A 572,550-nucleotide genomic window follows, 5' to 3' on the forward strand; every position below is an offset into this window, starting at 1 on the left:
TGCTTTCTCCTCCTAAAGTAACTGAAATCAGAGAATGGATTCCTATCGAAGATCCCCTCCCCCCCATTTAGTAGCCCTCAAAAGACTATATAGGGGAAACCTACAAAAAAGGAAGAGAGGTATGGGCTCATGCCAGTTTTGAGTTATTTTGTAGAAATATAAGATTGATGACTGTACTGACTCCTGCCCAATTTTGTGAAATATTTAAAATCTAATAGAGTGAATACTAACATCATTACTGTGGAATATGAAAGTGTTAAAGTATCGGAGCCCTGACGCTACACAGGCCTAATATTAATCATTAGGAAGCTTAATATTTGAACAGAATTGGAATGAACTGGGCTGCTTTAAAAGCCTTCCTTTGTGTTCAAAGGGGACATTATCTTCTGAGGGAATGGAATGGCCTCCATTTGCATAATGTCTTTCCTTTTGTTCCTTCTGTTGTCCCAACTAATTGCTTTAGGATATCCCCCCTCTGCTATTTCCCCTATCTTTCTTTCTTACCAATAATGATTTCCTCTTCCCTCTTTTTTTTTTTTTTTTTTTTTTTTTTTTTTTTTTGCGGTACGCGGTCCTCTCCCTGTTGTGGCCTCTCCCGTTGCGGAGTACAAGCTCCGGACGCGCAGGCTCAGTGGCCATGGCTCACGGGCGCAGCCGCTCCGCGGCACGTGGGATCTTCCCGGACCAGGGCACGAACCCGTGTCCCCTGCATCAGCAGGCAGACTCTCAACCACTGCGCCACCAGGGAAGCCCTCCTCTTCCCTCTTGATATGTAAAATGTAGGTAAGCTGGGACACTTCAAAGCACAAGACTTCTTGTGAATCTCCTACAGCTGGGATGGCAATATGGACACATTGACCACGGGGTGCCCGAGGGTGGCTCAGACTTGGGAAATAGAAGCCAGGTCCCTGGGGCTCCCTGCTAAAAGGAAGTGTCTTGGGAATTCCCTGGTGGTCCAGCGGTTAAGACTCAGGCTTTCACTGCCGTAGACCCGAGTTCACTCCCTGGTTGCGGAACAAGATCCCACAAGCCGCGCGGTGTGGCCGAAAAATAAAAAAAACTAAAAATAAAAAAAAAATAAAAGGAAGTGTCTCGTTACGTGATGGGAGAGGGTAGGTTTGAAGAAAAGATGATCAGATTTAGGTTGTAGAAGTTCCCCTTCTTGAGAGGTATTTGGAGTGGAGATTGCCAGTGTGAAATAAAATTCATATTTTATGGCAAGACAAGAAAAATTTAAACATGAGAAGTTTTCTCTGCCCTTTGGCCTCCTCTCGCCCCCTACTGTGTGTTGTGTACATACGTTATGCACTGAGCAAACCTCCCCCATCGGCAGAAACACCTGCTCAACCCTAAGGAGCCACATTCTCATAGCACCAACAAGACAAGTCTTAAAAGATAACAGTCCTTGTGGATTTTATAAGGAGCCGTAATGATGCTTACATCTGGATTGTGTAAACTGTCAATAATATGTCATTTAATGTACAGCATTTTGTCTCAAAAAACTTACATAACTGTGCCTTGACTTTCAATGGGCAGAACAGTTCTTGGAGATTTCTAAGATGCTCTTCCCAGGTTATAATCCTCAATTTGGCGTGAATAAAATTTTCCATTTCTTTCTTAGATCCACTGATTAATCTTTTGTCGATACCAGCTTCCTCGTGGTTAATAAAATTGGTTAAGTTTCTGTGACCCGGCTGTTTTCCCTTCTCAAAATTGTCCTGGGACCTTAAGAGGCAGAGATACCAGGGCTGGGGATGGAGGTGCGGAGGGCTGATGATGAAATAAAATTCATGTTTTATGGCAAGGTGAGAAAAATTTAAACATAAAATGTTTCTTTGCCCATTTGGGCTTCCTCCCTCCTGTTTGGTGTGTATTGTGCATCTGCATTAACCAGACCTCCTAAGGAGATCACATTCCTTCTTAATTTCATCAAGGGTCACAACTCCTTAGGAGATAACCTTTCTTGACCTTGTAAGGGGCCATGATGACCCAAGACCCACTACTTGCTTTGTATTATACGTGTAGATCTAGATTGCGTAAACCGTCAATGATACATCATTTAATGTACAGCAATCCCTTTGTCCAAAAAGTTACATGACTGAGCTTGGATCCTCAGTTTGGCCGGAATACAATGTTCTATTTCTTTCTAGATTGACTGATTGATTTTTCATCAACAGTAGTATTGGTAATTATTTAACAAGTTCTCACTTATTAAGCACTGACTACGAGCTGGTCATGTGTTAAGTGCTACACAAGCATTTGCCTCGTTTAGTCCTTACTGTACCCAGTAAGGTGGATTCTATTGTGATTAGCATTTTGTAGTATAGGGGAGGAAAAAACTTTTCCTCTACCCTATTCGATTGAGTGGATGGGGCTATGCAAATTAAGCCAACAAAATACAGGTAACAGAAGAAGAGGCTGTCAAGGAGGAATACATTTTTCTCTCCCCTTCTAGGTTCTTCTGGCTGGTCTAAGAATTAAACTGACATGAGACAGATTAATAGGAGAAAACCAAACAAAGGGAGAGACCCAGGAAAACTGAGTAATTTACTAAAATGACTGAAACCCTCACCTTAAATACAATCTTCAGTTTAAGACAGAAGAGGATGTTAGGGGTAGGGATCTGGGCCTTCAAAGGTAAGGAAGGCAATTCACATGGAGATGGAGAAGCAAAAGTTTGGTAAATAAATGTTTGCTGGTCCAGACAGAGGCAGTGGGACACAGATGAATTTTATCAGATGCTGTTATGTTCCTCCCTGTCTACACACCTAAGGTCTTACTATACTTATCTATGGTGATAGCTCCCTTCCTAGAACAGGTCCTCTATCTACATTCTTTAGGCAGCTAAGGGGGAGGTCAAAGTTTCTTCCTGAGTCTTCTGTTTCTTACAAATAATCAACCTAGGGAATTCCTCTGCAATCCAGTGGTTAGGACTCCGAGCTTTCACTGTTGAGGGCCTTAGCTCAATCCCTGGTTGGGGAACTAAGATCCCACAAGCTGCGTGGTGCAGCAAAAAACCCAAAAAACTAACAATCAATCATTAATCCTCATGCTGAAGAGACACATTTTGGGGTGGCAAATTTGGCTCCCCTACAAGACATACAAATTTTATCTGATGTTCATATTTTATTTTTTTTACGTGTACAAGGGAATCTCGCAGAAAGGAAGTAAAAACTCAAAGAGGTGGGTCGGTCTTATATACCATTTTAACAAAGTGCAATACATTTGTAGAGAGGCGACAAGACAAAGGAAAAAGGTTTGGGCTTCTAGGGGCAGTAGATCGTGGGAAGGTAAATGTATGGGGGGGAGCAATGAAAGATAAGGGTTATTTCAGTTCAGTTTCTTTATGCAAATTCAAGTTGGTGCCATCACCAGTGACAAGAGTTGGTTCCTCTTCCTGGTACAGGATGGAGGAGGGGGAAGGGAATTTCCCTTTCCTCCCCCTTACCTTCAAAGGGAAATTTATGCCTTGCCTTTAGGCGGGAAGGGGGAGGATAAAGAGCTTTCCCTGCATCTGCGGTTTCTTGATTGCCTTCAGCTCAAAATAATCCTTATGCCAAAGTGGCATATTTCGAGATGGTATATCCTGATCCCCTTCAGCAGCTGAGTAAACTGAAGCATAGAAAGCAACTTGCCTAAAGTCACAGAGCCTGAACTTGAACTGGGTCTGCTTTAAAGATAGGGAAGGCGGGGCCAGGGCAGCAGACAGAACCCCACCTGGCAAGGCGGTCATGGTCATTGTAGGGGGGGTGGGGGGGGTGTGGAATTTATCCCTCTCCCCTTCTTGAGTTCTTGTGGCTGGACTAATAAAATGGACACAAAGATGAACAGGAGAAAAAGAAACAAGTTTTAATTTATGTGCACAAATTAAAGAGGCCTGGTAGAAATGGGACCTAAGAAGTGGCCAAAGCAAGTAGCTTTTATACTTTGTAGACAAAGAAATGATAAATGTATGAGGAATTGACAGGACAAAGAAAATTAGGCTTTGGGTTCTTAATTAGTGAAGAGTCAAAACAGAGTTTGAGCTTGGGGTAGCAAATTAAAGAGGTAACAATGTTTGTTTAGACAGTTTTCTCGCCCCAATTCCCTTTCTCTGACGATAAGGGTGTCCTTTTATCTCCAGATGCAGGGAGTGAATTTTCACTTGGGAAATTTAATGACTGATTGCTTTGCTTTGACTTGGGGATTCTCTGCTCTCTTCTTTCTTTTTTTAAAAAAGCTTTTCTTTCTTTATTTTTATTGAAGTATAGTTGATTTGCAATGTTGTGTTAGTTTCAGATGTACAGCAAAGTGATTCAGCTATACATACATATATATCCATTTTTTTTTCAGATTCTTTTCCCTTTTAGGTTATTACAAAATATTGAGTATAGTTCCCTGAGCTATACAGTAGGTCCTTGTTGGTTATCTGTTTTATATATAGTAGTGTGTATCACATGGGAAATTTATTTTCTGCTTCCAGAGAGACACAGAGGAGGGTCAAACTGTCCTTCTTACATCAGCTGTTTCTTAACTTTAATTCAAAAATAATCAATATACGATTGAGGCCTCTTTGCGGGGACAGCCTGCCCTGGGCCCCAACATCATGTGGTTCAAAATTTGTGCTCTTTAGCCTTCAAGACACCCAACACAGGGGAAGAAGCTGCTAGACCTCTAAGGAGGTAAGTGGTAGCAGGAGACAGAAAGAACCAGGGCGATGAGGACAAACCCGGAAACTTCCACCAGGGAGGCTGGGGAGTCAGGACAAAGGGGTCAGAGACCAGAAATGAGTCATCACAGAAGTGGGGAATAAAACCTAACACTAATGTCTTTTAACAAGGTGGTAGAAGAGGAGGAGAGGCGGGAGTGGGAAGATATTGAGGGGAAGGCTGTAAAGAGATGGCAAGGAATTGGTTTATGTGATTGTGGGGCAGGCTGGGCAAATCTAAGCTCTGTAGCACACGCTGTTAGGAAGGGCAGCTTCGAAACTCTTGGGCAGGAAGTGGTGCTACTGCCCACAGGCAGAATTTCTTCTTCTTCTTTTTTTTTTGGCCACGCCATGTGGCTTGTGGGATCTTAGTTCCCCAATCAGGGACTGAACTCCGTGAACCTGGGCCCCGGCAGTGAAAGCGCTGAGTCCTAACCACTGGACCGCCAGGGAATTCCCCAGAATTTCTTCTTCTTTAGGGAAGCAGAACCATTCTACTCTTAAGGCCCTTCAACCGATTGCATCAGGTCACCCGGATTGTTGAGAACAATTCCTTTTATTTAACATCTACTATAGATGTTAATCACATCTGCAAAATTCCTTCACAGCAATACCTAGATGAGTGTTTGATGGGACTACTAGGATATTGTTACTGAAACTCAGATCTCTGTGCAACAGTGCTGAATCGAATCTCGGAGACAGAGTTTTGGGTGAAGTAGAAAAGGATAGTTTTATTACGTTGCCAGGCAAAGGGGACCACAGCAGCCTCCTGCCTTGAAAAACTGTGTGTCCCAACCCCAGAGGCTTTGATGAAGGGTTTTATAACAGTGGTTCAAGGGTGGGTTTGCTGACAAGATTAGGGTGTGTGCAGGGTCTCAGGTGGTTGTCTCCTAATTATGGTGGGCTTCTCTGGTCCCTTTAATCTTGCCTCAGGTGGTTTCTTGGCCGCTTCTCCCTTGATTAGCAACTGTTGGAATCGCCCTTTGGAACTCAGGGAAGGTCATGGAGGCTGGAATCTTGCCTACAAGAAAGGGAAGACGAAAAAGGCCTTCTATGCCCGGGAGCCCCACAGGGGCTCGGTTTCAATATTCACATAAAACTGACCATCACCGTGCTCAATAAACACTGGCTGAATTAATCAGTAATAATAAGCCAATATTTATTGAGTAGTTAATAGATGCCAGACACTGTTCTGAGAACTTTGTATGTATTAATTTGTTTACTCTTCCCAATAAATTTACAAGGTCAGTGTCCAGCATTAGTGCTGTTTATCAATGTTTCCTCTTCTCCTTTCTCTGGGCACGTGACAGGTTTTCACTTTGCCATCCCCTTTAAATTCAGTATAGCCACGTGACTTGTTTTGATCAATGAATTATGAGCAGGAATGATTTCTATCATTTCCAGGTAGAAATGTTTACGAGCCAGTTTATTGCCTCTTTCTTTTCTCCTTGTCATGTTGACCAGCAATGTCCAGATGGGGGGCCCTCTACCAGGTTGGGTCCCCAAAAGTGGGCAACATGAGTGAAATCCTAGCTGACCACATTGGACACAGAGCGTGTATTTTAAGCCACTGATATTTGGGAGTTATTTGTTTCCACCTTATAACCCAATTTATCCTGATTATCTCCCTTTACAGATGAGGAAACTGAGGCATGGAGAGATTAAGTAACTTGTCCAAAGTCACACAAATAAAAGTGGTGGAGCCAGGATTCAAACTCAGCCATCTATTAGTCCTTGCTGTCTAGAACCTTACAACGTCTCAGACTAATGCCAAAAACTCAGCCTCTGTGCACTGGTGCTGAATCGAATCTTAGAGACAGAGCTTTGGGTGAAGTAGAAAAGAATAGCTTTATTTCTTTGCCAGGCAAAGGGGAACACAGCAGGCTTGTGCCCTGAAAAACTGTGTGTCCCAACCCAGGAGGATCTGGTGAGGAGTTTTATAGCAATGGTTCAAGGGAGGGGTTGCTGATAAGGATTAGGGTGTGGGGGGGGCCTGCACTCCTTTAATCTGGCCTCAGGTGGTCTTGTCTGGAATGAAGAATGCTAACATCTTCCATTTGTTGGGGGCTTTAGTTCTGTAAAGACCTCAAAGATATTGTTATGTGTATCCCTTGAGGTGGAACCAGGACCTGCCCCAAGGCTGCACTATTGTTTCTTGACTGTTCCTCCCTTGTCTCCGCATCCCCTCCCTTCCCTGATTAGCAGCGATTCGAATCTGCCCTTTGGAACTCGGTGAAGGTCTTGGAGACTGGAGTCTGTTCCCTGCAAACAAGGAACGGGGGACACAGAAAGGCTTGGTCATGCTAGGTTTCAAGATTGCCATCTTTTCTAAGGCTTAGTTCTTCAGCTTTCCATTGAGAGTGGCTTTTAATCCCTCCTTCCCCCACTCCAAACCTCTGGCAATGTCTGGAGACATTTTTGGTTGTCACAACGTGGGGGGGCAGGGCAGTTGTGCTACTGGCATCTGGTGGGTAGAAGCCAGGGCTGCTGCTAAACATCCTACCACGCACAGGACAGCTCCACAGCAAAGAGTTATCCAACCCCCAATGTCAATCGCACCGCTGTTGAGAAGCTCTGACTTACACGAAATTCCTCTGGTAACCAAAGTTAGCTTCTTTTGCTTGCCACTGGAGACTTGGTTGGGTTGTTATGAGTTAGTTAATTAATTAATTGAAAGCAGCAGGGTGTCAGTGCCGGGCCTGGTCTTCGTTGACATTTGCCTGACTGATCTGGAGGAGTAACTGGTGAGAGCGCTGCATGTGCCCATGACACTTAGCTATGCCAGGGAGTGAAATGCCAAGCCGCTGGCGATACATCGCAGGAAGAGCTCACCAGGCTGCGTGAGTGGGCAGCGCAGTTGCCAAGGACGAACTTCAGTGTGGGCAACTGCAAGGTGCTGTGTTTGGCAAAAAATAATCCAGGCTATACTTAGAGGTTGGAAGAGGATGGAACAGGATAGAAGAAGATGAATAGAAATGGAAAGAATTCCAGAGAGCGATTCCCAAGCCTGATTTTAAGACTCACCTGAGCTCCAGCTAACGACACTGGTGCCGAGGCCCTTGCCCTGGATGTACTTGTCGAGAGGTCTGGGCGCTACTATCGGATCAACTTTTTATCTTCTGCAGGAATATAGACCCTGTTTCCCCAGATTTTCTGATTTTCAAGAGAAGCCCCAGATCCTGGCTTTTATATGTAAGTTCCCATCCTGTCCCCCCCTTTCTGGTAACTTTTTTGATATAACGTCAAGCCTATAGAAAAAATGTCAAGAATGAAGAAAGAGCTCCTTCCCGTACCCTTTATCCAGATTCCCCAGTTGCTATCTCTTTGTCCCATTTGCTTTATCACTCGAAGTTCCCGATTTTTATCAACAACCTATGGATCGAGCTAAACAATAATGTGAATGGACTTTGTTCCTTAAACTGTCATTGGTGACTTGTGAAGCTCAGACTCCCTTCTGACGAATTAAGTAAGAATCTCTGCTGGGGCACCTGGACATTGATATTTTAAAAAACCTCCTCCAGATGGTGCCAATGTGCATCCAGGGCTGAGAACCACTGGTCTGGGTCCCTCATGGTAATTTTATTCCCCTTATTGGTGACTGGCTTAGTGGTAGACATGGAGCCTAATTCTGGCTAAAGAGAATAAGCGGAAAAATCTAATGGAGTAACTTCTAAGAGAGGTTTCTTCCCTCTTAAATACACTCAAGAGGGACTTCCTCGGTGGTCCAGGGGTAAAGAATCCGCCTTCCAATGCAGGGGATGCGGGTTTGATCCCTGGTCGGGGAACTAAGATCCCACGTGCCACGGGGCAACTAAGCCCACGTGCGCCACAACTACTGAGCTTGCGTGGCTCAATGAGAGAGCCCGCGTGCTGCAAACTACAGAGCCCACGTGCTCTGGAGCCTACGAACCACAACTACAGAGCCCATGTGCCCTGGAGCCGGGCGCCACAACTAGAGAGAGAAAATCCACACACCACAACTAGAGAGAAGCCTGAGCACCACAATGAAGAGCCCCCACACCACAACAAAAAAGATCCTGCACGCCTCAACGAAGATCCTGCGTGCCGCAACTAAGACCCAACGCAGGCAAGAAAATAAATTAAAAAAAAAAAAAGACACACAGGAAAGAGGCAGCTTTTGTGCTGGATGTTGCGTCTGGACATGATGGGATGTTTTATCTTGGTATGATGGATACTGGCCCGAGGATGGAAGCGTGGAAGGATGGAAAGGCTTTGGGTCCTTGGATTTATCTTTGAGCTGCTGAATTAACTAACCTGTGAGCCCCTTTATCTTGAGATTTCTTTTTACAGAGGAAACATTTTTTCATGCTTAAAGTGAATGGCAGAGATGACTAGTCACTTGCCAAATATCAATGAATATCTTATATTATGTAGAGATATTACTAGGAAACAACTCTTCAGCCATGGATGATGTTTTCAGCGTCACCTCCCCTGGAATCTAGATGGAACCACGTGACTGCTCTGACTAATGGAATGAATGGGTTACTTCTGGGTCAAGGTAATTAAGTTTAGGTGCGTGATCCTTCACTTCCTCATCACCACCCCTCACCTGTCCTCCTCCCCCCATCTACCAAGGTGGGTGATATCAGGACCGCCCTGAAGCCACAAGATGGCAGAACTACAAGATAGAAGCAGCTTGGTTCCCTGAGTTACAGCTTGGAGCAGAGCCATCCAGGAGTGTTACTCAGCCAGAAACACCTACACTGGGCTCTGTGTGAGCAAGAAATAAAGGTTTATTTGGTTAAGCCCCAGAAATTTGGGGGTTTGTTATGATAGCTTAATTGACCTGATAAATACAATCTAGTTAAGTTAGAATTGGGTGTTACTTTCAGACAAAAGGTTCTTACTTAAAGCGGGAAAGAAGGACCCATGAAGTCCAGACCACCATCTTAAAACTGTTTTTTGTTTCTTTGGGTTTTTTTTATATTTACAAAGAGGGAATCAGCGTTCCACAAATGTAATCTAAACTCCAGGAGTTGCTTGCCTTCAGCCTAGTGACTTGGCCTTGCCGTCGCCTTTATGGTAGCTTTCATTTTAGGCTGATGACTTACTAGCCCTCAGGCACTGCCACCTGGTTTCTGGTGCCTGATTCTTTCCCAGTCTTGATTCTTTCTGAACTGAACTGGCTTTGAGGTTCTGATCTCCCTTCTATAAACATCCTGACTAAATACCATTCTGGTCCAGCTGTCCTGCTGTCCCTAAGAGGGACTCTCAGCTGCTCCCATATGGCTGGGTGTTCCCCAGTTCTGGAAGCTTCAGAGGTTCTAGTCAATGTTCATTTGGTAACTAGGAACAGAGACTCACTCAGGCTTGCTCAAGGCAAGGGGAGATTGTTGAAGGAATTCGGAAAAAGTCTCCCAGAGATCTGAGGACTGCACCTGCAGTACAGCTGGGCCTGGAGGAAATGGGATAGGGAAGCTATTAGAACCCAAGGAAGCCACTCTCTTCCTCTCTTTGTGATATTTGTTTTCCCCTAAATAGTACTTAATGCATTCTCCTTCTCTCTTTCCTTCCTTTGGATAGCTGAGCACTTACCAGATAAGTAGCTAGAACGAGACAGTCAAGTACACCGCTCTCACAGAACTTATCTCCTAGTAAGTAAACAAGCAAAAGATAAAATATTACACCCTTCCAAGCTATCAAGAGAATAAGTACGGACTATACTAAAGAATAACAGGGGATTTGCTTTTGAGAGTTGGTAAATGAAGAGGTGACTTGTCAGCTCAGACCTGAAGAATGAGAAGGGGACAGCCACATAAAGAGAAGAGAATTCAGGCAGTGGGAACAGCAGGTGTAAAGGCCCTGAGGCAGAAATATGTTTGGCTGGATCAAGGAACTGAAAAGGGAGGACATGTGACTGAAGTGTAGGCCACGAGATAAAGGTGGCATGGAATAAAGATGGATAGGTTAGTATGATTTTTATTTTTAATTTAATTTTTTGGCCTAGCCACATGGCATACGGGATCTCAGTTCCCTGATCAGGGATTGAACCCACGCCCTCGGCAGTGAAAGCGCAGAGTCCTAACCACCGGACTGCCAGGGAATTCCCGTTAGTATAATCTTTATAATGCAAGACCTTGGAGACCAGGGCAAAAATTTGGATTTTATTTAAGTATAATGGGAGGGCTTTGCAGGGTTGTCTTCTCATGACCAAACAGTTTTGTTTTTTTTTTTAATAACTTCAACTTGCATTTGGCCTATTGTTGCTGCCCTAGTCCCAAGGCTTCCTTATATCTTTTCTGTTTTGCTCCCCCTAGCCAACTAGCAACCGATTTCTGTGTCTCTTAGTTAAAGTTCCCAGCAGAGATCATCTGATTGTCTCAGTTTACCTTTTTCTTTTCTCAGTTTACCCCTTTAAGTCAAGTCGCAAGTCCCAGGCCACTGGCCACGCTATGAATGGGTTGGCTAGCCTTAGATGAGGTGCAACCTATGATCTAATCAGCTGTGCCTGGGGGCAAGGTCATGTCCAATTCATGATCATGTCCACCTACCAGAGACTGGATAAAGCAGGCAATGTACAAGCTCTTAAAGAAGTACTTCTAAAGATAATATTTATGAAACTAGTATTTCACTGGGTACCTATCATATAAAATTTCTGTATCCCTCATTAAAACTCTTAAATGGCTTCTGAATGTACTTAGGATCAAAATTCAAGACCTTTAACATGCCTGTAATTTGACATCCTCTGGATCCAGCTTTTCTTTTAGTCTCATCTGATGCTACTCTTCCTGTATGTGCTCCAGCTTTACTGACTTTTTTGGAGGAGGGGTCTTTCCAGTCTCAGGGCCTTTGCACACGCTTGGGTTTTTTCTCCCTCCATGTGTCCCTCTTGTATTTGGATAATGTTAGCTCTACCTTTAGGTATAACTGTAAATGCCAACTCCTGTTCCTTGACTCTCCATCAAAATTAGAGCCCTCTGTTTACATGCCTGTGTACTTTTTACTCTCTACCTTCCCTTTATGACACAGATCGCAGTTGTAAATGATGTTGATGTGTGTGTTTACTTGTTTAGGACTTTAGTACTTGTTTAGTACTGGACTGGGAGTTCCGTGAGGGCAGTGGTCATATCTGTGGGGATTATGGTTGTTTCTGACACATAGTAGGTACTCAGTAATAAGTGCTAGATGAATGAATGAATGAGTGAGTGAGTGAATGAATGAATGCCACGAAGTGAGAGATTATGTGGCCCGAGAAATCACTGCAGACTTCGTGGAAGGGATGAGGCTTAATCTTGGCCTTGAAGAATGGACAAGAATTTGGAGAGGACAAGGGAAAACATTGCAGGCAGGGATAATACTCATTGACAAAGTTAGAGAATTGGGAATAAGTATGTGGACACTGGCTTGATTAGAGCAGAAGAGTGTCAACACAATCTGGAAAACAAGAGGGAAAGGGCCCAGGAGGAAAAACATAAATCTGTGAACAGTATTAAATAATAATAGCTAACATTTATATGGTGATTATAGTGTTTCAAGTACAGTTCCAAATGCTTTATGAAAATAAGCTCATTGAATCCTCACCACAAACCTATGGAGTGAGGACTATTTTTGTGTCCATTTTACAGCTGGGGAAGTTGAGGCACAGGGAGATTATCTTGTGAAAGTTCTCATGGCTGATAAATGCAAAGTTGGGATTCAAATCTGGGCAGTGCAGCTGCAGAGTTTGCTTGCTTGAATGTTATGCCCTCTTGAAAGGTAGAGAAGAACTTGGCTAAAGATCAGCTCTCGGGGCCGCAGAATAGAGAAGTATAAAAGAGAAACCCCAAGGTTCTGGTCTTGAGATTGGCCGTAGGATGCTGCTGATCCAGAAATGAGTGGGCTGGGAAAGGGAGCTGCATTGTGGGGAGAAGGAGGTTGGGAACTCAGCGAGGGAGCAAGAGATTTGAGAAGTGTGACCAGAGATGATTAGTGAGTGGCTATTGCGTAGGCTTTGGAATTAGGTTGGAGGACCTGCTTTGCTTTCTCTTTGCAAGTTTCAACATCTATCCAATGGGTTAACAATAGTACCTACCTCGAATTTTAGGATTAATGAGACAAAATAAGAGAAGTTCCTGGCACATTGCTTGGCACACACAGGGGGAGCCTAGTGAATGTGGATACTCTTCACAGGGGTTTGGATGACCAGGACTGCCCGGGGTCCTGGCTGTGAACCAGGAGTGTTGATAGGAATATTTATTTGATGTCAGCTAGCTGGGTCCAGCTGATCAGTCTTCAAGCAAAGGCACTCTGACGGCCCATGCACCAAAACCTTGCAGGGAGCAGACCTAGAGGTGTGGGGGTCCTTCCAGGTGTCAGGTGCCTGCTTTCCTCCTCCTGCTCTCTGGCCTTTGCAGAAGGCTTCGTACTGGGTCTCCAGAGCAGACACCCAGCTAGTTAAGCCCCTGGGACCTTTCTCCCCATCCCCGATCAACTCCCCAGATGCCTTGTTTTTGACAAACTCGTAGTTCCCAGGGCTGCAGGTTACTCCTTCTTCCCCTTCAGAGTATTCATCACCTATTTACTCCATCTCCCAGATCCTTCCCTCTCCAAGGGTGCCTGGAGCCACTTTTCCCAAAGTGTGGGGTGAGATAACTTGATGTGACACACAGATGCAATATTAGAGAGAAGTATTAGTGCGAAGGTTTTCCCCTTTCTGGTTCTCCTGATTAAGCCAAAGCAAGCATCTTTGGTGCCAGCGTATCTTAACTAATCTTTCTAACGTTTTGGTTATATCCTTTTTACAAAGAGCAGGCAGCTGGCCTTCGGCTCAGAACAGGCAGCAGCTAGAGTAGGGTGTGATTGTGTTGTTTTTACTGTATTTATTTTCCCAGTTACCATTTGCTTACGGCAAGCAGTTCCAGTTTTCTTTTTTACAGTAGTGATATAAAGTTCACTTTCGAGATGTATTTATTGAAGTAAAAAATGAGTCAATTTAAAGAGAAACATCAAATAAATAATGGTTAATGTGGTATGTGGATGTGAAACACTTCGCAACGGTTGAACTCAGATGACTGAGATTTGGGAAATGCTGGCAGAGGGAGGAAATCAGTCAAATTAGGAAGCAGAGGCTTGCCTCTAAACGCTGGCTCTGTTCACCAGCCCCTAAGATACTCTTCTTGAGCCTCTATTTCCTCACCTGCCAAAATACGGATAATAATTTCTACTACATGTGGGGTTGTCTTAAGGATTCAATGAGGTAATTTGATGTATGGGTGTAATTTGCATACAATGACTCTCAAGTGTCAAACAAAACAAATTGTTACTAGTCTGCGGCTTTACAATAAAATTCACCCGAGGATGTGAGTGCAGGCATCTGACTGGCTTCCCAGGACTTCAAGGTTGTAGCAGGGATGAAGTGTGGGCAATCACATACCCTCTCTGGCCTCAGTTTCCTCCTTGGTAAAATGGGGATATTTCTAGAGGATTAAATGGTACAATATGTGTAAGGTTGTAGAACACAACCAGGTACCAACAGTGTCAGGTAAGCATGAGCTCCTATGACCATAACTCTGCCCCCTTGAATGACTGAACCCCAGAAGTGGGAAGCTCCTTGGAGGTGTGACGAGCTGGCGTGCACCACAAGCACCCCAGGAGTCACTGTGGGCAGAGGTGACATCCATTTCTCATGCTTTTATTTATTTATTTATTTATTCATTCATTCATTCATTTTTGGCTGTGTTGGGTCTTCGTTGCTCTGCACGGGCTTTCCCTAGTTGCAACGAGCAGGGGCTACTCTTTGTTGCGGTGCGTGGGCTTCTCATTGTCATGGCTTCTCTTGTTGCGGAGCACGGGCTCTAGGCACACGGGCTTCAGTAGTTGTGACACGTGGGCTCAGTAGTTGTGGCTTGTGGGCTCTAGAACTCAGGCTCAGTAGTTGTGGTACATGGGCTTAGTTGCTCTGCAGAATGTGGGATCTTCCCAGGCCAGGGCACGAACCCGTGTCCCTTGCATTGGCAGGCAGATTCTTAACACTGTGCCACCAGGGAAGCCCTTCTCATGCTTTCTGATATCAATTTTTCAAACTATTCAAATGTCCTTCCACTTTCTACCCCCCTGCCCCTGTGCCTCTCAGAGCCTGTGCAAAGTACACCCTTCCCCCCAAAAAAGAATAGCTCCCATTTGGCTTCTATCTTCCTGCAGTCATGCTTGCTGTGGACTGAATGGGGTCCCTCCCCACCATCCAAATTCACTTATCGAAGCCCTAACCCTTGATGTGGTGATATTTGGAGATGGGGCCTTTGGGAGGTAATTAGGTTAGATGAGGTCATGAGGGTGGGGCCCTCGTGATGGAGTTAGTGGCTCTGCCAAGTGAGGACACAGTGAGAAGGCAGCTGTCTGCAAGCCAGGAAGAGAGCCCTCACCGAGAACCAAATCTGCTGGCACCCTGATCTTAAACTTCCCAGCCTCCAGAACTGTGAGAAATAAATATCTATTGTTTAAGCCACCCTGATCTATAGTATTTGTTATGGCAGCCCAAACTCAGATAATGCTCACTCTACCCAGAATTCATCCAAAAATTAAAAAATATACATATTGATTATTTGCAATGTGCTAATCATTTTACACATGAAGTTTTATTTAAGTCTCACAACTCTGTGGAGGAGAATACTGTACCGTGCTCCATTTTACAGACGAGGAGACTGAGGTTTGAAGGTCGGGTGGGTTTTCCCAAGGTCCTAGAGCTACTGGGTGCCAGAGCCAGATTTTTGAACACATGCTTGCCCCCAGTAGCTTCCCGGGATTTAGGTGAGAGACACACAGACTCTGACATTGGTAGGAGCACCCTGCTGGCCTCCAGAGGTAAAGGAGGATCCTTCCTAGTGGCTAGAATGTGGATGAGCAAAGCTCAGCTTCCAACACATACATGAGGCAGTTTGAGGGCAGGGCAAATGAATTTGTAAATTTGTGCAGGAATTACCCAGAAGAAACAAAGCACCCCAGCTCTGTGGGTTACGACAAGGCAAAACCTTTAATACGTGAGTGCTTATTACAGTAGCTGCTTCAGGGCTCTGACATCTTTGATTTCTGGGCATGTTTTTCTAACACAGAAAGGTGAATGCCTCCCTCAGGGCCACCTGGGCCGTTGGTGTCCTGAGGATTTGGAGTGGACAATGGGGACAACTATGCACAAGTCTGGGGATTCGGAGATCCCCCCCGCCCCCCCCCACCAGCCACCACCCGTGACTTTGAGTAAAGTCCTCTTCCAAGGAGGGAAGAATGTGGAGGTCCTTCCAGTAAAGAAGGAAGAAAGGAAAACATCTGGCACAGATACACAGAGAGAGACGTCATGGGATTGGCTTGAAAAGTCGGGGAGGGACAGAGGGGTTAGGACCTGGAGGGAGAGGGGCAAACTGTGGGAGAGGGCTGAGTCCATTTGGTTTCAGTCTTTGTAAAAAGTAATACCATCACGAGGACCATGCCATGCAACCTCAGAAACACCTCTGTCCGCTTCCCACCGGGCTGTGCTGGGGTGGAGGGCAGAGGGCAGAAGTCAGTTCAGACGGGCGTGGTGCGCCTGTTGGCCGGATTATTATGCAACGACTCTTTGAACTCTTTGGGCGTGGAATTGTGGAACTGTAGAAAAGCATGGTCCCGGTCGGAGTTGAGGAGGGTCCCCATGGTGATCTTTGAGGGGTCCCGGGAAAGGGTGAACATTGAGATGTCAGTGGAGGGGATGGTGTGGAAGCCTTTGCTGATGGGGGACAGGTCTCGGGATCTGGGCTCTGTGGAGCGGGAACTTGACCGCCTCCGGAATCTATACCTGTAGGGTGGAAGGCGAGCAAAGGTAGATTTCTTCAGGAGCTCCGAGTGGGATTTGGCACGTAACTGCTGATGTTTTTCTATATAGATGTGCACAGCGACTACTCCTACAATTTCTGCGATGATGAAAGAGAAGGCTCCGAAATAAAAGGACCAGCCATAGGAGTAGCTCTTTTTGGAGTCACGCTGCCCGGGGTCTCCAGCATTGGCTGATATATAAACTATGATGCCGATGATGTTGCTTAACCCTAAGAGAAGGGGAAAGAAAAATACATCCTTTATAAACCTCAGAGGTAACTGTCACTTTTAGGCTGGAAATATCTATTTTTAAAAAAATGTGGAGTCAACAGGGAGAGAGGAGAATGGATTTATGGCCAGGAAATCCAGCTGCTGAGCTCTTCTTGCAGGGTCTGTCTCTCGGGAAATGAAGAATTCTGCCGCTCCATTCTGGGTGGGAAGCGTTCAGCTAAAGAATTCACCTTACTCTTTCAGCAAGTGCAGTAGAATTCAGAATGTATGTACTTTCCCTTGGAAGCAATTCATTCCCTTAGAGCTTAATCTTCAGCAATAAGTCATGATGATGGTAAAATGAACGAGATGCAGATCCCTGCCCTTGAGTTCCTCACCATTAGCAGAAGAAACTGACATGTAAATGCAATTATAGCAAAATATAGTAAGGGTTCTTCCAGAGACACATATGAAATGGTTCAGGAGCGAAGAGAGAAAGAGAGAATGATTAAACCTCCTTGTTCTGAAGACAAGGTGACATTTAAGCTGGGTCCTGAACAACAGGAGATGAAAGGTGATTGACAGAGGAGTTGGGTAGGGTTCTAGCTTGGATGAAGGCGAGGTTGATGGTATCTTGAGCTAAAATAAGAGGCAGCAGAGAGAATAGGCTTAGAGAAGAGGAGGTGGGCTGGAAGTGCTTATTGGGAGTCGGAATGTGGTTGCTGAGTGGACATATATGGGTCTGGAGCTGCAGTTTGGGGAACGAATGGGTAAGGTGCAGTAGCTAAGTCTTTTTATCTGCACGGGATACGATAATGCTTTAGATTATCTGTTGTTCGAGCATCAAGAATTGGGGAACATGAAGCTGTCATCCCCAGTAGACAAGGTCTGCCAACTTAGAGTCCCCTTGTGCCAACGGAATAGCCCTGGAAAGAGCTGCCTAGTCGCTTGGAGAGAAATTGATTCTCTAGGGAGTAGTAAGAAGAAACAGTAGAAACTGAGGGCCTGGGGGTTGCCCTCATCTGTGACTACTTCTCTCACATTATTGCTCCAAAGGTAGAATGTCTCTTTGTGTCCTTTGCTTTGAGGGTCTCATCCGGGCCTTGATACCAATAATGACTCAGGGAGGTTGGTACATCACCTGGTGTCTCCTTGCCTCCAAATCCGGGCCACCTGTAGGGTGGTTCTAAATGGACGCTGTTCCTCATTACAGTTCCCAGTACCAGTTGGTAAATAACCATTTCCAATGGCCTCCTGAGTATCCTCTCCATTCCTTGAAGACCCCATACTCTTTCTGGGGGTCCCCAAGATCTCCCTGGAGTCCAGCAACCAAAGGGTTAAAGCTTGGCATAGCAAGGGCCACCCCCACCCTGCTCCAGTGCTATCGTTCTGATTGGCTGGTGCTCATGCATTAAGGGGAATTCATATTTTGAATACATTCTCTGGCCATATTCCATCTAGGACGTACCCCTTAGAGGGCAGGGCCAAGGTCTGTTTCTTCCCTGTCTCCTCTTGGCCTTCCCCAGCGCAGGCCCTCAGCAGGTAGGCAGCGAGTTCTAATCACTGAGCTATTTCTTAATATGGGGGTTGATGCAGCCAGCCCTGTGTCAGGCTGCAGGAAGCCACAGATTGAAAAATGGCTCCTCTTTCTGGAGTGTCAATTTGGCTTGAAGATGAGTAGGGAAGACACATTCTTTTATATTAAAATGAACATGAATATAATGAGGAGAGAGCAGAATTCACATGAATTTTTAAGTATAAATGGGAGACAGTCTTCAGAGACATTTCAGCTCACGGAAGGTGGCTTCTGGAGATGCCCCCTGACTTCCCAGGGCCCCGTTTTCGCTCTCCTCTGCCCACAGGTAAATTTTGGTGGCAGAGTTTGAGAAGCCCTGAAAGGAAGTCTTGCTGGGAAAAAAACAAAAGAAGCTCAAGGAGAGGCTCGGATGTCAGCCCAGGTTAAAGCAAGCGGCCACGCCAGGTGAGTTGCCACTTATTTCTAGGCACTGATGATGTGCCAGGCACTGTGCAAAGTCTTTATGTGCACGATCTCAATTAATCATTGCAACAGGCCTGCTTAAAAAAAAAACACCCCTCTTTTACAGATGAGGGAACTGGGACACAGAGAAGATAAATAACTTTCCAAGTCAACACAGCTGGGAGATGGCAGAGGTGGGATTTGAACCCAGGACTGTCTCTTGGCCATGGGTGGATTTAGATTTCAGTAAAAAAGCTTAGGAAGAACTAGATGTTAAGTGGGTAATCACTTTCTCCCAACCATTAGACCGTAAGCTCCCTAAGGGTAGACCTAGGCTAGGTTTGTTCACTACTGTGGCCTCCTCTCCTTGCCCAGAGCCTGACCCAAACAAGAGCACTGTGCATACTTGTTGAATTGCATCAGCATGAGAATTAAATTGTACAATGTATATAGTAGCAGTTATTATGCATCCAGCAGTTACTGCAGGCTAGATGCAGTTCTAGGCTCTTTCCATATACCAACTATTTAATTCTCTGAACAGCCTTAAATGGTAGAGCCATTATTATCCCCATTTTTCAGATGAGGAAACTGGGGCACAGAGTGGTTAAGAGACTTGCCCGAGGTTACCCAGCTGGGAAGTGGTAGAGCCATGATTTGCACCAGGCAGCCTGGCTTCAGACCCCATGATCTTGAGCATAATGCCTAGTGCCTGGCACATAATAGGTACTCAATAAAGGTTTGTTGGCTGCTTGCCTGAAACCACAGAACCTTAGAATAACTGAGCATAAAAGAGCCTTAGGGAGTGCTGAATCCTCCCAAATTTTCACTTTGTAGGTGGAGAAACTGAGGCTCTTCAGGGTCCTCAGGAAGACCAGTGGTGGGGGGATAGCTAGGATGAGACCCCCAGCTTCTGGCTTCCCCTCAGGGCTTTGCTGCTGCCCCTCATGTTCCCCGGTTCCCATGTGTCTAATCTACCTGCCATCTCTCACAACACCCCTTGTGAGAAGAAGGTTGCTGGTGACACACTCTCCCTCAACAATCCCCTTGGGGGACAAAATAATGATCTTCTCCTGTTTGGGAAACCCTCATGTCAGCACAACACAGCATCCTCTGGGTCAGTCAGAGCTGGAGGTCTGGAGGGGGCCACCAGCAGCTAGAATGTGCCTCAAAGCAACACAGGTCCCTGGGTTTACCAGCTGTTACCATCTGTCCACACAGAGCATCGCCTTTGGGAGAATCTTATTCTCCTGACAAGATGGCGGCTTTCCCCCGGTCTGTTGCTTGAGTTGGTTCCCAGAGACTCAGAGCTGGATGCCATCCACTTTTCCCATTCCAAAGAAGGGAAAACAGTAGGGAAGAAACTTGAGCAATATCTTGGAGGAGGCCGGGATGCTGGGCTTCCAACTTTGGAACTATATTGTGTTGCTTTTCCAATGCTAGAAAATAATATTGTGATTTTTATGTTCAACCTCCTTCCAACAACCCTATAAAATAGGTACTATTATTATTTCCCATTTTACAGTCAAGGAAACCAAGTTATGGGGATTTGGTAACATTCCCAAGGCTCCACAGGTAGAACCAGAATTCAAATCCAGGAGGATAAGCCCTTCTCACCCACCATTTTATACTCTTCCCCACTGTTTCTACCCCAGTAAATATTCTGCCATTATGGGTCAAAGTTTGGAGGTCATCACCAAAGAGTCAAGCTCCCCTTCCTCCCACCCCCACCTTGTTCTTTGCATCTCTAAAGCATTTCATCCAGATGGCATTGATTGGGGGTTGGGGTGGGAAGAGATTGTAAAGCGATGGTGGAGTGGAAACCCAGAGGGAAGAGAGGACGATGAGGAGGGTGGAGGAGGGATGGAGATGAAGGGAGGAGAGAGGGTGCAGAAATAGGACCTCTTCCTGGGGACTGCCTCCTCCTCCTTGCCACCCTGTGCCACCTTCCGGTCAAGGCTACTATTGATGATAAGGTCTTCCCCGAGAGCATCTGGGGCTGCTGACTTTTACCTTGTTCCCAGAGATGCTTTGAGCAGTCTGAGGATTTGTGCGCTTGAAGAGCTGTGAACAGCATTTAAACCAGCAAACACAGGTCTCAAAGGGCCAGGGATAGTGTATGACGATGTCCAAGCGAACAGAAAGATGGACCCCTTTAAAACACACTGAAGCCATCTCTCAGGTCACACATTACACACACCATACTGCCCCCTGCCCACTATGTGCAGACATATACATGCACGCTCTCATTAGTCATTCTCCGCCTCTCCAAGCTGACCTTCTCCTCATCTCCCCTCCGTGCATTCTCAGCTAGAATGTCAGCATCTTTGGTTCTAATTAAAGTCTTTGGTTCTCATTCTTAACACACAAGTTGAACGTTTTCTTGTTCCTTCCCTGGAGGGAACCCTGAATAGCATTGCTTTGTCCTGGTGGCCCTGCCTTGGGTCTGGTGTCTGTGATGCCCTCAGGGCTGAGACCAGATGCTCACCTGCAGAGACAAAAAAGATGCCCGCACTGAGGATGACATTGTGTCTGCTGCGGTGGAACTCGCTGGCTGCCACACAGAGCCCGCCGAAGAACAGCAGCGTGACACTGAGGATGGGGAAGACGCTGGAGGCCCTCACAGCCCCTGCGGAGAGAAAGAGAGAGGGTTCCCCCTGCACCCGGTCAGCCCCGGGATCCCCCCCTTCACGGGCATGGGGGTGCCTGGTTGGAGGACAGCCCGTGAGCAGAAGGACAGAGCCTGCATCTAACGTGGGTGCGAGACCAGTTCGGTCGCTCAGGGCCCTGTGCTTGAGGTTAATGCTCTTTAGTCACCATCCTGAAATTCTTAACAGCTTTACCTTGAATGTGTGTTTTATAAGTAACTCTGATGGGTCGATGGAGCATGTGCCCTGGGCTTGGAGTCTCTACTCACGTGGCATCCCACCCCCCATCACCTCCCCACCTCCCGTTCTCCTTGGGATGGGTCCTCAGCTGCTCACTCCCCCACCCCAGCCAGAGACCACTGCCACCCTTGGCTTGTGGTGGGGGCCTGGGCCTGGACGCTGGGAGAACCAGTGTTGGCTGAAAGCCCTGGGCACCTGCGAGGGTATGCACTCACCCCTTGAGTGTGCCCGTGCCGGAGGGAGTGTGACATTTCATAGCAAATAAAAGACACCATGACAGATGGAGAGAGAGATGGCAGAAGAAAGGAGATAGCTTTTTTTGCCTGCGTTTTGAACCAGGAGCCTGGGATTTTCATTTTGCACTGGCCCCTGCAAATCATATAGCCGACAGGGCATCCTGGGACTCCCATTAGATCACAAGCTGTTCACCGAAACGCAGAGTCTGTCCCAGCACACGCCTACATTTGCATGGTACTGAGTCTGGCAATGCCCATTTGATACCCATTTAGTCACTGAATAAACAAATGAATTTAGTTATTCATCCAACAATATTTTTGGGCACCTACCAAATGCCAGGTGCTGTGCTGTGTCCTGGGGTCCTGGTGGAAATGTTTAACCACCCCAAGCGTGCAGAGGCTGCCCTTCTAAGGGGAGGAAGGGGACGCTGGCTGAGGGCTGGAGCAGCAGTGTCCTAGAGACCCATGTGTTAACTCTTCAGCTGCTGGATCACAGAGAGGCCCTAAGGTTCTGGGGCAGAGGGACCTTCAGGTGGGGATCCCAGTATTTACCCAGCCAGCATAAGAGTATTTCCTGGAACACCTGGGCCGGAATATCAGTTGGATAAATTCTGCGTCCATTGAGGTACAAAAGAGCTAAAGTCCTGCCCTTATGGAGCTTACATTCTAATAGAGATGACGGGCAGGACCCACTACCTAATTTGCAGGGCCCTGTGCAGAATGAAAATGCAAGGCCTCTTGTTCCAAAAGTATTAAGAATTTCAAGATGGCATGGTAACTAGACTTATCCTGGTGATCATTTTGAAATGTAGAGAGGTACCAAATCACTATGTTGTGTAATGGAAACCAACGTAGTAGTGTTGTACATCAGATATACATCAAAAACAAACAAACAGACTCATAGAAAAAGAGATCAGATTTGCGGTTACCAGAGGTGGGGCTGTGGGGAGGGGGAATTAGAGGAAGGTGGTCAAAAGGCACAAACTTCCAGTTATAAGATGAATAAGTACTAGGGATATAATGTACAACATGATAACTATAATTAACACAGCTGGATGTTATATATGAAAATTAAGAGAGTAAATCCTGGGTCCTCATCACAAGGAAAAAACATTTTTTTCTATATCTTTAATGTTGTATCTGTACGAGGTGATGGATGTTCACTAAACTTACTGTGGTAATCATTTCATGATGTATGGACGTCAAACCATTATGCTGTACACCTTAAACTTATACAGTGCTGTATGTCACTTATATATCAATAAAACTGGAAGAAAAAATAAAATAAAGGGTGACCGTCAAAAGCAAATTAAAAAAAGAAGAAGAATTTTAAGCTAGTGAGAGCAGAGCATGGAGCCAGGTGTGGGGCTCTTGAAGGATGGTAAGAACCCAGGCCTGAGCTGACTGTGCCTTGGACTGGGGTGGCAGACAGGTGGGGAGAGGTGTCGGACTCAGGATAGATCTTGAAGGTAAAGCCAACAGAATTGGGGGTGGGATGTGAGAGAAAGCGTTGTTGAGCGCCATGCCTGGTCTTAGCCAGTGAGCCAGCAGTGGCGTCTTTATAATCCCGGCACGCCTGCAGGGTGAGCAGTGGGGCCGCAGGAAGGTGGTTGGTTCATCGTTGGTGTGGAAGTTCAAAGCTCAGTGTTCAGAGCTTTATGTCCCTGCATTTAGTGTGTGTTTTCCTGTGGGTTCAGCTGCAGCCCTTCCTATTGCTACTGCGTGGCGGTGCTCACGCTCTGAATGCAGAGGACTGGTTTCCACAACACCAGGACTGTTTTTGTCTGTTTGTTTGTTTTTCATTTTTATTTATTTATTTATATATATATTTTTGGCTGCGTTGGGTCTTCGTTGCTGTGCGTGGGCTTTCTCTGGTTGTGGTGAGCGGGGACTACTCTTCCTCGCGGTGCGTGGGCTTCTTATTGCAGTGGCTTCTCTTGTTGTGGAGCACGGGCTCTAGGCACGCGGGCCCTGTAGTTGTGGCACGTGGGCTCAGTAGTTGTGGCGCACGGGCTTAGTTGCTCCGAGGCGTGCGGGATCTTCCCAGACCAGGGCTCAAACCCGTGTCTTCTGCATTGGCAGGTGGATTCTTAACCACTGCACCACCAGGGAAGTCCTGTTTGTTTGTTTTTATGGGAAAAGTTTTCTGCAATTTTGGTAGCTGACTTAGCCTACTGGGATTGCCTGGGAGGGCCGATGGAGAACGGGGGTGAGGGGTCGACGAAAGCAGACAGGGGTGAGGTTCTCTTCATGAGGAGAAGAAAATGAAAGAGTTCTAGCTTTTGCTTAAGGATGGCCACCCCAAGTCCCCCACCATTGGGGCTGGGCAGACCAGGGTCCCAGTAACTGTCCCTGCTGCAATGGGGAAGTTTTGGAAGGGGCTTCAAACTGCCTAGAAACCTTGATGGGAGAAGTGAGGTGTAGGGGGAGGGATCCTGGCTGCCCTGACCCCTGGGAGCGTGATCAAATCAGTCCCCATCCTAGCTTCAGGCCAGTCAGTCACAGTCCTGGCCCAGGCCCGGCTTGCTCTGTGCTTCCCTGCTCCCACACAGGCTTGCAGGAGGGAGGGCTGGCCCCCTGGTTCATTTAGCTCCCAGGTCAAGGGGGTGATCCCTGGGAAGTAGGCGCTGGGATCTTGGGTGGCCATAGCTTATTTATAACTTCTAAATATTTACACATATGACCTACAGGTTTCCATGTGAACCTTGGCCCTAGGACCCACAAATATTAGGGATGGGTCTGTCCCCAGTGATTTCAAGCATGTACAAATCTTTAAAGCGATCATTTGCATTGTGTACTTGTTGGGAATTGCTCAAATATTCAATGTGATGAGTTAAATTGATTAAGTTTTTCACCTTTAAAAAATTTTTTTTAGTTTCAAAGTACGATTAAATTATGATTATGCCCGAAGGAGATGATCTGAACATTGGAAGCTACTGAATTGTGTTGGTTGTGTATATTTGAAATGTGTGGCTATGAGATATGGGAATGTGATTGTTTCCCATGTGGTGGAGGAACCACTTGGCAACCAATTGGTGGCCAGATCCCACCTCTACCCCACAAGTGAGATAAGAGCAGGTTCTATAAACCGAGGCTACGGGTGTCGGTCTCACACAGGACATGCTCTGCTGCCATTTTCTCCTAACTCAGTTTACCCTGGATTTTTTTTTTTTTTTTTCCCGGCTGTGCCACGGGGTTTGTGGGATCTTAGTTCCCCGACCAGGGATCGAACCCGGGCCCCCTGCAGTGGGACAACCAGGGAAGTCCCTGATTAAATCTTCTGCTATAGGTTTAAGCTTCAGCCTCCCTAACCACACATGAGAAAGAGGAAATAGCAGAATAATCAATGTGCAGAACCCCACCCGACCAGGGTGTGGTCGCAACAGGAACTGGCAGCACGTGTGCTGGATGGGCCCGGAGAGCCCTGCAGGAACGTGACCCTGGTGCCACGTGACTGGCTCGGGGATTCCAAAGTTCCCTGCAGGAAATTCGTGTGCTCAGGAAGGTCCCTCCTTAACTTGGTTCTGTGGCTGATGGTCAGGACCTCCACCTTCCCAGAGGGGAGAAATATATTTTGTCGGAAAAGCGATGGATCTCTTGGAAGAAATTAAAATCAGTTTTGCAAGTTGTGAAATAGAGGTCACAGTTCTGTTTAGTCCCCAACAGGGCAAACATCAAAATAGGAAAGAAAAACAAAAACTACAGTCATTCTGGTAAAACCCCACTGGAGATGACTTTAAAATCATCCTCAAAAGGAGGTTCAAGTAATCTACCCCAAACTTTGGTCAAGCTACCTCTCTAAACGTGGCCTCTATTCCCACATCAGATCCTTTTAAGCTGCTCATGTAAGTTCTAGTTGGCATTTGGGTAAATCCTAGTAGATGGATAAGGACTGAAAAAAGAGAAATAATATGTTTTAAAAATTAGCTTAGGGCTTCCCTGGTGGCGCAGTGGTTGGGAGTCCGCCTGCCGATGCAGGGGACACGGGTTCGTGCCCCGGTCCTGGGGAGATCCCACATGCCGCGGAGCGGCTGGGCCCGTGCGTCCGGAGCCTGTGCTCCGCAGTGGGAGAGGCCACAACAGTGAGAGGCCCGCGTACCGCAAAAAAAAAAAAAATTAGCTTAGAAATGACTTTCTTTCGTATTGACCCCTCGCACCACTTACATTGTTATGCGATTAAAGGCTCATGTTTAGACCCACCGCCCATCTGTAGACTAGCAAGCGTGAGTAGCGCTAACAATGATTTTAGTTGTAACAGCACTCTTCCTGAGCTACGAGTTACAAGCATGACCAGAATAGCACAATTACTTGAAGTTCTTATGTATAACAGCAGTTTAAAAAAATGTTACATCGAACACTCTCTAATAGTAAATTAGTCAACGCCTTAGAACTTTTCTTTTGAGTGAACTTGACACACCTCCCTGTTGAAGAAATTCTATCTGAAGTACATTAAATCCCGACCCTCTGTGCCTGGGTTGTGTCAGGCCTGTGGCTGCCACTGGGCTTTGACCATTGTTCATCCCATGCCCCAGAAGAGAGCCAACACGCATGGCTTCGTGAGCACAGGTGGGCCCCGGGCGGAGCGCAATGTGCACCAGCTTATTTAATTTTCATGACCCTGTCAGATGGATGACGTTGTCATCTTTATTGCTGACTATGAAGAAAGGTGAGAGATGAGAGGTAAAGCAGCCTGGCCCAGGTCCAGCCCAGCTAGTAGGGCGTCACCGGAGTAAAAGCCCGAGTCACCCAGGATCCAGAGCCCTTGCTCTAAGCCAGCACACTGTTGCCTCCTACGTGCTGCGTTCGTGACAGTTCCATGTCATATCCGGGTTACTGACCTTGGGACAATCTAGGGGGAGACACTGGTCCTGCCCCAATGAGACTGAAACTGAAGAGGGGTGAACCTTGGTTTGCTTTTATTCTCCCAGGCCTTGCCTCTTAGGACCTCGCCCATTAGCACCTCACCCATTAGCACTTAGCCCATTAGCACCTCAAATCAGCCCTCTGGGGAAGGTGAAAACTTGTATTCAGGTTGAAGAAAATCCTTAGATTTCCTCCTAAGCAGACTAAAAAGAACTTTTCAGTTTTGACACAGCTCCCTTTTTTTTTTTTTTTACTATTTCTATTTCATTGAAATGAAAGAGATTCAGATGTCAGAACCACCTGAATGTCTCTGTCTAGTAGCAAAGATTTTCCTGAAGCTTCTTTGCACGTATCCATTTCTGGGGCTGGGTACTGGGGAGCCTCAAACTCAGAGGCAGCTGGACAACCTCAGGGCAGCCCTCCTCGCCCACCCCTCCCCGGGAGGACCCGCGAAGGGGGAACTTACGCAGGAGATACTCAGCCGTGTCCTGTTCGTAGTCAGCATCTTCGGGGAAGTGATCGATTTTCTTGCACACGCCTCGGAAAGCCCCTGTGGAAACAAACGTGGCCCTGAGCTGGCGGGGGAGGGGTGGAAAGAGCCCCTGGGGCCCAGCCTGCATCCTCACCCCCCCAGTGAAGATGCCTGATGGTTGTTGCAGGCTCTGCCTCGGTTGGCCCATCAGCATCTTTCTTAGGGCACGAAAAGGAGATGGGTAGAGGAAAAAGATAAAAATAAAGCCGAAGATGGAAACTTTCTGCTTCCTAGATTTCGCATAGATGTTGGGATCTATTTAGAAGGGCAAAGAGCTATGAAGCATAAGGATTCATCATGAGAACTGTCTCATCTTATCTTTTTCTTTTTTTCCCAATTAGTGAGGGGAAAGGGGAAAAGGAAGCAGAATATATATATATACACACATATATTCATATATACTTATGTATATAATATTATATATATAATATATATATATATTATATATATATATATATTTATCTTCCCATTTTACAGATGAGGCAGCTTGAGGCAGCTGGCCGTAAGAATTTTGCTTGAAGTCATACGGGTAACTAGTAGAGCCAAAATTCCAGTCAAGGTCTGCTGACTCCTTGGTGTGGATGCCAGGCATGGATTCTGGAGTAACGCACTCTCCCTGATTGGATAATGCTCATATCTGACACAGGACCGCCCCCTTCCCCGCTCCCCTCGCCCAGGACCACAGCTTGCTGTGCTCTGCGGTGTGGCTCACTCCTTCAGGGGGCACAGAATTGCGCAGGTGCACCCCGGGGAAACTGTCAGCATTTTCTTTCCTTTTCTTTCTTTGACATCAGCCTGACTTAACTTGTTGTGGGTGTTTGTTAACTAGCCAATTAACCAATCTCTGGGGCAGCTAATGGCTCTGCCAGTTCTCATAAATGACAAACTATTTCAGAACCTCTCACCACAACACAGCATGAAATTATGCCTTATTGTTCTTATCGCTGCCGGCAGAGACGGCCTGGAGGTGAGGGGCAAGGTGGTGTCGTGGACAGTGGACAAGGTTTATGTTCACACGTAGCTGGGCTTATATTTTAGAGCAGTTACTATAAGAATTAAATAAGGCCATATATGAAGATGAGATAATTTTCGCAAAGCTCTAGGGACTTCATGATAATGGCCAGCACTTTTTAAGTGCTTCTAGCGGGCTAGGCACAGAGCTGAAACCTACATTCTTCTCTCATTTACTCTCATCCACTGCCTTAGGAGATAGGGACTATTCACACTGATATTTGATGATAAGACAACGCAGGATCACAGAGGAAAGAGAGTTGTCACAGCTGGTGAAGGGAAGAATCAATATTTGAATGGGCTTTACCATTACAATATGAAGGTAGCCATTATTATTATGCCTATTATTAACTCATAATAATGAGTGCCATGTAGTTTTTAAAATTTATTTTATTGAAGCATAGTTGATTTACAATGTTGTGTTAGTTTCTACTGTACAGCAACATGATTCAGTTATACATATATATACATAATTTTTCATATTCTTTTCTATTATGGTTTATTACAGGATATTGAATATAGTTCCCTGTGCTATACACTAGGACCTTGTTGTTTATTCATTCTGTATATAATAGTTTGCATCTGCTAATCCCAAACTCCCACTCCATCCCTCCCATACTGCCCCCCCCCACCACCCTTGGCAACCACAAGTCTGTTCTGTGAGTCTGTTTCTGTTTTGTGGAAGTTCACTTATGTCATATCTTAGATTCCACATATAAGTGATATTATATGGTATTTTTCTTTCTCTTTCTGACTTACTTCACTTAGTATGATAATCTCTAGGTTCATCCATGTTGCTGCAAATGGCATTATTTCATTCTTTTTTATGGCTGAGTAATATTCCATTGTGTGTGTAAGTGTGTGTGTGTGTGTGTGTGTGTGTGTGTGTGTGTGTATCTCGCATCCTCTTCATCCATTCATCTGTCAATGGACATTTAGGTTTCTTCCATGTCTTAAAGAGTGCCGTGTATTTAACACATCCTATAAACAGGCTCCAAACCAGAGGCATTTCACAATAAATGATATGCTATGAGCCCATCCTCTTGGTTCTGATTCTCTGCTTACCAGGCAAAGAATGGACTCAGAACCAAGAGGGCGGGGTCTTGGAGAGAAGGCTTGAAGACTCAAGGAAATTCTTGGAAGAAAAACAAACTCAGAACTCCTTCCCTAATATTGAAAGAAGGCCTTCATTTTTCTTGTTTGGATTTTAGAGTTTCATTCACAGATTCCTGTTTGCTTTTAAGCCCCATCGCCTTCCAGCTGGCTGGGTAACAAATCAGAATAAGTCACATACATGAAGCACTTACCATCTACCACGTGCCATTCTAAACACTTTACATGTTTTATCCTCTCTAGCTCTCAAGACAGCCTGGGGAGGTACCTGGTATGATGAGCCCTATTTTACAGATGAGGAAATCTGAAGTAAGTGATTTCTGCAAGGACACAGCTATAAGTGGCACACTCAAGGGTAAGTCTTCCAGACTCCAAAGCCAAGTTCATAGCCACTACTGTGAATTGCACTCTCTTCAACACATTTTAGAGTTGTAAGCAAAATCCTTTGCCAGATGGCTTTATGATAATTTCACGGTCCATCCACTGCTATGAACGGGACCAGTTGGTTTTTCCATCCACCGTGCTTTTTCCATAAGGTGCATCAGGGACCACAGAGCAGGACAAGGATGGTGGTTGTGGGACCACCTATCATTAGCTGTTTTACATTCTCCACGAAAGATTTCATAGGAAGGAAATGTTCAGCTGAAGATTAAATGTGAAAGCTACTGAAACAGACCAGTCAGAACCACGTGGGGATAAGGAACTACACACGTGCTCGCATCTGCTTGTGAAATGGGCCTTACCTAAGGTGGCTTAAGGCAGCCTGAAACTAGGATGTGGAGCCAGCAGACACCAGTAGCTCCTGGAGAAACAGTCACGAATTTTAAATGGTCTAAAGTGTCCCACCACCTGTTTTATATAGCCCACAAGCTAAGGTTGGGTTTTGCCTATGTAGATGATTAGAAAAAAATCAAAAGAAGAATACTGTTTCATGACAAGTAAAAAAATACATGAAATTCAACTTTCAGTGTCTATAAATAAAATTGTATTGAAACACAACCATGCCCATTTGTTTATGGTTTTCGTGCCAAATGGCAGAGCTGAGTAGTTGTGGCAGAGACGGCAAAGCCAAAAACATTGACCCTCTGGCTAAGGAAAATTCTGCTGCTCACGGTCCTGGAGATTTCAGTCCTGGGAGGTAGCACAAACTCCGGGAGGGCAAAAGCGGAAAGCAAACAGGAACTTGGGCCTTCTTGGGACTGGAGGACGTACTCCAGGCTGGTGATTCTAGAGCAGATTATGCTCATCTATGGCAAATCTGGGCTGCAGAATGGTTTGTTTAGTGTATTTGTTTTGTTCTGTTTTTTACTTGTAGTATTTTATTGTATTTTTTAAAAATTAAATATGCTGCTGCAATTTAAAATTCAGGGTATGTCACATGAATGCTGACTTGCAGCTTCTCTTGAAAAATGGGGCTCTCTGTCCCACATTTCCATGGGAAAACAGTCCCTAGCAGCCGGGCCTCAGCAACCCCCCTCTTTGGACTGGGTGCCAGCTCTCTAGCTGGCCACAGTTGCCCCCACCTCCCCAGGCCCTATGTCACTTGAGGAACCTATGGAAAATGACCTCTCCAAACCTCAGTTTCTTCTTCTTCTCCAGGATAAAGATAATAACAATAATAACTTCATGCGGTTGTCATGAGAATTAATTGAAGCTGTAATAGTAGTTACAGCACCTGGTGCTGTACTCAGCAGTTTCCACAGAACTCTGTTAAAATCAGGTAATGACGTAAGGCACTTAGTACAGTTCCTGGCACGTGGTAAGAACTCAATAAATTATAGCTATTCCTACCATTGGTGTTGGTAGGTATTTTAGGACCAGAAGAGACACATTGGTGCCATGGTGAGATTTTAAAAAGCAATATAAATGGAAAGGGAGGGCTTCGCTGGTGGTGCAGTGGTTGAGAGTCCGCCTGCCGATGCAGGGGACGCGGGTTCGTGCCCCGGTCCGGGAAGATCCCACATGCCACGGAGTGGCTGGGCCTGTGAGCCATGGCTGCTGGGCCTGCGCGTCCGGAGCCTGTGCTCTGCAACGGGAGAGGCCACAACAGTGAGAGGCCCGCGTACCGCAAAAAAAAAAAGGAAAGGGAATGAAGACTTTCCCTGAGGAAGACTCCACACTGAAAATGAAGCTGCTGGCACAAGTCATACACTCATCAAACAGTGAACTTGGCCATTCATATAAGTAGCATATTGCCAGCTCCCAGAAATAACCACTATTTAGCATTTCTGTATGTTTCCTTCCAGGCTCCCCTCACATCCCCCACTGCTCCCCCTACCCCCAGGCTTCCACACACACATTGTTTTATAAAATCAGGATCTTGCTGGTCTTCTTTTCACTTACATTTTCTCATCAGTACTTCCCCACATCAGTAAATCTAAGAAAAAAAGGATGGGATTGGACTTGCCCATGAACTGCAGAGGCTGGAGCCAAAAGAGATGCTGAAAACAGGTACCCTGCAAGGATGAAGTTAGGATACAGAGATAAGCACCGTCCTAGCAGAGTTGAGGCTAAGGCACTGGGGCAGAGAGGAGCAGAAACCAGGAACGTGGTAAACCAGGAGAAGGATCAGTGGAGGTTGGTCTGGGGGACAGATCCAGTGGTGACTGGTGAGAGGTGATGGGAACCCACAGTAGAGCACATAGAAGAGCTAGGCTGTGAGAATCCACAGACTCCAGGACCCCAGGAAGAGGTTTGGAACGGCAGGTAGAGCCAGGAGAAATTTCCCAAAGTGTTGAGGTGTAATTACAGAGACTGGCTATGGGGTGACAACACACTTCATCCTGGGCAGAGAAGATTGTGCTGACGGTTCTTCTCTGGCTCAGACAATGGAAGGATACTTCCTTCCTAGGAGGAAGGCACCTCCTTTAAACCAACAATCCTTCTCAAAGGTCAAACCCTAGAAATAGTCCCATTACAATCAAGAATGAGATATGAATACCCACTGTTGCCTCTATGATGTACCATGATTCTACAAGCTCCAGTGCAAGAAGAAATAAAACAGAATTAAGAGTTATACGCAATAGAAAAAAAATAGAGTAAAATTATCATTTTTCCAGGTGATAGAATAGTCTATTTGGGAAGCTGGAGGCATTGCTAGGGAAAAAATAGTAGAATGAATGAAAGAACTCAAGAAGTTGGCTTCTTCTAAGACATTAAACCATACAATAAGGCTGTAATAATTAAGTCATTGTGGCACTGACATTTAAAAGGAACATTTATTAGGATATTTTTTCAAAGAAGAGAAATATTACAAGGAAAATAAGAAACAGTCCATTATCCCATATTCAGATAATCCCTGTTAAATTAAAAGAATATATGTATGTAGTTAGAAAATTCAAACAGTATATACAGAATGGCATAAGATTAAATAAAAGCACTTCCCTCATCACCAAAAATTCTCTCACTTGATAACTTCGTAGAGTGATTTTTGTTAACTGAATGTTGAATAAAATCATGTCTAAGCTGAGATCTGAAGGTTAATTAAAAGTTAATCAGAGTAAAGGAGGTGTGTGCCTTCAGGCAGAGTGGAATAGTGTGTGAGGTGATGAGAGGGAGTGAGTGAGGTGATGGGAGTGAGTGAGTCCCCATCTGGAGGGGGGGGGGTAGTTCGGGGCTTTCAGAGGATCAGTGGTGGTTGGTCTGGGGGACAGATCCAGTGGTCACTGGTGACAGGTGATGGGTACCTGGGGTAGGGCAGATATGAGAACTGGGCTGTGAAGACTGATTGATTCAAACTTTTTCTCCTCCTTCCTTCCTTCCTTCCACGCTTCTCCCAAATTTATCAGACACCCACAGTGTACCAGAGTTGTTTTAAGTGCCAGGAATTGACTAGTGGCCAAGACAGAGAAGATTCTGGTCCTCAGAATTTACATTCTCACTGGAAAAGAGAGTCTATATAGTCAATAAAAGAACAAGATAACTGTGCTCTGAAGGAAGCCCACAAGATGATGTGATGGTGACTGTGCACTGGGTGGGGGAGATGGTGGGCAATTTGGGGCAAGGTGGTTCAGGGGGACAGGTGAGCTCAGACATGATAAAAAGAAACAGTCGGTTGTGTGAAGAGCCAGGGAAAGAGCTTTCTAGGCCAAGGGCACTGCAAGCACACAGGCTCTGGAGTTGGGAATGAGCTTGGTTAGTTTGGGGGACAGAAGGGAGGCCAGTGGGTGGAAGAGGGCCTATTGTGGTGGCGTTACCGGGTCCCTCAGCTGCCCTTCTAGCTGTCCCTTCAGCACTGAGGTCTCTGGAATGTCTAGGAGGTTGGGTTGCACAAGGACCAAAGTCAACTCCATCTCTTCCTTAGGATCAGGGTAACCTAAAGGACCTATATGGTCCTGAGTGGCTTCCAGACATGCAAGGGAGGAAGCCAGGGTGGGGAGGGAGCCCCTAAAATAGGACATTTTTGTTTCTAACTGTTAAAGCCCTTGTCCCGTGTCTCCAGGGAAGGTGGTGCTTCCACATTCCGTGGCTCAGTCTCCATCCTGAGTATTTCCTTTCAGATCCGAGTACTGCGGGCACCCAGCCCGATCCTGGGAAATGGCCATCAACAGTCACGAAGTGGGGATTAGGCTGTTTTGCTGTGAATTTTTACAAACAAGTCAGATTCTTGCAATCTGGAAAGACAGAGCCTGCCCCCTCTTCAGCGTGTACATATTTGACCTGGAGAGAGGTCGTGTGGTGCAGTGGTAGGAGCAAAGCCTGGAGCCCTCAGGCCTGAGTTCGAATCTCTATTCCACCACTTACTAACTCACTAGTTGGGCGACCTTGGGTGAGTTATTCATTCGCTTGAGCCTTTGTCTCTTCATCTGTTAAAATATCAATAATCTGCAGACGTTAGGATTTCTCCAAGAAGTAGGTACATTATCTGCTGTTTGTTTAGATGTACTCTGGGCCAGGCATTGGGTTAAGGGATCTCTGGGTACTGCTTACCACCCCGTGGAGCAGGCACTCCTACTGGTCGTAGGCTGGGGTGAGGAGTAAGGATTCTGGAGCCAGACTGCCTGCATGTGAGTGCCAGCTGTGCCGCGTATTAGCTACAAATTACTTAACTTATGTGTGTCTCAGTTTCCTCATCTGTAAACGGAGAATACTAACGATATGTAGCTCGTGGACTTTTTTTTTTTTTTTTTGCGGTACGTGGGCCTCTCACTGTTGCGGCCTCTCCCGTTGCGGAGCACAGGCTCCGGATGCGCAGGCTCAGCGGCCATGGCCCACGGGCCCAGCCGCTCCGCGGCATGTGGGATCTTCCCGGACCGGGGCACGAACCCGTGTCCCCTGCATCGGCAGGCGGACTCTCAACCACTGCGCCACCTGGGAAACCCTGTGGGGTTTAATGAGGATTAGAAGAGTTAATATTTGTCAAGTGCTTTAGAGCGATGGTAAGTATTGTGTGTGTGTGTTAATTCAGTCAATCCATTTCTAGATGGGGAAACTGAGGCCTAAAACTAAGGTCTGTCTAACTAACCTCAGAGCCTGAGATCTTAGCAAAATCCCCTAAGTGGCACTAACACAGCGCTGGGCACCAAGAAGAGGGTTAACAGGGACAGCTCTTAATGTTATTTGTGAACTCTGTTTCGGGCATGGGGGGAGAGGAAGCCAGGGGGAAGCTGGAGATCGTGTCTCCTCCCTGCCACCCTCACATGGACATATCTACACATGGTAGACGTGTGTGTGTGTGCATGTGCGTGTGCGTGCGTGCGCGTGTGCACGTGCGCGCGCGCGCGCGCGTGTGTGTGTGTGCATGTGCGTGTGCACCCATACAGGGCTGGGCCAGGCAGGCAGCCTGAGGAGCTGGCGCACCCCAGCAGGAATAGGCCTAGAACACCTGCTGTACCAAGTTTGGGCGAGGGCCAGACAGAGCTTTTCTGGGTCAGCTAAAGACAGCTCTGCCTTTACGGGTTTGGGCCTCAAGTCAGGAAATACTAGACCCAGAGCAGAAAGACCTGGGGAAATGAGAGAGCCATCCAAGGCCCAAGCTTTTCAAGTTTGCGGTCCTGAAGGGAGACCCTGAATGGGGAGCAGGTGTCCCCAGGATGTCCCTCCTCTGATGGGAGGAGATCCCATTGGCAGAGCCTCTCAGTGGTCTTCAGGCGGAGCCCCATCCACCTCCCATGGGCGGTGAGTGGCCCACATTGACCATCCTGGGCACAACTGGGTGGCTGTGGCACCACCCAACCTGACAAAGGATTACTTCTGAGCAGTTCTGGACCATTACCATGTGCTCAGAGTGAGGGTGGATCCTCCTAACCAGCCCACCGAGCCCAGCATCTGTGCCCAGAACCTGGTCCAGCCCAGAAACACAGCCAAACCAGTGCCCAGAGCTTGGCCTCATCTCAGCCACGAGTCCAGCTGAAATGCCAGGCCCCTGAAATCCAGCTCAGAATCAAAACCAAGGCTCACTGGAGACCAGGGCTCTGGGTCCAGCGATACAGGTCTTTTAAGTCCCCATTGTGGTGAATCCGCCTTGAGAAATCAGGAAAGAAGAACAAACATCAAGTTTGTTTGTGCCCCGGACGTACTTGTGTTAAGAAAGCAAAAGTCACCACCTGACTGTAAGAATGTTTGGTTTCCTGGTGTTAAATATCCTCTTTAAAACAGAGCATAAGTTACCTTAAAATGGTGGTTCTCAACATGGGCTGCAAATGGGAATTACGGGGGCTGGGGACACAGTAGGAAAATACCGATGCTCTGTTCTATTCCTGGAGATTCTTACTAATTAGTCAGGGCATCTGGAGTTTGCAGAGCTCCCCAGATGAGTCTAACTGTTCAGCTAAGGTTGAGACCCACAGCCTTTAGGGGAGTTCCCTCAAAAATAGGGACCATTACAAAAACAAAAACAAACAAACAAACAAAAAAAAAATAGGGACCATTATTTCACAGCAAATAATAAAGTTCAAAGATGTACTTCCAGCTTTATCTTGAAAACGAAAAGATCATTTATGAGAATATGTTTATTTTGTCTTATCTTTTCTTACTATGCACTAGGGTGAACCAAAAAGTAAGTTGTGTGGATTTTTGGTGGGAGGGGGCATCCTTTGTCTGATAAAATCACATGATGGTCCAATATGAAATCTTTCACTTTCCCAGCTGGATTATAAAGTCTGACTTTCAGAGCAGGATCATAAAGTGGGTCATTTCTGCAAAAAATATTTGAGCATGTCATCATTTTCTCAAGGGCTTCTCTTAATCCTTTAACATTCAAATCACTGGATGCGCCTATCACATCATCACTCTTGTCGGTTTGCTCTTCTCGCATTGTTAACCAGTGTCCCTCTGCCAAGCTCTCGGCCGCCCATGGCTGGCATGTCACACCACACCAGCAGATCTTCTGAGCCCCTCACATCCATCTCATGAAGTCCTGTGCATTTTGCGAGATACGCAATCTCACTTTGCAATCATTTCTGCCTCCTATTTGCATTGTATGGTCACATGCTGACAAGAGCTGGCAATCAGAGAGAGGCTCCCTGGCAAAGACCGTGAATTGTAGGGTATTAAACGGGGGTGGGGTGGGGTTGGAGGTGTGTTTGAGTAGAGACTGGCCTTATAAATGGTCAGGTGATGAATCACATATTCACATTAAGATGGAGTTTGCTGGCTTGTCTGTGCAACCGCACGTGTGCAGGGATTTGGATAATGAATTCACGGATAATGAGGACCCTGAACTAAACTTGGTCTCTCTGAGCAAGACGAAGCACTTGGGGTTTCAGCAATTACGGCCCACGGCTCCTAATAAGAGCACCACTGGAATGAGTGAGGTAAGGAGAAATAAACATCCTCTTCTGAGGTTCCTGAACTGCTGTCAGTGCACATCCTGAATTCAGTCTTGTTCACTGGGGTGCCTGCTTTGCATTAAGCAGTGTCCTGGGCACGTCGGATTCATCAGTGAATGAAACAGTGTAGGTTCCGGATCTCAAGGCTGTTACATGCTAGTGGGGGAAAGACCGAGAGTGAACAAATAAATGAACAAAACAAAGGTTTCTGTAAAAAGGAAGAGGTAATTTCAAATAGTGATAAATGCCATGAAAATAATAAACCCCAGAGAGAGAGAGAGTGACCTGGGGGCAGTGGGGGGAAATTGTGAGATTGGGTGGACAGGGAAGGCCTCTCTGAGAAGGTGACCCGAGTGACAAGATGAAGCCACTCAAGGGAAGATTTGAGGGAAGAACTTTCTAGGAAGAGGGCGCCACAAGTGCAAAGGCCCCAGGGAAAGATAATACTTAGTGTGTTTCTGGAACCAAGGGGAGTGCAGGGAGCAGAGTGGGTGAGGGGGAGGCAGGATAAGACCAGTTCCACGAAGGAGCCAGACGATGGAGCCCCTTCCAGGCCAGGGCTGGAAGCTGGAAAGGCGTGTGGTCCATGCTTTTGGAGGGCTTTACACATGTGAGAAACACAATCTGATTTATAGTTTTAGAAGATCTCTTCGAAGATGACAGGGGCTTGCAGAGGAGCAGGAAGGGAAGAGCATCTTCAGAGGAATCACTGAAAGCCATCCTGAACCTTCTGAAGAAGTAACTGCCGATGGTGGAGGAACGGCGGTCCAGCCAGGGTCCAGCCAGAATCCAGCCACATCCACCCAGAGAGAGATGCTCCATCGCGAGAGCGTCCTGCCTTAGAACCAAGTGCAGGAAGTGGAGCTCAGAGCAGGGCACGGTGGGTGCTACCTGTCCTCTGCACCCAGTTCTAGGCCTGATTTATTTTGAAGAGCCTGGTGTTGGGCATTTTGCTTCATCAGCCCCTCTGCTCGGTTTGGGGTAAAATCTTTCCCTGGTCCTTAATTATTTGGTTGATTGCAGGCCCAACTGGAACACCAGCCTAGCCCAAAGCCCAGGTCCTAGCCGGTCCTGGATCACAGAGCCGAGAGCCCGGCCCACCCTAGCCAAGACGGCAGTTCTATCCAGTTCTGTGTTCTAGATCCCTTTTGCAGCCTGGCACCCAGCCTGGCACCTGGAACTTCACAGGCGCTGGTGTAGGATTAACCAACTATGCAGAATAAGCCACGTGTTTGGGGTACCAGGAAAGCAGGGGTACAGAGAGAGAGAAAAAAAATGAGAATTGGAAATTAATTGATATTTGACTTTTACAAAAGATCATTAAAATAGCACAGAAAAAACTCCAGAAGTGCGTTGATCTTTCTTATGTAATAGTTTAGTATTATTATTTTAGTATCGGATTATCTGTGAGGGTGGGGTGGCCACCATAATCATTTTAGTGCTTCTAAAAATCATCTTAATCCTGCCTCGGCAAGCATTGGCAGGAATCGAGAGCCCATCCATTTCCAGACCACACAGGTAGCCGTGGCCATGGCAGGGGCTCTGGGGAGAAGGCTGCGGCCCCCTCATCTCTGCTGCTTGTAAGTGGTGACATTTTTCCTCCAGAGGCGCCTGGAAACGTTGGACCCACCCGCATAAGAATCACCTGGGCTCTTAGGAAAAAAAGCACATTTATCGGCCCCCCACACGACTTAGTGATTTAGGGAGAGTCTGAGAAACTTCTTTTTAGCAAGCTCCTCCAGGATTCTGATGAGCATCGGAGTCTGAGAGCCACATTCTGCAGCCAGATGGACGCATGGTCACTGTCACACACACAGACGACTCGGCCTCTGTGGGTATGTGAGACCCTGGCTGGGGAACAGGTCCAGACAGCGTTTTGGAGGGTTTGTGGAGAGCGATTCCCTCTTAGAAGATTGAGGTTGAGGCCATACAAGACTTTTCCTCAGCTAGTGAGCATCACACAGTCCTGAGTCCCTGCCCCCGGCTGTGAGCTCAGAGCAGCCCATTCTTTGGACTTGGCCTTCACATTCCCGGGCGCTAGCAGTTCCCAAAGGCAGCGCCACACGTGGTCACAGAGACACACTGACAGACCTGAGGGACATTCATTGTGTGACTTGGAATCTACTCCTCGTCACTGGACCCCTTCATTTGTTCTTTAGCTGCTGTAAGCAGCGTGTAAATGGCACACTTACAGTGTAACAGGTGGAGGTGTGGGGTTCAAAAGGTTATTGTTATTTTTTAATAGACTTTACTTTTAAGAGCAGTTTTAGGTTCACAGCAAAATTGAGGGGCTGGTCCAGAGATTTCCCATATCCTCCTCCCCCGACACATGCGTAGCGTCCCCGTTATCTGCCTCCCCACAAGAGTGGTACCTTTGTTATAACTGATGAACTTACATTGATACATGGTTATCACTCAAATCCATAGTTTACATTATGGTTCATTCTTGGTGTTGTATATTCCATGGGTTTGGACAAACATGTAACAATATGTATCCATCATGATAGTATCACACAGAGTAGTTTCACTGCCTTAAAAATATCCTCTGTGCTTCACCTATTCATCCATCCCTCCACGGAACCCCTGGCAATCACTGTTCCTTTTACTGTCTCCGTAGTTTTGCCTTTCCCAGAATGTCATATAGTTGGAACCACACAGTATGTGGCCTTTTGAGATTAGCTTCTTTCACTTAGTAAAATGCATTTAAGATTCCTCCATGTCTTTTCATGGCTTCATAGCTCATTTTTTTTAGCACTGAATAATATTCCATTGGATTTGCTACAGTTTATTTATCCACTCACCTACTGAAGGACATCTTGGCTGCTTCCAGATCTTGGCAATTGTGAATATAGTTGCCATAAATATCCATGTGTAGGCTGTTGTGTAGATATAAATACCAAGGAGTATTTGGGTAAATACCGAGGTGTGTGATCCAGAGTACAGTGAGAGGGAGGGGTGTGAGTAGGACAAGGTGGGACGGGAGAGATGAGAGGAGGTCAGATGGGCTTTACTCTGAGGGCCTGGTTTTACTCCAAGTGCAGCACAGGTACACATATACCAAAGCATCCTCCAAAGTGGCTGTTCCATTTTGCATTCCCACCAGAAATGCATGAGAGTTCCTGCTGCTTCACATCCTCGCCAGCATTTGGTGTTGTCAGCGTTCTGGATTTTGGCCGTTCTAATAGGTACTTGTAGTATCTCATTGTTTTAATTTGAATTTGCCTGAAGACACGTGATGTGGAGCATATTTTCATATGCTTATTTGCCATCCGTATATCTTCTTTGATGACATGTCTGTTTTGGTCTTTGGCCCATTTTAAAACCAGGTTCTTTGTTTTCTTATTGTTGGTTTTTAAGAGTTCTTTATATATTTTGGGTAACAGCCCTTTATCACATGTATCTTTGGCAGATATTTTCTCCCAGCCTGTGGCTTATCTTCTCATTTTCTTGACATCGTCTTTACAAAAGGTTGTTTTTTCAACCCTAATTTGGCACTTTCTTCATTAAAAAAATAATCCAGAAAAGTTTTGTTTTTCGTAAAGTGACATCTTTTAAATCGTGAGGGACCTGGGCTCAGTTTCTGCCCCACTGCAATCTCTGTGAACATGTTGCAGGATCAAACCCACAAACCTGGAGTCTATGTTGAAACTGTCCATAAAGAAAGCCACACTTTCGAAATTTTGTGCCATTCTGACTCCACTAACCTGAGAAGGGGGAGAGAGAGTCTCCTGTATCTGTTTCCAGCTACCTTGGACTGCTCATTTCAACCTTCACTGGGCAGCTCTGCCCACACAAACAGATTTGCTCCCAAGCAAATCCATCCTGGGCCCTGACATTTATCAAGCATCTTTAACTCTTTTCTATTCATTAAGCATGGGTGGTGGCCATGGCAACCATTAACTGCACCTGACATCCAGGAATAGTTCTGGCGTTTCGAGCAAACACCATCCTGGGATTTAGTTCTGCAAGATACAGAGCCTGGCTGCCTCCCTGTAACCTGTGCGGACGTCATCGTTTCTCCCCTGAATCTGAGGTGCCCTCCAGGCCTCTTGCCTGTCTGGCAGGAGAAAGAATGTGGGGCCTCTTCCTCCAAATCCCCCATTCTCACTGCCCACTCACCCACCAGAGTCCTTCTGAGTTGCAGTATGATGGGGGTGAGGCAGGGGGCATCTCTAGGTGGGATGAGTCTAAGGGCATGTGTGTGTGTGTGTGTGTGTGTGTGTGTGTGAGAGAGAGAGAGAGAGAGAGAGAGAGAGAGAGAGAAATGGGGTAGGGATGCCCCCACCTACCCCCAGGGGAGCATCTGGAGTTATCAGAGGTGGATACAAATATATTTTAGAAAAGCAGAGAAGGTAAACGGGCCTGGTGCCCAGTGTGGATATGTCTGTTTGCCTGTGTGTGTGTTTTGGGGTGTGGTATATGTGTACCTGTGCCGTACTTGGAATAAAACCAGGCCCTTAGAGTAAAACCCATCTGACCTCCTCTCATCTCTCCCATCCCACCTTGTCCTACTCACACCCCTCCCTCTCACTATACTCTGGATCAGCTATTCTCAAACTTTAATATGGGCACCTTGTAAAAATGCAGATTTGAAACCCGCAGGTCTGGGAAAGGGGCTGAGATTCTGCCTCTTCTGGGATTTCCAGCCAGCTCCTAGGTGGTGCGGATACTGCTGGTCTGTGGACCACACTTTGAGTAGCCAGGTCTGGCCCAGGGGCTCTCATTCCTGACTGACCCCAGATCACCCAGAAGCTCCTAAATAGTACTGGTGCCTACGTCGACAGACGAATGGATGCAGAAGATGAGGCACATATATACAATGGAATATTACTCAGCCATAAAAAGAAATGAAATTGAGTTATTTGCAGTGAGGTGAATGAACCTAGAGTCTGTCATACAGAGTGAAGTAAGTCAGAAAGAGAAAACCAAATACTGTATGCTAATGCACATACATGGAATCTAAAAAAACGGTACTGATGAACCTAGTGGCAGGGCAGGAATAAAGACGCAGATGTAGAGAACGGACTTGAGGACACGGTGGGGGCGGACGGGGGGAAGGGGAAGCTGGGATGAAGTGAGAGAGTAGCATCGACATATATACACTACCAAATGTAAAATAGATAGCTAGTGGGAAGCAGCCGCATAGCACAGGGAGATCAGCTCGGTGCTTTGTGACCACCTAGAGGTGTGGGATAGGGAGGGTGGGAGAGAAATGCAAGAGGGAGGGGATATGGCGATATATGTATACTAATAGCTGATTCACTTTGTTATACAGCAGAAACTAACATAACATTGTAAAGCAATTATACTCCAATAAAGATATTAAAAAAAATAGTACTGGTGCCTAGACCCCAATGCAGACCAGTGGAATCAGAATTTCTGGATGTGAGGCTCAGTCTTTGTAGCTCCCCCAGGTGATTCTACTGTGCAGGAGATTGAGGAACACAGCTTGTTGCCTGGACCACTCTCTCCCGGCCCTTCACGGAGCTGTCTTGTTCTTAGCGTTTAGATCTCCACCTGCCTCGATCACTTTCAGTCACTTCCTTCACAGAGCTTATGATTATATGTGAGTGTGCTTATTATCTTTTTATATTTATGGCCTTGTTTAATTTCTGACTTCTTCACTAGAATATAAGCACCACTGTGTCTCAAACATCTTCTACAAGGCCTGCTACATAGTAGGTTATTCATAAGTATTTATCGAATGTCTGTTTGTTGTGTGTTGTATCTGAGGGAATTTTAGACAAGGTGGCTTTCTGTTGGATAAGGACAAAAGTGCTATGCAGTCCTCTGTGATCTGGACCTTGCCCATCTCCAGATTCTTCTCCCCACACTCCTCTTGCACTGGCTTTGCTTTTCTCACCTGCCTCAGGACCTTTGAATCTATACTCTCTCTGCCTCATACATGCTTCTCTATCCATTCCCCATTTGATTAATTCCTACTTTTCCTTAAGATCTTACCATCCACGCATCCTCAGGCTGATGCCATCTAATTATTTGCTCTCACAGCACCCCATGCTTTTCTTTTGGGGGACATATTATAAATAATTAATTATGGGTTTAATTATATGTCTGTTTATTCTATGCTACTATAAATTCCAAGAATGCATCTCCTTCTTTTTATTTATTTATTTATTTGTTTGTTTGTTTGTTTATTACTTTTGGCTGCGTTGGGTCTTTGTTGCTGCACATGGGCTTTCTCTAGCTGCGGCGAGCCGGGACTGCTCTTCATTGTGGTGTGTGAGCTTCTCATTGCAGTGGCTTCTCTTGTTGTGGAACATGGGCTCTAGGCGCACGGGCTTAAGTAGTTGTGGTGCACGGGCTCAGTAGTTGTGGCTCACGGGCTCTAGAGCGCAAGCTTAGTAGTTGTGGCGCATGGGCTTAGCTGCTCCGCGGCATGTGGGATCTTCCCAAACCAGGGTTTGAACCCGTGTCCCCTGCATTGGCAGGCAGATTCTTAATCACTGCGCAACCGGGGAAACGCCATCCATCTCCTTGTTTACTGCTGTCTTCCCAGTGCCTGGCGCACAGTAGGTCATTAAATAAACAAATAAGTAAATGAAGGGATGAGTATGAAGTATCTCCTCCAAGTCTGAAGTCTTCTCTAAGCTTCTTGTGTCAGCATCTCTTCACTGCCTGAGACCCTCTTATCCCAGAGCCTTTCGAAACCTGAGCCTTTGAATTGCCCACTTTACTTTTCCCTCTTCCTAAGTCTGTGGCTTTTTCTCTTTGGGTCCTCAAGCCAAGCCCACTCCGTAAATACATCCGTCTCTCTCCAAGGGGGTTGCTGAAGCTCACAACACATTCACTGTGCCCCCTTCAGCTGGCAGTGCTGTCCCCTGTTTGTGGCCAGCCAGCCTCAGGCCTGCAGCCTACAGTCAGTTGTCACTAGCTAGGCTGGTTCAGGATCCAGGGGCAGCGGGGGAGGGATCCTGGTGTGTCTCTCTGGTGATCAGGGAGGCTGAGGTCACTGATCTGTACCAGGACTCTGGAGGGGACATCTGTCCTACCTCTCTGAGGATTGTCCATTTTCCTGTCTTCTGGTATCAGCATCCTGATTCCGTTGTAGGAGATCATTTCTCCCTCACTTCAGTCCATGTATCGGGGTTGCGGGGGGAGAAGGGTGACGCCATTATTAGCTTAGAGGCGGACATGTGATGACCAATCAAAATTCTAAATTGGCCTGGCTGTTGTGGTTGGCTAAAGGGGGAGCCCATGACCTAGATGTGACCAGTCAACACATTCCACCTCCCTAATCAGAGGGACTGGCTCAGGGAAGGGCAAGTGGCCACGCTGGTCTATTGAGGATAGTCCTGGAGCCTTGGCTAAAACTGTTAAGGAAGGAAAATGTTCTTTCTCACGGTGTTGCTAAGGTAGTAAGCTGGAGCTGGAGCTCGGCAAGGACCCCTCCTGGAGAGGGCAAGCCTGAGGGTGAAACTGAGATGAAGACGTATTGCTGACAGGGGTTGAAGGTCTGAATCTTGATGACATCATTTGAACCCCTGGATGCAGCCATGCCTGAATTAGGCAAACCCTTGGGTGTTTCAGTTACATAAGCCAGTAGCTCCTCAGGCTGCTCATGATTATTGGAGATGGGTTTCTGTCATTTGCAATCAAAAGTGTTCACAAATATAAGATCACCTTCTTGGAAGAGTAGTCTCTACTATACATTAATATATTAAAAATCCTGTTATTTGTCAATCCCAGTTCTAAGCACTTTTGATCTAACCCTATGTGATAGGTACTCATCTTATTTTTTTATTTTATTTTATTTTTTTGCGGTACGTGGGCCTCTCACTGCTGTGGCCTCTCCCATTGCGGAGCACAGGCTCTGGACGCGCAGGCTCAGCGGCCATGGCTCACGGGCCCAGCCGCTCCGCGGCATGTGGGATCTTCCCGGACTGGGGCACGAACCCGTGTCCCCTGCATCGGCAGGCAGACTCTCAACCACTGTGCCACCAGGGAAGCCCGGTACTCATTTTATTGATGAGGAAACTGAGTCATAGAGAAATATGTAACCTGCCCAAGATGACGCATCCAATCTGTGGCAGACTCAGGATTCAAACCCAGAGTCCGGTTCCAGAGTCCATGCACGTACCCCTCTCCTGCCCTGCCTCTCTTTTCAAAACTGACTGTACTCAGTGTTTGCCACACATAATTTCACCCTCACACCACACCACTCTTGTTATCACCCTATTACAATGTGTAAATTGAAGCTCAGAGAGGGTATCTTACCCAATTAACACAGCCCATGAGGGGCAGATTCAGAACTTAAATTCAGGTTCTTCTGACTCCAAAAATCTCAGTGTGCTCCCTCATGACTAACCAGAAAAGGATTCAGGAGCCAGCCTTTTTCTAGGCTCTCACAGACCCTAATTCCTCCACAGAGCTTCCTCTGGGTGTGAGAGTTCTCAGTCATTTCACAGCCTCAGCCTGTGCCCCATTTGGACCCTTTTCTTTCACCAAGTATGAGTCTCACCCTTAGGAATCCAGATTCTGTTTCTTTCACTCAGTAAATATTTCTTGCATAAATGAATGAGTGTGCCTCCTGCTGAGAGGACTGGATTGACAATCAGCAGTGACTGACTTTCAGCGGTTCCTGATACATCCAGGAGGTAAAGCTGATTCAGGCATGGCGGAATCCAGGGTCTCAGATGAGGTCATCAGGATTTGAACACTCATCACCCCTCTGTGGTTTCAACTTCCAGCAACTGTCTAAAAAGCTACCCACTGAAGAGAATGGGTGACCCCAGAGCAAAACACATCTGTCTCCCAGCTGCTCCAAGCCCGCGTTGCAGACCTGGGCAACTCACGTAACCATTTCCGGTCTCGGTATCCACGTTTGTGAAATGAGGATCACCAGCCCTACCTTTCTTGCTTCTCAGGCTTGCTGTGAGAATCAGTGAGGTCACGGGCACAGGAAGAGTACTGAGCATCATTCCCCAAGGGCAGAGCTCGCTGGCGTGGACGAGGCTTGTGTGTCTCTGGGGTCCGGCAGCTGGGACTCAGGACAGGGAGAGCCCGGACTACTGAGTGTGCTGGATCTCCAGTGTGTGAAGGGGTGAAGTGGGACAAAGCTGTGTGGTCGCCGACTCTTCTGGTATATTAACTGATCTCCGCCCTCCGCCCCGCCGCCATCCCTTTTCCCCATCATACTTTCTTCTGCCCCAGGGAAAGAGAAAACCTCAGCAGACGCCAGTATGCACGTAAGCTGACCCAGACCAGACGTCCCCACTCCTTCTGCCCCTCTGAGCTTAGATGCCCTTCAAGGAAAGGGATTGGCTGAGATTGAACTCCTCCCCCAATGGAGCAGGGCTCATAACAAAACTTCATTCATGTTACTCAAGAAATAGCAATTAGCCACCTGCTAGGTTCCAGGCACCAGCCTAGGCACTGGGACTACTGTTGCATGACATAGCAAACACCCTGGGACCCTTCTGGGGGGAAAGGAGGACAATTGAACAGTTGATTTCAGACAGTGATCAGAGCTCTGAAGAATTTCAAGCAGGATGAGGGGCTCGGGAGTCACCGAGGGTGACGATCAATCAAGGGTGTCTCTGAGGGGCATGTGTGGCCTGAGGACTGAATGCGGGAGGAACCAGGCCCACCTTAGTCAGCGGGAAGAGGAAGCGCTGAGGTGGGAGTGAGCTGGGCTGTCGAGGGACGGGGAGGACCCCGTAGGGAACAAGAGAGTGTGGAGGGAGAAGGAGATGGAGGCTGCGGCCACGGGGCCGGCAGGAGCTGTGGGCCACAGAACAGCACTGGGGCCTTCTTGCAAGTATGGTGGGGCCTTGGGGACGGAGGGTGAGCGGGAGAGTGATATGACCCAATGGACATTTAAAAAATGACCCCTCAGGCTGCTGAGTGGAGAATGGTCTTGACAGGGAGAAGCTCGAAAGCTGGGACCCTGCAGTCCTGGGATGAGAGCGATGGATGATGGGGGCTTTAGTGAAGCAGGCAGGTCGGGAGGTGGGAGAAGCTTATGGCTGACTCTTTTTGAAGGCAGAGCTGACAAGATTTGGATGTTGGATGTCGGGGGAGAAAAGAGGCATCAAGGTTGTCTAAGTTTTGGGCCTGTCCGAACAGAGTAAGTAGTGGTATCAGGAAACGAGATGGGAAAACTGGACAAGAAGCAGGTTTCAGAAGGAAGTTAAGAAACTAAGTTCACTCTCAGAAAAACACAGCTGTATTCATGCAGACTTGGGTTTGTGGGCTGAGATCTGTACTCATTAGAAATACAAGCAGAGAAGTTGGAAGAAGTTGCGTTGGAATCGAGCTCCCCCACTTCCTGTGTGACCTTGGGCCTGAACTTCATTTTTCTATAAGTGAGGACACTAGTATGTTTCTAAAAGGCTTTACTGTTGTTGTTTGTCTTTGGGGGAATTCAATAAAATAATGTATATGAAGCATCCAGCAGGGTGCCGGACACACGCTGGGTGCTAAATCAAAGTTAGTTTTAGCTTTCTTCCCTTTGCCTTTCTAGGTAGAGGTCAGGTCTCCGTTTGTGGATTGATCTTTATCAATAACAACCTTGTGGAGGTGATGACCTTGACCCATGCTCAGTATCAACTGCTCTACATAAACATGGAGTCAGAGTGACCTGGGATGGCATCCTGACTCTGCCACTAACTAGCTGTTCATCCTTGGACAAGTTATTCCACCTCTCTGAGCTTTAGTTTCCATAGTTTAAAATGGGTATAATGATGCCCTCCTCAGAGGGCTGCTATGAATATTAAAGGGACTATGTAAGAGCCAAAACGTTTGGAAATATCTTAGATGACTCTTAAGATGGGAAGGGTTGGATTCATTGAGGTGTAACCATACTATGGACTACCAGGCAGCCTTTACTCTATGACTATATGGGTTGATCAGGAAAGATGTCCATAACGGATGCATTTTTTTAAAGTAGCAGTTTAATATGGAAGGTGTCATCTCATTTTTGTAAGGCAAAAAATAAGTGTAAGTGGATTATAAGGCAGTTTATCTGAATAGTGGCTCTAGGAGTTGAGCAGTGCACCACCTGAGCAACTGTATATAGGTTATTTTGTGGATTGATAGCTAAATATGTACCTACTGATTTAGACATAGAATAGTCATGGATATAGGTCGGGACATAGATATGTCTCAATAAGGATAGTAAAAGATTGAGATGGAAAAAAAAAAAAAAGATTGAGATGGTTACTTTCAACAGCGGTTACGTCTGTGGGGTAGGGAGGGACAGAATTTGTGTGGCAGAATGGGGGGACAACTTCTGCCTCTTACTCTATTTCTTAAAGTGGATTATGAATGAGTTTTACATTTTTGGTTCCATTTCCCTATATTTTTCAGATTAAAAACGCTCCAAAAAACAGAGGTAGTATGTAAGAAAGTGTTTAGCTGATCATTGTCCGGGGCTTGTGTGTTCAATAAAAATGGCAACCAAAGGGGGAAAAGAGGCGATCGAGAGTGTGTTTGATGAGGAGAGGCAGGTCTGAAGGCTAAAAGGAACTGTGGCCATGAAGCTCACAGCTTGTCTTGGCGGCTGGTACCCAAGAGTGACCAGGGTTCCTTCGAGGTGCTAATGAGGTCATAGAGCTGTTCCCAGGAGCTGGCTGGGCTTGCTTCTCCGGGGATGTGGAGACAGTGGCTCCTTTTTCTCACCGAGCTAAGGAGTGATGCTGATGTGAGAGCTTCAGTCCTAGTAGGAGAGTGGGAGCCATCAGCAGGGCATGGGGTGACCGTGGGGGTGGATACATCTGAGTTCCAGGCCATTCTGCCCTCCTCCTCCAGCCAGTCTGGCTTCCAGTTCAGGTCCCACCATCACACTAGCTGTGTAACTTTGGCAAGTGAATTAACCACTCGAGGCCTCAGTTTCCTCATCTGGAAAATGGATATAATCATAGTCCTTAACTCTGAGGGTTGTCATGAGGATTAAATGAGATCACATAGGGGGAAGTATGTCACATGGTGAAATACTCATGAACCCCCAGCTAGAATTCGCATGAGTATTATTTCCAAGGTTTGCAATCCGTTTTCCAAAATTCTGAAATCCAAAAAAAAAAAAGAAAAGTTCCTTGTTATTTATTTGGGAACAAAGCTGTGAGGTCATGACATGGACTCAGCTGATGGCAAAACCTGACCTGAGCTGACTTGAGAAAGTATCCGTGGTCTTTATGGATCTCGCCTGTTGGAACTATTTTGAAGTTTTGCTGCAGAGTGATGAATGCATCTGATAGCAGGGTGCTGCCCAGAGGCGTTAAGCCATCTACGGTAAATGTACCCTAGTCCCTTTCTAAAATCCTAAACATTCTGATTCCTAAAATGCATCTGAGTACAGGTCTGTGGGTACAGCTACCGCAAAACACGTGTTCCCCAGCCTTCATGCCTTTCTCTGTATATTTATACCAGCTTTTAGTATTTGTCTGATAGGTCTCTTTAAATCAACTCGCTTTTTAAAAACCCAAATTTATTTAAAAGGAGACTTTATAACTTGACTGTAAACGGAAAGCTAGTATCACTGGCCATAAATAGAAGGCCACTTAGAAAATAAACACAATAAAAACAAAGTGATGTTATTAAATTCCAGCTAGACACTGTGAATTGAAAAGTAAATAGCTTTCTCCGCATGTGGTGAGATGTTATTTAATAGCATGTCGGGATTCCAGGCATTAGCTATGGTAGGTGCCCCCTGAGGCATGGGGGTGTGGGAGCCTCTGCTGGTGTGCTGTAATGTAGCCTCCAGGTAGAAGGAAGGGGCTAGGTAACCCCCTTCCATCTGGGTTGGGTGGCACTGATTGTTTTTTTTTTTTTTTTTTTTTTTTTTGCGGTACATGGGCCTCTCACTGTTGTGGCCTCTCCCGTTGCGGGGCACAGGCTCCGGACGTGCAGGCTCAGCGGCCATGGCTCATGGGCCCAGCCGCTCTGCGGCATATGGGATCTTCCTGGACCAGGGCACGAACCCGTGTCCCCTGCATTGGCAGGCAAACTCTCAACCACTGCACCACCAGGGAAGCCCCAGGCAGAACATTTTGATGGCTAATAAATCCTCAGAAAAGAACTGGGCTTTGGCTAACACCAAGGAAGAGTCTGTTCTCTAGATTCATCCATGAGGGCAGGGCTTCCTACCTTTTCCACATCATGGTGCCCTGGGGCAAAAGGTCAAGGCCACTCACAGCCCTGAGGCATCAAGTTTCAGCCAGGGCCACTGGGCTGCCCTGAGGGCCGAGGGGATCCAGGCCAGGGCCAGCTTCAGGAGTGGAGGAATGGAACGGTATCACAGTGTCCCATGCTCAGAAGAGTCCTATGCTTGGTTGAATGCTCTGCTCTTACTGTCTTGAAATTCTTAACATTTTTGGAAAAATGAAAAAATTTTTCATTTTGCACTGGTTCCGTTAAATTAAGGATCTACTCCTGTTCTACACACCGGTAACCCAAGGCACGTCTGGAGAGGAGCTCTGTTTTAGGGCATTGAGACATGCTAGATATACCTTTTTGGCCAGTTTCATCTTTTTTTAACTAATCCTGAAAGGTGTAGAAAAATGAAAGTTTTAAAAAAATAGATGTGCTAAAGAACAAAAGGAAACAAAAAACCCTCTTAGTGTGGTGTTCTGAGCTTTGACTCTGGAGCCAGAGTGCCTGGGTTCAAATCCTGATCCTGACATTTCAAGCTGTGTAACCTTGGGCAAAGTTGCTTAACTTCTCTGAGTCTCATTTTTCTCATCTGTAAATCAGAGATAATAACAGAATTTATCTCAAAAGGGAACCCTCCTACATTGTTGGTGGGAATGTAAGTTGGTACAGCCACTATGGAAAACAGTATGGAGGTTCCTCAGAAAACTAAACATAGAACTACCATATGATCCAGCAATCCCACTACTGGGCATATATCCAGACAAAAGTCAAATTCAAAAAGATACATGTACCCCTATGTCCATAGCAGCGCTATTCACAATAGCCAAGACATGGAAGCAACCTAAATGTCCATCAGCAGATGCATGGAGAAAGAAGATGTGGATATACAATGGAATACCACTCAGCCATAAGAAGAACGAAATAATGCCATTTGCAGCAACATGGAAGCAACCAGAGATTATCATACTAAGTGAAGTAAGTCAGAAAGAGAAAGACAAATACCATATGATATCACTTATATGTGGAATCTAAAATATGACACAACTTAACTTATCTACAAAACAGAGACAGAATCATAGACATAGAGAACAGACTTGTGGTTGCCAAGGGGGAGGGGGTGTGGGGGAGGGATAGAGTGGGAGGTTGGGATTTGCAGATGTAAGCTATTATATACAGAATGGATAAACAACAAGGTCCTGCTGTATATCACAGATAACTATATTCAATATCCAATGATAGGGACTTCCCTGGTGGTCCAGTGGTTAAGAATCTGCCTTCCAATCCAAGGGACACAGGTTCGATCCCTGGTCGGGGAATTAAGATCCCACATGCTGCAGTACAACTAAGCCCGCACGCTGCAACTACTGAGCCCGCACGCTCTGGAGCCTGCATGCCACAACTAGAGAGAAGCCCGTGTGCCACAATGAAGAGCCCATGCACCGCAATGAAAGATCCCTTATGCCGCAATTAAGACCCGATGCAGCCAAATAAATAAATAAATATTATTTTAAAAATCCAATGATAAACCGTAACAGAAAAGAATATTAAAAAAGAATGGATGAATATGTATAACTGAATCACTTTGCTGTACCTCAGAAATTAACACAACACTGTAAATCAACTATATTTCAATTAAAAAAATAGGATTTATCTCAGAGGGTTATGATGAGAAATGAGTTCATATAAAGTTCTTAGAATAGCGAATGTTTTAGCTACTGTTATTTTTAAAAAGACAAAACGTTATACACGCTGTGATTGCTATTTATTCAGGGCTTACTGGGTGCTAGAAGCATCCTTTCATTCAATCCTCACTACAACACTGTAAGATACATATTATTATTATCACCCAAGTTTTTACAGATGAGAAAACTGAGGCACAGAGAAGGTAAGTGACTTGTGCAAGGAAACATTGCTAACAAGTGGCAGGGCTGGGCTTTGAACCAGTCTAGCTCTGGACTTGTACACTGTACTCCTCTTCGTTACACAACTCACCTAAGCTGGGGCGGGACATAGGTTGTTTTGATGGGAGGGAAGAGACACTGAGCTGGGTTCACACTCCGATCCGTTTTAGACCTGCAGCCTCCCGGCCAGGGGGTTGTGTTTCATCGTGTAAACCATATTTTCCTACTGCCTAATACAGTCCAGCCCAGCCATCAATGTTTAGCTCCCTATTCCTTCTTGCTGACTTTGATTTCATATTTAGAGCAGATTGGTTGAAGGCTGACTTTAACATTTTTCCAAATCAACCCCCAAATATGTCAGTCCAGGGACAGACATGACGAGTGATCATCTAGGTCTGTGGACGATGGTCTTGGCTTAGAGAAGCATCACTTCTCCCCAGTGTGCCCTCGCCCACTACCATTTTACTTCTTTAGCACACACTTAAAAAGCTCTTAAAATGTGCCAAGCACCTTTTAATAGAAATTTATATATATTAACTCATTATAACTTCATGGGATACTAACGTTGTCCCCATTTTACAGATGGGAAAATTGAGACACAGAGAAGTCAACTGATGTGCCTTGAGTCTCTGTGTAGTTTTTGCTCTTAACTTTTGCCCCATATTGTGGCTAAAGGAGACAACCCAAGAGTCCTGTGGCTGGCTTCCTGCTTCCCAGCATAGAAAAGGGAAACAGCCTGACAATGCCCTAAGGACTGGGTCCTTTGTGTTTATGCTGGAGAGCTGGCCGGGAAGCAGAACCTGTGGAGTCTCTGGTTTTGTGCCTTGCCAGGACATCACCTGGAGTATATCTGGGAGGAGTGTCTGCTTCCATTTGAACTCTAACAGCCCTAGAAGAATAGCTATTCATCTGTACGTACTGACAGCTCACAGCAGGACGTAGGGAGTTCAGAAAGTTCCCTGCTTTGTGAACATTCTTCTTTGAGGAGAATACATGGTGAAATGTCAGTGCATGGATTCTGGAGCCAGACAGCCCAGGTTCAAATCCCAGCACTCCCATCTACTAGCTGTGTGACCTTAGCAAATCGCTTAAACTCTCTGTACCTCAGTTTTCCCCATCTGTAAATGGGGATAACATTACCTACCTCCTAGGGTTGTTGTGAAGCTGAAATGAGGTATTACTATATGGTAAGAGATTAGAACAGCACATAGTAAACACTGTCTAAGTGATAGCTATTTTCATTGTTGGGTCTTCCCTATCTCAGAATAGTTGACTTCTCGGTATCTTGCCCTCACTCTCAAATGTCCAATTTGTTAACGTCTGTCAACTCAATGTCCAAAGCATGTTACTGTTCGGAGCGCTTCTTCCTCACACTGGTCCAAGCCACCATCTGCTGTCACCTGGATGTCTCCTCCTAATGGTCTCCCTGCTTCCAGTCTCATTTATTTCTTTCCCACAGTGATATTTGACAAAGAAAACCACTTCACGTGACCCCTCTGCTTTAAAGCCCTCCAGTAGTTTCGCACCACATTTAGAACTACATCTGAAGTCCCCACCACTTATGCCCTCCGTGATCTTGTCTCTGTCTACCTCCCAGCCCTCATTTCCTACCATGCTACTCCACTGGTCACTGTGCTCCGGTCACACCAGCTACAAACACACTTAGCTCTTTGCTGCCCCAGGGCCTTAACACACCATTAGCATGCCATTCCCTTTGCCTGGAATACATCTCCCCTGTATTTTACTTTTTAATATTTCTTTTCTTTCTTTTCTATTTTTTTAAGTTTATTTTTGGCTGCATTGGGTCTTCGTTGCTGCACGTGGGCTTTCTCTAGTTGTGGCGAGCGGGGGCTACTCTTTGTTGCGGTGTGTGGGCTTCTCATTGTTGCGGAGCACGGGCTCTAGGTACGCGGGCTTCAGTAGTTGTGGCTTGCGGGCTCTAGAGCACAGGCTCAGTAGCTGTGGCGCACGGGCTTTGTTGCTCTGCGGCATGTGGGATCTTCCTGGACCAGGGTTCGAACCCGTGTCCCCTAGCATTGGCAGGTGGATTCTTAACCACTGCGCCACCAGGGAAGCCCTCCCCTGTATTCTTACATGGCTGAGATTCAGGTCTCAGCTCAAATGTCACCTCCTCAGAGAGGCTCTCTCTGCCATCCTGTGGTGGGAATGATCTGATTTACTCTTTAAGAAGATCATTCTCGCTGCTTTGTGGAGAAATCATTACTTATGCAGCATGTCCTTCCACTGTTTCTACCAAGCCCCATCAGGCACCAGGCACCCCTGTATGAAAGTACGTGAACTGTAATTCATCTGCTCATTCAACAGGCATTTTGCTAGGAAGTGTGTACAAAACCAAGACAAATGAGTAATATTCGTGCCCACCAGGAGGTCACAGCCCGAGCTAGAAGCTCATCTGCTGGTTTTTGCATGCTGAAAACATTTCGTTTCTATAGAGTGAAGTTGCTCTAACAGGTGTCAGGAGGCCTGGGTTTGAACGCAGACTGACGCTTGCTGGGATGACCTTGGGCAAGTTACTTAAACTTTCTGAGCCTCTCCTAGCTCACTGTGCTGCAGTTTGGAGAAAAAGACAAAGTATGAGAAAATACCTAGCACTAAATAGCATTTGTTTGCTGACTTTTTTTTTTTTTTTACCCTACCTATCATTAGTCCTTTTTTCTTTGTCCAAATGCCCTAACTTTGTACGCATTGGAGAGATATAAAGTGGTACTTAAGCGCTTGCACTCAGAGCCTGACTCCACTGCTTGATTAGCTGTGTGGCCTCAGGCAGGTTGCTTGACATCTCTGTGCCTTAGCTTCTGCATCTGCAACATGAGAACAACTCATAGAGCTGTTGTGAAGGTTAAACGGGCTCATTCAGGAAAGGTAGTTAGGCCAGTGGCACCTAGTAAATGCTTCAAAACTGTTGGCTTTTTACTACAGATAATATTAATCGATTAAGTGCTTACAATGAGTTCAGGCCTGGACAAGAAGATGCGGGAATCTAGACGGAGGTAAAACACAGGCCAGCTGCAAGGACAGCTGGTAGAGATGATGGATGGAGTGGAAGATACAAGGGCCCAGCCAGCGAAGTCGTACAGACCGTGCAGATTCTCAAGTGCAAAGGAAGGAAGTGGGCGTACCGCCTCTGCCCTGGCCGCTGCAGACACTGGCAGAGCAGATGGCTTCAGGAACAGCCACACCCAGGCACGAAGCAATGAGGCGAGGATCTGCGCCTGCTCCCGAGGGGCGGGGACTGTGATAACCGATGGTACGAGGACTGCATTGGGGCGATCCACCATCTACCCCCCAGCCTGTGAGGTCATTCCACGTTTATCGACCTTCCTCCTGGGTCCCTGGCTCATCTGTTCATTCAGGCAGAGTTTTCTGAGTGTCCACAAAGTCAAAGGCCCTGTCCGATACCCAGGAGTTTCAGATGCAAATAAGGCCAACTGGAGAGTTCAGCATGCAGCGGGGGAGGCAGATGCAGCAGCAAGATGCAGGTCAGAGAAGACAGGTCTCACACCCCTGGACCAACAAAAGGAGATCCTTCTATTGCAGGCCCGGGGCTGCTGGAGGGATCATGACCTCTCCACCCAACCCCCTATTTAGGGAGATGCCACCAACTGCCAGAAGCAGAGCCATGAGTCAGAAAGGCAGACAATGCAGTGAGTCCTCAGGGGTTGAGAGTCCCTTCCCATCACACACCAGACAGGATTTCTTCCCTGCTCACACGGCTCCCTACAACCATTTTGTTGAATGGGGGACCTCCAGTTCTTCTAAGAGGTGCATGGAGAAGAGGCAGGCTTGGGTGGTCTTCCTGTCTCTGTCTGCTGGGTACTGGGCTGGGGAGACTGACGGTACAGTTTACAGAAGAGATCGGAGTTTAGTGTGTGACCTGAAGTTGTCTTAGCTTGTATTCCTAGGACACAGATCCTAGAGGTTTGCACGCCAGAGGTTTATTGGGATGGGCTCTTGGAAACAGTCCTCCGCGTGGTAGGGGAATGAGGGAAGCAGGACCGGCCAGAGGGCGAATGGAACTCTGTCACGGTTGTTATGTGGCCTCAGCTCGCGGGGACTCTGGAGCTGAGATGGCATTTAGAGATGTCCTGAATGACAGCAAGGGGGTGGGGCCTATGTACCTCTGCCTTGAGCAGCCAGTGGATGTGGGATGCCCCTTGGGAAGGAAGTGAGCGCAGCTGAGGCAGCTCCTTATGCTGAGGGGAATTTCCAGGGGGCGCTCAGCTCTGAACCGGCTGTGTCAGAAGGTGTAATCCAGCAGCTGGGAGACGAGGGGACCCCAGCATCTGTCAGTCAGGTCAAACAGACTGAGGTGACAGTCTTGGCTTTGCCACTTGCTAGCTGAGACACCTTGGGTAAGTCAACCTCCAGGAGCCTCATTTTTCCCGTTTGTAAAATGGGGATGAAGCCAGGAGGGGCTTCACAGAGCTGGGGTGAGGGTGAAGTTCTAGCGCGGGACTTAGCAGTGTTATGAGAGGTGTTGTTATGCCTGAGATAGTGCAGGATATCACATCTAATGCAAATTGTGGAATTTGTGTGCGTGGGTTTTTTTTGGGGGGGAGGGGCAGGAGTTGGGAGTGGGGAAGACTGTGTCCAGGAAAGCCTCTCACAGTTGGGGACAATTGAATTTTTTCTTTTTTTTTTTGCGGTATGCCGGCCTCTCACTGTTGTGGCCTCTCCCATTGCGGAGCACAGGCTCCAGACGCGCAGGCTCAGCGGCCATGGCTCACAGGCCCAGCCGCTCCGCGGCATGTGGGATCTTCCCGGACCGGGGCACGAACCCGTGTCCCCTTCATCGGCAGGTGGACTCTCAACCACTGCGCCACCAGGGAAGCCCAGGGACAATTGAATTTTGAAGGCACTGTGGTACCTGGCCATATAGGCAAAGGTGTGGCATGGAGGAGGGGGGCAGCAAATGGCTAGAAGGAATAGTTACTGGGCGCAGTGGTGAGAAAGAGGCCACGGACTGCCGGTGGTTCCCGTCTTTTGGGGTCAGTGCCAGCGCCCTCCTCTCTTTGTCCCACATGCCTGCTGCCCAGGAGACCGTGGCTTAGTACGTCTCTGCTTCTGAAACGGCCATTCAACCTTTTTACCTTGCTCAGCATGGCTGCTTCACCAGCCAGAGGGAAAAAACAAAAAGCCCACAAGCAAGAAGAGGAGCCCCGAGCTTCCATGGGGCGAAATATAAGCCCTAGTCAAACGCAAAGAAACCCAAAGGGCAGTGACCACAGTGACTCCAAGAAAAGCCCGCCGGTGTGATAATTCCCACTCCTGCTGAGGGGAAGTGGTGCAGGCACCACCGGGAGGGAGGTACCAGAGCAAACCCGCCTCGCTGATTCCATCGAAAGACTCACACCAACCAGACCTGGGAAATGTGCCATCGATTGCCTGGTGTCCAAAAGGTGACTGAGGTCAGAGCTGAGCCTATCGCATTTTTTTTCGTTGTTCAAATTAGACGGTTCACCCTCTGAGAGCCACCCTCTCTGGCTTCCCCAGCAAGGGTGTGCATGGAGATGATAGGAGGAAGTAATTAATCAATGAACCGATTCGTTTATTCAGCGAACACTGATTGATCGTCCAGTATTTTTGCCAGGCACTGCTCTAGTCGCGGGGCCACAGAGAGGACGATGTTGGATTACAACTTTCCAAAAACTCAGTCTATGCTGTTAGGAGTCAGGGCTGGCCGTGACCAGAAGGAGTATGAGAGAAGCTTCCAGAAGCAGATCAGGTGATGGTTACACAGGAGTGTTCAGTTTAAGAGATTTCATTGAGTTTAGGATGCATTTCTCTGTGTGCATGTTACACTTTAATTTTTCTAAGTTTAAAAATTTAAAAGCTCTAAGTACTAAAAGGATGATTGGTACCTTTTCCCACATGCAAATTTTTTAAAACTACCTTAAAATATGCATAAGGAAGTATAGCAGATTCTAATTTTATTTCCATGATGACTAACTTTGGTCAGTTTTTGAAATATCAAATCTCATTTAAAAAAAGCTTTTCTGGGCTTCCCTGGTGGCACAGTGGTTGAGAGTCCGCCTGCCGATGCAGGGGACACGGGCTCGTGCCCCGGTCTGGGAAGATTCCACATGCCGCGGAGCAGCTGGGCCCGTGAGCCATGGCCGCTGAGCCTGCGCGTCTGGAGCCTGTGCTCCGCAACGGGAGAGGCCACAGCAGTGAGAGGCCCGTGTACCGCAAAAAAAAAAAAAAAAGCTTTTCTCTCTCTCACATCCCCCCATCCAACATGTTCTTGCCCAAAGCACATGCTTAGTTTACCATGAATCCAGCCCTGATGGTAAATAAAACCTGCAAGGTCTCGGTCTTCCTGAAACTGAAATTCTAATGAACAAAAGCAGCCATTTCACAGGCAAATAAATATAGAAGCACAGTAACTGCAGATGGCGATAAATGCTATGAAGGCAATCAAACAGGACAGTGGGGTACGGATCCGGTGGGTGGTGGGACTAGCCAGGGAAGGGGACCTGAGACGTTGATGTTTAAGTAGAGGCTTAAACGGTAAGAAGAAGATGACCACGAGAAGAGCTTTCTAGGCAGCAGAAACATGAGGGCTAGGGACTGGGGCATTTGTTAGAGAATGAAAAAAAAAAAGATGGATGTGGCTGGGGGGTGTTGCAGGGATGAAGCTGGAGAGGCAAGGAAGGGTCGGAAGAGGCAAAGCAGTTTTTTTTTACCTCCAGTTGTACCTTCTAACCACCTGGGGAGCTTTTTAAAAATACCAGAGCCTGGAACCCACCACACTGAGGTAGGACCCAGGCAGGGGTGTGTTTAAAAGCTCCCCAGGTGACTCAATATGCAGCCAGGGTTGAGAACCACTAGTGTGGCACCTGGAAGCCCAGAGCCTCTTCAGCTTTGATGTGCAGCCCAATCATCAGAGGATCTTGTGAAAATGCAGACTCTGGTTCAGTAGATTGGGTTCAGCACCTGCATTTCTCACAAATTCCCGGATGACGCTGATGCTCTTGGTCCAAGGACCACACTTTGAGTGGCAAGGTTTGGGGCTGTGATTAGGAGGCTTCCTTTTAAAGAATCATAGAAGTTAGTGATGAATATTAAGCAGAAGGAGAGCTCGACCTTATGGGTGTTTTCAAAAGATTACTCAGGTGACAATGAAGAAAATAGATTGCAGGGAGAAAAGAGTGGAAGCCGGAAGATAAGAGATGAGGGAAAAACGGGGAAAGCTGGGTGCCTTCTCTTGCTTTCCGTGTTGCTTGAAGTCCTAGGGATTCTGGGCATCAGGAGAGCAGGAAAGAGATTCAAAATTTACAGTGTCCCATGCTTTAATCTAGAATCGCTCTCTATGTCATCTCGTTAAACACTCAGAACTATTCCATGAGGAATAACTCGCCCAAGTAATGACTTTCAGATCTATGTCCCAAACAGGGATCTCGGAGAATAGAAAGGAGGTGCAGATTTAGGGAAGTACAGAGGACCAGAAGAACATGCAGTTGTTTGAAAATTTAAGAAAATGATCATGAGCATCTTCACTCTTTTGTTGCTAACTAAACGGGTCCTCTTGGGTGAAAGAACATAGTCTGCCTGCCAAGATGAACAAAAGATGTACAGTTTTCATTTGGAGGCTTAATCTTGCTGGATAGGTAATAATTCCCCCAGCCCCATTCCCTGCCGTGCGGGATGCTTTCAAACCAATCCCCATAGCCCTGAAAGAGTCATCAGTCAGAAAAGCAAAAGAAGCAATGAGGACCCCAGGGGACAGGGCATATACCTTTGCAGGGCGGGCAGATGTCCCTCCCAGCCCACACACTTGTTGTGACCGTGGTGGGCAGTGGGGTGCCACACTTCCTGCAACACTGCACGGACAAGTTGACTTGGCTTGTCCTACCGCTGATGGTTTGCTACCTTCCAGTCTTAATCCCTCACCCTCCAGAGAATCTGGATTCTAACTTGTCTGGAAACTCATTGACCCAGGAAAGAAAGAAAAGTGAACGTTTTTTCAAGACACAGTAACCCAGTGTAATTCAAACTTTGTAGTAGGCGGGACCCCTTTATAATATGAAAAGAGCGTCATGGATTCCCATATAATTGAGTTGTTATGGTTTTCCTATGAACAGGAGAGTCCAATACCAAAGTCCCAAACGGGGATCCTGAAGGTCGTGTTATGCCAGAGGACATATTTTGGTTGGCTCTGACAGCGTTTTGGAAAGATCGCCGATCATAGCCAATATTTTAAAACTGCAGGGGTTCGCACAAAAATCTAGATTTCTGGCTTCTTCAGAAAAATCAGAGGACCTGACGACCAGGGGCCCACATTTCTGCAACAGGCCATGAGTTTTCCAGTTTGCCAGTGCCCCTTCCCTCATGTGTAACCCACCTGGCTCTGTAGGCACCTGAGTTATTGTGACCCTTTATGCAGATTCCATAGTCCATTGTTTGCCCCATGAGGTCTCAGGTCCACAAGTTAGGAATAAAAGACTAACTCTTTATCTGGACTTAAAAGCAGTTTGGAAGCCACTCAGATCAAAAGATCTTGGTCATGGCTCAAAAAAAGCACTCTACAAAGCGAGAAATAAGCGTAGAAATAACCACAGCTTTCCACCTGGAGTGCTTCTCCGATGTTAGTGATCACTGGTTCTCAAAGTGGGTGAGTTGTGCACACAGGTACTTTCAGATTTTGATCTCTTCAAGCAAAAAGGACTGCCAGTCCTTCACATAGCACAAGAAATGTCATCTTAGCATGCGTCATTCTATACTGTGTGTGTGTGCAATCAACTTTATTAAAACCTGATTGGCAGCAAAGAGGTTCAGGGCATACTTCTCTAACTCCTGTCCTCTCCCCCAGCCCTCGAAAAAGAAGTTCATGGAAGGCAGTATGGCAATATATATCAAAAGCCTTTAAAATATAGCTATCTTCAAAGGAAAAACACTAATTCCAAAGGATACATGCAGACCAATGTTCATTGCAACATTTTTTAAACTAGCCCAGATATGGAAGCAGCCTAACTGTGCATCTACAGATGAATGGATAAAGAAGATGTGGCACATATATACAATGGAATATTACTCAGGCATAAAAAGAAATGAAATTGAGTTACCCGTAGTGAGGTGGATGGACCTAGAGTCTGTCATACAGAGTGAATTAAGTCAGAAAGAGAAAAACAAATACTGTATGCTAACGCATATATATGGAATCTAAAAAAAAAAAAAATGGTCATGAAGAACCTAGGGGCAAGACGGGAATAAAGACGCAGACCTACTAGAGAATGGACTTGACGATACGGGGAGGGGGAGAGGTAAGCTGGGACAAAGTGAGAGAGTGGCATGGACATATATACACTACCAAATGTAAAACAGATAGCTAGTGGGAAGCAGCCGCATAGCACAGGGAGATCAGCTCGGTGCTTTGTGACCACCTAGAGGGGTGGGATAGGGAGGGTGGGAGGGAGGGAAACACAAGAGGGAGGAGATATGGGAACATATGTATATGTATAACTGATTCACTTTGTTATAAAGCAGAAACTAACACACCATTGTAAAGCATTTATACTCCAATAAAGATGTTAAAAATATTAATAATAAAATAAATTTTAAAAAAGATGTGGTACTACTCAGACATAAAAAAGTGAAATCTTGCTATTTGTACAACATGGGTGGAATGGGTGGATCTAGAGGGTATTATGCTAAGTGAAATGGGCCAGATAGAGAAAGAAATACTATGATCTCACTTATATGTGGTATCTTAAAAACAAACAAACAAACAAATAAATAGAACAAAACAAGAAACATTACAAATGAAATAAACAAGAAACAGACTCATAGATACAGATGACAAATGGGTATTTTCCAGAGGAGAGGGGGTGTGGGTGTGGGCAAAATAGGTGAAGGGGATACAAACCTCCAGTTATAAAATAAGCCACAGGGATGTAATATACAGCATAAAGGGTATGATGAATAATATTGTACTAACTTTGTATGGGGACAGATGTACTGGACTGTGATTATTTCACAATGTATGCAAATGTCAAATCACTATGTAGTACACCTGAAATCAACATAATATTGTATGTCAACTATATTTCAATTAAAAAATATACATAGCTAATTTCAAAAAGGCAGAAGGCTAGAGCAAACCATGTCATACTGGATTAGAATTGGAGACATGATTATGAACTCATGTTTAGCTTAATATAGATACAGATAGATAAATACAGAAATAATTACAGATATGTCCATACACATGGCTTAATATGTACACATACATTTCTAAGCTCTGTTTGCCAAGAGGGCCTAGAATAAACGGCAATGAGCGTAACCAACACCCAGTCTTGGTTTCTAATCCCATTCTCTGGTAAAAGGAATCAGCAATCCTTGGAAAAATGACTGCTTCTAGGTCAGGGAATATACAAGATGAGCCCGGAGGATCCTGTATGCCAGAAAATGAGGAAGTTCTCAGATACAAACGATGGGGGAACGTCAAAAGGACACAGGAGCCAAGTGAAAGAGCTCCCAATGGCCAAAGCTGGGACAATTGGAGGAACAAAATAAATAATGGCATAATGGATTATAATCCAAAGTATAAAATGTCTATGAGTCCATATGGATATAAATGAATGAATGAATGGGGGAGAAAGGACAGTTCTCTTATACAGAAGAAGTCCAAATAATTAATGTAGATACTGTCCCCTCAAGGAAGGGCAGCATAACCCCTCACTCATTAAGTATGGGGTGTGCAGAGTAACTTCCTTCCAAACAGCACAGTACAGAAGGTGGGGGAACAACTCTACAGTGGAGGAACCTGATAAACACAACCTCAGCCTGGTGATCAAGGTCAACATCCAGTGATGTCATGTGGACAACATGTACCCTTGATGTGATGTGACGAGAATGGCACTTTTTGTGGTTTTCCTCTCAAAACTCTGTAATCCCTGATGTGATCATGAGAAAAACATCAGACAAAGCCAATTTGAGGGACATGCTACAGAATTAGTGCGTCACAAAACTATCAAGATATCGAAAACAAGGAAAAACTGTCACAGCCTAGAGGAGCCTAAAGAGATGTGATGACTAAACATAATATGACATCCTGGATGGGATCCAGGAACAGAAAAGGGACACTAGGTAAAAACTAAGGAAATCAGAATAAAGTATGGGATTTAGTTAATAATGTATCAATATTGGTTCATTAGTTGGAACAAATATAGTAATGTGAGATCTTAACCACAGAGGAAACTGAATGTGGGGTATACAGGAAATCTCGGTCCTGTCTTTGCAGCTTTTCTCTAAATCTAAAACAATTCTAAGTAAAAAGTGTATTTAAAAATATGCTCGTCTCTTGACCCAGTAATTTCCATTTTAGAAACTCTATCATAAGGAAATTATGATGAATGTGTGCAAGAAGTTATTCATCACAATGTGTGTGTGTGTCTATTGCTTTTAATTGGAAGCAAACTAAATACCCAATAATAGGAGATTAACTAAATAAGTTATGGTACATCATACAATGAAATGCTATCCAGTCATTAGATGATACAGGAAAACATTTGTTGATATAGAAAAGGTGATCATGATGTTTTAATGAATGAATAGTACATTACAAAAAATGTACAGTATAATCCCATTTGGGTTAAAAATAAGGGATAACTACATAGAGTAGAAAATGTAAATATATATTCAATGGGGGTTATATCTGGTATGAGAATATGGGGATAATTATTGTGACTTTCAAACTAAATTTTATTTTCTAAGTTTTCTATAGTAAAAAAGAAAAGCCGTTATATATATAATACAATTATATATATTATATATATATATATAATATGTATAATTATATATGTAAAAAACTACAGGCTTCCAGGCCCAGGCTGTGGACTCCCATTCAGCCCATGGTGTCAGGCGGCTATGGGGTCAGATCCAGTCTTTCGCTTTCTCAACGCCACTAGAAAAACACAAGATCTTTTCAGTGCAAGAGTTTTGTGGTTGAATATGTCTGGGAAACAGGGCAAAATGGCCCAGGCAGGGTAGAGAGGCTCTAGAACCTTCCAAAGACCTTCCAACAGTCACTCCCTGTCCATCACTCTGGGCTCCTTTCTTGGGCGACTCTCAAGAGCCCTTAGCCTCAGAGAGGTCTGCTCAGGCAGCCGAGTGCAGGGGACTCAGCAACCTGCCCCGTGCATAGTGGGTTCTCAATATACACTTGTTGAGTAAACGGAAGACGTGTGCCTTCTCCCTCGATTACGGCTCGAATTGAGAGGATTGTCCTTTTGGCTTTTGGAGGACTTAGCTCCCCTAGCACAGCAGTCCTCATCCCAGCTGCCCACTTCCATCCCCAGAGCAGCTTCCAAACAAGCAGGTGCTTAGGATTCTGGCTTAATCAGGTCTGGAGGAGCAGGCAGGCGTCAGTACTCTCAAGCACTTCCCAGGTAACTGCCCATGCATCCAGGACTGAGGATGCCACTGCTGGCTGTGCTCTCAGCTCCTGTCCCTGTCTGAAGTCCAAAGCCCATTTGCAGACCCCAAACGACGGGCAGCCTCTGGATGAAGGACACGAAGCCCTTTCTGGCCCAGGCATCACCTCCTCGGGACTTTTGTGACTCACATAGGCACAAAGCAGCCTCTCTCTCCTCCCCTAATGGTATTCACAGAATTCTGGTTTTATAGCACAGTAGTAGTTGTCATATACATCAAGGAATGAGGAGGGTTAATGCGTTAATACCTTCACTTAAGCGGGTTGGGGGGGGGAGAGAGAGAGAGAGAGAGAGACGTTATGGGGGAAACTGTAGATCTCGAAACATTCACCAGGATGAGCACACATCCCCAGCAAACCCAGCCTCCATTTCCAGAGAATCGTCGAGGAGTGTCTTCAGAGATAACAGCAGTATCATCACAGTCCCCTGAGCTTCTCCTTTGCAGCTCTTATCTCAAAAGTAATTGATTAATATTTTGTGCACAGCTGGGTGTCTGGTGAGGAAGAGGTTTAATTTTGTTTTCTGCAAGAGAAACAGTTGATCTGTAGTTCTGGAAGAGCTGCACGTTCAGAGGACAAATTCACAGAAGGAGACCAAGACGTGAAGTTGTGGAACCCTGTTCAGTGCAAACTGGCCCAGCTGATGGTGCAGGAGGGCAAGAGGAACCCTAGATGGAAGTGACCCCAGAGCAGGGTGGGGGCAGGGCAGGGGTGGTGGGAAGGAGACAGGACCAGGACTGAGGTCATCAAGCGGAAAAGAGTCAGGAATTGGTGGACATGGGGAGCACTCCTGACCTTGCCATCCTGAGGGCAGACTTGAACTTGAAACTAAGATCTGTATGTTTTATTTTGGTGTGATGCAAAATTCTCCTCCTTAGCTCCTCCAGTAGAGCTTGGTAGTTAGAGGTGATGGCTCTGGTTCAAATCCTGGCTCTGTCACTTAGAGCTGTGGCCTAGGAGGGTTACTTAGCCACTCCAAGCCTCAATTTCCTCCCCTGTAAAATGGGGTAATCCTTATTTCTCTCTTAGAGTTGTTTTAAGGATTCAAAGTGTTATTGTATGAAATATGCTCAGAATAATACCTAGTTCATAAACTGCTAAATCACTCAATAAAAGTCAGTTTTTTTTATTATTCACACCTTAAAGGATCACAGCAGCCTGGGTAGAAATTGCACCATCTCTGGAGACTCTGATCTAGCTGCTGTCAGTGCCAGGAGTAGCAAGTTGAGACTCTATAGGGGATTTCCCCCTCCCAGCAGCAGGCTGGGTGGCTTGGCGGCGAGGAGGTCCCTTTTGAAGCTGGCGTCTTGGGTGGCAGCTGTGAAACACCGTAGCCTCCAGGGAGCATATCTGGGCTCCAGTTCAGGCTGCAAGTCTGGAGAAAGCTGAGTGAACATTTGGAGCCCAGGAAGCAACCTGGAGACTTAGGAAGAGACCCAAGGAAAGAAACTGGGCTTCCAGCTAACCTGGCAGGTGGAAGGCTAGGATTGGGCCTCTGGAGGGCGTTCCGGAGAAACCATTCCTCAGCTCAGACTGCAGTGTGGCACACCCGCCTTCCTCCACCTGCATGTGAGAGCAGGTACCACCTAGCGCCGCCCTATCCCCAGCTCCTGACGTCTAGTGAACATTCAGCATCCATCATTTGAATGAATGAAGACGTGCAATATATTTCCCCAAGTCCTTTAATACTTACTATCTCATTTAATTCTCATAACAGCCCTAGGAAATATGCAAGGCAAGAATCATTTATTTAATTTTGCCAGATAAACCTGCATAGGACTCATAACAGGCAAGATCCCAGGTCTCAGACCCCGCATTGTTCTCTCTACTAGAGCATGCTGCTTCTGAAATATCTTTCACTTGTTTGTTTTGCCAGGAGTTAAGGACAATATGGTTTCATCACCATCATCCACCTAGACTTTGGGGGAGTGTATAAAGTCACTTGACCTCCTTGCCAAGCATCCCCTGGCTATAAAGACAATTATCTCCTCCAGTGCCCTGGAACCTGGACCTCCTGCCCGTCAGGGCAGACGGACTTGTCCTGCAGCCTGTGGGCAGCATTAATGAACAGCGGCTGGGAACCGCTTTGGCACAGGTGGCTCTGCTGCCAGCAGGGATGGTGTTACGTCCCTTCACACTGACTAATTCAGGGGATTGCTCGCTCCCAAGCCAAGTGGATGCTGACCCAGCTGCTTGGAGGGGAGATGTTCTGGTGTCTTCCTCCGATGTCCTTCCTCTCTGTTAAGAGTTTACAGGTAAGCCGAAGGAAGCAATTTTACTACTAGATTCGCCTTCTTGCTCCCGCATCTACGATCAGGTGCACAACACTAAGCTTGTGGGAAGAATACATCTTTTCAGAGGGAGCAAATTTTCTCGGAAGAGAGATAAGGCAAGCGTAGTTTTCTATGAGAACACATTCCTGCAGCGGAAGACGAGGCTGTAGATCAGACGGATGGGAATAAGAAGCAGGAGGATTGGAAAGCTCTTGATTCAAGGGGTTTTGTTTTGTTTTGTTTTTTGTTTTTTTGCCCCCTACCCATAATATTTCCAGTACACACCCCAGAACCAGATGCAGGGTTTAGGAGCGAGAGAGGACTTCCCCTTTCTAGACCTCCCTCGGCACTTCGAGCAGGCACACAAAAACATCTGTTGGCTGACGCTGGGCAGATAGCTGTGCCTCTCTGGTCCTCAGCTTTCTCAAGCAGAAACTGAAATGGAACCAGATCAGAGAATCCACCAGATCTCGGCTGCAGAATATTTCCCTGTCAACTGTAGAGGGTATCACAAGAATCTTATTACCGATAACAGTGTAAGTTCTGAAATGTGCAAGTGATGTACTTTTTACTTTTATAAATCAGAGCAGGTTCTGTTCTCACTCAGTTGCTTTCTGATATGCTCTGTTGAGTGGAGTCGGGAAAAAAAGTGGAGTGAACAACCCTATTGTTATCCATTTTACAGATGAGGAAACTGAGGACTCAGAGTTCAAAGTAACTTGTACAGATTCACAGCTGTTAGGGATAAAGGCAAGATTCAAATGATGGCAATGTGGTTCCAAAGACCACACTCTTCACTGGCTGTCAAGTGGAGTGACAAGGTCAAAGAGAACCAAAGACTGAAGGTCACAGTTGGAGTACCCTTGAGGTCATCTAGTCTAATCCTATCTTGTAAAGAAGGAAATAGGCCCCCAAAGGGCATAGTTTATTCCATAGCACAGAGCTGGGGGACAGAGCTGAGACTAGAGCTAAGATTCTGACTTTTCCAACAGAGAAGACTTCAATATTTTCTTGACAGCTCCAGAATCTCTAAATCCAGTGGACAGGGACTTCTGGACATGGATGGGGTCCCACATCCAGAGCGGCCAAGATCTAAAAGTCAGGTCTACACAAGCAATCATCCAAACGTTTCCAAGAGCCGGATGTTTGACACAGGATGGACTTGACATCCAAATGACTGAATAGATGTTTTACTCTCTCCCTGCTGACTTTCAGGTCTTCTGGTCAAGCACCTTGGTTTGGTTGTCTCCAGCACACCAGGGTGCCATCCTCTCTGCCCTTCCCCATTCCCCATCCTGTCTGGGGAGTTTAGGCTCTTTTCCCTAATCCATTTCATTTTTCAGGATTATTGTTTGGTTCATCCTGGCTTAGCTTGTACCCAAATTTCTTAGGACTGACTCAAAGGAAAAACCATTTTGTTAAAATAGATGCGTTGCTTTTAAACAATTTGTCCTCCTACTCACTTTTTCTTTTTGGAAGACAGAAACTGAATATAGATTTGTGGGAGAGAGATAAAGAGGGAACTGGAGAAGAGGGGTAGAAAGGAAGAAGGGGAGAGGAGAGCGGCGGGGGAGGGGATGGGATGGAGGAGGGGCGGGAAGGACTGGGGGGTGAGCTCCAGGGATGATGCCAGGAAGTGAGCCAGGACCCTTCCCCATTTCTGGTTGTGTACAAGCTTCGACCCAAGACCAGGCCTCGTCTATGTCAAAAAGGAATCCATGCCCAGCTCCCTGCTGATCCACTGTCCCTAAACGCCTAGTTTCCTTGGACAAGGGGAAAGAAGGTCCCTCTCTGGTCTCCTAAAGGGGGCGGGAAGCCAGTGGCCTGAACCCAGGAGAAACCGGCACAGAAAGCCCTCCACACGGAGGTTCCTGCTGACTCTCTTTCCCCATTCATGACTCCGCAAGAAGGCTGATTGAAAAACCCAGCCGAAGGGCACCGCGGGAGGACAGTTCATGCATATTCAAATCCCTCCCTTCCAGCGCTAAACTTAGCAACCACCTTGCTCATTCTGAATGCCTTCCACCTCCGCGCACCCGATTATCCGCTCCACCTGTGCCCAGGAGCCCCGTCTGGTCTGTCGCCCCCATGTCCTTACCTCATCAATAGCCAACCCTCGTTTACCCGAGTCTCTCTGGCTGTCGGCTCACCCTGAAAGTCCACTCTGCCTCTCTTCAGAAATACAACCTCCTTAACCCTTTCCTCCACTCCCATACCGTCTTCAGGTTCTCACCTTCCGCTCACTCCGTGATAAGAACAGAGAACACTTAGGCTGGTTTTACTGCGTGCCCCTGTTCAACACATCTTCTGGGTACCAATTCGCTTAATCCTATCACAATCATGTGGGGCTGGTGCTCTTATTGTCTCTCCCCTTTTGTTTAACAGCTGAGGAAACTGAGGCACAGAGGGGTTAAGTAACTTGTTCCAGGTCACACAGCCAATAAGTGATAGAAGCAGATCTTGAACCCAGAACAGTCTGACCCCCAAAGCCATGCTCCTAACCATGAAGCCATAATAACTCAACCCTGCGCAGCCGGCTTTCACCAACACGACTGGTCTAGGGAGGATACTGAAATGGCCTCTTATCCAGGCCCAGGACCTTAGAGGGCACCTTGTCTTCTCCTAAAGGATCCTTCTACCCCTCACTTGATTATTTAAGCCTGTGTGGTTTGTCCTCAGTTGACAAGATAAAAGAGCTGAACGTTTGCCTGAAAAATGCAGTCTTTAAGTGCGTCATCACACAGAGGAGACTACCCAGCAAGGGCAGCAGGGTATGCAGACCACCACCCACCTCCCGGGTATTCCGAGTGTCCATCTGGATGAAGCCAGACCAGCAGAGATGAATCACAGTGCTGTCAACATCAGCAACAAACAACACGGCCACAGAATGCTACCTACATGTCCAAACTATTCCAGATACCTTATCAATTATCATCTCATTTAATTTCCATAACAACCCTATATAAGGGAGGTACTAGTGTTCTGCCCATTTACAGACGTAGAACCCGACTCCCAGGAAAGTGAAGTGATGGGCCCAAGGTCCCACCACCAATAGTGGCAGAGGTAGAACTTGAATTTGTCCTTCCGTCGTGTTCCTCAGTGCCGTGCACTGTGGCTTTGGGGACTTTGCCATCTGCCCACATTGAAGATACCATGTTAGGAACGGAGATAGTCCTTTCTGGTCTTGGTACCAAAGAGAGTGGTATGTATCTATATATTCTGAAATTTATTTATTTTGAAGAGTTACTAAGTGGCTGGCACTGTGATAAACGCTTTAGGTCTAGTATTTCATTTTACCCTCAAAATAACCCCATGACTACAATTAGTATCCCATGACAGGTGAAGGAGCTCCAGCTCAGAGAGGTTAAATAATTTGCTCAGAGACAAGCCTTGGAGCCTGTCCCGGAGCCCAGGGAGACCTGACCAGAGGTCTGCCTAGGGTTTGCCTGCATCCTGAGTGCTGCAGCCGCACACTTGACCAAGCTTCCCCTAGTCCGGGGGCTTCAAGGAAGCCTGCTTTACAGGCAGCCTATGAACCTCCTCGGCAAGAACGTCTTTCGTCATGAGATGCATTTTACTCTCATTCTTGGCTCGGTCCTGTCCCCATGTTTTCTTTCTTAGTCCAGTTAAAAAATTGGACCTATCTTTTCTTATTTTGTGTACCTAGAAACTGCCTTAAATTCTTTCTGGAAGACCATGAGTATAAATCGACAAATATGTTGAACATTAATTTTGAATCCCCATAGAGCATCTGACACACAGTAGGTCTCGATTATATCTATGATGATGTTTGTCATAATCTCACTCCTGACTGTCTAGATTCTAAACTTCTCTAATCCCCCAGCATCAGGCTTCCCACTGTTCTTGCCCCGATCCCAGATTTTTCTTTGTGGTTGAGTTTTCTCTGCTACATAATAGCCAGGATGATTTAATGTTTCCCACGTACTTGGTACTGTTCTAAGGCATTTTCAAGACATACTTCAGCCCCCACAGCAATCCCATGCGATAGATATTGTCCCCATTTTACAGATGAGGAAACTGAGGCACAGAGGAATCAAGTAACTTGAATAAGGTCCCACAGTTTATAGGTCATGGGATCAGTACTGCACACCCAGGTGGTCTGGCTTCACAGCCTGAATCCTTAACCACTGTGTTGTGCTCCCAGTTGCTCCAAGGGCAGCGGGGCAGCCTTGGTGGACTGAGCTGAGAGAGCCCCTGAGAATGAGTTCTGCAGGAAGCTGGAAGGGAGGCAAGGACCCAGGCACAAAGGGCTCCCTGCGAGTGGGTGGCCACCCATTGTGTTGATGGCTCAGGCCCACAGGCTTCATCAAATCCCTCTGAAATGCAAGGCTCCCACTCTTGTCAAATTGAACGGGCTTTGCAGATTTCAGTTTCAATCCTGCCAACTTGAAAGTTTTAGCATTTCAGCTGTTTCAGAATTATAAAAGCCTACAAATGCTAAGGCGCTTTTTTTAGAGTTTAAAAAAAAATGTGTCTTTTCCCCACCATCACATAACAATCTGAAGGGATTTTTTTCAGATTCTTGCCAAATGTGTATTTTTAAAGATTGCATTTGGCCAGTGACCAGAAGTGGAGACTCTGGGAGGAATGTTGAGGAAGTTCTGAGATGTGTTCAGAGGGGAGGCTCTTTCCTCTCTGCAGAGCCCCGGTTCTGCTGGGGTGGATGCTGTTGGTTTCAGCTTTCTCACTCCCTTTGGTGACAGAGTGTTTCCCTAGGACACTGACACTTCAGCTAGTTGGGTGGCCCAGAGGACATTTGGACTGCAGCCCTGGCCAGGGAAGACCACCATTGCTGCATGAAAATCTTCCAGCTCAGCAACTGTCACCAGGAGCCAGATGGCCCTCAGTGGACAAAGTTACTGCACCAGGTACCACCAGCTCAATCCCCACTAATTAAGTGTCTCATGCCTGTGTGTGTATGTGTGTGTGTGTTTGTGTGTCACAGACTCTCCCCTGGTGTGAATCAGCTCAATCATCATTTTGCAGTGTTTCAGCTTCAGATTGCAAACATCCAACAACAAGTAGGAGCCTTGCTGTCTAACGAGCTGGAGATGTGTGGAAAATAGAATCACTCACAGTAGTAGGGAGCCACAGATGTTCCAGGGAGGCAGCAGGCCGAGCCAAGCACAGATGGTACGTGTGGCCATGAGACAGGATGCAGAATCTTGTGATGAAAGTGATGCCCACACAACCCAGAAGATGAAGGGATGAAGACGGGTGGGATGGATTCTGGTTCCTTCTTCCAAAGGCCTGGCCTTCTGTACAGCAGCATGACACTACATTTGGAAATGGTCCAAGAAGCTGAATGTTTCAATTTGAATAACTTCACTACCAAAGGAAGGGCTTCTAAGGAATCTGAAAGACCTGGGCTCAAATCCCAGCACCCACACTTACTAGTTGGGCACCCTTTAAAAGTCACTTAACCTTTTGGGGCCTCAGTTTTCTCATCTGTAGAAGGGGATAATCAAAGGATCTACCTGCCGGGTTGTTGTTAGGATTAAATGAGAGTACAAACCAAGCTCTTGACATAGGACCTACTCATAGCCGATGTTCAACAAACAGTAGCTGTCATCACCACCACCGCCACCACCATTTCTAGCTCTGCAATCCTAGCAAGATGATCCTGACTCTGCCAAGTTTCATTTTTCTCCTTTATACAATGGGAATAATGATGCCTATTTCACAGAGTTGAGTTAGTGTTTATCAAGTTCCAAGACAGTGCTCAACACACAGGTCCTCAAAGTTGGATTCATTTTCCTTCTCCCCTTATTAGCCTTCAGCCTTACTATAAAACATCATTGTATTTAATTATCGAGAATCAATATCTGCCCAGCATAATGCAGGTTCCCTCAGGACCTGTAAACCAAGAGGCATGGGCATTGACCGGTCCCCAGTGAGATGATGCTCTAACAGGTAAGACAAGATGCTGAGTGGGGGCTTCCCTGGTGACGCAGTGGTTAAGATTCCGCCTGCCAATGCAGGGGACACGGGTTAAAGCCCTGATCCGGGAAGATCCCACATGCCGTGGAGCAACTAAGCCCGTGCGCCACAACTACTGAGCCTGTGCTCGACAGCCCGCGTGCCACAACTACTGAGTCCGCGTGCCACAACTACCAAAGCCCACGTGCCCAGAGCCTGAGCTCCTCAACAAGAGAAGCCATTGCAATGAGAAGTTCACGCACCACAATGAAGAGTGGCCCCTGCTTGCCGCAACTAGAGAAAGCTGCACGCAGCAACGAAGACCCAACGCAGCCAAAAATAAATAAATAAATTTATATATATAAAAATAGTGCTGAGTGGGATGGTTCTGCTGCCCGGGAGACCAGGAGACTTCGAGAGTCTCATAAAATTTGCTCAAGGGTAGATAGCAGGTTGGTTTCCAAACCAGGTCATTCTGACTCCAGAGCCTATACTTTTAACCATGACTATCTGTTGGCTATCGTGAGAGAATGGAGAGAGGTCAAAGTTTCCCAGTTTCTCTTAGTTGCTTCAGTTTTCTGTTTTGAGAAAGGAAAAGAAAGAGAGTGGGGATGGGAGGGTAGAAGAGAGAAGAGAGAGAGGAGGAACAGAAAGCTGGCTTTGGAGTTGTGTGCAGGGCAAACAAACGTGTCCACCTAGTATTCTGGGAGCCCACTTGCTCACTCAGCTCCCTCTGAATAGGAAGCCCTACCTGGATGTCGGGCTCACTGCTGTGTACCTCATCCCCATCAGGAGGCAGGGCATGGCCTGTTCAAGGTGAACGTCAAAGCTCACTTTGTTTAACGTTTGCTCACAAACGTCATTTTGGGGCTCTGATGAAACAGTCTCAGCAATGGCTTGAAAGAAATCCCACAGGGTTGAGAGCACAGATCTTGGAGCCATGCAGAACTAGAGTCAGATCCCAGCTACACCACCTACTAGATGTGTGACCTTGAGTCAGTGACTTCAACTTCCTAGGCCTCAGATTCCATTTCTGGAAATTGGGGATGGTAATGAACAGTATCTCTCTCTTCCATGGCAGCGAGAGTGAAATGAAAGATGTCCACTTAAGGCACTGGCTGATTACATGGAAAATGCTCAGTAAACGGCATTGTTGTTGTTTTGACTGGTCTCAGAGCAGTGTCCCCTGAAGGCCGGCATGGAGATGGCAACAGCCAGTGCTACAGACAACTCAGGGCTATTTGTGTATCCAACCCAATCTAGAGAGTCTCCTTTCAAAGCAAAAGTCTTTGAATTTGTGTGTGTGGGTGGGCGGTCTTTTATTTTTAATAATTACCTGATAACCAATCCCCCCTTGCTAAAATCTATCAAGATAATAATCTGTCAATATCTATTAAGATTATAAGGCCCTATCTCTATGGATCCCAGCAATCTCACTTTTGGGTAATCTAAAGTAGAAATAAAAACACCAGTACATAAGGACATATGCATAAGAATGACCAAAACCAAAACCAAACAAAACTGGAAACAAGGTGAATGCCCATCAATGCGGAACTGGTTGAATACACTGAAGTGACTCCTTTCTGTGGAATATTGTTTAGCTATTGAAAAGATTGGGTTAGATCCGTGTCTATCGACCTGGAATGATATCCATAATATATTGAGGGAGAAAAGCAAGTGACAGCTAATATCTCCAGTGTGATTCAGTTTTTAAAATCAAACAATGTCCCCTCCCTTGTGTATGTATGTGTGTGTTTTGAGGGTGAGGAAGATGTGGAGAAAACACAGCTAGCTGTTAACATTGGCTACTTTGGAGTGGGGCGGCGTGGGGACAGGGTGGGAACTGAGCAGGGTATATTACTTCTTTTTCTGTTTTTGGATAGTTTCACTGGTTACAGTAAACACGTTACTCCTGTAATTTTTGAAGAGGGAACTTCGTGTTTGCAGATGTAAGAAAAAAAATAATGGTGTGAGGTAACCCTGTGAGATCACATAACTAAGAAAGTATTTTCTTCACAGCCTAAGTGCCTGAGGAAAGGGGCCACATCTTTTCAGCTTTGTACGTCTAAGACCAGCAAGGTGCCCTCCTTACCCAGAGAAAATACTCAGTGAGTGTGAAATATATGAGTGAATAACATTTACTCAGCCAGCCTTAGGGGCTCTAGCTTTTCAGTGAGCTCACTGAACTTGAAGTGAGTTTATACTCAGATGAATCTTCTGATGATGACTTTGCTTAGCTATTCTTCACCACAGAGCTACGTTCTTGAACTTTTCCTTTACAAAGGTTTTATCCGTGACTCTGTGAGAATTGCAGTGGCAAGCTAGTCAATCACATTGGCAGGAACTTAGCTGGGAACTCTAGTGCCTTTGCTGGTTGAGAGTTGGGTTCCCCAAAAGGACTTCTTCGCATTAAAACCTGCCAACCTGAACAAGAGGAAACTTTAAATCTGGGTTAAAAAGTCCCAAGAGCAAAAACATGTTGCTTGAAATGCATTTGGCTAGCTGCCCTCAAATAGCTTTTCCCAGCTTCTTAAAAAATACATAAAAAACCAGAAAGAGAGAAAACTCAAAGCTTAAAAATTAAAGACTGAAAGACAACTCAATGGCACAGTCTTGGTAGAAACAACACCAACTATAAATGCAGTTGGAGACAAAATGATAAAATAGAGAAGAAAAACGATAGACTTGGAAGAACATAATCGTTAAGCAATCACACCGTTCAACTCTATACCAAAACATTTATACGTTCCTATGCAGTGAATGATTTTCGAGGAAACAAAAATGACTCCAGAAAAAGGCCTGTGATAGACAAATAATACATGAAAGAAGTTGTCAAATAACTATTTTCAAAAGGCCCCAGGCCCAGAGGGTTTTACATGAAAATTTCCATGTTGTTGAATCTATTTCAGAGCAGAGAAAATCATTTTTTCAAGCTACTCCAGCCCTGATATCAAAACAACACAAATAGCATATCGAAGGCAGACTACAGGTAAATTTTATTGACAAAATATAGAGAAAAGTCCTAAATTACATAGTAGCAGACCTATATCAGCATTATATTATCAAAAATAAAATATAGCCCAAAAGGATTTATTACAAAAATGAAAGATACTTTGTACTATGAAAGGTATTAACACATCTTATCCTATTAACAAACCAAAGAAGAAAAAGCGTGAAATCTCGGTAGATATCCAAAAATGTAAACCTCCATACCCACTTAAGATTCTTAGTTAGCTAGACATTGATAGAAACCTTCCTAGCATGATAAAGAAAACCCTTCTAAACCAATAGCAAACACCATGCTTCTTGGTGAAATCCTGAAGAGGAGGATTAGGGGAGCAGGAATCACCCTAGGAGTTTGCTAAAATGCGCATTACTGGGACTTCCCTGGTGGTCCAGTGGCTAAGACTCTCAATGCAGGGGGTCTGGGTTTGATCCCTGGTCAGGGAACTAGATCCCACATGCCGCAACGAAGATCCCACATGCCACAACGAAGATCCCACGTGCCACAACTAAGACCCGGCGCAGCCAAATAAATAAATATATTTTCTTAAATGCAGAGTACTGGGTTCGCATAAGTTCTGGGATTTATTCCTAGGTCTGTAACCACACTTTGAGAAACACTGTCCATAGGCATCACAATTATAGTGAGGAACAAGGCAAAGGTGGTCTTTAAGCACCACCACTGTTGACCACCATTCTCTAAGGCTCAGTCAAAGAAAAGAGAGTAGGAAGAAAATAAGTTCTATCTATTATTTGCAGGTGATATGATTGTTTACCTGGAAAACCAAATGAAATTAATTACCATGCAACTGGCACCAATAAGAAAGTTCAAGCAGCTTATAAATAGATAATTACAGATCGATAGCTTCCTCACACACCAGTAATATGAAATATATAGAAAATATCCTAGAAAACATACCCATTAACATTAGCAACCAGGAATATAACAGCTACCTAAAAATAATACACCCAATCAATGCACAGGCTCGAATGAGGAAAATGGCCAAACTTTTCCAAAAGACATAAAAGGAAACATTAATACACGGGAGATTTATTATATATTTAAATGAGGAAGATTCAATATTCTGAAGATGTCTATTGTGCCCAAATAACTCTATTAATTAAACTTTTATTAATATTCCGTTTCTCTGGCAAGTTGGCAGAATGGTCAGAAAAGTCACTAGGAAAATCAAAAGAACTAAGAACATGTTGGTCAAGAAGCATATTAAGGAAGCACTTCCAGTATTAAGAATCTTAAAACCTATGGTATTAATTCAAACAAGTATGACAGAACCTCAGAAGTAGAGGTATAGATTAAAGAATAGAAAGTCAGATACAGATCTATTATGTGTGTATGTGAATTTAATCAAAGAAAAAGGTCATAATTCAATCCAATGTGGATGAACTATTTCATAAATAGCTTAATTTGTGGTTTAAATATTGACGGCAACTTTGTGTCCAAGTTCTTGAGATTCTCATATCTGCCAACAATGAAAGACAGAAGGAAATTAACATGGTGGTAGCTGAGGGGTAAAGTGCACAGGACTAGCCTGCTTTGGGCTCCATACGAGTCTCCAGGCCCATGTGGCTTCTTAAACATTTAATAAACTCATAGGCTACATTATTACAGGGTCAGCTAGGGTCAGGATGGAGGTAGGATTTTCGTCCCCATTCCATTATTTACTTGATGTTTGACCTACAGCAAATCACTCAATTAACCTGACCCTCAATTTTCTCATCAGAAAATGGGGATAATGCACACAGGTCCTGACTCATTCATAAAGCTGTGAGGGAAAATGAAATCATATACGAAAGCCCTCTGTAACTGTGAGATGTTGAGCAACAGTGGACATCTGGTAACCCTATTCTAATTTAGGCTGGTGTCGCAGCACAGGGGTTAGGAGCCCAGGCTGTGGTGAGAAGCTGCCTGGGTTTGCTGCATTGTGGCTTCGTCATCTACCATCTGTGGGATTTGGAGAAGGTTCCTTCACCTTCCTGTACCTTGGTTTTGTCATTTACCAGCTGTGGATCCTTGGGCAGTTTACTTAACCTCACTGTATTTTGGCTTTCCTCATCATTAAAAGGGTAATAACAATAGTACCTACCCCAAAGTTTGTTCCAGGTAGCAAATGAAAAAGCATGCATACTGCTTAGACCAGTGCCTGACATGTAGTAACGGATGCTTGTTTATCATCATAATTATCTCTGGGGATCTATGCCTCTCCTACTCCAAGGTTGGAGCACATAGGCCAGTCTGCCCTTTGGGACCCCTCATCTACAGTGATTGGTTCGGTAATAGACATAGACCTAATCAGAGCCAGTGAAATACTATGAGACTTATACTTGCTGGGAAAGAAACTTATATTCTTCTGTTGAATTCAAGCAGAGAAGCACATAGCCCTGAGAGCTGCTGTTATGTATCTGTATCTCCGAGTCTCTCATCCATTACTCTGAAATGGAGTCAACAAGAGAGGAAGCAGGGGAAAGAATGGTGAGAGAAATAGTGTATTTGTGAATTTGACACATCAAGTCATACCTTTACTGTCCAGGTTTGTGAGCCAATAGACTCAGTCTCTCTCTCTCTCGCTCATCTATCTCTATCTCTCTATCTCTTTTTCTCTCTTATTCTTTAAGTCAGTTAGAATTGGGTTTTCTGTCACTTGCAGTTGAATGAATTTTAGGTGATACAACAGTATTATTGTACTATTATGACATCAAACAAAATGTTCCCCAATTCTCCAGAACAGAACAGATTGGGTCTTGTTAACATAAACTCTGCACTTCATACATTTTTCATCCTCAGTGTGTGGTCACACAATTATGAATGACAGTCCTTTATCCACATGATGGGCCTTTAAAAGATAATAACCACACTGCCTTTTTCCAATTCTGGTTGAGGGCACAGTGCTAGAGACAAGTCAAGAGCTTCAAGCTCATGACCTTCAAGCAGCAGCCCCAGGGCTGGAATGGAAATTAACCAGAAACCAGCATTTCAAATTTCAAAAGGTCACCATTTATGAAAATATTCTTTAATGTTCACCCCAAACCAGATGATAAGTCAGAAATGGAAGGAGGGGGGCTGAAACAATGGTTACGCACAACTTGCTTTCCACGACCCAGTAAACTCTATTTGTGCCCAGTTAGACTGGCAGTGACCTCCTGAAGTTGCGTTCAGACTTTTAACGTCAGTTAATCTGTCACACCAAACCTCATCTAATGACCTGTCACTAGGTGTCCCTATTAGAATTAACCGAGTTTGGAATGTACATGTTTGTTTTCTGACCAAAAAGCATAGCTACATATATGGGGAAGCAATTAGACAAGACATCTCTTACGAGTTCTGGATCAGTGTATCCAGTGGCCCTCTTGACACCTGCACTTGAATATTAGATGAGAAGCTAGAAATTCAACATGTTCAAAACCAAACTCCCCAACTCCCCCTACAAACTTTCCATCAGTAAGAGGCATCACTGCCCATCCAAAGGTGAAGCCAGGAACACAAGAGTCCCCTGACTTTATTTTTCTTGACCCTTGACAAACAACAAACAGGAACTTCTCTGGATTCCAGCTTTTACACACCTCCCAAAGTGATGGCCAGTGTCTCCATCAGCACGGCCATCTCCCTAACAAGGGAATCCATCATTGCTCCTGGATTATTGCATTAAAGCCTCTCAACTGGTCTTCAAATATTCCTCTTCTCTTCCCCCATCCACAGTCCACACTCCATCTGCAATGAGCCTCAAACATGAAAACTTTATCATGTCAGATTTTTTAACTACCATTTTAAACTTTCTAAAGGATTCCTGTTGCCCCCCAGGATAAAGTCTGACCTAACACACTTTCCACGGATCTGCATGACTTGGCCCCTGCCATTCTCAGCGCTCACCCCACCTATGAATGTATACTTTTCTACAGCCATTACTGAGTGTTTTAGTTCCCCTATTACGCCATGCTCACTTCAGCCTCCAGACATCCATATGTGCTGTTCTCTCTTCCTGGAACACTCCCTCATCGCTTCATTTCTCTAACTCACATTCATCCTTCAGTTCTTGTGAGAGTTGTAGTTTTTATTTTGGAAAATTCTTAGTCCAGGGATGCAGCATGGTGGTTAAGGGGAAAGGCTATGTAGTCATATCATTTGAGTTCAAATTCTGTCTCTGCACATTAGCTAGCTGTGTGACTTTGGGCCAGTTACTTAACCCCTCTGTGCCTAAGTTTTCTTATCTGTAAAATGGTGAAGATAAGCATTGTTAAATGGGTTAAATGTGATCATGTAAATGACTTAGCATAGTGGCTGGTACATAAGCTGTCAGACAATGTTAGGTATTTTCATTATTTTACATGCCACACAAGGATGCTTCCAAAGGCTCTGTCTTTGGTTCCATTCTCTTCTTTTTCACAGCCTTATTGGAGGCTCTTGTTCTCATTCTCTTATCCTCTACCCTTTGCCACTGATGATTTGCAAATGTGTATTTCCAAATCAAACTTCTTTCCAAACTTCTAGAGTCTCTCACTGAGATCATTGCAGTAGCACTCACCACCCTCCTCCTGTGGCTTATCTCCCTGTTCCACTCTTACATCTCTCAAATCTGTTTCCACATGGCACCTGACTATAATTTTAAAAACGTCAGTTCAGATCACATCACTCCTCTGCTTAAAACCCTTCAATGGCTTCCCATTATCTTTCGACCAGGGCTATCAACCCCGGCTCTGTTGACATGTGGGACTAGAAAATTCCATTGCGGTGGCTTTCCTGTGCATTGCAGAATGTTTAGCAACATCCCTGATGCCCCTAGATGCCAGGGGTACTCCCCAATGCCCCTACCAAGTTGTGACCACCAAAAATGTTGCCAGACGTTGCCAAATGTCCCATGGGGGGCAAAATTATCCCATACTGAGAACCACCGTTTAGCCTAAATTCTTGATATCTTATGATAATTGTCCAGGTCATTCCTGCTCATCCTGAGGACCAGACTGGAGTCAGTTCCACTCAAACCACATGGACAGAGGATCGAGTGATAGGGTGACATAGTAACCCAAAAAGAAAATCAGAGTGCTGTTACCAGAAGAAGGGGGATAGATGTGGGGCTGACACAACAACACACAAACAGGAGCAGACATTCCTGGCAGCATCCCCAAGCCTCCCTTCTATTTCCCATTTCTCTCTGTTTCCCAGTGCCTAGCACTGGGACTGGGCATGAGAAATGTTTGTTCAGTGGCTGCCCCAATAGTCCCTTCCATTCCCTAAACTTTTCATCTTCACACTCAGTCTCTCTAACTGATCATTTGAGGTAGAAGGTAGACAATTTGTAAATTTAAACCCCTATCCACCAAAAACTTGAGGACTCACAGCTCAGTTTCCCTACCCTCTGCTTTGTCTCACATGTAAGGAATCTCACCACAAATCCAGAGCTTTGACCTTTTTGTAGGGACATAGCTAAGCTTTGTCGGTGTTTGTGAACAAAGACACAGGGCACGGTGAATCCTTCAGGCCCTGTCAAATTTGATACCAGCAGGGCTGCATTTTAATCCAAGACACCTCTTTCAGCACCTGCCGAAATCTCACGTTGCCTCTTACATTCCAGTGATGGGGGAACAATGGCTGAGCTTAGCTGCAACTAAAGAAAACTCAAGAACAGAGAGATGGGAACCCACCAAAGGACTGTGTTTCAGCTCCCAGTGGAGAAGAAAAGACAGAACTAGAAGGAAATCTTCTGATAGAAGTATGAAAATGACTTCTTTAGTTTCTCTCCTCAACCTCTTGAAGTTTGTCAACAGAGTGAAAATTCAGCTGTAGAGAGATTCTCCAGTTTTGGGGTCTCAGGACTCCTTTACACTTGTGCAAATTATTGAGATGTTTCTATGGGTTAAATCTAACAATACTTACTGTGTTGGAAAACAAAACTCAAAAAATTTAAAAATATTTATTTTTAAATCATTTGAAAATAATGATAGACCCGATAGCATGTTAACATATGTAACATATTTATGCGAAAAATAGCTATATTCTCTAAAAAAAAAAAAAGCGAGAAGAGTGGCATTTGGCTTTACATTTTTGCAAAACTCTTTAGCGTCTGGCTTAATAAGAAGCCAGATAAATTCTCATATGTGCTTCTGCATTTGACCTGCTGCCACATGTTTTGTTGAGGTATGTGAAGAAAACCTAGCCTCATACAAATATGTGGTTGACAAAGATAGATGAATCTGAATAGCCTTTGAAGATAATTGTGGATAGTCTCCTTTGATATTACACCAAAACTCGACAAGCGGTAGTTTCTTAACAGCCAGTTGCAATGTGGAGTTTGAAACCATATTCATTAACTTTTTATGCTCTAGTACATTAAAATCCCTTGCTCTTTCTAATTCTGCATCTTGAATGAATCTTTTACCCAGGGATTATTTTTAACGTCATGCATCGGTCATTTGGAAAATATCAACTGAGTCATACAGATCTTCCAAACCTGGCACATTACACAGTAGAAAAAAAAAATTACATTCACTCATGGGGGCAGATAGGAGCCAAATTGTAATTTTTACTTGAAACCTTGAATTTTCCCCTTGGCAATAAATACTGTCAGTTGTTCCGTTGAAATGACAGGCTCGCTTAGCTCATTTTCGAGAAAGTGTCTGCCAAATACCCAAGCCTGAATAACCATAATTTGCCTGTCAGTTGTCCTTTCAAGTAAATATGGTGTTTCATGGGAAAAAAGCAGCTAGTTCAGCTCGCAACTCGGTTGCACGAGTGCCTTTGCTGGAGACCCACGGTGGCCTTTGGTTTACGACGGAAGTGTTTTACGTGTCTTTCCCATTTTGTTACATACAAGGTTCAGGATTTCATAAAATTAATACCTTTTTGCGGCTTCACCAGGGATGTTTCAAAGTGAAACTAGCGCTTTCTTTCACTGTGAGTGAGTGGTGGTGGTGATGAATACGACGAGAGCTGGAACCATTTGGTTCCATTGCTGTTATTCATGCTCAGGCTCCAGGAGTGTGACCCACCATTGTTTTTGCATCATCTGTGCAAGTGTCAACATAGTGAAAAAGGCAAATCACATCTTCTTATTAACACTATGCAATAGTTTTGACTTTGCAGACCCCCATGAAATGGTGTTGGGAGGCTTTCCTTACTCCTGGGCTTAACAGAACACATTTTGAGAACACTGGGCTATGACATCAGCATTAAGGACATCAGTTTTCAGATTTAAAAGACCTGGGGTTGAATCTTCCCTCTACCACCACTCACTAGTTATGAGAATTTGGACAACTGGAACTTCTCTGAGTTCCATCTGCTCATCGGTAAAATGGGTATAATGCCCCACAGGGCTCTTGAGAGGACCAAGTGAGATAACGCATACAAGCACTCAGTACGCTCTTGCTACAGTTATTTACTGGGTGCTAATCGTTCCCCAGTGTGGCTCACCTGGGGAATATTCTAGAACACATATTCCCTAAGGTTTTGAGCACCTTCATCAACGAGTATGAAAGGAATCGGGCCGAAGATGTATCACCAAAGATCGTGAATCTTGTTTCCCGGTAAGGTCTCTATCAGCTACGTCACTGGCTTTGCCTCAGGGAAGCAAAGACTTGTGAAGCTTCTCGGGGACTCACAGAACAGTGGTATCCATGGCTGGGATGAATCCTTGCTGTTGGCAGATTCTGTCTGATCTGTTTATCACAGGAAGATGGTAAAAACCAACACCAAATTAGTACTTACGCGCGCCAGGCACCGCTCTAAGTGCTGTGCAAAGAATAACTCATTAAATCCCTATAACAACCTTATGCGTAATAATCCCCTTTTTATAGATGAGGAAATTGAGACACAGAGAGATTAGGTAATGCATCCAAAATCACACAACTGTATGTGGTTGACCTGGGATTTGAGGTCAAGCAATCTGACTGTATAGGCTGAGTTCTTAACTACTACACTGCACTGAGGAAGCAGGACAAAAAGGGAGGGAGGAGTGATTTTTCCAAAAGGTTCCTTTCCCCACCACAGGGTTTATGTTTAAAAAGCCTAATTTTGCTCTAAATGACCTGTTAAAAAAACCCTTTGAATCAATCAGAAACACGAGGAAAAATGAAAACTGTACAAAGCAAATACATGGCATGATTTTGAACAACTAGTTAAGTGTTAGAAAGGAGACTCCATCTTTGAATGACTCAGAGATTTCAATGACGTTGAAACCAGAAAGGAAAACATGTAATCCTAGAAAACAACTTAGCTTTGCATCACACATCGTCTACATAATCATAATAATGTTCAGTGGTTTTCAAACTCCAGAATCAATCTATAGCTCCAGCATGGAAGACATTAGCATATTTATAGAATAGAATGCAAAAGGAGTGAATCTTGACCATGAAGAAGTAAAAATATAACCAATAGACATGGGTAGGTGTGTGTGGTGGGGGAAGGTATGTGGACGTCCTCATTCTACAAAGTGGGAAGCTAAGACATTCTACCCAAGGTGGTTCGAAAAAGAAATGAAGATTAATGTTATTTTTAGAAATTGGAAAGGTAATCAATACAGAGGGTGGAGTGAGTTAGCTAAATCCTCACCTATTATGGCAGGAAGTCAATAGATTATAAATCAAGAAATAGAAGATAAACATATTATTTAGAGATGTGGATGTAACCACCAGAGGAAATGAATCAGAAATGGTTCTAAAAAAAAAAAAAGCTTGCTCTGAGGAGTAGGATTTGGAGCAGGGAAGGGTGAACCCCCTTGAGGTAGATGCTTGTCATTAAAAGCCCTTCCATATGATTTGGTTTTTAAAAATAGTGTGCATGATTAAATGTCTTAATAAATTGTAAGATACTTTTTTAAAGCTTTTGAGTAAATTATGAGTAATTTGACCTGGAAGAGAAAAATATACCCTTCCTAATCTCCTTGACAGAGTAGAGCAGAAAAACAGGGAAATGATATATATTAGAGATTCACCAAACTGGGAGTAGCAGTGGTTCTGGGGGTTAGGGGATGAAACCTTGCCTTGTCTATTTTACTTTAAAAGTTGGTATTAAGAATATGTTTTTGTATTACTTTTATGTTAAAAGTGTTTTAATTACGAAAATACAGTAGGAAAATCATGCCGCTCAAAAACATGACAAAAATCAAATATCCAGGATTGTCTGTAAAACAAAACAAAACAAAAGAACAGTTCAAAAACTTAAAAAAGAGAGAGAAATGTGTCCTCACTCAGTTTGTCTCCATGAATCTCTAGAGGTAGGCTGTTTTCCTGTTCTCTTTCCCTTCTGCTTAAGGATGAGAAGCCAGGGGCTCTGAATTCATGTCCACTCCAGCCCCCAACACATGGGAGAGGTCAGTTCTCCTCTGTGTGCCCTACACAAGCCCTCCTCGTGCATTCGGCAAATGTGTTCTGAGCACCTATTGTAGGCCAGGCACCCTGGGGACACACAAGCCCTAAGAGAACATTTCTGTGATGATGAGTCCCCCTGACTAATCCAGGACCCCCTGCCTTATGCACCAGGAGCATTCTGCACTGTTCACCTGGGTGCACTCAGCTTCTTCCCTACATAATTGTGAACTTACCAAAGATGGGACCGTGTCTACTTCATTCTCTGCTGAATCCTTGGCACCTAGCACAGTGTCTGGCACACAGTAGGTGCGAAATAAGCCCTCATAGAGCAGGAGGACCAGGTTGGAGCACCCCTCAAGTGCAAACCACTTACTTCACAGCTCCTACTGCCTCTCCAGACTGAGAAGAGGGACCAGCATGGGAGAAGATGCCAGCTTGAGAGGGAGAAGGGCGTGAATCTGTGAGTCAGGAAGAGGTTGCCCTACAGGAATGATGACTCCAAGAGCTTTGTAAGATCTGGTAAGCATTAGAAACTTCCACGTCATTGTCCTTTCATTTAAACCCCATTTCCCCATAATGAGAAATACAATACTGAAGACAGTAAGGGACCATGGCTTGTTTTCAGGGGAATAAGGAAGGCAATGCTGAAGAGATGCTATTCCACTGTGCCCAGTCTTAGAGAAGCATGAGGGCGAGGTGAGGCAAAATCTTTATCGACTAGGGCTGAAGTTCTTGCCCGGGGGAAGCAAGGAAGGTCACAGGACAAACTGCTCTTTCTATCAAGCAGCAAATAATGCAGGTGAGGAGAAGACTCAGACGTGGCAAATTCAAGAACACGTCATTCCTGGGATCAAACTCTTCCAAAGGCTTCCAGTTCACTCTAAGTCCAAGTTCTTACAGCTTCCTTTTGGCCTCAACACCCTCACCTATTCTCTTTTCCTCCTCACTCATCCTGTTCAACCTCACTGGCTTCCTTGCTCCTTAAACACCCCAGGCACCTCCCCACCTCAGGGCCTTTGTACTTGCTGTTCCTTCTGCCTGGAAGGAATGCTCTTCCCACCTGGCTTGGTTCTTTACCTCTTTCAGATTTGGGGTTAAATGTCACCTTCTCAGGGAAGCCAAACTTGACCACACTGTTTAAAATTTCATCCTCCTTCCCCTCCCCAGTACTTCTGCCTACTCTAAGAGAGTTTGGAGAAAGTCCATGGTCTTGGGCTAGAACTCTCCATTTCCTATGCTCAGCCCCAGGGACTCCAACTGGAAAATCATCGCCGGGGGTGGCCCAGATTGAATTTTCCTTGGTTCAGACCTTATTATCTCTTAGAATCCAACCCCTGCCATTTTCCCACTGCTCAGAGCTAAGCCATCACTCACCACAGAGTAAAACAGCAGAAAAGAGCAATTATTATGCTGTGCAGCAGACCTTTGACTCAGATTAACATCATTGCCTCTTGATTTGATCTTTTTATTTTTCTCTAAACACTTAGGGCATTTTGATTGCAAGCCAGATTCATCTTTGGTGAAGAGTAATATTTTGAAAAACCAGGACTTACTTGATAGTACATGTTTTAAGACATTTTAAGCTGATAAACAGATAATTGGTTCTGCTGTCCTGTGATTTGCAAAGGGTCAAAATGATTTGTTGTAAATATGCATCTGTATTAACTGCTCAATGCCAAAATCAATTTCCACAGGTGACAGTAGAATTCTGTAATAGATGAGGTGATGGAAGGCACCTCAACAGTTACCCGTGAGCTTCTGAATCACTTTAATTTAGCAGGTAGGTGTTATTGTATTCCAAGGCAGCCATGCCTGATGCTGAATACCATATGCTGTGGAATACAGAGTGGTGGAAATTCCATTTCCTAAACATGCAGGTATCCAAATATACGCAGAATCCAAAGCACAAAGAATAGAAACAGTGCCTGCCAGATCTGTGCACAATATATCCCACACAACATGTATTTTCTTTTTTCCTTCCCCAAGTTTGCACCCAGGGTATTGAGGGAATTTTTAACTGAGACTGTTAAGCTACCCTGGATCATTTCTGAGGGGGAAAAAATGGAAAAAAAAGTGATGGACAAACAATGTTGAGATCTTCAAGTCATACTTGCTCAAAATACAGGCTGCTGAATTACCATCCATCGTGGCAGGGATTATAGGATAAATTATTTTAAAAGTAGTTTGTAAGCACATAATGGCAGAACAATGATGGTTAGGGATTAGCATGGATTCACTAAGAGAAACTCAAGGTAATTAAATTACCTACTCACAAGCAATAAATTCAACGTATATTTATTAAGAATCGACTATGTGCCAGGCTCTTGTTCTAGATTAGTGGTTCAGGGAAATGTGGTGGATAAAGAGTATTTGGATGGCAAAACATATGTGATAATAGTTCTTACAACACGCAGGTTAAAATGTGGATAGATGGCGTTAAGTCATGCTGCCCCAAGCTCATCTCAGCTGCCCATTTCTAGCCTACTCAGGCCCAAGGTCACTAAGAACCAGACGTGGTGGTACACTCGTCTAGTCCATGTCTCGTGTGGGTTGGGTGCTCCTCCAGGATGTTTATGGCCTTGGCTGCTGCATGAGAATCAGGCTGCAGAACCCTAAGTATGAGAATTATCCAACCCAGAAAACTTGACTCCTGCCCGACACAGAGTATAAAGCTCAAAGAAGTCAAATGAAGGATGTGCCCAAGTCTAGTCCTCAGGAAGTGGGACAGCCACGAACATAATGGCACCCTCAAGTTTGCAAACACCCCAAGTCCAATGTAGAAGATGCAAGAATCTCCAATAGTCTGCTCACCTGCGTCTAGTTAGACTCTGGAAAAGAAACACTGTTCTTCCAAATGATTGGTGTTGCCTTTTATTTTTTATTTACATTTGATCCAGAGGTGGTGTTTCTTCACAACCTACTGCTATAACGTCTAAATCTTGCTAGCTTTACCATATCTTTTCCTTGATCTTGCTTTCTGGATGTGGAATAAAAATTGACAAAGGCTGGGTTCATTATTTTTCACAATAGTTCCAGTCGTTGAATGGTTCAGAGCCAGTGACTGACATCAAACTCTCCTGGATATAGGAGTGGGCAGGTTGGAAAAACCCAGCCCACCAGCCCTGGGCAGTGCAGTGTGTGGTGATTAAGGTGAAGCTTCTGGTTCAAGTCCAGCCCTGCCACCACCTAGAGGTGATCTTTAATTCTCTAAGCCTCAGTCTCCTTATTGGTGGAAGAGCCCTGCTAGTTGTACACTGGGCTATTATGAGAATCAGTTGCATCTGTTTATACTAGTGTTTATCCAAGCAAGTAGAGTACGGTAATGAAAGGTGGCATAAGGTAGGGTTGGAAACCCAGCTCTGCCTTTTACTAACCCCATGCCCTCTGGGTCCCCATTCCTTCATCTGTAAAATGGGGATAATAATAATGTCTACCTTATGAATAAGGCACAAGGATTAAATGACGTTTGTCAAGTGCTCACGTAGAACAGTGCTTGGCATAGAGTATGTGTCTGTTAAATAAATAAATAAATGCTCAGGAGTTAGCCCAGAAATGAACGTGCAATCTGCCCCAGTAATTGTAGCATGGCACACAGAAGGTGTTCACTGTCAGCTAGTTATTATTTTACCATTTCCTCGGCACCTCTTCCTAGGGTTCTCATGACCCATTCTCTCTTTCTGCAGCTTCCTTAGATGCAACCCCCAGGATCCATATTATCATCTCACCTGCTTACCGATCCCAGGAGGAGGGGCAGATCTACCCTGGAAGCAGGCCCTCTTGTGCAAACCCAGGAAGTAGCCCACAGATGATGTAAGGAACTGACTTGTAAGGAACTGTCTTAAGCCAGAGAGCTTCTAGTGCCAGACATTTCTGTTCATCTGCATTATTTTAGAGCAAGCCTCAGTAGACCATCAAAATGGTATTTAAATCCTGAATTCTTTCTCCTCCTTCATCTCTGTTTTTGTTTCTAGTTTTCTTTTTTTTTTTCTGTTCAGTTTCTACAGGTTCCTCTGTTCCTTGCCCCATAATGTTAATGTTACTTAGGGTTCTGTCAGTTTCCCCCTTTGTGGTCATTGGGGTTTCTGTGGCACTTCTTGTGTACTTCCATGTCTTCAATTACCATCTATGCTTGGATCATCCTAAGTGTCAACCCAGGTTTCATCTCTGTCCTAAACTCTGTATTAGTGATTCTTAACACTTACGGAGGATAAGACTCTATAAAAGTGTCCATTCACATCATATTTTTCATGAAGTTTCATAATCATATGAACCTCATCTGTGGAACTATATGGATGAGTACCTCTGAGTAGACTCCCAATACCAGCCGCCTGTTGTGGACCTCAATTTCTTCACCCTCACCCACCCCGTAACCATGTCTGATAGAGTTTACCTTCAATCTGTCTCTAGCGTCTTTTTTTTTCATTGTCATCAGAACACAGGTTACCAAAGCTTTCTTCTTTTGCCTGCCCCAGCAGATATTGTTCCCTGTGTACCTGGCCAGGGGCTTCCTTCCCTAGAGACCATCAGAGGGGAAGACCTCATTGACTTTCTTTCAACCTCTCCATGGCTCAGAAAGAGGACAAGGACTGTCTGGGCAAAGAACTAAGTGAGAGTTCTTCGGGAAAGAAAAGAGAACCCAACAGAATACCTGATCTGAAGAGTCTATGATAAAGGCAAAAGGTATAAGAAAAAAAGAAAGCCATTCAACATTCTTGGGAAAACCAAGGGTACTTCTAGAAATAAAATGTTATTATCGATTCCTGCTATGAGATATAGCAGGGATTGGCTAACCTTACTTTTTCTGTAAAGGGCCAGACAGTAAATATTTTAGGCTTTGTAGATCAAGTAGCAAAATCAAGGATGCTATGTAGATATTAATACAACAGTAGAGAAAACAAATTTCCATAATTTTTAAATTGACAACATTCAGAATTATAGATGCTGAAATTTGAATTTCGTATCATTTTTATGTGTCATGAAATATTTTGAGATGTTATTTAATTTTTTCTACCATTTGAAAACGTACAATATATTCTCAGCTTGTGGGTTGCACAAAAACAGGCAATGGGCCAAATCTGGCCAATGGACTGTAGTTTGCCAACCCCTGAGAGGTAATTACATATCACAGTGCACATACATCATTAAATTTTCAACTTTTAGAATTTTAGAGACAAAGCATGATGACATATATCCGTTTATTGGTAAGTCTCAACTAAGTGGTGTATAAACAGGCACTTGTTTTATTTTGGCCTTCAACTGTGTTATGTCCAATCCCTCATTTTCTTAATGATATCTTGGGCCGATTTCATAACTTTACAGTCACTTTTGGTTGTTACAACTTCCAATTGCATATCTGATTGCAAAGCTGTATCCCTACTCCTCCCTCTTTTATTTTTCTCACTGTATTTATTTATTTATTACTCCTCCCTCTTTTAGATGGGAATACCTTTAATGTGTTGTGGCAGAGAACAAGAAGGAAAAAAAAGGCCAAAAGTGCCACTTCACTTAGCTGGGTGAGGTTGCAAACCATTACTGTTCATTGCTACTGTTCCTCCAGCTGACACTAATGGTCAGGTTCTCTGCACACAGGAGTCTATATGTTGACTTTCCACCGGAGGCACATGCGTTTGTTATTGGAGGGCCCTGTGGGGTCTTCCCACTGCAACTGCCTTCCTGATGTGAGGTGCCTGAGTCTGGTCAGTCTTTTCCATCCCACCTTGGCTCCCATCACTGGCAACCCACAGCCCCATGCTGCTGGGTCTGCAGTTGGCCCTGTGAACATTTTTACAGGCTCTCCTCCCTTTGGGTGGACTCAGTTCTGGACCAACATGCATGGTTTGGGAAGCGGAGCATGAGCTGATTCTCAGCCCCTGCTTGACCCCTAGGCCAGGTAGCTCTGTGCAAGACAACACCTTCATGGGCTTCCCTGGTGGCGCTGTGGTTGGGAGTCCACCTGCCGATGCAGGGGACACGGGTTCGTGCCCCGGTCCGGGAAGATCCCACATGCTGCGGAGCGGCTGGGCCCGTGAACCATGGCCGCTGAGCCTGCGCGTCCGGAGCCTGTGCTCCGCAATGGGAGAGGCCAGAACAGTGAGAGGCCCGCGTACCGCAAAAAAAAAAAAAAAAAAAAAAAGACAACACCTTCATGAACATCATGTAGCCCTGTCCAGGGTCTTCTTGCCTAACAGGCTGCTCTCTTGGGTGGGATACTGACAAAATGGCTCAAGCTCTCAAGTATCCACCATAGATCCACTCAACTCAGAGATCTCTCCATTCTAAACAGGCAGACCTGCTGCCATTCCCTCTCTCAGCCCTGGTCTTGCCTCCCAGCTTCCCTGCTAAAATATGCACATGAGCAGATGAGCAGTTGTGCTGCCTAAGCTAATATCCAATCCAGGAATGAGATGCCAGTCTCTCTTTTTTCCAGCCACCCTCAGTCTTTATGAATGATTCTTCTTGGAGCCACAGGTAAACTCACTGAGGAACTAAAAGTAGTGGAAGAAAGGGTAGTGGTATAAGAAAGTGGACTTATCATTTGTCTTAGCAAATGAATCTTGTCTAAAATGCATGAATCCAGGACTACTGGTCAACATATTATTTAGAGGTATGAAGGAACCACAAGACACAACTAAGAACTAAGGCAGAAACAGATGAAAGTGCTTGCTACTTTTGCTTCCTCGTTGTATAGGTAAGGAAACTCATGCTCAGAGGTTTAGCAATTTCCAAAGTCTTGTAGATGGTAAATGGCAGATTCAGGTAAGAACCCAGTTCCACCTGACCTCAAAGCCCGTCCTACTATCTGATATTCTTTGTGGCCACACATAAATTGTTAAAGGCCCATTTGCTCCTACACTGAAAAAGTAGACTCTGGCAGGGTCATGGGATGAAGGAAAAGGAAAACAACCTTGGAGTTTTGCAGGCTTTTTTTAACCTTAGAAACATTGGTTTTCATTGCAGATACTTCCCCATGTCGAAGTATAATGTTCAAATCGTTAGAAACATAATTCTCATAAAATACACAGTGAGCTTATGTCGAGTTTTATTCATCAGTGAGGGAACCAGCAGAATGACAAAGCTGGCTCAAAGGAAGATGTTATGTACTTTTTTTTCAAAGGAAAAAATCTAAGGGTCTTCCCTGGTGAGTCAGTGGTTAAGAATCCGTCTGCCAATGCAGGGGACATGGGTTCGAGCCCTGGTCCGGAAAGATCCTACATGCCGCGGAGCAACTAAGCCCATGTGCCACGACTAATGAGCCTGCGCTCTAGAGCCTGCAAGCCACAACTGCTGAGCCCGCGTGCCACAACTACTGAAGCCCACGCTCCTAGAGCCCGTGCTCCGCAACAAGAGAAGCCTGAGAAGCCTGCGCACCGCAACGAAGAGTAGCCCCCACTCGCCACAGCTAGAGAAAGCCCACGCAACAAAGGCCTAACGTAGCCAAAGATAAATAAAATTAAATCTTAAAAAAAACTGAAATAATATCGTTACGTTATATATAAAACTGATTAATGTACTAGAGGGTGAGCAATAGTCCACAACATTTGAGGTTATCTCCTCTAATGAACAGAAATCATTTGTACCTCTACTGAACTAAAAGATATATGTGCATCTTCCCAAGTTTTCGACAAGTAAACATCTAACTATACAACTGGGCCTGAATCTATAATAAAAGCTAAGTCAAACAAAGGTACATTCCCCCGGAGAATTAGATGACCACTTAAGTAAGCTTGTTAGATACTGCTCTATGACATTAAACATTAAAAGGACACACTCATCTTTTTGCCTGATTCTTGTTTTATTTTTTTCTTGATGTGTGCTGGTTACCCACACCATGCTAATAGCTTACATTAGTCACCCAACCTTGGATTGCCCGTCATTTGCCTTTATTCCAATCCAGAAATAACATCTCAAATAATTAAGCAAAAAAAAAAAGTATTTCCAAGCTACCTACTTTCTAAGATGGGTAGAATCCTAGGGTCAGAAGGCTGGGTTTGAGGTAGAAAAAAGAGGAGTGCTTTCCATCAAGGATGACGCAACTAAGAGTAAGATTCAAAACTATTTAACCACAAGTAGGACACAGACGAGCCAATTAGAATGGGTGCTTCCATAGGGCTGGAACATGATCGTGATGGCCCTGCTGGGCCAGGTTTTAACCTCTTACTTGGTGGGTCTAGTGGATGTTTGAGAGGTTCCATTAAGGGCTTAGGGCTAGTGGTGGGGGTTTGGTGAAGGACCTGGACCAGTTGTTGTTTATCAACAGGGAGGGAAGTATTTCAACATTTTAACAAACTGTATGGCTATACAAACATGTTCTGGCTGAATATTAGTCATGCTCACACCTCAACCTCTGCCACCTTCCCCATCCTGACTTGCCCCCAAACACAGTCATGGTCAGTCTCCCCCATCCTGTCTTAAGACTTCAGCCCATTTCTCTCTTCTATCTGCCTCATGGGCTTTAGGGTCAATGTAGAAGAGTGGAGAGAAAGGAATAAGGAGTAAGGTCAGGAGTAGGGAAGAGAGTAAGAGTGTTCTAATGCATTCTGCACCCACGCCCAAGGGAAGGTGCAGCATTAAATCTAGGACAGGGGGAGCAGAAGTGACTACTTGGTACTGTTTCTAAGCTCTAGGGATATAGTAGTGCCCCAAACAGACAAGGATCCCTGTACTTATGGAGTTTATATTCTGCTGGGGGCAGATAGGAGATGTGAAAAGTATGAGTTAATGTATGTGAAAGCACCTAGCATGGGCTTGGCACATAGAAAATACTTATGTCCTTCTCCCAGCCTTGTCCTCAACTGTGCCTCTGAAGCTTCCCTGAAGGCTTCTGAACACATAAATAAAGCTGGAACCCCATCTGGCTGAAAAAGTCAACCATCTGGAGATTTGGAAATATGGGGGAATTTCTAATGACTGGCTAATTTATTTTTCAGTTTTTCAGCCAGATGTTTGATGTCATCCAGGCCCATCTGTAGCAGAAATAGCAGTTTATTGAACCTCTTTTTCATCATTTTAAGTTCCCTGTCCTAAAATCCTAAGTGGGCTTTCTTTTCTTAGTAGGCAATTTTTAAATGAATTGAATAAGTGATTATTGACTAATAAAGAGCAATTCAGGAATCAAAAATGAAAATATCAGAAATTTGGATTTAAGGGGGCTTTGAGATAATTTTCAGGGCTCAAAAGGCAGCCCATGGGTCAAATTCAGCCGTAAAGTGAGTATGGCTTGGCTGGCACTGCATGTTTAAAAAGGTAAACTAGTTGCCCACATTTTAAAGATCAGGAGATTTAACATCCAGCTTTTTAAAATTTGGAATATTGGGCCAAGTTTGGTATACATTTCCCCAGAGTAAAGATCGACTCAAGCCACACAGTAATTGTTTCCAATGTGCCACAGTCTGCACCACTCTCTGTTGCCCACACACTGAGACCAAGTTTCAGTTACCTTATATCTTCTCAAACACACTCTTACTCCTTCCCCCACCCCAATATAACTGAGGTAAGAGGACTGTGAAATGTTTGTTTCACACTTTACATTACCTGCCAAGTCCACAGGGACCTTTGGATTTGTTACTTCCTAATCTTATCTGAAGCTCTCATTTTAGAACTGGGTAAACTGAGGTCCAAAGGAGGAAATAACGTACACAGTTCACATAGCTATCAGTGACAGAAATGTGATTAGCACCCAGGGCTCCTTGCTACTAGGGCAGTGGTCTTTCCGTGATCTAAACACATCACTTTGATTGTAACTAGGACTTCAAGAGGTTTCTTAATGAGAGAATCACATATTGAACATGTTCTCATTCAAATTCACACACCACCATTGAAAGCACGCAGCAGGTAGGGGCACTGCTTTGTGAATGCCTTGCGTGCTTTCCAGCTAACAAGTCAGGCATTCATTCTGGCTTCCAATTGTGGGTGTCTCTACATAGGTCGATTGTTTTTTCATTCAAAGAGTGTCCTTTGCTGCCTCTGAGTTTTTGCCTGTCTGGTGGCTCCTGCCCCCCTGCAGAGGCTGCACAGGCATGCTGAGTGTTCTGGGATCTGGGGCTTCTGAATGGAAAAACCCATGTGTCAGGGCATTCTCACAAGCTAATATTTGTACCAGTAGCAACCTATCCACTAGTGCATGAATTAATGCTCCCTAGCAAGTGTTCAGTGAAGCAACATGGCTTAGGTGAAGTAGTGTCTGCTGAGTTTAGGTATGTGACCTTGGGCAAGTTATATAACTTCTCCTGGCCTCAGTTTTCTCATCTGTAAAATGAGGCTAATACTTTTACCTGCATCATGGAACGCCTTTGAAGATGAAAGTCATTTTTTCAAAATTCTTAGCACAATCCTAGCACATAATAAGTGCTAAATATAAATGACTTTCTGGTGAGTTATAGAAATGAAAACTGGAAATATCTCTTCTCTCACTTGAGAGGCGTGATCCTTCCTAACACACAGGGTCATTCCCAGACCCATTGTAAATGCTCAGCATGTGTTGGCTTTAATATGGTAATTGCTTGGAGGAATTTTAGAAAATTAAGATTCCAAGTGATCCACCACAGACCCATGGAGGCAAAGAACCTAGCTGTGGGGGCCTGATAATCTATTTTTTAAATCTCCCCATATGATTCTGTTGACTAGTTAAGACTGGAAACAACTGATGTAGTTTTCTTACACTTGAATATCTTTGGTGGTAGACCACTCATAACTTCTGAAAGCTCCCCGTGCCATAATAGATAGTTACTTATATTGAGGTAAACACTGTTTTCTTCTGGCTCCTACTTCTAACCCCTTGAGGCCACATAGAACATTTTGAATCTTTTTTCCGTATGACAGCCCTTCAGATATTTGCAGACAGCTGTCATGTCCCTTTGGGGCATTCTATTCTTTTGTATGAAATAGCCACATTTTCTCATGACTCTTAAAAAAGTATGGTTGCCCGCCCCCACCGCCCCAGTTATCCTTTAACACTTAAAGGACCAGAAGAATGAGGATGCTGAGGCTTTGGGAGACAGGACATACTGAGCAGGAGATGGCTGTACACCTTCATTCCAGCAGAGGATGGGTGCTGCTGACTGCATGTGTCTTCCCATGCAGAAAGCAGAGGTCCCTGCAAATTCCTTGAACACTTGATATGTTCATTACATGAAGGAAGATCTTGGCTTCAGATTTCAGCCAGGCCTATCTAGGTGTTGAGTATATGGGTGTACACATAGCTAAAATTTTATTGTGATTCATTAAAGTTTATGCATCTTACTGTATTAATACTTCGAAATGTAAAAAAAAAAAAAAAATAGCTGGGCCAAATTGCATGGAGACTGCAGGAAATTTTCTCAGAAGAATTCACCTGACCAAGAACATATCTTAGATTAATCTAATTTCTTCTTGATTCAAATTCTCACTTCTCCCACTAAGCCCACAGAATACCTGGGTGGGGTTCCAATTCCTTGTACAAACTGTGGGTGTAGGAGATGATGTTGGAGAAAAGAGAAACCATCAGTTGAGAAATTCTGAGCAAGGATTCAGGAATTTCAGGCCCTAAGAGGGGAGGTCAAAATTGGTGATTAGTTTTGAATTCCCAGGTTTAGGTCAAGGGGGCAGAAGAATTGGGAATAACTGACACTTGGTCTACGTATGTGCCATTTCTGGATTGGGAGGCACCTCAGATTTTTTATGCCAACCCTGGAACCATGTAAGCATCAAAACATCCACCAAATCTCAACTTTATAAAAGATGACTCAATTCTTTATTGCTAACATAGGAAAGGGAATTATGATATTTCCTTAAGGTAAATGACTTCACCATATCTGAGCACAAATAATCACAGATATTAGATTTTTGTCAATGTTTAGGAAAGAATTTCCATCAGTACCTTGGATACAATAAGAGCTTTGCTTAGTGCTAATTCATGACCACCTATTCCAAATTAATTATTTACCAGACTAATATACTGAGGGTTGGATGGGTAAATGTCTTAGCCAAGGTCACACAGATAGTTTGCAGCATTACCCACGTCTTCAGACATCAAATACAGTAATCCTTGTTGCATTTAAAGTAGTCCTTTCCTACCTGGGCTTCCCACCAGTTGCAAATTTGCAATGGAAAGAGAATCAACTCTAGTAGTGCTACAGTCAGGAGAGCAGTTTTTCAGAGTGTCAGAACATGGGAGGAAGGCCAGGCAATGATGCAACATTACACTAGCAAGTGATGTAATAGCATGATTTCCTAAGCAATTTACATAAATGCAACTTCTCAAGAAGCCCTGACGAATGCCAGCCAGTAGGAATGCAGGCATGGAGAACCAATGGCAGGCAGGGGAGGAGAGCACATAGGAAACACAGATTTCCTTGCTCATCACTATGACAAGATTCACAGATTCCTCAGAAGCCTGAGAAAACTCCCTTCTGCCCCTCTAATCCAGTGCCTTCCCTCAGGCACATAGGCTCTAAAGAGATTTGGTTTCCTTCTCTATTTTTCTGTTTACTCCTACTGACATGCAGGCATTGCCCAATGAGGCTGAGAGTGACTCCTGGTGTACTGAAAGCAAGTTTAGTAGTGAGACAGGCTACCTAAGAGCTTGACATTCTAAAATTGGTCTGTCCTCTTCATTATAATTTAGAATGAATCCTCAATTTTTTGAATTAGAAGTGGTATGCTATGATTCTCAGAGAATCAATCTTATGCAAATGTCATAGAAATATATTTGTTGGGTTTGCAGATGCTTTAGGAAAGAAGACAGGTGGACACCAAATACCAAGACTTCAGTTTTGTTTTTTGATCCCAAATGGAGAAGTATTAATAAGTGTGTGTGTGTGTGTGTGTGTGTGTGTGTGTTTAGAGGTTCATATATGTTAGTCTGGAACTTGTTGGCAATGGAAGTTCATGAAAATATCTAGTTAGACCAAACTCAGAAGAAACTGATAAGACTATGTTGAGAAATAAGGAAATAGCGCAGAGTGTGCCAGGCTAGGTCAGAATCTCTCTCTCCCCCTCTCTCTCTCTCTCTCTCTCTCTCCCCCTTCCCCCTTCCCTCCTTTTCTCTTCCTTCACCTCTCCCCCACTGAAATGCAACTTAAGCAGAGCCAAAGACCCCATCTCAAGCCAGAGATCAAAGCAAAGCAGTTCACAATATACCTAGAGATTTTAGATTTGAAGACATTTTCTCAACTGCAGAAGCTGCCTAGAGTGCCACAAAATCTCATCTCATGAAGCTTATACCAAAAACAATCAACAGGACCCAACCGTTTTATCCCACACAGGATTAGTCTTGCTTGGAACAATCTGGACGTCTGCACATTCTCGGCAATAATTTGAACTATCTCTCTTTCCCCATCACTGCCTCCATCTCCCCAACGACACATTGGAATAGCAGAATATCAGAAACTGGATTATTTAGGGCCATTGAGAGGAATTTGTAAATACCTTCTAGGCAGCAGGTCCTCCACAGCCCTGAATGGGTCATTACTTCTTCATTCTTCCTGCTGGTTTCATTATCACTTGTAGATTTAGTCCTGCACACACCTCTGGAATATAACCAGTAGTCCGTGCCCACTGCAATGGTCATTAAACTAAAAGCTGCGAAGGCTCCCACAGTAGTGATCAACATCTGGATTCCTCTGTCACACATCCTCATACTTCTTCATGGTACTCTAGATGGCTGGGGGTTGGAGAGGGAGGTTCAATGCCAGAGGGGAAAATCACTCTGCAGCTGGGTAACCTAGGACAGGCCCTTCCAAAAATTCTGGTCTCCTTGTGTCAGCATCCACAGGGACTTTGGGAAAGCTGGGATTTCCTGTCTGGAGCTCTCTCCAGTTCCCTGGGTCGCCTATGGCCCTCGGAAGGGTGCAGGCTCCAGGAGGTTGGTCCACATCACTGCTGCCTTCTGAGGGTCCCTGGGTTCCTTTCATTCCTCAGGAGCTTGGTGAGCATGAGGGTCCGTGCAGGGCATGGCTCTGGAGCCTGGAGCTGCCAGCTCGGTTTGAGATGCGCCTGGTTCCTCACAGCCCCGGGAGACTCAAGGCAAAGAAATCCAGAGAGGTCTGTGTGTGTGTGTGTGTGTGTGCGTGCGTGCGTGTGTGTGCGAGCGCGTGTGCTGGGGGTGAGGGCGGATGGCAAAAAATAGCGCTGCTGGGAGGCGAGTCTCTGAGAAGAGTGTTCATTGCTTCCCCAGCCTCCCAGGAAAGCTCTCCGCCAGCTCCCGACACCCCCGCTCAAACTGGAGAAAAGACAGTCCCTGGGCGGGGGCCGAGAGGTTGCATTGGAGGGCAAAGGTCTGCGGTGCTGAAGGGACAGCTCCCCGCCTGTTGCCCCGCCTCCGCCTTTTTAACGCCCAGTTTTAAGCCCGTGGTGCTGAAGGGACAGCTCCTCCGCTGCGGCTGCACCCTCCGCCTTTCCAGCGCCCGGGCTAGAGACCTGGGGTACTGAAGGGTCTGTCTTCTCCCCTCCCTTCCCAGGCCAGCCAGCCTGCTCGGCTCTGCCTAGTCAACCCACGCTCCGCGCAAAGTTTCGGGAGACCAGGGCAGTCAGCGCCCCGGCTCCGTAGCGCTGCAGCACGACCCTGATCCTCCTCTCCCGCTCCCGGAAGGGTTAAGGAAAGGGGAAAGGGAAAGGAGCCCGCAGCGCACTCTGGCGCTCTCGCCGCTCCCACCCGACGCGGCATTCCCCCCCACCCACCCCCACCCCCAAGGAGCCAGGCAAGTTTGCCTTTTGCTGCGGGCGCCGCTGGAGCCCATCGGGGAAGACCGAGTCTTCTTAAAGGGGCCGGCGATTCCGGGCGACGGTTCTATGGCTCACTTGGGCGGGCAAAGAGTGTTGTCATTGGCACATCTGTGAATAGTCTGTCTCAATTTGGTTCCCCAGAAAACAAACCAATATGTCTACCCTCCTTTCTCTGGAGCTCTGGTTTACACTGGAGACAACGTGCTCAGACCAGACCCGGAACTGTTCATATACATATGATCATGTATTACTAAAAGACAGAAGGAGCTAGAAGTATGTAGACTCTCTTATATACATATTAGGGATTTGGGCCGAGGGGGTGTGAGAGTGTGGTCTCTGAAAACACATATATTTTAACAACCCTACATTTTGGGATTGGCAGTGGTGATGGATTCAAGGAGGGAGAGTCGCTGAAAATGTCAGATTCTCTTCAAAGGTCCCTGGGATGTTCATTTGTTAACACCCTTGTCTAAGTTAGACCAGGAGGCAGGTGAAGTTGGGTTTGCTTTCCTTGTTAGTCCAAAGTGCAAATGTCAGTTCATACCTGAAAGCTAGTGAGATGCTTCCTTAGAAATAGCCAATGTTGCAATGTTGCAAAGGATCAGCATTTAATTTAACTAGCTTTTTGTTACTATGTATTCTGAGCACACCGAATACACTAAGGACAGTCCACAGAATGCCCTCATTATTTTCTTTCCTTTGGCATGATGGTACAGATACCCAGAGGTCAGGTGTTTGGAATTGAGGCTGCTTGGGTTGTTTCTGCCGTCCCCGAGATGTGTTCATAACCAACTGTCATATTTGAATGTTATTTAACTGGACAAAAAAGATAATGGTGCCATCTCTGGCTCTCCATCTGAGAGCTTCTATCTGGGTGAATGCGTTAACAGCAATGCATGGAAGAGTTCTCAAATGCAGCTCACAACTGCTTGGTGACTCTGCTACTTTTTACTTTTTTTTTTTTTTGGTTTGTTTTTGGTCTCAAGTTCACTTAAAGGCTTGGTTCTTGGTGTTAGATATACCTGCGCAGGCATGTGTATGTTTGAATATATAGTCATCATATGACTGTGTTTGAATGTTTACCTGTGCCATGTTCAATTTAGTTATGAGTTCTGAATGACTGGGAATTTGTTGTAGAAGTAAAGCAGGTATGTAAAGATATGTCTGTACCTGCTTGCAGTTTGCTGCAAGCAAACTGCAGTAAGCCTGTTTGCTGCAAATGCATAGCTGTGTGCATTTGTGGGTGTACATGCTTAAGTATAGGTATAGTGTAGGTTTATGCACCTACATGCACTTAATTGCATATGCATGTGTCGTGGATCACAAACACTGATTTGTGGGCAGGAAATAGAAATACTGAAATTTTGCCACATAACCAAAATAGAGCAGATAAACTTGGGGCCAAGACCACAGCTAGTCATATCCCAGAAGAATGATAGGAGGTAATGGGGGAAGATGTACAAGGCCTTCTATAAGTTACTTATTGTTTTTTCTTTCCTGAAAAGAAAAATTGCTTCTCAGTAAATGTCCTTTTTTTTTTTTTTAAAAAAAAGGAAAAAGCCATATGTAACATGGAGGTGAAGTTGGTCTTTCCTGAGAAGGGTTACTAAATTAGTGAAATTTTCTTTCCCCATCTCTGAAACATAAATAATATGAAGTAATTAATAATGACCAAAGCAGCTGTTCCAGGATCTGTTTGTTTCTTCTCTTCTTCTGATAAGAGTGAGAAAGGTCTTTTCCCAAAACAGGATCATGTGATTGGAAAGTCAATGGGCTTTGGGCTTTGGAAGAGTGCTCCAATCACTCCATTCACCAGACGCACAGTAAAACAAAAGTAGCCCCCGCTCTATCTCCTTGGTCTGTAATATAAGCCCAGGTAGACAAGGTATGGTTCCCAGAAGGTCCAGAAGAAAGGAATCAGGCATCCAGGTAGACAGTGTGGGGTTGGGGAGAAGGGTCAGGAACTCAGGCAGATGAAGGCGACAATCATGGGTCAGGATGTGGACAATTTTTCTGAAGGAGAGAAAGGGATCAACATAACAAGAATGAAACTTTATACTGAGCCTCTGGTTTGGTTTGGCAGGATTATCCTTTACAACCCCTGCCCGGGGCCAAAGCTGATCACAGAGAATGGGAAGACCTGAACCTGCATCTGGAGAGAGTCAGAACACCTGACTGGAGTGGGAGTGCAGAGACAGGGAAGCCGTCAGTTAGTTCCTGATGATGCCTCCCCACTTACTAGGGGGTGACCTCATCCTTTCATTCAATTGAATGTGTGGGTGTGTGTACATGTGTGCGTAGAATAGGCGTCTAAGCCTAGATGTAATTGCTCATTTTCACCACTAGAGGGCTCTTTCACCAGATCCATAAGGGACCCAAGAGATTGAAAGCACATCTTTCCTTATAATGATGGAGCCAGGCTCTTTCTCTGTGTTTGCAGATGACCTTCTTTGATCCTACTAAAGTGGCAGGAGACTGGGAGTCACTTAAGCAGTTTGAAACTGATGTTTGATTCTCTTATTAAGGCAACTTTCCACCCCTCCTCCATTGGATTCTTAGGTAGTAGAGTAGCTGGCAAGGTGGATTTGTGCTTTTTTCTGTTCATCCTCTCATAGGTCGGAACTACCCTCATGTCAGAAGGAGTCAGTGCCCCCGAAAGTGGCTGTGTCATTTAGGAAGGAGTACCAGCAGCTGATTCAATTCAATAAATGCTCTGTGTGAGTGCCTACTATGTACAAAGCATTCTGCTTAGCAGTTTGGATAATACACAGATATAGTTCCTACCCCCCAAGGAGCCCATTGCATAGTAGGGGTTATTTTGTTAGTACATTTTGGCTGTAAATAGCGGAAACTCACTGGAGCTAGTTTAAGAAATTGGGGTTTTGGTATAAGGATGTGGTGCTGTTTCAAGAAACCTTCAAGCAAAGTCCTCAGCAAGGAGCTGAAACAAGGGGAAAAAAGCCATCAGCAGTCTTGACAGTCACTCTATTTTTCATCTCTGCCTTTTCCCGTATTTTTAGTTGAAAAAGATTGTTTCGCCTTCTCTACTCGTTGATCTTCAAGATGGAAGCTAGATTTTGAGGTTTTATGTCTCCTCTATCCAAGAGATCCACCCAGACTCAACTGGGCAGTTTTAGCCTCAATTTAAAATTTCCAGGGGAGACAAACTGTGTCATGTGCCACTTCCTGGCCCATACTGCTGTGGTCATAGAGATAGGGTCGTGTAGTATAGACATGGCTATTGGGACCAGCCTCTGTGAGTTGAGGGAGGGAGAACAGTTCTCAAAGTAGGAGGAATTTTCGAGACATCTCAGAAGACTGCTATGAAAAGTCCATGTGATTCACTTTTGGAGCCACTCTGATGATGCCCAGAGACTCAGCAGTAAAACATGATCATGAATGAGAAACCACATGGGAGGGCTCTGAAGATACTGGAGTCTCTGCTAGAGGTAGAACTGGGCTGGGAACCAGCTTCACCTTTGTCTATGCTCTTCTTCCAAGGAACATAAGTTGAAACAGAAAAACTCTTCTGCTGTAAAGTCACCCACATGAGTGTAAGTTAAGGAGATGGTGAAGACCAAGCAGACACAGACAGAGGGTGAACTGTTTGCCATCCCGTAAGTCCCCCTTGACTGTGTTCTCACACAGTCTAGTTATTAGTTTTCTACTTTTAGACTCAACCTATAGAAAAAGCATTGAAAATGAAATATGGTTATAAAACATATCCTCATTTTATTACTTAAAATTTAGCCGTACTGAATTTCTTTCAGTAACCGATATCCCCTATTCTCCCTGTCACACCCAAATACTTGAAAGTTAGGTCCCTACTGTCTACAACAGTGATAGGAGTTGGATGGTTGAAGGAGGGGAGGAATGGTAGGAATGCAACATCCCAATATTACAAAGACAACAGCCAAGAGATACTGTCTATAGTTGATGGAAGCACTAGAGGCTTGTTATTGAAAGTTACAAAGATAACCAGTAGAGGAACCATAAATATTCAACAACTGTATTTGGAGTGAAATAAGTTAAACTAAGACAGAAATGGTTAACTGTGGTAACTTTTGGGGAGAGGAGCTGGAGTGGGACGAGGAACTGCTTTTCATGACAGCCCCTTTGATCCTATTTGATTTTTTTAAAATCTTGTGCATATATATTTTGATAAATGTTTAAAGTCAATTAAAAAATAAATGAAAACAGTAAGCAACATGCCACCTGTCCATCTTTCCAGCCACCTCCCGCCTTATCAGTATAGAAATGCCAGGTGTTTCCTGTGATTCATCCATCCATTCCCTGTGCCTGGAATGCTCTCCCCTGAGATATCCTTCTCATAAGAAAACATTTATTTTGAAATAATTTTGAATTTACCCAGATGTTCTTTCTCATGATTCAATCCCTCGCTTCATTCATATCTCGGCTCAAATGTCGCCTTCTCAGAGAATCCTTCTTTAACTGCTCTAAAATAACACCTCGTACTTCCCTCTGTCCTCTCCCTCTTCTTTGCTTTTCTCCATAGCATTTATCAATATCTGACATCATCCTATGTACATATATACATATGTACATATGTATGTATATGTGCCTGTGTGTTTATTGCCACCTCCCCAACTAGAGCAAGAGAATTCACGTCTAAATTACAAGACATTGTTCTTGATCACTTGGAACTCTCAGTCTGATGGAGAGAACAGAGATAATTGAACAAATAAGAAAAATTGCAGTAGATGCTGCTAGTATCCCATAGATGCCTGGATCCCCTTTGCTAGGTTGGTGTATTTGCAGCACCAACCTTCCCACCCCCTCTGCCAGCCCTTGGTTGCCCCTTCTTGGGAGAACTGCTCTCAGCTGATAGGAGCTGCCTCACCCAAGGGATCCCTCCCCCAAGGGACAGCCTACCGTCAATGAGTGCTGATACAGAGATGCAAAATCTTCCCTCTTGCCAGAGGCAGGGACAATTCTGTGGTGCAATTTGTGCTCCAGAGTCCTCCATGGATCAGGCCCAGGCTAGATTTTACCTGGGATCACATCCTTATTGGACTTTGGCCCCTTCCCCTGTGGTTCTCAAACTTAAGTGTGCAGCACCATCACTTAAAGGGCTGGTTAAACAACAGCTTACTGGTTCCATTCCCAGAGTTTCTAGGCTGGTTCTGGGAGTTTCTCACTTCTAGCAAGGTCCCTGGCAAAGCTAATGCTGCTTGATCCTCTGGGAGGTCACAGGTGGAGACGCACTGCCCTTCGTTATGCTTGTTCCCATACTCCCTCACAGGTTTTTCCTAAAGATCACTCCTTCTAGAAGTTACATGTACCTGACTCCCTGCCTCAGGCTCTGCTTCTAGGGAACGCTACCTAAAATATCATGGAGGTCTGGTAAGTACTCTGTTAGGGAGGTGCAAGTGAGGGACAATTCATATCCGTGGGGGTCATCAAGAAAGGCTTCACAGAAGAAGTTCCATTTTAACTGAACCCTTAAGGACGAGTAGCCAAGTAAGGATGGGGGAAAACTGTGTTGCAGGCAGTTGGACCAGTACATGCAAAGCCCTGGTACGTGATGAGCTTGAGGGAATGACGGTAGCTTAGTATGACTGGAGTGTGTTGTGGGGTTAGTGTCGCAGATTTTCGTGCTTGCATATTATGTATAGATGAGATGCTTGTCCACGAATACTCTTCCAGAAAATATTCAAAGCTTATTAGATTTTGGAGGAACTATTTTGCCAAATATGACCCAAACTTGGGTAGCAACCTGTGACTATGACACCTCTAAACAAGTAAACCCCTGGAAGATTCTTGAGCCCAAGAGGAAGGCTGTTCTCCCCCAGTTCCACCTCAGATGGATCCAGGGAGAGAGATGGGCAAAGAAGAATCTTCCAGAGGGCAGAGAGAAGATGATGGAAAATAATAGATAAGGGAGTTCCTCCTTGCTAGCCAGGAAACTTCTTCCACTCCCAGGAAATGAGAAATTTTGTTATTCCTGCTCAGTTGGGTTGGATAATTTCTATGAACCTGTGGGTGCTCTGTGTAGCCCAGTCTCTGCATTCAAAAGAAGCTCTTAATGGTTATCTGGTTCCATCTGCCCAGTTGAATAATGGGTGTGCTGGTAGCAAGTATGTTATCTTTTAGTTTAGACCAAAAGAAGACACACCCAGACCTGATGAAGAGGACTACACATTGTTCAGAAAGCTTACCCTCTCAGGGGATGTCTTGGGATTGTTTCCTTTGGGAAAAGGTGAGCGTGTTCTACATATGGAAAGACTTTTGCTGGCAAAGGGGTGGACTGTTGCAGAGGCTGCTAATTGCTTCCCTAATGACCTTTCTTCATTTCTTTTTAACTAATAAAACTCCATTTGTAGTTGGGGATGCTCTTTGTCTACTTGAAAGAAAATTACATCTTTCAGTTTTCCGTGAAGAGAATGGTGGCCCTGTCACAAAATTCTGACCAATAAAATGTAATTAAAAGTTGTTTTGTGGACAATAGCCAGAAGGTGCAAACAACCCAAGTGTCCGTCAACCGATGAACGGATAAACTTATGTGTTCTATACATACAATGGAATATTTTTCCATCAGAAAAAGAAATGAGGTTTGGATACATGCGACAACATGATTGAACCTTGAAGATATTTTGCTTAGCGAAATCAGCCAGACACAAAAGGACAAATATCATATCATTCCACTTATAAGAAGGCTCTAGAATAGGCAGATTCATAGAGACAGAAAGTAGATTAGAGGTTATCAGGGGCCAAGAGGAGAGGGGGATGGAGACTTACTGCTTAATGGTCAAGGAACTGTTTTGTGTGATGAGAAGTTTTAGAAATAGAGAGTGGTGATGGTTACCTAACATTGTGGATGAAATTAAATTGTACCCTGAAAATGGCAAATTTTATGTTACATAAATTTTACCACAGTTTTTAAAGTGGGGAAAAGAAGAGTTGTCTGTGGCGTGTAAAATCTCCTTCAATGGGGCTGGTGGTCAGACTTTGACAGCCCACAGTGTGTTGCCCTTACCTTCTCTTTCTTCCTGCTAGGAACTGGAACTCTGCGCCAGAGGTCAACCGGCTGACTTGTTACCGTAACGGGACAAGCACATTTTTCAGACAGCTGAAAATAAAATAAAATTGGATAAGCCTGGGCCCCTACTAGCATTATGGAACCCCCATCCAAGGCCAGGATTGGTTATCTCCAAAATCATTATTACATGACAAAAATAGATTCCTTAATTTAGTTCACCCCTTTTCAATTTTAGCAGATGAAAGCGCACTTGACTCTCGACCAATGGAGGGGCTAGGGGCGCCACCACTCCGCTCAGTCAAAAATCCACGATTAACTTATAGTCTGCCCTCCTACACATAGATGCAGTTCCTCTGTATCCGGCGTTCTGGTTCTGCATCCGCAGATTCCACCAACTGCAGGTCGTATAGTACTGTAGCCTTTACTATTGAAAAACATCCCCACATAAGTGGAACAGTGCAGTTCAAACCCTGTTGCTCAAGAATCAATGGTAATTCCTAATTTGTACAGATGAAGAGAAGTGGAATTAGGTAGTCTATTGGTCATGAAGCTTCTTTTTAAAAAATATTTTATTGAAGTATAGTTGATTTACAATGTTATGTTAATTTCTGCTGTATAACAAAGTGATGCAGTTATATATATATATATATGTATATATATTCTTTTTCATATTCCTTTCCATTATGGTTTATCACAGGATATTGAATAGAGGTCCCTGTGCTTTACAGCAGGACCTTGTTGTTTATCCATCCTGTATATAATAGTTTGCATCTGCTAATCCCAAACTCCCAGTCCTTCCCTCTCCCTCCCACCGGCCATGAAGCTTCTAGTCAGAGCTGACAGAAACCCAACTCAAAGGGTATACAACAAGCAAAAGCAATCAATCAGTGCCTGTGATTTAAAAGTACAAAAGTAGACAAGCTCATGAGCAACTGCATCCAGGGCTTCCGACAATGGCATCCAGGATCTGCCTCTGCATCTCAGCCCTGACTCCGTCTCCACCAGCTCCATCTTCAGCCTGGCTCTCTTCTCAAGTACCAAGAACTCCTGTTCTGCATTCTACCAGTTGAGCCACCTTAGAAGAAAGAGGATATGTCTCCATCAAGAGTTACGACAAATGTCTTGGGGATGGTTTCTCATTGACCCATTTGGTTCAGACCTACCTGAGTCAATCGTGGTGGCCAGGAAATGGCATTCATTGACTTTCAGGTCTGTGCTATCATTCTGTCTCCAGACACAGAGGGAGGAAGATCAGCCTTACCTTAATCCATGTGAACTGAGAGTGGGTAAAGGGCTGATTCTTTGAGGAATTTGAGGGTGATGTTACCAGAGGAAGGAAAAAGAAAATGAGATGTTCACTGTGCACTGCAGATAGGTCAATGCCATATGCCACAGGACCTTTTCGCCATGCTAGATCATTCAACAAATATCTATCAAGACCCACTTGTTTACCAGGCCCTGCTGTAGGCACTGAGGATGCAGTAGGGAGCAACACAGATTCCCTGCACCTAAGGAACTTGGTGAGGGAGTTACCAAACAAACAAAAAAATGCAAGTAATGATGAATGCTGTGAAGAAAAGAAAATGAAATCAAGTAATTCGATAGGATAAGAGCAGTGTTGGCAATGGAAGAAGGACTGCTTTAGGGAGCACAGTCAAGGAGGGCATTCTGAGGAGGTGATTCTGAGCTGAAAAAAGTCAAAGGTGGAGGAGGAGTTAGCCCGAAGAAGATCTAGGGAAAGTATTCCCAGCGGAAGGATCGTCAAGTGCAGAAGCCCTGAAATGAGAATGAATGTGTCCTTGTTGAAGGACAGAATGGATACTGTGGCAGGAGTCTCGTGAACAAGAGGAAAAATGACAGCCAAGGAGGTCAGGGCGACAGGCTGGGGCTAGATTACACAGAGCAAGTGTGCCAGGGTAAACAGTTTGGGTATTCTTTAACAACGTAAAGCCATTGCACAAGTTAAGCAGCAGAGTAACATGACCTGACCTATACTTTGGAAATTTCACTCTAGAAATAGACTCCACCAGGACAAGAGCAAACAACCAGGAGATGAATCAGGAGGCTATTGCATTTGCTTGGGCTAGAGATATGGCCGTCCTAGACTAGGGTTGTTAGGGAATATGACTGTTTTCCTGAGGGTGGTGGGGAAGAGTGAGAGGTTTTAGCAGGAAGTGAAGTGATCAGATTTGTATTTTTTTAGTGGTACATCAGAGCCTTGGTTCTGCTCCTCTAATTCTGAACAGATTTGTGGGACAGAAGCTTAAATCTACGGAAACGCCAAAAACTGTGCTTGGGGCATGGCCGAAAGTATGGGGTTTGGAGTCAGTGAAACCTGGATTCAAGTCCTAATTGCACCACTTGCTGTGTGACCTTGAGAAAATTACCTAATCCTTCTTTGCCTCTCTTTCTTCATAAACAAAATAATAGGACCTATTTCTAAGGTCGATAGGACCTCCTTATCGTATAATGAGGATTACATATGATAATTCACACAAGTGCTTTACGTAGTGCCTGACACATATGAAGTCCTCCATAAGTGTCAGCTGCAGCTATAAATAAAATGATGCCAAAGCAGCCAGCTCTCTTAATGAGATTTGTTTTAATCTGCCACCTTCAGAATAACAAACAGCTGACGATTACGTAGTCCATCACTTTCCGTAGGACTTGTGCACCAGGAAATCAAAATGACCCAAGAGGCAGTTAGAGATTCAAAAGGTGTCTTTATTGAGAGATGAGATAAACACCTCAAGAGTCAACTAAGAGGCTTAAAACCACTTTGGAAACCTTCCTAAATTCAGTAGGACAGGATGTGGTTTAAGGCTTTACCTGTTGGCTTGGAATGTTGGCCAAAGCCCCAAAGCTGAAAATAATAAACATGAAATATTCCCACATGCAGAGCCAAAGAACTGCCAGATGAGTCCCCAGGGCTCCCCAGGGTTCCTGCAGTCCTCCCTCGGATAACTTCTGTCCAGATTATATGGACTGAGGATTGGAGTTCAATGAGGTGGGGAAACAACGAGCCATGAGCCTGGGGGAGGGAGGTGCTTTGGCTCTGGGTGGCTCCTCCCCATCACGTCAAGTGAGAAGAGGTATCCATGTGGATACTGAGGAAATTAGCTCAAACTCTCTCCATGGGACCATACTCACAAGAGAACAACATTTGAACGCCAGCAATACAGAAGGCATCGGCAGCCGAAAGAGAACCACTGATGGCATCATCTAAGAGAAGTTTGACCTCTTACCCCTCTATCCACCCCACTTCCCCCTCCTCAACCCCAGAGGAGCCAGCAACAGGAGAGGAGGGGAAGCAGAGAAGGATATCCCAGCCACCTCCCCCTCCTACACGGAGCCCCTCCACTCATGATTAGGCCGGGGCTGGAGAGAAGGAAAGACTTTGAATGCAAGGTTCAAATTTTGATTTCAACTGAAATGGACTTTAAAAACCTTTTCATTATGAAAATTTTTCAAACATGTATAAAAGTGGGGAGGAAAGTGTAATGAAAGAATGAATGCCCTTGTACCCATCACCAACTGCAAGAGTCATTGACCCATGGCCAATCCTGTTTTATCTCTATGTCCTATTAACTGCCCCTCCCCACTGATTTATTTTGAAGCAAGTCCCAGATCTGATATTATTCCTAGACTGGGCTTTTTTTTTTTTTTTTTTTTTTTGCGTTACGCGGGCCTCTCACTGTTGTGGCCTCTCTCGTTGCGGGGCACAGGCTCAGGACGCGCAGACTCAGCGGCCATGGCTCACGGGCCCAGCCGCTCCGCGGCATGCGGGATCTTCCCGGACCAGAGCACGAACCCGTGTCCCCTGCATCGGCAGGCAGACTCTCAACCACTGCACCACCAGGGAAGCCCCCTGAAAAAGAGTTTTCAGAATGATTCCAGACAATGGTATAGAGGTCATCTCTTCCTAAATCCTATGTATTTGTACATTTCCGGGAGAAACTTGCAAACTGGTATGCCTCACCACCTGATTTTACAATTTGCATTGCACTGGATTAAATTGTGGGCCCACATTTCAGCCAGCCATTGGTTGGAGGAGAGTAGCATCTGCCCCCTTCAATGAGGCGAGCCTGCTTCATTTTACCGCAGTCTCCAGTCCTCCCTATGATCCTCCACCTGCGTCACTCCTAAGTCACCTGCCTGGCTCCAGTCGGACCTCTGGTTTAAAACAAAACAGAGACATGGAAGTATAGATTCTGCCGACTCCCTTCAGCTTTTTTAAACGTATGATCTCATCCATGAAACCAGCTGGGCCCACTGTCATTCTTTGACTAAGTTTTCAATTTTTCCCATGGTTTTGTATCTTATTCAGATCTTTTAATTCTCCTTTCCAAATCAATTTTTTGGCCATATATGTTTTTCTATAATATAATCTATTTCATCCAAAATTTCTAATTTATCAGTATGAGGTTATGCATAATATCTTCTGCATTTTAAATTTATTTTCCTTAACTGTAATTCTGATTTCTCTTACTCCTAATGACACCTGTCTTTCTTCCTCTCCTTGATTAGATTAACTAAAAAAGTATTTCTTTTGTATTGATTCCCAACATCACCAAAGAGCCACTTTTAAATTTTGTCTCATCCATATCATATTGAGTATAAATATTTTAAAGTTTCAAATATATGGATGGCAGCCCTCCATAATTGTCAGCACAGATAAGGCTTTACCCCTCATCTTTAAAAACTAAAAAATACGACACAAGTGAATTTATCTATGAAACAGAAACAGACTCATAGACATAGAGAACAGACTTGTGGCTGTCAAGACTTGGGGCAGGGGGTTGGGGGACAGATGGATTGGGAGTTTAGGACTAGCAGATGAAAACTATTATACATAGAATAGATAAACAACAAGGCCCTATTGTATAGCACAGGAAACTATGTTCAATATCCTGTGATAAACCATAATGGAAAAGAATATGAAAAAGAATGTATATATATAACTGCATCACTTTGCTGTACAGCAGAAATTAACACAACTTTGTAAATCAACTATACTTCAATAAAATAAATTTTTGAAATACATAACTATATATAGCATATGTATGTATATACATATATATGTTTAAATATATATATATTTAAATATACATATAGGAGAAAGGAGGAGCAGATAAACATTAGATGCCTGTGACCAAGTGACCAAGTTGCCTTCTTAATCAGAACTTTGTCTAGATTTTTTATTAGTTTTAATTAACTTTTAAATTACTTTATACTCTTTAATCAATCTGGAATTTACATTGATGTATAGTGAGATGAAGATTTAGTTTTGCTTTATTTACCTCCCAGTACTAATCAATTGTCCCAGTGTCACTATTGAATATTTCTTCTTTCTCCATAATCTTGGATGGCCACTTTTATTATCTAATAAAGTCAGGTACATGAAAGATTGCCTCAGAGCTATCTGCGCTATTCCATTGATCTATGTTTCAATATTTATGTACTATGCTATTTTAATCTTTGAAAATTTCTCGTCCATTTTAATATCTGTAGTCAGCACGTTCCCTAATTATTCTTCACTTTCAAGTTGTTCTGGGCTATTTTGCCCATGCATTCTTCAGGTTGAACTTTAGAGTCACTTCATCAAATTCTCCCCCTTCCCATCAAAGGAACACAAATATAACAAATATAAAAGTAATTGATTGGGGATGTTTATTAGAATTATATCAAACCATATGTTTATTTAAGAAGACCTGACATTATTAAGTAACAATACTTTGATTCCATTCATCTGATCTTGTTTTAAATTCCCTTGATGAACTTTTATTATTTCTTCACATACATTCTGCACACCCCTAGTTATATTTATTTCTAGGCAGGGACTGTTTTTATCCCCATTTTAGAAGTGAAGAACTCAGCCATAAAAAGAATGAAATAATGCCATTTGCAGCAACACGGATGGACCTAGAGATTATCATACTAAGTGAAGTAAGTCAGAAAGAGACAAATATCATATGATATCACTTATATATGAAATCTAAAAAACATGATACAAATGAACTTATTTACAAAATTGAAATAGATTCACAGACATAGAAAACAAACACGGTTACTAAGGGGGAATGGAAGGGAGGGAAAAATTGGGAATTTAAGATTAACAGATACACACTACTATATATAAAACAGATAAACAACAAGGACCTACTGTATAGCATAGGGAACTATATTCAATATCTTGTAATAACCTATAATGGAAAAGAATCTGAAAAAGAATAGATAGATGATAGATGATAGATACATATATAGATACATAGATAGATGATAGATAGATAGATAGATGTCTAACTGATATATACCTGCTGTACACCTGAAACACTGTAAATCAACTATAGTTCAATTAAGAAAATAAGAAGTAAAAAAAAAAGAGGGGAAAATAACAAGTGAAGAAACTGAGTGTTGCCTAAGGTCACACAGCTAGTAAACGGTGGAGACTGGATTTGAATCGAGATTGGTCTGAAAGCAGAGCCTCCACCCTAAATCACTGTGCTACTTTATTTAAGATGATAAGATTTTAAGTATATTATAAAGATTATATTATACTTAAAATATATTATAATATTCTGTTATATGAAGAGTTTTAGTAATTATTTTCCAGAAAAGCATCATCTTCATCAAGATTTTCCAGTTTGCTAACAAAGAATTGTACATTGTACTTTCGCTTTTTTTTCTAATTTCTTGAGTTGGATGCTTACTTCATTTAAATTCCTTTTTCTTTTTTTTAATGACTAGAAATCATTATGGCGACCCTCTCCTTTCCACGCCCCCTCCCCACTCTCTCTTCCTGAATTCAGAACTTCGTTCTTTGGGTTCCTCTGCATACTGTCTTATCCTCCAGTTGCTGGAGTGGAGAGATGGCCGCTCTGGATGGATAAGGCTCTGGTCAGGCCAAGCAGGTCAAATCTTTGATCCCAGGGGTTGGGTGTTCAGTTTAGTTTCGGGTCGTATGGCTCAGCTCTGACTGAGTAGCCTCTCCCAGTCCACCCAGCTCCTCCTTGGCTTAGCCCATGGAGCAGAAAGGACACTTTTCTTGTGTGTGTGCGGTACGCGGGCCTCTCACTGTTGCGGCCCCACCCGTTGCAGAGCACAGGCTCCGGACGCGCAGGCTCAGCGGCCATGGCTCACGGGTCCAGCCGCTCCGCGGCATATGGGACCCTCCCGGACCGGGGCTCGAACCCGTGTCCCCTGCATCGGCAGGCGGACCCTCAGCCACAGCACCACCAGGAAGCCCCAGAAATGACACTTTTAAAAAGTTAACCAGATCATGTCACTATACTGTTTTTTTTAAACTTCCAAATTTCTCATTTTTCTTAGAATAGGCCCACATTCTTTACCTTGGCCAACAAGGCCATGTGTGGTCTGGCTTCCTTCCGTCTTTGCCCTCATCTCTTATTTTTTCTTGTTGACTTCAATGCTGGCCCTTTTTTGTGTTTGTTTTTTGACTGTGCCAATCCCTTCCCCTAACCCTGGCTTTCCTCTCAGTGTTTCTGCCACCCAGGTTGCACCTCCTCCAGAATCACATGGCCTAGATCTCACGTCTTGTCCCTCAAAGGCCGCTTCCTCAGAGGCGACTGAGGGCAGTGCCTTAACTACTACCAGTCTCATCACTATTTTCCTTACAGCGTTGGTCACCATCGGCAATGCTGTTCTTCTTGCGACGTCTCCGGGGGCCCGGCACAGTGTGTGGCACATAGTGGGAGCTCAATCAATACGGTACGAGTCAACTCAGTGAATCAACGAAAACCCAGCCTTGCTGCATCCTAGCTGGGCGACTTTGTACAATTCCACTCTTTGAGCTCCGTTCCAAACCTGAAAAAAAAGGCAATACCATGGGGGTGTTTTGAGCAAAAAAAATGAAATCATGTAGGTAAAGCCCTTTGCTCTCTGTGTGGCATATACAAAGCTCTCAAGGAGTAGCACAAATCATCATCACCGTCATCATCATCATCGTCCCGATTGTTTAAATTTAAGAGCGCTGTCAGAAAGGTCGGTGGAGAGTTGCCCAGACATGATTTTGTGGGATTGGAGTCTATTCACTTTGGAATCAAATCATACAAGTCAAGAAGCTCATTTTTTATTTTATTTTATTTTATTTTATTTGTTTGCCAAAGTCCAAGAATTGATCATTTTTTTTTACAGGAACTAATTCACACTAACTGTACCTAATGACAATCATTTATTATTATCTCTCACTGTTCTGGGAATTGACTGAATCAGCTATGTGGTTCTTGTTCAGGGTTCTTCTCTGGTTGCAGTTAGATGGTGGCTGGAGTTGGAATCATCTCAAAGTCTTCCCCACCTGCACATCTGGTGGTTGATGCTGGCTGTGGCCTTGGACCTCAGAAGGAACTTTCACAGGGAGCACCTCCATGTGGCCTCTGAGTGGCCTAGGCTTCCACACAGCATGGCAGCTGGGTCCCAAGAGTGAGCATCTCAGGACACGGAGCCCGGCAGAAGCTCTATAGCTCTTTCTAAGCAAGCCTTGGAAACCACAAGGCATTAATTCCATCACATTATATTCGTTAGGAGCCAGCCCAGATTCAAGAGGAAGGGAATTAGTTCCATCTCTTGATGGGAGGGATGTCAAAGAATCTGTGGACATGTTTAAGACCATCAAACTAGTCATATTGAGAGGAAATTGATGTATGGATCAGATGATCCTTTAATAATTAGCAAAAATAAATGCAGTTGTCAAAGGGCTCAGAACATTCATGTCAGCTCATCAATGCATTTTATCTCCTGGTTGGCATTTCAGTATGGTGATTAAGTTAAAGTGCTAGATTTATAGCCACTGAAGTTCAAATTCTGGCTCTGTCGCCTATTAGCCTTGTGACTCTGGGCAAGTTTGTTAACCTCTCTGGGCTTCCTTCTCTGTAAAGCAAATGTGATAAAAGTATAACATACGACAAATGCTGGTTCATGGGGAGCATTCACTGTATGGCGATGACAACCCTACGCCCCACCTCCTCCTCCAAGTCCTTTACTGTTACAGACGTTCCAACCAGACGCGAGGCATGCGCCTTTCAAAAGAGTGAGCCAGCGGAGGGCACCTTGCCCACACCCGGGTCACTTCTGGCACTTGAGTTCCGCTCTCCTCACGGTTCATGCAGCTCTCAAGGGAGCCCCCCTAAAGGCTGGCTTCCCGGCTGCTAGGGTGGGTGGGCATGGCAACAGCCCCATCGCAGCCGGCGCGTGGCCAGGGACTCAGATCTGCCAGTGTGGGCGCAAACACTCCCTCCCCAGAAAAGCTGCTTGAAGGCATAGACGAGGGGAAGGGAAGGTTAAAAATAAAGAGTGGTCATGTTCGGTTTTGAAATTAAGGAGAGCCTGGACTCAAAGAGCCCTTCGACTCTCTTGCTTAGGGAGAGGCAGAGCATTGAGGTGGGGGGCGTCATGGTGCTGAGACCCCGAATTCATAGGAACACCTTAGAATCGGTCAACCACCCCTCCTGGCTCACAGCCACGGTCTTGTCTGGAACATTCATGTTTCAACTGTTTTCCGGGGCCTGGGGAAATAGTAGCACTTGTCCTTATTTTGCTTGTCCCTTACAGAGATTTTAAAATTTGAAGTTTGAATGTGTTGGAATCAGGCTTTCGCCCTCCCGGTGTCCCCCAGCACCCCCTATTATCTGTGTCCAGCAAGCTCAGCTACATCAAATACTTCCCTGGCTCTGACAGACACTCAATTTTAGTTTCCATCCCACTCATTTTGGCTTTTCCTGCTCTCCCAACAACAATAAAACTTCCATGTGTGATGCACACATGGTGTCCCCAGAACTGTGCTCAGTATTAATCAGTTATAACCTCAATTACTATCCTGGAAACCCTGCAAGAAAGACATTTGCCCTCCATGGAAGGGGCAACTAAGGATCAGAGGGGTTAAGCGATTTACACCAAGTGACATGGTTTGTAAAAATGGCAGGGCTGGTATTTGAAGCCAGGTAGTAGCAATTAGTTAGGCACTTTTTAGTTGCCAGTGACAGAAAATCCACTTCAAATTGGTTTAATTCAAGAAAAAAAATGATGGTGATCGATTGACTCAAATAGAGTATGGCTGGGTCCTGGGGCTCAAATTCCATCTCTCAGCTCTGGTTTCTTCTATCATTTTTGGGCCAGCAATATCCTTGCAGTGGCAAGATGGCTTCTAGCTTCCCCCAACCAACAACCTACCCTCTCACCAACCCCAGTCGAAAAGAAAGAGCTTTTCTTCCCCAGTAGTCCTTTTTTTTTTTTTTTTTTTTTTAACGCCCAGGATATGATGACTCTGGTAAGAATCAAATTACACAGTCATCTCAGAACCAGTCATATGGCCAAAGGTATACGATGGGTTTAGGTTACAGCTTTATGCTTGAAGACCTGGGTGGGTGAGCCCCATTCTGAACCATAGTGACTGAGAATGAGGGCTGGATAGAACCACAAGGAATATTGGCATGCTCTTTCCAGAAGGGGAAATGTCCACTACATATGCTAGCAAAGAAGTTTATTGCCTTTCTTACAGGCTTCAGAGACACTGAGAATCTCCCATTAAGAGTGATAGGTAACACACATCTAGGGACTAGAGGGATCTATGCCTATAATCTTAGCATCCGAAAGTAGGTGACCCTATAGTCTGAGCTTTTAGGAGACACCTGTTATTATCTCCCAGACTCCCATTCCCCTTTCTTTTTAAAATTATATTACCATTTTCTTTTGGGAAACCATCCATCCCCATGTGATTCAAGAGGACTCTCTTACCTCCACCCTACTCCAGGGGCGAGCATGTGACCCAGCCTTGGCAAATCTATCCCTCTAGCTAAGATAATCAAGTTATAGATGGATATTCAAGCCAAGCCAGTAGAACTCAGTCTCATTTTTATTGGGACTATTAGAAAAATTAAATTCTCCTCCCACTAGTATTGCTAAGCTCTGGGGCTAGTGACTGGAGCTTCTGTGGGCCACCAAGAAAATGAAGCCATGGAGAACATTAGATGAAGTCAGAGAAGGACAGCTTTTGATATTGTATGAGTCCCTGGACACATCTGTACCTGAAGCCAGACAGCCCAAGGCTCTTTTAAAATTTTTTTTTTTTTTTTTTTTTTTTTTGCGGTACGCGGGCCTCTCACTCTTGTGGCCTCTCCCGTTGCGGAGTACAGCTTTCGGAGGCGCAGGCTCAGCGGCCATGGCTCACGGGCCCAGCCGCTCCGCGGCATGTGGGATCTTCCCGGACCGGGGCACGAACCCACGTCCCCTGCATCAGCAGGCGGACTCTCAACCACTGCGCCACCAGGGAAGCTCCCAAGGCTCTTTTAATTATCTAAACAAAAAAAATGATTCTTATTCTTTTAATTACTCCAGTTTGAGGTGGGTTTTGCCCCATGTAAACCTAAGAGGGTCCAACATGCAAGTTCAATGCGCAGCCAGGTTTTGGGTTCCAAGAGGTAACAAGGCAGAAGGATGCTCTTCATATTTAGCCAGAGGGAAGGGAAGGGTCTGTGGTCCTCTGGTTTCAGGGAGCTGGGGCCTGTGGGGTGTCAGAGACACTCCTAGTGAGGCTCTATCCCAAACCTTGCCCCCTCAGGCACCGCCCGGTCATGTGGACTTTTTCTTTGGAAACTCCCTGGAAGTTACTCCCTGGCTGATTAGCAATTAGTCTTTATCCTAGTTTTTTCCACCTCCCTTAGCAGAAGCCATTCTGGGAGAAACAAGTGTCTGAACATTTTAATGTGAGGCTTAAACACACAGGCTGTAGGGTCTGACAGACCTGTGTTCATGCCTTCATTTGACCACTTAGCAGCTATGTGACCTTATTCAAACCATCTCTGAGTCTCAGCTTTCTCATCTGTAAAATGGGTAGAATAATAACATCCAGCTCCTACAGCTTCTATGAGGCTAACGTGAACTTAACACTGGTGGAACCTAGGAATAATTTCCTCCCAGAGCTAGCTATTGTCATCATTATAAAGCAAACTATATCCCCCCAAACCCCCATCAATGTTCAGTTTTGTCTGCAACTTCATTTGAAATCTCTCTCTTTGCCATGTTCTTTCTTGCTCGTGGGCATTTCTGCAGTGGAACTCACCACAGGTAACTGACATTGTCAATTGATTTATGAACAAAATGTAGTAGCCAAGAGCATAAACTCGGGAACTGAACTGCCTGGATTCAAACTCTGCCCCAGTTCGTGGCTGTGTGGACTTGGACAAATGACTCCATCTCTCTGTGACTCAGCTTCCACATAAAATGGGGGTGATAGGAATAGTATCTGTCTCAATGAGATTAGGTAAATTAATATTTGTAGGGTGTTTAGAATAGGGACTAGCACATGGTAAGGGCTCTATAAAGGTTTGCCATCATCTATATGATTAATTTAGTGCCACGTCAACTACAAATATGGTTCAGTGGTCACGTACTGACTTGCAGTGGGCACAAGCAACTCTGCGTACGTGGCACGGCTCTGCTGAGCTCTGTTTGCTTGGGTTCTCTCGTGGTCCTGCTAATCCCAACATCACTCAGTGATACACACCTTTATAAATACACACTTTGGTGACAGCTCTGGCCGTGCCAACATTCTGTGTGGGTTTTAAAATTTTTTATGTGATCCATAACGTTTTTTTTTTTTTCGGTACGCGGGCCTCTCACTGTTGTGGCCCCTCCGTTGTGGAGCTCAGGCTCCGGACACGCAGGCTCAGCGGCCATGGCTCGCGGGCCCAACCACTCCGCGGCATGTGGGATCTTCCCGGACCGGGGCACGAACCCGTGTCCCCTGTATCGGCAGGCGGACCCTCAACCACTGCGCCACCAGGGAAGCCCCCATAACAAATTTTTAAAAGTCAGCTTGCATTAAAATCTGGCTCTACCACCTGCTCTTTTGTCTTGAGCAAGTTACTTACCCTCTGAGCTTCAGTTTCTTCCACTGTAAAATGACAAAAGTAAGAGTACCTACCTTATAGGGTTGTTGTGAGGATTGAATTATTATTATAAAGCCCTAGGATAGGGCTTGGCACATTATAAGTGCTAAATTATTATAAATAATAATGTCCAGTTAATAAGTTCTGCAGATGAAATGCTTTCTCCCCCAGATATCCTTAGAAGACTCTTAAAAGAGCTGAAAATATGTACCTGCTTATCTTGAAGCCTGCCTGACAAATGTATTAAATGGACATATTTTATTTGCACAGCCCAGAGTTTCAAAAGATTAGAATTAGTGGTCCATATTTTAAAAACAAGCCATTTTATATGAAAATCTAGATTTCTAGCTTCTTTTGAGGAATGGAAAATACAGCACTGTTGGGCTGCATCCTTGCAGGTTGTCTCTTGGAGAGGATGCCACAGTGGCCGCTGACGTCAGACAGGAGGAGGCACTCTCCAGGTCAAAAACTCTTAGCTCACAACCCTCTTATTTTTCTACTCTTAGAATGCTTCATGCATTTGCCTTATCTGCCCAGCTCCTGTAATAAAATAATAGCTGGCACATAAACGAAACAAACTATATTCCAGGCACTGTCTCATTCAATCTCCACAACAATTCTAAGGAAGAGTATTATTGTCCCCTCCCATCTTAAGGATGGGAAGACGTGGCTAAGTAACTTGCCAAGGTTATGCAGCTGGTACGTAGCAGAGCTGGGAGTTGAATGCTCTGAATGCAGAGTCTGGGTTTTCGCCACCCCACTATACTCTAGAGTAACCCCTTTATTCTAACCTAGGCAAAGTTTTCTGCAGTTGTATCAATGAAATGGGAATGTGTTCCAGGGGGTCGATATTCAGTTCTCATGGTCATGTTGGCCAAGAGGGCTTAGTAATGGGTGCCTAGGGTCATGATTTGGGAATTAGCTGCCTAATTTCCATGATACCCAAGGACTTATTCTAAGTCCTTGATACTCAAGCTTCTACTGAGAAGCTCCTGCTGGAAGGTGTTGAAGTTGGAGGGAGAGTCTCTTCCAACCTGAGTACCTCCCAACTCAGCCCCTGAACTGTAGGGCATGGAGGACAAAACTCATGCCCAGAAGTTGGTACATTCTGCTTATCCTTTACAACCGCTGATGCACCCCTTCCTAGATGGCTGTACTCACTTTCCAAACATTCTGAGAATCAAGTCAAGGTGACATAGCCTTCTACTGAAGGGGCTACATAGCATTTTTTTAAAAATGTGTCCCTGGGGCTTCCCTGGCGACTCAGTGGTTGGGAGTCCGCCTGCCGATGCGGGGGACGCGGGTTCGTGCCCTGGTCCGGGAAGATCCCACGTGCCGCGGAGCGGCTGGGCCCGCGAGCCATGGCCGCTGAGCCTGCGCGTCCGGAGCCTGTGCTCCGCAACGGGAGAGGCTACAACAGTGAGAGGCCCGCGTACCGCTAAAGAAAAACAACAACAACAAAAACATGTGTCCCTTTTTGATAAACATAAAAATCTCACCATGGCCAGGAAATTCCAATAAACCCTCATCCCAGAGCCTGTGATTCTTGATTGAGAAATTCCTCCATTTTCTACACAGCTTTTCTAGCAAAATTTGGTCAAGCTTTCTTTCCTGAAGTCTGTATTATAGAAACAAGACATTTTCCCCTTTTCTGGTAATAAAGTTATATGATAATATTTGAAGTTGTTTCAAAATACAACTCATCCCTTATTCCAAATCCTGATCTATGACTGATTCTCCTGGATTTTTAAAACAATGTCTTTACCCAAGTGGTATCTTTTAAGATAATGCCTGACAACTGCTATCAAATGCTTAACTTTGAAAATAAATTCGCAAAACACAGAAGATGAACAGATGGTGAGTTTTGTCCATTCTCTGTAGCTTTCCACCACTCTCTGCAGCGTCAGACATAGAGGCATTTGAGCCAACCCCAAGTGGGTGTATTGTGAGGGGGAGGCAAGTTGTCCACAGACCTGAACCATACAAAGCAATGGCTGGCTGTCTTCAGGGGTCCCGCAGAAGGGCTGCACCACAGGCTGAGTTCTTGCTCCCGGTTTCAGCTGGTGAGGGCAGCACCAATGGGGAAGGGGATTAAAGTCATCAGGGTGCCCTGGCTGTCAGAGTGACATTAGTTTCTTCTCATCTTGTTTCCTGGGATGATTGGGACTGAGATTCCATCTCCAACTTCACTTGCCTGGTGGCACGCCCACATTGGAAGGGTTTGTTTCAGAATTCCAGTTTGGCCCATTTGTCAGTAGTTGAGTCAAACTCTACACTATGATCTTGTCCACACCAGGTGTATTAGCTTCTTCGAGATGCTGTAACAAATGACCAAAACTGGATGGGTTAAAACAACAGAAGTTGATACTTTCATGGTTCTGGAGGCCAAAATCAAGGTGCTGGCACGGTCTCACTCTCTTTGGAGGCTCCGGGGGAGAACCCATTCCTCACCTCTTCCAGCTTCCAGCATCTATCGACATTCCTTGGCTTGTGGTCACATCCTTCTCTGTTCCTTCTTCATGCCGCCTTCTCTGTGTGTATGTGTTACTGCGCTTTGTGTCTCTTTTGTAAAGATACTTGTGATGGCATTTAGGGCCCACCCTGGTAATGCAGGGTAATCTCTTCATCTCAGGATCCTCAGTGTAATTACATATGCAAAGACTCTTTTCCCAAAGAAGGCGAATTTTACAAATTTTAGGGTTAAGACTCAATACTTGGTGTGTGTGTGTGTGTCGGGGGGCAGTCCTCAACTTACTACCCCAGGTTTTCCCCACCACTGCTGAAGCCCTTCCCCCACTCATCCCGTCTGGTTCTTTATTCCCCCCTAGTCCTTTAGCCCAAGCATCACCCTCCCACCCCAGACTGGGGACTAGCCCCACCCTGCTTATGTCACTGGAAGGGATGTTTCACTCCTTTCCAGTCCAGGCCTCTTCCCTTCCGAAAAGCCACACAGACCCAAGAGTTCTCTAAAGAGACTGATGCTGGGCTAGTTGAGCTTATTCAGCTGGGAGTCAGCACACCTGTTTGGCTAGATAGTCCTTCTCTGTGTTTTTCTCTTTCATCTCTATGAGGACCACAGCGGTCCGGCACCTCTGCTTCCCCCTGCACTACCGCAATTGTCTCCGTTGAGCTTCCTTTCTCCCTCTCACCCTTACAAAACCATGTTCTCTGAGGTAAATCAGATCATGTCAGCCCGTTGCTTCATGTCTCTGCGGAAGACGGAATAAAGGCCCTCTAAAGGTGTCCCCTCCTAAACCCTGAAACCTATAAATATATTACCTGACGTGGCAAAAGAGATTTGCAAATGTGTTAAAGATCATGAGATGGGGCGATTATCCTGAATTATCTGGATGGGCCCAATGTAATCACAAGGAAGGCAGGAGAGTCACAGGTAAAAAAGATATGACGACAGAAGCAGAGGAGGTAGTGATGTGCTTTGAAGATGACAGAGATCCACGAGCCAAGGAACCCAGGAGGACTCCAGAAGGTGGAAAAGACAAGGAAATCGATTCTCCCCTAGAGCCTCCAGGAGGAACCAGCTCTGTGGACAACTTGACTTTAGACCAGGGACACTGATTTTTGGCTTCTGGCATCCAGAACGACAGGAGAATACATCTGCGTTGTGTTAAGCCACACGGCTTGTGACAATTAGTTACAGCAGCAACAGGAAAGTAATACAGTGTCCAGAGGATTCTCCCTGAACTTAGACTAAAGTCAAACTTCCCATCAAGGTCTGCGAATGCTTACAAGATCTGGCCCCTGCTTTGCTCTCTGGCTTCACCTCCCCCACTTTGCCGAGTCTTGCCTTTCTCCAGTGACATGGGCTCCTTTCTGGTCTCTGGGAGGCCAGGTCTCACGCTCTGGAACTTGCTGTCCCTCCTGTCTGGAATGCTTTGCTCTGGCTCCTTATCACTGACCTCGAACTATCACCTTCTCAAGGAGGTCTTCCTTGAGCGTTTGGGTTAAGTGGCTGATGACCCAGCCATCCCCATCCCTGCCAGTATCTACCCACCACTCTGTTTTGTTTTCTTCTTAGCAGGTATTGCTATCTGTAATGTTATTCACTGTATTTCATATGTATCCCTCTCAGCACATCAGCTGCATGAGAAGAGGGCCCATGTTTTGTTCCCCATCTGGAATAGACATTAGTCCTAAAGAGAGATTTAATGAATGAATGAATGAAATATATTCAATCATGTTCAGGTCTAATGATTTCTCTTTGCAGTGCAGTCATGGGCTGCCTGACACAGTTTCAGTCTCTGTAGCATAATAATGTGGAAGATGGGATCTGGAGGCTTTTTCTGCTTGCTTCTCTCTTCAATCAGAGTTTCCTCCCCCTTTACATCATTTTAAAATATTTTCACCTTCTTTCCCTGTAAGTCCGCCCCTGGGCTCTGTTCACTTACAACTAGTAGAATTTCCTGACAATGATCTTGGGGTCATTGGAGCCCCCGCCTTGGGGGCTCCTCAACTAAAGTTCCATGGTTCCTTTCAGCTTTCTGTTGCTTAACTAGGGCAGAGATATGAATCTAATGCTGCTTGTGTTTAGGGGGGCGGTTCAAGGAAACTCCTCTGTTTTGAGACCAAGGGCCCTTCAATCTTGTGGGATTAAATAAATGCTGATTAATGTTCTATTTAGGAGAGGCTCAAATCTTTTGATGCAAGAAAAAAGTAATTTCCATTCAGATAAATGGTGTCAGTCTGGCCACCCACACCAGCTCGGAAACTCCCAGTCAGAAAAGGGATGATCACAGTGCCTCCTCCGCACCTTCACTTCGCCTCCGAGGAAGGGGTTGTTCTGGTTGATCAAGATTGAGCACATTCATTGAACACAGTGTTGAGACCCCCCTCGGTCTCCCATACCCCATCCCATATTATATCTCTTAGAGATATAATCTCCCATCTCATATAATCTCCCAGATATATATATATATATATATATATAATATATATATATCCCAGATATATATATATATATCTCCCAATATATATATATCCCAGATATAATATATATATTATATATATATATATATATATCCCAGATTATATATATATAATCTCCCATCTCATATAATCTCCCAGATGTATCTCCCATCCCTTTACACCTATGTGGCAGGCAGCTTCTGATATGACTCCCCGTGGTCTCTGCCTCACTTATTTATGCCCTTGTATAATCCCTTCTCCTTAAGTGTGGGCTGGACCTAGTGACAATTCATTTACAAAAGAACGGCACTTCCCACTTACTGGTATTCTCACTATATTGCCTTCTTAGCTTGTACACTTTGATGAAGCAAGCCGACATTTTGGAAAGACCCAAATGGCAAGCAACGGAGGGCAACCTCCAGCCAAGAGCCAGCGAGGAAAGGAGGTTCTCAGTCCAATAGCTCACAAGGAACTGAATCCTGCCAACCCCAATGTAAGCAAGCTTAGAAGCGGATGCTTCCCTAGTTGAACCTTCAGATAAGACCACGGCCCCTGTCAATACCTCGATTGAAGCTTATAAGGCACTGTGAAGCAGAAGACCCAGCTAAACTGTACCTGGACTCCCAACCCACAGAAATTGTGAGCTAATATGTCTTGTCTTAAGCTGCTAAATTTTGGGGTAACTTGTTAACAGCGATAGATAAGTAATATAACTCACACGATATCTAGGAATTCTCCATGTAGTCTAACCCACCTTGGGGTTAGGATCCCACACTGGGATATAAAGTCGAATCTTCAAATACTGATCAGCTTTTCATTTACTAGGCACTGTCCTCTATGCATTTATTTCCTTCTTGCACCTCATGAGGAAGAGTGACTGGTTGAAAACAGAACTGAATGTCCTTGCATCTTTTGTTTAAACACCACTGTAATCTCAACCCTGACATCTGGCCTGATATCAGCAGTCCCTATGCCAGGGAAACTAGCATTCTATGGGACAAAATCCATAGTGGAGGGAGTGTGGTTCAGTCGTTTGGGCAAGAAGTCTAAAGTGCAAACCTTTATTGTTTTGGGAAATCAGGATTCACTTTTGGAGCCACCATTGCTTGTCTAGGAAGTGATGAGCAGCAGAATTCCATGTAGGTCAAAGCAGCTCCACATCAAAATCAGGAAAGATATAGGAGCTCAGCGATTTGGCTTTCGGGCTTTTAGAACCAGATATTGATAGGTGGTACTGGATTGGGTGTCCCAGATTTGGTTATTATTTATCTTGCTTTTCATTCCTCCCTGGCATCTCAGCTTGTATGTGCGGTGAGAAAAAGAACCATGGCAGGAGTAGCAGGTGAGGATTTCAGAACTTTGTCTCCATTGGTTTGAAGAACCTATAGCACCAGCTCTCAAGCTGACTCTTGTTATCCCACTGGCAAGCCTGAACTTTAGCACCATATCTTTGTATGTTGAGATTGAAGAGACAAGTAGGGTGACTGACTTCTGGTGATCTATGAGGCCTGACCACGGGGCAGCCCAGGATGTTCCTGGAAGTTTCTTTCCCGTCTGTCTTATTTCTTTGATGTCCCCTAAGTTCACGAATGGTGCCCTTGTTGGACTCCATGGTAGATATAAAGTTGGTCACACATTTTTCCGTCCCTCTGTCCATTTGCCTTTGCAACGTGTTTTTACAGTGCCTCCCATCCAAAAGTAGAGTCCATTTCTCCACCCCTTGAATTTCTCTTATGGGAATGCAGCAACTATGACATAAGCTGAGGTTTGAAAAGCACTCGTGCACTGGGGTTTGCTTCCCATTGCTGCTTTTTGTAGTCCTCAAAACCACCACACGAGGAAGCCTGCGTTCTAGCCTGCTGGAATGCAATAGAGCACATGGAGTAAAACCACACCATCCCAGCTGAGCCTTCCCTAGACCAGTCAGTCCTGCAAACTCTGTACATGGAATGAGGCCAGCCTAGACCATCCAGTCACCAGCTGCCCTTCCAGGTGACTGAAAGTACACAGCAAGTCCATCAGAGAAGCTGGGATGGCCAAAGCAGAAAAACCATTGTGAGTTAAATAAATGGTTGTTTTTAAAAGATGCTAAGTTTTGAAGTGTCTTGTTACTCAGTATTAAATAATTGACGTAGACTTATGCGTATGTTTCTACCAACACATCTCCTTGGTGGATTTTGAGTCCCTGAAGGCAAAGGACTATAATTCCTCTGAACGTCAAATTCAGGCTCTTGCTTTTGGTGGTGAACTTGGCAATGAAACGATGGGGACTCTGTGGATCAAATGCAATGACAAGTGAGTCATTCCTTTAATTGCTTCTCAGTATTGACCTGTCTCTCAGCCTTAAGGAATCCTTGGGGTAACCCCAAATTCCCATCTTCAGAGAACCCACCATTGTGGTTTGCTTCCTCAACATACGTTCCCCTTGTTCCGAGAACAGCTTCCGATTTTTATTCAGAGCGTGGTCCCTCACCCAGTCTCAGTTAATGTAGTTTGGGTGGCACTCTACCCCTAGCTCCAGAGGTGCAGCTCCTGATGTGTGTAGTAAGCAGTCTCCAAGATGACACCTAGAGGCCCCCACTTCCTGGAACTCTCACCTTGTATAATTCCCTCCCTTTGAGTATGGGCTGGATTTACTGACTTGCTTCTAAAGAACAGAAAACAGTAATATGATGGGATGTCACTTCTGAGACTGGGTTACTACTGAGATTATATGGCTTCCAGAGTAGACACTCTCACTTGATTCATCTTCCCCCAGGGAAGCCGTGTCCAAAGACAGTTCTATGGAGATACCTATCTTGCTGGGAACTGAGGCTGCCAACACCATGTGATTAAACTTGAAGTGAATCCCATCTCCCCCAGTCGAGCCTTCATGTGTGACCTCAACCCTGGCCAACAGCCTGATTGCAGTCTTATGAGAGGCATTAAACCAATGAAGCCACACCACCCAGATTCCTGCCCACAGACACTGAGAGGTAATAAATATTTGCTGTTTCAAAGTTTTAGAATAATTTGTTACGCAGCAGTAGATAACTAATACAACTTAGGTCTGGCCAATCAAAGTGCCTCACCCACCATTCCTCTCCACCCCAGATACAGTGCTTGGTTCAGGGATGTACATGGGACCAGGCTGAGCCAGTCAGAGGAAACTACAGGGCTCTTACAGGAGCTCCCACTCTGTCTCACTGGACATGATCCCAGGAAGATAAGTGTCTGGGACTTCTGCAGTCTTCTTGTGCCTATGAGTAGAAAGTCCTGGATTGCCTTGTTGGTCTCTATATGCCCAGCACCCAGAACTATGCCTGGCTCAGAGCTGGTGCTCAATATTTACGAAATGAAACTGGTTTATATCCAGCAGAGGGAGAAAATATGTGGAGTTGGCATGAAAAAGGGAGGAATCAGAAGTAACAATAGCAACCTCTTTTCTAATATCATCTTAAATGGAACATGCCGTCACACATCTAAAGAAATCCACATATTTTTGTTTTCTAAATGTGATGCATTGAATACACAGTCTTCTTTTAAGTTGGCTTTACCCAATTTTAACTGGCAGAGTTTCTAAAATTCTGCAGAGTACTCTAAGACCAGTGGCTTCACTGTATCTGCCCAATGCCCATTTCCTGGGGGTCTTCCAAGGAGGGAGGAGATGAATAAATTCTGTGGAGTCATGATGTACTTGGTGTGACAGAATTGCTCTTTTCTGCTACCCTATGGCATGAGCAGCTACAAAGCCATGTGTTACCGATTGGACTACTACATCTTTCAGAAAGAAAAGAGAAGCATAATTTCATTCAGAGAAGGTGTCAGGCTCACACCCAGTGATTCAGTAACATGACACTCTGATCTCAGAGAGAATGGGGCTCCTTATCATGCCAACAGCTTTTAGCAGTGATCTCCCTTATTTTCCCTTCCTCTTCTGACCTCCTTGGACAAGCATGGCTGTTGAGAAAAGGGCAAACCCCTGTTTGGTTTGTTTTGTCTGTTGCAGATACTAAGTTAGGAGAAAATAGTAAAAGGTAAGTAGTTTTACAAATATGAGTGATATCCTCACGGAAGGGTTCTTTCTGTCCTGACTCCAGCCTCCTTGCTGACTTTTGCCATGGCAGCAATGAAATTATGTCCTGTACTTTGTGCTTGAAGATTTAATACACACAAACCACTCAAATGGATGACTGAGCACATACCCTGATTACGGGCACAGGAAAATATGAAGGTCATTAAGCCTGTGACTGGCAAATGGCAGAGGTCTCAATCTCAAATGGCTAGAGAATCCAGAGAAGTGGATGAGGGCATAGTATAATAGGGGGTGGTGGAGACTGTGGTATAATAAGAGGATGCACTGCTTTTAAAGGAGATAGCCATTTTTCAGTTCTGTTGAATTATTTCCACATGGAAATGTAGGCCCAATGCTACCAGTCTTCTGATTTTTTTAAAAGTGAATCTGAAAGTCTAGAAATTTACATAAAACTTCCATTTTTTAATGTTGACAATGATTTCAATTAAATGAAATTCTGTGCAAGTGAAACGAAATTCATCTACGCATCAGTCTATGGCTCTCCAGTTTGTAACCTCTGCGCCAGACTCTATTTGAAAGCAGACATGTAGGGCTTCCCTGGTGGCGCAGTGGTTGAGAGTCCACCTGCCGATGCAGGGGACATGGGTTCGTGCCCCGGTCCGGGAGGATCCCACATGCCGCGGAGCGGCTGGGCCCGTGAGCCGTGGCCGCTGAGCCTGCGCGTCCGGAGCCTGTGCTCCGCAGCGGAAGAGGCCTCAACGGTGAGAGGCCCGCGTACCGGAAAAAAAAAAAAAAAGCAGACATGTAAACAAGAGTTTGCATATATTAACTCAGTTTAATCATATCAATTCTTAAACAAAAAATTTCCTCCAAGAGACAATAGTTCACAGTAACTGCAAAGCTTACTCACAATTTAAAAATACCAGTCATGCTTAGCATTCAAGGGGGATATCATAGAATAACTGTAAAAACTTTTACCATGAACATTAGCTTCTGACTTTAAAAATTACAAATGCTGAAGCATTTTGGTATCAGACATAGTAGTTCTGATATCGTCTGTTCATTTGATGAGTTTCTGGCAGTTTGGAAAATTGTACCTCTACAACTGGATAAAGCGCTTACTCTAAACTAAACATTTTCAGATGTAGAAAACAAACTAGCAAGCTACACATACAAAGAAAAGCCCTCTAGGACAAGCTCTCCGCATGTGGAATGCCAGCATATGCACCATGAATCCTGGAAGACTAGAATAGATACATACACTTGCCCTGAAGTCTTATACTCCAGGCTTACAATGGAGTTTGCATTCACCTACACATTAATGACAAACTCTGGGTTAGTATAGGAGAAGCCAGCAAATTCATTTTGGTCCAAGTTCATGATGAAGAGTTTATCAGTAGGCGTGAGTTCCACAGGCTGTCTGGTGAACTCTTTGTCGAAATTGGAGGCGTCTCGCTTGTCTCTCTGCCAAATGGAAAGCAAACACATTAACACAGCATAAGAAGAAGGAAACGTGACCAAGACGTGCCAGTTATTGGGAAGCTGATGACGTCTCATGGGCAGAGTCAGGAGGAGCCCTGTGCTGACAGGGTTTAGCAGTGGCATTGCAATACTATCCCCTAGCTTTCACATTGTATGTTGGCTTCAGGAGAGAAAACTTGGTGGAAATTTTCTAAGAAAGGAAATGAGACCTTGACTTTCTTTAAGGATTGCCAGAAAGTGAGGGGTGTGTGTGTGTGTGTGTGTGTGTGTGTGTGTGTGTGTGTGTGTGTGTGTGTTGTTTTCCTTGGCTTTGAGATGAATTGAGTTGGAAACTTCCTCTGACCAGGTATGATGTCATAGAATTAGTCATGCAGTAGAGAGTCCAGGAGGACATGATCCAAGAGCGCTCCCTGTGGCTAGGAGGCTTCTTTCTTTAAAGAGGAGCAGAGCCACATGACCACTCAGCTCCCCAGAAGGCAGAGTGGCAAAATGGGGACATCAGATCACTGCTCAATGAAAGGAACAGATCACTATCCACCCCACATTCCCTGGTGCGATCTAGGCTTTGAAGGGATGCTCTGAAATCCACCCACACACTAGAATTTGGGTCTTCAACAGCCAGAGTTTCTTCCAAGGATGTTTACAGCAATGTTTCTAGTCAACAAACTCCTAGTCTGGAAGGGCAGCTTTAAAACATTCTATTCTCCTAGTCTGGCATTTTCTTTTTTTTTGGGGGGGGGGGTGGGCATCAATCCCAGTTTACTAACTGCAGTTTGGGGCAAGTTTCACCAGGGAGTGTCAGAGCGTGGGTTCATAACAAGATCTCACGTCTGGGTGATGCTCTCACCTCTTCAGGGTCCCTATCAGCCTATGATCTTCCCATCCTTACCACCCATCTAGGGGCAGGTAGAGGTCCTCGCCCCTGGTGCTTTGACATATGAGAAAACTGAGGCACAGGAAAGTAAAGTGACTTGCCCAAGATTGCACAGTGGGGTAGTGATTTTTACCCAACCACATTGCACCTAATTCTGCTTCATCTCAGCCTCTCTGACTGGGGGGAAAGCTTGATGGCTGGTTTATTGCAGGACAACCAAGGATAACGTATGGGTTTCACAGGTACCGGGCAGGTTACCTGGCTGAAGCCAGAGTGGTGTCAGACTGTAAAGAGGGAAGGGTCGGTGAGGATTGACTGATTTGCTAGAATTTGGTCAATGGCCATCCATGCTTTAGGTTTAACCCCTAAAGGGTACTGACTGACAAGGATTTCTCATTACTGGATTCATTTCCCTTTGCAAAATACTTCTCGCAAGAATGCCTTCTTTTTGGTTGCTCCCCTGAGACAGGTAAAATGTCCCTAAGAAGTGCCCCAATTACTCTTCTGGTGTATATGTAGGGGTGAGGGGTGAGCGGGACATGAAGAATGCACTTCAGTAAGTGTGGCCAGAGGGGAGTGGGCTGAAGATGCCGCTGGAGCTGTTTTCTGGACAGTGGACCGTCTCTTACCATGCCCCACCTATTCTGCTTTGTCTGGTCCTGCCTGCTGTCAGCCTGTCTTGTGTTGTCCCAGGCACTGAATGTGTTATTTGCTGTGTTCAGAGAAAAGCTTGAATTCCACGCCATCTTTTCCTTTAATATTGCCTGTGCATCCCTCTCTGGACCCCACAAGTCATACTTTAGCATCTTTTTAATTGTCTTCGTTGCACTTGCTGCTGTCAGGAACTGTCGTTATTATTTATTGCCTCTTTCCAGGAGGGCAAGGTCCTTGTCTGTATATTTCCAGTGCCAAGACTTGGCACATGGCAGGCCTTCCACAATTATTTGTTGAATGAATGAGTCAATGAATGAAGCCTTTATGAAAGATGAGCCTCTTTGCTTTCTCCAACTTACAGTTGCCCCCGGGGCTAGAGATCATACTCTATAGCAAAACAATGGAATTTGTTCCCATTGATCCTACGGGTCTCTCACATGGGCCCCTGTCCATTGTGAGCCCCAATATGGACAGAACTGTGTTAAGTTCCTTCGAGATCTGAGAGCTCCAGGGCTGGCTGTGGGCCCTGGGTATATCTGGGGCTAGAAGCAGGCAGCTGTCTTCTTTCAGGTCCCCCCGCCGTGGCCTTCCCTGCCTGTGGGCATCCAGAAGAGGTTCCCTTCCCACCAGCCCCGATATTGAAGGCCCTTCCCCATGTGTTGTTCTGGTGATGACTCATGCTTCCATCGTTCACATGGTGTAAACAGGACTGGCCATTATGGGCAGATCCTCGTAGAAAATAGCCCTGAATTCTACCCTAGCAATTGGGAAAGAATGGGCCTCTCTGTTGGGACAATTCCTTTCTGGGTTGATAGTATCTGAAGCCACATGAGAACAGTTTCACTCCTTCAAGGAGGGTTACTGATTCCACTGGCTTCCTATTGATTCCCCAAGAAGGTCACTGTGACCATGGCCCTGTGCTTTCTTAGAAGAGAAGCAGGTTAGTGAGAAGTCCAAGAAATGAAAAGAGGGATTCTAAGATCCTGGTAGGCAACTAGCATGGCTGACCTGGACTGTGTTTTGGTTCCTTTGGATTATCTTTTTAGTCTCTTTTTAAAAACTTCTCCTCTGATTTAAGTTCTTTTGGAAAATATCAGCCTGTCTCATCTAGAAGAACCAGGTGGTGTTAAGCCAGGGGCGGTGTCTCCCTGAGGGCCAGAAAAGGTAATGCCTGCAGGAATCTGAGTGATGAACCCCAAGGGTGAGATTCAGGACTCGGAATCGAGCTCTGAAACCAGTTCCCTCTCTCCATACAGGCGTCTCTGCTCCAATCTTGGTGATTCTGTGAGCTGTTCAAGGATGGAGACTGTGCCTTTGGTCTTCTGGAGGGAAACTCACCCCAGTTACCCTCCTGCCTCTCTTTCCCCACCACTGCACTATATGATTGTCCCACAAATCTGGGTCAAGAGAGCACTGCTGCATCTCCTCCTGTAGCCTCAAATGTGATCCCCAGAGAGAAAGCAGAGCCCCACAGACTTTTGATGACTTCTTCTTTCTTAAAAGAAGCCTTCCCTGATCAACCCGGAGACTAGTTATCTCTAGATTACATCATGCTTTTAATTACTTGTTTAATGACTGCCTTCTTGGACTGCATCTTCATGGTTCCCCACCACGCTCCTGGCACCCACAATAGAGCCTGGCACAGAGCCGGTGCTCAATAAATGCTGGTTGGGTGAATGAATGGAGGGTGGAATACATGGACGGTCGCAAAAATAAATTCAAAATCTTCCTTCTTGGATACCTTTGCAAAGTATTCCCTTGGGATTACACATGTCGAAAGCTCTGTTTCTCAGTCTCCTCTGCAATTGAAATGTTGATAGAAAAGGCAACTGCAGGAATTCTGACTAATGATCCCTCTCTTTCACAGAAGGCTTCCCTGACCAACCCTCAGCTCGGTGTGTTAGGGGAACAGAGACTTTGGCTCGAGTACCTATTTCTGCAAACTATTAAACTTTTGTAAAATAATGGCAGCAATTTGGAAAATGTAGAGTGCAGTGTGTGTGTGTGTGTGTGTGTGTGTATACACACACACACACACAGAATATATTCTATTTATCTCTATCTATCTATCTAGTTCTATCGATCCATCCATCCATCCTACATTGTTCTCTAAAGTTGTCTGTAATCTTTTATTGATGGGCCAATGTTTCTCCATCATTTTTAGTCTTCCTGAGAGCATATCCAAGGAAAGGACTGGTGACCCAACAGCCAGGTGAAGGACCTCAAATAACTTGTCTGTTGGTGGGCACAGCTCAGAGATGGTAGTCACAGAGCAGAAAGAGGCCCGCACCGAGAATCAGGAATCTGGGTTTGCATCCCAGCTGGCTGACATTGGGCAAGTCACTTCCTCCCTCCAGATGCTGGTTTCCCAACAATAAAATGAGGTTGTGCCCCGATTTCCCTCCTTCTCTGGCCACCTGAGCTTGGCAGCCAGGACTTCATGTATGCTTCCCCTGACGTCCAGATTGCTACCACCACGGCTGCAGCAGGGCTGGTCCCAAAGCCCACAGCAGGGAGATGAGAGCGGGCAGAAAGCAGTGAACCGCAGGGGGCTTTGCTGAAGTGGAGATCAAATCATGGTTTTTTTAAAGATGAGAAGTCTCACTTCAAGGACATTTGTCAAGTTTTTCAAGTTCCCTTGATGGTCTCTTAGAAGCCCTGGCACTTCCAGAAATCACTGGACTTGTGACAAGAGTTGTCTTTGGGGCTGCCTGAGGACAGCAGGGGACAGGAGGCAGGGATGGGGGACCACCTGCTGTCCTCATCTGCTCAGATGGAAATGGGATTTCTTCCACCCAAGGGGTTTCCTTGGGCTTCTGGGGGCTCATAAACCTACCTGCTAGAAAGGCTGAGTGTGAGCTGGGAGGAGTAGCAATTTTGAAAAGAAAATCAAGAGTCCCAGCCCGGCTCCTAGCTGGACCCTAAACTTGCCTCTGGTGGGAATGTGGGCCTTGAGCTCCGATATTGCTGGAGGCCCCCCTCGCCAGCTCACCTCACCCCATCACAGGCCCTCAGGAGTCCCTGAATGGTCCACAGTCCCAGCCTCCCTGACCGGCTAAACACTGGGGCCAAGGTTAAGTTCTGGGTTTAGTTTTTTTCTGTCGTGAAGCCTCAGGAGGCCCCATTTTGTAGTTTGGGTCCATGTTTTTCAAAGAGAACCATTTTCCTTGAAATAGTATTTCTTCTTTCTTGCTTTTTTTTTTTTTTATTGTATCTCGATGCTAGAAGAAAAATGGCACATAACAGACATCCAGGTACGAACATTTCCACAAACATCTTGCAAAACAACATCAAAGTGAGGAATACAACTGTCTATGCTTTCACGAAATGGTCTTTCTCAGAGCACTTAATTAGCTTTCCGAAGCCAGCAACAAACCTAGACAAACCCCATCCACGCAGGCACGGGTCTGCCAGGCTCCAGAGCCGTCTTCTTGGTGAATCAAAGCAGGTCATTGTGGTTAATAACATTTGGACACGTATTTCAAAGCATGTGTAACAAGAGTAATTTTTTTTTTTTTTTTTTTTGCATTTGGACAACAACGGAAATAAAACCCCAAAGCAAATAAACTTTGAAATGTAATGTAAAACCATGGCCCTTCAGGACCTTGCTAAAGTGACCATGTCTTTTCAGGGAGTGGGTCCAAATGTCCTTTTCAAGTAGTTTGGGGATGAAGGTGATTGGGGACACAGGGAATCAGAGCTTACAGCGTTGAGGTAGCACCCAAGTTGGTTGCCTTATGACTCCTTGAGGTGCCCTTAGATTGAAACTGTTTCAAGGCACACTCTTAGAATTTTAAAAGGGCTTAGATAATCTTCTGAACTTTGCATTTTAAAAAATAACAAATAAAATTTTATTTTTAGCATGTTCTTTTCAAAGCTCCCAGTGCCTCCAAACCAGGCAGAATGGAGGAAACTCCCTCTAAGTCAAAGCAACCACCTACATGGATACAAGCCAAGCTCCAAGTCCAGAAGTGGAAGAATACTGCTAGCATCCGATTATCCACTCGTTTGGCAAGAAAAATCTAGATTGGATGGTTGGGATTGGAAAATGTGTGAAAATGGCAGCGCAGGAAAAAAGGAAAGAAAGCAGGCAGGCATGTTCTGTCCCCACTGGATCTACTTCGCTGACGTGCTGGGGAAAATAAGTGCTAAAAGAACTTTGATAATGTGCTAATTATGCAGCCACATTTTCAACATGCCATCTGCATAATCCCATCTCACAGAGATGCTCCAAACTACCTGAGGACATTTGGGTCCTGAAACATGGTCACTCTAGTTTCATCAGCAAATAAAACATGGATGCAACTTTGCAATTAAAAAAAAAAAAATGTCACCACAATAGCCGTTGAGCTTGAATGAAATGAAGGACGGAAATCTACACATCTACTTAGCTCTTGACTTCTGGTTTTAAAAATTCAGAGTTAACAAAGGAAAATCCTTCGAATTCTGATTGGTCAATATTCCTGATGACTTCCTGGTCAGGAGGTGTTAGGACTGGTGGATGGCGGGTGAAAAATCGGTCGAAGTTTTCAGCATTTCGCCCACACTATGAGAGGGGAAGAGAAGAATTTGTGGTGGGTGGAAAAAAAAAAAAACCAACCAAAACAAAACAGAACGAAATAAAACTGGGTGAGGTTTTCTCCAAACCCTTCCCTTTCACTACCTCAGAGAGGTTGTTTTGATGATCAGAAATGAGAGCAACATAAAATGCAAAATTTTCACAACCGCTGATTGGCACATGGCGCTGGGCCCCCAACCTTCAGTTCCTGTAGCTCGCGAGCTGCCTCTGGTATCCTTCTGGGCAGTCAGGAGCTGGATGGCAAAGGCATGGGATGGTGGGGCTGGTGGCATATGGCATGTTCTCCCAACCCCACCCCAAGGAGTCAGCCGAGCTCATTTTTTTTTTTTTTTTTTCCGAAAGAATATTATTTATTGTGTCCAAATTTCGAGCTCATTTTGAAGGAGATGTGATTAAGGTGACTGAAATATTTCTTGGGCACAAGATGCAAAGTAATGACACATTTATACATCACCTTGGAGATCCCAATACTAAGCAGCAGGTCCCTCAAAGCACTGTCCTCTGGCTCTCAGTCATCTCTGGAGACGTTTTCTAGCTCCACAGATGCAGGAGTTTGTTACAAACTCCAGTCAATGGAGAAAGAGATCAAGACCTGGATTTGGTGCCTGCAATGGCTGGGCAACCACCAGGCGTGATAAGTCACCGACCCTTAATTACAAGGTGCCAGGAGGTAAACTCAGCCATTCTCCCTCCAGGTGGGAACAAAGGGTGTGGGATGAAACCCAACCCAGTGCTTTGGTGAGGCAATCCGGCTCTAGAGGGAAAACCACCGTCATTTCTCACTCATCCTGCGGTCCTTCTCTGTGAAAGGTCCTGGTCTGAGGCAGAGTGATAACATATGTGTGTGTATGTACATGTGTACACTCATGCGTGAGTGCACACACGTGCACACGCCAGTTCTCATCTAACGAGAAGCGATGAGTCAGTAAATCTGGCCTTCTTTGTTCTTCACCAGCAAACCCGTTTACATGAAATCTCTAAGTGTTTCAGCAACCACAGGAGGCAACCACAGCCCAATAGCATAGTAGCAGCAGTAGTAATAATAATAATTATGACAATTAATATTTATTATGCATTTGCTATGTCCCGGGCACCCTGGAATGCTCTTTCCTTGTAGTATCTTATTTCATCCTCCCAGTGATCCTATGAAGTGGGTATTACTGTCATCCCTATTGTACAGATAAGGAGACTGAGGCCAAGGAGGTGATGTAATTTGTTCAGGGTCCCGCTGCTAATGAACAGGAGAGCTGCCACGTGAGCCACTTCTGTCTGATGTCAGAGCCAATCTCCCGGCGCCATGTTGCAAGAATGGTCGTTAGCTAGTGACTGACCGCATGGAGTGGAGTAGGGGTGGGGGGCAGTGGGGAGAAGCCAAGGATGGGGATCATGAGGTCTCTGGTTTGAATGACAGAGAATATGCTTATATCGATCACCAAGACAAAGAATGCGGGAGAGTTCAGAAAGATGACTATTTCCGTTTTGGACATGATGACTTTGAGGGGCCACTGAGATTCTCGGAGATGATCTGGGAGAGTCAGAAGTATGGGTTCTGGAGCTCAGGAGAGAGGTCTTGAAAAAGTTTTTTTAAAGGACAGACTATGGAGGGTAGAAAAAAAGATAATAACAATAGTAATTAAAACCACTGAGCACTTTCTAGACAACTGACATTTGCTAAGTGTGTGGCATACATTAGCTTTTTAATTCACATAACCACCCTGTGAGGTAGGTATCTGACTGTCATTTGCCAAAGGGAATATTGCCCCTAACACTTAAAGCGGTAAGAAGAGAATCAGGAGAGAGCTGCAGCAGACAAGCTGAGGATGGAGAGGAATCCAAGGAGAGGGCACTGTTACAGCTGAAATATCTCCAAGAGGTCAAGCAGGAAAGTTACTGAAAATGGGCCATGGCATTTGGTAATTGGGAGGAGACTGATGAGAAAATGCAGGGCTGCCGCCGAACTTCAGTCCTTGGAAGAGGGAAGATAAGCTGCAAAGCCAAGCAGTACAAGCTCCTCTTTCAAGCTTACGATCAAGGGAAGCAGAGGTATTGGATATGTGTGCAGGAGACCGAGTTCTCAGAGAGCCTCAGCTCCTGCCCCCTTCCTATTGGGAGAGAAGGAAGCCCACGCACCTGCAGACATGGGTTCGAATCTTGCCATCACTGACCGCTAGTTGTGCAACTCCGGCCAAGTCCCTTCAAGTCTCAGTTTCCTCTTTTGTGCCCTGGGGACAATTCTGACTTATATTTAAGCAGCATCACTGGGGCTGTGTCCAAAATAGACCGATGGGTGGACAAGGGGAAAAGGTGGAAAAAGTGAGAGCAGTCAGGAGGCTGTCGCACAATCCAGGCAAGAGATGATGGTGGCCTGGAGGGAGATGACAGTGGGGGGGATGGGAAGATGCATTTGTTTGTGGGGGGTCTACTTTGAATTTAGAGTTGACATGATTTGCTGATGGATCGGACATGGGGTATGAGAGGACTTGTGGTCTGAGTTACTTGGTGAGTGGGGGACACCAGGGGTAAAGCATGTTTGTTGGAAGACATGGAGCACTTGGTTTCATTCATGATAAATTGGAGAGTCCAGTGGAGGAGTCAAGGGTCAAGGAGGGAGTCCCCTTGCTGCGGTGTGGGGACTGAAAAGGAAGCAGCGCTAGACTGATGGCAGAGGCGGCGGGGAGGGTAGAAGATGGTTGCGATCATCCAGAGGAGAGAGATGGTGGATGGGGCTGTGGAAAAGAGGGTGGAGCAGAAGGGATGGAGCTGGAAAAAACAAAGAGGTATTTGTGGCAGGGATGGAGGAGTGGGAAGGCGTGTTACGAGGCAGCCCGGCGGGTGTTTCTGGGTGTTGGGACCTCAGCCAGCCAGTGCAGGAAGCCTGTTAGCTGAGACACAGAGAGTCTTCAGGGGCCATTTTTCTTTAAAAACCATCCATTTCCTATCCACAACAGAAGGCTGTTGCTCTGCCGGGGCCTCCCCAGAGGCTGTGATGGGAGACAGAGAAACAGCTTCTGGAAGCTCCGCAGCCTCCTCTCCCATCACTCCCCCCACTGCCTGGAGAACAATGAAATCTTTAAGTGAGATAGCAGAGAGGAGATGCAGGAACAGGGGTTAACCAAGGGGGCACAATACAGCGGGAGCGTGATTTCCTTGCTAATAAGCAGCTTACGAGGCTGGCAGATCACAGCCTCCCTAAGTGTTTCCGTGTTTTTCAAATGGAGCTGTCACTGCCCATTAGCTTCAGGAGCGCTCCCTAAATGGAGACGTCAGCCCTTGGGAGGCACGGCCCTGATCAGCTCTGCGCCCGCTGTGTCCTTGGAGAACGGGCAGCTCAGCGGCTGGGATCTAATTGCAAACGCAGCGTGGACCACACCTGCTTCTCTGGCTGTCTTGGGTGGATGCTTCACCCTCACTCAGTGGCGAGAAGAAAATCCAACCCCCTTGTCATCACTGGGGCTCCTGGAACAGGAATGGGGGCCAAAGCCAACTAGGTTATTTAAAATCACAGGGAACCTCTTCCCGGGCTGGAGAGGGGAGTGAGGATTGTGACTTGTCTCCTTGTGCCCCCAAATTTAAGAGACAAGACCGTTTGAAAAGCTTATCTGTGAGCCGTTACATGTGAGCTCTTCTTTTCCTTTTCTTCTCTTCTTTCTAATTTCTGTTTCATTGTGCTAATAACACCTCCAAGTCTAGCTGTCTAATGTGGAGTTGGCTCGGTCACAGCAACCACAGGGAGCTTTCAGAGACGCCAACCTGGATATGTCACTTCCCTGCTCTAGTCTGCGATGGCGTCCCACTGCCCGAAGCCACACTCCTCAGCACGGCTTACAGGCTGTTTAGGACTCGGCCCTGGTCACCTGGTCAACAGCCTCTTCGCTGCCCACGGTCCCGCAGCCCAGCTCCTCCCACCACAACACACCCACCAGCTGTCCTGACATCCTCCCAGCCCCTAGAACCCTCATGCACTCTCACCTCCGAGGCTTAGCACAGGCTGTCTCTTCTGCCGGGAACACTTGCCTCCCACCCTGTTCCCCATCATTGTCTACGCGTCCTTCTCTGTCTCCAGACACTTCCTCCAGGAGCTTTTCCTGGACTCCTGCTCTATCTATACCCCTGGGTTTATCCCATCAAGATATAGGATGTTCATCAAAGAATCGTTAGAGGGAAAAAAAAATTTTTAAATCAACTCTCGGCCAACAGGGAAAAGAGTTAAATAAATAATGATCCATCTATTTTATGTATTGCCAGCAAAATGCTTTTAAAAATTAAAATAAGATGTAGAAGAATATTAAATAACAGTTATATATAATTAATGACAGTGTGTACGATATGTTCCCATTCTATAAATTACAGACATAAATGTGTACGTACCACCTGCAGGCATATTATACATGTGCTTCTAGAGATTGGGAGAGTTACAGATTGTTTGATTTTTCTATCTGTTATGCTTATTGTGTTTTTGAAAATTTAAATAATGGTCAAGTAGTATTATTTTTGTGTATAATAAGAACAAAAACTACAAAAGCTATTTTAAATGAGGGAGCTATTACAGTGGAGGAAAGGGGGAAAATAGAAATAAAGGGAATGGGAAGATTTAGCCAAATTGCCGAAATCTGCCTGGCGCTGTTTAATGTACTTCATCTTAGTTAAAAACTCTAAGATCTCCCAAATGGCTGCCCTAGTGTGGATTTGGGGATGATGACAAAGGCTAATATTTAGGTTATCTAAATGGGCATTTTCTGTCCATTGGTGTGCTGGGCACCAAAAATATGATGACACATGAGACAGACCCTGTCCTTGCCATCATTGAGCTTATAGTCTAGCAGAGGAGACAGGTGCACACACAGGCCATGGCATGGTGCCACGTGACAAGTGCTGCCATTGAGTGCAGAGGTGAGGAACGCGAGAAGGGCCAGGGAGACTTTCCGAGGAGATGACATCTAAGTTGAGTGGGACCGGAAAGAAAGACACTGCTTCTTTGGAGGAGGGAAAGGAAGAGCCCAGGGAAGAAATGGAGGTGAAAAGAGGTCAGGGACGGAGTAAGATGCTGGAGAAGAGGTAAAGGTCCACCCCATACTTCTCACTGCTTAAGCAAGTTTGATAACATGAGGCCAATGGCACAGGGGAGATTCCTGCCCAGCCTCCATCAAGACACCAGAGACTAGGTCACAACGAACCGAGGCTAGGTCACAATGAAAAGATACCCAAGCGATATGGTCTGACTAAAAGACAAGGGAGTCTCTCTCTCTCTCTCTCTCTCTCTGTTTTTAATGTGCAAATTCAGTGAAATTCGGGATCCTTTTTATGCCTATGGTTCTATGCAGCAGGAGAACACAGGAGGGACCCACCCAGGCAGAAGCAGCCAGCCATGTCAGGCACACGCATTTGATCATTTTTAAAAGTTGTCTGTGGACCAAGGTGTTTTTCTGGAGCAGAGTCAGACAATATTCTGCATGGTCTGGGCTTTGGCAAAGAAGGAAAGATTAAAGCCTCCTTTCCTAATAATGAAGGTCCCTTACAATCAGGAATATTTGATCTCTGTGTCTATTAAGGAGGAAGCTGGCAAGAGAGGGGGTCTTTTGCGCTTGATAGCAAGTTTCATTTTTAAAAAGGTCTTCATTTAAAAACAACACGCAATGTTTTCTTTTCTTCCAGATCTCAGGTTAAATGCTACCTCCTCAGAGAAGGTGAGGTGACCCTCTGGATCACCTCCAAGTAAAGCAGATTCACCCTTTCTCCTCCTGTTACTCTCTCAGAGCAATCTGTTCATTTCTTCCACAGGAAATAAAATACGTGAATATCCCAATCTACAATTACATGTTTATTTCTTTGCGTATCTGTATTGTCTATATTCCCATCTAGACTGTAAGCTCTATGAGAGCTGAAGCCACATCTGATTTGCCCACCCCTGAATTTCCAGGTCCCAGTACAGAGTAGGCACTCAGTGTTGTCAAAGGGATGAATAGTAGCATATATTAAGTGCTTATTATTAGCCAAATACTGTATAAGTGCTTTACAAGCATGATCTCATTTAATCCAACAGTTCTATGAAGTCTGCTCTACAATGAGGAATAGATTTAGAGCTTAAGTAACTGACTAGGATTTGATCCAAGATCTGACAACTGATCCGTTTAGGCAGAAACAAATAACTTGTTCCCAAGCACCAAGAAAAAGAAACAACAAAACCCTTTGTAATTCCCCCACCCCAGTACCTTTATCACGTTAACATTTTGGTCTGTGTCCTGGATGGCTGGAAGAATTGACGGAGGGATGCTTTCTACTCTAAAACCTGTAGACTCATCACTTTATTCTTTAGCCTGCTTTTTAAAAAACGACATGAAATATACTCTAAACTTTTCCCCATGTCAACAAAGTATCATATGGTTCGTATCTGTTCTTCACCTTCATCCTAAACCATGTTGCTGGCTTCGAATAAGCTGCCCTCAAATAGTAATGAACGCTTTTACTTGCTTGTGTTTTTATAGCTTTGATTCTCACAAGTTGGGAAGATAGGCAGGAAAAGGATTATCTCCACTTAGCAGAAAATGTGAAAAGTTAACAATTTGGTCAGGATCATACAAGGTAAAGGAGGAGAACCACGATTCAGAGCCCGCTTTGCTTGATTCCAAAGACCACGGGGCAACAGCGACATCTCACTGCCTTACAAACTGTATCCAATCATGTGGTATGGACTTGAAAGCTGACTTGGGCGGCTTCCCTGGTGGCGCAGTGGTTGAGAGTCCGCCTGCCGATGCAGGGGACATGGGTTCGTGCCCCGGTCCGGGAGGATCCCACATGCCGCGGAGCGGCTGGGCCCGTGAGCCGTGGCCGCTGAGCCTGTGCGTGCCAACCGGAGAGGCCACAGTAGTGAGAGGCCCGCGTACCACAAAAAAAAAAAAAAAAAAAAGCATACCTGGTACCAATCTCAGCACCATCCCCAGCCAGATAAATGGTAAGCAGGTTAGCTAAATTCCCTAAGCCAGGTTTTCTGTTATGTCAAATGGATCTGTCTTGCAGGATGCGGTGAGGTTGATTTGACAAAATGCACATAAAATCTCTGACACAGTAGCTGGTAGCCGCTGTTGAGTGCTGACTTACCCAGTCCTGTCCAATGAGCCAATCTGATGGGCGTGGCTGTACCCTGGCAACTGAGGGATCCTACAGGCCCTGCCACACCCCAACCTATCCTAGCGAGGTAGAAGGTAGATGGGCCCCTGGGCTGGACAGCCAGAGTTTGTCCAGCAGAGTAAACCAGAGCTTTGTTTTCCCATGACATTCCAAGGACAAAGCTGGTGGCAGGGGCTGAGCTCTGCCAGAGTAAGGAGATAAGACAACCACATGTATCACCTCCCCAGCTGCCCAACTGCACATACACAGGAAGGCTTCTCGGGGGTCAATAAGGAGAGGACGCCACCCCGTAATAGGTGCTGTCAAACCTCCCACAGGCCTCTGCGCTGGAACCCATCTTGGCAAAAAACATGTGCACACATGTTGGGGAGGGCCCTAGGACAGGTCAGGTGTGGAAAACAAGTGAGATAATTGGCCAAAGGTAAGCAAAGACCCGGAAGAACTGCCCTATATAAATGATTTAACCACCTTTTCACTGCACTTCTCCTCATTAGGGAGGACACCCACGCCCTTTCTCTCAGGGTGCGTATCTCTGCCTTGCTTCTGTCTTAAATAAACAAGCTGTTTTTTGTGTGCTCTCCCACATGTTATGCTGTGTCTCTGATAATAAACTTTGTACCTGTTCTTACAGTGTTTGCCTCTTTGAGAAATTCATTTTCCAAACAGGGCAAGAGCCAGGGCAACTTTTCTAGCCTCTAGCCCCTGGAGGACCAGCAGCTAGGATTCCCGGTTTTCATCCACGCTACCCAGGTCTGATTCCTGGGCAGGGAGCTAAGATTTCTCTTCAGGACCGCTCACTGCTGTCTCTCTGAGATCACGAGGATATTATCATTAACAAGTTACAGACACTTAAAACACGAAATCTTTCCCACCAAGGCTGGCAAGATATGTGGGAAGCCACAAGGTGAAGCCAGGCCCTGGGGCTCCTGGTTAGAGAAAGTGAGGAAAACGTGGGCCCAGGCACAAAAGGGACACCTCCTCTCTCCCATCCAAGCCTCACTTCCTCGGAAAGACATTTCGAGCAGTTTCACACACCACTTCTGAGCTGCTGTTTTTCATACCCTAATTGGAGGGCACTTTGTGATTGCTTTTAAGAACTGCACTTGTAAATAAACAAAAAATACACTTTTGTTCTTTCCCTCTCTGGGTCATGGGCATGTCTTGATCCTCCAAGTTCAACTGTCATCAGAAGTCTTCATGCAGTATTTCTGCCGGGAGTGGTTATGGAGACAGGAGGAAAATCAGTCAGCTCAGTGCCCTAAGAACAAGGGAGAAAAGGGGCCTGAAAAGGAGGGAGAGACTCTGAGCTTATCCTACAGATAAACTCGCACATATAGGAAACTAGGAAGCTACTGAAAGAATGAAGTAGATTTAGACGTGCTGATAAAACCCTGAGAAAACCATAATTCAAGAAGAGTCATGTACCTAACTGTTCATTGCAGCTCTATGTACAAGAGCCAGGACATGGAAGCAACCTAAGTGTCCATCATCGGATGAATGGATAAAGAAGATGTGGCACATATATACGATGGAATATTACTCAGCCATAAAAAGAAACGAAATTGAGATATTTGTAGTGAGGTGGATGGAACTAGAGTCTGTCATACAGAGTGAAGTAAGTCAGAAAGAGAAAAACAAATACCGTATGCTAACACATATATATGGAATCTAAGAAAAAAAAAAAAGGTCATGAAGAACCTAGGGGTAAGACAGGAATAAAGACACAGACCTACTGGAGAATGGACTTGAGGATATGGGGAGGGGGAAGGGTAAGCTGTGACAAAGTGAGAGAGTGGCATGGACATATATATATACTACCAAACATGAAATAGATAGCTAGTGGGAAGCAGCCTCATAGCACAGGGAGATCAGCTCGGTGCTTTGTGACCACCTAGAGGGGTAGGATAGGGAGGGTGGGAGGGAGGGAGACGCAAGAGGGAAGAGATATGGGAACATATGTATACGAATAGCTGATTCACTTTGTTATAAAGCAGAAACCAACACACCATTGTAAAGCAATTATACTCCAATAAAGATGTTAAAAAAAAAACAATCATATCACTTACACGGAATCTAAAAACAATGATACAAATGAGCTTATTTACAAAACAGAAACAGACTCACAGACTTAGAGAAGGAACTTATGGTTACCAGCGGGGCGGGGGCGGGGGGTGGGGCGCAGGGAGGGATAGTCAGGGAGTTTGGGATAGACATGTACGCACTGCTATATTTAAAATGGATAACCAATGAGGACCTACTGTAGAGCACAGGGAACTCTGCTCAATGTTATGTAACAACCTAAGTGGGAGAAGAATTTGAAAAAGAATAGATACGTGTATATGTATAAATGAATCACTTGGCTGTACACCTGAAACTAACACAGCATTGTTAATCAACTATGCTCCAATCTAAAAGTTAAAAAAAAAATAAAAAACAATCTCCAAGATGGAAGGCAGGAGTAGAGCCAGGCATGGGAATTGAACACGAGCACTAACATCCCTGTGTGTGATGTGGAGGACTTCTGTGCTGCACACAGAGTCTCCAGAAGGTCACCCAAGGAAGCCGGTCGCAGTGAGTGGCTCTGGGAAGGAGAGCCACGGAGCCTAGTTAGGGGTCTCTGGGGAGGTACTTAATTTCACTGCATAGCTTTTGATGCTGCTGGAAGTTTTTACTTTTTCAGATTTTTTCTTAAGGAAGGAAGATCAAAGTGCCCAATTTGATGAGGTCAAGAAAGGTAAGTCCACGAGAGGAGACAATCTGGGGTCATTGCTGACTCAAGGAGAGAAATTTCAATAGAATGGTGGTGGCAGAAGCCAGATTGCACTGAACTGTAGAAAGAATGGAAGGAATGAAGTGGAGACAGCAAGAACTCCTTCCAAAGTTTGTTTGTATGAGAAGATAGGGCAGGAGCCCTAGCGGTAGGATGGAGGGATCCAGGTTTGAGGCAAGGGATTTTTAAGATGAGAGACTTAGCATGTTTCTGTGTGAGGAGAATGAATCAGAATGGAGTCAGAGTGGATATCTGCTGGGCTTGCAGGCACAGTGGCTTTCTTTTTCTTGGAGGACCCACTCCTCCCCCTCTGCAAGATGTCCACTTTAGACAGGGGCAGACCCAGTCACTTGGCAGGTGACCCAGGCCTGGCCGATCAGAACATTCCATCCCCCCAACCCCCAGGCCCAGTGATTGCTTTAGAGATGACCATATGACCCAATACCTTCCGACAAGATTGAGTTCCAGGCTGCTGGGAAGTTTAGGAAAAGGAAGCTCTTTTTTTCGGCAGAAATTGCGAAAATAATGGGACGTAGTAAGTCTGGAGTAGCTATGTGCCCAAGAAAGCCTTCAGGGAATGAAGAATGAAATCAACAGGCAGGAAAGCCATCCCAGGGAGACAGAGAAGTGGATGGCTTTTGATACTGTTGAGACCCTGGATCCAGCCACAGCTAAATACTTGAAAAAAATTTAGTCATTACGTCAGTTTGAATTGGGTTCCTATTTGTAACCATAGGAGCTTTGATTAATATATAGAGAAGCTGTAGGCACAGACTGGCCAGAGCAGATGCGCAAAGGACATGGGAGAACAGGGGTTCAGAGCGGAAAGGGAAAGTCTTCACGGGGGGCGGGGGGAGGCACCTGTTTGCTGACACACAGAGGGAAAGAGGTCATGATGACTATACAGGAGCAGGAAAGCCACCCACCCATGGGCCTCAATTTCCCCCCGACTTAGGAGATGGGGCTATCCGTTGAGACCAAGGGGACTGGAACTTTAGTAGGGGGACCTTCAGAAAACAGAAGGTTTGGGGACTTGCCCGGGCAGGCTTAAGAGCCCGACTGAGATTGGAGAGCCTGCGATCGTGGAGGCTCGTCTTTCCTCAGCTGCTGAAGAGCAAGTCTGGTGGTTTTTGGGGGTTTTCTGTTTTGTTTTGTGTTTTGGCCGTGCCACATGGTTTGCGGGATCTTAGTTCCCTGACCAGGGATTAAACTCGAGCCACAGCACTGAAAGCGCCGAGTCCTAACCACTGGACCGCCAGGGAAGTCCCAAGGCTGGTGTTTGAATCCTGGCTCTGTTGACTCTCTGTCCACATTCCTTCTGCTTGACCCAGTCTCCCTGGATCCACGTGTTCATCTCCTGAAGTTCTCCCAACCTTTGGCCAACAGCTTTCTGGGGCACGTGATAAGAATTACAACCTGGGAAGGGTTGACGGCAGAATCTAAGGAACTAAACTTCATGGACATTCATTCAGCGGAGTCCATCCCCCAGGAAAGTATTTAAACGCGGGACTGGACCAAGAGCAGTTCAAATCCCACATCTGTGCAGCTGAGTTTGGGAGATGAGAGAAGAAACATCATGGAGGCAAGAGTATGGGCTTCGGAGGTAAAGAAATAGGACTTCAGATTAAATTGGCTGTGTGACCACGGGCAAGTTACTTAACCTCTCTGAGCCTGTTTCCTCACCTGTATGGGGGAGGTAATAATACCATCTATTTCCTGGGGTTGTTGTGCAGATCACATGAGATCAATAAATTAGATAGAGTGCTCTGCTTTCTAGTAAAATTGAATAATTTCATAGAACATGCCTGACCCATTTTATTGTTACTGTTGTAAATAGTGTTATTAATAAAGTCCTTCATGCATTAAATGGAGGGCGAGTTTTCTTGTCCTGGTTCTGTCATATTCCCTGTGTAAGTCACTTGGGGAAATCTCTGGGCCTCTGCTTCCTCATCTATAGAATGGACGGGTTGAATTCCACTTCTAAGGTATCTTTCAATTCTTGACCTCTGTCACATTTCAGTGGTTATGGCCAGACATATCCTAACAGATTCATGCTCTCTCTCAGCATGTGACCTTCCCGCCGACCATTTCAATCAAACCATTGGCCCCTCTGCCAAGGGACAGCTCAAAGTCACGCACCTGGCAAATGATTTAGGAAACTCACTTGGCCCAGGAACCTGTCAATTTGAACCATCTTTCGAAGGGAGCCTGGCTGAATCCACAGTTTCAGTAGGCTCTCCGTGGATGGATGGAAAGGGAGATAAACAGACACACAAACTCCAGGTTCCATGTCCTAAACCACCCCTGGCTATGTGTTAGTCAGTGTACGCATGTAGTCTAATATCTTGATTATGATCTCTGCAAACTCCACACTCTCTGGATAACCACGAGAACAAACAGAACCGGGTGGGAAAACGTCTACTTCTTGACGAGCCTGCCTTGAGTGCCTCATTTCAGATGCTGCCATGCCCTGCTTCCAGGGGTTAGTCAGTGTCTGCTGTCTTTGCCAGCCTCGAAATCAAAGCCTTAAGGAACAAGTGAGATTTGCATCTTTTAAAAATCCTGCCAGTGAATTGTAAAAGGTGTGAATACGCTACATGTTTGTTGCAATATTTTAAAATAAATTTTAATTCATTTGAACTGTAAGAATACTTAGTCTTTTTCTATTATGTAACACACACCATTAGATGGTGTTATCACGGTCCGCTCCCATCGGTGCTATCACAGACCTTATTAAAAGGGGCTCCAGGTGCTTCTAAACATCTTTCCAAGATACTGAGCAGATAAAATCCATGGTTCAAGTCCTGGCTTGGCCACCTCCAAGCTGCTGGACCTTGAGCAAATGTCCTAACCTTTCCAAGTTTCATGCCCTCATCTGCAACACAGTGACAACGGCGCTTACCTCATAGGGTTGTGAGAATTAAATGAGGTAATGCCTGGAAGGCACTTAAAACAGTGCCTGGCACAGACAAGAGCTCAATATTTTTTCCAATGTATTTGAACAGTACAGGTTTTATGAGAATTATTTTAAATCCCAGTATTCAAAAAAATATTATCCTCTTGAGCATTTGGTACTTTGGAGGAGCTAGATTCTATTCTTAAATAAATCATATTAAGTAAAAGTTAGCTCCCTTTCTTAAGCCTTGAATTTTGAGTTTTAATAGCAAACATACAAAGGTTATGCTTTGTGGCTTCAATTCAGAAATGTCAGCACATCAAACACACGTTCAGACACACACACAGAGACACTTACTCATACAGTGTAAAGGGCAATTGGGTTTGGAGGAGAATGTCACATGAACAGAATTGCAGCTCATTAAAGCAGTACTTGAAGCTTTTGACCTCAGCTACATAAACAATGTTTTCAGATGACAGAGTTACCAAGAAACCAAGTCCTGTGAGCAGTTCGGCATTTAGACTCCCAGAGGATGCGAGTAATGGTATGGGATCAGTACCCTATGCAGTATTTTGGAAAGGATATTAAATGAGAGACTGAATAAAGTAGAATGGGGAGAAGGGGCTCCGTTTTTTTAGTTTGCAAGATTCCAAGACTTTCCAGATGTGCAGATGCCTCAAAATTCTACGGGACTTTATGTAAAGTGATGAGAACAGAGAATAGGTAACCAGAGCAGAAATGACTGGCATCAGCCTATCATATGGGTGGGGCTGGAGTCTGTGAGCCTGACCCCAAGGCTGGAAGGGAAGGAAGGAGGGGTGAGCACGCTGATCATGTCTAGACAGTGTCAGATGGCCGCCCTCGATGAAAGGATGTAGGGAAAGAGATGTTTCTTCATGACGATGTCCCGTCCAACTGCACTCAACCCCTGCCCAGAGTGAAATGACAATCAGATGATCACGTCTTAGGACAAGGATAGAGCCACGCTTACTAGTGGGCAGGTCTCTGTACACACACCCTAGTACTGCAGGCTCCGTAGACTGTAATGAAACAGGGCATCCCTGTCGCCTTGTTACTTTTCTCTCACTCTTCAATTTGCTGCATCTATGCTGCCCGTTGGGTGAGTTGATCCAAGGGCTGCCTCCATGGGGCAACTGGAGCCTTGAGCCCAGGGTCTGTGTCCCTACCTCATTTTCAGGGCGAGCCCTGCGTCAGGTGTCATGGACACCACTGGACTTCACCAAGGCAGTTCATAATGATATACGAATGCCACTGAAACCTCAATCAGGCGTTTTCATTTAAACACCTTATGCTAGCCTACCGTGCACTGCGACATTATAGCACCACATACCACAAATTCTCCTGTAAGACATGCTCACCCGTGGTGTGGCCTCAACACACCCTCCACGACAGCACAGCCACATTCCAAGCTGATCACCAGACAGCACCTCCCACCTGGATTAGCGCAAGAGTCTCATAACCCATCTCCTGATTTCACCCCTCCCCCCACAACAGTCAGCTCAAGATACTTCTCTGCCCACCTTAGCTGGAGTGAAAGCCGCAGATCCTCAATGGCCTGTACCATCTGCCCCTCCCATGGCCTCTCTGATCTCATCTCCTTTTCCTCTCTCCCTTGCCGGCTCAGCTCAGCCACCTGGACCCTCTGCTCTTCCCTGAACGTGCCAGACCAGCTCCTGCCCCAGGGCCTTTGCACCTATTACTACCACCCAAACCACTCTCTCCCCCAGATATACACATGGCTCCCTCCTTCCCTCACCTTCTTCCCATCTTTGCTGAAATGTCACTTTCTCAGTGAGGCTTTCCAACGACCCTATTTAAAACTGACGTCTCTGTGACCCTGCTCTCCCAATCCCCAACCTTCCATAATGCTTATCAACTTCTGACATAGTCACGGATTTCTATGTTCATTATTTGCCCACTCCCTCTAGAATATACAGAGATTTTTATTTTTATTGCTGTGTCTCCAGGGCCTAGAACAGCACCTAACATCAATAAACACCTGCTGAATGGATGACCCATAACGCCCCCACTAGAGGACGGAACCAGAACGCGCTGCTTCTCAACCCACCACTCCACCACATGCCCAGCCACATACTCCGCCCTTCAGCCACAAACCAGCACCTCCCATCCGCCGCACACTGACCTACAGCACCCTGCCACGCGTCCGAAGCCACATTCCAAGCACATTCTGTACTAAAACATATACACCCCTTCAGCATAGCCCTCACCATGCCACACTGCACACTGACTACAACAGGATCCACCAGTCAACTCACTGGCTGGTGGGACCCCACAGAACCATGCTACACCGTGGTCCAGCAGCATCCTCTCACCTGGGATCATGTTAGAAATGCAGCATCTCAGGCCCTACCCCAGACTGGCTGAATCAGAATCCACAGTTTAATCAGATGCCCAAGAGACTCCGTATGCACATTAAAGTTTAAGAAGCTCTGCTAGGCTGCATCACGGCACCTGTAGCATTGGCTGGGCAATGACAGACTGCGGAAGTCACAGCCCCCTCCATCCAAAGTCCAACGTTCATGCATTGCATCATCAGATCCTTCATCACACAACCAAACGATGCCATGACAGATACAACTCAGCGTCCAAATTATAGCCCTTTTTAAATAGGGTAGCTTACACAACAACCAATTTATTTGAGACACACTGCTGTACATAAGAAAAACACCCTGTGCTCTAATATATATCCCTAAAGAATCCAGTATGTTCCTCAGCACAGTGCATTGCAGCATCCTATTTGACAGCCTTTCATTTAATCACTCATTTATTCAGTAAAAATGATTAAGCACATGTCATGTGCTCAACCTTATGCTAAGCACTGGGATCCAACCCTGAAAAAGACAGTCGTGATCTTTTAGGCTCGCCAAAAAGACAGACCTTACACTGAACAAGTAATTACGACAAAGTGTGATGAGTTTGTTGATGGGACACTAGCAGATGATCCCTACTCAGGAATCGACAAGAGCCTCCCTGCGTGGGTGATGGTCTACCGATTTGATGAGGAGGAAGGAGGGAGGCACCAGGAGGATGGGGGGTGCAGGGAGCACGGGAAGGCTTTGGGGTTTCCAGGTAGCTGGCTCCACGTGGGGAAAGCCAGGAAGGGAAGGGAAGGCACTGCATGTTTGAGGAACTGAACGACACTCAGAAATGCCAGTTCTTGAAGTAAGGAGTCTGGGGAGGCAGCAGAGACTGGACCTGGGGAGACTCTAAAAGCCATATGTGCTAAGGAACAATAGACATTATCCCGGGGCTGGCAGAGAGCCATCGGGGGTCTTTAAGCAAGAGAGTGACACGATCAGATGCACGTTAAAAAAATTACTCTTGTACCCGAAACAATACATGAGGCTAATGTGTTTCAGTAGTTTCCAATGCTACTCTGCGAAGAGCTCTTGCCACAATAAAAGAGAACGACTTTAAAAATCCATTTAAAATTATTTTAATGAACCTCCAATAATAGCACCCTTCACTGATGTTTGAATATAATCCTCTGTTATTGCCCCATGTTTTTTCTTTCTCTTGCTGCACTCTAATAGCATGCATGAATCAGGAACACTGACAGATACATGCATGCCTTTTAATATCCCACGAGGCATATGGAACTCTGCACACACTCACCGCGGGCCTTTCAGAAGGTGTGGGGAAGGAGAAATGTGAAATCCCTGGGGGGGGGGGGCGGGGGGAGGGGCTGTAAGGCTGGCACCTGCTGTGTGAAAGGCGTGTGCCCAGATTGAATCAGATGAGTGGGTGGTGTATTCATTATTATGTTTATTTCTAATTCACCCTAAGAAAATCAAGGGCAGTGCCTCTTCCCCTTAGAGCTGGTTGTAGAACATCTTGAAGTCTATAGCCCAGTTCAGTCACTGTACTTTGAAAGTCATTGTTAAACCCACATGAGGCATTTCAAGACATTGGCTGGCTGGAAACCATATCCAATATAGAACAGTTGAAGTGTCCTGTAGATCATCACTAACTATTGTAATCTTTTTGTATTATCAATGATAAGAACAGCTAATTTTTCCTGAGCACCTCCTTTGAGCCAGGTTAAATATTTCTAAGTATTTAACCAGTCAAAATGGGCTCTGGTTGTCAGTAACCAGTACTAACCGGCTACACTTCAACCTGACTTTGAGTGATCACTATTCTAGAGGTTATAAACTGACAGCCACATACGGTTCATGGGTGTGTTTTATTTGACCTGATTTGTATTTAATTTTTAAAACTTGTTGCTGACATATTTATAAAAATAGTGAGATTTCATATGAGAATCCCAATGAGGATGGAGCAATGCAGAGCCTGCATCCCCACAGGACCAGTCTGGCTAGCCCGGTGCCCAGCTCGTAGAAGGTTCTCGGGAGAAGGTAGCTGTTATTATCATGGATAATATAAAAAGAATACAATAATTAGTAATGAGTCACAGGATCCTCCAACTGGTCCGCTGGAGATGAACACCCACCGAGCCCTTGAGAGCCACCAGCTCCCCTGTCTGCCCCTTTCCCCACTACTCCCACCTCCCTCACTGACATTACCTGCCTGGCCTCTGTAGCTACCTGTTCCTGGAAGGTACCACCCCTCACTCAGACTGTGTGAGAACCAGTGTCTTCCTCTTAAAGAGATTTCTCTCCTTGCCACATTCCTTTGGCCTCTGTCTAGCTTCCCTGCCTGAGCTTTTTTTTTTTTTTTTTTTTTTTTTTTGCCGTGTGCGGGCCTCTCACTGTTGTGGCCTCTCCCGTTGCAGAGCACAGGCTCCGGACGCGCAGGCTCAGTGGCCATGGCTCACGGGCCTAGCCGCTCCGCGGCATGTGGGATCTTCCCAGACCGGGGCACGAACCCGTGTCCCCTGCATCGGCAGGCGGACTCTCAACCACTGCGCCACCAGGGAAGCCCCTGCCTGAGCTTTTGACCATGAACTCCACAGCAGTGATTCCCAGCCTGGAGTGTTTATCAGATTCACCTAGAGAGCCCCACCCCACAGGGTTTCTGATTCAGGAGGTCTGGGGCAGGGCCTGAGAATTTCACTCCTAAAGTTCCTAGGTGATACTGCTGGTCTGGGGACCACACTTTGAAAAACCACTGCTCTACACGTAAAGAATGAACCTCAAATGTCAGTGGCTCAATGCCGGTGGGGATGGGGGCATTTGCATCTTTCCTCTGGCGAAGTGAAGAGAGATTGGTCCACATTTTGAGACCTCATGAAGAGCCCCACAAAACCCCAGTGGTCTGTGTGTGCCACCTTCAGGTTCCCAGTTTCCTGAATGGAGAATCCATTCTTCTCTTCCAGATTGCTTTTTTTTTTTTTTTTTGCGGTACACGGGCCTCTCACTGCTGTGGCCTCTCCCGTTGCGGAGCACAGGCTCTGGACACGCAGGCTCAGCGGCCATGGCTCACGGGCCCAGCCGCTCCGCGGCATGTGGGATCTTCCCGGACTGGGGCACGAACCCGTGTCCCCTGCATCGGCAGGCGGACTCTCAACCACCGCGCCACCAGGGAAGCCCCCAGATTGCTTTTTGATCGTTTTTTGTATAACAAAAGTGATGATACTGCCTATGACATGCAGGTGTACACATGAACCCCAAGTGTACACATGGACATTATCTTAGGGACTAGCAGCAGGACTCAATACTGTTCTGTCCCTCAAAGACTCTGCACCCAACACAATGACCAACGTGTGACACGCCGCTAACAAAAATTGTCAACTATCCCAGAGGGCCTCCTGCGTACCGGGCACGTGCTGAGTGCTCTATGCATTATGAGTCTCCCCTGATGGAGAAACTGTTATCATCGCTGTACTACAGACGATGCAGCAGAAGAGCAGAGAGGGGAAACGACTCGTCCAAGTTGTCCAGATGCAGAAAAATCAAGAGATGGTTCGTCGGACCCACTGCATTCACCGAGGGTCAGACACTATTAGGAATATTGTGCTCAATCCTGTGTCTGTATTTTAAGATGGATGTTGATTACCTGGAGGACATCAGGCACCCGGAGGTGATGTCACACGGGACATGCTTGCAAGTGGAGGAGGGGCGTGTTTAGCCTGAAAATCGCAGGATTCAGGAGTATAAGGATGTGCTACAGAGAAAGAGGCTCTGGTTGATAGAACAGGACCCAGTGATGGCAATTCTGGGGAGGCTGATTTGATATCAGTATACATGTTGGCAACAATTAGAAGGACCACAGTGTGGAACTGGCTGCCTCTAAAAGGACCCTGTATCTGAACACCAGGAAGTGTCCAGAGAGAAACAGAATTCATCAGGGACGCTGTGATCCTAAGCATTTGGGATGTGCAGGACTGGCGAGATGACAGAAGCAGAACTACATGTCCTTTGCCCCGGGCATCCTGGTACGCCTCTAACGGAGTCAGACTCTGAATCCTCGCTTCCTCACACACTGGCTGAGTGACCTTGGACAGAGCGCTTAACCCCTCTGTGCTTCCATTTCCTCTTCCATTACATGGAAGCCCTTGCTTAATAGGTTGTTGTGAGGATTTAATCAGATGCTATGTGTGAAGTGTTTAATATGGCCAGATAAGTGGCCAAGAAATTCATAATAATGATATCAAAACAAGCACCGTTATCACTGTCATTTTCTTCATCTTAACATCTGAGACCCTCACAATTTCAGGTTTCGATGACGATGTTTATGCTCCCTTTTCAGCCTCAGTCGGTAGTTTTACAACCCATAATAAAGTCACCAGGTCTCCGCTGTACTTAATCTAACAAAGAAATATCCTCCTAGTAGAACCACGGTTCCGATTAATTCAGGGGCAAACTCCTCCTCCCTGTTGAGTCTTTGGGGATGGAAGCACTACCGTGGGCACACAACTGCAGGAAATGTGAGACCTTTACTATTCTAGTAACGGTTCTCTGAGAGCTATATCTACGCCCAGAGCCTCCAGGAGGGCTACCAGCACGTCACTCATTCTGGTTCGCCTTGGGTGGGAGCTGGCTGGTGGTTCTGTCTTCTTTACTGACTCAGATGGAGTGTATATTTCAGAATTAAACTTAAATACTGTTGAGATAAACAGCATGACCTTTTCAACGTCAGTATGAAGAGAAAATGACACAGTCGAACCAAGGAAAGAACGAGGGCAAAATTAGATTCTTTATCACTGTCCAAGAATGGATCTGAACTCTGCTCACCCAAGAACCATTCCCCAGCTCAGACGGTTACAATAATTGAATCGATAAAACAAAAACTCGATGTCCATGGTCTTTCCCACATTCATAGAGGCCGTGTGGATGGAAAACTCCATTTTGTATCCACTGCCTTTGAGTATAAATGTGAGTACTCCTAGATCGAGGTCCACCCCTCGGAGGACACCAAGGGCACACGCATTGGAGAGAGAAAGAGAGTGTTATGATGCGGACCCAACAACCAGAGAGAACGGTTTACTTACGGCTTTCGGCTTATACGGGGGTTGAATCTCTTTGCGTTCAAGTTTCTCCCAGTCAATATACCGGAAAAATGCATGCTCTTTAATGTCACGTTCACCTTCAGGTCCACAACCCAGACGTTTGCCCGGGTGTTTGGTCATCAGCTTCAAGAGAAAGAGAAACGTGGAATTTAATGAATTTCAGGACAGGAAACGTGGGACTCTCAGAAATGATCACTCCTACGAATTAGGGAAGACAGCTTGAGGAAGAGTCCCAACTAATCTTTATTTTTTGCTTTTCATCCCGGCAGTAATTTCCTAGCCAGGTCTTTCTAATAGGAGGGCCCGACAGTAGTGCCTGCTGCCCCCCCGTCCCAGAACAAGATCCCTTATAGTTAATCAAACCTCAGCCTGAATGTGGCCCTGAACTTCAAGTTAGAAATGTCACATGATTCATTTTGATTTATGAATGAGGTTTACGCAGTTACTGATGCATATAATGAGAACAGTTTCAATATCTTCAAATTCCCCTCCTGCCACCACTAGGAAACTGGAGTTTGACCAAAGCAAAGGGCACGTTCATTCAGATAATATTTGCATTTCTCAGTAAAGCACTTGTGAAAATGACAAGTCAGAAGAAAAAATATTAGTCAAATGGACTCAAGTTTCAAGTAATTACTTTCCAAAAGCTCATTAAATAGTCAAAACCTAGCCCAGCTCATTTCTCTTGTATCACACATTACAGTAAACTCCGCTGAGGTTTCTTTGGTGTCCCATTTAAATTACTTAATTATCAAAACCTTCCATCTTTGGGTCTCTGAGCCAGGGCTAAATAACAAGATGAATAGCTGCTCCAAGATGAAACCAGACAGGCTTCCTCTTGTAAATGAACCCAAAGCAGCATGAAAATATCTCTGATCTCAAGTCTTCAGCAAATGCACGGAGAGTAAAGACGGAGGAGTTGATGATTAATTAAAAAAAAAAAAAAAAGATCGGCAAGAGGCCATCAAAAGAAGAAACAAAACAATTGGAACATACAAGACCAGGAAGCTTCCCGGAGCTGACCTGACCCCAAGTAGCCCAAGACGGTAGATTCCTTAGATTTTTGCCCAGGGCTTCAGGATTATGGGGGAAGGGATGAATCCAGCAATTCACACCTACTCTGTTGGGCATTTAGCTCAGCCTGATTCTTGCTACAGATAATTTGTCATCAGAAGCTACCCTCCTACACACACACACACACACACAAGCACATACTTTCCCTATATGCTTTACCTTCCAGGGGAAAAATAACTGGGCACTTATGTTCTAAGCTACTTCTTTATTTATATATTATATCCTGGTCTTACCTGATTCTCACAATAACCCAATGAGTTGGGTGTATTACTTTTTACCATTTGAGTGACAAGGCAACTGACACAGAGATAGTAGATGGCAGAGCTGGGACTGGATCTCACCTCTGCTGACCTCTAAACCTTGAGTTTTTAGAGAAATAGATTACATGTGGTTCCCCAGGGATATCTGTGGCCTGGCTTGGTCAGGAAAAGTTTATGTAGGGCAAGGGAATTGGGCCAAACCTTGACCTTTGTATAGGATTAGGATGGCAGGAAAGAAAGGGTTACGAGGTCTTGGTTAGCACAAACAGTAACCCTATCGATAATGGCTTCCGTGTCCTGAGCACTCCCCGTGTGCCCAGGCTCTGTGCCAAAGGCTTCTCAGCTGTAACATATTACTCTTTCATCTCCACAACAACATTTTCAGGCCTCAGAAACTATTATCCTCATTTTCCACATAAAAAAACCAGGTCCTGAAAAGTAGTCACCTACTCAAGATTACACAGCTAACGAGCAGAACTATGCTTTGAACAGATCAGCCTGACCCAGAGTCCTGAAGCTCCATCTTACAGTTTCTTCTTGTTTTCACCCTAACGTGTGGCCAGTTGGGGCATCTGTCTGCTTTAAGTTTGTACAAAGTGGGAATGGTGATCTGAGCAAACGTATGCTATTTTTTTTTTTTATGGTAGAAAATAGGGTCTTTAATGGGATGGAAAATAGGACATTTTCAATTGGAATGGCACTGTTTTCAAAAACCTAGCTCACTTTCCATGTAGGCAGGAGAATGCCAGGCGGAGCAAAACCACTGCAGAAAACACCCAGCACTAATGCCCAGCTCTGCTCAGCTCCTGCACGCTGAACCCCTGTGCCCAAAGCCAGCCACGCAGACAGCTGGACTTAATCACTCTTCCGATCTCTGATCACCTCCCAGACAGACCCCCTGGGGCCCGCGGTTCAGGAGGAAGCATTTGGCTGTTCACTTGAGCATCACCCCTTCTCTGGAGCATCAACCTTGAAGAAAAAGCCTACCCAGGCCTCAGCCGACACAACTCAGAAAGGTCCCCAAACACAATAGCAAGAAAGTCACCCTCGTTAATCCTGAAGGTTATGGGTCTGAAATTAATAGAAATCTGCTCTACCAGGGAAACTGCTAATTGGAGCTGAAGCTGAATGCAGCTGACCTGGAAAACCCTCTCCTCCATGACCCACTTAGAACCCCAGCTGTCTAAGCAGGCAGAGCTGTGAAGGGGAAGGTCTTGAACATGTATCGAGCACCTACTACTGTGCCAACACCATGCAAAACGCTTAGCTCTTCTGTTACCTCATTTAACACTCTCCCAAACTCTGTTTAATTAAGGATTAATATTCCATTTTTGGAGATAAACAGAAGCCCACAGATGCAAAGTAACGTGCTCAAGACCACGCACCTAGGAAGTCACAGGGTTGAAATTTGCAAATGGTCTTGAGCTCCAAAATCTGCCACTTAAAAAATCCCCGTCTCGGGAGATGCAAGCTCAAAACACAAGAGGAGGCTAGCATGTAACATAGCAGTGCCAGCATTAGTAATAGTAGGAGTAATAACCCAAGGGTTTCAGAGCAGAGTGCCAGGCTCTCTTCTACGTGATTTCCTTGTATTAACCCATCTAGTCATCAGAGAACCCTATGTGCAGTCCCATAGGTGTGTCCTCAATCTGCAGATGGAGTTGAACAACTTCCCGGTTGTCACAGGGCTAATAATGCTGGGATTTGTGCTCACATGGCGATTTTTGCCCAGAAAAATCAGGATAGGAGAGGGCACATTCTACCTCAAGAGACAGTGGCTTCCAATTCAGCTGACTGATGCCTTACAGGAATGACAGACCAGCATGGAGAGATCAGATTTTTCAAGAGAAACTGGACAGCTGAATGTTTATGGGAAATCCCCTGATCTTTAAATGCTGGCAATTTTTTTCGGTACGCGGGCCTCTCACTGTCGTGGCCTCTCCCGTTGCGGAGCGCAGGCTCCGGATGCGCAGGCTCACCGGCCATGGCTCACGGGCCCAGCCGCTCCGCGGCATGTGGGATCTTCCCGGACCGGGGCACAAACCTGCGTCCCCTGCATTGGCAGGCGGACTCTCAACCACTGCGCCACCAGGTTAGCCCAAATGTTGGTAATTATTAAACAAACTGAGAGCTCAGGTATGACCTCCTCCCTCTCCCCAACCCCATATAATGTCTACAGGGGTTTGCCCTGGCCTTGTTCCATGCTCTCTCTTGGTGCCACGGGGCCTCGCTTAAGCTCCTAATGAACCTCTCCATGCTCTGTTCCTCGTCTTCCCTCTCCCTGCCTCATAGCCTCAAAAACTATTTTCAACCTATAAATTTTTTTTTTTTAAAGAAGATGTTGGGGGTAGGAGTTTATTAATTAATTAATTAACTTTTGCTGTGTTGGGTCTTCGTTTCTGTGTGCGGGCTTTCTCTAGTTGCGGCGAGCGGGGGCCACTCTTCATCACGGTGCGCGGGGCCTCTCACTATCGCGGCCTCTCTTGTTGCGGAGCACGGGCTCCAGACGCGCAGGCTCAGTAGTTGTGGCTCACGGGCCTACTTGCTCCGCGGCATGTGGGATCTTCCCAGACCAGGGCTCGAACCCGTGTCCCCTGCATTGGCAGGCAGATCCTCAACCACTGTGCCACCAGGGAAGCCCCAACCTATAAATTTTAAGATGTTAGGGACTGAGACGAATTCACATATGTTTTCCCCAGGGATATTTGCATCCTAACCTATGCAGCTGACACACAAATCTTAGGTGACTCACTGAGAGTGGGAATTTAGGCAGCATGGCAAGGTGCTTCTAGATGGAGGGGCTGTCCCTGCTGTTATAAACCACCTGAGTCTTCAGCTTTCCTTCACCCAAGCCAGCTCACATGGTGTCTGATGGGTGAGGAAGCGCAGGGCTGGGTTGGGCAATGGGAAATCTGCAAACACTCCAAGAATCTAGGCCTGGCGGCCCTGGTTTATCCAGACACACAGGTGGGCATGCTCTAACGCTGAGAATGCCCTGGTACTGCTGACTGGTGGGAGGGAAAACTTTATAAAGGCAGCATCCCTGGGCCCTGTTCTCTGGGGGTCTCTCAGTGTTGCTTTCGTACTTTCATCAGTTGAAAAGTTACCACATTTGGTTAAGATACTTAAAGGCAGTGGTTTTCAAGCGACCTTTTTTTTACACTACAGATGCCCAGACTTACTCTCTGGGGTGAGGCTGAGGTCTGCGCTTTCTGAAAAAGCACTTCAGGTCATCCTGATGGTACCAACGGGGAGGACCACTGGTCTCCAGGGACTCACCCAGGTCACTGTGAGCACATCCTGGCCGCACGCAAGATGCATAACAAGCAATCCTTACCCCAAAACATGTGTCCCGCTTTGTTCACAGGTGCAATCTGCATACATCACAATGTATAAATGTGCGAATTTTTCAGCCATCTGTGGGTTGGCGAGGGAGTACGGGTTTGGGGACACTCAGTTTGGGTCAACTTATCTAGAGAATTCCTTAAACTCAATACTGGTTGATATTTTCTTAGGACAAAAGTCACACGCTCCTAGTATTAACTAACCACGTAGGCCCCAGCGCAGAGTGAAGCTGACGGATTCGTGCCACAGAGCTCTTGTGTACCTTCCCCTGGGTTCTAGCTCTTTGGCAAAGTCTCTGTGCTTCCTACCTCATTCACTCCATTAGCATTCCCCTGTGCTGGCTTAGAGCCTGGAGCCCAGCCAGCAGCAAGATGCTATTGCAGGCAGTCCTCCACGGTGCTTCTGTGCAAATTAGAAAAAAGCTCCCTTTCCTCTGGGCGGTAGCAGCTCTGTACCAGGCTCACAGGCTGGCAAGTGGGTGAGGGGTGGAGTTCAGCCTCCACTGCCCCTCCCCCACCCTGGGCAAAGCATCCTTGTGCAGGGCACAACCAGCACCCCTGTAGGTGGTGGTACCGGCCGCAAGCTCTAAGGGGCTCACTCACCCCTTTGCAGATGGCCACAGCTTCCTTGGACATGGACTTTGGATAAGCCACGTTGTGTTCCATGATAGACTGGAAGAGTTCATCTTCATCCTCCCCTTCAAAGGGTGCCTGTGGGACAGAGGATAGGGTGGGAGAAGGAGTCCTGCCTGAACCTCCCCCAACTGCCCCAAAACAACAAGCGCTGCTCCCTGGGGTCCACAGCGAGGCCACACTTCCAGGGAGAAGATAAGGAAAACTGGTGAACAGACTAGGGTAATAACCCCAAGGTCATGGAAGTCATAGAGGTTCAGATCTGTGAGCTGGTATCAAGCTGACACTTTCTCCTAAAGAAACCATGATGGTGGGGATGGGGGAGGACTTTCCTTACAAATCACTTAAAATTCAATTACCTGCCCAGCCAACATCTCATACAGCAGGACTCCGAATGCCCACCAATCCACGGACTTCCCATAGGGCTGATAAGCAATTATCTGGAAAACAGAAGGCATCTGTCAGGGAGACGGCAGGTTCTTGCAGCGGCTGAGACTGACTGAATAGGCAGTTCTTTTACAATAAGACTGGAGCATCCCTGGGGGCAGGGTGGTGGGGGGAGAGTTCTTCCTTTGCCTGTCACCTGCCTATTGTGAAAGATTAAATTGGCTGACACAGTCCCAGATGTGGGTCTCTGTCTAAAAGAGTCAACAGGGAGCCCAGTGTCCACCCAAGCTATTTCTTTACCTTAGGAAGATGGACATCCTTTTGCAGAGATACCCGCAGGTGGGGAAAACATCTGTGGATGTCACATTGCCTTTTTAAAGCACCTAGTGTGGTTGTGTTATTTTCAATTTTAATACAGTGAGCGTGGCATTTTAAAGAAGAAAACCCACCTTCCCTTCTCATTCCTAAAGTAATAACATTTACACAACAATGTGAATATATTTAAGGCTACTGAACTGTATGCTTAGAACTGGTTAAGATGGTAATGTGCTTTTTTGCCAAAATTAAAAAGGCTTTTAAGTTAAAAAATGTCATAGCATTTATTCCTATTTTACTATTTATTTAAAGATATAGATAAGCTAAGAGAATGCAATTAAAATCACCCATAATCCTCTATCAAGAGAGAAATCATGATTAACATTTGGCCTATTTCCTTCTAGGTTTTTTCTATTAATATATATTAAGCTCCGCGTGTAGATATGTGCTTTACATGAATACTTTAACGTGGAATTTTAGTAAAGGATTTTATTCATTTAGAATTTCCATGCTAATATCTGTACATCAACATAACCAGCTTTTACCTCTGCACAGTGTTCCATTGGATGGATATACCAAAATCTATTTCATCAATACCCAACTGACTGGGTTCCTTCCACGTAATTAGATATCTGGACATTTGTTCAATTTGTTTTTCCTTAAGATAAATTCCTAGGAGTAGAACGGGTGGATCAAATGGTACACATAGTTTTCAAGGTTTTGCTGTTTATTACCAAATTCCCAGAGCATGGCAAAGTCTCGAACAGCTGTGTGACCATCCATCAGGATGTAGGGGTGTAAAACTCACTGTATCAGAGGGATTAGAAGTTGATACAGCAGAGGTTAAGGGCTGAGGATTGAGGGCCAGACAGTCCAGACTTGGAATCCTGACTGCCGTTTCCCAGCGTGTGACCCTGGGGGAAGTTACTTAACTTCTCTAAGTCTCAGTTTCCTCATCTACAAAATGAAGTTTATAATAATGTCTCTGTCATAGGGTTTTCTGAGGATCAAAGAGAAATATGTGCCTCTCACTTACTATGCCCTCGAAATGTCAGCTATGACTCAAAAGTTCTCTAATGCGGCCATGGTTTGTTTTACTCAACACGTGTGTCTGAGCAACCTTGGCTATAAAGTAACTGTCCGTTTATCCAATTCCATCTCCCACCTCGGCTTCTGCCCTGAAATCAGAAGTGTCCTCTGAGGAGAACTGACCTCAAGGGATGAAGAGAAAGCTTTCTGGGAGAATACCTATTGCAAGTGTTTTCACACTTTTTTTTTTATTAAAATCAATTTAATAAATCAATTTCATAAGTATATGCAGCACACATTTAACTGTTAGGCATCCTATTTTGTCCATTATTAGGAATAATGCAATACATACTCTTGTATGTCTTTTACTACACGCAGGCACTATCTGATTAAATACAAATTGAATAGAGAGGTGATCAGGTCATTAAAAACATGAATCTTAAATTTAAGAAGAGTTGTCAAATTAAACTCCCAAGTGGCTGTGCTAATTTATACTCTCAGCGCTTGTGTGTTAGAGGATCTGTTTCCCCCCACACACCCTCACCACTTTTAAAGTACTTCATGTCTCCTTCGATCCTCATGACAACCTAACAAGTTAATCCTTTTACAAAGGGAAATAGAGCCTGCGCGAGATGAAAGAAGTAGCCGGAGGCGATGGGGTTATTTAATGGCAAAGCAGGGGGACACCCGACCTGAGTTTATTCCCCTCCCCAGAGGGCTGCGGGCTGTGAGCTGGAGGAGGATGCAGCTTCCCCAGGAACACAAGTCGGGGCTCCTGCTTGCCGGCATCACGAGCACCCAGGAACTTTTGAAAACCACAGATGTGGAGGCCCACCCTGCAGGGATTCTGATTCCATACACCTAGGGTGACGCCTGGACATCCCCATTTTAAAAGCTCCCCAGGTGACTGTTAAGGGCAGCAGGACTTGTGAACCAGAGATCACTGAACTCATGGCAGATCAAGGAATTGTGTCTGATGTCCTAATCAGCAAAATGATAATAAAGCAATGTATGTCACGTGGGGATAACTCCATTGGGTCCTAATAAAGGATTAAGTGCTTAAAGGATTACTTTCCAATTCCTCAAGTAATACACAAATACATTTACCTTGTGAAAAATTTAAACAGTACACAGATTAAGCTAAATTCCCCTCTACTACGGCCTTATCCTCAGAGGTAACCAATGTTGTAAAATCAGTCTGTAATCTTCCAGATTTTCTACACTTTTGCATGCATATCTACATACTCATAAGAAACATATAGCAGTGTTCTGTGTATTAGTGTTATTTTCCAGAAATGGTATCATATTGTATTTATCATTCTGTAACTTGCTTTTTTTCTCTCAATGGTATTTCCACATCTGCATATACAGATGCCTAATAGTATTCCATACTATAAATCATTCAGTCTATTGCCCATCCCTTAATCAACAAACATTGTTCAAGGTAGTGCAGACAGGTGTGCTCTGATCTTTGTAAGGGCTGAACAAGATTTCTTAATATGCAATGTAGCACTGTTCCTTTATTGATCGTCTTTGAGGTTGCCTTCCGTTTTTCATTATTTCTTTGTTAAGATTTTTTTTGATGTGGACCACTTTTAAAGTCTTTACTGAATTTGTTACAATATTGCTTCTGTTTTATGTTTCAGTTTTTTTTTTTTTTTTTTGGCAGCCAGGTGTGTGGGATCTTAGCTCCCCGACCAGGGATCGACCCCTGCACCCCCTGCGTTGGAAGACAAAGTCTTAACCACTGGACCGCCAAGGAAGTCCCTATTTTTCATTATTAAAAATAGTGCTGCAATGAAGAAAGGACTTCGAACACATATCCTTCCACGTATGGAGTGTGTGAGTGTGTGTGTGTGTGTGTGTGTGTGTGTGTGTGTGTGTGTGTGTGTGTGTTTTGCAAACTAGATTCCTAGAAGAGGAACAGCTCTGGTAACAGAGTATGCAGGTTTTAAATTTAGTGCCGAGCTACTTAGTGACATGGGGCCTCCCGTCACCATTGTTACATATGAAGCCTTAACAGTCAGGAAAAGAGGAATTCTAGAATGTCCATTTCCCAGACTCTCTGCCAAGCTCTCAGTTCCTTTCCATAAAAATCCAGTAACAGATTGCAGAATGCCACCTTTCTGAGCACCAATTCAGAGAAAAAGGAAGGCTATCATCTGGCACAAATTTTTGTACCATGACATGTTGGGGAAATCCATTCTGCAACTGACCGTTTCCTTTGGGAAGGAACGGGGAGGCACTAAAATAAATCTTCACACTTTCATTTATATCATAATCATAGGAAGAAAAATTCTGAGTCTTTTAGGATTTAGCACAACTACTGCATACTTATTAGTACACAGACCCTGTGTCATAAGTCAGTCCAGAGAATCGATCTATCCCTTTCCCCTCCCCCTCCCTCCCTCCCTCCCCTGACCAAATGTTTCAGTGTCAAAATTAGGAGGTGTCCTATGGCCATGAGCCATAGCAGCTTGATGAAGAATTTTACTGATGTGTGGTGGATGGTTCTTTTGAGTTTTATTTAAATTTTCTCCCAAACCTTGATGTATTTTGGGCCTGAGCTTCTGGATGTGTGCTAAGCTAATTTTCATGTGTGATCGCAAAGGAATAATTTAGAGGACAGGAGAAGGATCAGCCTGAGGTTTGCTTGTCAGGTACCCCCTGAACCTTTCCCAGCTCCTATGTGGCCACCTAGGGCCCCGGGGAGACATCAGTACATCAGCACAACACAGACACGCCTTAGGGGTTGGCATCAGCTCACCTCAGGGGCGATGTAGTCTGGAGTGCCACAGAAGGTCTTGGTTGTCACTCCGTCCCAGATGTTTTCCTTACACATGCCGAAATCAGCGATCTTGATGTGACCCTCGGAATCCAGCATCACATTGTCAAGTTTCAGGTCTCTGTGCAGACAGAAGATTTAGAGATTTAATTAAATGCTATTTATTTCAAGTCAACCAACAGCCACTCATTATGCGCCAGACACTACAGCAGGGGTGTCGGGGGCACAGCCATGGGTACAACGCAGCCCTTGCCCTCCAACAGCTTATAATCTGGCAGGGAGATACAAGGGTGCACAAACCCCTGTGCTTTGCTTTTCCTACAGAGCCAACTGTGCCAAGCGTCTCAGAAGGACACAGTGAGACAGCAGCTCTGAGAAGAGTGATCCACAGACAGCTATATAAAGGACAGAGCATCCACAGAAGCTTCCTGTATCCAGGAGCATCTCCAGAGTTGACCTCTGCACCTTCAGGACCGCCTACATTTCGTAGGAAGATATGTTTTACACACATTGTTATTTTTTAAAAATCTCTGAAAATCATGGAGAAAAAAATGGATTGAGAGCATCTTATTTAACACCAAGTGCCCCAAGCTCTCCTAAGCCAGTTCCTAGGCCATGAACCCAGGAGTTTCTACTGATTCTTTCAACCAAAAAATATGTGTTGCACACCTACTATGTGACAGGCACTATGCTTTGAGTGAGGTATATACTATGAACAAGATAAACAAGCATCCTGTTCTTGTTAGGATTAAATTCTAGTAGAGGGGAAAAGACAATTACCAAGTATTCAAATCTATAAGCATGCTTATTATAGCTTCTGATGGATGGTACAAAGGAAATAAGAAGAATGATGAGATGGACAGGAACTGAAGGAGGGAGGTTACTATAACAGAGTGTCAGGAAGGTGTCACCTCCATGGAGCGATGTCCTAAATGACACGGGCTACACTCCCATTCTTTTATTTCATCCATGTTGATGAGGAGAGTTTGATGTTTGGGGACCCTTGCACACTCCCAGTGTATCTGAAGACTCCAATATCATCACACTTTCCTCCTCCCTAAACATTGACTCCAATGTCATCACTTGGTGTTTCAGCATCAGTGAGTAGGGACGATCTATGGGCCAGACTTCCTCAATCCCATGAGAAATCCAACTTCCTCAGAGGTAAAGGGATCTACTGTTCACAGATCTCTCCTTTAAATCATCTTCACTGGGTGGTGGACATCTGTGGCTTCTGCCTATTCTAGCATCCTGGGGTGAGAGCAATCTATTATTCCTTTGAAGAACCACCTTCCATGATTCTCAAGCCATTCTCAAGCATCCTAATATTCCTCTGAAGAACCATCTTGCCTGATTCTCAAGAACCACCTTCCCTGATTCTCATGGTTGGTGATGCAGCTCTTAACTTCTGGTTCCGGGAGTGGTCATGTGGTCCTGTCCTGGCCAGTGGAAATCCTGCTGGTCACAGTGACTGGTTCAGGAATGGCCATGTGACCCACTATGAGCTACTCAAAGCCTCTGAACATCAACATCAGCCCTGGCATTTTCACGGATACCATCAGGAAAGAGATGAGCTCTTTTTACATTGGGATGGCTCAGGTGGTAGAAAGTAAGTCTAGAAGTGCGAGGGGTCACAGATGGAGAGAAGAAAGCTAGTATAGATAACGCAGAACCTAGAGAAAGAGAATAAATGCTCATAACGTCATTTGAGCCACTGGATCCATCCAGGCCTGAAGTGAGATCTGCCTCCTGGACTTTTCAGTTGTGTCAGCCAGAAAATGCCTCCTTTAATGTAAGTTAGTTTGAATGTAGTTGCTGTCATCATCTTCAACTAAACAAATACAACCTGAAAATATATCCTGGCATCTACTATCTATGTCTGTGAGGTCTCTTCATCCAAGGGGAAGCTCACTTGCACCCCAGTGTTTACCAACAGCAACATTCCACGATCTCTGGTGCTGTCCATGGTGCTACCCATATCCAGCCTTCATGTTCCTCTACAAGCCACAGAGGTCTCTGAAGGCCAGCTCGGAACTTAGAAAAGCTGACTTTGCAGACACTTGTTTCACCTGAACATACCAGGTCTGCATGTGATTTGATTGACGGAGATCCACGACATTCCCCTCAGCTTGACCACATGCCCCCAAAGAGGCAGCTGGGGCAACTCTGGAAGTGAGGACATCTTCATCTATTATAGAAAAGGAGCTTGAGGTGCTAAGAGCCAGCAGGTCATGGGGCTGGCGCACGCCCTGGTCATATTCACTGTCACATAATAGTGTTTTGATAGCCCACTCCATTCTTTTGCTTAATGTAATAAATCTTCATTCCTGCTTTCTAAAGGGGGCTGGTCAGATGTTTCATGTTCACAAATCCATCAAGGGCAAAATCAACACACATTCCAGAGACGGTAATCTACAAATCAGACACTAAGTTTGGAAGGGTCGTTTGTCCTCCCCGCAACCAACATCTCCAGCCATGGTCCTCAGAGAGCACAAGTCTAGCATGATTCCTCATCCTCTTTACTTAAGAACTGTCCAAATAACTAGAGATCCAAATGAAGAAGAGGGGCATTCATAACATTTAAAGACTTTACCAACATGAAACCAATCTCTATGAAGTTAGAAAACCATACATCTTCTGTCATGTAAATTTTTTTTAGTTTTCACTTGATTATCCATTGCAAATACTGTCTCCACTGAAGTTCCTGATTGTGAGCAACAAAAACCAACTCTGACTATTTCAGCCAAAAAAGGAATTTTTTAAAAGGGAATTGGAGAGCTCAGAGAATCTCCAAAAAGGCGGAAGAATCAGATTTGCAGGCTACACAGCCAGGAACAATGCCTAACTGCAGCACAGAGATGCCCCAGCGAAGATGCCACTGATGTCACCACTGGGCACAGACATCATCCCTTGTTCCATGAAGCCCTAGCACTGGGCTCTGGATGCTGTTGCTAAGAACCGCTTCCCCTCATGCCTCTGGAAACCAGACACAGCTGATGGACTATGGCCCCTCTCGATTCTAAAGCCTGTTTTCTTGGTCACTAACTTCTGATTCAAGGTCTTCAGTGAGCGTGATGGGCATCAGAGCCTGAGTTGTGCGTCTGCTCTTCCTACAGGGAGGCTGTGAAAGTATCTGGCACATTAAATCTTTAGAGGAGGATATGGACTCCATTCCTACTCACAAATGAAAGGGGTTCAGATGTTGAGTGGCTTAAAAAAGTGATCAATATGCCCTAAATGTATAAATAATGGAGGAAGAAAGAGAGAATGTGTCGTGAGCAGAAACAGCTTTGCATTTAGGCACGGTCTAGCACCTAGAATGCTAATCTTTGCATTTTATGACTTGGACCAAATGGACCCCAGCTCCCAATCCAGCTCCCTGCTAGACTGGAAACCTTGCCTTCAATCCCAACCCTGTTGGCAAGGACTCTAATCCTTTCATCTCCTGTTTGCTCCACTGGGACTGGATTTTCTTCCAATAAACTTACAGTCCTCTGTTTAATCTTCTCAGCAACGCTTGAGTGCCTTGATTCTATTCTGGTGGAGGTCCATCTCGTATAGGAGTTAGGTTCAAATGTCAGCATGTAAGGTGAAAGCCATGTAGAGTGAACAATTACCCATGATCCCCGGTTTTTTGGGTAAGCACCAGCGGAAGTCACGGGCTTGAATTTAGGGGTCATGTCGTATGGAAGATAATGTGTACCTTTCAACACCAGAATTACATTCAGCACAAGATGCTCCCGCCATGACAGTCAAAGGAGAAACGGGGAATTAGAGCCTTCACAGGTCCCGTCTCATGCACACGTGGTGACACATATTCACTGAGGACAAGCGTGGGCTGAATGACCACACAATTTACAGTTTAAATCATTATGGTTACTCTCTCTGTTTCTATTTCTTCACTGAGATCACACTGTGCCACGTAAAGCCACTTGGCTTCCTGGCCTTCATTCCTCCATTCAGGAGCACACAGGCAGAGGGGGGACTCTATGCATTCCGGATGTGCTACTTCATGGAGTGAAAAAAAGCCCCAGGACTCTGCAGGCTTCTGGCAAGGCCCTCGCCTTCCATCCCTCCATCCCACCAGGGCCCATAGCCTCACTTCCAGTTTCTGCCTTGAGATCACCAAGGCTGATCTCTTTATGCCTCTTAGTCCCATATCCTTCAATTGCTTTAGGAAGACCAGGCCTCCGAGGGTCTTCCCTAACTCTTCAGACCCTAATCTCATGCTCTGTACAGAATGACAGGCAACCCACCACCACCCAGCCCACACCAGACCCCTCCCCTGCTTGACTTTCCTCCATAGTACTTCTCACTACTCGACAGACTGTATTTGTATGATTTACGTATCTGTCTTCCACCACTGGAATATGAGTTCTACAAAGGTGGGGCTTTGTCTGTTTTCTTCACGCTGTATCCCCACCATCTAGACTAGAGGCCAGCACATGGTAGGCTTTCAATAAATGTTTGTCGAATGAATGAATGAACGAAACGGACTCTGATGACTCTTCAGGATCTTTTAAATAGACCCTCGCCCATGCCAAGTGCTCTCTGGAAGCCCCGTGCCACGCGCCAGCCTCCCTTGCATAACAAACCAACGCAAGCCTGCACTGTAATGCCATTTGCATCCGTGTAGTGTAAGGAGAACTGTACACCCTGGACTCACTGACAGCCCCAGGCTCCATAGTTTGCTTGCATGAGATACAAAATGGGCTGACTCATCCGGCTCTGATCATACACTTACTCCTGCAAAAACGGGCAAATGCCAAGTCCTGAGCTTAATCCTGTCTTTCAGGGCAAGCTACTCAGAGATCCATTTCCAAATTGTAGTTACATAGCAAAAAAAAAAAGAAGAAAAAAGGAAAGAAAGAAATTTGTTTCCTAATAATACGATCCAGCACATTCTGCCAGCCACGATCCTTTGCTTGCTCCCCAATGTGGGATTCACGGGCGAGAGAAAGAACGGCTGGGTCCCCAGGGGTGAGCCCCCTCCTCTGAGCAAATGGTCTCACATTCGAGGCTCTGAACCATCACCGGAGGAAGATCTGTCATCGTATAGAGCTGCCCAAACTTTGCCAGGGCAGTGGGCAATGCTGCCTGGCAGAGCACATGCCCAAGTTAGCACTGGAGGATTCCTCCCCCACCGTGGATTCTAATTTTAAAAGCAGTTGAAGAAAGAGGCAGGGGAGGGAGGAGCTTAGGAACCAAGGAGACGGGAAGTATAGCAGGGTTCACTTACCGGTAAATGATGCCCTTGCTCTGTAAGAAGAACAGACCAATGGCAATTTCCGCAGCATAAAATCTGAAATTAAAAAAAAGAAAAAAGCAATGGAGAAATTCAAGGACACCATAGGCTTGGCAACTCTCAGAACTCAATACAACATTGAACTGGGCATAGGGCATTAATGTTCCACCATGGATGGCCAACCATACAGCTCATAAAACGAAGTACGAGAGTCTGGACGGATCAACAGGGTTTACAGAGCTATGAGGCTAAGGACAAAATGCGGTGGGCAGAGGTTCAGCACCTGCTTGGTGGGGAGGAGGCCACGGGATGTGATGACCTGGCTGGAGAATGATCATTTCAGACTCCAGCATGATAACGGCTAACATCTGCTGAAGGCTTACCATCAACCTTGCATCATTTCAGGTTATCATCTGATTAAATCTAAATAACAATCCTATAAGGTAGGTGACACTACTACTTCCCTGTTCCTCAAATGAGGAAACTGAGGCTTAGTGACATGAAATAACTTGACCAGGTTATACAGCTGATGAATGGCTCAGCCAGTATTGGAAACAGCACCTGGCTAGAGCGTAAGCTCTTCATGAAGGCCCGGAAGGAAACAGATTTTTGAGAGAACCAGAAAGCCCCGTTACAAAGGTTAGGCAGGCCTTTGGGGAGCTCTGTAAAATGTCCTGACAATGTGTCTTGTGTGATAATGGAGCGAAGGTCAGTGGTCAATTAGATGTCAGAACTACAAGAAGAGCCAACCCATTAGGACTGTGCCAAGATACACAAATGGCACGACCTGGAAGCACGAGAATGCAAACGCTATCAGAATTAGTGCTCATGACCTGGGCAGGTGGGAGGAGGGGGGCAAGGCTGAGCTGAACAGGAGTCAGCAGGCCTCTGCGATGATGGGATGGCGCCCTAGATGAGCCTCCAGAGCTTTCTAGTGGGACGGTAAGAGCCCGGCAAACTCCCTAGGAGAGGTTAGCTCTGCTGATCCTATGACTTGCCGTGCTCCTGTTCTCCAACAGCCGGGAGAAACAGGATGACATTTGTGTTCTAAAGAGAAGAGACCAGCTGCCTTGTGGACTGAAGGGGACAGCATGAGCTCAGCAGGGGAAACAGATTTCCAAAGACACAGAGTCAGTCTCTCCACCCCAAGAGCCACAGAGCGTAGTCTCTACGCAGCTTGCGCCTTCACCTCCCTGGAACGAGGGCATCTCAGAGGGAGAGTGGTGTCGGACAGAGAACGTGGGCAAAGAAAATCTGGGTCAGAATTCTGGATCTGCCTCACACTAGCTCTGTGACCTTGATCAAGTCTCTAAAAACTCTCTGGGCCTGGCACATAGTAAGCTCTCAATAAACATCAGCAAAGGAATACACAAAACCTACAATGACATTCCCCAAGGAAGCTATAGGGCTTTCTTCATGAGCCAGGGGCAAAACTTAGAGATAGGGACTTCCCTGGAAGTCCAGTGGTTAAGACTCCGCGCTTCCAATTCAAGGGGCATGAGTTCGATCCCTCGTCAGGGAACTAAGATCCCACATGCCACGCAGCGCGGCCCCAAGAAACTTAGAGATAAAGGAATAGCTGTGGCTTTCAAGCTTCATGTTCTTAGCTGGTGTCAAGAAAGAAAGAAGTATCCCATCTCAGCAGAACACCCTTTGCCCCGGCCATGTGTTTCTCAGAAGCCCAAGATGTTTAAAGAAAAAGCTCAAGATGTTTAAAATCCCTATTCGACTAAGAACCCAAAAGAACTAACAACCCACCCATTTATCCCAAGGGAAAAGCACAGCACCAGTTCTCACTTACACAGCGTGAGGTTCCTTGAACCGGCCCACTTGTTGGATGTGGTACATGAGGTCGCCACCATTCACATACTCCATCACAAAGTACAGGCGGTCCTGGGAGAAGACAGCAAAGAGCAAAGTCAGCCTCTTACAGTTTCTTGGGGTCCAAATGGAGAGCAGGTAATAGCTGGGATTTATGAGCAAAACCACCAGGACTCTATGACAGGTTGGGTGCACTGTTTCCCCAAGCGGAGTATTTGTGCCACTGGAAGTACGCAAGTGACCACAGGCAGTATATGAATTGTTTTTTTAAATTAATAATGCTAACTTTATACTTGTCGGTACTGGAAGATATAATTAGCACATTAATCTTGTGACTTAGTGGCTATCATTGTTTAGTAAATCTTATTTTAATAAACAGTGGAGACTATTAAGTGAATCACATACAGGTAACAGGTAAGCTGTGGGAGCCAGCCTCCACCATGTCCCCTGCGATTTCCACTGCCCGGTGTTCACATCCTGGTGTAGTCCCTTCCCTCTGAGAATTGGACTGACTTGTGTAACCAATAGGATATTGTAAAAATGACAGTGTGTGGCTTCCGGGACTGGTCGCATTGTGAAATATGTGTTTCTGTTTTACTTATATATTAAGGTGGCTGGGTCACTGTGTAAAAGGGGGTTTGCTGTCAAAAGTCACCAAGCTATTGTACGGGGCTGTAAGACCAGGAGGAGGGTAGCAGAGAAGTGATGTGTAGGGCAAAGGGTCCCTATGAAATCAATATAGGATTTGAAGTCTCTTTCCACTACTTACTAGCTGTGCAACAGCTGTTACTTAACCTCTCAAATCTCCAGCTTTCTCTCCACCTGTAAAGTGGACACGACCCACCTGCCCATAGAGTAAGTACAAAGATGACGTATGTAAAGTGTTCTAACAATGATGGTGGCCATACAACAAAGGTTTAGTCCACCACTAAAAAAAGTCCTCCTTACAGTGCACAGAACTTTATCTTACATATAACAGTCATGTGTGCATTTATCAAATGTGTATTGGGTGTATAATAATTAGAATAAAAACAACTAAACGAAGCTACCACCTTGCCAGCACGATGTGACTAAGCTGAGCGCTTTACATATTGTGTCTCATTTATCTCTGAACAACCCAACATGACAAACATTACCTTTTCCCCATGGCAGGATTTGAACCCCGGGCAGGTTGGTTTCAGAGTCTACACTTGTAACCTCGTATTATGCAGCATCCCGTGTAAGGTTCTGACCCAGACACTGTATGGATGTGTGGGTGTGTCCTCCCTTCTGGGAGCTTCCAGGCCAGGGGAGAAGAGAAGGGACGTCAGAAAAAGCTGGCAGACCACAAGGGACGGGTACAGGTTAATCAATTATTTTTGAAATGTCGAAGGACTTTCTCAGCCCGACTCTACTTCACCCTCTCAACATCTCTAATGAGAGGCAGAACCCTCCACTCCAAGGCATATGAGGTTTGCAAAAAAGGTCACTTACAAGTTAGTGGCAGAGTGGAGACAGTCAGCCAGAACTGCCCACACCCTGCCCCTGGTTCTTTGGGGGTTTTCTGATAGAAAACAAGCCTAAAAATAGCATCTGTCTTTGCTGCACATTGAAGAGAACCAAAACACTTGCTTTTAAAAATTATTTTTAAAACTAGCAGATGGCATCGGCCACAGAGAGAGAAGAAAGTGAGGGAGAGATTTCAGTTGCTTGCTTTCTGCTTGGAAGAACTCAACTTGCCCCCCCAGACTCATTAGTCAGAAGCCCCACATCAGGGAGAGAGCTCCACGGTGGGTAATGCCACGTTCTGTGGTCTGTTTCTACCACTCACTGTATTCGGGGCAACCCTGAGATCTGTCATCTTCGAACTGTACTAAGTGTGGCGTTGGCGCACCAGTTCTTCAGCTATTAAACATTATGGTTGGCATCTTGCTGTCCTTTCATTTTCCGAGCAAACACTTAATGATGCCCACTCTTCGCCAGGCTCTTCTACTGCCAGAGATGCTACTGTGAACGATTCGTGGTGCCCAATGTTAAGGATTCCCCCAGGCAAGTGGGGAGACCAGATAAACTTCCAAATGGCAATGTCTCCCAAAATGGGGTGCGAGATCATTTTAGGTGGGCTATGTTTTTACCTTTCGAGTTTTGTGTTTATCTTAATGCATATTATTAAAAATATAACTAGCACTGAAGCCCCTGCTTTGACGGCTATTATTCCTGTAGAGGGAGAGTAGAATGCCTGGAGTTACAAAAGAGGAGATGGGATCAAGACATGGGATCAGATTATGATGAACTGCATAAGGTCATCCACCCGAACGTCAGTCATCTCACTTACGTTAAGACCTTTACCACGTTGTTCTAAATCATCTGCTAAAATGTACTTATTTTATAATGTTTTTTATTAACTTACCTTATTTTTTTTTTACTTAAACACAGTTATTTAAAAATTTTAAAACTTCATACCAAAGTCATAAATGGAGATTCATTGTCTCTGTAAAAAAATAAATGCCTCTCTGGAGTCTATTGACTCCATGCTATCACCAGTCTGGCTTTGGTACATCAATCCCTTAAATGACTTATTTTTAAAATAAATGTAATTTGCCCATGTACTTCATCTCCCACTCCAACGCAAGGAACATCAAAATTTGGAAGACACTGCCAATGGCAATCTAGAGCCCATCTTGAGCAGAGAAGTGAATTTTAGAACTTTTATTGAGCACTGATGTTTGCAATTCATGGTATTAGGTGTTAAAAGGGCAAAAATGATAAGGTACAGGTCTTGCCGTCAGAAAATTCAGAATCTTGGTTAATTCCATAGGAATTCAGAATCATGGTTAATATACAACTAACTAAAGCCATCATCTAAAGTAGGATGTGTTCAGAGAAATTTCAGGAGAGGGACTTCAGCTCACCCACTACCTCCAATTCTGACATAATTATTCCCCCCATAGTGCCCTGAAATCCGACTTTGTTCCCCACGCTCCCTATAAAATTATTCCAAGGCGTCACAGATCTTTCTCATAGTCACATGCAGTGGGTTTGGATCAGGACCTACTTGCTGGCCTCTCCTACATGGACATCGGAAAGTATGCATTGAACATGGACTCCAAGTCCAGCTTGGTTCCTGCTACTTGCTCTGTTTTCCAAAGAGGACGTGTCACAGCTCAAAACATCAACTCTCATCGCTCTAGGCTGATGAATCTCGACTTCAATTTCTACCCTCTCCCTTCCTCCTGAGCTCCAGTCAGCTCCAGCTGGCTACAGGACGTTTCTACGTGGGTGTTCCACTGTCAACTCCAATTAAAAGCTCCGAAAGGCGAGCTCACCATCTTTCTCTTCAAACTAGCCAGTCTGCTCAACTTTCAAAGTGTTTCTTCCAAATTATCATCATTATTGCAGTTACTCTTCATTTACACACTTGCCCTTGTCTCTGAAGCGTGAAACGACTTCAGTTAATTTTAAATTTCCTTTCTCCGTGACCGCTCATATTCAATCAGTAAATAAATAAAATTAAATATCTGTCTGTCACCGTAGCGTGCAAAATGGTGGGAGAGAATTTTTCAAATTTGGAGTGTGAATATGAGGGTAGTCTGATTTAAAACGATGGCTGGATTGCATGTGCAGAATTCACCAGGGGAGGCCTTGGACAGGGCAGGGCATTTAAAGAGATAATCACTGTTCCTCCAAGACAGCTGAAAGTGGGATGTGACACAATGCCCATGTGACTGTCAGGAGGACACTTGCCACTTTTAATAAGATACCATGGACAGAGAAAATCAACAATGTGGGCAACTCTAAGCGCGTACCCTGCTCTAAGGTGAGTTGCATAAGCGTCAATCTATTTAATGATCTTTAGTGATTTTCCAAGCTGGTCAGTGAATCAATCCTGTCTGTAAACTGTTCCTCTTACTGCAAAGATCCATCTGTTTCTATCAAGAAGCTGTGCAGTTAAGAGCCTTAGCTGTGGCACGAGCTAGTACTGGGTTCAAGTGCCGGTTATCCTGCTTACTTACTCTGAGACCTTGCATCAGTTACTTAAACTTCCCCTGCCTTCCTAAAGGGGCACGAATAGCTTCTCTTCCATATGGGTTTGCAAAGATGTAACAGATAATGCATGGGGTCCATGCAAACTCACAGAGGCTCACTCAAGTGAGTGTGTGGACACCTTCTTTCCTCTGTATTCTATAGCCTAAGAATCTCTATCAGAATCAAGCAACTTGATGCTCCTCTAACTGTATTTTCTGCTTTCTAAGCTTTGCCCTTCCACATAGAGAGCAAAGTTCTCAAGGGCTAGGGCCATCTCTCTTCTTCCTTGGAATTCTATGGACCTCTGATTATTGAATGAATATGCAAAAGCTACCATCAGAGGGCAGAGAGAACCAGGCTGTGTCTATTCCTCCCCACCCCGGCTCTATATGCCTGGGTTGCATTCCTGGGTCCTTTCCTGCACTCAAGATTCTTGGATGGCTTTAGTTGCCTGAGGCCCAGACACCTATCAAGCTCTCTCCACCTTCCTCTCCTTGGATGCATTGAATACCATGTTTGCACTGCTAGCAGCAGGCTATGTCCTGCTCCAACCCAGTTAGTCTCCTTGGATTCAAGGTGGCGTCTCCCACCTGACAAGAGCGCCAATTATTCCTTCCCTGTAGATACACCCCCTTCTTAAAGGTTCCTGCTGAATTAGTAGCCAATGACTAGGTGATTGGGCTAGGAATAAAACAACTGACCTATGCTGAATCAATCAGATTCTCTTTCCTGTGTATGAATTGGAATTCGGGGAATTTGGTGGATAGGCAAACTGCGAGGGACTAGGGAAGCCATGTTACCATGAGCGGGGGTGGGGGGTGTGTGTGTGGGGGGGAAAACAAAGAAAGCAAGGAAAAAGAAACAGAGATCCAGTCTAGAAAGCTTTGAAGTTACAGTTTCTAGATCTTCATGACGCTCAGGTACATCTTTGCCTTTGGGTTGTTTTTCTTCCAATAATTCTTTTTTTTTTTTTTTTTTTTTTTAACATCAGCTAGTTTGGAAGAGGTATTCTGTTTCCTGCAACTCAACCATGGCCAACTGAGACTACGGCCAAGAGTTTCCTACAGCAACGCCCTTACATTAAACTATATCCTTGGATACTGCTGCCAACCCAGAGTTGACCCCGAGTTACCAGGACCACTTGGACACTCGGTGCTCAATGGACATGTCGTCAGGGGCCAACTCTACAAGTGGAATCATCCTCATCCCCCTCCCTGTCCCTTTTTGCATTCTGGGTTGACGCCCCTCCCGGCATGCCTTGCAACTGAGTTCTTGCTGGGCTACAACAGCAAATTTGGGGAGGAAGTAATTCCTGTCCTTCAATGACTCATAAAATCTAATTCTATTTTTAAAAAAAAGAAAAAAGAAGTGCATATGTTCAATTGAAAAGAAAACATTTAAAATAGATGTTTTGCTTAGGAGACTTAACTGCCTGTGCCCACTGGCGGTTGGGAAACTGCATGAATGTGCTGGGCTGACAATTGTACCCGGGAAAAACTGCAAAAGGGCTGGAGGAAACATAATCCTTTTGTGCCCCTCCAGCCAGGTGCCCCTCCAGCCCAGCTCAAATAATGCGGGTAGCCTCCCTTTTTGTTTGTTCTGCACTTTGTACAACACCTCTTTTATTTATTATTATTATTATTATTATTATTTTGCGGTACGCGGGCCTCTCACTGTTGCAGCCTCTCCCGTTGCAGAGCACAGGCTCCGGACACGCAGGCTCAGCAGCCATGGTTCACGGGCCCAGCCGCTCCACGGCATGTGGGATCTTCCCGGACAGGGGCACGAACCCGTGCCCCCTGCATCGGCAGGCGGACTCTCAACCACTGCGCCACCAGGGAAGCCCACACCACCTCTTTTAATCCTCACTTCTTAAAGATGATGAAACGAATATGCAGATCTGTTAAGTGACTTCCTGGAGGTCACACAGCCAGTAATCACAGACCCAGATTTATCTGACTGAGAAGCTCGTGCTTATCCCTTTGTGCTTCTAGAATAATTGGCCTAAACCCCATTCTCCGAAGATCAGTTCCTCTAATGAGCAATTCTCTAAAACTTCAACCCCCTTCTGATGGCTTTTGTATCTGTGTATTTGAGTATTAACTTTTGCCATCTTGTGGCACATTCAACACTTTTAACTTGTTTTATTATCGACTCTCCTGAAATAATATAAATTCAAAATGAAGACAATTATCCACTGGCCCCTCCCTAAATCAAATCAAAGTTTCGATTTATCTTATCTGTGTCTCTGATTCTTTTCCGTGTGCAGATTCAATTTTAAAACATTTAGAATAATCTCTTAAATAGAATGTAATATCTTACATTTTCTGTTAACATTGTGCCATGCATGCTTTTCAAGGGTCTTTAAAATCCAGTTGTCTAAGAATACTTCTGATGTAACTTTGCTTTTCTAAACAAGTTTTTAGAAATTAAATGTGTATCATTTTAAGAATGACAAAAATTGTTTTGTATATTGGTAGGGTGTCTTTTTCCTTTTTATCTATTCTGACCACCTTCAAGATTTTTCTGTTTTATCAAGGATCTTTTATCTTCCAAATTCTAAGTCTCTAGCAAAAAAAACATATCAAATTTGCAGCATGTTATAATAAATTTGTCATTTTTTAAAGGTAGATGATTCATAAAAGAATTCTGGGTCACAAAATACAAAATGACGCTCCACTCAGGCTACACTGGCCTCCTTGCTGCTCCTCATATATGCCGAGCATGTCACTGCCTCAGGCGTTTACACTCACTCTCCCTGCTGTCTAGAACACTTTGCCCCTAGACATCCACGTGCCTCGCTCCCTCATTTGCTCTGGTCTCTGCTCAAATGTCATCCTTAACAGAAAGACCTTCCTTGATCATCCAATCAAAAATAGCATCTCTGTCTTCATCCATCCATCTCTCCCCCCTTTATTTTTTGTTATTATTGTTTATTATGTCTCCTCCATTCGAATGTAAATTCCAAAGGAACAGGGGACTTTATCTCTTTTGTTCACTGATGTACCCTCACAGGGATGCAGCTGGGTCCTGACATATTTATGTCAACAAATAAATATTTGTTGACAGAATCAATAAGCCTTAGTACCCCCTGTAGACTGGCAGTAATGATCTGACTTTCAGGGATGCTGGCTTTAGGGATACTGCCTATTCCAGCCAGGACGCCTCCACCTCTGGAGCACCAGTCTGGGGGTCAGAGGATATGCAACTCCAGAAGGTGAGCGTGAGACAATGACCACCTTCATGGGCCTTCCTGCTCACTTGAGCCAGGTTAACAATGGTTTGTTTCACCTACAGGCAGGGCTCCCTAAATTTGAAAATCACTCCCACCACGAAATCTTTCCAATCATCGCAACATCCTTGTGGAGTAAGTAGGTGGCTCTTTCATAGTGAAAAGAACACCTGAAGGGGCATGAGGACACCTGCCACTTACCAACAGTGTAACCTGAGGCATTTCAAATTTCTGAGGGTTGGTTTCCTTTGCAGAAGTGGGGACAGTAATACGTGCTTGTGGTGTTCTTGTTAAAATTAAATGTGATCATGACAATGAAGATAATTCCTAAACTAGAAAAAGGAATCTGGAAGTAAGGCAGAGGCAGGATAGCAAGGCTTCGGGGTTTGGGGTTCTAGAGTCTTAGAGAACAAATGCCAGTGCCACCCCCCTCACTGTGTGTGGCATTGCTCAAGTTACTGAACTTCTCTGAATATCAGTGCCCTTATCTATACATTGGGGGTAGTCACAGGGCCCACCCAGTCGAAGTGTCAGCAGGATAAAATGAGAGGTTACCTGTAGAGCACTGAGCACAGTGCCTGACACAGGCTGACACACTAAGGCTTCTGCTTTTTGTGGTTTTGATCATCCCTGTTGAGGCCACTTTGGTAGCCACTCAACATAATTTGCTAGCAAAAGCTTGGTCTCTGGGTTCAGTGGGCCTCTGACCCTGTGCTGTGTCCAGGGAAAGCTACCCTACATCCCAGTTCCTCAATCCATTCACCTGCCAAGTCGGGTGTCAGATAATCCCTTCCACCCAAGATGTTTTGTGAGGGTGGAACGAAACAGAGTTTTCAAAGGCCCACAGGATGGCAGATGCACAGACAGAAAGTCAGATCCACTCCAGGGATGGGAAAGCTGAAGGAGGAAGCACCAGGTGAAGGATGTGGCCGGGCCCCTGCTGGAGCCTGGAGACAGGTTGGCTGCTGGTGGTTCTGCCCCAACGCGTGTCAGGTAGAGTGGAAATCGGGTAACGTACACTCAAAAGACCTCATAGTGCAGTGATTAAGTGTAAAGCCGCTCGGAGCCAGGTTGCCTGGGTTCAAGTCCTGGCCCTGAAACGTACTAGCTGTATGGCCTCAGCGCCCGTCTGTGACATTGGGACGATGTCGGGACCCATGCAAGGGCTGCCACGGATGTGGCTTATGCCTCACGTATAGTAGGCATTATTAGGTCTTTGAAATAAATTTATGTAAAATTAAAATATATGTGCTTAGCCAAAAGAAAAAGTAAATGAAAAACATTTTCAGTGGGGGCCTTTTACTCAATGAGCATCTGCTGCTGAGTGGACGTGAGATGGGAGGGTCTCTGCTCTCCCCTCAGCCAGCCCCGCTCAGCCCCGCAAGGGCCTCGAGTTCAGCTGGCAGGGAGTGTATCTCCCCAAGCCAAGCGTAACTCTGCTATTTAAAGTTACATTTCCCCCCCCCTCAACATGACTTAACGATTTCATCTGATCCTCACCAACAAGAAAGCAACCTGTTCCGTCCCTGGCCTTGCTGGAGTGGGAGACCGTGGGTCGGTCTTCAGTAGGAGGCCTCCATCCCCATACAAGACTCAAATCCACTCAATTCTCGTGTTTTACGTTCTCTCGGTTCTTAATCTCTATTTCCTGGCAGATGACAACTCCTGGAGGGGACCCAGGGTGCTGCACAATTTCCATGCACACCCAGACCCTACTCTCCAATTCCAGAAAGCATAATGAAATCCAAGGCTCAATGTTAAAAGAAGAGCCTCAAATCCACTCTACTCTATCGTGTTTAAAACAGTAAATTACAAATTAAGATATTGTACTTAATGAATATTAGTCACAAATGACCAAGTTCCCCCAATCGCAACACATCGAACTAAAATTGAAAACTGCTGCTCCAAGTTAGCCCGGCCTTGAGAACAAGATCTCCTTCTTTTTACCACTCAGTCTGTTTACCACTGAGACTGTCCTTTATGTGGTGATGTCCACGAGTCAGTTTGGGAACCACCAATGGAAAAAAAGAAAAGATGTGAGAATGAGAGAGTCTAGAGGTCTAACAGTCTAGTCTAATCCCATTTCTGTCACTATTTGAATACCTTTAGGCCTTAACTCCCCAAGGTAACACCAGGGATTTGGACTTGTAAGATGTATGCCCTTCCTGATCTTTGCCAAGTCCCATGTAATGTGAATTATTGCTCACTGAATATTTTTCTTTACAAGGACTCTATTCTCTCCCTTTTTTTTTTTTTTTGCAGTACGCGGGCCTCTCACTGTTGTGGCCTCTCCCGTTGCGGAGCACAGGCTCCGGATGCGCAGGCTCACCGGCCATGGCCCACAGGCCCAGCCGCTCCGTGGCACGTGGGATCTTCCTGGACCGGGGCACGAACTCGCGTCCCCTGCATCGGCAGGTGGACTCTCAACCACTGCGCCACCAGGGAAGCCCAAGGACTCTATTCTTTTACTCAAAAATTTTATTTTAAAAGCAAACTTTTGTCACCTTTGGGGAGTAACAGTGAGCCAGTTCATGAAAACTGTCAAATAACAAAAAAAAGTGTCACGCATCTATCCTGCCTTTCCTATATGAACTGTATCACCAGGGGACCAAGCAACAGATGAGGGAAGTCTCTCTTTATAAAAGGATTCCAACTAATAAAGAAAAAGGAATGACAGAATTAGGATATCACCATCTCACAATCCTTAATGAATTCATGGACCTAGGCACAGAGCATCATTGGTTGCCAACACTTTACAAAAACAGAGACAACCGGACATTATGTGACTTTGGATGAAAAAACACACAGCCATCTATGGTCTTGCCAAAGGGGTCAAACCTGGGTCTGACCGAACCTCTAGGTCCAGCTACCAATTTGCAGAAAACACAGAGGACAGAGGAAACATGTGGAGGGGCCCCATGACTATGCACTCAGCAAAATCCAGACTGTGAAAACGCTGTGGCTCAAACAGCCCAGGATCTTTAGCAGATAAAAGAAAGGGATGGAAGGAATGGAGAGGGAAATCACCCTATTAAAAGACAAATCAAATTTCTACAAATGGGAAAGAGTAAACTATCTTATCAAGGGATGCTAAAACTTAAGTGATAAAACTATAGAGACAGGCAAGGAAGTCAAGCTACCATTTGTGGGGAGATTGAGATTGGGACGTAGAGAGGCTTCTAGAGTGGCTGCTAAAGTTCTTTCTCAACCTGGATGGTGGTAGGAGGAACTTAACCTTGTAATAACTCATTATTGTAATAACTTGTAATAACTCATTATTAAAACATCAATTGTGTGTGGTTTCTCTATATTTGTCTTATAATATCTCAAAATTTAAAAATGACAAGACTTTATATTGTCATAAATGAAAGAAATCTGTAAAAATATATAGAAAATAAAAGCAAAACAGCGACTTAGAAACTGCTCTTTGCCAAAGCTCAGAACCTGAAGCTTGGCCCTCTCTCTTCGTTATTAAGTCAAGTGTTTGGGCTTCCCTGGTGGCGCAGTGGTTGAGAGTCCGCCTGCCGATGCAGGGGACGCAGGTTCGTGCCCCGGTCCGGGAAGATCCCACATGTTGCGGAGCGGCTGGGTCCGTGAGCCACGGCCGCTGAGCCTGTGCGTCCGGAGCCTGTGCTCCGCAACGGGAGAGGCCACAACAGTGAGAGGCCCCCGTACCGCAAAAAAAAAAAAAAAGTCAAGTGTTAAAAAGATGTTAATGGCCATGCTAGCACCAAACAGAAACATTCTCTTTGAGGTACTCAGAAGAACATAAAGTGAACTGAAAAGAATGTAATTTAAAATCCGTGCACCACCCAAAATCCCCCTCTGAGCTACCCAGGACCATTCTGCATGGCAGTGCCCGCTCTATACTTTCGCAAACACGATTTCAGCGCTTAGTCCTGCCTGCAGTGGAGTGAACAATGTTCTTGTAGCCCCTCGTCACCAGCAGACCCCAACAAGAGGCTGGTGGGCCAAAGCCACACAGGGGAATACTGTACACATTTGCCTAGAATGCTCCTTCCCTTGATGACCTGTGGTAGGGAGGTTGTCTGGGATTCAGGGAATGGGCCCCAGCAGAAAATCATCCCTGCACCCAAAACATAGATGCCCCTGTGGCGATCAGGCAACAACCTCTCCAACTTCTGCTATCACAGCCCCCCATTGCATTGTTTTGTAACTATCCCCACGTCTGTTTACTTTGCTTTAAGAGCATGACCTTCTCAGAAACAGGACCCAGCTTACCCAGCACTATACCTCAGTACTTGGTCCAGGCCAAGGCCAATGCTAAATGCTTGTGAAGTGAATAACCAGCATCTATGAGCGTTTACCAGGTACCAAGCACTGTGTCAAGTGTTTCTCATGTATAATCTCATTTCCTCCTCATAGCAACCTTGGACGTAGCTCATTCACAAATGAGGAGACTGATACCAAGAGGTTTTCTAATTTTCCCAAGGCCACTCAGCCAGAAAGTGACAAAGCTGGGCTCTTGACCCCAAATGTGTCAAGAGACTACTTAGAACAGGGAAGGGGCTGGGTTCTGGCTCTACCCCTTTCACAACAGGTAGTTCTATGCCTGGCGTATGGTCTGCACTGAGAAAACCCACCCCAAACCCAGTTCTGCGTCTTCCTAGGCTGGAGGGACTCAGTCTAACTTAGCAGAGCACAGGACTTGGTGATGCTGGAGAAGAGAGCAAGCCCTAAGCTTTGAGGTACACGCAACTTGCAACAGTGTCCCATCTTGCACAGGGGTTGGGCTCTACAATCAGGATGTAGGGTGAGAACTGGAGAGAGCCAAAATAATCTTGAAAACTCCCTTAAAGCATCTTCAAGGCACTAGGCCTTTGGCCCTTAGGAGCTCCCAAAGCAAGAATTAACTTTGTATCTCTTTGCATTTACGCTCTGCCTCATCTCTCCCCTGCCCCCTGCCCCGCCCCGCCACAGTGCCTGGTACCTGGGAAAGGCTCACAGATGAGGTATAGAGCTGAGTCAGCTGGGTCCCGTTTCTGAGAAGGTCATACTCTTAAAGCAGAGGAGACAAGACATGTGGATACAAGGCAATGGGGTCTGTCATAGCAGAACCTGGAGAGGTGAATGGGTCCCCAAATTGTTGCCTGATCGCCACAAGTACCCCCCTAGGTATGGAGACCAAGGTTTCGTCTGAACAGGGGAAAGGTAAGGAGTTGCTTGAAGGGACATCTCTTATTCTCACAGATAGAGGTAGAACCACAGTCAATAGCAGACAGTGCACAGATGCCCCCTTCTTCTTAGGAGCCTGGTTCTGACCTCACTAGTCCCTGCCCAGGCTGTGTCCCCTGCCCCGGGAGTCCTCCGAGGGCTGTGTTCTCAGGCAACCCCTCCTCCAAGAAGGTCCATGCAACCTGCAAAGTGAACCCGTGCATTTATCTGAAGAGTCCACAGGGCCGACTGTGACCCTCTAGGGGCACATAGGAGGACCTTATCCCTCATCCCCATCCGTAAGTTCTGCTAGTACATCTCAGATTGTGAGTTCTGAGTTCCTGTCCGCAAGTCACCTCTTGCTGCCAGAGGAAGGCCCTGCTCCCTTGGTTATAAAACCAATTGCCTGAGTTCTTTATCTTTGTTGAAACAGCATCTGCCTCAGGGGAGAGTGCTTCTCAGCCGCAACCTCAGAAATTCTCCGCGGCCCGCTGTCCCTGGGCCCTGACAGCTTCCTGTCTCTAGGAGGGGAAGGGTCCGGGTGTCTGTTTGGGGTGGCCGCTGCCGGGACAGCTCTGGCCAAAGCCTGAAGGCTGGAGAGGGAGTGGCCCAGGCCCCCAGGCGGTTACCATGGTCTGGAAGCAGGAATGCAGCTGGGTCAGGAAGGGCGGCTTCCCGGGCAGGGCCAGCACCCGCTTCTCTACCATCGTGCATTCCACGTCATCGTCTTGAATCACCACGTCCTTCTTCAGGATCTTCACGGCGTACAGCTCATCTGTGCCCTTCCGCTCTGAGAGCATGACCTGCGAGAGAGCGGGCACGTCAGTGTAGTAGCGGAAGGGGCCCCGGGGAAGCCACAGGCGGCTGACGGTCACTCAGATCTGCTCCAAGCTTAGTCCACGTGCCCTCGGTGGATGCTGGTACGACATGTGAAGTTTCCCACAGACCTCGCACCTTGAATGGCTGAACCCAATCAACAGAGGATGGTTCCAAAACAGAGACAGACTCACAGACGTAGAAAACAAACTGATGGTGACTAAAGGGAAAAGTGGTGGGGGCAAGGAGGGATAAATTAGGAGTTTGGGGTTAACAGGTACACGCTACTATAAATAAAATAGATCAACAAGGACCTGCTGTGTAGCACAGGGAATTCAGTATCTTGTAATAACATATAATGGAAAAGAATCTGAAAAAGAATAAAGGTATATAAACTGAATCACTTTGCTGTACACCTGAAACGAACACAACATTGTACATCAATTAAACTTCAAAGTTTTAAAAAGCGTATCACTAAAAATTTTTTTTTTAATTTTTTAAAAATAGAGGAAGGTTCCAAGAGTGACGAGCAAGTATTCGGATATCCCTTTGGGATACGTGTCAATGCCAGCCAAACATGACTAGAATACAAACCCCATGAGGGCAAGTATCTTTGCCTGTTTTGTTCACTGGTATAACCCAAGAGTCTGGAACGGTGCCTGGCACACAGTAGGTGCTCAAGAAGTATTTGTTGAAGGAGGGAATGAGTGAATTCCTGAAAGAACTGAATTTGGGGCAATTGTTTCCGTATTCTTTCAGTTGTTTAATATTCATTAAGAGCCTTTGAAGCACCGGGGAAGCAGCATTAGATGAGCAGGCACGTTCCCTGACCCTGCATTCTAGGGAGGAAGGCAGACTTTGGACATTAATTACAGGGATGATTAATGTAATATTTTAACATCCTCTCCTGTTGTCCTGGGGCTTCCTTTCATGCAGCTGTGGTCACAATCTGAGCATGTTAATCAGTGTGGCTTGTGACACATCATTATTTGCACTGGCTGTGACTAGGCCAGAGAGAACAGTGACCAGCAGGTACCATTCTCAAGAAGCCTCTTAGGGAGCATGGGGCGGGACCACACTGTACAAGACCTAACCTGGTCTGGGGGCTTCTGAGATGGCTTCCTGGAGGAAGAAGCAATCAGACTGAAGTAACTATATACTGTGTGTACGGTGTCAGACATTTTGCAGGCAATAATATCAATCACCACAATATTCTGAGTGCTTACCAGGGTGCCAGACAATGGTTTTCATTTATTATGTCTCATTCACTTTGCCTAAGACCCTAGGAAGTCGGTACCATTAAGAACCCTATTTCAAGGGGGGAGGAGCAGCGGGGTGGGGGGTTAAGAGGTACAAACTATTAGGTATAAAATAAGCTCCAAGGGCATATTGTACAACACAGGGAATATGGCCAATATTTTATAAGAACTATAAATGGAGTATAACCTTTAAAAACTGTGAATCACTATACTGTACACCGGTAACATATAATATTGTACACCGGTAACATATAATATTGTACATCAACTACACTTCAATAAGAAATAAATAAATAAGTTTAAAAATTAATTAATTAAAAAGAAAAGAGCCCTATTTCATAGGAGCCCGGGGCTCAGGGAAGCTAAGTGACCTGTCACACCACAAATTCAGTTAGGGACAGAGCCAGGATTTGAACTCCGGTTTACCTGATCCCAAGGTCTCTGCCTTTATACACTCCACTTGTGAGAGTTCCAGAAGAATCCTCAAGGAGTTTAGGTGGCTGGGGAAATGAAATGCTCGTCCCTGACTCAGCTGGAGGATCAGGGAGAGCAACAGAGGCCTGGGACCAGAGGGAGTGACGCACAGAGGGAGCCCCGAGGCAGGAGGGCAGCTTGCACAGTCCGCTCAGCTCCTGCCCTGATGGTAAGAGGCCTGACTGGACTCCGGCACGGCAGCTCGGGCTGCGCTCGCCGCCCCTCACAGAGGCCCGTCTCCTGCCCGCACCACCTTCTCTCTCATCACAGCCAGGGGTGGCCATGGGCGATTCAGGCCTAGGAATTTAGAGCACTTAGGGAGAAAGTCCCTGACGCACACCTCCGCATCAAGAGGACTTTTCCGACTGCTTTTTCCCCCAGCCTCACCACAGAAATACGAGCTGCCAGCTGGGCAGGTCCTCCCTGCCGGGCATCTACTCAGCCCTCACAGCAGACCCACTCGCCCCCATGGCAGAGGAGGGCTCAAAGTGCTGGAGTGCGTGTCTTCAGCTCATTTCCCATCTCCCTCTGCTCCCTCACGGGTACCCAGAGCCGTTTTTCCTTCCCTAGTCCTCAACCAAGGCAGAACCAATGACTCCACTAAGATGTTAAGAGTAGGCTGGAGATAGGGGTTTTCTGCTCCCAGATTCCTGAGAAGGCAGGGCTGGGGCAAGGGCGGAGAGGTGACTTAGCCAGAGGCGAAAGGGTAGAGAGACTGAAGGAGGATGGAAGCAGAGTCATCAGCTGAGAGGACCCCCAAGTACACAGGAGGGGCTCAGCGCTGAGCTGCCTGTGAGTGTGGCAACCCCACTGCCCCGTCACCACTGGTCGACGTACCATCTAACAACCCAGAGTACTCGTAGACAACGCACCCCACCCCACCACCACCCAGGAACACAGGGGAGGGGCCCTGGACACCTTGAATGTCAATGCAGTCCCCTGTCTGGAGGAGTAGCGGGACAGATGGCTGGGAATTTCCCCAGGCACCAGAGGCAGGGGTGAACACCCTACGTCTGTTTCAATTACTCCCCTTCTACAGATGAACAAACTGAGGCTCAGAGAGATTAACCTGCTGGAGCTGATGATTGTTCTAAAAGTGCAGATCTGACCAGGCTACTCAAATGTTTCCAGTCCCTCAGTGACTCCCGCAAGTCAAACAATTTCTTGACCACATCCTGTTCTTTCTTCTCCTCTGGCTCTTCTATTGCCAGTGCCTGTAGTGTCCTTCCACACGCTTTCACTGCTCAGAAAATCTGAGATTCAGCTCAGATGTTCCCTTCCTCTCTATCCCTCAATGATCCACGTAGACCAAACAGGTCACTCCCTCCTCTGGACACTGGGACTGCTTTGTATCTACGGCAGGTACTTTAGGGCGAGTGTTTCCAAACTTCAATCAATCATTCACGTGCCTTTTTCACATTTTTTCCCTACCACCTAAACTGGTATTTACTTAGTATTTTTTAAATCTAGTCACATCTTTACTTAACTACATTTATCTGAAAAGGAAATTTTATATCACCACCATTAATGGCAAGCCAGTATCACCAGCCATAAATGGAAGATGAGCATAAAAGTAAATAAAAGTGGGGGCTTCCCTGGTGGCGCAATGGTTAAGAATCCGCCTGCCAATGAAGGGGACACGGGTTCGAGCCCTGGTCCCGGAAGATCCCACATGCCACAAAGCAACTAAGCCCGTACGTCACAGCTACTGAGGCCCACACGCCTAGAGCCCGTGCTCCGCAACAAGAGAAGCCACTGCAAAGAGAGGCCCGTGCACTGCAACGAAGAGTAGCCCCCACTCGCCGCAACTAGAGAAAAGCCCGCGCGCAGCAACAAAGACCCAACACAGCCAAAAAATAAATAATAAACTTATTTTTTAAAAAAAGTAAATAAAAGCAAAGCAGTGCTAGGAAATTCTAGCTGGATACTGCTGGCTGCGGAAGGTTCCAAGCCAGGCCTGTGTTTTCCTCTTGTTTAAGGAAAAAAGTGATATTAGCAAATGTTAGCTATTAATGGCACATTGTCATCAAATGAGACTTTCTGATTCAAGTAATTAGAAAGACTAAGAGAAAACGTAAAAAGAGAAAAACCTTATCATTCATATGGCACCTATGTACCACCTTAAAAAACTCAATTACTCAACTAAAATCATCTTGCAAATCATCAATACTATGTGCTTCACACCTTAGAAAATACTGTTGCATTTGTAGAGATATTTATCTTTCAGTCAATCAACAGGGATGTGTGAAGATTCTCAGTGCCTCGCCCTGCCCTAAGCCACCGGGGTAGAGGGGAGAATAGCCAGTACCAGAGGACCCCCCCTCACATCCTGCAAGTGCTACACAAAGGGGCAAACTCTGGAAAATTCTCCTATAGCATCTGGAGGAAAACAGAGCTGACACAAACAAAGCATTAATAACAATTTAGAGATAGAACTGAATCAAGTTCTAGAGCAGGGGCCAGCAAACTTTTTCTGTAAAAGGACAAAGAGTAAATATCATAGGCTTCAGGGGACAGTCTCTGTATCCACTACTCAACTTGCCACTGTAGTGGGAAAGCAGCTGTAGACCACACACAAGTGAATGGGTGAGACTGTGTCCCAATAAAACTTTATTTATAAAAATAGCTGGTGGGCCCAGCACCAGTAGTTTGCTGACCCCTGTTCTAGAACAGGTATTTCAAAAAAGATCGGGAAAAAATAAGAGTGACTACATTATCAAAAGTGGCCACAGTTTAAAAAAATAGAACTACCAGAAGACCCAGCAATCCCTCTACTGGGTATATACCCTGAGAAAACCATAATTCAAAAAGAGTCATGTACCACAATGTGCACTGCAGCTCCATTTACAGTAACCAGGACATGGAAGCAACCTAAATGTCCATGGACAGATGAATGGATAAAGAAGATGTGGCACATATATACAATGGAATATTAGCCATAAAAAGAAACGAAATTGAGTTATTTGTAGTGAGGTGGATGGACCTAGAGACTGTCATACAGAGTGAAGTAAGTCAGAAAGGGAAAAACAAATATCGTATCCTAACGCATATATATGGAATCTAAAAAAAAAGGTCTGAAGGACCTAGGGGCAGGACAGGAATAAAGACACAGACGTAGAGAATGGGCTTGAGGACACGGGGAGGGGGAAGGGTAAACTGGGACGAAGTGAGAGAGTAAAATAGATAGCTAGTGGGAAGCAGCCGCATAGCACAGGGAGATCAGCTCGGTGCTTTGTGACCACCCAGAGGGGTGGGATAGGGAGGGAGGGAGGGCGACGCAAGAGGGAGGGGATATGATATATGTATACGTATAGCCGATTCACTTTGTTATACAGCAGCAACTAACACAACAATATAAAGCAATTATACTCCAATAAAGATGTTAAAAATAAAAAAAAAAAGTGGTCACAGTTTAACTTGGATATGGACCCTAGCATGCTTTTCATTTCTTCCAACTCCTTCTTAGAGCCTTCTGATTGGGCAGGGGACTTATCTGGCCACAGCTGATTGGATTAGAGGTGGAGAACTGATCTACGTTGAACCAATCAGATTCTCTCATTGAAAGATGTGGAATTAGGATGCTCCATGTAGGCAGTCTAGGATCCTGAAAAGAAAAACACACAGATCTGCCTAGAGTGGTCCTTTCCTACCACATGCAGGCAAAGAAAAGTGACCCGGATGTGTGGGGGGAACAAGAAGGTCAGGGAGGGCTTCCCTGGTGGTGCAGTGGTTGGGAGTCCACCTGCCGATGCAGGGGACAAGGGTTCATGCCCCAGTCCGGGGGGATCCCACATGCTGTGGAGCAGCTGGGCCCGTGAGCCATGGCTGCTGAGCCTGCGCCTCCAGAGCCTCAGCTCCGCGGCGGGAGAGGCCGCGGCGGTGAGAGGCCCGCGTACCGCAAAAAAAAAAAAAAAAAAAAATGAAGGTCAGGGAATGAGCAAAGGCCTTGCTTTCCAGCTCTTGGTTCCAGTCTCTCAGGAGGCTTGGCTGTTTCCATAGAAACCTCCATATCTCCCCAATAAAGTTATTATTTTATTTGTACTAGCTTGAGTGGATGTCTACCTTTTAAAGATCTATAAGACAAAATTATAGCTTGAGGAGTACAAATTCTTAATAAAAATAAAAATTTCAGTAAGTCAAATAGCATCGGGTTAGTACATGACCTAAAACAAGACAAATTCCATCATTCATAAATTCCATTCTTCAGGTGCCTCTTGCCTAGATCAGAACCACGTGGGGTACTTGTTTACAAGGAGATTCCAAGCGCCACCTCTCATCCAGAAGCTCTGACTGTGGCCTGGGAGGACGCATTTTAACAAGCGCCTCCCTTCCCCTTGATTCTAATCACTAAATTTGTTGCTCTGAGGAACTCTGAGGTAATATCAGAATTGATTCATTTAATATGAGGGATAGGAGGTGTCTAGAAGTAAAACAGATAGAATCCTTTTATTTTGAGTGCCCCAACGCTCTCTCCGCAGTCATTACCAGGGGTGAAAAGGGAACTTTGCTCCTTAATATTCGAATCAAGCTTTCCTTTCCATAGGAATCTCTCTGCCCTTGGAGAGCTTTTTGAGAGCTTCCTGAGAGCTTTCCCGGTATCATGAAAGAAGTGATATTCTGTGGTGGTTTCAAAACATGTCTGTAAATATTTGGCACTCCTCAGTCAAGGGGCAGAGTCCGTGGCCTCTGTTCTGGAACCCGGGCAGCCTATGTGACTGCTTCAATGAATGGAATACCGTGGAAGGGATCCTGTGTGACTTGGGAGATAGCAGCTTCTCTCAGTTTCTCTTGGGACACCTGCCTTTGGAGCCCTAGGCCACCGTGCTAGTGAGGCCACAGCATGAGACCACGTGGAGAGGCCTGGAGACCACACAAAGAGCTTGCTGCCTAGACAGCACTGGGTGCTCCAGCCTCAGCTGTTCCAGCTCCAGCCACTGCAGGACAGAGCCCAAGCCACAAGCAAGCCGTGAGACTTCCCCATCTCCTGACCCACATACACCATGGGAGATAATAATATACAAGTGTTGTAGTTTTTAAACCTCTGAGTTTGAGGATGATTTGTGATGCAGCAACAGGCAACTAGAACAGATTCATCTGAGTTCATATGTGCCCTAATGCAACCCAGCCTTGTCAGGTGTGGCCCCTGTTACCTTGCTTTATTTATTTCTTGTGTTTGGTTATGAACGCTCTTTTTAATCGAAAAACTTTTAAGGCTTCAATTGAGATGGGCAACAGAGATGGAATTCAGTCTGCCTTCCAAATGTATCACCTTTCCTAGTCTCACCCAGGACTTGGGAGGCTGGCCAATTCATTTATTCGTTCAGTAAACATGAATTAAGTGTCTGGGATGTGCCAGGCACTGGTGATGCAGAATGACAATCCCTTCAGGAGGCTTACACACCGGCGCAAATGAGTCCAATTCAATTATGATTAAACTCCTGAAAGAGAAATTCATGGTGCCCTGAGAGTATTCACATGGAGGACTTAACCTGGTTTGGTGGGCTGGCAAAAGATGCCCTGGGGAAGTGATGGTTAAGCTGAGACCTGAAGAATGACCAGGACTAGCACAGTGGACATGGGGGAGGCATATTCCAGCCAAAGGGAAGCCAATTGTGTTCCCTTAGGATTAAACTACCTGGATCCACAAATCTTGGTCTAGAATTACTGTAAGAAGTGAGCTCTTAAGCTCTAGAACTCAAAGTCCAGATGCCAACTCCCAGCCCTCTGAGATGTCTCCAGCAGAGAGAGCAGCAGTAGCACCAAGTCGGGTGGCTGGACAAAGAACAGGTGACATTCAAAGGGAATGGGCCAATGTGTGTGCCAGGGAGAAAGACAATGCTGGGATGACCAGCATGTGAGAGAAGGTGGCCAGTTTGGGGCTGATATGATAACCACCCCCATTTCTTACCTACTCTGTGCATTATTTCATTTAATTCCACACAGATGGGTAGTATAGGTACTGCTACCATCCCCATTTCACAGGAGAGGAAGCCAGGGCTTAGAGAAGTTAGGTGAGTGGTCCAAAGTCACTCTTACTAGGAAGTGACCCTTCTAGGTCACCTATCTCCAAAGTCCATGCTCTTAACCATCTGATTCTCTGAGCCCTGAGCACCAAGTGTTGGGTCATGAGGCTGTACTGTCTGCAAATTATTGCTGAAGTGTTTCAAATTCGACTCCAGATCCTGGCCCTGTTCTCCTTTTCCTACCCATCCTACCTGTTGAGACTTCAGCCCTTGTGGCCTAATTCATGGTCAAGAACAGAACACTTACGTCCTTTCTCCATTTCTTATACAACCACTAACAAACCACTCATCTATTTGTCAAGATGAGCTTGGTCTGAGTCAGTTCATCCATCTAGTCCAAGAGCTCTATTGGGAATTGTGTGCCAGGCATGATGCTAGGCACTGGTGATGCGTCCACGAACAGGACAGACGTGGCCCTGCTTCCAAGCAGTAAGTGGCTGGAGAAGATCTTACTCCCTCCATCTGTGCCCTGAAGTGTTGGTACGAGAGAGAAAAATGACAGAAAAGCAGCCACAGCACCAGCAATGGCGATGGCCACGATCTAAAATGCTCCTTTACGTAGACATGATTTTTAATTAATTGTCTCTCGCAGTTTCTGGAGCTTCCACTTCAGTTAATACCAACATCGAGGGCATGGGCTGTTTGTTCAGCTGTCCCTCCATCTCTAGGGTGAGGATTCCAAACAGATTGAAAGGCTGTCTTGAAGTGACGTTCTTATCAAATTCCAAGCCACATCTGTTCCCCAAGAATCTTCTGGGAGAGATGTGATCAGCAGCAGCAGCTCTGGTGACAGCAGATAAAATGCAAAGTAGCCCAGGGACTCCTAGCCAGAAAGTTGATGGAGATGAACTTAACTGGCAAATCCAAACGGCCAAATGTGCCTGGAACCTTGGTCCTTGACCATGGGACAAGATGGCATCATGGTTAGGGCAGGGACTTTAGCATTAGGAGACCTGGTAAATATCCAAGTTCCACCCACATACTAGCTGCGTGACCTTGGGAAAGTCACTTAACTTTTCTGAACCTTAATTTCCTCGTCTATAAAACAGATACACTAGCAATGTTCAGCTTTGGGTGGTGCTAAGGGAACTTTGGGGGATAAAGTATGCAAACTGTACACCTTAATTCAGCTCCGTGCTGGGCAAATGAAGAGTACTTAGGGACTTGTACTAGTTATAATAACAAAGAACCAGAAACTGTGTGGCGTAAAACAACAGCAATCTATTCTCTCACGGTTAAGGAGACCAGAAGTCTGAAATCAAGGTCTTGGCGGGGTTGGTTCCTTCTAGAGGCTCTGAGAAAGAATCTATTCCATGCCTCTCTCCCAGCTTATGTGGTTGCCAGCAATCGTTGGTTTATGGACACATCATTCCAATCTCTGCCTCTGTCTTCACACGGCGCTCCTCCCTGTGTCTCTGCCCCAATTTCCTCTTCTTATAAGGAGACCAGTCATTGGATCGGGGCCCACGCTAATCCCGTCTGAACTCTGAACTTGATGACATCTGCAAAGACCCTATCTCCAAATACGGTCAAATTCACAGTATCAGTAGTCAGAACTTGAAAATATATATTGAGGGGAGACAATTCTATCCACTACAGTGGTTATCATCAACTTCATCTTTTCAGAGAAGGACCAAGGGGACCACTTGTGATCCCTATACACAGCATCAATTTCCAGCTCTCAACTGGCTAAGGAGATTTGCCCCGAGGGACTTGCGTGTCCATGTGCTTACTAAGGGGAGAGGGCAGAATTAGTTAGGGACCAAGGCCCCGCTCCCCACTCCTCCAACTTCAACAGACACCCGCCGCAAGTCCAAAGCCAAACTGAGCCTCCCTTAATTCGTCTCTCTTACATCTCTCATCCAGGGCATCAACAAGTTTTGTTAGCTCTGCATTCAAAGTACATGCCATACCCAACCTCCTTCCTGATCTAAGCCACCACGATCCCCACCCTGGTCTCCTGCAATTGCCTCCTAGATAATTGTTTCCACTCTACCTGCTCCCAACCTCCACGTACACTCTGTCCTGCCTGCAGGATCCTTCCCCCAGATACACCCAAGAGTTTGCTCCCTCACCTCGTTCAGTGTGACTTCCTTGCAGAGATCCTCCCTGACCACCTTCTCTAAAGTTGCAGCCCCTTTGTCACTCCCCATCCCCTTCCACTACTTTGTCTTTCTTCCCACACCTGGCATTCTATTAATCGCCATTTGTTTCTTTTCCTCCCTCCCTAGTACAGGAGAACAGCTGTTTTGTTTGACTGGTTTGCTGTCACATCCCCAACATCTAGACACTCAATAAATATTTCTTGAATAAATGAATGAAAATATCTGAGTGAGGGTGAAGTAGTTTCAAAAAAAAATCCCTAGATCTAGGTCACTAAAGATCTTTCGTTACTTGGTTCTCAGCATTGTTTAATTTATCTATGGCTACATCCAACCTATAATTCACAATGAATTTGAGGTAGCATTCAACATTATATAATATTAAACAAGTAGATTTTATGATATGTAAATTATACCTTGATAAATCTGGTTAAAAATGAGTATATAGCACATAGCGTGTATGTGTGTGCCTATATTATAAATATAGTGTGTGTGTTTGTGTATGTTGTACTATCAGCTTCCTAGAGGCCAAAGCAACCAGAGGTACATGAAATGATAACAGAAGTTCCTATTTTCTACAGGGAAAATCATTTTTTGAGGAGAAAAATAAGCTTTCCCTAGAACTTAGGCCTAAAGGAAATGTCTCACATGGATCCTGAACATGCGTTGCCGCCGTGGACAATGTTCTTAATAACATCCCTATGACAGGGTCAGAAGAGGAGAGACCATACCATCTAGCACTGTCGGAGCCTGCAAGCTTGACTAACACACGGGTGTCTGGAAAAGATGCTAACTTGATGAACTCAGATGGTGCATCTAAAATAGAGACAGAGAGAGACACATTTGGGGCTCACAGTGTCCCCGAACACTAATTTGAGAAGAGAGGATCGGTAAGGTGCAGGGAGCTGAGGGTGCACGGGAGAGGGATGGAGGAGCAAGTTAAGCCGGGTGTGTACAGTGCAGGCCTCCAGGGGGACCACGAGCCCCTCTCCCGGCCTCTCCCACACCCGCCACACTGGCTTGTGGACAAGGTGGGGTGCGGGTCTGATCTGGTGCAAGGTGTGTACCCTCCTCTATTTTAGGGTTCTGTCTCTTTGAGGGTCCCCCGCCCTCTGGTCCCCCACCCTCTGGGACTGTCTCCTGCTTGGGCTCCACCCAGTCCCTCCGAAGACCTGCAGAGCAGAGAGTACTTTAGATCAGCTCAGTTCTAAGTCTGAAGGCAGATCCGGTCTCCTCCCCTCCCCACCCTTTCCTTGGGTTTGCCTCGCCTGCTGGTACTGAGCTCCTCTTTCTCCAGGCTGCACATGAGAATTCCCTGAGGAGCCTTTACCGGCTGATGCTTGGGCCCCACTCCAGACCAATTAAACTGGAACCTTCTAAATATCTGGGACCTTCCTGTGTGGCCTGCCCTGGGAGAGGACGAGGTGATGAGCTGGCCAGAGGCCATCAGGGTGGTATTGTAATCAGGGGCTGGAGCGCTGGGCAGACACTGGCCACTGTTCTTCCAAGGGCGTCTGCTCACTCGGGAGTAGGATTTTGAGAGAGACTTGGGTGCAGCCAGGTTACTAAATGAAGGTGAGCGTCCACACATCCTCATCTCTTTACAGCATGGCAGGTATCCTGACAAGCTGTTTAATGTAAGAATGTGATTTTGGCCTTGACAGAATCTGATAAGCTGGAAGTTCATATCTAATTAGAACTGTAAAATCACAGTAGGTACAAGTTCATCTCTGGAATCATGAGTTCAAAGTTTAACTCTATCGTGTGCTTGCTGTGTGATCTTGGGCAAGTTACTCAGCCTCTCTGAGTCTCAGTTCCCTCATATGTAAAAGGGGCATAATGATAGTTCCTCCCTCAGCAGGCTGTTGTCAGAGTGACATAACGCAGGTAAAACTCAGAGCCTGCACACAGAAAGCCATATGGTTAAAGTGAAAGAATAAATACAGAGAATAAGAGGAATGGTGGGTACAGTGGCTCTTTCCCACAGTCTCCAGGTGGCAGAAAGTGAATTAGAGCAATAGACCAAAATTTCTGCAAAATCTATTTCCCAGGAGATCCTTATGCAAAGCCCAGAATGAAGGGCAAGGTCTTACTGTCTGTGTTTAGAGGTGGGGCTGGCACCAGCCCTCCGGGAGAGGTTAAGGGGACTCTCCTGCAGGGAGCTACATGCTCAGTCCAGACGGGACTTCCCTGAGGAATCAGCAGACCATCTGTCATCTTCTGAAATTCTGAATGGGGAAGCGACGATATACCCTGGATTCCAGGCCGTCACAGACTCATCTTCTCCAGCAGAGCCCTCCTTCAGACTGAGCTGGGGCTGAAGAGACGGCTTAAGCCACCCAAGCCCTGATAACCAGAGGCCTGGAATGAGGGGCAGAGCCATTCCTACCAGGAGACCTCGTAAGTAGATGTGGGGATAAATCTAGACAAGTAGTCCACCCCCATGATGATGCTTCAATGATACGTGTCGTAAGAGCTTAACATATAGACAGAACTCAATACACTACGTTCATCAGAGTTGATGAATTCTTTACCTTTTGAGGTTCTCCTAACTTTCAACTTTCACCAGACATGAAGATGTCCTAACATGTTCTAGGTTATCTTAAGGCCCTAATTTTAATCCCCCAAAGTGTATTGTTACTGTTCAAACTTTGGGTCCGATTTTCTAAGCGTATGTATCCACACATATGTGTGTTTAAATTTTATATTTGATGGTGGACACACTAATCGAATATGAAATCATGCAGTTTGGGGGAATCAAATGCATTCGCCTCTAGCAGCAAACTGGAAGTCAGCAGTCTAGAAATGGTTCCCGGCTTCTAATAGCTTGCTCTGGGGGAGCAACTGGGTGGACTTGCAAATTGATGAAGTACTTCAGGAAAAACTGAAAAGTGGTATAGTGGGGAAAAGGTGCTAATTGGGAGTTAATAGTGTGGATCTGGGTAGGACTGAAGCACTTTTTGGATACCATCTTCAAGTTGGTAAGACAAAAATAAGAGCAGTGATAGTGTGCAGATCAACTGGGTTATTTCATGATTTATTATGTAAGGTTTTCCATATTTAAAATAAAACCTCTTTATATGGTTACGTACTGTATGATTCCAACTATATGACATTCTGGAAAAGGCAAAACCATGGAGACAGTAAAAAGATCAGTGGTTGCTAGGGGGTAGGGGGTGGGAGGGATGAATAGGCAGAGTGCAGAGGATTTTTAGGGCAGTGAAACTACTCTGTATGATACTATAATGGTTGATGCATGTCATTATACATCTGTCCAAACCCGCAGAACGTACACCACCAAGAATGAACCCTAATGTGAATTGCAGACTTTGGGTGATCATGATGTGTCGGTGTAGGCTTATTGACTGTAATGAATGTACCACTCTAGTGGGGATGTTGATAATGGGGGAGGCATGGAACTGGCTGGTAGATAAACTGAGTTTTCAGATCAGAGGTCAGGGTGACACGTGTCATTAAGATGTAAGCCTCTTAAAGTGATGTCATGTCACACATTAGATTTAATCAAGTTGAATTTTTGCCCACTAGCAGAGAAAGCCAGTGGAAGTGTGAAACGGAGTTTAGAATGGAGGTACTTTCCGCCGAGTCATCTCTGGCTCCTGTGGACTTGCTATTGTTAAGCAAATGTCACTACACCCATGGAAGGAATGACTCATAGTCATTGCTGGAAAGAGGGAGGAGAGGGAATAAGAAGGTTTAAACTTGAAACGCCGAGCCCTGAGTTTTAAATGAAGAGGCTTAGTTGGATTTAATAAGAAGTGTTTGATTGAGTTGTAATAAGAAATGCAAAAGAACTATTATTTCAAAACTCTGGGTTGTATCGCTTCTAATTATTGATATCATAGAATTGATATGGTGGAATCGGTAGGTATCCATTCGAGTTATTGAAGTGTTCTCTTGAGCTCACATCAATGCTGGTGTCCTGTAGGTTTGCTTAGTCAATTTTCTTTGAATCACATGTTATATCTGACAGAACTAGATGGTTAAAATAAAAGCAGATTTGACTCTTTTTTAAACAGTTCCTGGGAAAACAAACCAATAACTGATGCCTTTTACCAAAAGAAAACGCAATGAAACCCTTAAGGGTCTGTCATTCATTTCAACTATTAGGCGCACAAAGGAAGCCTGTTGCCCTATAATCTGATCTGCTCTGTGCACACAGGCCTCCCTTTATGATTGGTGTCACAGACTAATGGAGAATGGGTTTTCTCCAAGGCAGGAGTGGAGCATGTTGAGGCTGGGTGGCACAGTGGTCATGTGTTTGGGAGCCAGACTCTCTGGGTTTGGACCTGAATCCACCACTGCATGAATCTGGAAGTCTCTCAACTCTCTGAGCCTCCATTCCCTCATGTAAAATGGGGATAATGACAGCACCCACCCCATAAGATCGTTGTGAAGATGAAACAAGCAATGCATATAAAGCACTTAGACGGGTTCTCAGCACTCAAAATACAATCTCTGCAGTGATTTTCAATGAGATCAATACATAATAACAAACAGAGCTGAGGGGCGGGGAAGGATTGAAACAAACTATGGCATGTTTAATTATATTAACCATCTGTAGGTGTACATTCCAAATATTTACTATGGGTGTTGGATGATTAAAATCTATAGGTCTCTGCTATCATGTTTTTTGTAGAAAAGATTATGGGTAGTGTTGTTAGTAAACAGGGATTCAATATCTTAACAGGTCTAGAATTTCTGAAATAGCACATAAAGATGCAGTTGAGATGGATGTGTGGAGGGTGAACTATGACAGCACAATAATTGGACCGGAGGCTGTGAATTATTGCCCGAGACAGAGCTTCCCTGTTAATAGGCTCTATCTGGCCCTTCAGTACGAGGACTAGATTTAACTTTGTATTATTTTTCCCAAAGAGCCAGACAACATTTTGAAGAATATACAGACTTAAAGGAAACACTGGCCTGTGTGCCAGACGGACAATATTTTCTTCCTTCTCTTCGAGGAACTGCCCACATCACATTTGCTTTTCAGAGAGTCTGTTCCTGTTGTCCTTCCTGACAGATGGCTGGAAAAGTGACCTGTCCCTTTGGCCACAGCTAACTGGATCACATGATCACTGAGCCATACTGGTCCATCAGTCTCTTTTCCTGGGGTTTTAAATTCTAGACTACTCTAGATTTGGGGATTAGACATTGAGAATCGAGAAGTGACATAAGGCTGAAGGAGGTAACACGATGCACGTCCACAGTGAGAGACGTCAGCAAGAAGCCAAGGTGACAGATTGGGGTCCCCAGGATGGAGACAATGAATGCTGGGTTCCTGGAACTTTCTGGTCCCAGCTGCACTTCCTGCCTTTGGATGTTGGGAGATACACAGGAACATGCCATGTCTGTCCAATAAATCCCCCTTTACTCCCTGTGGCTTGACAAGGAAACTTGAATTCCAGATGTTTCCCTTTCCTTGATATAATTCATTTTATTGGGAAAACAGACCCTTACGCTTTTTTGTTCTGTAATTTACTATCCTCTGAGGGGTGAATGTAGGAGCTACAGAGAAGCAGTAAGTCACTTCATTGATGAGAGACCTGGATGAATTCAGAGAGTGGAAGGGCCTCACCGTGACTGGGGGAAATGAGTTGGCAAAAAAACCCCACAGCAGTCAGAATTGCATACGAAAGACTAGGGGCCGGGACGAAGGTGCCGTAATTAGGACAGAACCAAAGAGAAGGCAGGAGTCCAAGATCAGACAGCAAGTGTCAACAGGTTCTCTGGAAGAGGATTAAGGGAACAGGTAGCGAAGCCTTTGAGCTCTCTGTGAACCACATGATACAGGACTCACCATATGGTGCAGGAAGATAGCAAAGCAGGTTGAAGTAAAGGGAAGAGCTTTTGTCTGTAGGATTATATAACCACCTCTAATGTATGGACGTATATGTGCGCAAGTGAAGCCACACTACTAATGAGATTAAAATTAGGAATAGACTCCCACAACGGGAGTGCTGGGACTTCAGAAAAGGCCTTTGTTACTGGTAGAAACGAAACTGCCTTTTCATCTCCTCAGGCACTTTCTTCCTGCGGTTAATTCAGTGCTGCACTTGGATGCAGCAGAAGACACTGGAGTCCGGGGCTTGGAGCTCTGTCTGGGTTGTCCTCTTGTGCCCAAACTCAAAGCACACACTAATTAAGGACCCCAGTGGCTTTTGGGGAGACAGCTTGGAGGTTGTGTGCTGTTGGGGAGCTAGTGTTAGCCACCAGGGCCAACCTCAAGCACACTGGGGACCACGATCTCTGTAGGGGCTCATGAAAGTGTTTTACTTTTAGAATCACAAGGGAAAAAAAATGAACTTTTAGGCTGAAGAAACTGCTTTAACATGCAATATTAATACATTTGTCCTGATGCCAAAGCAGTCGTAAGATACAGGTTTTAACTTTTTTTCATGGTGTAAGGAAGAACCCGCAAAAGTCTCCGTAGCAGTTTTGAAACTGTTTCAAAAACGAAAAGACTAGCAGCTTGGTGGAGATGAGTGGACCCAAAAGTAGAGAAGAGTGCTGTTAGGGATGGAAAGAGGCAACTGGAATCACAACACCTGATTTCAAGTCCTGGTCCTGCCTATTCCCAGCTGTGTACTCTCGGGGAGGTCACTCAATCTCTCTGACTTCCAATTTCCAAATAGGTGTAATAGGGTTAACATCAGTAACTACCTTGCATGACTGTGGTGAGAAATAATAGGATGTGTGATGCATATAAATCCATAGCATGATCCCTGGCATTTAGTAGGAGCTCAAAAGTTGGAGGCAATGGAGATGGGCAAGTGGAATTGCAGAGGGTGGGGATGGGAGGTAGAGCTGGTGAGGGTTACAAGAAATGGATGGTGATGGTGGAAAGGGAACCAGCTGAGGAACCACACACACTAGAGGTGCCTCCAAGACTTGGAGGACCCCACGAGCTGAAGCCTGTAGAGGAGGTGAGAAGGGCAGGCTCTAGAAGAGAGTAGCCTATTCTCAGAAGCCCTCCCAGGAATCCCTGTTGATGGCTCACAGTTCCAACGGGTGTTTGCACATGCACAGGTAATTGACAAACACAGAGTGAGGAGGGAGAACAGAAAATCTGGAGGCTTCCATCACCATGCACGTGGCATTTGTCTAATGGCAAAGACTCAGGATGAAAACAAGGCAGCAAACTCTGCTTACACTTAGAGGCAAAGAGCAGAGAGGGGGAAATGAGAAAATAAGAGGGGAAAACGGTTAACCTTCTAGAATATGTTTGTGACATGGCAAGGCGACCCCTGTTGAGACTAGAAATGCAAGTTTTAAGTATCAAGGCAATCAGGAGCCCAAGATCACACGCATCTAAACCAAACCTGGTCCGTTAAACGTCCCTGACGAGCTCTGTGACTTTACCAACTTATTTCAACTTCCCGCATCTCCTTTCCTCATCTGTAAAACGGGGATATAAGTAGCTACATCACAGCATAAACACGAGCCGAAACATACAAAGCACTTACAACAAAGCCTGGCCTATAGTAAGGACTCAAAATGTTAGGTGACATCATCATCTTCATCACTACTGCCACCACAAGAATATATGTTCCATGAGGGCAGGTATTTTTGTCTGTTTTGTTCACAGCCATTTCCTCTGCACCTAGAACAGTGCCTGGCACATAGTAAATGCTCAATACATATCTGTTGAATGAATAAATCCTTAATCATGCTGTCAGTGGGCAGTTATTAGAAAAGTGATACTCCTCCCCGGTACGGGTTCCAATCTTAGTCTCAGTTCCTCTCCCTCATGTCTGCCCTCTGCTGTCATAAGCAGCCACCATGCCTTGTGCTCAGATCTGAAGAGTCAGGAGCTACGAGATCACTGATAACCTGGGAGACGGGCGATTCAGAAGTAGCTGAGAGTAGAAGTCACAAGGCAAAAGGATAAGGCACAGGGGAGTGGGGAGGAAGTGTAGGCAGCAAATCTCAGAAGAGCAGTTTGGTTCTCTGGATATAGTCAGTGAGTACAGGACAGAGAAGGGAGAGTCAAGGTCACAGAAAACATCTTTAGGGAGACAGGAAAGGCTGAGCTTGCTTCTCATCTAAAGGAAAGGATATAGGGGAGAGGGAAGATCAGAGACGTTCTGTAGCTTCCAGATATACACAAAAAATGTAGCAAAAGACTTCATGTTCTTAGGAATACAGTGGTAATTGAAGCACCAGATTGTCATGTGAGTGTAAGATCTTGAACGCGGTTTTTCAAAAAATGTGGTACTTCTACCATCGGCAATACAAGGACAAAATTATTTTTCTTTTAATAAACTCTCCTAAGAATATATTAAAATAAATATATGACTGCTAGATCAAGCCTGTGATTTCGAATACATTATCACTTAGGGCAATGCTAAGAAGAAGAAAAGGCAGTCAATTAAATCAATTTAAAATATATATTTAAGGGGAATTCCCTGGCAGTCCAGAGTTCAGGACTGCGCTCTCACTGCCGAGGGCCTGGGGTTCAATCCCTGGTCAGGGAACTAAGATCCCACAGGCCACGCAACGCGGCCAAAAAAAAGAGAGAGAGAAAATATTTAAGATAGTATAAAGGAGGTAGGTACGTGCTTAAAAAAATAAACAGAAAATATAAAAACAAGTGCATAAATAGGTAATAGTTGGGAAACTTGGCCAAGGCTATACTCAACCCTTTTGTACGGTCTGACTCTGGAGCCAAGAGAGTTGGTGTCAGCACCTTGGAGAGTGGCACACAAATGCCGAGTCTCTGGGGTGCTATAAGAAAGGGGCCACTGGCTAACACTAAATGGCCTCCTTAGTGACACTCAGACACTTAATATCATCAGCCTCTTGGGCATTATTCTAGGAAAGTCAAACACCAGAAGGGAGGCTTAATGGTTTTGTCTCTCACCTCTCAGCTTTTTATTTCTGATCATCTTCGATGCACACAGAGCAGCAGACCTGAATGGGACTTTTTGAAGAGATAAATGTGATACCGGGGCACTCCGTTTCTAAAGACTTGCCACTTTTCCTTTTAATTTTATAAGCTGCTGACTTCTTCCTACTTGATTTATTCCTGGCTTATGCTATGCTTCAGGAAAAGCAGCACTAACACCTGGCACGTTCCATGATTTGAACACAAGGAAATGTCATCGAGAAGAGAAGCTTAAAGTTTTTTGTTTGTGGGGCATGAAAATTGGGAGTTCTAAAGGTTAAAGTCAGAAGATCTTTCATGTCACCAAGAATTCCAACCAGAGCTGAAAAGTAGGGCGTATGGCTGAGACCACTATCTTTCCATCAAAATTGTTCTCCCAGCGTCCCTTGCACTGAGTCATGTGACTAAATTCTCTGTAATAGCGTGTAGGCAGAAGTGATGGGTGCCACTTCCAAACCAAGGCTTTTATGAAGCAGCTTGTGCCTCCTCTGTACTCTTTCCCCCGCCCCCGCACTCTGAGTATAGACAAAAACAAGGCTGTAGGGATTGATGGGGCTGTGTAAGATGGAAGGAACCTGGGTCACTTAATCACCATATGGAGAGCGTGGGCGAGGCCAGGAACACCCATCTTGGACTGTTACATGAATGAACATTAAACTTCTATTGCTTCGGTGCCAGTATAGATGTAGGGGTCTTTTTGTTATGGCAGTTGGATCCACCCTAACTAATAAAGGAGGTTAGGTGTGTGGGGTCTGGAAGAAGAGATGTTCTTCTTCTTTTTTTTTTTTTTTTTTTTGCCACGCTGCACGTGGGATCTTAGTTCCCCAACCAGGCATCAAAACCATGGCCCCTGCATTAGAAGCACAGAATCTTAACCACTGGACCGTCAGGGAAGTCCCAGAAGAGACATTCTGAGATTTCCACTTACTCCCTCCCCTCTTTGCACAGTTAACTTAGCTCATCCTTTAGATAAAGCTCAAGAGCCTCTTCCTTCCAGAAGCCTTCCCTGACTTTGGCCAGGGCCGATCCCACTCCCGCAGGCTCTCCCAGCACACGGCAAACATCACGGCTGTACTTTATATCTGTTAGTGTGATTTTTTTTTTGATTAACGTTTATACTCCCACTGGGTTTTTAAGTATGCATTTTTCAAAATGCATAGAATGATACACTTCCTTGTGCATTTTGTTGTATGTAAATTTTATTACCTTAAAATGATCAAAAACAAATATTGAATTCTCGTTAAATGATATGCATGCTGAAGAGCTCAGGGGAGAAGTGTACCGATATCTGCATCTTGGTTTGAAACGCATTAAAAAATGGGTTGACAAAGAGATGGAGAGACATGTGATCACGCATATACAGTCAAATGCTGGCTGCAGAACCTAGGTATTGGGTATTATGGGTGTTCATTGTATAATTCTTTTAACTTTTCTGTATTTTTAAAGTTTTTCCTAATAAAATGTTGGGGGGAAGTTCAAAGAGAGTAGGAGCTATGAGTACGTTCCATAAATAGAATTATTCTGTGTACAGTGTATTTTAGATTACTAATCATAATGTTCTGTGATTTGCTTCTATTTTTACTTGATACTGTGTCATGGACATCTGTCCATGATGACAGATAGACAGACAGACAGAGATATGAGAGACACAAAGACCTCATCCTTTTGAAGGTATCATGGAGACACCATTATATGTTTAACTTTCACCCTACTGATAAACATTTGGGCTATTTTCATTTTTTTCTATTACTGACCTTTTCCTATGATAGCTCTTCTGTGCTGCTGGATTTGAGCTTCTTTATGTGAGCTCTAGGTCCACCACGACATGTTCCTGCCCTCCCCACACCACCAACCCCCCCCCCCCCAGCAGGCCAGTATCCTCCACAGGCAGGAGTCCACGAGTATAAGAAAATAATAAGAAAGCCCTCATTCAAACTTCCCGGCATGGTTTTCTAAAAACATCTGGATCATACAAATCAGTACCACAAGCACATCTGAAGTCTCAGAAAGCAAGTGATACTAGCATTAATTAAATATCCAACGGATATTTACTATGGTACTTTAGAATTAGGGGAATCAAGTCTGTAAGGTACAGAGCTGTACTTGTGCTGTGCATACACCTTATCAGAGACTTGCTGTGTTTACTTTATAAGTCCCACTTGTATAGTTAGTCTGAACAGGGCACATCTGCCCAATTTATATATCCGGAGCACAATTTTAACTGCAGAAATCACTCGACAACCACAGAGGTAAAATTCTTGAAAAGTGTAAAGGTTGGCAAAGCAGAAGTCAAAGGTTCAAGAAATCAGAAAAAATAGAGAGAATAAAGCTATAAAAATAAACATTAAATAACAAATGAATAATACGTGCAAACGCTCTGCAACAAAAGTTCTAGAGGGCGTCTATCTCCAAGTAAGCCGGACACGCCAAGAGGCCCTGCCCTGGTGCAGTAACGCTCCCAGGGAAACACTTTCACGTGGTCAGGAAAGCAAACTCTCCAAATTTTTCTTCTTTTTAAAGTTTTTGAAACAGGGTTTACTCGTGTGGAACTCAATGGCCTTCACACTTGCTTTGCCCCTTGTTTCATTTTCATAGGTCTTAGCAAAATGCTTGTGTCTCTCCCTAGTCGCTCCACAAATTATTACTGTCTCTAACAGCATGTTTTTCTGGGCCAGATCTGATACAGTGGGCCTGCGGGAGGGGAGGTGTGAACAGATTACCCAACGGTCCCTGTCTTTCATCTTTGGCGGGGGAGCAGTTACTGCTGCTGTGTTCTTCCATTTAAGGGGGTTGATGTATATATCCCACAAGACTGAAAAATGGTAAAAGTAGGCATTCAAATATAAAACCACATTAATTTAAAACCGCGACTGGCAAAACAAGAGTTGCAAAGGATTACTCTATGTTTTAAAGGATGGTAGAGGTTTTTGTTATTCTAGCTTGCTTTCATGACATACTGTTGTCTTCCTCTGTGATTTGATACCACATCCCCAGTCTGGAACAGAACTCTCAATTAGTATAACAGTTTCCATGGAAACATATGATCTATTCTCTCTCATTCCCTCACTGTTCCCCAAGACCCACTCTCCCACTTCTCTACCCACCCCCCCACCCCCAATCCTTTCTGTAAGACCCTCCAGAACTTCCATTCCTCAATCAAAAACTCTCCAATCTGTACTGCTGAGTGATCAAGAAGGTGAAGAAATATGTGTGTGGTCTGCTAACTTTTGAGGCAACAAGGACAAGAATAAATATGCATATTTCTGTTCGTTAAATTAGCAGAGAGAAACTGGAAAGATGCAAATTAACAAAACAGCTTGTATACGGAGGGCAGTAGCAGCGAGGGGGCACAGAAGGATGTGAACCTGAGTGGGAGCAAAAGACTTCTCAGTGTTTATCCTTTTAATATAATGTTAATTATGAACCACGTGAAAACACTGCTTATTAAAAATATAATTTAATTTTTTTAAAACTCCCCGACAGCCTCAGCTTATTAGAACCTCCTCTTCATTTAGGCTTCATTCTTCCTTGTCATCAGGGAAACCCCCCCATCTTTGAAATCTAAATGCCTTTAGTCTTCCTAGCATTTTAAATCTCTTGGCCTCACCCACTTGTTTCTCATCCCTAGGCCTCTAGACTCCTTCTTCCTCCCCAAGGTTATAACCCTCTTTCTGCTTTGACTTCCTTCCAGTCTGGATGTCCTTTTTATTCATTTATTCAGGACACTTTTGCTGAGTACCTGCTAGAACAGGCTCTGTTGGATCTGCCGTGGGCATCCCTCTTCCCAGAAGCCTTGACTGCCTTATCACTGGGATCTTCTAGGGCACCGATCCTGCTAATCACCATCCTTAGCTCAAATCCACCATCTACTTCTCCATCTCCACCCCCAGGCTGCTCAGAGCTGCTGGCAAAAAGGACACAGCGGCATGGACCTCCACCATCACTACTGCTTGTTCTCTAGCCTTTTGGACCTCCAGGCTGCTCAGCAATCTTATTCCGTGTTCCTACTCTCTATTCTCACTCCCTGCCGAGGCTCTTCAAACTTTGGGCCACCACCTCAGATTCCTTAGTCCATCACAGCAGACGGATGGACCTTGTGGCCCATAGAGGAAATTCACGCACTCAGTCTAGACCCTGAATGAATCCAATCCACAGGCACTGGAAGTACAGTGGTGAACATGACAGAGCTCCTGGCTCTGGTGCAGCTCAGATCTTAGAACAAGGAGACAAACCAAAAAACAAGCAAGAGAAGTATCATCTGGTGATGGGTGCTAGGAGAGAGTTCAATATAATGGAGAATGAATGAGTGGCTCTTTCAGTGGTAGTCAGGGAAGACTTCTCAGAAGAGGTGATATCTTAGTAGAGATGGGAATTACAAGAGAGAGCCAGCTCTGCCAAGAATAAAGCGAACAGCATCACAAAAGCTCGAAGAGAGGAGGGAGCTCTGTATGTCTCAAAGAACCTCATGCGGCCCAAGCACAATGGGTGATGGGGAGAAGGAAAGGAGAAGAGGGTATCAAACAGAGAACAATTTACACTGATCAGAATTTAAAGGGTCATGTAAGCCAAGGACACAGTATAGAATTTATTCTCCTTGTGAAGTCATTGGAGGGTTTTAAGCATGGGAGTGATTTGACCTAATGTAAGTTTTTAAAAATAACTATGGCTGCTGCATAGAAGTGTATTAATTATAGGTCACAAGAGTGGAAGCAGGGAAACCAGGTAGGAATGTCTGCAGTGGTCCAGACCGTATTGTATGGCATAGATTAGGGCTGCATCAGTGAAGATGGAGAGAACTCGGTAAATTCATGATATGCTTTGGAGGAGGACCTATCCAGACTAACGAATGGATTATGCACGGCTGGGGTAAGGGGAGGACAAAGAGGAGGCAAGGATAACTCCCAGATTTTCGACTTAAGCTACAGAGATGGGGAAGAAATTTGATATTTTCGCACACCTGAGTTCACGGTCTGAGATTGATATGAGACATACTGGTGGCACACACAGGGGTTAAAAGACTCACAACACTACACAAGCCAGGAATACTTATAACACAATCTCAACTTCAGTAAAACTGCATCTCCTAGTACCTTAATAGCATCCAGAATCACTCTACGAGTCCCAGGTCATCCTTCAACTGTGTTGCTGTTCGAAAAGAACCATCTCCATTCTCAGCTGCAAGAGTAATCTTTTCCCAAACCAAATCTGATCATGTCACTTCTCTGCTTAAGACTTTCAGTGGCTCCCCCCTGCGCTGTGAATAAAATCCAAACTTCTCATCACAGCTTCTAAGGCTTGGCATGATCAGGCCCCTCCCACCTCTGCAACCTCACATCCTGCAACCTCCCCCTGCTGATGACATTTTGGCCCCAGCACCTTCTGACGGTGCCTAGAATGTGCCCAGCCCTTGCCTACCTCAGGGCCTTTGCACTTGCCGTTCTCGCCGCTGCGAACATTCCTTCCTAGCTCTTTGAATGTATGGCTGGTCCATTCTCATCCTTCAGGTCTCAGTTTCTACGTCACTTCCTCAATCTGAGTGGGGTCCCTTCTTGATCTGTCTGTGACACAGCACTCCATTCATTTCCTTCACAGTATTCGTTACCAACTGTAGTGTAGCTCTATTTACTTTTCACTCTCTCCCTCACTGGAATGTAAGCCCCATATGAACAGCAAATGTGCCTGCCTTGTTAGCTGTTCCTCCTGGAGCAGGTGCTACCACCCAGCCGTACTGTACCTTGCCAAAGCTGCCTTTTCCAAGCACCATCAGGAAGTTAAAATCGGTCAGTTTCATCCGGTCCCTGTTCCCGTTGTTGTCAAATTTGGATATGGTGTTAGTCGTCTTTTCTTCAGGAGCCTTGGTCCCCTGATTGATCTTGGCCCTCTGGAGGGAGAAGCACACAGAAAACATCATCAGAGTTTGAGGATGCCCTTGTACGTGCTCAAACTCACGTAAAGGCCGCAAGCCGTGGGCCCTGCAGCTCATGCCCCCAGCTTGGTGAAAAGCATGGCCCAGCTTCCACAGTGCAGACCCAAAATGTGGAGGCCAGCCTTGGCACCTCATTCCTCTTTCATACCTCGTGTCTCATCCTCCACCAGGAACAGGCACTGCTTCCTCCCAGCTGTCTCTAGAATGCCTTCTTCTTTCCATCTCCACCAATACCACCTGTCATCATCTCTCACCTGGACAACCCACCTTGGTTCCCTCCACACTGGGCTTTACATGTAGTCACAGTGATCTTCCACTTCTTCATCCTCAACCAAGTCACCACCTGCTTAAAATGCTTTGGTAGTGACCCATGATTTTTAGGATAAAGACTTCGGTGCTTTCACTAGCCCAGATGGCCCAGTACAATTAGGCTCTACCTGCTTCTCCAACCTCTTCATTTTCTCGGCTCCTTCTTCCCTGAAACACAGCTTCATCCTCCTTTCACATCTTTGAGTCCCAGTTCCCTCCCACTTCAGGGCCTTTGCACCTACTGTTGCTCCTGTGTGGATGACTCTTCTCTCCCTTTCGCCAACCTAGTTACCTCCCGCTCCACGTTTTCACTTCCTCGGGGAAGCCTTCCTTGATTCTCTCTGTCTGGATGGGCTGTGCCTATGTGCTCCCTTCATCCACCTCACTTCCTATTTACACCGCATGATAACTGTCTGTTCACTTGTTTTCCCCAACAGACTGGAAACCTGCCAGGGCAGGGAATATGTCTCATTCTCCGCAATTGCTCTGACAACTAGCACACTTTCTAGTTAAATATTTTGTTGGATAAATGGATGGATGAGGCCCATGTTTGTCCTCAGTGCAACGGGGTAGGGGCCTGCTGCTGTGAGCAGCAGAATGATGACTCAGAATGGCAGCAAACGCTGTGAAAGCAGGGGAGAATAGGAGGCCAGAATATTTGCGATTGGAGTCTGAAGTGGGGGATGTCTTGTAGGACTGAGCCCTTAACCTATGGGGTCTGCACTAACTCCAGGTAACTAGCGCCGAAACTGAATTAAATTGTAGAACACCTAGTTGGTGCCCACAGAGAACTGGAGAACTTCTTGGTGTGGAAAACCCACACACTTGGTATCGGAAGTATTGTGAGAGTGTCAAGTTTTCCTCTATAGGGTATGTAGTTTTTAGCATCCAGCTTCTTTCACTCATCCTAATGGCCTTGAAATTCACTCATGCTGTTGCTTGAATCAGTGATTTGTTCTTTGTACTGCTGAGTAGCGTTCACTGTTTACATTTATTCATTCTTCTGTTACGGGCATTTGTGTTGTCTCCACTTTTTGGCTGCTAACAAGGCTGCTGTGAGCATTCTTGGTCCAGTTATCTTGTAGTAAAGATATGTTAAGATTTAAGTGTCTCGGGGACGATCAAGTGTAAATAAATACCCAGTAAACAGTTGTATTATGTGGTTTTCGGGTTAAGAAATGACATAAGAACTGGAGACAGGGACTTCCCTAGTGGCACAGTGGTTAAGAATCCGCCTGCCAATGCAGGAGACACGGGTTTGAGCCCTGGTCCGGGAAGATCCCACATGCCGCGGAGCACCTAAGCCCGTGCACCACAACTACTGAGCCTGCGCTCTAGAGCCTGCAAGCCAAACTACTGAAGTCTGCACACCCTAGAGCCCGTGCACCGCAACTACTGAACCCGCGTGCTGCAACTACTGAAGCCCGCACACCTAGAGACTATGCTCTGCAAGAAGAGAAGCAACCACAATGAGAAGTCCGCACACCGCAACAAAGAGTAGCCCCCGCTCGCCGCAACTAGAGAAAGCCTGCACGCAACAACAAAGACCCGATGCAGCCCCCAAAAAAATCATTAAAAAAACCCACCAAAAACTGGAGACAGATTTGGGGGTTAAAGCCTAGAGGGGGTAGTTAAAACCAGATCATTAGGGAAATTGCAAACAAGAAAAGAACCTCAAAGAGAAGTTGCATTGCTTTTTCAGGGCCATGTCCTCCCATAATCCCAAATTCTCACCCTCCAGCCCCCAGAGATTTTCCCAGGCTATCCCAATCTAAACATATCGCTCCCTCCCTCCCACCATCCCTGCTTTATTATGATGTCTCCCATCTTCTCTGAGTCCCAACTCAGGACCCACCCACTTCACACACTCCAATCTCCAGCCTGTGAAGATCCACATCCTGACTGTCCCTGGTCCCCAGGCTCCGTTCCAGCCCTGAGGTTTGCTTCCATCCACCTGCAGGTCCCAGCACCCCCTGCCAGTGGAGCATGAGTGAGGTGCACACACTTCCCCATTTCTCCATCTGAATGCTTAGAGGAAAATTTTTCCCAGTTCTTCAAGGAGCAGCAAGTGTCCATCAGCTTGATTCCTCAGTCCTTCAAGCAACCTTCTCTCCTCTGAATTCCACGCTCCATCTCAATTTGCTTGTTTGACTCTTCTCACAGTTACATGCTATAGACCGAGAATGTTTGTGTCTCCTGAAAGTTCATATGTTGACATCCTAACCCTCAAACGTGATGGTATTAGGAGGTGGGGCCTGTGGAAGAGATTAGATCACGAGGGTGGAGTCCTCATGGGTGGGATTAGTGCCCTTATAGAAGAGGCCCCAGAAGAGTCCCCTTGCCCCTTCTGCCACATGAGGACATAGTAAGAAGAGGGCCATGGGGACTTCCCTGGCGGTCCAGTGGTTAGGACTCCGAGCTTCCACTGCAGGGGGCGTCTATCCCTGGTCAGGGAACTAAGATCCCACATGCTCTGGGCATGGCCAAAACAAAACAAAACAAAAAGAGGGCCATGAAGCAGGAAGCAGCCCCTCACCAGACAACGATTCTGCCGGCACCTTGATCCTAGACTTTCCAGCCTCCAGAACTGTGAGAAATAAATGTTGTTTAAGCCACCCAGTCTATGGTATTTTTGTTATAAGAGTCTGAACTAAGACAGAATGTTATCTCCGCCTCTAGATGCTAGATCAGAAGTCTAATAGCCTTATCCGTCTGGTCTGCACTAATATTTAAATTAGTTGAGATCTGTTCAAAATCAGGAGATGTCCTACAAAAACCCAAATCCCGGCTTCTTCTAAAGAAGCAGATCTGGCAAAACTGGGCCCCATCCATAAGGATGGGGCGTTTCGACGGGACACGGGGTCTCCAGTTGACCGTCATCACCACCACACCCTGCTGTCTCACGCTAAGCTTTTCCCCCTTCTTGTTACCTTCTCAGTTCTAAAAACATTTGGGACAAGAACCCTGTCCTGTGTTCCTCCGAACGTCCCATGTCTCCCAGCGGCCTCGTGCCTAGCAGGTCCTCCATCAAAGAACAAACATTTTTAAATTGAGGCCCAAATTTAAATGATGCTCTATCTTGCTGCGTTGGATACGGCTTCAGAAACAGGAATACACTAATGGCTACCTTTTCATGTCTGTAATTTAGAGCCCTAGGACTTGGTGCTCAAAGATAAAGCAAAGAGACACGCTTCTGAGCAAAGAGCCCTGCCTGTTCCCAGACTGCGCTACGGGAGAGCGAAGGCGTCCCGGCTGCCTGGCTCCAGGGCCCCATCTCAGATGAGGAATGCTTTTCTTGGCTTAAACTAACCTCCACCCCTACAAGGAGCTCCAACGGCACTCCCACACCCAGCAGTGGCGGGAGACACCTCTGTAGGCTAGCGGTCCACGTAGAGGCTCCCCAGCCCCCAAGCAACCCTTCCAAAGACCGAAGGAGCAGGTCCTGAGCTTTATTTATTCCGGGGGTGGTGAGGCAGGGAGAGGGCTGCTAAGGATAATAACCATCTGACATCTGAATGATATGACATGCCGGACACTGGTTTAAATGCCATCTCACTCACTCTTCACATAACCATGGGAGGCCAGAAGTGCCACGATACATACAGGTGGGGAATCAAAAGCTCAGAGAAATAAAGTCACCTGCCTTCAGCACCCAGCAAGGAAGGGACAGAGCTGGGATTCCAATCCAGGCAGGCTGGCTCTCGAACCACCTGAACAGAATAGGCTACGCGGCACGCATGTGGCTCCAGGTATCCAGTCAAGACCCCTGGGCCCTCTCCTCTCTATACCTGGGGCTGCTTGCCGCTTCCACCTGTGACTCTGCCTGCAGGCTCCTTTCCTGGTTGCAGGAGCAAGCACAAACCACAGGCAGGCCAAGTCGCAAGTGCTGGCAGGTTAATACCCCTGGAAGCAGCCTTCAGCCAGTGATGGGAGGGGAGCTCGTGGATAATACTTCAGCTGCCCGCCCCTTGACTGCAAACGCTGCGCCCGGTTAATCCCCAGCAGGATTAAACCCCAGCTGCCCACAGTGGTAACGTGCTGGTCAGACATACTTTTCCAGCTCCCTTCCTTTCCCTGCCTCACTTTCCCACCGCTCCCGATGCTTCCTGGGCTCGCCTCCCGAAGAAACCACCTGCACTTGAATCCTTATAGTCTGTTTCTGGGGAAACTCAAAGTTAGACAATGACCAGCTGAGGGATATTAGAAAGTTGCTTAACCTCTCTGGGCCTCAGTTTCCTCATCTGTAAAAGATAAAGGGGTATGATAAAGGTACTGACCAGTCATGGTGGTTGTAAGGACTGAATTAAATGACTTAAAATTTCTAAAGCACTTAAAACAATAAATGGCACACAGTAAGCACTTTATTACATTAAAAATTCTAAGCTTGTCAGAAGACCCATTCTGAACCATGCAAAATGGAGTCTTCCCTTCCCTGGCCCATCGGCAAGGCCACAGCCAGACAAAAGTCCCCAGACAGAGCCTGCTCCAATGTTCTGAAGCATACCATGTGTGGTAACTTCACCAAGCTCACCCTACCGTGAAATTCTATTACCCCAATTTCTGCAGCTCGATTTTACTGTCACTCAGAATTTCTCCAGATAAGAGGCTTCAAAGTAATTTCTGAGTCATTCTGGGGGCTAATTGGTTATTGCACAGGGATTACATTTCTCACGTCCAAGGTCAACTGAAATTCCTCTATGTGTCTGTGAACAATTTTCGGTCTCTTGGAAGCATTTTTTTAATCAACAAACTATGGTGTGGAGCAATTACCACTCAGGCATAAGCAAGCATTTGCAGGCTCTTGCGGGAAATACAGGACACATTTTGTTGCACGCAGATAAAACAGTCCTTTCCTTCAAGCCAGTAACTGGCCCAGACAAATGCTCCGTTCATGTAGGAAATGTTTTCCTGGGTGTTCTGAAATGTCACCCTGGCTGCCCTAAGACAGAAGAAATCACTTTGCAAAACTGAGACTTCATTTTATACAAGAAAACACTGGTCTCGTTTTTTTCACCCACAAGAGGACATTTTTAACTCGGCAGCAAACGGACACCACTCCATCAGAAAGTTGAGGGAAGGAGAAGAAAAGGGTTCTCTGGAAGGCCTGCCCTCCTGTCCTAAAACGTTATCACTGTCCAGGTCTCGACTCTCCTGGGAGGGAAAGTCCTTTCATCAACTCATTGGGGCTTGAGCGAGCTGCTCTATAAGGATGAACCTCAGTGATCAAGTACACTGGAGGATGACTGTTAAGTCCAAGGCTAACATGTTTATTCCACTTGTTTCCATGAAGGTAAGTCCCACTGGGTCAGAACCGTCACCAGGTTTTACGGAGGGCACAGGCTCAAGACAAGGGTCAGTACACAAGTATGAGTCCTATCAAGTTGAGGGGACACTAAGATGGTTCTTGGAATAAATGCCAAAACCCTTGCCAGAGTCAGCAGTCCTTCTACTCTGACCCCTCCCACCTCCCAGCCACACCGTGAACTCACCCTTTGCTCTCTCTTCTCTACCCACGCTGGCCTTCTTTCAGTGTCACAGAGTTGCTATATAACTCCCCACCACAGGGCCTTTGCACCTGTTCGCCTTTCTGAATGGAATGCTCTTTTCCCCTCTCTACTTGGTTAACTTCCCTATTGTTTCCTCAATGACTCCTTCCCTGTCCTCTCAGACAAGGTTACATTTCCCTCTTATATCTTCTCAAAGCACCATGGGCCTCTCTTTCACAGAACCTCACCTCGTCATATTTTGCTTCTATTTGCTTGTGTGATTACTTGATGAATAACAATGACAGTAACCTACTTCATTTTAGCTATTTTATACATTTTTCAGAGTTAGTACGCCATCATTGCTTATCTAGAATTGATGATTTCCCATCAGACTCAGTATAGTAAGTTTCTGTGAACAAAATAACATGTTTTCCCTTATGAAACTACTTTAAAATCACTCAATACACATATAATGAAGGGACTCAAACCCATTTTCCCCAAAACGTTTTCTTTGTAAAACTGGGATGTGTCCTACATACCTGCTAGTCTCATATATGGAGTCTATTTGGCTCCACAGAAGGGAAGGGGCTTATCTGGGGTAGAAGCAGACCAGCGCTATGGCCCAAGGTCAGAGCCAAGGGCTCTTAATCTTCGAAAAATGCATCCGTGGGTATTTCACGGAGTCACCAGCACTATCAATTCCATTTGTTAATACAGCACCATCCTGCCGACAGATCCAAATCCAGATTCTATCCCTCAGCAAGCCTACTTGACTGAGCTTCCAAGATATCTCTACCCTGTCCACTGCTTTCATTCACCATTACTAACATCCCTGTCCAAGCCACCATCAAAATGACCTGGGTAGTGAATGAACACTCTCAAGGAAAAGTCTAAATCTGAATGAGGACAGGCAGGCAGAATGACTTTACAAGGCAGGGGACATTTAACTGGGGTCTTGAAGGATAAATAGGAGTTTTCTAGAAAGCAGAACAACATCGCAAAGGCACAGGGTCAGGAAAGGCCTTGGTAGAAACCACACCATAAACAAGAAAAACAGTACAGAGGCAGGCTCAACCAGTTCCCACTGATGCCGAAAGAAAGACATCTTACCTCAAATTTCTGCCGCAGTTCCTCATTGCCCTCACTGCCTTCCGGTGGCACAGGTACGTTGAAGTACTCGCCTTCCTCCTGGCTCAGTAACTTAAACCTAAAGGGAGCAAAGGAAAGACAAATTCCATGACTCTACTTAATATCATTTTGTTGATTAGGATAAGGGAGGGAAGTCTATAGAAAGCTCTGCTTTAAAAACATGTGTTGACTACCAAACGTAAGGTAAAGAGCTAGTGGGAAGCAGCCGCATAGCACAGGGAGATCAGCTCGGTGCTTTGTGACTGCCTGGAGGGGTGGGATAGGGAGGGTGGGAGGGAGGGAGACGCAAGAGGGAAGAGATATGGGAACATATGTATATATATAACTGATTCATTTTGTTGTAAAGCAGAAACTAACACACCATTGTAAAGCAATTATACTCCAATAAAGATGTTAAAAAAAACAAAAACAAAAACACGTGTTGAGGGTTTTATGTTTTGGGGTGTGTGTGTGTGTGTGTGTAGCCAGGGACACTATATATTTTTATAACCCTCAGAAACACATCAGAAAAAAATGGGTTTATAGGATGCAAGGTTCTCTGTCTCTCTAAACACACACAGACACACACAATTTCCTTGATTATATCATTCAATGTTTCTACCTACTTTTTTGGTCCATTATGTGTTTTCTGATTCTGAAAGAATGTTGAGGATCTCCCACTGTCAACGTATTCCTATCACGCTGTCCCAGCATTTCTATCCCCTTTCACTGTAACATGCTGCCACCCGGCCATCCCAGCACTTGGATGACTCTGGACTTGTCTCACTGATGCCATTTTTCTACGCAGAAACCTTCCCAAAGTGCTCGGTAGTCAAGCTCCTGAGAAAGTACACAAGCCCTGGAGTCAAACTATGCCTGGGTCCAAATCTCACCTCTTCCCTTGCCTCTTTGGATAACTGAAGCTAGGTAGGCCCTCTGAGCCTCGATTTTTCTCATCAATAAATAGGAATAAAAGTCTTTTTCATAGGGTGACTGTGAAGCTGAGACATGATGTTGCATGTAAAATGATAAGCCTGGTGCCTGGCATTTAGCAAGTGTTCAATAAAAGGTATCATCATCATTGTTACTGATATTAATATTACTATAATACACAAGATGGTTTCAGTTTGTTTCTAGACCACAAAGATGTTTCCACCTAGTCAGACTGAGATGAGTGTGAGGAAGGAAAAGGGACACTCCCAAGGCACTGGAGTCAGCAGGGGGAAAAAGAACCCAAAACTCCTCACCCCCAGAGATTTTCTAACCAGAATTTACAATTTTCATCCCAATTTTTTTCTCCATTCACAAATCTTCCTAGGCAGCTTCTAAAAATAGAGAGATAGGTGACTCAAAGCAGAGATGACAATTTGAGCCTGGACACCTCCACATTTAATATTCAGTGCTCATCTTCCAAACTGCCAAAGAAATTACCAAAATAAATACAAAAGTAAGAGAACATCTGTATCTTTGCTGGGAATCAAGAAGGGTGCTATACACACGGCAGGAACTTCCAGGAAGTTCTGCAAATTAAAGTATTAGTAAGAGAGCACGGAGCAGTGTTGGCAAAATTCCTCCAGCTTTGTGGATTTTGCTAAATCTGGATGTTTTTTTTGTTTGTTTGTTTGTTTTTTGCGATACTCGGGCCTCTCACTGTTGCGGCCTCTCCCGCTGCGGAGCAGAGGCTCCGGACGCGCAGGCTCAGCAGCCATGGCTCACAGGCCCAGCCGCTCCGCAGCATGTGGGATCTTCCCGGACCGGGGCACGAACCCGTGTCCCCTGCATCGGCAGGCGGACTCCCAACCACTGCGCCACCAGGGAAGCCCTGGATGTTATTTTTGACAATGCTTTTCATTAAATCATCTTTTCAAATAATAACTTCACTTTAAAAAGACACTTTATATCTCTTCTTTGTGAAGAAAGCCAACAACACTTGTTACAAGCAGAAAGTATGTATCTGTAAAAAATGAAGCATACGCAAATCAAAGCTACTCAAAGCCAAGTAGATGGTGTTGCTTACCAAAGGCTCTGACACTCGTACCTGCCCCTTTTATTAAAATGGGAGATCAGCAAGCAGCAAGGGTTAAAGAGTATTAAGGATACACCAGCGCCCTCTGAGACTTTCTCTGCAGTAAACTCAAGAACTGAAGCAACACCAACAAAAGAATAGTTTTGGGACTTCCCTGGCAGTCCGGTGGTTAGGACTCCACGTTCCCAATGCAGGAGACACGGGTTTGATCCCTCGGGGAACTAAGATCCCGCATGCTGCGTGGCGCGGCCAATAAATAAATAAGTAAACTAAATTAAAAAAAAAAAGAATAGCTTTGTCAGGATACAATTCAATATGGCTGATGCCCCAACCATGTACTACCTAAGCCATTTGGGGCCCCATACTTTGGAAAATACACATCAAAGAGGATTCACCAGCTGTGATCAGCCAGTGGGAACTTCAACAGGACCCCACTAACAACCCTGGAACAGACCAGCAGGGACTGGACGAGGGTCAAAAATTCCGATCCATATTCAGCAAGTACAGGACACGTCAGCACCTGGGGCATTGGTTAGAGCACGGCACCACCACCTCACGATTGCTGTGGCCAGGACGCTGTCACTATGGCCTCCAAATACGGACAACTGTGCCCATTAGAAAAGGAGAGCAGGAACCCCTTCCGACTTTGAGATGCACAAAACCAACAGGGGGAAGATGGCCCTCCATGGGGCAGTAGGGCTGCCTGCCGTGCAGCTGACTCCAGCCGTAGCCCTCTCCCAAATATCTACAGGACCAGCACCCTCGATCCAACAAAGAAGAGCTCCAAAAAATACAAAAGGCTCCTTTCTCCCTTCATCTGGATGTGAAAGATTAGAACAGGGACACTCAACATTTCTGTGTTCATCCTTCTGTAGGGAGGGCATGTGGAAAACTCATTAAAATAAAGAGAAACGATGAGGAATCGGATTCCCATGAAATAGAACTGGTGCCAAAAGAGAGAAAATTCCAGAAAATATCTAACTCATATTTTCAGTGAGATCCAAGAGGTTGACGCATCTATGAAGCGGCAACAATCTGAGCTTAGGAAAGACTTTCAGAAGAAAAATATAATTAGTAAAGTTTAAAATCCACAGAAGACAGTAAACACTAGGATGGATGATTCAGAAAACAACTAGTGAATCAGTGGATAAACTAGAGAACTTTTTCTGGCAGTTGGCTTGATATTTATTATATTAATTAGAGTTGAATGGAATGCTTTATACACCACTAAGAAAAAATGCATATTACCAGAATTAACCTACAACATCAAAGAGGGGAATATTGCAACATATATTTCAGCAAAGATATAGTATTATCCTTCTTACATAAAAAGTTCTTCTAGGGCTTCCCTGGTGGCGCAGTAGTTGAGAGTCCACCTGCCAATGCAGGTGACACGGGTTCGTGCCCCGGTCCGGGAAGATCCCACATGCCGCGGAGCGGCTGAGCCCGTGAGCCATGGCCGCTGAGCCTGCGCGTCCGGAGCCTGTGCTCCGCAATGGGAGAGGCCACAACAGTGAGAGGCCCACGTACCGCGAAAAAAAAAAAAAGTTCTTCTAAATTAATAAGAAAATGATAGGCAAAACACTGGAAATAGTCACTTATAAATACAAAAAAAAGGCAAGATACAAATGAAAGCATTCAACATAATTAGTAACAAATGTATGTAAAATAATAATAAATATTTATATTATAAAATGAAAGTATATATAAAAACGTGTATCATATTATGTATGTATATTATGTAAATATGTATAATTAGTAACAAAATATGTATAGCCTTTGCATCATCTTTGAAATTTATAATACCAAATGTTGACAAGTGTGGGTGAAATGAAAAGTCTCACACAGCATTGGTGAGGATGTAAATTGACTGAAAAAAATTACAGAACATTATGGCAAATACTTGAATAATGCATATGGTCTCAAAGCCATTGATTCCAGGCTTACGAATTTATTAGGAAATAATTAAAGCCATGCCCAAAGGTTTCACTATAAGTATGTTTACTGTAGAATTATTTATATAGGTAAGCATCGCATATCTTACAATAAGAATATGATTATGTAAATTGAGGCTGATCTATAAGAATGGACTATATGAAGCTACTAAAAATGATGTTGCCTAAGATTACTGAATGATAGGGAAAAGGGTTCATAATGTATTGTTAGGTGAAAAATGCACACTGCCAAACAGTGTGGACAGTAAGTTTTCATTTTTGTTTCATACACACACACAGAAAAAAACTCTAAAAATGGTCAATAGTGATTATCTCTGGGCAATGGGATCCCGATAATATTTTGTTTGCTTATTTATATTTTTCTAATAATTATTCAATTAATAATAATGACTAACACTTACTGAGTGCTTACTATTTACCAGACACTGGGCACTTCACTTATTAACTAATTTAATGTCACAACAATCCTGTGACTTAATTACCACTATTATTTCCAAATGAGGAAAGAAGGCACAGAAAGGCAAAGTAACTTGCCCAGGGGTACACCGCTAGGAAGTGGTAGGACAGAAATTCTAACCCACAAAGTCTGATTCCAAAGCTTTAGTTATTTTTTGTGTGTGATAAGACCAAAACATGACTATTAGTAATAACAAAGGAAAGCTTAAAGAAATATGACTTTAAGGTAACAATGATTTAGGATAATCTGTTCAGCTGCAGAAAAAAAAGAATGAAATAGCAAAGGAAAAAAATAAAACCTTTAGAAACAGAAACACCATGACAAAAATGGAGAAATTAAGACCAAACGTGTTAAAACACTTCCGTATGGAAAAGAGGAAAACACTTTCAGAATAACGTTTTCTTTTTTCTTTTTGTTTTTTTTTAAATCCAACAACATGTCACTTTTTACACAAAGCCAGAGGACTTGGAAAGACTGAACATGGAAGCTTGGAAAAGGATCGACTAGGCAAGAGGTCCCTACAATTCTGCAACCAAAGTGGACAGGTTAATTCTCTCTGTGTGGGACAGTTTCTCCCTATATCTTCACATGGTCCATTCCCTCACCCCCATCAGGTCTTGGCTGTATGTCACCTCTTCAGAGAGTCCCTTCCTGAGCACGCTATTAGACCAGAATGTCACCGTCCCCTGGCAGTCCCTACCTGTTTCTTGCTTACTTTTCTCTATAGCATTCATCAGCATCAAACACTATTTTCTACTATTTTGTATCTCTAGTGACTAGAACGGAGTGGATACTCAATATATGTTTGAATAAAAGCCTACAATAAATGTGGAGGAGAGACAAGGAAGTTGTAAGGAGGACGAGGGAAAGGATGTGAGGGCCCAGTGATCCAGATTCTCTTTCTTGCTAAACCAGTTTGATTTTGATTGTCTTTCACTTGTAACTGAAAAAGCCCTGAGCAGGGACCATTCAGAAATGAGACAATTTCTCTTAAAGAGATAGGAGTGCCCCTAATGACTACTTCTCCCAAAGTTCTAGTGCCAAGGTGGGCCATCTCTTCTGACTCCTTTACTCAGATAACTGGGAAGGAAACAGTTGCCAAAGAGGACTTATCCAGCCTCTCTGATGGGAATATTGGGGAAGGATTTTTTGCCATTAGAAGGGAATAAAGCAAAAATGTCAGAACAAAGGAGATTTTGCAGCTGACTATGACAGCAACCTTCCAGCACTTTTGTGACCAGGCTTGGTAAGCAGTCCCAATGAAGAAGCATCTTCTTAAGCAGTCAAAATCCGACAGTGGATGACACATATCTTCTGGGTAAAGCGTGAGAGCCCTTTTAGTGCCCATGGGGCCTGTCAAGCCATATAATTGTGTAAAGTGGGGCAGCTGTAAAACAACAGGGACTGGTGAGGACTGTGGCAAATAGAAAATCCACATCCTGTCTAAAGGGGGTATTAACTATTCAACTGTCCTCATTTTTGCCCTCTAGGTCCAGATTTTTATGGGAAATGTCCTGATTTTTGAAAATATTGGCAACGAATTCTTTTTTCTTTTCTTTTTGTTTTTCTTTTTCCTTTTTTTTTTTTTTTTTGCATGAGGACTAAATAAAACTATCTGTGAGGCAGAACCAATCTACCAGCTTTCCCTTTGTGATTCTGCTTTAGCCTTTCACATTTAGGAGAAAAAGGGAAACATACTTGCTCCCACATTTTGATGGACCAAGCTGTACTGTTGCTTTCAAAGTGGAATTTCCCTTACCAGCCGTCAACACCAGCTTTCTGCAGCTCAGAAATCCCAAATGACAAAGATCCCATGAAGTCATTCCTGCTGGTCAGGTCCCAATCCCAAATCTCTACAGACAGTCTTCTGTCTTTGTCCGACTCTTTCAGCTGGCTGCAAGGAGAAAAAAAGAGAAGTCAGTGGAGGTTATGGTGATTTCTCAAGCGGATGAAATGTACAAGAGGACAAAGCCTGAAGGTAGGAATTTTTAAGGATTACAAGCTGTTGTAAGAAACATATTCAGTTTCCATCCCAGGCAAGCTCCCCAGGGAGGTAGAGCTTTTCCTGTTTTACAGCGGTTTAAACAGGTGGAGGGCCAAGGCCAGCTCTGACAGGGACAGTTCTAACTACTTCTGCTGCCTTATGTCCTAATAGGATCCATGATGTTCAGGAAATCCTACTGACACAGTCACTGTAAGAACTATGGATGTCAATCATATAACTGTGTGAGTGTTTGCACACATGCGGGTTGAGGATGAGGCTGAGGAAATGTATGAAGGAAAGAGTCTTGATGGTGTCAGTCTAGGGGAAATTATTCTAGGGCATGTCCTTGACTGAGGCTGAGATAGGCCCCCAGTTTTGCCCTGAGAGGGGAAAGAAGGAACGAGGCACCACAAGGAATCATGCTTTTGGCCCATGGCTCTTGAAGTCAGACTGTCTGTCGCTGAATCCTGCTCCATTTGTTGTGGGACATTGGCCTGTGTTTTAATCTCTTTAAGCCCCATTGGTAAAATGCGGATGAAATGACCAACGAAGCTAGATCACTTAATACAGTGCTCGTTATACATAGTACATGCTCAATAAATATCGGCTGATATATGTCATATTTGTTGGCCCAGATGCATCAAGAAGTGAACCCACATCATTGGAGCACTAGCCACGTAAAATCCTCCATGGCAGCTGGCAGAGAGCTCCCGGCAAGCTACAGGCCCAGCATTATCCACGCACCCAGCCCTAGAGAGGTCATCCCCACACCCTATGGGTTATGTCCCATGTTTGCCAAGACCCAGAGCTTCTCCCACAATTTGCCTTCACCTAGCAACACATCACACTATTTTCCATCCCACCCACTCTCCCACACCAGAGACATTCTCAGCAGTGTATAAAAAAAAATTCCAATTTTTACTTGGCTTGCAATGCAAAAATGCAGATGGAGGGAGGAAGGAAAGGAAGGAAGGAAGGAGGGAGGCAGGGAAGGAGCGAAGGAAAGAGAAGCTGGGAGAGGACCTCCCCAACCTCAGGTGGCCCACACAACCCAACCTGCACCACCCAGGCTGGGCTGCAATGATTTTAACTTACAATCTAAATGTCTCATTCCACTCCGGGTTGAGGGAGCACTTGATGGTTTTGGTCTTCTGCTTGCTCTCACTCTTGGGATCAGGAATCAGTTTCAGTTTCACGTAAGGATCTGACAAGCCATTAGGGTCCATAGGTACAAGGTTTTTAGCATCTCTTACTAAAAACAGAAAAAGCAGTTTTAGCATTAATAGCCCCAGAATATTTAAGCACCAGCTACTGATGGTTGTAGAACCTGTGAAAAGATCATTGGCATCACACTTACTTAACGGGAATTTTCATTTATTAACATCAACAGCTAAGAAGCGTACAAAGTGAGATAAACTGAAAAGATGTAGACTCTGCTCTATATTGGTTTAAAATTGATTTCTGACTTTCATACTGCTCTCCCCACTCTGCCCCCTAGATTAACTGTAAGTTCTCTAATCTTATTTTCCAAAAAGTCTACAAGAAAGATTGGTTTCTTCCATCTAGCATAATGCTTTCAAGGTTCAAACACATTGTACTTCATTTATGACTGAATAATACCCGCTTGAATGGATATATCAAATTTTGTTTATCCATTCAACAGTGGATCAATATTTGGGCCATTCCCACCTTTTGGCTATTGGGAATAGTGCTGCTATGGACATGTGTATACTCTGACACAAAAGGTCACATATTCTATGAATCCATTTATAGAAAACATCCAGAACAGGTAAATCCAAAGACACAGCAGACTAGTGGCTGCCAGGAGCTGGTGGGAGGTGGAATGGGGAGTTACTACCTAATGGTTATGGGGTTTCCTTTACAGGTGACAAAATTCCTCGGAACTAGATAGAAATGATGGTTGCACAACACTGCTCATGTACTAAATGCCACTGAATTGTACACTCTAAAGTGGTTAATTTTATGTTATGTGCATTTTACCTGAATTCAAAAAGAAAAAGCTAAAAGGCAAAGAGTTGCCCTGTAAACCAAAGTGCAACTATTTTCCATGTAGCGCCCATAACCAGTACCCAGACAGCCCACAGAGAGAAAAAGAGCAGCATTACCATTAGGCTCCACCTTCAACCAACACCACCCTGGGTAAAGGAGGCTTAGAGAGGGGAAAGGAAGCAGAGGTCAGCAGTGCAGATGCAACTGGGAATAGGGAGGATAAGGTAGAATAAGACATCAACCTGGAGAAATGGGAAGAAGTTAATTAGGAGTCAGTTCAAACGGTAATGCAGGCAGCCAAGGGAAGGAATGTATTAGCAGACTCAATCTGCTAATCAGACTGTCTGCGAGAAGGCTAGTAGATAATGACTCCTACCAGGAATGCAAAGACGGTTCAACCTTAGAAATCTATTATTAAAATATTCATCATATTTACAGGTCAAAGGAGAAAACCATAGGATCACTGCAATTAGCTAGAAGTAACGGGAAATTTTCTTCACAGGATAAAGGATATCTGAAATAATAGACACCAAAGTTAATGATAAATGCAGTCCCATTAAAGTCAGGAATAAGACAAAGATACCCATTACCACAGCCATCATTCAACATCTTTTCTAAGTATTGCATACGTGTAATAAGATAACAGAAACAGAAATGTAGGGGTAAAGCATCCCCCATTCCCTGCAACCTTTGCTTCCACCCCCATCACCTCCTACCTGCTGCTTATCATCCAGCAATTACACTACTTTCTCTTTTTTTTGTGCTACGTGGGCCTCTCACTGTTGCGGCCTCTCCCGTTGCGGAGCACAGGCTCCGGACGCGCAGGCTCAGCGGCCATGGCTCACGGGCCCAGCCGCTCCGCGGCATGTGGGATCTTCCCGGACCGGGGCACGAACCCGTGTCCCCTGCATCGGCAGGCGGACTCTCAACCACTGCGCCACCAGGGAAGCCCTACACTACTTTCTTAAACTCAGTTTCATGTACCCCACGATCTTATGCCACTTCCCATTTTCCAGCTCATTAACTCTAGTACCCCACTGCTACAGGCCTTTCATCACCAATCAGTCTACCGAGCACAGTATGTTTTCTCTTTCTCCCCATTCCCTCTTGCCTTTACTCCATTCACCCCCAGTTTAGAGTTTTGGGTGCATTATAATCACTCCCTGAAAGTACTGTCAACTCCCTTACTCCTCTTTCTTTCCATTTTATCTGACAAACACAGCCTTAGTTAAATTCAAATATTTTCCCTTTATTTTCCTACATGCAAGCAGCTAACCACTGCTAGGGATGGGAGTCAGGGGAGGCTCACTTGTCTAAGATCATATAGCTAGTAAAGGGTTGAGACTGAATAAATGAAATGAGGAAAGGGCTGGGTGGACTGTCTGAGGAGTGACAAGGGACCCCGGGACGCAAGTTGTAACTTATTCTGCATTGACACTGTTCTGCACTCTAGTACATGGCCCTTTCTTCCATTTATCCACGGGTTGAATTCATGTTCCACCTCAGCTTGCAAGTTGTATCTCATTTTTGCACCAAAAGCAAGAATTTTTCCTCTTTGATTTGGTTAAGCTCAATAAGCAGGTCCCCGGGGCTTCCCTGGTGGCGCAGCGGTTGAGAATCTGCCTGCTAATGCAGGGCACACAGGTTCGAGCCCTGGTCTGGGAGGATCCCACATGCCGCAGAGTGGCTGGGCCCGTGAGCCATAACTACTGAGCCTGCGCGTCTGGAGCCTGTGCTCCGCAACAGGAGAGGCCGCGATAGTGAGAGGCACGCGCACCGCGATGAAGAGTGGCCCCCGCTTGCCACAACTAGAGAAAGCCCTCGCACAGAATCGAAGACGCAACATGGCAAAAATTAATTAATTAATTAATAAACTCCTACCCCCAACATCTTATTTAAATAAATAAATAAGCAGGTCCCTAATGTGTTAGGCATTCTGCTAGGTACTGGTGACAGGGGGGCCAACATAAGATGTTGATCCTGTCCCCAAGGGATATATGAAACCAAATTTATTCAAAGTATAGTTGATTTCTAATGAGACAGTAGCCAGGTCATATAGTGTAGTGGATACAGGGCTATAAGGTGCCAGGGTCTGCATCTTGCCTAGTAGGTGTTTCACATTTTTAAACCTCAAATTCTTGATCAGTGAAATGGAGATAATACATGCCTCATTGGGTTATTTTAAGAGTACAGTCAGACAAGGAATATACATGTTTAGCACAGAACCTGGCACCTAGGGAACAGTCAATAAATGCTAGCTATATTATTGTTATTTCACTGTTCTTAAAATTCATATGCAGTGCCCCTTGTGCCACATTTGTCTATTTTTATTATGAAGACTTAATCATTTCCAAACAGACTGATATTAAACAGAACCACTTGTGGTTTTCCTTCTTGAGAATAATGCATCCGACTTTTCCATTTGAACCCTTCTAGAGGAATGCTCCTCAACCGTCAGCGTGGATAAGGGTCACCTGGAGGACTCGCGAGACACGTATTCCCACAGATAGATTCTGATTCAGTGAGTCTGGAGTGACACCTGCTCATTTGTTTCTCTATCAAGTTCCCAGGTTATGCTGATGCGCTAGCCCACAGAGCACACATTAGGTAAAACTTTCCCAGAGGATATAATTTCTTAATATCCCCATGCATTTCCCCCATGGAATACAATCTCCAACTGTTACTTTCATTTATTGAGCCTTCCAAGGAAGCAGGTGCCAGTTTCTAGGCTGGGATCTTGGAATGACACATCTATCACTCTAGGGAGCTGCATAAAAACATGGTTTGAGATGCTCTGAAGTGCAAGAAACTTGTCTGTCTGGTTGATTGGCAACACATATGCAAGTGGAAACAGCGTCTTTCTTCAAAGACCACGCTCCCTCCCCTGTCTTATGAACTGACACCACAGGTCAATCACCAGGACATTCCTCTATTTAAGTTTGCAAACTCACAGCTCTTTCAGAGTGCTCTTTGCAGGACAAGTGTATGTTGTATTCTTGAGCCAATCTCATAACTAATGGTTTAAGAATGACCTCTCCCTGGGCATCTACTTCCCCTGAACCAAACATTCCTAACTGAGGCATGACTCCATCTTTCCCCCAACCCTTATAGAACCCTTTCTTCTACTTCTGTCCTTTCGGGTCTCTCCTCTACCAAAGGGGCCAAAAATTTCTGTGGAAAGGTACGGAACAGAATTGATTCTGGGACTGTTCATATCTCCAAGAGCTCTGGCTCCTAGAGCCACTGTATCATGAGCAGTTGACAGTAGCTGCAGGCTAAGATCCAAACGCCTGTCCCTCCTGAAGCTTTTCAAAGTACAGTCATGTTTCCCAGCAGCAAGAGAGCTGCATATGTATCGAGAAAGCAAATCTCTCTAGACCACACTTGGCGAGACTGACTTTGATTTTTCTTGATAAATGTTTCTTTACTATCTTTGTTGAAATTCAGCCAGCCCAGATGGTACAAAATGCTTCACACAAAGCAGAAATAGCAACCTTCCCCCCTGGTGGAAGTCTGCTAAGTGCACAGGAGAAAAGTGTCCCAATCAAGAGAACATTGCTTGCCTTGGAAGTGAAGCTGGCTGGGGGGTAAGATCTGGCTGTTTCCATCAAAGGGCCTTCAGAGCAAATGAGGCCTCTGCATCCTGGTGCAAGTTACCTAACACGGTGCTGAATCCATAAAAGACAGCACTACTGGTAACTATTTTCCTAAGAATCGTTCTTCACCAAGAACTTTCCTAGTCTTTTTTTTTGAACCAACTATTGGAAAGTCTGAATAACTGTGTTGCTTTATAGCCATTATCTTACAGTGTGTGAACCAGGAGCTTCTCTTTATTAACTCCTTTTGAAGGTCCTTTCTTCAACATCACGAGTCCTCATTTGTCCTCACTACATGTCCTCAGAACAGTTATTCAAAGCAACACACACCAACATTAAGTTATGTTTGAGGATGTTGGCAATGACAAAAAGTAGGAAATAATCTGAGTGCCCATCCACAGGGGAAAGGGTAAATAATCGACAGCATATTCACACTGTGAAATACGAGGTACATGTCAATAACACTGGGCTATCTACATGCACTAACACGTTGAAGAAAACAGCAAGATGAAGATAGACGATTACAGTATAATGCTTCTTTATTTAAGAAAAAGGTCTGAGGACATCAGTGGTTCCATTGATGAACTCTGGATCGGGACTGTGAATTAGATAATAGCATTGGGTCAATGTGTTACATTTCCTGAGTTGGATAACTATACGTATGCAAGAGAATGTCCTTGTTCTTGGGAAATACACACTGAAGTATTTAGGGGCAAATGAGAACCATGACTCCAACTATTCTCAGATGGCTGGGAAAAAATATACAAACACAGGGCTTCCCTGGTGGCGCAGTGGTTGAGAGTCCGCCTGCCGATGCAGGGGACATGGGTTCGTGCCCCGGTCCGGGAAGATCCCACGTGCCGCGGAGCGGCTGGGCTCATGAGACATGGCCGCTGAGCCTGCGCGTCCGGAGCCTGTGCTCCGCAACGGGAGAGGCCACAGCAGTGAGAGGCCCGCGTACCGCAAAAAAAAAAAAAAAAAAAAAAAAAAAAAATATATATATATATATATATATATATATACACACACATATAAAAATATTTAACAGAGAGAATGATAAACCAAATGTAGCAAGATATGAACAAGTGGTAAATCAAATCAGGTAAAGAGCATACAGATATTCCTTGTACTGTTCTTGCAACTTTTCTGTAACTTTGAGATTATGTCAAAATAAAAAGTTTTAATAAACAAGGCCCTCCAAATCTTCAAGAGACAAGTATAATAAAATAAATTTTCTACAAGGTCATATATGAATGTAAATATATAGAAAAGAGTCTGGAAGGATAAACCCAAAATTGGCTTGAAGTAACGGTTACATCTGTGGAAGAGGCAAAGGAATCTGGTTTGGGGGCTGTGGGCAAAAGAGACGTCAGCCTTAACTGTCATATTCTGAATTTATTACAAAGAGAATGCATTCTTGTATTAACTGTGTTATTAAAACTTAGTTTAAAAAACAATTCGGTTGTGGTGCATCTACAGCCTCCAAGAATCCATTGTCTGGCCTTCAGAGACCCGCACCCTGTTCCCCAGAGACTTTTTAGAGCAACTAGGTCTGCAAAGATCATGGTTTGAATCCCTGAGCCCTTGGTGAACAATGCACAGACCCAGATCAGCTGGATGCCCCCAGCACATATCCCAGAATCAAAGCAGGGTTGGAGGAAAGAGGCTAAACAGGTGAAAAATTTCAGAACCATCCACCTATTCTAGCTCTCCTGCTCTGCATCCCCCTCCTTCCATTCCAGTGACCTCCAGATGGATGACAGTTCACTGGACCTTTGGTCAACCCCAAATCCCTCCACACTGCCCTGCTACACCTTCTTAAGTTGCAAGCTTCTTCAGCCCTCTACTCCTAGATCCGCATCCTTTTGATTCCTGTTCACTTATTACTTCTTCTAACCTCAGGGTTCTCTGATGCTACAGCTTTGGGGAGCCATGGATCCATCAGAATCCCCTTCCAGTCATCTTAACTGGCCATCCCTGGCCTCATCTGATGGAATCTGATTACGAAGTAAGCAAACCTGGGGTCTTTGGGCAGCCCACATGCAGCATCTAAGGCATCCCAAGCACATCGTGGCCAAAGGCTCCTAGAACAGCTGGCTTCCCGTCACTGCTGGCAATGGTACAGTTATCACACATCCATTTATTTGTGTTGAGACAGACTTCCAGCTGGGACCATCACAGTGTCTGTCTGGAAGACAGTCTGTCAAGCCAAGGCAAGTGAAATGATGATGGGGGAGCTAATGCAGGTGAATCAGGACCCAAGTTAGCAATAGTTCGACTCTGGAGTCACACACACCTTCAGGTCTGAATCCTGCCTCTGCCTTTACTCTCACTAACTGGGTGCCCTTAAGTAAAAAGACTTCTCTGAGCCTGAGTTCCCCTGTCTTCGAAACGCTGATAAAGTCACATACAACTCAAAGGGATGTGCGATAATTATAGGATGGCCATCCATGCCAGTTTACCCAGAGCAGCCTCAGTCTCTATCTGTTGTCCTTTTACTCTCAAGAGAGTCCAGTTTGGACAATAAATTATATGGTTTCCCTAATTATAGAGGATAACGGTGTTGAAGTATAGTGTAAAGCACATGGCAGAGGTTCAACAAACGTTGATTTCCTTTCTCCTTTGAGAGAATTTAGATCAAATTATATAACTATTAAGATCCATTTCAAGGTTAAAAGAGCATCTCTCCAATGTGATTTTCATATAAATGAACCTAGAGGAGGTAGTCAGAGAATGATAGATGATCTGAAGCCAAATGTGATAGATCCCTTCCTTCTTCTTCTATTATGGCTTCCTCTCCACCCCAATGCAGCCACCTGGAGTCTCACCTGGAATGGCTCTTCCTCTGAACTCCCCAATAACCTTTTATCCTTTTAATCCCCTGCTCCCTTTACACCAATTTTTTTTTTAACCTCATTAAACCCTCAGATCCCTCAACTCTTTCCTTTCCTCCAGTCCATCAGTGTGCGCCTGAGTTATTACTTTTTTCCTAACCCTACCGATATGGAAAGCCCTCCAATCACTTCTGGCCACAGGCTTAAATATTTTGTCTTTTCAACAACATCCTGTCTGCATACCTCAGACCATCAGTGATATATGGCTTAGAGAGTGCCCCTGGAGAAAGTGGGGGCGTGATGCATGGCCCACTCAGGGTCTCCAACCACACCTTGGCCCTCCACACCACCTGTCAACCCTACTGGGTGTGCCCAGTCAACCCCCCTCTCATTCTCGACAGAAGCAATTTCAAGACCTCATATTTTAAGGCTCCCACCTGATTCCCGCTCCATCTTGTTCATCGGAGGATCTTCTGTATTATGTTTGTGTCATGAATTTCTAGTTCTATTAGGTTTTCATCAGAAAATGTGGGCTGAGCCATTTCTGGGGCATTTTGTGAAGAATTTCATAAGGTTTGCATTGCAAGCTAACATAGCACCAATTTTGTGCATACTAGGGAAAAAGGTATTTCTCTTATGGAAGGGTTCAGGCTTCAAGATAGAGGTATTGGACACTCACTTTAATTATATTATTTAAGTTACCTATATCCATGTTTTTTTATCTGTTTTATCTGTCAAAGACTGACAAAGTATGTTTTAAAACCCTCCTGTGATGGTATTTCTATAAATTTCTCCTTTCATTTCTAGCAGTTTTTGCTTTTATGTATTTTGACCCTGTGTGACTTGAGACTCATGACTATTTTTTGGTCTTGGATTTTATGTTTCATTCTTAAAAAATTCTTTTTATGCAGGTTATTATTTGTTTGTCTGGAACTCTACTCTCAATATAGGTGTTTTTCCATTTAGCTGGTCTTTTCTCCAGGAACATCTGATTCCATTTACCTGTGGATCAATGCTGTTTATCCTCTACATCTTTTTTTTTTTTTCATGATTGTAGTCATTTCTTTGTCCCTTTTCCCTGCCACCTGGAAGTACTCCTTAAGCTTGTTTCCATATTACTGATAATATTTTCTGCAGTTGGCATTCCTCTATTTACTGTTTCTATGCATTTTAATTTACTTTATTTTTTACATTACTTTTTATTATCGTAACATGAGCTCCTCCTTGCTCACACCTTCCCCTGAGCCAGCTCCTCTTTCATCTCAGGCTATTGCCTTACCTTCTGTCCTCCCCTGCTCTCAGTGTCTCTCTCTCTTCCTCCCTCCCTCCCACCCTCCTTTCCTCTCCTTATCTTTTATCTGTTTATTTTCTGCCTATGGCATTTAATTTTTTAAATTAAATACAGCATACAGTAATACTGACTTTTTTATTTTGGTGTATAGTTTTCTGAATTTTGACACATGTATAGATTCATGTAACCACCACACTACCAGGATACAGAACAACTCTATCATTCCAGAAAAAACCCCTTGTGCTGCTGCTTCGCAGTTACCAACTGCCCCCTCCCTCAGCCCCTAGCAATCGATGATCTATTTCTCATTTACTACAGTTTTATCTTTTTAAGAATGGTATATCCATGGACTCATACAGTATGAAACCTTCTGAGATTGGCTTCTCTAACTCAGCAAAATTCCTTTGAGAGTGAGCCAAGTTGTACGTATGAACAGTTAATTCCCTTCTATTGATGAGGAATATTCCACTGTATGGACGTACCACAGTTAGTTTATCCATTCACCTGTTCAAGGACATTTAAGTGGTCTTTAGTTTTTGTTGATTATGATAGAGCTGTGCAACTATTCATGTTTTTGTATGAACAAAAATTTTCATTTCTCTAGGGTAAATTCCTAGGAGTCAGATCATTAAGTCATATGGTAAGTGTATGTATACAATACATACATACATATATATATGTCAAAAGGTTTTCCAGAGTGACTGTACCATTTTGCCTTCCCACTAGCAATGAATGAAAGTTCCTCTCACTCTGTATCCTGCCAGCGCACTGTATTCACAGTATTTATTATCGTTATCATTTTAGCCATTCTAATACGTGTACAGTGGTATTTCACTGTGGCTTTAATTTGTATTTCCCTAATTTCTAGTGATACTGAATATCTTTTTGCGAATGAATTTGCCATGTTTATATCGTCTTTGGTGGTGTGTTGGTTTGAGTCTTTGGACCATCTTTTTCGTGGGGTTGTTTTCATACTTATGACTCTGAGAGTTCTTTACTCTGGATTCAGGTCCTTTGTCAGATGTGTGATTTGCAAATATTTTCTTCCAGTTTGTAGCTTGTCTTTTCATTCTATAAGTGTCTTTTGCAGAGCATACTTTTTAAAAAATTTTAATAAGGTCCAAATAATCATTTTTTTCTTTTATGAGTCATGTTTTTAGTGCCATGTTTGAGAATTCTTTGTTTAACTCCAGGTCATAAAAATGTTCTCCTGTTTCTACCTTTATATTTTACATTCAGATCTATAATCCATTTTGAGTTAATTCTTATAGAAGGTATGAAGTAGAAGGTGAGGCTCATTTTGTTTGCATACGGATGCCCAATCTTTCCAACATCACTTGCTGAAAGACTGGATAGTCTTTCCATTTCTTTGTTTTTATACTGAAAAAAAAAAAATCAATGGGCCATATTTGTGTGGGTATATATCTGGACTCTCTATTCTGTTCCAGTCATTTATTTATCTATCCCTTTACCAAAATCACACTGCCTGATTACTGAAGCTTTACATAGTTAAGTCTTAAGATTGAGTACTATGATTCTGCCAGCTTTATTCTTCACCTTAAAAATTGTTTTGGCCCTTCTAGTTCTTTGGCCTTTCCATTAAATTTTAGAATCACCTTGTCTATATCAATAAAAAAAATCCTGCTGAGATTTTGATTGGAAATTCATTACGTCTGCAGATCAATCTGAAGAATTGACAACTTTACTGTATGCTGAGTCTTCAAACATGGTATGTCTTTTCATATATTTAGGTATTCTTTGATTTCATGCAGTGTTTTATAATTTTCAGCATACAGATCCTAGACATGTTTTGTTAGATTTATAACAAAATATTTCATTTGTTTTGAAGTTATTGTAAATGGTGTTTTTAAAATTTTAGTTTCTAATTGTTAACGGTTGATATATAAAAATACAAATGATTTTTATGTGTTCACCTTATATCTTGCAATTTAACTCATTAGTTCTTGGAGGCTTTTTGGTAGATTCTTTTGGATTTTCTACATAGACCATCATTTTCTAGGTACAGAGACAGTTTTGTTTTTTCCCCTCCAATCTGTATTTCTCAACCTGTTTTTCCAATCTTTTGTTTATTTTTATTCTCTTACTACACCAGCTAGATCTTCCAGTATGATGCTGAATAGAGTGGGTGAGGGTGGACATCCTTGTCTTGTTTCATAGCTTAGGGGGAAAGCATGCTGTCTTTCATTATTAAGTACCTTGTAGACTTTTCTCTAGATGTCCTTTATAACATCAAGAAAGCTTCCTTCCATTTCTACTCTGCTGAGAACTTTTATCATAAATGGATATTAAATCTTGTCAAGTGCTTCTTCTTTCTTTAGATTATGAACATAGTGGAATACATTAATTGATTTTTTAATTATTGAACCAGCCTTGCATTCCCAGGATAAAATTTACTTGGTTGGGGTGTATTATTCTTTTTACATATTTCTGGGTTTGATTTCCTAATATTTTGTTGAAGATTTTTGTATTTATGGTCATAAGGGATAACTGTAGTTTTCTTGTACTGTTTTTGTCTGACTTTGGTATCGGGGTAATGCTATCCTCATAAAATAAGTTAGGAAGTGTTCCCTACTCTTCTGTTTTCTAGAAGAATCCGTGTCATTTCCTTTTTAAATGTCTGGTAGAATTCCACAATATAAATCTCATTCCAAGCACTTCTTTATCTGGACTCCACAAATTCTGATGTGTTGCATTTTCATTTCTTTCATGGGTTCAAAATATTTTCTAATTTTCCTTGAGATTTCCTCTTTGAACCACAGAATAAGTAGAAGTTTGCTTTTTAATTTCCACATTTTTCCAGGGGCCCTACTCTCATGATTTTAATTTCTACCTAAAAGCTCTTTACTGAGCTTTATAACAGAACACACAACTGTCTACCATATATCTGGTACTGGATATCCCATAAGTACATCAACCCAAAGCATGTCCAAGAATACTCACTCTCATGAAATAAGTCAGAAAGAGAAAAATAAATACCGTATGCTAACACACATATATGGAATCTAAAAAAAAAAAAAAAAAGTGGTTCTGAAGAACCTAGGGGTAGGACAGGAATAAAGACACAGATGTCGAGAATGGACTTGACGTGGGGAGGGGGAAGGGTAAGCTGGGACGAAGTGAGAGAGTGGCATGGACATATATACACTACCAAATGTAAAATAGCTAGCTAGCTTGTGGGAAGCAGCCACATAGCACAGGGAGATCAGCTCGGTGCTTTGTGTCCACCTAGAGGGGTGGGACAGGGAGGGTGGGAGGGAGATGCAAGAAGGAGGGGATATGGGGATATATGTATATGTATAGCTGATTTACTTTGTTATAAAGCAGAAACTAACACCCCATTGTAAAGCAATTATACTCCAATAAAGATGTTAAAAAAGAGAGAAAACTTTCATGTGAACCAGTAAAAAGGAAGAAATGAAGTTTTTTAAACATTCTTTTCTAAAAAAAAAAAAAAAAATACTTCCTCCGTGTCATTATCCCCCATCCCCCACCCACCTACCAGCATACAGAGCAGAGCATACGTGCTTCCCCTCTTTCAATGCCATCCTTGATGAGTGCTTAACCATTCACCCAACTGTGGTGAGAAATCTGGAAATCACCTTGGTCGCCTCCCCTCGGTAAAATCTTTGACTGTGTACTATTCATTCTGCCTCTTCATCATTTTATGTACCTGAGCCCTTCTTACTATCCACACTGTTACCACCTTAACAATAATAATTGTGTCATAGGGTTATGTGATTACTAAGTTATATCTGAAGCCTGTAAAGTGCCTCGTATTGTCCTTGGCAGGTAATGAGTGATGGGTAAACAGCAGTTGCACATGGTTGTTGTCTGCGCATTCCTTTTTTCTCTCCTAGCTGGTTTCTCCCCTACAGTCTCGCTCCTTTCTGCGCTTCCTCCACGCCCCTACATCAAAGAGATCTTTCAAAACCTCAAGTCTGATTACAAGCTCTCTAAACAAAACGCTTCATAGTTTTAGAAAATCTATTAACATTATTCACTATAAAACTAGGTCAAAGGAGAAAAAACATGCAATTATCTCAAAAAATGACAAAAAAGACAAGTGACAAAATTTAATAAATCATTCTTTCTTTTAACCCTTAGAAAAATAGGAAGAGATACATGTTTTTCTTGGTGTGATAAATGTATCAAAGGCTTTCATCGCGCTTACTGGTGAAACTCTAGAGGCATTTCTAGTTCCCTTAAGGCCACAAGCAAATTAAAAATGCCTAATCACCACTATAATTTAACATCATTCTGGAAGTACCAACCAATACAATTACATAAAAGAAAAATACTAAGAGGCTTAGATGTTGGAAAAGAGAAGACAAAATTAGCTTGTATTGTCTCAACTGTATCTTAGAGAAATTCTTCAGTGGTTCTGGCAAGCGATTGACACTCTCTGGTTTGCAGCCCTGATAAATTTTTCCCTTTTTTAATCTCTTAGTCACTCAGTGGGAATTTGGAAGAAGGAGAAGTTAAATATATGGTCTCAGTTGAGCATGAATTACTTTTTTAATTTTAAAAAGTTACTCTAGGGCTTCCCTGGTGGTACAGTGGTTAAGAATCCGCCTGCCAACTCAGGGGACACAGGTTCAAGCCCTGGTCTGGGAAGATCCCACATGCCGCGGAGCAACTAAGCCCGTGCACCACAACCACTGAAGCCCGCGTGCCTAGAGCCCATGCTCTGAAACAAGAGAAGCCACCGCAATGAGAAGCCCGCGCACCGCAACGAAGAGTAGCCCCCGCTCGCCGCAACTAGAGAAAGCCCGCGTGTAGCAATGAAGACCCAACGCAGCCAAAAATAAATAAAAATAAAATAAATAAATTTATTTTTAAAAAATAATTTTAAAAAAATTAAAAAGTTACTCTAAATCTGGGAGAAAAAATACTTTGCTTAATGGGAGGCCAGTCTTGTGCACAATTACGCTCAACAAACTTGAACTGGATACACTTGGATGCCCCAAGACCCAATCAGCTGATTCCCCCAAGCTCGGAGTCTGTCCATCACTGCCAAAACCATGCAACTTTCATGCTCTGTAACTGGTTTCTTCTTAGAGCCAGAAACTTGGAAAGCTGGGCATTCTATAATCCACTGAACCCAGTTTAGTGTCATCTATTTTCTACAGAGGTTACCCTGGTCATTCAGGGTCTTGCAATTCCCAGGGCTGCTCTGCACCTGCTATGACTCTATACAGCCTCAACCCCTAGAGGTCCAGAGACCACTCCACTCCCCAGAGAGGATCTGGGTTAGTCACCCTTTGAGATCTCACAAGCGCAGCCTCTTAGTGCCTGGCACTCCCCAGTGGTGTGGGTGATGTCACCGGACCCCCCTGGCGATGCAGGGAGAGTGTGCAGGGATTCATGTAGATAGAGGAGGCGCTCTTCAGACCAGCTTGGAAAAACAAGAATAAACCCTGTCCCCATGAACACCTGTTCCCCTCAGGCTGGCCCTGGGGGTCTGTCCTATGCCTAGGGCAGACGGTTTGAGAGTAAGGCACCCAATAAGCTAGCTTTATTTCTTGCTTGGAGACCAACTCATGCCTCAAGTTGAGAGAAAACAGACAGACGAGGCTTTCAGCTTCTCTGCCTGCATCCTCAGGACAGGAACCCTGATGGTGTGCCTGTGCCCAGCACCCCACCCCTCCACCAACCCGTGCTGAGCAAATGCAGCAGAGGCACCGGAGGGTGGCGTCCAAACCCTGAGCTGCAGTGGCTGAGGACATGGCTTTGGGCGCTGCTTCACAATGTGATTATTTCTAAAGATGTGACATAAATACTAACATGGGGTCCCTGGAGCTGCAGAGTCACTACTGGGCAGCTTAATTTCGACATTCAATCAAAACTGTCCGTCGGCGGCTTTGTGCAGCCCAAGTAGCAATGGCCAGAAGCCCCACAATCTGCTCTCTAAGTGATGGGTTTAATTTCCAGAGGCTCGGGACAAAAGCCTTCCAGCTCTGAGGAAGGCAGGCTTAACCTCCCTTCTCTAGAGAACCAGTGCATATTTTCTCATTTCTTCAATGGGTGCGCCGGTTTGATAGAAGAGTCCTATCTACATTAACCACATCACTGAATCATGGGACCCAACGGATTTTTTAAAACCCGACAGCCACATTCTCACGCCATGTTCCCCAGGCAGTCAGAGGAAAGGGCTGTCATTTGAAGATAAGTTTTCTGCTTCTTCTACTGTCATTTGGGGATGATGAGGGAAGAAAACATCTGTTCAGAGAAGTCCCAACAGAGGAATATTTCCCCTTATGTACTGTCAAACATCCTCAATGGCACAGAAGCACTAAAAGAGGGAGAATTTTCCTGCTGGACCCATTTATCCTAAATGGATGGATGGATGATTAAAGCAATGGGTCTTAACCAGCCTGTAGGAAACAGGCATCCTTCCCACTTTCTTTTTATTTTAATTTTACCAAACTATTCATATCTCAAGGTCATTATAGCACCTACTAAATCCTCCCCACCTTCCCCCACTCTTCACCACTGTATGTAAACACACACACACACACACACAGTATATTCAAAATACTTCCAAATGCCATAACCCAAGTGCCAACTAAACAGTACTGATGTCATCCTCAGAATTAGAACAGGGTCTTGAAGGCTCCTCGAGATGCCCAGGTGTGAACTTTAGTTGCTGGGCTGTGGGGAGGTCCAGGGAGGATCTGGAGAGCAGCTGGGACAGCAGGGAGAGCCACCTGAGGAGGGTCACAGCTACTTGTCAGCTGGTGCGGAGCATAATCTGGAAGAATGTCCTAGGTGCCCTCAGACACTCATTCATGCACATCCGATGACCATCTAGAAAAGGGCGCACAGCTGGCGTGGGGAGAATTTTCTTGCTTCTGGTCTATCACAGCCCCACCCCATGTCTCTGCCTGATACCCCAAACTCAGCTCAGACTCAGGTGAACATTTCGGGGACCCTGCCCATCAGCAGATGCTGTCCTCCGGCTGAGAACAAGCTCTATGATGTTTCTTTCTGCAGCTCAAACCACAAGTTTGAGGCACACTTGTGGCGGGTAATATGTTGAGGTTTTAAGCTTCTCCCACTTCGCACTTCACTGAATTCTGTCATTTATATCCCAAGGCCCTTTGGCCCAACCCAACCCAACCGTGCAGCTAGACTTGAGTCATTCATGCCTCAGGGAGAAAGGTGTCGGGTAGGACCCAGGGACAGAGGCAGCGCGTTCTCGGCTGTTCAGTTGTGAAAGCGTCTGTCTCTACTGTCCTCTCCATCAGACGTCAAAAGTAGAGCTCCAGGAGGGCAGGCAGAGCACAGGAGGCAGCAGAGATCACGCTTCGCTACTTGATCAGTCTCTCTGTTCTCCAGACTCCCAGTGAGCCCTACCTTCTCCTTCTTCAGCCAAGGCTCCTATACACCTCCCTTCACGAAACAGACCCCCAGGAGCACCGCCGCCTGCCTGTCTCCTGTCTCGGGAAGAGACAGAGTCCAAATCCCAAACAGGATTAGCTGGGACATATAAACAAGACTCGCACGACTGTCAACAAGCTCAAAACAACTCCCCTTCTTCCCTCACACCAGGAACTGAAAAGCGGTGTTCCAGAGAGAGGGTTCTCCAAGGGGGAAAGCGAGGGTGTCCCAGACCAGAAGCATCAGCATCTCCTGGGGACATGATGCAAATGCAAATTCCCAGGCCCACCCCCGACCTCCTGAGTCGGAAACTGATGGGAAGGGGAGGGGAGCCCAGCAATCTGGACTCTAATGCGCCCTCTAGGTTATTCTGCTGCACATTCAGGTGTGAGAACCACTGCTCTCGATCAGCACAATCCAACAGAAATTCCTGGGAGGACAGAAGTGTTTGCTGTCCCACATAGCAGCCACTAGCCACATGCGGCCATTGAGTAGATTTCACTTAATTTTAATCAATTTAAATGTAAGTAGCCACGTGTGACTAGTGGCTGCCATGCTGTAAGCACAGCTCAGACTGCTGCATCAGCCGCCCTTCACCCTCTCTTCCTTCCAGGTCAGCCTGTGAGCTGCAGACAAATTAATCTTCCTAAAGCAAAGATCTTATTGTGTCATTCCCACTCAGAAAAAATCCTCAGTGACTCACCATTGCCTACTGATTTTAAGTCCATGCTCTTTTTTTTCTTCTTTAGGAAGCCAAAAATGATTTATTCCAAAATATGACAGAAATCAAGATTAAATCCTAACAGCTAGTGGCAAACGAGCTCTTACTATGAGCCAAGTACTAAGTGCTGTACGTGTTCTATCTCATGTAACCCATATGGAAATCTTACGACGTGTGTATTACTGTTCTCCCCATTTTACTGATGTGGAAACTGAGAGCTGAGGAGGTTAAATGTCTTTTCCAAGGTCACATAGCTGGTTAACAGTAAAGGTGGGATTTGAACTCAGGCTGCCTGGCTCTAAAAACTGCACCCTTAACTGTGACATCACACTGCTGCTGAAAACCGAGGCAGGTCAGACCTTTCCCCTCTGAGTGTGCCTCTTCTTGAATCCACAACTGTGCTCATATGTTCTGTGGTAGCAGCTTCCAGGTCTGTCTTAAACATAGTGCTTGCCCTTCTATAATGAACGAGCAGAAGCCACCTTCAGAGGTCTTGGGCTCCTTCAAGGGGAGATCAACATATTTCTCCCCAAAAGAGCATCCTTCCACCACCTCAGAAGGTGTATTGGGCACATTTTAGGTGCAGACAGCACATCATTCAGAAAAGTAGTTTAAAAATGATAGGGGGGGAGGGGTGGGATAGGGAGGGTGGGAGGGAGGGAGACGCAAGAGGGAAGACATATGGGAACATATGTTTATGTATGACTGATTCACTTTGTTATAAAGCAGAAACTAACACACCATTGTAAAGCAATTATACCCCAATAAAGATGTTAAAAAAAAATGATAGGGGGAAAATATTGAACTTCAGACTAAGACAGGTAAAAAATGGTAAACCGGTTGAAGGCAGGTAGGATGCAAAAAGGTGAGCAATGGAAAGCAGTCTTTGGATTAGGAGAGGCTCTTGCATCTGGAAGCATTCCAATCCTACCCTCCACCACAGGGCTGACAGGCAAATACAGAGCAAGCAGTGCTACCCAGCAGAACGGACATAGCCAAAGCCCTGGAGTGGATCTGAATTCTCCCCCGGCCGCCGGATCAGACGTTAGCCTCTTCACTGCTGGATCAGGTCCAAGGGGTCCTGGAGAGGAGACCAAGGAGGCCAAGGAGGCAGAGGGCACTCAGGTTATTGATTATTTGCAAACTGATATAGAAGTGTTTAGATGTTGTGACAACCAGCCTTGATCTAGATGACTGAGCATTACATGATTATCCTCTTCTTTAGAGTTAAAGATACTTGAGGTACCAAACAGTTGAGTTTTTAAACAGTCTTGAAAAGAGAGAGTTCAAGAAAGCAGATCGATGGTTGCCAGGGGCTGAGGGCAGAAGGGAATGGGGAATAACCGCTTCATGGGTATGCGGTTTCATTTTGGAGCGATGGGAATGTTTTGGAACTAGATAGAGGTGGTGGTTGTACACACTGTGAATGTACGAAATGCCCCTGACTTGCGCACTCTAAAATGGTCAAGTTAACGTTACGTGCGTTTCATCTCCATAAATTAAAAAAAACAAAAGAGAGAGCTAGAGAGTGGGTTAACCTGGAGCCAAACTACCATCAGCCCAGAAGAGAGCAGCAAGCTGAACTGGGCACCTTCGTGAGGATAACACCCCGGTGAGACCCTGGAGCAGGGCCCAAAGACGCCTACGATCCCTCCAGAATGCGTCCACTGTGGCCACCGGCTCCTTTCCCCACTATAACTCTACAGCCTTTCCTGCCACTTCTTCCTCACATGTATCCCAAACTCCAGTCATACTCGACTGCTTGCTGGTCCCTGCAAGTTCCCGTCTCTGCAGGAGAAGACGGACACGATCCAGCGTCCAGAATCATGTCCCACAGCAACTTTCCAAGGGATACGTGCAGAGTGGCTGAGCCAGGTAGATAGTCACTCTACTACACTAGGACCTTCACCCCAAATCCCAAGTACAACCAACAGCCCTGGTGAGTTGGGCCCGACCAACAGTTCTTAACTCTAGATACACATTAGAATCACTGGAAATTGGATGGGCTCTTTTTGCTTCCTTTCTCCTACTACTGTTTGTTTTCCTGGTAACTCAGAGAGAGCAGTGTCCCAAGCAGGAGATAAGCCCAGAGTCCTCTCCACTCCAGCTATCTGGAGCTCTGAGAGGTCTGAAGACAGAGTAAGCCTCAAATAGAAGCCCAGGAAAGAATATTATGGGTGTATCATGATGATGAAGTCGTTAAGCTTCCCCTCATCTCTCTGAGCCCCACCAGCCCTCTAGCCAAGGCTCATGAACCAATAGCATCATCCAGGTCCTTAGCCTTGACCCACATCCCATCAGCCATGGCATAGAGAGGAGTTTCCAACTCCCCCTGGAGGCCAGAGTGTGCACTACCCTCTACCCAGTGAGCTCCCTCCCTTGGCCCTTCGCTCATTCTGGCAGTTAGATCTCTAATGCCGCCTCTTCCCAGAAGCCTTTCTTGACTTCATCTGACCTACCAACAGGATTATTGCTTTCTTACGTTCAGCAGCACAATATACTTTAAGGATATGTTTGCTTGCCTTACTTGTTCTATTATATTTAATAGAACTCTTTAAGGGAAGGAACTGTGACTTTCTAATATTTCTGGAAGGAGCACAGCACCATGGCTAAGAGCAGACCTGGATTTGAGTCCCAGTAATGCCATTTTCTAGTTGTGTGACCTTGGAAAGTTACTTAACCTATGTGAGCCTCAGTTTCCTCATCTGTAATATGAGAACAGTCACCATGCCACCTCACCAGCCTGGGAGGGTTTAGGAGCTATAATGCATGCTAAGGGATCAAACCTCTTATATACTCCAAAGCCTAGGCATTATTATTACTCTAACCCATTAAGTGCCTAGAACTGGGACATGTATTTTGTAGGTGCTCAGTATCTGATGATTCAATCAGAAAAATTCCCTGATTTCTTGCAAGGTTAAAAGCTTCTGCTTCTATTGTGGTCACTTTTGTATTTCCAGCCCCAGCACAGCATCTGACATGTAGCAGATGGTGAATCAATGAATGAATTGATAAGGGATGAGTGAGATGTTCCCTTCTCTCCGTGCCCTAAAACCACTGTAGAGCTCCAAGGGCAGCATGGGTCGGTGCCCCTCCTGTGGTTCCTCAGAACACCTTGTCCTGATGTCTGGCGCAGGACGTGTAACCCTTTACTGTGATTATCCATGTACCTGTCTTACTGATGGTGGTGACTCCAGAGCCCAGCACAGTGTGAGACACTCGCTGAAGGAGAGAATGACCATGAATCTTATCACCTTGGGAGGATCCCAAGGCCTCGAGCCCAGAGAGGATTTACAGGTTTTGTGATCTGGGTTGTTCTGGCCGAAGCTGCTGCCGACGCTGACAACATTCACTGAGCACATGTTATGTGCACTTTATACACATCACGGTATTGCCCGTCCCCAGAGCCTAAGTCCTTCACTTCCACACTTTGCCACCTCTCTGGGAGGCAGGAATCCAACCTGTTCAGAAGAGGCAAGTCTCGACTGATTTAAGAACAGACTGTTCCGGGAACTTCTGCTTCATTTGCCCCAAGATATGGGGACTGGACTAAACTCTTCCTCCAGCACAGCGCCTCCTGCATTTCAAGGACCTGTATCTGATCTAAAGCCACTGTTCTTACCAAATTAGTAGAGTTGGAGAAGCTCAGTCAGAAAGCTAGAGATCCTGGGTTTTAATATAAACCCTGCCACTCAGTGCTATGCGCCCTAAATGTCACCGAACTGCTCAGTGACTCAGTCTCCTTGTCTAAGATATGGGGCTAACAACAGTCTCATAAGGATGTTGTAATAATTAAATGAAGTCGTGGAATGTCTGGCTCATGGTAAACATCCCGTATGTGCTAGGCTGTTATTATTGGCTACTGTTCTGTATCAGTACTCCCATGAGATACTTATTGACTTTAACTTCACTGTCTTCATTCCCCAGAGTTCTTAGGGTCCCCCTACCAGGACCTAGAAGAAATGGGCATTCTTCACTCTGTCACTGATGCTCTCCCCAAACCCTCTTTTTAAAAAAGTTTTTTAAACTTAACTGCAGATGTAATGGAACCCAAAGTACATATTATCTTTGATTTTATCCTAAAATTCAATAATGCTTTAATTTGTACATTCACCTTCTGGTCTTTACCCACATTAACATTCAATTTTTACATAATTATAAAACCATACATCTATTTTATACTTTGCATTTTCACTTAACATCATACCACTTGGGGCGATGATGGAGTAGCTCACAGAAGCTCAGCACTCCAGGTGAGAACAACTATACAGGCCAGACAGATAAACAAACAACATATTTTTTCAAGGACCTGGGATGTTAAAGGAATTGGAATTGAGATGAGCCCATTATTCTGTGTGCCACTTTTTCCTTTGAGGCAGAAGTCATTCTCCGCACAGGGCAAGAGGCTGAGAAGCCAGGCAGGAGGCAGCTGCTAAGAAGCAGTTAGAAGCCTCAGGGCCAGGAATAGAACTGCCAGGGAAAGCAGGACTTGGGAGACCAAGATACCAGCAAAAAGAGAAGACCAAAGAAGCTAACTCGACCCTAAGCATTGGTTCTCCCTTGGGGCTTTGCCAATTCAAATACAGAGGTTGAGACACAAAACAGAAATCTGCTGACGGTTTCTGGCAGTCTCGTGGTGCTGGAGAAGCAAAATCTGGAGTGCAGGACCTTGCAAGGAGGAGGGCCCTAGGAAGCCTTCAGCCTCACAATTGGAAACCTCTAGCGGCTCCATCATTGGACTGGGAATGAACCAGAGGAGGAAGATAACTTCATCCAAACCTCTTTGATTTGGCACATGAAATGACTGGAACTCAAACCAAAGTTCCAAATATGCCAAGAAATAGGACGAGAAGAAAAAACAGCCAATAGGACAGATCCACAGGTGACCCAGACACTGGATTTTAAAATGACTGTGATTGAGAGGGTTTAAAAAAAAAAAAAAAAAAGGATGACAGTATGGAGAACTTCCCTAGAGAGCTATAACCTATAAAAAAAATGTGACATTTAGAATCTAAAATACAATAATTCCCAAACTGAGGGGAACTCTACAAACACCTGACCACTACTCCTCAAAACCGTCAAGATCATGAAAAACAAAGAAAGACTGAGAAATTGTAATGAACCAGAGCAATCTAAGAGGATATGACAACTAAATAAAACTTGGTATCTTGGATGGAAACCTGAAACAAATAAAGGATATTAATGAAAAATCTAGTTAACACCCAAATAAAGTCTGGAGTTTTGTTAACAGTAATGTACCGATTAATGTTAATTTCTGAGTTTTGACAAATGCACCATGATAAGGTAAGATGTTAACAACAGGGGAAACTGAGTGAAGGGTTTATGGGAACTCTGTACTATGTAACTTTTCCATATATCTAAAAGTATTCTAAAATAAAAAGGTTTAATTAAAAATACAATAATTAAAATTAAGAACTCAATATAAGGGTTTAGCAGCAGATTAGAAGCCATTGGAAGGCATATTAGTGACGGAAAAATAGCTCATTTAGAACCAGCAGACTAGGGAATTCCCTTGTGGGCCAGTGGTTAGGACTCTGAGCTTCCACTGCAGGTGGCATGGGTTCGATCCCTGCTCAGGGAACTGAGATCCCACAAGCTGTGCCTGGAGTGGCCAAAAAGAAAATAAAAGAAAGAAAGAAAGAAAAGGAGAAAAAAAACAAAATAGAACCATCAGACTAAAGCACAGAGAGCAAAAAGGATGGAAAGTTTTGAAGACAGTGTCAGAGACCAGTGGAAAGGTCTAATCTATGTGTAATTGAAATCCAGAATGAAAAGAAGAGAAGGAATAGGGCAGAGAGTGGCCAAGAATTTTCCAATACTGATGAAAGATGTCAAGCTAAAAAATTCAAGAACAGAATAAATACATATGTATGTGTACACACACACACACACACACACACACATTCCTAAGAACATCATAATCAAACTGTTGAAAATCAAAGATAAAGAGAAAATCAAAAGCAGCCAAATGAAAATAAGGCACATTACCTTCAGAGGAGTAAGAAAATAAGAATAAGAATAAGAACAATGGGGTAACATCTTTAAAGTGCTGAAAGAAAACAACTCCCGATTTTGAATTCTATACGCAGCAAAAACATTCTTCAAAAGTGAATGTGAAATAAAGGTACTTTAAAATTTATTTCCAGCAGGTCCCAATTAAAGTAAACGCTTAAAGGGGTTCTTTACAGAGAAAGATAATGATTCCAGATGGAAATGTGAATATGTAGGAAGAAACAAACAAACAAAAAAACAAAAAGGATAAATATATTTGTAACTCTAAATTAATACTGATTGTACAAAGCAATAATAATAAAGTATAATTAAAATGACATGTAAAATTAAAACAGGGTGAGACAGGGTAAATGGAACTCAAATGTTTAAGGACCTAGGGTTATTTGGAAATATAATGGACTCTAAAAGGTCAAGGATGTATGTTGAAATCTGCAGAGCCAACATAAAAATAATAACAATATATGGCTAACAAGTTAATGAAGTGAAATGATAAAATATACTCAAGTGATTCAAAAACAAAGGCAAAAACAAAGAGGAAAAGGAATATAAAACACATGGGACAAATAAAAAATAAATAGGAAGATCACAGACATAAACTCAAATATATCAGCAATTACATTTAATGAAAATGGTCTAAATGGTCAAATTAAAAATCAAATAGACTGGATTTTTAACTTATGCTTATAAGAGACACATCCTGAATATAAGGATTGAAAGCAAAGGGAAAATAATATACATTTTTAAATGTTCTTCTTCCTTTCATTTTCAATCATTTTCACTTTACATATTTTTCTTTTTCTTTTGTCTTTTGATCTTTCCATATCCTTATATTTAGGGTTTTTTTCCTTTTTATTTCCAGTCACTCACTGTCAACCACTTTCATGAGAGAGAGAGAGAGGCAGAGAGACAGAGAGAGAGAGAGAGAGAGACAGTCTGGGAAGATCCCACATGCCGCGGAGCAACAAAGCCCGTGCGCCGCAACTACTGAGCCTGTGCTCTGGAGCCTGCAAGCCACAACTACTGAAGCCCGTGCACCTAGAGCCCGTGCTCCGCAACAAGAGAAGCCAGCGCAATGAGAAGCCCACGCACCACAACTAAGAGTAGCCCCTGCTCAGCACAACTAGAGAAAGCCCACGTGCAAGAACAAACACCCAACGCAGCCAAAAATAAAAAATAAATAAATTAAATAAAATCATCTTAAAAAAATAAAAGAGGAAAATGCACAGTCATAATAGGAGGCTTGAACATAACTCCTTCGGTAACAGAACAAGCAAGCAAGATAAAAATCCACAAAGATACCGAAGACATGAACAGCACAATGACACAACCTTAACCTAATTTACCCACATGAATACTACAACAACTGCAGAATATATATTCTTTCCAAGTGCACAGAGAATATTTCCCAAAATTTCAAGAGGATGAAATGATGTGTGTTCTCTGACCACAGTGGAAACAAACTTAAAATCCATAACAAAAGATCATAAGAATATCCACAAATGTTTGAAAATTAAAGACACTTTTAAATAGCCCCTAGGAAAAATAATAAATCATAATAGAAATTCAAAAGCTTCAAACCTTGTGAAAGTCAGCTAAAGCTGTGCTTAGAGGAAAAAGTTCGTCTGAAAATCCATGATCTAAGTATCGCAAAACGTGAGAAAAAGAAGAGCAAATTAAACCCGTGCACTTTCCCATTGTGCTAGTTTTTTCCTCAAGTTCTCCTCCCCCATCATCTCCTGCCCTACCTTCTCTTCCTCCCCACACCCAACACCCACCCCAGCAAACCCAGACTGACAACCTGGTGTTTACCCTTCCACACCTTTCCCCCTGCAGTGACAATCACTTGGAAAGGAAGGGATCGGGAGAGTTATTCTACAAAAATGGAATCACATTGTACCTGTTACCCAGCAAAGTACTTTTCCTACCTCACAGTACATCTTGTCTATTTCTCCATGTCAATCAACTGAGAACTAACTCATTCTTTTCAAACTGCCTATTATACCACCGCATGCACGGACCACAAACTATTCAGCCACTCATTCTTCCATCAACAGGTATTCAGGATGCTATTAGCTTTTTGCCACCACACAGATGCCATAAATACTCTTAGAGGTCCTTCCCAGAGTCCTCAGAATTCCCTGAACAAAGCCTAGACAATGGGACCCCTCACACTCTAGCGCTGAAGTTCTCAAACATTCTTCCTGCCACATGAGCATTTCTGGAGGCTACACCCTCCTTTTCACGGGCATGCCCATCATGAAACTCGGTTCCCCAAATCACAGGCTGCAAACTCTATTTCCTTCTTCCCTTATAAGCAAATGCAACCTAATGAAAGTATATCCAAGTAGGCTCGAGCAGGAAACAGAATTCAATTCAGATGGTTTAAGAGACTTTAATGAAGGAACTACTCAGAAATGTGAGGCCAGGGTTAAAGGAATCAAGAATGTATGGTGAGGCACCCAGAGACTAGCAATGGTGAATGTCACGGCCACTCTTAGGCTGAAAGGCAAAGGGAGGAAACAGTGTTACCAGAGCCCGGTGCACCCTGGAGCTGGGGCCCAGAGCAGGGGGATTGGGAAAGAACACCTCACCTTCTCTCTCCTTCAATCCTCTGGCCAGTGCTTCTTACTGCATGCACTCAAGCAGAAGCTAGAGGGTCCAGGTGATGCCCTCCGCAGGGGTTAGTCTCCTGAGACTCAGGGAAGAGCAGAGAGTGGATGGGGACTGAGGAATGCAAGTACTCAGCACAGCAGGCAATTGTTAGTACTAACTGGTAAAAGGAGGGCATCACTCCAAGGCTGAGTGAGGAGCCAACCAGTTAACAGAGGCCACAGGGAGCTGCCCTCCTGGATATCAGGGTGGTGGAGGGAATGAAGGAAGGGGAGACAGCATGTGGCAGCACAGGGTGAGTTCACCCACAGGGGGCTGGTTACAGGGCGGGTTCTTGGCTTGCTGTGTGACCTCAGGCCAGTTGCTCAACCTCTCTGATTCCCAGCTTATCAGCTATAAAATGAGACTACTCGGTATGTTCCCTGCCTACATACTCCTATTTATGCCAGTGAAAGAATGAAAGTCTGTTTTTCTGTTCTCTGAATGTAGACTTGGTCATGTGAATTGCTTTAGCCACTGGGACATTAGGCAGTGTGATATAAGCAGAGTCCTAAAAAAGTGCTTGTGAATTGAGGCTTGAGTTGAAATGCTCTCACTTACTGCTTTGAGACGCCTATGACTAAAACCATATGAACAAGCTAGAGCCAGCCTGCAGAATGGTGAGAAACACAAGGCTAGGTCAGCCCTGTCACTCCAGCTGACACTGAGCAAACCACCACGTGTGAGGCTGAGGCCATCCTAGACCTTTCAGCCCCAGACAAGCCAGCCCAGGTCAGAAGAACCTCCCAGCAGACTCACAAAATTGAGAGAAAGAATGTTTGTCCTTTTAAGCCCACTACATTCGGAGTGATTTGTTACACAGCAAAAACTTACTGATACAATTACTAATGAGATACTGGCAATACATCTCCTCCCCAATAGCAACACAGTGGTAGGTTGGAGTACCAGAGGTACAAACGGTGGGGCAATGTTGCAGAATGCCCCATGAAGCTTTCCATAGTGAGCCTTCTCAATAGCATGAGTGTTTTCAAAGTCCAGTAAGCCTCAAATTAAAACAACAAAAAAAGGAGGAGTGGGGGCTGCGGGGAGATATAATCTAAATCTTTAGATTGCTTTGTCCCTCCAGGCTTCCTTTCCTTCTCTTTTTTAACAAATTGCCTAGCGTAAAGAGTTCTTTTCTTTCTTCCCTCCCAGGAAGTTATTTACTTTTATGGGTTTCTTTTGGGAAATAAAAATCAATTTTGGCTTGCAAGTGATACATTTTACTCTCCCAATAATGAAAGCTAGAAAATTAAAGGCCCTAAGGAACAACCTCTCTGTACAAAAATGATGTTGAATGCAGCCCTAATATTCTTGTGTGAACATTTTATAAATTGTGACCACTGTTTGCTGACAGAAACCTGGAAATCACTCACAGAAGACACAGGGCTACTGTGAGCGATGGCTTCATACCGGGTGGGCCCAGGCAGGCTCACATGCCCACAGAAAGGCACTCGTGGAGAACTTGATCTGTAATTCACAATTCTAGAAATTTGTATATAACAGGGGACTCCTGTGTGTGTGTCTAGGAAATCAGTTCATTCATTTATTCAACACATAATTAATGAGCATCTATTATGTGCCTAGACCTGGTGATACGATGAACAAGACAGACCAGAGTCAATGCCTTCAAGAAGCTTACAGTTCACGGGAAAGATAAAGACATTAAACAGGATGTCTTAAGTCAGGTTCCCTGAAAACAGACTGATGTGGAGACTCGTGTGTAGGGGTCTTGCTGGGTCTTACCCTTGGGAATAACCCCCGCAGGCAATGAGGGAAGCAGGACAGACAGAACAGAGGGAGGAGTGAAATGGCAATGCAGTCGTAACAGACCTCACCCAATCTATTAGGGAGCTCTGAGGTCGGGATGTTCCTTCAGACATGTTCCCAGTGGACACGTCTGTATCCACCCCCCAACCAGAGACCAGTCCTTGGGTGTGGGCTGCGCCTGGACAATGCAGGTCTCTTCAGGGCAATTCCTGGAGGACTAAGCTGTGAGTCGTCAGCAGCCATCGCTCCCCATGCCTGGGGCAGAAGTGCCTCAGTTATGAAAGGGGGATCTGGGTGGCGCCCCACACTACCCACTACAAGAGAATCATTATAAGTGTGATGTGTGTCGTGAGTTCAGACTTTAGAGCAGGAGGCACCTAAAGTGGACCGAGGGTTAGCGGGTGTCACTGTGGTCTTTTCTAAATGACATCTATAAAGGAGCCTGAGAAGAGTCCACTAACTCAAAACTCTCCAGGTACTAGGCACTGTGAAGTCCCAATACACACTCTCCCGGCACCCCTGCCGTGACTCTGTGAGGTGTGTGCTCTCGCTGTTGGGCAGTTGAGGAAGCAGAGTCTAAGAGGGGCTGACTCACTTGCCCAGAGTCCCACAGCTGGCAGCTGGCAGAGCTGGGATTTGAACACCTAACTATGTGATGACAAAGGCCTAGAACCTCTTCTGCATACTTCCTGCCCCCTTTCCCAAGCATCCTGAGCCCTTCCTTCACGCATTCTTCCATTCCCACTATAGAAATGATTGAGTTTTTCTCATAAATGACTTTCTCTCAAGCTTCCTCTCCTGACCCCTTCCTTTTACAACCCACATTCTCTTAAGAGCTGTCTACACTTCTCTTCCCACCTCCCCTTCCTAACACCCAGCATCCTGGCTTTTCCTCCCACCCTGCCACTGAACAAGCACTGCACAAATCCCTAAGTTAAATGACCAAATCGGGAGGCTGTCTCCACGCTCAGCCTGTTCTCTCTACCGTTTCCCGTTGGCAGCACCTAACAGGCTGGCCACGTTCACTTTCTTTCTTTCTTTTTTTTTATGTGCACCTTTTTTTTTAAAGTCTTTATTGAATTTGTTACACTATTGCTTCTGTTTTATGTTTTTTGGTTTTTTTGGACACAAGGCATGTGGGATCTTAGCTCCCTGACCAAGGATTGAACCTGCACTCCCTGAATTGGAAGGCAAAGTCTTAACCAATGGACCTCCAGGGAAGTCCCCGCTTCATTTTCTTGAGCTCTCTCTTGTTTTGGTTCCCGGGACCCTCCACTCTCCTGGCTCCCCTTCTTTCTCTCAGAGCGCCATTTTTTTCTCTCCTTCACTGGTTCCTTGAAGTGGTTCCATTTCCCAGGGTCCCACCCACACTGTTCTTCCAACTCCCCGCCTTCTAATACCTGGCACACCCAACAGCTCTGGCTCCACTGTTAGGCTACTGACGCCTGAACCTCTGCTCTCGGCTCTAATTCCTCAGTTGGGTGTCTGGATATATAGATCCACCTACTGGACGTAGTCACCCACGTGAGCCCAAAACGTCGCAGACCCAGCTTGTACAAAGCCAAGAGCATCGCCTTTCCCTCCGAGTGAGCTTCCTTGACTTCTAACCCTGACTGCTTATCGCTATGCACGCACCTTCCCGAGCCACAGATCTCAATTAATCCTCGATTCCTCCATCCTCTCCTTGACTCTCCACATCAACTGACTCTCATCTGTCCCTTTCTGTTGTCACTTCCTTAACTCAAGTGTGCATCTCCTCATCCATCCTCCTGAGATCCTTCTCTTTCACTGCCACCAGTGGTATCTAGATTAGGTAATTGCCACCCCAAATGGCCCATCAACGACCGAATAACGTCCAAAATCCCTAGGATGCATGAACAATTCTTCTGTGACATGGCATCGATCTGTCTTCACAGATACACTCTGTAGTCTCAACACCCCAGAAATCCAATGGCCCTTCAGGCCCAGGGTCTTCACGCATGCAGTCACTCCATCCTGACAGCCCACCATTTAACCCACTTTTCCACCTGTTTAATCACTTGTTCAGTAAACATTCACTGTGCGTCTGTACATGTCAGTTGCACACGAGGCGCTAGCACACAGTGGTATGAAAAATAAGACGGCTCTTCCCTGCATCCAGTGGAGGGAAACAGGTAAGAAGCAAAGAAACAAATAAACAACATAATAACAACACGGGACAAATACCAAGACAGTGTCAGACAGGGTAACGGGGTACAGGGACTGGGAGGGGATTCATTCTTTGGATAAGGCTCTGGGATGCCCTTTCTGAGAAGGTAACATTTGAGTGGACAACTGAGGGGTGACCGGAGGCCACCACATGTAGAGCTCAAGGAAGAACAATCCAACTGAGGGAAGAGCAGGTGCGAGAAGGAAGGACACTCTTTTGGGGGAGCAGCGAGGAGGCTATCACGGCAAGAGGACAAAGGAAGAAGATGAGGTTGGAGGGACAGGCTCAGAGAGAGAAGCAGCCCCTGCAGGCTCTCGGAGCAGGGCCAGGGGTCTGGATTTCAGTGGAAAGCTCTGCGAAGCCTTAGAACAATTTAAGTAGGGGAAGGGCACTGTCTGATTTACACTTTAGAACGCTCCCTCCGGCTGGGTGTGAACAGTAGATTTCAGAGGGCCAAAGCCCATGAAAGTGTCTATTCATCTTTCAATGTATAAAACAGACGAAGCTCCCAGCTGAGTCCTAGCAGGGGTTAGTCCTTCCCCTCCAGATCGAACTCCACTGCCTTTGCCTCTGTGCAGCCTTTCCCAGCCCCACTGGGTGGAATACTTCTCTCCTCAGCAGTCACCTCCCACAGCACTTGTCTTCAAGCTGGGTTATCACTTCACCCATGGCCCCTGATAGAGTCGGTTCTCTCTCCCTTGCTCTCTTAGTAAGTTGTGAAATACTCTGTGCGGAAGGGGTCATACTCATTCCCAGAGCCCTCTCGGTGTCTGGCAAATGGCCTCCCACCCCGGAGAGACTCAAAGAACAATGGAAGGAGGGAAGGAAGTGGGGTGGGGGAGGGAGGGAGAGAGGCTCAAAGAAAATACCTTTGTGTTCCCCAGGAATGCTGAGCATTAAGAGCCTAGGTTTACAATCAGTCACATCTATATTTTAATTCAAGCCCCGCTGCTCACTAGCTGTGGGACTTTGGGCAAGTAAATTCACCTCTCTGAGCTGCACTTTCCTCGCCTGTGAAATCAGAATAATAGTAGGAAAGGGACAGGTATTATCTCATAGGGTTGTGATGAGGATCTAATGGGACCAAAGAACACCAATGTCCCTCCCCTTCTCAAAAGTATGCCTGTTTGGGACGGGCAGGGGTAGAGCAATCCAAAATGTGGCCCCATGGCTATAGGACACTGTTGACAAGGTTCTATCTTCTTCAGATTTTCATTTTTAACAAATGTCTGTTGAGTGCTGACCATGAACACCAATGCAACCATCACCCCCATTATATCTGCTATAAACAGCTGGGGAAAGACACATCCAATGTGCTCGTGGATGAGGGTTGAGTCTGGTCCCTGCCAATGTGCCATGGACCCAAGAAACTCCTGAAACAAGGCCATGGAAACAGGCCTTTCACGTTAACTTTCAGACCCCAAGCCTCAGTGAACAACCCACTCCCTGGAGACCGGGCAGGCAGCATCCCTGCTAAAGTGATCTGAAGACAAGGCATTTCAAGCCCAGGATCTGCCTACCCATCCATCACCCCCATCTAGGGGAACCTGTAGCCTACAAGCCCCAGGAGCTGCCTCTTGAGCTAATGATGAGCAGAGACAGTGATCAGCCCAGGTCGGTCTGACAACAGGAAGGCTGGATGGGAAGGCTGGGGAAATAATGAAAGCTCCCTCGTCCCTCAGCTGAAGTCACCATTTCAATTCCTAAATCTTCAATTTGTCACAGTGGTTAAGGACTTCAGGGATCCAACGTCAGTTCTGCCACCTCCTAGCCAAATGACCTTGGGCAAGTCAGTTAAGCTCCCTGGGTCTCAGTTTCTCCACCTGTGAACGGAGATTAAATAAGTGTACTAATACAGGTAAAGAATTCTGCACCGTGCCTGGCACTTAGGAGGTCCTTGCTTTGTGCATTTTATATTTAGAGAGATGGTAATGATTTTGTCAAGGGAACTGCACTGTACAAGCCCCTGCAAAACTAGGAGAAATAAGCAGAAAGATACCAGGGAGCAGCCTTTGGGTCTACTGGCTCTTTGTGAATATACCCATGTGTCTTTCTCCACTGTTTCCTAATTTCTTGCGGTTTTATTCACTTTTCTTTCCTTGCTTCAAAAGGCTGCTTGGATTGGGATTTCTTAAGCTACAAGCGAAGACAGTGGGTTAGACTGGAAGAAGAAATAAAATCAAAGGGTCATTGATCCTCAACTTTGGGGGGCAGGCTCTTAGCTCTTATTCCAAGTCCCCGGGGAGGCCCATGTTCTGAGCCGAGGCAGGCACCCAGCGAGGACCACGGAAGCTGGCGTGAGAGCCCAAATCCAGCCATCCAAGCCTGCATCACGCAGCTCCACAGGGGGAGGAGGAACAGACAACAGCAGTCTGTTACCGCCATTTCCCTTTCCTGCCCCAGCCCTTCTCAGAGCCCAGCAGGCAGCTGATGGTAACTCGGAGTCTGACAGCCCGTGCAAAGCGCTCAGTCTCTCCGGCTTCCAATCACCAGGTATCTGAAGGGGTTGCAGGAGTAGTCAGCTTCTGCCCTCATTAAAAGCCCTTTGGTGGGCCAAAAAGATGATTGTTAAAGGAACTGCCAGGTTCATCAGCCTACTGACGAGGAGGCGGGCAGAAGTCCCCAGAGCTCTGACATCCCCACCCAGCCAAGGCGGTCCCCTCATTTGCATCTCATTTGCATGGCATACTTAACAGGACTCCAGCTTACACTGTCGCACGCTGAAAAGAGGCTCTGCCGTCATGTTTGTGCAAATGAACAAACAGGGGGGTCCACAAAGCAAGCCCACACGACGGTCTCGGCCCTCCAGGAAAACAAGACCTCAATCGGACCACAGTGATGCGGGCAGATGTAGATGGCACTATTCTGGGACGGATGACCCACTAAATAAAGCCATGGTTACATCATGCACAAGGCCAGACAGGGAAAATTCCAAATGTTTTCAAGAAACTGTGTTAAAACGATTCAGGCTAATTGCATGCAAGTCTTGTACTATGAATGTCAAACTACACCAGCATCACATAAATGAGCTGTCAGAGATTTGGTCAGAGTTCCCACAGAAAAGAACATTTCCCCTCTCTCAGAATAGTTCCTGTTTTGTTTGACAGATGCACACACATCTCTCCTTGGCAAAGGTTCTCCATTTTATTGTCCAAAACCCACAGTTTCCCCCAGTACCTCTGAAGGATTACAGCATTGCCTCTCAGGATAATGTGGGTGCTAACATCTCTAATAAAGGCAGACCTGGGTTCAAATCCAAGCTCTGGCACTTACTAGCTGTGTGGCCTTAGCCAAGTCACTTAACCTTTCTTGAGCTTCAGTTTCCTCCTCTACAGAATGGAGAAAATATTAGTCTCTGTCTCACAGGAATTAAATGATGTATTGCGTGTAAAAGTGCTTGGTACAATGCCTGGTACCTCTTACAAAACAGAAAGTCAAGAGGTACTTATAATTGAGGAAACAAGAAATGGAGCTGTAAATATACAATCGGCTGTCTGTATTTCCAGACACAGGGGTGGGGGAGGGGAGCCGACTCTAAGGGATTTGAGCATCGGTGGACTTTGGCATCCACCAGGGGTCCTGGAACCAATCTCCGCAAATACCAAAGAACGATTAAAACTACTAAAGCCACAATACACTCCTGGAATCCATTATTGTGGCTCAAGTTCCTTACAAGGGATTACAAAGACTTCTGCAGCTGCCTTCACGTTACCTCTGTCTTCCTCTCCTGCTCTCCCCACCTTGGCTCACTCCACTCAGACTCAGGAGCCTCCTTGCTGCTTCCTCAACCTTGCTGAGCACGCTAATGCCACAGGGCCTTTGCACCGACTGTTCCTCTGCCTGGAATGCTCTTCCTCCAGGGAGCTGCATGACTCCCTCCTTCATCTTCAAAAGTCTTTACTCAAATGTCCCCATCTCAGTGACACTTTCCCTGCCACCATTATCTAAATTGCAAGTCCTGTCCCCTCGCCCATACTCCCAATCCTCCTTTTCTGCTTTATATTTCTCCTTAACACTTACCATCTGACATACTGTATATTCTACTTCTTTACCTACTTTATCGTCTGTCACACACACTACAACAGAGGTCCAACGGCAGCCTGCAGGCCAAATCCAACCCATCACCTGTTTTTGTAAGAAAGTTTTAGTAGAACACAGCCATGCCCATTCATTTACATATGGTCTGTGGTCACTTTCATGGTGCAATGGCAATGCTGAGTAGCTGTGACAGCAACCATATGGCTGCAAAGTCTATCTGGTCCTTAACAGGGAAAGCCTGTGGAGCCTTTGCACTAGAATATAAGCTCCATGAGGGCTGGGTTGTCTTGTTCTCAGGCAAATCTCAATGAGCAGTCAGTGCCTGACACCTACAAGATGCTCAATAATATGACCCTTTTGCTGAATGAGAGAACCAGAAGTGGCAGTACACCTGTGCTGCAGGTATGTGGAGGAGGGCACCAGAGGGACGGTGTCAGCGAGCTAAGTCCGGCTCAGGAAGTTGGAGCCATGAAGCAGTGAAGTGAAATAGTGACAGAGTATGTCATTAAAACATAGAGCTCAGGCTTCCCTGGGGGCGCAGTGGTTGAGAGTCCGCCTGTTGATGCAGGGGACACGGGTTCGTGCCCCGGTCCAGGAAGATCCCACATGCCGCGGAGCGGCTGGGCCCGTGAGCCATGGCCGCTGAGCCTGCGCATCCGGAGCCTGTGCTCCGCAACGGGAGAGGCCACAGCAGTGAGAGGCCCGCATACCGCAAAAACAAAAAAACAAAAACATAGAGCTCAAGTACAAGAAGAATTTCAAATGGTGTCCTCCAAGGCAATAGTGCTCAGAGCATGGTCCCCTGGAGGGATGATACATCGGCATCTCCTGGGAACTTGCTAGAAATTCAAATTCTCAGGTGTACCCCAGATCTGCTGAAGCAGAATCCCTGGGGTAGGACACTCTGTGGGTGATTCTGGTCTCAGAAGCACCACTCTGAAGAGAGGAACTGGGGGTGGGAGAGGGCACGCTGCTTTCCATCAGAGGCTCTTCAATGCATACGGGGTTTTTAAACTCTGTACCTAAACGAGTTTGATAATACCATTCAATAAAAAGTTTTAAATGTATTAATCACAGCTTTTTACTTTCTGTGTTTCTGATGCTTTGACATCTGGGGCCTTGCTGACCCCAGAAAGACCGCCCTTCCCAAGGCTGGCCAATTCCTAGAGATACTAAAATCAGCTGCGAGTGTATCTTTCAGAAGCAAAGCAGCCAATCCAGAGCCCATGCCTCCAACCATCTCCTTTATGGAGCTCTTGCACGCCAGGCCACTATTCCCCTGCACTAATCACACCAGGGCTGGACACCCAGAGACAGTCCCTTCTCTCTAGAACCCGCTGATGTTCGTGAGGGGACACACAGCTCTGTCATGTGGTGTTTGAAACTGTGGTTTGTGGCTTAGGGATTAGATAGCAAATGGCTGAAGGAGTTGGGGCAGCTTCACCTGGGAACTGAAGGATTCTGGGGCTTCAAATGAGTAAGAAGCTGTCGGCACACCTGTACTGGGTGACCCAAGAGATGACACTAGCAGAAGCTTCACGAGGTTAACTAATATACCCTTTGGTAGCCCGACGTGTCTGGCTTACTGGATTCCCAACCAATGGCACCCTGCCTGCCTGGACCACTCACTGCTCCTCCTCTGATCTCCCAGCACACCGTTCCCATCCCCAGCTTCTCCAAGCTTGTGTAAGGTCAAATTCCTCCAGTAAATCCCTTGTTCCATTGTCTGCGTGGTGACTTTGATTCTCTGAATGATACGGGAGGCCTGCAAGGACCAGCACCCATCCAGGTGGGAAGCTGGTTTTCCCATGAAGACCTGCTCCTCCCAGAAGCTCAAACCACCTTGTATCTTGATGTTTCCCTGTGTAACCTGGACACCTTTTTATTTTTAAGTGAAAACGCTTTCTCAAGATACTGCTATGAACTCTATTCTATCCCTCTCCCTCTCACCTTCTGGATGCCCTCAGTTCCACCAACTTGAGCACCCAGGGAGACAGGATGGGGTAGAGATTAGGCGCACAGGCTCTGGAATCAGCCCGGCTTTGAACCGTAGATCTGCCACTTCATGACTGTGCAACTTTCAATGAATTACTTAACCTCTCCAAGCTGCAGCGTCTTCATCTGAACGATGGGGGTGAAACCTCAAAGGCTGGAGGTGAGCACGACATGCGATGCTTCCCTTAAAGCACCTGGCACACAGTAAGTGCTTAGTACATGTTGGCTGCATATATAAGCGGAACGGTGTCTTAAAGTGGCAGGCTTAGCAACCAGGTCCTCTGAACTCCTCAGCTGGGCAGGTACCCCCTCTCGGGCCATTTCAGGGGAGCCAAATGCCTCACTTCCTCATCAAAGAGGCAGCTTAAGTGTTGTAAGTTTTCCAAGACATACGGTACCCAGGAGGGTAGTAACAAGACAGAAAACAACAGCTGACATTTATCCGGGGTGCCTCTGACCCCTCTCTCTGCCTGCCCATTACAGTCTCCAAGACGCTGGACTTCTCACCCAAGAAACCATGTCCTGAAAACATGCCACTTTGGGAGGAAATAAAAAGCTCACTAAACAGGAAACTCCAAATTTGGCAAATCCAGCAAAAATCAGCCAGGGAACTTGGAAAGGGTTGGGTAAACCACGCCGACCAGACTAGCGGCAAATACGTATGGCGTCCCGAGCCTGTCCCAGGTGGTGTTCTAAACGCTTGTACGCACAGCCTGTGGGATTCCCACAGCCACATGGCCCTGAGGTGGGTACTTCCACCACCTTCACCTTGTCCTCCTGAGCCATCCAGGTATTCCTTACCTTCCAAGCAGGAAGGGAGAGCCCCTGGCCCTACCACAGTGAGGTCTGAAGAGAAGGCTTTCCCCATTGGTCCACCTCTCACAACCTAGGAACTCAGCCAGCCTCTTGCGCAGGTCGTGGCCAACGAAGCCAGCCTTTCTGCAAACAGGCAGGTTGACCTGAAGGACTGGCATCATCTCAGCCTCGCAGCCCAGCAGATACTGGCTCGAACGCTCCTGGAGGAGAAAAATGGGCGAGCGGGGGGTACTGGGAAAACGGAGCCCTGGGAAGCAACGTCTCCATCAGCGCAAGGCAGCCGGGCCCTGTACCCACTTCCTCCTCGGTGGCCTGGGGAGAATCACTCTAACAGCGGAAGTGGTGCTTGTGCGTCCGCGGCACGGCCGCAACACAGGAAGTGTTTCAGAAAAGGGAGCTGCTGCTGGTGTTACCCCCACCCCCAAGGAGGGACAGAGGTGGTGTTCAAGAGCCTCGTGCTCTGGGACCGACATGGGTTCACGTCCCAGCTCCACCCCTTCGGTGCTGTGGCACTGGAGAAAGTCATAAACCTCCCTCTCTGTGCCTCAGTGTCGTCACCGGTAAAATGGATGTGATATTAGTAACTCTCCCACAGGGCTATTGATAGGATTACATGAGAACACTAGGAAAGTGCTAGCCCTCGACCTTATTTTATTTCCTTCATAACGTTTATCACATAAAAAAGGATTCTGTTTGCTCAGTGGTCGTCTCCCATCATCAGAAAGAACACAGATGTTCATTGCAGCTCTATTTACAATAGCCAGGACATGGAAGCAACCTAAGTGTCCATCAACAGATGAATGGATGAAGAAGATGTGGCACATATATACAATGGAATATTACTCAGCCATAAAAAGAAATGAAAGTGAGTTATTTGTAGTGAGGTGGATGGACCTAGAGTCTGTCATACAGAGTGAAGTAAGTCAGAAAGAGAAAAACAAATACCGTATGCTAACACATATACATGTAATCTAAGAAAAAAAAAAAAGGTCATGAAGAACCTAGGGGCAGGACAAGAATAAAGACATAGACCTACTAGAGAATGGACTTGAGGACATGGGGAGGGGGAAGGGTAAACTGGGATGAAGTGAGAGAGAGGCATGGACATATAGACACTACCAAACGTAAAATAGATAGCTAGTGGGAAGCAGCCGCATAGCGCAGGGAGATCAGCTCGGTGCTTTGTGACCACCCAGAGGGGTGGGATAGGGAGAGAGGGAGGGAGACGCAAGAGGGAGGAGATATGGTGATGATATATGTATATGTATAGCTGATTCACTTTGTTATAAAGCAGAAACTAAGCCACCATTGTAAAGCAATTATACTCCAATAAAGATGTTAAAAAAAAAAGAAAGAAAGAAAGAACACAGGACACAAGAGCAGGCGCAGTCTTGTTCACGATGGTAAGGTGCCCGGCACACAGGACGCACCTGACGAGTGTTTGCTGAAGAAGTAGAGGAAGCAGGATTCGAACCCAGGCCTGACCCCAAAGCCCTTGCACAAGCTCTGGGATCTCAGACTATACTGGCCTGTATATTGGACTACACTGTACAGACTTGCCTCAAGTCAGTGAGAAAAGCAGGTGGAGCTAGTGACTGAAAAGCAAGGTGTGCCTTCTCCCCCTGCGGCAGGAGACAAAGGCACAGCAGAAAAGGGCTCTGGTCATTTTCCACGAGCCAGGGGCTCCGTGCTGCGTGAGGACTATTTCAGGGGACGTGGGGAGGTTCAGGCGGTCGACAAAAGGGAATTCTGGCCCCTGAGATACTAACACCAAAGCTTCACGACAGGCGAAATGTCATGGCCAAGGTGGGCTGGGAGGCACACACCGCCCAGCCTCCACCTGTGGCCGTCCCTGCAGAAGCAGAGCAGGTAAAGCCTGCCATCTAGTGGACGAGGCGCATCCTGTTTCACTGAGATTGTCCGCCAGCAAGGGGTATGTATGGGATTTTAAAGCGCACAGAGAGAGACCTTCAAGACGGCAGAGGAGTGAGACGTGGAGATCACCTTCCTCCCCACAGATACATCAGAAATACATCTACACGTGGAACAACTCCTACAGAACACCTACTGAACGCTGGCAGAAGACCTCAGACCTCCCAAAAGGCAAGGAACCCCCCACGTACCTGCGTAGGGTACACAGAAGCCCCCACACCCAATTTGATTCACTGTTTTCAACAACTGCATAATACCTCATAAAATGGATATTAGCCCCATTAGGCTGATTCCAATTCTTTGCCACTGCAAAGAAAACATCAATAAACATGCTTATTCCGGATGTTATTTCCTTTGATGCTAGTGATTTATTTCAATAGGATAGATTCCCAAAAGGGAAATTTGGGAGTCAAAGTGTGTATATGTATATAGTTTTTAATAGATATTGTTGGACCACTTCCCCCAAAGGCGGTAACAAGTCACAGCCCTGCAGGTCCTGGCAGGGCCCCCACCAGTGCCATTCAACAGGCATTTAGGAACAATGACCGCGTACCCAGCACATCTCGAGGTTTGGGTGCCTCAGACAGCGGTCTGGGCTTGACAGTTCTCACAAGACTTAAACACTCAGGGAACAAGAAAAGGAAAACTGGGTAGAAAGACTTTAGCTCCCTCCATCTTCTCAAGTCAACTCCGCCTCCTTCAGTGTCCACACACCAACTACCACCTCCCAAGTCAAAAGGCTTCCCGTGAAGGGTGGGCAGGGGATGCTTGCCCTGGCCTCAGCAGTGTGCAGACAACTATCTATAATGCACTGAGAAAGATGGTTAGAGTTCCATAGGTAGAGATAGGATTTAACTCAACTTCATTACAAAAACACTAAAGAGAAGCAAAATAACATGGGTGCCTTGCTAAGGTTAAGGGGATGTGCTCTCCAGTGAGTACACAATGAAGTGGTTTGAACAAATCTATTTTACTGCATTACAATTTACACCCCCCCCAAATTTAACAACTATCAAGTGTAATATAATCTAAAAGATCTTAGGTTCCCTGGCGCCCTAATTCCCAGAGTCCGCGGAGGTGCAGGGCATGCGTGTCGGCATACACGGGGATTGCTCTGAGAATGGTGTTCACAGCTTTCACCAGATCCTCAACGGCAGCTGTGACTTCAGAAAAAGAGGGTTGGGCTCTCCTGGTGGCGCAGTGGTTGAGAGTCCACCTGCCGATGCAGGGGACACGGGTTCGTGCCCCGGTCCGGGAAGATCCCACATGCCGCGGAGCGGCTGGGCCCGTGAGCCATGGCCGCTGAGCCTGCGCGTCCGGAGCCTGTGCTCCGCAATGGGAGAGGCCACAACAGTGAGAGGCCCACGTACGGAAAAAAAAAAAAAAAAAAAAAAAGAGGGTTAACGTGATAGGAGATAGGGTAATACACCCCTGTCAAAACTTAGCCATTGTACACTGAAGATGTGTGCATTTCATGGTATGTAAATTTGACCTCACAAGTTTAAAGAAATTGTAAATACGTTTTGAATTCTTGTTGATGATGTGCAGGCTGAAGTGTTTAGGGGGAACTGAATTGATGTCTTCAACCTACTTTGAAATGTGTCAAAAATAAGACAAACTGATGGATGGAGAGCGAGATGGACGGACACGTGATTAAGCAAATGTTAATGGCAGGATCTAGGTGGCAGATAAACGATTGTTCACTGTAAAATTCTTTCCACTTTGCTGTATGCTGAACATTTTTCATAATAAAATGTTGGGGGAAAAATACTAACCAGTAGTATAATAAAGGAGTGGGAAATCCACAAGAACCGGGCCCTATCCCCACTCCAGGATGTGTGGCCTTGAGAAGTTATTCCTTTTTCTGAGCCCCCGTGACTCACCTGTTTAACGGGGGGGAGAAGGGGATAACTGTTGCTGTGATACCTTCCATTAAGGACAGCGATGGTGTTGTGGTTTCACTTTGTTCTGCAAGATCTGGGCATCTCGTGAAAGAGATTCTTATATATAAAATAGATAACTAATAAGGACCTACAGTAGAGCACAGAGAATACTCCGTAATGACCTACATGAGAAAAGAATCTTAAAAAGCAGATATATGTATATGCATAACTGATTCACTATGCTGTACAGCAGAAACTAACAAAACATTGTAAATCGACTATACTCCAATAAAAAAAATTTAAAAAAAAAAAGATTTTGGGGGGAGGAATGGCTTTGAATGCAAAGCCTGCCCCCTAGTGGACCCTAGTGGCCTAGCTTGTCTTTTTTTTTTTTTTTAATTGAAGTATTGTTGATTATCTTTTTGAATTATAGTTTTGTCCTGATATACACCCAGGAGTGGGATTGCTGGATAGCTTGTGGTCATTTTATATCCCTGCACCTGATGCATGGCTGGGTAGTATTTTGAGATATTAATCCGTCTGGGTTTTTCTTCATTACACTTCCTTTTTCTTCCCTCCTTCCCTTTCCCCTTAAATCAGAGAGCTAAGCAATTATACCCCAGTAAAGATGTTAAAAAAAATCAGAGAGCTATAGCTCGGGGAAGGATGTGACAGGCCAAAAAGCAGAAATAGCCTTCAGGTCACTCTGGCTCTGTGTCCCAAATTCCCAAACCTCTGAGGTTTTAAAGAGGAAATGGACAGAGCGTGTCTGAAAAAAAACTCGAAGGGCAGTGAATGTAACCTGACAAGAAGGAAATTCTCCATGGCAAACAAAAGGAAGAAAGATGAGAAAAAATTCCAAGAGTCCTAGGGAATTGCCAAGACCCTAGGTTGTGATGTTTGTCCAGGAAAAGAGATTTGTCTTGCCCCCTGTTGTATCCCAATGGTCTAGAACATGCCTGACAAACAATGGAAATTCAATACCTGCTGTTGAATGAATAAGTGAATGACTGGCAGAGTGAGCGAACAGATTCTACAGGAGCTTATAACTAGAACGTAGGGAAGGGAAGTCACTCTCAACAGCTAACAGCCTCCCTCAACCCCTGCCATTTTTCCAGCCTCCAGGCTTTTGTGCACCATTTTCCCTCTGCCTGGAATGCAGCATCATGGTGAGACTGAGGGCCATCGAGCTGAACTGCCTGGGCTTAGATACGAGACTCACCACTTACTGTGCAATTCTGGGAAAGTTAGTTAACCAACTCTGTGCCTCAGTTTCCTCACAGGTAAAATGGGGATGATAATAATACCTACGACAGGGGATTGTTCTGAAGATTAATGAGTTGATCTGTGTAAAGCTCCTGGCGTGTAATAAGAACTCAATAAACAGAGCGGATACTTTCTTATGTACCCTGACACAAAGCTTGCTGCACCCAGATAACTCCTATACATCTTACAGACTCAACTCTGCCATGGCTTCCTTCAGGAAGCTTCAGGTGCCCCTCTGAGGGTTCCCATGGTACCATCTCACCATCTGCCACATTGCAATATAATTATCTATGTCTATCCCTCCCACTAAGCTGTGAGCTCCCCGAGGGCAAAGATGAGATCTCATTTGTCAATGGATACAACCTGGTAGTCAGGCCTTTCCTGAATGAATGAATGAATGAACATCTGTGCTTACTGAGCCCATCTCACCTTCCTACCTATAACGTGCCACCTTTCTCACACTGTAAACGCCTAAACACCAAACTACCCCCACCTCCCACCTCATCCCTCAGGTACACCATACCTGGGCCTGCCCTCTGCTCTTCTGGTCTTGTCCTGCCCTATTGGTCATGGAAGGAAGATACCCAAGTAGAAGGGCCCTCGTTGGTTTCCTTGAACTCTTCCCCCCCTTGTTAGGGTCTCTGTGATGGGCAGAACCTTTTCTACCTTGAAACAGTTCTTTACATAACAAGAGGGGCTTCTCTGAGCCTTCAACATCAGTTTCCTTTCTCCTAAGAATGCTTTTAAAACTTCTTTTGGAACCTGGTGTACAGGTGGATGCAATCCTCAGCCTTTCCCAATAGCCCGTCAAGGATTTATGTTCCTCTGGTGCTCTTCTTTTGATGTGTGGATGTCAGATCTTGGGAAGGATTTAAATACAAAGTATTGGGAGTTCCTAAGTCTTTCTGGGAGATGCTTCAGTCTGAGAAGGTTGTGTACAACATAATACATTGTAAGAACACTGAATGGGTGTCCCAAAGAGAAACATTCAAAACATTGCTCCTCTGCTATTTTTAAGAACAGCCCCAGTTTTTGTGAGATAGAACTATGGATATGGTTAAGGATTTGCAGACTGCTGCAATGCAGATGGAAATGTTAATAATGGGATATTAGTTGCTATGTTAATAGGGAGATACTGAATTGAAAAGGGGTATTTTATATACAAGGACATGGGCTTCATAACCTCCAGGAGCATTTTACAACTTTGATCAGGGCTTCTGATTGTACTGCCTCCCCTCCATGGTAACACAGGGCATCATGATGTCCACATGATTTCCTGTGGTTCCACAAGTCCCACTGTTCTGTGTCTTTTCTACATTATCCAGGGAATGAGGGTAGTTATGGCTCCAAAGGGTGAGTCCCAGTCTCAGTAATACCTGCTGTTGACCTTGGACCTGGTCCTTGGAATTTTCTGCATGGTCTCCTTCTTTAAGGATGATGGTGTGAATTGGATTATCTGCTGAACTTTAGCTCCTCACTGTGGAAGGCACTGATTTGGGGACCATCTGTGAGTTCTGGTATCCATCAGGATCCTCTAGTGGCATCTCCTTCACACATATATCCACTGATTCCACAAATATTTAGTGATGTCATCACACTAGGTGCTGGGATACAGTGGTGAGTCAAGACAGACACAGCCCTGCCCTCACCAAGCTTAAAGCCCAGAGGGAGATGCAGACACTCATCAACCCAACATAAAACCACAACTGACACAAGTTCAAGTTCAGGATACCATGAATGCCACAACAAAGGGAGGTCCAGGGAAGCTTCCCTGATTGTAAGAATGAGCTGAGACCTACAGGAAGAGGAAGAGTAAACTGCTGAAAGAAGACAAAAGGGCAAACACTCCAGATGGAAGGAAGAGAGTATGCCTATGTCCTATGGTGGGTGGCAGCCTGGAGGGGATGAAGGATTAAAGAAAAGCAAGGAGACAGAGAATAGATAATGAGATTACCATGTCACAGTTAGTCTGTCCTAAGGGCAATGAGAAACCTGTGATGAGCTTTTTAAAGAAAGAGAACTGATTGGATTTCCCTTCTGAGTTTGACCTGCAAGACCCCTGACAGCAGATATAAAGCCAGGATTTCATGAGCCAGAGATGAGGAAACCTTCAGATCTTTCAGAAGCACCGGTAGCCTGGTGCCTCTGGAGATGGTGGGATTTCAAAGAGCATGTGGCAAGTACCAACACTGGACGTGCCTCTACGGTCTGAATGAAGTGGGGCGATTCAACACCACAGGTCACGTTTGGCCTCACACTGCTGGGAAGGGCTCTCTTCTCTCTGATCTGTCTGGCTGAGATCAAGGAGGAGGGCCTGGAGTCCCAACAATGAAACCAGAAGGATGCTTGGGAGATCAGAGTATACCCAGGAGACCCAGACCCTGCCAGCTCCCCTCCACTCGGGCCAAGGCCCCCAGCTCCCGGCTACCGTGAGTGTTGGCTGTTAATGGCTCACAGTTGCCCCATGTCCAGATAGCTGCCTTCAGTCTCACAGAAGCCACGGATTCTGGGAGGTACCGTCCCACTTTCAATCCCAGTAGCCTGGAGCAAAGACTGACCGTCTTAGCCAGCCCAGGCTGCGGAAATAAAATACCTCAGACTGGGTTACTTAAACAACAGATGTTTATTTCTCACAGCTCTGGAGGCAGGAAGTCCAATATCAAGGTGCAGGCCAATTCGGTTCCTGGTGAGAGCCCTCTTCCTGGCTTGCAGGTGGCCACCTTCTTGCTGTGCCCTCATGCGGCCATAAAGCCACCAAGCCCATCATAAGAACCCCACCTTCATCTAAGGCTAATTAGCTCCCAAAGGCCCCATCCCCAAACACCATTTCATTGGGTTAGGGCTTCCACATGTGAATTTTAAGGGGACACAATTCAGCCCATAGCAGTGTCTGACCCTAACAGAACAGCCCTCTTGCCTCGAGGAGGGACTGACCCTGTGCTATAATCTGTGGTCCAGGACTCCATGGGATCCAGCTATAGCTGGTCTTCAATGGAGACCACACTCTCACTCAGCTTTTCCCTGCTCTATCCTCACTCCTTATCTTATGAGCAGCCCCAGTAAATCACTTGCACAAAAATCTCCATCTCGGCTCTGCGTTTAGAGAACTGCAGTCAAAGCATCAGGTTCTTCTATCATCAGTCAATCAACGATCCCACACCAGGTACTGACCGTGCCTGGAACGGTGAGGAGGCAATAGCAGGGCACAGTGACCTGCAGACAGGAGGCCCAGGGGCTCATCCTGCTCTGCACGAGACATCAGGCAAGTTGCCCAACCTCATCGAGTCTTAGTTTCCCCTTCTGTATGTTGGCAACACCACTATCTCCATTGGATGAGTCAGTACCAAAGCACTTGGAAAACCACAAAGTGCTCTTAGTATATTGGTAGCTATTCAGTTAGTGCTAGCAGAACCCTGAACATGCAGATAGTCTGTCCTTAACTTTAAGGGAGTCCTAACTTTTCTTCCTTCCCCTTGCTATGGGTTGAATTGTATCCCCTAAAAGATGTGTTCAAGTCCTAATCCCAATACATATGAATGTGACCTTGTTTGGAGATAAGGTCTTTGCAGATGTAACCAAGTCAAGATGAGGTCATACCAGATTAGGGTGGCCCTAATCCAATGCCTGGAGTCCTTAGAAGAAGAGGAAATTTGGATGCCGAGACACACAGGGAAGAACGCCATGTGATGATGGAAGCAGAGATTGGAGGGACGCAGCCACAAGCCACGGAGCCCCAAAGACTGACGGCAACTACCAGAAACTAAGAGAGAGGCATGGCACTGACTTTCCCTCAGAGCCCTCCTGAAGGAACCAACCTTGCCGGCACTTTGATTTCAGACTTCTAGCCTCCAGCCTCCGGAACTGTGACCTGTTGTTTGAAGCCACCCAGTTTGTGGTACTTTGTTACAGTAGCTCTAGGAAACAAATATACCACACCCTCATTGGGATTGCCTGAAAATCGTCAGCTTGTGATCAAGATATAAGACAGTGTATCTGTGATTGAGGGGGAAGACTTTGACCTCGAATTGGAAGAGACGTTGTATTGTACCACGTGAAACAAAGTGCCCAGGAAACACAAATAAGAGGTAATGCAGCTAAACCACAGAGGGAATAAATAAGGTATGGGGGGAGAGTTGGTGCAGGGAACTAAACCAAAAAGTAACCTAGTATATCACGATAGTGAACAGACCTAGGTGATGCCGTGTGTGACTCTCTAAGCCTGTTTTCTGATAGAACGATAATACTACTTAGCTCATTAGAGATACTGAAAATTTTTAAACAAGATATTGCCATAAGTGCTTCGCAGAGTGATTAACACACTTAAAAACTCAAATGTTAGCTACTTTTGATGTAGCTGACTGGATGACGATGATGACTACAAATGGTGTGAGCTCTCAGAAGCACAACTTCTCTGAGCCTCAGTATCTTCATTCATAAAACAAGTATAATAGATATTTCACAACGCTGTTTTGAGCACTGAAAGAGATAACATGTAAGTCTTTTCTATTTAATTGAAATATCATTGACATATAACACTGTGTAAGTTTAAGGTGTACGGATGTGTTGATTTGATACATTTGTATATTACAATATGATTACATCCCTGGCATTAGCTAACACCTCTATCACCTCAAATAATTATTTCTTTTTTGTGGTGGGAACAATGGATGGACCTTGAGAGCATTACGCTGTGGTTTGGTTTTGAGCGCTGTGCATTCAATGGGTTCCTTGAAGGTTGGCTGGCCTTAGTAACATCTGAGCCAGTGTAGTTCCTAGAGAATAACAGTAGAGGGCAGCAGGGTCTCATTTTTGCCCCTCCAGCCCAGGAAGCTTAGACAGTGGGGAAACCAGCTTTTCGTGAGGCTTTTCCTCCTTGGGGGACCCTCAAGCATTTCACTGGGAAGAAGTCATGTCAGCCATTGCCTTCCTTTCAGAGGAAAAAACAATTCAACGGAATACACGTTCCATAAGAGCCCACTGGGTGTCATGAACCTCAGTTTAAAACAGGGATTACATTTTACAGGGCTATCTTTTCAACTTTTATGTGGTGTAGGCTCAGTGCTTCAGAGCTGCTGAACCATTCCAGGGCCTCAGACCAATTTTTGCAAAATCAATCCCTTCTATGATCAATTTCCTAAGATATCAAGTCAAAAAACCTTGTTTAAATTAACAAATTGTAAATTCTAAGAAGTTTGACACAAGCCTCTGGGGGAGAATTCCTTCAAAGTTCTAGTCCCATTCTGGGGACTTCCCTGGCGGTCCAGGGATTGAGACTCCGTGCTTCCAATGCAGGGGGTGAGGGTTTGGTCCCTGGTCAGGGAACTAGGATCCCACATGCCGCACGGCGTGGCCAAAAAATATATAAAAAATAAAATAATAATAATAAAATAAGATAAATTTTAAAAAACAAAGTTTTAGTCCCATTCTGGTCCAGTTCAGTGCCGCGTTGACCGTAGCTTTATGGCTCAGCAGTTACCCATCCAGCACAGCCAGGTTTCCATTTTGTCTGAGCTGCCCATGTCAGAGCCAAGCATGTTGTGAATGCTCCATTAGGAGGGACAGACACCATGCTACACTTCTCATAAGAGGCTGTATTATCCCTCTTTCTTATTACTATGAAGTATTTCAGAAGTGCGAAAAATAGAATAACAGAACAGGGACCAGTGAGGCCGCCGTCAGGTTTAAGAAAGAAATACTTCAAATACATGGAAAGCCCCCAGGGACGCACAGTGCCATAAAATTAAGGTGTTCAGCATTTTGTCTGCTCTACTGGCTCCTTTGAGGTCTTCGAGAAAAGTAATGTACTGCTGGTGTCCCAGCTCTAAGCTCCAGCGCACCGGAGGTGCTGAGAGCTTCACCCTTCGGGGATGCAGTCTCTAAGGATGCCTACAGCGGGGATGGGCTGTAATGGGGGCCGGCGGCGGGGGGAGAGGGGAGGAAGGCAGTGTGTCACCGCACCTCTCGCCCCGCCCCTGCACCGCCCATCCCTCCACCAACCTCCCCTCCCCTAACTCAGCGGTCCAGCCAGGTCCGAACCTAGCGGAACCGGAGCAGGAGCCCAGCGCCACCTACCGACAACGATAAGGACCTCCCTCTCGATGTGGGCCTGGATGTAGATGCGGCCGCGGCGCTCCGTGTGGTCTGTGCCGCAGAGGCTGGGGACGTTCATCACGCAGCGCTTGTGGACGTTCATCATGCAGGCTGCGGGGACAGAAGGAGGGTGCGCGGCTCAGGCTGGTCCAGGCTGGACCCCTCCTGTTCCCCTCCTTCCCTCCGAAGCTGGCGGAGACCAGCCAGCCGAGCCCGCCCTGCCCGGGTCTCATCAGAAGGGCTTCTCCAACTCTCCTGCGGCCCCCGCCCCCCACCCCAGGCCCTGATGGACAAAGGAGGAGGAACATGTCCGTCCTCCCGAAAGGCTGAGGCACCTCGCGCACCCCCGACGGCTCTGAAGCCAGAGGCACCAAGCTCAGTGGCACGGGCAGCAGGTAACGCAGCGAGAGAAGCTGCGGGTGTGGCGGGACCTGACCGGCCAGGGAGCGCAGTGTCCCCACTCAGGAGCAGCCATGCAGGGTGCATGCCCCGAATTGCTGAGATCGCCCCATTTTTCAAGATTAAGCAGGAATCCTGACTTGTATGTGACGTCTCCCGATTTTTAAATATTGACGGCCCATAGGTTGGTTTCCGTGGAAAGAGTCTGAGAATGGGAGTTGTGAGCCAGCAGGTTTACCGCAAGGGCTCCTGGGAGGGAGGAGCTCGCCCACGAGGATGCACTGAGGCTGACAGTAAACAGAGCTCTGGACCTCCAGGGACCCTTCAGAGTTGTCCCAAATGGATACAAGAGGACCAGGCCTCTGCACCCTTGCACCTGCCAGGAACCACCCCCTGGGAGGGGCATCATCTTGGGACCTGAGCAAAGCCCGCACAGTATCCACCAAAACTAACTGCAAGAAAAAGGACTAGACGCAGGGTAAGACGAATGGAATAGGTCTGCGACTGAATCGGACCTTCACGTCTCTTACGTGATACGATAAATACGGGCTCCCTTCCCACAATCCTGTAGTACATCTGTGCTTCCTTCAGTGGGTGGTTGGTTTCCCCTAAGTCCCACGGGGGCTCCAGGGAGGTGTGCCTGGAGTCCAGTGTTCTCTAGGGGACCCTCGTTCCAGTTTGAGAAGCCAGGAGGAGAGTCTAGATCACCCCATGGGGCCTGCATTTCAGGAGATTCCCTGGGGAACTGGGGGCACGGCATCCCCAGGGGCAGGGGGTGCTCAGGACACCCCCTTCTCAGCCCGCCCAAGCTCCAGGAGGCAGCAGGCAGATTCCAAAACTGGAAATGAATCGTGGGGAGAAAAGGATGGTGGGGAGGAAGGAAGAGCCCCCTGGAACCTGAGTGCCCACGTTCAGGGCTCTGCGTCAGCCCAAGCTGCCTCCCACCCACCCCTCTCTGTCCTTGAGGCCCACCTGGGGCCCCACGTGCGCTAAGAGGAATCAGTGTCCCACAGGCAGAAGGCAGCTGCGCCGCTCTCTCCCCGCCTCTGTTATGTGTCTACCTGGGAGCCCCATTCACCACGCGTGTCTCTGTGGCTCTTGCCCTGTTTGTTTCTGTCTGCCTCTCGGTACCCATGTCGGTGTACGTCTCTTTCCTGGTCTCTGCTCCTCTGCTTCAGCATGTGTCTCTCGCTGCCTCGGCTGCATCTGTGAATAGGTCTGTTTCACGCTCTGGGCCTGTGTCACACCTCTTTGTCTCCATCTCTTTCTGTGTCTCTCCATGTGTGTGTTTCTGCCTGTCTCTGCTCTCTCTCCATCTCAGTATCTCTGCAGGAGCCTGACTGAGGGCATCTCTCTCTGTGTCACTTCCAATCATTGTGTCTGTTGGTTCGTCTGTCTGTCCCTCCTGCTTGAGTCTCTCTCTAGCTGGGCCCCTCTGTAGCCTCACCCATCGCTCCCTACACCTGGGCGCACGTGTCATTTGCCCCCTGAATCCGTCCCTGTCTGTGATTGTGTGTTTCTCTCTGTCTCTTGCCCCCTTCCTCCCCATCCACACCCATACTCCTCTCTGTCACTCTCTGCCCCTGAGAGTTTCTCTCTCTGTCCTCTGGGCCTCAGGACCCCTGTGACAGGGACAGTCCGGCCTCATGACTGCTCAACATGCGGGGGTCAACAGGCCTCTGGGAGCCAGCAGCACTGAGCCCCCCATCTCCACCCCGTCCCCTTTGCAGCTGCAGCTCTCAAAGCCTGCTGGCTCCCCCACCCCTCGGGCCATTCAGTCCTTCACTTACTAAAGAGAAGTCCTGCCCCCTCCTGCCTCTTCCCACCCCAGCCTGGTCAGAGAATCACATGCCCGCCCCGCTTCTAGCATAAACTGTAGGTGCTAAAGGGAGGCAGATTTTCTCTCTGCAGAGAAAGGCATCAGCCCCGCATATCGGTGCTGGCAACAGCTGTATGCGTGGCTGCAGGAATGGCCCCGATTTGACCACGCCTCCCTGTGTCCACACCTGTGGACTGTCCCCTCCCACACAGACTGTGAACCTTGCCATGTGACTTGCTTTGATCAGTGGGACTTGCCCTCTTAAAGCACCTGGGACCTCTGTGTGAGCAAGCCCAGGCTAGCCTGCTCAGGACGGAAGACATGTGGTCCCCCAACCCCCCTCATTCCCATCACCCAGGTGACAGCCAGCCATCCTTGTGGACAGGCGGGTGAGGCCCTCCAGGCCCAGACAGCCCCTCACCAACCTGCTAACCCACCACACAGGCATGAGTAAGCCCAGCCCAGACCTAAAGGACAGCCTTGCAGAATCATGAGCTCTATAAATGGTTACTGTTACTCAGCAACAAACAAGTGGTACCCAGCCCACCCAGGACTGGGGAGAATGTTTTGTAGACCATGAGGAAGCAGCCCAGTCAGCAGAGGCTGCCAGAGAGCAAACGTACTTACTGTCACATTTCATCCCCTGGTGGATGAGTCCATACAGCAGCGACCCACAGTGGTCACAAAACGTGGGGCTGGAGTACGTGTGGATCTTGAACTTGTGTTTGCTCCGGGGGTCCTAAGGTCAAAAGAAACAAACAAAAGAGGTTGGCATCAGTGTGGCATGCCCCCGTTTCCCGCTGCCCTGTGCATCACTGGAGAACTCCTAGAGAACTGAACTTGGCCCCCAGCATTCATCATACTTGCTGGGACCATCACTGGAGCTCTGTGCCCAAACATGGTGCTTGATAAGTAACCACTGAATGAATGAATGCCTAAGACAGCTGATGGCTCCCATCCTGCCCCAGCACACTCACTGTGCCTGCAAGTCCTCCTCCATCTGGGAATCCAACCTACTGACTCTTATCTACAGCAAGGACTCCACAGATGGCAAACAAAACACCAGACGGATCAGGTAAACAGGTCGCCTTGCTCCTACTTTTCTGTCCTTTATCAGCCAAGCAACTTCTGGATGATCTAAAACCCAAGTCTGGGCACGAAACCTCCCCAATAGGACCTCATCATCTACGGGACAGAGTTCAAAGTCCAATAAATAGTCTACAGGTTGTGGCAGAGACTACTGGCTTTCCACCAATACCCATTCTTCCTTTCAATAACAGAACACTTGAGTCTTAGCAGAGACTGTGGCTGCCCAACTATAGACCACATTTCCCAGTCTCCCCTGCAGCTTGGTGTGTCCATGTGATTGAGTTCTGGCCAATGGGATGTACGTGTTTCAGTCATTCCTTTAAAGGAAGGTGTGCAGCCTCCAGGCCCCCTTTTTCCCTTCCCATTGTCTGGAAGACGGTGAGAAGTGGAAGTGACCACCTTGCACCCAAACTTGGACCCACCAGCCCTGGACTTTGTACTTTTGGACAGACATCTGAGAGAAAAACTACCTTCTGTCTTGTTCAAGTCACTATATTTGGGGGCTATTTGTTACAGCAGCTTACACCATTCCTTAACTAACTAACATGCCCTTCCTAACCTGGCAATGTAGTGCAGTAGTTAAAGGTCCAAACTGCCTGGGCTCTTCTTTGATGCATAATTTGGGGCAAGTTATTTAATTTCTTTGTGCTTCATTTTCCTTGTCCGTATGATGGAGAGAATGATATAAGCTATATGACCACTGGGAAGAATAAATGAATTAACCTATGTAGAGATCTTAGAACAGCCTGGCACACAGTAAGGAGTATAAGCTTTTGCATTATTATTACTAGATCCCCCATGTGATCCCAGCTATGCCCCCAAACACACACTGTGTTTTCAGTACACAGGACTTGCTTGTACTCCCAAATGTGCCATGCCCTTCATGACTCTCTGGCTCTGCATGATGTCTTTCTCCTTCAAGAGCTACTCTAACCACAAAGTTCCTTCTTCTCTTTCCCATCCCAGCCTGAAAGCTGCCTTCTCTGTGAAAGAGAAAATTTAAAATCATGGGCCCTAGGTTCCAACCCAGGGCTGATCTGATGTTCTAGCCTTTGCTATATGCTACCCATCTCCTAATTCATTCACTCATTCACTCATTCATCCATTCACATTTATTTATTGATGCAGGTGCCTTTTAAAAACATATTCTAATAGAGACAGGAAATGAACAAGTGAGCACGTAAATGGACAGAATAAGTAGAAATTATTTTATGTGCTATTAAAATGATGAGCATTTCTCCTTAGGAAACTGTTATTTACAAAATTTAAAAATAATCCTTATATCTTCCAGAATGGCTACAATTTCAGAAAATTGATACTGACAATACCAAGTGCTGATGTGGAGAGAACACTGTTGGGACTCTCCTACAACGCTGGGGAGAATGCAAAGTGGTAGCACCTCTTTGGAAAACTGTGTGGCACTTTCTTATAAACATACCCTTATAATATATGACCCAGTAGTCCCACTCCTAGGTGTGAAAGGAATACATCTATCCACAGAAAAGCCTGCAAGTTTATAGCTACTTTACTTACAATAGCCTAAGTCTGGAACCAACCAAGTATTCAACATTCAACGGATAAACAAAGTGTGGTACGTCCACACAATGGAACACTTCTCAGCAGTAAGAAGGAATGAACTACTGATGCAGGTAACATTCATGAATCTCAGAAGAATTTGGGTAAGATAAAGCTGTCAAACACATGCTGTTGGATTCTGTTTAAATCAAAGGCTACACGCTATATGATTCCACTTAAATGACATCCTAGAAAAGGCAAAACTATGGGGACAGAAAACAGATCAGTGGTTAAGAAGGACTGGGGGTGGAAAGGGGATTGACAACAAAGGGACAGCATGTGGGAACTTTTACGGGCTGACTGGAATGTGCTATATATCAACTGCAGTGAATTTTACTATATGTAAAGAAAGTGAATCTTGCTGCATGAAAACTCTGTCTCAGTAAGCCTCTGCCTAAAATCCTGTCCATCCCTGAAGGCTTTTGCTGGCCTGCATCTTCTTAATGAGCTACAAAGTTTCTTTCATGACATTCCAAGCCTCTGTGGTCAGGCAGATGAAGTGTTGGCCCTTGCACAGCTCTGAACCGCCAAGTTTTAGAGGCTGGGTCAGCTCTGCTCTGGCTGTGGGACACTGCAGGGCTCCCAGGATGCAGAAGGACCCCAGGACCCCCTTGTCCTGCTCGAGGACTGAAGTGCTACCCTAGTAACCATTTTTTGGAAATCAAAAAAGGAAACTAAAGGCTCCCCGTTGATGGCTTAACCAGCCATGTTTCCTTTCTTAGGCAATGAGATGCAGAAAATACATCTGGTTCCCGGAAATAGTCCCAGTGCTCTGTGCCATAAAACACTTCCCTGGCCTTTGAGAATTCACCTTAAAGTCGAGAAATGAGTGTCTCAAATCTGCCTAAAAAGAAACACCTGTTCACCACTGGTATTGGCCTGAAAGGGGAGCTCAAGGCTTCTCTCACTCCCCTACTCAGCCTCAAAGGAGGAGAACCTATCTGGTTGGTCCGAGTCCAAGACACTGATTGGCCTAGCCTTGGTGTGTGGAGCCTTCACAGCCTTTAAAAGCTGCACCACCATCTTTCTCTTTCTCTCCCTCTCCCAGGAGGCTGCTGGGGGGCCGTGGCCTCGCCCTAAGAAGGTTGGGCATGAATGGTCTGGACCAGCTCCACTCCAAGCCCTAGGACAAGTTCTCTCTCTCCTCTTGGTTTTGTATTTCCTTCTGGGTTCCCTGATATGTTAACCTATAGGAGCCAAGAATTAGTTTTGAGGATGTTTTAACTGTCCTTAGGCCTACCTAATATAGAAAAAAGGAGTCCCCAAGGGCCTCATGAGCTCTACTTCGAGATTTGAAGCAAAACCCCAACTAACAATAAAGTTGCTCTTTGCTGGCTTTGCACTTTCCTCCACGGATAAATCTTAGTGAGGAATCTCAGGGAGAAGGAGTCGAGCATTTCTGACCACATACTATTGAAACAAGCAGGACCCTGTGGGGCTCCTGGGCACGGGAACCGTTCTGTTCAGCCTCCATGACCTTCCCTGAGTTCCAAAGGGCAGGTTCAAACGGTTGCTAATCAGGGTAGAGAGGGGATACAGAGACAAGGGAGGAGCAGTCAGAAACAATAGTGCAGGAGGGAGAGTCAAGATGGCATTGTGGGAAGACGAGGAGTTGGCTTCTCCCCACAACTAGGGTTCCTACCGGCCGCTGGTGGGGGACTCTGACACCCAAGGAGATGGGAGGAACCCCATAGTGAACCGGTAGGATGCAGGGGGACTGAGCGGGGGAGGAGAAGTGGAGGCCAGAGAGGATAGGCGCCCCTGAGGCTGGGGAGATCAGGAGAGGCAGGTGGGAGGGACTCTCCAGGAGGAGCAGAGGGCGACTGCCCTGCCCACGCAGGCCTGAGGAGCCCGCTGAGCTCCCGCACTGATCCCCTGCCGTCCAAAGCCCCCTCCAGGCCACGTGGGTCCTTGGGGGCGTAAGAGGGAGGCCAGGGAGATCAGGAGAGGCAGGTGGGAGGGGCCCTCCCAGACCAGAGGAGCAGGAGAGGACAGGAGGGCGTTTGCCCCGCCCACTAGAGCTCAGGAAGCCTGCTGGGCTCCCAGGTGAGGTCCCCCGCCCCCTGAGACCAGGGGTGGGGGGCACGCCTGGGCCCCTTCTGTTCCTTGAGCCTAAGCCCCTCCCCCCACAGCCCCCAGGGCCTTCTCCTGCCCTGTGGGTCCTGAGCATAGGCCCCACCCACCGCCTAAACCTCGCCCTTGCTTAGGTCCCACTCTCCACAGCCGAGGCCTTTCCCCCCGTTTTTTTTTTCTTTTCCCTCCTCTTCTTTTTTACTATTGTGATACTGACATACCTTTCAGTTGTTGATTCATCTATGTTTTTATTTTTCTATTCTTTCTAACATATCTGTTAGTTTCCTAGTCTAATCTTACTTTTTTACTTTGGTATTGTTTTTTTGCCACCCCACGTGGCTTGTGGGATCTTGGTTCACGAGCCCGGGGTCGGGCTGAAGCTCCTGCGGTGGGAGCTCCGAGTCTGAACCACTGGACTAACAGAGAACCTCAGACCCCAGGGAATATTCATCGGAGTGAGGTCTAACAGAGTTCCTCATCTCAGCACCAACACCCAACTCTACCCAATAGCCTACAAACTCCAGTGTTGGAAGCCTCAGGCCAAACAACCAGTAAGACAGGAACACAATCCCATTCATTAAAAAAAAAGAGAGAGAGAGAGAGAGACAGCAAAAAAATATGTCACAGATGAAGGAGCAAGGTAAAAACCTACAAAGCCAAATAAATGAAGAGGAAATAGGCAGTCTACCTGAAAAAGAATTCAGAGTAATGATAGTAAAGACGATCCAGAATCTTGGAAATAGAATGGAGGCATGGATTGAGAAAATACAAGAAATCCTTAACAAAGATCTAGAAGAACTAAAGAACAAACAGAGATGAAAAACACAATAACTGAAATGAAAAAGAAAAATACACTAGAAGGAATCAATAACAGAGTAACTGAGGCAGAAGAATGAATAAATGAGCTAGAAGACAAAATGGTGGAATAACTGCCAAGGAGCAGAAATAAAGAAAAAAGAATGAAAAGAATTGAATACAATCTCAGAGACCTCTGGGACAACACTAAATGCAGCAACATTCAAATTATAAGGGTCCCAGAACAAGAAGAGAAAAAGAAAGGTTCTGAGAAAATATTTCAAGAGATTATAGTTGAAAACTTCCCTAACATGGAAAAGGAAATAGTCACCCAAGTCCAGGAAGCACAGAGAGTCCCATACAGGATAAACCTTAGGAAAAACACACCAAGAAACATATTAAACTAACCAAAATTAAGTTCAAAGAAAAAATACTTTTTTTTTTTTTTTCCGGTATGCGGGCCTCTCACTGCTGTGGCCTCTCCCGTCGCGGAGAGAGGGAGAGGCAGCAAGGGAAAAACAAAAAATAACATACAAAGGAATCCCCATAAGGTTATCAGCTGATTTTTCAGCAGAAACTCTGCAGGCCAGAAGGGAGTGGCAGGATATACTCAAAGTCATGAAAGAGAAAAACCTACAGCCAAGATTACTCTACCCAGCAAGGATCTCATTCAGATTTGATGGAGAAGTCAAAAGCTTTTCAGACAAGCAAAAGCTAAGAGAATTCAGCACCACCAAACCAGCTTTACAACAAATGCAAAAGAAACTTCTCTAAGCAGGAAACACAGTAGAAGAAAAAGACCCACAAAAACAAACTCAAAACAATTAAGAAAATGGTAATAGGAACATACATATCGATAATAACCTTGAATGTAAATGGATTAAATGCCCCAACCAAAAGACACAGACTGGCTGAATGGATACAAAAACAAGACCCATATATATGCTGTCTACAAGAGACCCACTTAAGACCTAGGAACACATACAGACTGAAACTGAAGATATGGAAAAAGATATTCCATGCAAATGGAAATCAAAAGAAAGCTGAAGTAGCAATACTCACATCAGATAAAATAGACTTTAAAATAAAGAATGTTACAAGAGATAAGGAGGGACACTACACTGATTGATTGATCAAAGAATCAATCCAAGAAGAATATAACAATTATAAATGTTTATGCACCCAACGTAGGAGCACCTCAATACATAAGGCAAATGATAACTGCTGTGAAAGGAGAAATCAACAGTAACACAATAATAGTAGGGGACTTCAACACCCCACTTACACCAATGGACAGATCATCCAAATAATATAAATAACAAAACACAACCTTTAAATGACACAATGGACCAGATAGATCTAATTCATATTTATAGAACATTCCACCCAAATGTGGCAGAATACACTTTCTTCTCAAGTGCACACTGAACAGTCTCCAGGATAGATCACATCATGGGTCACAAATCAAGCCTCAGTAAATTTAAGAAAATTGAAATCGTTTCAAGCATCTTTTCTGAACACAATACTATGAGATTAGAAATCAATTACAGGGAAAAAAACGTAAAAAACACAAACACATGGAGGCTAAACAATGCATTACTAAATAACCAAGAGATCACTGAAGAAATCAAAGAAGAAATAAAAAAATACCCAGAGACAAATGACAATGAAAACACGATGATCCAAAACCTATGGGATGCAGCAAAAGCAGTTCTAAGAGGGAAGTTTATAGCTATACAAGCCTACCTCAAGAAACAAGAAAAATCTGAAATAACCTAACTTTACACCTAAAGGAACTAGAGAAAAAAGAACAAACAAAACCCAAAGTTAGCAGAAGGAAAGAAATCATAAAGATCAGAGCAGAAATAAATGAAATAGAAACAAAGAAAACAATAGTAAAGATCAATAAAACTAAAAGCTGGTTCTTTGAGAAGATAAACAAAATTGATAAACCATTAGCCAGACTCATCAAGAGGGAGAGGACTCAAATCAATAAAATTAGAAATTAAAAAGGAGAAGTTACAACAGACACCGTAGAAATACAAAGCATCCTAAGAGATGACTACAAGCAACTCTATGCCAATAAAATGGACAACCTGGAAGAAATGAACAAATTCTTAGAAAGGTATAACCTTCAAAGACTGAACCAGGAAGAAACAGAAAATATGAACAGACCAATCACAAGTAATGAAATTGAAACTGTGATTAAAAATCTTCCAACAAAAGTCCAGGACCAGATGGCCTCACAGGTGAATTCTATCAAACATTTAGAGGAGAGCTAACACCCATCCTTCTCAAACTCTTCCAAAAACATTGCAGAGGAAGGAACACTCCCAAACTCATTCTATGAGGCCACCATTACCCTGATACAAAACCAGACAAAGATACTACAAAAAAAGAAAATTACAGACCAATATCACTGATGAATATAGATGCAAAAATCCTCAACAAAATACTAGCAAACAGAATCCAACAACACATTAAAAGGATCATACACCATGATCAAGTGCATCTCAGGGATGCAAGGATTCTTCAATATATGCAATCAATGTGACACACCATAATAACAAATTGAAGAATAAAAACCATATGATCATCTCAATAGATGCAGAAAAAGCTTTTGACAAAATTCAACACCCATTTATGGTAAAAACTCTCCAGAAATTGGGCATAGAGGGAACCTACCTCAACATAATAAAGGCCATATATGACAAACCCACAGCAAACATCATTCTCAATGGTGAAAAACTGAAAGCATTTCCTCTAAGATCAGGAACAAGACAAGGATGTCCACTCTCACCTCTAGTATTCAACATAGTTTTGGAAGTCCTAGCCACGGCAATCAGAGAAGAAAAAGAAATAAAAGGAATACAAATTGGAAAAGAAGAAGTAAAACTGTCACTCTTTGCAGATGACATGATACTAAACATAAAGAATCCTAAAAATGCCACCAGAAAACTACTAATCAATGAATTTGGTAAAGTTGCAAGATACAAAATTAATGCACAGAAATCTCTTGCATTCCTATACACTAATGATGAAAAATCTGAAAGAGAAATTAAGAAAACACTCCCATTTACCATTGCAACAAAAAGAATAAAATACCTAGGAATAAACCTACCTAGGGAGACAGAAGACCTGTATGCAGAAAACTATAAGACACTGATGAAAGAAATTAAAGATGATACCAACAGATGGAGAGATATACCATGTTCTTGGATTGGAAGAATCAATATTGTGAAAATGACTATACTACCCAAAGCAATCTACAGATTCAATGCAATCCCTATCAAATTACCAATGGCATTTTTTACGGAACTAGAACAAAAAATCTTAAAATTTGTATGGAGACACAAAAGACCCCGAATAGCCAAAGCAGTCTTGAGGGGAAAAAACGGAGCAAGAGAAATCAGACTCCCTGACTTCAGATTATACTACAAAGCTACAGTAATCAAGACAATATGGTACTGGCACAAAAACAGAAACATAGATCAATGGAACAAGATAAAAAGCCGAGAGATAAACTCACGCACCTATGGTCAACTAATCTATGACAAAGGAGGCAAGGATATACAATGGAGAAAAGACAGTCTCTTCAATAAGTGGTGCTGGGAAAACTGGACAGCTACATGTAAAAGAATGAAATTAGAACACTCCCTAGCACCATACACAAAAATAAACTCAAAATGGATTCGAGACCTAAATGTAAGACCGGACAGTATAAAACTCTTAGAGGAAAACATAGGAAGAACACTCTTTGACATAAATCACAGCAACATCTTTTTTCATCCACCTCCTAGAGTAATGGAAATAAAAACAAAAATAAACAAATGGGACCTAATGAAACTTCAAAGCTTTTGCACAGCAAAGGAAACAATAAACAAGACGAAAAGACAACCCTCAGAATGGGAGAAAATATTTGCAAATGAATCAATGGACAAAGGATTAATCTCCAAAGTATATAAATAGCTCATGCAGCTCAATATTAAAGAAACAAACAACCCAATCCAAAAATGGGCAGAAGACCTAAATAGACATTTCTCCAAAGAAGACATAAAGATGGCCAAGAAGCACATGAAAAACTGCTCGACATCACTAATTATTAGAGAAATGCAAATCAAAACTACAATGAGGTTATCACCTCATACCAGTTAGAATGGGCATCATCAGAAAATCTACAAACAACAAATGCTGGAGAGGGTGTGGAGAAAAGGGAACCCTCTTGCACTCTTGGTGGGAATGTAAATTGATACAGCCACTATGGAGAACAGTATGGAGGTTCCTTAAAAAGCCAAAAATAGAATTACCCTATGACCCAGCAATCCCACTACTGGTCATATACCCAGAGAAAACCATAATTCAAAAAGACACATGCGCCCCAATGTTCAGTGCAGCACTATTTACAATAGCCAGGTCATGGAAGCAACCTAAATGCCCATCGACAGATGAATGGATAAAGAAGTTGTGGTATATATATACGATAGAATATTACTCAGCCATAAAAAGGAACGAAATTGGGTCATTTGTTGAGAAGTGGCTGGATCTAGAGACTGTCATACAGAGTGAAGCAAGTCATAAAGAGAAAAACAAATAACGTATATTAACGCATGTATGTGGAACCTAGAAAAATGGTACAGATGAACCGGTTTGCAGGGCAGAAGTTGAGACACAGATGTAGAGAACAGACATATGGACACCAAGGTGGGAAAGCCGCGGGGGGTTGGGGATGGTGGTGTGATGAATTGGGCGATTGGGATTGACCTGTATACACTGATGTGTATAAAATTTATGACTGGGCTTCCCTGGTGGCGCGGTGGTTGAGAGTCTGCCTGCCGATGCAGGGGACACGGGTTCGTGCCCTGGTCCGGGAGGATCCCACATGCTGCGGAGCGGCTGGGCCCGTGAGCCATGGCCGCTGAGTCTGCGCATCCAGAGCCTGTGCTCCGCAACGGGAGAGGCCACAACAGTGAGAGGCCCACATACCACAAAAAAAAAAAAAATTGATGACTAATAAGAACCTGCTGTATAAAAAAATAAATAAAAATTAAAAACTAAAAAAAAGAAATGGGTTAGAAACTGTCATATCCCTACCCCAGCATCACCACTTGATTTCCAGTGTCCCTGGTCATCTCTCCCACCCTTAGGAACCAGGTTCCCACAGGGTCCTGGCATGATTCTTCTACCCACTGTTTCATGGGGTTGAGCTCCATCATGCTTTGTACTAGGCAAACTTGGATTCCAAGTTTTCTTCCACTTCTGATTTTGATCCAAGAGATTGCCAAATAACAACAACAAAATGATAATCAACTACTGTGACTCTTACTGCCACCATGAATTCAGCAGACTCTCTGCCAAGCACTGTGCTAAGGGTTCCATATAACATCATTAAAGCTTCATAATGGCCAGTGAGGGAGGAGTTATTATCCTGGTATTCCAGATGACTAAACTGAGGCTTAGAGAAATGACTTGTCCAAGGTCACAAAGTAAGGAAGTGGGAGAGAAGAAGTGGAATCAAGTTTGTCAGGCTCCAAAGATGCAGGCAACAGAGTGGGGACGCCCAAGTGTCACCTGGCTGCCTCCCTGCTCCTCAGCCTTCCCAGAGGGTCTCCCACCCAACAGGGGGTTATAGATAATGACACCCTTCATCCCACACAAATGCAGCACCAGCCAGAGTCAGGTCACTCGGAGCTCCCCACCCCCACCCCCAAACCAGAGTCTTCACTGTGAACAGATACTCCCCAGGACCAAAGGACAGGCCGAACCCAGCTCAGCATCTTCAGTTCATCACCTGACTCCAGGTACATGCAGCTAAGGAGGAAGGAAGCAGAGATGAGAAACCAAAAAAAAAAAAAAAAAAACAAACTTTAAACCTCTACATCAAAACCTAAAGTAGCCTTTCTCCACCTGAATGGGCTGTGTGGCTTTGTGCACAGGTGGGCTGAAATCCGGCTGAGCTGAGGCAAAGCTGCAGGAATACAGAAGCTGTATTGAAACACCAAGGTCATGAAAGCCCACACCAACAGCATCAGTCAGAGTAGGAAGTCAGAGCAACCTGTAAATTCAGACTGTGTCATCCCTGGACCTTTACCGACTACAAAAGCCTGGAAGGTATGCTTCCTGGAAGGTCGACAGCAAGGCAAACCTGGAGATCTCGTTTGAAAATACTGTCGGAACAGGAGGAAGTTTACAAACACGGGCTCTGGAGTTAACTGTGTGGCCTCAGGCAAGTGACTTAACCACTCTGAGTCTCTGGTTCCTTGTCCATAAAATGGAGATGAAAACAGTACCCACCTCATAGATCGGTTGTGATGGTTAAAGCTCCCAGCACAGTGCCCTGTACACAGGAAGTACAGGCTCCTGATTTGAGAAAATATAATCATGGTAACACTTCCCAAACTTCAGTCTTGAGTTGTCATATCTTTGCACGTCTACATACTACCTATAATATTATTTATTACTTGGTGCTTTTCTGTAACTCGGCTTGCCACTTTTACTTAAACCTATTTTAAAATAAAACTCTCTAAGAGTGTGAACTTGTGGGATTGATGTGCAAATTATGTTTTTTCTAATACACCTTAAAAATGAAATAGACAACTCTTTAAAATTTTAAGATGTTCATCCCAACGGTCTCCATTAACAAGCTGTGGGAACACAGATACACATATGCCTGGTAGGTCGGCCGACTGGTATTACCCTTGGGGGCAACTGGGCACGTCTATCAAAATTCCAAATGCGTCTCCCCTTCTGACCCAGTCGTTCCACTTCTGCGAACTGATCCTGGAGATAAACCCACATACATAGGAAATTATATATGTACACGGTTGTTCACTGCAGCATCATTTATAATAGCAAAAGACTTTAAATGAGCCAAGTGTCATAGGTAGGGAGGTGCTTAAATAAATCATAGTGCAGTTACACAATGGTCTACTATTCAGGTATAAAAATGAAGAGTTCTCTGCACTAATATGGAAAAATCTTAAGAGTTTATTTTTAAGTGAAATCGAAAAAGGAAAAAAGCCAAACCCAAGATGAAGAAGAGTGTGTGTCGCATACTACCTTTTGGGTGAGAAACTAAGGCGGGATAAGAAGTATACTCTAAATTACTCACACCTGCATAAACAAATTCTAGAAGGAGAGGCTGCAAGAGAAGGTAATAAGTGTTTCTCTAGGAAGGCAGGAGGGAACACAGTGCAAGGGAGTACGACTTCCCCATATATACCCCTGTAAAGTTTTGATGAAAGTAGAATATTTTCGTGTTTATCACGAAACTCCCACAGCACGTACCAGCACACTGGGTAACCCGACAGCACCACCATGCCCCAGACTGCAAACAGAACGCCAAGAATTCCCGAGAGACAAAGACGCAAGGAAACCTTAATCGGGATGATGTGGACTGAGATTCTGTGAACACGAAATGTGTAGAATGTTAGAAGCTGTAATTACACAGTTGAAAGGGGGACACTATAATTTGGTGAAGATCTTTCATTATGTTGCCGGAGAAGAGAGTGAATAGCACTGATAACGCTGTGCAGATGCTCGGGTGCCTGAGGAATGTTTTTGACACACCATGCCTGCTACTACCCCCGCCCCTTGGGCAAATAAGTAATTGTTCCATTTAAGGACAAGCTTCTGTTGTGTCAACTTTGGTAGAATTTTTTTTTAATTAATTTATTTATTTATTTTTATGTTTGGCTGTGTTGGGTTTCGTTTCTGTGCGAGGGCTTTCTCTAGTTGCGGCAAGCGGGGGCCACTCTTCATCGCAGTGCGCGGGCCTCTCACTATCGCAGCCTCTCTTGTTGCGGAGCACAGGCTCCAGACACGCAGGCTCAGTAGTTGTGGCTCACGGGCCTACTTGCTCCGCGGCATGTGGGATCTTCCCAGACCAGGCCTCGAACCCGTGTCCCCTGCATTGGTAGGCAGATTCTCAACCACTGCGCCACCAGGGAAGCCCAACTTTGGTAAAATTTTAAATATGATTTCCTGGGTTACAATCTGTACTGGAGTCAATGTCTGTGTTAGGGGTTCATTAATAGCCATGTTCAAACTTAAGGCCCAGCTCTCACAGTTATTACAATAGCTTTTGGACTCTGAGGCCAATTACTTAACCCTTTTAAGTCTTAGTTTCTTCATCTAAAAGTGGGATAATAATCATATCTAATTCCTAACTTGATGGGAGGGTTCAATGCACTACCGCATGAAAACTGCCTAACAGTCACTAGTGGAAGTAAATATTTTTAAATGTTCACTGTTATTGTTAATTTTCTGTCCATATTCTTTGTCCTTGTTTAAATTCAAGTTGGTTTCTTTCTAAATTATTTGTAACACGTTTCCTATACAATTTTAAAAAGAATATTAACCATTTATCTATGATCTATACAGTAAATATTTTCCCAGTTTTTCATTTGCCTTTTTTTTTTTTTTTTTTTGCGGTACGCGGGCCTCTCAATGTTGCGGCCTCTCCCGCTGCGGAGCACAGGCTCCGGACGCTCAGGCTTAGCGGCCATGGCTCACGGGCCCAGCCGCTCCGCGGCATGTGGGATCCTCCCGGACCGGGGCACGAACCCGTGTCCCCTGCATCGGCAGGCGGACTCTCAACCACTGCGCCACCAGGGAAGCCCTCATTTGCCTTTCAATTTTGTTGATGTTCTTTCTTTCAACATCTAACACTGAAAGTGTATTTGTTTGTGTGTGTTTAAATAAAGTGCAATTTCTCCCTTTTCCTTATGGTCTCTGTCCCTGCTGCTATATTCAGAAAGTCCTTCCCAGTATTTTCATTCTCTTACAGTTTCACTTTCTACATTGAAATCATTATGTCCCTTGGAATTCATTTTAACAGGAGCTTCTTGAAGAAAGGCCTTTATTTTTTCTTACTGTTTAGCAAGTTGTAACAACAAATGTATGGAATGCATCTTCTTGTGCTGATTTAAAATGCCTCTTTTATCATACACTAATTTCTCTTGTATCCTTTGTTCATTTTAAAGTTTCCCCTTATGCTCCACTGATCTGTCTCTTAACTGAGAGATGTGCCTCAGTACCGTACTATTTTAATATAACATAGGTTTATAATATCTTAGTACCTAAAAACATCCATTGTATACCCACCCACCCCTACCCCAGCATCACCATCCACTTTCAAAATTTTCTTGGTTATTCCCACCCACATATTCTTCCAGATTGTATTGGAAATGCCAATCTTTGTCAACCCTGCTTATTGCCCCTTCTACAAAAATTCCCACCTACAGCACCAGCTCAGTGGGCAGTAGAGCATCTGACCTCATGCTTCCAGCCAGTGCTGAACGGACCAAGGTCTGGTCAGTGACGTGCAATTTATGAAGGAAGAACTAGGCCAATCAGAATTTAGAACAAGGAACAGTGCAGTGGCTGGGAGCTGAAGCTCAGTTAAAGGGGTGGGGTGGGGGGATGGAGAGAGAAAGAGAAAGGGGGGAAGGAAGTCACATGTAATTTGAGCCTTCCTTTATGTGCTTCCTGAAAAGTGTTGTGTTTTCTACCCCCTAAACTCTTCTTGGTTGTCACTAATGTTAAGCTGGTCTTCTCCTTTCCAGGATTTATATGTTATTTAGACGAGTGATTTCAATTCATTAGCTAAGTCAGCGGTTTTTAACCTGGTTCTTATGCCATCCTCCAGGGCATACATGCAAATCTGTTGCAGAGAGGTACTTCCAGGCCTCGGGGTGGGACTCACAGCCACGGAGCCACAATTTTACAGGGGTATTGTATCCCTCAGATTTACACAGAACGTAGGCAAAGAGCTCAGAGCTGGCAACACTGGGCCAGCTCTCCTGAGGGCAGCCCTGGGCTGGAGCCGAGTCCCGGCCACACCCTTTGGGTGGGGGACAATGGTCCCCACCCAGCCCACTTGCAACTGGCGGGTCCCTGCAGGCACCTGAGTTCGTAACTCCTGCCAGATCCCCACTCCAACTAGTATAACCCACCGACTAGTATAACAGAGGGAGACCATAGAAACAGCAACTGTGTGCGTTCATGGAGCCTCAGGGAGAAGCGTAGACCCAGCCTCAGGTAAAAGTGGGAGTCCTCATTCTCCCAGCAAACAGGGGCTGTCTTCCTTCTTCTGGAAGGCTGTGTGTGTGGACAAGCTAGCCCCAACTCTAAGTGGCTTCAAGGCGTCAGGCATTAGACATGCAGATTCAGCTCCAGTTTGGTGTCTGAGATGGCAGGGAATGAGAAGCCACATCCCTTCCAGCAGGTGAGGCCTAGACCTGGTTGGGTGACCCTCAGCCTGGTATAGGGTGTGGTTCACCGTGAAGAGGAGGTTTAGTGGGGTATTTAAAAGGTGAGGCTCCAGGGATGTCCCTGGGGGTCCAGTGGTTAAGACTCCACACTTCTACTGCAGGGAGCATGGGTTCGATCCCTGGTCAGGGAGAACTGAGATCCTGCACGCTGTGCGGCGCGGCCAAAAATCTAAAACAATAAAGTAAGACAAGAGGTGAGGCTCCATGTCCAGTTGCCTGGATTAAAGCCAGCTCCACCATTTACACACTTCAGTTTCCTCGTCCGTTAATCAGGGACAATAATGATAGTTATTTCCTGGGATTGTCATGGGGAGTGAATTACTTAAAACTTCAACAGCTGCCTGACACAAAATCTCATAGGATTATGAGATTTTAATGAGTTAATATTTGTAAAGAGCTCAGCACGGTGCCTGGCACTTAGTAAACACTGTGCGTGTGGAATAATAAATAAATAAATGTTTCTGCTTTCTAGATTTGTGAAGGTTCATGAAATCATTTTTATACTGTGTTTAGCACAGGGACTGGCAGGTAGTACACACTTGATCGATGTTAGCTTAAAATAAAAACTACATCTATGATCTTGGCCAAGTCACTTCCATGCTCTGGTCTCAGTTCCCCTTGCAGAAAATAAGGGGGTTAAGCTGGGTATTCCCCAGGGGCCTTTCAAGCTCTGACACCCTCTGCCATCCAGGCTGTTCACACGGCTCTGTCCTGCCTCTTCCTGTGAATTCACTGCTCAGAATGTAGAGCAGCCTCTGAGGGAACAGACACACTGCCACGGATCACACCGTTGCTTTATAAGTAAACCCTCCATCAGCCACAAAACACACATACCCATCCTCTCCTCTCACTGCCCCTCCTCCCCCCACAGTGCCATCAGCCAACAGAAGGAGGGGCACCTCCTCCCCCCGGTGAGTGCAGGTCGACCAAAGGCAGGACCAGGACACAGGGCTATTTAACTCGCAAAGATGCTGTCAGCTTGATTCCTGGGCTCAGAGCACCGTGCTCAGCTTCCTGACTGCTCCCTCTGCCACAGAAGCCCTCGGCACTCCCAAGCCTGCATTTCAGAAGAGCAGAAAGAGCCCTTATGTAGAAGGACACGCAGAACACTGCTGAAGCGAATGCCTGTCAGGCCACCATTGGCACCTGGGAAACCACAAGCCCACGTAGGTTCTGATCCTATCCCCACCTTCAGGGATTTCTAGATTCCAATGGGGGATGATAATTATTACTATTACTATTATTACTATTATTATTACAGTACAGTTAAGTCCCCAACGTATGAACGAGTTCCATTCCGAGAGCGCATTCGTTAAGTGCAATTTGTTCGTACGTCCAACGAAGTTAGCCTAGGTACCCAACTAACACAATCGGCTGTATAGTACTGTACTGTAATAGGTTTATAATACCTGTCACACAAATAATACATAAAAAACAAACAGAAAATAAAGAAAACATTTTAAATCTTACAGTACAGTACCTTGAAAAGTACAGTAGTACAGTACAACAGCTGGCATACAGGGGCTGGCACTGACTGAACAGGCAAGAAGAGTTACTGACTGGAGGAGGGAGAGGAGGTGGGAGACGGTAGAGCTGAAGGATCGTCAGCAATAGGAGACGGAGGGCGAGCTGCAATGTCACTCACGCCTGACGCTGATGGCACAGGTTCTGGTTCCTTGCTGGGTTCAATTCTATCTACCCTCTTGAAAAAACAATCCAGTGATGTCTGGGTAGCAGCTCCTTTTTTCTCATCATAGATGACATAGTAGCACTGGATTGCACGCTGAACGGCTGCTGCAACCTTCGTGTACCGTTCTACGTCTGGGTCCTGTGCCTCAAAAACTAACAGTGCCTCCTCAAAGAAAGAAAACCCCCTTGCCACTCCCTGCGTCGTGAATCTCTTCGGTTCTTCAGTTACTTCTTCTTCCTCTTGTGTCTCTTTTCATCCTTTCTTGGCGCTTGGCATTCTTAGCAGTACCAGCTACACCACTGCTGCTTTTACGCTTGCTTCCGGACATCCTGGGCTTGAAATAAAGATACTGTACTACTGTACTCTATACAGTACTGTAAAGTAAAGTACACAAAAGCACAACCACTTGTAGAGGATGCACGCACGTGACAATGTATGCCAGACACGTGAACTAAGTTAGTGACTGGACATGCGAACACACATTCGAATCTTTGACAGTTCACAACTTGAAGGTTCATATGTAGGGGACTTACTGTAACAGCTAACATATGCCAGGCACTCTTCTAAGAGCTTTACATATAATTAACTCATTTGACCCTCACTGACCCTATACAATAGGTTTATTATCCTCATTTTACAGGGGAGAAAACTGAGGCACAGAGAAGTTAAGTAACTTGTTCAAGGTCACACAGCTGGTGACTTGGACCCAGATTCTAGGCTCTCTGTCGTCCCATAAATAAATGTTAAGTGACCCTATGATGTGTGACAGCAAGGAGAGGTATGTGGGGCTATAAGAGTGCAAAATAGGAGGAACAGACCTGGTCAGGGAGGGCTTCCCTGAGGAGGTGAGCTGTGGCCTAGAGGATGAGTACAAGTCAACCAGGGTTTTTAATCTTAACACACATTAAAATCAACTGGGAGACTTTGAATCAACAGAGATTCTAACTTCATTTGTCTGCAGTGGGCCCAGGCACCAGTATTCGGTTATAAAGCTCTGCAGATGATTCAAACATGCAACCAGGCCTGAGACTCACTGAGTGCAAGGGCAAGAAGAGACAAGAAGTAGCTGGTAGAGGTAAGACCAAGGCAAATGCCTAGTGGTGGGAGAGCTGTTAGGGAGGACAAGAGACTGAAGGAAGGAAGCTCAGGGGTGAGGAGTGAGGGGTCAGGAAGAGGCTGGAGGGACGGACGGGGCCACAGCATATGCAGGGCCTATGAGTAGGGCGGCCATATCATATGTCTTCCAAAGGGGACTTTTGTGAGAATGGCGGGAATGGCAGGGGCCACAGATCCTTTGAGATTCCAATGCAACAGAATAAGCAGGTGTGTTTATGAGTAAGCTTGACAAAGGAAGATGTATGAGGACCCTGTTAATAGGCCACATCAGAGAATCAACTTTGCCTCAAAAACAATGGGAAGCCACTGACATGTTTTCAGCAAGGATGATGACAAGATCACATCTGGTCTTTGGAAAAATGACTCCACAGCAATGCGGAAATGACAGGCTGATGAGACAGAGAGGAATCAGGGAATCAGGACAAGATACTACTTACTGGTCCAGGGAGGGTGGGTGGAGCCTGGACTAAGGTCCTGGCTGTGGGGATGGAGAGGACTGGGTCACGCGTATCATTTTGAAGAGCAGACTCTAGAGCCAGACCAAGTTCAAATCCATGTTCAGATCTGCTTATTCGTCATGTGACCTGGCAAGTCAGAAGACTTCTCTGCCTCAGGTTCCCCCTCTATAAAATGGGCATACAAATAGTATCTTTCTCATGGGGTGAGGACTCAACGAGTTAGTGTATGTAAATCACTTAGAACAGAACCTGACATATGACAGGTGCTAGTGCAGGCACACACCGTTTTATTGCGCTTCGCTTTATTACATCGAAAAAGTATTGAGTTTCTTACAAATCGAAGGTTTGTGGTAACTCTGTGTCAACCAAGTCTATCCGTGCCATTTTTCCAACAGCATTTGCTCACTTCCTGTCTTTATGTCACATTTTGGTAATTCTTGAGATATTTCAAACCCTCCACCAACAAAAAGATTATGACTCACTGAAGGCTCACATGATAGCTAGCGTTTTTTAGCAATAACATATTCTAAAATTAAGATATGTACATTGTTTTTGAGACATAATGCTACTGCATACTTAATAGAATACAGTATAGTGTGAACATAATTTCTATATTCAGTGGGAAATCAAAAAATCCCTGTGGGGACTTCCCTGGTGGTCCAGTGGTAAAGAATCCGCCTTCCAGTGCAGGCGACGCAGTTTCGATCCCTGGTCAGGGAACTAAGATCCCACGTGCCGCGAGGCAACTAAGCCCGTGCGCCACAACTACTGAGCCTGCACGCCTCAACAAGAGAGGCTGTGTGCCGCAAACTACAGAGCCCACGCACCCTGGAGCCTGTGCACCACAACTAGAGAAGAGAAAACCTGCATGCCACAACTAGAGAGAAGCCCGCGCGCCACAGCAAAGAGCCTGCATGCCTCAACGAAGATCCTGCGTGCCACAACTAAGACCCAACACAGCCAAAAATAAATAAATAAATAAATCTTTAAAAAAAAATCCGTGTGATATTCGCATTATTGCAGTGGTTTGGAACCTAACCTACAATATCTCCAAGGTACACCTGTAAATGTTAGCTATAATTATTTAGGAGGTACAACAGGAGTCGGCAATGGAGAGAATATTAAGGTGAGAAAGTCTGGGAACACAGGAGAGGTCCCAAGAATTGACCCGGGCTCAGTAGAATTTTGGAGATTCACAGTTAAGGGGTAAAGAGGATCAAAGACAGACAGTTGCTCGAGGAAGGGCTGAGATGCAGAATTAAGGAGCAGAGCCAGAACCTAAAGGCTGAGTTTGAAGGCAATAACATGTCCAAGATTCTGAGTCAAACACATAACACGCAAGACACTGTTTTTGTTTTTGTTTTTGTTTTGCGGTACGCGGGCCTCTCACTGTTGCAGCCTCTCCCACCGCGGAGCACAGGCTCCAGACGTGCAGGCTCAGCGGCCATGGCTCACGGGCCCAGCTGGTCCGCGGCATGTGGGATCTTCCCGGACCGGGGCACGAACCCGTGTCCCCTGCATCGGCAGGCGGACTCTCAACCACTGCGCCACCAGGGAAGCCCAAGACACTGTTTTAAGCTCTTTGCATAAACTAGCTTATTTCATACAACATCCCTAGAAAGTAGGTAGAGTATCATCCTCATCTTGAAAATGAAGAAACTGGGGCACAGAGAGGTTAACTGACTTATCCAAAGTCACGCAGCCAGTAAGTAGCAGAGCCAAGATTTGAACCCAGGCCGGCCGGCTCCAGAGTCCATACTTTTAATCAACAAGCAAGACCAGGCACCTGAGCCTGAACATTTCACTCTGCCCTCACCTCCAAACTACCACTGAAAGTACCAGAAGGAATTGTTTAAAAATAGGAGAATCTATTTCAGCCCAGAAATCAGGGAAAGGTGCCAAGTAAGTGACAAAACCTCTTGAAATGTTTTTCAATATATAGCAAAGGTGAGACTTGAATTGAGAGAAGGGCAGCCTGGCCTGGTTCTCCTTATTTAAAAGAATGAAGAATGGCAAGGTCTGATGGGGGGTGGGGGGCAACTGAGCAAACATAGAAAAGTCGAGTTGAATCCTCACCTTGCTGTCCCTGGCAGCAGCAGGCACTTGAAAAACATGTGGAATAATGAATGACCCCCTTGAAGACTGCAGGTGAAGCAAGTGACTACCAGACCCCCTGCAGTTCCCACTAGACACAGAGAGTGCAAGGACAGCAGGGGGCGCTGCAGCAGCTGCTTCCTAATCGGGTCTGCCCCTGTCAATTTACAGCTCAACCACAAGGCCAGGGAAAAGGGCCCTCTGCATACTTTTGAAGCTCCCTGCCTTGGACTGTTGCTCCCTCCATACTCCCCAAAGAAGGCTGCTTTGACTAAATCTGTATTTTCCCTCTCCCTTCATTGGCCGGGGCGGCAGTGGGGGTGAGAGCACGGGGCGGAGACACGACCTTCCACTGACAGTTCCCACCTACAGAGGTTATAAATCGGTGGTACACAGAATGAATCCAGCGCAAAAATATTTTTTTAAATATACCACACATGTAATTCTCGAATTATTTGTCAGCATCCACATTTGGGGGATTCAGACATCTCCTGAAAAATTGGAAAATCTGGATCTTGGTCCTTTAAAGAACAGGAGATTTTTTTAAATAGAAAGCTGAGTAATGGCTGCCCCTTTTGGACAGCGTGCACCTGGTTCTGGCTGGCTTTGAAGTCAGACCTCCTGATAAATGGAATACCATGCATCCTTTCAAAGTCAGGTGGCCACAAACAAAACATTGAGGAAGGCAGCCAGACACTAGGGAGGGTCTCCTGTACAATTCCATTTGCATAGCGTCCAAAGCAGGCACTCTCTTTTCTATAGTGGCTGCACTATTTTGCATTCCCACCAAGGGTGAGCAAGGGCTTCTCTACATCCTCACCAACATTTGTTGTCACTGGACTTTGTTTTGATAATAGCCAGCCTGCCAGGTGTGAGGTCTCACTGTGGGTTTGATTTGCATTTTCTGATGATTACTGAGCATTTTTTCATACACATGTTGCTCACTTGTATGTCTTCAGATGAATGTCTACCCAAGTCCTTAGATCATTTGGAGGTTCCTCAAAAAGTAAAAAATAGAACTACTATATGATCCAGCAATTCCGCTTCTGGGTATTTATCCAAAATAATTGTAATTAGGATCTTTGAGAGACTTTAGCACTCCTATGTTCACTGCAGCATTATTCACAATGGTGAGGAAACAACCTCAATGTCCACCAGCAGAGGAATGGATAAAGAAAACGTGGTATATACGTACAATGGACTATTATTCAGGCTTAATAAAGAAAGAAATTCTGCAACATGGGATGAAATAAGCCAGACACAGAAAGACAAATATTGCATAATTCCAATCATATGAGGTATCTAAAATAGTCATATCATTGAATCAAAGAGTGGAATGATGAGTGCTAAAAGCTGGGGTGAGGAGGGGAATGGAGAGTTACTAATCAATGGGCATAAAGTTCAGTTTCAAGATGAGTAAGCTCTAGGGACTTCCTTGGTGGTCCAGCGCTTAAGACTCCGCACTTCCACTGCAGGAGGCGCAGGTTCAATCCCTGGTCGGGAACTAAGATCCTACATGCCATGCAGTGCAGCCAAAAGAAACATTAAAAAAAAAAAAAAAAAAAGGATGAGTGAGCTCTAGAGATTTGTACAACTTTGCATCTACAATCAACAATACTGTATCATACCCTTAAAAGTGTATTAAGAGGGTAGATCTCATGTTAAGTGTTCTTTCCAAAATAAAATAAAATAGTTCAGTAAAATAAAGCAAGCAAATGGCTGTTGGCCTGGGTAGTTGTTACCCTGATGAAAAGGTTTGGAGGTGTAGGGATTACAAGGGAGTATAGAAGGGCTTCTGGGGTTCTGGTTACAGAGAAATGTTTGCTGTGTGAGAATTCATCAAGATGGACACTTTTCATGTATAATAAACGGTTTTCAAAAACTATATGACCAGCCCAGACTAAAGGCAGCACCTTTGAACCCAAATTCTAAATTCTTAGAAGAGGGAGTCTGATTGGTCCAGTTTGGGGCAGATGTCCACATGTATCTGGACCCAGCGGAGCCGAGGCCATGGGTTCAGACAGCCTCTGGGAGTACAGACCTGGGGAGGCAGTTCTCAGAGAAAAGCGTTGTCTGCTTCAGTTAGATTTTCCAGGTGAACAGGGTTGAAGTAACAAAGCAGTTTGGGGTACTGGATAAGCGCACAGACCCGGGCCAGAGTGCCTGGGTGTGAATCCTGGCTCAACCACTCACTGGTCATGGAACCCTGGGCAGGTCCCTCAGTCTCTGAGAGCCTCAGTTTCCTTACCTGTAAAATGAGATTGATAACAACGGTAATCACCTCATAGAGTGTAATGAAGAATAAAGAGATATTACATGTAAAGTGCTTAAAACAGAATCATATCTATGAATGCTGGTTCTTAGATATTATTATTTAAGTAAAATACTTGGACATCCTAGAATCCCAGACCACTGAAGTTGGGGGGGGACGGGCCTTCTGACTCCAGGACCAGCTCCTTTCACATCCCTCCAGGCTGCCTCTCTCCAGGGTCATCTGCCTTTGATTTCTCTATTTCCCCCAAGTCTGCAGCCTCCACAGGCTGAGGTCTTCTGGGAAATTCCCTTTATCAGGCTCTGAGGCTAGTCCCACCCCACAACCAGGAGAAGCCAAAATAACTCATAAGACAGGACATCCCCACCTCATTTAGTCCCACCACCTGTCCTCTTTGTGCACGGGAGAAACAGTTGGTTTCCATTCCCCAGATGCTGCACACCGTGGATTTGCTTCTTCCTCCACAGCATGAAGCTCTGTGTCTTTGTGACAGTGAGGGACAGAGGGCCGTTGAGAAGCAATTCACTCTGACCTTTACATGTTCATTCTGCACTGTGGATGCCATCAGTGGCACATGGCAAATGGGGGCAGAAGAATCCAGTGCAGCTCATTTCAGAAGTCAAAGAATTGCATTTTACCGCATTACCATCATTTTTATTAGACTTTTGCCCCGACCAGCCCATGGGAGGTGCCTTTGTATTTCCATTTTGTGACAAGCAAGATGGAAGCATGCCATGCCAAAAATGAGGCTAGACTTTTGAAACTCACCGTCTAAGATTCGGAAGAACCATTGGTGGTAACAATATTAATTAGCACTTACTATGTGCCAGGCACAGCAAGAAGCCCTTAACATGGATTAACTCATTTAATCCTCACCTGAACCCTGTTAGGAGGGTGCTATTTTATCCTCTTCTTACAGAAGAGGAAACTGAGGCAGAGAGGTTGGGTAACTCGCCCAAGATTATTCAGCTAGTTAGTGGCAAACCTGGAATTCAAACCCCACCATTCTGGTTTCAGAACCACCCTACTATAGGACCTTTTGCTGGTTTCCAAACTTGGCTCCCCTGCAGAATTACCCAAAGGACTTCAAAATACAGACCCCCAGACCCTCGTCTGTAGCTCTTCAGGTGAGGTCTGTTCTTAACTGGCTATCAAAATAATCCTTAATCATTCAACCTGTCTGTACTCTGCAAAGTAGCATTTAGAAATGGTAGTGGACATGTGTTGTTTTGATCTGCAAATATCTCTGCCTCCTTTTGGGCTTAGCAGAGCCTCAATTCTCCATCAAAAAGCCATCCCACCCCCACTGTATTTAGTTCCCTAAAGAGGGAACACTTTCAAGTCCCAACCAAGGGCTGGTTAGGTAACTTAAGCTTCACCACATAATGTCCCTCCTTCCGGAATTTGAATTTAGGGCCAAAACAACACAAGAACCAAAATCAAATACAACTGATCTGGTTGTTTGGGAAGGTTTCTTCCAATTCTCTAAAGTACATTATACCCTTTTCAATAAATTTCTTTATAACAAGCTAACTAACTCAAGGTGGTTTCTGTTGCATGCAACCAAACAACACTAATTAGTAAAAGAATAACCAACTTGGGAGGAAACCCACACCTACCACAGATATCACCTCTACAGCATCCGTGACAACTGGTCTTTGCTCTACTGGGAGGGGAGCTAATATCCGTATACAGGAACCAGGCGGTCAGTTTGGGCTGTTCTTCCTTAGCCTGCACAGATGGTCCTCAGTCCTGATTCTGTCCTTTGAAGCTACCAAAAATCTATACAGTAGCTCTTTAAATGTTTAATGACAGCCTAGCCTCTGAGCTATCCAGGCCAACCCTCAGAGGGCGTCCAGCCCCCTTGTAAGGTGTCCTTTTGCCCTTTGGAACATACACCTGGTTCTTGAGCACTTTTGTTGTGAATGTAGAAGTTATAGACTGCAGTGTTTAGTAGTAAATAATAGTCCTGGCGCACTGCCAGATTTAGATAGGTAACAGATAAATGAGAGAGACTGTGTGCGTGTGTGCATGTGCGTGCGTGTGCGTGTGTGTGTGTGTATCTGTACTGTTTAGGCTGATTTGCCCCTAATATTATTATTTACCCTTGAGAGTTTTGCCCTCCGGTGATGATGAGATCTTACCATGATGCCAAGAGGATATTCAACCTTAACTGTTGCTTCACCTCCTGGAAGGAGCCAGACAGTCTTCGAGCACCATCAGAACTGAACTGTGGGGTGTCCCCGCTTGGGGTTATGAAAGACTAAACAACCCAGGCTTGGAGAAGAGTGCAGTTGACTGTTATGTTGCTTTTTCTGAGCCAAGGAGACCAGACAATGCCATGTAAGAGGAGGGGGGCCCTTTCTCTGATGATAGGGATGTCCTACTGCCACTACTGCTCAGGCAGGAAATGGGTGGGGCCTGGACTGGCAGAGCTAGGACTTCCCTCCTCTGGGGCCAAAGGTGAACTGGCCAACAGGGGCCAGAATCTTACCAAGAACACCTGAAGATTCCCATTTGGAGGACTAAGCTGGTTCCCAGCTGATGGAATATATTAAGAGTAACCACATCTAGGGACTTCCCTGGCGGCCCAATGGTTAAGACTCTGCACTTCCACTGCAGGGGGTGCGGGTTCTATCTCTGCTTGGGGAACTAAGATCCCGCATGCTTTGTGGCCAAAAATAAAAGAGTAACCACATCTAGAAGCAACTATAATTGCTTACAGTTATACCCAAGCCTTCGCTCAGGTTTGACTTCAACCAAATTAAGCGGGAAGGCTGACTCCATGCTGGAGGTGAAGTGGCACGAAAAACAAGACTGTCTTGTAGAAACCAGTTACAGAAGTTCCCAAAGTGACCTTCAGAGTTCTGCAGGCAGCAATCTGGGATAAAACACTGAGCAGAACTGACAAGTGGCCACCAAAATGTGTTTAGGAAATGTGGTCTTGTGTTTTTCTACATGTGTGTGTTTTTTGTATATCTCTTGGTATATCTTACCATACATGTCCTCTGTTGTCTGCTTTCTTCATTCATAATGACTATATAGTCCCATGCCAATAGGATTTTAATCACTGTGACTTTTTATTGAAGTATAATTGACATACAGTAATGTACAGATTTTAAGCAGACCGTTTCATGAGTTTTGAAAAATATGTGCACCTGGCTAGGCACCATCCCAATCAAGACATAGGACATTTCCGTTACCCCAGACACTGTGACATTTTAATCACTGTACAGCATCCCATCACATGGATATGTTTTACTTACAAAAACCCTAACTGGCAGTCATTCAGGTTGTTTCCAATTTTTCATTAGTATTAAATACTGAGACAGTGAATATCAATTTAGCTAAATATATACACATATTCTTAAATAATTCCTCAGTAAAAATTCTTAAGCCAAAAAGTTCATTAACACTTTTGGTACATATTGGTAATATTCTCTGGAGAAAGATTAGACTAATTTACACACACTGGTGAGTGTGTAAATTAGTCTAATCTTTTCCCCTCTTCCTCCTGTTTATGCTTTTTACTTTGAGTCCTATTTCTTTTGATATTGTTATTAAGGCCCTGTTTTATATGCATGTGTGTTTTGGGGGTATATCTTTGCCTCTTTTATTTATTTTCTTTTTTGCAGTACGCGGGCCTCTCACTGTTGTGGCCTCTCCCATTTCGGAGCACAGGCTCCGGACGCACAGGCTCAGCGGCCATGGCTCACAGGCCCAGCCACTCCACGGCATGTGGGATCTTCCCGGACCGGGGCACGAACCCGTGTCCCCTGCATCGGCAGGTGGACTCTCAACCACTGCGCCACCAGGGAAGCCCTGCCTCTTTTATTTTTAACCTAATAAGTTTCTCTTGTACAATGCCTAGAATTATACATTTATCCAGTCTGATAAGTCTTCTCCTCTTAGTAGAGAATTTCAATCCATTTACATTGGGTTAGGTAACTGAAATAAACTGAAATGTATACTTTCTAGATTTCACAGTTCCTTGCTGGCTAATTTTTATCTTTGTCTTTATATTTTGTTATATTGACCAAAATGTTCTTTGTTATTTTTATCTCTAGATTGCTTCTTTCACACTAAAAGAAGTCTATCTGAACCAATATGTCTATGCCAAGAATTAAATAGTATTAAATATTTTATTTAGGATCTTTAAATTTAGACTCTAAGTTTACTATAGTTTAGTTTTGTTTTAATTAATTAATTTGGCTGTGCTGGGTCTTAGTGGCCACACGCAGGATCTTCGTTGTGGCATGTTTAGTTGCAGCATGCGAACTCTTAGTTGCAGCATGTGGGATCTAGTTCCCCGACCAGGGATCAAACCTGGGCCCCCTGCCTTGGGAGCACAGAGGCTTACCCACTGGACCACCAGGGAAGTCCCTAGTTTAGTTCTTATGCCAACCTTATTGGGTTATGCTGGTTACCATGGTGAAGGTAGCTTATAATAAACTGTGACAGCTATTGATTTTGTCTGCTCCTCCAAGTTTCCCATCCCCTCTTATAACATATATTGCTCTCTGAGCCATAGGGATGCCACGCGATCCAGGCTTGATAAACTGTGAAGAGTTCATTCCCTTAACAACTGAGGACCAATCAATCGGAACCCTTTCCTGAGACTGATTATGAATGCAGGAAGAAAGAAGGCCACGTCTTCCCCTAGGGTTTCCATCTTTCCCTGGGGTCAACTACAACCAGGCTGACAGACATATTTACAGACATGTCCTGTCTACAGTAGGCACAAATGAGACAAGGACAAATCAGTCAGGGTCCCAGCAGGAAACAAATGGCATGTTGAAATTAGAGAGTTTAAGGCAGGTTTCATGAAAGGACTATTTAGCAAGGTGTGGGCATGGTGTTGAGAAACCATGAGGGAGAATGTAGTAACTGGGGGCAATTAAGAGCAAAGGGACAAGGGAAGAGAGTAGTTCCTGGAACCCAAAAGGAGAGAATTGTGTAGAGATGGCTGCCTTTAGAGGAGCAGTGACCTTCAAAGAGTAAAGCGAAGAAGACCTCATGATAAATACCCTGGGCTCACCCTCCAATCTCCTATCAGTCCCTCCCCTTGAGCAAGAGGGTAAGGGAACCCCAACGGATGCAGCCCTTACAGGTCAGTCTCTCAGGGAGAAAGCAAAGAGGATCTGGAAGGACAAATGAGACAGCTGGCACAGCAGGCAAGGGCCAGTGTGGTAGACTACAAAATGGGCACAAATCTCCCCTTCCTGTACGCATCTCTGCAGTGCGACTTTGCAGGCCCTCGTATCCAGAGGTGAAGTCTATTTCTCCACCTCTGAGTCTGTGCTTGGCCATAACCACTGTGACACAAATAAAAGCTTGAAAAACACCTGTGCTTTGGGGATTTCCCTCTCTTGCTGCGCTTGGAACCCTGAGACCAGTGTGTGAAAGAGCCTAAACCTGCCTACTGGGAGGAAAAGAGACCACGTGGAGGAGGAATGAAGTGTACCAGACAACAGGCTGCCAAGTGTCAGTCGTGTTCCTGAAGCTATCCAAGGTGATCCTGCACCAGCCCAGACACTAGCTGACCAAACACATGAGAGAGCTCAGCAGTGATCAGCTGAAGAGACCCAGATCAGAAGAATGACCAAAGCAGCCCACAGACTCATGAGAAGTAATAAATGATTATTGTTTGAAGCCACTAAACTTTGGAATGGTTTGTTACACAGCAAAGCTAACTGATACAGCTGATAATGAGAAAACATCCTGCAAGTATTGGATCCTCAGTTCCAGTGTCTGAGGCCCTTGTCCCTGAAGCTCTTACTCCTTCTCAATGTCCTTCCCATGAGCTGATCTCTTTTCCTAGTGCTGATTTGAGTTGGATTTATCTCATTTTCAATTTTTAAAATTGTGAAAGTTTACTTTTTCTCTGTAATTTGATACAATTTAAAATGAACAGATTAGGTATAAAATAAGCCACAAGGATATATTGTACAACAAGGGGAATATAGTCAATATTTTATAATAACTATAAATGGAGCATAACCTTTAAAATTGTGAAGCACTATATTATATACCTGTAACTTACATAATATTGTACATCAAAATATACTTCAATAAAAAAAGTAAAGCATGTCAAAAATAAAGAAACATAAAGATATTTTAAGGCTCACTGTTATGAAAATCAAAATAAAATAAAATAAAATGAAGAGAAATCCTTCATATTCTTCTAAAGTTTAAAATAATTTACCTATGAAGCCTATTATTCTGGAGCTCTGGGAGAAGAAAAGCTTCTTGGGCTTTTCTTATGAAAAATCAAGATAAAATAAAATGAAGAGAAATCCTTCGTTCTTCTAAAGTTTAAAATAATTTACCCATGAAGCCTATTATTCTGGAGCTCTGGGAGAAGAAAAGCTTCTTGGGCAATGTTCTCATTTCTCTCTTGATTATTCTCCTGTTATGGTTTTCAATTTCTTCTTGAGACAAAATTGCCAATTTAAAATTTCCTAGAAAATCATCCATTGCAACCAGATTTTCAAGCCCATTAGCATTTATATGCATATTCTTTTTAATGTATAAATCTAACATTCTTTTAAATTTTTCTTTTATTTCCCTTTTATTAAATCTTCAACATCTAACACATGATTTATCATTTTTAATATATTTCTTCATAAAATAAGACTTGATTAAGAAACACAAAAGGATACACTCAACATTACTGCCAGTGTCTTTCACTGACTGATTTAGTGATGGAATCAGGAGGGCACAGGGCATAACAGTGAGTTTTATTCAGTACCTTGATATGCATGATAAGAAATTATTATTTCTAAAACCATAAAATGTTGAAGACATTACCTTCAGACAAACCAGCTCAAGAGTCCTTTCGTACTTTTGTACTGCCTGGCACAGAGCCTCTGCTCAGCAAAGTCAGCTATTATTATTACCTATTATTCCTTGGCAGGTCCTGCATCCCCCTTCTTGAGTAGGAGAGACTCCTCCAAGGATTAATAATAATTTAGAAACCATTTACTGAGTGCCTTCTTTGTGCCAGACACTATTCTGGACGTGGTTCAAGCAGACTCTCATTGAATGCTCACCAAAAAAAAAAACTATGGCATACGTACTATTTTCCCCATTTTAAAGATATAAACTAAGGGTCACAGAACTGAAATTATTTTACCAAGATCAATGGAGCTGTAAGCGTCAGCACTGGATTTTGACACTGAGTTTTTTCTGGCTCCAAAGTCTAGGTTCTTTTCTCAGCATTGCACCATAGAATTTGAGGTTTTGTGTAAAGTAATGAAAATGGAAACAGTCATTACATCCTAAGGGAGTGATCTGACTGGAGGCATGGACAGAATTATCAGTATATCCCTGACTAGGGAGGTAAGTAGAGCAATGGAAATGCCCTCAGCTACCTGCACCAGGGGCTTGCAAGGATACTTGTGCTTAACACTTTCATGCAATGACTCTTTAATCCATTTGCTGTTAATCCTTTTGTTGTGGTTGTAGTTAACTCTTATTCATTTTAAGGATTTCTTAAAACTTATTACAACAAATCTATGTGGTTGGTACTAATATCCCAGTTTATGGATAAGGAAACTGAGCCACAGAGAAGGAAAATGACATACCCAAGGTCACCTCATGAGAACTGGCAGAGTCAGGACCTGAACTCAGGTATGACTGACTTCAGAATCCACACTCTTAACCACCATTGTCTCTGGGCATGATCCTTAAATTGCCCAAGTCCCATTTGTAGCTGGAGGGCACTAAGTCAGCCAGGGACTTGGAGCAGGCAATAAATGAGGGCTGTTCTCCTACTGAGGTCATCTGTGACTCTGAACTACAGTGAGACCCACAGGTCTTTTCTGAAGTCCAGTGTGATGGCCTCCAGGGATTCTATTCCACAGTGGTCCCCTGGGTCAACAGGACCTTCAGTATTTTGACCAGAGATTCTTTCCCCTCAATGAAGAGTGAAGTCTATTTCTTTACCACTTGAATTTGGGCTTGACCATGAGACTACTTGATCCAGTGGTACATTATCAAACATGATGCACAGGCTGAAAAAGCACTGATGCACTGGGACTCTTGGAACCCTGAAACCTCATGTGAACAAGGCACAGCTGGCCAGCTGGAGGATGAGAGGCCATGTGGAGGACAGCCAAGGCACCCAGGCCACCAACCGGCTCACTGACAGTCATGTGAATGGGGCCATCCTAGATCAACCAGCCACCAGACATCCACAGACACAAGCAAGAATCCCTTAATTTTTGTGCCCAAGTCAACCTCACTTGACTCATCCTAGTCCCAGCCCTCAGAGACAAGTCCTCTCTTTCTTGTTCTGAGAAGATCTCTCAGGACACTGTGTATGTGGTCAGTATTCTAAGTGCTGGGTAACTGTAATGTCCATATGTAATGCTTACGGCAATACCAGAGACTTGGTCTCCCTGAGAGGTCGAAGAGACAGCAGGATTGAGCATTTCCAAGCAGATGAGACCAAGAACAAGGAAGATGCCTACAGATGACCAGAAGTACCATCCAGGAACTCTGCTGTGTTTTGAGGTCCCCCAGTGGTGGGTGCCCATATGTATTGCCTGTTCCCATGGGCACTGAATGGTTGGGTCAGTAGCTGGGTTCACTGGGACAAAGTCTGATTCATAAAATTCCCTCAGGTAGCCTAATATGACATGATGGAGACCTAGAAGGATGCCAGCCACACAAAGATCTACTAATATCCAGAATATTCCCTGACTCAGACTGGACTTGGAATAGCAGAACGTAGAGGACAAAACCTAGCACATTCCTTGTTCACGGATGGAGACTGTGCTTTTCTACTCCATGAGCCTGCTGCATGCCAGCCCCTCCAAGGTCACAAAGGAGGAAGGCACTCCTCCATACCTCAGAGAGCCTGGCCAGGTTGGCAAGTAGGTGTGGCCAGATCTCTAATCATGTCTCCACCCATGGACAGAAAAAGGTCAATGAACCAAGTCAAGTCAGTTCAGGAGTCTGGACCAATTCATCATCCTCAGTGCCAACCTGCCTTCTTGGAACTGTGTCCAGAGATAGAATCATTTCAGGTAGGCTGCCAAATCCTATGCATGCTGGCTGCAGGCAGTACTGCCTGCTCTCCCCGTGCCCGAGGCAATGAACGGCTGCATGGCTCCATTCACAAAGAGCAGGGTCTCCTACAACTTATGGTGCCTACACACTCCTAGGAAGGACAACTGCCAGGTGGCAGGCAGAGGACCCATTCATTCTTCAGACTTATTTGGTAGACATCTGTCCTTGCTGTCTGCCCAGCATGTATTCACTGTAATTCATTAGCACTGTCATTATCATCTTCACATACGTACCAGACACTGTCTTATATGTATACACTGGATACTCGTAGCAAAGTTATATGGTAGGGTTTTATTCATTTTCAGCTGAGGAATATAAAGCACAAGGGAGTTAAGTACTCTGCCCAAGGTTACACATGTCTAGGCTCCATCCATAGCCTACGATTTTAACCAGTACACAATACTGCTTCTCTAGTTCTCCTCTGAGGGACCACCTCTCCCCCACTCTCAAATCATGGGGTAGGCACACCGGCCCTCCTCGCCAGGAGTAAGCACATAACCAGGCCTGCCAATCAGCATAACCATCCTCTGGTTACATATGACCCAGGGTCCAATGAGACTTTAGCTCTTGTCACTGGAACTGCAGCACTGATAAGACATTATGACTAAAGGTACCACAGCCATCATGCTGTCGTTAGGAGAAAAATCTTCTTGAAACAGAAACCAGGACAGAGGAAGCCTGGGCCAAGACATGGAGAAAGAGATTCCTGAAGACCTCATTTCAGCCCCTTGATTCACTGTGTCTGAAGCCAGTCTACCCTTGGAGCTTTTCAGTTTCAGGGACCAAAATTTCCCTTTTCACATAAAACAGTTTGAGCTCTTTCTATCTTAGGCAACATAAAACGTCAATGAATAAAGACAGGATATGGGAAACACCATCCTCTTGGCTGCTCTTTGAGTACCAAGCCTTGGTCTGCATGAACATTCAGAGCTTGCATAATGGAGCCATGCTGTCCCCCCAATCTTCCCTGCCTGCTTTCCTGGGGACAAGAGATGGAATTGCACTAAAAGGGTCAGGGAGTGTGATCTGAGAGAACATGAAGAATGGTCCCATCTTTGTCTCTGCAAACGAGCCTGTGAAGGCTTTGGTTGTTCTCTGTTGCCTGGAGTTTTTAAACCCAAGTACCACAGTCTCCAAGCAAAGCCACTTCAGTATTAGCTCTAGAGTGTGCGTGGTATGCCCGTGATTTGCAGCCAAATGGCAGATGACCACTTACAGAAGGCCAGCAAGAACATATGCAATAACAGAGGTAGTTATCACCACCCACTTCACGCAACCTCAGGTGAGCTGTCAAGTCTAAGGGACCAGGACAGGACCAGTGGGAGACAAAGCCAATGGGGAAAATTCCAGGAAGGTGAACCAAAGCAGGAACAAAATAAGAGAACCAGGGGTGACAGCTGCACAGAGGGTACGCTGAACGCAGTTCATGACTGGGCCAATGGAAGAGTGTGCATGGTGGAAGGTCCAGGACAGTTTCAGCTCCATGGAAAGGAATAACGCAAACAATGAAACTTTACCAATAAGAGGTGCTTCTTATCTCACATACAGAGTCTGGGCTTAAGAGAACTCAGCGTTGGCTCAGCAGCTCACCAATGTCATCGATGACCCAGATCCCTTCAACTCTTCCACCCTGCCATGCTCAGGATGTCAGCCGTGTCTCCCTCATTGACTCAAATGGTTGCCACAACTCTGTGCATTATATCCTCCCACAAAAATGTCCAACAGAACAAAGTAAGGAGTGTCTTCCTTTATCAGAAAGGAAAGTCTTCCTAGAAGCCCTGTCCAGACTTCCCTGCAGTTCCCACTGAGCAGAATTGGGTCACGTGCTCGCTCACTAGCTGCAAGGGAGCCTGGGAAAACAAGTATCAGGCATCTTCAGCTTTTAGCATGAGACGTGGCCTCTGCCAGAAAAAGAGTGGGGGTTAGGAATGGCTGTTGGGTAGGCAATCCACATGGTACCCCAAACTTTTGGTAAACTTGCACCAAGACTTTGCCATATCCTTAGAGCACTCACGCTGCCATTCACTTAATATTTTCCTTGAGTCTCTTTATTTTTTATTTAACCTAACTACCTTTCCCTAGATAGGAAATTTTCTATCCCCACCATAAATGCAAAACCATTACTAGACACATTTTCCAATCCATATTAAAATAAATCCATAATGATCAAAACAAAAATTGCCAGGTTTACCCAGAAGCATCCCTTGTCCCACCAGCAGTAATCATACTCTGGGGTACACAGTAGCAGGATAAGCTCACTTCTTCCTAATTCTTGGGCCCTAGTACAAAAAATTCCCTACCAAAGGGCTAAAAAGTACACTGTAAGGTACCATCCTAACTACCTTTTTATAGTAGCCATAAAAATTTAGCCGCTGCCCACCACTCTCATGCCTCAGCCATAAACATGAAGACATTTTGCAGAATCACAGTAGGGAAACTAGCTGGTTTCTTGAAGTCACACACCCCTCTCAAAATGTTTTGTTGATTTGTTCTTTCCCATTAAAACGAAAATCGTCTCAGAGGCTATAGGACCATGACATCCTGACTTTTCTGTCTCAATGTACTCACAGATACCCAAAAGGATGCATTGACTGTGGACAGAGAGAGGTGACCGGGGCCCGTTACTTACATCGGAGGCTGGACCCTTGTCAGCACCTGGGCAGGAGAAAGTGACAAACTCATGGCACCGCTTGTGCACGACAAAACAGCAGACTGCAAAAGATAAAATAAGGGTAGGAGTGGGGGAAAAGGAAAGTGGAGAGTAGGGAAGGAGGGGAAGAGAGGAAGAAATCGTTAAACCTGGACTTCCCGACAAGTAAAGGCTTTATACCAAAATAAACAATGCCTTCAGCTTCTGCACCTTGTCTTTTATTGAAGTCAAACTCTTGGGTACACGGATGTTACAACTTGCAAATTACTTCGCTTGTAATGTTAACTAGGGTTCAAAAGATCACATATGCTCAAAATTACACTTTAGTGAAGATCGCTTAAGTTGTATGATCTTCCACTACTTTTGGAACAGAATGTTGTTTTTCACATCGGGCACCACAGGAAGCTAGCTGTTGGCTTGTGTTTAGGTCCATAACGCTTATGAAGTATGTACATTTAATCACTAGAATCACACTTAGAGAGATGCATAATGTGAAGGGCATGTAGAAAAAGAGTGAGCAGGAACGGCGGACCCACACCTGCATCTCACCCAGGAGCAACCATCAACTAAGTGGAAGAAACAGGCTACATGTTTACATGGTTACTTTAGCAGTTTGAAACCAAATGTGTACATACATATGTTTGAATTTGTATGCGTTAAACGCTCCACTATTTGGGGACTATATTACTTAGGGGGAGGGACAATTAGAGAATACATGCAAAATACAACTATTTTTTGTTGTTGTTCAAATCTATTTTTATAAACTCTAGACTGTGGACTCCTGGAGGATGGGCACCATGCTCAGAATCTCTCTAAAGGACATTCTCAGTAAATGAAAACAGGACAGGAAACCTCAAGGTTACCACTAGTGATATAATGGACCTGGGCAACAATCATCAATGCTGCCAACATCAGAAAAAGACACTACCTGCCTGCTGATGAAAGTGCTATGAAGAATCCTACCACCTGTGAAGTATTCTTGCCAAAATAATCACACCTGAATCAGTTCAAGAATCTTCATCCAACTACCAATTTACCGCAACTACAAGTGACAGACGCATTTTAAATGACACCACAGTGAGAAAAAACAAAATTTTAATACAGAAGAATGTGGTAAGCTACAAGATGTTTTTTCAACAAATAAACTGGAAGAGGAGAGGAGAGCATCTGTCCTCTTCTGGACGATACTGTAGCGACGGCTGCATTTAGAGAATATATAAAACAAAAAGTGAACCCTAGTATAAATAATGGCTTTTAATTAATAACAATGTATCACTATTGGCTCATCAATTGTAACAAATGTACCACACTAATGCAAGATTCTTTACAAGCACTGTACATATATTAATTCATTTAATACTCCTAACGATTCTAAGGCACGCCATTTCATTTTTTTTTTACATTCTTTTTTGTTAATATTCTTTTCCATTATGGTTTGCCATAGGATATTGAATATAGATGTCTTCATTTTTTAAATTGAGATATAATTGATATAACATTATATTAGTTTCAGGTGTGCAACATAATGATCCTATATATATATACACACACACATATATATATATATGACCATAGCAAAATGATCATCACTGTAAGTCAACATCCATCCATCACCAAAAATAGTTATAATTTTTTTCTTGTAATAAGATCTTTTATCTACTCTCTTAGCAACTTTCAAATATACACTACAGTACTATTAACTATAATCAACTCTCTATATATTACATCCCCAGAACTTTTTATTTTGACCACTTTCACCCATTTCACTCACTCCCCACCCCCACCTCTGGCAACCACCAATCTGTTCTCTGTATCTACAAGTTCGCTTTTTAGTTTTGGTTTGGTTTGGTTTTTGTTTTAGATTCCAGATATAAGTGAGTTCATACGGTATTTCTCTTTCTCTTTTTGATTTATTTCACTTGCAAATGTTAATAATAGGGGGAACTAGGGTGGAAATGGGGTTGAGGGAGTATACAGAAACTCTGTATTTTCCAATCAATTTTTCTATATGCCTAAAACTGCTCAAAACAACAACCACCAAACAAACAAAAATGGAAAACCGCAAGAGGAAAGTAGCAGGGCAGAGGAGAAACATACATTCAAAGAGATTTAAGAAACATATCAACTAAATGCAATATGTAGACCTCGTCTGGATCCTAATTTAAACAAACTAATAGTTTTTTAAAATTATGAGACAATCAGAAAAGTGGATATATTCACTTTTTGATGGTATGAGAGAATCATTGATATTAGGGAATTATAATTTTTGATGTAATAATGGTATTATGATTATTTTTGTTAAAGAATACTTACCTCTAAGAATACATCCTATAATCTTTATGGATAAGATGATTCTATTCAAAATAATTCAGTGTGACATAAAGGAGATAGAAAGGGGAGGGTTATAGATGGGAAAAAAAAATGAGTCTCGACTGGTCATTACTGACCCTGGCTGATGGACACAGAAGGATTCATTATACTAATCTCTCTACTTTTACGTATATTTTCTGTAATAAAAACATTTTAAACGCTCGTGGTTTAAAACAAGAGTTCCAAAGGGGCCAACTGCTTTCTCCTTTGCTTTCTCCCCTTTCTGTTTTAGCATTTACTGTATTTTATAAATAATATATGCTTTGTCTGAAGACATTTGTGTCAAACAGTGTGTGCTGTGTGTGTGGGGGGGGGGGTGGTCCCTCTCTGTGCCTGTTTATCTGTGACTGCTGAGAGAAATACATGAGCAGTGGCCAAAAAATGCCACTGATGGTTATCTCTGGGCAGACTACAGATTATTTTTACTTACAATCTTACATCTGTATTGTTTGAAATGTTGACAATGAGTATTAATTATATAATCAGGGAAAATAAGCCCACTTTCATTTTGAAACAAAACGAAGAGTCGAAGAAAAACAAAGGTCAGGAAATGAAAAATATGACTGCCCAAATTGGAAACTCAATGGTTGGGCTGATACAGAATGGAGACAGCTAAAGAGGAACTTAGCAAACTGGAGTCTAAATTGAGTGATTTTCCCTGGATTCTGCAAAAAAGCAAGAAAAAATAAAAGAAACGATACAAAACTGTAGGATAGATCCCAAAATTCTAACAACCATATAGAAGGATACTCAGGAAAGAACAGAGAGAACGGTAAAGAATGTGTAATTAAAGAAAATAGAAGGAAGTCCTCTAAAGATTAAGAAGAATTTGAGTCATTAAATTGAAAGAAACTATCAAGTGTCAATAGATGTGAATGAAAAAAACAACTAACGGTGAGGATTTTCAAGGCTCTGAGATCATTGTGAGGACGTGTCCAGCAGTGGCAGGAAGAGAAGAGGAGAAAGATTACTGACAAAGGAACAAAAATAATTTTAACACCAGATCTCTTGTCTGCAACTTTGAATTCTAGAATACAATGGAGCAATGTCTTCAAAGGTTTAGAAAAAGTCATTTGAACCTAAAACCCCATACATAGCCAACCTAGCATTCAAGTGAAAGTACAAAATAAATACATTTCCAGAATATAAGAACTTGGAAAATTTACTTCCCACAAAAGAAGTAATAGAGAATATACACTCCGCAAAACAACAACAAAATGAATGAATGGGGCATAACAAACAGTGGTGAAAGAGAGAACAAAAAGAAGAGCGGGGCAGGGGAAGAGAGACTTAAGTCATAAGAGATGGGGTTGGGAAAAAGACTATAAAATTGCAATATGCTAAGAGTCTTGTCTTATTCCTCAGGAGTTTATAGGTATTGAGAAACCGCATTTAGGACATTATAAGTTTGAATATGTGTGTTAACAATTAGGAATAAAAATAAGAATAGAAGTATTATATATAACTTGCAGACCACTAAAAGAAAAAAATGGACAAAGAAAACTTAATCCAACTACACTTCAAAAGACCTTCCCATATGATCCAAATTCCTATAAATACAATTCTTTTTTTCTAACTTTTATATGGCATCATTTGCACTTTAAACTCTTTTATCATCTGTAATTTCTTGATTATCTGAAATGACATGGGAATCTAATTTGCCATTTTTTCCAAATAGGTAATCCATTGTGCCAGCATCTTTTACTGAATAATTCATCCCCTCTCCACTGATCTCAAATGCCAACTTTATTATATGCTAAATAATTATATACACTGGGGTCTGTCTTTGGGCCTTCTGTTCTGTTCCACTGATCTGTCTTATAATAAAGCAATATGGGATTTAATTATAGTACCTTTATAACATGTTATATCTTGGTTGGGCAAGTCCTCCCTCATTATCCTTATTTTCAACATTTTCTTGGCAGTCACGGAGAGTTCCAAGTGAACTTTAGAATCGGTTTATCAAGCTTTTAAAAATACCGACGGAGGAACTTCCCTGCTGGTGCAGGGGTTAAGAATCCACCTGCCAATGCAGGAGACACAGGTTCAAGCCCTGGTCCGGGAAGATCCCATAGGCCACGGAGCAACTAAGCCCGTGCGCCACCACTACTGAGCCTGTGCTCTAGAGCCCGCGAGCCACAACTACAGAGCCCACATGCCACAAATACTGAAGCCCACGCACCTAGAGCCCGTGCTCCGCAACAAGAGAAGCCACCGCCAAGAGAAGTCCCTTGCACCACAATGAAGAGTAGCCCCCACTGGCTGCAACTAGAGAAAGCCTGCACGCAGCAACGAAGACCCAACACAGCCATAAATAAACAAACAAATAAATAAACCGATGTAATTTTTATTGGAATTATATTTAGTAAATTTCCCACCCCCAGAAAAAAAAATTTATTGGGACTTTGGTAATTAACACTTTCATAACAATGAGTCTTTCTAGCAGGAATAGGGTGTCCCTTTGTTAAAATTTTATTTTATGTCTCCCAATAAAGTCTTAATTTTCTCTATAGTTCTACAAATTTCTCACTTAGTATTATCTGAGAGGTCCTTTTTCTACGCTATTATGATTTTTGAAATCTTTTCGCATTTTGTTTTCCAAGTGGTTACCGTTTACAAATAGGAAAGAAATAAACTTTCAGTGTATTTATTTTGTAAGTATTTTTTAAATCTGTAATAGTTTTTGTGGGTTTTCAGTTGCTTCCATTGAGTTTTCCATGTAGAGAATGATATTATCCCCAATAATAACATTTTTCTCTTCTCCTCCCTGATAGATATGCCTCTTTTTTTTCCCCTTATATTTCCATGTCAAGAATTTCCAGAACAATGTGGAATAAAAGGGATGACAGCAGACAGTCCTGTCCCATTTGGAGCTTTTACCAGCTTCACCTCTCCCTCACTGTCTCCTCAAACTAACTTTTGGAGTTTATATTTTCCTTTGGAATTATCCATAGCGTTCTTCTCAGTGTGTTTCAACTGCATCATCTTATCTGAGATGGTGCTGTGCCCTTTCTCATGCTTTCTTCACATTGTATTGTTAGGGAATCTCTCTTTTTATTTTTTCCAGAGGGTCATCTTCCTTGTTGTCTATTTTATTATTCTTTCATTTTAAAGAAGCAAATCATGGACATATTTCTCAATTCTATTGTTTTTTTCCTACTTGATTGTTAGTTTTACTCTCACTTGTCCTACTTCTTTTATTTGTATTTGTACTTTTATTCCTTATTAGTGGGGAGTATCTGGAGTCAAATGGCCAGGTTTGGATGCATTCATCATTTGTAAACTATAGTACTTGGGCACATTACCTTAGCTCCCTGTGTTTCAGTTTTCTCTCTGAAAAATGATGGTGATAATAATAATACCCATATTACAGTGGTGTTGTCAGAATTAAACAAGCTAGTCCATGCTCAGAACTGTGCCTAGCGTATCATGAGTATTCAACAAATGTCTGCTGCTTTTTTTCATTATTCTTTTTAAAGCTTCTTGAATTGACTGTTCAGTTAATTTCTTCCCATTCTTCTTCATTAAAAGTTTTAAGATTTTAAAGCTAAAAACTTTCCTTTCAAGCACAGCTTTGGCTGCATCCTATGTTTTATATTTAGTGCCATCACTGTTTTAAGTTTCTAAGTGGCCTATTACTGTGGTTTTCATTTCTTCCTTAGCCCAGAGATGTCTAGGAAAGTTCTCCTCCCCCCGCCCACCATTCACCATTTATAAGCAACTACTTTAGTCTAGAACCTTTCTTCAAAATATCCAAAATATCAGTTATGATCTTATTCATCCATACTCTCTTTGAGGGAAGGAGGGGGGCTCATCTCTAGTTTCCTAGTGTCTACCACAATTCCTGGTACATAACTGATATGTAAATAAATGTTTGGTGAATGAATGAACAAAAGAATGAATATCATCAGCCACAGAAAAAGAAGAACGCCCAACCAACTTCACGGTAGCTGTAGCTCCTGGCTGGCTTTCCACATTCTACCACCATAGACAGGGGTAGGAAGACACCAGTCATCAACTAGGTCTCTTCAGGCAGCCTTCCAATCAGCCACACAATAAACAATCCATCCCTACCAAGGTAGACTCAATATGCCAAGGGACTTGGCTATACTCCAGCATACTCTACAGAGAAGCTGGGAACAGACTGGAAAGTTGATGACCTTCCAGTGCAGGTACTTACTTTATACAACATGCTTCTGAAAAGTTCTGCAAATCACATTTCCCACTAACTAAAACACTTCACAGAAAAGTAGTAGGGCTGGCTATTTAAAGAAACAAACTAAACCCTTTTGTGATACAAACAAACACCCCCACATTTCTGTTTGGCAAATTCAGGATAAAACTAGCTTTTCTTAAATAAGAGCCAACATTCAATGAGCTGCTGAAACACGTACCAGGTCCTACTTTCAAACAGGTACCTCGTAAGAGCCAAGAATTCCTAGATGCTTCACAGTTTATTCAATAACTCCTTGCTCTGTAGAGGTTAAAAGCCTGCAGCCTGCAGCCCTCTGAATCCAACCCGTAGCCATGCTTTCTTAGGACTACACAATGCGGTCTCAAACTCAAATGCCTAAGGGACAGATAAGCAATGAAAATGGCTGAGGGTCAGATGGGAGAATGCATGCAGGACCTGTTTAAAAGGGGAAGCTGCTACTTGGCTCCAGCAGAGAATGAGATTAAGGTCCCAAGTACTATCGTCCTCCACTCCTCCCGTATTACATGTAAAATCACAAAGGTCACAGGCCTGTAGGTAGAATAACATCTTTCCCCAACCTCACCAAAGATGTCCACGTCCTAATCCCTGGAATTTGTGATTATGTTACTTTACATGGCAAAATAGACTCTGCAGATGTGATTACATGAAGGAAGGATCTTGAGAATGGGAATTATACTGGATTATGCTGGTGGGCCCAATTAATTGTAATTACAAGGGTCCTTATTAGAGGGAGGCAGGAGACTCAAGAGTCAGAGAAGGAGGTGTGACTATAAAAGCAGAGGCTGGAGTGATGTCATTGCTGGAAAGGAACACAAGTCAAGGAATGTGGATGGCTTCTAGAAGCTAGAAAAGGCAAGGAACAGATTGTCCCCTAGAGCCTCCAGAAGGAATGAAGCCCTGCAGACATCCTGATTTTAGCCTCATGAGACCCATTTTCAGACTTTTGACCTCCAGAACTATAAGGTAATAAATCTGTGTCATTTTAAGGCATTAAGTTCATGGTAATTTGTTATACCAGCAATAATAAACTGATATACCAGGCAAGGATCAGAAACAGCTCATTGATCCCAGGAGACCTCTCTGGAGTATCTGGCCCCAGAAAGCAATGGGACCCCAACTCTACCTCATACTGCACCCACTCCCAAATGCCCAACTCTAGCCATTATAATTTATTTGTTGCATCCAAAGAGAACTAGATGAAGTCATTAAATTTTTATTTTCTCTCTTTGGAGTGGATCCATCTCTTGTACCCTATTCTCACCACGGTCTAAAATGGAAAACTGACATCTTTGGGAAGCAATCTTTGTCCCCGAATCCATAATTACCTGAGATAGATATCCCAGCACTAGCTACAGATGTCTGTGTTGGGAGAAGAAAGAGAAGGACCCTCAACACTCTCCTCAGCTCTCATCTCTCTCAGGAGGCCTCCAAACAGACGTTTCTCGAGAGAGAAATCCACAATCTGCAAGAGCTACAGGCCAGGCCTCTGGATCAGATGGACCTCAGTTTGAACCCTCATTTTACGAGCCATAAACTGAAGGACATTAGCCCAATTACTATGCCAATACTAACCCAATTACTATTACTATGCCTCTCTGAGCCTCCATCTCCTTCTCCAAAATGGGAATGATAGCAGTACCTACTCTGAGAAGGCTGTTGTGAAGCTCAAATGAGACAACACACACAAAGCGCTTGGTGGAAAGAGGCAGTTGAGTTGGAGGCACCAGCATGGCAAGTTTGCTTTGCGATGGCCGGGGAGGACCCCTCTTTCCTCCCAGCTGACTCACTGGCACGAAATTCTGCCTAGTGTCCAAGATGAGGTGGGGCTCCCCCACATGCTTTCTGGAAACATCTCCATGATCAAAGGCAGAAAGGCCTGGTAACCATCTCCACCTAACACCTTGCCTCACTGACATTCAGAAGAGTGACTCACATGGCCATGGACTTGAGTCTGGAAGGGCTTTCACATCCATTCACCTGAGCCACATCACGGCCCTGTGAGGAAGGTGTTTTGATCCACGTTATAACGACAGGGATGCTGACACTCAAAGAGACATGACTTGCCCAAGGGTGTCCAGCTAGTCGGTGGCAATGCTTGTATTTGAAACCAGGTTTGTCTTTCTCTTGAGCCCACACTCTCAACTCACATGGCGTGGCTGCATTTGTGTTTGTCATTCATCTCACTGTTCCAGAAGAAATCCTCCCCCGCTTTCCTCACCCCAGCCATCCAATCAATTGCTAAATCCTACTGATTCTTCCTTCGCAACATCTTTCATACCATATCCTCCTGTATACTCCCCACTGATTCCACCCTAACCGCCCTCAGTAACTCAGATGTGGAATTTTGCAATGAACCTTAACTGGTCTCCCCAGAAATTGATGAGACAAAGTTTCCATAACCACAGAGGAGATAAGACCACCAATGTTATGTGATTGCCATGATATCCAAATGAGACATGGTGTACAGATGCACAGGATCAGGGCACAAAGTAAGCTCTCAATGAAGGTTTATTTACTTCCTTCCAGGTTAGAGGCTTACGGTCCAAGCTCTGCAGCCAAGCTGCCCGGACGCTACACCAGGCACCACTATTTGTTAGCTCTGTGACCTGGAATAAGTCCATTGACCTTGCTGTGTCTTGGTTTCCTAGTCTATAAAATAGAAATAATAACAGTGTTTTTCTCATAGAGTTGTTGTGAGGATTAAATGAGGTCATCTTAGTACAGTGTGTGGACACAGTAAGAGCCTAACATATAGTAAATACTGTCAATATTATTCCTACCTACTTCCCTCCACCCCCTGCAGCCTACACACTCCTGGAAAATTCATCCTGTGAAAACTCAGCTTGATATTATTTCCCTGCCCCAACACATTCACTGGCTGCCTATCATCTAAAGTTGCACTGTCCAATATGGTAGCCACAGGTGACATGGGGCTATGCCAATTGAAATTAATTAAATGAAATTTAAAATTCAGTTCTTCGTTCACACTAACCACATTTCAAGTGCTTAATAGTCACATGTGGCTAGAAGCTACCACACTGGGCACTCATCGTAGAAAGTATTATTGGACAGCACTGGCCTAAAGAATAAAGTTCAAATACCGCAGGCTGACATCCATCCATCCACATATAGCCACCGTCTAACTTTACTCTTATCTCCTCTCACTCCATTACCCCACACTCCTGCCAGTCTGGATGACTGTCCCTTTCTACCATAAATATATCACTACCAATAGCCCATCCCATGATGGCCACAAGGAAATTCAAGGCACAGAGCTCAGTTCTCCAGCGAACAGACTGAAGGCCAGATTGGAGTAGAAATGACACATTCCACAGGATAATTCAGCTCAGGAGCCCCATGGGACAGATAATGGTTGGCTCATCCTACCTACTTTATTGCAGGGGTTACAAACTTAAATGCCTACAAAGGCCAGGCCTTGTGACTAAGTGAAGCCAGCCTGGTGTAATACAGCAGGGATGGGTGGATGGGATGAACTAGAGAGCACACGTCCATCCCTGGGATGCTCAATTCCATTCAACAGTGGCCCTGTGAGCGCTAGTCCGGTGTTGCCGGATGGGAATTTTTTTAAGCTCTGTGCAGAACATCCAAAGACATCTGAGTCCCACCGGTTTACAAGCTCTGTTTTAGCTGGTCTTCCTGACTCAAATACTTTCACCTTGATTACTTCTTATCTCTGAGCTAAAATATCCCCAACCACAGAATGGGGATAAGATCACCTACTTCACATGTAGTTGTGAGGATGAGACCAGATTCACGTGCTTGGCAGGTACCTGCCCCATATCTAATTCTTAATAAAAATATGAATGAGTGCATTAACAATGAATGAATAAATGAATGATTGGACTTTTTTGGTCACCCCCTCACTCAGAAATCACCCACCACGGCTGAGTCAAGAGGAAGGCAGCTGTGGCCGGGGCGGTGGGTGGTACGTGTGCATCTGTGGGCGGCTGGCCCCAGCACAGCCAAGCTGCGTGAGCTCAGAATCATCTCACAGCCCTGCCTGGCCGGCCTTGGGTGTGCAGTGAGGATTTCTTTTTAAAACTATATACCATGCTTATGGCTTAAAATTCAAACATTACAGATGAGCATATGGTTGAGAATCACTGCTCTACTCCATTATTGGAGGGAACTATTTCTTGTCTATCCTTCTAGAGATATTCTCTGCACGTGTGTCAGCACATGTGAGTCTCTACCTATATACGTAGTATAATTCTCTATTTCCTTCTTGTTTTTTATCTATGTTCCTTTTGTTTCAACCATATGATACAATTCTATACCTCTGGTTCTCAGCCCTGGCTGCACACTGAGTCATCTGGACTTTTCGAAACATATCAGGGCTCAAGTCCCACCTCAAGAGATTCTGAGTTATTGGGGGGATGCTGGGAACAGGTGACTCAAATGTCGAAGAGCATTGCTGATCTGCACACTCTACCCATGCTTTTTCCCCAACTAGCACAGCTGGAGGCCCATTCTACCTCAGTATGTAGAGAACGACCTCATCCTGTTTCCATAACTGCATCTTATTCCATCATATGGGGCTACCATTTATTTACCCAGACTTAAGGGGAATTTGCAAGATTGTGATGATGATGATGAGTGCCTCCTGTAAAAGAGGAGGAAGCAGGAACAAACTTCATTTGTTTAGCAACAGCCCAGCGCTACAGAGAGAATTCAGAAGCAAAAGCAATAGGCTTGCAGCGGCCAGCAAATGCAGGAAAGGAGTGTTTGCATTTCTAATGTTGCCAGATTTATCTAACTGAGCCACATAAAGCAGCGGAGCCAACGAGAGGGAAAGGACAGGCCTCAGAAGCAAACAAACCCATGAGAAGACAGCTGCCCCACACCACCACCTTCTGCTACACCAACCCTGGGGAGAAGGGCCTGGACAGGACAGCTGCTGGGAATATCCTGCTTGTCTGGATAACACATGGAGACTGTTCTTGACCCCTTGGCCTCCCCATTTTGATCAGGCCCCAAAGGCGGGGGCAGTAAGACAAAATGCCATGGCCTGAGGGGAAACATCAACATCCCTTCATTCACCAGCTACATCCCACCCTAGAGCTCTCAGACCAGGAGAAGAGCTGGTCCCGAAACCAAGTGTGGTGAACATGCCCAACCAGCATCCATCCTCTCTGCTTCTATTTGGGGCATCTGATCCCCAGTTCCTGTGAGCTGGCTAAGGATGCCCTCACGCCCAGTTCCCAGGGTGGACATAGGACCCAGGCCACAGTGTGGATTCAGGGATGGGCATGTGACTCAAGGCGCCCAACGAGAATCAACTTCAGGACTCTTGCTGGAATTTATTAGGAAAGAAGATTTACTTTCCAGCAGTACTGCTAAGCTGGTGGGGAATGAGTCTGCATCTGCCATCTTTATTATCCCTAAGGAAAAGCTTTCCTGAGAATGAAACCAACAAAGAGAAAAGCAGAGCCAACAGGTATCTGATAACCACATATGAGCGCCTGGATTCAGCCAAGCCTGAAGGGAGAACCCCTTGACTTTTCTGTATAAGTCAACAAATCCCTCCTCGTCTAAAGCAACTTGAATTGGGTTTTTGTTTCCTGAGACCAAAGAACGTATGACTAATAAAGCAAAGGTGAGAAGTTAGAGGATGGGCAGGGAGGGCCCCTCTTTTCTCCTGTGTTTCATGTGTTCCTGTAAATAGACCTCTTTTCTCTTTTATTTAGGGGCTTGATATTAAGAACATTCAATTCGATCAGTCTGTGTTGGTGGATTGAGGAAAGATGGGATACAGTGTCTCACCCTGCCCTTATTCCTGTAAATATCGTAGTCCTGTGAGGATGGCTGCACCTAGGAGTTTGCTCAGGTAAGAGAAAATACCAGGAGGTATAAGATTTGACAGGTCTCCTTTACCCACAGGCGCCTGTCACTTGGGCTTCTTTTCAGTAAGTGCCTGTAGGATGGGCACACCCACCTCGCTGATGCAACAGAGATTTATACCATCTGTCTACTACCAGCTCCTACCCTTGCTCATGAAGGAGGGGCCACATAGCCACAAGGCCAAGTCTTTTCTTGACTGTCATGTCAAGAAATAACATGAGTCATATCTGCCAAATTGTGCCTCCAGAGCTAGTGGCTTGAAGCCCAGAGACAAATTCATGTCAATCCCAGTCCCCTAACTCACTCTAAAAAGCAAACAGAGAAACTTAATCCTCCAACAGGCAAAACACTAGCAACAGCTCCGCAAGGAGGGGTGGGCTGTTATGTGAACATTGCAAGTATCACCCAGTCAAAGACAGGGCCATGGAGATTATAGTGGGCGTCTGTTGGTTTTGCCTGCACAGCATGCATTCTCCGTTCTGGTAAGTGGCATGTTGATTTCCCTTTGGGAAACCAGCCTTGCTCCATGATGTGCAGTCTTGGTGGTGCTGTCAATCAAGGTGCCCAGCTCTGCCCTGGCCAAGGGGGTGGGGGGTTAGGGGGCACGTGACCCAAGATCAGCCAATCAAACTCTTGCTGGAATTTGATTCTTGAATCAGTAGTGTTGCCACGTGAAGGTAGCCCATTAGTTCCTGCCACCTAGATCCAAGAGCCACTGTCCTGGACCCTGTTCCAGGGTCCACTGTTCAGGGTCCATTCTTCTGGACCCTGTTCTTTCTGAGGCCTGGCACTGCGTGAATGTAGAAACCCACACCTTTCCACTTGCTTTTTAAGACACCTACAGTCAATTTTTATTGCTTACAAAGAACCGAACAACTCCGGCCAATTCAAAGACATCTGATGTCACCCGCTTCTACGACATCCCTGAGGGCTGGTCACCAAGCCTCTCATTGCACACCTCCAGGACAAGGATTGCTCCAGCTCCTAAGAACAACTCTAACACTAGAAAGTTCTTTAGACTGCACGGAACTCAGCCTCCCTGTAACTTCGCGACCCTGCCCTCCGTGGCCCCTTCCCCTTTTCCTGGCTCCTCCTCCTGTTCTCCCTACCCCTTAACCTACTGGAATTCCTTAAAGGTCTGTCCCAGGTGCTGGTCTCTTCCCTGTGGACACTCTCTCCCCAGGCCATCTTGTCAATCTACAGACTTAAAAATCTGTTCATGCGGGTGACCCCCAAATTTGCACCTGTCGGCCAAGAGCTCTCCCCTACTTGCTCAGCACCACGATTTGGATCTCAGACTGAAGTTGCCCCAAACCAAGTCCTTGTTCTTCTGCCTCATTTCTGTTGTTGCTGCTTTTATAAAACAATTTATTAAATATGATAAGATATATACTTTAGAGGAAATGATGGTTACATTCAAAAGGTCTTTGAAAAAATCATGTAGTATCCAATTTTTTAAATTCATAACATTTACATTCCTTCTCCTTCGCCCTGTTATTAGACAAGTTTAAATTCACATAAAGTAACCTGATATCTGTAAAGCTGAAAATTTTCCAAGCGTATTGATATATTTTTCTTTACCACAACCTTAGCACAGGTAACAGTGAAGATATATACACAAAAAACGAAGTCCCTTGTTTCCATCCCTACTTTTATTTATGCTTCCCAGACTCTACAAAAAGGGATTTGAATATTCAAATAATAGCATCATAAATCATCAAAGATCATCAAAGGGAAGTAAAAAGGGAATTTTAGGAAAATGCTTGGTGTTTCAACTAATTTAGTCTCCATTTGAATCCACCTTAAATTCAGTTCAACCCTGGAAACGAGTGTGTTGAGGAAACAAAGTTGTTATTGTTCTATTTCAGGGACACACTTGTGTTCTTTACATTAGACGTTTGTAGCACCTCACCTCTGAACCCAAACTTAAAGAATTAACTAAAGGTAATAGAGTCAAGGTTTTTCCGGTTTTCAGAGGTTCATCGGTGTTCACAGGAAAAAAATAAGGATTATGTTGACATTAATCCTCTGAATGCAGCATTTGTATTTTTGACAGAGGGGGGAAAATAATCAAGATCTCTGGTGAGAATCTAAATGCTACTTAGTTTAAACTTCTGCCTCACTTCTGATGTTTCCGCTTACTCATCCTGGGAGCCACCCTTGGCTTCTCCCTCACTACTCACTTTCAGTCACCAATTCTGTCACACCTGACCCCAAATTATCACTCAAAACAGCCTACTTCCCTCAGTGCAAAAATAGCCCCTGTCTGTGTTCTCCGAAGCTGTCATCTTGTTTCTCTAATGCCTGTCATCCCTCAGATCTCAGATGAGATGCCATTTCCTCCAGTTCTCCTGACCCACCAGCCTAGGTTTAACCTGCTTATTGTGCAATCCCACTGGCCTGAAACTTTCTAAGCCACTTTATTATTTCCAATCATATAATGGGGATAAAAAGAGTACCTACTCATAGAGTGCTGGGAGATTAAACAGAACGACATATTAAAAACTTGAACAGAAAAAACAAGCCTTAATACCTGGCACATAGTAGGTTCATCATAAATATTAGTGACTGCTATTGCCATTGTTGTTATTACTATTAAGAATAACACCCTTCCCTCCCAGACTAACTCCAAGCAGAAGAACCACATGCTGTGTTCACTACCATACCACTACTGGTGCTGGCACATGAAAGAAGTTCAATAATATTTAATTGACTGACTGACTGATAGAGATTTGAAGCCAACGACCGTGTCCCACCCCAACCCGACCCATCTCCCCTTCTGCAGACTAAACATTTTCATTTCCTCCCAATATATTTGGGATGAAGGATACAACCTCCTCACCATTATGCTAGGTGCCCTGAGGCAAGTAAAGTCATAACAAAAATGCCCTCACGATGGAGACTTTGCACTTGCTTTCTTTTTTATTTGAATAAGTCTGCTGAGGGTAGAAAACCTAAGTACAGAAGAAGAAGAAAAAAAAAAACTGGAAGGAAACACATAACACCTGAAATGTTGATGGGGGGAGTGATGTCTGGTTATAAGGACTTTGGGGTCTTCTTTTTATAATTCTTTATTCCTCTAATATTTTAAAATAATAAAGCAAATGTAGAATTTAATAAGCTTCATGAGGTTGGGGTTTTTTTCACTAGACAAAGAATTAAGCAAACTTTCACTGAAGCTTAAATTATAGTATGGAAATACATTTCAACTGATTTAAGTCCAACACCATGAAGAGAGAAATTATGGTACCCAAATTTCCCCTACTTTGTCATACATACTAGGGTGAATTAGATTACTATTCAATCTATAGTTTTCATTTTTCTGGGCTTTATTCCATACAAATTTGTGCAGTTTTTCAACATTATATAGAAATCTTAAATCTATGAGAAAAAATATATACTATAAAATATACCGTTCTAGATGTACAGTTTGATGTGTTCTGGCAGATGCGTTACACCCGTGTAACCAACCACAATCAAGAGCACATTTGCATCACCCCAAAAGTTCCCTTGCACCGTTTTACAGTCAAATCCGCTCACCCCAGCCCCAGCCTTCAGCAGCCATTGATCTGCTTTCTGTTAGCACAGATTAATGGAATCACACAGTATGTACTATTCTGTGTCTGCCTTCTTTCACTCAGAATAATGTTTTGATTATTAATGATTAATAATGCAGTTGTCAACATCAGTAGTTAGTTCATTTTCATTGCTGAGTAGTATTCCATTATATAGTTATTCCCGGGTTTGTTTATACATTCATCTGTTGATTGACATTTGAGGATTTTCCCCCCAGTTTTTGGCTATTATGAATAAAGTTGCTATGAATATTCATTTGTCTTTGTGTGGGCATATAATTTAACTTATCTTGGTACATACCTAACAATGGTATACAGTAATTCTATGTTTAACTGTGTAAGAAACTGCCACTTTTTCCCAAAATGGTTGTAGCACTTTATTTTTTAGAATGAAAACAATCCAATACATTATTTTTTAATAGGTGTATAGGTCTCTTGGGGTCTCAGCAAGAACTGGGATTCACTCTAGATGTTCAATTAAAAAACACTAGCAACTGTGGAAAACTGTTACCACACCTAGGGCTACAGGTATCATCTAATGAAAAAGAATAACAAGAGCCTAGTGAGAGGTGAAACCAAGGAAGAGGGACCGCTGGCCAGGAGCTGTCACTGCAGAAGGAGGCCAGAGATGGAGGGAGGGAGCAGAGGGTGGAAATAACCCCAAACTCTCTCTCCTCCTGCCCTCTAGTCTCTGGCTGCCACCTCCCATTGGCCCAACTCAGGACAAAAGCCATCAGCAGGGGAGTCCAGGAGATGCAGTCCACTGGGGTTTACCTCCCCAGACACAGGGCAGGGCAGAGAAGGGTGGAGAATGGTGGCCCTAGAGAAAGGATCTCGTGGAGGGTAGCTAGACACTGTCCTCAGAGGAGGGGAGAAAAAGGGCAAAGATTTGCAATGCTGCCAGAGGTCAACACTCACAAACCAGCGGAACCGTACTATCACTATTGCTACCACTACTACGACTGCAACAACTACTACTGTTACTATTACTGCACCACCAGTAATACTACGAGCAATAACAACAGCAACTTTATTGAGCGCTTACTATCCCACAAGCACATGCTAAGTGCTTGTAAGGTTATCTTGTGTAACCCTCACGACAACTATAGAAAGCAAGTCTATGACTATCCCCCACTTCACAGGGAGAAAAAGTGAGACTTACGGAGGTTTAGAAAACCTGCCAAGGGACTCCAGAGAGTGGGTGAGCCCTAACCACTACTCCATACTGCCTCCCTCAGAGGAAGGCCTGGAGACTCAGGCCCCAGTGCTCACCCAGTGCAGTGTGCACATGTCACTCTGCACCTAAGTCTCCCCATTTGTGGAAGCAGGTCTACTTATCCTCCCTTTGGGACTATTTGAGCATTTAATACAACAGGGCAGTTCCACAAACAGTTTTTGAGTCCCAGGGACCGTGCGACACCATGATCTCTAATCCCATAAGGGCTGCAGCAATTCCTTTCAAATGAAGAAACAGTGGTTCAGAAAGATTCCCGGAATCTTAAAGCTACCTTGCCCAAGATTAAAGAGCTAGTAAGAGGCAGAGGAGGGACTGGGACTCAGGCCTACCTGTCCCCAAGGTCATTCTCTGCCCTTCAGGGAAGAACAGGAAGGGTAAATAAAATATTACGTTTGTAATAAAATGTACCAACGGTGAGGGTTTGGTGCCTTCACGCTCAGATCCACATGCTGGCCCGCACGCTGTGAGACTCCAGCGTGGGGCTTTGCATCAGCAGCAAAGCTCCAGGGCAGCCAGCGCTGATGTGCTTCCCTCCATCGCCAGCTATTTCACCTGCAGAACCCTGTGGCCCAGAGTCCAGGAGTTGCCCGGGCAACCACCCACTCACTCAGGCATCCTTTACTGATCTTCCGGAGTGTGTTTACCGCGGGGGAGGGTCACGGGGTGTTTCTACCCTTTGGTGCCTTCTTAGAGATGACGTTAGCCTTTGGCACCTCCACTGATTTCCCAAGAAATCCAACAAGATCTAAATACAAACGCACAAGCTGCTGCAGTCTCGAAACTCAGCATTCTTGTCACGTCTTAATACCCTGTCATTTGAGCAACACTCATCCTCCATGCACTTTGAAATCTCTTTTGCTTTATACTCTGCCAAAAGGTTCTGATGTTTCTGTACTGGCATTGACATGACGGAGAAAGGAACATGTGAGCCATGAGGGCTTCAAAAATAGCCCGGAACTTTTCAAGGAAGGGGCTCGTAGTGGGATGACAGGCAAGCTATTCTGCATAACAAAGCACTGTGTCCCCGGAGTCAGGCACAAGCCCACCCCTCCCCACGTACACTCACACACACCCATCAATCACTCCCTGAAATATCATATCTGTGGGAGGATGAGAGCATAATGGTATGATCAATGAAGCTCCCGAGAGGGCTGGTGGATGGACTCCATCCAGTGGGAAATTCTCTATGGACAACAGGTCAGTTTTGCTTGGAGTTAACCCATACTGATGATGATGATGATGATAATGATGACGATGAAGAAGAAGAAGGTGGGGGGAGAAGGAAGGGGGAGATGGAAACAGCAACAGTAGTTAATATCTATTGATTGTCTACTATGTGCCAGGCACTGTTCTAAGCCCTTTACATAGATTAACTCATTTAATCCTCACAACCCAATGAGAGGAATTACTAACAGCCCCATTTTACAGGTGAAAAAAATGAGGCTTGAGAAGTTAAGTAACTTGACAGTCAGGCTGGAACCCAGATTATCTGGCTCCAGAGTCTTAATGCTTAACTGCTACCCTCCACCTGTACTCCCCCCAAAAGAAGCCATTACCCCAGGTCCCCATTACAGGGGATGGAGAGGAAGGTTCCTTCATCTGAAAATTTTATGGAGAGACAGCACACAGAACCCTTGTCTCTGGACCCTCAGCCCCTAGGAATGCCTTGAGACCCACACTGAGTCTCAGCATTTACTGGGCAGGCACGTCCCTGAGTGAGTATTTCAAGAACGTTTTGGGGCAGGCTGCCATATTATCCTCCACTTTCAAGATTAGGAAACCAAGGATCAGTGTGCCCGTTTTCCCTGCTCCCCGCCCAGATCCATTCTTCACCGGACGCCCAGATCCATTCTTCACCGGACTCTGCTATGATCTGAGCCCTGGAGGGCTAACCCCTGCAGAATTAATCACCTAGTCCCCCTGCCTCCTGGTTTCCAGCTGGGCTCAGCCAATGGGTGGGACAAACAGGTGACTGGAGAGGATAGAGGCTGGGGTACTTCCTCCCCTTCCTCCTTGCCTTGGTGCTGCCATTCGGGAAGCAGTTACATCCCTCCAGGGCCACCGTTCACGCTGGCAAGCCTTTCTTCCTTAGCTCCACAGTCCCCACGCTATTTCCTCCACTTGCTTCTTCCTCCCTAGAGGTGTTGAATAATCCCTTCATTAAACTTGCTTCATTGAAGCTGCCTGAGGGATTTCTGTTTCCTGCTGAGATCCTGACAGGTACAATCACAAAGGTAGAAAAACTTGTCCAGAGACACACGGCTAATAAGAGGCAGATGAGGCTGGTTTTTGAGCCTTGAGTCCACCATCTCAAGCACTCTGCCATATGGCTTCCTCAGAGCAGAGGCCACTAGCTCTAAGACCTATGAAGGTAAGGCTAGTGGCAGAAATGAGTTAAGCAAGTGGCTGAAGTACAATAGGGGGTGGTGAAGACTGAGGCAAACCAGGGAGCACACGCCCCACTTACAGGTAACCACATGTAAAAGCGAGCACTGAAGCACCGTGCACACCGAACACGAAGTACCTCCATGACCTTTTCTCACATTTTCCCCGGAATCTCACCACTCCCTCTCCAAAAACCTCTTGCTGTCAGAATTACTCCTGATAGCATCCTAAAGTTCTTTTCTCCTCAAACCTATTCCCAATCCTCCCCACACAGGCTTTTAAATCAGTTCTCCACTTTTAAAAGATGCAGTCAACAAAGATAATTAATTCTTTGGCTTCAAAGGCTGCTTCCCACTGCATTTTCTGAACGTCACCACTGCCACCACCACCAGCCTCTTGCCCCCATGGGTAACTATGTGCACTGCTTCTGTCCTTCTGATATATGCTGTATGGGGCCTGGGAACCCAGCCACAGCTGCTGTCCGAAGGAAGGATGAGAGAAGGAATATTCTATCTCGCTGCCTGCAGTCTGCAACGTAGCAGTGTCATCTGCACTGTGGGCAGAAAAGGCACGGGAACCTCCCCAGGGGAGAGAGAGGAGGTGCCCTCTGCACCGATGACCTTGACATCAGCCCAGCTGCTGGCGTCCAGAGCAGAGACTCCCCTCCTCCCAGAGCTATTGGTAAAGCATCTTACAGTGGGGAGCTGCAAACTGGCAGCCTCGGGGCTCCCTGGGTTTGGCCCGCACTTGTTTTTTATCATAAAACAATATAAAACCATTGCCAATAAATGCTGGAGAAGGTGTGGAGAAAAGGGAACCCTCCAGTACTGTTGGTGGGAATGTAAATTGATACAGCCACTATGGTGAACAGCATGGAGGTTCCTTAAGAAACTAAAAATAGAACTACCATATAATCCAGCAATCCCACTACTGGGCATATACCCGGAGAAAACCATAATTCAAAAAGAGTCATGTACCACAATGTTCATTGCAACACTATTTACAATAGCCAGGACATGGAAGCAACCTAAATGCCCATCAACAGATGAATGGATAAAGAAGATGTGACACGTATATACAATGGGATATTAGCCGTAAAAAGGAACAAAACTGAGCTATTTGTAGTGAGGTGGATGTACCTAGAGTCTGTCATACAGAGTGAAGTAAGCCAGAAAGAGAAAAACAAATACCATATGCTAATGCATATATGTGGAATCTAAAAAAATGGTACTGATGAACCTAGGGGCAGGGCAGGAACAAACACGCAGACGTAGAGAATGGACTTGAGGACACGGGGGGAAGGGGAAGCTGGGACGAAGTGAGAGAGTGGCATGGACATATATACACTACCTGCATAGCACAGGGAGATCAGCTCAGTGCTTTGTGATGACCTAGAGGGGTGGGATAGGGAGGGTGGGAGGGAGGCTCAAGAAGGAGGGGATATGGGGGTATATGTATACGTATGGCTGATTCACTTTGTTGTACAGCAGAAACTAACACAACATTGTAAAGCAATTATACTCCAATAAAGATGTTAAAAAGAAAAACATTGCCAATACTTAAATAGGAGAGTTCATGGGTTTTTTTTTCATGTTATTGAAGTATAGGTGATTAACAATGGTGTGTTAATTTCTGCTGTACAGCGAAGTGACTCAGTTATACATACATATTCTCTTTCATATTCTTTTCCATTATGGTTTATCACAGGATATTGAATATAGTTCTTTGTGCTCTACAGTAGGACGTGCTACATATACTAGTTTGCATCAGCTAATCTCAAACTCTCTCATGGTTTTTAAAAATCCGCTGCTGGCTTTTCTTTCCAAAAATCGAAGTTATGGCAACAATGGGCCCATATTCTTGCGTGGTGACAAAGCAGTTAAAACCCGAGTCCTCTAACACGGAAACTCCAAGAGGGCCGGGAGTTTTGTCCGGTTCCTTCACTGCTCTATCTCCATGCCTAGAACAATGCTTGACACATGGGAGATACTCAATAAACATGTGTTGACTGTAGGAATAAGTGCTCCCCCCTCCAGACCACCTTGTATTCTCCACTTCACAGTAGTCCCCATTTGGCTCAACTTACCCAATTAAGTTCTCTTCCAGGCCCCTGCAGACAGTTGAGTTTGAGACCCCCAACTTACAGTGCGGAATTTAAAGGCAGGCAAGACACAGTCCCTGCTCGTCAGAAATGAAAGATGAGAGGAGAGAATCACCATTACCCCTTATAGAACGGGTACTACGTGCCAAGCATATACTGGCTCCTTTAATCCTCACGACAGCCACGTAGGAGGTCCTGTTATTATCCCTCCCAGGCAGAAAAGGAAGGTGAGTGAGCACAGGGAGAGAAAGTAACTTGACCAAGGAGATTACACAGCAGCAGGTAGGGAAGGCAGGATTCATATCCAGGTAGGCGACCTCCAGAGCACATGAAAACTAACCCTATAATGATGAAAGAGGGAAGAGCCAGGCCACAGAGACCCCTTGGCTTTAGTTCTCCGAGCCCTAATGAAGATACTCCTCAGCAGAGATGGAATTCTGGGACTCCATGGCTTGAAGCAGTGATGCTCTGGATTCATTTAATGCATCTTCAACTCAGTTCAACAGGAAGCCACTGTGAGCAGATGCTCCATGAGGAGCCATCTGAGAAGGTGCTTAAGGAGTTTCACTTGGCCTCTAGCTTCTCAGCTAAAGATACCCTGATGGTCCTCTTAGTTTTGCTCTAACGAAAATGTCAACTCACAGATGGTCTTTCCTCAAACCACATGAGTTGCAGTGGCCAAGAGAGAGATCATTCAAACTTGGCCCCAAGTGCCTCAGCAGCAGAAAGGAAGCTTCCAGCCCAAGAGCGCCACAGAGCAGCTAAAGCTGGCAGCTGGAGATGAGGACAAACAGTGCAAGACAAACGTCTGTCTGCAGCAGGGGTAGGGGAGGCCCCGCTCTGCATTTGGGCAGCTTCCGGAGCGGGCGGAGAGGTGGAGTGGAAAGTTTAGGAAACACACAGACTATTTCAGCTAAAATCCCAGCTCTACGCGTCCAGTCGCCTGCTGATGAGGCAACTCCCCTCTGAAGGGCCTCTGTTTCCTCATCTGTACAATGGAGCTGATCAGATTTTTGTATTTGTTCATAAGGTCATTTATTCAATTTATTTATCCATTCGTTGTTCACCAAACACGTACTGAATGTCTATTGTGTGCCAGGCACTGCCCCAAATATAAGAGTAAATGTATATGTTATACATCATTAAAAGTTTATATAACTTAAAAAAAAAAAGTAAATGATGAATGAGATGGACGAGGTGTCTGCCCTCCTGGAAGTTATTGTAAAGAACTCTAGTCCAAGTTTTCCCATCTCTGGGATGGAGAGAATACTGACTTTGAAAGGTTATTTAGAGAACTAACGTTATTTTTTTTATAAATAAAAAATAGCAAGCATTTAATTATCAAGCGCCAGGCAATGTTCTAGACCAGAGGTCAGGAGACCTTTTCTTCAAGGCTAAGGGAGTAAAGGGACTTCCCTCGCCGTCCAGTGGTTAAGACTCCATGCTTCCAATACAGGGGACACGGGTTCAGTCCCTGGCTGGGAAAGTCAGATCTCGCATGTCACGCAGCATGGCCGAAATAAATAAAATTTCTAAAAGGTTAAAGGAGTAAATTTTTTGTTTGTTTGTTTTTTGCGGTACGCGGGCCTCTCACTGTTGTGGCCTCTCCCGTTGCGGAACACAGGCTCCGGACGCGCAGGCCCAGCAGCCATGGCTCACGGGCCCAGCGGCTCCGCGGCATGTGGGATCTTCCCGGACCGGGACACGAACCCATGTCCCCTGCATCGGCAGGCGGACTCTCAACCACTGCGCCACCAGGGAAGCCCTAAAGGAGTAAATATTTTAGGCTGCACAGGCTGCCCAGTCTCTGTCGATACTACTCAAATCTTCCTTGGAGCACAAAAGCAGCCACAGACAACATGTAAACAGGGAGACACAGCTGTGTTCCCCTAAAATTCTGCTTACAAATTCAACCAGTGGATCCATGAACCATAGTTTACCGACTCCAGTTCTAGACCAGCCCTGTCCAGGAGACCCTTCTGCGATGAGAGAAACATTCTATATCTGCACTGTCCACTTGGAAGGTGGATATTGTGACTGAGAAACTGGATTTTTTTTTTCATTTCATTTAACTTTCATTAATTTAAATTTAAGGGCTTCCTTGGTGGCGCAGTGGTTAAGAATCCACCTGCCAATGCGAGGGACACGGGTTCGAGCCCTGGCCTGGGAAGATCCCACATGCCGCAGAGCAACAAAGCCCACGTGCCACAACTACTGAGCTGCGCTCTAGAGCCCACAAGCCATAACTACTGAGCCCGTGTGCCACAACTACTGAAGCCCGCATGCCTAGAGCCCGTGCTCCACAACAAAGAGAAGCCACCGCAATGAGAAGCCCGCGCACTGCAACGAAGAGTAGCCCCCGCTCGCCGCAACTAGAGAAAGCCCGCGCACAGCAACAAAGACCCAAAGCAGCCAAAAATAAATAAATAAATTTCTACACACACACACAGACACAAATAAATAAATAAATAAATTTAAGTAGCCACATGTGGCTTGTGGCTACCATATCTCACAGGAAGGAGAGAGATGCCTTCTGACGCGTTTAATCCCCCCAGCAGCCCTAAAGTATACAAAATGCTAGCATACTGTCACAAGCAGATCCTCAAAAAACCCAAGTGAGGGTTTATTGTGATGTTGCCGGTGGTGATGGTGATGATGGTGGTGATGCCAGCAGTTCTCAAGCCAAGAGCCACGCCCTAGGATTACCCATTCCCAAGGCTAGCCAGAGGGAGGAAGATCGTGTAGAGATCAACAACAACTAATTGAGACAAAATGAGAAAAGAGGACCGCCTCACACAGCACCCCAGGCAGCCCTTGGAAGACCTCGGAAACACACCCCTCACTAACCTTAATGAGCCTCTTCCCCAGGAGGCGCAAGGCCACCTGCTTAGATCAAACCCGCCAACAAGTGCCGGCAACAGTCCACTGGGCAGCCCAGTGACATCAGAGAAGACGGCCTCCCACCAGAAAGGGGATAGCCTCCAGCCCCCAACTGAAACTGCCCTTCCCTCATCGATCACGACTCCTAACTGATGTGCAGCAAAAGAGGCATCACAGCCTCTTTTATCCCCGCCCCCCGAATTTTCGAAATGCAAATTTCAACTGTCCAATGAGCCTGCTATGTTTCAGGTTCTGTTCCAGGCTAAAAAGAGCTATTATTTGTTGAGAGTGTATGATGTGCTGGACACTGGATAAAGTAAAATAATTTGTAAGTAGAAATAACCACAGTTTGCAGGGATTCCACATTGACCACGTGCCAGCCACCATGCTGGGCACTTCCTATGTGCGATGACCACTCACTCCACACAGTGGCTCAGTAAGGAAGGGACTATTTTATTATTTTTTTTTTTTTAGCCGCACTGCACGACTTAGTTCCCCGACCAGGGATCAAACCCGTGCCCCCTGCAATGAAAGCTCGGAGTCCTAACCACGGGACCACCAGGGAATTCCTCATTATCTCCATTTTAGACAAGAGAAAACTGAGGCTTGAAGAGGTGAAGGAATTTGGCTACGTTCGAGGGGTGCAACCTGAATTCAAACCCGGGTTCATCAGACACTAGCCCAGACTCGAAATCCTAAGTCTGGACCACTGAAGATAGAATGATGAACCAGATACATGTGGCCCTGCCCTGGCGGGGAAGACAGACGATGGCACAGGTCACTAGAGGCTGAGTCAGAAGCCCAGTGGCGGAGGAGGAAAAAGCCCAGTGGAGCGCCAGGGATCTAACCAAGACTTGGCAGAAAAGGGTGATCAGGGTGGAGGTCCCACAAGGAGTGACTTCTGAACTGAGGTCCAAATGGTGGGTAGGGGTTCACCAACCAAAGAGTATGCCAAAGTGGGCTCCATAATTAGGAAAATCACGTGCAAAGTCCAGAGAGTGTGTGGCACATTCAAGGAACCCAAAGAAACACAACGTGGCTGGAAACCCCAACGTGGGGGTAGGAAGGAGGGAGAGACGGAAACCTGAGTGGTCCCAGAGGTAAATAGAGATGTTAGGAATAGGAGCCAGTGGGAGGTGGCCAGGGCTGGGGCATGCTGAGTTTCACGTCTAGGTGGCACAACCAAATGGAAATCCCTAACTCTAGAGGGTGGGGAAATGGAGGTCTCACCTCAGAAGTGAAGTCAAGACTGGAGATAGGAGGTCAGAATCCTGCCCAGGCAGGCAAGAGCAGAAAGAAGGAGAGGATTCACAGAGACAGAGGAAAACAGAGCACTGAGCCCAGAGACGTGGTGTATGGACATCTGTTGTTTCTTGCTGTCCAGAATCCATTCCATCCTGTAACAGCACTTTGGTCTGCCTTTGGGAAACCACCTCTCCTCACTCTCAGTCCTTGTCGTTCAGGTGGAACTAACTCTAACCTTGGCTCCAAGGGTGATTATGTGGCCCAGCCTGGCCAGTGAGAATACTGCATCCTCCTGGCCACTGGAGTCGGCTTGGGGACGTATACATGATCCAACACAGGCCAATGAGAATGACACTGAAAACTTCTGCAGGGACTCTCAGGACCGAGGCACTTTTGTTCCACTGATGGAGCTAAGCTGATGGAGATAAATCTGGACCTACCAGTTGCCACTGACTCATTAGCAAAGAACGCACCTGAGAATAAAACAATGCAGAGGAAAGCAGAGTAACTGATGTGGACAGAGTCAGACGGCCAATCATCATCTGAATACCTGGATCACACCTTCTCTGAAGCCAGTATATCCCGAGATTCCCAATTATGTGATCCAATAATTTACTTTTTTACTTAAACCAGTTTGAGTTGGATTTTTCTGTCATTTACAACTGAAATACTGAGACACTTGGAGGTGCCTAAAATTGGGTAATCAAAGAAAGAAGAACCAGTGAACAAGAAAGAAGAGGAGGCATTAGAAGTAGAAAGAGAATTGTACCAGGTGTCACAGAAACCAAAAAGGGGAAGAGTTTTAAGAAGGGACAGCCATCCGTTGTGTCAAATGCCACAAGGAAGATGAAGACATAAAAGGCTATTGAAGTTAGGATCCTGGGCGACTGTTTGGGACATCTCAGAAGCAGATCCTAAGATGCTGCTTGAAGTACAAGCAGTTCATCTGAGAGGTGATTCCCAGGAGCACCAGTAAGGAATGGGGAAGTGAGACAGGGGAGCGAAGACAGCCTAGAAAGGGTGCATTTTCAACCTCATTACCACTCTGGGCAACTGGATCTAAGTCCTGCTCCAGGAATCACACGCCTCAGAAGTATTTCTCCCTAACGCCCATCAGTTAGTGGTTGGGGGCTGCTCCTGGAAAGGGGCCATCAAATGCCCCACTCCTCGCATGCCCAGTCTAACACACATGTAGACAGGATGAGCCAATGGCCAGAGCAAGCTCACAGGCAAACACATGCAGGTGCTGCCCGGTGGGAGTCAGGCCAGAAGGAGAAGGGACATGAGCGGGGACCCCCAGCAGTGTCTGCACAGCATGTTGCCAGTTTCTCTGCACCTCAGTATCCTCATCTGTAAAATGGGGAAAATCACCCAGAACTGCTGTGAAGATTAAATGAGGATAAATCCATACTTAGCCCGGCGCCTGGGAGATGGTGCTAATAAACACGTGCTAATTATTTTTTACTTTGGGTGACCTTTCGGGGAGAGATTTGTATACAGGGTTATGGAAAGCGGGACCACAAGTGGCAGCAGAGAATGCAGACTGCTAATTTGAGGCAGCACCAAACCCAGGAGGCTCCGGCTGGATAAATAATAATCGCTAATATTCTATTTAAACAGCAAGCAAGCTTGTGTCTATTTGTGTGCAAAAGTCCTCTATTTAGCAAGAAGGGTTTCCTTCTAGGCACTGCCTTTCCACCCATCCCTTTGTAAACCACCAGTCACTCCCACTACTGGAAGCAAAACAGCAACAGTGCATTCACTCAGTTTTCTTTGGTCCTATCCCAAAGTTGCATTAGCGAAAGGTTTAGGAAGATCAAATAGAGAGACGAAGAGACTCAGAAATTGCCCCCATGGTGTCAGCTTCTCAACAGTCAGGGCTCCTTTTTTGGCCAAGGTTGATTCTAAAATAAACAGATGGAAAGTGGCCAGGCACATAAAGATGAATCACCATAACACCTCTCACATGCACACAGCTCACCGGTTTTCAGCACACTGTTTCCTTTATCCTTGACATGATCCACAGGGGATAAGTAATGTATCTAAGTGTTTATTTTGTAATTATTTTGGCATTTACATAACACTTACAATGAGCCGGACACTCTTTATCTGTTTTATAAATATTAATTCATTTAATCCTGGTAAGAACTACGTTCCATTATTACCCTCATTTTACAAATCAAGAAAATAAGGCACAGAGATGTTAAGTAAATTGCCCAAGGTGCACACAGTAATAGGTGGCAAAACCAGGATTTGAATGAAGGCAGTCTGGGTCTAGTACCTGCTCTGAACTACACTGCTACCTCTAAGGTAATGAGTGAACTTGAGCTTTCCTAAACCCTGGCACTAGCTCAATCTATTTCTGCAGGCGTTGGTAAGGAGGCATTTAAAGTAACAAAGAAAGAGAAGGAGAAGAAATAACAGTTGCCAACAATAGCTAACATTCACTGAGCATTTCCTAAATGCCAAGTGTTGTGCTCAGCAATAATAATGACAACAACAATCTTCAGAGCAATGCTAGGAGGTAGGACCATTTTATCCCCATTTTGTAGATGAGAAAATTGAGACTTAGATCTTGTGTAAGGTCACTCATCCCAAAAGTGGGAGAGCTAGTAATTGAAGTCACGTCTGCCTGCCTACTACTAAATGTACTGCTAACTTTAAGACCAGTGACCCCTGCAGGTAGAGAATAATGGAGCTTTGAATTTAAGGACAGCTGGGACCACATGCTCAGTTCCATAGACCACAGTTCCCTGATGATGGCCAGACAACAGGAAAAGTACAAGGAGGTGCCTTCAGGGCTGATTCAGAGGGTGGTACAAATACTGAGGTGAAGGGTGGGGAAAGAGGTTTTGCTAAAACTGCCCAGGAACAGCCTGAGAGACCCAGACTTCAAGAAGGCCAGGAGGGCGTAGGCTTCACGTAGGACCAGACACAGAGGAAACAAGCGCTGTGCCCTGCTGAGTACTAGAACATGTGGCTGAAGCTTTGTTTTGATGGAGTGTTTTTGTCTCCTCTCTCCTGGGATACCTGAGGCTTTGGGTGGGTACTCAACTTTTTCAAAACAATAAAAAATAAAAGAAACAGAAAACAACATTTCCTTCCCTTTTCTTTACTCTTTCAGAGCTTACCAGGTTCAGGGGCCATACAATTACTAGTTTATCATTCAACTCTACTTAGAATAAAAGTCATAGAATTCCAGTCCCTGACCATAATCTCTCGGACACATGTATGTCCTAAAACTTTTTTCTTTTTTAAAAAATATGCAAATGTTTATAGCACCTTTTTTTTTTTTGAGGTATAGTTGATTTACAATATTATAGCAGTTTTGGATGTGCAACATAGTGATTCAAAATTTTTAGAGATTATTCTCCATTTAAAGTTATTATAAAATATTGTCTATCTTCCCTGCTTATTGATTTCATACATAGCAATTTGTACCTCTTAATCTCCTCCCCCTCCCCCTTTCCCTATCCCAACTGGTAACCACTAGTTTGTTCTCCATATCTGTGAGTCTGCTTCTTCTTTGCTATATTCACTAGTTTGTTGTATTTTTTAGATTCCACATATAAGTGATAACATCCAGTATTTGTTTTTCTCTGTCTGACTTATTTCACTAAGCACAGTATCCTCCAGATCCACCCACATTGTTGTAAATGGCAAAATTTCATTCTTTTTATGGCTGAGTAGTATTCCATTGTGTATGTATACCACATCTTCTTTATCCATTCGTCTGCTGATGGACACTTATGTTGCTTCCATATCCTGGCAATTGTAAATAATGCTGCTATGAACATTAGGGTGCAGGTATCTTTTCCAATTAGTGTCTAAAGTTTTTTCTTTATTAACTTCAACTTTATTCATATTGGACACCACTGTACCTTATCTACTGGGTCTATTTTTAGTAGTATTTCTTAATTTGATAGGCAATTCATGAATACATTCTTCTTTTAAAAGGTTGAATTATTTTTACATAATCAAAAAATGTCTAATCTTTTCCTTTATGGCTTCTGGGTTTCCCTCACTCAAGGTTATAGGTATATGCTCCTAAAATTTCCTCTAATATTCTTGATTATTTTACTTTAAAATCGTTACTCTGTCTGTAAATTTACTCCATTCGTAATTTCTTCTTTTATAATATGTGAGTTAGGAGTCAAATTTCGCATCCTTCCATGTGGCCACCCAATTATGCCAGTACCATTTATTAAATAAACCATTCTTTTCCCATTGATCCAAAATGTCACCTTTTAATACATTAAGTTCCCATGTTTCCCAAGACCCTTCAGTCCTCTTTGGGACTGTAGCTTCTTATGCCACAGCTGGAAGAATTTTCAGCAATCATTTTAAGTGTGTTTCATGGCTTAACAATAGGTATTTTATCTTTTAAAAGACATTTCTTAGAGGCACTTTCACGCGCTGCTGGTGGGTGCATAAATTGGTACAACCTTTTGGAGAGCAATTCAGCAATATCTACTATAACTGAAAATGTTCCCTTCACTTCTTTTGCCCTAAAAACCCTCCTTCTAAGAATATTCTACAGAAATAGTTACTGAAGTGCCCAAGAATATGCACAGATGCATTGCTCAACAAGAGAAAAAACTGGAAACAATCCAAATGCCCATCAGTAGGGTATTGGTCAAATAAACATAAATATAATATAAATAAATATGGCGGTCACCATATTATGGAATACAATGTAGCCATTTAAAAAAATATGGTAGATGTAATTAAGGCATTGATATAGGAAAAAGTCCAAGAGGTAACAAGTCAAAACACCATAGGCTGTAATATATAGGATATGCTTTCATTTTTGTTAATTAGTAATATCTGTTTATATTTACAAGTAAAAAATTTCAAAGGATAATACAGTTAATGTTGTCTGTAGTCTCTATAAGATAGAAACTTTCTATCTAGATTACATAGTTATACATTGTTACATTCTTTTATAATAAGTGTTTTTTTTGGTGACCAAAAATACAAAAATATTTGGTAATTAAAAAACACAAAAATAGAAATGCAGACAGCCTGTGAATGAGTGAGTATGAAGTAGTCCCATTTGATGAATGAGGACCCCATGGCACCGGAAGTCAGTGTAGGAACAAAACTCAAAGGAAAGTTCCGTTCAGCCCTATGGTGCCACCCCAACCCAGGGCATGCCATCCCCTCAGGAGGAGTCAACCTCTCTCTGGCCTGGCTCCAGCCGCTTGGCCTTGGTCATCCACAACTACCGTCTTCCCCTCCATCAGAACCCCCTGGCCACTTGCTCAGGGCAGAGGCAACACTTCCAAGGTCTTACCCATGGTGGGAGAAGTAAATGCCTCATTGGCGCCTGCTAAGAGTCATCAGTGGCATCGAGTGCAGTAAGTAGACAGGCTGAGTCCAATACTTCTTGGTAACCAACGCTGGAGAGCCAGGAGCCTGCACCGTGTCTCTCCACGTGCTTTTGTGATGTCCTAGGCCATCCTAAGCATTAGTGCTGTTACTCCCCAGAGAACACCTCCACCTGCCCTAATGCACACATATCCCCAGATACAGAACACTGGGCCAGGCTGAGACACTGTTCTGTGCTGGGGAAGGGGGCAAGAATGGGGCCTCAGAGTCAGTGAAGAACCTGCCTGGGAACAGGAATGAACTGAAGTACGCAGATAGGAAGGCTGGATATATCATAAATGTGGCACGAAAGGACACAGGTATAGTCCACCAAAGAAAGCGCTGTCAAAAGTAGGCAAGACTGGCTGACGCCATATAATAATCATGATACTCAAACTAATGACTAGCATTTCTTAAGCGCCTACTTGTATCCTGTGCCTGGCATTGTTCTAAGTGCCTTACATCAATTCATTGAATCTTCACTATAACCCTATGACGTGGGTATTTTATTCACAATTTACAGATGAGGAAACTGAGGCAGGAAACCACAACGTCACATAATGATAGGCAGTGCAGCTGAGTTGAACCAGGTGTTCTGGCTGTAGTGCCCATGCTATACTGTCAGTTCAGAATGCGTGTGCTCATCACTGACCACTCCCAAACGCTTTCATTACTCTTTACTCCATCGTCTACACTGACTCTCATAAAAGGGTAAAAGTTACCCCCACTGGAGAAAATGTCTAGCCACGGGTCTTGATATAAGACACCTCCCAGAGGTATTGAACAAGCCAGGAAGTGCACAGAGCCTGCAGAGCCCACCATCGCTTCTGAGGAATTTCCCCCTGGAAGGGTCTTCTGCAAGAGCCCCTGAGGCTCCTGTCCATGTGAAACTAACAGAGCTCCCCTGGTCACAAAAATTAGCCTAGGAAGATTTCCCTAATACCTCCTTCTGTCCACCTGCTTATATCCCTCTTACAAGTCTTAGATTTATGTATTTCCTTAGTTCTTTTATAGCATTCATCACATTTAATATCTGACTGCCCTCTGACTGTATACTCTTTGAGAACAGTGACTGTATCTGTCTTATTCATTACTGTAAGCCTGGAATTCAGCATAGTGTTTGACACTTGAGTAGGTGCTAAATTAACATCTGTTATGGAATCGGATGGATGGATGGATGGATGGATGGATGGATGGATGGGTGGGTGGATGGACGGATGGACGGGTGGTTGGATAAATGGATCATGTGGCCTGGCATAAATTTTCCATACCAGACAGTGTCAAATTTAAACCAACCAGGGTCTCTCTGGGGTGGAGAGATAAGAAACACAGCAGATAGCTTTGGTGAGCTAGAACGCACATGGAGAGAAGCCCACAATCCCCGCTCTCTAAGAGAGGTGATAAAGCATTCTGTCTTGGTATAACCAAGCAGCTGATGAGACCGTTTCCCCCTCCATCCTATTTCCCCATACACACCTGCAGTTAACCTTCACTCTACCTAAGGTATTCTAGACAAGCCTTTCCTTTGCAACCTGAAGAATCCACCTAGCACTCCGGGATATTTCACTGCGTTCTAACTTCAGACCAAGCTTAAAGCCAAAGGAATAACTCCAAGGGGCAGAATTTCAAGCAAAGGGGAGCTAAGTAGGGGAGCCTTTCTAAAAGTCCTCACATCACACAAGGAGAGATGTGACCTACCAAGCCAAACCTAATAAAGCTGGCCTTGTCTGTAAAAGGATCTCTAGAGCCCCTAATGCTGCTCCCAGATTTAGTTCTACTGCACCCTGGGGTGCTGTATCCCCACGAACCTGACAGCCCTGTGCCCAACAGAACTTGGACCAGGAGATATGAGTGACTGTGGGATTTTACTCATAGATTGAGTACCCCCAAACACACACACACACACACACACACACACACACACACACACACACACTGCTCCAGCCATACCGAACTCTCAGGCATTCTCCACATGTGTCATGCTCTCTCCTTCCCATCAGCCTGAAATGTTCTTCCCCTAATTATCCTTTACTTGGCTAACTGTATCCACCCATATTTGATTATCAACAGATATTACCGCTTCTTGGAAGGCCTCCCTGACCTATCCCCAAGATCTGAACAGATGTCCTCTTGTACACTGTCAGAATTGCACGTGTGCATCCCAATCATGGCATCTCTGAATTGTTTTGTAATGCCAGCTTACACCTCTCCCAGTTAGGTGGTGAGCTCCTTGAAGGCAAGACTATCATTTATTGTAACTGCAGTATCTAACACTCAATGAACATGTTGAATGAATATACGAATGAGTGAATGAATACACTAACACATCACATCTCCAGCTGAAGCCCTTTCTTTCTTGCCATGAAGAGCTTCACTCAACCACCCACGCATTCTTGAGACCACAGGAAGAAAATCAAATAATCCCCAAAGCTCTGATTGGCAAATGAAAACAACAGCTAAAAGGAAACGTAATTTCTAACAGGATGAAAGCTCTCAGCAGAAAATTCTCAATTAATTCCAACAGCCCCTGAGTGTGATGCCCAGAGCTCTCTCCCAGCTGCAACAGGGGGTTGCCCAGTGCCGGCTGGAGAGTGGAGGCCCCAGCGGAACCGGCTGGGGAGCAGCCCCCAGTCAGCAGCCAGGCCGTCCACACTGACAAGAGAAGCTGGAAATTGTCTATGGTTTCTGAATGTTGGCAACAAATCCAGTGCTGAAAACTAAAACCCCCGTGGACGGCTAGTTAGCTTTCTCTGGAGTAAATCATGGAGAAAAGAACAGCTAGGTGGTGAAGGCTCGGGCTCTGGAGAGCCACAGTCATGGGGCTCTGCCATTCACTGACTGAGTCCCTTCCAGCAAGCTCTTCAAGCTCTGTGCCCCAGGAAACCAGGAGGATAATGCCATCTCACAGGGCTGGCATGAAGATTAAATGCAATAAGGCACACAGAAGGCTCAGCACAGTACCCACAGTACCCTGCACGTGGTATGCAGTAAACAAATGCCCTCTCTCTACAGACCACCTGAGACCAAGGTTTGCAGCCTCCCCCAACTGCACTGCGATTCCACACCCACAGCGCTCACTCCTGAATCTGCCAATTCCGGCCTCATCGCATCCGGAAGCTCCCACAGCTCCTGAGCCAGCTTCCCTCCATCACTCAGGTCTGCGTGCAGAGCATTTCCATGGCAATAACCTGCTCCACAAAAGGTACAGTAAATATTTACTATTTTTTCACACATTTCTGTTTATTTGGGTCTAACAATCTAACTGACATGCTCCACAGCTTCGGAAAACGACAATGGAGAAGCCAAGCCTCTGGGAGCTAAACAGAAGCACCTTCTGCATCAGGGACAGCAGCCAGCCACGTGGATGAGGAAGAACATCACGTAGCCACAGATCCAGAGACTTGAGGAAGCTCGGCTCAAGGATGCCTCCCAGACCGCTTAACCTCCTCCCGCCACCCCAGCCTCCCAGCATCAAATGCAGTGCGTGGCAAAGATTCTAAACATGCCCTCCGCCCTCTCTCTCCCTCTCTACTCAGACCTCCGACACCCACACACAAGCAGAGGTCCTCTCAGAGAATTTTTCAGCCTCGTTCACACATACACGGAACACGATACCTACTCAGAGTTTTAAATGATAAATGCCCAAATGTGTTCACGTACACGAACACACACACACATGCGCACACACACACGCACACACACGAGTCTGATAACCAGCAGGACCCCACTGTGCCTGCTCAGGAAGGGGAAGGCTTCCTGGAATCAGGGGAGCACTTCTCTGCTCGGGGCTTTTGAAATGTCAGCTGAGCCAGGAAAGAGGTTGTGATTCACTCCCTGACTCACTCCCTTCTCTGCAGCAGACCCCATCTCTGGAAGGGAGGGCAGCACACAGCTTCGTCATTCACTCCCTCATTCAGGCCTAAAACCTGTTTGCAACAAAAAAAAGCAAACTCATTCAGGCACGAAACTCTGTGCACGGCCTTGCACTAGTCCCTGAAGAGACAGACATGAATAAAATGGAGTCCCTGCCAGCAAGTTTCTCACTGTCCGACAGATGGAAAACAAACAAGTCAGCACAAATGAAAGGACTATCAGAGGGGAGATGAACCCAGAAGCCATTCAGAAGACTGAAACATTTGACCATAAAAGTATGATAGGTCCACATGGCAAAACAATTTGTAAACAAAAAGGAAAGACACAGGACAGAGCACGGGGATTTATTTCCAACATATAGCACAGATAAGAGATAGGTCTCCACCATATATAAAGACAGTTAGTATCAATCAATAAGAAAAAGCCCACTAGAAAACGGACAAAGTAATATGAAGAGGGAATTCCCAGAGAAAGCAATACAAATGGGCAACAGGCACAGGAAGATAGGCCCAACTGCATGAATATCTGGGAAATGCAAATGAATCCAAGATACTTTTTCACCCATTAGACTGGCAAAAACGGAAAAGAACGATAATTCCCAGTGTTGACACCCATGTGGGTTGAATGAATGGTGAATGGATGAGTGAAAGTATCGTCAAGCCCCTTACAGGTGGAGGATGGGCGTTCCATCAGTTTTGCTACTTGCTTCCCTCCTCCCATGCGCTGTGCACATGACAGACATGCAGCAGTCCTCTGCAGAATCCAGTGAAACAGGGAAGGTATTGCTACCTATCGGAGCTGCAGAGGCTTTTTATTATTCAAACACCCCTCCCCATGGCTCTTCTGGGATGGGGTTGATTCAAGGAGGCTAATGGATCTGGGAGCAGGAGCGAGGGACAAGGAAGAACAGGGCTTTTTACCCAGAGACCGAAGTGCTCCTTCGACAATGGCCACTCGTCCATCCTCCCCAGAGGCGACCCAGGGTGCTCGGCGTGCCTCTCGCTCACAGACAGAAACAAGGACCAGAAAAAAAGGGTTTGTATGTGATTGTTCACCGTGGAGAGGAAATAGACCAAGAGGCAAAAGGCAAAGTAGAGAGCAAGGAGAGGCCTTTGCTAAAGTGAAACTGCAGAAAGGCACCGCCCTGCAAGGCAGCACCAAGCCTTAGAAATGGGGGCACCTGAGGGGCCCACAGCAGAAGACCCCTTCTGTTCCACCCAGTAACGGAAATAGCCAACACTTACCGTTGGCTATTACTGCATGCGGGGCACTGAGCTAAGACCTTCAGGTGCCTTATCCCTGAAGGTCCCTACAGCCCTCTGATGTAGGCACTCTCATACTTATGTGACAAAGGAACTCAGAGAGGTTAATCAACTTGTTTGAGGCTACACAGCTTGTCAATGGCAGCACTGGGATTTGAACCTAGGTCTGTCCAACCCCAGAACCCACTACGCTTAACCACACTGCTTGACTTTTAGCTGGTGTAATACTAGGAAGCCAGGTCTCAAGAAGGAAGTCCTGCCCAACAATGGGTTGGGACCGGAAGGAGGTTTATCCACCACAGGAAAAGCAGGAGCACGACGGGGGGGTGGAGGGTTGGGACATCCAGTGAGCCAGGCATCTCAGAAGGGAGTCACTATCAACGTTCGGGGCACAGAAAGCCTGGAACCTGGGTTACTTCCGGGCTTAGGTGAGTGTGGGTGTGCCCCACCGTCCTCCCCACCCACATCTGTTTCCCCTAGGGGGATCAACAGGAAAAAAAAAAGAAAAATTTCACATCAGAAGGGCTGAAGCTGCTGTTGGCAGAGGCAGCAAGGAAGTGGGCCACTGGGGGGACCACATCCGCCCCACAGCCAGGCTCCTTGGGACATAATGGGTGTGGCACCGGGGAGGGTAAAGGAGGCTGGTCCTTCGGCCCAAGTGAAGAAGGATAAAGAGGGTCTGAGTCCCATCCCAGACTGAGATGCAATCTGGAGTCAGGTTTATCTGGACTCATGTGGCTCTGACAGATCTCACAGAGATCTGGTCTAACTGTGAGACCTTGAGCAGTTGACTCAAACTCTCCAGCCTCAGTTTCCTCATCTGTGAAATAAGGATGAGAATGGTATATTCCTAGGGAGCAGGGTTAAGACTGGGAGCGGAGATACCACCACTTAAATCAGCTTGTACCTGCTGGCTTTTGTGCCCACCAAACCACCTCCTCTGCCACTAAATTAGAAACTACGAGAGTCTGTCTGCCTATTTCACTGCTGTATCTCCAACACCCACAACCACGTGTGGCATACAGTATGCACACACTAAATATTGATTGAATCAGTAAATGCCAGGTGCTAAAAAGGAGGCAAAGAAAGAGAGAAGAAGGGAGGAAGTTGAACCCCCAGGAGGTTCCCAGCCCATGAGAAGCAGCTGAGGTCGACCAGTTAGCCAATCCGCCTCTTTTGGAGCACTGCCCACAAGAATATTAACTGCTGTGTCACAGTAAACAGGACTCGGTACTGCTGATCAGTAGGCGGTAGCCAGGCTTACTTTCTAACCGGTCTCTGGGCTTCAGCGAAGACTTCTTTTCCCTTTCTTTTCTAAGAAAGCACCACAGGACAGTTCTTTCTTTCTCCTCTGAGCTTCGATCTCCTTCTTTGCCCCCAGCATCCACCTGTGGACTCTGGAAGAGTATGAACCTCCTAATGTTCATCTGTGGTCTCACATAGTGCAAGCTCCAGGCCAAGGTCAAGTGTTCATGCCTGAATCACTGTCACGAGAACAGTTGCCTCTATTACGACTCCTCACATTGTCAGTGAAAACCCAACAGGCGTGCCCAGTCCCGGCCTCGATCTGATGAACGCGGTACCACTGACGGGTGATCTACAAAGGCCTTTCCACACCCACGAATCTCTTACAAAAGATGGGTAGTGGTTTAAAACAGTGGTCCCCAACCTTTTTGGCACAAGGGACCAGTTTCGTAGAAGACAATTTTTCCATGGATGGGGGTGGGGGGGTTCGGGCGGTAATGGGAGCGGTGGGGAGCGATGGGGAGCGGTGGGGAGCGGTGGGGAGCGATGGGGAGGGATGGGGAGCGGTGGGGAGCGATGGGGAGGGATGGGGAGCGGTGGGGAGCAGTGGGGAGCGGTGGGGAGCGGTGGGGAGCGGTGGGGAGCGGTGGGGAGGGGTGGGGAGCGGTGGGGAGCGGTGGGGAGCGGTGGGGAGCGGTGGGGAGCGATGGGGAGCGGTGGGGAGCGGTGGGGAGCGGTGGGGAGCGATGGGGAGGGATGGGGAGCGGTGGGGAGGGATGGGGAGCGGTGGGGAGCGGTGGGGAGCGGTGGGGAGCGGTGGGGAGCGATGGGGAGCGGTGGGGAGCGGTGGGGAGCGGTGGGGAGGGGTGGGGAGCGGTGGGGAGCGGTGGGGAGCGGTGGGGAGCGATGGGGAGCGGTGGGGAGCGGCAGATGAAGCTTCGCTTGCTCGCCCACTGCTCACCTCCTGCTGTGCAGCCCGGTTCCTAACAGGCTGCAGACCGCTACCAGGGGTTGGCGACCCCTGATTTAAAATATGCGCTTTGGGGCTTCCCTGGTGGCGCAGTGGTTAAGAATCCACCTGCCAATGCAGGGGACACGGGTTCGAGCCCTGGTCCGGGAAGATCCCACATGCCACGGAGCAACTAGGCCCGTGAGCCACAACTACTGAGCCTGCACTCTACAGCCCGCGAGCCACAACTACTGAGCCCACGTGCCACAGCTACTGGAACCCACACGCCTAGAGCCCGTGCTCCACAACAAGAGAAGCCACCGCAATGAGAAGCCCGTGCACCACAACGAAGAGCAGCCCCCACTCGCTGCAACTAGAGACCCCCATGCGCAGCAATGAAGACCCAATGCAGCCAAAAATAATAAATAAATGAAATAAATTTATTTTTAAAATCATAATAAATAAATTAAATTAAATATGCACTTTGGGGCCAGATGACCTGGACTCAAATCCTGGCTCCTCCACTAACCAGCTGTGTGACCTTGGGCAAGTTAGTTCACCTCTTCATGCCTCAGTTTCTTCAGTTGTAAGAAGAGGGTAATAATGCTACATCACTGGGTTACCATGAGACTTCAATCAGATAATGCACGTTAAAGTGTTGTCAACAGTCAAGATTCTTATTTACAAACAACGGAAAGCCACTACAACCAGTTTAGGCGGGAAAGGCATTTAAGCTCTGGGAGGCCTAGAGAATCTGACTGGAAGCCACACAGCCCAGAGGAACACCTACACCACAGCACAGAACCCGTCGGTAGAGGAATCACTGCCGCCACCCTAGAGTCTGCACCACGGAATGTTCGACATTCACGTGCGATGGATCCTGCTAGAAGCCTTTCCACAGCTGCCTGCATAGTCTGGATACAGCTACCAACTCTCTCTCCAGAATGGATTGCCCAGTGTCTGCTCTTTCTCATCACTAGCAGCCAATTCAAAGCCCAGCCAGGATGCAACCAATCGGCAGATCACAGGTCACATGTCCGTGCACTAGCTGCAAGAGAGGCTGGGAAGGTGAGTTTCTGAATTCTACATTAAGAGGGCAGAGGTTTCTAAGGTAAGGAATTTCCCAACATAAAAAATGATGTTTAAGAGGCCAGAAAGCATGACAAATGTCCCCTATTAGTTCTTGGCACACCACCTGGCACATACATGCTCAATAATTAGGAGCCATCCCCTGGAAATGTATTTGAGGAAATGTGTTTTATGCCCCAAAGCAAGGAGGTTCCTGTGCCCCAGCCTTTCCTTGTCACTTCTCGGCCCATGTGTTATCTTTCCAGAAGGTCTGGATTAAATCCTTACCCTTCCTCCTCCTAAGTCCTAACTCTACTCCTCTAAATGTCTTTGGAGATCCTACCAGAAACCTAGAGCCCCCAAATGGAGTCAAGCTCTCCTATGACCTAGAGGCAGAATGCATCAACCAGCTGGAATCACAGATTCACAGAACTTCAGAAGCCCCGACTGGAAGGTCACTCTGTACTACTGTCTTATTTTGCAAATTTAGAAATTAAATCCTAAAGAAGAGAAGGGATTTGGCAAAGATTGCGCCGCAAAGTCCTGGCAGAAACAAAATTAAGCTCAAGGAAAATGAAAAAGAGGGGAAACGAGATTCCAGATTCCCCACAGCAAGCTGGCGCTACAGCTCAGAAGATGTGCGTGGCAGGGCTGAGCAGAGGGCTGCTCCAAAGGAACCAGTCTGGGATGAAAAGGATCCTGCCCTGTGAAGAGCAATCTTGGAGGTCATGAGGAGAGAAAGGAGAGAGTTTTAGCAGCAGGACACCAAAATGCTCTGTCAGGGTGTCCTAGCCCCTGGCTACTCAAAGTGTGATCAGTGAACCACAGCATCAGCATCACCGGGGAGCCCGTCAGAAATGCCGAATCCCAGGTCCCGCCCCAGCCCTGCGGAATCAGAATCTGCGTCTTAACTAGATCCCCAGGTGATTCATATGCACGTTAAGGTCTGGCAAACGCTGAAGAGGAATTCCAGAAGAAAAGGTCAGGCTGCTGAGAATCAGCATTTCTGTGAAGCTACCATGTGGCAGGCATGATGCTAAGTGCTTTATGTACTTATCGCATTTAATCCTCGTAACAAGCCTTTGAAGTAGACTTTCAGGCTCCCATTTTACATATGGGGAAACTGAGGGTTAGACAGGAGATGTAACTCACCCTTCACCACTATGTCCACCTGGTCACCCACCTCTACGCCGTCTCTGGGTGGCCTCTTAGGTCACCTCTTTAGCAAAGCCATCCCTGGATGGAGCCTCTCTCCAATACTGTCTTGGAAGAATTAGCCAGCCCTGTTAGTCTCTGGTATTCAAAGGTGCCTTACGAAACGCTTTCCTTGACCTTGACCTTGAGCCTTGACAGCCCAGTGAGGTGAGTAGAGAGGACACAGCCCTTAGAATCCACTCCGCTGCTGATTACAACAACAGATACATTATCTAACCCCTCTGAGCTTCAGTTGCCCCATCTATAAGAGGGGGAGATAAATACTAGGTTCCAGAGTCCACAGTTGTGCTGGGAGAGATCAGACTGAGCTTTTTACTGCCGTTCGTGTTGCCCCATTCACACTCCCTCCTCTGGGGCTGTGCTAGAACCAGTTCATGCATCTCTTCTCAACTCCGTTTTCAGGCATGTCACATGAAAACGACATGGGGTATTTACACCATGGGAATTGGCCATCAGCAAGTCTTACATACCAGGGTTGTGTTTTTGTTTTTTAACCAGAGAGCCAATTATTGAACATTTATGAGCACACCACTGCTTCCTCCATTCCTCCCTGAGCCCCAGATCAGTAGGAACTGCCAGCACTAAGATTCTATGGCTCCCGGTCTGTGACTTCCAGGAAGCCAAGAGGTCCCTCAGTAGACTTCTCATTTACTCACTCAACCGATACTTATTGGACACATATTATGTGCAGGCACAGCCTATCATCCCTCCAGGAGGGCTGGCTGGTGCCCTGCCATCTGTCATCCATCAAATCAGAAGATGGGTTTTCACAGCTGTGACAAGTTGGGGGGGAGGAAATTAACAATAAGTCCCAAAGGTGGCAGGGGAAGGATCACACACATCATTTCCGGATCATCCCCCATCAATGGTAAATTACCTCCTGACAACAGGATAACCTTCCCCCAGACTCACCCACACTCACCACACACAGCAGGAACTGAGTGAAATAAAGGAAGATCTAGCCTTTCATGTTCCCACTGCCAGAATCGCCAAGGTGCCCCTGGAGTGCCTGGAAAGTCCAAAAACTTGGATCTCTAGTCACTGAAATGAGGGAGCTGCTGTCCCATACCGCTCAGAACCCTGCTCTCTGCCCCTCAATCCTGCCATGTCCCCTCTGCCCCTCATCTCCCTCGATAGCCTCCTCTCTGCCCTCTAGCCCCTTCTCTTTTTGCTCATCAGCACCCCTCTTTGACCCTCAGTCCCCTCCTCTCTCTGTCCTTCATTATCCCCTCTCATTGCTTCTTAGCCTGCAACAACAGGGAACAGGGATGGAGACAAATCAGGCGTTCCCTAAAATGCTGATATAAAGCGAGTCAAAAAAAAAAAAAAAAAGCTAGTCAATTTGAATTAATTTCAGCAAACTGGTTTTTGGAAGGCTGACCTAGAGCTGCACCATGAACTAGACCCCATGAGAGTTTATGAACAGGTGATGGAGGAAAATTACTCAACTCTCAGAATCCGGTCCATCAAGAACTGTCTCTGACCCCTGAACACTGTCACCCTTTGTAGCACTCCCTCCAGCCACCCAAGGACAGTTGTCAGCAGGCAAGGGACCTGGCTTGAGTAAGGCATATATACTGGAGTCCACCTGCACCCCTAAGCCCTGCCAATAAAAAACGTTGGCCAAACAGAACCATCTGAGACCATGGAGATCTTGGCTTCCCCAGGACGACCAGCGTACCCTAACATTTGACTTGGATGACTCAAGCAAGCGTGTGTCATTCCAACTCGCCCACAGCAGGGCGAATAAAAAAATCTAAAGATTTAACTTAAAAAAAGTTTAACAAGTTAATTTTCTAAATTTAAAATGTTTCAGAAAGAAACACAACCTACAGAAGGATAATTTTAAGCTATATTAAAGCTCAGAGATGACATCATGGAATTCTAATTATACAGACTCTGAGGCAATAGAGTCAGGCAACCTTTCCGGATACAGTTAGAAATTTTTCACAACTTGCCGACACTATGCTGGTATCCCATCTTCTGGATACACCAGAAGTCTCTCTTGTAGGGTATTTGGAAAAGTGGAAGTAATGGCACCCTTCTGAGACCACAGGCAAGACTGGGACTCTCCACTTTCAGTGTTTTCTCCAAATTTTTCACTTAAGATTATTTCTACGAGCATATAGGAAGATGAGAGTTGAGACCAGACCAAAACAATCATGAGTTTATAGATCCGTATGGAACCAAGCTGTTACCTCTCTGGAAAATAGTGCCAGCAGTGACCTGGGGCAAAATCTGGGGATCCAACGCCGTCCCCCTGTCATCTCTTTCCCTCCATGTTATAAGGAAACAATGAATTAATTCATTAACAAGATCCCAGAACAGCACCTGACATGTAGGATACCCACAATAAATGTTAGGTTTGATGATACTGATGACGAGGATGAAGACACGAAAGATGATATAACCAAGCGGGGGAGGAAGAACCGCACTCCTCGCTGCCTGTGGGGTTCATGCCCGTTGCTATTTCATGCAAGCGTTGTGTGGCAGGGTGGAAAAAACTTACATCACTCCATTCAATAACTTTTCCTATAAAAATACATTCCCTGTTTCTGAGATGTCTTAGGCAGCTCAGAAAGCTTTACATTTTTAAAGGCACGTAGTGTGTATATTACATGAGCTATTAATCTACGGGATTTATGTGTATGTAACACAGTTAAATAAAACACATTCACACATGTGTAGCCTTTACAGCAATGTCCTAAAGTAGATGATACCATTTTCTCATTTTACAATCCAGAACACTCTAAAGGTTCAGAGTGGTTTAATGGAGTTTCCCAAGTGACAAAGCTGGCAGATTGTAGAGTAAGGACTTGAAAGGCCAACACTCAAGACAACTGAGTCCATGATCTTTCCCCATCACCATAACCTCTCCAGTTTCTGCTGTTCCTCTTTGCCTGACTTTATCTCTACATTCCTATCCTCAGAATTGCCCTGAGTGCTCCAGGGGAAACAAGAGGACGGAAGAGGTAGTCACTGCCCCCAAGAAATGATAATTGTGAATAATTTCTTTTTCTCCTTTCCTGAAATGAGAGCAAAGTTCAGAAACAGGAAGCAGTTACACCAGACAAGGAGAGGTTAAGATGCCTCGAACTCTCGAATCCATGCTTAGTTTCCAAAAAGGAGTTTAAGGCCAGGCTTCCTGGTGTTTTTAAAGGGCCAAGGGAATTAGCCAATCCAAGGAAGGCAGCAGAAAGGGAATTAACTTTAAATGAGCAGTTGTTGAGGTGCCACCTCTTACCAAAAAAAAAAAAAAAAATCATAGTTAATGCTACTCTACCCTAGGAGAGAGGTTTGATTACCTTCATACGCAGGCAATGCAGCGGACACAAGGCAGAGGTGGCTCTGCCAACCCATGGGTTAACATTCAAGTTTCCCACATGTCCTTCTGTTATAGAGGGTTACAGCACTCTTCTCTGACCTTCTGCCAAGTGTGCAGATGTGGAAAAGGAGCTGGTGGGCAGGGTGGTGGCACTGGAGATCAGAAGGGATTATTTTTCCATTATGTCATGCATCCAACGACTTAGGAAGTCATTGATTTTGGTTGATATGTTTTGTAACTAGCCCCTTACCTGTAACTCTCTTGTTAGTACTAATGGTTTTTCAAGTGATTCCTTTAGAGTTTCTAAAATAAATACTAATGTAACCTGTGAAAAATGTTAATTTGGCATTCTTTTTTCTGGTATATAATTACTACTTATATCTGTTTCTTGTTTCATTGACTAGAACATCCAAAATGACAAGTAACAGAGTTGATCCTTCAACCACCCTTCCTTTATTCTTGACTTTAATGGGAAGGCCTCAAATATCACAAAATTAAGCACATCTTTGGCTATTGGTTGGCCATAGACAGTCTGTATCATGCTGAGAAAGTACATTTTTATTCTTAGTTCTTTCTCCAAGAGGTTTTACCCAAAATTAATAATGAAATTTTAACAAATTCGTTTTTGGCATCTATAAAGATGATCACACTTTTTCCTCTGAGTTACTGATGGGATTTATTAATAGACTTCCTAATAATAAACCGTAATGTACTTCTAGAATGTACTTCTAGAATGAACCTTCCTTAATCATAATCTTTTAATATTCAAAAAATTCAACTTGTCCAGGTTTAATTCAGGATTTCCTGTGTTTATAAGTGAGATTATACTATGCTTTATTTTTTGTGTTATCTTCATCAGGTTTTTGTGTCTGTATAATGCTAGGTCAGAGGAAAGAACCGAGATAGTTTTCTGTTTTTCTATGGTTTAGAGAAATTTTTTTGAAAACCAAAAGGATCACTTGTCCTGGAGGTTTTGCTAATGGATTTGAAAACTTTCATCATTTCCTTCCTTGCTCTTGGTCTAGACCAGGCGCCAGTAAACTTCAGCTTGCAGGTCTGCCGCGTGTTTTTATAAATAAAGTTTTATTGGAATACAGTCATGTCCACTTTTTTACAAATTGTCTACGGCTGCCTTCGTGCTACAATGGCAGATTTGAGTTGTTGCTACAGAATGCCTCACAAACCTAAAATATTTACTATCTGTCCCTTTAAGAAAAACTTTTCCAACCCCTAGTCTAGACAGGCTGTCTTTTATGGCAGATAATTAGGGCATTTCTGTTTTCTTAGATTTTCAAATTTAATACCAAAAATTAACAACAGCTAACCATCTGAATTCTACAAAGTGCCTAGCAATGGGTTGAGCTATTTACATGTATAGGGTTGGCCAAAAAGTTCGTTCGGGTTTTCCGAAAGATGTTACGGAAAACCCGAAAGAACTTCCAGCCCAGTATTATTTCACTGAATCCACACAAACACTGCATTGTTATCCCCATTTTACAGTGGAAGAGATTGATCTTAGGGAGAGTAAATAGCTTGCCCAAGATCAGAAGGGTGTAGTGGAAAAGCTATGACATAAATCCATGTATACCTGTGCTGGACACCATTATAGTATTACGTCATAATTTTTTCTATCCCTGTATTCATGTCCTTTTTCATTCCCATCTGCAATATTGTGGATATATATATATTCATTATATGTATTATATATTCATTATATATATTCATTTTATATATATGATTCGTTAAAAGTAGATCTGTTTTATTGGCTTTTGTTTGTTTTGCTTTGTCCTGTTTTCCAGGGCTAATTCTTCGAGTTATCAACACAATGCTTCTTATACATTTTAATGCTCTATTTCAACAGAATATAAAATTTTATACATGCCAATGCTATAGTCTAATTCTGCATTCTTACTCCTGCTTTCCTTAGGTTTCTCTTGTGGAGTTTTTCTCCCTTACCTCTTGAGTGGAATGCTTAATTTATGGTTTGTTAATATTTTAAAAAGCATTTATGACTATGAATTTGGGATATTGATTTTACACTATCTATAGTTTATAAACTATACTAAATAGCCTAAATTTTTAACTGAATTTTTTATTTTGAGACAATTGTAGGTTTCCATGAAGTTATAAAAAATAATAGAGAGATCCCATACAACCTTTACACAGTTTCTCCCAAAGGTAACATCTTGTAAAACTATAATATGACTATACCACAACGAGGATATTGACATTCGTATAGTGAAGATACAGAACACTTCACAAGGATGCTTCATGTTGTCCTTTTATAGTCACACCCACCTCTCTCTGCTCCCACCCTCTCCTCACTCCTGGAAATCACTAATCTGTTTTCCATTTCTATATTTCTATAATTTTGACATTTCAAGAATGTTATATAATTGCAAGCATACAGTATAGTATTGAGCTTTTTTAACTTGGCCTAATTCTCTGGTGATTCATCAGGTCGTTGAGTGTATCAACAGTTTGTTCCTTTATACTGCTGACTAATAGTACATGGTGTGGACATACGACAGTTTGTTTAGCCATTTACTTATTGAAGAACACTTGGCTTGTTTCCAGCTTTTGGCTATGATGAACAAAGATGCTATAAACACTTGCATGGAGGTTTTTGTGTGAGCATAAATTTTCATTTCTTGGGGATAAATAAATTCGAGTTTAATTCCTGGGTCATATCACAGTTGCGTGTTTCACTTTTTAAGAAACTGCCGAACTATTCTCCAGAGTGGCTCTCCCATTTTACATCCCACCAAAAATATAAGAGTGATGCGGATGCTGCGTATCCTCACTAGCATTTGGTGTTGTCATTATTTTTTTATTTTAGCCATGCTGATAAGTGTGCAGTAGTATCTCATTGTGGAGGGGGGGGTGTGTGTGTGAGTGAGAGTGAGAGTGAGAGTGAGAGAGAGAGAGAGAGAGAGAGACTGAATATCTTTTTATGTGCTTATTTACCATCTGTATCTCCTATTCAGTGAAATGTCTGTTTATATCTTTCGCCTATTTTCTAATTAGGTTGTTTAGTTGAGTTTGGAGGGTTCTTTATACATTCCAGATAATAGTACTTTGCAGATAAGTGGTTTGCAAATATTTGGTCCCAGTCTATAGTTTGTCTTTTCATCCTCTTAATAGGATCTTTCACAAAGCAACGGTTTTAAATTTCGATGAGGTTCAACTTACCGATTTTTCTGTTTATAGTTCACGCTTCTGGTGTCAAGTCTAAGAACTCTTTGCCTGGCCCCAGATTCCGAAGATTTTCTGCTATGTTTTCTTCTACAAGTTTTACAGTTTTATGTTTTATGCGTAAGTCCATGATCTACTTGGAGCTAATTTGTGTAGGAGGTGTGAGACGTATAGGCCAAAAGGTTCGTTTCTTTGCCCATTGGTGTACAGCTGCGCCAACACTACTTATTGAAAATCTATTTCCTGCACGGAACTGTTTTTGTGCCTTTGTCAAAAATCAATTGTGTGCACTTGTGTGGGTCTATTTCTGGGTCCTCTATTCTGTTCCAGCAATCTATGTGTCTATCCTTCCACCAGTACCACAAAGTCTTGATTACTGTAGCTATATAATAAGACTGATTCCTCCCATTTTATTCTTCTTTTTCAAAACTGATTTAGCTATTCTAGCTCCTTTGCCTTTTCATATAAATTCTGTAATAATCTTGTTTATATCCACAAAATAATTTTGTTGGGATTTTGATAGGAGTTGCATCAAATCTGTATATAAATTTAGGGAGAACTGACGTTTTTATTGTTTTGAGTCTTTCATGTTCTTTGCTACTATATAAAAATACAATTGATTTTTTGGTATGTTTATCCTGTACCCTGCAACCTTGCCAAACTCATTTATTAGTTGTAGTAGGGTTTTTTGGTCTTGCTGTTTCATGGATTCCTTGGGATTTTCTGCACAATCATGTCATCTACAAATAAGGACTGTTGTATTTCTTCCTTTCTTATATGTATGCCTTTTCTTGCCTTATTACACTGCTTAGAACTGACTAGAACATCCAGCACCATGTTGCATATGTCCCAGGGATATTAAGGAAAGTGTTTTTTTTTAAGTCCTTGAGTTTTATAACTGTTTTTCTTAACTTCTAGTTTTACTTCATTTCGATCAGAGAAAGTTGACGGCATATTTTCTGATTAAGTCTTCCATATAAAAGACAGTAAATTAAGTAAATTTTCCTTATCCTCACTCCCCTGCTGTCTACTTTGCAGTCTTCATTAACATAAACTAGGATTTTAGACTCAATCTTCATAAAAGATTATGAAGTTATTTTTATATCATACTGCCTTTCATTCACAAATATTTTTGACATCTAACATCTATTTTATTTTAAGACTTTACTTTTTAGAGCAGTTTAACGTTCATAGCAAATTGAGGGGATGGTACAGAGATTTCCCATATCCTCCCATACATGCCTGGCCTCTCTTATTATCAACATCCCCCCACCAGAGTGGTACATTTGTTACAACTGATAAACCTTCTGCCATCTATTTTAATGTGAGACTTAAAGTGATTATTTGGACTCAGTATTATGTTTACTTACTTGAAGGATTCATCCCAGTTCCTCTATACTGTAACTCCATCCTTAAGTTCTCAGTATTAGACCTTCTGTCAATCAGATAGAGGACATCTTCAAATAACTCTTTCATTGGTGGTATATTTCCAGTCTTTTTTTTTTAAATTACTTTATTTATTTATTTTTATTTTTGCCTGCCTTGGGTCCTTGTTGCTACATGCAAGCTTTCTCTAGTTGTGGTGAGCTGGGGCTACTCTTCGTTGCCGTGCATGGGTTTCTCATTGCGGTGGCTTCTCTTGTTGCAGAGCACGGGCTCTAGGAGTGAGAGCTTCAGTGGTTGTGGCTTGCGGGCTCAGTAGTTATGGCTTGTGGGCTCTAGAGCACAGGCTCAGTAGTTGTGGCTCACGGGCTTAGTTGCTCCACAGCATATGGGATCTTCCTGCACCACGGATCGAACACTGGCAGGCGGATTCTTAACCACTGCGCCACCAGCGAAGTCCCTCCAGAGTCTTTTTATATCTGAAAACTGGCTTTCCATTGCAGTCACACATTAATGACAGCTTGACTGAGATTCAAATATGTAGATGATAACATTCCCCCTCAGAATTCTGTAGACATAGCTGCATAGTCTTAAATTCTGTGTTATTGCAAATATACATCCAGGCCCTGTATTTGCCAAAAAATAGTTTGTGTCGATTATCTTTGGTCCTGCTCTCTGCCCACTTTGGTGATGGCTGAATCCCCTTCTCAAGCCAAACTGGAGGGCGGGCTAATGTACACAGCACCAGGTTTTTGGCAAGCACTCATCCACTGCAGCTCTGTTGTCCTGAAACAGACTCTTCTCCCTCCTCTGCTACTTGGTTCTCTGATCCCAGGATGCACTCACACCACAGTTCCTTTGGTCTCTCTTACGCACCTTAACCAATGCAAGCCTCACCACTCAAGGTTCAGTTTGCCACCAACAGTTCCCTACATACACCAGTGCACAAGTAAACTGCCTCCTTCACCTTCTTGACTTCTCTGAATGAATGTAGGAAGATTAGGGGTTGTAAGGAGCCTCTGGTTATTTCAACAAGTGATTCTTGAGCAGAAGAGGGACTTTTTACTTGGGTCTCTTAGTCTAGGAATAGGACAGTGGAAGAGAGACAAAGGGTTTTTCTACTGCTTCCCGTTGGTCTTAGTTTCTGGAGGTGATGCCTGGAATGAGTGGACCCAATTCAGCCCCATGTGTCTTACCATTAATGGAGATTTCACGGAGATTCCAACAACTCGTTGTTTATTTTTAAGCTGTCAGTAGTGTTGCCCCTATTCTATGTTACCTTAGTCACGCAAGAGCAAAGAGGGACTGACAGTCAAGTGTTACTTTCAGCCTATGCCACGGCCAAGCCTTTACTCGGAATTATAGAGCTTTCAATGTTCATGGCAGTTACAGATCCTGTCCAGGATGAGCCAGAGTGGCCTGACTGTGTAATCACATGAGAGGGCTTCCTCCCAGGGCACTGCTCCACAACAAATTCCCTAGAACAGTGGTTCTCAAAGTCTAGTGTACAGAAGCATCAGCCGGGGAGCCTATTAAAACTTGATCAGGCTCCACCCAAAAGTTCTAGTGGAGTCTTGGGTCTGCATTCTTAACAAATGCTAGGGGATGCTGCCGATGGGCCAAGAACAGGCCTTGGAGAACTGAAGCACCAGAAGCATCTCCTCTAAAACCACCAGATGGGAAATTTTCAGCTGTCCCTTCATTTTTTTTTTTTTTTTAGCATTTTTAGCAACAAAGTTTTGTTTTGTTTTTTTGCCTTGCTGGACTTTTTTTTTTTAACATCTTTATTGGAGTATAATTGCTTTACAGTGGTGTGTTAGTTTCTGCTTTAAAATAAGGTGAATCAGCTATACATATACATATACATATATCCCCGTATCTCCTCCCTCTTGTGTCTCCCTTCATCCTCCCTACCCAACCCCTCTAGGTGGTCACAAAGCACCAAGCTGATCTCCCTGTGCTATGCATCACCTGCCCCTTCTGATATTTCTTCAGAGACAATGGAAAGAAGCAAATATAACTCTTCACCTACTACAGTTCTGAAGCAGAGCGGCCTGGCACAGCAACACTGGATAACGTGGTACCTTCTCAACATTCTTCATTGCTAGTTCGACTCCAGCAACTGCCCTTTCACCAATACATAGAGGAATTCTACTGATGAATTTCTACACATCTGAAATGGTACATTTACCACACTATTCTTAATGGCATCGTTTGTAATAGCCCCAAATTGGAAATAACCTGAAGTCCACCACCCCAGGGCTGGTTAAATAAATTATGAATCATCCATACAATGGAAAGCCTAGTATCTAATTTTTTTAAGTTTAAGGAACCTCTCTGTACTGATATAGAAAGTTCTCCAAGATGCAAGGTTGGGGAGGTAGGCGGGACTAATTCAAATATGTAAAGACTGGCATGGCATGAGCCCCTGCCAATCAGTGAGGATACCCAACCAATCAGAACAAAGGCCAGCCATTCCAGCATACTGGAGCATACTAACCAAATATTAGCAGAAAGAGCAAAGTGGAGGATATAGGTCGTAGTATGCCATCTTTTCCTGCGAAAACAAGAGAGTAGAAGAAAACACTTCTGGAAGGATACCCAAAGAAGGGGTGGGCAGAGGGTGGATGGAGGACAGACATGAAGAGAGACTTTAAAACTGTACACTCTCTTGTATTTTTTGAACCATGTAAATATATTATCCAAAAATTACATTTTAAAAAAGTCTATTTTTTAACTTAAGAGATTTTTCATGTGGAGAAGGGATATGGGTGCCCAAGGCTGATATGATATAAGTTTCATTTTATATTCCTTTTGGGTTCCTGTGGTTTGCTATTTCTCCACTGTGCCCATTAGTAAGCAGTTTGCTACAGTCGTGAAGGTGGGGTGAGCCTGCCTTGTCTATACTGGTAAGTGGCTATGGTCCAATCAGTGATGCTCAAAAGATTGACTGCATCAGGCTTTATAAAAAGTACAGATCATCTTGCCCAGTGGCTCTCAAACCTGGCTGCCCCTTTTAGTCACCTGGGGAACCTTCAGTAAAGGCTACTGCTCCAGCCCCACCCCCAGATATTCTGACTTAATAGGTTCGAGGAGGGCCAGGGCACTGGGACTTTTAAAAGCTCCCCAGGTAAACCTAACACACAACCACAGTGACAGCCTCCTGACTGGGCAGATCTGAGGTGAGGTTCCGAATCTATATGTACAAACACGTCCTCCAGGTGACCGGTGTTCAGCCAGGTTTGTGACCAGCGGTTCCAGATGTTCCTGCTGCCCAAAACAACATCCTCTTACCCAGCCATCACTGCACTCACGCAAGGACTCAAGCATTAGCAAAGGCCAGGTTCAGAAAAGAAAAGCCCACTTTGCTCAAGAAGAACTCTGTTTTCTAAATGAAATCACATTCGGTTATTCCTGAGTGTGTGGTTCACATTCCTATCACCCTGGGTTTCTTCCCCCTTCTCTTTCCTCCCGAAGGACTTACAACCCCAAGGACCTCAATCAGAAATCACTGGACATGCTAGCAGTGCTGGCATCCCAGCCTCAAGGACCCCCATCACCCCCACTCCAGTAACAGCCAGGCCGAGAGGGGGTAGGCACACATACAAACACGTTCCATTCTAACCTGAAGTGGACAAGAGTCCAAGATGGGTAAAAATTTTATAAACGGAAAATATTTTATGGAATTGATTTTTGTAACAAAAGCCAGTGCACCCACTTGACCAAGCACAATTCCTAAGAATCAAAAATTAAGGGCTTCCCTGGTGGTGCAGTGGTTGGGAGTCCGCCTGCCGATGCAGGGGACACGGGTTCGTGCCCTGGTCTGGGAAGATCCCACATGCCGTGGAGCGGCTGGGCCCGTGAGCCATGGCCACTGAGCCTGCGCGTCCGGAGCCTGTGCTACGCAACGGGAGAGGCCACAACATTGGGAGGCCCAGGCACTGCAAAAAAAAAAATTAAAGAATATCTTCCCCTTAAAATTACTATGAAAATAGTAATTACTCCCTGAAGGAAGCACTCCTGAGGCAATCCCACACCATTTTTCTGCAGACATACCCTGGCGCTTTCCAGCCAACAGAGCCAGACCTAAAGCTGACGGTGCTTGAATGCCTTTGAGGAAGCCACAGGGAGTGAAATAAGGGGAAGTGGGAGTTTTTAATGTCCTAAAAACAGAAGAAACACTTTTTCCCCAACATCTAAAAATCAACATTTCTCTTAAAATTCCAGACATCCTGCAAGACAAGGTGTCCCTAGAGAGGTTGCAGCAGAATCTCCTTCACACCCTGCTATGACCACCTAATCTCATTTCTCTAAATGTGACTTAATTGGAGAAAGAAAAACATTTATACCAAAATGACAACAGACAGAATCAAGCAAGGTCAGGAAGGAAATCCTCCACTGTTCAAAGGGAAAGTTTCATAAAAAAAAAGTCAGATAGAGAGGCGGACAGATGCTGGATGCCTGCGTGCATGCATGCATGATGTATGGATGGGTTGATGGACAGATATCAGTTCATACAACTCTCAAAGTCAGGGCTTTACAAACCAGCCTTTAATACCAGACCTAAAGGTCTTCATGTGTGAAAGCATTAATTTTCTGCTTAAAAAGATTATTGTACATGCTCTTTCACCTTGTTTTCCTCCCAGATCTCCAAATCATGAAGTGTAACTGTATCAATTAAGATGCTCTGGGCCTCAATTAACATAACAGCCAAGTAAATGCTGCTTAAACAAAAGGGGCTTATCAAAAAATATCACACACAGGGCTTCCCTGGTGGCACAGTGGTTAAGAATCCGCCTGCCAATGCAGGGGACATGGGTTCAAGCCCTGGTCCGGGAAGATCCCACATGCTGCAGAGCAACTAAGCCCGTGCGCCACAACTACTGAGCCTGCGCTCTAGAGCCCGCGAGCCACAACTACAGAGCCCACATGCCACAAATACTGAAGCCCGCACACCTAGAGCCCATGCTCGGCAACAAGAGAAGCCACTGCAATGAGAAACCCATGCGCAGCAACGAAGAGTAGCCCCCTGCTCGCTGCAACTAGAGAAAGCCCACGCACAGCAACAAAGACCCAACACAGCCAAAAATAAATAAATAAATAAATTTTTTAAAAAAATATCACATACAGAAAACACTTGAAGCAGGAGGTTTCTGGGGCTATGAGTGGCTCAAGGCTCTCAGCACTGCAATTCTAGGGATCCATTTATAGTCACAAGGTGGTTGCCATGGCTCCAACCATTGTTTTCATATTTGACAACCTCCAAGGCAGGAAGAAGGGCTGAGACAAAAAAAGAGTTCTTTTCTCTTTTACACTGGCCAGAACTGGGTCCCATGCCCACCTCTAGACCAATCACTGAGAGCGGAAATAGAACTATCTTGCATCACTCATACTTTGTCCCTTGGGCACATTTTCACTAAACAAAACCAGGAACGCTTGGGGAATGGCTGTTGAATGGACCAACATCATCTGCTATAGCATCTGTTCCCACTTTTCAATCCCCAGATACCTACAAGACCCCCTCCAATCAGAAATGCACTCTAATAATTCCCAAAATGTGCCCTCCGGAGAGATTCCAATAACCCCATTCCCTTTATGGACAAGTTTTCCACCTTCATTTTGTCAGCCTCTTCCTCAGGGCACTTAGGATTCCAAGTGTCAGAATCCCACTAAAACTAGTTCAAGCAAAGAAAGAAGTTTTGTTATAAGGAGACAAAGTAACTCACAGAAACCAGGGGCAGCGACGGTGGTCTGGCTTCAGTGCAGGATGGTCAAGAAGCAAGGCAGCCACGTCCACCTCTCTGTCCACACAACCTCTGAGCCTGCTCCGGAAGCAGTGAGGCTTTGCTTTTCGGTACACATCACACAGTCCCTGACACCACACAGCCTTCCAGTCTGGCGTTGACAGAGGCTAGCTGGTGTCTCTCAATGCAAAGTCCAAGTCCCAGAGAAAGAATCAGGCGAAGCCATACCTGGTCCATCAGCAATGGGCAGGAATCCCAGTCACATGGTTCAAAGGCAGATGCCAGGGGCCACCCCTTGGGGCCTGTTTGCCAAAACGTAGGGAATGCACAGACCTCAAAGGCACCCTAAAGGGGTCTGTACGAGCTCACCTTGCAGGAAATTCACCCTTCTCCTGGGACATCAGCCTCTAAGACCCAGCAGGCCAGAAGGATGGGAAGGAAAAAACAGCAGTCATCCCAGTACGACCACCTGACCCTCCCCTCTCTCGGGAGCACAGCTGGTGGGCACAGCTGGAGAGGAGGGAGGAAGCCATGCAAATGCTCACCACACTTCGCCCGGCAGCCACCCTCTGCCTTCCCTCCTCCCTGCTCTGTCTCTCGTTGGCTCCCGCCCAAGGCCCTTCTCACACTCTCACACCCACCTAACTACACTCACCCTCACGTTCAACGCTCCACTCTGGGCCCCTTTCTGCCAAAATGCTTTCCCACACAGGGGTCCCTGTCTTCCAGCTCACTCTCCACGCACATGTCTACCTCAGAAGTGAGCTCGGTCTATTTTAAACTCCTATAGCTGTCTGCCATCTGTCTCGTCTGGGGGCCTCGTGGTCTACTGAAAGAACAGAACTGAATTTGGAAACATGGAAACTGAAGTCTGGTTCCGGTCCCACCATTAGCTCCAGGACCTCGGGACAATCATGGCCCCCTTCCCATAGCTGATAAAGAAAACTCTCCCTTGGTTAGTTCCTGGGGCTGTGGGGAGTATCAGAGGAATGAAAGATAAAACGCTTGGACAGTGAGGTGAGTGTGGACAGAAAGGTCTTTGAGGGCGTCTTCACCGACCCCCAGCCATGGCAGGCACTGTTCAGGAATTACTGGCTTCCTTTACTTCTCTGACCAGACACTCCCAGTGTTCTGGGGGACCAGCCAATGCCAGACTGGGAATCCTCAGGTCCATCCTGGCGCACTGATGCTTGGAAATGGTTACCATGGCAATCAGCTCTGCCACTTGCTTCGTGAGTGATCCTGAGCGAGTCATCAACCTCCGGGAGCTTCAGATTCCTTCAAACATGACCACGCATCTGTTCAGTCACAAGGTACGACCACAATATTGTCAAGGTGTGTCTCTAACATTGACCCCGTAATAGAACTGACCACACAATGTTGTTGCATGCATTAAGTGGACGCAGGGCTTAATGCTTGCAATTAATAACAATAATAACATTAATAACAATAATAATATAAAATGCCGTCTATGTTTCGGGTCCTGCACTAAGAGCTTTGTATGTATTAATTCATAACCCTATGAAGCCCATAATAAGTACCAAATGCTCTTTGTCTGGAGACATAACAACCACTATGAGTTAGAAGGAAGAAATCTAGAAAGACAGACACTGAAAACCACATTTAACTTCTTTCCTAGAATCTGCAGACAAGTCATTTAAATGTTCTTCAAAAGAGCAACTCCATAAACTCAGGTGGAAAAAAAAACATCCACCTCGAGCACCTGCCCATCCACACCAAGTGAGGCTGCCTCGCGGGCCCATCATTATCCCTCCCCACACGCTTCCTGCCATCTTTCCTCAAGCTGTTCTCCTCCCCCAGATGCAACCTTCCCACATCCAGAAGACACCAGCTGGCAGGGAGACAGCTGCCTTTCCACGGAAGCAGAGTTACTAGGAGGTCTGGTAGTCACATGAATCTCTACAAATCCCATACCAACCACGGCAGATGGCAGATAGAAGCATTACAGATGCAAAACATTACAGAAGGTTTTTAGGGGGTTGCATGTGGGGAGTCACATTTCACAAGACACTGTCTCCTACCCCCTCACCAGTCCCCCTGCTCACTGTCTCCCTCCCCATGGGCTCAGGAGCCCCCAAAACCTTCCCCGTCTATTCTGCAGAAAGGTCGACCTCTCCTCTATGAAACCCAGGCACCAGAAGAAAGGGAATTTCACCTTCTCCCGAAGGCTTTATCAAAGTATTTTCCCACATAAAATAAGATCCCTTCCAAAACAAAACTGGCGTAATTGATCTTTTATCCAAGGAATATTTGTTGAGCATCTATTATATGCCAGACACAATCCTAGGCCCTGAGGCTACCAAAGTATATAAGTTAAGAGGACAGCCTCCGTGCTTTTGTGGGTATGATCATGTATAAAGTGTTATTACGGTAACACGTGTTGAGGGACTGCTGTATCCCAGACACTGACGACTGCTTTCTATACGTTAGTTTACTTCATTCCCCACAACCTCCTCTGAGGTATTTCATTCCTGTTTGACAGATGAGAAAACCGAGGCTCAGAGAGGTAAATACACTGTCCAAGATCACACAGCTAGGAAGCAAAAGAGTTTAAATGCAACCCCAGTTCTGTCTGATTCAAAGTTCACACTTTTAGCCAGGGTGTTCTGGAGGCCACATCGGCCTCTAGTTTCTAATTACTCAATAGCTCCCCTCTGCCTCCATGATGGACCCCAAACTCTGCAGCAAACCTTCCTACGATTTTCTATTATGATTTCCCAAAATGCTTTTCAGCCACTTGGATTCCTGCCATGAGGAGGGACTCACATATCCTGAAAACATCCATCATGCTTTCTCTCTCTCATGCAGCGCCCGCTCACTCACCTGTCCTCCCCAGTTCTCCATTCCGAAACTCCAGCTCCACCTGACAAAAGATCTCCTTAAACAAAAGTTTAATACAAAAGGCAACTTCTTACTTTTTGCTTATGAGAAAAGAGGAACTACTCTATTATTCATATCCAGTGCCAGGCCAGAGTACAAAATTAAAATCATGTATCGAGGTTATTTTCCCAGGTTAAAAAGAAAGTCACCGGGCTTCCCTCGTGGCGCAGTGATTGAGAGTCCGCCTGCCAATGCAGGAGACATGGGTTCGTGCCCTGGTCCGGGAAGATCCCACATGCCGCGGAGCGGCTGGGCCCGTGAGCCATGGCCACTGAGCCTGCGCATCCGGAGCCTGTGCTCTGCAACAGGGGAGGCCACAACAGTGAGAGACCCGCGTACCGCAAAAAAAAAAAAAAGTCACCTTCTCCAGGAAGCCCTCTAGTCCCCCTACAGAAGTGTGTTTTCCAGCCTATATTGCCCACTGCCCTCTTCTTCTACCTTGCTGCCAGTCCTTATCACCGTCTCTTGCACACTATGGTCATCTATAGAAAGCTCTCTGCCCATAATAGCGATCACTTCCTTTCACGATGCCGAGCTCCATCCATTAGAGGCCCCCCTAAAACATATGTGCCTCTGTGCCTTGCACAAGCTCTTGCTCAATAAATGTCTGCTGAAATAACTCTGTAAGTGCTTTCATTTCAACGGTATTTCCAAAGCCAGTGTCCCCCGCCTGGGGCCCGCTTCTCCTCTCACCAGAGTCGACGTGAGCTCTCGGGGAAAGCTCATCACACTCCGTGACTGCAATTACCATTGGGAGGCAACTGGGTCCCAACTCTCTGTCTCGAGCCCAGATCGAGGCCCAAAGCCCCAGGTCTGAAGATCACATGCCAACTGATCTGTGCCACTTGGACACCAACTAGGCATCTACAAGGGAAACTCCAAGCTCCTTCGAAACATGTCCCTCTTCCCGTGGTCCCCATCTCTGTGAACTGCACCACCAACCCACCCCGCACCCAAGCCGGAAGCCTGGGAGCCGTCCCTGACTCCTCTCACTCCCAGTCAATCACCAAGGTCTCTCAACAGCACTCCCTAAACATCCCTCCAAGCCTCCATCCAGCTCTCCTTCCTCACCGCGATCCAGGCATCCTCAAGCGCCTGGATCACACTACACCTGCCTCCTCCCACCAAGTCCCCTCCTCCAGCCTTGCCACCTGGAAACTCACCTTTCAGCTGCAGCCAGAGTGGTATCTAAGAGGCAAATCTAAACATGGAATACTTTATTTAAAAAAAAAGACATCTGTACCCTCAGAATAAAATCTACACTCTTCCGTTGGACGTATGAGCCACTTATAATCAGGCTCCTGCCTTCCTTTTCCCTAACCACATCCCCACCTTATAAATACACAAGGACAGATGCTCTGTGCCGGCCAAGCCAAACAATCCTCCTGTGCCCTTGCATACGCTATTCCCTCTGCCTAGAACCCCCTTCTCCTTCTTTCCACGCCCTCCATCACTGGATTAAATCTATCATCCTGAAAGCTAGACTCCGAGATCATTTGGCCCTGGAAGCCTCCCTGATGTCTTCAGTTAGGTGCCCCAACTCTGCACGCCTCAGAATCCCACACTTACAGCAACCATAGCACCGAGGCCCTGTATGGGCGCCTGCCTGTTTATGAATCTGTATTCTCTGCTAGACAACGCTTCTGTCATGGCAGGGACTTGCCAACTGTGATCACTGTTTCACTGTTGGACATCCCCCCACCACCACCTGACACAGCAGGTATTCAATTAATACCTCAGTGGATAAATAAATCAGGTAGCGTGCACATCAACGCTTTTGAGAAAACTCTTGACTAAAATAATCTTGCAGGGCAGTATTTTGAAGCCTGGGAGCTGCCTGGCAGACTGAGATGCTTTATTCAAGTTTTTAAGCCGTCTTCTTGTTTGGAAAAAGACAGGACCATCTCAGGCAGGGTTACTAGGGTTTAGCATTGCAGAGCTGACAGGACAGTGTCGAGAACAGAGTCCCTGGTACTCTGCTAGAAACTGTGGGAATACGAGCTCTCTTTTCCAACCTTAAGAACACACGCGTCATGGTTAATGGGGGAGAGTCAAGGAGTGACTAGGATGGAATGAGCACCCATGGCCACAGATACCCAATGACCAGCCAGGCCTGAGAGTACCCCAGAGGCATGTCCTGCAGAATGAAAAGGGAAAGGGATGCCTCTTCCTGGGTAGTAATGCACTGAGATATTCCCAGAGCAAAGGACACGGATCCCAATGGAAGGCACCCCAGGCAGAGATGTTATAAGGAGAAATAGCCCCCAAAGGGATAATGTCAGTGTTTTCCTACTTGGGGCACTTTCTGTCTCTTTCCCTCCTCTCAGCATCCTTCTAGAAGCTGTGTTCCCTTCTTCCTCCACTGAGTGCTTAGGATTTGAGGTAAATTAGAAAGTGGTTAAATAACTGTATCCAAAATACACTCATAGTCAGATGCTGACCTAGAAGGCTTTGTCTAATAGACTGCAAAAAGGTCCAAGGAAATAGCCAACCTCAATAGCCTGTTAACTATTGATAGTTTTACCCAGATCCGGAATGAAGCTATACGGGGTCTACTCTCTAAGTGTGCAGATGATGTGCAACTAGGTGGGCCTAGGGAGGCTTTGAATTTTAAAATCAGAATCCAGAGATATCACAGTCTATTAGGAAGTAATGAAACACAGGTGACTATTAGAGTCTTGTGTTGGGTCTTGAAAAATTATTTATACATGTCCCTAGAAGAAACAGAAATGGGTTAGCAGAAGGAACACAGAAATATAGAAGGTCAGCTGGAGAGTGGACACAAAGTCAAAGATTCTGATTCTCCCTCCTTCCAAGCATAGAGCAGTATGGAACCCATGCACCTGCTTTGAGGTTAGGTATGGCCATGTGACTCACTTTGGTCAATGATATGTGTTTGGCAGTGATGGGTACTGCCAGGGAGAGCTTCAAGAACTACAAGACTTGCCAAGGTCCCCTTTCCTTCCTCAGTGATTATGGAAGCATACTTCAAGTTCGAGTGTCTGTTGGCCAGGTCCCTTTTGTGAGCACAACAAGAAACCTCTCCCCTCCCACCCTAGCCAAACCATGTCGATCGTGGTTGGGACTAGAAAGAATGCCAGGAACTAGAGTGATGCCAACATCAGCTCAGTACTAGGAGAGACTCTATGATGACTAGAGCTGTCCAAACATACCACTTTGAGAGAAGTATGTTAGTAACTCAAGACTGGATGGTCACCACGGTATGCTGTGAAGCATTAGATGGTACAGTGAGTACTTACTTAACCTTTTAAAAACAATACCACATATCCTTCTGAAGAACTGTCCCTTCCCCACTCTAAGCCCACATAATTCAAATAGTGTTAATTCTACTCTGAATTCCAAGCGTGCACAAGGCTGGCCAATCACAGCATTACTTTCTCATTGGCCCTGGTGGCCAATTCAGAAGCAGTGAGATACAAGAGAGATGAAGCTACTCTTCCACACGTGAACTTGAACCTAGAGGAAATGTGAGGAGAGCTTCCACGGCCATCCTGCGATAGTGAGGGGAGGCTCTTCTCTTTGAGAGTGGAGCCAATGAAGAAGAAGTAGAGATGAAATGAGAGAAACCATGTCCCGGTAACATAATGAGCCCCTGGATCAAACTATACCTGAACAGATACCTTTAGATTTTTCAGTTACATAAAGCAACGAATTTCCTTCTGAATTAAGATAGGCAATTGGTACCCCTTTTTTTTTTTTTTTTTTTTTTTTTTTTGTGCGGTACGCCGGCCTCTCACTGTTGTGGCCTTTCCCGTTGCGGAGCACAGGCTCCGGACGCGCAGGCTCAGTGGCCATGGCTCACGGGCCCAGCCGCTCCGCGGCATGTGGGATCTTCCCGGACTGGGGCACGAACCCGTGTCCCCTGCATCAGCAGGCGGACTCTCAACCACTGCGCCACCAGGGAAGCCCCTGGTACCCCTTTTAATAAGGCGCCCACTCACCCGCTCAACACAAGCCCGACCACCATCATTGTTTTACACCCAACCCACTTCACTCATTTATGCTTCCTGCCTGGATCCTGTAGGATTTGATTTCAATCCTTTTACATTTACATGTGTGTCCACAGGTAAATATGAACATGTTATTTTAATCGGCCAACATCTTTTTTGAACGTTGAATTTCAATGTTTTCACGATCTTACATTAGTGTTCCATGTACCATAACACTAAACATCTCAGTTGGTAATTAACCATGAACTATCATGGCCGCAACCTTTGCCCTGCCTGCACTGCCCTTTCCCTAAGCTTTGCGGATGAGAACTCAACTGAGCCTGCAAGAGTCAACTCAAATGCCTTCTTCTTGTGAAGCCCACCTTAATGACTGCCCTCCAAGAAGTATGATTCAGAAGTAAACGTTCATTCCCCAGCATTCTTGTAACCTGAGAGCGTATCAAGTCTCAGCCCTTATTTCTTCCCACTCTGCGTTACACTTTTGTAGGAACGAGGCTGTCTCTTCATGAGACCAGCGGATTTCCAAGGGCAAAGATTTAAGTCTCTAGCACCTTCATAATAACTTACTTAATCACTCACTAGGTGCCAGCACTTTACCCACCTTTTCTTGTTTAAACCGTATCACAACCCCTATGAGGTGGGTCGTATTAATGTCCCCATTTGAAAGATGAGGAAACTAAGGCCTAGAAAGACTCAATATCCAAGAGCAGTTTTCTTAACCACCACACCACCAGGGCACACTGCTTCCATTACCCTGTACTTAGAAGGAAGTGGAATCTGTAGGATGAAACAACATGTCCACCAAATTCTGCAGGACTCTTGAAGGATTGCCCTTCCCCTCTTCCATCCCCCTTCCCCAGACTCTGCTCCAAGCCCTGGCGGGCCTGCAATGTGCTGTCTCACCCACTCCTCTCCCTTAGAGACTGCAGAGAACACTACTCTCTGCTCCCACACGTCACCTGACAGCGGAGCTGGGTAACCTTCCCTCATCACACAAGCCTTTCCAGCAGCTCTGCTTCCCTCTGAAATTATATTAAATTGTTCCATTAGTGTCAAAAAAGGAAGATGCATGATACTTTTATGAATTTCCTTTTCTAAAAAAGTTATCTTCAGAACTGTGCTCGTGCTGACTGCTTCCAGAAAGTTGGAGGTTATTTGGGGGTAGAATTTATTTGCAGAAAACCACAAAATCGGTCTAAATGCCAGAGTTTACTCTAGTTGACTTGCCTGAAACAATACAGATGTGATCATGCAAAGTCATGGAAATCGACTTGAACAGACATTTCTCCAAAGATGATAAGATGTTCAACATCACTCATCAGTAGGGAAATGCAAATCAAAACCACAATGAGATACCACCTCACATCCATTAAAATCTATCAAAAAAAAAAAAAAAAAGGGACTTCCCTGGCGGTCCAGCGGTTAAGACCCTGCAGAGGGCATCGGTTTGATCCCTGGTCAGGGAACTAAGGTCCCGCATGCCACACGGCACAGCCAAAAACACAAACAGGGACTTCCCTGGTGGTGCAGTAGTTAAGAATCCGCCTGCCAATGCAGGGGACATGGGTTCGAGCGCTGGTCCGGGAAGATCCCACATGCTGCAGAGCAACTAAACCCGTGCGCCACAACGACTGAGCCTGTGCTCTAGAGCCCACGAGCCACAACTACTGAGCCCACATGCCACAACTACTGAAGCCTGCGCACCTAGAGCCTGTGCTCCACAGCAAGAGAAGCCACTGCAATGAGAAGCCCGTGCACCTCAATGAAGAGTAGCCCTCGCTCACCGCAACTAGAGAAAGCCCGTGGGCAGCAACGAAGACCCAACGCAGCCAAAAATAAATACATAAATAAATAAATGAATTTATTTTAAAAAACAAACAAGAAAAAAGAGCAGAAAATAACAAGTGTTGGTGAGGATGTGGAGAAATTGAAACCCTTATGGACTGTTGATGGGAATGCAAAACGGTCCAGCCACTATGGAAAACAGTATGGGGATTCCTTCAAAAAATTGAAAATAAAATTACCATATGATACAGCAATTCCACTTCTGGGTATATAGCCAAAAGAATAAAAGCACAGCTTGAAGAGGTATCTGTCCATCCATGTTCATAACATTATTCACAATAGCCAGAAGGTTTCAGAAGCAATCCAAGTGTCCAGCAATGAATGAATAGCTAAACAAATCGTGGTATACATATTCAATAGAAAGAACACGGATGAACCTTGAAGACATGGTGCTAAATAAAATAAGTCAGCCACAGAATACAAATAAGGAACCTGGAGTAATCAAAATCATAGAGACAGAAAGTAGACTAGTGGTTGCCAGGGGCTGGGAGGAGAGAGGAATAAACAGTTGTTTAATGCATATAGTTTCAGTTTTGCAGGATGAAAAGAGTCCTCTACACTTCGAAATGGTTAAGAAGGTCAATTTTATGTTGTGGGTATTTTACTACAAGTTTTAAAAATCATGGAAATCAGTAAGTATTCTCTCTTTATGATAAAATGGTACAGCCCAGAAAGGACCTCGGGAGTGCTGCATCGATGCTCTGTGAAGTAGAGGGGTTTGGGTTTATGTTGTGGGGGGGGGGGGGTTGGAGACAAGTTGTTGGGAGCAAATTACTGTTCCCAATGAGCCTCCATCCCAAATCCCAAAGACTATGAGGCTCAGAAATCTCGCGGGAGTCCCTGCAGCTCCCCACACACGGCACACGTGGTGGAGGAGAGATGCTGAGTGGAACAGAGGCACAGCCAAGAAACATCACGGCGGCGGGAGAGGGGCTGCGCGCTCCAGCGGCTTTGAGCTGCAGAGGCAGAGAAGGAGGGATGGCTTGAGGGAGACTGATGAAGGAAAGCACGAGGATAAGTCTGTACCCCTCCATCTCTGCTCCCTCTATCCCCTGCCACTTCCAGGTATCTAAGCTGACAAAGAGATTTCTAGAGATCTAAACTTTCCCTTCTCCTTTAATCAGAGACTGAAAATGGTGAAAAGAGAAATGCCCAAACTCTTGCAAAACCCATCTCAATGGTCAGTATTGGACCAATGTAGACCAATTCTGCATAGAACCGGAAACACGAAAGCCCCTTTGCCTCTTGTGGCATTCATTCACTCAAAAGTATGATCTCCAATTACAAATCAGAAATGATCTTGGTCCAATGAAGAAAACAGACAAAAATCAGTCATTTTTTTCTGGTAAAAATGAATAATTATAAAACCACAATGTACAGAAAATGCTATGAAGGAAACAAATTTGTCACATTAACGAAGACTACAGGCTGGCGCAGATTCCTGCCGTGGCAGATCTGCTCAGTGCACACCCCATGTCCATCTCCCCTTCCCTCTCACTAACAGAACCCTGGTATTGCTCAATCTTCCCAAATAAAGATATTCTAACTTAACAGCTTTCCCTTCAGTCTTGGCCAATAAAGATATACATGGATTCCCTGGGAAGGGTATCATTATCCCTTCTGAAGTGAAAAAGACAAAGCCTTGCAAGGAGAAGACTTGTGGCCATTCCATATTCTGCATGCCTAGAATGTAGACTGAATGCTGGGAGGTTCTGCAGCCATTCTGTGACCATGTGAAAGAAAACTACCTGCTAAGGCTGGTGGAGCAGGAAGAACAAAGAAACCTGAGTCCTTAAAGACATCATCCAGCTGCTACACAAGTTCTGGTTATCTACATTCTTACCTGCCTTTTTTTTCTTTTTGCTTGATCCTATTTTTTTTTTAATTTTATTTATTTATTTTTGTCTGCATTGGGTCTTCGTTGCCACGTGCCGGCTTTCTCTAGTTGTGGTGAGCGGGAGCTACTCTTCGTTGCGGTGCGCGTGCTTCTCATTGCGGTGGCTTCTCTCGTATGGAGCACGGGCTCTAGGCACGCGGGCTTCAGTAGTTGTGGCTCGCAGGCTCAGCAGTTGTGGCGCACAGGCTTAGTTGCTCCGCAGCATGTGGGATCCTCCCGGCCCAGGGCTCAAACCCGTGTCCCCTGCATTGGCAGGCAGATTCTTAACCACTGCGCCACCAGGGAAGCCCAATCCTATATTCTTATTACTGCAATGGTGATATGTTGCTTTTGTGTGATAAGAAAAACTAAGTGAGGCTTAGAAATGTATTTGATGGATAATATAGTTACATGACTCTCTAAACACGTGTTAATGTAAACAACAAAATGAATGTTTCACATTCAAAATATTCACCTTAGAAGGTTTAATAAAGAAAACTGGGTCTACATGAAATTCCTAAAGAGGTATACCAGAAACATTTTCAAGCCATGACAGGTGCATTAGAATAAGTGAGTAGCCAAATTATGTTCAAACCACAGCATCACGCAGATCTTTAATCATAAAAGTGTTAAGGCTATAAACTTCTCTCTAAGCACAGTATTGGCTAATCTCCTAAGTTTTTTCATATAGCACTCTATTTTTCTTCATTTATAGCCTCTTTGCAATTATAGTTTTGAGTCCTATTTAATCCAAATATTAAATATTTATGCTATTTAAGAATGTAAATTTTAATTGTTTGATGGTTAAGTTTGGTTGGATATTTGTTTCACTCCATCCCTCACAAAATAGGTAACATAATAAAGAATGAGTCTTTATTCTCGACTTGATTCCTTTTTTTTTTTTTTAACATCTTTATTGGGGTATAATTGCTTTACAATGGTGTGTTAGTTTCTGCTTTATAACAAAGTGAATCAGTCATACATAAACATATGTTCCCATATGTCTTCCCTCGACTTGATTCCCTTTTCACTCAATAATGAAAACTTGGTCACGTGGAATTGACTGAAATTCAGGGGGAAAGTAATAGAGCAAGTCTCTCCTGGTGGACCTAGCTTAATTCATCAATGACAGATCATTACTCCCTGGGTTTCCCATAGAAACCCTCTCAGCTTCTCCATCACCACCATCCCAGTTTCCTTTACATCCTTGTGGGCTTCCTCCCATCCCTCCAAGTGTGGGAAATGCCCCATTCCCAAGTCAAATCACCCCTCCTGTTTAGAGAGTCATGAGGTTCATTTACTTATACAAAATGGCCCCCACCATCTCTAGGAGGTTTTCACTGTCCTTGCTAACAAACCTCATTCAGTAAGACCCCCATATTTTCCTCTGATCATACTAACTTGAAGTGTTTCCTCGATCTATTAAAACCTTCTGGGCTAGCAATGTAAGACCACGAGGAGAGTCAAAGATGTCAAATGTGAAATGCTTTGATTAGTCCATCACATGCCTTCAGTTTGGAGGCAAGTGGATGTTTCTAAAGCAGACACAGAATTCTTTCTCATTTTGAATCAGCTTCATGAGATGACTTACCCTCTGACACTCCTCAACCTCTTGCCAGAAAGTGTAAGAAACACCTGATCCTCTCGCTGGGCCTCTGCTGAAACATTTTCTCAACCAAGCATAAATGAAGGTCAGTGCCTCTGTTTTAAGTGTGGTCCATCTGGAGAATGGCAGATAGGTCACAAATGGCCTTTTGCCGGTGACCGCCACCTGGCATGCGGCTCTCCAGCTCTGTTCTTTGCCTTTGTCACTCAGAGCTGTCCAGGCCAATCCCATTCATAATCTGGACCTGCAGTCCCTCCTAATCTCTGAATGGGCATCCTTCCTTTAGCTGCCCCTGGCCAGGCCATATGGACAATGAACTTGGCCAAAACCACAGGAAAGGTTTCTCTGAGTCAATACACGCCAATTTTAAAAACACTCCAGGGATATCCGTACCACGGACCATGATGCAGTCATAAAATAGAATAAGGACATTCTTTATGTACCAATATGGAACAAACTCTAAGATATATAAAGTTTAAAAAGCAAGGTAAGCTAACATTTGAATGTGTGTGTTTTGGGGACAGAAAATAAATATATATGATTTGCATGTATATTATGGGATACTTCCAGAAGTATATACAAGAGATTGGTAATATTGGTTGCTATAGGGAGATAAATTGAGTGGCCAATGACGAAGTGTAGGAGAGACTTTTCAAGGTAAACCCTATTGCACATTTTTAATTTTGAACCTGTGAGTGTATATAACTATTTGAAATTTAATTTAATTTAAACTTTCTCGAAAAGTGATCAGCCATGTAGTAGGAGACAATGATGCCTGATAAAAGATGCCACTGATCTGTATTTCTTGCCTTGGAAAGATGTTATATTACGTTAATTGCGGGGGATGAAAAGCAGATTTCAGAATAATGTGTTTTAATTTTGGTTTCTAACTTTAATTTATTTTTTTATTTTTATTTTTTTTGGTGGTACGCGGGCCTCTCACTGCTGTGGCCTCTCCCGTTGCGGAGCACAGGCTCCGGACGCGCAGGCTCAGCGGCCATGGATCACAGGCCCAGCCGCTCCACGGCATGTGGGATCTTCCCGGACCGGGGCACGAACCCGTGTCCCCTGCATTGGCAGGCAGACTCTCAACCACTACGCCACCAGGGAAGCCCTGTAACTTTAATTTAAAATGCATATAAATGTTGATTAAGATCTGCAAAAGTATAAACCAAAACGTTAATAGTCGGTTTTTTCCTGAGTAGTGGAATTACAGGTGGTTTTTACTTTCTCCTCTTGGTACATCTTCATTTTCTAATTGAGAATTTTTTTAATATTTTTAAATTCTTTAAAATGAAGAATCCACCTTTAAGCTTTTGTCCTACACACACGTGCCACTCCTTCCTAGGCAAGGCAAGGGTTCCTACACCACAGGACCTCACAGGGAATACCTTATTTGGAGGGGTGACAGAAGGCCGCCAGGAAAGAGCTCCTTGGCCAGAAGCCGAGGGAGGAAGGCAGGAGTTTTCAAGGCAGAGCCATAAACCTCAGCATCAAATAAGCAGCCAGGCTCTAGTTTCAGCCATGTAAACAGTAATGTGTATTCATTAAAACTGCATTAGTCTAAGGAGTCCCCAGAGATCGGGGCTAACAGGCCAGAGGTGAGGAAAGAGGCTGCGAAGTGCACCTGCTGTTTCCTAAGGCAATGCAAACAAGCTGAAAACAGCCAGGGCAGGGCCACCCGGAGGGGCTTCCTGGCTCGCCTCAGTTTTGTTAAAGGTAAACAAAGATTGAGAAAAGGAAGCATCCGGGACCCCAAACATCTGGCTTGCCTGGCCCGAACCTTTCCCGTTAAATGGTTCTTGAGGAAAATGTAGGCCTGGTGGGCATCCCTAGCACGGTCCACTGCACAGCTGGACCGGACCACGAAGACGGCATCACAGGCAGGCTACTTCCCCTTCCCCTGGAGGCCAGGCATCACCTGAATGCGTGAAACCAGCCAGGCAGAAGAGTCGTGGCCAACATGTGTTGAGGCTTACTCTTCAAAGGTCTGTACATGTCTTAACTCATTTAAACCTCCCCAAAAGTGCCCACTCTGTGAGGTGGGTCCTAGTACCATCCCCATGTATAGGTTAAAAAAACGAAGCACAGAGAAGTTAAATAATCTGCCCAAGGATACCCAGCTACATGGCTGTGTCTGGACTTGGAAGCATATCTCACTCACGAGCTCATAACCTTGGTCACAACACCATTCTGCTACTTCCAAATCTCGCCAAGCATCCAGTTCAAAGCAAATCTTTAAAATGATGAGCCACGACCCTGTGCCAAGGATCCTCTGAGCAGCTAATGAGAGTAGGAACCACAGTTATCAAATCCACAACTGCGACTGGTGAGCTACATTTGCCCCATTGTATAGATTAAGTAACTAAAGCTTAAAGGCTTGGGTGTATTTCCAGGTACTGGGGAGCACTCTCAGCCCCTCAACAGGAATGGAGAGTGAGCCAACCTCTGCGCCCAGGAGGGTGGCACAACAGGGGCACAACTTAAGCTAAGGAAGCCCAGAAGAGTGGCAGTAGCCCCCAGATGCAGGGAACAAAGATTCCCTCTCATTCCCGGTACACAAAGCCAAAAGTCACCTGAGCGGGAATTCTGAGATGCTGCAAACCTTCCCCCACGGAGCCAGAAAAATGAGAAGAGCTTCGTGCCCCAGAAGTGGGAGCCAACCAGCAGCTTCATGCTTGCCTCTCCCTCCACTAAGACATCTCTATCTAGAGCTTTCGAGGTTAGCAAGTCTGACATTAACTGTTTTTGTCACATCCCGCTCTTCTCCCACACTCCCAAATGACTCCCCCTAAAGCCTTGGGAAGGAGAAGCTGAGGCTCACAGCTCCAGAGCTGCTCCTTGCCCAATAATGAACATCGCCGAGGGCTCAGCTCCAGGGACCCCACCTTGACTGCCTCTCTGCCCCACAGAACTGCTGTTATATGACCCCGCCTGTCACCCCAGTTCACCAGCCACCAGATCTAAGCTGGGACAATCAGATTCTTTTGGAGACTTTAGAATGGAGGCTGAGATTCAAGGGGAAGGACACCAGGCAGCTATGGGACGTCATCCTCCATCTAACACGTAGAGTAAAAGACAAGGAAAGCAAGGAGGCAAGAATGGTGAAAACAGATAAGGAGAAGTGGAGATGAGAGATGGAGGCCCCAACAGTCTTCCAGTTCCCAATTCTGTTCCCTCCCTTCAACCAGCTGACCTTTCTCTTGGACCCAAGCAATGTCCCTACATTCTTAAGCTAGATTTCCCTTCTAGGGGTAGCTGACTCGAGTTGGTTTCTGTTTCTTACAACCAAAAAAGGTTAACACACACACCTCTCTCTCTCCTGGGACCTCTGGCCGATGCACCCAAACAGCTGGAAATAAATTAACCGAAGGAAAAACCGCAAGCTAAAAGTAACACAAACAGAGCGAAAGCCAACCCTGGGGCTGGTTCCAGCCTGAAGGGAGGCTCCGAGGAAGATCAACTCACCAAGTATCTATTAAGCACCTCTCAAGTAAGGCTGCACTGTGAGGGGAACAACGGACCACTCAAATACAACCCTGTCGTCAAGAGCTTATAGTGGAGGGAAAAGGTTCACCAACAAAGCCATTAGTAAGAAATAAGAGGAAACATGCAATTAAGGGTTAAACTGTAGATTCTAAGCAAAAGGTGAGTTCTGAGAAGTCTAGTTCTCTGGAGGATGCAAAGGGATGGATCACATCCCAGGTCAGGGCAAAAGGCAGCATCTTTGAGGAAGGAGCGCTTCTTAGGGACAACGAGAAATCTACTTTGGCTGCACTGAGGCTCCAGGGAGTGGAAGGCCATAAGGCTAGAGAGACATGTGGGAAACAGTGTGAGGAGGGGGTCACGTCCAGGTTACTGTCCCATCACTATACCCCACTGTCCTGATATCTGCCATATCCGCAAACCGTTTGCAATACGATTCATATTTTTCTTTAAATTGACTTACTCTTTAAAGCATTTTTAAAATGGAAATTGTCTGGAAAAGTTAAACATAGAACATAACTCATATGGCCCAGCAATTCCACTCCTAGGTAAATACCCAAGAGAGTTGAAAACATGTTCACACAAAAATTGTATGTGAATGTTCATAGCAGCATTAGTTATCATAGCCAAAAGGTGGAAATAACCCAAATGTCATCAGTTGATGAAGGGATAAACAAGATGTGATATATTCTGATGCAATATTTTTTCAGCCATAAAAAGGAATACTGATACACCTATAGCATGGATGAACCTTGAAAACATTAAGCTAAGTGAAAGAAACCAGTCACAAAGGACCGCACATTGCATGATTCCATTGATATGAAATGTCAGAATACACAAATCTAGAGACTAAAGTAGATTAGTGGTTGCCGGTAGCTGGGGGAGGGAGAAATAGGGAGGAAGAAACGGGGAATGACTGCTAATGTGTCTGGGTTTCCTACTGGGGTGATGAAAATGTTCTGGAATTTAGCTAGTGGTGATGACTGCACAACATTGTAAATATAAAAACAACAGAATTTTACATGGTTAAAATGGGGAATTTTATGTTACGTGAATATTTATAAATTTTAATAAAATTTAATAATTTTAATAATAATAATAATTTTTTAAAGGAAACAGAATGAAAAACCAGCATCTCTTAACATAACTAGAAGCCAACCACAAACATAAACACAAAGAAAACAAAACAATGTTAGTTTCATTCTGCCTTAACATGATTCCATGAATGGGATTAGTATCCTTATAAGAAGAAACCCCAGAGAGGTTGCCTCCTCTCTCTCTGCTCTCATCAAGTGAGAATATGATGGGAAGACGGCTGTCTGCAACCCAGCAAGAGAGCCCTCACCACACTGGCACCCTGATCTCAGACTTCCAGCCTCCAGAACTATGAGAAACAAATTGTTGTCGTTTAACCACCCAGTCTGTGGTATTCTGTTACAGGAGCCCGAACGGACTAAGGCATTTGTGATAGAGAAACGTGGAAAAAAACTCAAAGAGCAGGAGGACTTCGTCAAGCAAAATAGGGCCATCGGCACAGCACAAGAGTCTTGCACCATGGGGGCTTCCCTGGTGGCACAGTGGAATCCACCTGCCAATGCAGGGGACACGGGTTTGAGCCCTGGTCCGGGAAGATCCCACATGCCATGGAGCAACTAAGCCCGTGCGCCACAACTACTGAGCCTGCGTGCCACAGCTACTGAAGACCGCGCGTCTGGAGCCTGTTATCCGCAACAAGAGAAGCCACCGCAATGAGAAGCCCGCACACTGCAACGAAAAAGTAGTCCCTGCCCACCACAACTAGAGAAAGTCCGTGCACAGCAACAAAGACCCGATGCAGCCATAAATAAATAAATAAATTTTTTTTAAAAAAAGAGTCTGCACCATGAAAGACTTGTGTCACGGAAAGGTATCTACAGACACGGAAAGTGGATCATGAACCATGAAGTAAAAAGGATAAGTGACATCAGGTTTGCAGTCTGGATTTGTTCATCCCCCAAATAGGTATTAAGAGTCAGCTCTATGCCAGGCACTGTTCTAGGCACTGTGTACAAAACAAAACAAACTCCTGTCCTCTGGGGACATATATTCTAGTGGTGCGAGGTGACAGCACCCTAATGACATGCAGGAGGAATGTGGGTGGTCCCTGGGGGGGCAGGGGGGTGACAGTGGGCTGTTCTTCATCATCTTCTAGTTACACAACTTCCTCCTATGTTTTCTCTATATTGAGTACATGAGGGGTGCTTTGAAATAAAAGAAAACCCAAACCCCTCAGCAAGGCATCCTGAGTCTGGCTCTCTGTCTCCCATCAGAAGCTGCATCCCGTGTTGGAGCCACACCTGGGGAGGATGTGTGTTGGTTCAACGTGCCCCACACAGGTGCCTCTGCAAAAGCTGTTCACCTGCCGGAGCTGCCCTCCCCACACTGCCTGGCCCATCAAACTCCAATGGGACCCCCTTCTTCAGGTCAGTCTTACATCTCGACCGCACACGATAACAACCATCCCTCCTCTGCAGTTGTCCACAGTAATCCAGACCCCATCTCTAACTGGCTAATCTTCGGAGCCACTGTTCCCCTCTGCGTTTCTTCCTTCTCCCAGGCCCCAGGGACTTCACCCACCTCTCTTTCCTCTTCCCTCTCACTCCCACACCTGCCTATTCAATACAGAATTTCTCTCCCCACCTGCCACCCCCAATCTTCCCCCCAAACACATGACCCTTTTACTCCCAAAACAGTAAACGGACACACCCTCAAATCACAAAACCTCTGCCACCTCAGGTTTCAGAGTCACTGCTCCGGGATGCATGGCCAGGTGAGGCCCTTTGCTTGGCGGTGCACTTGGCAGGGGGAAAGGCTCAGGCCGGGCCCAAGGGAGTTCTGGGAGATTCTCTGCAGGGCCTGGGGGGAACTGGGGGTCTCTGGTCTGTGAGATAGAAAGGCATCTCCCTTCCTGGCTCCTAGATGTCTGGCACCCTTGAGATTGTGGATGACGGAATCTTAGAATAAGAAAGGGCTTGACGTGCATCTAATCAAGAGTCTGCTCAACCCAGGTCTGATAAAGCAGTGGTTCTCAACTGGAGACAATCTAGGGCCCAAAGACATTTTGGTATGCCTGGAGATGTTTTCGATTGTCGTAACTCAGGGAAAGGGTTATTAATACTGGCATCGAGTGGGTAGAGGTCAAGGACGCTGCTAAATATCCTACAATACACAGGACAGCCTCCAATAAAGACTTATTCAGCCCAAAATGTCGGTAATGCAGAGAGTGAGAAATCTTGCTCTAACTAAACCCCTCCTACCACTGGGAACTCACTTTCCCCTCCCACGGCCCAGGCAACCCACTGCTGCTGTTCTCGGTATCTCTGGCTGAACCTGAAACAGGCGGGCCTTGGTTCCACGTCTTTGCTGTCTAAAATCCTTGCTGTCTAGCTGACTCCGGAGGTTCTCAGAAAATGAGTACAAAATCCCTCCTCCCTAATTTAATATATGATAAAGGCGGCATTTCAATTCTGTGGGAAGCGATGGATTATTCAATAAATGGTATTGGGACAACTGGCTGGCCATCTGGTAGAAAATAAAGCTAGATCCTCACCTCCCTCCTAAAACCAAAATAAATGCCAGATGGATTAAAGATTTAAATGCAAAAAAAAAAACAGTTAAAGTAGTAAAAGAAAATGTGGGAGAACCGCTCCATAATCTCATTGAGGGGGAGGCCTTTCTAAGCAAGACACAAAATGTAGAATACATGAAAGAAAAGATTCATAAATCTGACTAATTAAGCATGTTTAAATATCTACAGAGTAAAAAAAATTCCATTATAAACCAATTTTTTCAAAGTTAAAAGAACAATTTTATATACTATAGTATTATATCACATTATATATGAAACATATGTCAAGGCTAACATGTTAGCCAACATAAATAAAAACCTCTTAAAAATCAACAAGAAAGTAGGAAAAAAACAGGCAAAACACAAGAGGCAATTAGTTCACAGAAAGAGAAATATGAAGTTTTCAAAGATAAAAAGGTTCTCATAAGCAAACAAAGGCAAATTAAGGAGAAAGTGAGATACCCATTTTCCCTTGATCAGGTTGGCAAAATGAAAAAATCTGATACTAGTTTGTGCTGGTAAGGATCTAGGGAGAAGCTGTCTGATGCAAGTGCAAACAGATCTGCTATGGAAAGAAATTCAGAAGCATCAATCCACATTTTAAAGCACATACCCTGGGCTTCCCTGGTGGCGCAGTGGTTAAGAATCTGCCTGCCAATGCAAGGTAAACGGGTTCGAGCCCTGGTCTGGGAAGATCCAACATGCCGCGGAGCAACTAAGCCCGTGCGCCACGACTACTGAGCCTGTGCTCTAGAGCCCGTGAGCCACAACTACTGAGCCCACGTGCCACACCTACTGAAGCCCACGTGCCTAGAGCCCGTGTTCCGCACCAAGAGAAGCCACCGCAATGAGAAGCCCGCGCACAGCAAGGAAGAGTTGCCCCCGCTCACAGCAACTAGAGAACGCCCGTGCGCAGAAACAGAGACGCAACGCAGCCAAAAACAAATAAATAATTTTTTTTAAAAAAATTAATAAATAAAGTACATACCCTTTGCCCAAGTGATCCCAATGTTATATCTATCCTTGCATAGTATCCAACACACACAGGTAAATACAGAGAGGAATGTTCGTTACCGTATTGTTTGTAATAGCAGGAGACTGTCAACCATGCCAATGCCTATTGTCAAGGGACCATAGTATTCATCAAAGAGAATACTATGAAACACTTAAAAATAACTGAGGCAGCTCTATCTATCAATCCCATGAGATTGCAATACCAGGAGGAAAAGCAACATATGAAATGGTGTTATATTTTCAATTGTGTAAAGAAAAATGGGTGAGTGCATTCAGTCATTCATTCAACCAATATTTATTAAGCACCTACAACATGCCAGGTACTGTTCTGGATGCTGGAAATTCCCCCAGGAGTGAGTCCATCAAAGTCTGTGTGGGTTGCACAAGCTTGGAAAATTATTAGAAAGAAACACAGGAAACTGATAACAGGGGAGGCTCTGGGATGTCAAACTGGGCAAATCAAAAGTTTGTCCTATGCAATATTGGGGACATACTTATACAAAGTTATTCTTTGTTAATCCAAACTTTAGATTTCACTGGGCATCCTGCTAACTGGGCAACCCTACTTTGGAGGTGCGGGGAGGGGGAATGAGGCATCCAGGATAGAAGGGAGATTGCCTTCATGCTCCTGTACGTGGAAATGTATTGCACTGTTTGGAATAATAATCAGGCTTATGTATTGCTTTTATTTATTTATTTATTTTAACCTGACATGACTGAATAAGAAAAGAGGAGAAGTTCCATGGATGTGAGGCCCAACTTTGCGTAAGTTGCAAAGTGCATTCCTGGGCAGCCCTCGGAGCAGTCTGGCTGCCCCACAGCCGCATTCCAGGGCCAGCTGCTTCTCTAAATGGAAGCGCTCTGCTCTGTCCCACACCCGGGCAGCAAGTTAGCAAGCAGGATTCCGAGCTGCGCTATTTAAAAAAAAAAGCCCAATGCAAAGAAACAAATGTAGAAAACAGTGGGGGAAAGAAACACCAGGCAAGCCAGAAACTAGCTTTTTCCAAGAGAACAGAGAGAAATAAAATGTCACCTTTCTTAAACAGCCTGGCTTTAAGGATCTTTTGGCCCTCTCAGATCATCTCCATCTGTCCTTACCTCTTTCTTAGGACAGATTTTATCACTCAAAGAGGGAAAGTGCATTTTATGTAAAGACCTCCCAACCTTCACGTCCCAAACATATTTTGAGCACTAACAACAATAACTGATGTTTATGAAACACTCACTATATGCCAGGCACTCTTCTAAGTATTTTAACAAATATTAACTCATTTAATTATCTCAGCAACCCCATGAGACAGATGCTATTATTATCCCTTGTGTACACATGTGGAAATTGAGGCAAAGAGGGGCTCAGTAACTAATGAAGATCACACAGTGGATAAGCAGAAGATTTGAACCCAGACAATCTGACCCCAGAGCCCACACCCTTCACCACAGGCCAGGCCTGTCGGATGCACTGGGTGGTGAACAAGATAGACACACTCCTGCCCTCGTGGGGCTTACGGTTTGTGAGGGCATCTGATCCTCCACAGGAAACAGACAAGCTAGTGGCAGAAGTGCCAAGTTCTAGGACAGATAGGACTGGGAATATACCACCATTCATTTAGTCAACAAATATGTAACAAGGGCCTAATATGCACCTAGCATTGCTCTAGGCACTAGAAGACGCAGCCTCAAACAAGACAAGCAGATCCTCGACATCGTGAAGCTTATGGTTCAGTGAACGTGCAGGAGGAATTGTAGACACCATGTCCGCAAAGGCCTGTCTGGGGAGGGGCCGTTTGAGCTGGGGGGACACTGAAAGCTAAGACTGCACAGCAAGGGCTCAGCATTTGAAAAGTATTCTAGGCAGAGGGACCTGCATGCCACAAAGACCCTGGGTGGAAAATGAGTTCAGGTTGATCTCCATCCCCAGCCTCAAGAACGCTTCCACTGCCTCCTTGGCCCCTCAGCCTTCGCCTCCTCCCAAACCTAAACCCATGGGCCGCACTTTGCTTTCATACTGATTTCCCCTGCCAGCTATCTGCAAGATCTAAGGCAGAAACAACTTAGCCGCTTACAGTCCCAAGGCATGTGCTTGCTGATGAATTCAAGTGTTGTGTTTTTTAACTCCCCAAATAAAGGCACTCTGACTGTTCGTGTTCTGACCAAGCTTTGAGAATCTTTGCCGCTGATGAGAGAGGAAGGAAGTGGCAATACCAGTGGCCAGATGTACAGAGCAGACCTGTCCAAATACACAGGGAAAAAACCAGGACTGAAAGCAGCAGAATCTCCATCTCTCTCCCACTCCACCTCTCTCACTCAACAATCTCTCTCCCCACCAGATCTCTCTCCCTCCCAGACACACACACACACACACACACACACACAGCTAAGGTGTTCTTCCTGCCCCTACTCACAAAATCTTGGGGCCCTGTATCTTTCTCCTAAGCAGGAAAACAAAATCAGCACTCGTCACCACAGCCCTCTGAGTGAGAGGAAGAGTTTAGAAATAATACCTGTCAAACTTCGAGTCCAGTTCCTGAGCACACACACATCAAAAGATGACAGCTATTATTGTTATTGTGCAGAAAATAATGGTGGAGAGTGGAAGTCTAGAGCCAGACAACTTCAGTTTTAGTCCTAGCCAGAAGATAGCTGCGTGAGCTGTCTGTCCAACTGCTCTGCCTCAGCCTCCCCATCTGTAAAATGGGTACCTTTATCGTAGTGCCTGTATCTCACAGGACAATGAGTTACTGCAGGGGAAAAGGCTTAGAACAGTGTTTGGCACTGAAAAAGTACTGTCTTAATTGCTAACTTCCACTACTGCCACTACTATTATTACCATTTCATCGTTCTTATTATTAAAATCCAAATCAAAGTCACTGGTGAATTCTCAAAGGATTTCTGATTAACTACAAAATAGCAGCGGCAAATATGCCATAGTTATGCAAGATTAGCATCAGGGGAAACTGCGTGAGGGGTGTATACAGGCACTCTTCTGTATTAACTCGGCAACTTTTCTGAAATCTAAAAGTATTCCAAAATAACAAGGTTCTTTTTTTAAAAAAAGGCAGAGGCAAACATTTTCTCACTGCCTCCTCAGGTCTTCTCCCTCATCAGCAGAGAAGTCCAAGTTTCAGAAAGGACAGAACATCATCCACACAGATACACACACACACACACACACACACACATACATACACCCCGCCCCCCCCCACCCCACCCACCCCACAGCAGCCCGCCCTCTGCTCTGCAAAGCCGTTTATCAACTGGCTATGAGTTAAAATCAGGTCTCTCCGCAGGGGTAAAAATCCCAACAGGCTCAGACCTCTACTCGCCATCAGGTTTTCTCCTTTTTCAATGAATATTTATTGAGCGCCTACTGTGTACCGGGTACCCCTCCAGGAGCTGGGAAATACAATGAGCAAGACACACACGCAACCGAGGTATCTTTCTGCACCAGCGACAGGAGCTTAGAGAATGTATTTGCAGGCCAGCGTCCTTCTGTGGCCTCCAATGCTGGGAAACGGTCACTGCAGGGTTTCTTTTTGGCCCCTTGAACCTGTGGGACCTCAGAGCAGGTGCTGCTACCGGCCAATCCCTGCAAGAGAGACTCGGGGGGTGGCAGGGTCGAGGGGGACCCTCGCAAGCTCGGACAACAGTATGCAGCCTGGGGAACCCAACCAGGCTGACTCCTGGGTAGGTCTGGCAGAAGCGACACAACGTCTCATTTCACTCCTAATTCACATTCCAAAGAGATGGGCAGAGATGTCTTTAAAAGAAGACACTTTTCTCCCACGGCTTCCTCCTCTTCTAATTCCCTCATCTATCCTTCTCTCTCTCCCCTTCCGCTGCTAGCTGTTTCCTGCAGATAAAAACACCCCACAACTTCCAGTCTGCATAGCGAGATTGCAGCCAGCAGGCTCTAAATGCCGACGCTCCCAATCAAACAGCAGGCACCTCCGTGGAGTTAACGATATTTTTTTTAACCAACAGAACCCATGCCTTCTACTTACCCTTAGGAGAGAGTCCACTGGGGAAGGGGGTGGGTGCGATCGGACAGGATGGATTGGCTGCAGAGAGAGGCTCTTGCTGCGCTGTATGAACCGTGCTCAGTTTGAAAACATTATATCCCAAACCATCACAAAAGCTCAGAATGACAGACACCGTTTATATTTCCAAACCATCCTGGGCATTGCATTTTGATTAGGGAAAAAAGTTCATCTTACAGATTAGAGAAATCAGTTCCAAAGGGGGGAGAGGTAGAGGTTCCACTTTCAGCTCAGAAACCCACAGGAGAAGGGGAGAGTCAAGGACCAGAAATAGGGCCCATGAAGAAGTACACACAGAGTCAGATCCCATTGTTATCAGAACTCTCTGGCCAAGTTTAAAACACACATGTCTTTTTGGCCAGCAATTCCATTTGCAAGACTTTGGATTAGAGATGTACTAACACATGTGTGTCCACAGTTGGGTACCAGGATATGCACTACAGCCTTGTTTGTTAAGGCAAAAGACTGGAAATAGCCCAATGCCCATCACCAGGAGACCAGGAGACATGGAACATCCGTAGAAGGGAACACTGTGCAGCTATTAAAATGAATGAGGCAGCCCTGTGTGTGCCCTAAGATCTCTAAGATACACTGTCAAGTAAAAAAAGGCAACAAGCAAAAAACAATGTGCATAAGGCGCTGCTAAGGGTATAAAAAAATTCATATGCGTAATATCTCTTTACTAATACATGCAAAACTAGCAACAGTGCTGTGCTTCCAGAGAAAGGAATTGGGGGCTTGGGGACAGGGGTGGAGGGGAGATTTTCTGCTCCTGTATACCTTTGTTGTACCTATAGGATTTCAAACTTTGCATTATATACTCAAAACAAACTGTTTTAATGGATAGTAGATAAGTAAAAATACCGAGGAAAAGAAGATAAAGGAAGGAAGTTATATAATTAAGGTCAACAGATGCATACACACACACACACACACACACACACACACACACACACACACACACACACACGATTCCCTAGAAACGGTGATAATTGATACCCGCCTCCCTCCGCTGGTTTTACAAAATTGGTACTTCATAGGATGAGATCAGGGTTTCTCAACCCTGGCACATTGACATTTTGGACTCTACAATTCTTTGTTGTGAAGCTGTCCTGTGCATTGTAGCATGTTTAGCAGTATAACCTGGCCTCTGCTTACTAGATTCCAGCAGCAACCCTCCAGCTGTGACAAACCAGACACAACCAACTGTCCCCTGGGGACAAATCGCCTGAGTTAGGTGATGGGCTCCCAAGGAACAATAACTGTGTCTTCTTTATTTCCTTCTCTCTCCATACTTAATGATGTACCAAGAGTTCTTACAGATAAATAATTACAAATGAACAAAAGTAATTTACGAGGCTTTTTGCAAATTTTTACTTACACATACATGTGCACGCACACGCGCACACACACACACACACACACACACAGAGTTTGGCACTGGGGCTGTCTGAATGCTGAAAAGGGCACATCCATCATTCTGTTTACACCACTAAGTTGATATTTGATGTTTGTAACCAGGGAAATGGCCCTGGTTCGCAGCAGAGAGATTTAGGGGAAATGTCTTCCCATCAGTGAAAGAACAGGGAATGTATTGGTCTCACCAATAGATAAGGAATGGAATGTGCTATTTGCCCGAAGCTGTCTGTTCTTTGATAATTACTATCCCTGACCTTCCATGCCCTCTGCAATGCCGACCAATGTTACAAATGCCAACAGCCAACCCCTGATGTCCCTGGTGCCTGAAGGCCACCACCTCCACCCCCTCCTTCCTTGGGAGCAGATGGAGAAGCAGTTGTTTCACATGCTTGGCTGCGCTGAGTGGCAGACTTCCTCTTCTGCAGAAACTGCAAGAGTGACCCCAACAAAGAGGTCATCGAGAGGACAAGTCCTGAGCTCCAGTGAGAACTACCTCTCACCCAACACTCTCCATAAAAGAATAGTAACGACTACTGTCTTTGGGGCACTTACTATGGCCCAGGTATGGTGCTGAGAACCTCACAGACATTACTCCATTGGATCCTCAAAACAACCCAACGAAGTAAGTACAATCATCATCACCCCACTTTACAGATATACAAGTTAAGACACAAGGAGGTAAAATGGCTTGATCGAGATCACACAGTTAAGGATTGCATAGTGCCTGGCAGACAGCAGGTTCTCATAAAGTAGTTGTATTGTTATTTTGTTAATGTTGCCACACTCCTTCCTATCTCAGGGCCTTTGCACAGGCTATGCCCTCTGCCTGGAATGCTTTTCTGCCAATCTTCATCTGGTTTTTGTTTAAACTTCCCTTTGTCAAGAAAGATTCTCTGACCCCCAAAATAAGACAGATCACCTTGAGACACATTCCCACCCACTCTATTCTTCTTAGCACCTAGCACAGTGCCTGGCACAGAGCAGGCACTCAATTAAATACTGGATGGACGTAAAAATAGAAGGAAGGAAGGGACAGAGGGAGGGAGAGAAGAAGGAAGGGAGGGAAGGAGGGAGGAAGGGAGGGAGGGAGGGAGGGAGGGAGGGTAAGTGAATAAACAAATGACTAAACTTTAAAGATAAGCACAGTTGGGAACTCCCTGTCCGTCCAGTGGTTAAGACTCTGCACTTTCACTGCTGAGGGCCTGGGTTCGGTCCCCGGTTGGGGAACTAAGATCCCATAAGCTGCAGAGTGGCCAAAAAAGAATAAAAATAAATAAATAAAGATCAGCAGGGTCTTAAGAGATCAAGTAATCCAATCCCCTCCTCATCTTACAGTTGAAGACAGTAAGGTTCATGCAGGTTAGGGTCAAATCAGACAGGATCCAGTATTAGGATCTGGTCAGTTGCAGGAAAATTGGTCAGTTCCAGGAACAAGAGCTTCCAGGTGACAGGTGGATGCACCAATAGCAGGTGCATAGGAGAACCCTCAACAGGTAATATCTGCATTCGATTAGGGCTCTACCCAATACAATGGGTGCATTTAAATTCACCCCAAGTACCTTCTTCCAGGCTTATAAAATCAGTCTGATTATCTCTTCACAAAGTCTAAAAAAGAAAAAAAAAAATTTCTTTCACACATCAACAAGCTGTAGTCTTTAGATTCAAAATGCCCTTGCAAACCCACAGGAAACGCTGTTCTTGTGTATCATATCACAGCACGAAGTCCCCACTTCCTTCGGGGGAAGAATGAAGCCATCTGGCAGGAGTTGCTCTCAGCTCTTTCCCGCCACCCCCCTCCTGCTCAGGGCTCTGCAGAGCTCGCACATGCCTCCCCACCCCCTGGTCCATCCCACTCCAACAGAAGCACCGAGCTTTATCCTCATGGGCCCTGCAGCCTGTTTATACAACTAGGTTCTACACTCTAAGGGGTGCATATTTTATATGGTCAACACCTCTCACAGAGCCTGGCACATAGCAGACACTCAGTAAATGGTTATTGGATGGATGGATGGATGGATGGATGGATGAACACTCCATCTGGCTTGTGGATGCCCTCTCCAACTCTTCATTTGATAACCTACAAGAAATTAACTGTGCTTCTGTGTATTCCTTTAATTCAAAAGCTAATTGTTGAATATAAAAAAAAGAATTTAATCTCTCGGGGCCTTTGCACATGCTGGTCCTTATGCCTGGAACACCCATCCTCCTCTCTTCATTCACACAGCTAATTCCACCTCTTCCTTAAGGTGCCAGCATTGCTAAACAGGTATCCCCACACATGCTCACTATTCTCTCCTCAAGCCCCTTATCTGTTTCCTTTATAATTGTTTTTAACTTTCAGTCTGTTTTTCTGTTTACTCTTTTTTTTTTTTTTTTTTTTTTGCGGTACGCAGGCCTCTCCCGTTGCGGAGCACAGGCTCCGGACACGCAGGCTCAGCGGCCATGGCTCACGGGCCCAGCCGCTCCGCGGCATGTGGGATCTTCCCGGACCGGGACACGAACCCGTGTCCCCTGCATCGGCAGGCGGACTCTCAACCACTGCGCCACCAGGGAAGCAGTAGTTGTGGCTTTTTACTGTTTACTCTTTTTTTACTCTTTTTTACTGTTTACTGTTTTTTGTTTACTGTTTGTTGTTTGTTTACTGTTTGTTGTTTGTTTACTGTTTGTTTACTATTTGTTGTTTGTTTACTGTTTGTTTTGTTTACTGTTTGTTTGTTTGTTTGTTTACTGTTTACTCTTTTTTGTCTCTCTCATCCTCTAAGGAGGTCTGATGAAGTCACAGACTAGCTCTATATGACACACTTTTTTCCCCAGCACCTAGCATAGTGCCTGTATATAGTATGTGTTCAATATCTGTTGATTGCATTAATGAATCAATCAGTTAACTCATTAAGAGGGAAATGGATCCCCCCAAAATAAAGGGTGAATAATAAAACAAGTAAATTTTAGGAGTCACATCTCAAAAAGTCTTCTTGAATCATATGAAATAATGCAAATATCAATAACAATTCATGTGAAATCAAATACATTCCAATTTTTTCATAAAATTCTGGCTGTTAAATCTTCAAAGGCAGGAGAGTAGATTGAGAGAGGGGAGTAGAAACTTGCAAAATCCCTTGTCTTGCAAACATGTGAATGGGTTGAATTATCCCACTTAAAGACAAAGATTTATAATTTGGAGAAAAAAATCAAAATTCAAATATATACGGTTCACGAGAGACTTGCTGAAGATAAAATGAAAATGAAGAAATGAGAAAGCTGCCATGAGTAGAAATATTAATATCAGACAAAGAAAATTTGAAGCATGAAAATACTACATAGGACAAAGCTAGGTGTTTTGTATTCATAAAAAGTACATCAGTAATAACAAAACCAATAGTGACATGGATTCCACGTGCCCAGCATTATGTTAAGCACATTATATTGACTACATCATTTAAATATACAAAAAAAAAAGTTACACTGGCATCATTATTACCAGCAAGCTTTTAGGAGAATATAAAACTGGCCCATCATTTGCTAAGAACAGCCAAGAAGGATTTAACAGTGAAGACTGGAGAACCATGAAGCTCTGACTCCTACAACATAGAAATAAATTCAAAATACATAAAGCAAAATTTGTTTTAAAAAATCACTATCAGGGACTTCCCTGGTGGTGCAGTGGTTAAGAATCTGCCTGCCAATGCAGGGGACATGGTTTCGAGCCCTGGTCCAGGAAGATCCCACATGCCGCGGAGCAACTAAGCCCGTGTGCCACAACTACTGAGCCTGCTCTCTGGAGCCCGCGAGCCACAACTACTGAACCCACATGCCACAACTACTGAAGCCTGCACGCCTAGAGCCTGTGCTCCGCAACAAGAGAAGCCACTGCAATGAGAAGCCCGCACTCGCCGCAACTAGAGAATGCCGGTGCACAGCAGCAAAGACCCAACGCAGTCATAAATAAATAATTAAATAATATTTTTTAAAAATCACTATCATAGTGGGAGACTAGCATACTATCCACTCTTTGACAAATCAGTAGACATTATTAAAATTATATAAGGGCATTTAGCTCAAGAAACTAGGAAAAAGTCATAAAACTGAGAAAAGAGTGAGGAGGAAAACAGGAATTAAAATATCAGGAAACAACTGGAAGATAAATTTAAAGGGTGGTTATTTGAAAGGGGAAATAAAACTAACATTCTGGCAAAGCTCATCAAGAAAAATTTCAAAAATAAGAACTTCTCAGTAAAAATGAGAAAAGAGACAGAACTGCAGGTGGCAAGGAGATTTTTCAAATCACTACAGAACAACATATACAGTCCCACACTTCAATTAAATAATCATTCCTGGGAGAACACAACAAATTTGAAAGCATATCAACAATGATCATGGAATAAATTATAAAATTTGTCAAATAAGTAATTCCAAGAAAGGGCACTAGGCCCAAAAAGTTGTCTTATTTGGAGGTACTATAGAAAATTAAAGAACATTATAAACACTTTGCAATTTAGACTCTATCTAAGTAGAAAGAAAGAAAAGACAGAGAGAAGATAGACCGTAATAGCGAACCAAAAAAAGTAAACTACAGACCAATTTCACTGATGAATATAAGCTCAAAGATCCTATATATAATGTAAGTAAATTTAACCCAATACCATAGTACAAGAATAATACCAGAATGAATCAAGTACTGGGGAGACAGTAACAATAAAGGTCATACATTGTTTTGGTGTTTTACAATGAGCATGTACTTTTCAAAAGCAACAATGTGCTTTTCTGTGAGAAAATTAAAGCAATGATTATATCCAGTGATCAAGAAAATTTGGAAATGCATGTACTCTAGGTGAGGGTATAAATTACTTGCAGCCTCTCTGGAGAGCAATCTGGCAACAAAAGCCTTTAAAATGGCCATACCCTTTGACTCAGAAATGCCAATTTTGGGAACTGTGATGGGCTGACTGCAATAAAGGTCCCACTTTTTTATGGCTGTGGTAGCCATGCCCTTTGGCGATGCTCTCTGAAACTAGCTCTGAGTTTGGCCATGTCACGTGCTTTGGCCTATAGGACAGAAGCAAACTTGTCACAAGCACAAACTTGAAAATAGTTTGTGCACTGGGGACTTCCTGCTGCTCTTGCAGCTCTGTGACTGCTATGTAAACAAGGCTGGCCAGTTGGAAGATGATACCCTCACCATACAGAGCAATCCACCAGCTGATTACAAATGCACGCACGAGCCTAACTGATTCCAGCACAGACCAAAAGAACTGCCTGGCCCAAAGTGCAGACCTGCAGAGCTAAACAAATAGTTGTTGTTTTACACCACTAAATTGTGGGATTATTTGTTACACAGCAAAAACTAACTAATACATGAACTTATCCTTTGGAAATATTCAGAAGTAGCCATCTATAAAGATAAATATACAAAGATGTTATTTATAACTGGTTAAATAATGTTAAATAATGGAGGCTGCTTAGGTAATTGAATATTTATTCAATGAAAATCTGTGCAGCTATTAAAAATCTTTTATAGCAAAATTTGAGGTGGCAAAATATTTATAAGATAGTAAATATTCTTAGTGCAAAAGAAGGTTATAAAATCTATAAAATAATATTATGGTATGAGACTATTCTTGTAAAAAATGAAAATAAGTATATGTCTTTATATGCATGGAAAAATACTGGAATGACAAAAATGTTACCTACCAGTCTTCAAACATGTTGACTTTTTTCCTTTGTTTTTTTTCCTACACTCTTCATATTTTCTGCATTGATCCTAAGTCAGGGCTTTTTTTTTTTTTAATTCATTTATTCATTTATTTCTGGCTGCATTGGGTCTTCGTAGCTACATGCAGGCTTTCTCCAGTTGAGGCGAGCGGGGGCTACTCTTCATTGTGGTGCACAGGCTTCTCATTGCGGTGGCTTCTCTTGTTGCGGAGCACACGCTCTAGGCGCGTGGGCTTCAGTAGTTGTGGCACATGGGCTCAGTAGTAGTGGCACAGGGGCTCAGTAGTTGTGGCTCACGGGCTCTAGAGCACAGGCTCAGTAGTTGTGGCACACAGGCTTAGTTGCTCCACAGCATACGGGATCTTCCCGGACCAGGGCTCAAACCCATGTCCCCTGCACTGGCAGGCAGATTCTTAATCACTGAGCCACCAGGGAAGCTCATAAATCAGGGCTTTTAAACAGTCACTGGGCTGCTCTGGGAGCTGAACCTGGAACACTCTGAGCCCACCGAAGGCCACTGCTGAGAAATCAGATAAGGGGTAATCCATGCATGGATGTTAGACAATCCTCCTAGTATAATCCCTATTAAGGCACCCTAAGCATAGTGCTTGTCAGCATAGCTGGGAAAAGGAAAAGGAGCTGGAACAGGCCACCATGTTGCTGGCAAAGGCCTTCACCATGGCCAATTTACTGAGTCCAAGTCCAGCAAGGTTACCTGGCTTCTTCCTTCTACTCAAGTCTCATTCTCTCTTCCAGCTTCTCCCTGTCATGTTCCCTTCTTACTTTTCCCTTTATTTACCCTTCATTTGGATTTTCTCAGAGTCCCTTTGGGAGAAAGAGAAAGGATTCAGGCAGGGGGCTGGAGGAGAGGTATCCAAAGATGAAGCACATCCAGGGTCTTAGCATGGCTTCCATTACACTCCATCAGACCATCCCTAGAATTCAAGAATTCTCTAGAATTCTTGACTAAGTGACCAAGGGAGGTAGATTTCCAATCCTGCTAAAAGGATGATGATTTATTTATCCCCATACTCATAAATTCACATGCTGTTGTGGAGATAGGACCTGGGTCAGATGATAGGCTGAGATCAGAAGACTTGGATAAGAGTCTAGTTCTGATGCTAACTTGATATCAAACCTAAGAACTCACTTCACCTCTCTGGGCCATCTTTTCCTCCTCTGCAAAATGGGCCTAATACACCCCCTTAGACTGTGTTAAGCTCCCATAAGAACTGATGTTTGTCTCATTTGTTCGGTGCTAGATACCAACAGGTACTCAATACATATCTGCTGAACAAAAGAAATAAAACACCGATCTGTTCACTCACACAGGGCTTCATATGAAGAACAGATAAATGGGAATGCGAGTGCTTTGGCTGTATACATCACATTACAAAGACAATGTATGTTTTAATATTTTTTTACTAATATAAAATAGAAATAACATTGTCTTGGAAATAACATGCTCATCCCTTGAGGTAAAAGCTCTTGGGCTTTGCAAAACAAGGTTTGAGAATCACTGAAGTAAGAATTAGAGCTCATGACCTTAAAACGATTTAATCCACCAAATCAGCCAACACTGCATCCTGAAGCAACGGAGGTTTTTTTTTTTTAACCAACCATGTTGTCAGCCTTTAAAGTCCAGGGCATAAAGCACAGAAGGGCAAAGGGGGTGCTATTTCACAACATTCTTACTGAAACAGTTGCGGGGAAAAGTAAGCTTACCCAACACATCTGTCTACCACCAATTAAAATGTGGAATGTTGAGGCCCCCACCAACGACTTCCTCTCAAGGGCTCCCAGTAACAGGTACATCTTTATCATCGAGACCAAGGGAGTCATGCCACTTATTAACAGGCATTTGTTTCAGCAAATGTCACAAGGAGATGTGGGATCCAGCCATCTCCCAATTTGCACACACTTGAAAGCTGTTGGTGTTACAGCTCTTGGAGCGCGTGGGCAGGGGGCCTATGGTTTTTCACACATTACACTGGAAAGGATTCTAACTGCACAAGAAGGTAGGTTGTGGGATGCCAGCCAAGCTAAACACTGACAAATTCCCTTCTGGTCAGAGCCTGCAAAATTTCTGTGCTGCCTTGGGTGAAAGCGCCTTTCCTGGGTCAATGTGATGGGCAGACACGTGGCATCCTCATTCACAAATTGCTTCCCTTAGATGCTCATCAGCCTCTCCAGGTCATCTACACAGCCCCCTGCAACCGGGCGTTGGATCTAGAGCCAAAATCACCACAACTGACCAGTTCTTCTAATTAAAAATTCATGCGCTTTTTGTTGAACTGGAGATTCTAGAAATAATAATAATAATAAACCCTGACAAACTCCTGGAGACATACCCAATACAGGAAACTGGGCGATATACCTTAGGAAATACCCAAGAGAGCCCCCTGTCCCTCAGTTATGATTTTTATTATTTAAAAATATATATATTTATTAGCACATGCTCAAAGGGAAAACTACGGAGAACATAGATGCATGCACCTGAAAACATATATATACACACACACACACACACACACACACACACACACACATACATACACATATACACATACATACACATACACACACATACGCAAACAACAGGACTCACAACCTTACCACTCAACAATAAGCACGTATAAAAACATACGAGAACAGGGCTTCCCTGGTGGCACAGTGGTTGAGAGTCCGCCTGCCGATGCAGGGGTCATGGGTTCATGCCCCGGTCCGGGAAGATCCCACATGCCGCGGAGCGGCTGGGCCCGTGAGCCATGGCCGCTGAGCCTGCGCCGCGTCCAGAGCCTGTGCTCCGCAACGGGAAAGGCCACAACGGTGAGAGGCCCGCATACCGCAAAAAACAAACAAACATACAAGCACATCTTATGACCCTTTGTTTTTTCCCTAAGCATACACATAAAAATAAACATCCTATTTCATAACCTAATTTTTTCCTACCTAGCCACGTGTCATGACCATTTTTCCAAGGAAGGCAACAAGTATTTTTTCTAACAGTCTAATAATCTACCATAGGCTTTAGCTTTATTTACCTATTGGATAGTTTCGATATTTACAATTATTCTCTGCTACAAACAGCAGCACACATCTTTATACCTCTCTGTTTCCTAACTGGGCTCAGGGAGTGAAGATAACTTAAGTAAGGAAGTACAAAAACGATAAAGCTAGATATGCCTTCATGGATATTAAAATATCCTAAGATTACGGTAGGAATTGCTGTGGGAAGAAAGATCATGGATCAGGTCCCAGTGTCTTCAATAAATGCGAGGAGAGACTGGCGGTCTATAGATGAAAGAGGGGAAGAAGCAGGAGGGTAGAATGGTCACTGAACATGAGGCTTAGAGGTGAGCTCCTGAATGACAGTAGGATCTTCAGGAAGCAACGACAAAGAACCAGAGGAAGGCAAACTTCTGACTCCAGAAAGCTTGCTGTTCCTGAATGGAATGACATCCCCAGGAGGTAGTCAGGATCCTCTCCAGGCAGGAGGAAGGGAAAGCATTCTACAGAGTCAAGTCCAGAAGGCAAAGTGGAAAGAGTCAACAAAGGGGTCAAGAGAACAAGGAACCAGGTATGAAGGAGGTGATGACACAGGGACTGGAGCTGGCCTCTCCGCCCATAAATGAGAATTACAAAGATGGGAAGCGTGGTTGGAGGTGACCAGCCTCCTAAGGCCTCAGTGGGGCACAGGTCATTTTGCTTCTAGAAATAGCTAAGGGTCCTGGGTAGTGTTTCTCCTAGTTTCAGAGAAGTGGCCAAAGATATGTTAGGCTTAAAAGATATTCTGCTCTGGGTGACAGCTGTCACAGAGAGGACAAAGCCCCCTACAAGGTTCAGAGGAAGACAACATAGCCTTGATGTGGGCAAGGACAGTCTCATAGAGTTCCGGGTAGCTTCTTGCAATAGACTAAGGACATTAGGAGGCTTGCAGAGAGACAAAGAGATCTATCTTGGGGATTTTTTTCTTAATTCAGGCAATAAAAGTGGAGAATGAAAGGTCAGCGTGTTCCTTCTCAAATATTAGCTACCTCAGTAAGGATTTTCAAGGGAGCTGTAGAATAGAGGATTCAGTAGAACTTCCTAAAAGTTAAACAGATCTATTCATTAATTGCCTTATTTAAAGCATATGTATTGAGCATCTACTATGTGCAAAGCTCCATTCTAAATACTAGAACAAGAGAAGTGAACAGACGAGAGTACATTGTATATAGTTAACAACAAATGAATAAACATATAATAAAATGCCAGCTAGTAACAGGTGCTGTAAAGTAAAGGGAAAGGAAGTAAAAAGACTGTGGTGTTATTGTACACAGACAGATGAGAGGTGAGAGAGGACCAGCCAGGAGAGCTGGGTTATATTGTGGTAGTAAACAACCCCCAAACAGGCAAAGGTTTCCCTTCCTCTCACACTACATGGTCATGCTAGATCGGCTAAGGGACATGTTCTGTGTCTCCAGGATCAGGTTGATAGAGAAGCCTTTAACTCAAAGATTGCTCTGGACAGTCTAGAACCAGCAATGAAATGCTTTGGCATAAAGTGACATACAATCACTTTGGAATACAGCTCATTGTCCAGAACAACTCATATGGTCCTACTCACCCACAAGGGAGCCAGAAAGCGCAATCCTACCATTGGTCTGTGAAGCCAAAACCCAGAAATATTTAGTGAAGGGCATGAGTGCTTATGAAAGATGATAGTTAAATGGATGGATAGATGTAATAATAGTAATCATTAACACACAGCACTGCTATGAGGCAGGTACTATACTGACTTATACAACCCTCATAACAATACTATGAGGTAGGCTCTATTATTATTTTCAACATCATCTCATTTTTGAGATTGGATGGATGGACGGATAGGTGGGTGGATAGATGGATGGATGGATGGATAGGTGGATGGATGGATGACCACTCATGTTGACTGGCAATAACAATGTCAACCAGGAAAATATAAGAGCTTGACTCGTGCCACCAGTAGAAAAGGACTCATACACCTGCAGGTCTCACATTCATTTCACCAGTCTTGGTCGTCCAACTCTGTCACCACTTACATTCTCAACAGCTGCAACAGAAAAAACAAAACAGCTGTCACAGTCTTCCAGGCAGAAGGCCAGAGGCCCATGTAAACATGCTGCATGCTTGCCGGTGAAACCCTTCCAGCCGTCTTGGAACCACAAGCCTGGTACCTAGTCCCCACACAGGAGCTTCTTCTTGGCAGGTGGGAAGCAATAACTCCTCACAAAGACGGGGACGACTCAAACAGGAGGCGCTTGAGAACAAGCAGACGTGACTAGGGCGGTGGAGGGAGGGAGGGCAAACTGGCCGTTATGGCAAAACCAGTGTTGCCTGAGTCAAAAGCAGTGGGTTTTGAGGATTTCCCCTGCTCTGGCCCCAGCACACACTTAAAATGGGAAACAGTTACTGAGCAGCATTTTGCTTGCTAACAACATTCAGCTTCCTGGATAAAGAGAATACAGAAAGGCAGCAGGGAAGATAGCTTTGAATGTTCTACCCCAAAAACATGGGCCCTGCTACGGCCCAGGAGGGCCCATCATCTCCCAGGGGAGGAGGGCTTGTCTGCCAACTCATGAAGCCACCAGGCCCACCCAAGCAGCTTTTACGGAGCTTCCTCTAGCTGAGCCGAGCTGTGCTTTCCACCGCTCAGCCCAAGCGTCTCACCAGCTCAGCAACTTCAAAAGCCACCCAGGTTCAGCATCTGCCCTAGCAGGCAAGCTGAGTCAAGACAGGGGATCAATGTATCGCTGAGGTCGCAGCAGCCCATCAAGGAGAAAAGACTTGCCTAAAGTTCTCTAGTCAGGCCCTATATAACCAGGCTAGGAAAATGGAAAGTGGGGGGTGGGGGGGGGACCTGATGCCCTAAAGGAAAAGGGGGAAAGCAGAGTAAAGCATGTCAGATTCTTGTTAGCTGCAGGAGCTAGGAGCACCCAAGAAAAAACCAGACCTGGGAAGATGCCTGGAACCCAGCTGGGGGGAAAAGAGCTAAAGCCACACGACAGCTAGCCATAGGGGCCGGCACCCCCAACTGGAACATCATTCAAGGGTACTTGAATGCTGGGGTCCTCAGGATGCAGTGCTCCAACAGAAAGGCAAAGAGAATGTTCACATTTTTCTAATGAGGTAATCTTTGCAAAGAGGAGCTTGGGCCGAGGGAAGGAACTTGGGGTAGATCTCCTTTGTAAAGGAAAATGTAAACATATGACAAATGTAAGTTCCTGGATCCACACGTATACTATATGGCGGAAGTCTACGGAACTTCTGATGAGGTTTGCTTACATCGAGAAGGCCTTAGCCAATGGTGATGGACACGGTGCCGCAAGCTCAGTATGGGTGTGAGAGTCAAGTTAGGGTCCAAATGCCAATTCTGTAACTTGGAGTAAGTAACCTATACTCTCTGAGCCTCTGTTTCCTCACGTACAAATGCTGCCAATACAGTAGCCACGAGCAACATGTGGCTAGTGAATACCTGAAACGTGGTTAGTTTGAATTGAGGCGTAAGTGTAAAGTACATACCAACATCTGAAGACGTAGTCTTTAAAAAAAGTTAAATATTCCATTAATCATTTTATATTGATTACATGTTTATATGAGAATATTTGGGATATAATGAGTTAAAGAAAACATTAATCAAAATTAACTTCACTTGTTTCTTTTTAATGTGGTTACTTAGAAAATTTTACATTACATTGTGTGGCTCATGTTATATTCCTATTGGACAGCAGTGATCTACAAAATGTTAGGAGGTTGATATGAAGTTCAAAGAAGATGTCATATGTTAAGAGTTCTAGGCGTCCAGTATTGTGTTCATTTCCCTCCCCCACCCACATCTGATCCAGAAAGTCCTTTCAACTCCCCAATCTGCCAATGTCTCTCCAAACATATCATGTCTCTCTCATCATCTCTCACCTGGATATCTGCAGTGGACTCCTAACTCATCTTCTACTTCCACCCCAGCCACCAAGAACCTATTCTCCATTCAACAGCCAACAGGAGATGTTTTAAATACAAATCCAGTCCTTTCCATCCCCTACGTAATACCCTCCAGTGGCCTCCCACTGCACTCAGCACAGAAGCTTATCCCAGCATAAGAAGCCCCATGTGATATGGCCGCTGCCCACCTCCCCACCTGCTTCTCCATCCACGCCCACTAGAACCCAGATACAAGATCATGCTGAGCTGGTTTCCTCCTCATGGCCTTGACACTGCTCACCCCAAGGGCCCAGAACAATATTTTCCCCCATTCTGCATGGCTGTCTCCTTCTTATCTTGTGGGTCTCAGGTCACACGTCACTTGGTCAGGATGGTCTTCCCTACCTAAAGAAGACACTCACCACACCACTCTGTTGCCTTCTCCTGGTTCAATCTCTTCATGACATTCACCACACGCTGAACTCATTGGTTTTTCAATTCGTTTACTTGAATATCATCTGTCTTCTTGCTGGAATATCAGCTCAGTGAGGGCAGGGACCTGTCTTAGCCATTCTAGCTCCACAGCCTAGACTGGCGACTAGAACATGGCTGGTGCCCAATAAATGCCAAGTGAGCAAGTGGCTGTGCCAGCTGGAGCTGTGGAGGAATTAGAGGCCAGGTCCCCAGAACAGTCTGCCAGAGACGCTTCCACTCCAGCCATGCCACGTCTGGGTATAATATCCAAAAGAACTGAAAGCAGGGTCTCAAAGAGATATTCATACACCCACGTTCACAGCAGCATAATTCACAGTAGCCAAAAGGTGGAAGCAACCCAAGTGTCCATCGACAGATGAATGGAGGAGCAAAATGTAGTGTATACGTAACACGGAATATTATTTAGCCTTTAAAAGGAAGGAAATTGACACCTGCTACAACATGGATGAACCTTGAGGACATCATGCTAAATGAAATAAGCCAGCCACAAAAAGACAACTACCGTATGATGACGTTATACGCCACGTCTAGAGTAGTCAAAATCATAGAAACAGAAAGTAGAATGGTGGTTTCCAGGGACTGGCGGGAGGGGTTAATGGGGACTTGTTTACAATGGGGACAGAGTTTCAGATTTGCAAGATGAAAAGGCTCTGGAGCTCTGCTGCACTGTAACATGAATATGCTTAACACAAGTGTACTGTACATTTAAACATGGTTCAGATGTAAGTTTTATGTTTTTTACCATGAGTTTAAATTTTTTAAAACAATAAAAGTTCCACCTATCTCAGGGAACAAAATAGAAAGCTATACCTAAGTCAGCTAAAAGGAGAGGAAAAAAGAACAAAAATTGGGGAAAGAGCCAGAAGAAAAAAAGTTAACATAGAGCCCCAAAAACTGTCCTGTCCATTTTTTGACATTCGCCTTTGGAAGATGGACACAGAGACCCATGGATCTGGGCCCCCATGAGCATCAGGGGAATTCAAGAGGAGGCAAACACTCCTATTGGCATCACTACTAAAGACTTCCTAGAAATCTGCTCTGAGGATCTAATTAGGGATGCAGGCGCGGGATGTGCTTATAATAGTGAGAAATGGAAACACCTCCATGACCATCTTGGGGCACCTTTTAAATGAAGTATGGTCAAGCCATGCAATAGAGACAACGGAGTCACATGAAAAAAACAATGATGAAATCTGACTTGACAAACGAGCAGTCTCGAGGGTCATCATGACCCCTTTTGTGTGAGAGAGACAGAGACAGAGACAGAGAGGGATATATACCTAGGTATTGACATTTGGGGGAAGGGTGAGATTATTTGCTTTCTGTGTATTTTGTAATGCTCCGTAACGAAGATATATTGCTTCGGCAGTGAGAAGGCATTATCTTTAAGAAGAAAACACGGCAGAAAAAAATGTTTACAAGAAGACACTGCGGATCCCAAAGAAAATTCTAGTACCCTGAGAGTCAAATTATAGCACAGCAAGAACGCCCAGCAAGGAACAGAAAACACAAAACTACAGTTACGTAATTCAGGAAGGCCCGCAGAAGCTCCCGGACACCCGCAGAGACCCAAACAGACCTTTTGGAACTCAAACCAGGGCAGAGAAAACACACAAAAAAGTAACAGGACCCATCCAGAGATGAAAGATTAGGTGCGCAGAATCACAGGGACAAAAGTGAGTGTAAGAGAGAGGAGGCAGGAAACAACATTCAGGCTTCTTTCGGGGGCCGTGGGGGCTTGCGGGGGGATGGGAGGGTTGGGAAGCAACTACAGGGCCAGGGAGCCCCTATAGTTAAGCTAAGGCTAAGAGGAAAGAGCCCTTCTCTGTAGCCGTCATCTGCGTGAGCACAGGAGGTGAATCAGGCAGCCCCTCTAGCAGAGTGGAGAAGCCGCAGGAGCCTGCCAGCTGACCTAGCTTCCACGGTGATTTCTGAACTGGGTGGGGACACACACAACAATGTTTAATAGTGTGACTCTCAGAGCTGGGGACAAATGAAAATAGTAGTAAACACTTTCACAGCGTGTGCTCTGTGCCAAGCATTGTTCTAAATTTTATATATATACATGTATCCTCATTTCATCTTCTCAACGACTCTATGAGAGAGTTATCACTCTCATCCCCATTTTACAGATGAGAAAACTGAGGCACAGAGAGGTCAAGTAACTTGCCCAAGGTCATACAGTTAATTAATGGCAGAGCCAGGGTTCAAACCCAGGAAGCTGTGGCTCCAGAGTCTATGCTGTGAACCATAGGCTGTTCTCTCTTAGCTATCCAAAAGACCACAAACAAGTGCTTTTCTCAGACTACTCTGACAGCTGTTTGTAGGAAATTCACCTCAAGGAGAAATTACACAGAAAACCTCAGGGTTGAGTATCGTTGCACCTCATCACAGGCTATGAAAACAGCCCAAGCTTGCCCTACGAAACCACTTTCCCACTCCCACCTCCCCTCCTTCTTCAGACCATGGCCCTCAGTATTCTCTGCTTCCTAGGTGCCCACAAAACATGAAAACCAGCTCTCCGCAGGGGCCACACTGCACTCACCACTACACTCCACTGTCTTAACACATGCTCTGCAAACAGAGTAAGTCAGACCCTGCTCTACACTCCCCGGCTACATTACCTGAGGAGAGCTAATTAATTAGCTCCCCCACCTCCATTCCATTCCTAAAACAGGAAAAACAGTATTAAAGTCTGTACTCATTACTCACAGATTCCATATTTGCAAATTTTCCTACTTGCTAAAATTTATTTATAACCCCAAAATCAACACTCACAGTATTTTCATGATCGTTCTCAGACACATGCAGAGTGATGAAAGATTTGAGTCACCCGACGCACACATTTCCAGCTGAGGTTGAACAAGGCTATGCTCTGCCTCCTTGTTTCAGTTTTCACGTTATAAACAAGTATTCTTTTTGCGGGAAATCAGTACCGCGTGTTTCGCATTTTTATGCTTTTTGTTGGAAACTTAGCTGTTAAAAATGGCCCAAAGGGTGTGTTCCTAAGGGCAAGAAGGCTGTTATGTGTCTTTCGAAGAAAATACGTGTGTTAGATAAGTTTCATTCAGTTGTGGTCCTGCTGGCCACAAGTTCAATGTTAAAAAGTCAACAATAAAGTGACTTTAAACAGAAACACACACAAAACAATGTTACGTATCGATCGGTTGACACAAATGTCATGGCCAGAGGCTCACAGGAGCCTGACCCCGTATTTCCCCTGGGAGCAATAGTTCAGTATTCACTAATTCGGCGTTTGCTGAAACTTTATAGGACATGCCAACCGCAAGTAACGAGAATTGACGGTACCTCATAGTACTGTCAGTCTTAAATGAGCTGATATCACTAAGGCACTTAGAATAACACTCGGACCATCCGATGGGCTAGGTAGGCATCTTCCTTTATCACTTACACACATTCTTAGCTTGAAGACTGAGGTGAAATAAAAGAGAACTAGGGCCCCACCCAGAACAAGTGTTCTTGACTTGAGTTGAATGGGACGAATATTAAGAAGCTCTGACCATGTGGCACACCACTGGTGATGAGCTCAGAGCTGACAGTGGTTTTACGTTGAGGAAAGAAGACTCCAGGGAGCATCCACGGGGTTCACCCACCTAAGATCCACTCCCCTTGGTTTTCCTCCTTGTTTTCCCTTGAGGAGTATTACCTGGGGTCTTGGTGGGGGTCAGCAATTCTGGGATGGTCATGTGACTTCAGGTAGGCCAATCAGAAGCTCACTCCCTGGATTTTGCATCTAGAACAAAGTTATTCATCCTGCCTATGGTGTCTTGAAGGAATGAACCATTAAGTCCTGCTTTCTAGATCCCCAGAACGTCTCTGGTTCCAGGACTTTCCAAAGCCTACATCTTCATCTTTTCCTTCACATCTCCGATTTCTCTCATATCCTGCTAATAAATTCATTTCTGCTTAAATTAATCAGAGTCAGTTTATGTTACTCACAACCAAGGATCCTAACCAAGACAGGAATTTCAAGGGATAGCCTTTTTTCCATCCCCCTTCCCTTAGACTTACACCTCAGAATAAAGGAAATTCCAGCTATTCATGCACACAGAGGTCTCATAGAAATGGGACCTGGGCTTTCCTGGTGGCGCAGTGGTTGGGAGTCCGTCTGCCGGTGCAGGGGACGCGGGTTCGTGACCCGGTCTGGGAAGATCCCACATGCCGCGGAGCGGCTGAGCCCATGAGCCATGGCCGCTGAGCCTGCGCGTCCGGAGCCTGTGCTCCGCAACGGGAGAGGCCACAACAGTGAGAGGCCCGCGTACTGCAAAGAAAAAAAAAAAAAGAAAGAAATGGGACCTAAGAAGTGGCCAAAGCAGGCAGCTTTTATACTTTTTAGGCAAAGAAATAATAAATTTGTAAGGAATTGACAGGACAAAGAAACTTAGGTTTTGGACTCTAAATTAGTGAAGAGTTTGGGCTTGGGGCAGCAAATTAAAGAAGTCATAGGTTTGTTTATACAGGCTCTCAGCCTAATTCCCCATCTCTGGTGATATAACTGAGTGTCTTCTACCTCCAGATGCACAGAGGGTACCTTTCACAGGAGAGATTTATTTCCTGCTTTCAGGGAGACAGAGAGAAGGGTCAGAGTGTCCTTCTTGTGTTGGTCATTTCTTAAGTAACTTTAATTCAAAATAATCAGTATACCATTGAGGCACATTTCAGGGCAGCCTGCCCTGGGCCCCAGCAAAGCAAAACATATGCAGGGCCACTGGTGAGCTCTGCTAAAGGGGGACCTCGGCTGCTGGGCCTCGGTCCTGTCTCTTTCACTATTTTCGTGATACGACTTGAAGAAAGGATCAAATGAGTCGGAAGACAGAAGTAGCATCTTAAATACATGTGACAGAATGGAATTAGCACAAGCAATCAGAAGGTCCAGAAACCCAGTTTCCGAGTCCAGGAATGCAAGTTGGATTAAGAGGGTTTTAGATTAAGCACTTTTGAATCACTTAAGGATTTCATCAGACAAAAAGCTAGTGAGTCAGCAGTATGAGAGGGCTGCCAAAAAACAGTTAACGATTTTAGACAAATTGAAGTATATTATCTACATCAGTGATTGCAAATCGGTGGCCCACATATTGTTTGGCCTACAAAAATTGTTTTCTAGTTTTAAAAAAGTAAATAAATTACCAATACTCCTAAATTAGAAGTCTTCCCATAAATATTCTGATTTCCTGTCTCTGCTGAAAAAAAAAAAAGAATCTGGCAATGCTGGGCCTGTGCTTCCATACTGGCAACAATTGGCTGGAGCTAAGCGGCCACTCCTCTGAGATGGGGCACACTCCCTTTATTTTGCCATTGTCCCTACCCCTCCCTGTGGTCTCCCCATTACCAAGACTTGCCAGTCGCCAAGTCTCATCACACTTGGATGGTTATTTTCCCTATGGTACAATTAAAAATATATATTCTTCTGTACCCACATAATAAAGGCTGTATTTTTTTTTAAAAAAAAAAGGGTATGTTTCCAAAAATTACATACTTCTTTGTAGAAGTGAAGAAAATTCTTATGGTTTAATATACAGGTATTTCTTAAATCTAGGATGTTTCATGTGATTAAGTTATCTGCCTGTGCTCCTGTAGGAATTTGAATTTGTGAACCCCAATTAGAACATGAGATGTCATGGTTCCTCTCTATTCAGGGATAGGCAGACTCTTGCTGAAGTGTTACACAGGATTTCAGAATCCATTATTTATAAAGTACATGGACAAGCTGGAAATTTGAGGACAGGTTCAAGAACTCTTAGCTCACACATACAATGAAATTCACACATATGCTGCCCATTCCCTTTTTTTTTTTTTTTTTTTTGCCCATTCCTTTTAATGCCTATATGTTGACATGGAAAGATTGACATTTTTGGTAAAATCAGAAACTTGTGGAAATGAATGTTTAGCCTAATACTATTTTAGTTAAGTATATGAATATGTGGGTGTAGGTATGTCTTTCTTATAGGCATAGAAGAGCAGTTTTCCCATCCAACCTTGAAATTCAGAGATTCTGTGACATTTCCGTATTCGTGACAGCCAAATATAAGATCAGGAAATGAGCAAGTGATTTACAGAGGCAGAAGGCAAGAGTCTAGTGTAATTAGAGGTTAAGAGTGCTGGGGAATACTTTAAAAATAATGATTTTTATGAGATTGAGTGGGAATACATGCTTGAGAGCCTCAACAGTAGGCAGAAAAGCAGCCTTGAAGAAGATGTACTGATAGAAGCTGCCTCTAGCTGACATCTTTCGGGTTTCTTCCCATCCCTGACTTCTCTAAAACCTATAGAGGGGGGATCCCAGCTATAGTGTCTTCCACATCCAAACCCTCCTACACGCACACACACGCACACGCAGCTAAATGGCCTGAGTGTGGGCAACCGACCCAGCGGGGGCCATCAGATTATCCCAAGAAACTTGGAATTAGACCTAAGAGATGCTATCTGTCCCAGTTGGGAAATACTGTGAATATGGCCAGAAAGAGCACAGTTGATCCAGCGTAAACATAAGCCAAGAAAGCCAGAGAAGGGAGAACAAGGCAGACGCGTAGGTAGAACCCAGGGCCCGGAGACAGAGAGAGGCTGAAAGGGCACAGCTGCCTATGCTCTTGATGGCTGGTTTTCCAATTCTTCTATCCAGTCACTCATGAAGCCTAGGCTGAACTTCCTGCCCTTCGATCACAAAAGAGAACCTCCAATACTAATAGTAACAACATAGGCAGCGGCCCACGTTCAAAGATGCTTACCATCTGCTCAACAGTAAGTGCTCTACATATATGGACTCATTTAATTTTCCTGAAAACCCTATGAGACAGCTAATAGTATCCTTCCTTTTAACCCCCCCCCCCCATTTTTTATAGGTGAGGAACCTGAGGTGCAGAGAGTTTAAGTAACTCCCCAAAGAGCACCCAGCTAGGAAGTGGCAGAACCAGAACCGGAATCCAAACAGTACAGCTGCAGAGGCCTTGCATTTAACCATTAACTATTCTACCTCTTGGCCTCAGTTTGCTTGAGTGAATTTCCATCACTTGTGACCCAAAAAGCCCCGCCTGAGACACAGAGAAGCCACATGGACTTGGGGGAAAGCAGCCACCTGGAAGGCACTGTCACGGGAACCCTGCCAGTTCTTCTTGCTAAGTTGGCCGGCAAAGGACTCTTTCCTGCATCAAGGTGGTTGCTGGACCAGGGCCTTCGGACACAAGCAGAGCCGTGGGGAAGCCACTCAGGCACTGATATAGCATCCCTTGGACCAATCTGTGTTGGGTACCCACTCTGTGCCAGCTTTTGTTCTAGGAGCCAGAAAATTAGCAGAGAATAAGACAGGCAAGGGCCCTGTTTTCCCAAAGCTTACTTTCTAGAAGAGGGAGATACACGAATGATTCTACATGGTGACAGATGCCATGAAAGGAAAATAGGAGGGTGATGTAATAAGAATATTGAAAGGGATACTTTTAGGTAGGGTAGTTGGAGAAGGCTTCTCAGAGAGGCAATGACTGAGCTGACATGGAGATGATGAGAAACAGAAGATTCAGAGAGGCACTGCGGTGGGAAGAAGCGTGCGAACTCAAGGAACAGAAGTGGGCACGGTGGCTGGAGCACACGTCCGTTCCACCCCTCAGTGGGCCGGGCATATGGAGAGAGAGGCAACCCTGCTCCAGAGCCCTGAGAAGGAGCGAGTGCGGTAGGCTGCCAGGATGGCCGGGTCTTTATTCCCCCCACCCGGGTCCACGCCCTTCGCAACGTGGCTTTGCAGCTCCTCTCCTCCACTCCCCACTTCTCGAATCTGGGATGGCCTGTGACTGGTTTGGGGCCAGTGGAAGCAGCAGAAGTGACGGTGTGCCAACTCTGAAGCATTTCTCAAGAGTCCTTGCATGCTTGCGTCCTTAGAACCGTGGAACCTTGCCCAACTGCCCAGGAACAAGCCCGAGTAGCCCGCTGGATGGGGAGACACACAGGATCCATTCTCTCTCTGCCGCTCCAAGAAACACCCATCCCAGTGCTGGACACATGCGTGAAGCCGTCCTAGGCCTTCCAGGCCCCAGGTAACCTGCCAGCTGACCACAGACACACGAGCAAGCCCAGCCAACATCAGCAGAACTGCCCACTTTTGTGCAGTTTGGGGGTAGTCTGTAATAAAGAAATAGCTAATTCATACACCTAGGGTGATGCCCGGACAGAGAGAAGCACTGTAGGGACAGTCAGAAACTGCCCATGAGAGGCTGCTCTGTGGCTGTGCTTGGCAGCCCTGCCAGGGTCCTGACAACAGCACTGCTGCAGGGAGGCTCTGCCACAGCCCCAGGCTGATGCTTGACACCAGGAAACAGCAACACCCAGTGGCTTCATTCGCTGAAACTCTGCAGTGAGAATCAGACACACCTGGCTTTAAATCCCAACCCTGCCTCTTCCCAGCTGGGATGAGTAGCTTAACCTCTCCCACCTCTGTTTCCTCACTTGATAATGGAGTAAATATATAAAGCACATTAGAGAGTACCTGTCACATAGACATAGCACTTTTGTGTTGTGTAAGCTTACAATTATCACATATAAACAAAAGGGAGGGAAAGTCCCCATGTGAGGCCCATATCACTCACTGGCGGTATGTGAAAGAATTTTAGGTGGAATACAGACGTGGCATTCAATCATGGCAAACTATAACAAGTAGTGGTTGTTCCCTTTTCAATTTTTTTTCAATCCTCGTGATTCTATCAAAGGAGAAAGTCTCAGTTTGGTGCTTATATGTATTGAACCCCACTCTATATTTGCTAAATTCCCTTTCGGAACAAAGCGGGGGGCGGGGGGGTGTTTCAAATTCAGATCCTTGTCAGCCAATAGTACCTTGCTAGAATTTCATATTGTTTAATTATATGCATTTTATAGTTACTAGTTCTTTATGATGTTATTGTTTTTCCATTTATATAAAGTTTCCTTTAAAATAAATGTGTTGAAATGAAAAAGCAGACCATTAAAAATATTTTTTAAAAGACAGAGTGCACACAGAGCAAATATTATGAAGAGCAGAATATTAGGGAAGACTGAAATAAGGAAAAGAACATGGGTAGAATATGGAATTCAACCTGGTTCAAAGTCCAGCTTACCCAAGTTAGTAGCTATAAAACTGTATTAGTCAGCTTCGGCTAGGTAAGGCTACAATAACAAGCAACCCCAAAATTCCATGGCTTTCGACATGCAAAGTTTAGTTCTTGCTCATGCTACATGTCACTGCATTTGTCTGTGGCTCTGTGGCTTTGCTCCATGTGTCTTTCATATGGCAGGATATAAGCCAAGGAAACAGCCCTTGCTTGGTCCTGGGGCAGAGGGGAAAAGAGTAACAGCCAAACCATGCAATGGCTCTTAAAGCTTCTGCTTAGATGTACAGTATGTGAAGTCTGCTCAATTCCACTGGCCAATGTGTGTCACATGGTCAAGCTCCACATCAACAGGAACAGGAAAGTTCATCCCTCCTGTAAGTAGATACTATACCTCACATAGCAATGGATGGGGATGTATAATCCTCTTAAGTGGAGAAAGCAAATAACTGACTCAATAATATAATCCACCATAATGACCCTGCACAAGTCATCTCATTTTTACTTCTCCATTTTTTTTAATTTTTTTTTTTTGCGGTACGCGGGCCTCTCCTGTTGCGGAGCACAGGCTCCGGACGCACAGGCTCAGCGGCCATGGCTCACAGGCCTAGCCGCTCCGCGGCATGTGGGATCTTCCCGGACCGGGTCACGACCCCGTGTCCCCTGCATCAGCAGGCGGACTCTTAACCACTGTGCCACCAGGGAAGCCCACTTCTCCATTTTTGAAATGAGAATACCTACTTCAGAATGAAGCTCAATAAATATGAATTCCCTTCCCCTTTCCCATCTTCTGAGATTCATTCAGAGCAGCTCAAACCAAATTTAGAAAGACCTTGGTAGACCAGCTGTATTCAAATGTTTAGTCCAAGACCTGTAAACAGCTAAAAACAAACCCAGTGATTATTCATGTGAGATGAATGTACTCCCCTCCTAAGCAAGGACTTAGGGGACTGTCCCTCTATGCCACTCATGTCGCCACCTTATGAAAATCTTACTGGAAAAACACCAGTTCCAGAACTAAAGAGAAAATGGAGAGGAAATGGTTATATTACTTGACATCATAATATTAGTACAGTAATTAAAAGCATACATTTTGGAATTGGAATCATGGCTCTGTCATTTGTATGTGACCTTGAGAAAGTTAAGTAACTGAGCCTCAGATTTTCCATAAAATGGGACAATAAACTATTTAAGTCATAGATTACTATATTGAGATAATTCATATGTATGGCTCATTACTGTGCCAGGTCCAACTAAATGCTCAATAAATAGAAACCCTTATTAACGCTGGTACATGTCCCAAAGTATAGATATTCAAGCATTTCAAATCAACGTTTGGCATCCAGTATATCCAGTACCCTTGCCGATACCAGTTGTATAAGTCTGAGTTCAATTTTTGTTTCCCATTCTTTGATATGGGACACCGCACTGCTCCCTGGAAATCCTGTAGAAATTCCCTGACCTTGCCTCTCTATCTATAAAGGATTTTCAATTCTTTTTAAAGAAACTGAAGAAACAAAAGGTACAGAAGTCATTTCTGAAAGTGATAAATGGATGTGGACCATGGCAACATCGGTTTCCCCAGCCTTCTGTTCACAGGGCATTTCAGCAAAAGGCTGCTGTCAGTATACAAGGAGACCCTCACAAAAAAGACCCTCAAAAAAAAAAAAAAAAAGACCCTCAAGGACAGGATCTCCATTTACTCTTTTTTGGAGCTGGATTCCCTGTCTTATGTGTGGTGGACATTTTTAGCAACGAAGCTTATTCCATCTCCCAGCTGGAGGACTTGTCACTAATTACTTGGAAAAGAGATGAATAATTAAACAGACTTTTCTCTCAAGATACTAAGTGGAGGGCTTCCCTGGTGGCACAGTGGTTGAGAATCTGCCTGCTAATGCAGGGGACATGGGTTCGAGCCCTGGTCTGGGAGGATCCCACATGCCACAGAGCAACTAAGCCTGTGAGCCACAACTACTGAGCCTGCGCGTCTGGAGCCTGTGCTCCGCAACAAGAGAGGCCGCGATAGTGAGAGGCCGGCGCACCGCGATGAAGAGTGGCCCCCGCTTGCCACAACTAGAGAAAGCCCTTGCACAGAAACGAAGACCCAACACAGCAAAAATAAATTAATTAATTAATAATAAACTCCTACCCCTAACATCTTCAAAAAAAGAAGAAGAAAAAAAAAGAAAATTTCGAGAAAAAAAAAGATACTAAGTGGAAGTGTCTGGGTAATAGTGAAAGGTTAGAGATAATAATCTCCCTGTGGCTCACAGCAGTTTGGTCTATTTCTTTTTTTTTTTTTAATTTATTTTGGCCACACCCCGTGGCCTCCAGGATCTTAGCTCCCCGACCAGGGATCGAGCCCAGGCAATGGCAGTGAAAGCTCTGAGTCCTAACCACTGGACCACCAGGTAATTCCCAGTTTGGTCTATTTCTAAGTCTGCTCAAGCTTTCAAAGTTTCCTTCCTTGTCTGCACAAGTTATGACCCTGAGTTAATCACGTAAGCTCTTTGAGCCTCAGTTTTCTCACCTTTAAAGTGGGAATGATAGATTGCTTGGAAACACTTTGTTAGACTTCTAGAGCCAAATCAAGATAAGGGAGTCTCTCACCTGGACATTAGAGTGACACAGGAGTCAGGATTTGATGTAAATAGACCTGAACAAACACAAACACAAATAACTAGTGTAAAACAAAGAATGTGGCTCACCAACCAGTTCTACAAATATGGAGCCATCAGCCACTGCAGTCGCCTAACAGTGCACCCGGAGAGGAATTCAGGATGAGAGACAGGACGAGGCACTCAGCCTTGAAAAAACGGCCCCTTAGATAGTATGGTGTGCACCTCAGGAAGAATTTTAATGACCCCAGAATCTTGCATCTGCCCATACATAGGAAAGCACTAAAATCATTAACTTGAGATACCTGTTCCTTGTGACTACAGTAATCTTTTACTGAGATGTGTGCTTGACAGCAACTACTCCCTAGCCAAAAATCATATATACAACTGGCTTCTCCCTCTACCTCTGCAGAGCTGGTCCTCAGAGCTGCCAAGAGGCTGTCTCCCAGGCTGCGGTCCCCAGTAAGGTCCCTGAATAAAACTTAAACTCACAACTCTTAAGTTGTGCATTTTCTTTCAATCAACACTAGTGAAGGACTGGTGTTTAGTAGATTAAAGTAAAAATTCCTACAAATCAACAAGAAAATGTAAAAGGGGGGGGGGGCATTTATAGAAGACGAAATGCAACTGTCCAAGAAATAGTAAAAAGAAACCTCACTAGTAATCAAGAAAATGTCTATTAAAATGAAATGTCATTTTTCTCCCCTCAGATTGGCAAAAGTGTTAAAGCTTGGCAATATCATAATTTAAGGAAGATGCAGTAAAACAGAAACACACACTGCTGGTGGGAATGACACCAGTCACTCTGGAGAACATTTGGCAGTATCTATTAAAATCCAAATCGTGTACCCCATTACCATGCCATTCTACTTCTCGGTAACTAGAGAAACACATGCATGTGTGTGAGACATGTACAAGGATGCTTATTGCAGTACTGTTTGTAATAGACACCACCCCTAAAAAAATAGAATCTAAATGTTCCTCAACGGGGAGTGGCCATAAAAATGGGAGAAAGGTCATACTGTGGAATACTAGGGAGTATGTAGTTAAAAGCATAACAACAGAGATTGCTCTTCAAAACACTGTGTAGTGAAAAATCAAGTTGCAGGATGATGAGTGACGTATGACACAATTTAGCAAGACGTATACGCACACACATAAACGCTACCATAGAATCTGTATGGATACAAATATGAACAAAGAAAAGGTTCTAAGAAGAGACACCAATGGTGACCTCTGGGGAAGGGAGAGAGGACCTGGATTGGAATGTCAAAAAAGCCAAAAAGGTCTTTAATACCTTATCTATGATATTTAATTCATCTTAATGAGATTATACTTATGCATTTCTTATGAATTTAACGTTTTCCTTTAACACAGCAGGAGGATCTCACTGCATCATCTGTGGTGGGTCACAAGGTCTAGTTGACTCCAGAATCAACAGAAGAGATATGCTTATGGGGATAAATATGGCCATATTTATTACCACATGACTGAGGCTTCTGTCTCCCCAGATGCTTTCTCTACTCTGAGAAACAGGAAGCCACGGCACACCTAGCTTTTTGCTATTCCAATAGCCTAAAGACCTACAGGCTTAATCCCTTCCCAGGGGCGATAATTAACATTTTTAATGCAGGCACTTTTACTATCAATAGAGTTAACAACTGCTGCTCTTATCTACTTAGGTGTGAAAAAGAAGAGGAGATGCTTTAAGGGTGGAGGATAAGCAGAAAGGATAGAATTCAAGAGGAATTCACAGAGCCTGGGGGCAATCTGGCGAGGTAGAGGTTCTGAACCCTGGAAGAGGTGGGTGAAGAGTGAAGACAAAGTTGATAAAACAGATTCTTTAGCATGACATCCACAGCCTTTCATATTTTGGGCTTAAGTCTACCTTTCCAGAACCTTCACTCAGTTCCATCTAGCCCAAGGGGGTGCCAAGTGTGAAGGGTAAGACCTCTGACAATGGAAGGGGGTAACCGACCAGCCCAGAGGCATCAGCTGAGACACAGGGACCAGCCCAAGAAGTGCATTCAGGGACTTCCCTGGTGGTCCAGTGGTTAAGACTCCACGCTTCCACTGCAGGGTCCATGGGGTTAGATCCCTGGTCGGGGGAACTAAGATTCCACATGCTGCATGGAGCAACCAAAAAAACAAAGCGCATTCATCCAGTCTCTTGCATTAAGAGACCTCATGGGATAAGAACTATCCTATCTCCACGAAAGGGACTAAAGGGTGGGGAAATGGAGAAAAAGGCACTACCTTATGTTTCCCATTTGATCACAGCACCCCTCAAAATTACGTGTCTGCTTTAAGACGTCTCTAAGTTTTTCTCTTTCCCAGCACTTACTACAATCTATAATGATCTTTTTTCCTTGTTTACTTGTTTATAAACAAGGAAATGTAAGTTACATGAGCAGCAAGGACTTTCTCTGTCTTGTTCACCACTGTATCCCCAGTATCTGGCATACAGTAGGTGCTCAGTAAGTTGTTTTTTGTTTTTTTTCATCTTGAAGGTGGAGATACTTCCAGAAATACAGCAAGAGGCTTGAAACATAGTACCTGAGGGTGACATAGGTTGCTGAGCAGAAAGAATGGCTAAGAGCACTGGAAATAACCATTTTGGAGGGGACTTTTTTTTTTTTTTTTTTGCGGTACACGGGCCTCTCACTGTTGTGGCCTCTTCCGTTGCGGAGCACAGGCTCCGGACGCGCAGGCTCAGCGGCCATGGCTCACGGGCCCAGCCGCTCCACGGCATGTGGGATCTTCCCGGACCGGGACACGAACCCGTGTCCCCTGCATAGGCAGGCGGACTCTCAACCACAGCGCCACCAGGGAAGCCTTGGAGGGGACTTTTTGGTTCCTAAAGTAAAGGGCATAAAATCACAAGATTTTATGAGGATTCTTCTCTGTGACTCTGTAGGTTGTTTAAAAGTTGGAAACACCATGCCAGCGGTTCCACGGAGGAGAAAAGGAGATCCTTATGACAAACTTTCAAAGCTTGACCTCAGCTTAGCTAAGATTTTATTCCATATCCATTAGTGACAAGGCTGGTAGAAAAATAAGAGCAGTCACTTCCTCTTTTATGTTTTAAACAGAAAGAGAGGAGGAAAAAAAAACTTACTGAACTCTGAACTTCCTCTCCTCTAACCACAACTTACTACTGGCTTACTTTGGTAAAATAATTGCCAAATAAATAATAATTAGGTATCTTATTGGCGCTGCAACGTTTCTATCCGAAACTCTGCCTGGAACATTGCCTACTGATTCCAAACCTTTTCAAGGAGCCCATCCAGGGATCCTGACTGAAAGGGGACAAAACTGTCCCAAGGCTGCCAAGAAACTGCTGAGCTCAGCTCTGTGGCTGCTGCAGCTCTACTCACAGGACAGACATCTGCCACGCCAAAATGAAACTGAGCCCAAACTGGCAGACTACTCCGAGGCACAAGTCCACAGCCAGATACCCTGGAGGGGCCTTGGACGTAGGGCGCAGCAGCCTGAGTCTGGGCCCTGGCTCTACCACTTACTTACCAGCTCTGTGATGTTGGGGAAGTGGCTTAACCTCTCTGGGCATCCGTTTTCTCATATGTTAGAAAGAAAAAAGGCTTCTGTTTCTGATATGGTCAAGTAAACTCCAAATGGACCCAAGCTTCCTGCAGATAACAAGTTTAACTCTGGACCAAAAAACAAAAAAATTTTCTTTTATTTTTAACCTGAAAGCACTGGAGAGTGAACAAAAGAAGGCAGATTCTGGAGTAAGGGAGCTGAAATCTGAAAGAAGAGAATACCACTTCGCAGCTTTTACCCTGAGAACAGGCTGCATCAAGTGGCAGCTAAAACTCCAATATAAAACCTTAAGTCTTCCTGGCTTGCAGAGCCAGAGGACCAATTTCAGGTCAACCACAGCTACTGGAAAGTGAGGAGCAAATCCAAGGACAGAGAGAGCCCACAGAGGAGCCCCAGCTTCTGAGTACAGGCAGGCCTGGGAGATACTGCGGGATTGGTTCCAGACCACCGCACTAAAGTAAATAATGCAATAAAGTGAGTCACACAAATGTTTTGGTTTCCCAGTGCATATTAAAGTTATGTTTACACTATACTGTAGTGTATTAAGTGTGCGATAACCCTATGTCTATAAAAACAATGGACATACCTCAATTGAAAAATACTGTATTGCTGAAAAATACCAACACAATCACAGTAGTAACATCAAAGATTACTGATCACAGGTCACCATAACAAATATAATGAAAATGAAAACATTAGAAATATTATGAGAATTACCAAAACGTAACCCAGGGACGCAAAGTGAGCAAATGCTCTTGGAAAAATGGTGCCAACAGACTTGCTCAGCGCAGGGTTGCTGCAAACCTTCAATTTGTAAAAAACGCAGTGGGAATTCCCTGGCGCTCCAGCGGTTAGGACTCTGCACTCTCACTGCCAAGGGCCCGGATTCAATCCCTGGTTGGGGAACTCAGATCCCACAGGCCACAAAGTGCAGACAAAAGAAAAGAAAAAGAAAAAACAGTATCTGAGAAGCACAATAAAGGAAGGTGTGCCTGTATAAACTCTTTCCAAGTGTCTGGCTGACTCTTGAACCATGCACACATGGGGCAGCCTCAAAGATAAAATAAAAAACAGAACTGACATCTGAACTAATGTCCAAGAGACAGTTTACTGTCCAACCAAGTCAATAGCTTACTAAGATGAAAACTTCAACACTCCTCAGAGAAATACAACTGAATCCAGAATCTCCACAACATAATACAATGTCCAGGATACGATCTGAAATTACTCGACATATGAAAACCCAGGAAAATATGACCCAATCTCAAGAGAAAATACAACCAACCAAGGAAAACAGGGAGGAACAATTCCTACTAGGTTAGGGCAATAATCTGAAATTGTATGAGATACAATGCCTTCAGCTGCAAGTAACAGAAAACCCATCTGAAATGGTGTAAGCAGTAAGAGAATTTATTGTCTAACAAGAACAAATTTCCAGAGATAGGACTACATCAAGGTTAGTTAATTCAGTGGCTCAACGACATCATGAAGGACACAATTCCTCTCCATCTTTCCGCACTGCCATTCACAGCACGTCAGCCCTGTCCCTCATGGTCAAAAGACAGCTGCCATAGTTCCAAGCCATGACATGAGGTACTTGAAGAAAAATCCTTTATCCTGGGTCCCCTTCCTTCCTGATTTGTATGCTGTCCTGTGAGAATATGACTCTTGGTACTTACCACAGTCTTCTTGGGACCAAGAGGGGAGATACTGATCTTGGAGGATGGCAGAGCAAATAACTGGGAGAATCCCCAGTCTTTCACGACCCTGTTAAGCCTCTGATTAAACAAACACTTGAATCACCTACCTCCAGACAGCTTAAGTGTTCTACTATTAACAACCAAAGTGTCCTATCTAAAACCACCACCAGAATTGGAAAGCCAGTAACATTTGCTCTACATAGAAGACAAGCATGAAAAACACAATGAAAATTATAATTATTAAATCCCAGCAGCCACATAGCTCTGAGCCTGAGGTTGCCTCATTCTTTTTTTTTTTTTAAAGAGAAATTAGCATGAATTCGAAAGATGTCTGAGACATGGTAGCACCACACTGAGAAATCCTCCTTAACAACCAGAAGAATTAAAAGATAATTGAAGAGGTAAAAAAATATATACATACACACACAGAGACATATTTCCATGATGTTTAATGTCACACACAATTAAAATCTTTGAGTACCACCAGTCATATGATTTAGGTATTTTGAAAAATACAGCCCTGTATTAATAACTCCCAAATATTTACCACCATGCCTGACTTCTCATTATTCCCAACTGCCTTTTGGACACCTACACCTGGATATAGCACAGGTATCACAAACTCAACATAGCCAACGCAGAATTCACTATCTTCACCCCCAAGCCTTCTCCTCTTCTTGAATTTTCTACTGCTCTTTATGGTACCCCTATTCATCAAGTACCCAAATGAGAACTCCCTTAACAGCTGACAATTTTTCATACACTTTTATTGTTCGATGTGCCAGGCAAAGTGCTGCTCTGCCCCACACAGACATTATATCTGATCCTCAGAAATCTTTGTAGAAGGTACACTTACCCTATCATGTACCCCTTTTTAAAAACTAGGAAGCTAAGGATAAGAAATCTGCCTGGGGTCACAGGATCTGAATCCAGATCTAATCCTCTTTTTTCCTACTTCACAAAGCAAACAGAGACCATCAAGCAAGAATTCCTCGACTGGCCTTAAACTTATTTTATTTCCCACTCATTTTCCGTTCTTTTCTCATTTCCACCTGTGCTCTCCGCTCTCATCTCCTGGGAAGCTATCTTCCTTGGAGACACCTTACTTCACTGCGCTCTCGTCAGCACTTAGCGCTTTCAACCTCACCAGGCTGAGGAATCCTGGAGAGCTTTCTCTCTACTTTCAACGTTCTCCTGCCTTCTCTCTGCCTCTCCAAATCTTCTCTTCTCCAAGCTTAACATTCCGAGTCCTTTAACTACTGCCTCTTAACCAGTATCCCTTCTTTCCCTCGCTTCTCCTCCACCCTCGCTGACACTCTTCTTCACTCTCTCACTGCTTCTGCTGCCTCAAAACTCAACTTAGAACTTGAGCTCCTCCGTGCAGCCTCCCAGGACGCTGGGACTCGAGCTGATCCCAGAATCCCCGCCTCTATCACCATTATAGTGCATATCACACTGTGTTATAAATGTTTGATTTATGGACTTTCCTATGAGACTGGGGGCTGCTGGAGGGGAGAGACATGCCTTATTGCTCTGTATTACCCCCTGCACATGAGGGGATGGCCGAATATGCCAGCTGGACCACACTGTGCTATTATTCCTTTTATATTACTCTCCTCTATGTGGATTTTGGAAAATACACAGGAATGTAAATGTCAAGTGAAAAAAAATGCACAACTTAAAAGTTGAGAATTATGTTTTATTTGGCAGACAAAACTGAGTACTTAAGCCCGGAAGACAGCCTCTCAGATGGGTCTGAGGGAAGGCTCCAAAGAGATAAGGGATCCTGAGCTCTTCGCAACAAAATGCAGGTGCAGACTGCGGCCCTCCACCCAATCAGGAGCTCCACAGGATGGGCTGCCCTTTGGTTTTCAGAAGCTGCCAGTGGGCTCCAGTGTGTTGTGTTATGATATCAATGATTTTTTTATTATATTGTTTTTCTTCTTGGTTTTTTCTGTCTTTTTTTTGCGGTATGTGGGCCTCTCACTGTTGTGGCCTCTCCCGTTGCGGAGCACAGGCTCCGGACGCGCAGGCTCAGCGGCCATAGCTCACGGGCCCAGCCGCTCCGCGGCATGTGGGATCCTCCCGGACCGGGGCACGAATCCGTGCCCCCTGCATCGGCAGGTGGACTCTCAACCACGGCGCCACCAGGGAAGCCCTCTTCTTGTTTTTTTTTATATTACATATTTAAAAGGCAGTATCTTTTGTACTGTGAATTTGCAGAAGATGCATAATACACTTTTTTTTTTTTACATCTGTTGGTGTGTATGGTCTGTGTGCTTCTTGTGATGAAAATAAAACCTTTTCTTTATAAATGCAAAAAAAAAAAAAAAGAGGTCAGGGAGGAGCCAGGATATATAGGGGTCTTTGCAACAAAGACCAGGTAGTGGAACATCAAAAGATTACTGTTGGAGCCTGTGCTCCGCAACAGGAGAGGCCACAACAGTGAGAGGCCCGTGACAGGAAAAAAAAAATTACTGTTAATTAAAGAAAACCAGATATCTCGAGTTAATGAATTTAGTGCTTTTCTATTATAGGAAGATGCAAGAGTCTGGGCTCACTGCAATCATTCCTTTGATATGCACCTTAGCTGTCTAGGGCCATCATCCTGTGCTTTCCCATCCCAAGTCCCCTCAGGGTGCACCTTTGGGGGCGGCTGCAGTGGCTGAGGGCTTGGCAGTGGGCAGCCCATTCTCCTCCATCCTGAGTTATGTGGCTGAGAGCTCGATGGCTGCAGCATCCTTTGTTTGCTGATAAGTCAGGCAACATTTTTCACTCACACAAACCACACCTTGATATGTCACTATGCCCTGGCCAAAGGCTGATTAAGGGTCCTGGCAGAATCCTTGAACCACAAGCTTCATAATCAGATGGACTGGGTTTGCCACCCTCTTCAAATACTTCTTAGCGTCAAGTCCTGGGTCAAGTTACTTAATATCGCTGAGCCTCCGTTTCCTCATGGAGGGAAAATGAGACTTATCTCCTAGGGTGCTGCAGACTTTAAATGTGATCATGTGTGAAGCATTAAGCTCGGTGCCTCAAAAATTAGAACAGCTCTTCGGGGAAGTTCTATCATTTCATGGACATGTCTGCTGTATGTGAACCCTTCCTTCCAAATGATGCAAGGACTTCATGCTTTTCAGCCAGTCCTCCCAGCCCAGCAACTCATGCGCACCAAGAAATCAGCTGACTGCAGTCATATGACTACCAAAAGACCTCAGAGCGGAAGCCACTTTCTGAATTCCTTATTCAGGGCCAGAGCTAAAAATCTACAGATGTGCTAACTCCCTCACTGAACAAAAACAATTTATTGAAAATATTTTCTCCCACTAGGGAATTTCCTCATCCTGTCAAGTCTTGCCAGTTTCACCCACTGCTGTAGCAAGCACACTTTCCCAGCTCTGAGGGACGAGCCAGACCACCGTCAAGCACCGCAAACCTGCCTGACCGCTGTTCCCCCTCACTCTGCCAGGGGCCCTCCCCCACCACCACCCCTGCACCAATGCTCTCTCCCACCCCGAGCACTTCACCTTAGTGACTGGGAACTCAGAATCTGACTCAGACAGTCCTGAATTCAATCTGGGCTCTGCAGTTCTCAGGAAAACTCTTTATCCTTACTAAGCCTGTTTCCTCACCTGTGAATGGGGATAATAATAACAGCAAATCTTAGCGGAGGATGAAGATTCAAAGGGATGAAGTTTGTGAAATCCCCAGCTCATTGCAAGCCCTCAAATATTAGCTGTCACTGTCATCACTGTCACAAGCACCATCTCAACGTTCCTTTTACACAATCCTAAACTCAAATCTATGTTTGAATCCTAACTCTATGTAACTTTGGAAAAATTTCTTAACTCTTTGTGCCTCAGTTTTCTCAGCATAAAATGGGAATAATAACAGTAGCAACCTCATGGGGCTGTCGCGAGGATTAAAAGAGTTAATACATGTAAAACATTTAGAACAGTGCCAGGCACATAGTAAGTACTAAATAAACGTCAGCTCGAGTCAGCGGCCTTTGAAAGCCTTATTTGAAGGCGTCCACGAAATGGAAATTTCCCTGGCCTGTCTCCCCAGCTAAAAGAGACCGTGCTGGGGACACATACACTCAAGCAGGAACAGGTCTAGCCCAGATTTCATTTTTCTCTTGAACCTGACTTTTTTTGGTCCCATCTGGAGTGCCCCGGCCTTAGACCCCAAATCAGAGAAGGCCAAAAGGTAAACACAACGAGGCCAACTGTCATTTCAGCCCCCACCTATCGAGGACACCGGAGAATAGAAACACATCCCGAACCCCAGCCCTTGGAAGGCCCAGCTGGAAGCTGACCTCAGCAGACTGCCACCCAGGCTACACGGCCCACCTCCATGCCTGCACCTGAACACCTCCTCCTCCCTCCCTCTGTGCTGATTCTGTTCATGAAACGCTTCTTTCTCAACCCACATGATCCCCCAGGAAAACCAGTTCTTTGTCTGCACAAGAGGGACAGCTCTCTGCCAGCACTTGACACAGCGCTGGAACACTGCACCCAAGTGACAGGCCAGGCCAGGCAGCTCCATTTGAACCAATAATTCCATTTTAAAAAACTCTTATCCCACACTTAGAATTCTATTTGGAAAAATAACTCTTATCAGTGATAATGTTTAAGGCTCAAAGATGACCATCAAAATAATCTTGGGATAGTGTGATGGGGTGAGAATAAAACATCTAATTATAAAGAATTCAAAACCATGCATTTATATCATCTCTAAAAATAAATAAAGCCTCAACAGTCCATGGACCTCAAAAGTCAACTTCATGAGCCTCCAGCACCTCTTGTCTATACTTTTCACAATGACTTTCAAACTGTGTTGACCATCACCCACAGTGAGAAACACATTTTACATCTGACCCAGTTCACACATGCCTATATATGTATACATGAAATAGAAGTTTTATGCAACGATACTTATGAGTGTCATGCATTCTATTTTCAAGTTTATTTTTTCATGGTGTTCATGACCTACGAAACTGATTTCATGACCCTCAAATGAGCGATGATCCACAGTTTAAAAAACACATTTAAAGGAATTCAAGAAAACTCTCTCCAGAGCGGAGCTGCAAGGAGGTGTAAAGGTGAAGGTCAAGGCACCTCACGGAGTCCAGGCTCAGAATAAAGAGGGAATCTCCTGTGACTCAGGAGAGCAGGGTAGAGGGAAAGTAAGGGGAGGTATGTGAATCCAGGTCTCCTCCCAGGTAGCTAAGTGACCTTGGGCGAGCCATTCCCGTGTCCTACTTGGATTAAGGCTCTCTGTAAATGGTATTTCAGTGCTGGAAGATACGGGCTATGAATCTACATAGCAACTAAATCAGTTCTGGGAAGAGGCCAAGGATGCAGGCCCACAGGGTTACTAAGAGTCAAGAAGACACGGTTTGGAACGTTCAACCTCTAAGAGAGAACCGGAAGCATGTTGTGGACCCCACAGAGCATCCCCTAGACCCCACTCACACCTGTAGGGCCAGGACACTCCCTGCTGGGAGTGCTGAAGGCCGATGATCCCCAGATGCATCCTCCCTGGGACTCTTCCCTTAAAGAAGCTGCCTTGCCCAAGGTAATGCCAGCTCCCCAGAGCAGCCCACAGCCAGTGCCCACTTGCTGTGGGTCCCCACTGTTCCAGTTCTGAAGGGCCATCCCAGCTCCAGCCATGGGATTGGCTTCGGCCTCTATTACAACTATTGCACTGCAGTTTAACTTCTCTCTTCCCTGCCTCCCTCCATCCCTTACAGGTGTCGTTCCCAAGAGCTCCTCCTCCCATAAGCCACCTGTTTGTAAACTTCATCTTTGAAGACAAAGCAGCAATGACATTGGCTAGAGTCACAGGAGGAGACTGAAGTAAAAATGGTGCCTTTAAGACACTTCTCAAAGGTATTTTTGAGAATTGTTTTTCAGAACTAACATTTAACAAGCAATCCTATGTTCCTTGCATGCCAGGTCTCATTCAATCCACACGGCATCCTAGGAGGTGGGCTCTGTGCTGTCACCTGCATTTCACAGATGAGGAAACCAGAGATTAAAGAGGTTAAGAAAGGCACCCAAGCCCTCGAATGTGCAGCAATGGAGCTGAGGTCTGAACCCATGCCCTCGACCTCATCCCACTCCACTGCAGCTCTGTGATCACATGTGCCACACCGGATGACACGGATTCACTCACATCTGTTTCTTTCTCAGATCTCTCCCTCCTCAAGGGCAGGGGCCTCATGTTATGAATCTTAAGCACTTAGTGTAGTACCAAGTCCACAGCAGGACCCGGGTGGTAGTAATGACAATACTTGGTGGTGTATTCAGTAGTGATGGTGGTGGTATTCGATAGTGATGGTGGTAGTAGTCAGTGTTTCATGTGCACTAAGCCTGGGCTGTGCCCTTTACGTAAAGCATTTGGCCCTTTCACTTCCCTATGACTTGAGTCCTGTTATTAGGTGTAAGCGGTGAGCGCTCACTCGGGACCTACCGCAGATTCAAGGTCAGTCCAGCAGATGCACACTGTACTGGAACTAAGCAGTCATGAGGGCCACGTTGAAACTGGTCTATTAGGTCCCCAAAAATGCCACATGGTATATGCAGCTTCTCCCATCAAGAGGAAGAGTCTCTTCCCCCCTCTCTTTCCTCCTTTATTTCTGGGATGGGCTTGTGTTTCCCTTTCACTCATAGAATATGGGAGCAATGACACTGTGCAAGTTCTGGGCCTAGAGTTCAAGAGGCTGGGCCCCTGCTTGTGCACTAGGAATGCACCCACCACCACGTGACCAAGCTTGGGCCAGCCCACTGAAGATGAGAGACCACCTGGAGAAAGGCTCCAGGTGGCCCAGGTGTCCTAGCTGAGGCCCCAGACACGGGTGAGCCCAGCCACGAACAGCCAGTCCTTGCCTAGACCAGAAGGACCACGCAGCTGAGCCCAGCCCAAATGACTGACGCACAGAAACAAGAGCAAAATAAAATGGTGGTGATTTGAAGCCACTAAAGGTTTGAGGTGGTTCGTTAAACACCAGATAATTGTGTCCAGTCAAATTAGGTGTTCAGTCAAACATCCAAAAGTAGAACTACCGAAAGATTCTTCCGTAGGAGAGATGACAAATAAGCAAAAGACTTTCCCAAAAAAAGGTGAGCTTATTCCTGACTCAAATGAAAGCGTTTGTGATGTCCACTGACAACTAGAAGCAGCAAGAATTCTGAATGGCTGGAAAACTGGAAATTCTGACAAGAACCAGATTGTTCTACCAGCTAAAAGTAAGAAGAGTGTCTCTTTATTTCACTCTAAGCAACACAAACAGACTGTGTTCTCCCCCTAACATCCCCTCCTGTGTTTGATAAGATAAAGAGGTCTAGAGTTTCACCTCTCAGGTTTAAAGAAGTCAAGCTAGAGGTAAAATTGGATACACCAGCTCCAAGGAAGTCAGAGGAAACCATGGCTTTGCGGACTAGAGTAGGGTTTGCTGTTCTCGACACTTACCTGTTTTCTTTTGCTCCCGAGCTGGTCAACACGCAGTTGACGCAGCCCTGCGCCCAAGCTCCGGCCACGAGAATGTGAGTAGAAGTGTTATGTGTCCCTTCCTGGCTGAAGTGGCTCTGAAATGAATGTGCTTTCTTGTGTTCCTTCTCCCCACCCACCTGCCCAGTGGAGAGTGACCTGGAGCCCTGGATGACTGGGCGGGAGGCTGCCTGACCAGCATCGCCTGCAGTGGTCTGTGCCGTGAGTGAGAAATAAATCCCTTCCTCTCAAGCCAGAGGTTTCAAGGCTTATCTGTTATAGTAGCTTTCATAGATTCTGACTAATACCTTAGCAAATAGAGAATGTTTTAAATGCAAGCCCTAAAAGCAGTTTACGAGCTCAAGTTTTCCTGGTATTAACAGAGCTACATTACTGGCTGGGAAAACTGTCAGAATGTCCTGGCTTCTTTGTTCTACAGTTTGCAACCCACGGGCAACATTGAAATGCGAAGCAGATGTCCCCCCAAAAAGGCAAACAGCACCATCCCTCAATGGGTGACTGCAGAAGGTGCTCGTCTCCTGTACAGATTTCACTTCTGTGGGCAAAACTGAAAAAGTCCCCACTAACATTTCTCAGATTCCCAGTGACTTAAAACTATGTACTTTTTTTTTTTTTTTGGCCACGCCGTGTGGCTTGTGGGATCTTGGTTCCGCGAGCACGGCTTGAACCTGGGGCCTCGGCAGTGAAAGCTCAGAGTCCTAACCGCTGGACCGCTAAGCTGTTTCTGTTAAAGTGGAATATACGTTAACAGAAAAGTGGGTACATGTCTAGAGCTCAATGGATGGTCACAATCTGAATCCACCATGTAACCAGCACCCAGATCAAGAAACAACATCGCCAGCACCCTAGGAGCCCCTCTCAGTCCCCACCAGTCCCCCTGTGGGTAATCACCATCCTAACTGCTATCGCCTATGCTTACTTTCACCTGTCCCTGAACTTCAAGCGCATGGACTCATACAGAACGTACTGGCATTTTAACTCACAGGTTGTGAGAGTCATCTATGCTGTGTATAGCTGGAGTCTGTCCATTTTCGTTGCTGTATAGTATTCCATTATGTACCCACTATTCTACTCAGATGGCCATGTCAGTAGCCTCCAGTTTATATTACGTGAAAGGTAATTATCCTCACTCCAGTCCACCAGGGTCCCAAAGAAGGGACTTCAGTGGAGAAACTCTTTATCTTCACAGTGAAACATGGCCAAAGCCTGAGGCTGTGCCCAAAGTTAAGACTGCAGCATTCGCGTACTTCTGAAAATCACTTCTCAACAGGCTTTAATGAGGGCAATTTTTTTTTTGGTTCAAACAAAAATGACCAGAGCTTGTAAACTAGCAAGTGATAACACTCTTTATAAAAATCACAGATCAAGCTATACCAAAACTAGCACCAAAAGCCAAATCCAATGACTCCCTCAATGGAGTTATCCTCCCCCATACCATTCACTCATTTAAAAAGTATCTACAAGCACATACCATGTGCCAGGTAGGGAGCCAGGTACTCCAGAAACAACAGGAAATGAGACAGATGTGGTCCCTACGCTCACGAAACTTACATTCTTGTGGGCAAGACAAACACCAAACACTCAAATAAATATACAATTAGGAAATGTAAAAGTGACAAGGGGTTATGAGACTACAAGGGGGAACGTGATTTGGAAGATCAGGGAAGGCTTCTCTGAAAAAGTGACATTTGAGCTAACTTCTGAAGGAGAAGTAGGAGGCGAGTGGGGGAAGAGGAAAGGGAAGAGCGATTCAAGCTGAAGACAGAGCAGGTGCAAAAGCCCTAGGCTGGGCAGCAGGGCTGTGTCATACTGAGAAAGACCACCAGTTGGGTCTTCAGCCAGAAAGTGAAATGCAAGTGGAAGCATGGTACAAGGGGAGGATTGTGAGGGCCCAGATCAGGCAACCTTGTAACTGGTGTTAAGGATTCTGGACTTAACCCTGGGAAAAAGAGAGCCAGCCACCAAAACAGAGACCTCTAACCAAAATAGAAAACGGTCCCTCACCACCCTATATGCCAATCCTGCATCCCTAAGTGTACTGGTGCCCCAGATAGACTTATTAATGCCCCCAACCATACATTTTGCCACACACACAAAAAAATCCAGATAACTATCAAAATTCTCAGTGGCTGCTTTGCCTAAACTGTAAAGAATGATCCCCCCCGCCCTTAGGGAGGGAAGGTCTTCAAAATAGGGCTATTCCATAAAACTCCATCACGACAAGAGACAGTCCTGCAGAGCTCACCCTCTACCTTCACCCACATTATTAGCTAGCTTCTTCAACCCAAAAGAGCACATGAACATCCCACACAGAGGCTGAGGGGACCCCCAAATTTTAAAGGTGAGCTGGTCAGAAATCTATTTGAAGTTGAAACGCCATCAACACGTTTCCAAAATGAGGCAGCAGGTGGGGCAATCACAGATTTCAATTCAGCTTTCTGAGGTTTCCCACAAAATTAAAGCATCAAAACCCAGGAAATTGAAGCACAGAAAGCACTGCGCTCACCCATGTTCAAATCACGTCTCTGACGGCAGCTGAGCCCTCCTCCCCCAGATCCATTGTCAGTTTCCCTGCGTGCTCTTGGCCACGGCATGTAAGCACATTCATTCTTGCATCATGTCCTTGACTCGGGAGCATTCATCCTGCCTCCCAAGACTATAAACTCAGTAAGGACAAGACGGTGCCCAGCCCTAGAAATCATGGAAACGGCCCTGTTTATCAAGGACTCACTGTATGTCAGGCAAGGTGCTCAGGAAACACCTGCCGTGTGCCCTGTAAACTAGGTTCTGTCACTGCCTTTGTCCTCTGGAAGAACCACAAGTTCCAAGAGTTTAAGTAACATGTTCAAGGTCCCATAGCAAGAAGCCAAGACTTATACCCATGCCTTTCTGTCTCCAAAGCACAAGTTCTTCACCACCGGTGCAGCATGTGCTCAATAAACACGAGCTGGGTGCATGATAGCAGGAGAGAAGGAGAAAAGGAGTGGGAGGATTCCTTCTAGAGAAAAAAATCGCTTCTGTGGCCCTCTACGATGAAGGATGCAGTGAAGAGCAATATCCCTATGGTCAGAACCATAAAAATAACCCAGTAACCATCTCCCAAAATAGGACAATCAACAGTATGACTGACACGAAAGTCCAAACGTCTCTTTAGGATGTGAAAAATGGCAGCAGCTCCTAGATGCTCTGGGAACGCTCCCCCGCTGCTTCTAAGTGGTCATTTCCGCTCCTCTTACCTGACTTCCAACCCTACCAGCCTGGAATTTCAGGATCTGAGTCACGGCAATTATGGCTTCAGAATGCATCTCATGCTCTTTTTCAAACATTTGGCCATTTCACTCACCCACACACATCCCGCGCGACAGCAGTGACAACAGCCACTTCCTAGTCACTATGCTGCCTTCACGAGGTCCAGACCCCCGACAGGACGTTCCCCTCCCACCAGCTCATCCCTCACACACCCTCCTTCCTGTTCCCCGCATGAGCCCCTTTCTCTCCTCCCGGGCTCCACTTGTGCTGTCCTCTGCCTGAAACACCCTCCCCGGCCCCCGCCCCCATGTCAATCTGGGAACTCCTACTCCTGCTGGAAGATTGTTCCCAAATGTCAGCTCCTGTGTGGAATCTTCTCCACCCCTCCTAGGAGTAAGGATGTCATTCAAAGCTTTTTCACGCCCTCGGTGTAACACTTCTCATTTATGTACCAGAAGTAATTGGCCATGTGCTGTTCTCCCCTCAAAAGACGAGGGAGATTTTCAAGGGCAAGCATGGTGTCTTATTCCTCTCCAAAGCCCGTATTGGAACCTGACATTATACAATATATTTCTTCTAAGTTATTTGTTAATTGCTATTCTTCTACTAAAATGTATTAATTGCTATTCTTCTACCAAACGTCTCTGAGGGCAGGGATTCTGTCTTGTTCACCGCTCTAGTTCCAGTGCTTAGAACAGTACCTGATACGTGGTAGGCACTCAATAAATATTTACTGAATGAATGGACAGATGGACAGATGGCTAGATGGATGTGGAAATGGATGGATGGATGGATGGATGAATAGATGGATGATGGATGGAAAAACAACTGGGTGGATAGAGGAATGGATTGGTGGGTGAGTGGGAAGATGGATGGATAGATGGATGGGTGGATAAAGGCAGAATCATGTTTCACCAGCCCAGGGTCACAAAGCCATGGAGAAACAAAGCCAGGATAGGAAATCAGGTCTGTTTGATATTTGAACCTTCATTCTCAAGCCCCATTTTTACTGCCTATCTAGAAGCCCAAAGTCTGGTCACTGGCCAGTGGCAAGGTAAAGGAAGAGTCTAGAATTCACCCCAGGAACATGGTTATTGTTGAGCAAAGTTAATTTCCATTTACTTAGCAAATGCCAAGACTCAATAAGGGGGATCAGAACCCTCCTAGTCTGGGTCTGAGTTCCCCTTCTGACCGGGTAGGGCAAATTTCTGCATGTGGGCTGAGGGAAAAAGAGACCTCCAAGAGATACAGACAAGCAGGCCAAGGACAATGAAAAGGTAACAACAACAGCAACGATAACAACGGTAATATTAAAAGACTGACATTCCTGAATAAAGGCTACCGTCTCTTCCAGAGCCTGCAGTTGCTGTGCTTTTCAATCCTCTGCAACACAGAGCTTCCTTCCAACACCAAACATTTCCAGGGAAGACACTGAACTCCCCTTCCCTACTCACAAGGAGGAAACGCCAGTAAGAAACCAGGCCCAGAGGTAGAAGAGCATGAGCTCAACGTTAGGTAAAAGTGGGTTACTGGTAGAAACGAACACATCTTTATGTTCCCACAATTCCCTGTAGTCCCTTTATAATAAAAACAATAAAGTACATTTACGAAGTACCCAGATTTGCATTAGAGAGACTGAGACTTTCTCCTTGAAGGAATCAGAAAAATGGAAAGAGAATTGACAAAGGATCTTTTTCTACATGTGAGTCAATGCTGCTTATTGTGAAACTACTTAAAAATTATCTTCCAAATAAAAGAAGACACACTGCCTAAACCAATGGAATAAATGGTTGTAGAAAATCAGACATGGACCCAGGATGAGGAAGGTATTCAGGAGAAAATGCAAGTAATCCTGTGCCCCTGTAAACTGGCTTTCAGCTCACAAATGCCTTTCCCTGATAGATTTTGCTCCTCTCTCTCTTTTTTTAATTGAAGTAGAGTTGATTTACAATGTTGTGTTGGTTTCTGGCGTACAGCAGAGTGACTCAGTTATACACTTTAATATCTTGTAATAAACTATAATGGAAAAGAATCTGTGTGTGTATACACATATATAACTGCTCTCTCTTTTTATTTATTCTCAATCTATTGCCTCAGGCTTGCCCCTCCACCTCTGAAATGATCTGATTTTTCTCCTGTAGAGCAGCCACCTCGAACTGCAACCCCTGAACAAAAAGGAAGTCAGCTCATTATGAGTTATTAGCTAAGAGGAGATGACGTTCTCTGTCTGTCAAACTGAGAAAGAAGCCATCTTAATGTAACTGCCTAATTCTACTAAATATTCATCTTACTTGCAACCATGGCACAAATAAAGATTCAGGGCTTCTCCACAGAATGTCACAGAGATAAGACCTCCTGCACATCTTTATCCAGGTTATAAGCAGCTTCACAATACAGATTTTTAGCTCTGGCTCCTTGACAACTCAGACTTTCTCCAATTACCTCAAAGAATGAGAAGTTGTCTGTTTTTTGTTTTTTGTTTTTGTTTCTGTGCGGCATGTGGGATCTTAGTTCCCTGACCAGGGGTCGAACCCGAGCCCCCTGCATTGGAAGCGCAGAGTCTTCACCACTGGACTGGCAGGGAAGTCCCTGGTTTTTGTTTTTAATTCCCAGGCCAAAGAATTCCCTGACTCCACTCCAACCCTTACATAGGTTAGCATCCCCTACACATTCCCATAGCACCCTGTACATTTCCTTCTAAGTACTTAACAAGAGTGAAATTAAATATCGGTGCAATGCTTTGTAGACTGTCTCATCTCCCCCATTACACTGTAAGCTCCACGACAACAAGGATCCTCTCAATCTCATTCACCCTTGTATTCCTGCCATCTAACATAACTCCTGACACAGAGAGCTTAATGAGTGAATATTTTTTGGAAGGATGGATGGATGGATGGACAAATGGAGGTATGTGGTAAATATACAAATTTCCTACCAGATTGTCAAGCAGCCATCACACCTCCAAATACCACATGTAAACATCATGACTTTTATATACTCTATAAAAAAGCTATCACACAATTTCAATGGAGAGATAGGATAAGTGAAGTCAAAGAATCCTTGAGATTAGATCAAATGCCAAGAATAAGGGACCAAGCTTTTGAACACATCAGCCAGAGATGATGAACTGTTCAGCTGATCCCCCTCCCCACCCAAGAATTAATTGGACTGCAAAGACAAAAGACCAGAGGATTAAAAATTGTACTTAATAATTTAACGACCTGTAGCTGAAAAGCATCAAAAGGAGATGCATAATCTCAAAATGGTGACGTACTGATCTATTTGCGTGTGTGTGCACGTGTGTGTGTACGTGTGTGCATGTGTAGAGAAAGAAAGAGACAGACAGAGGAAAGAGGACCCCAACAGCAAGAACGTGTACAATTTATTTTCAAACCTTTGGTTTACCTTTTGACCAGTTAACTTCTCTATATCTTTTTCTTTATTGACCCAGATACACTATAAACATGCTATATCTGGTTCTGGGCAGTACCTGAAGTATCACTGGTACTCAGAAATAATATATTTTTTAATGAGTTTCTAATAACTGGTATATCATATCAACTAGATTTTCAAAGGTCATATTTTCCATATTTACTTGGAAAGGCATTCTGTTGCCCAGTGACAAAGCTTCAAGCTTTCTCTGAGTGTTCTACAGCTCAAAAGGAATTGGCTGCTGCCTCTTCAACAAATCAACCCTCCTTCTTGCTAAGACCCAGCATTAACCTATCCTTCAAATTTTTTATTTCATTTGGGACTTTGAGCCCCAAATCCCACTTCAGGTGGAAAAAATTAAAAAGTCAAACCAACAAACACAAATTCAAAAAGCCTCTGCCTTTTATCCACAGGGAACCCCCAGGACACATTAAGAAGAGCCAAGAGATAAGTGGAGCCTCACTCACAGGCCTCTGGGATCTGCTTCCGAGAAGGGAGGGAAGTGGAAGAATAGAGGCTTGACTGCACACAAAAAAGGCCCTATTTATGATTCTACTGAGAAAGTTCAACCTGAAATTCAGGATATCATAGTTCCTAGGGAAAAATATGCCAAAAATAAAATGAACCTTCAATTCATCTTTGACTACTGTTTTTAAAAAGTACATATTCTAATCTCAAAGTGTTAACTAAAGACTAAAATAAACTTGTATCCTGTAAAGTCGATGTTGATGAAACTAGCAATGGTTGTATTCATGCAATACTTTGGGGATTTTTAAGAATAATGTCTATTGGGCTTCCCTGGTGGCGCAGTGGTTGAGAGTCCGCCTGCCGATGCAGGGGACACAGGTTCGTGCCCCGGTCCGGGAAGATCCCACATGCCGCAGAGCAGCTAGGCCCGTGAGCCATGGCCACTGGGCCTGCGCGTCCAGAGCCTGTGCTCCGCAACGGCAGAGGCCACAACAGCGAGAGGCCCGTGTACCGCAAAAAAAAAAAAAAAAAAAAAAGAATAATGTCTATTAGAAGGCTTAAAAAAGCACAGGGAACTATATTCAATGTCCTGGGATAAACCATAATGGAAAAGAATGTGTAAAACAAGAATGTCTCTATGTGTGTAACTGAGTCACTTTGCTGTACAGCAGAGATTGGCACAGCATTGTCAATCAACTCTACTTCAATTAAAAAAATAAAATTTAAAAAAAGAAGGCTTAAAAACTTGTTTTCTAATCTATACAAGAAAGGAAAGAGCTGGTTTACTCATTATAGTCATCAATGCTAGGTCTACATAGTCAGAAAATTAGTGCACTGGGGTTCTTCTAGAGGGTCCATGGCAAGTTTAGATTTTTCTCACAAGAAGGGTGAAAAAAGACAATCTAAACAAGCTGGCTATCTGGGGCTAGACTCACTGGTGTCACCTAAAGTCTATGAAGAAACATACCAAAGAAGAAACCCATCTAAATACACGAAAGAGACATAGTCATTTAATGAGTTCCCAAATTAACTCTCTTCCTCTTTTGACACAGTTTCCTACAGCTAATCAAGTAATAACGATCATCTCACTTAGAGTTATTGATAGTGGATATTTCTCTTGTACCACCCCATTACTCCTTACCACAACCCTATGAGGTAGGTACTATTAGCCCATTTCACAGATGAGAAGACCGAGGCCACTACAAATGGATGACTTGCCCAAGTTCACACAGTAAGTAGGTGGCAGAGCACAGATTCAAACGCAGTTCTGACTCCAATCCCATGCTAGGAATTCTGAATCCCTATATTTTATTGCCTCCCTATTTCTAATTAAGTGACTTCCTTAAAAAAATTTTTTTTCTCTCTGCCCAACTGTAGAGGTTTCTTTGGGCAAGAGCCTAATTCCACCCAAAGCCTTGTCTTAATTACAATGACAGCACAAATGTTGGTCCGTGGCTCCTCTAAAGAATGCCACAGGGCTTCCCTGGTGGTGCAGTGGTTGAGAGTCCGCCTGCCGATGCAGGGGACACGGGTTCGTGCCCCGGTCCGGGAAAGATCCCACATGCCAAGGAGTGGCTGGGCCTGTGAGCCATGGCCGCTGAGCCTGCGCGTCCAGAGCCTGTGCTCCACAACGGGAGAGGCCACAGCAGTGAGAGGCCCACGTACCGCAAAAAAAAAAAAAAAAAAAAAAAAGAGTACCACAGAGAGAAGTCTGCCTTGCTTATCTGAGCAGTCCTATTTCTAATCCAGAATTTAGGGGGTTTCATAATAGAGATTCTCAGCTCCAGTCCCCTGTCACCAGAGACATTCTTAAACTACCTCACAGAGAATGGTTTTATAGAAAATACAGAGTGGAAACAAAAAGGGAGAAATTATGTAGCAGTCAATCTAGAGTTCTGTACAAAAGCAAGAAAGTCTATTCTTAAACTCCCCTGAGCACACAGAAATCCACAATCTCCCATGGCTTACGGACTTCCCATCCTTCCTCTCTCAAGCCATCTCAGCACCGCCAATTTCCATGGCAGCACCATGGAGCGCGGGGCTCAGTGGTTTCTTTGCCTTATGATCATCCTACACAACTCCTACCCAAGAAAGGCAGGGACTAGATCCTCTTTCCACTTCTACTTTTTTTTGTGTGTGTGGTACGCGGGCCTCTCACTGCTGTGGCCTCTCCCGTTGCGGAGCACAGGCTCCGGACACACAGGCTCAGCGGCCATGGCTCACGGGCCCAGCAGCTCCACGGCACGTGGGATCCTCCCGGACCGGGGCACGAACCCGTGTCCCCTGCATCGGCAGGCGGACTCTCAACCACTGCGCCACCAGGGAAGCCCTCCACTTCTACTTTTGAAATGGAAAACCCCCCACCATAGCTTTTATCTGGGAACACGGCTACCTGAAATTAACCTTACATTTCCCGCATACTCCTTTGCAGCAAGGTGGGGGTATGTGATTAAGTTCTAGCTAATAGCATATAGGCAGAAGTATCAGAGGCAACTTCCAGGACAGTGAGCATGTGTCCTTCACCTTTCTTCTGTACCTTTCCTCCTCCTGCTGGCTGAAATAAGGCTGTGATGACTGGGGAGTCCAGCATCCTTCTTGGACTCTGAAATAATTTTCACTCCTGGGATAGTAGAGCAGAAAACTGAAAGGAACATAGCACCTTGGGCTCTGAACTTCTGACTTTGGTGAGAGAATAAAACCGTATGTATTTTCTATAACATACTGATCCCATTTTAATTAGATTCACTTTAAGAGGAAACATGCGGTACAAAAATGCTCAGATAAGGAACTCCTCTCTGATTTCAAAACTAGTCCCAGGTATCTCTGAGCACATCTGAGGATAATCTGTCACCTTCCGGGATATCCCTAAGCATGAGATCCTAAGCATCTCAATTTCAAGGGCTGTCAATTTGCCCCTTCCCCTCTCTTGCTCCTTCCCACTCCAGCCCAAATGGAATTTACTACCAAAGCAGTGACACAGGGCGACCAGATGTTCACAGCTGGATTTAGACTCTCACCTGGCAGCCAGTTGCATAGCAAAGCAACCCTGCAGAGCCAGTCTCCTCTCACACCAGCTACCCCACCACTGGGTTACTTTGGAGACAATCATAGGAGCTGATACTTTCTGAGTGCTTAGTCTGTGCTGAACTCTGTGCAAGCACCTTATATACTTGGAGCCGCTCAGCAATTTTTTAAGGTAGGTATTGTTACATGGACCCATTTTATACACAAGGAGCCTGAGGTACAGAGAGGCTAAGTAAAATGGCTGGGAAGTCTCAAGCCAAGATTCAAACTCACAGTGGTAGCCTGATAGCCTGTGCACATGTTCACTACCCTACACTGCCTCTCAGGAAGAGGAGAAAAAGAAAGGCAATTAAAAAAAAAAAATTTAAACATGCCTACCTCTAAAGCTGCCATATTTCATTAGAAACTTTAAGTCTGCTTTACTCACTGCACCAGAAAATGCCTACCGTTTTCCTGGCTTTGAAAAAACAGATCTGCTGTTTCAGATGTGTCATTACCTGCACACTGAGAAGTTAACTTTCCCAACCGTTGATAACTGCAGAGCAGGTGGGACAGAAAATCAGCAATAAAAATGTTCAAAAATCACCCCTGACCTCAGCAAGAGACAAAGACAGAAACCGATTCATGGAAGTGAGAGGTAACCTCAAAGGTCTTCTACGTGTCCCCACACTAAGGCACCCCCGGCATTCTGCTTAAGGGGTCAAAGTTCTAGAAAACAATCCAACCATGTGCACCAAGGCTGAAATTATTGCCATTTAAAGGAACATGGGAAGTCCTCTGGTGCAGTGCGTGAAATTGGGGCTCCAAACCTTGGTAAAAGAGGGCAGGGGTTGGGGGTCTACGAGGCTCACTGGCTGAGCGGGCTCTGCCCAGATCTCAGGTGAGAGGTCATATAAGTCTCCGAAGAAACCAGTGCCACACTGCCAGCACTCTACGTAACTGACAATGCCACTCACTCTCATCAGGGATCACTTTACTTTTCTCTGGAGGGTGGAGGTGCTACAACAGAACTGTCAGTCAGTGCTAAGTCACATCTCAGACTCTTTAACATTCAAATGTTTTCTTCCCCTGATCTAAACCCAGATCGCCAGGGCAATCAACTTGCCCCTAAGACACTCCCCAGAAATGTGATATTTCTCACCAAACTCAACCACGTGGACCTGGTCTAAAATGGGGGAAAGGGGGGATCTTCCAGACCAGAGGTTGCAAACTCAAATGCCTTACAGGGGCCAAAAGTGGGTGAAGCGGGCCTGGTTGGGATCGATTGAGACAAAATGATGCAGCATGTGCACCCTGTCCACAAAAACTGCTGCTCTCAGCTCCAAATGATGGTTCTAAAAGGAAAGTGGGACCAATGCTCAGCAAACTTGAAGCTGCAAAGTCAGATACTTCGTGAAATCTCCCAGTTCTAAAATGTTGGCATCAAATTCAAAACATGTTTGACACCCTATGGGCTGAACAAAACTACAGATGATTTGGCATCTGGAGAGCAAATCTGCAACCAGAGACGGCCGAGTCACCACTAGGTTGGGCATCCCTGGCTAGGGTCAAGGATCTCAAACCCGATGCAAAGACCCAGGTAACCAGTCACTTGGAGTCCTTCCTGTATCTAGCCAGAAGAGAGAAAGGGCAATTTAAACCAGGATCTGAGAAGCACTCCAACTGGAACCACTTCTTTCAGAGAGGGAGGAGGCCCAGGGGACAACCACAGTCGCCTTCCTAGGGGATACACCATCTGCAGAGGCAGGAGCCACCTGTAGAGACCTCTATGAGGCAGGGGAAGTGGAAGGACACATGAACAGGAATTGGGGGGGAGGGTATCTCAAGAAGAAGTGGCCAGGCAGGATGGGTTCAAGAGCACCTATTTTGACTCTTCTGGTGCCGGTTAGGGAGAAAGGATGGATGTACTTCCTTGGCCAGCTGAGCCTCCCAGCTCCACTGGTCCTTCCTGGATGGAGCATCTCTGCCCCATGTACACACACCACTTTTAAAGACCTTTCTGTGGTGAACTCCTAGTTTGGGAGGTCACTCTGACAAATGTAATTCCTTCACTCTCTGCCTATCTCAGTCACTTCCAGAAAGTCTTTTTCACCTTCTCCTCCGGCAAACAGCATCCTCAGAACCCCACAGCCTACCTTGGCACTGGAATCCTTGCTTCCCGAAGCCCCTGCAAAAGCAGAAGGAGACATGTCAGGCAGCCCGAGGGGCCCAGCCACCAGTTAGTTCCCCCCAGTCACCCCACTTCCCCCTGCTCCCCTAGCCCAGGTGCAACCTCCCAGCCACAGGCGGGTGCCCAAGAGTCTTCCGCCTCTGGGGGGGAGGGGGTAGGTGGGAGCTCAGCGGTAACCTCCACCTCCCCTCAAAAGGCAGAAGAGAGGAGGCTGCGACCACCAGGTGGCGGGGTGGGGGGAGCGTTTCCGTCTTGGTGGGAGGTGGCGGACAGGCGGGAGTTCTGCCCACAGAGATGCCCGAGTGCCCTCGGGGAAAGAGAAAAAGACGCATTGAGTGGGAGGATGGGAGAGCCCCCGCGGCGATGACATTCCCTGGGGGACTGGAAGGGAGAGAGGACTCCCCATGCCTAGAGGGACCGGGGAGCGGAGAGTCCCCGCAGTGATGTGAAGGGGGGAAACTGAAGAGTGGAAAGGGGAACCCAGGCCCTTAGGGAGAAGCAAGAGATAACACGGGGCGCTGCCCCCGGAGACACTGAGGAGGAGGAAAGAATGCCCCATGCCCGCAGGGAGACAGAGAAAGGACACCCAGGGCGCTGCCCCCAGAAAGGAGGGAAGGGATGAGGGTGCCTCGAGCCCGGAAGGAGACAGAGAGATAGGGAACCCCGCACGAGAGGGCACTCGAGGCGCTGCTCTCCCGGGGAGGGACAGCGGAGCCCTGAGCCCTGTGGAGAAGCGACCCCTTCTCCCCTTCCGAAGCGGAGCGCGACCCCTAGGCGCTCCGAGGCAGCTGGGAGGAAGAGAGGGCACGAGGCACCGCGCGATCGGCTGTCTGGGACCCCGGGGAGCGGGAAGCCGCAGGACTGCCCACGGGGGAGTCCGGGACAGAAGGGTCCGGAGCGGGAGCCCGGGATCTGGTGCCGCGGCGGGGCTTAACCTCCCTCGGAGGCGCGGGGGGCGCGGAGGACGCGAAGAGGGGGTCCCCGCGCGCGGCGCTACCCTCGGAGCCCCGGGAAGGTGCCCTGAGCCGGCGCGTTCTCACCAGATGAAGTCGGTGCAGTGGCTGCAGAAGGTGGGCTGCTTGAAGAAGCGGGCTGTGAATTTGTGGTTCTTCACCTCGTGCACGTTCTTCTGCCGGAGGGCGCCTTTGCGGGCGAAGCGCACCGTGCTCTCCTCGCCCTCGCTCGGCGGCGGCCCCGCAGCCGGGTCAGCCATCTTGCGCGCGGGTAGCGGGAGCCCGAGAGGTGCCGGCCAGGGGCCGCGGTAGCGCGGGCTGCGGGCCCGGGAGGCGCGGGAGAAGGCGGCCGCTCTGCCGCCCGGGGCCGCGGACGCTTCCCCTGCGCCGGCTCTGGCGGCCGCGGCGCGCGGAGCTGGGGCTGTCACTCGCCCAGCTGCAGCCACTCGACCAGCTGCGCTTGGCACCGCTGGCCCCAGCTGCGGGGGAGGGAGGCGGAGCCGCGGGCAGACCCCGCCTCCCTCATTTGCATCGCCCCCAGGCTCCGCCCAGAGCCGCCAGCTGCTTTACATACTGGCACCCCGAGGCTGCCGGCCTCCCAGAGAAGCGTTCTCAGCCGCAGCGCTGCGACGCGGGGACCGCAGCCAGGGACCGCCAGACCTGAGCCTCGCCCGCTACCTCGTCCTCGGCCTGGGTTGCATGAAGGCGATGAGCACCTTGGGTGCGCCCCAGGGGAAACGAGAACGGGGGCTGAGGCCTGCGGGGGTAGAGGGTGGAAAGGGTGGGTGCGACGGTTTCCACCCAGGCCTCTGCAGAGACTGGTGCCCATCCACCCCGTATCCGTGCCATTTGTCATTCTGCACGCGTCTCCTGGAGGGATGGGCTACCGCTGTCACTCATTCGGAAAGGCCTGTGGCTCCACACACTTACACACACATACGCACACACTACTGCAGAGGGAGGGGAGGGGCAATCCTTACTTTATATATACACATCTAACTCCACCACAAAGACAATTCTTGGCTTTGCTTGCCTGACCATTTAGAAGAAAACTCCCTACCTTCTGTCCATCCCCTCCACAAAGAGACTCAGTTTCCTCAGCTGTGATATGGGGTCATTAAAGGGCGTGGGGAGAAATTTAAGAGGCCAGTATTTCCTCAACTTTCATTCATTCTTGACGCATCTTCACAAATGCTGGTAATATTTGTGCACCATCTAGAAAAAAATCTCTATCTAGTTTCCGAGTTCAAATAGCAAGACGTATCCTTACTGTGAAAATCTCTCCAGATGCTGCCACTTGCCCAAAACACCAGCATCTGAGGCCTTTTGTTTGTTAAGAGAGATTTACAAATTTTAGAGAGATGTTAAAGACATTAACATCCAACTGGGACTCTCTCCTGGATGGAATCTGAAGGATGGAAAGGTAACCAAAAGAGTAATAATTGTCTATGTAAACAATGCTGTGTGATTTACTGTCCCATCCACACACTGCATCTAAACGTCCCCCCACCATGCCCCACACTCTGGGAACACATTGCTGCATTAGACTATGAACTCCTGCACTAGACCTAGGCTCTGAGAGCAGGCTCTGCTCACCATTGTGTCACCTTGCGCCTAGCTCTGTGCCTGACACCTTCTCAGAGCTCAATAAATATTGGTTGAATAAATGAGTAATTGTGTGAACAAGTGAGTGAATGAAAACTTAAAGGACATTACCCCCTACCCCCAACCCGTGTCCAGTAGGTGTTCAATAATAATAAACATCAGGTGCTAGGTGGGTGTCACAGGTACTTGCAGTGTCTTATTTAGACCTCCCAACAACCCTGTGTAGGTCTAGTAACTTTCATGATGGATAAAGACAAGGAAGCTCAGAGTGTTTAAGATAGACCCCCGAAGTCACATTGTTGTTGAGTGGTGGTTAAACCTGCCTAAGTACAAAGCATACTGGTGACAAAAAGGGTGAAGGAAGACAGGATGGAACTGAACCAGCTACACTGAACTTCTGCCTAATGAAGCTCAGGTCCTACTAGGATGATTTTACCTGGAAGCTGCTGAGTCTAAGTCGTTATTAAGTGGCATGTGGAGAGCAATGGCTGTCATAATAGAATGTCCTTTTCCTACGTAGTAACTCAAAGGAAACAAGGAAAAAATAGCATTCACTTTTAAGGTTGACTTGTTTGGGAAACTGGACGTGCCTGTCTATTATTAGTCCTTTAAGAGGCCCCATCATCTCCCAGGGAAGCTTGTGAAAACATCCCAGGAGACATTGCTGCTGAAGTAGATTTTCTTTGAACTGATGAGCTGGAAGCTTGAAGCCCACATCCTGCCTTTTGAACCAAGAGCTCTGGATGACTTTGGTCTGTAACAACAAACAGTACCTCATGGGGCCTGGGCCTAAAGATGCAAGGGCTGGTAGATCCTGAAGAACCACTCAATTCCTGGAGGGGCTGCACCATCTGAATATGAGGAACACAGTTCCCATTGGACCCAGATTCTATAGGGCAGGGGTCTCAAACTTGTGGCCCTTGGACACATTCTTTTAGCCAGCCCAGTGAATATTTATTTTTTTGGTTCACCTTGGTAGAATTTCACCTAAATATCCAGATTCTGACTTCTCTAGGAAAAAAAAGTTATGATTACATGGAGCCTGCATTCCTCTACTTCCTCATTCATTTGTTTACTCATTCAGGATTGAATTTATTGAGCACCTGTTACGTGCTGTTCCACACAGTGTTAAATAAAACAGACAAAAGTCCCTGCCTTCATAGAACTAATGGGGAAGATGGACACTAACAACCTAATAAACTAACAAATCTATACTAGGTGGCATGGAGATTCATGCTGTAAAGAAACACAAAGCATAGTAAAGGAATGAAGAGTGACAGCCACCAGGGCAATCCTTTATGAAAAGCAAAGACCTGAATGAAGTGAGAGGATGAGCCATTGGGCTATCAGGGTAGAGAGAGTTCCAGAAAGAGAAAGGAGCAAATGCAGAGGACCTGGAGAAGTAGTGTGCTTAGCGTGTTGCAGAAGCAGCAAGGAGGTCTCTGTGGTTGGAGTGGAGGGAACAGGTACAAGACAAGGTCCATAAAAGAGCAGGGCCTTGTAGATGTGGTAAGGAATTTGGACTTCACTCCAGAGAATGGGAAGCCACCAGAGGATTGAGAGCAGAGAAGGGGCCTGATATAATTTGTGGTTGTTGTTTTTTTTAAGATTACCCTGGATACTATGCATAAAATGGACTGAAGATAGAAAGAGTAGAAGCAGAGAGAGCATTTGAGGTCATTTGAATAGAGGAGACAAGAGATGATGACAATGGCATAGTGCCCCTTGGAGAGAAAGGGTAGTGGTTCTCTGTACAATGGGCATGGGCCCTCTAGGTCGTTAGAGCCCTCACATGGTCCACTCTGCTTATAAAAGAATGAATGCTGGCCACTTGAAAGATTTCAGAGGCAATGAGAAGGCAGGTTGCTCTGGCTGGAAATGGAGTCCAAGGGCTCTTAAGCTTAGGCTTCAAACTTGCTGTATATATTAGTTTCCTGTGGCTGCCATAACAAATTATTGGAAAACTAGATGGCTAAAATAACAGAAATTTATTCTCTCACAATGCCAAAGGTCAGAAGGCTGAAATGAAGATGTCTGCAGACCCTACTCCCTCTGGAGGCTTTAGAGAAGAATCCTTCCTTAACTCTTCCAAGTTCTGGCATCTGTCAGCTTTCCTTGGTTTCCTTGGTTTGTGGCCACATCACTCCCATCTCTGCCTTCCTCTTCACATCAACTTCTCTCTGTGTGTCAGTCTTCTCCTTTTCTGTCTAATCTCCCTGGTGTATCTCTTACAAGGACACTGGTCATCGGATTTAGGGCATGCCCAGATAATCTGTAATAATGTCTTCATCTCAAGATCATTAACTTAATTACATTTGCAAAGACCTTTGTACCACAGGAGTTAAGACATGGACATGTCTTTTGGAGGGGCTACGATTCAATCCACTACAGTGCATAACCTTGGGCAAGTCACTTCTTCCCTCTGGGTCTCACTTTCCTTCATTGTAAAATAGGGGCAGAGATGTAGTTTGCCTTCCAACTCTTTCATTATAAGGCAACCTTCTCACCAATACAGTAGTCACTAGCCACGTGTGGCCACTGAGCATTTGGAATGTAGCTAGTCTCAACTGAGATGTGACTGTAAGTGTAAAATATATCCCAAAACATCAAGTACTTAGTGTGAACAGAATGTAAAATATCTCATAAATAATTTTTATCTTCAGTGCATGTTGAAAATATATTTTGGATATATTGGGCTAAATAAAATTTCTCTCTGAAATTAATTTTACCTGCTTCTTCTTACTTTTTTAATGTGGCTACTAAAAAACATAAAATTACATATGTGACTTACATTACATTTCTTTGGACAGCTCTATTCTAAAGAGTAGATTTAAAAATAAATTAAAAGTTGTAAGTAGATAATATAAATAAAAATTCATCTCTATTCTATGTAGAATCAGTAGTGGTACCTTGACTAGAGGCTGAAGAATCTGCTTTCAAGATGCTCACTCACATGGCTGATAAGTTGATGCTGTTAGTTGAGAGCTCACCCAGGGCTTTGAGCCAGGGACCTTGGTTCCTCTTTAGGTGAGCCTCTCCACTGGCACCTTGAGCTTCCTCAGAACATGGTGGTTGAATTCCAAGAGTGAGTGTCCCAAGAGATAGAAAGTGGAAAATGATAGTTCCTTAAAGCCTGATTTGAAAACTGACACAGTGTCATTTCTGATATATGCTATTCGTCAAATAGCCACAGAGCCTATATTCAAGGCGAGACTCCATGTCTCAACGACAAGACTGACAAAGAAATTGGGGGCCTCCTAGGAAGAGCTCAGTAAATAGGAGGAAGAACTCAGTAAATATTTATTGCATTAATAAAATTATTCAAATTAATAAAATGTAACAATTCCCATCTGACATATAAGGAAACAGAAATTTGAAAAAATTAAGTCACAGTCATTCTAGGACTGCTACTATTAATCATTAAAAGCTAACATTAAAAAACAAGAAACTGTGGTCCAATAAAAAGAAAAAAATGAACCAACAGAAACAGTCCCAGTGAAAGACAACACAGAGAACCTACTAGACAAACACTTTAAAACAACCATCTTAAACATAGTCAAAGAACTAAAGGAAGACATAAAGTCAAGAAAATGGTGGATGAACAAAATGTAAATATCAAGAAAGAGAGAGAAAACCTCAAAAGAAACCAGAAGGAGATTCTAGAGCTGAAAAGTATAGAAACTGAAATGAAAAATTCACTAGAGGGACTCAAAGGCAGATTTGAGTAGACAGACAAAAGAATCAGTGAACTCGAAGATAGGACTATTGAAACTATTGGAGAACATTTCTCCAAAGAAGCCATACGGATGGCTAAAAAGCACATGAAGAAATGCTCAACATCATTAATTATTAGAGAAATGCAAATCAAAACTACAATGAGGTATCACTTCCTACCAGTCAGAATAGCCATCATCAAAAAGTCTACAGAGAAGACCTCAGACTTCCCAAAAGGCAAGAAACTACCCACATACCTGGCAATGTGGCTGACAGGGTCTTGGTGCTTCGGCTGGGTGTCAGGCCTGAGCCTCTGAGGTGCGAAAGCTGAGTTCAGGACATTGGACCACCAGAGACTTCCTGGCCCAATGTAATACCAATCGGCGAGAGCTCTCCAAGAGATCTCCATCTCAATGCTAAACCCAGCTCCACTCAGTGACCAGCAAGCTCCAGTGCTGGAAACCCCATGCCAAACAACTAGCAAGACAGGAACACAACCCCCATTATCAGAGAGGTTGCCTAAAATCATAATAAGTTCAGAGACACCCCAAAACACACCGCAGGACGCAGTCCTGCCCACCAGAACACAGGCACTAGTCACCTCCACCAGGAAGCCTACACAAGCCACTGAACCAACCATACCCACTGGAGGCAGACGCCAAAAACAATGGGGACTATGAACTTGCAGCCTGCGAAAAAGAGACCCCAAAAACAGGAAGTTAAGCAAATTGAGAAGACAGAGAAATATGCAGCAGATGAAGGAGCAAGGTAAAATCCCACCAGACCAAACAAATGAAGAGGAAATAAGCAGTCTACCTGAAAAAGAATACAGAGTAATGATAGTAAAGATGATCCAAAATCTTGGAAATAGAATGGAGAAAATACAAGAAATGTTTAACAAGGACTAGAAGCACTAAAGAGCAAACAAACTATGATGAACAACACAATAAATGAAATTAAAAATTCTCTAGAAGGAATCAATAGCAGAATAACGGAGGCAGAAGAATGGATAAGTGACCTGGAAGATAAAATAGTGGAAATAACTACTGCAGAGCAGAATAAGGGAAAAAGAATGAAAAGAATTGAGGACACTCTCAGAGACTTCTGAGACAACATTAAGTGCACCAACATTCGAATTATGGGGGTCCCAGAAGAAAAAGAGAAAAAGAAAGGGACTGAGAAAATATTTCAAGAGATTATAGTTGAAAACTTCCCTAATATGGGAAAGGAAATAGTCAATCAAGTCCAGGAAGAGCAGAGAGTCCCATACAGGATAAATCCAAGGAGAAACACGCCAAGACACATATTAATCAAACTATCAAAAATTAAATACAAAGAAAAAATATTAAAAGCAGCAAAGGAAAAGCAACCAATAACATACAAGGGAATCCCCATAAGGTTAACAGCTGACCTTTCAGCAGAAGCTCTGCAAGCCAGAAGGGAGTGGCAGGACATATTTAAAGTGATGAAAGGTAAAAACCTACTCAACAAGGATCTCATTCAGATTCGATGGAGAAATCAAAAGCTTTGCAGACAAGCAAAAGCTAAGAGAATTCAGCACCACCAAACCAGCTCTACAACAAATGCTAAAGGAACTTGTCTAAGTGGGAAACACAAGAGAAGAAAAGGACCTACAAAAACAAACCCAGGGCTTCCTGCTGGTGCAGTGGTTGAGAGTCCGCCTGCCGATGCAGGGGACATGGGTTCGTGCCCTGGTCCGGGAAGATCCCACATGCCGCAGTGCGGCTGGGCCCGTGAGCCATGGCTTCTGGGCCTGCGTGTCTGGAGCCTGTGCTCCGCAACAGGAGAGGCCACAGCAGTGAGAGGCCCGTGTACAGCAAAAAAAAAAAAAAAAAATTAAGAAAATGATAATAGGAACATACATATTGACAATTACCTTAAATGTGAATGGATTAAATGCTCCAACCAAAAGATACAGGCTCACTGAATGGATACAAAAACAAGACCCATATATATGCTGTCTATAAGAGACTCACTTCAGACCTAGGGACACATACAGACTGAAAGTGAAGGATGGAAAAAGATATTCCATGCAAATGGAAATCAAAAGAAAGCTTGAGTAGCAATACTCATATCAGATAAAATAGACTTTAAAATAAAGACTGTTACAAGAGATAAGGAGGGACCCTACATAATGGTCTAAGGATCAATCGAAGAAGAATATAACAATTATAAATGTTTATGCACCCAACATAGGAGCACCTCAATACATTAGGCAAATGCTAACAGCTATAAAAGAAGAAATCGACAGTAACAAAATAATAGTGGGGGACTTTAACACCTCACTTACACCAATGGACAGATCATCCAGACAGAAAATTAATAAGGAAACACAAGCTTTAAATGACACAATAGACCAGATAGATTTAATTGATATTTATAGGACATTCCATCCAAAAACAGCAGATTAAACTTTCTTCTCAAGTGCACATGGAACATTCTCCAGGATAGATCACATCTTGGGTCACAAATCAAGCCTCAGTAAATTTAAGTAAACTGAAATCATATCAAACATCTTTTCTGACCACAACACTATGAAATTAGAAATCAATTACAGGGAAAAAAATGTAAAAAACACAAACACATGGAGGTTAAACAATATGTTACTAACTAACCCCTGAAGAAATCAAAGAGGAAATCAAAAAATACCTAGAGACAAATGACAATGAAAACATGATGATCCAAAACCTATGGGATGCAGCAAAAGCAGTTCTAAGAGAGAAGTTTATAGCAATACAAGGCTACCTCAGAAAACAAAAAAAGGGCTTCCCTGGTGGTGCAGTGGTTGGGAGTCCGCCTGACAATGCAGGGGACACGGGTTCGAGCCCTGGTCTGGGAAGATTCCACATGCCGCAGAGCAACTAAGCCCATGAGCCACAACTACTGAGCTTGCACGTCTGGAGCCTGTGGTCCACAACGGGAGAGGCTGCGACAGTGACAGGCCCACGCACCACGATTAAGAGTGGCCCCCGCTTGCCGCAACTGGAGAAAGCCCTCGCACAGAAATGAAGACCCAACACAGCCAAAAATTAATTAATTAATTAATTAAAAATTTTTTTAAAAAAAGACAAGAAAAATCTGAAATAAACAATCTAACCTTACACCTAAAGGAACTAGAGAAAGAAGAACAAACAAAACCTAAAGTAGCAGACGGAAAGAAATCACAAAGATCAGATCAGAAATAAATGAAATAGAAACAAAGAAAACAATAGCAAAGATCAATAAAACTAAAAGCTGGTTCTTTGAGAAGATAAATAAAATTGATAAACCATTAGCCAGACTCAACAAGAAAAAGAGGGAGAGGATTCAAATCAATAAAATTAGAAATGAAAAAGAAGTTACAACAGACACCGCAGAAATACAAAGCATCCTAACAGACTACTACAAGCAACTCTATGCCAATGAAATGGACAACCTGGTAGAAATGGACAAATTCTTAGAAAGGTATAACCTTCCAAGACTGAACCAGGAAGAAATAGAAAATATGAACAGACCAATCACAGGTAATGAAATTGAAACTGTGATTAAAAATCTTCCAACAAACAAAAGTCCAGGACCAGGTGACTTCACAGGTGAATTCTATCAAACATTTAAAGAAGAGCTAACACCCATCCTTCTCAAACTCTTCCAAAAAATTGCAGAGGAAGGAACACTCCCAAACTCATTCTATGAGGCCACCATCACCCTGATACCAAAACCAGACAAAGATACTACAAAAAAAGAAAATTACAGACCAATATCACTGATGAATATAGATGCAAAATCCTCAACAAAATACTAGCAAACAGAATCCAACAACACATTAAAAGGATCATACACCACGATCGAGTGGGATTTATCCCAGAGATGCAAGGATTCTTTAATATATGCAAATCAATCAATGTGATACACCATATTAACAAATTGAAGAACAAAAACCATATGATCATCTCAATAGATGCAGAAAAAGCTTTTGACAAAATTCAACACGCATTTATGGTAAAAACTCTCCAGAAATTGGGCATAGAGGGAACCTACCTCAACATAATAAAGGCCATATATGACAAACCCACAACAAACATCATTCTCAATGGTGAAAAACTGAAAGCATCTCCTCTAAGATCAGGAACAAGACAAGGATGCCCACTCTCACCACTATTATTCAACAAAGTTTTGGAAGTCCTAGCCATGGCAATTACAGAAGAAAAAGCAATAAAAGGAATACAAACTGGAAAGAAGAAGTAAAATTGTCACTGTTGGCAGATGACATGACACTATACATAGGGAATCCTAAAGATGCCACCAGAAAACTACTAGAGCTAATCAATGAATTTGGTAAAGTTGCAGGATACAAAATTAATGTACAGAAATCTCTTGCATTTCTATACACTAATGGTGAAAAATCTGAAAGAGAAATTAAGGAAACACTCCCATTTACCATGGCAACCAGAAGAATAAAATACCGAGGAATAAACCTACCTAGGGAGACAAAAGACCTGTATGCAGAAAACTATAAGACACTGATGAAAGAAATTAAAGATGATACAAAGAGATGGAGACATATACCATGTTCTTGAATAGGAAGAATCAATACTGTGAAAATGACTATACTACCCAAAGCAATCTACAGATTCAGTGCAATCCCTATCAAACTACCAATAGCATTTTTTACGGAACTAGAACAAAAAATCTTAAAATTTGTATGGAGACACAAAAGACCCCATATAGCCAAAGCAGTCCTGTGGGAAGAAAATGGAGCTGGAGGAGTCAGACTCCATGACTTCAGAGTATACTACAAAGCTACAGTAATCAAGACAATATGGTACTGGCACAAAAACAGAAATATAGATCAATGGAACAGGATAGAAAGCCCAGAGATAAACCCATGCACCTATGGTCAACTAATCGATGACAAAGGAGGCAAGGATATACAATGGAGAAAAGACAGTCTCTTCAACAAGTGGTGCTGGGAAAACTGGATAGCTACATGTAAAAGAATGAAATTAGAACACTCCCTAACACCATACACAAAAATAAACTCAAAATGGATTAAAAACCTAAATGTAAAGCCAGACACTATAAAACTCTTAGAGGAAAACATAGGCAGAACACTCTATGACATAAATAACAGCAAGATACTTTATGACCCACCTCCTAGAGAAATGGAAATAAAAACAAAAATAAACAAATGGGATCTAATGAAACTTAAAAGCTTTTGCAAAGCATAGGAAACTACAAATAACACGAAAAGACAACCCTCAGAATGGGAGAAAATAGTTGCAAACGAAGCAACTGACAGAGGATTTATCTCCAAAATATACAAGCAGCTCATGCAGCTCAATATCAAAAAAAAATAAACAACCCAATCCAAAAATGGGCAGAAGACCTAAATAGACATTTCTCCAAAAAATATATACAGATTGCCAACAAACACATGAAAGGATGCTCAAGATCACTAATCATTAGAGAAATGCAAATCAAAACTACAATGAGTTAACACCTCACACCAATCAGAATGGCCATCATCAAAAAATCTACAAACAGTAAATGCTGGAGAGGGTGTGGAGAAAAGGGAACCCTCTTGCACTGTTGGTGGGAATGTAAATTGATACAGCCACTATGGAGAACAGTAAGTTTCCTTAAAAAGCTAAAAATAGAACTACCATATGACCCAGCAATCCCACTACTGGGCATATACCTTGAGAAAACCATAATTCAAAACAAGTCGTGTACCACTATGTTCATTGCAGCACTATTTACAATAGCCAGGGCATAGAAGCAACCTAAATGTCCATCAACAGAGGAATGGATAAAGAAAATGTAGTATGTATATACAATGGAATTTTTTTTTTTTTCGGTACGCGGGCCTCTCACTGTTGTGGCCTCTCCCGTTGTGGCGCACAGGCTCCAGATGCGCAGGCTCAGCGGCCATGGTTCACGGGCCCAGCCCCTCCGCGGCATGTGGGATCTTCCCAGACCGGGGCACGAACCCATGTCCCCTGCATCGGCAGGCAGACTCTCAACCACTGCGCCATCAGGGAAGCCCATACAATGGAATATTAGTCAGCCATAAAAAAGAACAAAATAACACCATTTACAACAACATGGATGGACCTAGAGATTGTCATACTGAGTGAAATAAATTAGACAGAGAAAGACAAATATCATACGATATCACTTATTTGTGGAATACAAAAATAAAGGGTAGAAGTAAACTTACCTACAAAACAGAAATAGAGTTACAGATGTAGAAAACACCATATGGTTACCAGAGGGTAAGGGGGGGAGAGATAATTGGGAGATTGGGGTTGACATATACACACTACTATATATAAAATAGATAACTAATAAGGATTTACTGTATAGCACAGAGAACTCAACTCAATACTCTGTAATGGCCTATATGAGAAAAGAATCTTAAAAAGAGTGGGTATATATATGTATAACTGATTCACTTTGCTGTACACCTGAAACTAACACAGCATTGTAAATCAGCTATACTTCAATAAAAAAAATTTTTTAAAGAAATTATTGAAGAACAGAAAGAAAAAAGATAAAAGAAAAGTGAACAGAGCCTAAGAGATACCATTAAGAAATCAAGATATATATTGTGGGAGCCCAGAAGGAGAATAGAGACAGAAAGGGCAGAAAGAATATTTAAAGAAATAATGGACAAAACATCCCAAGTTTGATGAAAGACATGAATATAAACATCCAAGCAGTTCAAATAACACTAAGTAGGATAAACTCAAAGAGATTCAAACTGACTTAGGTTATAATCAAATTGTCAGAAAACAAAGAGAAAATCTTGAAAGCAGCAAAAGAGAAGTGACTCATCACATACACGAGATCCTCAACAAGATTATGATCAGATTTCTCAGCAGAAAACTTTGGAAGCCAGAAGACAGTAGACTATGTTCAAAGTGCTAAAAGGAAAAAAAAATAACTGTCAACCAAGAATCCTAACTGGCAAAATTGTCCTTCAATTTTGAGGGAAAAATTAACACATTCCTAGACAAAAAAAAGTTTAGGGACTTTTTTTTTTTACTATATGTACCCTGCAAGAAATACTAAAGGGAGTCATACAGATTGAAATGAAAGGACACTAAACAGTAATTCAAAGCCATATGAAGAAATAAAGATCTCCATAAAGGTAGATAAATGACTATTATAAAAGCTAGTGTTATTGTAGAAATGGTTTGTAACTTCACTTTTTGTTTTCTACACAATTTAAGAGGCTAATACACTATTTTACAAAAGAAAAAATATTAGCCTAAAGCTAGTATTATTGTAACAGTGGTTTGTAACTCCACATTTTATCTTCTACATAATTTAAGAGACTAATGCATCATAAAAAAAACCTTATGAGTTTATGTTTTGAACACGCAATGTATACAGATGTCATTTTGTGGCATCCACAACTAAAAGAGCTGGGGCCACAAATGTATAACAGCAGAGTTTTGTATATTGTTGAAGTTAAGCTAGTACAAATTAAAATTAGAGTGTTTTAACTTTAGGATGTTAAATGGAATCTCTATAGTTAGCACAAAGAAAATAGTTGTAGAATATACACAAAAGGAAATAAGAATAAAACTTAAATGATTCACTACAAAAAGTTAGCTAAACACAAAAAGGACAGTAATACAGGAAATGAGGAATAAAAAAACTATAAGACATATAGAAAAAAATAGCAAAATGACAGAAGTAAGTCCCCCTTTATCAGTAACTAATTTAATTGGAGAATACCCAATCAAAAGTCAGATATTGGCAGAATGGATCAAAAACTATATGACCCAACTCTATGCTGTCTACGAGAGAATCAATTTAGATCCAAAGACACACATAGGTTAAAAATGAAAAGATGGTGAAAGCAGGATCTTGAAGAGATATTTGTACGCTGATATCATAGCAGCATTACTCACAGTAGCCAAAGTGTGTAAGCAACCCAAGTGCCCATCAATGGTTAAGAAAATGTGGTATATACATACAATGGAATATTATTCATCCTTAAAAAGAAACGAAATTCTAACGTACGCTACAACATGGATAAACTTTGAGAACATTATGCTGAGTGAAATAAGCCAGTTACAAAAAGACAACTGAATGATTCAAATGAGGTAACTAGAGCAGTCAAAATCATAGAGACAGAAAGTAGAACAGTAAAGTTGGGAAGAATGGGGATTTACAGTTTAATGGGATATTGAGTTTCAGTTTTGCAAGATGAAAAGAATTCTGGAGATGGATGGTGATGATAGTTGCACAATAATATGAATGTACTTTATATCGCTGAACTATACACTTAAAACGGTTAAGATGTTAAAATTCATGTTACATGTTATTTACCACAATAAAGAAAATGGGGAGAAGGGCTTCCCTGGTGGTGCAGTGGTTAAGAATCCACCTGCCAGTGCAGGGGACACAGGTTCAAGCCCTGGTCCGGGAAGATCTCACATGCTGCGGAGCAGCTAAGCCTGTGCGCCACAACTACTAAGCCTGCACTCTAGAGCCCGCGAGCCACAACTACTGAGCCCAAGCACCACAACTCCTGAAGCCCACACACCTAGAGCCCGTGCTCTGCAACAAGAGAAGCCACCGCAATAAGAAGCCCTCGCACTATAACAAAGAGTAGCCCCCACTTGCCGCAAGTAGAGAAAGCCCTCATGCAGCAGCAAAGACCCAACGCAGCCAAAACTAAATTTAAAAAATAAAATAAATTTATAAAAAGAAAAGAAAAGAAAATGGGGAGAAAAGTAAATAGATTAATGGATACAGAATTTCATTTTGAAAAGATGAAAAAGTTCTGGAGCTGGATGGTGGCGATGGCTGTACAACAATGTGAATGTACTTAATGCCACTAAACTGTACACCTCAAACGGGGGTTAATATTGTAAATTTTATCTTTTGTATTCTTTATCACAATAAAAAAGTGAATGGAAAAAAAACCCTAATATTGATTAGACACTTACATTGAACCAGATCCTGTGCTAAATGCTTTACATGCATTGGTGTCTCCACTCTATGCTTCCTACATTGTGTACAGATGAGAAAATTAAGTCATAAAGCTGTTAAAGCAATTTTTCTAAATTGTGTGCTAGGTCCTCTAAATATTAACTATTTGTTTCATTATTTATTTATGGTTACGTTTTTTTTGTTGTTGTTGTTGTTTTTTGCGGTACGTGGGCCTTTCACTGTCGTGGCCTCTCCCATTGTGGAGCACAGGCTCATTGGCCATGGCTCATGGGCCCAGCCGCTCCGCGGCATGTGGGATCTTCCTGGACCGGGGCACGAACCCGTGTCCCCTGCATCGGCAGGCAGACTAGCAACAACTGTGCCACCAGGGAAGCCCAAGGTACATTAATTTTAAGCCTACAGCAGAATATGTTTTTATATACCTCGACACTTATGTAAAATCCACCACCAAAATACAGAAAAGTTCCAGCTCCCCAGAAAACTTTCCTGCACCTTTTCCCAGGAAATATCCCCTCCAGAAAGAGCCACTGTCTGACTTCTATTGTCATAGATTAGGTTTATTTACTTTTAAGAATTTTTAAAAATTGTGGTATAGTATGTAACATAAAATTTACCATCTTAACCATTTCTTTTTTCCCAGTTTTACTGAGATATAATTGACATAAAATTGTATTATTTTAAGGTGTACAACATAATTATTTGATATACAAATATATTATAAAATGATTTTCACAATAAGTTTAGTTAAAATCATTCACCTCACATAGTTGCAACTTTTTTCCTTGTGATAAGAGCTTTTAAGATCTACTCTCTTAGTAACTTTCAAATATACAGTACTGTATTGTTAACTACAGTCACCTTGGTGTACATTACATCCCCTGAACTTATTTGTCTTTTAACTGAAACTTTGTGCCTTTTGACAACTTCACCTATTTTACCCACCCTCATCCCTACTTCTGGCAACCACCAATCCGTTCTCTGTTTCTATGAGTTTAGTTGTGTTCTTTTTAGATTCTACACAAAGGTGAGATCATACACTATTTGTTTTTCTCTCTCTGACATTTCATTTACCCTAATGCCTTTGAGATTCATCCATGTTGTCACAAACAGCAGGATTTCCTTCTCTTTGTGTCTGAATAATATTCCACTGTATATATACCACATTTTCTTTACCCATTCATCCATTGAAGGACACTTAGGTTGTTTCCATGTCTTGTCTATCATAAATGATGCTTCAATGAACTTGGGAGTGCAGATATCTCTTTGAGATAGTGATGTCTCTTCCTTTAGATATATGCCCAGTAGTGGAATTGTTGGATCATACAGTAGTTCTACTTTTAATTTTTTGAGGAACCTCCATACTATTTTCCATAGTAGCTGCACCAATTTACATTCCCACCAACAGTGCACAAGTGTCCCCTTTTCTCCACATCCTCACCAATACTTGCTATCTCTTGTCTTTTTGATGACAGTCATTCTAGCAGGTGTGAGGTGATATCTCATTGTGGTTTTAATAAACCATTTCTAAGTGTAAATTTCAGTAGTGTTAAGTTCATTCACTTTGTTGTGCAACCTGTCTCCAGAACTCTTTTCATCTTGCAAAACTGAAACTCTTCCCATTAAACCACACCCCATCCCCCTCCCCTCAGCCACTGGCAAACACCTTCTTACTTTCTGTCCCTATGAATTTGACTATTCAAGGTAGTTCAGGTAAGTTGAATCATATATGTTTATCTTTTCATGACTGGCGATCTTAGTTCAAGATACTATGACAAGTTACCCTAGACTGGGTGGCTTAAAGAAACATATATTTCTCATGATTCTAGAGGCTAGAAATTTAAGATTAGGATGCCAGCATGATCAGGTTGTTGTGGGAGCTGTCTTCTTGGTTATGTCCCCATGTGCCCTTTCCTTGGTGCATGCATGGAGACAGAGAGAGAGAGGGAAGAAGAAAAAAGGAAGGAGAAGGAGGGGGGAAGAAGAAGAAGAAGGAGGAGGAGGAGGAGGAGGAGAAGGAGAAGAAGAAGAAGAAGAAGAAGAAGAAGAAGGAGAAGGAGAAGGAGAAGGAGAAGGAGAAGGAGAAGGAGAAGGAGAAGAAGAAGAAGAAGAAGAAGAAGAAGAAGAAGAAGAAGGAGAAGAAGAAGGAGGAGAAGAAGGAGAGGAAGGAGGAGAAGAGGAAGAGGAAGGAGAAGAAAGAGGGGGAGGAGGGGGAGGAGGAGGAGGAGAAGAAGAAGAAGGAGAAGGGGAAGAAGAAGAAAAGAGAAAGTCTCATGTCTCTTTTTCTTTTTCTAAGGGCATTAGTCTCATCGTAGGGCCTCTACCCTCATGACCTCACCTAAACCCAATTACCTCCCAAAGGCCTCATCTCCACCTACCACCACATTGGGAATTAGGGCTTCAACAGATAAATTTAGTACAAGGGAGACACAAATGTTCAGTTCGTTGTACTGGCTAACTTCACTTAGCATAATGTTCTCAAGTTTCATCCATGCTGTAGCATGTATTAGTCTTTTCTATTCTTGAATTTCATATAAATGGGAATCATACTGTTTCTGGATTTTTTCACTGTACATAATATCTGTGCGATCCATCCATTTTTTGGTGCATGTCAGTTTTCATTCTTTTTTTTCTTTTTTTTCTTGCTCTGTATGAATACAGACAATGTGCTCATCTAGTCAATGTCAATGGCCATTTGGATTATTTCCAGCTGGGGACTACTTTGGAAAACTCTACTAAGAACGTTCTTGTATGTGTCTTTTTGAATGAATACGTATTCATTTCTCTTGGATAAATAACCAGAAGTGGAATTTCTACAATCAGCTATTTTAAATCCTCTGGCCTGACTCCAAACGGCTGGGGCTGGTTGCAGCTATGATGTCATACGGTCCTGTACGTACCCCACTCCTTTCACTGAGGACTCCTCCTGGGAGGAGGCTGTCTCCAGTTTCCCCTTCACTCCTTTCAGGGCCTCCAGTGCCTAGGTGGGTTCTCCAAGCCCAGCAGCAAACAAGAACTTGAACAGGAAGTAATTGTGGATAAACACTGAGTAATAATGAATGCAGCACAATTAAACCCAATATTAGATCAGGGAAAGTTCTTGTTTGGTTTACTAAACTCTAGAAGAAGAAACTGAAAAAATGAAGCCATGAGGGCACAAACGAAGAGTTCAAAGATCCAGACTGGAACATTGTTCCCATTACGGCCCTCCAGTCCTCCCAGGAGTAATAGCACAGTAATGGTAACTCGGCTCCCAGGGCAGACTTGCTGTTGTAAGTTTCCAGCTCTGCTACCCTCCTCATTCAGGGGTTGCAGGAAGAAAGCCAGAGGCCTGCTCATTCTTCGTTAGAAGAGGGTTAGCAAATGTTGGAGAGGTGTTGAAAACCCACTAGCACCAATCTGAGATTTTCTCCTCAATGTTTCCAGAACAACTGAAACCTAGTTAAATCAGGAATGACTCTCATTTTGAGATCCGGTGCCATGTGAAAGCAATACGAAAGGTCATGGCAGGGTCCCCAATTTGGAATCAAGATGCAAAGGGATGACTTAAGTCTGAATAGGAAGTACTTTCTCTTTCTCTTTCCTCCCATGCTGCCTCCTGGAAAGAAGGAACTGGGAGTGCCTTCTGCACAGAGAACTTGAATTGGGTGGAATAGATAGCTCTGCCCTAAGGCTTCCTTACTCAGCATTTCTCTGCAGGGCCAGGACTAGGGTGAGGAGAGTGAGGCACTCAACTTGAGTCCCAAATTTAAGGGGCACCAAGAAATCAGTAAGAAAAATCAATAATAGTTCAATGTAATGTATTTAAAAAGCAAAACTAATGCAAAAAAAAAAAACCATGATGAAGGAAACAACAACTTTTTAAACCAAGGTAGGATCTCATTGCCAGGATTAAGGTGAGGTAAGTGAGGCTGAGTCATGTAGGTTCAGAATAGACCTACAAAGAAATTGTTAGGATTATATGAGCTAAAGCTTGTAAAACTCTTGGAACAAGCTATAAATGTTTTAATTATTATCATCATCATTATTATTATTTCATATTAATCATAATTTCCTATTATCAGAAATATTATTATTTAGTTATTATCACTATTATTACTTGGAGAGAGAGGGTTGTTTCATCACTTGGGATAGTGGGGAGCGGCTGTTCCCATCCCTGCCTCTAAGCAGTCTTTCCTAATTCCTTGAATTTAAATTTGTTGCCCCTCACCTGTGCCCCTCTGGCATCCTCAATTGACCTGATCTTTGCACTTAGCCTGCATTGTGTCGTCTGTTTATTCATCCATCTCCCCAGGCAGCCTAGGACTTCTGGGAGGGTAGAGGCAGCCCTATCTTGTTTATCAATTTATCCTCCTCAGAGCAGAGCCCAGTGCCTGCCACATAATAGCCCTTGGAACTATAGTTATGGTCTTAGATGACTGAGAATTGGTGTCCAGAGACCTCGTCTCAATCCTTCTTCAATAAAATTGCACCAGATTGGTCGGGAGTCTGGGGTGGGGGAATGGGAACCTGCCAACTCTCCTGTTTAGCCTGAAGTCAAAGAATAATAAAAGTATATAATATAATTTTATTATATTATAAATTTTATTTTATTTTATTAATTAAAATATAATTAAATTTAAATATATTTAATTGTAAATATAATTAAATTTAAAATATAATTAAAATTATATTTTATTAAATTATAAATTATATTATATAAAATTATATAATAATAAAATTATCACTATTGTTTCTTTTAGTGTTAACATTTATCGGGAACTTCATATATGTGCTAAGCATTGTTCTAAACTTTTTTCATGGATTAACTCATTTAATCCTCATGATAATCACAGAGATAGATAATTTTTTTTCCCATTTAACTGAAACAGGCACAGAGAAGTCGAGTGTGTGTCCAGGATCACTCAGTCACCAAGTGGGAGAGCTGTGCTCAAACTCCTCAATCTGACCCCAGAGTCTGTGCTACCAGGCACTAAATGAGACCTGGCTCCCCAGGTTCACAGAACCCGCCACCCACATTTGTAAGAAGATGCCAGCTTAATACCTGCCACCCCAAGCAATCTTTACTTAGTCCCTCTTATAACAAGAGAGTGCTCAATAGCAAGGACATACGAGGAAAAGAAAATAGATTTTATCATTTCTCTAAGAGGCCACCTGATCCCTGCATGTTAAAAAGAAATCTTTAATATAACATGTCTCTTTGTCCTGCAATTCTTTCATACGCTTGGCTGGTCAGCTTAATCTTCAGCTGGCCCAGAAGGACACCCATCCATAAAACTGCACTTCTAGATGCAGTGCAGCCTGAAGACGGGAGACTTTAGCAAGCAGTCACAGTGCCAAATGTAGAAAGCAGCAGAGAAACCATCTGGTGAGAGGGATATTTCTTGCACACCTTGTATGTTTTTGGATTTTTGTCAGTACATTCCAGGTTTAGGTGTTTTTATAAACAAGTGGCAAGGTATCAACCTAGCATGTTTTCTTTGTACCACCCTGAATTCTTCAGACAACAGGATAGAATGGAATGATAGAATATTTGAATTGGAAAATGACTTTTTACTTATACTCAGTTTTAGAACAGTTAATGTGTTCCCATTTGCAAAAATCAGACTGATATCAAATGATTGTCATTGGGAAGTGAACTCCCACCCCAGCCATTCTTTCCACCCACTAGAAATAACCATGTTTATTCATTTCTTAGTTTCTTGTTCATCTTTCCATACTTTCTTTATCAAATTTACCCACCTAAATATTTAAAAATGAGAATAAATTTTCTTATATATTCTTCCTTCCCTTATTTCTGACACAAAAGATATCAATATTATGTACAATATTGTGCACTTTGTTTGTTTGTTTTACTTAACAATCTATCTGGAGACCTTTCCATATTAGAGCATAGAGAATTTCATTAATTTTTACAGCTGCATTGCATTCCATGTAAGGATGTACCTGAATAGTTTAAATAGTCCCTAGTGGGTGAATACTTTGGTATTTCCAAACTTTTACTGTTGCAAATCATCATGTTCTCCCCACCACAGTGCATCTGTAGAATAAATCCCAGAGCTAGGATCGCTAGGTCAAAGGGTAAGAGCATTTTCAAGGTTGATGGATGGCGCCAACTTGCCCTCCACGGGGGCTACAACCTTTTGCACTCACACCGGTCATGATAACAGTGCCTATTTCCCCACATCCTTACCAATAAAGTATTTAGACCATTCTCTTTTTGCCAATCTGATAAGTGTTAAATGGTATCTGAGTGTAATTTCCATTTGCATTTATCTTATCATGAGTAAGGTTTGGCATCTTTTCATAAGGACAGTGAGTTAAAAACACTTTTATTGGGGACTTCCCTGGTGGTGCAGTGGTTAAGAATCCGCCTGCCAATGCAGGGGACATGGGTTCGATCCGTGGTCCAGGAAGATCCCACATGCCACGGAGCAACTAAGCCCATGCGTGGCCACAACTACTGAGCCTGCACTCTAGAGCCCGCAAGTCACAACTACAGAGCCCACGTGCCACAACTACTGAAGCCCGCACGCCTAAAACCCGAGCTCTGCAACAAGAGACACCACTGCAATGAGAAGCCCGCACACCGCAATGAAGAGTAGCCCCCACTCCATGCAACTAGAGAAAGCCTGCGTGCAGCAACAAAGACCCAATGCAACCAAATTAAAATAAAATAAACACTTTAATTGTGAGCGACAGAAGCTCATTAGGGCTAGCCCAAGCAAATGAAGGGGAAATTAGTATTAAAGAATGACAGAAGTGTTTCACGAAGCCAAGAGCAGAAAGCTAGCCAAGCCCCAGGAGAGACTGGATCTGGAAAATGGAAAAACATTAACTAGATTCCCTGTCTCTGTCTCTCTCTCTCCATTCATGGCATAAAACCTCCTCACAGTCCCCTAAAGTACCTGATACATTTCCCATCCCCCACAGGCACTATCACATAGTCTAAATTCCAAATACACAGTTTCTGTCCCAGTGCATCCCTAGTCCAATGAGCCATAGTTGGAGATGGGGATGATGAGGAGAATCAGGAAACACAATTTCCGGGGCCCACCTATAGTAGATGCCTATTGCATGCCTACGGAAAACCCACTGCCCCTTCACTAATTGTCCATCCTCCGTGGAGCATTCTGCCAAAAAGACAGAAGGCTTTTTTTTTTTTTTGGCAGAGCTCCACTTGGAGGATAGTCTACTCCTCTCTGCATGACTCCAGTGTTTTTCCAAGGCAATCATGGTAATTCTATTCCCTTTGCAAGGGATGGTTTTAGGAATAGAAGGATGCAGCTCTAGCCAATGATACATAAGGAAACATTCTTCACTAAAAACAGATACAGTGTCAAGATGGGCACTCTCCTGTTAATGTATGCTGTTGTGTCTGTATGTGATTGTATCGATTAGCTTGTGCTACGTAACAAACCACCCCCAAATCTAGTGACTTAATATAGAATCATTCATTATTTCTTATGATTCTGTGGGTTGGCCAGGTGGTTCTTGTGGCCTGGGCTTCCTCAGCTGGGGCTGGATTGTCCAGGACAGCCTCACTCACATGTCTGACAATTGACAAGCTGGTTGGTCTAGAGGGAGTCAGCTGGGGGGTGGGGGAAGTGGCTCATTTCTATGCTATCAGCAAGCTGGTCACGAAATAGTGTCTCAGGTTCCAAAGTGCAGCAAGAGAAAACAACAACTCCAATGTGCAAAGCACTTTTCAAGTGTCTTCATGTGTCTCCTTACTATTGTCCCATTGGCCAAAGCAAGTCACGTGACTAAGCCCTAATGAGATGGAGGAGTAGACTATATCTCTTGATGGGAGTAGCTACAAAATAGTGTAGCTATTTTTGCAACCTATCACAGTGATGCCTAGAACTCTAGTCATCTTGGGACCATGAGAGGTACCAGCCGGAGGATGGCAAATGAGAAGATGAAAACGATTCTCAATGACGATGTTGAACCAATGACTTTGCTAACCCTGCAGAGATGCTTCCTTGAAAGTTCTGGTGATGTAAGATAATTAATTTTCCTTTCTGTTTAAGATAGTTGAGTTGGTATTACATTATCTTTGCATATCAGTTGAGGTGTTGGGGGTGATATTTCCCAGACAACAAAAAATGGTTTGCCCATAGCCAGACATCCCAGGTTGGCTGGAAATAAAAAAATTTCTGTGAAGAAATCCTGGCTGATTGCATGCCTAATACGAGCCAACTGTGATGGGTAGTTACACAAAAATCAAACTTTCGCATCCTTAATATTACGTAGGGTCCAGAAAATTACATGTAAAGTCCAGTTCTGGGGTCCAAAAATCCAAATACACACGTAACTAGTTAAGGAGAGGGTATAAAATGTAGAGGATGTGAAAGGATGTGGGGAGGTTTAAGCTCCATGTAAAGATATAACTTGTGTGATGATGTCTGTCATGGTCTCTGATGGGCAGGACCTAAAGAAAAAGGAGAAAGACATTATAGGAATATTAGGAAGCAAGTAAATTGGACATTTACTTAATGTCAAATATGGCAAAGAGGTTAAGAACAGAGACTGTAAAATTTTTGTCACTGGTCACCTTAGCAAGAGCAGTTTCAGGGGCATGATATGGTGAAAAACAGACTATCAATTAAAGTGTAAAATAAAGAAGAGAAAAGAGGAATAATAAATATAGAATGCTATATTACCTAGGACTCTTTTGATTATGTACCACATAAACCCAATTTAAACCAGTTTGGTGGGAGAGGGGAGACTTGGTGGCCCTTATAATTGATCTGGTGGCTCTTCAATCATAGAAACATCAAAAGGTAGCTAGCTTCAGGCATACCAGGGTTCAGAGGTTTAAACTACATAACTGAAACACTGTCTTCTTTTCTCTCCATTTCTTGGTTCTGCTTGTCTTCTTCTCAGAAAAATCTTTTTCCACATGGAGAAGTAGAGGGCATCCTTCCCAATGGCTCTTGTGAAAGTCTCAAGAGAGACTGAATGGTCGAGCTTGAGAGACCTGACCATCTCTGGGCAAGGAGATGGAGTGTTCTCATTGGCCATACACTTGTTAGCTTCCATTTCACCAAACCACACAGATTAAACATTTTTATGGAATAAGGAGAGTGATGATTCTCTAAAAGAAGAAAGAATGGGGGAGTGTATAACAGAGTTTTTAGACATGACACCAAAAGCAAGGAAAAATTGATAAATCGGAGATTAAATCATGAAAATTAGAAAAGTTTTCTCTGTAAAAAACCTTGTTAAGAGGAGGAAAAGATAAGCTACAGACTGGAGAAAATATTTGTAACCCATAAAGGATGAGTATCTAGAATATATTAAAAACTGAAAACTTAACAATAAAAAAAAAAATTAGAAAGTGGGCAGAAGACATGAACAGCCATTTCACATCACAAATAAGCACATGAAAATATGTTCAACATCATTAACCATCAGGAAAATGCAAATTAAAACCACAAAAATATATTACCACACACTCATCAGAATGACTAAAATTGAAAAATAGTGCTACTACCAAATGCTGTTAAGAATTCAGAGAAACAAGATCACTCATACATTGTTGCTGGGAATGTAAAATGGTGCAGTCACTCTGGAAAAGACTATGGTAGTTTCCTACGAAACAAAATGTGCTTGGGACTACATCATATTTGAAAAATTTTGTGCATCAAAGGGCACAACCAACAGAATAAAAAGGCAATGTACAGAGTAAGAGAAGTTATTTGCAAATCATATATTTGACAAGGGATTAATATCCAGAAAATATTTTTAAAAACACTGCAACTCTACCACAGAAAACAAAACAAACAAAAAAACACTGCAACTCTACAACAAATAATAAAAGAACCCTATTTTAAAATGGGCAAAGGACTTGAATACACATTTCTCCAAAGATGATATACAAATGGTCAGTAGGCATATGAAAAAATGCTCACATCACAGACAAATGCAAATCAAAACCACAATGAGTTGTTACCTCACACCTATTAGGATGGCTGCTATTAAAACACACACACACACAGAGAAAATAACAAGTGTTGGTGGTGATGTGAAGAAATGGGAACCCTTGTACATTGTTGTTCGGATTGTAAAATAGTGCAGCTGCTGTGGAAAACAGCATGGAGTTTCCCAAAACAATTAAAAATAGAATTACCTTATGATCCAGCAATCCCACTTCTAAGTATATACCCAATAGAAGTGAAAGCAGGGTCTCAAAGAGATATTTGCACACTCACATTAATAACATCAGTATTCACAAGAGCCAGGAAGTGGAAGCAACACAACTGTCCATCAGTGGATGAGTGGATAAATAAAATGTGGTAGATACATACAATGGAGTATTATTCAGCCTTAAAAAGGAAGGAAATTCTGACACATGCTACAAAAAAAGGATGAAACTTGAGGACATTATGCTAAGTGAAATGAGCCAGTCAGGAAAAGACAAGTACTGTATGATTCCGCTTATATGAGGTACCCAGAAGTAGTCAAATTCATAGAAATAGAAAGTAGATAGTAGTTACCAGGAACTGGAAGGAGGGAGAAAGTGGAGTTGTTGTTTAAGGGGTATAGTTTCAGATTTGCAAGATGAAAAAGTTCTGGAGAACAAATGCTGCACAACAAATGTGAATATACTTAGCACTACTGAACTACACATGTAAAAATAGTTAAGATGATAAATTTTATGTACTGGTTTTTTTTAACCACAATAAGACAGATGATTGATAGGTAGGTAGATAGATAGATAGATAGATAGGTAGATAGATTAGATAGGTAGATAGATAGATAGATAGATAGGTAGGTAGATTACATAGGTAGATAGATACATAGATACATAGATACATAGATACATAGATACATAGATAGATAGGTAGATAAAAGTAAATAAATGCTTGCCATATGGGCTTAGCAACTGCACTGCACTCTTAGATATTTGTCCTAGATAAATAAAACCTCATGTTCACACAAAAACCTGTACACAAATATTCATAGAAACTTTATAATAGCCCCAAAATAGAGACAATCAAATGTGGGCAAATGGTTAAAAAAACTACAGTACATCTATATGGAATAGGAATACTACTAAAAAAATTTTTAATAATGAAATATTGATATACACAACTTGGATGGATCTCAAGAAAATTATTCTGAGGGAAAAAAAAATCCAATCCCCAAAATTACATACTGTATGTTCCCATTTATACAACATTCTTGAAATGACAAAATTATAGAAATGGAAAACATATTAGTTGTTTCCAAGAGGAAGGGAGAAGGAGGAAGGGAGGTGGTGTGGCCATAAAAAGATAGCATGAGAGATCCTTGTAGTGATGAGATTCTCCTTTATCTTGACTATGGTGGTGGTCACAAAACCTAAACATGTGATATATCACATGACACTAAACACACACACACACGCGAGTACATGTAACATTGGTGAAATCGGAATAGGTCGGTTGATTATACGTGCTATTGTGCTACAGTTATACAGGGTGTTTCCACTGAAGGAAACTGGGCAAAGGCATATGGGATCTCTCTGTATTATTTCTTACATCTGCACGTCCATTTACAATTACCTCAAAATAAAAACATCTTTAAAATGTATACCATATGTACTTTTCTAGACGTTTGAATGGAGAGTGATACAATCATGATTTGCAGCAAAGGTAGTGCTAAGAAAAGGAGTTTTATTTTTCGATGATAAAGACGTCATCAGATGGGGAGAAAGAAGGCAATGGCAGGGAAAGGATGAAAGTTCAGAGGACAGAGAATTAATTGCTGGAGCGAGGCTCCTGGGGAGAAGAGAGGAAATACAATGGATGAAGAGATGAAGCACTTACCCTTGAAAACTAGAGAGGATCCTTGTCCTGGAGGAACACAGTGACAGTGGTAAGGACTGGGAAAATATAGATGTTTCAAAAGGGAGGAGGGAGAAGTTGAGGTTGTTTTAGCTTGTTGGCCTATATATTTTCTAGAAGTAAAGTCAAAACTTGGGAATAAAGAGACACAATCAGGTGGGGGCTTGAGGAAAGTGGTAAAGCCTTGTGTTGTGGAAAAGAGAACAACTAAGGATTTATAAAAAGATTTTGACCAGCATAAAAGTCAAGCTAAGGATGGTGTGTTAGGGTTCTCTAGAGAAACAGAAATAATAAGGTGTATATGTATATATATATATATATGTGTGTCTGTGTGTGTCTGTGTGTGTGTGTGTATATATATATATATATATAGAGAGAGAGAGAGAGAGAGAGAGATTTATTGTAAGGAATTGGCTCATGTGATTATGGAGGCTGGAAAGTCCCAAAATTTGCAGGCTGAGTAGGCAAGCTAGACACCCAGTAGAGATGATGGTGTAGCCCCATTCTGAATCTGAAGGCCTGAGAACCAGGAGAGCTGGTGATGTAAGTTCCAGTCCAAAGGCTGGCAGGCTCTACACTCAGAGAGAGCCAATGTTTCAGTTAAAGTCTGAAGGTGGGGAAAATCCAATGCCCCAGCTCAAAGTCCATCAGGCAGGAGGAGTTCCCTCTTACTCAGGTGAGAATCAGGCTTTTTGCTCTATTCAGGCCTTCAACTGATTAGACAAGACCCACACAATTGGGGAGGGCAATCTGCTTTACTCAGTCTACTGATTCAAATGTGAATCTCATCCAAACACATCTTCACAGACACATCCATAATAATGTTTGACCAAATATCTGGGCACTCTGTAGCCCAGCCAAGTGGGCACATAAAATTAACCACAACAGATGGAAACTAAGAATTTTTCATGAAGCCAGAGAGTATGATTCCTCTCCAGTCATGCTGAAAAGCCTGAGAATAGGAACTGAGAAAATGGATGGCCAGAAAGACAGAGGTGTGGAAGAATTGGGATTATTGACCTGAGAGGTGTTCATTGGACTGACCACAGTCTTGCAGCTGGGGAAAAAAGTGAAGCCAGAAGAGGTTGAGGGACCCGTGGCATTGATGAGATTGAAAAATAGGTTAAGTGGAAATGAAGGTGTGGAAGAGGTGGGAAGATGGGAAGTTGTGATCAGTAGGTGGAAGCGTCCCTTTTAATACTTTTCAAGTAGAGCCGTTCTGGCTGATGCCCAAGTCCTGGTGTGGCCACAAGAGAGTAGAGGAGAAGATCGTTGGTTGAGAAGATCACAGAACAGTCATCCAAAGTGTTGGGAAAGTGATCTGTAAGGACACTAAAATTGCTCACAGTGGTAATGGAGAGGGGAAGAAGAAATTACCTCCTTAGAGAGCCAGGTTTCAATTAAGGCAAAGTGTAGAGCTGGCTTCTTGTGGGGAAGATTCTACAACATGCTGGTTACGAGTGCAGGCGATGGATGTTAGATAGATAGATAGATAGATAGATAGACAGATAGATAGATGTATGATAGATAGATAAGTACACATATAGGTACATGTTTTCTGACTACCCAGATACTTAGAACCTCCCTGATTCCTGGCCTCAAAGACTGACCTTTAGTTTTACCTGCAGCTATTTAAAAATCTAATAATTTTTTCTAAGGTTAGCCAGGGTCCGTTTACGTTGTTTACAATGAAAGTATCCTGAATGATGCACTAATGCAATTGACTCTTGCTGCCATGATGTGGAGATAGTTATCACAGGCATGCTCAGTTTCACGAGCCACACTTCAAGGACTCTGACAGAAGAAAGCAACACTGGAGACTTTTATTTCTTTCCATGAGAAGAGCCTAGGAACAAAAGATGTGAGTTACCAAGAGATTTTCAATTCTCTGTAAGGAAGACCTTCCTGTACATTAGAGGTGCTCAGCAATTTGATGGAATGAATGGAAGGAAGGAGGGAATGAGATAAGTTAAGATTTTTTTTTTTAATTTATTTATTTTTGGCTGTGTTGGGTCTTCGTTGCTGCACGCGGGCTTTCTCTAGTTGCAGCGAGCGGGGACTACTCTTCGTTGCGGTGCGCAGGCTTCTCATTGTGGTGGCTTCTCTTGTGGAGCACGGGCTCTAGGCGTGCGGGCTTAAGTAGCTGTGGCACACGGGCTCAGTAGTTGTGCTTCATGGGCTCTAGAGCGCAGGCTCAGTAGTTGTGGTGCACGGGCTCTGTTGCTTCGCGGCATGTGGGATCTTCCTGGACCAGGAATCGAACCTGTCCCCTGCATTAGCAGGCAGACTCCTAACCACTGCACCACCAGGGAAGTCCAAGTTAAGATCTTTTGATGTCATTGCCTTTGCTTCTTCTTAGTTTGGAAACCATGCCATGCATGGGAACCCCAGGCCTCTAGATCCTCTGGAAGACAGAAGGCAGGCTCCAGATTTAAGAGTTTCTCCTTGTGTTGAGCTAAATCCGGCTCCCTCCAACTTCCATATAATATTCTTCACTCCGAGAATAAATCTACTGCCTCTGCCATATGACAACCCTTCGCACATTGGAAAACAGCTCTCATACCCACCCCTCTCTCCTAGCAGTTCTACAGGTAAAACCTTCCTACCTCCTTCTGCATTATAGTAACAAGTCCCTGAATATCTAGTTGACCTTTTGTCTAAACAGGCCGTAGTTCCATTGCCTTTATCAAAGCGGAGGGCCCGGAAGTGAGACACAGTGCTCCAAACATGGTCTGTTCCACGAAGGATGGGGAATTTTTCCTGCTTTATTTCTAATGTTATTCTCCTCGTAACGTGTCCTAACTCTGCCACACTCACGGTTGGCCTGTCTGCTCATTTCCCTCCATCCTGTCTGCATATTTCTTACTAGGCCTCAACCTCATTCTGCTTTCTCCCTGCCCTGTTTATCATGGTTCCTGGGCCTATCTTTCTTCCTGTCTTCTTGAAGCACCTTGGTGAATAGCGGCATCAGTGACTCCGGGACATTAAGATAGTCACGGAAGAACGAAAACTTTGGTGGAATTCCTTACATCTACTTATTGGTTTGTAAATTGATGCCCATACACGGAGGGCAAGGAGACAGAAGAAAGAGGCAGCCACTCCAGATTGGTAGGTGGCCAGGGTAATAAGGAAACAAACTTACATATGAGGCTTGTCTTAGGCAGTAGCAAGATGAGTAGGTCTCTGCACCCACCTGCTAGAATCTGAAAAGTTTTTGTAGAGGTCTTAGCAGGGTTCAGTCACATATCTAGCCCAGACAGTGTTGACAACACACTGCTCTGTCAAGGCTGCATCTTTGGAACAGCTCTCACTGTGGGAACAGTGGGCCGAATGTGCACATTCCAAGGATGGGGTGGGGGTGAGGAGTCTCCCGCTGCCCGGGTCAACCGCCACTCACATCCTCTCCATGACCTTCTCCAACACTATTGTTTCAGCCTCCGTTCCTCAAAAGAGCAGAGCCTGAAAGAGGGGTTTAACTTGGAAAGTGATTCCAAAGAGGTGGAGGATGAAGAAAAGTGAATCAGAGGAGTGAGAGCCACCTAGGCATAAGCTATTCAGCTGGTTACCACTATGGGCAGCTAGGGCTCAGTCCTGCAGGGGTCCCTGGCAGGAGCCATGGGGGATGCTCTTCAGAATATGTGACTCAAGAGGAGAGTGACTCATCCGTGGCTCCCATCCTTCGTTTGTCAAGGGTTGTTCTGTGGCTGGTCAGCCCCTTGCACATCCAGGTGTGTGACTGAGTCAGAATAGTTGCGCAGGTCCTTACATTTGCACCATCTGGAGGTGGCAGAAAAGCCCTGGGACAGAGAGTGACACGTACAGTATCACTAAAGTGAGATGCTCTCTGTTTACAACTGGGCACAGCTAGGTGCCACAGTGCTGGCTGTACTAAAAAAGTGAACCTAAGAGGATGTGAGGGGGGCTTCCCTGGTGGCGCAGTGGTTGAGAGTCCGCCTGCCGATGCAGGGGACACGGGTTCGTGCCCCTGTCCGGGAAGATCCCACGTACCGCGGAGCGGCTGGGCCCATGAGCCATGGCCGCTGAGCCTGCACGTCCAGAGCCTGTGCTCCGCAACGGGAGAGGCCACAACAGTGAGAGGCCCGCGTACCGCAAAAATAAATAAATAAATAAATAAAAGAGGATGTGAGGGAGAGCAAAAATGTGTCCTAGGCATTTTTGTGGTTTAGTGCTGTGGGCTTTATTATATATGGGGATAGTGACTTATGACTCAATATCTCAATCCAGTCCTGATAGCAACACAGAAGATTCCAAAGAAGCATCTCTCCCTGTCCATTCTGTTCCATGCCAGTTCCTCCCCAGGCTCTGGAACCCATGCCCAGCTCCTGGGGGACTTTGCTCAACAAATACTCCCTAACACCATGAATCTTCAGCTAGACTTCCACGATGCTCCAGAGCAGTGTGGGTCTTTCCCTTTCCTCCATCCACACAACAGCACCAGGGGGCCTTCCCCTCCCTTGTCATTCTTCATGCTGTGACATAACCATGGAGCTCTCCTCGTGGTCCTTGGCTGTTCATAGCTTCAGCTCTGAGACTGCTTTAGAATTTCCTGTTAGCAATTCACGCCCTGCCTCAGCCCTATCGTTGGTAGCATGTCCTTCTTTCCATCTTTCAGACACGCCCTCTAAAATCTATCCTCACTGGAGGGCTCTTTTTGTAGACACACTCCTTCATTGGGTACCCTCTCCTCCTCTTTATTCTAATCTACTATTGTGAGCATTTCCCAATTCTCTGGATCTAGCTTCCTCTCCAAGCCTCTTTCTCTTTCAGATTTTTCATCATTAGTGTATAGCAATGCAAGAGATTTCTGTGCATTAATTTTGTATCCTGCAACTTTACCAAATTCATTGATTAGCTCTAGTAGTTTTCTGGTGGCATCTTTAGGATTCTCTATGTATAGTATTATGTCATCTGTGAACAGTGACAGTTTTACTGCTTCTTTTCCAATTTGTATTCCTTTTATTTCTTTTTCTTCTCTGATTGCCATGGCTAAAACTTCCAAAACTATGTTGAATAATAGTGGTGAGAGTGGATATCCTTGTCTTGTTCCTGATCTTAGAGGAAATGCTTTCACTTTTTCACCATTGAGAATGATGTTTGCTGTGGGTTTGTCACATATGGCCTTTATTATGTTGAGGTAGGTTCCCTCTATGCCCACTTTCTGGAGAGTTTTTACCATAAATCGGTGTTGAATTTTGTCAAAAGCTTTTTCTGCATCTATTGAGATGATCATATTGTTTTTGTTCTTCAATTTGTTAATATGGTGTAGCACACTGATTGATTTGCGTATATTGAAGAATCCTTGCATCTCTGGGATAAATCCCACTTGATCATGGTGTATGATTCTTTTAATGTGTTGTTGGATTCTGTTTGCTAGTATTTTGTTGAGGATTTTTGCATCTATATTCTTCAGTGATATTGGTCTGTAATTTTCTTTTTTTGTAGTATCTTTGTCTGGTTTCAGTATCAGGGTGATGGTGGCCTCATAGAATGAGTTTGGGAGTGTTCCTTCCTCTGCAATTTTTTGGAAGAGTTTGAGAAGGATGGGTGTTAGCTCTTCTTTAAATGTTTGATAGAATTCACATGTGAAGCCATCTGGTCCTGAACTTTTGTTTGTTGGAAGATTTTTAATCACAGTTTCAATTTCATTACTTGTGATTGGTCTGTTCATATTTTCCATTTCTTCCTGGTACAGTCTTGGATGGTTATACCTTTCTAAAAATTGGACAAGGGAAGACCTTTTTAAGAAAGACACAACCTGAGAAGTGATAAGAGAAAAGACTGGTAAATTTTAATAGGTTAAAAAATTTTCATTTCCATGGGGCAAAAAAATACATATACTAAACAAAATCAAAAGACAAACTGCAAATTAGGAAAAATATTCACAACATATATAACAGAGTGTGGGCTAATTTTCTATTATAAAAAGACCTTTTAAAAATTAATATGAGGGGCTTCCCTGGTGGCGTAGTGGTTAAGACTCCGCCTGCCAATGCAGGGGACATGGGTTTGATCCCTGGTCCGGGAAGATCCCACGTGCCACGGAGCAACTAAGCCCTGCATCACAACTACTGAGCATGCGCTCTAGAGCCCATGAGCCACAACTACTGAATCCCGTGCGCCTAGAGGCTGTGCTTTGCAACAAGAGAAGCCACTGCAATGAGAAGTCCACGCACCGCAACGAAGAGTAGCCCCCACTCGCTGCAACTAGAGAAAGCCCGCGCACAGCAACGAAGACCCAATGCAGCCAAAATTTAATTAATTAATTAATTATTTTTTTAAAAATAAAAGGAAGTATAAACACAGACACTTTCACACATTGTTGGTGTGAGCACATGTTGGTACAACTTCTTTGAAAGGAAATTATTAGATAGCTATCAAAAATTTTAAATGTGGGGGAAACCTTTGACCCAGGAACTCTAGTTTGAGGAATTTATCCTAGACATACTCTCAAATCTAAGATGTTTGCTCAAGGTCATTTTTTCGGTCCTTGTTTGTAGTAGCAAAAAATGGGAAATAATCTTTCCCAATTAATGGGAAAAGAGTTCGTTATATTACAGAACTCCCATATAAGAATACTACAAAGCCATTTTTTTAATGAGGTGGATTTTTATGGGCTCTGATACTAAACAACTTCCAAGATATTCTGGTGGGGGTATGAAAGTCTGTATGTCATACACCCACTAGTGGAAAAAGAGTCAAGGATGAGGAGAGAAAGAAAGAGATCAGAGACAGAGACAGAGAGATACAGACAGACCGACTATACACAGAACAAGTCTGAAAATTTACATAAGAAAGTGATAATAGTAATTGCTCCCCGGGATTCAGATAAAAGAGAAACTTCATTTTCATTATATACACTTTGTTACTCTTTGAATGTTACCATTTTATTATTTTTTTCTATAAAATATTTCAGTGAAAACTACTAAGGTTGGAAATGCTGGAGAGGAGGAAAAGAAAAAACTCCCATAAGCCTAGTTAAAAAAATTTTTTTTTCTACAAAGAAAGACGATCCCGTCCCCTAAGTTAACCACTAACAAGTATTGGGTTCAGGTTCTTGCATAACTGTTTCTGTTTATAAAAACATGGTGGAATGATATTTTGCTTTCATTTACAGATTTTTCTACACTTTCCCTCTCCGCACTGTCTTTCCTGCACCCACGCAGGCAGAAAGCCAGCTTTGAAAGTCCTTGGCCCAGAGGAGGTTCACGACAGGTCCAAAAAGCAGAACACCGCCAAGATTTCTTTGCTTTGCTCCAAAAATCCAAGCCCATAGGAGAGTGTAGAGGGTTTGCAGAAGATCTAGAAGGGAGAGAAAAGTTTTCAGGAATAAAAGGAACTGGAGGAGACAAAGATGGTGACTTTATGTTTTACATCGATAGAAGGTCGTTGCTATCACAGTTGTGTCTGATTCACCTCTGAGGGGCAGAAAACAAAGCATGAGTGCTAGGAGGCATCTACACATTCAAACAGGAGGAAGAGGGCAGTAGGGGAGCATGAGGAAGAGGAAAGGAGAACTTAGAGCAGCTCGAGTGTGCCAAAAATAAACTAGAGGAAGCAGCTGAGTAATAGTGTGATCAGATAAGAAAAAGAAAGTACTGCACGGAGGAGAAAGAATTTCCATTAGGGTTTAGGACATGAAAAGGCAATTCACAGAAAAGGAAATACAAATAGCGTATAAACATAGGAGAAAACATTCGATCTCACACACAATTAAGGGAATGCAGATTAAAACAATAATGAGATACCATTTTCCTCTGTCGAACTGGCAAACACAAGGTAGACGCCAGCCGGTAAATGCCTCTGCGCAAGTTAGAAAATGGCGCCCCCTTCTGGGAAGAAGCGTCTAGTGACGGGGGACTGGGCGCGTCCTGGATTTCAGTGCCACTTGCCTCCAGCCTGGACCTTTTGCAAACAGACTTGTATCCCTCAGCAAAACAGAAAGAAGGTTGAGAATACGCAGTGTTTAGAAAGATGCTGAAAAACAAACACTCTCCCACTCCTGAAATAACATTTTCTTGTTTTAACGCTATAATTCTAAATAATATGATTATACCTGTATGTCTTAAATTACCAACTGGAAGCTACGTTATCTCCGTTGCTAAGAAAGAAGTGAAATTTAGCTCAGCTTCATTCTCCTTTCCTGCTTTCCCAGTTTTTGTATGATAGTATTTTTAGTGAATTCCTACAGTCAGTCAAGAAATATGTATTAAGAATCTAAACACAGTAGGTTCTTTTCTAGGTGCTTAGTTGTTCTTGTGACTTTATTATTTTTATCTTTTTCTTGCCTTTATGAGTTTAAGTAATACATTTAATCCTTTATTTTTCCAATCCACAGAAGCCATCCTAATTCACATGAATTCAGGTTTTTGCTTTTGCGCTTTTGCAAATATAGAAACTAGCTCTGACTAGAGCTTTAAAAGGAGTGGGGACTTGCAACAAGAAAAGGGTGCTAGCTGGATACCGGGGTGCTCTACAGAATCCAAGGAAGGGCTGAACAACCAGGGCTCAGCAGGGTCAACAGCCAGGACAGCTTCTGAGCCGGAGCAGCAGGAATGTGCCGAATTCCTCCAGCTCCACATGGGTCCAGGGGTGTTAGGGTCGTGTGGTATAGACATGGCTGCCAAGACAGTTGCAGAGAAAGGGGACCTGTTGCACCACAATCCCCAGACCTGGCGCCTATCACATAAACATTAACCTGTCTATGCATCAGAATGTTGCTCAGTGAGAATGGACTCAGGATCTTTTTGGAGGAAAAATAGATAATATGTCCCCTATATCCCTTGACAGAACTACCTAGAGACCAGACTGCCCATGCCCCCAGGGGCCTTGTTCTCTCCCCGCCCAGAGAATCCCCAAGTTTTTTTGCGCCCACTCTTCTTGGCCAATCACTCCCCTTCTTTGGATGCGAACCTTGCTTTGGTGGACTGAGTTTATAAGCAATCTGGGCAGAGGGACCTGACTTCTGTGTTCTTTTCCTTTCTGAACACAAAGGTGCTGGCCTGTCCCCTGATGGAAGCTGCCAGATAACCTCAAGGAGGGAATGACTGAACCACATTGGGGTTGGAAGATGCCTACTGCAGGGAAATCCATGTGAAATGCTTAGAACAGAGCCTGGCACTGGCTAAGTACCATATAGGTGTGTGCTCAAAAAAACAAAACATGCTGTTAGCCTTGGGGTCACACCTCCCTGAGTTCAGATTCCAGCCCCGTCACATGCTAGTTTTGAAGCTTTGAGCTGTGTATTCGTTTCCTAGGGCTGCTGTAACAAACGGATGGCTTTATAAAAATACGTACATACATAAATGTGTTGTCTCACAGTTCTCCAGGCTAGAAGTTTGAAATCATGAAGTCTGTAGAAATCCTTATTTGCTTCTTCCTAATTTTTTTTTTTTTTTTTGCCACATGGCGTGTGGGATCTTAGTTCCCCAGACCAAATATTGAACCTGTGAACCCTGCAGTGGAAGTGCAGAGTCTTAACCACTGGACCGTTAGGGCAGTCCGGCTTCTTCCTCCTTTCTAATGGTTTTCCAGTTTCTTCGGTGTTCCTCGGCTTGTAGGTGCATCACCGCAATTCTCCATCTTCACATGGTGGCCTTCCTGTGTCTCTGCATTTTGTTTTCCTTCTGCAAATGCCTGTGTCCACATGTCCCCTTTTTATAAGGATACCAGTCATGTTGGATTAGTGCTCTCCCTACTCCTGTATGGCCTCATCTTAACTAATCACATTAGCAATGACCCTACTTCCAAATGAGGTCACATTCTGAGGTCCCGGGGTAGGACTTCACCATATCTTTTGGAGGGATTACACAGTTCAACCCATGAAAACATGTTTCTTCACCTCCTAGGCCTCAATTTCTCCAAGTGTAAAGTAAAAATAACTGTGGCTGTCTCATAGATCAATATATATAAACATAGAAAGACGTTTGAGATAGTTTTGCTCAGACAGATAGGAAGTTTCAGAGTAAAATATATGCCATGATTTGTGTGTTTGGAGGTGAACAGAAAATTTCTGGAAGGATGCATAAGAAATACACCAGTGTTATTTCTGGGAAGGGGGATTGGTGAGCTTGGAGGGCAAGGGGAGTAGGAGTTGAACCTTCCCATTAGGTCCCTTTAGTTCTGCTTGACTTGCTTTATTTTGTTTTTATAATTTAATAATAAAAAAGTAGAATAAACCACAGTGGCTTCTGCCTGGTTGTGTTGTTGTGAGGATCAAATAAATGTGGATTGTAAACCATTTGGCCCGGTAAGTGCTCGCTGAACGGTGACTGACTATGGGTACTCTCACTGCAGTTTTCACCAAAGCATCCATTTAATAGACAAAAACTGGAAACAAGCTAAATTGTCCAACTAATGGGAAAGATTTATTCAGGAAATGACCGTTCAGCTACTTGATTTATTATTAAGCAGCATTAAAAATTACATCGACCAGAAGTCCATAATAACAAGGAAAACTATTCACAATATAATGGAAAGGGAAAAATTAAAAGCAGGATACAAATTTCAAACTTTGTAGCATTTAAACAAAATAATGTAAAATCATGTAACCAATATACAAGAGTAGCGTTGCCAGTGTAGCAGGATTATGAGTATTTTTTTAATCCTTCTTTTTTTTTGTCATCTTGTTAATAGTTTCCTTTTTCTTTTTTAAGGAACATGCCCTATTTTTACAACAGGAGAATAAAATCATTGGAAGTAAAAAGAGACTGAGAGATCAAATGACATTTAAGTGATCTTATTTCCCCTTTAGAAGGATTTCATATCCAGGCAAATGATCACCCTCCCCACTTTACAGAAATCCTCATTTTCCAGAGAGAGAGAACCAGCTCCAACATCATCACTGAGAAGCTGATAGATACGGAGCAGGACCCTGTGGAACTCCTGGGCACAAAAGCCTTTCTGTGTCCCCCATTTCTTTGATTACAGGAAATAGGCTTCATTCAAGCCTCCATGAGTTCCAGCAGGCAGGTTCAAGCAGTTGTTAATTAGGAAAGGGGGGGATGTAAGACAAGGTAGGAACAGTCAAAATAAACAATAGTGCAGCCTTGGGGAAAGGTCCTGGTTCCCCATCAAGGGATACACATGACTTCCCTGGCAGTCCAGTGGTTAAGACTCCGGGCTCCCAATGCAGGGGGCACAAGTCTGATCCCTGGTCGGGAAACTAAGATCCCACATGGCTCATGGTGCAGCTTTAAAAAAAGAAAAGGCGGGGGGGGGGGGGGGGGGATACACACAACAGTATCCTTGAGTTGTTTTGCAGACATCGAAACCACCACCAGGTGGGAGAAGTTAACTGTCCAACCAATCAGAAGAACGTCCACAAGCTGACCACACCCTTTTGGAACCATTACTGTAAATCTCCTCACTGACCCCTCCAGGTCAGGACACAGAGTTTTGAGGGCACTAGCCCGCTGTGGCCCCCTTTACCTGGCAAAGCAATAAAGCTATTCTTTTCTACTTCACCCAAAACTCTGTCTCCAAGATTTAATTCAGTGTCAGGGTACAGAGGCTGGATTTGGCTTCAAAGCTACATTTTCGGGCTTCCCTGGTGGCGCTGTGGTTGAGAGTCCGCCTGCCGATGCAGGGGACACAGGTTCGTGCCCCTGTCCGGGAAGATCCCACATGCAGCGGAGCGGCTGGGCCCGTGAGCCATGGCCGCTGAGCCTGCGCGTCCGGAGCCTGTGCTCCGCAGCGGGAGAGGCCACAACAGTGAGAGGCCCGCGTACCGCAAAAAAAAAAAAAAAAAAAAAAGCTACATTTTCAAATTTGCAATGATGATCTTTCAAGTTGCTATATCTTTCCTAACATTTCCTTCTTCCCTCTAGTTCCACCAGCCCTTTTTAAACTTTTAAGTTTTCCTTTCCAAATGTTCCAGTCTCTCCTGTCTTTCTTTGATCTGGGAACGCCTGTATTGAGTGAATACGAGAAACAGAGTCCATGTTCCCATGTTCAATTTCCCACCTTAACACTCGGCAACTGGCCGAGCAACCTTGATAGTCTCGATGGTCTGTCTTCTCTGAACAGACCCAGAGCTGTCTACTTCCATAATTCTTCTTATTTGAGATCGTAAATCTCCTTATTGTTGAGTGGCGAGGGGAACAGCCAGCTCTTCTCTTGGGGGTTTTCCCAATCCTGCAGAGTTTAGGTCCTGCCTCAGCCCCCTGCCACCTTTTCCCATCTTCTTGGCTGTTGCTAGGAGATGGTTCTCCCAGGGGTAGTTTCCCTTAACCCTCTCATATGGGAGCTTTCACTAGGGATAATTTCCAATTCTGGGTCATGAGGGCCAGGGCGGGGGGACTCAAATGCGTTCTTTCACTCCACTCTCCCTTTCCACCCTGCATTCCTAGCTCACATTCATTATTATAAAAACATATCATTTATTAAATAATATTATCCAACACCTGAGCTCCAGCATCCTCCTGTCTTCTCATCTTCCTCTGAAATATTTGAGTAAGATCTCAAGACCTTGTCAAGAGGATGTAAAGACAGACTATAGGCTGAGAGAAAATATTTGCAAACACACATCCAACAAAAGATTAGTATCTAAAATACATAAAGAACGCTCAAAACTCAACAACAACTAAACCCACAAACAATCCAGTTAGAAAATGGGCAAAAGCTATGAAGAGACATTTTACTGAAGAGGGGATAACAGATGGCAAACAAGCACATGGAAAGAGAGAAATGCCAACTAAAACCATGGTAAGACATCACCTCACACCTAAAAAATAATGACAATACCAAATGTTGGCAAGGATGCAAAGAAACCTACGTCACTAGTGAGAATGTAAAATGTTATAGCCATTCTGGAAAACAATTTGTCAGTTTCTTTAAAAAACTAAAAATGCAACTGCTATACAACCCCAGCAATTGTGGTCTTGGGCATTCATCCCAGAGAAATGAAAATTTATGTTCATACAAACATCGCCCCATGAACGTTTACGGCAGCTTTATTCGTGATAGCCGCAAACTGGAAACAACCCAAATGTCCTTCACTGGATAAATGGCTAAACAAACCATGGAATATCCACACCATGGAATACCATTCAGCAGTAAAAAGGAACAAACTATTGATACACACAACAACCGGTATAAATCTCCAGAGAACTAGGCTGAGTGCAAAAAAAAAAAAAGCCAAACCCAAAAGGCTACATCCTATATGATTCCATTTATATAACATTCTTAAAATGACAAAATCAAAGAAATGGAGAACAGATTCGTGGTTGCTAGGGATTAAGGAGGGGGTGAAGGTAGGAGAAAGTGGGTGTGGCTATAAAATGGCACAAGAGAAACCCTTGTTGTGATGGGAATATTCTGCATCCTCACTGTAGTTACGTCAAGATTCTGATACTGATTTTGGACAAGAGTGTTGCAAAATGTTACCATTGGGAGAAATAGGGTACACGGTACATGGGATCTCTCTGTATTTTTACTTACAACTGCATATAAACCTATAATTATCTCAAAATAAAGAGTTTATTTTTTTTTACAAAGGGGAATTACAACATGTAAAGGAAAACTGATTGCTAAATATTACTCACCTCATAGTTAATATTTATGTAGTACTCACCATGGGCTAGGTACTGCCTGGTACTTCAGGTTACTAATTTAACCTTCTCAAATCATATTATATAGTACTATTATGATCCTGTTTTATAGATGAGAAAACTGAGGTTAAGTAACTTGCCCAAGGTGACATAGTCAGTTAAGTGATGGACTTGGACTTTGAACTCAGGCACTCATTCCAGAGTCCTCGATTTTAGCCACTAGGCTGTGGTAAAGGTCAGGCCACTCCTCACCACTCTCCTTAGAGATACAGTCTAGTTCCTAGACTTGCTGTTTCGGCCTCAGGTTCTTCCCTTCATCAGTGTTTCCTTTCTCAGGCCTCCAGAGTGCACATCTCCATCTCTCTTTTTAGAGAAACTTTCAGCCGCAAGAAACAGAACCTACCAATGCATCTGTCTTTAGACTTTGAGGAAATATTATCTCCCATAACAAAATGATGGTTTCAGAGTTGGTTGATTCAGCAGCTCTGTTATATCAGTAAATCCCAGCTTCCTTCTACTGTTCTGTTCTGCCACCTTTGACCTAGCAGCCTCCTCATAACCACAAGGTGGCTGCCCAAGCTCCAGGTGGTACTTTCTCACAACAGTAACCAGAGTCAGTAGAGGGATTGCTTCTTCCCTCTTTGTGTCCTCTCAACCAACAAGGAAAACCTCTGCCAGAAGCCCCAGCACAGGCTCCACTCGTGTCTCCTTGGCCAGAGTCACCTCATGTCCCCATGCCTAAGCCCATCATTAAACAAAGGGGATACGAAAATATGGTTTGTTTAGACCAATTATGCCACTTCCTGGGAGCAGAGACCACTTCCCCTGAAGAATAAGATCACATGGAGGACAGATGGTAGCTGAAAAATAGAAAACAAAAAAAAGGAAGTTCTATTACAAAAAAGGAAGAGGAAACGCTTGTTTTCTAGGAAAAACTAAATTTTCATTATGCTCTGCTCACAGGAGTGGGCTTCACCTTGGGATTCATCCTCCTCCCTCCTCAAATACAATCTCCTAGGGTCCAGCATGAATTATCAGAACAGGACAGGCCAGATCAGCAGTTCTCAAACATTAACGTGCCCAAGAATCACCCTAGGAGACTGGTGGAAAGGCTGGAACTTGAACGTAAGTCCATGTAATTCTAACACTTGGGCTTGCAACCACTGTGCTGTTTAGCTCCTATGTGCCAGCTGTTGTCCTAGGGGCTCCCTTAATGCCCACAGCAGAGTTAGGCCTAAGAAGTTTCCCTTTACAGTGAGCCCCTGTGACCTGGTGAATCTCTCAGCACGTTTCTGTTACCCAATCAGGTCCAGGTGCTCACGGCTCGAAAACCAGAGAGTCAGAGACAGAGAGGAAAGTTGGTGGAAAGGAAAGTTACTTTTAATCAGAATGCCAGTAGTCTGGGGAGACGGTGGACTTAGCGTCCCCAAAACCCATCTCCATGGATTCTGCTCAGCCTTGAAAGCTTTTAAAAGGAAAAAGGGAGGTAATCTCAGTTAATCATGGAGATAGGGGGTCAGAGTCATCGCCATCCCCCACTGTGTGCAGGCTTGTCAACTTCTGGTGATTTTGTTAGGGGAAACACTGACTGAAACTGCCTACCTTGGTGAGGCCCGATAGTAACCACTTGCATGAGTTATCTTACAACAGGAGGTCCTGGTAAGGAACGCGGAACTAACAAGCTACCAAAAATGTAAGAATTTGGGTAAGGTCAAAAGGAGAGAGGAGATGCCAGTCTATGTCCTGCCAACCTCCCAGAATCCTTCTCCCTGGAATCCATCCTGGCTGAGCGATGCGCATGGCATCAGGGAGGACCCTGAGTCAGAATGATTGGCCAGAGACCACCCCGGAAATTAACCCCATCACCATAAAACCCGAGACCGCAAGTCACGTGGCAGAGCAGTTCTCCTGGGTTCCCTTACCTGCTGCTCTCCTCCCGGGGGCCCCTTCCCAATCAAGTCTCTTGCTTTTTCAGCACGTGCGTCTCCTCGGACAGTTCATTACCGAGTGTTAGACAAGAGCCCACTCTCGGGCCCTGGAAGAGGTCCCCCTTCCTGCAACAATTTTTTTTAGATGCTATCTTGTTCACACAGTTTGTTCCCAAGATTACTGAAGGGGGAGCTAGAGAAGAGACCTGGTCATCACTTAATTACTTATTCTTCATTTCTACTCCTTTGATATATGGAAAGAACCAACAGATTGGGCAAGGTAGTGTGTGGTCAAAAGATGTGAAAGGTGTGCTAGGGCCAGAGATGAGTAGAGCATGGGGGTGCCTGGTTTCAGGTTAGTGACAGGACAAGGGGGCCTCCTGCAGAGAACTCTTTGCTGCCAAAAGCTGCTTACATTTCTTCCAGCCGAAAGTTGTGCCTGGGCCTTCCCTGGTGGCGCAGTGGTTGAGAGTCCGCCTGCCGATGCAGGGGACACGGGTTCGTGCCCCGGTCCGGGAAGATCCCACATGCCGCGGAGCGGCTGGGCCCGTGAGCCATGGCTGCTGAACCTAAGCGTCCAGATCCTGTGCTCCGCAACAGGAGAGGCCACGACAGTGAGAGGCCTGCGTACCACAAATAAAAACAAAAAACAAACAAACAAACAAAAAAGTTGTGCCTGGCCCCAGTTCTCCAGTCCTTCAGGCAGAGAGGTCTTCTCTCCTTTGCAAGTCTCCTTTCAATGAAGAAAGGGAGTGTGTGTAATAAACAGATTCTTTCCTGACTTCTCAGATGACCAGTTTGTTACTACCCTCTTGGGACTACAATTTCCTCCTAAGTAATGTCCTGACCAAGAAATGCCTACAGTCCTTCCAAGTTTTGACATCCTATAACCCTGGGAGTACAGAGGAGCCTAGAGGCATGTGTGAGTGAGAAAGGAGGGAAAGGAGAATACAATTATTCCTGCAGAACGTTGCCTTTCCCTGGGGAGGAAAGTGGGAAATCATAGATGCCATTGGATCTCATCAGACACGGGAGCATCCGGATCACCTGTCAGTTACTTATTTGAATCTAGGAAACTAATAAGCAGTTGCCAAAGCTACCTTCCTGCTAATGGTGTGCATTGTATTCCTGCTAATAAGCATTGATCGGCACCGCATTCAAATGCAAATCTAGATCGCTGTTTCTTACAAATAACTTTTTTGTTCTTTTAAAGGTAAGCCCTGGGGGACTGAAGAGTTTCAGCTTGATTGCAAATCTAAACTGGGGTTTGGAGATTTTATTCCTTCAATCCTTACCCCAAACTTGCACGCTCACCCCATTTTCCCAGAGTCATCAAAAAATGTCTTTTTGGAGTAGACCTTAAATTTAAAAGGAGATCGTGGTCTCAGATCTCGTTAGAAGTTGGTACAGGTTCTAACAACCCAATAAGAGGCTGTCTGCACTAGCAGTATTATGAAAAGACGCCCTGCTTTCCCACCTCTCTTGAATCTCAAGGTCTTACTATCTTGTAGTTTCCAAGTCTAAGAGTCTTTTATCTTATTCTTGATATCCATTGTTAAAAAACAAAATTCAACCCAATAAATCATGAATCAAGCAGTATCCAATCTGGCAGACAGAGAGGAGCCCGGAAGAGCTATACAAGCCATGAAATTTTGTGAACAGAAGGGAGCAGGAGCAAGGAAGTTGTACTAGGCAAAAAGTGGATTGGTTATTGCAAGATCATTTCCTTACAGGGGAGGGCAGGGATCTATCAGGCATGTTACTTAACTAACGCTGACCAGTCAATTTCTTTTTTTTTTTTAAATAGATCTTTATCAGAGTATAATTGCTTCACAATACTGTGTTAGTTTCTGTTGCACAATAAAGCGAATCAGTCATATGCATATACATGTCCCCATATCCCCTCCCTCTTGAGCCTCCCTCCCATTCTCCCTATCCCACCCTTCTAAGTCATGGCAAAGCACCGAGCTGATTTCCCTGTGCCATGCTGCTGCTTCCCACCAGCCAACTATTTTACATTCTGACCAGGCAATTTCTGATTGACTGGTTTAAGATTCCATTTCTGGGAGAGCTGAACCTGTAATTAAGTCTTGGTTTGGTGATATGGGGCTTAGCATAAGTGACTTCATTTGGAGACTCTTTACCTTAACACACATTATTGAAATCAATGCTTCAGAGAATAACTGTTCCCCTGCCTGCACTTCTCCTGAGCAATCAGGATCTAGCTCAGACACAGTGGGTGTTTAATGGTTGCCCATTGAGCATTTAATACATTTATGTGCAGCATAATGGCCCATTTCTGCTGCCATCTTTTATTCTTTCCATCCATTTCCTACATTCTACGGAATGTGACCTCCCAAGACTAATCCAAGTGCACAGAATCCAGTGCAATAGCTGAACTATTGGTCAGATTCATGAGGATATTTTTTCTTCAGAACTGCAGAGGCTGCTAAGCCTGGCTGGCGATATAGGCAACTGCCAGGCTCTACAATGGAGTGGCCCCTTGGGGGAGGCTGGTTAAGTGAGTTCATCTCTCTCCAGAACTGGTGCACTGGGACACAAGGGCTCAGGTCTGAGGAAGGAGGCAATATAAATAGGGCTTAAGGCACAGACTTAGCCACCAGATAGACCTGGATTTGAGGCTGAGCTCTGTCCAATAGCGGCTGTGTGACCTGGAGCTAGTTACTTAACTTCTCTGAGCATCAGTTTCCTCCTCAGTAAAATGGGGGTAATAAGAGTCTGTAGTGGACTGTTTACCATACCTTGAGTAGGTCACTTCCATAATCTAATTTTAGCCGTGTGCCTTGCTTTGACAAATGCGACACCAGCAAATGTGATGCAAGAAGAAGCTGGAGTTGTGCTTGCATACTAGGGCTTACTCTCTCTCGCTGTTGAGAACATTTTCACCACCATGTGAACAAGCATGGGCTGGCTGATGAGAGGCATGTGGCTGTCACCCCAGCTAATGTCAGGCCAACTGCCAGATAGGTGAGTGAGGCCATCCTAGACTATCCAGCTACAGCCAAGCCAGCCCAAGTCAAAATAAACTCCCAGCAAACCCGTAGAACTGTGAGAAATAATAAGTGTTTCTTATTTTAAGACACTACCTTTGGGGAAGTTTTGTTACACAGCAGAAGCTGACATACACATTTTCTCACCCAGAGTGATGTTTTGTGGGACTCGAGGGACATTGTTCCAGCTAATGATTAAGAACTCTCCAGACAATAGGGGCTTCTTAGACAATGGGTGAATTTCCAGGATGTCCGGCCCCCTTCCGAGAAGGAGGGAGATAAACAAAATGTAAAAAAGGTATCTGTCAAAGACCAATCAGGAAGCTGGGGACAAGTTCCCTCTCTGGTCCGAGCCTAAGCCGGGACCAATCAGCAGGAAAACACAACCAAATCTATAATTTACATACGGGGAAGTGGGAACCTATAAAACTGACATATTCGCGCCCAAAAGGGGTTCCTTCTTCGACCTCCTGCGTGAGGACCGAGGAACCCCGGTGCACCGGCCTTCAATAAACCTCTTGCGTTTTGCATCGACTTCCGACTCTTGTTGTTTCCTGGGCGAGTCGAAACTCCTAGGAGACCGCGCAGGTCTAACAGTTTGAACCTTGAATACATATACACAAAAAGTGCGTCAACCAGTGCCTGACACATAATAAGTATTCAATCAGTATTCATCACATCATCTCTGAAGCCAGGATACTGAGAGCTTCTTGGAGGTGATCTTCACTGAAACAGAGGGGGCAAGGAAAGAAAGTCTGCTTTATTTAGCCAATGGACCAGAACCAGGACCAGACCTGGTTCTCTGGCACAGGGCGGCTCTTCTAGACCCTGCAAGATCACCACCAGTCATTGCTGATCTGCACATATATGAGTATTTCATTCCAGTGCCATCTTGATGAGCTACATCTGCTGCAGGGGCAGTCAGAGGGAAGGAGGCAGGCCCTTCTACTCCAATGCCACCCACAAAATCCTGCCATCACCTATCCCAGACCCAATGAGTAACACACCCACTCACTCAGGTGGTCAACAAGAGCCGCTTCCCCACTAGTCAACAGGTCTGGGGAAAATCTTGGCTACAGCGGATTCACATATGGGACATTTACACTTATACCCAAACTACAACACCTCTGAGCCTCCTGCCTGCACCCCGTTCCTGTGTCCAAGGAGCAACCTCACCTGCACTCACACACCAGTTTCCCACTGCAGTCTGAAAACACAAAAGTTGCCAAGTTCTTTCTCTCTCTGTTTCAGACTGAGATGCAGGAAGCCACATAAAGGAACGACTAGCTGACAGTGTCCCTCGTGAGAATGTCTGTGCTGGCACTGAGGTGCCACCTCCCAACGCTCACAAAGCAAAGAGGCCTCGGAACTCCACACAGGGTAGATTCTGCACAGAACTGGTCCCTTCCCATCGCTGCATCATTGCAACTGCTTGTTTCCCCAACAGTAGCAAAGGCTCTCAGAAAAAACAGTTCTGCAGACAGCATCTTTGTAAAAGCCAAACATTGGAAACAACCCGATTGTCCCTCAACAGTAAAATGAGCTTAAAAAAAAAAAAAAGTGGGTCTTCCCTGGTGGCGCAGTGGTTGAGAGTCCGCCTGCCGATGCAGGGGACACGGGTTCGTGCCCCGGTCCGGGAAGATCCCACATGCCGAGGAGCGGCTGGGCCCATGAGCCATGGCCGCTGAGCCTGCGCGTCCAGAGCCCATGCTCCGCAACGGGAGAGGCCACAACAGTGAGAGGCCCGCGTACCGCCAAAAAAAAAAAAAAAAAAGTGTCGTTAATTCACACAATGGATGGAATGCCAAGGAACATTGAGAATGCACAAACGTTCCATACAAGAGCTTGCACGCATTTCACAAATATGAAGTTAAGTGAAAGAAAACACTCACAAGAAAGTATTTTCAATACATCAATGTAACGTTCAAAAACAAGTAAAATCAAGTGGCATGATTCAGGGATGAATTCTAAGGGGATAAAATAATAAAGAAAAGCAAGGGGCTGATTACCAAAAACCCAGGAGCATTGTTTCCTTTTGGGGGTGGGGAGGAAGGTTTCAAAAGTGAAGAAGTATGTGCAGGCTCTTGGGGGCTGGTTGTTCTAGTTGTTGATCTGGGTGGTGGTTACTTATATGGGTGTTTGTTATGTAGCAATTCCTCATGCTGTCCACTTACATTTTATGAATTTTTCTATATGTGTGTTATATACCCCACCCACCCCCTAAAAAAAGATTTTGAAAAACAATTCTATAGCACATGTTCTTTACAATTCTCATGACAGAGGTTCAAACTTATGCCACGGAGTCCAGCAGATACAGATGCCATGTCATCCTTTCCTCACTCCCACTGTTCCTGCCTTGCCTCATGGGCTCAGATCCAGGATCCTAATACCTCCTTCCTAAGCCAGTTATACAGTACGTTATACACTAATAGCTCCCATGACCAACAATGGATGCAAAGGGATATTGGTCATGGTGGTGATGGGAGTGGAAGGAGTTTATTTCTACCATAAGGTCTGAGCTCCTCTTCAGCCAACCAAAATGCCAGCAGTAGTTGCAGCAGGGTAATCAAGCAGACCCTATAGGGTCTTCCCGAGACAGACCCCTCCCCCACACCCTTTGCTTTAGTTCCTCTCTGAAGTACCTAGATAAAAGTACCTGATGCACACTTCCTGAGCTGTTTTACAGATGCTAAAACCCCCACTAAATGGAAGAAATTAACTACTTGATGACCACGTGCACCTAGCTCCCAGACCTACTGGCACCTAAGGATTGATAATGTGAACCCCTGTGACACCGCCCTGTTCCCTCACCGTCAACCAATCAGAGAATTGTGTGTGAGCTGGTTACATACCCTGAGATGCCCCTCCCTCACCTGGCCTTGCTGAAACCCATCGGGGAGTTTGAGCTTTCTGGGCACTAGCAGTCTCAGACTCCTTGTATGGCAGCCTGCAATAAACACTGCATTTTCCTTCACACAACGGGGTGTCAGTAGATTGGTTTTATTGCCAGAGGGCGAGCGGACCCAAGTTTGGTTCAGTAACAGCAGCGGTAGCAATAATAGTAGCAATCTTCTGTGAGGATATGGACCCCACTTGGAACAAGGCTAGAACTTGCTTGTACATCCTAAGTTGGACTGCCGGCCACAGTTGGTCCCCACTCAGCTTTACCTCGGCACATACTTCAACAGCGGGTGTGTGTTTGCAGGTCTGAAGAAGAGAGTATATGTTCTGTGCCCCATCGACCTAAAGAGAGGAGAACAGAGCCCAGAAGGACGCCAGACTTTAGGGGAGGGCAGAGGAGAGAAGACCTCAGAGGAAATGAGAATAGCCAAGGTGTGGTGGCCAGGAAGCCCAGGAGGAGACAAGTATTGAAACGTGGAGTCAGGTTCAAATGCTGCAAGTCCTAGAAGACAGGTGGAGTCAGCCCAGACCCCAGGGCTGCGATTCCCTTTGATCTGCGGTGGCCTTGGCCTGCGGCGGCTTTAAGCTGGATTTTGGTTTCCCGGCCAGAGATTGAAGTCAGGCCACGCCAGTGAGAACCCTGAATCCTAACCACTAGACCACGAGGGCCAGTGGCCAGTGACAAGGCCCTGGCCCCATCGGCTTTGTAGAAATGAATTTCCACAAAGAGATGGAAAGTAGTGAAACCAGTAAAGTATTTATTATTGAGGAAAAAGAGTGTGTGTGAATAGACACACACAGGCGGGTTCAGGAGAGAGTCGTGCCCTCGTGGTAGTTTGAATCACTTTTATGGGGCATGTCTTCTGGGTTTCCTCTGGCCAATCATCTTGCTTTGCCTGGCTCTGAGTCCATGTCTGGGTTAACTCAGGGTCCTCCCCTATGTATGTTCGCATCTCTTAGCCAAGATGGATTCTAGGGAAGAGGCCTATGGGTAGGTTGACATCACCTACTATGGGGTGACACCTCCTCCCTTTTTGACCCCCAAGGAGTCTTTCTGCGCATGTGTAGTCGGGAAGGTCTCCTTGACCTCAAGAATGGGATACGTGGTCTCTTTATCTCTTATCTGGGCAGGGCTCAGCTCCTCTCTGCCCCTGCCATTATTGTTATCTTAAAGTATCCACTGGAGGCAAAGTCCAGCTATTTACCCTTTTCCTGTTGTTATTTCTGTCTGGAAGTGTAAACAGGAGGCTGCCTAACCTGGAGCCCATCTACCTCCTGCCTCACCTTCATCCACTATTTTCTATAAATTGTGCACATCTGTCCTAAAACTCCATGAGTCTAAATTACATTCTGAAAAATAGTTCTGGAAGGAGGAACACAAAACTACTCACCGTGGTTAACTTTGGGGACCAGGATGAGTCCAGTGAGGGAAGGACTCTCACCTTTTTACTTTCTATGCTTCTCAATTATTTTAATTTTTACAAGGAGCGTTCATGCATTTGAAATTTTAAATGAAGAAAAGAAAATAGCTACATGTTAACTAATACTAGCCTAATGATGTTGGAAGAAGGGACCGGTAGCACCTGGCAACAGAAGAGGAAAGAAAACCAACTGGGGGTTGTTGATGGCGGATTGGGGATTCGACAGGTCAGGACTGAGTTGAGAGGTGGCCAAAGAGCACGTGGTGTGAGGTCACCTGGTCCAGGAACTGCACAGGCTGTGTGCTCTGCCCCCTGCTGGAAATACAACAGCAGGAGCGATTCCTGGTTAGGTGTTCTTAGCAGGCTCCCCCAGCTATCAATGGTCTTGTAAAGATGGGCAGGAAATGAAGACAAAGGAAGAGGGTGATGATATTTGGGTTCTCATTAGTCCCTGGGGGGCTCGGGAGGTATGTCTGATGGCAGCTCACTTTGCGGGCAGCCTTCCCCCAGAGGCAACTGGAAATGAGGAGGAAACTGCTCTCCACCCACCCACCCCCACCCCCAAGGCAAGACAAACACGTCCAAGAAAGAACCCAGAGCAGAGAACAGAGGCGGGATGGAGGTAACAACAGAAGGTTAATTTAGTCTGGGCTTCCCTGGTGGCTCAGTGGTTGAGAGTCTACCTGCCGAGGCAGGGGATACGGGTTCGTGCCCCGGTCCAGGAGGCTCCTACATGCCACGGAGCGGCTGGGCCCATGAGCCATGGCCGCTGAGCCTGCGTGCTCTGCAACTGGAGAGGCCACAACAGTGAGAGGTCTGCGTACCGCAAAAAAAAAAAAAAAAAAAGAAAGAGGAAATAGACAGGCTACAATAGGCATCTAGCAACCTCTGCATTGGCACCTTCTCCAAGAAAAGGTATAACTTTGCTTAAGCAGGCACAAAACCCTTAATCTTCCCAAATGTATTGCTCCTGTAGAATCTCCCTGCTCTGTAAAGGGCACCATTCTCTAACCAGATGCTCAAGTCAAAAGCCTGCTGAGCCATCTTTGATTCTTCTTTTACCTTACATTCCAGCCATGAGCATGTTTTGTGGACACCCCCTCCAGGATATGTCCCCTACCTTTCTAAATCTAACCGCCACTGTCACCATCCTAGTCCAAGTCCCCCTCTTCCTGTCTGGTCTTCCTGCTTCCACTTCTTTTTTTTTTCTTTCAGTGGCAAGTCCCTAGGATTCCCCAGACCTGCAGAATCATGATTTCTAAAGAAAAGCCCCCAGCAACTCTACTCCAATAAAAGTTAATTTTTAAAAAAAGAAAGAAAATCCCCCAAGAAGCTGCATTTTAAATAAATCCTTGGGTAATTCTTTTATTATGATGATTAAATACTAATAACATAAAATGTACTATTTTACGGTTTACAATTCAGTGGCATTAGATGCTTTCACAATGTTGTACAAACTTCACCACCATCTATTTTCAGCACTTTTTTCATCACCCCAGTGGAAACCTCATACCCGTCCCGCAGTCAGAATCCCTTCTTCCTGTCCCCAGACACAAGTCTGCTTTCTGTCTCTATGGATTTAGCTACTCTGGACTTTTCATACAAATGGAATTATACAATATGTGGCCTTTTCTGTATGGCTTCTTTCACTTAGCATAATGTTGTGAAGATTCATCCATGTGGTAGCATGTGTCAGTACTTCACTTCCTTTTATGGCTGATATGTGGAAATATCACATGTTGTATATTCATCTTTTGGTAGACATTTGGGTTGCTTCTACTTTTTGGCTATTGTGAATAATGCTGCTAGGAACATTTGAGTACAAGTTGTTGTTTTGTTTTATTTTTTTTTAATTAATTAATTTATTTTTGGCTGCATTGGGTCTTCATTGATGCACACGGACTTTCTCTAGTTGCAACGAGCAGGGGCTACTCTTCGTTGCAGTGCACGAGCTTCTCACTGCAGTGGCTTTTGTTGCAGAGCACGGGCTCTAGGTGCACGGGCTTCAGTAGTTGTGGCATGCGGGCTCAGTAGTTGTGGCTCATGGGCTCAAGAACACAGGCTCAGTAGTTGTGGCACACGGGCTTAGGTGCTCTGCGGCATGTGGGATCTTCCCAGACCAGAGATCGAACCGGTGTCTCCTGCATTGGCAGGCAGATTCTTAACCACTGCGCCACCAGGGAAGTCCCTGAGTACAAGTTTTTGTTTGAACATGTTTTCAGTTCTTTTGCGTATACACCTAGAAGCGGAATTACAGGGCCATATGGCAATTCCATGTTCAAGTCATGGAGGAACTGCCAAACCCTGCTTCCATTCTGCCCCCTTATTTATTTTCCACACAGCACCCAAAGTGACTTCTTTAAAATTTAAAACAGATCATGTTACAATCCCACTTAAAACTCTCCAAATGGTTTCCCATTTCTCTTGGAATAAAATCCAAGCTCGTTATACTGACCTATATACTATGGTCCCTGCCCCTCTTTCCAATGCATCTCTTAACCCTCTGTCTTCACTTCTAAACGCTTTCTGTTCCTGCCTCAGGACCTTTGCACTTGCTTTACCCTCTGGCTGGAGTGCTCTTCCTCCTAATCTTTCCATGGGAAACTTGCTCTCAGCCTTGAGGCCCCTCCTCGAGCATCACCTCCTTAGAGAGGCCTTCACTTACCACCTTATCTGAACTAGCCGCACCCCACCCTCAATTGCTGCCTATAGAATCACTCCGGTTTACTTTCTTTACAGCACTGACCCCTATCTGAACTTAACTCTTTAATATATGTTTGGTTGTATTGTCTGCCTCCCTCTCTAGAATATGAGCTCCATGACAGTGGAACTGTTTGTTTTGCTAATCCCTATAACACCTGCTTTCAGCTCAGTGCCTGGCAAGCCAGAATGTTAATGAATATTAGTAATTAATTAAGGAATCATTCACTCAAAACTGAGTCTGAAAATTTTGCTCGGAGTTAGGAAAGAGATTGGTAGGGGTTTCAATGAGAAATGGATGATCCGAGTATTAAATTAAATAATTTTGTGAATTACAGTTGTGCTGGGAAGCGACAAGCAGACCTCTTGAATATCAACTTAGTATTCACTGAAGTATAATTATGAGAATTCATACATAAAATTGAAGGAAAATCAGGAAGAGTGTTTAATTAAAAGAAACACTTATGTGATTGGAAACCAGCAATTTCCCAACAGACAGAATAGCTTAATAATTAAGAGTAAGCACCATGGACTTCACCACTTAGTAGCTCCATGACCTTGAGAATATCACTTCACATTCATACATAATTAAATGTGGGCTTAATTAAAAAATACCTCACTCCAGGTTTATTGGAAGAATTAAATGAGGTAATGCTTGGGACTTCCCTGGTGGCGCGGTGGTTGGAAATCTACCTGCCAATGGAGGGGACATGGGTTCGAGCCCTGGTCTGGGAAGATCCCACGTGCCACGGAGCAACTAAGCCCGAGTGCCACAACTACTGAGCCTGCGCTCTAGAGCCCATGAGCCACTACTGAGCCTGCGTACCACAACTACTGAAGCCCGCATTCCTAGAGCCCGTGCTCCACAAGAGAAGCCGCTGCAGTGAGAAGCCTGCACACCGCAACGAAGAGTAGCCCCTGCTTGCCGCAATTAGAGAAAGCCCGTGCGCAGCAACGAAGACCCTACGCAGCCTAAATAAATGAATAAATAAATAAATCCCCAAAATAAATAAATAATAAATGAGGTAATGCTTGTGAAAGGTTTAGCTCATTAAGTAGCCATTATTATAATTATGCCTTTATAGCTACGATTTAGTAAAAATATAACAATTCAAATGGCATAGTTTAGAGTGATGTAACCATTAGAAAACTTCGGTAATCACTGAAAAAGAAACTGTAAACTCTATATTATGACCATAGGATATGTGAACTCACCATTCAATTCCTTTGAACACTTGTCTTTATATGTTTATACACATTTTTACAAATGGGGTTATAATGTATATATTGTTGTCTTTTAATGACAGTAAATATTCATCTATAGCATCATTTTTTAAATTTATTTATTTATTTATTGGCTGTGCTGTGCGGCTTGCAAGATCTTAGTTCCCTGACCAGGGATTGAACCTGTGCCCCCTGCAGTGCAAGCGTAGAGTCCTAACCACTGGACCCCCAGGGAATTCCCTATAGCACCATTTTAAATAGATAAATACCACCTCATTTTATGAATATGTATTATTTTTAACCAGTCCCATTATAGTGGCTTCATTCTTCTTCAGTTCAGCTAAGCTGGAACTACATTTCCAAGAGTTGCCTTCCCTATAGTCTGGGTTACAGTTGGCCATGAGAAAAATGTATGCAGGATTGGGCAGGCAGAAGTGAAGGCGATGTCTTTACGCTCTGAAGGTCAGGGTATGGCACTGTTGCCCCTCACACATGTTGCGGCTTATCTGCTGTTTCACCTTGTCCACGTGGGGCAGCAGCCAGGCCTGCAGCTCCTCCAGCAACTCTGGGTCTCCTTTGGCTTCTCCAAATCCTGGGAGATGCATGTGATGGGTGCCTGCCCATTACCCACATCATCAAGGCTGCAGGTGGTAACAGGTTCCACTCTGTCCTCACCGGCTCCTGTTCATCTTTGCATTCGCCGACTTCATGTATATTTTTCCTTCTCAACTGTTGACATCAGGCCCAACACCAGAATTCAGAAAAGCCACCCCCTTACATACTGACTACTGGACCACTGATGACCTGTTCCCGCAGATGTGCAGGGTCTAATCTCTATACTAAGTTCCTTAGTCCCTTTCGCCCTTCGTGGTTCTGCTTCTCTGACCAAACTCTAACTGAATCCTGTCTCTGTTCATCGGGTTCTCTGGGAAGCAGACACTGATACGGACTTAGGAGTGCGGTTGGGAGTAACACCTGGGAAGATAAAACAATGAAGAAGCAGGATTGGCCAGAGAGAGCCTCAGATTGCAGTGCAGACTTGGCGCGGGTCCAGCCAAGTCAGCAGGGAGCTCTGGAGCAGAGTTTCCGGCTAGAGGAGTCCCGTGGATGAGCAAACCTCGCCAGGCTCTTGCACCTGCTCAGTCCTCAGCCAGGGCTGTCTCAGAAAAGCGTGGCCTCTGCGTGAGAGTACAGCGGATCCTGAACAGGTCAAAGGTGGAATCTGCCAGCTCCAGCGCTCCTTGCAGTGAAGGACAGGTTCATTCTTGAAGGGACACCCCAGAGGCTGCCCCGCCCACAATCACACAGTTAATTGACTCCGGTTTTTCACGTTGTTATAAACAATACTTAGGTAAATAATCTAGCAGGTCGATCTTTTTGCACATCCATACGTATTTACTTAGGATTAATTCCCAGGAATGAGAGTTCTGGGGCAAAGCATAGGCCCAGTTTTGAGGCTTTTGATTTATATAACCAGAGTGATCTTCAGAAGAATCAGGTTCTAATTAGAATTTAATCAACATTGAGGCTGAACATTTTTATATGACTTTGGACATTTGTATTTCTTTAAAAAAATTTCTTGTTCATATCTTTGCCTATATGATATTCATCCTTTTTAAAGGATGTGAAAGAGCTATTTATATGTAAAAGATTCTGACCCCTTGTCTGATATGTATAACGCAAATGATCCTTCTGTTTGTCCCTTGTCTTTAACTTTTTTCATGTTTTTTTGGATACACAGAATTTTTTATATATTTAATACTATTAATAGTTTCCTTGGTGATTATTCTTAGAAAAGCCTTGGCCACTCAAGATTACATTAATATTCAATTATATCCTTTTTTAGACCATGATATTTTATTTTGTGATCTGATTTGGGGGGGGTCTAATATATAAATATATAATGTTTTATCATACTGCATAAACTATGTGTGTGTGTGTGTATGTGTGTGTGTGGGCGTATAGCTGTCCTTTTTTTTTTTGTACCTTGATCTTTCTGTAGCAATAGCCCAACTGTTTGAATTATTTTGGTTTCATAATAAATATTAACTAACATATAGTTAAGCATACACAAATATATTAAGCATCACGTGTGTTAAGTATTTAACAACTTTGTTTTAATTATTTCGGTTTCATGATAAATATTAACTGTAACATAACAATGTTTTGATAATTTTTATTTCATGATAAATGCTAACTGGTAAGGTAAGACCCATCTTAAAATTTATTTTTTTTTAAATGTCTACTTCTCTTCCCTGTAAGATTATGCATCTCTTCCTCTATCCACGTGTGGCAAGTAAAAGACGGCCATAAATTCTTTAATACTCCTCCCCTCCAGAGAGAGAATCTGTCTCCCCTCCTCTTGTGGGCTCTGTGACTGGTTTGTCCTGACACATTATGGCAGAAGTGATGTTGGGCCAGTTTCCCCGGCCTGGGCTTTTCCACTTCCTGTCTCTTAGGACACTGTCTCTCAAGCCCTGAGCTGCCATGGAGGAAGTCCACAACCTTCACATTGCCATGCCAGAGAGCCCAGACTTCAAAGCATCCCTACCAAGGTGCCACACCTGTGAGTAAAGCCAGTTGGACCCTCCAGACCAGCCCGTGTGCCAGCTGAACACCAGAGTGGATTCAGTCAACACCACGTGCTGCAGAAGCGTTGCCCAGCTGAGCCCTGCCTGAATCCCTGAACCACAAAATCATCAGGTATAATAAAATGGTGGTTGTTTTAAGCTAAGTTTTCAGGTGATTTGCTACACAGCAATAGAACATCATATGATAGAACATCATGACTCCCTATGGGAGGAGTAGACTTTCCTGCTCTGTTGACTTCAAGTTAGACTGTGACTTGCTTTGGCCAATGGTATCCAAGTAGACAAGACATATGTCAGGTCTGCACAGAAACGTAGCCACGTTTCCTGCAGCTCTTTTGCTGTCCCTCTGCCATGTGGCATGTCCCTGACAGGGGCTGCTCCTTCAGCCTGGGTCCTGCAGCATGAAGGCATGTGGAGCAGAGGACAGCTGACCCACAGATAACAACATACAGTGTAAGCAGGGAATAAACTCTTGCTGTCTTAAGTCATCAAGATTTAGGTGTTGTCCACTATCACAGTCACACTTAGAATAATATACTACACAGCTGTTATTTCTCTCCCCTTTCATCATTATTGGGAAAGACCATTTCCCATGATGAAGTCTGAAGATGTCAGATATTCAGTTTCCCAGCCTCCCTTACAGCTAGAGGTGTTCTTGTTCTGACCAATGACAAGTAAAGGGCACTCTATGAGTGGGATATACTTTGGGGAAATATTTTCCTCAGCAATCAAGATAGACAGACACAAAAGGCATTATCTTTAGCTGCCCTGGCCACCGACCTGTTCTAGACACTATTCCTGTGAGGGTGTGTTGGCTAGAGCCACAGCAGCCATCTTGTAACCATGAGTCAACAAACCTGAGAATTAAAAGCCAATATGCTGAGGAATGGAGGGTTAACAAGATCTTTGATCTTTAATAAAATTGTTGAGCCACTAACATCTCTAGGACTGCCTACCACCAAAAACATCTTATAATGTGAGACAATGGTCTCAATCGTGTAAGCCACTGTTAGTTGGTAATTCTGTTTTTTGTAGCCCAAACCAAAACCAAAACAAAACACTTAACTAGTCTACAGTTCTCTGTTGATTTTGCCTTCCCAGAACCAGCATGCAGCCTTTTTCTTCTGGCAACAGCATTCTGATTTTCTTTTAAGGAATCGATACCACACACACACACACACATTTTAGGCAGCATTTGGTACAAGTGAGATTGCAATCTCCAGCTCCTGGGGTGAGCATGCCTCCAGTCTGGCCAATCAGAGTGGTACATCCACCCAGCTATAGCGAGGTTTACTTCTTTAAGCTGAGGTTCACTTCTGTGTCTTTTGGCAAAGCTATTGGGAAAGAGAGGCTCCCTTTTCATTGGGATTCCTGCTGGGGAATGAAAACAACACAGAGAAAAGCAGAGTGCAGAGTGAAAAGACGGATTTCTGATGACATCAATGAGCCTTTGGAACTGTCCTTTGCCAGGTCTACCTTTGGACTTTCCGTTCAGTTATATGAACCAACAAACTCTTATTCTTTCATAAGCTGGTTACAACAGAAAGATTCCTGACTGATACAGACCAGAGTCCTGGTTTACAGGTAGGGCCAAGGGGCCTCAGCTGAAGTAAAGCAGGTTGGGGGGCAGGGTGACATAGGGGAAGGACAAGACATAATAACTCTACGAGGTACTGCTGTTATCTGTCTCTTTCATGGATGTTGGAGGCTGACGCATTGAAGGGTAAAGTTCCTTACCCAAGGGCATTCAGTGAGTAATTAAAAGGGTCCAGGTTCAATCTCAGGCTTAATAGAACTCCAAAACTCAACTTAGTTTTATTGAGCCACACTGATTCTCAGGGTAGCTCTATAACCAAGAATCAAGTCTATATAATGCCTCGTAAACATCAGGAAGAGTTTTATTGGTGTTGGCTGGGCGGGGCAGAGGACAACTCATAGTCTCCTTCTATTGTATTTGAGAGTCAAGTTCAGCATTCTTCATTATTTTCCTGATTAGCCATAATTACGTTTATACAACATTACTACTTAAGTGCTACTCCCCAGGGCTCCTACACACGCTGTCTCAGGTTCAGTCACCTTGGCAAGGAAAGGGGCTTCTGGAATTCCCATCTTATTTTCAGGATATGTAGATGGGTTCTTCCAGAAAACCCCAGGTCAGCAAAAGACCTTCGCAGCAGCCCTGGTGGAACAAGTGGGGGCAGCGCCAGTGCCTGCCCCACACCTCTCTGGGAATCGCCTCTCAAGTGAGGACCCCAAGCACCAGGCCTTCAGCCCCTCCCTTGACGACTCTTGCCATCTGAGCCCAGCAGGTAGGCAAGTTCACAGGCCCCGTTTCCAAGCTCACAGTCTTACCAGGTCTGGACACAAATGTCAGCAAAGGGCTGTTGCTCTTAGCATTTCCAGCTCTGTAATAAATCGCCTGTTGTAACGCCTTGCTGCTTGTCCCTGGACCTGCCCTGGTGAGTGGACTCCATTTCAGTGCCCAACCTTTACCAAGCCCAAGTCGACCAGCAGCCGGCCCGAGAAGCGGGACGCCCAGCCCACCAATGGCCGCCTCCAAAATGGTCCCTGGACCCAGGACTACTGCCTTCCAGTTCCCCCAGCCAGTGGATCCCAAAGTGTAGGAAACACAGCGCTCGTGTACCCAAGATGATTTTCAGAGGTAACCCCACCGTTCTAAATAACCCCAAATCACACAACGAAAAGGTGATTCTCTATCCTTCAGATCACCACAGAGGAGCTGTGTTTCAGGCAGGTTTGTCTTTGACAACACTTGCTAATCTCTCTTTTTGACATTTTTTTGTTTGTTTCTTTGTATGTATTTTGTTTACGGCAGTTTCTAACTTACAGGAGTGATATTCAGTTCCTTTGTGAGCTCAAATACATAAATTTTTAAACAAGTCGATTCAGACAAATAATAAGTAAATAATGGCACAGCTCGCAGAGACCGTACGGCAACAATGACGAGGGCGGTAGACAAATCGCTGCATCTGGCAACTGCTAACGACAGCACGGGGCTCCCCACCGGTGTCATCAGAGCCCCCCACCCCCAGAACAAATCCATAGGCAACTCTGTCGGGGTCGATATCAAGAGGGTGAGGTTCAGACAGTTTATACCACAGCAGCCAGACGGATGCCTCGCCCTCCTGCCTGACAAAGGTCTCCAACCTCCTAAGCTCGGTGGGATCCTGAGGATTTCATGCTGAGAAAAAGTGGGGGCAGTTCGCTCCCTCACCCACCAGAACAGCAAGTAGAGGCTAGGGGATCCCCCAGGCCCTCCAGGGACCCTTATTCGGTCAGAAGCGCTACTCACTGGCACAGAGCAGGTGTGGACCCAGAGCCTATGGGCCAGTATTATGCCCGGTGCCTTGTGGTTGTGGGAGAACATCTCACTGGTAGCTGTCACTGGGAGCCTGGCCGGAAGCTTTTTTTTTTTTAATATTTAGTTAGTTAGTTAGTTAGTTGCACCTGGTCTTAGCTGTGGCTCGCCAGCTCCTTAGTTGTGGCATGTGAACTCTTAGTTGCGGCATGCATGTGGGATCTAGTTCCCTGACCAGGGCTCGAACCCAGGCCCCCTGCAATGGGAGCGCGGAGTTTTATCCACTGCGCCAACAGGGAAGTCCTGGCCAGAAGCTTTAGGTCAGCGTTTCTAAAAGTTTAGTCTTTGGACCTCTAACATCAGAATCACATATTAAAAATATAGATTTCCCTGGAGACTCAGGAGCTCTCAAATGGGGCCAAAGCGTCTGAACTTTTTAATCAGATGATATTTACTGTCAGGAAAATTTGAGAAACACTGTAATGGGGAAAAGACCACGGATAAAGATTCATTCCCTCTCTCCCTCTCCCTCTCCTCTATTTCTCTCTGTACACAAATCTTCCTCCACAGTGCCTGGAAAACATAGCTACTCAGTGAGATTTACACCTTCCCCCCACCTTTACTTGGAGCCAAAAACTAAACAAACATCTCTCAATCAAAAAGTCTCTGCTCAAAAAAAAAAAAAAGTCTCTGCTCATGTAAAAATCCTGACAAAAACTCAAAATTTCATAAGCAATCCAATATCCTCCTTGCCTCCTCCCCTCAGCTGTGAGCCTCACCTGTCAGAATCATACGATCAAAATGCAAAAGTCGAAGTGGGGCTAATGTGCCACCCCAGACAACTTCATGTTCCTAGAGCCCCAAAGGTGCACAGTCTTTACATGGCCTCAAACTCCCTGGACTTGGAAAACACCAGGAGCTGTACAGTCACCTAACACGGTGCTCCCTCTGAGTGTCCCACTGCAACCACAGAGGACTGTGAGCTTGTGTTCTGGAAGGTCTAGCGCGTCTCAGGTTGAGTTTCTCCGGAGCGTCCTGAGACAACGCTTTGACAGCTAGCTGTTTATATGTGAGGTGATGCAGGAAGCACTGACAGGGGAAAAGGGAGACAGGATAGAAGGAGCCAAACAGGGCACCATACCAAGCAGGTTAATACCGTAGGCAGCTGGGGCTCAGACCTGCTGGAGATTTCTGAGAATGAAGAGAACTTGCCCCTGTTGTCCCACCTGAGGGGTGAGGGAGCGAATATTTATCCTCCAGTTTCCATCTGTCATTGGTTGAGAGCTGCTTCCACAGACATTGACTCCCTGGCACTTCCACCTGCCCCTCACAAAGGCTGAGCACATGCCTACGGCAGGCAAAGCCCTTGGGCAGTGTCACCCATGCTTGCAGGAAGAAGCCGTCGAGGTTGCTCAAAAAATTAAAAATAGAACTACCGTATGATCCAGCAGTCCCACTTCTGGGTGTATGTCCAAAGGAAATGAAATCACTATCTTGACGAGATAGCTGCACTCCCATGTTCTTTGCAGCCTTATTCACAATAATCAACCCAAACGCCCATCAACAGATGAGTAGATAAAGAAAGTGTGGTATACGCATAAATGGAATATTATTCAGTCTTTAAAAAGAAGGAAATCCTACCCTTTGTGACAACATGGATGGACCTGGGAGACATTATGCTGCATGAAATTAGTCACAGAAAGACAAGTGCTGCATGATTCCTCTTCTATGAGGCATCTAAAATAGTCAAGTGTGCAGAAGTAGTCAATGGAATGGTGATTCCCAGGGGATGGGGGGAAGGGGATATGAGAACCTGTTGTTCAATGGGTAAAAGTTACAGTTATACAAGGTGAGTAAGTTCCAGAGATCTGCCATACGACAGAGTGCCTAGTCAACAGTAATACTGTGTACTTAAACATACGTTAAGCATGTTAGGTCTCATGTTACATGTTCCTACTACACATGTTAAAATAAACCTAGAAAACAAAGGGACACAGGAAATTTTTGGAGATGATGGATATGTTTATTACCTTAATCATGGTAATGGTAATACAAGTGTATACACATGTCCGAACTCACCAAATTGCATACATTAATTATGTGCAGTGTTTTGTATACCAATTATATCTCAATAAAGCTGGGGGAAAAGTCATTGACATATACAGTAATGGTGAATGCCGAGCAGCTGATGTGCAGATAAATGTTTAAAAACAGGCTCTCCTAAGCAGAAAAGTGCTGGACTATTGCCTGCCAATGTCTATGGTGTAAATATTCCCACCGCAGCAATTTCAAGCTACCAAGCCTGACATCACTGAAAGCAGACTTAGGAAGATAGGAGCACAATTGGCTCCCAATGTGTCTTGTATCAATGTGTTGATACAAGACAACTCCAGCACAGGCCTCGGAAGGGATATGAGCAGGGTACCGACAGCATCTCCATTATGTATAGCCAGAGTGCTTTGCTACAGACATAGAATCTCATGATTTTATGTGACTTTTACACTCTCTTCTGTGATATGCCAATGCTTGAACATCTTACCGTGAAACAAAATGGAAGTACTCTCCAAACCTTTTAATTATTTCATACTCTAGGAAGGTATGTGTTCTTTATTATTTTTACATCACCTCTTCCCCCACTACCCACCTTCATCAGTGAAAACCCACTTAAGAAGCCAGACTTCAAGGATCCCTCCATTTGGTCAACCTAACACTAATGGATATCTTGTTTTGCCTGACCAGCATCATTTCCCCTTCTGATAATAGGCCTGCATTTTCCTTTAAGCAACCATCCCTTACCCCATCTTGAGTCCTCCTCAGTTCTTACTTCCTGGCTCTAGCATTTAGCACATGACACAGTCCTGGCCAAACAGAAAGTTCCATTCCCCTGGAGAAAGGACAAGGTTCTGGGGGGGCTAATGAGACTCTTTGCTTGGAATTATTGAACAAGAAAATCTCTTCCCTCTGCATTACTAGGCTAGTAGGATGGAAGCCTGGAACTGCTGGTGGCCATCCTCCACTACAAGGAAAGAGCCCACCTGAGAAAGAATACAACACAAAAGAAAGCTGAGATGAGAGACAGAGAATAACTGAGTCCTGATAGCATCATTTTGGTCCTTGGATTCAGCTGTGCCTGAGACACTTCCAGACCTTCCCAGTTTTCTGGATACTTCCACACTTTTTCAATACACGAGCCCATAAAATTCTTTTTTAACTAAAATCCCTTTGATTTGGGTTTTCAGTCACTTGCAACCAAAAATTTTCTGGCTGATTCACAGATCTGAGATCAAATGAGTTGGTAAACACCCCTCCAAGCTTTTCTCCTTGGTCCTAGTTAGAGCTCAGTGTACAAGTAAGAATACAGTTCACTGGGGCTGGGCCGCCATGAGGAGTCGTCCCAGGCAGAACTGGTCCATGTAAGCTACCCATGGCACAAAGGGGGTCACTTCAGGATCCGGATGCTCATTTTCTGCTCGATGTTCATCTTCTCTAAGGACTGCGGGGAGACGGGTGGTAGTCAAGAGGCTTGAATTCCAAACCTCTATGCTTCCAGCCTCCTCTCCCATCCCCCAGGCCCCATGATTCCCTGGGGGAGCCCCTCTCTTTCTGCCGTCCTCCTTCCAACTTCATTTCCCATGTCCACCTGTCCTAGGGACTCCCGGTCTCAACTTCCCAGGCCTGAGGGCATCCTGACCTTGGCGAACTCCAGGAAGGACACAGCGCCATCCCCATCTTCGTCGGCTTCCTGCACTGTGCGGTCGGCAATGCTCTCCAGCTGCTCTTCTGTCACCTGTACCCCAACCATCAGCCGGAGTACCTGGGTGGTGGAGGAAGAGACAGAGACAGCCATAAGGAGGAGGCGCAGAGACTACTGACACCATCCCCCAAACCTTGTCCGCATCACCCCAAATGTTAGAGCCAGTTTTGTAATCCATCCCTCATTCATTTTCCCCCGATTCCAGTCACTTCCCACCACAGCCCCCAATAATCCCCTCATTGCTTCTCCATCCAACCCCCCATCTGTCATTCACTATCCCACTCTCACCTCAATAATGCGCACAAGCTCATTACTCAAGCCCAACCTTAGGACCCAATCTCTGCCTATCCTCCACCCCATCCCCCATCTCATCCTCCAACTAGTCCCAAATCCATCCCCCACCTCATCACATCTATCCCAGAGTTTCTCAGTCTCAGCACTATTGACATTTGGGGCCAGATAACTCCTTTCGGTGGGGGGAGGGGTATTGTACCCCTGGTACCCAGGGTACCACCCTGGGTATTGTAAAATGTTTAGCAGTGTTCCTGACCTCTACCCACTAGGTCCCAGGAGCACCACCCCGTCAAACAAAAAGGTCTCTACATATTGCCAGTGTCATTCAGGGGGCAAAATCACCCCCAGTTGAGAGCTACTGATCTATTTCCAACCTCATACCCAAATGTTCCCCATCCCATCTCCCAACTAACCCACGCTCCAACCCCACCCACTCCTATTCCCCGCCCAACACCCCAGTCATCTGCATCTCCCACCCACCAATCATCCCTCCATCGCCCACAGCCGTTCTGTTCTACCACACCCCCCTTCCCTTGGGTTCTTCCAACCTGCAGCATCTCATGCCTGGAGATCTTTCCATCTCGATCCAGGTCATAGAGCTGGAATGCAACTGGGAAGAGAGTGGAGGGGGAAAAGGAAGGTGGGTTTTCCCTGCTTCTCTTCCCTCCAAAGTTCACCTTGGAGGAGTGGGGGGTGCGGGGGGCACCAATGGGCCCACACAGGGAGTGGAAGGTGCCTGGGCCCTCTCAACGGGTGTGGTCAATCTGGGGTCTCACTCGGGTAGGGGGCACAGACTCACAGCGAAGTTTGTTCATTCTGCTGTTGAGGGGCTCGGGTTCCTGAGGGTCCCGGTTTCTGAGGTCCTCAACATCTACAGGTCGGAAGTGAGCCAGGACTCTGACAAAGCCTGGGAAGTCCAGTTGCAGACTCCTGGGGGGTGGGGGGAGGCAGGCAATGGTGCAGGCGCGGTGGTCGCCGTGGCCCCGCCTCTGCCTCAGTCGCTAACCTCCCCCGACAAGCTCTCACCTCCACCTCCCCACCCGCGGGCTCACCCGTCAGGGAAGAAGCTGTCTATAATGCGGTCTCCCAGAGGGTTCACGGCCAGAGCCCCGATCTCCTGCAGATCTACGCGGCTGGAAAGTCAAAGTTTAAGGGGAGTGGGGCAAAGACGGAACATGGTCAAGGAGGGGACGGGGTCAGAGAGGCAGAGGTGAGGGGTCAGAAGGCCAGCTCCGGCTCACCTGAGGTAGCCCTTCTCATTCTTGTCAAGCGCTCGGAACCGGTGGTAGAGGCGGAGCAGACTGGCCTGCGAGACTGCGGGGGCGGAGGCGGACGGTGACTCCCCGAGGACTCTGGGGACGCGGCCGAACCCCGGGGCGCGCTCCATGCCCAAGGCGGCCGCGGGGGTTGAGCGGGGGGCGGGGGGCTGGCTGGAGGGAGGCTCCACCCGGGCCCCGGGGCCGAGCGGGCGGGGTGCGACCCGGGAGATCCGGGAGACCCAAAGAGACCAAAGCCACCCCCCCATCCGCCTCCGGTCCTGCAGGCTGCCTCGACCCCGGCTGGAGGCTACCTGGGTGCCCGCAAGCCCGGAGCCGGGACCCCTGAGTGAACGCGCCCCACGCCCGCGAGCCCGGCCGCTAGGATCTTCTAGGTTCGCCCGGCCCCGGGACCCTCCCCCGGAGCCCCCCGGAACCCTACTGGGTCCCCGGGCGCTATGCGCCGCACTCACAGCCGGTCTCCCGCTGGATGCTGTCCACGTCGGGGATCCTGGCGGCGCGGGAGCTGCGGGAGCCCATGGCCGAGCTGCGCCGGGGCCGGCGTCCTCCCCTCCCGCCTCGCAGGCGCGGCCGCCTGGTGGCCCCTGGGCCGAAGGCCACAGCCCTGGCGGGGAGCCAGGCTCCTGAACCCCGCCGTTCCTCGCCTCCCACCCGCGACCCGGGCGAATAGAAAACCGTGCCAGTGTGGCGGGGTCAGCGGGGCGGGAGCGAAGAACGCGCGGTTGCATCCCGAGACTCTGAGGTCGGGCGGGGAGGGGAGGGGAGGGGCTGGGCTGGGCCGGGTCCGCCGGCCGCGAGTCCCCGTTCCCACTCTCGCCCCGGCACCGACCCGCCTCCTCCCGCCCGGCCCAGCCCTCCCTCCCGGCCCTGGGCCTCCCGGGTGCCGCCGAGCAAGGCTCGAGCGAGGTCCGCCCTTCTTCATCTGGAGACAGAATCCAAGCCCTTCTGGGAAGTGGGTGACGGGTGGGCAGGGGAGCTAGACGCATTCGTCCCAATCCGGGATGGCCCCAGCCTGGGGCCCCCTCGGGCCTGGAGGCAGAGGCCTTGAAAGAGTCCCAAACGGGGCTGAAGCGAGGAGGGTTGGGAGGCAGAGAGCAAGGGCTGGTTTAAGTGGAAGGAGCGCCGGGTTTGAAAGACCTGGATTGGAATCCCAGCTATGCTTCTCTCTCTGGACAAGTCAGCGTATCTTGGTTTCATCTCTTTCGTTTGGTCCACACAGCCTTGTTGTTTAATTGAGTCAATGCTTAAAAATCTGGATGTTTAACCCCAAATCCCAAATTCCTGGCTTCTGAAAAATCAGATCTGACACCACTAGGCCCGCAGTCCTGCCTGGCGCCGCTTGGGGGCAGCTGGGAACAGCTGCCATGTGTAGAGGGGGCATCCTGAGGGGTCCTCTTGCTATAGCCCCCAGCCAGCCCGGCTGCTCCCTTATGAGCCCTATTGGGCTCTGGTAGAAGCTCCAGCTAAGGGACTGACAGCCCTCCGACCAGCCCTCAAGCACCAGGGGAATCCACATACAGCCTGAGGGGGCGTTACAACCCTCACTGTCGCCAACCTTACAGCCCTGCGACCAGCCCTCAAGCACCAGGGGAATCCACATACAGCCTGAGGGAGCGTTACAAACCTCACTGTCGCCAACCTTACAGCCCTCCGACCAGCCCTCAAGCACCAGGGGAATCCACATACAGCCTGAGGGAGCGTTACAAACCTCACCGTCACCAACCTTTACATAATAATGACAATGACAGCAAGGGCTCTCATTTTTCTGAGCACTCACCGTGGGCCCTGCACTTTACTATGCCTTTTAAGTGCATTAACTCACATGCTTGCTACACTGCCATCTTCCCACTTTTCTGTGGTGGAGGCTTGCCATCGCTTGAAATAGCTGTGAACTGTCATAAAGCATGTATCCTCCATGGGGGCCACATCACCCCCAAGGGGCAAAAATCTCTTCTTTTTATGTATGAAACACAGACACACATATAACACATAAATAGATATATATCTGTAGTATTAAAATTTCATGGGAGGGACTTCCCTGGTTAAGTGGTTAAGAATACGCCTGCCAATGCAGGGGACACGGGTTCGAGCCCTGGTCTGGGATGATCTCACATTCCACGGAGCAACTAAGCCCGTGCGCCACAACTACTGAGCCTGCGATCTAGAGCCCGCGAGCCACAACTACTGAGCCCATGCGCCACAACTACTGAAGCCCGTGCGCCTAGAGCCCCTGCTCCCCAACAAGAGCAGCCACCGCAATGAGAAGCCCGCGCACCGCCATAAAGAGTAGTCCCCTCTCGCCGCAACTAGAGAAAGCCCGCGCCCAGCAACGAAGACCCAACGCAGCCAAAAAAAAAAAAAAAAAAAAAAAAAGATTTCATGGGAGAGGGGTGGTTAAGGAAAAGAAAAGTCTAACAATTCTCCTTAAGTGGGAGGTGGTAATTTTTTAAAAGTTGAGAAACTCAGTTGTAAAGGAACAAGCAGCACAGGTGTCCAGCTTTGCATGTATAATTACCCTCTCTTCCCCCATCATAATCACATAGATACACAAATTTCCCAAGGGGAAAAAAAGGCAAGCTGTTCATTACAAGGGTTCAAGTTCATACCCGCCTTGGAGAGAGAGAAACTGGAGAAACAATCAAGCCTCTAGCCCCAGGCAGAGTCTCACATCGGATAAGCCTTGAAAATATTGATCTAAGAAGTGCATGCTTCTCTTTTCAGGTACCCCAAGGATTAGGCAACTGTCATAAAGAATGCTTGATTCCCTTTCAGTTGCCCCACAAGGACTAAAGCATGCGGGAAACTACACTGCTCCCTAATGAAGCCAAGCAGTCACTCCGGCACCACCCTGGGAGTGTAGGACGGGTTAGTTCTGAACCCAGGAGTGGGTAAGAGTCCCTGGGAGGCTGCAATAATCATCTCAGTCCAGCTTGGGCTGCTGATCTTGGAAAGAGCTCCTCCAGCCTTAATCTCTGAGTCAGTGCTGCACGAAAGTAAATCAGGCCAGAGAGCAATTTACAACCCCAATCCACATGCCATCACAAGCTTACAGGAGAACACTGTGCTAGCATTGATTCCTGCTTCATGCACGCAAGTAGTGTTTAAATCAAATTCACAATTTACATGGCCACATCTTTTCAGGGCATTTAAAGGGGAAATGTTTTGGGGAGAATTTCATCTGAAGAATCTGTTGAATAGGATTCAGGCTAAACGTTTGTCATTTGCTTTTAAGCTGCATAAAAGTTGCTAGCCATTCTTGATGAAGCAATACTGAGGTTCAACTGGAAAAATGCAGATGCAAGAATAGTTGGGAAAATATAGAACACTTACAACTCAATAACAGAAAGACAGCTCAGTTGTTTTTACAATGTTCTCAATGAGTTTCACATTTTAATATATGTTAGAGCTCCTTTTCCCCATAACATTGCAGGTTCCATAAGAGTGGAGGGCATATAAGAAATTATATAACAAGGCCAGATACCTGGGAAGTCCAAATATCTGTGTCCTCATGCTGAGAGCTCAGGACAAGAAGGCTTGACCAAGCCCCCCTTTCTGCCCTCCTACTGCAAGGGGCATTTGGTTAGTTTTTCAAATTAAGCTTTTAAATTTGTCAGCTTAACAGGGGACTTACACGTTCCAAACATCTTTCTAGCAAGAGTCAAGTTACACCACACACAAGGTGGCCTGTTTCCTGAGTTATTTAATTAGAATCTACAGATATCCACAGGGAAAGCATATTTCAAAACAGGCTGCCTCTTTGGGAGAGAGTGGGGGTGGGTGCACAAGTGTGGGAGGAAAGAATAAGACAATGCCCCTGGAAGATATTAGCTCCAGGCTTGTTTAGTTGGGAGCAATGATCTTCACACATTAGATTTCCAAAGACGTGCCTGGAAAGGAGAGTGGGCTGGAGCTGAGCTTGGCTCACGTGGAAGAGGGAGCTGAGAATTTCAGACAGCTGTGGTTCTTGGAGCAACCCGACCCAAAGGAACCACACAGAAAAGTCCCCTCCAAGACAGCTGTCCTGGTTAGGATAACGTTCAGCTGTTGTAACAAAGAGCCTCCACATAAGAGTCGCAGGCAGAAGTTGGCATCTCTCTCATGTTTGGGTCTGGAGGCAGACAGTCCAGGGCTGGCCTGGCAGGGCTGCTCCAGGAAGCTCCTCTCCCTTGATGCTCTATCATCCCAGGGACATTGCCCTCATCCAGGATGGACGCAGGCCAGGATGGACCTCCAGCCTCAGAGCTCACGTTCCCACCAGCAGGACAGAGGGAGAAGCAGAGAAAAGAGCCTGCCTCTCCCTCCTAGGAAGTATCCTAGAAGTCATGCAAATTGCTTCCCATTCCATTCTGGAGGGAGAGCTTAGTCACATAACCAGCCTAGCTGCAGAGGAGGATGGGCACTTCTGTAGTACTGGGTGGCCATGTGCCCAGCTAAAATTTGGGGTTTCCAAATAACCCAATTTTTAAGTGAGCCAAAAAAGTCTTAAATTGACATTTCTCTAAAGATATGCAAATGACCGAGAAGCACATAAAAAGATGCTCAATATCATTAGTCATTAGGGAAATACAAATAAAACGACAATGAGATTTCATTTCACACCCACTAGACTGGCTAGAATTTAAAACAAAACAAAACAATGGAAAATAACAAGTTTTGGCCATGATGTGGAGAAATTGGAACCCTCATACATTGCTAGTAGAAATGTAAAATGGTGCAGCTGCTATGGAAAACAGTGTGGAGATTTCTCAGCACGTTAAACAGAATTACCATATGAGCAATTCCACTGCTAGGTATATACCCAAAAGAATTGAAGACAGGTGTTAAAACAAAAACTTGTGCATGAATGTTGATAGCAGCATTATTCACAATAGCTACTATGTGGAAAGAATCCAAATGTCCACTGATTAATGAGTCAATCAAATGTGATATATCCATTACAATGGAATACTATTCAGCCATAAGGAGGATGAAGTGCTAATACATGCCACAATACGGATGAACTCTGTAAAGTAAAATAAACCAGCCACAAAAGACCACATATAATGTTATTCCATTATAACATGAAATGTCAAGAATAGGAAATCTGTAGAGACAGAAAGTAAATTAGTGGTTGCTTAAGACTAGGGGAGCCAGTGGGAAAGGGAGTTGTAGATAAAGGGTACAAAGTTTATTTTTGAGGTGATGAAAACATTCTAAAATTGTGGTGATGGTTACACATATATGTGAATATATTTATCTCTTGAATTGTACACTTTAAACAGTGAATTATATGCTATGTGAATTATATCTCAGTAAAGCTGTTTAAAGACAAAAGCCAAGAATAGCCTGAAAAACTCTGGAAAGTAAAAAGTAATGAGGGCAAACTAATTCTAACAGATTTTTAAATGTATTATAAAGTTACAATGAGCTATGACATAATAGGGCAGGAATAGACAGAAAAGAAACAGACAAGAAAGTCAGAAACAGACCCAAATACATATGGGAATTTGACATGTGATAAAAGTGACATCTCAAATCAATGGGGGAAATGTGAATTACTCAGTAAATGTCATTAGGGACATCTGTCTTTTGGGGGAAAAAATAAAGCTGTATCCCTACCTTCACATACCAAAATTAATACCAGATAGAATAAAGGTTTAAATGCAAAGTGAAACTATACAATACTAGAAGAAATTTTAAATGTTGTTATAGTCTTGAACTTGAAGGCCTTTGTAAACATGAAACAAAGCACAGAAAGCATAGAGAAAAGATTGGCTAATTTGACTATGTGAAAATTAAAATCTCTGTATGGCGATACATAGAGAGATAGAGATCTCAAAGTCAAAAAGACTAGCAGGGGGGCTTCCCTGGTGGCGCAGTGGTTGAGAGTCTGCCTGCCGATGCAGGGGACACGGGTTCGTGCCCCGGTCCGGGAAGATCCCACATGCCGCGGAGCGGCTGGGCCCGTGAGCCATGGCCGCTGAGCCTGCGCGTCCGGAGCCTGTGCTCCGCAACGGGAGAGGCCACAACAGTGAGAGGCCCACGTACCACAAAAAAAAAAAAAAAAAGCCTAGCTGGGGAAATATTCAGTCTATATAAAAGACTAAAGATAATTTCCTTAGAATACAAAGATATCTTAAAAATCAAAAGGAAAATGATGACAACAAAAAGGAAAACCAAAAATCCCCACACCTCTCATTAGAAAAAATGGGATAAGATGTGAAATAGAAATGGTAAATAGCATAAGAAGATGACCAACCTCACAAAGTTTAAAAGTACATATTGTCTCTAGAAAAAAAAATAATAAAAGTATGCATTAAAACAAGAGACTATTTGTACCTTTGATGTGGTCAAGATGGCAAGGATACAGGTCAGGAACCTCAAGTAGGCAAGAGTCATGTCTTACAGGATCTTGCAGAGTCTTTTAGGTCACAAGTTTTATTTTAAGTGTGAGGGGACATCACGGTAGGGTTTAAGATGGAGAATGAGGGGGGCTTCCCTGGTGGTGCAGTGGTTAAGAATCCACCTGCCAATGCAGGGGACACGAGTTTGAGCCCTGGTCCGGGAAGATCCCACATGCCGCAGGGCAACTAAGCCCATGCGCCATAACTACTGAGCCTGCACTCTAGAACCTGCAAGCCACAACTACTGAGCCCACATGCAACAATGACTGAAGCCTGGGCACATACAGCCCATGCTCTGCAACAAGAGAAGCCACCACAATGAGAAGCCCGCGCACCGCAACAAAGAGTAACCCCCTCTCGTGGCAACTAGAGAAAGCCCGCTCACAGCAACAAAGATCCAGTGCAGCCAAAAGTAAATAAATAAATAAATAAGAAATCAACTCCAAAAAAAAAAAAAGATGGAGAATCACTCTGGCTGTTATGAATAGACTTAACTAGGGCCAAGTGGAAGCTGGGAGACTACTGCAATAATTCAGGCAGAAGACAATGGTGAATCAGTGTGCCACAAGTGGAAGTGGTGAGAAGGGGTCAAATGTGGGTCCTATTTCGAAAGAAGAGTCCACAATATTTGCTTATGTATTGGATGTAAAGTGTGAGAGAAAGAGAGGAGTCAAGGATAATTCCAAGGATTTGGTAGTAAACAACAGGAGGCCACCATTAGCCGAGATGGTGAATGGAGGGAAAAGAGTACAGATCACTGGGAGAAAATGTTAAAGTCCTTGAGCTGCTGGTTATACATCCTAGTAAAGATATTAAGTAGTTAACTGGGTATGGGAGTTTGGATTTCAAAATAGAAGTTGGGACAAGTGTTATATACTTGCTATCCTGTGTTTTTATTTTCATTCATCTCAAAGTATTTTCTAATTTCCTCTGCGATTTATTTGACCTATTGATTGTTTTGAGTGTGTTGTTTAACTTCCACATATTTGTTAATTTTCCAGTTTTCTTCTGTTATTGATTTCTAGTTTCATTCCATGGCAGTCAGAAAGGATACTTTGCACAATTTCAATTTTTTTTTTTTTTTTTGCGGTACGCAGGCCTCTCACATTGCGGAGCACAGGCTCCGGACGCGCAGGCTCAGCGGCCATGGCTCACAGGCCCAGCCACTCCACGGCACATGGGATCTTCCCAGACCGGGGCACGAACCCATGTCCCCTGCATCAGCAGGCGGACTCTCAACCACTGCGCCACCAGGGAAGCCCTCAATATTTTTAAATTTACTGAGACTTCTTTTGTGGACTAAGGTTCCATGTGCATTTGAGAAGAAGGTGTATTCTGCTGTTGTTGGGTAGAGCGTTCTATATATGCCTGTTTGATCTAGTTGGTTTATAGTGTCTTTCAAGTCGTCTATTTCCTTATTCATCTTCTGTCTAGATGTTCTATCCAATACTGAAAGTGAGATATTGAAGTCTCAAATTATTATAGAACTGTCTATTTCTTCCTTCAAGTCTGTCAACGTTTGCTTCATATATTTGGGAGCTCTGTTGTTTGGTGCATATGCATTTATCATTCTTATATTTCCTTGAGGAATTGACAGGACTATACATGTGGGAATTATCAGTGTATAGATGGTATTAAAACTATGAAACTGGATAAGATCATCTGTAATGTGAATGAAGGAAGGAGAGAAGAAGGCCCAGGGCTAATCACTGGGGATCCTCCAACATTTAGAACTTGGGAAGAGAAAAAGAATTGGTAAAGGAGATTGAGAAGGAGTGGCGAGTGAAGTAGAAGGAAAATCAGGAGCGTGGTTTTCCAGCTAAGTGAAGAGCATGAGTCTGGTAATAAGGGTCAGTATAATATGCATAAACTGGAGTTCCTGGTTCAAATGTGGGTAGTCATAGGTAACTTTGGGGATTGCGTGTATGGAGTGCTTTTCAAAATGAGGACTGAAAACACCCATCTCCCCTTTTGCTTACTAATGCCAGGCTGGGTGCTACAGGGCAGTGCAGGGTCTTGGCTGCAACAAGGGTTGGCACACTTCTTCTGTAAAGGGCTTGATAGTAAATATTTTAGGCTTTGTGTATCCTTCAATCTCTGTCACAACTACACAATTCTGCTGGTGTAGTGCAAAAGCAGCCATAGACAATGCTTAAACAAATGGACATGTTTGTGTTCCAATAAAACTACCTATGGACTAAAATTTGAAATTCATTTCATTTCCTTGCATCAAAAAATATTATTCCTTTTTTTTCAATGATCTCAAAATGTATAATCTACTCTTAGCTGTGGCTCATACCAAAAGAGGCAACAGGCTGGGTTTAGCCCACAGGCCATTGTTTGCTAATCTGCTCTAGATTTTAACTTCTGCGTTCTTTACAGACTGTGCTCAGTAAAAGACTGATATGCTCTCTCTTCAGAGTTCTCCAGGAAAACTAGAATTTTGCATGAAGACTGAAACAAACCAGAACTGAGTGGGGGCATACTGTCTGGAGTGCCTCAAAACCTAATGGATGCTAATGGAAACATTGGCTTCAACCCAAGAGTACCAAGCCATTGTTCTCAGAGACCTTCAGGACAATTTTGTTCGTTTGGGGAGGAACTCTCAGAATGAAAGCCAAACTCATTTGCGGGGAAGAAGGCTGAAGAATCAGGTTTGGGACACTTCCCTGGTGGTGCAGTGGTTGAGAATCCGCCTGCCAATGCAGGGGACATGGGTTTGAGCCCTGGTCCGGGAAGATCCCACATGCCGCGGAGCAACTAAGCTCATGCACCACAACTACTGAGCCTGCGTGCCACAGCTACTGAAGCCCGCGTGCCTAGAGCCCGTGCTCTGCAACAAGAGAAGCCACCGCAATGAGAAGCACGTGCACTGCAACAAATAGTAGCCCCTGCTCGCCACAAGTAGAGAAAGCCCGCACGCAGCAACAAAGACCCAACGCAGCCAAAAATAATTAATGAAATTTTTTAAAAAAAAGGAATCAGGTTTGCAAAAAGTCATGAAGTAGGACAGTTCTGGACAGCCAGAACTTAACAGCAGAAGCCGTCACAAGAACAGTGCAAAAATGACTGGTTGACCCAGGAATCCCTCTCCTAGGTACATAGAAGAGAAATGAAAATATATGTTCACCCCACACCTAAAGGTGGAAACAACTGATGAATAAATAAAATATGGTATATCCACACAATGGAATATTATTCAGCAATAAAAAGAAATGAAGTACCCAATACATGCTACAGCACGGATGAACCTTGCAAACATTATGCTAAGTGAAAGACGCCAGACACAAAAGACCACGTGTTATATGATTCCATTTGTATGAAATGTTCAAAACAGGCAATTCCATAGAGACAGAAGCAGATTTGTTGTTGTCTGGGGATGGGGTCTGGGGATGGGGTCTGGGGATGGGGTGTGGGTGTCCAGGGGAGGTGGAGAGTGACTGATAAAGGGCACAGGGCTTCTTGTTGGGATGCCGAAAAGTTCTAAAACTGATTGTGGTGATGGTTGCACCACTCTGTGGATACACTAGAAACCACTGAATAGTACGCTCCACATGGATGAATTAAATGATATGTGAATTACACCTCAACAAAGCTGTCTTTTTACGAGAATGTCCTTTCCCTCTGCCTCTTAGGCTGAGAAAGGACTCAAGGGGCAGGCTAAGTCCTTTGCAAGTGATAATATAAAAGAATCTTTGTCTAGCGTGTGACAGTGTATCTCTCTCTCTCTGTCTCCCTCTCTCACACACACACCGCCTATCTTCCTCTCTGTCTTTCTGCATCCACGAAGGGAGAACCACTATCTTCCTCTCTGTCTTTCTGCATCCACGAAGGGAGAACCACAGTGTCTCTTCTGGATCCCCTGTGCAGGTCCCCTTCCCCCGCCAGTGTACCCAACCCCCAGCTGCCAGGAGTATTGGCTGGTAACTCATCATGAAGCGCCCCCTTTCTGGAAACTACCCTCGGTCCAAAATGAGCCGCCCTTGATGAGAGGTTACACACACATACACATACACACTCCAGGACCGAGCTCGGCCAGTGGCACACAGAGCAGCCCCTTTGCCCCCAGGTGGGATTTGCTCTGTGGTGAATTTGTGCTCCAGAGCTTCTCTGTGGGATCAGAAAGAAGCTGGCCTTCAGCTGAGATCACATTCTTGCCTCCACGTGTATTCTCTGCCCTACCCCACTTCCCTCACGCTCAATAAATCAGTTGAACAAGAGTCCCCGTCTCTGGTTCTGCTTCTAGGAACCTGGCCTAACGCAGAGCCTTACAGAACAGAGAAGTGAGATTGAGCAGGGAGGGGGGACCAGGAGGGAATGGAAGACGAAGGAGAGGGTGGGTGATGTCTTGTCCTCACTGGATCCCGTGGTTGTAGGCAGACTCAGGAAGCAGTGTCCCTGGTGGGTGGGGAGTTTCGTGCACCTCTGAGCTCAGGCCCAGCAGTGAAGTGTGGCCCAGAGTCCAGGCTGAGGCCATTCGCCCCATCTCTCCACTGAACCCCACACTCTTCGGGCACCCCGAGAGCTGGAGGCATCTTGGGACAATGCCCAAGGCTTGGTCGCTTGTATTCCTGCATGACAGTGAGGTTCCTCCTGAAAGCTCCCATCTCCCATTCCTCAACCCTAGAGGTAACTACTGTGGCCCCTCTTTCATGTGACTCTTCCCGAGATGTTTATGCACACACAGGGAAAGATGCATGGAAAACAGGGGTTCCTCCTAACAGAAAGGGCTCGGTTCCAGAAGCCGCCCTCAACAGACTTCACCATACGTCTCATTGGCCAAGGTTTCATCACATGCGCCTACAAAACAACAACAAAAAATAAAAACACCAGCAAAGCAAATGGGCAAGTCTGGCTGCACATTAGAACCACGTGGTATTTTTTTAAATGCCAGCTGCTGGGGACCCAACCTCAGGCCATTAAATCAGAAGCTGAGTCAAAGGACCCACAGCCAGTGACAAATGTCAACAAAACTAAAAACTGGGGCTGGGTCATCTCCTGCCCAAAAAGAAGAAAAGGTGAGGGAAAGAGACAGAGCAGAAGAAAGGGACAAAATGGGTGAGAAAAGTGAGGAATGAGAGGCTGGGAGAGAAGTAGCAGCAAATGTGTCCCCATGGTCTGGTGGACTTAAATGACAGTTCTCCCCGGGAAACTGCTCCACCAATGTATTCATTTGAGAAATATCTACTGAGCAGGCATGTGCTGGATGAGGGGGTTAGAGCTGGGAACAAAAGACACAGTCCTGGCCATGCGCTTTTTTCACTTAATATTATACGGCTTATATTCGGCCACATTGTTTAGTCCCTGTAAGTTATTGTTTTGACCGCTAACATTCATAGCCTGACTTTGCCAAAGTTTATCTATCCGCTCTCCCATTGACGGGCCTCCAGATTTCAGTTCTTATAAACAATGCTGGTGCAAACATCCTTGTGCATGTTTCCAGTTTATACTTGCAGGAGTTTTTCTTGGTGAAGAAGTTTTTCTTGGTGAAATTGCTGCGCCACAGAATATGTGGCTCCAACTTGAGGAGATAAAATCGAACTCTTTTCCAAAGTGTTGGAGACGATTCTGCACTTCCGCCAGCATTGTCTAAGCGTCCTAGACATTTATAATTCAAATGCTCAGGACTTGTTGAAAGGAAATGAAATGCTTAAAGAAAAGGAGTTTTAGTGTCAGGATTCGAGGAATCTCATGGGAACCTAGAGTGGGAAGTCCAGCTCCCCAACAGCCTGTTTTTTTTCTCTCTGGGGCAAATCACCTCCCGTCTCTGCTTTTCTCCTACTGTGTATCCTCACTTCCCTCTGCAGGTCAGCATCCTCTGAAAGGCTCCTAGTGTCTGTCTCCTTCATAATTTAGACCTGCCCTTGACTTTGGGTTCCATGGCATCAGCTCTGGCCCAAATCCTACAGTAGATCACAGTTCCAATGCTCCCAAACATTCCCGTCATTAATTCAGCTTTTAAGCCTTAACTGGGGTCAGGTATCCATACCTGGTCCACTCAGCTGTGGCCTAAGAGTCTTGGTCACGTCGAGGCAAACATGACTCCCTAGGTCCACTCCTTTTGCAGATACTGTGAGGCAATTCCAAGGAAAGAATGACACATGAGACGTGTGCCCCAAAAGCATTTTCCACATTTACCTTTGCTCTCCCTGAACCACAAGGTGTGACGTCAAATACACATTGCCAGTTAGTCTCACACAAATGCACTAGTAATTCCTCTCTCAGCAGCAGAAGCCATGAGACAAAGAATTTAGCATACTGTCTCATCAGACCATGTAATATTTACATGCCGAGAATTAAGGGAAACAGACTCTCTTAACCAGGACAATAGACCACGCTTAGGCAGCAAATTCAGTTCCTAGGTCAACACGTAATTCAAAAAGCAAGAACAGGCAAAATTACTTATTACCATGAACCTTAGTGTACATGGGTTTTTTGTCTATGACCTTGTATGATACAACTAGTTGAATGCTATATGTCATATGATGGGGTAAGGAATAAAGAGTGCTATACACCCTCTGACGGATAATCTTCCTCATCTCATGACAACACCACTTAAATTATTCTTTTCCCTCTTTTCTGGGTATATAATTGGATTCAAATAAGTTAAGTAGACACACATTTGATGCAACTCCAGTGGATCAGAATCTCAACACTTACAAGCGTCTCCATTCTCATGGAAAGCTCAGGAAAACCACAAATCTAGGCACTTGGCATGTTTCATGCCTTGAGACGTTAGGTAATAATGTTATGAAACCATCACAATCAGCAAGACAATTAAAAACTAAGCATCCAATTCAACTAGAGTCTCATGAAGATACATGCAAATTAAAACTAACCTGAGATACCATTTTTCATTTTTGAGATTGGAAAAAAATCCAAAAGTTGGATAAACGCTGTTGGTGAAACTATAGGGAAATAGGCACCATCCTCCACCGCAGGTGGGTGTGTTGATTGGCATAACCTCTGTGAAGGTCATGCAGGCACTATCTATCAAAGTTATAAATTGTACACTCCTGGCCCAGCAATCCAACATCTAAAAATTCACCCTACAAATACATTTGCACACTTGTAAAATGGGGTGTACACAAGGTTATTTGATGTAGCATTGTTTTCCCAGCAAAAACAAACAAACAAACAAACCTGTAAACCACCCAAGTATCCATCAGGTAATAAATCACAGAACCCTGAAGCACAATGACACTGTGAAAAACAAAACAAAACAACTTCCAACAAGCAGAGAGAGAGAGAGAGAGAGATTGCCAAGATAGATCAAGTTAAGAAAGCGAGTTGCAGAACAGTGTGTATCGCTGTGAATAAACATGCTATCTCTTCTGTAAAAAGCTGGGAGAATACAAAAATATATATGCATGTATTTATTCATATTTGCGTAAGTAAATCTTGAAGACACCTAAGAAACTAATCAAAGTGATGGCTTGTAAGGTGGGAGGACACAGTGCAATTTAGGTTGAAGGGTGCTAGCAGTTGAAGGGGAACTTTTAACTTTACCTTTTTATCTGGTTAGAATGTATTCCCTGTTCAAAAATTTAATTTAAAAAATTGTTTTAATTCAATGTAAAAGGGGGAAAAAATCTAGCATCCAGAACATGAAGACAAACCTCTACAATCTGAGAACAAAATATTTCATACCAGGAAATAAACAAAATTTTTTTTTTTTAAGAAGATGTTGGGGGTAGGAGTTTATTAATTAATTTATTTATTTTTGCTGTGTTGGGTCTTCGTTTCTGTGTGAGGGCTTTCTCTAGCTGTGGCAAGCGGGGGGGCCACTCTTGATCGCGGTGCGCGGGCCTCTCACTATCGCAGCCTCTCTTGTTGCGGAGCACAGGCTCCAGATGCACAGGCTCAGTAGTTGTGGCTCACGGGCCTACTTGCTCCGCGGCATGTGGGATCCTCCCAGACCAGGGCTCGAACCTGTGTCCCCTGCATTAGCAGACAGATTCTCAACCACTGCGCCACCAGGGAAGCCCCAAAATATTATTTTAAAAGTGTATTTCATCCTTAATTATCTTGAAACAAAATAATTATGCTGTGTGAAAGAGGCCAGACTCCCCCCAGAAAAGTAAATGCTGTATAATGCCATTTATACTAAACTCCACAAACTGCAAACTAATCTATAGTGACAGAAAGCAGATCAGGGGGTCAGGGAGCAGGGAGGATGGGAAGGAGGATGGGACGCGAGGTAATTCTAGGGTATGATGGCTCTGTTTGCTATCTTGATTGGTGACGATTTCATGGGTGTATACAGAGGTCAAAACTTATAAAATTGTGCGCTTTTAATATGTGCAGTTTATAATCAATTACACCTTAACAAAGCGTTTTTAAAAGTTGTTTTCACCATTTTTCTCCATTTTTAATTTCAACTTTGTTATATTTTATAGTACCTACTTCTATAAGGACAGGAATTACGTATATAATTTATCAGTAATTTTACCCTTATTTGAGGACTCATGTTCAAAAACTTTCTCATTGACATGCACACACTGTATTTAAAATGGATAACCAACAAGGACCTGCTGTATATCACAGGGAACTCTGCTCAATATTTTGTAACAACTTAAATGAGAGAAGAATTTGAAAAAGAATAGATACATGTATATGTATAACTGAATCACTTTGCTGTACACCTGAAACTAGCACAACATTGTTAATCAGCTATACTGCAATATAAAATAAAAAGTTAAAAAATGTTTTCTCATTTAGAGAGGTGTATGATCACAGATGCATGGGAACGACTGGCTGAAGTCAAAGTCAAACCCAACTACCGCAGCAAAGCCCACACTTTTAATCACTACACTCTACTGTCCCCTGCTGTACATAGGTTTTGTAGCCACCCTTAACCTCCTCTAGACTAGTTCCCATGATTTTAACGATGAGGAAAGATGAATCCAGGGGCAAAAGATTTTTATCAAAGAGCTACCTAGTATAAAATAGATAACTAATGAGAACCTACTGTTTAGTACAGGGACCCCTACTCAATGATCTATGGTGACCTAAATGGGAAGGAAATCTAAAAAACAGTGGCTATATGTATACGTATGGCTGATTCACTTTGCTGTACAGCAGAAACAACACTGTAAAGTAACTATACTCCAATAAAAATTTAAAACAAAATCTATCTAGAGCCAAAATTTTCTAAACCACACACACACACACACACACACACACTTACACATATACATACACATACACACCACACACATATCCACGCATACACACACACACACACACACACACACACACACAGCAGGAAGCAGCTCCAGGTCTCTCTACCACACCAGCTTCAAGGGATATGAAAGAGGAACCGTACAAAGCCATGAATGAGAAGAAACAAAAGTGAAATAATCTGGTCAAAGTCCGAACTTCAAAACCCTTCCACCGGGAGGACAGGGGTGGAGGGGGTTCTTGGGCTCCACTCGAGGCCAGCCACCTTCCTCCTTCCTCAGGGTAACTCAAAGACTTAAAACCAAGCCTCTTGTCAGGCAAGGGGGCAAGAAAAGGTTAACTATAAAAATCATTCTTGGGCTTCCCTAGTGGCGCAGTGGTTGAGAGTCTGCCTGCCGATGCAGGGGACACGGGTTCGTGCCCCAGTCAAGGAAGATACCATTTGCCGCGGAGCGGCTGGGCCCGTGAGCCACGGCCGCTGAGCCTGCGCGTCCGGAGCCTGTGCTCCGCAATGGGAGAGGCCACACAGTGAGAGGCCCACGTACCACAAAAAAAAAAAATCATTCTTACAGGTGGATGCAAGAGAAGACCGGGGTGAGGGGGGAAGAAATAGGTGAGGGAGATTAAGAGATACAAAATTCCAGTTGCAAAATAAATGAGTCCTGGGTATGAAATGTACAGTGTGGGGAATATAGTCAATAACTATGTAATACCCTTGTATGGTGGCCTGGCACACCTCAGACTCTCAGTATCTTTACCATTGTCGTTGTTGTTCTCTATCTTTCCCTTCTCATTCCTCCCAGTCCCTGTCTTGATGGGCTGGAAGGATTCATTCAGGTCAGTTGTTTTCCTTTTCAGGAGCTGGCTTGGATCATGATGGTCCATCAGCACCTCCACAATCAGGTTATTTATTTCAACCAGCATCTCACCTGTCTCACTTTTCCAAAATTCTAGAAGTCAATAGGATCCAGAAGGATATCTCAGGACCAGCATTACACCCCAAAATTTAGAAAATACAAGCAAATATTAGAACCAGAAATGACTACAGCAGCAGCTTAAAATCAAATCATTGACTCTTTCCTAAAGTAGCATTTTCCAACCCCACAGCAAGATCCCTGATCCGAACATCTCAACTCATGTTGCTATCACCAACCAAAGGGAAAGTGTGTAGGCAAAGAAGATAGAAGAAAGAAGAGAGAAGAAAAGCTTTCTTGTTTTCTTAGCTTTGCCAAGATGCCAATTGTCCTAATTTCCCCACCCCGATCTTAAAATTCCTGGGAGAAATCCCTCATCAAGTGGTTAATCCCCTCTTATTCTGGGGGTGAGGTGGAGAGATAAATCTACTATCTGTGGGGTGTATCTCCTCTCTGAGCAAGTGACATCTTACACGCTTAGACCAGTGGTTCTCGAACCCTAGTGTGCCTCAAAATCATCTGGAGGGTTTGCTAGAACACAAGTTGCTGGGCCTCACCCACAGAATTTCTGACACAATAGGTCTGGGGCCAAGGCCAAGAATTTGTCATTCTAACACGTTTCCAGATTCTGCACTATAAACGAGTCCCAGGAGAGAAATCGAAACTCCACTCATTCTTCAGTGATGTGAGCGATTTCTTGGCTGAATCAGATAATACATCCCAAATAGGAAGCAGAATATTTCCTTGATTTCTTTTATGCCATTCACAGACACAGAATGCTTTCAAACAATGTGCACTATGTACATTTTCTTTCTCACTTTCTTAAGTCTAGGCAATCAACAAAACAATAAATCAAGCCTGGTTTGTAGCGTCGGCTTATTTCCATGGTGTAAATACTCCTGCTGTGGCTGATTACAAGTTGCTAAAGTGATGTCGCTGAGCATGGAGTTGGGATGCTTCGAGGCTGGTAGCAACCATATGTGGTAGTTCCACCATACAGATACCGTAGATGTAGATGATCTCAAGGGCAGAGAGAACAGGAAGACAATTAAGAAGTGATGAGTCTTGAGTATTTATTACGTTTGTCTTAAATAAAATATAGTTCATTGTAAATTTATATCATTTAATTTTTTTTTACAATGGTTGTGATTAACTGACAGCTCTCAAAATTCCAGAAAATGTAACAGTCGGCTCTCATGAACTGACTCCAGCACATCAATGAAATACACACAAAGAAGTATGCAACCAGCACCCGTAAGAAGCAAAAACACAACATGACCAGATCCCGAGACGACTCCCTCGTGCGTCCTCCCTGGCCTCCTTCCCTCAGAACCCTCGGTGGATAACCTACACCCCGACTTCCAACAGCTGAACCGGTTTGCCTGCATAGTAGATTACACCTATGGAATAGTAAACCTGCAGTTTGAAGTATTACCACTAGAGGCCTCTCGTGAGGCACAGACAGAACGCTCCTCCTACAGGACTTGGAATGCTTCTCCCATACCCAGTCTAGGGCGCTTACCCACCTCTCTCCGTCTAGGGGGCGGTTGGTTACTCACAACCCAGGGTGGGAGGAAATAGAGAAATAACTGAGCGCTAAATCTGAGCGTGGGTGAGTCCCCGGAGGAGTTGTGGAGCCACAAGTTTCCCGGGGGAGATGTAGGGACCAAGCTCTGGCACGGGAGTCCCAACTGGGGCTTTAGCCTGAAACCCTAATGGAGTCTGCCAGGGAGCCAGCGGGCAAATGAACAACGAGGATTGCTTCTGCCTGGGTCATCACAGGCCCATATGCCTTGGTGGCTCCTTTATCTAGACCAGATGAATCCACAGAAAAACACGTCGAGAGAAGGACAAGGGAAAGGAAGTATAAGAGAGTTAAGTTCGGAGACTCAGGGACAAAGCTGGGTTTGAATCACTGCCTCTTCACTCACTAGCTTTGTGAACTTGGGCAAATTTTACTTAACCTCTCTGAAACTTAGTTTGCTCATCTGTAGAATGAGAACAAAACCTTCCTTGCTAGTTAGTTGACAGAGTAGGTAAGATCCTATATGTGAAGCAAGGAGAGGGTCATATATTTTTTCAAAAGTAGTATTTTCATCATCAAGATGAAAAGGAGACTCCTATTTTGTTTGTGAAGGCATTCTAGTGCTGAGTTATGTACAGAACTGACAAAGTGTGGAAACATGGGGATTAAAATGGCTCTGCGTAATATATAAACAGCTATTTCATTTGGGCAAGGACTTAAATGCACATTAATGCATACACACACCGCACATATATACATCTGCTTTTATGTAAATGGGGTAGATACATAGTGATATTCTTCAAGCAGCTTTAATTTTTTTATTTTTTGCTGGTTTTACCCCTTTCTTAGCATAACATACCATCTCTAGCATACCACAAATCCTTGTTAACAAACTAATATATTGCATTCTGTATTTTTATCCATATTCATATAAAATAACTTACATATATACATACACATGGTTTTACAAAAATAATAGGTTCCTATAATGATCTTTCTGCATCTTGCTATTCTTAAAAATCTTTCTGAGTTAATAAATACACTCTATTGTTTTTAGTGGCTGCATAATACTCCAAAGTACAAATGTTCTGTAACTAGGTCAGCTGTACTTCAGTTGAAGGCTACTTGCTTTGTTTCTACTGGTTTGTACTAAGAACAATGTTCCAATAAGCACTCTTATATCTCTACCATTATAAACTTTTAAAAATATATTCAAAAAATAATTTTATATAAAGATCTTTTATTTTTACGGGAAAGATCCTGAGAATGGGTTTTTCAGGTCAAAGGGATTATGCAATTTTTATTTTAAACAAATGTTTCCAGATTGCTTCCAAAAAAGTCTGTAACAATTTACATTTCTGCCAACCCCATGTGAGAGTATGCTCCTCCCCAAATCCCTGGAAGCAGTGGGCTTTGCCTTCTTATTTTTGTTTGTTTGAGGATTTTCTTTTTATCATGGACATTTTCAAACATCTTGAAACCAAACACAATAGTATAATGAGCCCCCAAATACTCACAACTCAGCTTCAGCAATTACCAACATTCTGTCATTACCGTGGACTTCTTTTTAATTTTTGCAAATTTATGGACATAAAGCAATATACTTGTTACTTTTTAAAAATCTTGTTTTTGCATTTCTCTGACTGGTAGTGTTTTTGAGCACATTTTCACACATTTGGAGTTCATCTTATGTAAGAGCCTATTCATAGCCTTTGTATATTTTTTGGTTGTTTGTCTTTTTCTTGTCAATTTATAGGAACAGTTTGTTATTATACATGTTAATCTTTATATTCTGTGTTGCCAATACTTCTGATGTTTGTTTATGGTATATTTTGCCCTTCTAAGTTTTTAAAATTTTTTATATATTTTAAGTATACATTTTTTTTCTTTTTTCTTTTACAGCTTCTATATTTTCTGTATCACAAAAGAAACTACCCACCACCACCACCAAATGTAAGCTGGTACAACCACTCTGGAAAGTTGTTTGGCAAAATCTACAGAAGATGAACATATATATATCCTATGACCTAGAAGTTCTGCTCCTAAGTATGTATGCAACAGAAATGCATAGATATGTTCACCAAAAGATATGTGCAAGAATATTCATAGCACTCCATCATATCCAAAAACTGGTAGGGGAAAAAAATCCTAATTCCCATCAACACTAGGATGGATAAATTGTGGTATATTCATACAATGTAATACAGCAATGAGAGTGAACTACAACTACACTTGATGACATGGACAATCTCACAAAAATATTATTGAAAAAGAAACCAGACACAGAAGATAATATATGGTCTGATTCTATTTATATAAATAACAAAAATAAGCAAAATTAATTTATGCTGTTAGAAGTCAGGGTAGAGGTTGCTCTTAGAATGGGGTATAAGGGACCTTGTGGGGTTGCTGGTCATATTCTGTTTCTTGATCTATGTACAGGTTAAACAAATGTGTTCACTGTATGACCTATGATTTGTTCACTTTTCTGTATGATATATTTCAATAGAAAGTTGACAAGATCCACTTGAAAATCTGCAAACAGATGTTTATAGCAGCTTTATTCATAATTGCCAAGATTTGGAAGCAACTTGTCCTTCACCGGGTGAATGGACAAATAAGCTGTGGTACATGTAGACAAAGGAATGTTATCCAGCACTAAAAAGAAATGACCTATCAAACCATGAGAAGACTTAAGGAAACTTAAACGCATATTACTAAGTGAAAGAGGTCATTATGAAAAGGCTACATACTGTATGATTCCAACTACATGACATTCTGGAAAAGGCAAAACTACGGCGACAGTAAAAAGATCAGTGGTTACCAGAGATTGAAGGAGGGAGAGGGATGAACAGGCAGAGCACAGAGCATTTTTAGGGCAATGAAAATACAGTCGTGTATTACACTATAACGATGTATAACCTGTCACTGTACATTTGTCCAAGAGAATGTACAACCCAAGCGTGAACCCTAAACTGTGGACTTTGGGTGATAGTGATGTGTCAACGTAGGTTCATCACTTGTAACAAAGTCACCATTCTAGTGGGGGATGTAAATAATGGAGCCAGCTCTGCAATTTTAAGGGCAAGAAGTATATGGGAGATCTCTGGACCTTCCATTCAATTTTGCTATGAACCTAAAACTGCTCTAAAAAATAAAATCTATTTGTAAAAAAAGAGTGAGAAAGATTTACTTTCTTCCTGATGGATAATTATGCCATGGCATTTATTGAATTTTCCAATGAATTAAAATATTATCTTTATTATTTATTAAATTCTCAAATGTGTGGATATATATTTCTGGATTCTCTATTTGATCCCACTGACATATTTTTCTATTTGTCAACTCCTGTGCTGAAATTATATTGATATTGTAGTTTTTACAGTATGTGCTTATACCCTGAAAGACAAGCCCCCTTCTCATTATTCTTAATTTTCACACTTTTCTTGGCTATTCTCAGGCATTATTCTTATATATGATCTTTATTTTAGCCAAATATTTTTTTCTATACATTTATTTATTTATGGTTGCGTTGGGTCTTCGTTGCTGCGCGTGGGCTTTCTCTAGTTGCGACGATCGGGGGCTACTCTTCGTTGCGGTGTATGGGCTTCTCATTGCGGTGGCTTCTCTTGCTGCGCAGCACGGGCTCTAGGCACATGGGCTTCCGTAGTTGTAGCACGCAGGCTTCAGTAGTTGTAGCTCACGGGCTCTAGGGCCCATGGGCTTCAGTAGTAGTGGCACGCAGTCTCTAGAGTGTAGGCTCAGTAGTTGCAACGCACGGGCTTATTTGCTCCATGGCATGTGGGATCTTCCTGGACCAGGGCTCGAACCAGTGTCCCCTGCATTGGCAGGCAGATTCTTAACAGCTGCACCACCAGGGAAGTCCCAATTTTAACCAAGTTTTAAAGACCGTGGAGTAGATTTAGTATTACAGCAGTAATAGAATTTCATTATACTTACAATTTAATGTAGAGAGAATTAATATTTTAATCACATTAAGTGTTCCCACATAGTCATATCTTTTTATTTGTTCACATTTTGTTTTACAGCCTTCATAAGACTTTATAGTTTTCATATAGGTCCTGTGCCTTTCTAGTTAAATTTATTCCTAAGGACTTTCTTTTTATTGCTATCTATCATGATTGGAATATTTTTCCCATTCCCATTTCTGTTTTTCACATTCTTTTGCTAGAATGGAGAAACGTTATCGGTTTATGTATGTGTCCAGAAGCAGAGCACAAACCGAGGTGTGGCGAATAAATGTAACTTTTTATCTTTATAACTCAATTTAACTTTTTATTTTAAGCTCCCTTGTGCCAGGTGGAAGAAATTCATTCCCATCTGGCTTCTCCCAGCTTTTCTCCAGGGTGGGTTTAAATTCCATAGAGTTTACATAGTGCCAGGAAGCAAGACGGCACTGAGTCCTTGTCATGATCTGTCCCAGCCGCCATCCCCTGAGATGCCCATGGTCTCATTGTGTCCTATCTCTTGTCCTTACTGGTCTCTACTGCACTGTCCCTTTTTCTTTTTGTAGAGCCTTTCCCTCTCTCTCTCTCTCTCCCCCTCTCCCTCTCTCCCTCCCTCGGGCATGTAGAAAACCTCCCCCCACCTCCATATCACACTAAGCAGTAGAAACCTCCCTAGCACCCCCTTTCTGCACAGACATAGCACGCAGCATCTCCACCCAGAAGTGAGACACAGATCCCCTTGCCCTTGGATCTCGCATGTTCACATGGGGTCCCGTCCTTGGGTGAGGGGACTGCAGAGTGGTCCCCCTTTCTCAGAGACCTGCAGCATCTTCTCTCTCCTTTCTACTCCTTATCCTCTCCAGTCTAGGGAATCTGTTCTACTCTCATTATTCATTCTCTTAACTCTAGGTTCATGCCAAGAGTTATACAAATACTCAAAAGGTAGAAGAAGCTTCTTTTTCTCTCTTTCTGCTTCCTCATCCCTTCTCTGAGGCAATAAATTCAGAGCAGCCTCACTCAAATAGGAGAAGGACTGTCAGGGGAAAAAGAAGCTCTGGAAGGGAAAACATTGTTAATATTTCAACATAGTACCCACCAGACGTATAGGTGCAGGAAAAAAACAACACTGGGGGAAATACGACAGAATGTTAACAGAGATGCTGTGTTTCCAAGAGGTGGAACAATGAATGAGTGTTCTTTTCTTATTTATATATATTTTTTGAATTTTGCAGAGTTTCTAAAATGGGTATTACTTATATCATCACACACACACAAATTATCTAAACAAGTTCACTTGTAGTTTGTAGTCTATGCAAATCAAATTTATTGCATGAGAGATTCCTGTGAATCCAAGCATAATTAACAAACACAATGCACATTCCAAAACAAGTGTACAGTGCACAAAATATAAAGCCTAAAGAAGGGCTCATCCACATGTTCAGTAGCTTGGGTTGGTCTCTAGAGTGGCAAGCAACCACTTTGGTTATGAAGTTAGGTTTGACGGGATTGGATGAGCTAAGCATGAAGGAGTAACCGAGTGAACCAAAGACTTCATGATGTACATATTTCTAAGAGAGGTTTCTGCGCCATGAGGGAGTCGGGCTTTCCAAGGCTACAGCTGATGACAATGTGGTTAGAGGATGCCTTAGGTTTGGCAGGTTCTTGTAAACAGAGCCTGAGACAGGGATTCGTGCTCAAGTGACATGTTGGGAAGAACTCTTTAAGAGAAGGGGAGTGAGGGAAGCAGGATGGGGCAGGGGGAAGAGCCAAGGAAGGAGGGGTCTCAGCTGGAGACCGGCTTCAACCTCATCTCACGGGGACCTCTCGAGCACAAACTGCACCACAGAGTTCGTCCCACCTTGAGGCAAAAGGGCCGGTCTTTTGTACCCCGTGTCCGTCAGTCATGGGCAGGGGGCACTGGGCTGCTCCAGTGGCCAAGGGCAATTCTGTAGAGAAGTAGGCACCCGTGAGCCCCTAGCACTCCCCCCTGCCCAGCAGCTGGGGAATGCAGATGCCAGCCACGCAAGATTGACTTGGGGTTACTTGGGCAAGCCTGGGTGACCATGAGCTGATTACAGTGTGGGTCAGGGTCAGCGTGCAGGAGCAGGTGACACTGAAGACACCAGAGATGACAGCAGAATTGGGGGTGGGGATGAAAGCTATGGGCCAGCCAGCAAAGTCTTCATTGACTGTGGGCGGTGTGACCGGAGGGCCAAGGATGACAGAGAGAAGGAGGGGGAGATGGTGGCAGAGCCAGGCTGCACGACCCTCAAATCAGCAGGGATTTTTACACAAAGAAGGAGAAATGAATGAGTCAAACCTTGAAAACCAGCTGGACCCCTGCAGGCCCTCCCTGAACCAAGTCTGCCTGCAGCTAGGACTGTAACGGCCATAGCCAGGCAGCCTTTCATGTGTGCGTTTGATATCTAATGCTTAGGAATCTGCAAGTTCTATGAAAACAGAGACCTTATCTCTCCTGCTTCCCAGCCTGGGGTAATAGATAAATATCTATTGAATGAATAACTGAACCAACCAATTAATCTGTCGTTTATCATTTCTCAATAGAGGCCACTGGCATAGTAACAAAGAGCACAAGCTCTGAGGTCAGACATCTGAATCTGAATCCCAGTTCTGAGCCCCAGCTGTTACATGGGAAATGCTGTGAAGATTAAATGAGTTAATGATGGATGTAAAGCACTTGGTACAATACTTGGCAGGTGGTACATTCTCCATAAGGGCCACCGTTGGTAAAATCCCTTTTCCAGGAAAGCTCAGAGCCATCCCTTGCGGGGTGACCGAGGGATGCAGGTGTGAGTGCGATGGGAAGGGCGGGGGAAAGAGCAGAATTACGGGCTGAGGTTGCACCCCGGCCCCTGCGCGCCCAACTGGCCCAGCCCGGGGCGGAGTCTCTTCCTGCCGGGCGGGAGCCGTGCGGTCCCCTGGTGGCCCCGGGGACCAGGACAGCTGTGTGGACGCCGTCTACGCGGGCTATGGCGAGCGCGGCCCGGGGATCCGGCCCTTGGTCCCCGTTCCTGCTGCAGCTCGCGGCGCTGCTCGGGACGCTCGAGCCACAGGTGAGAAGCGGGCGGACACGGAGCCTCCAAGGTCGGGGCTGGGGGCGCAGACGGCTGGGGCGCGGCGGGAGCACAGCGGGCTCCTCTCCCTCCCCCGGGTCCGGGTCGCCTCAAGTCGGCCCCTGGCCTGAGAAAAATTCCTAGCTTTGGGGAGTTGCCGGTTGCCCCACGAGCTGGAGAGACTTGCCCGCGCGGAAGAGCGCAGGTAGACCCAACACCCCGCGCGTCCTGCAGCGTGGGGGTGGGGGTGGAGGGAGGGGACCCTCGCTTTCCTGCCAGGCGTCCTAAAACTTCTGGAACCCCGGCTTCCTTGGAACTCAGGATCCACTTGAAGGTCCTCTGTCGAGAAATGCGCCCATACACCCAGCTTTACAGACAAATTCAGGCGGATCACAACGCTCCCGCCTTACCCGTGACTGGACCCCTGATTCACAACCTCTGGGATAAATAAGCCGAGGTATGGGTATCTGGTGCAGCCCTGCCAAGAGCGGAAAAATCCAGGCTTACAGAAATGCAGTGAGAAGGCAAAGCCAGGGCTAGAACCCACGTGTCCAGCCTGGAGCCCCCAGAGCAGTTACTGGGATCATAGAGGCAACTGCTCATGCCACCCCGTGCCCACTTCCAGCTCAGGACCCAGCTGATGGTTGCCAAGTAAGAATGTGAGCACAGTGTGGCCAGATCGGGTGTTTCCAGAAAAAATGAGAAAAAAACTAGAAATGAGAAAAATCAGAAATCTTGATTTTTTTTAAGTGAAATCTTTCCAATTTTTAAAAACTTGGTAGCTAATTATAAATGAAATTTTAAAAACGATGATGGTCAAACGAAACTCAACAGTGGGCAATCAGTCCGCAGCTTCTTCTCCAGATCACTCTCCCTCCTGCCACGCTGCAGATCACAAAACAGGCCCGGAGAAGAGAGGACCCGAAGGTAGTTTCCTGACTCTACTCCGAAACCATTGGCTTGGCCCCAAGCCTGAGGGTCCTGGAGCAGGATGTGGCCTTTGCAGGGGTGCGGCTAGGCCACCCGGATGTTAGGGTTCCTGCTAGGAGCTCAGCCCCACCCTGTTTGCTCAAGGAAGGGCTGGAGCAGGTGAGTTAGCCCAGCAGGGGCCAGACGCAGGGCAGCACCAGCCCTCCCTCCCTTGGCCACCCCCCCACTTGGTCCAGGGGGCCTGCTGGAGCCTGGCACCAAAAGCAGCTGGGCCGGTTTGGGGAGACGGAATGGGTTGGGGGAGGCAAAGGAGAAAGGGACCGGGCACTGGAACCAGAGAGATGGTGGTTCAAGTCCCAGTTCTGCCATTTATCTGTGTGGCTGGAGGCTAATTACCTAACCTTCCTGAGCCTTAGTCTCCTTCACCTGTGCAATGGTGAGAATAATAGCACCAATCTCTTAGGGAGGCTGTGAGGGTCACTGAAGTCCTTTTGTAAAGGAGCCAGGCCCCCTGGCTCCCACCATAACCCCTCTCTAGGGTCGTGGAGGTCAGTGGGAGGAGCCAGCAGCTTCCCCAGTCCTCCTTCCTTCTTTCTCTGTTTCCCTCTAGGGGAAGGGGAGTCACAGCCAGCCCTGCCTGGAGCAAGCACTAGGGCGGTCCCAGGCCTCTCAGAAGAGGTGACTTTGTTTCCACTGCAGGTTCAGACCTTCACGCCAGAGAGCGTCCTGTTCGTGTCCACCCTGGATGGAAGTCTCCACGCACTGATCAAGCAGACAGGGGACTTGAAGTGGACGCTGAAAGACGGTAAGCAAGGGCAGTCACTCCTCCCTCCTTGGATCTCGCGTTGGGGGGAGGTCACCTTGGCGTGGACGATGAGAACATGGGGTCTAGAATCCAAGAAGCAGGTGTCCGCAGGCAGCTTTACCACCTACCAGCTGTGTGACTTTGGGAAAGTCATTTCACCTCTCTGAGCCTCAATGTCCTCACCTGTAAAAGGGGGCCAAGGGTAACAACCCTACCTCACAGAGTTCTTGGGAGGATTACATTACACTCGTGACAAATGCTTGGCTTGGTGTCTGGCACCCAGTAAGCACCAATGTGAGGTATGCCTTTCAACGGGGAGTCTACTCATGCCCCTGTCCCTGTCCCTACAGATCCCATCATCCAGGGGCCCATGTACGTCACAGAGTAAGTGGACCCCAAGGAGTGGGCAACTGAGAGATGGGGAAGCCATAGTTGCCTGGAGGGGCGGGTGGGCTGGAAGTAAGGGAGAAGATTTGGGTCCGGAGCTCTGTGGTGCCTCCTTTGAGGGTGGGCCCCTACTGGCAGGGAAGTTGGAGGGGAGGAGCCCTCTTGGGACCAGGGGGCGTGCACCCAACCTTCTCCTGTTCCTCTCTGCCCCACAGGACAGCCTTTCTCTCAGACCCAGCTGATGGCAGCCTGTACATCTTGGGGACGCAAAAACAACAGGGATTAATGGTGTGTTTCCTACAGTGCTTGGGATGGGTGAGGGTCAGGGCTTCTGTTAGCCAGAGCACTGAAAGGGTGCAGGGCTGTATGGCCAGAATCCAAGTGTCCTGCAGAGGGTGAAGTCTGAGAGCACTGGGGGAAGGCTGTCTGGAGGGGTCTGTTGAAAGGGGGTGGTAGGGTGACTCTGGCTGTGTCTGCAGAGCAGGCTGACGGGATGACTGTCAGCCCTCTGAGGGCGTCACGGGGGGTTCTCCAGGGGACTCTGAGGGTTTTAAGGGGAAACCTATGTATCAGTTAGCTTGTGCTAAATAACAAATTGCCCCCAAACTCAAACTTAAAATACAAACCATTTATTTAACTCATAATTTTGTGAGATGACAGTTTAGGCTGGACTCAGCTGGGTGGCCTTGACTGAGTTTGCCCAAGCATCTGTGGTCCGCTGCCGGTCAGCTGGCTCTCTTTCTGAAAACTGGTTGGTAGTTGGCTGGCTTTTGATGGGGGCAACTGGGCCAGGGGTCTCTCATCTTTTAACGGGCAAGCCTGGGCTTGTTCACATGGTATCAACAAGGGAGCCAGAAGCAGCAAGAGAGGGCGAGGCCAGTGCATGAGCATTTTTCAAGCTTTGCTTATACAGTCGTCCCTTGGTATCCACAGGTCAATCGTCCCCCACCACCAAAATCCAAGGATGCTGAAGTCCCTTATATAGAATGGCACAGTATTTGCATATAACCTACACACATCCTCCCATATACTTTATTTTCTTTCATATTTATTTATTTATTTTGGCTGTGCCTGGTCTTAGGTGTGGCATGCGGGATCTTTATTTAGTTGCAGCATGTGGGATCTTTTAGCTGCGGCATGCATGCGGGATCTAGTTCCCCGACCAGAGATCGAAACTGGGCCCCCTGGACTGGCAACGCGGAGTCTCACCCACTGGACCACCAGGGAAGTCCCCCTCCCATATATGTTAAACCATCTCTAGATTACTTATAATATCTAATACAATGTAAATGGTATGTAAATAGTTGGCAAGTGTGCGGCAAATACAAGTTTTGCTCTTTGAAACTTTCTGGAACTTTTTTTCCCCAAATATTTTCAATCTGCGTTTGACTGAATCTGCGGGTTCGGAGCCAGCGGATAGGGAGGGCCGCCGGTATCGCATTCGCTAAAGTCTCATCAGCCAAAGCTGGTCACGTGGCCAAGCGCAGAGTCAGGCAGTGTCAGGATTCTGACTGTGCCATGGGATGCCTACCGGGATGGTCTTACGCATGTGATTTAGGAAACCGAATTGGTAAGAAATGTTAGTACGTAAGCAGGCAAGGTCCCAGCAAACAGGTGGCACACTACAACGGGAGAGTTTGAGGCGGTTTTATTAACGGGATTCCTTACAAAGGTGTGGGCCGAGGTAGGAAACCGCAGGGCAGGGTGTTGTGTCCTATGGCCCATACCGTGGGGTGCCACTTACCAGCCCTAAGCTCAGAGGAGGGGAAGGATCCAGAGGGGGCTTGAGGAGAGGACCACCGGGAAGGAGCTGAGGCCTTTGGGGGAGGGACACAGCCAGCCCTCGATGACCCTGTGGAGAGGAGACCCAGGAACACTCGCCCTGATTCTGCCCCCTCCCCGTATCCCAGCCCCCGACCGGAAGCCAGAGCACAGGGCGCCCACTGATGGAATCTGAACAAGTATGTCTCCCATGGGGAGGGCTGGGTGGAGAGTGGACCTCCAGTCCCATCCAGCTCTGGGGGTCATCACTGGGTCTTATGGGCAGGTGTGGTTGTGAGTCTCATCAGTCTCCCTGCATCTGGGATACAGTCCAGTCGCCCTGACAAAGCACACCAGGGCCAGCTCACTCGTGCAGTCTCTTCGCTCACCTACAGGCACCCATGCGTGCCCACACCTGCACACACACCGATCAACTTATTGAATGTGCCAGCTCTGGGGCTTCACCCAGCTTGTCCCCAAGAGTCTGGAACCCTCTTCCATTCTGCCTCTGTTCCCCCAACTCAGTCAGGATGAGCCGCAGCACACTGCGACAACAGCACACAAATCTCCGTGGCTCCAGAGAGCTTGCTTCCTGCTTACAGCGTGTGCCCAGCGTTGGTCCCCCGGGGGCTCTGTACACTGTGGTCTACTGGAGACCCAAGCTGTTAGACACTCCATCGCAACGAGGCTTCTCAGTCACCAAAGCAGAGAAGGAGAACGAGGTGAAGCACACCCTGGCTCTTGTAGTATCCATGTGGACCTGGTCTCTTCTGCTCCCTCCCTCTGGCTAAAGCAAGTCTCATGGCTGTGCCCACTTTAAGCAGGAAAAGAAATATAATCCACCGGGAGCCTAGAAGAAGAAGCAGAATATTTGTGAGAAGTGCTCCCCTTCCCCTGGCTGTTTCCTACTCATCCCTCAAGTCCCAATGTAACAGCCAAACTCCTTCCCAGTCCGTGATCTTGCCTCCAGCTGACCTTACTTTCGGCCACTCTGCCCCTCTCCATCCCCACTCCTGGTGCACTGGCCTCCTTGCTGTTCCTTAAACATGCCAGTTGGTAGGTGGCCCTGCCGTTGGCCTCAGCATTCTGTCCCTCTGCCCAGAGCACTCTCCCTCCACATGACCCTGTGGCTCACTCCTCCCTTTGCTTGGGTACTTACTCCCTAGCTGGGCTATGTGATATAACATCTCAAATCAGTGTCTATCCTAGTTTTCTGAGTTTGTTTTAATAATATTTACCACTACCTGGCATTATGGTTTATGTGTTTTTGTTTGTTTATTATCACACACACACACACACACACACACCAGAAATGTAACTCTGTGCAGAAGGGCACTTGGTCAGTCTTGGTTACAACAGAGTCCTAGCACCTGGCTAGTAATAGGTGCTCATTAAACGGTTGTTGAATGAATGAATAAACAACTGAACTTCTTCCATCAGTCCATCTTCAGTCCCCCACATCTGCATCAGGTACCCTCAACTTCATGTGCTCCCCTGTCATGCACTAACTGTACCAACCATAGGTTGTATGGACTTCTTTTGTTGTCCATCCTGACTGAGCCCCCGGGAAGCCCCGACTCTCTTTCCCTGAGTACTTGCTTGTGCCTGGGGTGCTGTCTGGCAAGAGCTCTGTATGTGGAGTTTGGGGATCTTTTTGACTTTGATATAATTTCAAATGTAAGGAAAAAATGCAAAGATAGTTCAGAGCAATTGTTTATTCCCTTTACCCAGATGCGTCCATTTTTAACATCTTATCACTTTCACTTTATCATTCTCTCTTAACAGATGGATAATATTACACATGTGTGTATAAAATTTCTTTTTCTGAACTATCTGAGAATGAGTTGCAGACATTACGCTCCTTTACTCCTAAAGCGTCATTGTGTATTCCTAAAACAAGGATTTTCTCCTACATAGCCTGAGAGTAAATTATCAAAATCAGCAGATTTAACGTTGATACAATAGTGTTATCTAATCCACAATCCGTATTAATTTTGTCAAGTTCCTAATGGTGTGCTTTATTGTTTCCAGTCCAGAACCCAAACCAAGATCACCCCTTGCATTTGGTCCTCATGTCTCTTGGGTGGAACAGTTCCCCAGCCTCTCCAAGGTTGTCATGGCCACTGAAGTTTTCAAGTCTCAGCAAGTGTTTTTGAGGTGGTCAGGCCAGGATCATGTGATCAGGTGGCATCTTGGCACTGGGAGTGGGATTTTCTGCAGCTCCTCAAGAGGTTGTGTAGCAGAGTGGTTAAGTGTGAGGGGTCTGGAAACTAACTGGCTATGCTCAAGGCCTGGCTCTGTCACTTACCAGCTGTGTGATATTAGCCACATTACTTAGCCCCTCTGGGAATGGATATGATAATAATTGTACCTAATGAATAGGTTGTATGTGCTTCTCTGCTATTTCCACTCCCCAGAGACTGCCGTTCACCATCCCCGAGCTGGTTCATGCCTCCCCCTGTCGTAGCTCTGACGGCGTCTTCTATACAGGTAAGCATCTCTCCAGCCTGGAGTCCTGGTCCAGCAGGGACTGGACCTAGGTCAGGACAGGCCAGCTAGGCACAGCACGGAGAGGCTGCACACCCTCTCCAGGCCATTTTGAGAGCAAGCACATTTCCCACCTCCACAGGCCGGAAGCAGGATGCCTGGTTTGTGGTGGACCCTGAATCAGGGAAGACGCAGATGACCCTGACCACAGAGCGACCCTCTACCCCCCGCCTCTACATCGGCCGGACGCGTGAGTCAGGCCCCAGCTGCTCCTCGAGCTCTGGGAAGCCCCCCTTTTGCTCTGCCCAGGCCTGGCAATTGCTATCCACGCTGGGTCCAGGCCAGTCAATCACTCTGTCAGTCAACAAACACTTCCCTGAGCACTGAACAAGGAGCGGGGGACACAGCAGTGAGCAAAACAGACCTGGTTTCTGCTATCCTGATGCTGCTTGAAGACTCTGGCCTCCAGGCTGGGTGCTCGGGAAGCCCCCGCCCCCATGAGATGATGTCCCCCGGGTGGGAGTAGAGGAGCACCACGTGGGCGCTCCTGGTAACCCTGCTTCTGGGTGTCCCCAGAGTACACGGTCACCATGCATGACCCCAGGGCCCCAGCCCTGCGCTGGAACACCACCTACCGCCGCTACGCAGCAGCCCCCGTGGACGGCTCACCTGGGAAATGTGAGTGCCTCCCTTCTCTGGCTCCACCTTGGAGCAAGGTCCCCAACTCAGGGAACCCTGAGTGGTATCCACGACCAACCCCACCACATTCTGACCCACCTGAACTCCGGAGGGACCCCACGTACTGAATGACACACCCTTGATAGACAGCCCTAAGTGACCCCTCTCGACACCCAGCCTGACCCTCCTGTACCTTGAGCAGCTCTTAACATCCTAATTCCTCTGCACTCCCAATGAGCCCAGCCAGGTCACCCTGGGTGCTCCCCACCTCCTGAGTGACCCCAAACAACCCCTGCACACCCTGAGCAGTCCCCCAAATGTTGAACGACCCCTGACAGATGACCCTAAGTGACCTCCCCCAGACTCACCACCCCCTTGATATTATAACTGTCCTTCCCTATGTTTCCTAAAACTGTACAAATGTTAGATTTTTAATCTTTGGTAATATGATATTACAAAGAAATTGCTTTTCTTCTGTTATTGTTCAGCTCAGTCATCTTCATATATGCTTAATCCTTCTAGTCACTTGGGTTATTTCATCTTCTTCTTTTTTATTTTTTTGTTTCATTTCCCTTGGTATATCAGTGTCTTTGTTACTGGTTCCTAAGAACTCATTTATGACTAAGGATGCTAACCATTTGTCAGGCAATGCAAATGAAACGCCATATTTTATTGCCATCAATTTACTATGGTGTTCTGTATTTTAGTTGTGTATTAAAATATAATCATGTTGTGTTTTAAAAAAAAAAAAACTCTCCTTCCCAAATGCCTGAGTGACCCCAAAGGTGCCCCAAGCCACCTCTCAGACCCTGACTCCACCATTCCACGTGAGAACTCATGCAGGCGACCTTGACACATCACAGGTGACACCCACAGGGCCCCTGGCTGACACCCTTCACCTTCTAAATGACTTCCACACTACCCACATGTCTCCAGACCACCCTAATTGACCAGCAGCCAGACCATGACTGACTACCCCACATCCTAAGCGACAAGGACTGATTCACACACCTGAGTCGCCTTTGGATGACCATGACTGACCCCCTACGTCTTACACAGCTGCCAGCTGACCCTGATCAAAGTGACCCAGTGAACTTCCTATGTCCTGATTACCCTCCAGGTGATCTCACCTGACCTCCACGTACCTGAGCGGCTCTCCTGATGGCCCACCCTCAGAGCAGCTTCCCCACCTCAAGGTGCTCCGAGGTGCCTCAGGTCAGGGCTCCCTGACCACATCTCCTCAGCCACCTTTCTTGGCAGACACGAGCTACCTGGCATCCTGTGGGATGGGCCTGCTGCTAATGGTGGACCCAGGAAGCGGGGCGGTGCTGTGGACCCAGGACTTAGGCGTACCTGTGGTGGGCGTCTACACATGGCACCAGGACAGCCTGCGCCAGCTGCCCCATCTCACACTGGCTCGGGACACCCTGCACTTCCTTGCCCTCCGCTGGGGCCACATCCAACTGCCTGCCTCAGGCCCCCAGGACACCGCCACTCGCTTCTCTGCCTTAGACACCCAGCTGCTGTAAGTGCCCACGCCTGGGGACTGGGGAGGAGCTTCTGCAGGTGTTGTAGCCCAGGTCCAATGGGCAGGTGTGATGTCCGACCATGACACGCCGGTGCAGCTGAACCAGGGGTCAAAATATTTCAAACAGTTTGGTAAATAACCAGTGCCCTGCACCACCCCCCCTGTGCTCCCAGGACCCCCTGGTTGGCCCCACTGTTCAGCAACTGATAGGGTAAAGTCTGGCCTAGGAGGGGCCTCCATGTCTCCACCCCAGTGCTACAGCGGGCACCTGTTATGCTTGGTAGGTACTATGTGTTTACTGATTGTTGAAAACTTTAAATATGACCCTTCCTTGCAACACCAAATACATTAGTGTCCCCATCTTGGGGAGCCGGGAGACAGACTAGGAAAATTGGGGATTATCCATTCTTTCAGTTCATCCCACAAATATTAATTGAGCACTTGCTATGTAGCAATTGCTTGCTAGGCTCTAGGAGTACAGTAATACAGCCAGTGTTCCTACCTACAGAAATCTCAGAGTCTAGTAGGGGAGACAGGTACGTAAAGACGTAATCATAATATGGTATGATAAAGGATGAGATAAGAGAAGTGTAGGGTGTCATGGGAATGTATAGGAAGGGCACTGAAATCAAGACTGGGGGCAGAAGGTAATCATAGAAAGCTTCCTAGAGGAAGGGACCTATAAGTTGAAACCTAAAGGATGAAGAGGAAACGAGAGAGAGAGAGAGAGAGAGAGAGAGATCATGGCAACCAGGGAACAGATTAAGTTAACAAAATAAATAAGGCTGGAGCATGGCTCTGAGCAGAGAATAAGGTCTGAGACTGTTAAACAGGGATCTTGTAGGATCATTTAAAGGATTTGGGACAAGGCTAAGGAGAAGCCACTAGAGGGTTTTAGGCAAAGAAGTGATTTGATCGTATTTTCACTTCAGAAAGATAACTGGCTGCAGTGTGAAGAGTATCTTAGAATTGTGGGGAGGAAGTGTTCACAGAATATTGCATTAGTTCAGGCAGGAGATGAAGACCCTTTGGACCAGGGCAGAAACGCTAGAGATGGAGATAAGTGGAGGGTAACAGATATTAAGAGGAAAAACCAGTACGAATTTGGTGATTAGAGCAAGGAGTCAACCATTTTGCTCAGGTTTCTAGAGGCGCATGAGTGCGGTCGTTTTCAAAGGTAGGGAGCACTGGAGGAGGAAGTGGTGGGGGTGAGGAGGAAGTGGGGGAAGAAGGGGGAGGAGCAGCTAAGGAATGAGGAGATGAGTTCAGATTTAGAAGATTGAGCTCATGGAAGAGGTCTGGGCTAGAAATAGATTTAGAAACAATGACTATAGAGCTTGTATCAGTTAGCTTTTGCTATATAACAAATCAGCCCCAAAATTTAGAGCTTCAAAACAAACAAACATTCATTATCTTTCAAGATTCTGTGGGTCAGCTGGGTGGTTTTCTGGTTCGAGCAGCCAGATGGTGGCTTGGCTGGGCCTGGACAATCTAGAATAGCTTCACTCAGCTCTCTCGTAGTTGGTGGACTATTTAGCCTATGGGATGTCAAATGAGGTCTCTCATGCCCCCGCAGACTAGCCTGGGTTTCCTTCTTTGGTGGTCCCGGGGTTCCAAAGAACCCCATGAGAAGGCAAACTCCAGTGCACAAGCATTTCTCAAGACTGTGTTTGTGTCACATCTGCTATTGTCTCACTGGCCAAAGCAAGTCACTTGGCCCAGCCCAGAGTCAGTGTGGGCGGGGATAATACAAGGACACGGGTACTATGGTGACTGAAACTAACCACCATCATCACTCATTCTCCTCCCCCTTTTCCTCTCCCCCACTAGGATGACGCTGTATGTGGGGAAGGATGAAGCTGGCTTCTATGTGTCTAAAGCACTGGTTCACACAGGGGTGGCCCTAGTGGTGAGAAGGGTTCTCTGAGGGGCTGGAAAGAGGGGATAGAGCAGGAGAGAAGTCTCCCCCCACCACTCCTGACTCTCCACCTTCTGCCATAGCCTCGTGGACTGACCCTGGCCCCCAAGGATGGCCCTACCACAGATGAGGTGACACTCCAAGTCTCAGGAGAGCGAGAGGGCTCACCTAGCACTGCTGTCAGATACCCCTCAGGCAGTACGGCCCTCCCTAGCCAGTGGCTTCTCATTGGTGAGACCCCCCCTCTACCCAAATTTAGAGTGGATAAAGGACCTGTGAGCTCAGTTTATGAGCTGGAAGGCTGAGGTCACCTCCAACCCACTGACATTTTCCCTGCCCCTTAGGACACCATGAGCCACCCCCAGTCCTGCACACGACCATGCTGAGATTCCATCCCACCCCAGGGAGTGGGACTTCTGGGACCAGACCCTCAGGGGGCACCCAGGCCCCAGCTCTCTTCTTGGAGGTCAGTGCTAGAGGGGCAGAGGGCATGGGGGGAGGTGCGGCAACGGGGGTGCAGCCCTTGGACCTTTTCCTCAGGCTTCTAGGAATAACATTCGGGGTGGGTCAACTGACCTCACAATTTCTTGGAAGGAAAACTTTCATTTGTTGTTATTGCCAGAAGAGTGTTAGAAGTGTTAAAAAGATATTGGCTATCTAAATTGTGAAACATGGGTCACAGTTTTCTTTATTCTTCTTCAGTTTAAAGTTTACAAAATATTTATCAAGTGAGAAAATGAAAACGGAAAAACTATAAAAGCATGTCCTCCTGGGAGAGGACTGGGCAAGAGTTGCCAATAGTTCAAGTTTAGAAGGAACAGGCATGACCTGGAGACATAATTCTCAAATCTGGTTGCTTATCAGAATCACCTAGGAGCCCACTCCACCCACCTCCCCTGAATTCGGAATCTCTGGAGGTGGATATCTGAATTTTTTGGTGATGCCCCAAGAGTATCTGAATCTTTAGTGATACCCCAGGAGATTGCTTGTCCTCAGCTAGGTCTGAAAGACCAGTCCACTGGGGCACCATGGTGTTTCAGCACCATGGAGAGCGCCAGGTTTCCCACCACTCACTCATCACCCCTTCAACTAAGCCCAGCCCTATACTGGGTCATGAAGAAGGGTTAGGGGTTCCACAGTGGGAGGGGCTGCTAAGAGTGAAAGGTTCTTTGTCCCCAGCTCCTGAGCCTGAGCAGGGAGGAACCTTCGAACCTGGAGCTGCATCCTGAAGAGAAAACCCCAGACCTGCATCCAGGACTGGGACCCCAAGACCTGCTGGCAGCCAGCCTCACTGCTCTCCTCCTGGGAGGATGGATTCTCTTCCTGATGAGGCAGGTAAGCCCATCATCCCTGGCCTCAGGCCCATCTAATGGTCTTCCTAGGGGGAACTCTGGTCCTCCTCTCCAAGACCACTTGGCAACCTTCTCCCTCACCCAGATCCAATTCTGCCCCCTGCTGTCCTCTTGGCAGCTCCCAGAGCCCTTGATACTGTGCTCTTTATGCCAGTGCTCCAGGGACAGGCCATCTCAGGCACAGCTTCTGGGCCCATCACGGGTCAGGGGCTGGCCAAGGCTGGGCCTTCTTAGGCCCCCATGTTTCAGCAGCAGCAACAGCAGCTGGCAGAGAAGCAGTGGCAGCAGGCCTCCCTGGCACCTGCAGGCCCTTCTCACATCTCACGGGATGCTCAGTCTCAGCCCTCCGGGGCCACCCCACGGAGCCGCAAGGGGTTTCAAAACCCCCCAGAGCAAGACCAGCCACTCGAAGACCCTGAAGGTGAGCTTACATGAACAGGAAAGGACAAAGTCAGGGACAGAAAAGAGAGGGGAAGGTTTAGCTTCAAAGTCGGTGTATTAGAAGCCACTATAGTGGGGTAGCCAAGCCTAAATGAGTTAATAGGAGAGAACGTCAAATAGTGCCTGCTATGTAGTTGAGCCCTCTGAAAATGTTTGCCATCATTTTTACTGTTGTCGTTATGTTCAAGGACCCTGGATGCAGATAGAACTGGGTATAGATCTAACTCTACTAACTGTTAACTTTGATGAATTGCTTAACTCCTCTGAGCTTCAGTTCTCTCATCTGTCAAATGGGAATAATAACACCCACCCCATGACATCACTTCATGATGAGAGGTTACATCACCATTACTATTAAATCAGACTATGTGATGTTATTAATATTTGTGTTAAAATAACATCATATTTGGTAACAATAATAGCAAATCACCTAGGTACCATTTGGTTCCTTTTCTCTTTAGGGCTTTTTATTTTTTAAACGTTTCTCTTCTCTTTTCTCAATTTCATCCTATAAACAAGCCCTTTCAAGCTTCCTCTGGAATCTGTGGGATGCCCCAGGGGAACTTCCACATGCTTTTAGTGGTCAGTCCAGGCTACTTCTCTCCTGTTTCTTTGGCTCCGGGCTGGGCTGGCCTCGGTCCTTTGTGTGAACTGCTGCTGGACCCTCCTGTCACTGCTCAAACCACTGCCTTGGAGCCTTGGAGCCACTCTGCTGTGCCCTTAACTCAGCGTGAAGTTCGCCCCATGCTTGGCATGCGGCTCCCATGCTGCTCCCAAAGTTCCCCCTTGCGTTCGCCTCCCTGTGCTGAGAGGGAAGCAGCTCTCTTCCTCGGGACTCAGCTCTTGTAGAAAGCCCCCCACTGCCGAGTTGCCTGAGCCCTGAGAGCTGTAGTTCTAGTCACTTTACTGGCTCTGGGTGGGTCCAAGTAATACTCACCCCACTGCACCCTGAAACACTCATCTCCTTGGACCTTCTGACTCGAGCCAAGTCTTTCCCCAGATGACCCAGACTCCACCTTGTCCCAGGTGGTTCTCGTCAAATGACCTTGCTGTTCCTCCTGCCATCATCGTTCAGGTGTCCCTCACGACCCCGGTCCACGGTCCCAGTCATTGACAGGATGGAATTCCTTCCCCAGACGTCTCAGTTCCCTTGTGAGTCTGCAGATACTGATAATCCTCAGAGGAGGAGAAAAAAAGATGTTGAATCCCAGCCCTGGCTCATCCTTGATACATAAAACACTTAAACTTCTTTACTCACTATAAGAAAATAATCAAAGTGATATCAGTGCTTCAGGACAAGAATCCCAGCTAGAGCTTGGTACCTTTGTTACAAAACTCAGTGGTAATAATCTCTTTATAATACTGGATTCCCTCTGGAATTGAAAAGAAACCTCTTTCTTTCACTTTCTTCGTTTAAAGTTATCATAAACTTTACTTTGGTGTTTTCATGACCTCTAGGCAAAGCCAGGAAAGGACAGGCTGTTACTAGGCTCTGTGATAAATGCTGTGATGGGGTTGGGGAGGATACAGGGAGCTATAGGAACACAAAGGAGGGGCATGTAGCTCAGACATGGGGACATGGGAATTGTCCTGAAAGGCAAGTCTAAGCTGTGATCCCAAGGATAAGAAGGAATTACCCAGGTGAACAGGGAGGAGGGGGACAGCAGCAGTCCAGGTGGCACCAGTAGCACAGGCGAAGGTTCAGAGATGAGAGGAAGCAGGGTACACATTCCGGAAGCTGAAAGGAAGGTGGCAATCTCATGTTCATGGGTAGGTCAGGTGGATAAAGTAAACAAGTGAAGCAGCCACATAGGAGAGAGAATAGGGCGTGATGGGACTGTGGTAAACTGGAGAACAGGTGCTTGGGCTCAGCCTGCCTTGCTTACTGCTGCAATCTCGACCCAGAGCATGGCTCAGGGAATATCTGTTGAGGCAGTGACTGACTGGCCACTGCAGGTTCTTAAACAGCCCTTCTCAACTCAATAAATATATATGGAGTGAATATGTGCCGAGCAGGTGTGAGGAACAGGCAGAGTTAATAGGCTGGGACTTGCCCATCCAATAGGCAACAATATGGAGTCCAGTGTATCAAAAATCTTTAGTGCAGGGAGAGTCAAATAAACGAATGTGGCAGATGGCAGAAAAGCTTCGAGAACCACTCTCCAATAAAGCCCCCACCACACTGGCACCGTGTGGCAGCCTATTCTTATTCTTAGGACCTCTATGTCAGGAACTCTGACTTTGGAAATCTTGCTTCTCCTTTTGGTGCGGGGAGAGGAACGTTCCTCGGGACCTTTTTATGGTTCACAAAATCTACAGCAGAGTCCTGTCCCACTCTCATTTAACCTCCACAAATCCATCTACACGTGCCTGGTTGGGTGTCCTCCAGGACCACCGGCTACATGGTACATTCAGCGGCAAGTGGGCGCAGTCAAGCCTGAACCAGAGTTAACACTGAGAGCTAACATTTATATGGCGCTTACTGTGTTCCGGGCACTTTCCTAAATGCTGTGCGTGCATGAACTCGTATGATAGTCACAACATTTTTGTGAGGCGGATACTATCATAACGCTGATTTTATGGAAGAGAAAATGAAAGGTTCACGGCACCCCACCCCAGACTCACAAAGCCAGTAAGGAGCAGCTCAGGAACTCAAAAGCAGGTCAACTCTGGGATGTTACCTCTGTTTGCATTTTGGCAATACCCATGAAAATAGGTGACCACTTTAATGGTTTCCCAACCCATGTACAAGAAGCAACACAATACATCACATGTTCTTGAGGTTTTCAGAGGGAATTCTGACTGTACACTGCTTCCCCATCATGTGACAACTTTTGATTACTTTAGAACTTCTCTCCTGCCTTTGCTGCTTCTCCAGTATCATGATATAGAAGGCTGAGCAAATGGTGAATGTTTGTGCAGACTGAGCCTCCCGGCTCATTATTATTATTATTTTTAAAAACTTATTTATTTTTAGCTGCATTGGGTCTTTGCTGCTGCGCCCATACTTTCTCTAGTTGCGGCGAGTGGGGGCTACTCTTCGTTGCGGTGCACAGGCTTCGCGGGCTTCTCATTGTGGTGGCCTCTCTTGTTGTGGAGCACGGGCTCTAGGTGCGTGGGCTTCAGTAGTTGTGGCGCACGGTCTTAGTTGCTCCGTGGCATGTGGGATCTTCCCGGACCAGGGCTCGAACCTGTGTCCGCTGCATTGGCAGGCAGATTCTTAATCACTGCGCCACCAGGGAAGCCCCCTGGCTCATTATTTCTGCATTCAAGGCCAGAAGTCTGGCCTCCATTCCAGCATTGAGGGTGCTCCTGAAATTAGAGTTAGTTCTGAATCTAACCCAGAAAGCACATAGCAAGTCTTCACCTCATGCCAAGGGCATCCAGAGCAGGGAAGGCAGACACATAAGAAACAGGAAACACAGCAGAATGAAGCAAGTAGGTACAGAAGAGGGGTCGGAAGTGCTCAGGGACCCTCACCTGGAGCCAGCTGATCATGGCTGGTTCAAACAGGCTTTCCTGCAGCTCTGTCCCTGCTTCCTGAGCTGCCGGAGAGACAGGCCCATCTTACTTGTGGGCAATGTGCTTCCAGCAAGGCCCTGGGCCCACACGCCTGAGTGTCCATGGTATACAAATTTCGGTTACTGCTTGCATCTCGTCAGGAGATGAGAGTGACTGTTTAAGCCAATAATCCAGAGCAGTGCTGAGGGACAGCTTAATACTTTTCTCACTGATCCCTGATGCTGATTTTCATTTGCTTTTCCAAGAGCTGATTAGAGAGACTGAAGCTGGCAGCTCTTCCTAAGGAGAGCATTCTCAGGGCCACGGAGGGGCACACAACTCTAGGGGCGCCAGATACACTTAGCTGCGAGCATGGGGCCCCTTGGATCTGAGCAAGGTGCAGCCTGGTGCATTGTGAGGGGTCTCTCGCAAGCAACCCAGAAGGAAGAGCAGTAACAGTCCAACCCCATCCTTCTTAACAGGAAACCAAGGCCTTCTGGGGAATCCCTGCTGCCCTAGAACTAACTCTGGGACAGCTCAGCATCCAAACGCCCACTGACCCCGCCCCGCCCTCTTCCAGGACAGTCTTTTCTGCAACAGCATTCACCCTCCTCACGCTTACGGCTGCCAAAACTCACCTTCCTGTTTGAAGCGAATTCCTTAGTTAAAAGGGTTTATAACTGGTGGAGGTGGGTAAAGGAAAGAAACCTGGGCAGAAGATGCCAAAACAGGGAGAAGGATAAAAGAGGACAGTAGAGTGAACCTCTCCCCCACCGTTTCTTCCATTAATCCTCACGATAATATTGTGCAGGATCCTTGACATAGGTCCCACTTTACAGATGAGAGGACCAGGGCACAGCGGTTAAGTCACTCGCCCAAGTTCACACGGATTGAGTGGCAGCAGGAGACACTGGACCCAAGCAGTCTGGCACCAGGCGGGGCGTGGAAGGGGGAGGCCGGAGAAGGGCCGAGGTGGGGGAGCTGGGACTGGGCAGGTCTCCCTGAGACCCCCTCTCCCCTCCCCCCAGCCGAGCAGCTCACCGTGGTGGGGAAGATTTCCTTCAATCCCAAGGACGTGCTGGGCCGCGGGGCAGGCGGGACTTTCGTTTTCCGGTGAGCGGCAGCCAGGAGCCAGGCTGGGGATGGCCACTGTCCCTTGGAGAGCCATTCTCTCCGAGAACCCCCCGAGGTGGGCACAGTTCCTAACCTTTGCCTTCTTCTGTCCTCTGGACCTCCGCTCGCCACCTCCCAGGGGACAGTTCGAGGGGCGAGCCGTGGCGGTCAAGCGGCTCCTCCGTGAGTGCTTTGGCCTGGTCCGGCGGGAGGTGCAGATGCTGCAGGAGTCTGACAGGCACCCCAACGTGCTCCGCTACTTCTGCACCGAGCGGGGACCGCAGTTCCACTACATCGCCCTGGAGCTCTGCCGGGCCTCGCTGCGGGAGGTGAAGCCTGTGCTCAGGGATGGGCGGGGGGGCAGGGTCCTGGGCCGAGGGGTGACACTCTGCCCCTCGCCTCTCCCCAGTACGTGGAACACCCGGAGACGGACCGCTGGGGCCTGGAGCCCGGGATGGCGCTGCAGCAGCTGATGGCGGGCCTGGCCCACCTGCATTCCTTACACATAGGTACCGGCCCCTCCCGCCCTCCATCCAAGCTCCCCACTCCCCCCCTCAGCTCTCAGCTCTGCTCCGCTCTCACAGTGCACCGGGACCTGAAGCCCGGCAACGTCCTCATTACGGGGCCCGACAGCCAGGGCCGAGGCAGAGTGGTCCTCTCAGACTTTGGCCTCTGCAAGAAGCTGCCCGCTGGCCGCTGCAGCTTCAGCCTCCATTCAGGCGTCCCCGGTACAGAAGGCTGGATGGCGCCCGAGCTCCTGCAGCTTCTGCCCCCAGACAGCCCCGTGAGTCCTCCCGCCGCCACAGGCCTCAGTAATCATTCCCTGCCCAGTGCCTCTCCGTCCGGGCCCGCTGTGTGACCTTCAGTCACTCCTCCAAGCCTGTTTCTTCAACTGTAAAGTGGGGATAATTCCTCCCTTCTTACCTAGGGTATGGTTCTCAACCAGGGATGATTTTTGCCACCTTTGGGCAATGTCTGGAGACATTTTTGGATGTCACACTTGGCAGGGGAAGGGAGGCTTGTTACTGCCGTCTAATGGGCAGAGGCCAGGGATGCTTGCGAAACATCCTACAATGCACAGGACAGTCCCCCAGGACGAAGAATTATCTGGTCCAAAATGTCAGTAGTACTGAGGTTGAGAAACTCTGAACTAGAAAATAGTTTTCATCTCTACTGTGATGCACAATCACTGGGGAACTTGAAAAAAATTCAGGTGCCCGGGCCCCACACCCAGTAACTGACCCCCCGTGACTGTAACGTGTAGCCAGCGTGGAGAGCCACCCAGATGCGGAGGGTTCGGGGGAGCATCACATGAGCTGATATAACTGGAGCACAGAGCAGTGTCTGACCCCCAGAGACACTTGAGTTGGAGACCCCAGGATTATAGATTTTTGAGTTGGTGTGTAGGGGAAAGTCACAGGCATGGATGAGAGTAACACGCAAGGACAGTCACCAGGCAAAGCCACCCCACCCCTGAAGTTTAGAGAAAGCTAGGATTGGCAACCTGGAGGCCCAAGGACCAAAGCACTGATGTTAGGAGCCTGTGCAGGTTTTGATTTTTTAAATTAGCAGCCAATATTTTAACGTCTGGGAAATTGCACATAAAAGTCTAGATTTCTGGATTCACTTGGAAAATCAAAAGCTCTGCCACCGAGAAAGTCCCCTGGAGGCAACCAGCTGGAGCTAAGTGCCAGTGGCCATGTGTGGACAGGGCCAGCAACAGATCATACAGTCCTCACCGCTGCCTGATCGCCTCATGCGTGCCCAGCTTCATTTGGTTGTGTTGCCCACCAGACCTGGAGGAATGACACTTGGAAACCTAAACTAGAGGCTCAGTAGGGGCAAAGGTTTTGGATGAAAACCGTGGGTCCCTTTCAACAGTGCAGAGGGGAGGGGATCTAGGGCCAAGAGGATGCCTCTTGGGAAGTGTCCTTGTGTCCTAGTCCGAGTCAGATCCCCAGCTGCCATATCAGCCCTGGGGAGAATGTATCCCGGCAGACTTCCTGGAGCAGAGACTTCCTCCTTATGCTTGTCCCTCTGGCCCCCAGACCAGCGCAGTGGACATATTCTCTGCAGGCTGCGTGTTCTACTATGTGCTTTCCAGTGGCAGCCACCCCTTCGGAGAGAGTCTTTATCGCCAGGCAAACATCCTTGCAGGCTCTCCCTGCCTGGCTCACCTGGAGGAAGAGGCCCACGGTGAGGGGGACCTGGGCTGGCAGAGGAGGGAGGAAGCAGGGCAGAGCCTGCGCGGGCCTAAAGCCGTCCTTCCCTCTTGCCCCTACAGACAAGGTCGTTGCCTGGAACCTGGTGGAGGCCATGCTGAGCCCCCTGCCACAGGCTCGTCCCTCTGCTCACCAGGTGCTGGCCCACCCCTTCTTTTGGAGCAGAGCCAAGCAGCTCCAGTTCTTCCAGGTCAGGAAGAAATCTGGGGAGCGGCCCCAGAAAGTCCTAAGTTTGGGTCCTGAGCAACAAGAGAGGGGAAGCCAGATTGGTTGGGGGAAGAGAGACTCGTCTACCTGTTCCAGGCAGCCCAGATCCTTATCTCAATCAAGGCAGAGCCCAGACTCCCGAACGCTGCCATCTTGGCACTGCACAGTCTCCTCAGCACCGCTTCCCCAGCCCAGCTGCCCCTCATGTGAGGCTAGACCCCGTTCCTTTCAGCCCTAGTCGTCCCTCCTGCTATACTCGTGCCCAGACAGCCCATTCCACTTGTGTGACCTTGAGCCTCTTGAGCCTGTTTGCTCATCTGTAAAACGGGGACGACAGCACCTCTGTCACCGGTTGGATTAAACCCCGCACAGCACAGAGAAGCCACACTCCATAGGAGGCAATAATACTTACCCTAACCCGAGCAGCTTCGGCTGCTGCACTGCCCCAGCCATAGGACACTCCTGGCCTGTGGCCTCCAAGCCCGCTCAGGAGGCTCAGGAGCTGTGGGTCCTAGGACGCCAGCGACTGGCTGGAGAAGGAGCCTGAGCAAGGGCTGCTGGTGACGGCGCTGGAAGCAGGTGGCGCCGAGGTGGTCCGGAGTGACTGGCACAAGCACATCTCGGTGCCGCTGCACACAGGTAGAGGCCAGACTCGGGTGGCCCGGGAGGCCGAGGGGAGCCCAGTGGGGATGGCTGTGCCAACGACCTCCCCGTCCACAGATCTGAAGAGGTTCCGGTCGTATAAGGGGACGTCGGTGCGAGACCTGCTCCGTGCTGTGAGAAACAAGGTGTGTTCCAGGGCTTGGGAGGGGCCTGGAAGGTGGGGAGGCCTGGTCCAGCTAAGCCCGGGCTCTCTGCTCTGACCCCTCCAGAAGCATCACTACAGGGAGCTCCCGGCCGAGGTACGGCAGGCGCTGGGCCCTGTCCCTGACAGCTTCATCCAGTACTTCACAAACCGCTTCCCACGGCTGCTGCTCCACACGTACCACGCCCTGAGGAGCTGCGCCTCTGAGAGCCTCTTCCTGCCCTACTATCCGCCGGCCTCAGGGGCCCAGGCGCTGAGCCTAGGAGCTGCTGGGAGCTGAGCTGGCCTGGCGTCGAAAAGACCAGCAGAGGCTGGGCCGCCAGGGACACCAGAGCAACAGTGTGGCCGGAACCCGGGTGCCAGGCACCCCTCGGGGAACACAAGAAGAAAAAGGAAGATTCATATATGTTTAATGTAATATAAAGGCAAGGAAAAGGCAGTCCCGAATTCAATAGCAATATTCTGTACAATTCATATGGTGGGGTTGAGAGGGAAGGGGAAGCGGCCTCAGAACCCACACCGGGACATGTACAAAAATAACTTACACAGCAGCCCCACCTGCAGGGATGATGGAGCTTCCACCCCAGCCCCCAGGGCTGGGGGACACCCCATAAAATAGGGATCTAACCAGCGTGGGCCGAGGTGCTGGTGGGGGGGAGGAGGGTGCCAGTCCAGGGGGGTGGGGGGGCTACGAGGAGGCCTTGAGGCGGTTGGTGGCCGAGCGTGAACTCAGCAGCTTGTCCACCATGGTGCGAGCGTAGCGCAGCCGGCTGGCCAGCTCCTTGGAGCAGCCGTACTCCTCCAGGAGGCTCAGGCGGTACGTGCGGAAGTCCCGCTTCTCGTCGATGTAGGTCACGGCAGCCATCAGCGGGCACAGGATGAGTTTGGTGTGGTCCTGTGAGGGCAGGAGGGGAGCAGGTGGACGGACAGGGGGTTACTGGTGATTGAAGCTCCCAGCTGCCTGTGTGCCTTGGCGGGAGTAGAGGGAAGATATCCCAGTCGATGGTGGGGGGGGGTGGGGGGCATTTCACTCCCTTCTGCTGATGCTGCCAAGGACAGGTCCTATGCCTCCCACTCCCCACCCAATGCCGTGGGCCACTAAGAGGCACAGATACCCGGCCCCAACCCTCCAGGGCTGCAGCTCACCTGGAAGAAGTTGATCTGCACGCAGCCGTTACTGAGGTGCAGAATGATGGCGCTGCGGGTGCGAAACCAGGTACGCAGGTAGGGTAGCCGGGCTAGCTCGTCACCTTCCCGGGGCGTGATGTTGGCACCCGCTTTCAGCAAGTGTTCGCTCATGTAGTTTCGGAAATACTTGAGGAGGGTGATCTGGTTGGAAAGTGAGAGAGGGCGTCCGCAGTTAGAGCCTGTCCCCTGGCAAAGCCCTCACTCCCGGCCAACAGCAGCCCACGCGGGCCAGCCAGCACTCACCTTCTTTATCAGGGAGTTGGGATGGGAACTCACGGTGAGGTAGGACTCCGTGCCATCACGTTCGATGTACTGCAGGCTGTCGCCGTCGTTGTAGAGGATGAGGCGTGTTGAGTCGTTGAAGAGCACTCCCACGCTGTTGTCACACAGCTGGTACCCTAGCAGTAGGTGGAGGGAGGCCTCAGAAAGGGGCCATGGGGGGCAGGGGGCCGCTAGGGGATGGGACTAGGGATGGAGATAGGAGAGTGTCGAGAGAAGAGGACGTGGGAGCCAAGAAAGGCAAGAGCCTGTAACAACTCGAAGGGTTGCTAGGCGGCACTTGAGCCACCGCCACAGCTGGGAGAAACGTACCAAGGCCATACTTGTCCGAATAGTCCACCCACTTGCTGACCCAGAAGATGGGGATGCAGGCGGGATCCTCAGCCTCCTCTGGGACAGAAACAGACAAGAAGATCGATCAGCACCAGCCTCTTCCCCTCTGGTCCACTCAGGCAGCCCACACCAGGGAGCTCGGTCAAGAGGCCTGGAGCCCTCTGCCAGCAACAAGCTTAGACAGGCAGCACCGAAGCAGAAAGTTACAGTGCAGAGCGCCGAGTCCACTCATGCATTCAGCTGACCCATTTAACAAAGGCCCGCTGTGTGCCAGACACGGTTACAGGCAGCGAGCAATGACAAAAGCCAGCCCTCCCTGAGCTTGCATTCTGGCTCTAGGGATAGAGACCAATCAAAATAAATGTTCACAGAATATGTAAGTTACTTCTATCATGGTGCAAATCAGTGAGTTTTAAATGATTAAAAAATTGTGAGAAGATAGACAATCCCAGATACGTGAAAATGTTATGTTCTGTGCATGTGACGATCCCTTCTTTTAAATACAATAAACAAATACGGAAACTTTAGAATGTGTTAGATGAGAAGTGTTGTGGAGAAACAAGGCAAGTAATAGGAGTGGGGGCAGGGAGATGATCATGGAGGTGACTCTGGCGCAGACACGTGAAAGCAGGGAGTGTGAGCCTTGCAGTGATCTGGAGGAAGTGCTTGCCGGGAGAGCAAAGGCCCCAAGGCTGGAGCACATCTGGGTCTGTTATTTCCACTGTCTTGAAGGCTACAGAGGGATTCTCTGAGCAGAGGAGACAGTGTGTGCCAATGTATACAGGCAGCACATGGGGGTGCTGGAAGGTGGGGCGCTTGTGGAGACAGAACAGATGAGTCAGAAAAAGAAGGAAGGGGCCTGACCATGGAGGGCCTGGGCCAGTAAGCTAACTTGTTTGCACTGTAATGTACAGGAAATGGGGGAAGTAAAGGTATTACGGAGCCAGGGGCCTGGACAAGCCACTGGCACTCCGGGGCTGACTTCCCTGCCCTCTCCAGACGCCCCGGCCCGCAGTGCCCACCTTGCCTCACCAGCCCCCGCTCTGAGGGCTTGGAGGCGTTGACGCTGTGCAGCTGCTGCAGCATGTCGCCGAGGTGGCAGTCGACCGCCTCGCTGGCCTCCCGCACCACTGGCTCCTCTTTTTCCCGGGGACGCTCCGGCATGGGGTTCTCCATGCCTGGAAGGAGATGAAACAGTCATTAGCTGGGCAAAAAGGCCGCAGGTTGGGAGGGCCCAGGATCCCCGGCCACAGCTGGTACTGCCCCCGGAGAAAAGCTCTTTGCGCTGCCACTGCTTTAGGTAGGTGCCAGGTTATTAGAGCAGCAGCTGCCCTGCTCATGTGACAGCACCTGGTACTCACTCATTGGTACCTCCAGGGCCAGGCCAAGCCCTGTAGGAAGGCTCATGGCCACACAGAGCCATAGAGCTTCAGACACTCAGACCTCTAACCCAATGCTGGGCCCTGCAGGGCACCTCTGGTCACTCAGGGAGACAGCTAGAAGGCACGAGCAGCTTGGAGCTGCCTGGCTTCAATCCAAGAATTAAAAGCATCTTTTGCATCCAGGAAAATGGAAGGGCTCAGTAAGTCACAACCCATCAGCAAGATGGATTTAGCAGGCATTTAATGAAAACGTAAGAGATTTTTTCCACCCTAAAATTTGCTTTATGTACTTACATGTGACTGAAATCTGAAAAGACAGATACACACTGCAATTTTAACATCAGTTATATTTGGGTGGTAGAAGCATGGATGATTTTTATTGTCTTTAGGCTTAAATGTTTCTTTCCCCACCAACATGTGCTAGTTCTCCTTGTGTAATATGAAATTCTTAAGATATTTAAAGATATGAATTTTCAATTGAAAAACTCTATGCTGTGATAAGGACTTAAGTGTGGAATAATAACATATTTGGGACTTGCTTTAAAAACTCTAGCAAGGGAGTTCCCTGGAGGTCCAGTGGTTAGGACTCGGTGCTTTCACTGCCGGGGCCCGGGTTCAATCCCTGGTTGGGGAAGTAAGATCCCGCAAGCCACACAGCACCGCCAAAAAAAAACAACAAAAAACAAACAAAGAAACCTCTAGCCAAAAAAAGGGGAAGGTGGAAAAGATAAAAACAAGTATGGGCAAATGTTAGTAATTATTGAAAACAGATGATGAATAAATGGGGATTTATGTATTCCAAAAAAATTTCACCCTTATTTTGGCTACGTTTTGAAGAATGCTTTATGTTCAAAAATTAAAACCAAAAGAAAAGAAAGCAATCCTTAAAATAACAATATTACATTATAGCTCCAAGATTAAATATCCATGAGTCCATATTGACACAAATAACCAAATAAATAAATGGGAGAGAAGTGACAGCTCTTCCTTACAGGAGAACTCCAATTAATGGATGTAGAAGGAACAAGAAAAGGAGAAAAGTCACCATTAGAATACCACAGTAATAACTGCTGCAGGCAAGATCCAGCATGGATGCTAAAATCAGTAGGCTGAAGTCTGAGAAGAGATAGAATCCTTTCAAATTAACTCCTCACAAGGTATTAATTAATCACAAAAGGAAAAACAGTAACTCTGCACTGGAGGTACCACCTTAACCAAGTGATCACCAATCAAAGGGAACAGTAATATAACCAGTGAAAATATCAAAAATTAAAGCCTAAAGAAAAAAGTAATCCTTAAAATAGCAGTATTATAACTAAAACAAATGAACTCATATATTAAATTGGTGCTATATCCACACAGAGAAATAAAGTTTTTCAAGTGGCACTTTTTTTTTCAAGTGAAATATATTCCAAAGACAAATAGAACTGCAAGAAAATAAACATCATTTCATAACATACTTTATAGATGTTGAAAATTCATGTATATAATGTAAGGAAAAAGGGTTTTCAGTGTAAGGAAAAAAAATACAAGTATAGGGGCTTCCCTGGTGGCACACTGGTTGAGAGTCCGCCTGCCAATGCAGGGGACATGGGTTCATGCCCCGGTCTGGGAAGATCCCACATGCCGCAGAGTGGCTGGGCCCGTGAGCCATGGCTGCCGAGCCTGCGGAGCCTGTGCTCCGCAACGGGGGAGGCCACAACAGTGAGAGGCCCGCGTACCGCAAAAAAAAAAAACAAGTATAAAATTAAAGAAGTAAAAATCCTATAATATTATATTTAAATCAGTGACTTATAAATTACCAAAAGAAAATTAAAGTAGTAACTTTACAGTGAAGAAAAAGATTGCTGTAAGAGAAGTTTCATCAATGTTAAATTTCCTGAACTTGATAACTGTGTCCTGTGCTGTGGTTATGTAAAAGAATTGTTTTTAGAAAATATACACTGAAGTATTAAGTAGTAAAGGCCAGAATGTGTACAACTTACTATCAGATGGTTTGGGGAAAGAAATTTAGATATATATATGAGAGAGATAAAGTAAATGTAGAAAAATGTTAATTGGTGGAGAAAAGGGGGAACAAGATACAGGAAGTTTTTATCTATTCTCACTTTTCATAATTTGAAACAATATCAAAATAAAATGTTCAAAAAGTGTGAATCAGAAATAGCAGCGTAAATTCAAGGTCCCCGCCCCCTTCCCAATTATGTATTTCCTAATTCTGTTCTCTGAAGAGATCTAGAAACAATGACAACCCAAACAATGGGATGTGGTTTTGTAAGAAAATGTCCATCCTTTTAAAGAGATGCATACTGAAGTTTATGGGGTAAAATGACAAGATGTCTGGGATTAACTTCAAAAATACTTCAAAGGAACAAAAAAGGAGTGATGGAGCAAACATGACAAATCTTGATTAAGTGTTGAGTCTGGTGGGGATGTGGGGTCTACTGCATTGTGCTCTATGTGTACACCTGAAAAATTTCAACATTTTTTCCCAAAGAACCATGCAAGGTGATATTAGCAATTTTTTTTTAAATACAAATTTTTCAGGCATGGCGTTCAGCCACTCTCTTCTTTTGGGGCATGACGGGTCTGATTCCGCCATGGTAAGGTCCGTCTTTCCTGACAGGGCTGTGGGGAAGGGCACTTTGCCACATGAGGATGGGGACCATGTATTCAAGGACTGGGGCCTGTCTTACCACACACCTGAGCTATGGGGACCATCCATTCACACACCTGAGGCCTAGGCTCTCTTGGGGTCTACCCAGACCCCGGTTTACCTTTATTGAGAACAGTGAGAGGCTTCCGGCTGTTGGGGTCCAGGCTACTGGGAGCAATTGAAAACCTGGGCGGAATGGTGAGGCAGGTGATGGGGAGGCGGGCAGGGATATAGCCAGAAGTGAAAAACTCGTCATCGAGCAGCTCCTGAATGGTTGGACGGGCAGTGGGATCTGTCTGAAGCATCTTCTGGATGAGGGAGGCGGCCACAGGGTTGATGTGCTGGAGCAGAGAGGGAGAGACGTAAGTAGGATGTGGTGGGGGACCCGAATGCAGCACTGCCACAAAGAAGCTGCAGCCCCGGCCCCGGCCTCAAATATGCCATGTTCAGCAGTTGAGTCTGGTGGGGATGTGGGGTGCCAAATTTCCACTAGCAGCTTTACTGAGTTCACAAGTGTCAACCTAAGTTGTGAGAATGACAATTTCTCCTTCCTCTTGAGGTCACTTTTTCCCAAAATTTGCTCTTGCATAATTCAAGTTGCTCACCACTAGAGCAGCACTTGAGAACACAGGCTTCGAAGTCATAATGACCTGTTTTAAGTCCCACTTCTGTCCCTTAATACTGGCTGTGACAACTAACCCAACTTTCTGGGCCTTTGTAAATTCATCTATAAAATGGGGACACAGCACCAAGCTTGCTGCCCTGGTGAGGAGATCCAAACCCAGTGCAGGTCAAATGCACACTAATATTCTAGCATCAACTATGCACTTTCTATGTGCCAGCAAAATATTCTAAGCACTTCATATATATTAGCTCATTTAACCCTCACAGAAACACCCAGGGGGTGAAGATCTCTATCACCATCCCTCTTTTGCAGATGGGGAAACTGAGGCACAGAGAGGTTAAGTGCCTGAGAACACACCCCTAGTGAATGGTAGAGCCAGCACCCACACGGGGGCATAGTCAGCTGCCAACACCCACACTCGGAACCACTCTGCTCTGTCCAATAAGTGACCCTTTATGACAGATTCAGTCCATCTGTCCTTACGGAGACAGGGCTCTTGGCTTCACACAAGGCAAAGACACCAAACTGGAAAGCAGCCATACGCCAGGTTGCTGCAGGCTATCCCTCTCAATGCACTCATGCTGGTGGTCACGAGGCACAGCAGTTCGCAATTCTGTGAGCGCTTATTGTGTGCAAGGTGCTCTGGGGTAAGGACTCCATTTTATAGATGGGAAACTGCAGCTCAGAAGATCAGGCCATTTGTCTATTGCGATCTGGGTGCTAAGTGGCAGGGCCCATCTGAATCAAGACAGTCCACTTCCAAGGCTTAAGCAGCATGTCTCTGTCTGCCTTCTACTTCCTTTATGCTCTCTGTTTTACACACCTTTTGGTTTATCTGCCCAACCTTTGAGAACCTACAAACTCTCTTCCCCAAGAAAAAATGCTTTTGTGCACATACGTCAGGTTTTGTATGCAAGGACCCTCTAAAGCTCTTATGGCTACCCTAGGGGTAGGACTGACCCACCTCTGTCCCCAGGATATGGCTGGGCTCAGTAAATAGCTTTGGGGGGGGGGGAAATTAAATAAAATAAATGTAAACTTAAAGTGTTTTTAGTCACCTTGGGAATACTGTACTCATTCTTCTTGATCCGGAGGTAGGTCTCTTTTAGGCAAGAGGTCTCAAAAGGTGGTTTGCCCACTAACAAGGTATACCTGTAAGCACAAGGAGGGATTTGGCTCAAGGCTCCTAACCAAAACCCAGATGCTGGAGGAATCCTCTCAGGGCCAGAAAGGAAGTCAAACACCTTCTGGACATTCACTATGACTCTCGGGTCCCGGAGGACAGTCCGCAAGTCCACTGAACAGCCCCAGGAGCCAAGACACTGGCAGGGAGGAGTTCTCAGTAGAATACAGGTGATGAGACTCGGTTCTCATGGGCCAGTGACTTTTCTGCTATAGCCTACACTACAGCAGGGCTCCAGAGACTGCCAGCCAACACAATACAGGTCAAAGCAAGTGGGCTACCTGCTCCTACAGAGGCAGCTCCACGGTTAATAGCTCTGTACTTAAGGCTGCAAGTTTTCATTTGAAAAAGTTCCACTGCAATGAAGTAGGAAAGCCACTGCGACAACTCATTTCTAACTCTCCAGTACCCAGGGCGACCATGAAAGGGGTGACACCTGAACAGGCCCAACCCTCTGCCTACCACCCACCCACCTCTGATGGCCTTGATCCAGACAGACCACAGGACCTCCTCCTGCCAGCTATAACTCCTGGCCTAACTCCTCCCACCCACTGCTGCTTCCTAGATCAATGGTGCTAATACTTTATTGTGCATGGAAAAGCTCAAGGGTCTTAAAATCCAGATTCTGATCCAGTCAGCCTGGGTCCTGAGATTCTGTGTTTCTAACAAGTTCCTAGGTGATGATGATGCTGGTCTGCTATATTTTGAATAGCAAGGGACTAGAGCAAGTTTGTGGAGACCTTCCCTCCCCCATTCCCCAGACCCATGGCCCAGGCTGCAGGAATCCTAAAGGATACACCAGTGAGAAGAAAAGATATGGAAATGAGGCTTCCTTTTGGATCAGTCTGTCCTCTGGAGCAGCCTTCCCAAAGGCAGAAAGGTCTACAGGATAAGGTCTGCCAGGTGAGACATCCAAAAAGGCCTCTGCTGAGGCTGGGTGGGCCCTGAGACAACTCCCAACTTACATGATACACCCAATGGACCACACGTCCACCTCGAAACTGTGCCCTTTCTTGCTCAGCACCTCGGGAGCTATGTAATTAGGAGTCCCGCACAGGGTCTTCTTCCGTTCCCCGTCATACTCGACTTTGGTTGCCAGTCCAAAATCCCCTGGGACAGAGGGAGGAAGAGGGGGGGACTCAGATGCTAGCCTCTGTCATCTGTCAATGCGGACAGCTGGTTCAGGTGTAACCATCAAGAACCAGGGAAGTTTGATCCCTCAAGCCTCTAGTTCTTGTGTGCAGCAAGGCGTGCTCAGGAATCCTCCCACCATGCTAGCCCCAGGGAGGGGCCTCCCAGAGACCCTCCTCACCCCCTCCCTTAGAAAGGAGGGCTTTGCTTCTAAAAGGGAACTGGTAGGGATAGCAAAAGTCACATGCCTTCAGGGATTAAGCAGGTAAATGTCAAGATGGCTACCTGGCAAGTTTGTGAGGAAGTGATAGGGAGGGGTGGGGATTATGACAAAGCAGAGGGCACCTAAAGGGAACAGCTGCTTTTCAGTCCGGCAAAGAGCTGCCCCTGTACTGCTGGAGCACCCAACTGTTTAAACGGAGCCCCGAATTCAAAATCAAGCCTCCCGATTTAGAAAAGTGAAAACAAATTCAAATCCTTTTTTTTTTTTTTTAAATAATACTGTATAGGAGAGCACACACAACCAAAACTGCATCTGCAGGCAAGCCACTGGCTTTTGGCTCTTTGTTCTAAATTTCTGTACTAAAGAGAGGTTTCTAGAGGCAATCAACAGCCCAGACTTCCTACCATCCTCTTCCTCCCTCCCTTGTCTCCTTCCGACTTCCTCTCTCCCTCCCTCTCTCCCGGCTCCTCCTCATTCCCATAGAGCGTAGTGTCAAGTGTCCCTGCAGGCCCAGCTCCTCACCTATTTTCACCTCCAGATCCTCGTTCAGGAAGAGGTTGCCCAGCTTGAGATCTCTGTGAATAACACGGTTTCGATGCAGGTACTGGCAGCCAAGGACGATCTGACGCAGATAGTAGCGGGCCTCGGGCTCGGTGAGTGCTTTCCTCCGCTTGTGCAGCTCCAGGAGAGACTGGGTGGGGGAGGGAAGGAGGAGTGGGGAGTGGGTACTCAGGCCCAAGGCAGGGAGGGGGTGTCATTAGGTGAAGGCAGCCCAGGACCCTACCGCCCATTCCTTCTCCAGGACAACTACGATGTAGACTCTCCCCTAAGCCAGGCCACAACCGTTCAAAGCATCCCCTCTCCCACCAGCTCCCTCCCAAGTTCCTTACCTGGGACCCCTCTCTCAGCCCACTCCGAAAGCTCAGAGTCCCCTGTATCCCTGCCCCGGGCCTCTTCGCAGCAGCAGATCCCTTTCCTGACCCCTCTCCTCCCCGAAGCTACTAAGTCTGGCTCCAACTACTTTCTGCCTGACCCAACCCCACTCCGGAGGTTCGGGTCCACAGCACCCCTTACCTAGCAACTCCGGAAGCCCTGGCGTCCATTAGCAGGGTTCTCCCGCGACCCGCACCTCCCCCACTCAGCCCAACTCCCAGCGTCCGGGAGCCGCCTTCCCTACAGACAACCTGACCCGGGCTCCACTTAACCGGCACCCCCTCTCCTAGAGGCCCCAAATGCCAAGCACCTCTTTCCCCGAGACCTTCTCCATCCCCAGCTCGAGGTTCCCAGCACCTCCTCCCCAGCAGCTCCGAGCCCCGGGGCGCTCCTTCCCCAGCAGCTCCGGGTGCGGGCGCCCCAACCCCGGTCCCCAGGCAGCTCCAGTCCCCCAGCAGCGACACTCACCCTCCGGCGGCAGAGCTCCAACACCACGAACACAAAGTCGTTGTCCTCGAAAAAGCCATGGAAGCCGACGACGTGCTGGTGAGAGAGGCTGCGGTGAATGGATATCTCCATGGACATCTTCTCCTTCTGGTGCGGTTTGAGCAACAGCGACTTAGGCACGATCTTGCCCGCAAACACCTCCTTAGTGTCCGCGTCCGAGATCTCGAAGCACTTGGCAAAGCCACCCTTTCCCAGAAAGCGGCCCCGCAGATAGCGCCGCCGGCTGCGCGGGTCTACTAGGACCTCCGGGATCTCTTTCGCCGGCGGGGCAGCCGCCGGGGCCCCGGGAGCTGCAACTCCAGGGACCCCGACTTTCCCTGGATCGGCTGGTGCCCGCGCCAGCTTCCCTGCAGTTGCCGCCGCACTCATGTTCCCGGAATTGCTCAGCGGACCTAGCAAGGTCTGGGCAGAGGCTTGGCAGGGCTCTGCTCCTCCTCGAATTCAAACGCGGCGCCGGGAACGTTACAAAAGCCTACGCGCTACTGATTGGCCGCGGGGATTTAAAATCCAAACCCGCCCGCCGCGCAGCATTCTGGGAGCTCTCTGCACTGCAGCCGCCTTTAAACCCGTACCCAGCCCCTGGGGGAGAAGCTTGATTGACAGGGACTCGCGGACCGAAGACACGTGGGATGCCTGGGAAACCAAACCCGGTGCGGGGACGCCGAGACCCAGCCCCAGGAGGGGGGGAGTTAAAGGTTTCTCCCTTTCTCGGCGGCCGGGGAGCTCCTGCAGTTCACAAGCACCTCCTACAGGAAGCTTTTCCGAGCACCTTCCTCCACCCCTCACGCCACCTTCTAGATTATAAACTCTGAGAACAGAGACCTGGCAGCGCCAAGAGATAGGTGGCAGAGCCCGAGTACCCACCTCCGAGGTCATCAACTCTCTTCCAAGTCACCCCAATAAACTAAAATCTAAGTAAAAAGAGGATGCTTGCCAGGCAAATGCACCTTCAAGACAAATTCCCTACTCCCCTCCTTCAAATAACAGCAGGGAAGACTAGCATCACCATCACCTGGGAGCTTGTTGTTAGAAAGGCCAAGATTCAGGCCTCAACGCAGACCTCCCAATTCAGAATCTACCCAGTGATTCCCACACATACTGAAGTTTGAAGGGCACAGTACCAGACACCACCCTCCCCCACCCCTGCCCCCAGGCCATTCTGCAAGAAAGTTGTCTGGCTGGCTCACTGCTCTATTTCCCAGTGCCTAAAACAGTGGACCCTCAATTGTTCGGTAAGAGGGGAAGGATGGTTGGTTGGCAGAATCCCTGGCAAACTGGTAGGCCAAGGCCAAATTTGGCCTGCAGAGGTGTTTTGTTTGGCCTCCCACTTTTTAAAATTTGGATTCATTTACAGGACTTAAAAATCAAGAGAGCTGGGCTCCCCTGGTGGCGCAGTGGTTGAGAGTCCGCCTGCCGATGCAGGGGACACAGGTTCGTGCCCCGGTCTGGGAAGATCCCACGTGCCGCGGAGGGGCTGGGCCCGTGAGTCATGGCCGCTGAGCCTGCGCATCCGGAGCCTGTGCTCCGCAACGGGAGACGCCACAACAGTGAGAGGCCCAAGTACCGCAAAAAAAAAAAAAAAAAAAATCAAGAGAGCTCACATAAAAATCCAGATTTGTGGCTTTTCCTTAAGAAAAACCATTAGCTGTGGCAACTCTATGCCTACTTACCTTCCCAGTTTGTCACAGTTCCCTGTTACCCCTCTTTGCCCATTTGTCTGTCTGGCTTCCGTAGATACTGGAATGGTAACCCTGAGAATTACCCAGGTTAGCAGCTCTGTAGCGTCCAATGGTGTCTTTGCTAGGACTCAGCAAAAGTCAACCATATTACAAGTATCTCTTTATCTGACTCCCAATAAACTGAGAGGCAATGAAGACCTCTTTCCTACCCCATGTCCTAAGCTCTCAGGACAATGCCTGGTAAAAAGGAGTGATTAAAATGTTTTCTAAATAAAAGCAAGTTGTTTTTTAAAACTAAGTTATTGGACTTCCCCTGTGGTCCAGTGGTTAAGGCTCCACGCTTCCACTACAGGGAGCATATGTGTTTGATCCCTGGTTGGGGAAGTTCCACATGCTCTGCAGTGCTGCCAAAAAAACAAATAAAATTATTATTTTTTTTATCCCTGTAGTGTGTAATATTCTCTTTTATCTTTTTATAAAGTTGAATCTATGTACAAAAAAAGTACACTAGGGCTTCCCTGGTGGCGCAGTGGTTGAGTGTCCACCTGCCGATGCAGGGGACGCGGGTTTGTGCTCCGGTCAGGGAGGATCCCACATGCCGCGGAGCGGCTGGGCCCGTGAGCCATGGCCGCTGAGCCTGAGCGTCTGGAGCCTGTGCTCTGCAACGGGAGAGGCCACAACAGTGAGAGGCCCGCGTACCGCAAAAAAAAAAAAAAAAAATTATTTATTTGGCTGCACCAGGTCTTAGTTGCAGCACGAGGGATCTTCGCTGCGGCATGCAGGATCTCTTTAGTTGCGGCAAGAGGGATCTTTAGTCGCGGCATGAGGGGACTTTAGTTGTGGCATGTCGGCTCAGTTGTGGCATGCGGGATCTAGTTCCCTGGCCAGGGGTCGAACCCGGGCCCCCTGCATTGGAAGCGTGCAGTCTTAACCACTGGACCACCAGGGAAGTCCCTCTACATATCTTAATGGGACAGCTCAGTGAATTTTCATAAACTGAACACACCCCATGTAAACAGCACCCAGACTGAGAAAGAGAACACGACCAACACGCCAGAAGTCCCCCTTGTGCCCTGTGTTGGGGTACCCCAAGATTACCTACCCCCAGTTCAATGATTCACTAGAAGACCCACAGGACTCAGCATATAGTCCTACTCACAGATGGCTATGATTTATTACAGCAAAAGGCTATGAAGCAAAATCAGCAAAGGGAAAATGTGTATAGGGCAAGATCCAGGGGAAACCAGGCACAAGTTTCCCAAAGTCTTTTTTTAGTGGAGTCACACAGGACACAATTAATTCCTCCAGCAATGACTGTGACAACATGTGTGAAATGTTATCTACCAGGGAAGCTCATTAGAGACTCAACGCCCAGGACTTTTCTAGGGGCTGGTCACGTAGGCACCCTCTGCCTAGCACACACCAAAATTCCACATTCCTGGAAGGAAAGCAGGTATGTAGCATCAACCACATTGTTTGCACAGTTTAGGCCCTGTGAGCAACTCTTATCATTTAGGGAATGGTGAGAACCCTCCTGAAATCCAAGAACCCAGAGGCCAGCCAGGGCCAACATTGTGAGCAGGCCTTTCTAAGGAGAGCAGTCTCAGGCCTGCTTGATTAGCTCTCTTCTGCACAGTCCACCTCCTTGGCCCTTAAGGGCCAAGTCCACTTTAGAGCAAAATTATTATCAGTAGGACCCCATACAAAAGGGTGAGACCAACCTGCAATATGGATCTCAGTTATGCCTTTCGTTCATGGAAAGGCAGCAATGGGAGCTTTCCTTTTCCTTTGTTTCTGAGAAACAAAGATCATAAATGCCCCCCCCCCCGCGCCACCCACCCCCCACCACCACCCCGCCACTTCCCCAAAGCTCCCTAGCTGCCAGGTTCTGTTTTTTCTCATTGTTTCAAAATCAGCATGCCCCACAGATCAGCAATCCTAACTTTACATTTTTTCAATCATCTCTTATTCTCATCCAGGCCTTTCATCCAGAGACCTGTATGCAAGAGGTACAGAATATTTTTGCAGATAAATATTTTAATACAATTTAACCAGAAAGATATTCAGGAATTGGTCAGGATATGTTATGGACTGAATTGTGTTTTCCCGAAATTTATATGTTGAAACACTAACGTCCAGTATAGAATGTGACTGTATTTGGAGATATGGCCTTTCAAGAGGTGATTAAAGTAAAATGAGGTCATCTGGGTGGGCCCTAATCCAATATGACTGGTGTTCTTATAAGAAGAGATTAAGACACAGACACTCACAAAGGGGCAACCATGTGAAGACACAGTGAAAAGGCTGCCAGCTGCAAGCCAAGGAGAGAGGCCTTAGGAGAAACGTGCCAACTCCTGCTCTTGGATGTCTAGCCTCTAGAACTCAGAGAAAATACATTTCTATTGTTTAAGCCATCCAGTCTGTGCTACTTTGTTATGGCAGCCCTAGCAAACTAACAGAGGGTGAAATCCTGAATTTAAAAAATTTCAAAGTGGGTTTATATAACCTCCCACCCCTTTTATCCAGAGATAGCCTAGAAAAGATCAATCCCTTTCCAGAGACAGATACATCTGAATAATCAATCTGCCTTACTAAGGTGTGTGTAGAGAGGGAAACGTGAGGAGGTAGAGTAAGGCTATCAGCCCATTGTAGTAAGCTGCAGCTAATCCAGAACGCCAAACACACAAATCAACAGCAGTGAGCTGCCCCCAAGAGAAGGCCCAGAGTCTGATCTGTCAAAAGCAGGCAGAGGGGTGGAAGTCCCTGTGACATGCCCTCCTCCAACTTGCAGATTTTGGTAGGAATCACAAGTTAGGATGCAATTAGCCTCTGTATTAGATGTAAAGAGCTGATCAGCAGCTTGATTTTAGATGGTCCCATCAGAGAACAGGCCCCTTCCTATGGGTATTGTGTGTGACCCAGTTGGTGCAGCCAGCATCCACGATGTATATTTTCATCATTTAGAGCTCCATAGAAGGGGTCGTAATCTCCAGTGGTCCCAGGGTCTGAGTCCTGTTCACGGAGCCTGGGTCTGCTTTCAGCTCAGCACACCTCCTGCTGCGGCTGAACCTGCATGACAGCCAGGGTCAGGTTTCAGCTTAGAGTCAGGTCCAAGCAATTAGGATCAGTGAATTTGGGATTCCAATCAAGCCAGGTGCTTTCAGGACCAGCAAAGGCGTGCTGCAGTGCCGAACAGCCACGGTCCAAGTCCAAGTGACAGGCAAGGCTTCCTTTTTATCTTGTCAGTCTCAGAGTCCAAACTGACCCACTCAAAAACATGCACATCAAACTGGACAGCCATCAGGCTCTAAGGGTCAGATATTTGATTCCAACACGGCTTATTATCAATTTAACTGCTTTTTCAAAATCCAAATGTGTATTTCCATCCAGAGACTGCCTCTCTTTTCATGTTGTCACCCTCTTTCCAGAGGCTCAAACAGACACAAATCATAGCAAAAATCATCAGTTACAGAGACTTGTTCTAGTTCTAATACCCAAAGAATTTAAATTCCAACCCACCCCTTGATGGTAAAAGCAAGGAAGCTGTACCCCACCAATACCTTCTTCATTTTTGCATGTTTGAGATGGTTCCTCTAGCATTTATGAAATTATAAGCATGTAACATTTTAAATCAATTTTATCATATATCCAGATACAAGAACCACAAAATACAAAGCCATTTTTTAAAAACTTCCCTTTTTCTCTCATTGCAAATTTACACAAACCCCTAGTAGGAAATTCAGCATTTATAGGGCTATCATTACAGGCCTGCAGTGTTAACTCTTTTCTGCACAGGCCCCCTTTCAATTACGCCTCAAGGGTATCCACTATCATAAGGTATGATTTTTAAGGAATGGATTCAACCAATTAAAAAAAAGTCAGGGAACTCCCTGGTGGTCCAGTGGTTGGGACTGTACTTTCACTGCTGAGGATGCGGGTTCGCTCCCTGGTCAGGGAACTAGGGTCCCGCAAGCCGTGCAGCGCAGCCGAACAAAATTTAAAAAATTTTTAAAGTTAGACTGTTTTTCATTCATACATTCAAAGGCCTGTTGAGTACCCACTGCATGTATGTTTTATTTATTCCATTTAGGAACATTTACTAAAAAAATGATGAAGCATTGAAGAAACTTTAATTCCCTTTCATCCTTTAACAGCTGTTTTCATATTCCCTTCTAGTCCTTGTCAACATGGACTTTCAATTTTATATAGCTGCAAGTGTGCCATGTTAATACAATCTATTTGCATGGTACCAGTAATAATACTACTAACAGTGAGCCCTATGGACTTACTATACGTCAGGCACGGGGCTAAGAGCTTTACAGAGATGATCTAATTTAAGCCATACAAAGACCCTAGAAGAAAAGGATTACTACTCCCATTTGAAGATGAGGAAATGAGCACTTGTACATTAGGTTACTTGCCCAAGGTCATGTAGCCAGGAGATAGCAGAGCTTGAATTACAACCCAACTCTGCTGACTCCAAAGCACACCTGTCTGTACACTACCTCTCAGGGCCTTGTTGTTCTGGCAAGAACCAAATCCCAGACTCATTTGGTTCACTCGCTCACTTGCTCATTCACTCCTACCAAAAAGCAAATACGATGTGTTGGTTAAGCTCATGAACTTAAGAAACCCTGGGTTCAAATGCTGTGTGACTTCAGGCAAGTGACTTAACCTCTCTGTGCCTCAATTTCCAGGTCTATAAAATGGGGATAATTACTGTGCCCATCTCCTAGGATTCCAACTAGGAGACGACATGCCTATCTCCTAGGGTTTTTGTGAAGAGATTCTATGAGGACAGTACTTCAAACAATACCAAGCACATGGCTGTTGCTGTTGTTATTATTATTATTATTACTACTGAAATAAAAAGAACCTGTACCTATTCCCAGGGAGCTCAAGAGTCTTCAACAGAAAAAAAAAAAAAGTCTTCAACAGGACTTTTCAGTTCCTGGGTCTCTCATATTTTCTTGTTCTCCCTTCTCCTCTGGCCATACTGCTACCTCAGGCTCTTGCTACTTCCATCAAAAATCAGAAAGTGCACCCAGCAGACACCAAAGGCTGAGATGAATGCAGCTGAAGAGACAAGTTGGCAGGGCCAAGAAAACCCACGGGCTTCAGACCTAAGGTTTGAAAGTCAGAGGTGTGGACTCCATTCCTGTGTCTCTCTTTCTTGAATGATTTTCATATGCATGAACCATGTGCCTGATGCCCAATGGCCTTGGAGATACAGAACAAGCTATTTAGTCTCCTTGGGGAAGCAGGATGTCCTGTGCTACCTCTTCTTACTTCAGGGTCCAAGTCAGAGTGCATAATGAAAGCAGGTGTGGCCAACCCGCCAGAAAAACTTCAGGAAAGCAAAGGACTAACACCGACAGAGCAGAAAGTGCAGTCCTCAGGGCCAAGTGCTTTGCTGCATAAAACATGGACTTTGCAGTCAGATAAGACTTGGCTTTGGGGCTTCCCTGGTGGCGCAGTGGTTGAGAGTCCGCCTGCCGATACAGGGGACACGGGTTCATGCCCCGGTCCGGGAAGACCCCACATGCCGCAGAGCGCCTAGGCCCGTGAGCCATGGCCGCTGAGCCTGCGCTCCGCAACGGGAGAGGCCACAACAGTGAGAGGATCGCATGCCGCAAAAAAAAAAAAAAAAAAAAAAAAAAAGACTTGGCTTTGATTCCAGCTCAGCCATTTATTAGCTGTGTGACATTGGGCAAATTTACTTAACCTCTCTGAAGATCGGCTCCCTCGTCTGTATAATGGGCTGTAAAAATCCCTACTTTTTTGACAGTTGGGAGGAGTAAATGTTTTCTAATAAGTGCCTGGCACCCCATAGATGCAAAGCAAGGAAGGGTCAGTTCTTTTTCCCAACTCCTCTTTCTGGTGAACTGATTATAAAGGGAAAGATGGTCTTAATTTCACTTTTAATTAAAAAAAATATATATATAGGAATGCTGCACCTTATACAATAGTTTCACTTTCTAATAATATCAATAGTATAAGGTATACCTAATAGTATAGTACACCCAGTATACTATAAGGTGTATCATTCCTAATAATAGTAGTCGTAATTACCATTTACTGAGTGCTTACCCGGAGCCCGTACTCATGCGTCTCATGTACGAATGCATTTAAGCATCATAATGACCCCTACACATCTTCCCCATTTTAAGGATGAGAAATCTGAGGTTCCACAAGGTGAGATAACTTGCCCAAAGTCACAAGGCTAGAAAATAGCAGGGTGGGATTTGATCTGCTGCCCCCAGCACCCACACTCTTCACCACTATGGTGACCCTCAAGAAGGGCCCCTCAGGCCTCCATCAGAGAACTCTGTTTTGTTTTCTGGGCTAAGCTGTAAGATCCCTATGGGCAGGGACTGGCTCCGTCTCATTCTCCACTAGGGCAGTGCCTGACACTCAGTAAGTATTTGTTAAATGAATAAATGAGTGATGTAGCCTGTGGTCAGGGCGCCCCCCTCCTAGCCCCAAGGGGCAGCAAGTACACATTCTACAAAAACACAGTCCCATCACTGGGGCTCTAGAAGTGTTTCAGTGATCATGGACTTATGGGAACTGGTCCAAGCTGGCAGGACATTTTGCTGACACCTGTTCTGAAATAACCAGGCCTCTGAACACATTGCTCCAATATTGCCAATGCCATTTCAAGGGTCTTGCAGCTCCACAGCAGCTACCTATAGGATATCAGCCAGCTAGATGTGACCCCCTAGTTTTGTTAGATGCAATCTGTCCTGGCAAATGGCTTAGGGTGAGTCAGAACGTGGCTGGAGCTCCATGTTCTGGACACACTGTGGGCTCACACCAGCCAGACCAAGACACCAAGGGAGGCTTCCCTAGCCATCAGGATCGCTGCTTTATAGCTGAGAAACTTCCAAGGATGTGTTAATAGGAGCAATGTTTGTCTGATTCATTTCAAGTCTGTCATCACCCAGATGGGCCAGAGTCACTAAGAAAGGCACTGTGGCCTCGGCTCTAAGTGAACTGGCTCATGCAGAAGTGACTAATTCAGAAGCCACCACAGATCCCAACCAACCACAAGGGCCCTGTGCAGCCACGTGAAACAGAATCGGTCAACAGGAGGCTCACAAGTCAATCGTTCAACCTGTTCCCTGCACCCAGGATCTTGCAATGTGAGACTTATCTGGGGTAGGGTGGGGACCAGGGGTAGGGGGACTCACTTCCAGGTAATCAACCATGAAGTATGTGCCGGATATACACAGGCTCACGCCTGCCTCCTCAGGAGCTCACAGATAGCATGCACTCAGACAAGAGCACAGGTACGTAACTAGAATTCTACCGAGACCTTGACAAGGGCCCTTCCATGAGGTGCTATGGGGCCCACGAGGAAGCAGCTCCAGGCAGAGGAGCATCCTCCAAATGGCTCTTTATTGAACACTCCACTTTGGCTAAGCAACATCCTCTCTGTGCCCCCAATCCAGGCCCAGGTACCCCTCAGGAGGTACTCCCTAAGACCAAGAGTCGTGAGAGATTGGGCAGGGGATAAGGCTGGGCAAAGAAGACATCTGGAGAAGGGGAAAAGGTCTGAACTAGACACCTGATGATTTTTACTGCCTGGCACCCATTCATCTCCTCTTCTGGTAAAATCATCCCCACCACAGCCACCAGGCACCAACTCTCAGTCCATGTGGGTATGTGCCCCAGGCCCAGCCGATCAGTGTATTCCATCTTCCTGGCCACAGTGGTTAACTTGAGGCTGGATACCTCCAATCTGGACCAGTGAGAGCCAGGTCCAGGGGTTCTGTCAGAGAAGGGGAGCTCTTTCTACCAATAACTGGAGCTGCAGCATCACATTGTGAAGGCTTGAGAATGAAGCCAACTCAGAGAGAAGCAAAGTCAAGAGCTGAAGAGAGACAGGTCGCTGATGACGCTTTTGTGAGTGCTGGGATCCAGCACAAAGGCAGCTCTAGACTTGGCCTTATCAGCTACATGAGCCAATAATGCCCTCTCTGCCCTAAGCCAACTGGAAAGAGTCCCAACCAAGGTCTCTTCCATCTCCACTCTTCTAGGAGTATTCTGAGGACAAAGCGACTCTCTTCTCTGGGGTTATAAAGTAATTGTCTGGTGAGAGATTGTCCCTGGGGTGAGAGCCACCATGGAGACAGAGTCCAGCTGGCTTTTCCTAGGATACACACAACTGTCAACACACTTTCACACAGTATCAGTCCATAATTATAGACTCCTTGGCTATTCGTAGTAGCCATTGTTTTTGTCTTCCCAGCACCTTGTTTTGGAAATGGGCTCTGCTGTTCCTCTACAATGCAGGGATGGAAGAAAGGTCATGACCCAGATCAGGTTAATCATAGGGCCACACACTCTTGGCCACAGTGGGCTCACGACAAACCAGTAAGAACCTTTCTCTGGAATTTTCCAAATTAGAACTGGAGGGAAGAAACCTTTCTTTCAGGGTCACCAAGCTGGAAGGATGCAAATCTGGAACTGTAAGCTGCCACGTGCCCTGATGCATGGAGAAAGCCCACTTGCAGCAGCAGAAAAGGAAGCCAACACACAGGCCTGGGGGGGTCGGCTTGCTGTCTCCCCACGTCCACTCTCTCCCTCTCCTTCTACTACCAGAACCTCCCTCCTCAGAGTTTTGGCTGCTCAGCTAGACACTAAATTTACAGCCTCTCTGGCAGCTAAATGTGGCCACATGACAAGACAGTAGAAACTTGGGTACCTGATGACATTTCCCTGGACCACCTGCCTATTGCTGCACTGTTAGGTGAGTGAAAAATAACCTTCTCTTTCATATTCAAATAATCTTCTGTATTTTGATGGTTCGCAGCCCAATCTATACCACTACTAATGTGAAGGTGAAAAAGATATAAAAGCAAAGAGCCCTGATGGGGTTTAAATCCTTGGATATAGTTGTCCCTGCAATGATAAGTTATCACTTATGGGGTGCTTCTAAGTGCCAGGAACTGCCCACAATGTTTACATGCAGTACCTCATTTAATCCATTCCAATTCTATGGGGTGCTACTGTCATTCCTACTGTACAGCTTACAATGGGAGGGCATAGACAGATTAATTAACTTGCCCAGGGTTCACATTACATTGCTTCTCAAGCTAGTCTTTTCCGTGATTTGTTGTGTAAGCTAATAAAGCCCCTTATTTTGCTTAAATTGGTTCAAGCTGGATTTCTGCCACTTGCAACAAGCGTTCTAATTGGATTTTTGTCTAATCTAGTTTCTGTGTTCCTTTATAGAGTGCAACCATGTGGTACAGAACTGTATGATGCAATTTAATGGCTGCAAGCAGGATAATTCTCCCAAGAAACTGGCTCCCATTTAACTAGTCAGATCACAATTGTAGCTGCAAGACAACAGGGCCCATAGCAAGAAGACAGTCTTCTCAGAGGGAGCATTAGGTTTCCTGCCTGTGGCGGACATTGCCGGATGGGTCAACAATACCCATTCCCAACCCCCTTTTCCTTGCCTGCCTGAA

General features: G+C 45.2%; 5 protein-coding genes across 12 annotated transcripts; 1 reads left to right on the plus strand and 4 right to left on the minus strand.

The window, feature by feature from the left end:
* Nucleotides 1-16,183: 16,183 nt before the first annotated feature.
* Nucleotides 16,184-98,673, minus strand: CACNG3 (calcium voltage-gated channel auxiliary subunit gamma 3; the record flags this gene model as incomplete). The annotated part of the gene is made up of 4 exons (XM_082857123.1): nt 16,184-16,695; nt 21,139-21,279; nt 27,104-27,187; nt 98,463-98,673. The coding sequence occupies 4 exons, from the start codon at nt 98,671-98,673 to the stop codon at nt 16,184-16,186; spliced, it is 948 nt and encodes a 315-aa protein (XP_082713249.1).
* Nucleotides 98,674-129,909: 31,236 nt separating this feature from the next.
* PRKCB (protein kinase C beta) lies at nt 129,910-441,922 on the minus strand (the record flags this gene model as incomplete). Of its 2 annotated transcripts, none has more annotated exons than XM_082856532.1 (17): nt 129,910-130,062; nt 156,414-156,554; nt 161,713-161,820; nt 162,102-162,182; nt 166,241-166,379; nt 171,498-171,560; nt 173,305-173,396; nt 186,366-186,539; nt 211,053-211,199; nt 218,150-218,246; nt 224,365-224,499; nt 225,685-225,841; nt 273,085-273,213; nt 275,948-276,059; nt 310,458-310,540; nt 440,675-440,706; nt 441,750-441,922. In XM_082856532.1, the coding sequence occupies 17 exons, from the start codon at nt 441,920-441,922 to the stop codon at nt 129,910-129,912; spliced, it is 2,016 nt and encodes a 671-aa protein (XP_082712658.1). The 2 variants fall into 2 exon arrangements, with proteins under 2 accessions (XP_082712658.1, XP_082712657.1); XM_082856531.1 differs by lacking the exon at nt 129,910-130,062 and adding an exon at nt 135,669-136,154.
* A 61,962-nt stretch (nt 441,923-503,884) lies between these two features.
* CHP2 (calcineurin like EF-hand protein 2) lies at nt 503,885-506,289 on the minus strand (the record flags this gene model as incomplete). The annotated part of the gene is made up of 7 exons (XM_082856945.1): nt 503,885-503,938; nt 504,137-504,259; nt 505,042-505,103; nt 505,293-505,423; nt 505,546-505,626; nt 505,735-505,807; nt 506,223-506,289. The coding sequence occupies 7 exons, from the start codon at nt 506,287-506,289 to the stop codon at nt 503,885-503,887; spliced, it is 591 nt and encodes a 196-aa protein (XP_082713071.1).
* A 24,408-nt stretch (nt 506,290-530,697) lies between these two features.
* ERN2 (endoplasmic reticulum to nucleus signaling 2) lies at nt 530,698-551,232 on the plus strand (the record flags this gene model as incomplete). Of its 7 annotated transcripts, none has more annotated exons than XM_082856166.1 (22): nt 530,698-530,817; nt 532,447-532,552; nt 532,903-532,936; nt 533,155-533,227; nt 537,118-537,190; nt 537,330-537,437; nt 537,764-537,865; nt 539,126-539,390; nt 541,224-541,302; nt 541,395-541,542; nt 541,656-541,777; nt 542,491-542,646; nt 542,943-543,084; nt 547,634-547,718; nt 547,858-548,047; nt 548,128-548,227; nt 548,303-548,502; nt 549,767-549,914; nt 550,003-550,130; nt 550,663-550,786; nt 550,868-550,935; nt 551,020-551,232. In XM_082856166.1, 22 exons carry the CDS (start codon nt 530,734-530,736, stop codon nt 551,230-551,232), a joined length of 2,748 nt encoding a protein of 915 aa, XP_082712292.1. The 7 variants fall into 7 exon arrangements, with proteins under 7 accessions (XP_082712292.1, XP_082712286.1, XP_082712287.1 ...); XM_082856160.1 differs by having other exon boundaries at nt 530,734-530,817; nt 542,898-543,084; XM_082856161.1 differs by having other exon boundaries at nt 530,734-530,817; nt 542,910-543,084.
* A 289-nt stretch (nt 551,233-551,521) lies between these two features.
* Nucleotides 551,522-561,761, minus strand: PLK1 (polo like kinase 1; the record flags this gene model as incomplete). Its single annotated transcript, XM_082856238.1, has 10 exons — nt 551,522-551,847; nt 552,099-552,281; nt 552,384-552,538; nt 552,732-552,809; nt 553,775-553,930; nt 556,912-557,131; nt 558,474-558,567; nt 559,564-559,708; nt 560,475-560,643; nt 561,354-561,761. The coding sequence occupies 10 exons, from the start codon at nt 561,759-561,761 to the stop codon at nt 551,641-551,643; spliced, it is 1,815 nt and encodes a 604-aa protein (XP_082712364.1). The 3' UTR covers nt 551,522-551,640.
* Nucleotides 561,762-572,550: the final 10,789 nt, after the last annotated feature.

The sequence above is a fragment of the Leucopleurus acutus genome (genome assembly GCF_964270905.1).
Source record: "Leucopleurus acutus genome assembly, chromosome: 16".
Classification (NCBI taxonomy): domain Eukaryota; kingdom Metazoa; phylum Chordata; class Mammalia; order Artiodactyla; family Delphinidae; genus Leucopleurus; species Leucopleurus acutus.